Raw genomic sequence first — 576,716 nt, forward strand, 5'->3', positions numbered from 1 at the left:
AACCCTGGTTGTGAGAGAATTTGATTTAGAGCTACCTATTTACTTAGGATACTTACCTATTTAACACTTTATATTTACTTTGGATGCAAAAGCCTTTATCTGAGATTCAGTGAAGCCTTACTGAATTGTGACCCATCAAGTGACTTTCAATTATTCTCTACCTGGATCTATTGGAAATATTTTGTGGTCACATCACCTTACCTAGTGATTATCTGTTCAGTTGATTTCTAAATAGAACTGCATTCTGTTTTCTCATTGATGATTTTTAATTATAATCTGAACTCTGTCATGGGCTCTAATCAATAAAGTGCTGGGAAACCTCAGGAGCTGAAAGAGGGAAAAACGATCATTAGGTGTTATTAAAGTGATGGCCAATAGAAGCACAATTCTTTGTATGATGGCCAATGTTTCAAGTGCTTATTGATTTGCTTTTATAACAATTATACTGCACTCAGGGAAGCTGGGAAGTTAGAGGAGGAAGGAGAAAAGTCAAGAGAAAAAAAATGAAAAATACAAATACACAGAAGTTATTCATGCCTCAGAAGGCAAAACCTGGAATCTGCTCACTTAGATGATAATCTGTTCTCCTAAACCTTTATAAAGAAGCCATGTATTCTGAATGTGTTTTGTTTAATTTTTCATGTTAAATATTTTAATATTACCCAACATGGGCCTAACATACACAGTGCTAGCCATACCATGGTGTCCCAATTCCACGCAATGTGGCAATTCTTCAGACAGCTTTAATATGAAAAAAGTGTTCCCCATGCATGACTTATAACAGATTTATAAGGTGAAGTAATTACATTATCAGATATCCCTGATGTGCTTGAGCAATAAGGCACCTTCATAATAACAGACGACATCTTATAATTACCATGAGGCAATTGCACTCCTGGGGAGAGGAGGAGGTCAAAATACATCCCTTGCCTATACAATGCCCCCAAGGAAGTTATTATCAGGATATAAATAAATAAATACAAGAAAAAGAAGAACAAGGAGGAAGAAGATGATACTGAATAATGTGGAGCTGTCATATAATGTAATTCAAGATTTATGGAAAAGGGCAAAAATGTATTTTCATGCTAGGATGCAATGTGACAGTTCAGAATATCTAAACAGTAGTTTTGAATGAGCAGAGCTAATCACAGAATTTGACCCATCTCCTTGAAAATCTCCTTGGCCAATCAAAACCATTTGGAAAAAATCAGATTGGACTGAGAAATACATTAAATATACGGCATGCTTTTATTGCTCAAAAAACTGTTTTAGTATATGTTTCTAGGTGATTTAGCACATTCATGATTCTTACGTCAAGGTTTCTCCCTCCTCCTAAATGTTCTTATAGGTCTGTTAATGGAATCCTAGAAACCAGCCGTGTCCTGAACTGTACCCAAGGGAGTGTGGAAAGCAGTTAAAGGGAGGGGAGTCTGCTCCTCTGCTCCACTCTGCTGAGACTCCCATCTCCAGAGCTGCAGTTCTGGGGCACCTCAAAATAGAAGGATTTGGAGCTGGTGGAGCAATTCCAGAGGAAACCCAAAAAATGCTCTAAGGCCTCTCTGCTCTGGAGCCAGCCTGGCAGAGCTGGGGCTGTTCCCCTGCACAAGAGAAGGCTCCAGGGAGAGCTCAGAGCCCCTGCCAGGGCCTCAAGGGGCTCCAGGAGAGCTGCAGAGGGACTGGGGACAAGGCAGGCAGGGACAGGACACAGGGAATGGCTTCCACTGCCAGAGGGCAGGGACAGATGGGATATTGGGAAGGAATTGCTGGCTGGGAGGGTGGGCAGGCCCTGGCACAGGGTGCCCAGAGCAGCTGTGGCTGTCCCTGCCCTGGGGACTAGCTGGCCAGATTGGATGGGGTTTGGAGCAATCTGGTCTAGTGCAAAGTGACCCTACTACCCATGGCAAGGTTTTGGAATGAGATAAACTTCAAGGTCTCTTCCAACCCAAACCTGTGATTCTGTGAAACCTGCTATAAGTTTTATTTTCTTTCTCTTCACAGAATGCAGAAAAGAGGGGAAACAAAACCTTTCTGTCTGCAGAATCTTGTTTAATTTTTTCTCAGGTTATTAGCCTTATTTTTGTGCAAATTCTAATTAGCCAGATCTCTGGTCTTTGTAATATTCAGAGGTCCATTTAATTATCCTCCATTCACTGCTTCTAAGAAATTTTTGATTTCATTGAAGGCCTATAAAAATTAAGCTAGTGACTCATCTGATGGGCAACAAGATAGGCAACCTTTACATTTGTTGAGAGGATTCAACATCTGTTGATAGGAATTAACAAGATGATCTTCTCAAATTCTTTCCAGGAGGAACAGATCAGAAGATAAACACAGACTGTGGTGTGGGAAGGCAGTGCAGCACAGCAAGAGGTTACACAGACCAATATAAATACTCAAAGGATTCAATTTATTTTTGTATCCTCTACTGTACCACATGCTTCTGGTTGAATACAGGACATGGAAATAAATTTTTATGCCCTTTCCCACCCAAAAGATACTTGGTGCTTTCTTTCCTCAGTTCAAAAGTATTACATGTCTTATGTTGATGCTTCCATTTTACAATTAAACGGAAGTGCTTAATCAAAGAAAATTCATGGCAGGAAGCCAGAAGTGGGTAAATAGGCTGTAGGGGGCAGGGAGAATACACAGTGTTACCTAGCATGCATGTGGCTCAAACATTACTCAAATAATCAGTAAATCAAAGAAGATTTGTCTCCTATACTGCATAGGGCAGAGCAGGCCATTAACTTACTCACAGTGACAAATGGGGATGGATGGATTTTAGTTTTGGTTTCACTCCTGAAGAGCATTTCATGGTACTCTCCAGAGCTTCACAATGTGCTTTGTTTCCCATCAGAGCTTCCCTGACAACTGCTACGAAAGCTGTTTATGCTTTGGGAGCTTTAAACGTGGAGGCAGTTTTGCCTGGCTCCTGCTAGCATAAGACCTCTAGCACAATACACAACCAGTTAGAGATGTCACAGAAAATTCTTGGGACTTTGTCTGGGAACACATGAAACATGTTTTGTACAGAGGGGGTGCCAATTGTAGAGTGCCTATTCATCCAGCTCTCATTCCTTCTATCTTCTTTTGTTTATCCTTCTTCTGTCTCCAATTTTAATTTGCTCCTCATTTATACCTTTTCCTTTCTTCCTCAGTCCTCCCAGGTTCTTCCTTTTTTATTTTGTATTTGTCCTTGTCAGAAAGCATCCCTACACTTTAGCATAAACAAACATATTTCCCAAAACAAAATTCTTTCTGGAGTGCATAGAGTACTCTCTAATCTGATTTTAATGACCATGTTCAGCTAGTGGTATGATTCAGCCTGTTGGTTAAAGTACATAAATTTAGAGATTGGCATGTAGATAACTAAATGTGACCTCAGTGTGTGCATTGTCATTGCAGACAGGAACACGAGTCAGCAGCTTTGGCACAAAAACTAAATACTCTCTGAGATTCCTGAGGCATTCTGAGTGACCTCCAGCTGACCAAAAGTACCCTGCAGATCCTAATGTAAAGGGAATCATCTTCATTTTGTCAGCTGAATGTCTCCATTGACTGAACTGGCTAGATCTCCAATGGCTGCAGTGGAAGTGATGCCAGAAGCACACTTGTGAAAACCTATATTCAGCCTTTTTGTATCCTAGTCTGTCAGTTTAATCTTAACTTGTTTGCCTCCTGAAACTAGGATTGAACTTCATGAGTTGTGTACATGCCACAAAGAAAGACGAAGTAAAGGACTTCTGCTGCTTTTGCCTAACTTTTCCAGCAAATTGGCAGATTTGCAAAAACAGTAGGGATTTGCACAGATGTAAATAGGAAATCTGGATTTGTTTCCCACCACCAATACTGCCAGGCCTCTGTTAAGCATTTATAAATATTTATAAAATCCTATCAGTATTTTTTGTCTTTACTTTTTCACTATAACAGGGACATATGTTTGTTTTTCAAAAGCAGCATCTGCTTTTCTAGGTTTCCTAAGAGATATTGGTCTTCCATGTACATTTATATATTAAGACTTAATTAGAAATATAACCTTTAGAAATACCTTTAGGTTTTTTATTAGTTTGAGATATACTCAGCATACATTATGTTTGGTATTACTTTTTTTACTATTTTTTTCTGGTTTCTTTTTATTTTGCATTCTTGAAATAATAGGGTCTTGGCACCAGTTCAGTTTAAAAAACTATTTCACATTTTTCTTCAGCTTCCTGAAACTTACAGCAAGAACACACATCCACAAAGAGTATAATTCAAACACTAAGCTGAATATATCTATTAATGGGTTTATGTCAGAAAGTATTTAGTTCTTTCAGCTGACAAACATTGAGGTACATGGAAATAGTTGATAAAAACACTGGTGATATAACAGAAGGAAATCTGTAAGTAAGTTCATAAGACCTAAAATATTTCATCATTAAAGAAAACAAATAAGGTTCTCACAGTGCACTCACAAAGACGGATGCTGGATTCCATATCTGGTCAAAAAGTTATTTATCAAGTAAAAACCAACATCTTAATGGGTAGAATGTTCTCATTAAACTCTAATATAAGTCTCAAACATGAGATAAAATCCATAAGACTTTCTTTTAATCCTACTAAATCCTGTCAAGAACTTTTGTTATCAGTATCACACACTATTCCCATACTATTCCAAAAAGAGTCTGAAGTTTCTATGGTCTGCATCTTTTTTTTCCATTAAAATTTATTCTCACTCTTGTATTAGAAAAGTATTATACAAATAAAACATCCAATAAAAATCCCTCTTAAGAATGTTATGTTATGATTAAACATTGCAAAAATTTAATATTAATTAGATTCTATTGAATTTAATAGGTCTTGAGTTATTAAGTTTAATTCATTTTCAATAAATATCAATTAAGCCAAATTTGTTTCAATTTTTTTATTAATTCCAGTCACTATCAATTATCTTCAATTAATTTCATCTTGTGCTACATTTTCAGGTAATTCTCCATTACTTTCAATTAGTTTCTATTAATTTCAAGTGGGGTTTGTGTTTGTTAACTGATTTCATAAGAAACAAATGTCCTTCTTTAATGTGGGCCTGCACTATTACTGCTTGTCCTCATCCCATAAATGGGCAATTCAGGACCAAACCCTGATATGAGGGCACTGGCATAATCCCAACAGTGTTAGTGCAGCATAGATGAGCAAGAACAGTCAGAGACCTGATGTATCCTGAGAACTAGGGAATGTCTGGGAACAAAAATCAGCATGAATTTCACCTGAATTTTCCATGAGGTCTGGATTTCACCCTAACCTTTCCCAGCAAGTATAATGAAGGTTATCTTGGCTTACTCGTCTCATTTGTCAGAAACACTGTGAAACAGAAACTTAATGGTCAAGAAAATGTGACTCCTCTCATAATGAAACAAGATAAGATCACCTGCATTAAGGGAAGTCCTGTGATTCTGCATCTCGAAACCATATTGTCCATATTGACTGCCTCCACTGATTACAGTAAGAATTAAAGTTTAGATGCAGACATTGGCAGAGAAGAAATGTGAAAGTAGGTCAAATGATCATCAATTCAAACATGTATGGTTTGGTAACTGGCCTGATTTCCAGTAACCAAGGACATATGAAAGATAAAGGAATGATCTTTTGTGTTGTTTCCAGTTCAGTACCCAGTTTAAGCTTGTGATGGGTATAATTAAAACTCCCAGTTCTCTAAGTACATAATTGTTTTGGGTAAAAACAATTGTTATGATGGGAAAATTAATGTGTTGGTACAGCATTTAAATATCCTTTGAGAACATGGATGAAGGGATTCATGATGGAGTTTCATAGAATATTAGAGTCACAGGTGGGATTGGAAGAGACCTGAGGGACCATTTAATCCAAGCCCCCTACAATGGGCAGGGACATCTTCAACTGGATCAAGTTCTTCAGAGCCCTGTACAAAATGGCCTTCCACATTTCCAGGGATGGGACATCCACTACCTCTCTTGGCAAACTCTGACAGCGTTTCACCACCCTCATTGTAAAAATCTAACCTAACTCTATTTTCTTTTAGATTAAAACCATTACCCTTTGTCCTATTGTAACAGACCCTCTCCCCACTTTTTTGTGTGTATAATTGTATTGATTTATTTACTGTCAAACCAGCAGTTACCTCCAAACAAGCTCCATAAAGTCAGGCAATAATCTTGCAACTACACCAAGGTCACCCACATCAAATCTTTAGTTTTATTATGTCAAAATTAAATATAAATAACCTCTTCAGCATTTCTGCATACCAAAATTAATGAGAGATTCCAGCAGGTTATACACCCTAGAAATGAAATGAAATCTTCCCATCATTCAAAAGTGAGGTAAAACTGTAACATAGTTTAGCTGGAATATATCTCTGGCTGCTCAGCTTGGTTGGGTCTCTTCTATTCCTAAACCACCTCTGCTGTGACATATGCCAGACATCAAAATCTGGGGGAAGAGCCAAGGGTGGTTGGAGCCATTGGAGGCTTCACATTTTCCTTCATTGACTTTTTGGGGAATGTCCTGAAGCACAAGTAGCCCAAGGTTATGGTGACCAACCCTCTGTGTTTATTTTAGTCTGATATTATACATCCAGAAGCCTAAAATTCAAAAGGTCTGTTCAAGCATGATATTCAGGTTTTACAGACTCAGTGAGATGTATGCAGGGAGGGCTGGCTATTTATTCTCAGAGTAAGTGAAACACACCTGGAGCTAGGAAGCAATTTCACTATGCAGCCACACAATTAGTCAGTTTATTATCACTGTCTTTAATTCTCACCTCCTCCAAAACTGCCATCACCTACAGATTTCTGGCGTTGGTGAACCACACAAAAACATTTCAAAATTTTTTCACCTAGTAGGAGAACCCAGAAGGGATTCACAAATGCAACTCTCTTTTCAACAGCTGAAAATGTGAGTGATAGAAGGACTTTTCTGGATTAGTATATTCAACAAATATAATAACAGTTTTGCTTGTGCAGTTAAGTGCTCAGAATAATTTATTACAGTCAGACCAACCAGGTAGAAATGTCTCAGCACCTCTTTTCTAAAAGTTTTCTTTTGGGTGGATCCATTCCACGACTATTTCAGAATACACAGATATCAAAGATCAAGAGGACTGAAAAAATAACTACAGGTATATATTGGAAAGTTGCCTTCCTTTCTATATTAATTTATAATATTGGACTGCTACTGAGAAATTGCAGAATGAACCTGAAATCACAGGTGTTCTGTGATTTTTGCTTTTGAAAGTGTTTCTATCAGAGTTCTGTTTTTCAAAGTGTTCTATCAGAAACAAAATAAATCAAACTCTGCTTTTGAAAGTGTTTCTAATCAGAAACAAAATAAATCAAACTAAACAAATATAGAAAAATGTTCAATAAAGATGAAATTGAAAAGAGAAAATATAGCATGTTATCCACTGCTGTGTCAGCTGACACTCAGGAAGCTGGTCGGTTTTATAGACTATACACTGCTGTGGAAAAATATATATCCATTTGCATTATAAAAGCTCATCTACAAATGTACTTTGGGTTTCAAATCCCATGTTGGCTGCCTTACTAATATTGGTTCAAGCAAATTATAGCTTGGCTTCACTAAATGCGCATATCTATTTCAGTTAGAGTATTCTAATTTGGCAACAAATACTGTATTATTTATTCTGTGGCACAGATCCCGTTATATAAAATTAATGGCTGAACTTCATTCATATGGACTGAATTAAAATGTGTTGGTCAGAATGGAAATGAAGGGGAGAGAGAAAAAGAAACCTGGATTTCACTATATTTATGTCTGTTCCAGTATCAGCACAGCACAGTGATGAACCAGTGCTAGCTGCACTTAATACATCCTAATTCCAAAAAAAAAAAAGTGAGCAAGTTTTGCAGGTACCAATTTAATTTGAATTTGTTTCAAAATGCCCAAAAATAATTATTGATTTCAAATATCACTGATATTCTTTGGTTTTTAGGTATGCAAGTTTCAGGCAAATGTATTCTGGATGCCCTAGAATATTCTGAATGCTGCTTCTGTGTGAGAACCCTGGGTTTGGTTTGGGGTCTCGTGTGGTGGTAAAGCTTCTCTTCTAACCCGTGTTCCCAAAGAAAAACTCCGCAGCTTCTTCTTGTTTGGTCTCAAGATGATTTATTGCTAGTTATCTAACAGATTGGGTTCTCGGGCTGCGGCTGTTTGATCAGCGGCCCAGGCAGAGACGCACACACTCCTGACACCCTCACTGCCCAGTGTCTTCTTCTTCTCTCTCCCCGCCCAGGGCTGCTGCTATCTTTCATAAGATATATCACGTATAACATGTTTATAATTATTCCCCAATACCTATTACCTACGTTGCCAAGTGTTTTTCTATTCTAAACCAATCTATGAGTGCTAACATTACTAAGAACATGGAGGTAAGGAAGAAGAAAGAAGAAGGATGGGTTTAGCCCACTTTCCTCCATCTTAGAACTTCTGACCCCCATGTACAAAGTAAAAACCCCCCTGTACATGCACGAAAACCCCCCTGTACACGCACTAAAACCCCCCTGTACACTACCAAAAATTTTTTTCCTCTACTTTGTGACTGCATTTACTATACTATCTAGCACTTTGTGACTGTTTGTTCTACCTTTAAAGTTGGTAATTCATTCCATGGTTCAAACTCGAAATCACAGCTAAATCCAGCTGCTTGCCGGGGTCCAGACTGCCTCTGACCACGGCCTGGAAACTCTAAAAATGTCTGAGAGACATTTTGAGTTCCCACACTTCTGTCTATATCAAGAGCCTTGTATTATCTTGTCCACATGCATATCTCAGAACCATCCTGCAATGCTATACTAACCAGCTCTGCCCAATAGTGACAATCCTTCCCTACAGATTCCCCACCTTATCCCATCCTTACCAGCATGTCAGAGAGTCAGAGGGTCAGTCAGGACTGATTCTGAGGACAGATAAGACTGCAGAAAATAGTTGTGTCATTGATAAATGTTTCCTCTTCCTATGGGACATCATAGACAGAGATCCTTTATTGCAGAGCCAGGCAGAGTCTGGATTTTACTGCAGAGCTTTGGAGTGGAGTGGAGGTTGGAGATTTCTATTAACAATGGTGCTGAAAAGCATCAGACTTGACATCCACCCATCCATCCATCCATCATTCCATCCATCCACCTAAAAAAATTTCCATTGTCTGCACCCCTACCTGACATAGTGGAGCTGAGATTTTGCTGCCTTCTCTCAAATGGTGTATATATCTTAGATATATCTCACACCTTCCCGTAACTACTCTTTGCCCTTTTCATTTGAGGCTACCACTGTGTACACTTCCCTTTGGGCCCTGATTTTAGCCTCATCTTGTCCAACCTCCCTGTGAAGTGAAGATTCTGCGGTATCATGGACAAGAATGCCAGAAACATACAAGCAGGTTCTAGCCCTGGATAACCTCATTCAAATATTGCCATTCCCAGAATATGCTCCAGTTTTTTTAGTCTCTTGGCTTCACAGTTAAAGAACAACTCAACAATTGAAGAACAATTTTTTTTGTTGTTGTTGTTTGCTAGGGCTCAGAAAAGCAGGTGCAATGCTTTCTCCCCAGTGGTATTCCAATTCCATTTAAGATTACTGCTGTTACTCATATTTCTAAAGAGAAGGTGCTTCCTTGTGCTCCCTGTATGCACTGTGGGCACTCAGATTTTCTAAGGGTCATCCATGTTATTACTGCCCTTCATTTTGTGAACTCTGGCTGCATCTTCAAATAGTGACACACCTGCCTACGCAGCCCCACACCTCCTGACTTTGGTGACTGCATCAAACTGAGGTAGACAAGTGTCTATTAAGCCTCAAAAAAAAATTAAAAAAATAATAATGAAAAAGTAAAGCACACCCTGATGGAAAACACATCAATCTGTCTCCAGAACAGCTGTAAGTAAACTTATATTTGAGCTGACACTAAGGACTTATTACATGAAATCAAGAATTTTCTCCTCAGTTTCCAAAAATCCTGTATTGCTTTGTCCATATTATCAGAGAGATAGCAGAGGGAAGCTTCAGTCCTCGCAAAAATCTAGAAGGAAACTTATGAAAGTAGGAGAAAAAAGTGTTTTCACTGCTGGTGCACGTTGTGAGAGTTGCTTCTGGAACACATCAGAGTGACTGTAAACCTCAGCAGTTTCAGAACAAAATGTGAAACATTCTTCCCTTGACCTCTCTTTCCCACAATAACACCACATAAAATAACAGAGAAAGGAAAAAAACACAGAGTGCTTTATGAATGCACTTTAATAAATCAATAAGGGATTTAGATACCACAGTGGTAGCTGCTGTATAAATACCCAGACAGGAAGACCCTGTCCTGGAAAATTAGAATAGGCAGTTCTTGAACCTGTTATTGTCCAGTTTTGCTTGAAGTAGGAGAAAGTGTTATTTTTTTCTTCACTGTCAGAGAAAACTCTGTTATAAATAAATATACCTCTGTGTCACTGATGCTGAGTATAACACCCAAGATGTTTTCTGTGCAATCCAGTCAAAGGAAGAACTACAACTTGTTTGTATTTCTGGTTATAAAGAGATACAGAAAAAACATGGTAGACATGAAATTAGCTTTCATGTCTGCATGTAAGTAATGAAAATAAAAGGAAAAAAATTGGTGTGCAAGATAGCCATGCATTATTTCTGAGTTTCAGAAAAACACTCAGAGATATTTTACACTCTTGATGATTTTCCTTGTTTTACTGATTCTTTCAACATGTTCCATTATCCTCTTCTGAGAGAATACTGTGTATTAAGCTATATTAACTGGTTTTAGGCTGAGACCTAAGGACTGACTATCACACAAAATCTCCAAAATGCATCACAGCAAACAGCACTGCATTTCATTACACTACAGTGCTCTCTTTTAGCTTTGAAAGGGAGAGGTAGAATGGATGCCATCTACAAGGATACAGAAAAAAAAATAGCCTTGCTTAAGCTGAGAAGCAGGGATTCCAAGAAGGCAATATTTTAAGTAAAACAATGGAAGAGAAGGAAATGCAGAATGTGAAAGCTGGAGGATATCAGGCTTACAAAAAGGCAGGGCAGAGTGCTATGGGTAGGTCAAAAGCCAATTAAGAGCATGATGGAGCGAGGGCCATGCTTCTTGCGACAAAGTGGGTGATAGTGTCAGGAAGGTGCAAGGAGGATCCCATCAGAAAATAGAAGAGCAATAATAGCTTGTGCCTGGGAAAGGAAGCTGTGAAGAATTGGATGTAATTGGAAGTAGAAATAGAGCTGCAGTGGATGAAAGGAGGAAAGAGAAATTAAAATTAGATGGAAGATTTCTAGGAATGGCCAACTCCATCTTTGCAGTCTGAAAGATGAAAGAACAGGAAAAGCTAGTCTGGCGCTTAATTGCCACTGTTATAGCTAATGAATTATTAACAAGTAAATTATGAAATTGAGTAAATTCTTCCTCTGTCTCAGCCAGCTCACACTTCTGACAGCCACCAGTGAAAGGCAAAGCTCTTTTTACAATTCTTTTCCCTGATCTTATGCAATGGCTGGCTGCACACTCATTGCATGGTTTCCATCAGAGCTGTTGGAACCTCTCCCTTGTCTCTTTTGGGTGGAATTCTCCCACCACAGGCCTCTATAACATGCTGAATTCTTAATAAAGCTCTGCTAATGACATCTCTACAGAAACTGCTCCATTATTTCCATTAGTTATCCCAGACTTAAAGGCCATCATCATTACCATAAGTTTATTTGAAACCAGTGCAGTAAGCCAAGCTTAATGATGTTAAGAAATGTGTAAAACCCACAGACCACAATGCTAGATTTAGTTTTCTTGCTCAGAGAACTTCCTTTCCGGGTTATGATGGAACAAGGAAGGGACAGGTTGTTAAGAGCCCACTTTTAAAATGTCCACTATGAGTTCATGTATAAATAATTAAAAAAAAAATCCAATATCATTGAAATAAAACTATCCACATAATTTTGGTTATGGGCATCACACAATCACACTGTCTTTTTGGGTGATGCTTCTGCATCCTTTTCCAGCTAGAGGAGGCAACCAGAATTTTGTCATGCCTCAGAAAAGGCTGCCAGGGTTGGAGAGTAGAAGATGTGAGGGGACAACAATTTCATTGTCCACGAGTTCTAATGTAGTTATAAATCCTAAACCTGAGAAGTCCTGTCCCATCCCCTATATCCTTATAATCTCCCAACCATTATTTTTCAGAAATTTCAAAGAAAATAACTGTTTAACCTAAGCACAGAATATGCTCATCCAAAGCTAATACCTTCTGTCTACAGTAGATTTTGCTAGTTTTAGTCAAAAAAACTTTTAACTGGTGAGGTTTTTTTCAGCTAACATTTACTGACTATTTTTAGCTTAGCTGTAGGGTTGTATGTCCTTGCTGCCATAAGCCTGGCATAGACATTATATGTTCTTGCAAAATGAGAGAATGCACAAATTTGCTTTGACTGGTCCTCAAGGTGATACAGGCAGAGAAGAGAATTCTGCAGCATCTTCTATGCAAAGGCAACCAGAACAGACCAAATAAAATATGCACAGCGAGACTTAGACAAGATGTTAAACATGAGGAGCTTCTGGTGGATACAGAAATATAGGCATAATTAACCCAGAGTAAAATCAGCACTCATGGATCAGAAACCACCAAAGGGAGGGACCAGAAGATCTGCTGCTGCTTTGTTTAGCTGGCTGGGATCTGTTACAGCTGACAGATTCTCTGTGTTTCCTTCAGAAGAGGACAACACAGCCTGAAGCAGTCACTATCTAGTGCTGTTGTCAGCTCCAAAAATTTTGTATTTTATTTTTCTCCTTGCCAGCTCTGTGAGCAGCTGTTTGCTCTCCTCCCTGGTGAAAATCAGGAGTAGCTTCAGTCAACATCGTGCTCCTTCTCTGTTCATCATATGTTAAAGATCTAACCCATTTTTCCTCCTGGGAGAGCAAAATACAGCCAAGGATATCTGTTGGCCTTCTTTTCCTTGCTCTTACACCAGCATGTGACTTTCACCATAAGAGATTGTTTTGGTTTTTTTGGTTTTTTTTGTTCTTCCTTGTTTGTTTTCAGTTTTTCAATGAGAAAAAGTATCCATCTAGATGAAAATCAGGAGGAAGCAGACCTATGTGATGCATTTTTTTTTTTTTTTTAAAGTACAGTAATGTGAAAGCAGTGCAAGAAATAGAGTGGGTAGGTGTATTAAGGAGTTCAAGATCTAGGAATATGCTTCTTGTGCATCACTGAGACTCTTGATACTGATTGCAGCTATGAGGATTAGCTTGTGCTGTAACTGAGGTGAAGACATCTGTGCCCAAATCCAGGTAGAGCTGATCATGTTCTCAGACCCTCCTGCAAATGGGATAATCAGTGGGATCGCCTCAGAGCCAATTCAAATTCATGTTTCCTGCAGTGCAGTTTCAGCTTTCTCAGAAAAATGCTGGTAGCCTGCAGATCTGGTAGAAAGGGACTACCATATTAAACACTTCCTCTAACTGCCACAAAGTATGAAAATGTGTTTTCTGGGTTGGAAGGCTTGAGCAATTTGAGGCTTGAAAGTCATCCTCATTTAAGCTGATTTCATGTCAAGGTATCAAATACACCATGACCTTTATCAGCTGAAAACCAGCACAACTTCAGAAATTTTCTAGGGGCAACCAATTTCAGTCCAGTGTCAATATACACTTAGATTTGGGTGAGAGAGATTATCTCATGCATTAGCAAGTACATATAAATAAACAGCATGTGTTAAGGCCATGGAATGAAAAGGCAACTGTTGACAAACTTCACCAACCTTAGTTGGGGGCAACAGAAATCATGGAATCACAGGATCATAGAATCATTTGGGTTGGAAAAGACCTCTAAGGTCTTTGAGTTCACATGTTCCCCAGCACTCCCAAGTCCACCACTAAACCATGGCCCCAAATGTAACACTGACACAGGAGAGGTTCAGACTAGATATTGGGAAAAATTTCTGCAGCAAATAGATTTTCAGCCCTGGCACAGGCTGCCCAGGGCAGTGGTGTAGCACATTATCATAGGCTGAAAATTTCTTCCCTTAGGAGTGATTAAGAGATAAAGAAAAATTAGTGGGAGCACATAATTCAGTTTTGCAGTGGGCAGAGTTTAGCAGATGGTGTCCTTATGAGGTACACAGTTCTTGACAGTATCCACGTGTAATGTGAAAAAACAACAGCACTTGTAGGTATTAAAAATTCTATAGGGCAGTCAAATGTCATACAGAATTAGCTTGAATTAGAGTCACAGAATTAGCTTGAGGTACCATCTAAATGGGTAATAAAATGGTTGAGAAAATTTAATTTCTACAAATGCAAAGTAATGTATATGTGGAAAAATAACCCTAACTATACATAGTCATTGATGGTCCAAATAAGATTTATATCACTGTATTTCATTTATGTATTCTGAATGGAATATACTATCATATTGTCTTACAAAGGACATAGTAGAACAGGAAGACATAGAGAGGTGACAAAGACAAGTAAGGGCATAAAACTCCCACTACAAAATGAAAATAAAATGTTATGGTAGATATAACAGATCTATAGAATGAGGAATGGTGTGAAGAAACGAAGGAGGGTAAATAATTCACTTTTTCACAGTACAATATCTCCAAGACTCCAAAGGAAATGGTAACACAGAAATCTTAAAAGGTGGGCTTTATTTTTTGTCGTTTGCTTTTCTTTTGTTTTTCTTTTTTTTTGTTTATTTGTTTTGTTTGATTTTTTTTTTGTTTGGTTTCATTTGGCATTGTTTTCCCATGCTGCACATTGAACTGTGAAGCTTTGTCATAGAATTTTCCAGAAAATAAAAAATTATTTACAAGTTCAAGGAAGAGAATAGACATCCATGGAAGTCCACAGATCAAGCTGCTACTAAACACAGCAGCCCATCTGTGGCCTCCAGTTCAGCACTCCCTGTAATTCTCACTGCTGGAAATTTGTCCCAGGGGGATGACAGTGCCCTTTTCACACACCCCAGGCTCTTTTTTACACTCTTCTGGGCATCTGTTGTAGCTACTATGGAAACAACATCCTGATAAATATTTGTCCTGATCCAGTATCCTACATCTCTATATTGTGAGGGGAAAAAAACCATGAAATTCTGACTAGATTAGTAAGATTAGTGCATTAATTTAACCCAGATCCTGCTGTTTTGCTTCTCATAGAAATCATCTGGGCCCACAGAAATTCTGTGACCAATTGTAAATACAATTTGCATAAATGATCATGCTCATTTGCATAGAGTTGCTTCCTTTGCTTCCTTCCCTCAGGGACAGACAATCTGTTCCCTCTGCAGTGGGTTTGGGACTGCCTTGCACCTCTGAATTATATAATTTTACTTCCTTTTTCTTTCCCTCTTATTCATTTCTTACATTATATCATGCTTCTTTTCAGGCTCAGATAAGTTCTCAGTTTACCATAGTTCTGCCTTGTCTTATGTCTCTTCACTCTTTCCAAGAAAATTCACTATTCTTTTCAATGGCTATCTCAATAGTCCCTATAATGTGTAATCACATCAAAAGAAAAGATTATGAACTTTTTATCTTTTTGATGTACATTCAGCTTGCTCCAATTCAAAACTGTAAAATACTTACAGACAATGTGTGAAACAGTTTGGTATAAGGCAAATATATTGCTTATTGCACCCCTCTATTTTTTAAATTGTGCTAAAATGGCCCAAATTGTAACTTTAAAGAGAGTGAGATTGACAGGCACTTTAGGCAATTTAAGTCACCTGTCTCCCTCAAAAAATCAAACTTCCTAATTCAAGTGGAACAAATGTGCAAACCAGACCCTGTATTTTATTTTCTTTTAGTAAGAAAATTTTAAAAAGGTCTTTCTGAACAACTTAGCACCTTTTTTCCCGGTTTTAATCCAACTCTCAAGCAAGATGAAGGATAATTTTATTGGTTTTTTTTTTTTTACTGCTCTGCTGCTAACTGCCCAGAGATGGCTGAGGAGGATCAGAACTCAGACTATCCTTTTTCCATCAAGTTGTGGCTGATCTTCCCTCTGTGTCTGCTGTTGTCTTCTGCTCAGCATTATTTTAGATCTGCAATAATTAGATTATACAAGATGTCCTGAAAATCTGGTAAAATCATATAAAAAGTTGATTTTCAGACTGAAAAATTTTAAAGCTGCCAATGTTTTTTTGCTCCACAGCACACTTAAGAAGAACTCATGAGGTTATAGGGATACCAAACCTCATCTGGAGATTAAAACCGCCTGTCAGACAGGACTGCTTTGGACCATTGCAGCTATTTTCTGGTCATCAAACATCCATCATAGAGGAGATAAAATAATTTATAGGGTAAAAAATATTAAAGGATACTTCAACCATAAGAATAAAACCTTCCCAGCCTCCTTGTAAATGTGAAATTATGTAATTTGTGTGATTTTCATACACTGCTAGAATTTGTCTGAGGGAAATTATGTGAAGCTGTAACTGAGGGATGGATTAAAGGACAGTTCTAGTGTCCCATTCATTCCCTCCCAGGAATGCTAGTCGTGGGGCTGTTGGACTGAATTTTCATTGTTTCACAGGATGTGCAAATGTCTCCTGTGAGAGAATGTATGAACACCTCATGTAGTACCCATACAGAAGAATTTTCCCTGCCACAAGCAGGTATTCAAACATCAGTACTGGGATATGTGCTGGGATCCCTGGTAAAACAATGCCACAGAATGAGATGGGATCCATTTCACAGGCAGCATGAGTGAAGCATGAAGCCACTGGTCCCACAAGTCTATGCAAATGTACAGAGCAAATCTGATTTGGCTAATAGCCAGCTGTATATTTTAACCACCAGGCAGCCCTTTCTCTCCCGTTAGAGGGTACAGTCATCACCTCTGCAAAGCTAGAGTGTCACTAAAAAGAGACCAGCTGAGCTTCCCTTCTGTTTCCTCAAGATGTGTGATGCTGCGAAAATACTACAGGCAGTGAGAGCTGGCGCACAAACAGCGCTGTGGATTAAAGAGCAGCATTCTTTTCAACTCTTGTGCTGGAAGCCATTGCCTAGAGAGGAAACCAACAAAGATAAATGGGGTCAGTCTGTATGAATCACCATGGCAGAGGGAGAGAACATTAAAATATGGTAGCACTTTGGGGGTAGTGTGGTCCAAACAATGTCTGGTCAGGTACGGTACCAGCCACATGAACCGCTGTCTCATTTCCAGGTCATCTCCAAGCTGTGCTGCATTTCTATGGGGTGTTATTAGTTCATGATAATCACACTCTCTACAGTTCCTTTACTGCTATTATAAAAATGCTTTTATGTTGGGTAGATGTGTTATTTATTATGTGCTAGGAGGAAATGAAGTTGGTAGTTCTAAATGTTGAACAGCAGTTGGAGCTGAGCTGCACAGTTCCCAGTCCCAAAGAACCCTATCTCCTGTTTCATAATAATAATAGTGATTTATCCCCTGTGTTATTAAGCCATTTCAATGACTCCATGCAGATCTTGGGGCCAGCATTTTATTTCTGTCATCTAAGCTGAAGCTCTAATAGCAGACTTTCTTTTTTATTTTTTTCCTTCTTTTTTCTTTGTTTCTTCTTTTTTCTTTTTTCTTTTTTCTCTTTTCTTTTTTCTTTTTTCTTTTTTCTTTTTTCTTTTTTCTTTTTTCTTTTTTCTTTTTTCTTTTTTCTTTTTTCTTTTTTTAATTTTTATTTTTTTCTTTTTTCCTTTCTTTTTTTTATTTTTATTTTTTCATCTCCCTCTCTCCTTCTCTCCCTCTCTCCTTCTCTCCCTCTCTCCCTCCCTCCTCCCTCCCTTCCTTCCTTCCTTCCTTCCTTCCTTCCTTTCTTCCTTCCTTCCTTCCCTCCTTCCTTCCTTCCTTCCTTCCTTCCTTCCTTCCTTCCTTCCTTCCTTCCTTCCTTCCTTCCTTCCTTTCTCCCTCAACACTTCCTTCAGTCATACCCCTACTTTGAGGAATGTTTTGAGGTTGTTATTATTATGCACTAAATAAAAATTTGTTTTAAACTTCATTTAAAATTCTATTTTAATTTAAAAAAATTGTGCAAACTTATTCATATTTTTGGTAGGACACTGATGCAACTCCAGTGAAATTGGATTTTCTTCTCATTGACTAAGAATTTTTTTCAGACCAAGCCTTTCAAACACCTATTGTCCCATGTGTTGTTTGAGTATTTAAAGTTTTGGATGAGGTTAATGGGTTTAAAAAAATATCCAGGCAAAAAAAAACTCAAAATAAAACAAAAGGTTGTTTTTCTCTTCCTACATGATGTTAAAAATTTGTGCTCAAATTTGAGCAGTAATCAATCCCTTGTACATTGAGTGGGCCCACCATTCAGCCCACCATAACTTCAGAAGTAGGACTCGATTCACTGCTTTAAAGGTCTAAACAAATCAGTACCTATGTACCTAAATAAATTCACTTTTCAGTTAGCACAGGTTTCATTTGGTTGCCCAGACTCCATGAGAAGGATTTCATAGTGATGTCTGGAGATAGAAGTGGGACAGTTTCTCCTTTTGCAAAGATTATTATTTTTGTAAAGATTATTCCTCTCCATAGCAGAGGAATAGAGATTACTTCTTTCTTTCAATGTATATGCCACCAACTGTGCAATGAAATTCCTTAAATTATGATGAAATTGCTCATTTCCTGAAGTGAACACAACAAACTAACAGGCACAGTAATTTTTAGTAGATTTGGATTCAATTCAATTTTCCAGATGTTTGCCTGCAATCAGCCTAGGAACTCAAATCTCAGAACGGTGCTATTCACACAACAGCTGTTGCAAATTTTTCTTTTGAATCACACCAATCTAAGTGTGGATTTGTTTACAGGCAGCCTCAGTCTTACATGAGGAACTGACTGATTACATAAAAAACAAAATCTCAAAAATGTTCTCTGACCATTTACGTAGTTTCACTATTATTATATTAGAGCTCCTTTTTAAAGTAATTTTTCTCATGAATTAGTAAATTTAATTTTCTTCACCAGTCAGTGAATTTTGTTGATGAATTTAATTTTTTTTCTTAAATATTTTTTGGTTGTATTTCAGTCAGTTTCCCATCAGGAATGTGTTAGAAGGAAATAGCAGAATAGTCACTGAAGACCTATTTGGAGTCCATTGTCATTAGTATTGGCATAAGTTATTATGCTTCAAGGAGCAGAATTAACAGATGCTCAGTCCAGCAAAGATTAGTAGCACCTTTACTCAGACCTTGTATAGTTCATACCTTAAATTATCACCCTGAACAGAACTCAGTGTCCTTTTTTTTGCTTTACAGGAAAAAAATATATCCAGTGCTCCTCTTGATAAATTATTCTGATCAGCTGTTTGAACAGTGTCCACCCTTGTATTTGACTTCTGGCATGTTGTGAATACAATTTTTTTATTATGTCTGGAATTGTTTTATTGAAGCAACTATCTAACCTTTCCTAGCTCATCTACTTCTTGTAGCTGGAGAACAAAATGGGTTATACATGTTTACTATTGTGCATAGAATTTATGTCAAATTTTTTCTGCCTAAGAGTGGTTCATCTAGACCTACAGTCAATGGAAAGAAAAATAGGATGATTTTCGTCATGTTTAAATCTACCCATTGATTCATTTTGATCCATCTCCATGTATCCCCTGGCCACAGGAGACAAAAATCAGACAACCACATCTGGATCACATTATTTCACTTGGGTTTATATGACTAGAACTTGCATCTTCTACTTTTCAATTCCTGCCCCAGCCAGAAAAGAGCACCCCCAGATTTCCAAATCCACTTTATTGGGGGGATTTCCAAATTTACTTTATGGGGGAAGGTAGAACCTGAACACAGCCTACAGGAATGCTACTGTGCTGAGTAAATACTGAAAGAGTCTGTTTGAAAGTGGCTGGTGAAAAACAACATTTATATGTGCAGAGGGTGGTGGGACAAGGGGAAATGGTTTTGAAACAAAAGTAGAGAGATTTAGATCAAATGTAAGGAAGCGCTTTACTGAGAGGGTGATGGCGCCCTGGCACAGGTTGCCCAGAGCAGATGTGGCTGCCCCTGGATGCCTGGAAGTGTCCAAGGCCAGGTTGGATGGGGTTTGGAGTAACCTGGAAGGTGTCCCTAACCATGGTAAAGGAGGTAGAACAGGATGAACTTTAACGTACCTTCTAACCCAAACCATTCTGTGATTGTCTGAAATATCATGGATAGAAATTGGGAGATGGCTGTAGCTGAGGGATTGATATACTTGTGACCAAGCTCACATTTACAGGTATCTCACTAGTGAGGATTTACAACTAAAAAGCTAGATAAATAGCTATCAAAATGATGGTAAATTGTTTCATCATTTGGATTTCTTTGTTTGGTTGGGTTTTTTTTCTTTTTAATAAGGGAGAATAATATTTAGTTTTTGTATTTACAAGGAAATTATCGTTCTTAATGATATAATCCAAGTAATTAACACTGAAAATTCACTCAGTGTTAGGTACTAAGAAATAAAGGCGATTTAGTGTCAAAAGATCTTATAAGAGATTAATGAAGCTAGGGTACGTTTTTTCAAGCTGCCTATAAAGTTGGTGTTTGACAACATGGTGTGTTTGGTGATATTCTAGTGCAAGTGTCATACTGATTGATAGAGAAAAGTAATTTAACCAGAATGGGAAGTGCAGAATCAAGAGGTTTATTGAAATGGGTTACAGGGAGAAAAGCTCAAGTTACTTGAATATACAGTATCTTTCATTCATAGTGCTACTGAGCCAAAGGTGTAGGGAATATGGTAGTGAATTATTCATATTTTTCAGAGTCCTTAATGTACATACTGCTAAAAGACTGTGCACAGTGTTAATAAGGAAGATTAAATCTGAAGTGGTTTTGCTTTTTCATTGTTGCTTCTTCTAATATCTTTCCAAATTTTCGTGTGACTGTTCAGAAGGGTGAATTAAGCAGTGGTTATTAAATTTACTTATTCCATCTACTTGTACAGGACCACTCTTTTCCACATTTTAAGGCAATGGGCACTGTGTTCTTCTAATGCATCTTATCAGAATAACACCTTTTCTTAAAAGTTAGTGGATTTTTTTCTCAGAACATTCCCCTGTTTGACAAGTTGTATTATGAAAGAGCTTATCTGTTACTCACTTTCTTCTGCTATGTGGAACTACCTATACTTCTCTAGACATTTTTTTTTTTGTTCTATCCTTCAGATCTGCTATGGATTTAGACAACAATGTTCTGTTCTGTAATATCACAGACAAAAAATTTTGTGAAAGTAAAAATACCTGCTTTTTTGAGTAGTTGTTCCTGAATGATCCTTCCAAATAAGATCTTACATGAAAGCATGCATACATACATGCATGTTTATCTGGGAAAATTTTACAGAATAAATCTGCAGCAGTTAGTAACATTCCCCAGTTTCTCCACAAGGGATTTGAGACTAGAGAAGAAATATATGGCAATAAAATAAACCTGATTAATTTTCACATGAAGAAGTTTTCACCACTGAGGGTTTTGATTTCTGTTGTTATTGTTTAAATTTTTAACACATGCATGTGCGTAGAAATAGGTAGAGTCTGCTTTAAAAACCACTGGGGTAATTAAGTGAAATTAACTTGATGAATGTTATCATGTGCATCCTGATTACTGAGTACTAAAGTTCTTCCTTTAATGACATGGTGAGATAAAATGACTTCAAACTGAATGTGATGTATTTGAGTTCAGCAGGCAACAACTGGAGAAATCCAAACCCAACCAAAAGATAAAGAAAACTGTATGGCTTATGAAATACACAAATTGAATTCACATCACACTCTCTTCATTCAAGAAAAGTTGTCTGAGACATCATCCAACATCACAAAGTGAGTTAGTTTCATTCAGATGTGATATAGATGACACTCACACCCAGTTGTGGTTACTGGAGAAGACTAATTACAGCTGCTAGGAAGTGCAAAAGCCTCCCTAGGAGAGGAAATATTTCTGTTTTCTACTCTTTTTCCTCTGTTTCTGTTTCTTCTTTTAACCCTTCTTTTCTTCCTCTTGTCTAAATCTCTTCTACATTTCTATCACCAAATTTCCTCACTTTTTCTTACCCTTTAAATGAATCAGTTTCTTTTTTCCTCCATATATTCTCTCAGACTAACACTCTTCCTAAAGAAGGTTCCCACATTTTCTTTGTTTCCTTGCATCGCAAGCCTTTAGGTTCTCTTCCCATATATGACGTTGATAATGTCCACTCTGTGTTTTATACTTTTTTTTGTTGTTGTTGCAGAATGACCATTCCAGTAAAACAAACTAAGTATTATTTTCACAATTTATATTTTCTTTAGGAAATTAATATAACTAAGTACCTTATACTGCTATAACAGTCAATGTCTGCCCTTCTCCTGACCTATGGTTAAAAATCAATGGAGCTTCCAAAGCATTCAAAAAATGTGTAGAGGTGGCAGCTAGGGACATGGTTTAAAGGTGAGCTTGACAGTGCTGAGTTAATGACTGGACTCAATAATATTGGGGGGCTTTTCTAACCTAAAGGATCCTATGATTATGTAATTATTTTTACTAAATAGAGCTATATTAAAGCCACTGTAATTCAAGCTGCTTTGGCTCACTCAAAAATTTGGGGTTTGGTAGACTTTTTTCTGTATCCTGCATACTGCTCTGGGCAAATTCCTTGTGAAGAACAAAAACAGGAGTCCTGCTGTCCTGTACACTTTGTGCTGTGACAGATCTGCTGAACACCTCCTGTTACCCTGAAGGGTCTTCAGCTGTAAGTTTCTAATAATGAAGCCAAGTCATCAAATAAATAGGAAGAAATTCTTCCCTGGGAGGGTGGTGAGGCCCTGGCACAGGTTGCCCATAGAAACTGTGGCCACCACCCCAGGAAGTGTCCAAGACCAGGCTGGATGGCACTTGGAGCAACCTGGGATAGTGGATGGTGTCCCTGTGTATGACAGGGGGTGGTACTGGATGACATATAAGGTTCTTTTTCACCAAAATCATTCTGTGATTCTTGGATTCTATTCTAAACTCACTGATGTTGCAAGTCCTGGACAGTTTCTTTAAAGACATGTCAACATCTAAAATTCAGTTTGGGTCATGCCCAAAATCCAAATAGTCAAAATTTACCCTAGACTGGAAACCTTGCTCATTCTGGTGTATTCTTATTTAATTTGACTTGCATTACATGCACAAAATAATTATTTTGTCCATATGGTTGATGTGTGCAGTCACCATCAGCAGCAGCCACTGAGTAGCTAGTGGGTGCAATTTAAGGGCTGAACTGAAAAATCTCAGACTTGAATGAGAAAGAAACTCTGTTATACATCAGCAGGTTTGAGGGGTTTTTAAAATCAAATTAATATCCTGTTCATTCATTTAAAAAGGTGGTAATATTTTCAGGGTTCCTCAGCACATAAGTTCACTTGAAAATCAGACAGGGTGGAGGTGTTTAATGAGCAGTTGAAAATTTCAGTCTCCCTCTCTTCCTTAAATAACCACTAAATAATTCAATGTCTCAGTCTCCCCTTATGAAATAGGGATAGCTGCCCTTCCCTTACTAGAAGGGAGAATGGAAGTTCATAGAATAAATAATATTTTTTAAATATTAATGCATCTTATGTAGGCATTTTGAGTCAGCCAAAATCCTGTCATCAACTATGAGGTCTAACCTTTCATCATTAAGTGTTACCAACCTTTCATTCAGGGATTTTTTTTTTTTCAAATGGGACACTATTCCTTTGCATAAAATGACCATCAGAAAAAACTCAACAAATTATGATTTTCAAAGCTAGTCATAAAAAGTAGAAATTAATCATAATGGTGTTCCAGAAAAGCCTATTTTGTTTTTATAGGCATATCTTCCATGAGAAGTCAGTGCAGAAGGGAGACATGCATAATATATTTCTCAGTATTAATAAGTTCTTCTGCTAGCACATAACAAAAGAGATTTTAATCACTGTGGTTATCTCTCTCTTTGAAGTGAATATCTCATATTAATCTTTAGACAAAATTGGAGCAAATGAAGGTAAAAATCTAGAATATAAAAGGATCCTCAGTATTCTTATTGAAAACAATAATGACCCTTATTGAAATCATCATAATAAAGTATCTAATTGCTTATTTATCTTTTTTTTTTTTTTCCCTTACAGGAGCTCCTTATATTCTGCTCTTGAATAGTGTTTCCCTAAATAAAACTGTACCACACAAAGTGCCATTATGATTTCTAGCACTCATTTCCAGAGGGGCTCCTGCTAGCCCATAGCTATAACTATGATGAAAAGGGACTGTGGACAGCCTGTTGCAGTAATGCTAATTCCCCATCTATCAACCCAGCAGATTATATGAGCAGCATCTCCTTAGAATAGAAACTTGGAGATGTAATAATCAATGAGATCTGGCATGATGAGTGCCTATATGAATCCATTGTTATAAAGGATGCCAAATTATTAGTGCTTAAAAAAAATCTATGGAATTGTAGTCAGCAGGGCTGAAACCAGGAACAAAGGAATTAAGGATTGATTTGAATACTTTGGTGATGATCTCTGGTTTTAGAGTACTATGTGCCATTATAGTATATGTTTTGGAAGTGCTGCTTTTTCATGTTGTGCTTTCACGATGCAGGCCAAAGTGGCCAAAACAGGGTCAAAAGCTACCACACCCTTCCACATTGCTTTCTCCCGCCTTGGCACAACCTGCTTATGGACAGTATCTGTGTCTGAGATGGATCAGCAAGATGAGTTTTCTCCCTCTGGTTTTTGTGTTATTGCAATTCCAAGTATTGAAGATTTTTAACCCAGACATGTTTCTTGCTGCCATGTGAGTGTAGGAAGAAACAATCAAAGGCAGAAAGGAGCAGCTGTAACTCCTTAGTCTGATATTCCCTCCAGACATCTCTGATTAAAACCTTACAGAATGCAGAATCTGGTAATCAGCCTAAGGTCTGATTTCTACTCTGTAGGCTCATTCACTCTTCAGTGAATGAAGACCAAATACAATCAGTAGCTTAATTTAGAAATAGCTGCTGAGGGCCTTAGTGGAGTGAGATGAGAAAAATCTCACCATTAGTGTTTTACATTAGAGGTACCAAAGCTGTTCTAGCTACCCAAAATCTGGAAACAAGATTATGAGGATTGGACAGATCCAGATTAATCAGCAGTATAAGAATGATAAGAACATTCACACACCTGAAGTTTATACACCCTTCAACTGACAATATTGTTCCATAGACAGTTACATGCATAGTATGTAAGTTATAATTAGCAAGTTATTACAACCACAAACTTGGATCTTAATACACCTGTGGCATGCTCACTGTTACAGGTGTGCCTTGTTTTTTATCCCCATTGTTTCTGAAATGTAGAGATCTGCTTGAACAAAACATAGAGGTTTTCTTGGACTATCTAGACAAAGAGAGTGAGAGGTTACACAAGTGCACCCAAGATAAGTCTTGCTTTACCAGTTCTCTTAAAATGAGCTGCATATTCATCTTTCATGTATTTGAAACTGTACACAAAACCTACTGTACACATTTAGGCATATGAAATAAATAACACTAGAAGCAAATTAGGCAGTGATGCAAGATTCAGTCCAACCCCAACACTTCAGTTTGCCTTATGGTGCTATGAGTGTTTACTAGAGAAGAGGAGACTGAGAGAACTCCTCATTGTGGTTTACAGCTTTCTCATGATGGGAAAGGGAGGGGCAGGCACCTATCCCTCCTCTCTGGTGACCAGTGGCAGGACCTGAGGCTATAGTCTGAAGGATGTCAGGGGAGGTTTATGTTGGCTGTCCGGAGAAGGTTCTTCACCCAGAGGGTGTTTGGGCACTGCAACAGGCTCCCCAGAGAATGGCCACAGCACCAAGTCTGACAGAATCCAAGAAGAGTTTTGACTGCACTCTCAGGTACATGTTGTGACTTTTGGGCTCTCCTGTGCAGGATCATAGGTTGTACTAGATGATTCTCATGGGTTCCTTCCAGCTCAGGATACTCTATGATGCTATAAAATTTTCTGAATGGACTGAGCCAGTGCTCTCTTTCAGACAGACTTCCAGAAAATGTCCCACTGTGCTGCCCACCACCGCTGAGGGTTGCAGCAACTGGCATTAACATGGCACCCACTGTCCTCAGAGGCTGAATACAACCTTCAGTGCATTTTCTGAAGGTTCTTTTGAGACCAATAGCTCCTTCACTGACCCACATTACCTTTCATAAGGAGCAAAATGTTAGAAGGTGTTTCATTCCAACAATTTAGCATAAGATAAGCATGCTTGAAATTCCTAAGAAAATCTTTTGTTCATAGTCTGAGGCTGGGTTTTGAAGCCTTTACAAACTCTCTCTCCAGGGAGGCTGTGTGGAGAGAGCCATCCTTTCAGCTCACCCTTGAATGCACTTTGAACAAGCAGCTGCTTTTACTGTAAGCATGTTATTAATGGTCTCTTTTCAAAAGTAGATATAGTACCCTGGAAAATGTTCTATTGATTTTTTCCCTTTCCCTGTCCCTGTTTCAATCACACTCGTTTGAATGGTTTTCATTTTTGGCAACAACAAGAGATTTCTTCGAAGAAAAGTGGTGTCTAGGTGTAGCCTTAAATAAAATCACTGCTCAATTTAAGCTCTGAAAAATACTATTGATATTTTAATAGAAGATTGGAGAACCAATTGCTGGTTCAATAATAGCTACAAGGAGTTTATACATAGGAAACATGCACAAGGATCATTTTATTTCTTTTGCTCTACGTGTTAACAGAAAACAGCAGCCTAAATCTTGACTCACAGGATTATTACATGTCAAGGATCTCAGGAACATGGAAATATTTCATTCCATTTTTATAAAGTGGAAGCATGCACTGAGATACCTACATGCAGAGTGCAGAAGATAAAAATGCAAATAAAATTGTACCATATATTTCTATATAATAAAAGTAATGCAGAGGAATATTACATAATAAATTGTACACAGCTGGAGATGCAATTTTGCTTCTGACTTTGGTTAATGTTATTATTAATTGCTTACATCACATAGAGTCAAACAAACTTTTTCTTGATTTTTTTTTTTTTGCTGGAGACTAGATTAGAAATCACAGTCACTGTTTTGGACACCTCTAAACTGAGGACATGATACCCACATTGAATTAATTATGTGCTACATTAACATCTAGGGAGAGATTGGTGATGTCAATTGCCATGAGTGCATCTCAGAGTGGCTGATATTTATTCCCCATCCCTGGAAGTGTCCAAGGAGAGACTGGATGGGGCTTGTACCAACCTGGTCTAATGGAAGGCGTCCCTGCCCATGACAGGAGGTTAGAACAAGGTGAGCTTTAAGGTCCCTTCTGATCTAAACCAGTCTATGATTGTGTAACTGAGCTCCTGGAAATATGGGATGATGTGAGAGGTTCTGCAGGAAGGACAGGAGTGGAGCCATGAGTAAAAAAACAAGGCAAGGTAAGATGATCTTGCCTTTGGGGAAAGAATCTTGAGAATATATCATCCATGCACTTACTATTTAATTCAAAAAATCTATATAAAAGAATATATTTAAATAAATAAACAGATTAAAGATATATGCATAATTAGTATATATAAAATAAATAAAGATATATCATTAAAGAAAGAATCCGTATAAAAGCCAGCTGTAAGAAGAAGAACAGAAGGAGATGGGATTGTTTATCCTTGAAGAAAGAGGGCTCAGGAGTGATCTTACCACTCTCTGTAACTCTATGTCTGGAGGATGGATCCCAGGAAGGGTGGGATCAGTCTCTTTTCATAGGCAACGAGTGACAGGAAAAGGGGAAAGGCCCTCAGGCTGTGCCAGATTGGACATCAGGAAGAATTTATTCTTGGAAAGGGATGGTTAAACATTCAAAGGGTCTGCCCAGGGAGGTGGTGGAGTCCCCATCCCTGGAGGTGTCCAAGGAAGGCCTGGACGTGGCACTGAGTGCTCTGGACTGGGGACAAGGTGGGCATCAGGCACAGGGTAGACTCAAAGGCCTTTCCAACCCAAATGATTCTACCATTCTAAGAACTGATATTTTCATCAAACTCCTGCCTTCCCAAGATTTTTATAATTCTGGTAACTGAAAAATTCTACCTTTGAATACTTTTTCAGACACAGTGTGTAGAGAAAATAACTCTCATGAATATTAGAAGCTATTGGATATGAGCCAGAAGTCCAACTTCTGCTTACTGATGGAGATGCACAATTATGTTATGCATAAAATTTACACAACTTTGCTTATAAACTCATCTGACAATTTTTTGTTCCATGAGATCAGTGAACAATGTGTTGCACTTAACACTGAAAATTAAAGTTCTTTAAAAGCCAAGCCACACATTTGAGTATAAGTTATTACTTTAAAATTCAGGCTTGACTATAAACTGTTTTCAACCAAGAATATTGATTTGTCCTTTCACATGTATACAAAGCATCATCCAACTGAAAAAAAAAAAGCCTCCATGAAGGGCTTCTTTGTACTCTCAACCTTCTGCCCATAAAGACTTAGATGTTTATCTGATGGCTGCTTGCCTTCTTTAACAGGCTGTGGTTACCAGTGTGAGCCTCGACAGGAGAGCTGTCACATTTTTATTTTAGCACTATGTCCTACATAAAAGTTGGCAGTAAGAGAAAGTACTCTATAGGATATGACTCCCTCATGGACTCTTCCTTCGCACACTGACATTTTTTACATGTCAACAATGCTTGAGTGAAGATATCTTATTAAAAAAAAAAAAGACAAAGAGGAAGGGAAAAGAGTGTGGTGAAGGCAAATAAAGTAAGCAAATAAGCTGAGGGATCTTCTGGTCATGATAGTAATTCAGATGTTTCTTTTGGTTAAAACTAACAGATGAACTTATGAGAAATTGACACAGATTTAAAAGAGGCGTGTGTGAATTAAATGTCCTGATGCAGGTATGAAAATTTGGTTCCACAGCAATATTAACTGTTTAGAGCTCCTTTCCTTTGCCTTAAGTGTGTTCTTTCCAGTGCCATCCCACCTCAAATTTGGTCCCTGGCTCCACTCACTCTCACATAGATGTTTTTTTCTGTAGCTGTACACTGCCTCTGCTCTCTCCTGATTGCTGTCTCTTACAAAACTAGTGTTAAAGTCCATGGTTTATGTTATCAGTTTTTAATTCGATACCCTTTCTGTTGGAATGTGATCCTGATCAGGTCTTCATAAATATTCTATTTAGGTTCTGCTTCTGTGTTGCAATATAGGGCTGGAAAAATCAAGAAGTCATCTTATATTCTTTGCTACTTACCTTAATACAATATTTGTTCTCCAAAACTATACAAAATCATCAGCTTGTGTTTAGCTTGTGGTCCGTAATTAACTCCTCATGCTGTCCTACAAAACTTCTATTAAGCCTGTCATTTCCATCTTAGATTATGCCTCCCAAAATATATTAGCAGTTATTTTTCTTCACTAAATTTCAATCTAGATAGGTTTCAAAACCTATATTTTCCTAATATATAAGGGTCAATTTGAAAAAAAATTTCTTCCATCAAAATGCATCAAGATTTTCCCCATCTGTCTCTGATCCAATAATTTAGAAGTCAGACTTTTTTTCACCATACACATCACTGATATCAGGAATTCAATGGTAAAACTCAAATTCCCATGCCCTTACATTGACCAAGAACTGTTGATAAATCCTATACAGGAATTTCTTTTATTTTCCTTTTATTAACTAACTTGTGCTCTTATTGTAAACAAATATCATCTAGATTTCTTAGCAGAGATGAATACATGATGTAGTTATCAATCTTGCTTAACTTCTGTCATGCTTTCAGCTGGTCATCAAAGTCCAAATAATCAGAGAAGCTATTTTCTCATTCTGCAAATGAGAGTATTTTCTACTAGATAACAATAAGTAGCACTACTGAATCAACATGGTGCAAGCAGATTTAAACTACAATACAAAATTTTGTCATTATTATACTCCCTCAATTTTTCCCCTTGCTTATTATCTTATAATATGTTAACTGTTCTATTTGATGACTGTTTCATGGTTTTTTTGGGTTTTTTCACTATCCTTCCTATTCATACAAACTAAAAAAAAAAGGTCTAATTTCCTCCCTTGCTTGTATCATGCTCTTGGTATTATTTTTTTACTGTATTTTACCATTTGTGTTCTTCTTTATCCTGGTTACTATACTAAACACAGCTTAGTCGCAATTATAATTGCTGCATTTTTGATCATGTGGTTTATAAATTCCACAATGGGAAGCTCATCATATTTGTATCTTAAGAAAGATTTCTTTTTATCTGATTAGTTCACCAAGGCTTTTTGAGATCTATTGTTCATTCTGGTCTGGAAAAAAATAAAACTAACTAAATAAAACACCAAAAAACACCACACAAAAAAAAATCTTTTAGAAAGTGGCAAAAATCATTATTAAAAGTAATTGCATGGTCAGTTATAGAAGAATCCAAAAACATGACTGGTGGGAAGTCATGCAACCCCACCTGGGGACGCATAAAAAACAGCTTTGCTACACATACAGGAGTTGTTCAGATTTCTTTTCTTTTTCAGACGTTTCCCTGCAGAAGTAGCCTCTCTGATAATTTAGAGTTCATTATTCTCCTCTCTACTGAACTAAAAGATTCACTATTTCCTAAAACTAAAAAAAGATAGACAGAAGGAAAATGTCATTTATTAATAGACTCCATCTACTGGGAAAAAAAAAATTGGTAACTTCTGTGAACACACTGTAAGTAACAGTTTATGCATTATGAGCTAGATAAGAAAGAAACTGGAAGAGTCAAACTGAAGAAGGAGATTTAGGTCAGATGTTAGTAGAAAATTTTATATTCAAAATGGTAGCAAGTCACTGGCGGTATAGGGTGCTCAGAGAGCCTTGGCTGCCCCATCTCTGGCAGTGTCCAAAGCCAGGCTGGATGGGCCTTGGAGTAACCTGAGATAGTGGAAGGTGCTCATGGCAAGGGGTAGGAATGAGTGAGATTTAAGGTCCCTTCCAAACCAAACCTTTCTGTGATTCTATGTTTCTTCAGTAGTTATATTCTCAACACTAATCTTTCAATAAGGCCAACAAGCCAACATTACAAAACAGTCATGGACAAGGCAAATATTGGAGTTTTTCGGAAAGGCCTGATGAGGTTCTAATGCCATGAGTGAAATCCCGGAACAGAGATAGTGTTCTGGTAGAAAGGCTCCTTTGCACCTTTTTTAACCTCATTGCCAATTTAGCAATCCAAAGCCTAATTCTGCACTCTACTACAACAGGCTCAATTTCCTCTGTCCTTTAGTTGTTTCAAGAGGATATGACAGGAACTGTCCTGTCTCCTCAGAAAGCAGTGAATCAACATACAGAACAGAGCAAAGACACCTGCTGAGCCTCTACCATTCAGAACATATTCTTAAACTCTCAGGTAAGGATGGCAAGTCACAGCTGCAAGGATCAACTTTAGAACTGGTGACACCAAGTGCCAAGTCTGTAGAGAGATGGTGTCACTCTCTGTAGAACTCAAGACGACTATTTAGGCAGCATTTTACAGTATTTTTCCTACTTTCACATGGAAAGTCTTTTTGACCAGGACTACTGCCTTCACCTTGCATTTTGTTCCATTTCATATGTCTTTCTCTGCTAAACACAGTGCACAGCTCTTCAGAAAACCAGGCTTTTTTTTTTCTTGTTGTTTTTTTTTTTTTTCTACATCTTCTAAGAGAAACCTTTGAAATCCTGTTTAGATTTCACCTACACTTTATAGGTGTTATGATTAACCATCAAATGATAAGTGTAAATGTAGTATGTGGACAGACTAATCCGAATCTGAGAGGCTGTTTTGTCTGCAATACAACAATCCTTTTTCTGCTTCACCTGAGAATCCACCTGAATATTTCAAGTCAACAGTGCTATAATGATTATTTTAGCTGAGGTATGTATCACCTGAACACAATATTCCACAGCTGCCTCAAATTCATTGATTCCACACCTTCTTTACCATGAATTCTAAGTTCCTTAAGTTGTTCATATCTATTCTCTTGTCTTTTTCAAACACTAAAACATGAATTCTCACTCAAGCTGGCAAATAAGTTAGTGGAATCCCTTTGAATAATGACTTTATTTAATTTTAGTAATTATCATGGCACTTTGAACCTATGTACTTTTCTTTTTCACTCAATGTTCTTTGCAAACTTCCTTCATGTGTCTAAAAAAATGAATAAATGAGATACTGATTTTCCAATGACAGGCACTGTTGGTGTGTGCTGCTGAACTCCTTCAAGTGTGAATGGTGTGTTGCTGAACAAATGTGATGATTCTTGGTTGTTCTTACACAACACTAACAGTGGGTCCACAAATATCAGGAAAATAGAATCACAGGCTCACAGAATGGTTTGGTTCAAGGGAACCTTAAAGCTCATATCATTCCAACACCCTGCCATGGGCAACAACACCTTCCACTAAACCAGAGCTCTGAGCTTCATTCAAGCTGGCTTTGAAAACTTCCAGGAATGGGACAGTCACATCTTCTCTGGACTTGGTCTCACAGACAAGAATTTATTTCTAATGTTCAATGTACCCCTTTCCTGTCCCATCACTTCACGCCCTTGTGAAAAGTCCTTCTGCAGCTGCTGTTCCCCACTCTTTCAGTGTGACCACACAGCCAATTCCTCTTTCACCATGGCATCCATCTGCCAAATCTTGTCACTCCAATTTAGAGGCAAGACTGTGGTGTGGGACAATGTCAAATGCTTTGTACAAATCCAAGTACATGGCTTCAGTCATTCTTCAAACCTCTAATTCTATGACACTTTTTGCTGCAAGTTGCCAGGAACCTGAGGACAAGAAGAAGCCTTAATTCATCCGACTAGCTCCCAGGAGTCCCTTGTGTACCCTGGCCTTCAATCCTTTTTTCTCAGTAGATCTCATTAGATTGAAATCTGAGATTTCAATCTCAGTAGATTGAAAATATTTAAAGTATTTTTTTTTACCTCCAGAACCTGAAGAAGTAGCTCAATCCATCTGCAATACAAGAAACACTGGTACCAGCAGGAAACACCTCAGTACCAGATGAGGGAAGGTTGCAGGGACAGCTCCTGAGGGCAGACCTTGCTTTGTTTACTATTAAAGGAGTAGAAGTAGAAGTAAAGAACAAAACAACACTTTGGAAAGATGTAGCAATTTGTGATGTCTGAGAAACATCTAATACTCTGCTCATTGGAAAGTTACTGCAACATCACAGGGGTGAAATGAGAAGTCACGTGTGCTGCTGAGGACCTGACACTGCACAAATAATGAAGAAAGAGTTGGAAAGAATAGATAAGAACATACTGCTTGCCTTAGAAATCCCTAGTGAAAGATCTTTCACATCCAAAGTGAATAGTGTCAGTCACCACTGATAGTGATATGTCTTTTCTTGTGTTTGGCATATTTAATTGCTGATGGATGGTCAGACTTAACAACCATTTGCCCTCATTTGCATCAGCTGAAATCTGAAGAAAGCCCACCAGAGTCAATATAAATTCCTTCAAGTTTATGAGAAATGTCTGTGAAGTGTGTTTGGCTCACAAACGCAGAACAGGGGAGGACCAGAATCACTGTGTTTTCACATGTGTTTTCATCCTGAATTGAATAAACAGATGAAATCTTAAAATGATTCATGGAATTAAAATTTCTTAGAAATTATATGGGAAGTGAAATCATTCATTCCAGGTGGTTTTGATGTTAGCTTTCATCTCTCCAAGTAGTTCTGTACTTCATTGGAATTGTACACCAACAGCTGAGCATCTCTAACACTGTTGTCTATGGGGTCCTCACCTGCACCATGACTGCTTTAAGGTAGGCATCTATTTATACATGTAATTAAAGCTGAACAACAGTAGGTCTGAGGATAAAACCATTACTAACCACAATTACCTATCTTTGCTGGAGTTATGTTCTATTCATGCTGAATTACATTAAGACTGGAGGAGTTTGTCAATGGCAGAGGAGTTTTCCATGGAATAGAAGTAATCCCAGTTGCTCAAATCAACTTTATTCCCTTTCTCCTTTCTCTGTTAATCTTTGCTTAGGGTGCATGCACCACTCTGTGGTTAAACAGGGTAGATGCTAACAAGGACAGCTGGTAGGATGAAACTGAAAAGCTACAATATGGATAAATGACCTCCCAAAACTGTAGTCTAAGTGGAGCTTATCAGCTCATGCTAGAGAAAATTTCATTTAATTGGATGGGTGAGAGTAGTCTCAAATTTATACATTTAATACTGGAGGAAGGAAAAGGCTTTAATAATGGAAATTACAGCACTTACTAGCTGAGGACATGGAGAACAAGCTGACTGGTAATTCCTACTCATCATCTTTAATCCTCCCATGTGTAACTGAAAAAGCTGAGCTGAGATCAGACTGGTTTCCAGGATGTCTGGTCTATTACAGGTCACATTTGGAAGGATATTTCTAGCCTATCAAGGAAAAAGAGTGGTCATCTACTTTTGTGGGAAAAATTCTGTGTCTCTGGTTGGTAAAAAAACATGCTGTAATTTCAGCCAAGGCAGGATTCCACCTGGTAGTTTTTAAATCTCTAGACATCAAAGTTGTTTCTGTACCTACAAGCCTTATCAACAGCAACAGTGAGCCCAGCTTTTGGCAACCAGGAGAGCTCCTTTCTTCTTTCAGCCACTCCTACCTGTTGCCAATACTTTCCAGAATGACAAAGAACAGGGGATAGATTGTGTTTTGTTCTTTCCCACCTCAACAGAAAAAAAAAATGGTCTTATAATTTTATTTTTTTCTATTCATGTACAATGATATCAAGTTTTATTTGTTTTGCTCACTGACAAATTGTGCCTTGAAAGTAACTCTTCTATCTGCCATTCTTCTGGAGGTATAAGATCCTAGTATCATCTGGGCTTTTCTGCATAGCACCACACCACCCTCACTCACACCCCTCAAATGCTTTTGAGGGCTGCACTTGTGAAAGGAAAATGCACAGGCAAATACTCTTCTCCAAACCTCATGTAAGTAAATATCTTCTAACTGCAGTAAAGTGAACAAGGATCTAAGCTGCTAGAAGACAGAAGTAAATCTGTGTTGGAAAATGAACAATGCTGCGATTCAGACTCTCTGACAAGTTCACAGGATGTATAGGTAAGTCTGATTCATCCAGAGGACAATTAAAAGAAAGTTAATTTGTGCTATCTGGCCTTTTGATTTCAGTGACAATGATCATTTATGTATTTCTTCAGCTCGATATCTTTTGTGTCAGTGGCAAATGACAAAGAAAGGAAGCAAACCATCAAAAGGTGAGATTTTTTCTTTCAAGACTCATTCATTTAGGAAGCACAGGTTGGTTGGCCTTGGAGCCAGTAAGATACTCCAAGTCATTTTGTACATCAAGGTAAAGTGCAGATTTCTAAAAACAAGGGGAAAATTACTTACACTGTGCCAAATATTTTGCATGAACAACGGAAAACCCTGATCCATGGTCATTACTAGACAGAGAAAGATAAAGAAATACAGAAACCTCTGATTTTTTGGCAAATGTTGCTCACTTTCTTTTAACTGCATTTCTGAAAAAGTCCCTTAAGTCAAAGTAATTCAGGGAAATTATATATATCAAATATTAATGAAATTACCAACTCTTTTAGTAAGGGTGCCCAAGACTAACTGCTGAGGTAAAGAAGAAGATGGAAAACTCTCCATATGGAAGATATGTTTTTCCCAGTAGAGATCACTGTGGGTTTGGTATAGTCAAAGCTTATCCCTTCTCAATAAAAATAACCAATGTGGAAATCATTTTGTGCCTCCAGATTTTAGAATTGTGGAAAACCATATTGATGAAATGTCAATTTCATTTTTTCCCCAAAATTAAGACCTGGACTGTATCTGACCATGAATGCATGGGACAAATCTTCTCTTATTAGAAGCCTGAAAACCCACAACTTCAGATATGAAAGCTGACCTGTCTTAGAGGTACAGTGACTAATGTCTCATACAAAGAACCTGAGGACTCCTCAGAAGGAGGGGATGAGTACTCCTCAGTAGAGTACCCATACTACTGGAGCAACATCAAAAAGCCTGAAATATAGCCCAATTAAACTTACTTTTGTTCATTCAAGTCTGTCCTAAAAATTCATTAATTGGATATAAAAATACTGCTTAACAACACAATAACTTGTTTTGGATCAAAAGCAAAACTGGTCAGTTCCCCTTTCACCACTATGAAACTTGAAATAAAATAAAACCAAAGACCAGGTTGGATTTAAGTTTAATCACAGTGCTATTACTTAGGGAGGGTCTCTTGCTGTCAAGCCCTGGTATCTGTGGGTTACAGTGAGCTCATGGGCACTCTATTTCCCCTTCCCAGGACCCTGTGACTCTGATCAAGATAACCCTGGACCCCTCCTTCCTGCCCCAACGGGGTTGGCAGAGAGCCAGGGAAGCCCTCCCTGTCCAAAGTCTCTATTGACCCCTGACATTTCCTGTTCGTCCTCTTTTGCCCCACTCTCCCCTTGGATACCACAGAATAAAGAGAGCTAAACCAATGTATATCAGGGTAAGAGCCTCTTTTGGGAATCTTTGCCATCTCCTGATATTCCTCCCCTCACAGCCTCGGACCTCTGGGATATTCTGAGGGGGCTGTGCGAGGTGGGGAATGTCATCTGTGGTGTCTAATAGGGGAACTGACTGCATATACATACATATATATATATATGTATGTATATATATGTATGTATATATATGTATGTATATATATATGTATGTATATATATATGTATGTATATATATCTATATATATATGTATGTATGTATATGTATGTTTGTATATATATATAATGGTTTTGAGGTACTCTACATTAAGATTTTTTGAGTACTCTACTCTCTGATGTGCTAAGCATACAGTTTGGCCTCAGCTCAGTGCTGCCATATGAACATATACTTTCCTAAAACATTTTTCTTTCACAGCTTGTCTATATGGAGAAGTTAGATTAGTCGTATGAATTTACAACATACTAGATACTGCATATGGTTGAAGCACAGGCTACCCTGAACCTCATGAACTGTAAGTTTGTTTTCACCTTCCTGTACGCCAGGAGAAGCTTAGAATTAGTAACAAGTACATGAATACCACCCGATTTTATGTTTGGTCTTGCTCAAGACTTATCTATTAAGATGGTATGGAAGACAGCTTGAGTTCATATTGAGATAAGAGAACTTAAGTTGCAATTACAAATGTCTGTCAAGGATTAAAAATTTTCAAATTATGTTGAGGACAGTGGAGAAAACAGAGTTTCAGTTCTCATTTTCCACTCATGAAAAAGCTGATGATGATTGCATTGTTCTGAGGACTGAGCTGCATGAGAATTGCTGCAAAGATTCAACAGTGGCATTTACAGGAAGGATGGTGTGCCAGGATTATGCATTGGCACCATTGTATCTTCCATCAAAACACATGGAGACACATCTGAATTTAGTGTTGCTGACATCAGCAAAAGAGCTACTAGGCAGACCACACAGACAGGAACAAAATATTTTTCAATTTCCAGTCATTCTTCAACATATATGGAAATGATTATATGCCCCACACAATTATTGTGAAAATTACCAACTATCCAGTACCGGAAAGGAGCCCAAAAACAAAAAGGGGAGAGGTTATTGTAGTGATAGGACAAGAGGGGACTAAAAGAGAATAGATTTAGATTGGATATTAGAACTAAATTCTTTACTATGAAGTTGTTGAGGCCTTGGCACAGGTTGATCAGAGAAGCTGTGGTTGCCCCATTCCTGGAATTTTTCATTCAAGACCAGGTAGGACAGGCACCCTGGGATAGTGGAAGGTGTCCCTGAACATGGCAGGGGGAGGAATTAGATGAACTTTAAGGTCCATTTCAACCAAAATTTTCTGTGATTCTGTGAAAAATTACACGTTCATTTAAAAGACTAAAATAATGAAAATATAAATTTAATACATTTTTTAGCAGATTTGCAATCTCCTATATGACAATTCAAAAGTTCTTCTTAGTCCTATTTCTTCTGCAGCCACGTATAAAAATGTAAGTAACCATGAAGAATGAACACAAATAGACAAGGAGTCTATCATTGCACTCTGGTACATTTCCTAGCCTTGGTAAAATCATGGAAATGAGGAGAAGATTCAAGCTTCTGTTTGAGCCTGGTACAAGCAACATAACATTTTTTAAAAATCTTATTCTGGGACATTCCCAACTGGAATTTAAACTACAGAGGTAGTTTAAATAAGGTTAAATTAATTAAACAAAAAAACCAAACAAACCTGTGTAAATGGACTCGTTACATGCAAACTTCTTAATTTTGCATTTCAGTTATCACAAGCTGTCTACCTGTTGAACTAGTGGTGTGATTCCAAGCAGTCATGGATTTTCAGGCAAAGATTTAAAACAGATGGTTTCTGATACCTTTTTCATTATAATTTCCCTAAATTTTCAGAAATCTGTAGCCTTGTCTCCAGATCTTTCGCCTCTTCAGCCTTTGACTTCCATAAAACAGCTGAGGTGCCTTATACTCCAGGATTTGGAAGGAATGAGATGGCTTCAGACAAGGAAAAAAAGAAAAGAGGAAAAGAAAAGGAAAAAAGAAAAAGAAAATTAAAAAGAAAAAGAAAGAAAAAGAGAAAAAGAGAAAAAGAAAGAGAAAGATAAAAAGAAAAAGAAAAAGAAAAAGAAAAAGAAAAAGAAAAAGAAAAAGAAAAAGAAAAAGAAAAAGAAAAAGAAAAAGAAAAAGAAAAAGAAAAAGAAAAAGAAAAAGAAAAAGAAAAAGAAGAAAAAGAGAAAAAGAGTATCAGAAATTGTTTATTGAGAAAAAAGGTAAAGAGCTCCCAAGGTAGGGTCTGTAAAATACATGACACCATGGCTCATGGCTATGGTTAAATGGCTTCAGGACAGGCAAAGAAAATAGATGAGAAATGGGTTAACTCTGCTGCTGGTAAAGCAGTGGGATGTATATTATCTGCCCCAGTAGTGGAATGAATTCTCCCAGGCACACAAATCCTGGAGAAATATCAGTAATAGCACTGTAAAGTTTACTGTAAGAAATCTGTTCAGACTCCAGAGCTCTTGCCAGCAGCTGAAGGACATTACAGCCGATTGATTTCTCCAGTGTAGACAACACCTGAAAATAACCTTGGCTGTCTGAAGTGAGCCGTTCTGTGTTTGTTAGTTTTGTCTTTAGTTACTGCCTCTTTTATATGCCTTTTGTGGATTGTTCACCTGGAAGTCGAGTTCTTTCTTGCTTACTCTGTCAGCTTTTGTTTTTCAACCCATTATGGGGTCACCTAAGAAAAACTTTGAAGGTTTGACTCACAGTCATGCAACAAAATTTGTTTCAGGTGGTAATGCTTCCCAGTAGGAAAGTGTTTGGATTGTTGGAAAAGTAGCTTGTTATGGGAATATAAAACAGTTTTTCAGGATGAACAAGTGATTTTTTTGTCCCTTTTAAGTGCAGAGTTAGCAAGCAATAGCCTGAGGGAGTCAGCTCTAAATCAGCCTGGATCACTCCTTGCTTTTATTTTGATATCTTTTTGCCTCCATCCAGCCCTGGTCTACAAAATTATTTTCCTTTTTGTATATCTAGTTGGGATTTGGAAAACCACAATCCATATTGCAAGTGTATGGGTAACCAAGTGATATGGACACATTTCCCCTGGATGTGTGGGATACATATGATTTCTAAGATGCATACTTTATATCATGACCCTTCTACAGGGTTGTATATGGGTTCTTTGAGAAGCATTTGCCAGCCTATGCAAAAGGCTAATGTTAATAGACTAATGTTAATATTCTGTTTTTATGGCACACTCTGAAACTGGAGTCTTGCTGAGGTCACTGTAGTTTATCCTCTTCTTCTTTGGACATTAGAAATTTAACTTGCTTTATTCTTTCACCCTTGCCTGAAACAATAACTCAGTGAGCCTCTTTACCTTTGAAACTTACCAACATCTAGCTCTGCTTGTCAGGGGAGATTGAGCACAGCTCACATCAAAAGTATGCTGTAATAATATTTACTACTTCTCTGTGGACAAAAAATGCATTGCAGCACCTGGGCAGATTCACTCACAACATACTTGCCTTCAAATGTCAGGATTTCGGGTTTTCAGACCCTTAGGATTAAGTGACTGTCCAACTAGGTTAAAATTGATTTTAAATAAATAGAATTTATTTTGGGATTGATACATTCAGTGAGCTAGCCAGTGTCTCTGGAATTGATGCCTGAAATAGAGTAACTGCGTCACTAACCTGGATCTTTAGGCTGGATGTTTTAATTGGTTGTAAACTCAGTGAAAGACTCCAATTCCAGTTCAAGAGGAGTCTAAATGATTGAAAAGTACACTGTTGAGAAGACTGTCATGAACAGAATGGATCAGGACATGGATTACGCTGGCATATAACACAGTGCATTATCAACTAAGTCCATGCTAGAAGTTGGTGTTCCATCTACTAACATACAGCCTTAAAGCAAATCTACTTGAGTTACTCAAAACAAATCTACATCTGAATATATAATGATTGGATGGAAGGAATCTTACTGATTTTTAATTTAAAACATAAAAAATCTACGAATATAGCATTAACAAGTTTACTTGGTTCCTGCTGTTGCTGGAAGGTGTGCTGAGTGTTCCTTCAGAGATACAAAACTTCACTCCTCTCTTGAGGAAGAAAATACCTGTGTAGTACCATGTCAAAAGAAGAAACACCAAGGTATGTTGCTGTTCATAAGAGACTCTACACAAACAGATGTGTAATGGGCCAACACAAAGGATTGAAGAAAGGAAGGCCATGAGATCCCAAAAGGTCTTGAAGCTTTTTCTATCAGGCCCCATTCTTTAGTCAAGGAAGACTGATTTGTGCCAGGATTTGCTGTCTAGAAGGAAAGTGAAGCATCTTACTTCTATTCAATTTGTGATCTCTTCCTGTCATGCTGTGAGACTATATTTGGCCTCATTCCTTTTCAAACCCATTAAGTATACCAAAAACCAGAACACTCTCAAAGACAATTTTATAGTATATACTTTGGATATCCCACTTCAACTTAAAATGGAAATTGTGGTAAAGGGTGCAAAATCCAGATAAAGTTTAATTAGCAGATCACCTGAAATGTGTATGAATATGATATGGACATATTTAAAACAAACATACACACATAGAAATTATAGATTGACATAATCTGCTGGCATCAGTTCTGCTCCTGAACTATCCACTTAAGGGTACTGGTGCTAAACTCATAATTCATTATAGTTCTGTATCATCCCACGTAGACTGACAATTCTGGTGAATGTTAATACAGATTTCAGTAATCTCCACGGTGCCATTTAGATGTGAAATTTTGAAATATGTGCACCAACAGACTCATTACAGGCCAAGTCTATATTTATTCATATTCTGGGGACATGCAGCTGTAATATCCTTTGTGGAACATTGTTGGATTTCTAGTGTAATATCTCTAGAACATGATCCATCTAAAACTTCTTAAACTTTGTTCATCATTTCAAGGGGGAAAATACTAATTAAATCTGACAAAATTTGCATATAGTGTCTAGCAAACGGATGAAAGATTTCACTCTGTAGAGGGCAGATGTGGGAAGCAGCCCTGGGGAGGATTCTCCAGTAATGCCATGGGAAACCACAGATGTATAAGGAAAATATTGCCCCTAGATTCCCACCTTCCCCATGCAGGCAAATGTATGTCTGTCATACACTGTATTCTTCTCAGTTCATGTCTGTCATCAGTTGTACTATCCCCCATTCTAGAAAGTTGTCTGTTCTCGTTATTCACAATGGTTCTCTCTGTAAACCACTTCTTCCCTTTTTCCTTCATTGGCCCAGTATCTGCCACTCCATCCCTGCTCCCCCCTTACACCCTCTTCCCACTGGACTGTTTGTACCCCGCCACGCACTCACCTTTCCCAGTTATTTACTCTGGCCCCTCCTTCCCTGCTCACTCTTGTAGCCCGTTCCCCCTGCGTTCCTCTGCTCCTGCTCCTGTCTCCTTCGTCCTCGTTCTCCTCAATAAATGCATGTGGATGGCAGCGGCTCAAGAGTCCTCTTGTCTTTGGTGGAGACTTTATTATGCTATCCAGGCACCTGTGGTCTAGCCAGCAGTGGACTGCCCCGCCAGACATGGCTCAGGTCACCCACAGGCAATAATACAAATTATTAAAGAAATTTGAGAGCTAACTGGAGTAAACACTCATCAGGATAAACAGCATCCACAACATTCACAATTTTAATTTGCTTATATAGACAGCTATAAAGTAACTTCTGCAAAAATTGGAGATGTAATTTAGGAAGACTTTCATTCTGGGCTTGAGCCAAATTTTATGGTAATTTGTGCATTTCTTTTTATACTGACTACAATGAGGTCTGAATCGGGTTATAATATAAAATTTCTCCATAAGATAATGAAGTGAATGAAAATTGTGAGAGCCTGTCAGAATCCAAATCCAGAAGGGTTTCAGTATTCACACATCCGACAGCCAAAGAGAATTTTTCATTATTGCTTTTCCTCTAAACCTTTTGTCACGAGGTGATTAAAGAAAGGCTGACAACCAATTTCTGACAAAATCATTTCACAATTTCATGTTGGTTTGGGAGCCTACTCCTTACAAATAAGCTTCCGGATGATAAACCTGAACAATCAGTGTATGGATCTCTGCTGTCCTCTGTGGAATGAAAATAATACAACTACAGAGAGACTTTACATGTCTACAGTTTTTTTGCTTTGAAATCCCCTAAGGTATTAGGAATTCTACAAAGATATAGGAGTGTCCAATTATCTTTGCAATTTAACAAGAAATTACAAAAATATTGTCTTTCCTCTTCATAAACAGTTTGATGAAATGTTCAGTATACTGCAAGTGTCTTTCTAAAACTGATATTAAAAATAATAGAATCTAAATCATGGAAAATATACAAAAACTGAGTAACAAAAGATCCTAGTTTGACCAGTTTAAGATGTTGCTTAGGCAGAAGCCAGTTGCAACAGGAGCCAGTAATAAATGCAGAAACAAAATTACTAGAAAGATGGTACTGAACTATCTTCCATTGGGGGAAGTTCTGGTTAGAAGTTCCTTTGTTAGGTAAAAAATCCCCACTATGATTTTATTGTGAATACTGGGCCTGTTTTCCAAAAATTGTCCTATTCTGATTTTGTCCTCCACAACATCCTACAATACTCAATTCCTAAGTACTTTTGCATCCCATATGAAAAACCAAGCCACCAAAGACCCCCAAAACAACACAAAACAACGCAAAACAAAACAAAACAAAATAACAAACAAAACAAAACAAAACAAACAAATAACCCTCCAATATATTTTATTTTCTTGCTTTACCCTTGCTGGTATTTCATCATGTTCTTATGCTATAATATACAGCAGAAACACATTCCGTTTTGGTAGATGGCTTTGCTCCAGTTGTCAACATTAAATTCTGCTTAAGATTTTTTTTTTATCTCCTCATATATCTCCTTTTGAAGAAAATTCCTGATCTAATTAGTCTCTCATTTAGAAGCTGTCACAATCATCCACATTGCCATTCTTTGACAAAGACATGGCTGTTGTGTGTTTATGAACATTTAGAGATTTTCATTCAGGTTAAAGTCTTTTTACCCCCAACTTGACATTTTCCTTCCTCTTTTTGTAATAAAGCACTTTTTGGTTTATTCCTCATCCAAATTGTTACAAGTGAAAAGTATTAAGTGCTGCAGGCACCCATTATTAGTTATTTAGTTTATACAGGTTTTCAAGAGATGGGCAGTCCAGTGATGTTCATTACTTTTTGGAGATAGTTCTTGCTGCTACTATAAACCTTCCCTGCAGGCAAACTAGTGGAGGTTTTCTTGACAATTGTTCAATGAAAAACATTGGGCACTGAAGGATGACAAAAATGAAAGTTAGTATGCTCTTGTTCATTGTGATTCATCATATCAGGTGAATGGTCGACAATATCATCATTTACTAAACAGAATATGCATTGTAGTCTTCCAAAGATTTGTGTACAGTGTCTTCCCTTAGAGAATAAGAGATACTGAGTATTCATTAACTCATTGAGTCCCTCCACCTGCCAATACAGAATTATCATCTGAAGTAAATTTCTGAGGGACCTGCTAAGTACTTGCATAGACCTGACATTCTGGTCAAAACTCAGACATAATTTAATGAGATATGTGGTTAGTTTTGCAAGGCCTGGAAATTTAGAATGTTCTAACTTTCTCTTGGATTTCTATTTCTGATTCTTTTGTGTTACTTTGAAAATGCAAGCTAGCACTGTTCAGTCTGTACAAGACACTAACATGAGTTTTTGTGGTTATAAATGCAAATGATTGCACAAGTGTGAAACAAAATAACGATATCATCTATATTTTCATAAGCAGTAATGATAATAGATTTTGAAAGACCATACTTAAGGCTGTAACAATAATCTACTGCTGCTCTAGGAATGAAAGCTGAAATCAATCTAATAAAGGATAAATATTGCCCACCGTTTCCCTTTCTAGCTAGCCAACATTTCAGACTCAATGACATGAAGTCCTTGTATCAGGGACAAAATTCATAGGAATGTGTGGAAATTTAACTGTGAAGACACCTGTGTAAATCACTTAGTACAATCCTGCCTAAATCCAGGCTAAATTCAATAAAAGACCTATTTATTTGTCCAGCCAAGAGTGTTGCAAATGCCTTTGTGGACAGGACCCCAGGTTCCTTCCTGGGTTTCTAATCCTGTTGTGAACCAGTGTGTCAAAAAATATTTTTTAATTCTCAATGGAAATGTCATCTGTTGCAACTGACATTTGGTGTGCCCTGCTCATTCACTGTGCGCAAATCTCTGGCATGACCTTCTCTACAGCTCTTCTTGGTAGAGGATGAAGGACTTTGATAAGGTTTTTTCAAAGCTACAATCAATCGTAAAATTAATCTTTTGCGTATGTTCAATTTTCTTAATCTTCATTGTCATTTGTTGCAATGTAAGCACAGACTAACCCTATCAGTAGCGTATAGAGGCAGATATCTACAACTGCACAAAATCTACCTCTACCACAGATGATTCGGTGATGTATCCATAAGTTCTTACCATGTGACAAAAATCCGTGAAAATTTACTTTGATTGCTGTTTTTATTTATTCACTGAATAGAATCTCCCCAAAAACAGGAAGCAGTTGCTGGAACCAACAAAACTTTATGGGCCAAATTTTTTTGGGCTGATGGGCAGAGCTGCATGGCGCTTGAGAAAAATGAACAAGCGATGATGGGGAATTTAGAATAGAAAAAAACAACCAAAAAAACCAAAATCATAATTTTACAGAACTGCCCTTTACTAAATTAGTTGTGATTCCTCAAACCACTAGACTGATAATAGTCAACTCTAATAGTCTGTGCATTGATGTAAAGTGACTAGAAAATGTACATCTCAGTGCCAAATGAGAGTATTCTTGGTTAACTGGGATAATCATCATGGTCAGGTTGTTCCAGGAGCAGCTAAATGGATGTTTTCCTTGGAATAAATCTTGGAAAACGTGCTACCCAGAAAAGTGTATTTTTAATGTTTATGGTAACCTTGTGAACAAGCTATTATGTAAATGTTAGAGATGTTCTGAGCTGTGGGTGCCCAATCACACAAGGATAAGATAAGAAGTTCAGATGTCATAAAATTGAGAATTTTTTTTGACCGTGCACCTAAAGAACTTTTTTTTTCACTATTTGACCTTGCTATGAAATCAGGAATGGCTGCTGAAATACTAGAAGTTTTTCTCTTAGTTTTTGTTCCACTTTTTTTCTCCATAACACTATATACAACTACAACAATCAATCACACAATGAGTTACACAGCAAGGGAACAGAGAAATGAACATTTTTGAATGTACTAGTACTGGAGTGAATACAAATCTGGAATTTTTTAAATATGCCCAAATGTTTTGGAATTCATATGCTTGCTGTAGAGCTAATCATGCAAATTTTAGGATCAGTGCTCTAGTGTAAGCTATCTACATGTTGATCACCCTCTGTCATCAAGGAACAGACATACCCAGAGCTGAACTCATCATGCTACAACAGACTGAGGTCATGATAGAACCTCACAGGGACTGATAATGGGTGCAATTTTCTTAATCTTTTCCTTCATTCCCTGACTGTGAGTTTAGCAGCAGTGCATTAGTGGAGGCTCATAAGATAATGTGGGAGTTCCTGCCTACTTTTTCTGCTAAATTCACTTTGGAAAAATGCGCAGACTATATATAAGAATGGGGAATAGTTTCAGCAGACAGACATCAGGGTTAAAGGTGATACTGGGAAGAAATTCTTCTCTGTCAGGGTTGGGAGGCCCTGGCACAGGGTGCCCAGAGCAGCTGTGACTACCCCATCCCTGGAAGTGTCCAAGGCCAGGTTGGATGGGGCTTGGAGCAACCTGGGATAGTGGAAGATGTCCCTGCCTATGGCAAGGCTTTGGAATGAGATGAGCTTTAAGTCCCTTCCAACCCAAATCATCCTATGATTTTATGGTTCTACAAATAAAAATGTATGAAATTAATAGGAAAAAAATTTCTTCCACAATTTCATAGGGAATATTGAAATCTTTGGCAAAATCAAATTCCTCATAGAAATTACACCAGACCTGCATAAATTTAGAAAATACTGAGAAATAAAACCAGAAAAATCCTACTAAAGGTGTCCTACTAAAGGTGTCAACACAGGCAGTAAGACTGCTCCTGTCTATCACCTGTATATGTAGCAAGGCTTTATCACAAAGCAGGGCTGAGGAGGAGGCAGCCTGTGCTGCTCATTACCCTCTCAAACTCAGATATAATAGGCACGATTTGTCTGCTTTTACTTAAGCTGTTACAAGTTAAGTGTTTAGAGTCAGTGAGCAGATCCCTCAGGTCCATTTACATTCAGTGGAGGGAAATAGTCATGTTCAGAAAGTGATTCATTGCATCTTGCGAGATCAAGCATGAATCACCTGCTGGGTATGCCAATTTCTCTCTATTCACTTCAAACCCAGCCTGGGGCATCTGGCTCAGTCTTACATTTCTAATACTCAGACAATCAAATTTAGGTGAGGAGAGCCCTACCAAGATAGACTATGACACCAACAGTGTCTGAGTTAACTACCCTCAGCACTCAGCATAGACTGAGCCCACAGTCCCTAAAAATTGTGTCCCTATTTGAGAATTTTTTTGACCTGCCTCAACATCTGAAGTTATTAACAGTAGCAGATTAAAAAAAAAAAGCATATCTAAGTACCTTAAACTGAGATTTTTACTTCAAAGATAGTGAGTTCTAGGTGCTCTTGCAGATCTCATTTTCACATTCCACAGTTAGCATGTGAATCTCTGTAAGTTTCCTAAGTTGCTTTTTGTTGGTTTTTTTAATTAACTTCCTGAAGGTGAATTTCTAAAAAAGAACCCTCAAAAACCAAACAACAACAACAAAAAAAAACAAAACAAACAAAAAACCTACAAAAACCCAAACAAACAAACAAAGAAAAACTCCACACAAAACCAGAAAAAAAACCCCTTGTATTTCATATGACACTCAGTGGAATAGTACAAATAAGTAAAAAAAAAAAAAAATCTACTTTTAGTGTGCATGAAAAATTTTTATTTCCTGATCACTTGCATTTGTTTTATGTGTGTATGTCACTATGCAAATCATCAAACAATCAAGAATTTCACATCCAAAGGGAGATTTTTCAGGAAAAACCTGAGCTTAAGCAAAACAAAATCAAATGAAAGCAGCTGGGGTATGGGTAAAGGGTTATTCCCTTTGTCTGTAGACCATAATGATTAATGAAGTCAGTGTTTACTTAGACACTCTGGTTACTAGAATGTATCTAATATCTGCAAATTTTGCTTTTAGAATATGATTACTGTGTTTTAGTGCAATTATGAGTGTTTTAGAAGCAGAGCATTTTCACTACCTCTTCATCTCTCTGATCACATAAGTGTATTTTGGGATGCCTGTCAAGAAAATTTGAGCAATGCATTTTAACAGCAATAACCTTTTGAGCAAAAAAGCACTTATGAAAAGGCCCATAAAACCCTGAGTTTTTAGGTACTCAAAGATGATTAAAGAATTATGCTGAAGGAGCCTGACTTGAGAGTTTGAATAAAGCATGCTATTTGGAAGAATCATTTATTTCTCTATATTTTTCTATGGGAATAAAATCTTGGATTAAAATTTTACATAATGAGAGAAGAATTGTAATTATTCTTAAGAGGTGTTCAAACAAGATGCTGCCTGTTTCAGTTTTCAGAGCTTTTGTTCTGAAGGCTCTCAAGCTGCTGTAAAAATCAGGTATTATCTTGATGGCTGCTTACATTTATGATGTGGCCTTGGTCTGAAGAAGTAAATGTATGTGATGGGGCTCAGGCTTAAGTAGGACTCAGGACCCTCCCTTCTTCAGGTGGAAAGGGAACAAATATTGTATTGGAAATCAGTGAATAAATAGTCCTCAAGAGCTCCACCTTGACTTCTTATCATCATGCCCTACATCTGGAACTTGTTTTGATAATTGTTTTTGTTCTTCTGGTTTCATCATATCTGATTTCTGCTTCCATGCAAGTTTAGCTTGATTTGACAGGTTTTATTGGCCGGGTTGGTGCCATTCTTCTATCCCTGGATAAACTCATGCATAAAAAGTGGGATTCAGGTACAGAATCAGGAAAATAAGTTTAGGTGTCTAGTTATCAAAATAGCTACATCTCAGTAATGTATCATACCCCCACATAAAAAGTGATTGGGTTGATTTAATCCAGGTTCCAATTACTCTTTTAGATCTCTTATTGAGTCCTGGATATCTGCAAGACATTGCTCTGTCTTTCAAATTACAATCATACACCCAGGCCCTCCTAGAATGCCATTTGGTGGTCATGCAAGATATATTAGAGCTTCTGAAATAGCAGCACCAGCAGCACCAGCTGCCTGCATAAGCAACTCATGTGGTCCCTGGAAATCTCTGAGGCCAATAGACTATTGACCAGCCTACTAGGGACAAGACTAATGCCTAAGCATTAGTGTCCAGTGCCATTTGACTCATTCTCTAATTTAAATTTACTTTATTGGACAGCTCTCCATCAGCTCTGGTTGTTCAGGGGACCTGTTTGCAGCTTTTCAGTGTCTGAAGGGAGACTACAGGAGAGATGGAGAGGGACTATTTACAGGAGGAGTGAAAAGACAAGAGGAAATGCCTTCATACTGAGATAAAAGAGGTTTGAACTGGATAAAAAGAAAAAATTCTTCCTTCTGAGGGTGGTGAGACACAGGATGCCCAGTGAAGCTGTGGCTGACCCATTCATATGAGCATTTAAGATCAAATTGAATGGGGCTTGGAGCAACTTAAGACAGTGGAAGGTGTCCCTGCCCATGGCACGGTGTTAAGGTCTCTTCCAACCCAAGCCTTCCTATGTTTCTATGAACTTTAAGGGGTCAAGCACACTAACTAGATGGCATACAAGTTTAGTGTCCTAAATCTGATGTGGAAACCTGCTCCACAAGTCTTTCCATTTCCTTCTGGATTTCTCACCAAGTGCAGTCACTAAGGGGTTTGTCTTCCTGTGTGTAGCTTGCCCCTGTGAAAGCAGCTGAAAACACGTCCTGAATCTGGGATAGTTGGAAAGCAAGACAGCAGCATTCACACAGCCATGTATCTCAGCAAAAATCCTTAGTCCTACCATATCTTCCCAAAGCCACCTCAGTTCCTGCTGTTATGGTCTGATTAATGCTCACTGTGACAAAACCAACCAGGAGGTCCTTTTGAGGCTTTTAAAAGGTGGGTGTAGGGGTCTCAGATGTAATGGCCTTTCATATTGGAATTTCTGTACCTATGCTTCTCTCTCACCCCTGCCCTGTACATACATGCTCCTTCTTATCTGCTTGTATGGGTCTGGATGGATAGCTCAAATACCAGCAGCAGGGTCATATTATTAATGAAAAGAAAGAAAAGAAATGACAGGAATGAGAAAAGGAGACAGATGGAGACTCAGAAAACTGTTTATAAAAACTAGTATTTTTTTTCCCCAGAAATGTAGGTCCAGGATCTAACATCAATTTTCTTTTATATTGCATTTATTTTTTTTTTTCTAGAAGTACCTGGAAATAAAATCATATATATATATATATATATATATATATATAGAAAGAAAGAAAGAAAGAAAGAAAGAAAGAAAGATACATATATATATATATATATATATATATATATATATATATATATACAAAAATAAGGTTAGAATTGTTTTTTTTAAGAATGTTTTATAACTTCCAACATTAGACAAGCAAGAGCCATGATTCCCCCCATGATTCATGGTTAATAGCATACTTCCTTTAGACACCTTTATTTATCCTACAATAACACAAAAAATATGCCTGAACTGGCTTTATTTTTAGCCAGTTTTATGTTGTCATTCTTTTAACAGCACATAGAGGGAGGGGTGAAGGGGGAGCCAGTAAAGAAGAATGTGAAAATGTGTCCTTCTATAAAAACCAAGCCTGAAATAGCAGTTGGATTTTGGCATACGTGTGGCCTATCAGTGCCTTCTGTCATAATCAGCCTTCTGGCAGAGCAATAACATCAAGGTGTTGTTTATGCACTATAAAATGTTAAAATGGCATTATAAAGATTAGATGGAAGGTAGGGATTGTTTCAAGGGCTTCATTGTTTTGTTTTACTTTTCTATTCTTGAGACCAAGAAGCATCCCCCTCAAAAATTGCCTTCTTCGATAGTTTCGATGACTCTTTAATGGGAAAAATGTTACCTGCAGAGACACAGTATGGCCCATGGCTTAAAGGGACTAAGAAGAAAAAGAATTTGTTTGAATCCTCAGTTCTGCCACAAATACGCTTTATCATCCAGATTCACATCCCCTCAATGTGCCTCTTACCTCAGCCAACAATTGATGCAGCTGAGGTTCAGGCACTGAGTGCCCCAGGAGAATTATTAAATCCCCGCACCACAAAACAGTTAAAGGTAAGAAAAATATCTAAATTATTATCTAAATTTCCATTCTGATCTGTTTTTACCTAAGGTTCAGAAACATAAGGACATCAAGTAGTGTCATCAGAATCATCAGTTTAAATTTCTCAAACAGAACGAGTTCAGTGTTTTTGAGTAGCTCAGTCCCTTTTTTATGTGTGCTCTCCAGGTGGGATTCCTTACAACAAATCTAAGAAGGATTCCTTGCAGCAAATTACCATAAAGACAATTACCATGAGAGCTTCCCTGTCCTAACAGACATCCCCATGATGCAGGGACAAGAAAATCATCACACAGAAACACAGAAGAGATGTTTACCCTGGGCTCAGCCCAGCTGTCCACTGAACAAGTGATTCTACAATACCACATGAGATAATTTAGGGAGTTGAGAAAACCAATGTAGAGCTCCAAGATATGGTGCAGAAACTATCTCCCTCTTAATGTGACAGCTGAAGGACAACCAGGATACAGACACAAAATAATATTAAAGTAAGCTTCCATGAGTGAAGGTTCATGTTTCTAGACCAGCGTTTCAAATGTAGCTGCTTCTGTGATCAAAAATATTTCCTGGAATGAAGAGATTGAGCCCATTTCAAACCCAACTTTAAAGGTTTTAAATTGACAGGTTGGAGGGGCTGAGGTACATCTTCCAGAATGCTTTCTCAAAATCCAGAACTCTGTGGAAGAAAAAGAGTTGAAAATCATAATTTTCCATTTCTAAACATTGAGTACCATTTTCCCAGCTCTCCTCAATATTTTGACTCCTCTGTAAAAAAAAATCCTGTTTCCCAGCTGGCTTCTGAAGAGTACCAGGGAATGGGAATGTATTTAAAATCTTGATGTTAAAATTAAAATCTTTCCTGAGGAAGAATTCAGGAGGATAATAAGAGATAACTTTATATAAACTCATGGGAACACAACCTCTTCCCCCCAACTTTTATTTATTTATATTAATTGTCACTATTGCATTATTTTGGGTAGAACACACCAGATGATTTTTAGCACTGATTCCAAACTCTGTAGGCTTTCCCTGTCTTTAAACATCCCTAAGCAGCAGCCTGCTGGGACCTGGGATGATGTGCCAGTCAAGCAACCACTCAGCACTTGTTCAGTTTCTTATATTCTCTCCCAAAACATCTGTTACTGGATGCTGTCAGATGCAGGATACTGGGCTAAGCTGAGGGTTTTTCCTGCCTCAAAGATTATGCTATTGTGTAACAAATATTTCCATGACAAAACATGCATATTTTGATTCCTACCAGTTTCTGATTATGACGTTGAGAATTTGGGTGGGTCCAGGGGAAAGCCATGGGTTGGAAGAAGTCTAAAGGGGTTATACAGTTTGGTCCAATTATTTCTATATCAGTTTAGCAGATATTTTTCTAATCAGTTTGCAACAGGCCTGAGCAAAGAAGGCCCACAGACTCCCTGCAGTTATTTGCCCTAACTTTCCACATCTCCAAGCTGTATCCCCTTTCCTACAATCTAAGTTGAATCTGACTCTCTTATCCTCATTATACATAGGAAATAGCTGATTCTTAATTTTTTTCCCCCCTACATTTTAAGGGTTTTACAATTCTTTCCCACAGTTTCCTGTCTGTACCAGCATACTCATCTGCATGGTTGTTGCATAATCTTAAGGTCTCTTACAATTAAAACTCTTCCATGATTCTATGATCAGTCTTCTATGAGAGCTCATGTTTTTACTGGAGGACATTCCTATGGCTCTCTTCTTAAATTTTCTCCAGTTTTACTCTTCAGTTAAAAATCTAAAGTCACAAACTGGTGACAGTATCATCGCTGAAGGTTTATGCCATTTGAAAGTAGCAGGGGAAGACACCACTCTTTGTGTGATGCTTTCTTCTCTCAGGTAGATCTGACTGTGTCACAAATTTCCAATAGACCCTTTTCTTCAGCAAAATCAACCCATAGTAATATTTAAGGTCTCAAATTACAAACAAAAACAACAACAACAACAAAAACTTTAAAAAAACTAGATCAAAAGTATAGATTCTAACACAAAATATCAAACAGTTATATCAGACATCATTTGCTTTATTATCACCAGGCATACGAGGCATAACGAGTGTGATTTCCCTTCACACTTCTTTCTTGCAAAAGGTGAATTATATTTTGTGGTTTGCGTGTAGTCCAACCAGCAAGCACCAAGAGAGATGGCAGCATTTTAATTAAAATTGATAAAGCCTCTTTGAAAATTATTCTGGGGAAAACACATATTGTAGAATACAGAGCTGCCAAGTTTTGGCTGGAGGCTGAAGCAGGGTTTGCAGGAACTGGAAAGAACCTGTACTGGGCCAGTGGGAGAAGGAACAAAATCACACTGGTACAATCACTTCTGATGTATTAAAAAGTGCTCAAGGAAAGACAACAACTTTAATTACCAAAATGTCATCATGTGCAAACAAAAAGGAATTGAAGAGCTGGTCTCCCCTGTCATCTCCAGAAGGTTCAAAAATCCCCAGGTCATTTTATATACAGTTTATGATGAAAAATACCTTGGCATCCTGTGCCTTCTCACTTCTGAACTCTGAACTGTGTGTTCTCTAGAGCAGGAAGAATTCCCTAATAATTACTTTTCCCATAATTCTCTAGTATTCCCTATAGAATATTAATGTGGCCTAAACCCTAACCTGTGTTTGCCTAATTAATATTCTAATAACAACCTATGAGGTTTGAACCTAGCAGAGAGTGATGAGGTAGAGATATGTACCTGCTTACTGTAAGATGAGTTTGGGCTAGGGGTGCAATATAAAAGTTATGTGGTAAGGTCTCATGCCATGGATTAATTCACTCTGCACATGTCACCATAGCCTGGAGTTTTTCCCAACCCTGTGAATGTCTTGTCTCTTCTCACCCTCAATATAAGCTGTCCTGAAGATATTTCTCTGTCCTAAACAACCCCTAAACTTACATCAGACCAGTGGGAAATTACACTCTTCTTGTCTCATGGAAACCCAAACAGCAGGAAGGGATCTATAGTTCTATATGTAGTTCCACCTGATAGTGTTCATCAAAGCTGTTTGTGGTGTGCACCAGAGGATGTGGAGGAGCTGGGGAAAGAATCAAGAGGAGAGCTGTTTTGCCATCCCTGCTGCATCACTGTCTCCACTTATGTCAAACATCCCTTTGGCAGAAGCACACCATCACTGTGCAGGAGCACGAAGCAGGAGCTGTGTGCGGGAGGCAGAAGATTGGCAGGCTGCAAGCATCAGCTGTGCTATAAAATTATGTTAATGTGCTAAAATGGAGTTTATTTGGAAATAGTCACTTCGAGTGTTGGAGGACTGGGTTTCTTGAGCTCTTAGTTTTTTTGTGTGCGTGTGTCTCTTTCTCCTGCCCACCTTCATCTTGACCTGGCTTCTCCAGCCTTCCGCCACAGACACCTGGGGCCAAGTGCAGAAGATGGGATTTGTGTTAGGAACAGCCACCAGTTGGCAGGAAAAAATTACCTACCCCATTAAAAGCCTGTCACCTCTGCTGTCAGCTTTACAGAAACTTTAAATCCCAGTAAAATGAAACACTAACAGCTGCCCATTATTGCATATTGTGTCCTGTATTATTTTGCCTGTGCTGCAGTGAAGTTTAGTGATCGAAGAATAAATATATACATATACATATACATATACATATATATATATATATATATATATATATATATATATATAAATCACACTTTCCTCCTTGCCAGAAGCAACATGTGCATCTGGAGAAATTTTCCCAGAGAGCAAAAACTGGATACAAAACCATATTCTGAGGAAATTGCATTTTATCTTGTGTTTCCCATTGTGCATGAGCAATTATTTGTGTGGATATATGATTTCTTTAGCCTGTGCATGCCCATGTCCTAGACTGTTGGTGACTTCAGAGCAGTGCTAGTTTTGTGCAGAATTTAACTGTTGACACAGACTCCATATGAATAAATAAATAAATAAATAAATAAATAAAAATAAAACCACATTCACCCAGAAAAATTACACCATCGCCAAGCAAAAAACCCCTTTTGTCATTGCATATGCAGTAGCTCTGCAGAGAATAGCCTGTTCTTTGTTTCCATCCAAAGAGACATTATTTTATTTGACACCCATGGAGCTGCACAAATGAGAGTCAGCAGGCATCAAGCCGTCCTCTTGGAAAAAGAGTTGGCATCTCCCTGCCTGGCACATCTGGTGAGTTTGAATGACATTCAGTGGCACGGCTTTGCAAAATTAATTACATTCCAAAGCCTTGTCATAAACAATAAACCCCTGTGCCAAACGCTGATCTTTTGTTTTCTGCCAGATGTAATGCATCTGCTTCTCTTTATCAGGTTTAATCCTATTTGGCTTTTGTAGTGCAGTAAACAATGCCGTAGAAGTTGGAAATGGAAAGTGGAAGAATGTGGAAAGCCACTGAGCAGAAGAAGAGTAGTTAAAACACTTGATGTGGAACAGCTGGATAATGTGTTGTCATGAGGCACAGCCATGGTGAGGACGGCCTTTCCTCCTTAGTGAGATTGCATCAAGCAGCAGTGTGAGGATAGAGCCTCAGTGAGCTGTCAGAAATCCCACTCAATGGGCTTGCTGCTGAGTGTCTTATTTTGCATGTCTAATTTTTCTCAATGATTTCACCATAGAATCTGGTACAGGAAGACCTTTTTGTGTTGTGTCTCAAATGCAAGGAAGGCTCCATCCAAAAGGAGAAATAAGGTACAATTAAGCACAATTAAAAAACAAAATTAAATCTTTATGTTTCCCCACATCAGATCTTAATTATTTGTTAATCCTAAAAGAGAACCAGATGGGTCCAAAACAAAATTTAATCCACCTGCTGCTACCACCATGTATGGTCTTGAAAAGATCTGTGATTGTACAATGTAGAAGGCCTTGGTTTTGTTATTTCTTTCCTCTCAGCCAGCCTCATGTACCTCATTATATAGAAATACTCATGTCCTTCTGCTGCTGTGCTAAATGTATTTTCAGTGGTGCATGTAGCTGCAAGACTGTGACCCCCTTCAGTCCTTACACTCTATCTCCTGCTGTCTTTAATTTTGCTGTGGTACAAGAGGGATCTGAATGGTACAGCTCAGTTTCTCTTAAATTCCTTAAATTAAACAAGCAGTGGTGTAGTTGCCACTACTGGGAACTCAAACCTTGTCTGGGCTGTGACAGAGGATCAGAAAGAAGAAGCCTGATGTCCCCTCTTGGTGGGGTTTGAGCTCTCTAGAGATGCCTTTGTCACATGGACTTTTCCTTTCTAAATACCTTTTTCAAGAGAAATAATTTCTAACCTGTTCAAGGTTAGTAGTTTCTGACATGTGTGAATTGGAAAAAAAACCAAAACAGGTTCAGTCACAGATGAGCTGGACGTGAAGTAAAATTTACTGCTTCAATAGTCTTCCCTCCAGGTTTATTGAAATCAAACCTGTATGACTGAAGAAAGCAGAAATTAATGAGAATGCAGGAGACTGGATTTCAGTTTGACTACCTGGTTTACAATGTTTCCTCTATTTCAGTTCAAGGGCATTGATAGCCTCAACTGCTGATGTATTTAGAACTCTTCTCTGTCTGGCTCAAAAATTTCTGTAGAACTTTAAAGTATGCACATCAGTTTAGACTAATAACTGCTATTCATCACCACACTTTATTTAAGTCTTAACAATAATGGATCATTTAGGCATGAGACCTCATTCCATTAGATCTCTTTCTCTTCCTGTATGTTAGTTTCAGGCACCAGTCACACCTTGGGTGTCTACAATAGTTGTAGTTGGTGAAACAACCCAGATTTCACACTGGGAGTTGTCAAAGGGTAGAAATAGGGCTGAATTAAACATCTCTGGGAGCCTCCATTGGACAAGAAATGTTTGCTGTCCAAAGGAAACTGTCAAGTCAACAGATAACAGGATTTTGAAAGCCAGGTTCCAAGAAGAGCCTGGTAAGTTAGTAAGAGGACTCCACTGAAACAACGATTGGATTGTTGCCCAGGGATCATCATCCCTGAAAATGTAAAAAAAAGTCAATGTTGCCCCTGGGGATAGGGTGTAGTGGTCAGCATGGTGTTTCCAGGATATCAGATGGACCTTAAGATTTTAGTGATCTTTCCACCTTAAAGATTCAATAATTCTAAGTCTCCAAAAGTTACAAAAACCACTTTGTTTTGTTCTAAGCATTTTTTAAAAGGAAATTAAAGGGATTTTAACTTTTCAAAGGTTAATTTTGAAAGATAGCTAAAAGTTTATCAGTGATTATTGTAAATTAACTTCTTTGCTCATTGTACACAATTCAGTGCTACCTGAATTCTCTTAAGAAGTTGTTTGGTTTGGAATTAGAGTAGGTGGTCATCTGCTATCATCTCTGTGACAGAGTCAGCCAGGACAGGTCATTTGGTTACCATTTTCATGTTACAGTTTTTCCCTGTCTGAAACATGTAAATTGTAATAATGGCCTCAACAGCAAATTGCTCTGAGATTTACAGATGAAAATGTGTCATGTGACAGAGGCACTGTATGCAAATCTTACAGTTAACACCTAGAGCAGTCATGGTCATGATCTTTGAGGGTTACCTATCTATGGGTGTGTGAAGATTCTGCAGCAGATACACACGTCACAGAGCCTGGATGTCTCAGAATTTCTTTATTACAAACTACTACAAAATTACTATCAATGAAACCACGTATGTGTGTGTATGTGTATATATATATATATGTATATATACAAAATAAAAATTATAGAATCATAGAACTCTTAAGGTTGAAAAGGTCATCTAAAAACACTATGTCCAACAACCACAAATACACCATCACTATTCTCACCATGAGACTCTGTCCTGCAGTGCAGTATCCACAGAGTTTTTGAACACTTACACAGATGGTGACTCCAAAACTTCCTTGGATCCTTGGTGTTGTCCCATCCAGACTTCGATGGATCTTTATGGGTCCCTTTCAACTCAGAAAGGGACTATTCTATTCTATTCTATTCTATTCTATTCTATTCTATTCTATTCTATTCTATGCTATGCTATGCTATGCTATTCTATTCTATTCTATTCTATTCTCACAAAAACTGATAAACTCTATGGTAATGTCCATAATAATAACAATAAAGAGTACAACTTCAAAGTGTACTCTTCAAAGTGTACCCTGCAATCTTAATTTCTACTAACAATGTTATTAAGCAGACATATGAGGAAGATACACCCTACCTGGTTTGTGTTAGCATCTGTGTACAGTTGCCATAGTCAGTTTTCATGCATGCAGTAACTAACAGCAGGTCATACTAGAACATTAGGGTCATATCAGAACCACAGACACACCTCTGCTTCCAAACCGGGAAAGTGAAACCTCTTCTGCACTGTTGGAGGTGATGTAGGCCCAGTTCTTCACATTTCCACTTTTCTTTACAGACTCTGTTCCAATTAAACATTTTTAAATAATTGCCTTTGTACCCAACTGAACTGTGATGTTTTCCTCTACTTAAGTATTCTCTGACCCTGTCTAGGATGAGATAATTAAGGAAGTCCACACAAGACACTTACAAGTATCAAATATATTCTGTCAGTGACTTTATTCTCCCTGACATTCCTTTCATAGGCTTTCATAGGTTTACTGTCTCTTTATGTATCTGTCTGCATATCTAAAAGATATTTTCTGGGACAGCCTGTTGCAACTGTTAGCTTTACAAGTTGGTGATTAGCAAAATATTTGTATTTTTTCCAATTTTGTTACCTTTCAGTTATATCAAAGATATTCTCCTTTTGCATTAGAAAGGATTTTGAATAATTCTAGACACAGATATCCAAATTCCTCCTTTTCCTTCATTTAGGCTTTCCTTCAAAAATCCATTGAAGAGTGCAAGAGGACTACTAAATCTCTCTGAAGCCAGTAGATATTCATGCTCTGTAAACTGCATTTTGCAGTGACTTGTACAGCTCAAAGTATCAGTACTTGATTTCCCTGTTGTCACTTCCAGACCTCTGTATATTGTTAGCTACACAATTTTCTTGCAATAACTGAATACCTTTAGGAGTTGCATGGCATGGCACTCACAAGGTTTAAATATTTCCTCTTCCACCGCATAAAAGATAATTGCACTGAGGCTATGCTTTGCCAGCACCAATTAACACAAAAGCCGTAACTGCAGCTTAATATTCTGGTCATGGATATGGGTATGATCTGTGACACCTCAAGTACTAGCCCTCCCACACCCACTGCTCCTTCCTGAGGCTTTGTAGGGGTTCTTGCTACAATTTTCAAACATCAGAGTTCTGTTAATTGTTATGAAGTAAAAACATTGGAAGTAGAAGGGGATTTTTAGAGCTTTCATAGATTATTACAGTTGAAGAATCTCCACCTAGTTCAATTATGCTTAAGCAGCATAATAGCCCAACCCCAAATTCCCAGCTCCCATGATCCAACAGGTATCCATTGCTCTGCCGTGCTGAAAACAAGCCAAGATTTTTGCATTTGCATCTATATGTTTAAAAGAAGATTTAAGAAAATGTTACACTTTCCTATTATTTCAGGAAAGTTTTTAAACCAGAGCCTAAAGGAAGTGATAGTGAAAGAAGAGTCTGTTGATCTCTTAAGCTTGGCAAGTAAAGGGGAACTATTGAATACTAAGCTCTGAAATAAAGAATTCCTTGAATCAAAGAGCAGGGAAAATACCCAACACCATCGAAGTTAAGCAGCCATCTGAACCCCCATGGCAGTGCCATGGTCAGATTAGGAGAAAAAATGGGCAATGCAATAGGATACCTGTGATTCTGTCTTTATTTGTTTAACAGAACATATGTTATATTTTTCTGAGAAGAATTGAAATAATTTGAGCATTTTTATACTCAGAGAACAAAGTTTATTTCAGTCAACACTTGTATCTTTGCCTTCAAAACACGTTGGAGAAACGTCAACAATATTTGCTCTACACTAGGTGCAGGGAACTGTAATGTAAAGAAAACTAGGTTTAGATTTACAAGGAAGACTTAGGTTTCATCACTGTAATAACTGATTTTAAGCCACCCTTAAGCTGTTTTTTCCATCTGCAGGAACAGAAGTTCACTGAATTAATCTAGCTCAACATTTTATCGAGGTAGGAGGCTAGGCAGCTACATACAAGAACTGTACTCTCCTACACTCCATGCTGGTACATTAGCCTTATGTCTTTATCCTTCTGTGTTTTCACTTCTTCTGGAAAATACAAAAACGTGCTGGGGTTTTTAAAAAGAATCTACATTATTGCTCAAAAATAGACTTGTGTGTATGTGTTCTTACCACTCTTATTAATGATACTTATGCACCAACTGTACATAACAATCACAACGGCTATAGTCCCAGCCCCAAAAACAAATATTGGCAATATTGCACTATTTGCTTTTGTGGAAGTTTCACAGATTATAAACATTTCAACTTATTCTTTAACTCATATATTCCAAAGTCCGGTATTTATTAAATACTTGTCACAGTCATCTTCAGTTATACTAGTTTAACTCCTTAAGTGTCTACCACCTTAACTTCTTTAACTCCTTCTGTTCTTTTTTTATGTAATTTTCTTGTATTCATCATACAAAATTGTTACCAGCTGTACCTCATCTCATCAATAAACTAAGAAAGTGTCATATTTTTCTGAGGAATAGGCTAATGATATACCCTGCTTCTTGGAGAAAATTTAGATGGCATTAAAAATAAGGAAATTTGGCTACAAAATCTTTTCTTAACCCTTGAGACCATTCTTTGTGAAAAGGTGTATGAAGTGAATTACCTCTGTGAAACAAAAACACTACCTAAAATTACTGCAGCTGATAAGCAATTAGGAAAATGCAGGGCACTTAAAGGATAACTCAACACCCAGCTGTTGGTACAATTCAGTGGAATCAAGTTGCTATCTCTCATTAAATCTTATGAACATATTCCACAAAACTGCCATGTAAACAGCAGCATGTTGGGTTAGCTTGGACACAGAGGCAAATTCAGGATAATGCCAAATGGGCAGTGGCAAAGTTTCAGTGGCACAGACCTGAGGTGAAATATAGAACCAGCTCTTCTGAGCTCATGACAAGATGAAATATCAGTGTTTCCACTGAAGAAGTCATAATGTCTCCATTCACATCTAAAAAAGTTAAGAAAAAAAAAAAAAGGCTGTAGAAATAAAGTAATTCTATGGACAGCTGAGGAATATGAGTTGTTGAGGTCTCCTTCATAATTAGCAACTACTGGACAGAGCCAAAATCTGAAACAACCAGACTGACCAGTGTCCAGTGACAGACCGTATAATTACTGAGTTACAGAGCATAAAAACAACTGACTGCTTCCAATTATGATGTGAAAGGGCAACTTCACAGTTGTGCCACTTCGCAGTTCTGGGGAAAGGCAAAGGAAAATGTGTTAAAGACCTAATGAAGTGTGTGGGTGGAAGTTACTGTCACAGTTTAAGGAGGCTCAAGTTGTTATTTCCTACCATGTGTCACTATCCAAGGGAAAGGAGGAACATGAGGGAGGCAAGGATGGGAGCAGAGTGTGGGAAGGCATTTTCTCACTGGTATAACTACAAGTAAAGGTATCCTTTCTCATACTTCTTCCTGAACAGATCAGACATTATATTTCAAATGAACCATTTTAAGATTCCCAGACAGATTCAGTAATTGATTAAGCATTTTTGTAATCTGTGAGAGCCATTTGTTCATTTTAGACAGTCTGGGGATTTCTTCTTTCAAATTTCTTAAAAACCACAACAGGGAAGAAAGAGGTAGGGACCTTAGTACATCTGCAGGAAGAGACAGCACAGAGGGACCACTGTATAAAATATTGGGTGAAACTATATCCCCAGTGAGAATCTCTCAGGATACACTCAGTCCATATAATCTCCTTCTCTTGAAAGACCCACTGCATCTTCCCCTCATTCACAGAACACACCATCGTGTTACTTATAGCTGGCACAGACAACCGAGATGGCAGAGAGTCAACCACAGTATCTAACTCATTTGACAGTCCTTAATTTAAAAGATAAATCACTTCTGAGTAGATTAATTGAGTTTTCCAAGGGGCATTTGCAGCCTATCTTTTTGGCAATGGCATTTTCAGCACTGCCTTTCCACCCATCCTCAAAGGGTTAAGAGGTCAACAGACTTGCTTTGTGCAGAGGCTGCATAATCTGTAGAGAAATACATACAAATAGTTATTTGGTAGTTTGTGATGACACCACAATGTCAGCTCCATGAGATTCCATTCAGGCTGCTCATCCCTACATGGTCCTCCCAGGCCTGTAGAGAAATACATACAAATAGTTATTTGGTAGTTTGTGATGACACCACAATGTCAGCTCCATGAGATTCCATTCAGGCTGCTCATCCCTACATGGTCCTCCCAGGCCTGACAAGCTGGGGAGGCTCCAAATCCTGAATTATTTAAAAGTATCTGGGCATTAAAGGGAACAGCAGAAAGAAAAGGACACAATGCGACATTGTTGCTATTTTCCTACTTTTCACAAATAGGAGTCCTGAAAGACCCTGAAAACCCATAACTTTATGTTGGATGAAAAGAGGGTGTCTTCGTTTTATTGTTTTGCAAGACTATTGCAGAATTTTAACCTCTACTTAATACTTCGAGTTGCTTCCAATTTGGATTCAAAATGTTCAAGTTTCAGCAAGATAAGCCAAGAAAATAAGTAGTCAGCCTGCAAAGAATTTAGGTGACATTTAAATAAAACAACAATTCAAACATTCCACTCACAGCTGGCTTACATCTCCTACAGTTGATCAACTCCTTATTCTATCAATCATTACAACCCCTGCTGACTACAGGGGAATCACTCAGAGCGTTTTTTAAAAGAGAATTCAGGTGTTAGACCTTCCCTTCCCCTATACCACCAAACAATAAAGTCCAGAAGCATCTTCAAATCAGTGTGCTCTCTATGCACATTACAGATGAGAATGGCAGTATTTTCACTCCAGGTCCCCCAAGAGATTCAGACATACCTCCACCTCTTTACACACAAGTTTGTCAAACACATGGTTTCAGTGGGTAAACTCTGGATCTCCTGCTTTTCACAACACAGAGGAAGTCACAAAACTCCCTGGGTCTCAGGTGACTTAAAGAGGTCTCAATCCAGGAAGTCTCCAATGGCCAGCGCCTGCTTCAAGAGTACTCATTTCATTCTATTATGGGAATATCAAAATTGCAAAGCATTAAAAATTACAAAATACGAAAAACCTGTTTAATCAATCAGCTTCAAATTCTTCCCTTGTGGCAGGAATCATTGTATAATGGGGGTTTCAGGGGTCCACCAAAGATACTCAGCCAGGATCTGCCAAGTCTTCTGCTGTGCCTCCCCCTCAGTCAGCTGTACTTTTATTTTCCTTGAACATAAAAAATAGCCATTTCCCTAATTAGTACACAAGCTATGTATCCTTTTCTTTTTCAGTGTCACTGCTAAATTCCTACACAAACCGGATTTTTTTGATCTTGAAAAATGAGACTTTTCAGTCAACAACAAACATGTTGGCACAAGTCTTTCCTGCGTGTACTAGTGCACAACATGCTATGGTGTGTACATAATGTTGTACAGTGTTGTACACTACTGCTATCAGTATGCAACATGTGACACCATGAGCATCACTGGAGCTGCTGTTTATCTACAAGAAATTATGTCAAAGCAAACCAAAGAACAAGCAAGTAAAAAAAAATTCAAGTGAAAAAGTAAATTATAGTGAATTTTAAAATTTCATTCTCTAGGTTAGCATTTTCCTCATGGAGAACACTTTTTCATGGAGAGAGGGTGAAATATTTTTATTCTTTTTGCATAAAATAACTGTGTTTGACAAAAAAAACTGTCAGGAAAAAAGTGATATGAGTTTCTCTCAGCATAAAAACTACACCTCAGGAGAAAGGGAGCAGGAATTCTGGAATCTCTGGGAGCTGGCTTGGGGGTGAAAAGAGGAAGAATAAGGATTCATCAACAGTTTCTAAGAATAATCCAAAAAAGCAGATGAGCTCAGGGAAATGTTTTGTCCACAGGGTAAACCTTTCAGATATAAATGAATATGCCTTGTTTGCAGACCCTGATGAAAAGAAGTCTGAGATATTTGTTTCTCTTGGCTGTGGTGGCAGGGGTTAGCTACACAGTTCTGCTTGTCATGGCATACAAGAGTCTGGGAAATGTTACTTCTCCTGAGGGGAGGGTGCTTTGGAAAGAGTGGTAAATCTCAGTTTCAATTAAAGCAACATGCAAGATGTTTTCTCTTTTTCTTTTTCTTTTTCTTTTTCTTTTTCTTTTTCTTTTTCTTTTTCTTTTTCTTTTTCTTTTTCTTTTTCTTTTTCTTTTTCTTTTTCTTTTTCTCTTTTTCTTTTTCTTTTTCTTTTTCTTTTTCTCTTTTTCTTTTTCTTTTTCTTTTTCTTTTTCTTTTTCTTTTTCTTTTTCTTTTTCTTTTTCTTTTTCTTTTTCTTTTTCTTTTTCTTTTTCTTTTTCTTTTTCTTTTTCTTTTTCTTTTTCTTTTTCTTTTTCTTTTTCTTTTTCTTTTTCTTTTTCTTTTTCTTTTTTCTTTCCCTTTTCATTTTTTCTCTTTTTTCCTTTTCTTTTTTTTTTTTTTTTTTTTTTCTGGTTTGACTGACGTCCTCAAAGTGGAGACATTGTAACATGGCATTGCCGTTCCTCACTCTGCAGCTGGAGAAATTCTGCCATGCCACAGACGGGGAAATGATGTTTGAATTGCCTGCACATACTTTCTGAGATGAGACAGGGACTTCTCAGTTGTCTGAAAGTCCTGGAGAAGCACATACTCTATTTTGCAAAGATTTGGATGCAGGCAAGGATTTTGAGGCAAAGCACTGAAAAGGCAAAACTTATTACAGCTGCAAAGGAATTATTTTGTCATGAGACTCAAATCACACAGAGGTGATATATAAGTCAATCTTTCCTCAGTCTATTTTCTTTTTAAGTGTTGTAATCCCAGAAGTGGGTTAGTGCAGGGATTGGAGGTGGTTCTGCTGTCAAGGAAACTGTTTTATTGGATAAAGGAAACTTTTCATAGTGTCTTCACTTCTTTATGAAGAGAAATTCTTCAGACCCTTTGAACTACACCAAGCCATCTATTTTGTTTTCCACAGGGAAAGAAAGTAGCTGCATGTAGAACTATGTCTGGAGTGACTTTTGCTTCCACAGGAAGCTCTCCTGAATGTTTGAATGTTTGAAAGGGCATATATGTGGAAATTCTCCACACCAGCACTTCACAGAAGAATAAAAATATTTTCTTTAAATCAAAAATCTTGCAGAAAAATGGCCAGCTATTTTTTTCACTTTTTTGTACTCTCTTAAAAAAAAAAACTCTGGATATCTCATGCTAACCACCCAGGAATGTACCACAATTTGCAAATTCCAGGTACTATTTTTCTTTGACTAGCTACTATAGTAATCTTTGACATTTCCACATGACTGAAACAGTCACCACAGCGTTCAGGGTCTAACAAAAAGGCATCCTACTGAAATGGAATTTATGCTATAAGTATGGAGCACAGGCTGTTCCCCAACCATGAGCCAGAACAGGAACTACATCTTGAAATTGAAATCAAATCCTGAGTGTCAAGTTAGGGAAAGTATTGTATATTTCAGTCTGTTTATCTTCCTCTTGCAGATTAAAATTGTATGGGTGCCTTAGAGACAGTCTATTATCTTATCTGCTTTAAGCCACAGATAATAATTTTGTCTAAATGTACATGCAAAACCTCTGCTCTAATATTAATTCTTTTAAACTCAAGGATATGGCACATTCTTTTCAAAAATAAAAGGCATTTTCTTCACGAGGTGTCTACATATCTCCTGTCTTCAACACATGTGTGGCACTAAGAATCAGATATTTTGGCCCCAGTGTGCTGAGGAAATCTCTGCCAGCCTTGCCAGAATAGCTAAAATTAACTTTGCAACTTTCTTCATTTTATATATCTATGATGAAGCAAAAGATTTCTGAGTGTTTTTTAAGAAATATTTTTCTCTAACATAGACTAAAGGGAATTTGTACTTACTTCCTGTTTGTCTTTGGCACAAGGACTTGAATACTTCTTTCTTAATCTGTATAAGCACTGGGCAATCTCAGCCACAGATTATGAGTTTATTCCCCTTTGATATATCTAAACTGGCTTCTTATCAGTCCTGTGTGCACAGGGGAAGTGGAATGCATATTTAGACAGGACGGATTGCAATGTCACCTTTTCCTCATATGCAATATCTCCTAATGGCTGTCAGGAAACCATGGACTAAAAAGTATGTGTACCTGGGCTTATTGCTATTTAGAAATGAAGCAGTGACTAGTTAATGTTTAATTATTTTGGTGAGCTGCAGTTTAATTTCATATGTGACATAAAACTGAGGCCTGGAAAAGCCTCGCTGGGCTACTCAGACACCCTTTTATTAAGAGGGAAAAGAAAGGAACCTAAACAAACTACATGAAGTTTCCACAGGAAGCAAAGAACAATTCAGAAGGCAGCAAGCCAGACAAAAACCACTCAAAACATTAGAAACTAAACAAAGATAAAACAAAAGGCAGAAATTTGTTTAAAGACAAGTGCACCTATTAACATCTGAGCAGATTTGCATTCTCCAGAAGCGCACCAGCAACTTGATTGAAAGGAATGGCAAACACAAACCTCCACACTGTAGGTGGTCTTAGACAAAATTTACTGAAGTAGTGCTTATGTCAAATAATATGGAAAACAACCCAAAGCCACACATTTATTTTTAATAATAAGCTTAGACATGAAGACATAGGGAAAACAAATGTGGATGGTCTTGAATATATTAGTCTTAGACTTGGAAAAATGGTCCTGTTCCCATCTCTGTCAATACTCCTGGTTTATTTGAGCTTGTGGATGAAGAACTAACCCTCACTATGCCTCAGTTTTCCATTTAGCAAGCAATGTTTTGACATCTCCTTTAAAAATAATGTTTTTTGAAAATATGATCTCTGAGATATTTGGAGTGATACATGTTTTTTATGTGGCAGCTGTAAAGTGCCACGTGCACTATGGAACTTTGATCATCATTACTGCATGTATACACTACAAAAAATAAAAACAAAATGTATGTTTAAATTCCTTTTGTCCAAATCTCTATTATCAATATAGACCAATCTGTTCCCCAAGGCAATGTATCACTTTTACAGCTATCAAGACATTGCATATGAGCTATCACCTGCAGGAGAAAAGCAGGCCTCTGCAGAGTATTAGTGTTAGCATTTTTTTTTCTTTAGATTTTAATTTAGAGATCAGGAGTACAATCAGCAATTCTGCAAAAGCTTCAGCAAATCTGAAAAAGAACAGTTTTTTAAAAAAAGTTATAACTTCTGAAGTTGATGAATTTGAAATAATGTCATCACAAACTTTTTCTAAATATACTTTATTTGTTTCCCACAGCTCTTCAACAACTAGCATTATGTAAGCTGTCTATATGTTTGCAGAGATGATAACTCCCAAAATTTCCTAATAGAGAGATACCAATAGCACTGTATGATCCTCTCTCAAGATGCAGTTTCTAATGGATGCACCCATTCTACTTTCAGTTTTAAGCACACATCTTTCTCCTTCTAAACACCAGGCTCTTTTTCAGGGCTGTTTTTTCTTTCCCATACATTCTCCTTTCCAAGAGCACATTAGAAAATCAGGTGGATGTGTAAGATGAGAAATAGAGAAAATTTATGCATGTGCTCACTCATGTTTGAGTTTTTCCTCTCTCTCTACATCATCTGCCTCTAGTATCATGGAATGAGAGAGTCACAGAATCATAGAGCCATAAACAATAGAATAAAATGGTTTGAGTTGGAAAGGACCCAAAAGATCAATTTGCTCCAACTCTCCTGCCATGGGCAAGGATGCTACTCACTAGACCAGATTGCTTATGGCCCATCCAACCAGTCCTTGGACACTTCCAGGGATGAGGCATCTACAACTTCTCTGGGCAGCCTGTGCCAATGCCTCACCACTCTCTGAGTAATGAATTTCTTCATAACATCTAAACTAAACATGATCTCTACCAGTTTAAAAATGTTGTCCTTTGTTCCATCATGTTCTGCTCATGTAAAAAGTGCCTCTCACTTCTTTCTATAAGCCCCCTTTAGAGGAGGGTGGGCACAACAAGGTCTCCTCAGAGCATTCTCTCCTCCAGGCTGAACCTAGCTAACTCTCAGCCTGTCTTACCAGCAGAGGTGCTCCAGCCCTCAAAGATTCATTATGGTCTTTCGTGTCCTTCCTTGCAGCTTCAGCAAGCTGTCAGTGACTGGTCCCTGCCCCCTCAGACAGCATCACAAGCCTTTTAATTGATTCTCTTGTAGTGAAGGGCTGACAGCCTGCCTCTCTGCAGTCCACAAATGCAAAATTGTGATGTGCTCCTGCCTTGGTGATCTTTGACATCATTATCCATGAAAGCATTTTGCATTACTCTATCTAGGAGTCCTATTTTAAAATAACAGAACCACAGAAGGGTATGAGCTGGGAAAGGCCTTGAAGAACATTGAAGTGGGACAGCTTCCACTAGACCAGCTTTGTCCAGTCTGACCTTGAACAAAGAAAAGCCCTATCTTCACTACGGTGTTTTCAAGACAAATAGATTACCACGCTTGAAAAATGAACTCTGAACCCACCTCAGAGCAGAGGGACAGAGTCACCTGCCAGCCCAAAAATGGCATCTGTGACCTCCTCCTGTCCCAGTATTGACATCAAGGGGAGTTTTCTTCTTTTTCTCTGTCTGCAGTCACCATATTGAAGGACCTAATTCTGTCATGAACTCTGTAGGTGACTCTTGGCCATGACATAGATGCTCTGTGTGATAAGGATCAGGCTTCACGATGCGGATTTCGTTAGCTTAAAATTTGTATATTGAACCTCTCCTTCAGTAAATCTGTGTACAATAGATACACTGGTCAAATGCCAGGTTTGAACATTTCTCCAGGTATCCAGGGGATGAAACCTGAGCCTTGCATGTCAAGTATCTAATTCCACAAAATGGGAATTTATCTCCTAAAATGCTGTAACTTGTTTGAAAGTGTTCATTTTGCCTTTTGGTTTATAGACAAGATCTCTTTGCAAATCCTGGCAAGGTATTTGTGCTTGAATGATGTTCTCCTTCATGAGTTGTGTCATTGGAACTGCCTAAGCTGTGTGGCTTTTGAAAAAATAAATCTTTCTTATTGAAATGAAGATAACAACCATATCATGAAATAGGAAGAGACTCAAATGATGCTTAAAGTGTGCTCTATTGCTAATGGTATGAGCTGCATAAACTTTTACAGAAGTGTTTTCACTCAGACCTGAATTATTGATACCTACTCTATGTTGGGTGAAAAAACCAGATGTGATAAACAACGAAACAACTTTGACAAATAAATATTTGATTGTTATTTTATTATTATTTACCCATTTATAAAGTTGAAGAATACAGAGCAGTCCTTGTCACTGAACTACAGTAGAAATCAATGTGAGAAAATATTAAAATAATTTAATCTTTGCAATGTTTATTGAAGCAATCTGAAGGAAAATGAGCTGAAACTAGGTCTTTGCAACCTATACATCTCTGTGCACTTCTTTTCTAAGTTGAATAGATATCCTTCAGGCATGAATCAGGGGGATGAAGTGAAAATTAAAATATAGAAACCTGAATTAGCTGTATTTTTTCTGATCATTCTGCAAAAATGTAATTGGAGGCAATTTCGGTCTTTGCCTGACTATCTGCTCTGACTTTCCTCTTTAATATGAGATTAAGGGAATATCTACCATAGGTGGACTTAGAATCTAAAATATGTTAAAGTGTATTTCCATATCATGCTTTGAAATTGGTGGCAATAATTCCCAAGTCTATTATTAAAGCCAAGACTTTCAGAGGATTAGAAAGTGTCTGTTACATACTTAGATAAAATATTCAGAGTTCTGGAAGGGTCAAACCTCTTGTGCTCCTTGGTGTGTACCAAGTTTTAGCTACTGAGACGCAATAAGAAACTTTTCTGCCTTTCTGAGCAGACTTTGCCTTAATTCTGGCCTTTCAGAGCAGGTGGCTCTGGCCCCCTCTGGATAATCATACAGCTGCTGCTTCTGCTGTTCCATGGTTTTATTGTCCTCAGAGAAGAAATTTTTTCTTGATGAGCTTCAGATTTTTAGAGTTGTGCATATAAAAATGCTTGGTTATAATATGTTCTCCTTTACTGCAGGAATTACACAGGCAAAGAGTCAGATGGAGCTGAGGTATTTGTATGCATAATTAGGTCACTTGTATGCACAGTTCTACATGCAGCTTGAAGCTGAGGCTACAAAGAGCCAGGTAATACCCTTTTGGTTGAATTCCTCAGGATCAGTATCAGCCCCTCTCTCTATCTGAAGATAAGGTGAGTATCTACACATTCCCTATTTAGGAAAGATGAATAAAGGCACAAAAACACATCCAAGATGAATTCCAGCTACAGCCCCATATCTGGCTGATGGGGAGGCTCTTAAATGAGGGATGTTAATTAAACCTTTGAATTCTTAGATGTGCATCTATTTTCCTCTGGCTAAGCCTGAGACTTACAGTGGACTGTAACACTGATACAGACTGAACATATGTAGTGGACACTCACAAACCCCAGAAAAGATGTGCAGGGAAGCTTGCACTTTGCTGTAGTGTTGGGTTTCCCAGTCTGTCTCACAGAATGGGCTCTTTACATTTGGCCTCATAGCAGCTGCCTTGCAAATATCTACAGTGTCTGCCCTGTTTATTTATTTTGGTCTCTCCTTATATTTGTTCCCCATCATATTCTCCTTCCGATTTCTCAAGAAATGGCACACATTTTCTGGGGGAAGCAGTACAGCCTACACAGTTGGGCATTGGCTGGATGAAAAGGAAATCTTGATTTTCTTCCAGGGCTTCTGTGCATTGTGAGTCACTTCACTTCCCCATGCCTCTATTTCTGGCAGTGGAACAGATGATGCTGTATCATTTTTAAAGCCCTTTTGAGATATCTTGATGAAAAGTGCTCTGTCAAAATTAGGTAATACCTTGCATCTGCAAGTCCTTCGTGTTGTGGGATGCAAGTTGACTGTGTCCTGTGTTTGACAAAAATCAGTCTCAGCAGTTCTCTGTCCTTTTGCATTAGGAAAACAAAACCATTTACCCCCCGCTTCCTGAACTGAACTATCTTAATAATATTTAATTTCTTTTTAAATGGAAACCATACTCATACGTCTAAGTAAAAAGATTCCAAAGATTTCAGTGGGGTCTGGATGAACCCATCTTTTTCTTCTTTTTTTTCTTTCTTTTTTTTCATTATTTTTTCTTTTTTTTTTTCTTTTTTTTTTTTTTTTCCTGTGAGGGAAAGGAATGGGGGTGCTGCACTGACTAGATTATCTAAATGGAGGTTGCTTCATACTGGAAATTATAACATTACTTTGGAGATTTTTGCCAGCTGCATTTGGACTGGGAAGCATCCTGCTACTTTACTTTCCATCCCTTATTTGAAAACATTTTAAGAGTATTATGAATTTCTTCTTATAGTTTAACAGACTGCAAAGCAGAAAGAGGAAAAGTGTCTTTCTATATATAAAATGAGATGTCTATTAGTAAAATCTTATAAGTAGTACACAATATATCTTTTCCTCAAAAAAGTGCTCAAATAAATTTTGAAATTTTCTTCTCTTTTCTTAATTTTGAATTTTTTTTTAAATAATTATTCCAGCCCACCTCACTCCCAATTCTCTCCAATTATTCCCTAAAATTAATAATTTTCTTGCAGCTTAATTAGAAGTGCAACTTAATTGAATTAAAAACTAAATTTTCATTTTTAGTGAAAAAAGGTTTATTTTATTTAATAAATTTTGTTAATAAATTTGGGGATTTAGTCACATTCATTTTTTCCCCTAATACCCCAAATTAATATCCCAAAACCATGGTAGGTGAAATATGCGTAACTATCATGTGTATGAGAATAAAATTTGTGGCTATAGAAAAATTGAGAAATACACCAAATAAATCTCAGAAACTTTACATGTAAAGTGCCAAATCTGATATTTTTTTATACATCAAAATATGTAGGAGTTTTTCACTTAAATGGTAATAAAGATGATATTAAAATGTCAGAAACCTCTTTTAACTTTTTTCTTTCTCAGTTTTTTCCATAATATTGTGCTCCTAATAGGAATTTGGCTTACTGACTTGCTTCATCTGTATTTAATTTAATATTGTTTCTAACTTACACTTCTCTTTGTGTGTCTTATCTACTTAGTAGATAAGTTAGTAGATATAGTTTGGTTCTATCTGAATGTTCATCATATCAGATTCTCACATATGAATTACATTTTGTATATGTTGCTATTTTTTTAATGCTTGTTCAATATCATTGGGTTCTTCATCTGTGAATGAACTGTACAAAATCAAGTAAGCTTGGTCACATTATTTTGATTTGTGTGCAAATTCCTAAAAGTCATACAGCATCCACTAGTGGGAGTATTCTGGTCACTGGGTGTTGCTGCTTTGAAGAGCAGACATGGTGAAACATCTTTTGGGAGCTCAGCTGATCTTCACAACCCCTTCATGCATTGCTCCTGAAATCTTTATTTCTCTACATGCATGTGTATGTCTGTGTGTGTGCACACTCTCTTTGGTCTTTTCCTAGACTGAATTTGTTTTACAAAGAAGCAAAGTTATGTCAAAAAAATATTCACTACTTTAAAATATTTGCCACCACATTATATTTGATATCTCACATTGCTTGAATTTTACTTGCATTTCAGAATGTTTACCTTTGAATATTTTGGATTAATTTTGTCTCCATGTTTCCCTCTGAAAAATCATATTTTTTCTGGCTATACCATGCATCTGTTAAAATAGATTTTTTTAAATTCAAATCAAAAAGAGAAGATAATTTTTTTTTTCCCCTGGGGAGATCTGATCTAAAATCTAATCTTAAATTAGAGATTAGGGATTTCACACCCTGAATAGTTGCATGGTTTATTTAACTATTCTGAACACATTACAAATCTCAAAAGTTTCTTCATTTTTATCATTCATTTTCATTTCTCATTCTCATAAGAATCTGAGGAGATTCCTAATTTAAAATTCTTTCAAGGAGTGCAGTATTGCTTAAATCTTTTAAGATGCTCAGGTAGCATTTTAGACTCCCTCATGTAGTTATTAGTTACTAAATGCATCGAGTTCTTTAACCCAGTGATGGCAAAAAATGGATTTGGAACTTTAAGCCAGACTTTTAGTTGTCAATATTAACAATCAGTTGGGTTAACAGTTCAGGGTGGGAAATCCTATGATAAAAATAGGAAGATGTTTTTGAAAGAAGATGTTTCCTTGAACATTAGTGCTTTCCATGGACATTATCTTGATGCAACTTTTCTGCAGAAACTTGGGATTTTGTCAGATCTGTATGTAGCATTTGTATGATATATTTGTGGAGTCAAAGCTTCTTGAACCACTGAAACTCTTCAAACACTTCAGACTGCTGTCTGAGGGGTTTGTCGTTTATGCAAAAAACCTTTTAAGTAAAAATCAAAACACCCTACAAAATGCAGAGGCTCTCCTTAACATGGAAAACAAAGATGCGTTCTGTACAACTGCTAAAGAATTTACTGAGAGTTCATAAATAGATCCACAAATAGATCTGGAGATAAAGACACTCCATTCTCTTAGGGATGAAGGGTTGTTTGGAACTTCTTTCCCTATTAGTATAATCACCAGCCTACAAAACAAAGCTTTGATCCCTTGTTCTTCTAACAGACTGTAGAGTTACTTTATTTAGACTTCATTCATTCTTGTGAATTTTGCAAGCTTGAAATCACAGTTTTATGCAGGGGAAAAAAGTATTTTCCTTGATATTTATAAATTAGCTGCTATTCACAGAGAAATAATATACTTCTTGTCATCATGTTGGTTTCATAGATAAAAATTTAACAATCAACTTATGAAATTACTCCTTTTTATGCCAATGTTCCCAAAGGAAGAATCACTTCTTGGTAAAAGCACTGGATATATAAACTATTCCAGGTTCTACTATGAAATCCCTCCATTAACTTCTATAATCCTGAATATATAATATTTTTTCTCCTGAGAAGTCTTTTGCAAATCCAAAATCTTAGTGTCTGTTCTGTGTCTAGGTAATGCAAGAACAGTGTAATACTAATAGAGATACTAGCCTTCTTAAAAAATTTCAAAGCTTTTTAGAAAATGTATGTTTACACTGGATTAAAACAAACTCTTCTCCTTCTCTCCTATTGGAAGGCCTACGTTTTAGAGAAATAAACAATATTTGTTGATCCAAAATGTTTCTACAGTCAGGAAAAATTCCCTGGCAAAAGGAATCCAGGAACCTGGGTTTCCTGCACCATGACAAGCTTCAGACCAGTTTGTAATTTTTCATGGTGCTTAATTCAGCTTTGCTATCTGGGTAATTAGGGCATGTAGACTTTCAGTTGAGATAACTCTGGAGAGCTCCACTGAACGCTGAAATTTGGTCCCATGCCAGCTTACATGAAATGGAAGATATGGCCTTCAGTTGATAAGTTGTTAGAGGCAACTTATTCCCATCGCCCAGGGAGTCCTGGCCATTAGCAGAAAATTTAAGGCTATTGACTGGTATTATATTTCCAAAGTTATATTTGTGTTGCGAGATTAGTTATTCTAAATAATTTGAAACAGCCATATAAATATGTCTGGAGTGGTATGCTCTGGAAATCTAATCAATATGAGGCATATGAACAGTGAGGAACAGAGGACTAAAGGAAAAGACAAATAACTCTGTATAACCATTGGAATAGTGGGGTGGATGTCACATAAAAAAACAAATGCCGGTGTAATTTTTTTTTTCCTGGCTGTCAAGAGGCTGGGCTGGTCATGTACCTACTCTAATTTTCAACCCTACATTTGGCTGCCAAGTTTTTAGGCATGTAGGCTACTACGGCTCCTTTCTCAGATTTATCAGAGGACATATATAAGGCCTATGACTACTCTATCTGCCTTTCAGCCAACATCTCACTGCAAGCTGCAAGTCCTCTAAAGGTTGGTCCTACACAATCACTGACTGTAGAAAGAATCGCTTTGTGGTTAATAAAATCTGGCAGGGGTTTAAATCAGCTGAACTCAGGTTGTGTTTAACTGCTGTGTAAGTTTACAATGTGTATTTTTTTTTGGGAGTGTGGAGGGGAACTAATCAGAGACATTGCCATACTTCTGTCCCTTCACTGGGTATTTACAAAACCACGTTATGGAAGAATAGCAAAAACAAGGAATCCCTGAATCTCACTTTAGTCATAGAATCATTTAGGTTGAAAAAGCCCTCTAAGACCATCAAATCCTACCATTAACCTACCACTGCCCAGCCCATCTCTAACCCATGTCCTCAAGTGTCACATCCACACCGTCTTTAAATCCTCCAGGAATGGGGATGACACCACTGCCTTGGGCAGCTGTGACAAGGTTGGACAGCCCTTTCCATGAAGGAATTTTCCCTAATATCCAATCCAAACCTGGCCTAAAACAACTTGAGGCCATTCACTCTTCCTGTTCCCTGGGAGCAGAGCCCAACCCCCTGGCAGGGAGTTGTGCAGAGCCCCAAGGTCTCCCCTGAGCCTTCTTTTCTCCAGGCTGAGCCCCTTTTCAGCTCCCTCAGCTCCTCCTCATCAAATCTTTGCACCGGACCTTTCCTCAGTTCATCCAGATCATGTATTTCCTGACCTCCACAACTACTAATCTATCAGATCAAATATTTGTTGCTAATTTTTCTCACCTACCCATTAATTCCCCAGTGGTGTAATTTTAATGAGCTCCACAGCTTTTAAGCACTGTTTTGGTAGTGCCTGTTTAACTGATCACCACGGAATCACAGCTAGGATCATGGTTTCCCTCCTGCCATGGATGAGATGGAATGAGTGACAACCCATAAGGAATCTGGGCCCCAGATTTTATAGAAGAACCAGAGAGATATGAGTTTAAGATGAATCAATTACTTCACATGCACACTCACTTTTTTTCCTGTCTGAATGACACAAACAGACTACAGACTGGTGGATCTGCCTCATGTCTCCTTTTATGATGGGGGATTCAAGAAGTGCCATTTCTGTTTTGTCCAGGAGTTACCAAAATCTACAACCAGCCCTTACCAGGTGCAGCTAGAAACTGCCTGTTAGTTCAAAAGCTAATTTTGGCCCAGACATGCATGAATGTGTGTATGTGTATGTGTGTATATATACTCAATTTTGTCACCTGTATTCACAGCGCAAGACCTATTTTTTTCACCTATGAAAACTGCAATAGAAAAATACCAGAATTTTGTATCTCAGAGGGAAAAGTGCACTTCCAAAGAACGCTGGGTTTTTATTCCTTTGAGAAAGATTAAAAGTATACATATAAACATTAAGTAAGATTAATAGATATTTGAGATCACAAAGGGTTTTTTTTTTCCCACTCTGGATGCAATAGTAAAGACAAGGTATAAATATATCATTATAAGGTACAAATGGAACATTACAAGAAACAAACGGACCAGCTTAAATATCTTTAAAGAAAAATAACAAAAAAGAGACATGTTTTGTAAGCTCATACAGGTGGCTCATGGGCTCTGGCCTGAGCCATATCATAACATGACAAGCTAGATATAGAAATGCAAAGGTGACATGTACCACCAGTATCCTTGGGTGCTAATAAAGCCATGTGCTAGTACAGAGATAAGAATATGTTCATGCTCACAGATTTGGAGCCATATGCTCAAGTTCTTTTTGTTTTATTCTGTTTTCCTCCAAAGAGTACAATTTTTTCCTCTGTTCTACTCAGCCACTTTTACTGACATAAGTGGTTTATTGTCTGTTCTGATCTCTCCTTCCAGTTTCAGAGCCTTTCTTCTTGAGATGTCACAGAAACACAAAGGTTAAGTACCCTCCCTGAGCAGAGAGGCACTAGAGATACTTGAAAACTGTCAACAATTTCAATAGGAATCTTCTTTTCACAGTGAAGGACCCCGCATGTCAAAGCAAACTCTTCAGCAGCTTGGCTTCAGCCTACTTGATCCAGTCTGTTTACCTCTTGGGATCCCTTGCAGGGTGGGTGGTTGTTCTGCACTTAATGTTGACCTGAACTTAAAATGCTTCCAGGTAGTGCAGGTGTGCAATTCACTCCATTCTTACACTGAAGATCACACTAAAACACTCAATGAAAGTGTGATTCTGTCAGATGAAGATACCCGGTTTCTCAACATGGCTTACTTTTATTTCCATAACAGCAGAAAACATTTCAACTCCCACTAAGCAGTAGTCCAATTATTATGGAAACAACTGCACTCCCTAGAATAAGGATGATAGAATTTTTTTTTTTACTCTCATATTCTATCCAAAAGTTTTTAGACCCTTATCTGGAAGCATAAATATTTTCGTGAGTAATAATCCCCATGAAGATGCACACCAAAGTCTGTTCCATTATAAGATTGTTTTTTGATCAGGTATTATTTCTTCAGCAATAAGTTATTACTTACACAAGTAGCCTAACACAATAAATTAATTCTTCCATTTAAATGCTGCATTTTGAGTTGCTATAAAAAAAGTTGCTTCTTTGAATTTGAATGGTGATCCACCATACCTTACTGTTGTTATAGTAACATTTTAACCACCTTACCTATTATGATCTTAAGATAAAATGTTAAAATCATAGAATTATCTTGGTTGGAAGGGATCTTTAAAGGCCACCTACACCAAACTCCCTCCATAAAAATGGGCACCCTCAATGAGATGAGTTTGCTCAGAGCCCTATCCAAAACAACCTCAAATATTTCAAGGGATGGCTCATCTACCACCTCTCTGATCAGCCTGTGCAAGTGCATAAGAAAGAAAATTTCTTCTTATATCTAGTCTGATAATATCATCCAATGAAATATGATTAATTATTAATTCAAGAACCCCTCATTTTTGCTACAGGTAGATGGTAGTGGCAAGGCAGGAACATTCCTTTCCATCACTTGTGAAAGGAGTTTAGCTCTTATTGGGCTATATACTTTTGAAACTCTGATGGCTGGAAGTTTCAAGCTTTCTGAATTTAAGGGTGCCAGCCCTCAAGTAAATACCTTGCTTGACCTGAGACCTTGGAAAAGGCTTCAAAATTTGAGTGATAGCACAGAAACAATGTGTGTGTACCTTGGATGATATTGTGTGATTTCACAGGGTGAAAAAACTTAGATTTGGGGTTTTAGCATATGGTAATATATGGGAGCCAAGATGAAGAATTTTGGGTGTAGATTAGATGTCTTTTTTGCACCTTCTTCCTTCTTCTTCATGGATCTGGGTGATTTTCTCTAACTGGATGAAGGATGTCTGCATTACAAGATCTAGGTGATCATAATTAGATTAGAAACATAAATTATATAGTGTCAACTGTTTACTGGATAATTGGGACTTAAATAGACTTGAACAGACACCATTTTAGCTCATTTTTTTGGCTTGTTAGAGAGACTTTACATCTCCTGAGTTTTTCATAGGTAAGGATAAAATCTTCAGAGTGAGACTTCAAGTCCCTTGAGTTTTATTCACCCTGACCTTAGAGCGAGAAAGAGCTTGAAATTCCAACAATATACATTCTTTAATTCTTGGTCAAGCCAGCTGAGTTTGCATTTATGTCCATATTAAGTGTCAAATATAGTATCTAACATATTTTCTACATGTGACCTAGTAAATGGATGCCATTGCTGTCAGTGGAGATGCCCTGAAACTCAAATCATTTGCCTGCTTTGTCCAGGATTATTTTAGATAACTTAAAATTTCGTCCTGAGATGCTTTCATAGATGGATGCTGCACAGGTCCAAGGGGACTAAACTTTCCTGTAATCATTAACAATACAGAAGTTGTGATTCTCTTCTCATCTCCACCCACAATCCCATCACCAGAAGTGTTCAAGTTCAGGCTGGGCAGGACTTGGAGCAGGCTGGTCTAGTGGAAAGGGGATTTGAAGTAGATTCTCTTGGAGGTCGTCCCTCCTACCCAAACCATTCCAGGATTCCATTAATGCATTTCAGCTGTGCTTTTAAAGTAAAACCTCTTTAATAATTCTGGATACTAATATGGTTGCTGTTAGTAAAGTACAGCACATTTGTCTCCATCACAGCACCAGGATATAAGAAAATATTAGAAGGGAACAATGAAAAAAAATCAAATTGCCCTTTGATTGCCTCTTGTTGTCCTCCTGCCCATGAATATTACAGTGTTGGATTTGATTTTCTGCAGACCAAGATTTATATCATAGAATAAGATCCCAGTGTTCAATGCACAGGGAAGAAGGAGAGGTAAGACACTTTAGAAGGAGATTTTAAGTCAGCCAGGAAGATGAACAAAAATTAGCCAAGAATTTCCTGATGGTGTTTCTCCACATTGAACAGGTAACAAATCTCAGTTTCTCTCAGATGTTTGCCTCTATATTTGAAGGAGACACCTCTGCTCACAGGGAAGCTGCAGCTCACAGTGTCCTTCTACAGGGAGATGTCTTTGATCTCTCCTTCAAACATTTGAACAAGATACCTGTCTTCCCTTTCAAAGCAGTTAGGAGAGAAGGGAACAGAACAGCTCATGAGTTAGAGACTCTCAAAATGAGAAGGAGGAAATACCAGACTCACTCAGTCCTCCTTCTGCCCCTATCCAGCCTACTCTCAGAGACAGGTGTCCTTGGCATCTGCTACCTTTTCTGAGCAGAGGAGTGTTTCTACCCAGAAAAACAGAAAATCTTGGTCCAGAAGAAGCCTAAAGGTTAAGGCAATATTCTTTGTGGTAACAGATGTAGAGTAAAGAAACATATTTAAGACATTAGCACTACAAGGAGATCATCAGAGTTTTTCAATCCATAAAACAGTTTAGAATGGAAAGTATCCTTGCTGTGATAAAAGAATTGTCTACCTAGAAGAGCTCTAGATTAGTAATTAAGAGAGTTGTGCCTCTCTCTAGCTCAGGAGCCTTGGTAAAGGAGTTGACAGTGATAGTGCTATTTCATCATTGTTCTGAAGAGAGCCACAAATGTAATGCCAAGCCACAAGTCAAAAATCATAAATTCACATACTCAATCCAGTGTTCTGACTGAAAAATTTCTAGAATAGAGCACAAATAAGGCTCAATCCCCTATGCAAGCAGTCTCAGTATCATTTCAACCTGCTCTACTTTTTTCTGAAGAGGAATGAGAGATGACTCAAGGCAAACTCCTAGCCTCATACCAGAGCTACCTCAAACAGAATATTTAGAATATTAAGAATCTTAAATCCCAGTGAGTATAGTGATTCTTTTTATTGCAGTACATGGTACCCTTCCCTCTGCCTAGAAACAGTATTTCTTTCTTGTGTTATATGCTCTATACTGATAACAGATGGTGGTAATTTTTTCTGTTGAGTAGTCTAATTTTTTTGAGAAAATTTTTTGCAGTGTTATTTCTGCAAACCACAAAGTTATGAAGTTTTGTTGGTTCTTTTCTTTTCTCTTTCTTTTTTTTTTTTTTTCTCCCAAGATGAAAGGAAGATGTAATTTTTCTGCCTAGGAAATTCTACACTATTTTAATGCAGAACTCAATAAACATTTAGTGACAGCTATAATGATTATTTTTTAACTTAAGCCATCATTTATTAACTGAATATATCTGGCCAGCTTAAATGACATTCTTTAGATATCTTCACATGTCTTCAAGTCTCTTTTTTAATATGTATCCTAGGAGATAATGGTAGTCTATAAGATTTTCAAAAGTCAAATCATGTTATACATCACATGGGATGCATTTATGGTGGGATGGCATGACAGAAAATGAACCTTTTTAGAGCATTCAGTTATGTTGTTACAGTTTAAAAGAGTTAGAGTATTATCCTCCATAGATGATTAACCCACTTTTAAGGGGTGATAAATGTTATTAATTGACCTGTTCACTGAACTCCAGAATGGTTTTGGGAATTTGCATATACCACAAATTGTGATTCCACATCATTAATCACCCTGATTTCCTTCATGACTCAGTAGAAATAGAAATCAAAAGGCAAAAGACTAGAAGATTACTTTTTTTTTATAGACCCACAGATACTATAATAAATACATTTTCCAGGGCACAGTTCAAAAATAAGTGACCACTCTCTGTGCCTCTGGTTAGATTTAAATATTTCTGCATTCCCACTTCTGTTTTCTTCCCTGGAGCTGCAGTCTCACACATTGCTTGGGTTCTTAACCAACATCCCGTCTCCCAGTTTCAGGTCTCCTATTCCTTTTTAACTCTTTTAATCCTTCTTTGCATGGCATTTTCCTTTCCTTCCACTCATAGCATACACCACACAAAGTTCTTTGATAGTTCTTGGCATTCAAAGCAATGTAGGGAAAGGGCAGAAAAACAAAGAGAGCACATGCACAGACAGGTGGGCAGAAGTCTTCCTTAGATCATGAAGCTTGGTGTAGGTTGCTCATGTGCTCTCCTGTGCACCCTCACCCTGTTAATGCATATATTTCCATGTGTACTTCCAGAAGTAAAGTGTAACTGCTCAAATGTATAATACATAAGGAAAAGACTACAGACTGAGACTAATTGAACAACAAGAGATTTCCAACAGAAATGCAAGAGAAAGAGCTATTAATATTCTTCCTAGATGCCTTGGATGTGCTCCAGTATGTGGTGAGAGATCTGCACCTGCATCCTCTATGAATATTTAAGGATACCTTATTGTGGTGTCAAGACACAGGCTTCTGGACTGTTTGTTCTGCTATTGGGATTTATCTTCATCTAGTAATGTTCAGCATGAGTTCTCCTAAAAGATGCCTGTATGGTTAAACTATGGTAACTTAAATGATGAGTTAAAGACTTGACTGAACACTGAGTCTTCCTTATGAAATAATCATGACTTTGAGATGGTGGATAGACTTGACTTCCTGAATTTCCAGCTGAGATTTTCAGCAAGAGCTTCATTAGACAGACATGAGTTGAGACCATTGTAATCCAAATACAAATGAATTTGAAAAACTGTTCTAACTTAAAACTTTCAGATCTGAATAACTTAGATTGCATGATTGCTCCCCAAACTAACATCTTCATTCCTGTTTTGATGGCAGAGAGGAGTGGAAGAGTCCTATTGTTGTACTGAGTTTAAATAATTTCAAGAAACTTTCCCATCTAATGAGAGAAAATTAAATTCAGATGTTTTGAAGATGAACAAAACTCTGTAATTGTGCTTGGGGAAAATGAGCTAGTCTGAAGACTGATTCTTTTCTCTAAACATAGCACAGGGGACTGATTTATGTAGACAGAATGTAAGAGAAGAGATGATTTCTGAACCCTCTGAATTTTTACAATACACTGAAAGAGTATTGTAAAAATGCAGAGGAGCCTAACATCATTTGTCTGGCTTTAGCTGATATTCTGAATGTAGAGGAAACCAAATCAAAGAACTTTTGAGGGTTCTGAATCTCAATTTTTTTTTTTTACAGTATTGATAGTGCTTAAGATATTCTGCAGATCCTGAATCCTATTAACCTCTGCCCCAAAGAGTTCAGAATTTAGAAGACACTAGAGGGTGCACAGCCTTGGCAGCTCCTCTCCCCTGCTGAGATAATAGTGATGAAGATTTACAGATCCCTTAACTAACAGCATTTCACCATTTACAGCTTAAAAGATCCTATTCCGTGTCTCCCCTGCATCTTCCTTACTTAAAATAATTTGAAATTTCTTATTCTTTGACCTACCCACACAGCCAAAAAAAACTAATTTAAAAAATCAGAGGGTGGGGAAGGATTTAGAGAATAAGACTGATGGGGAGTGGCTGAGGGAGCTGGAAAGGGGCTCAGCCTGGAGAAAAGGAGGCTCAGGGGGGACCTTGTGGCTCTGCACATCCCCCTGCCAGGAGGGGACAGCTGGGGGAGTCGGGCTCTGCTCCCAGGGAACAGGGACAGGAGGAGAGGACACAATCTGAAGCTGTGCCAGGGGAAGTTCAAGTTGAATGTCAGGAGGAATCTGTTGATAGAAATGCTTGCTAAAGACTGGAATGGGCTGCCCAGGGAGGTGGTGGAGTCACCATCCCTGAAGGTGCTCAAGAAACATCTGAATGTAGCATCAGTTCCTGGTCGGGTTAACGTGGTAGTGGTTGATCAAAGGTTGCACTTGTTGATCTTGGGAATCTTTCCCAGTCTTAAGGATTCTATGATTCCATGATTAGAACTGGAAGACAGACTTTCCAAAATTCCCAAGGCTCTTCTCTGTAATAAAAGGGATTTATAAGTCATTCTGGGACCTCCTCAAAGTACTCTTCTTCCTCAGCACACAGGAAGAGCTCTGGCATGATGCAACCCCTATTGGGTTCCAGCATTTTACACTAATGTTGTGTAAGCAAAAAAACCCAAGGGAGGAAACCTCCACATTTTCCTTAGCCCAGTTCCAGTGCCACTGCAGCGACTGCTTCACTGCCTGGGCTAAAACAATGGTTTAACCCTTCCTGAGCCTGCCTTGGGTCAAGCTTAGAACCCTGTAGCCCAGGAGTGTAAAGCCTGCTGAAAATACAGCCTATCTTCACAAGATTTTAGTTGGAGTAATTAATAAAGTCAAGAAAAAATGAGCAAGTTTGTAGGCACACAGATCTTTCAGAGCTTTCCAGAGCCCTCTTCAGGTTCAGTAATTATTCTTGTTCATTTCTAGGCTGTCTGACTGTATTCATTCCTAAAACTCAAAATCCTAAACTGGAATTTTTCTGAACAAGTGTGGTTTCCTCTCAGTATGTTCTCACAGCCCAGCATATCCCAAAGCCTTGCTTATTTCAATACAGATAATACTGTATATCTTGAAATTGGTGTCTTTGGTTTGAATCTAAATTAATTCCCATCAAAAGGAAAAAAAAATAAGTATGTTATAATAGACTAAATTAAGACTAAATTATGAGTGTCCTACACAGGTCAAGAGAATTTGAAAAAAGGCAATGAAATTTTGTTGATTCTGCTTCTCACAAAGTACTATGTTTACTATTATTTTGAGCTGCTGCATTAAAAAAAAAAGGACTCTTAGGTTAAAAAAAAAACAACTTGGTAATTCTATATAAACACTGAAGTTCATGTGCATTTTTCATGCATAAAAACAGCTGTAAAATATAGGTGTTACCACATAATTTTGACAGAAAAGCAGAATCTACTATTACAGGAGACTTGAGTGGTGCATGTAAATTATTAGTACCGAAACACACTCCACAGAGCAATTAAGCAGAAGAATATTTAGGAGCTGTTATTGCACAAAATGTCAGTGAAATCCACATACTTGAATGAGTGTATCCCTTTTTTAAACCCAGAGCCAGAAAAAACCTAATGCTGCATTGCACCTGGGATATTCAGACATGCTGTGATCCTGCAGGTCACTGGAGATGTCTATCATTTCTCCTGGTGGTGCACCAAAATTCCTCAATTTTTCATTGGGTAGCAAGGTGCTACCAAAATCTAAGGAAAGAGGAATATGCTTGTTACCAAAAGAAGTGGCAAATCAGAAGATTAAATGAACAAAAATAAGAAAGAAGAAACCCCCCAAACCCTTTTAGCTGTGATAGAGATTATTAACTTCCTTAATAGCAGAACATAATTGGGATTGGTAGTACAGACATCAGGGTAATTTTGCTTCCAGGCTTCCAAGTGTCACATATTATTACATTGCTCTTTACTACTCTTTAAAACTCAGGCCATAAATCTTCAGTAAACCACTGCATTCCTCTGACTCTGCAACTTGTTCTGCCCCAGGACATTGGGTTGTGCTGCAGATGTCATCTCATATTGTTAAACTCCACTGGGCATACTGAAAAACACAAACCAGGACAGTCCAATAAACTGTGAGTCTGTGTCCTCACACCTTAAGTGAAGTAGTGGGTCCTCCATCTGCACCTCACAGTGTGAGCATGACGATTTCATGTCTCATATCAGTGCAAGAAAATAAGCAAAAGCAATACGAGTTTAAGATATCGTAGGAAAAGAAAGGAAGGATGGGCTTTCCTGCCATCACTATTAGATTTCCAGGTTGTAGCTTTACCATCCCTAGAGGATTAATGACATATATATGCTCCCCAAGAACCAAACTTCAAGACATGCTCAAAAATTATCAGCATACTCCCTTCTGGAAACATTTTCTGAGTAAATGCAACAATTTTTTGCAAATCTGTGAGGACTTCATTTACATTCCTATTGAGGTATATTTTATTATGTTTTGATTGAACTTTGGTGACAAAATTTAAATTAAGTATTTACATCTGACAGGAAGAAGTGTTAGGGTGGAAGATATTACATGAACAAAATGTTCCTTTTCTGTAGTCTTGATTTTTGTTTCCCTCAGAATTTTCAGGGTTCCCATGAGACAATAGTTTGGTTTATTGAAACTGTGCAGTGGGATAAAAGAATGAGAATTTAATAATCAGCTATCTCAATAAAAAATACAGTACAGCTAAGTTGCTTGATATTTAAATCTGGACCATTACCACTCTCTGAAAGGTATTGATCAGTGTTAGACATTAATGGATTAAAGAAAACATATCCTTCCCATTTTTAAACACTCTAAGTTTTTTTCTAAGTTCTGTATGTTCTTGCACTGAAACTGTATTTATTCTCATTATAAACCGATGCTGATGTCTTTATAACAGAATTCAAAGTATTTGAGATCAGCAACAGGTTTATCATAGAAACTATGTTAGTTTTTATTATAAACTAGCTATGTTAGAAATGGCCATGGCCATTTCTCATAAAATATAAAATACTTTACTTTTCAGGAAAGAATCACGCTCAAATGTGTTTCATACACAGTCACATACATGCTCCCCATATTAAATTCACAGTGCTTCAAAGTGAAAGAATGATTAAAAATTGATTCCCAGTCTGCAAATTATTTTCTCAGCTAGCCTCTTCTCCCTGTTTAACATATCCCCCTGAATAGGAAGCTTTAAGGAGAGAGACATGAGGAGAAAAGGGGAAATAAAATAAAGCAAGATTATCTGTGCTGTGACAGCTTTGTGGAGTATTTGCTTTTGTTTGGGGATTTTGTGCATGCAGCTGCATCCAGCCCTCTCCCTGGTTCCCCCTGTTGTGCCCTCCCACATTCCAATCCGTGTGCTTGTGGTGGACATAATCAATCCGAAGATTTTGCTGATTTACTGCATGTTTTTGCTTGTCCAGGTCTGAGGAAGTTTTGTGTTGAAGACAATTCCCCACCTATTAGTTGTGCTATGGTGTGTTGTAAGACACCCAGGAGGTATGCAGCTACACACAGTACCGATCCCAAAACTTGGAGTAAACATTTGCTCTTACAGTGGGGCCCCTCACCTCCTTTCCACCCAGCCTGTGAAGAGGAAGGGCAGATACTGATGCCAAGATCTGCTTCTACAGAACTGGCACCACCAAAACCACGACCAAATTTCTCAATAATTTGTTGCTATAAATTATCTCTCAGTGCAACAGTTCACATTGCTAATCAATCTGATGAGATACGAGGCTTCAATAAGAGCCATAAAAAGAGACTATAAGAACTTCCTTATAGAGACCTTATAATTTCCTAATTTTGATCTCCTTGGCACTTGTTCTGCTCTCCCATTAATCAATCATTAAAATAGAGGTTTGTGGAGGTCCAAGTAACCATTTGACCTCTTCTTATCAACTTTCCCCCTTCATGAAACTGTTCACTTCCATGTGATTTGTGTGGATCAATATAAGGTCACAAAAGCACTAAACAGACATGCCAATCAGAAAGATGTCAAAAGAAAAAGAAAGTTTGACAACATCAGGATCAATCAGGAGCTGCTCAGGAGAACTTGTCAGTAGTGATTAATGGCATGTTGTGCAGTTGCTGTCATTTGGAAAATGCTTTAAAAGTTTTGAGATCACTGCATGGATAAATTCAGTTGAAGCTCTTTTGCCATATTGAAATTTAGGAGTTACAGGTTTCAGACTGGGCCAGGCAAACTTTTTCTTTGCAAACAAAAACCTGGTGGTGTCATGAATGAGTAAGAGCTCCACTGTGTTTGGGTAATGATGGGATCCACTTCACAGAACTCTGCGGGAACTCTGCTCCTCACCTCCCTCATGCCACATTAACTGGGTGACCAAGAAAAGTAACTTCCTGTGGCACTTCACAAGGAGTCCTGTTGTTGTTTCCTTCCTTTGCTGGGTATTTCCAAAGCCCAAAACCCACAACAGATTTTGGAGCTGTGATGGGCCCCCTTCAACTTCCAGTACCCTCAGAAGAGCTCCTCAAGCACAGGTGAGGGTCATAGGAAGAGCTGGATGACTGCAAGTTGGACTGCCTATAAATCATGCAATGTGTCACAGGACTGGCAGTTTTATCCTTGGTACCATCTCTCAAACTGGAGAGGCATTTCTGTTGTGAAAGCCAAGAAGAGAAATGTATTACCAAGCAGAGAGAGAGTGAAAATAGCTGTGCTGCATTTTAAAAGTTTTTTCAGCACTTATATATTCTTCTATATTTTTGTTTGTTATTTTTCTTTCTTTCGGTTTAGGGAAAGGAGTACCCAGATTTTGTGCATGGAGAGTCTATGACATGGTTGTCAGCAGAAACAGGCTGAAACTATCCACTGGTACCATCCCAGTGAACATGTCTTCCCACCACTTACTCAGCAGTTGTGATTCATGTCCCTTTTCTACCGTAAGAAAAATGCCTAGAAAACTCAGATCCACTTTTTAGTCTACAGTAAATTATGGGCTTTAACTAGAAGTATTAACAGCTGAATTTTCCATATCAATCTGGGAAGATGCTTTGCCTCTGCAGCTCTCTCTAAGTTATGCATGGTGGTAAAACAATGAAAAAATGCTATGTAAATGGTGTTTGTAAGCAGACATTCCTGTTCCTAGGCCTTCCAGTAATTTTCCTGGTGCTGAGATATGTAGGTCGGCCCAAGGCAACCTTACCTAGTGGCAGCTGTCTCTGACCATGGCATAGGGGTTGGAACTTGATAGTCTTTAAGGTCCTTTCCAACTGAAAGCCTTTATGACTTCTTTGTTAGTGCAGTGCTACTGAATTTCTACCTGACACAGAGTGGGTAGAGAAATCCTGAAGAGATGCTGTCCTGAAGTTTGCAGAGTGATATATATACAGCTGGTGTTCATATGATTTGTATTCTATAAAAGCTGTAAATTCTCAGCCAAGATTTTTTACAGCATATTTCAATAGTTTATTTCAAGGTAACTTACAGCAAGTGATAATATAATCATCCTTAAATGGGGAAAAAAAAGCATGTTTAACCCTATAGAATAATGGCATTAGAAGTAATCTTTTCTTTCCCTTAGGCCACATCCTTCATCAGCTAAAGGTCTTCCCAAACTGTATCTCAGTGTCCAGCACTACCTGCCTAATGCCTCGACATGGTTCTCTAAAACTCAGTTTTGTCACAGCTCAAATCAAACTAATCCAGTTACAGAAATGAGTTCTTATTTGGCTTATGGTTGTCAGTTTATTTTAGTGCTACTCTGAATAACTTCCATAATGGTTCAAATTTCCATTAATTAAGCCATATATTTTGGCAAGTATAGTTGTGCACAGCGAAATTTTTTGCTGCATTGTACAGAAACACTTTAGGGTACTTGCTGTAGAGTCAGTCCTCAAGAGGTGGAGTTTTCCACAGCTATGCTTTTCCCTCTCAATAAATCTGTGCCTTAAAATATGGCCATAGATCCAAGCAGACAATGTCAAAGACCCACCACAGATCCACATCAGAATCCCAGGCAAGCTCAGATGATCCCCCTGAATACAATCACAGCACCTGTGGTATATCCAACTCCGGGCATAAGTGTGCAGAAAGTAAAGATTCTCATAGCACCTTGTATCAAATACACATTGTTTCCCATACTTCAAGTACAACAAAACTGAGATTCTGCTGAAGACATTGGTGGCAGTATATCAGGTGCATGAGATAAATGTTAGATTAGCTGACAGTTGCATGCAGTTTAACACATTTAATACAGTAATTTAAATTTAATGTGCATATCAGAGCACTCTATAATATTGGCACAGGAAAATTTTTCTCAGAAGAATACATACAGAACTAACACTGATTAAAGAGGCATCAAAGGGTTGTTTTCTAAAAGAAAGAATTATTTTATAATTATTTGATTATTTGATTATTTGGTAATTTGTCTGACATTAGCCTTCCCAATTCTGGCTAATATTTTATTTTTCTCACCAGTGCTGTACAGTTGTAAAGCAAAACAATGTTGAAAGACCAAAAGTGCCTCATAGGTTTGTGAATTACATCCCTGCTGGTGGATGAGTCCAAGCTGTGACACATTAATGCTCTCTGCTCAAGAAAACTGTGGTGGGACCTTTGCCTAATCCTCCTGTCAGCAGTTACTCATCAGCAATTAGCAGTTATTAGTCAGCAAATAATCTAAGGCTGGTAGTTTCAGAAAAAGGTGGAAGTAGAATACGTGGGAAAGAAATACAATGCTGATTTAATTGTTATTATTATTATTAATATGTTTATCATTATATTTGCTGGTTTTTGTCAATTTTCTTTGACACCTTCATATCTTTCCCTGTTCCCCATCTCATCAAAATCTCCTAGCTGTTGCACAAAAGCTATTCTTCCCTTTTTGACCATGCAGAGCTGGAAGTAGATGATCTTTTATCTCCCTTTAAACCCAAACCATTCTCTTTTTCTATGAGTCTATTCTCTGGTCAACACAATTTCATTATGCCCTTCTTTACATTGTATCATGATCCTCACTGCTGAGCCTTATATTCAGTATTTCAGTGAAGAGAAAGATGGAACTTGACAGGAAAATGGATGTTTCAGGGGGTGTCAAAATAGGCATGCTGCCAAGGAGTAAAAGTGCATTTGCCTGCTGCAGTTTGTGTTTCCAGATGTCCTCAAAAATTCTTCCTTGCTCATGTGTCCTCATCTTGCAAGAGGCTTTGAGGTTCTCACAGGGGAACTATTAAGAGTTACACCATGGAATACTGACCACCAGTTCCTATCAGCTTCCTGAGTTCAGCTGTCAGTGAAAACTGGGGCTGGTTATTATTCTCTTCTGTGAATCCCAAAGTAGGAATGTTGGAGGCAGTTATCCCAGTAGGCTTCATCGTATTTTGGGATGAGTCACTGAACATTTATATTTTCTTGTGCCCAGAACAGGAAAATTAACCTTGAGTATGTCATAACATTTCAGACACTGACTGTTGTTTTGGGTGCGGACATCCTTTGTTTACAGATTACCCAGATATCCCCTGCAAGACTTTGGAATAAAACCAGATTTTTGAACAAAACTCCTCATATAAAGTACCACTAAAGATAATTTGAAGTATAGACGTAAAGCTATCTCAGGATCACACAGCAGAGCTGTATTGGGACTTGCAAAAAGTCAATTGACTCAGAAACCTTTATAAGACTCTTCTGACTCTAAAATTTCCCCCTTTATCAGGCTCCTTAATTGTCACTTCTAACCTAGTAGTTTAGTCAAAATCAGCTTCCAAAGTAATTTTGATTTAATGAAAAGCTGATAGGAACACCATCAGCCTTCTAATTGAGTGAAACATCTCTATTACATAGCAGAGGGATTTGTGCCGAGTTCTGAAAGTGACAAGAAAACACAAAAAAACATCATTAATATGTCAACTCCTTTTTCACATCTTCCTCCCAGATTTGGCAGTTTCTTGGCTTTCTTCATCAGCATTGCTTTGTCAAACCTCCTCCACTTTCCTCTGAGGGAAAACTCATGTTTCTTTACTCTGTAAGAATACATGTGCACTCCCTGGGACAGGGGCTGCACTACTTCTCCCCTTTTTCTACTTAGTGTAAGGTTTCATAGGTTTCTGGTCTTGGGGCTGGATCCACAGCAGGTGTAAACTCAATTCATGTCACTGAATCTGTGATGGCTTGTGCCAACTGGAGATAAGGTTTCAGTCAGATTGGTGAATGGATTTTCCCAAATAGGGAAAGAAATGTTGAAAGTAAAATGAGTAAAACACTGCTTGTCCTTTTTTTTTTTTTTTCCATTGGCTGTGCTTGGTTCTGTTTCATTTCACAAAGTCTTTCAGTCCTAAATGTCATCAGCTGTAGCGAAAACATCCTTCAGAAAACACGATGACAAATTGTTAAAACAGAGCTAAGAGCCCTCCCTGTAATTATGGTTACTCTTGAATCTAACTCAATTTTAACCTGACTGACTGATGCACAAATTAGCATAACATAGATACAGAGAGGAAAGTGTGACAAATGGATCAGTTTATGCATTTTTCTTGGTGATGTGGAACTCTGGGAAGTTAAAGCACGTGTGGTTGGAGACTGCACTGGTCACTTTAGTGATGTATCATACAAATAGGACATTGTACTCTCAAAATTGAATTTTCATCCCGTGTAGGGCTTCTGGCTGTTCTGTCACCTAAACAGTGAACAACGACACATGTCTTTGCTATTTGGGCTTTTCCTGTCCACTTCTTTCTGTTTTGCATGTTTAGACTGGAAAATAACAAATTCTTTCTTGTAATATATTTATGATATCCTAATCTTATTTCAGGGTCAGAAAAACAGAATGGATCCTAAATAAAATTTCCTAAATCTATTGTTATTCTACTAATCTGCTTTTATTTCTTTTCCCTACGTGCTGGTATAGTTATTTCTTTTGCTGCTTACTCTTGTGCCTACAGATCTCAGATCAGCTCTGTTGATTCCTTTCCTGACTGACTTAATCCTTGGTCTCACTTCTCTGCAGCTTTCTTCTATTTTAAGTCAGGGGATGGAGAAGAAGTGGGGGAGGGACTGGAAAATCATACAGTCTAACTTCTATAATTTTATGCTTTTACTGCTTGAAATGTATGATTCATGCACTTCCACATGCATTTTTTTTCTTTCTTTCTTTTTTTCCTAGAGAGACTGGCTTTAATGATCATAAATGACTACAGCTAGGGAGAGAACAAGGCCTTGCCAGGTCTCAACATTCCCAGCCAAATCTCCCTGCAATTGTTTAGATTTCTTTTCAACTGTATAAAGTTCCTAGGTCAGGTGGAAGGAGGAAAACAGAGGCCCTAAGGCCCAGTTTCCTACAGCAGCCTGGAGGAAGCTTTTTTCTTGGGTGAAACTGCCTTTCCAACAGTTTGCTTTGCCATTATCTATCAATAGACTGGTTTTATAGGACAGGAGCGTAAAACTCTATTCCAAACTTCTAAGAGAATTCCTGTCTGGACCAACTGAGCTTTGCTACAAATGAACTAAATTCTATGAGTGACAGCTGCTTTTTGGGGGATCTCCAGTTTTGGCTACTCACAAAAAATAGAGTGTTGAAAACCATCCTGAGGTTTCACTGAACCTCACTTTAGAATTTAACTTTCTGGATTTATCAATAAGGAAGGTTTAACCTGGATCTTCAAGTGCAAGAGGTTGTCCTTTGTTAGCCAGGCTATAGACTCAATGAGACCTAAATCTGTCCACAATCATTTCAAGGAGCCTGAATTCACCTGATACATAAACACAAATGCTTGTTGGTGCCTCTTTTCAGTAGGGATACTCACAGTCACCCCTCTCTGCCTGTCTTTTGTTTGGAGCTGCCCTTATGTTATGCTTTTATGTTCTTATGACCAAAAAGTCCATATGACGCCTCTGGATTCAGTAAGGACTGAATCTCATCTATTTTTCTGAGTCTGCAGTTTCCTGAAAATTCTTCTAAATATGTCTTAGTGTCTTGAAGCCCCCATGAACAATTCAAGTTACCTGCAGTTCTTCTTTGTGCCCTTCCTCAAAAGGACAGGAGTCCTGAAAGGGTTTCAACATGCAACACACATACCCCCCCAACAACAAAAAAAAAAACCCACAAAAAAACAAAAAAAACAACCAACCAACCAAAAAAAAAAAAAAAAACCAAACAAAACAGAGGAAAAAAAGACTGAGTGCCCTTTCTTTCTGGACTTTTTTGTCGTCTTGTCTTCACTTTCCAAAGGGACATACGCCTTTATTTTCCTCAGGAAATGTAGTTTATAATCACTTTTTAAGTTTTATTCTTCTTACTTCCTTTAAGATGTATTTTGCCCTAAAATCATCAGAATTCAAATCTGTGTAGTTCTTGTTTAATATCTCCTGTGAAATATTTGTTACCAAAAGAAAAGTCACCTGGTTTCATATTTCTGTCTCTCTTCCCAGTCATGCCCACAAAAATTATTTTTCCATCTATAGCTTCTCTGTGGACCCCCAGTCTGGAGGGGGCTAGACATGCAGTGCATCTGGGTACATGCTGTATGGTGTTTTGACCTAATTCCACTTGGGTCTTGCTAGGTGCATTCCCCTACTTACCACTCTAGCTGACCCTTTAAATTCCTCCAGTGTGCCAGATGTTCCTGAAATTGTGTTCTCCCTGGGTGGATTCTAAGGCAGAGCTCTCCTTCCTGCCATGTTCAGCCACAGCTGTGAGCTGATGGAGCTGCTTCTCCCCACTGCTGTGAACTTTAATCAGGTTCTAAAGTTTCATTATCACAGTGATCCATTCTGGAAGATATTTCATGTTCCCCAAGCTCCAGGCAAGTCTTAACAATCTTATTTAATATTCTTTTAGTTTTTTCTTTCCTCGTTTTTCTGCCTTCATCTTTGATGCTGTTTTCAGGTGCTGGAGAAATACAAGGCTCCAAGGTCTGCCTCTCGCAGGACTGCTGCAGTTTTTAGCTCTCAGCCACCATTCCAGGAGCCACTCTCCTTTTCATGGCCGACAGCTGGTCTTTTTCAGGAATCACTGGCTCACAGTCAGGGAACTCTGATCATATTCCTTGTAAGATTCTTAGTGGCTGACATAATTTGCCAAATACCAGCTTTCCTTCACAGATTTTTCTGGTCTTTCCAGCTCCACATATACTTGGCTGCCAGGTATAACTCCCCATCATTAAAATATAACTTTGGCCTCCCTCATCACACAAGTGGGTGCATGAGGATGTAGATGGAGAGTGAAAGAGAAAATTATTTTAATTTTTGGCTCTGTGCAGGATTTGTGTGTGGGTCATCTCCCTGAGATCTCCAATTTCTCATATGTGTTGTGCCAATGGCTGGGAACATTAATGAATGCATGCTAGCTAGTGAAAATGCAATGATGAGAACTGTAACTGACCCTATCACTGCAATTATTGCCCATAATAATTAGTTTACTGATATAGGAATACATTAGGAAGCCTGACTGCAACTACATTTGTTTCAGAGCATGGAAGAGCACCATAATACTGTACAGATTCTAAGAGCACTTGCCAAAGAACAGAAGTTGATGGTTATTTCCTAAATGTCATGAGTTCATCTCAATGACCCTGTAGAGGCAAAATGTTAAAGTCCCTGTCCTTTCACAGTTAGAATTGGTAATCTTTTAGGTAGAAAACAGAGGCCCTTTAGCACAGGCAGTGAAGAGTCATTACTTCAAAGATATCCTAAATTTAGTCCTTGCTGCTGTGATGACTCATTCAAATATATTGCACTGCAGGAAGTAATGAAAAAGCATCAGAATAATGCAAAGTAATCCACTACTCCTGTAACATCTATCTGATTACATGTTTTCCCTAGCTCCTTGGCCAAGAGACTCTGACCTTGACTTCCTTATGTTTTTACTGGGCTTTACTTGCACCAAAATATTCAGAATGTTTTCAGTGCCTTCCCAAGTAATCATCATGGTCTAAGCATACAATGAAGCAAAAGAGCCCAGAATAAAGAACACACAGAGGATGCCACAAGACGTGGGAAAGAGTTCATGCTCACTCTGTAGGGCTTAAAGTTTTAAAAAAGAGGTATCATCTTGTTATAGTCGAATCCAAATCAGCACTGACCAGAAGAGTGGATTTTCCTTGGTTGCAGATAATCAGCTGCTTCTTTGCACAGTTTGCTGCAGTGGACAAAATTCCTCTGATGATCTTCAGAATGTTTAAGCCATTTCAGTCTCTCACAGCTTGGAATTAACTCTATAAAACCAAAATTTTTGTGTTTTCTTTGGTGGAATCAAAATGTTGAAAATCTTATAATTTTCCAAATTGTTGTGTTAGAGTTGAAGGAGGAAAAAACCATCAGGATGTATTTTGCCTCATGTAACTGGACCAGTCCAGGACCTCCTGGTCCATGAATCTTGATTCCATTGAGGGGAAACCTGAGGCCTCCATTCTTACATGCTTTGACATTCATTATGTGACTTCATTTCCTGACTTGGTAACCAAAATAGCCCATGTAAACAGTGATCATGCCAAAAGTCCATTTAGGACCATAGAATCACAGAATTGTAGAATGGCTTGAGCTGGAAGGCACCTCTCATTCAAAGTTCCTTCCATGGGCAGAGACACCTTCCACTATCCCAGGTTGCTCCAAGCCCCATCCAACATGGCCTTGGACACTTCCAGGGATGGGGCAGCCATGGCTTCTATGTGCCAGAGCCTCATTCCCCTCTGAGTGACAGATTTCTTCCAAACATCTAAGTACTGGAAGACCACGGTGAGGTCTCCCTAGACCCATCTCTTCTCCAGGTGGAACTCTATTTCTGTGCAGTAAAACACAAAAATATGCAAAAATTTATTTTAGTACCAATCTGTGAAGGAAGAACAATAGTTCAGAAAATGTTCTTCACAATAATTACAAATATAATGCAAGAAGTACAGGAATAATTGTTCTTGAGAATAAAAGAATAGCTCCAATCTTTACCCATATACAAGAAAAGTTTAGTCACTGTTAAATCTTCAGCATATTCCAGTTCAAATACCTAAAAATAACATCCCTTTCCTGGAAGACAGCTGTGAGCCTTGTGCATATGAGACCTGTTCTCACATAAATATTGCTGAAGACTCCTTAAAATGAGAATTCTATAACAAAAGGGAAATTTCAGAAATAAATTCAATCCTAACAATTCTGACATTAAATCTTCTGCTTTATTGTCACCAACAGTCAAATTCATTACAATGTGCCTTGTTATATACTTCAAGCTGAAGTAGCTGACCAGCTTTAAGTGCAATGTTCTTGGCTAAAAAAGAGGTTTATTTCCTGAAAAAGACAGATTTGGATTAGTCAAAATTACTTGTTTCTGCCCAATGCACAAAATCATAGGATGTTTTAGGTTTTAAAGAACTTCATAAGATCTCCAGTTCAACTTCAAGGTAGGGTCAACATTTAATTAACTCAGTTCCTTGGGTTGTATCCCATTTTGATGTTAAAAAAATTCCAAGGAACAAGATTTCACAGACTCTTTGGGGCACTTACAATGTTTCCCTGTCTTTTGATGAGAAATATTTTATTTCTATCAAGTCAGAACCTTGCCTGCTTAGGTCATTGTTTGAAATGCATGCACCATGCCTCTTCAGAAAGATTGTGATACCATCCTGATAAACTCCTCTATGATTTTGGAATACAAAGTTCAGCGTAGAAAATGGTACTCTTCTGCATAAAGCCTTTAATAGTTTTAAAACAAAATGTTTTCATACTTCAAAATGTCATATTGTCACTAAAGTGATGGGGGAAAAAAAGGAAATTATACAGTTTGGGTCATGTGAAACATTTCACTTAGACCAAAACTGAGTGTTTTGTTTTGCTGTTTTTCTCTTGGGCACTAAATTGAAAAAGTAGGTATTCAAAAACCTCTAGATAAGCTCTCTGTTTATGGTGATTTATGAACTGCTGGTGGAAAATCAGTAGAAGTTATTTTCTGTTATCTAAATAGAAAAATACAACCTTCAATCTGCAACTATGAAGAACTGTAATTTGGAAAACACAACATGTGATAGAAATGGATTATGGTGCTATTCCATTCAGATGCATGACTTCACTGTTTCTCTAAGCTGTTTCTTTTAATGTGGATTTATAACATCAGGCACCAGAAGGAACTAGGCCCTTTTCAAATTGAAGACCACACAATGTTTCCATAACTGAGCCTTTTAATTGCTGAACAGGGAGCAAAGCCCTTTTCTGCTTTGGATTGGAAAGTGTTTTCATTTTATGTGTGTAATGACAGAACATATAGACTTTGTGTCTGGTTGTAGGGATGGAAAATAAATTCTGACATACTTTGAAGTTTATTATAGTGGCACCATGGAGGTTCCTCTTGTAACACTGCAAATTGTGCTTTCATCTCTTCATACTCTTTCAAGAATAAAGGAATAATCACTTTTTTTCCTACAAATATAAGTTTAGATCATTAAGCATTTCATAAATGGCTTATTTTTCAAAACTGGGTTTCTTTGGCTTAGAAAATTTGAGATCAATGACATCCTGGCCAGTTCCTCAGTACAATAATGTCACAGGGAGCATAGTAGCCGTTGACTATGATAAAAGGTGAAGCAAATGATACTGTCTGGATTTTCAGGAAGTTGTTAGAAAGAGTACAAATGTTTGCCCCACTTTGCATATTTCACTCAGGGTTAATACTGGTTAATACCCACAGACAACAAAGTGGAAGAAATGAAGAGCCTAAATTGATTGAACTCAAAACAGCAGCAGCTGCTGAGCAGCAACAACAAATGATCTTCAGTCTGGATATACTCACTCACAGAGAGGAGCAATGGAAGGAAAAGGCCTTTGTTTCTAAAATGGTGTGATTCCATGGGCAGAGAGATATTTGGATTGTGGGAATCAAATATATTATGGATTCAGAATAGCAATCTGGCAATAACTTTTGCCCAGTTCCTACTGTGGTTGTTGGAGCCTAACACTCATTTATCTAGTCCAAAATTAGATCTTGGATGACACAACGAAAGATCACTGCAGAAAGTCTCTGGCAGCACACTGCTTTTTATACTTTTACTTATCATTTGCTACCACCAAGTGTTAAAGTAAGGGGACCAATAACAAGAGACCTTTGACTTAACTCTGCTGTGACCATTAAGATTTGCTTCCTCTTTATCCCTTCTTGTCTCAAAAGTGCCACACAATTCTTGTGTGCTGTGCAGTTTACAGGGTGTGTAACTGCTCTGTTGATCAGCAGGAAAGAAGAAGGAATATATTTGACAACTTGCACCAATGGGGCACAATCCTGGTCTCCAAAATCAGTAGAAGAAAGTTGATTTACATGCAACTATGATTTACATGCAATAAGTTGATCTATGTGAAACTATGGAGCCCTAAGTGGGTGTTATTTGAATAGCACAGAAAAGAGTTTTCCAATACAGAAAGTGTCCAAAACATCACTGTATAGGGACAGCTGGCAGGACTATTATCCTGGCCAGGTTTCTTTCTCCACTGACACTGGTCCAGCAGGGAAGAATCTGAGGCAGACCAGTGCCTTCTGCACAGCTGCTCTACAGGACCAGTGCTTCCTCCTACCTACTGCCTGCAGCAGCCTGAAGTAACTCAGAAATTCCAGAAGAGGAAGCATTTTAGTTGCTGCTGTGAAGTTCAAGGGGACACTAGCATTTTTCCCCATGTTTGGGTAAAAGGGAAAAATTAAGCTCAAATGCTTCTCACACTTGCAATATTTCCAACGACTCAACACAGCAAGACAGATTTTTTCCCATGTTCAGTCAGCTCTGTAACACCTCTCCAGAATTTTAGAAGTCAATGCTCCATACAGTAGTCAGAAGCTGGTTCACCTCTGTGAAGAGATTTGAAGCACGCTTTAACTATCCCTTTAGTGTGGTATGTACCCTGTGTGCTACAAAAGCTACTCTCTTTCCTTGTCTCCCATCATCTCATCAGCTTCCAACCCAAAAAATACTTGTGCATATCCTCCCTCTGTAAAAAAGATCTTGGGTGGGTTCCAGACAACTTTTTTTATTGTTTCTATTGAACAGAGGGCCGATGGCACTAATTCCTCAGGTGGGGTCAGTCTTGGTCAGATGAAGGTGATATATCCATCAGACACTGAACAGTAGAATAAGCAGGAAAAGATGTATGAATATCAGTACTGCTAGGATAATGTGGCAGACAAAATCTCAGTTCATGGATTTTTCCTTCTTTCCATGGCTAGCTCGTGAAATGAGGTGTTCATCTTGAATTTTGGCACTTCAGATGTGATTATTTAATAACATAGACTTTCCATGCAATGAGGAGCAGAGCAGGATGCAGAGAATAACCTATTCTATCCATAATAAATAAATAAACACAGTAGATCAGCTCATGGAGATTTCCTGAGTCCACTGGTTACAGAAGATCAGTGATTGCTCAGTCAGGTCAATTCACTTTTGGGTGGATGAAATTAAAAGCAGTATGTATTCCTATCCTCCTCTTGACAATTGCTCAGAAAGTGAGATTAGCACAGAGTAGAAATGTAGGATAAATAATAATAAAGAATAAGAATAAACATTAAAAATTAAGATAGGTATAGGTAAGGTCTTACTAATGTGGAAAAAAACTACCATACCTCACTAAGGCTGGTCTGTGGAGCAGGATACAGCATAAGCACTCTTACTCACACTTGCTCTTTAGCCTAAGTATAGTGCTTAGTCTTTCTTGTTTAAACATTACAGCCACAAAACTAACTAATAAATTTCCTGACAAACCTGACAGAGCAATAAGTAAAAACAGGAAGGCATCTATTACATATTACCCTGAATTTATCAGCTTTGCCTTCAAAAGGGGAAATAACACAAAGCAAATTGTGGGAAGTTTTTTATCTGCTAGAAAAATATGCCCTGTGCCCCAGCCAAAAAACAAGCTGTTGTGAAGTAACCATATTATTTAAAGATACAAGTCAAACAGGAAGAGGAAAACCAAACAAGAATGACTTGAAAATTTCCCACAAGTGAGCTCTTACAGTCTTACAGAATGCAATGATGGAATTGCTGACAGAGCCTTAGCTGCAGGGCAGCCATCAGGTTTTCCAGGACCAGATGCTTGAGAAAAGGAATGGAGGGGAGTTTCTTCTCATTTGAACATTTGTCTCTGTCTATACATTTGTGATGTTTGCTTTATTATTGTTTTTAAAGCTAAATCAAAGTCAGCAACCAAGACTTTATCTTTCCCTTCAAGGGCAGGTCACTTCTAAACATTAAGATGTATCTGAAATAACGCAAGTTACTAGTCCAAGAAAACAAGAAACCAAAGGCAAGGAACCATGGATAATTTAGCCACATTCCTTTGAAGTACTTTAGTTCATGCATAAATTTAGGCAAACAGGAATTAAAAATGAAGACTTGTGGGACTATTTTAGGTTGGATGGATATTCTGGGTTTAGGATCACTGTGAACCTGAGGGCTGGTGAAATGAGTTATATGGAAAATCTGTTGGCTGGAGCCATCAAGACATATAACATGAACCTGGTGTCTGAGAAATTCATCTGTGGAAGAACTGTTTGTGTAGCTCACCTGCTCCTGGGATAGCCCCACCTTTCACTCCACAACAGTTTTCAACCTGAAAACAAAGCTCATACTTGAAGCCACAGTTATTGCAGAGCCAAGGATATTTTTTGGGTTTTGGTTTTCTGTTTTTTTCTTTTTTTTTCATCTTCAAAACCCAATCCTTAGAATAGAAACATTTATAAGCAGCAAGCTGACAAGAGCTAGCACTCTGGATTTTTGTTTGCTTTATCTTACCCAAAGAAACCACTTTGCAAATCCCCAAGATTTGCAAATGAGCCCTGATGAATCATTTCTATTCAAAAGAATGAGATGTTAAAAGTGTTTTCTTCTGCAGCAGAGCTGCCAGTTCACTTGCTACACATTTTCCTATATGCAGAAGCCTGTTCAAAGGATATATTCCAGCATATCTTATGTAAAGCAAATTTATAAAATAACATTAAATTTGTTAGAATTTTAGTTCAAAAAGGTTATTATAATCATCAAGATCAACCTATGGCATGCACTTACCCAACTATATAGTTTTCCATAACATTCAAATCTGCTCTATAACATTCCACACTATAATATTCTATTTTATATTATACTCTATAATATTCTAAAACACATAATATTTAAGAACATATAATATTCTATAATATTACCAAGAGATTCCTGAATTAGCCAAAGTAATTTCTTCTCACATTGGTATGAAACTGGTAAATTGTCAGTATCGCACATATTACATAAAAGAACCAGTTTGATTTTAGAGAGTGAAGTGAAAGGATATAAACTGATTTTTGGCAAATTGCACTCATTCAATAATTTAGACTAACTTCAGTTCCAAAAAGAATGTCAGATTCCAGTAGAAATTCCATTTTTTATTCCCATTTGATATCATAATTTCAATGGGCAGTTTACTATGGTTTTCTTTGCTGTTCTAGGCTATCACAACATTTATAGATTAATTTAAAAAGTCTTTTCAAATTACTAAGAGAAACACATTCCCTCACAATATACATCCCAGCTTTGTCATACAATGAATCTAAATCAAAAATTAAAACAGGCATTTGGCCCAGGAATAAAAGTCTATGTATTAATATTAATACTAGATTATATTTTGTAAAAGGCCCTGGAAATCTGAGTTTATTTTAGAACTGGCATTGACAAGACGTTATTTTATAAATGTATTCCTTTCTAGGGAGTCTTCCCATGCTCATAAACAGAAGTAAAGCCATTCATGCAACACAGAACAAAAGATCATAAATTACTTTAATGGCAATTTTCTTAGTCTATGTTTTCACATTTGTCAGGCTGCTCTGACAAGATCTATAGTCATGTAGAACCAAATTAATACACAGGGAGGCTTTGTCATTAAAAAAAAAAAAAAAACGCAAGCTGATTTCTTTCATTATGATCATCAGGAGACCTGCATTTGCTGTGCAAATAGCTACAGTGTTCTCTGAGCTAATATTGCTGTGGCACATGGTTAAACCGTAGCAACCTGGATCCTGAAACTGGGGCAAAGCTTTTGTTGAAATCCTCAGGGAAGAAACTGCTTCAAATCCAGGTGCTTAATGGCAGAACCATGTGTAAACTGAAATGCAGAACATACAGTCATCCAGCTATTAAAGCAGTAAATTTAAAAGAAATGAATGAGGAAAGAAAGTCATAAGAAACCTCAAGAATTTTCATCTTACTAACAATTCAAATATTGTGCCTGATGTTGCATGTGACCAGATTTTTACCTTCAAATTGAAGCTGACATAAAAACATTTCTTGGAGAAGAAGCTGAGAAAATCAGATCCCGATGTTAAGGAGTCAGTATAAAGCAATTTGGTCCAGTACCTCTGCTCTGACCCTGGCTCAGGAAGAGATGTAAACACATGCTTCACTCTGCCTGGATGCACTAAGTGCCCTCGCTGCATATTTTCCTGCCAGCTGCTGCACAGAAACACACAGGCAGAAAGTCAGAAACAACAGAATAATATGCCCAGAGCAAAGCTATCTTCCCTGAAATCCCATGGGGAAAAAGTCAACGAATTCACATCACACTGTAAAACTGCAAGGTATATCAGAAACACCCAAACCAAGGCAGGCTGGAATTCTGATTAATCCCAGCCTTCTGAGACTTGCCAAATTTTTCAGCAGCAGTGAAAAAGCATATAAGAATTTATAGAGTTGTTAATGCAGTTTAAGTCCCAGTCTCAGTGATTCAGATGGGATGAGCTCCTTTATCTAGTGGATATCTTTGATTCAGAAACTTGGGAGAAAAACTGCAGAGACAGATTTGATAACTAGAGTTTAGCTTACATAAAGCTTCTGCAGAAACTTATTAGTGGTAAAGAAGTGTTCAGACCAAGCAAATCTCTAGTTTCTTTTTCACTGGTTTAATTCCTTCCCCCTTCTGAGGGAGGAAAAACAAGACAAATTTTTTTTTCATCGTATTTTGGCACTTCTGTTTCCTGTTGTGGATATGACCTAGAAGCTAAGAAACTTCTGACTGAAACAATTGAAGTAATACTGGAAAAATCAAACAGGAAGTGAGATGTAACTTTTTTAACAGTGAAGGCAATTAATCATAGGAATAGCTTTGCAAATGGATGTGGTGTATTTACCACCCATGCCAGTCCTTAAATCGAGTCTGGCTTTCCTTCTAAGTGTGATTACTCTAATTTAGGGTATTGTTTTTTACACAGGAAACACGGGGTAAAATATTCTGGTTTATCAAGGTTGTTACAAAGATCCCTCTGGTCTTAAGCCTAAGAAAATATTTACAAGACAGATTTTAGGACACATTATTTCACAGACAACATAAATGTGGAGGACAGGGAGAAGAGAGGGGGATACATCCCAGACTTGGATCATCTTCATAAATAGGACACTCCTCTGAGAGAAAGACCAAAAGATTCCAGGCTTTTTTTCAGGTCAAGTACAGGTAAGGTCTGAAACAAGTTCCATTTCTAAAGGAGCTTCCTTGTCTGTGCTTAATTTACTAGACCTAAGGGCAGTCCAGGTGTACAATGTGGCATTATGACTTTAAGAAAGGCTCATGTTAGAAAAAGCTGAATAAAAAACCTTTATTTTCAGCTCCACAGTTAGATGCCCGGCTAGTTACCTGTCCTGAAATGTAGTTCTAACTCCTTCTGTGGTCATTCATTGTGGTTAGTTTAGGCATCTCATTCCTAGTGGCCACAGCAACTTACATTAAACCACCATAGAATGTTTTGGGTTGGAAGGGACCTCAAAGACCATCTACATCCACCCCCCTGCCATGGGCAGGGACACTTTCCACTGGACCAGGTTGCTTCAAGCTCCATCCAACCTGGCCTTGGACACTTCCAGGGATGGGATATCTTTCTTCCATACCTTTTAGCAGAATCATGAGTTTCCAAGTCATGGCTGGATGCTTCACAAGGCACTGAGCCTTGGAGAGCTGTTGTTGTTTTGAGCTTTTAAGTAAAAAAATGACTAGAAATACCCTTTTGCAGGTATTTAAAAGCCAACTACTTCAAAAGCAGTTAGGTGTCTAGACACCTTTAACACTCTTACCCAGAAACCATAAAAATGCACCTGTTGGCCTACAAAACACTGATTTTTTATCTTGTGATACTTGATCTTTATTTCTGGGGAGCAATCTGTTCAAGTTAATATCTGCAAATGCACATAAATTTTGCATGAACTGAATAACTGGTTCATTGTGAATCAAACCTACGTTTGGACAGAAATCCTTCCCACATCTTAAAGATAGTCCCAGTGTAGAAATGCTCATCTGCGTAAAAACACCTGCACAAAGGGTAATAGAGGAAGGAAAGACTTTCAGTCTCACTAGAAACAGATTTGCCTGTTTCTCCTGACAGAGGGGAGAAAAAAAAGAAAAAAATAATTGAGCTACTTTATGGAAACATCTGGGTGAAAGAGAACAGGAGGTGTCAACAGAAGTCAAAATAACAACTAGTATCACTTGGTTTTGATGTGAATGTTTTTGACACATTTATCATGCTCCATTCTGGAGGAGCAGGGTTAGATGTATGCAAGGTAAAAATATAAAGAGTGAGAGACCTCTCTTTTTAGAAGGAGACAGCTTCACTTAAGGAATCTAAATTGTATTTCTGAGCATTACAAATCAGCTGTAAATGCAATTTTATGGTTGCTCTAAGGAGAAAATGTAGGTGGAGCAGACAGTAAGAAGAGAGAAAATTGGCAAATTAAGAAATAAAGACACAGACTAGTTGTAACAAGGTCGGGAGTGCTCTAAAGTAAAAGTTTCCTCTGATGTCATTAATGTTGAATAAAAGGCACAACATTTATTTTCCACCAAGACTTTGTGGCTGAATATTATTTTTTTCCTACAATCTTTGAATCCCAACATTTTCATGAATATTCAAACAAAAAAAAATTAGCCAAATACTTGCACAAGCTCAATTATTTTCCAAAACTATTTGCATATACAGCTACATAAAACCTATATGCACAGAACCTAAACAGCTGCCTAAGAGCAGAAATAACAATATGTTGGTGAAATATGGGGAAGGAGGTGTTTTCAGACTTACTATGATGACCAGTAAGGAGCACTGCAACCAAGTGTTATTCATATGTATGATCTATATTTTAAAAATCTGTTATATACTTCAGTCTAGAATGACCTGAAACCATTGAACCAGAAAGTGTTCCTTCCAAACCTACCCATTCTGTGATTCTTTATCCTTCAGCATCTGACTTGAATAAAAGCCATAAGGCCCACCTTTACCATAAAATAAATCAAAAAGAAAGTGTAAGAACTAAAACCATCAAATTGGTAATTCTTTTTTGACTCAGCCTTGGACCAAGGCAATGAACTTACTCTAAGACAATTTTGCAAGTTTGAGCTCTCCAAGCAGCAGTGTATGTAAGTCACTATCATAATGTCATCACCCATGGGCCAGAAACTGGTCCTTGACTTCTTTTGCTCTGAGGTACAGACATAACAATGACTCACTCAGGTGTGAATACCTCTCAGCATCTTCCTTAATTTTCTTCTTTTTTTTTCCATTTAAAATAAAAAAACAGAATTCTTTTTCATTAGATAGCGGGAAAATTAGTTTCTGTGAGAAATGTGCAAACTAAAGGTTACTACAGCAAAAAGGCATCTCCCAGAAAGGGAAATACAACAGTACAAGGCAGAGGACTGAGTGGAGTGAAATGTCAGAGACGGAGATGAGGAGAGAAGAATTCATTAAAAAATACAGCAGAAAAAAGAATCAAACCTCTGGTTCTGGAAACTATTTATCAATGGGTTTTTCTTAGGAGTGTAACAAGGCCAGAATTTACTTTGCATGTCTATATATTTTCCATCTGGGTGCTATTCTACAAAGAGTGGGATTTATTATAATTCACTTCATTACAGTTCATTTATTTCATCAGTACAGTATCCAGTGAAGAGCTATATTTTCTTTCTGATCAAAGAAGAGTTTTGACTGTTGTTTCTTCAAGTCCTTATATGAAAAAAATATTTCCATTTTACTGTAAGTTCCCTTTCTTGGTTCATTCTATTAAAACTAAAAAAAAAAAATAAAACTAAAAATTAAAAAAAAATTGGAAGCAGATTTTTTTGTTTTCCATTTTTTATTATTTTAAATTTTATTTTAAAAAGTATGGTTTAAATAAAATTCAAGAAAAAGAGTTCTACTTAGCAAAAAAATTAATTTAGGATCTTTTGCCAAATTCCTCTTTCCTGCCTCAGTCACCTACAATGCAGGTGTTAACATCTTATTCAATCATCCCAGAATGCAGTTGATGGAGCTTGGAGTGTGTTTCATGTGATAAATAATTACTTCATTGACCATACTGCCATGTCTTCTTCAAAATATCTGTGCAACATAGGAGGGTTAAACCCAGGTGCAAAAATATACCTACAGGTGACTTAGGCATCTGAGCTAAACCAGAGTCCAACCTCTCCTTTACATAGGCTTCCTTCAGGGGTGTAGGGTAAATTAGAAAGATATGGGAAGCCCTACTGTTGCTGTGCGAGACCGGCTGTGGGCTGGGGCCTGCGGGAGCACGGCGGGAGGAGGGGAGAGGCGGCGGCCGCTTTTCCCCTTCGGCTCTGCGAGGCTCAGTTCTAGCACGGGGACAGACGAAATGGTGACACAGGACTCAGGTGCAGACACGTGTTTATTGTGGGAGCGTGTTCCCGAGACACCGGGACACCGACCGCGGGTCAGTTATACCCTGTGCCGGGGCAGGGGGAACCTGAGCCACCAACAACGGGAACAGGGCAGGGAACAGAGGCAGGCAAACTCTGGAGACCCCGGGGAGGCAGGAGCGGTGATGGGAATGGCGGGAGGGGCAGGGACAGACCACGTGGTGAGGGGAAAGGCAGGGGTGGGGAGCAGTGACCGGACCGCGTGGTGAAGGGGAACAAAGGATCAGGACAAGGGACTGCGAGGGGAGGGAGGGGGGAGGAATGGGGGTGGGAAGAAGAGAGAATTACAAATCCTGCAGCTCAATATTTAAATTTGCATAAAGGAAAGGGAGTTCTGAGGTAAAAACAAATTAGCAACGTTACAAATTACTGAGAAAATGTAAGTCGAGAGATATCAGAAAGTGATACACCAATCATAGTTAAAATGAATGGGGCAAAAATCTTTTCCACATTACAATTTAAGACAAAAGGTACAAAATTATCATAAACACATTCTGCATCAAGGATAAAAGCAGGATTCATGTCGTGATGCTTGTGGTTTTTTTGAATTCTAGCAGAGCAGAGGCAGGCAGCGAGCAGCGATGTGGTTTCTCCAATTTGATTATTTGATTGCGAAGTTGGCATAGCATTGTTGGCAACAATTAGAGAGGATGATCTTTCCTCCTATAAAATATAGCTCAATCCAAAAAGTTATTTCCAAATTATCACAAGCAATGGGGAAGACTTGTATTGAAACAATAAGGGAACTTTGGGCAAGGTACATTTAGGAGATGGGATAGAGGGTGAACCTGGGCGCCACCATTTCAGGGATAAAAAAACAGTGGAGCTCTGGTCCAGGTTTCCAGCTCTACTCCCTTCGAAGGGCCCCCCCCACAGCAAAGGGGAAAGCTCTCTTACAAAGGGAGGTCCTCTAATGGAGGGGCCCCTCCAGCAATCCCTCCCATCAGAGGGGGGGCCAGAAGAAGGACTGAGGGATTAATTCAACCTCACCTCCCCCTCAACAGGGGCTGGCTCACTGCAGGATGGTGCAGGGCCATTGAAGGAAGTGGGGCTGGCAGGAAAACTTGGGGCGGAAGAGAAAGGTCAAGGTGGGAAAATGGGGTCCCTGTAGCATGGCCAGCACCATCTTGGGAGGGGGTGCCGGGTGCACTGCATCTCGCCCGGGGAGGCACGGCCAATGCCACTCCTAAGGGAGGATAACAGTGTCCGGCAGGGCGCTTGGGGCAGCTCAGCCGCTGCCATCCCCAAGGGAGGAGGTTCGGGGAAGTCCGTGGGGAAAAGGGAAGGGGGGGCTTCACAGAAGCCAAGGGGGAAATCTACAGGAGAGGGGCCCGATGCGGCTGGAAGCCGACAAAATGTGTGGATGTTAACAATTCTTCCATAGCTGACATGTCACCATTTACAATTCTGTCCTATGGGTGTCCTTTCGACCCCCCCTGCCCCCATAGCCCAGAATAAGGAGGAGATGGTAGAAAAGGCAGCTTTCCGAGAAAGAGAAGGAGCTTTCCAGTATGAGTTACGCCAAAAAGACTGAGCAAGGTTGTGTCCTCAGAAAAGAAAAAGCCTCCCGGCCACCAGGGACATACAAGCCTACAGCCCCTGTCTGGGCATGGACAGTGGTTAAAACTCAGAAAAGAAAAAGAGGTAGCCCAGCCTCCCGCCAGGGTCCCACCCTGCTCTGACCCAACTTACCCTCCAGGCTCAGGTGTTGAAATCTCTATCTCTCTCCTCGGTGGTGGAAAATCACGCTAAACTGAGGACATATTCTTTCACAGTTTGGCTCTCCCAGAAGCCTGGGTGTTCCTGTTAACCAGAGCTCATCCCTGAAACTCTGGGTTCGGCCACTGTCAGCCTCTGGTCTCCATTCAAATGCCATCCCCTGACAGGCCACTCTTCGAGCTCAGTCCATTGAGCCACTGCCAAACTCTCCTCTTTGTCCCTTGGGTAAGTCTACCCGGCTCCCGGACCCTGCAGTCCAGCTGCCCCCACAGCACAGCTGCTCCTGGGCAGGATAGAGAGCACACTGGCGAGGATGGAAGAGGGTCCCCAGAGCTTCAGGTTTGTTTTACAGTGGCAGAGTTCCTCTCTCTCTCTCCCTTTCACAAATCAATGGAAATAGCCATCTTCTGCTACCATTTGTTGCCGTGTGAGACTGGCTCCGGGTGGAGCCTGAGGGAGCACAGCGGGAGGGGTGGAGAGGCACCCTCCCCTGCGGAGACGCTGCCGCTGCTGCCCCTCTCGCCGCGGGTTTGGACTTGAGTAGCGCTTGGTCTCTTCCCCCACCGGGGGCTGCGGCTGTGCTTGGCTTATCTCTCTGTCTGGGGGATTTGTGCATTGGAGGAGCTCAGGGATTGAGGTTCGAGGGAAACTGAGGAACAGTGGGAACCCGGAGACACAGGGCATGATGAGAGACCATCCCCTGATCCTCCATGGGAGGCAGTCCTGCTTCCCCTGAATCTGTGGTGAGGAAAACTGCCCTAAGCTGCTGGCTGGGCCTCATCACTAAACCGTGTCCCCAAGTGTCACATCTACCAGTTTTTTCAACACTTCCAGTGGAGTGATTCCTCCACTGCCCTGAGCAGCCTGTTCCAGGACTTAACCTTTTCCATAAAGACAGTTACCTTAATGTCAAATCTAAACCTTCTGTGGTGGAATTTGTATTGTAAATGTAGTTGAACTCAGTGGGAAGAAATTATCTGACTCCAGTTCAGAAGGCTGAATGATTTCTTATTATAACTATACTACAATACATTAATATACTAAAGGAGATACTAAACCTACATACTTACTTTTTCTAACTACCAAATCTAACTAACTCACAACTCATAACTCTCTCTCAAGAGTCCAGATACAGGTGGATTGGATTGGCTCAAACAATCCTCACTAGAATATAATCAAGTAATCACACCAGGTAAACAATTCGCTCAACACATTCTACATGAGAAAAACAAGGAGCAGAAATATAAATTGTTTTCTCATTCTTTCCTCTGTACTCCTCTATAAAAAATTTTGAAAGAGAGAAGAATGTGCCTGCCACAAATTTGAGGGTTTTTTCTCTTGTCTCTTGTTACTTGGGAAAGGAGCCTGACTCCCACCTGGCTGTACCATTCTGCCAGGGAGCTGTAGAGAACAACTGTACAGGTGGGGATTAGGAGCATATTTATTTCTCTAATAACTGCAGATCAAGACCTTTGATTCCCTTTGTTAAAACATATTAGACATAGACATCCTAGTCGTCATCAGAGAGAAACGTGTTTTTGAAATGGGGATGGTGCAAGCATTTGAGGGCCTATGGAATTGTGAACACCAAGGAGAGAAGTGCCCACCAGGGTCTGAAATGCTCTCCTGAAGCTCATGTACAGATCCTCATGGGTAGACTACAGCTTGTATAGCATGTTATTAAAGAAAAAACCTCCCCATTTAAGAAAATTTTAATAGCAGAAATAAGAAATAAAACTCTCAGACAACTCCATCTTGCTTCATAACAGATAAGGGAACAAAGGGTTATGTTTCAGCTTCCTGATTTTCAGAGTGATGGTGCCTCTGTATATCTGGGATGTAATTCAGGGAAAACAGAAGGAAAAAAAAATGCTGTAATGACACTTTAAAAGGTGTCTTAGAAGTATTATTCATTAAGTAAGCAGCAGCAAGAATTACATTTTGCTGGAGAAGGAAAAGAAGTCCCGCCAGTAGTAATTTAGTTCCCAAGGTCACCATTTGTTCCGTAAAGAGTGTCCATGCCTAGTTTTATATGTGTGTGTATAAAAAATATTTATTAAATTAAATTTAAAATCTATATAAGGATATACTGTACATATAATGACACCATATTGTTACTATACAATATGGAAGTGTTCAAAACCAGGTTGCATGGGGCTCTCAGCAACCTGGTCTAGTGGGATGTGATCCCAAGCTTTTGAACATGTTGATCTTTAGGATCCCTGTCATGGTTTGACACGGAAAGAGAATTTTTTCCGGAAGGAAGAGGTCAATTTGGATATTGACCAATTGAAGGTGGACACGCCTCTGAGAACACAGAGGGGTTAAAAGCAGAATTCCCAGGGGAACTCGCTCTCTTTGGTTCCGCTCAGCCGCAGTGCAGCCTCTCCCCTGCCCAGCCGTGGCTGGGTGGGGAGGGGAAGGCCCATGGTCTGACTGAGGTGGGCCAAGGGTGGAGGGACTGGAACTGGGCTGGCCCCTGCAGATGGAAGGGTGGAAGAAATCTGGGATGTCTCCATCCCACCCCCCCCCAGAGTTTCTCTCCCAAGAGGGAGAGAGAAAGAGACATCGGCAGTTCTGTCAGCAATTCCACCGTGAGGAAGGAGGAGCGGGGGGAGCTGCAAGGTGCCCAGTGCGTGGGAGTTGCTGGATGTCCGGGCATCGAGCCATCCTGGGAGTTTGGACTTTTAACCCTTCCTTGAGAAATGAAAGTCTTGTGAATTTTTCCTTCCCCTCCTCGGTTTGAAAGAGCGGAAGAGGGACACCTTGGACCCTGGGATGTTAGAAGGAGGAATTCTAGATGGGAGGGGGACAAGGAGTGGCTTTTGGCTGGACTTTTCCGTGTTAGCCACAACCTGAACCAATCTTCTCCTCCAAGAGAGACTGTGTTTTGGGAGGATGCCAGTGAGTCAAGAGACCTGCTTCAGCTGGGAAAAGACAAAAGTGGAGTGAACAGAGAAAAGGTTAGGGGGTTTGTGGTGGCGCCCCCTGCCCTGGAAAGGAAAGAGAAGAGAAGAAGATCTCTGTTCTTGAGCCCTCGGCCCCAGGGGAAAATGGGGGGGACTGTGGTCCCAAACAATGAAAACTGAACTGTTGTTTTCTCCCCTCTCGGCAGGACATCCTTGAAAGGAAAAATCCTAAAAGCAGTCTGTCCATCCATGCATTTGGTGGTGAGAGCACTGTGCATGGAAAGGAGAAGGGTCACCATGGCAAACTTTTCTCCGGGCGGTGCCATGTGTGACATGGAAACACAGGATGTTGCAGATATGTTTTCTTGGGGGGTCTGTGGCACAGGAGAGACTCTGTCCCCTCGAAGGCCTGAGTATCGATTGTCTGGAGGGTGGAAACCTGATTGGGTCCAGATTGTGTCTCACTGTGGTTTGTTGGAGTTGGGTGGTGGGGGGAGGAATGCTTTGCAAGGTTTTAATTTGATCTTTGTGTGGTTTTTTTTCCTTTTTTTCCTTTCTTTTTTTCCTTTTGTAGTAGTAGCTTAATAAAGTTTTTTTCCCTGTTATTAAGCTTGGGCCTGCTTTGCTCTGTTCTAGATTACACTTCACAGCATTCAAGGGAGGGATCACATTTTCATGGGGGCACTGGCATTGTGCCAGTGTCAAACCATGACAATCCCTTTCAACCCAAACCAATCTATGATTTTATGTTTAATATATAATGGTATATTAATATATTTCAAAATATATTAAAATGTTTTAGCTATGGGTGCCTATTTTAAAGCTAAGGTTGTATTGCCAAAAGAAAACAGACAAACAAGGCCAAACACAATTAATAATACTGAAAGACAGAACATTCCTTCTCCTTATGATATTTGGGATGCCTTTGACCTTGATTGCAAACAAGTGAGCAAAAAAAGACACAGTCTCTTGATATTTGTTTGCAAAAAAAGTCAAGGTTATGGTTCCCATTGAAAGAAATGTAAATTAAAATACAAATTGACAAGAGGTCACAAAACTGGAGTCTAGAGATATCTATTGCATCTCACAATGCAATGCAGGTCTTTTTTCTGTGCCTCTTCCTTTGTCAATTAAATCTTCATATTGCTGTGGCCACCCTCCCTGAGGTTAGGGTAGCATCTGTGCTTTATCTCAAAAACTTCCTTAGCTCTCAACAGAACACAGCAGACAACAGACATCAGGCAGACATAAAACTTACAGGATGTTACTCAATATATTATATATAACTAGGTCAGTCCAAGAGGAAAACATGGAACTTCCCATAATGGAAGTGTCTCTGTGAGATCAATACTTCTGCATTTTAACACCCAAATCTCTTAAGTGTTCAAGTTGGATATTAGGGAATATTTCTTCCCTGAAAGGGTTGTCCAGGCCTGGCACAGCTGTCCAGGGCTATGGTGAAGTCCGTGTCTGTCCTGGTTCAGGGCAAATTTGGGGAAAGAACCCCAAAAGGGTTCCTTCAGGAAAGCAGATTCAATTGGCCCCTCCCTCCAACCAGTTTGGGAAAGGTACCTCTTTGGAGAAAAAGTGGAACAAACCTGTTTATTAAACAAGCAAACTTAAACAATATTAAACAATAAAACTTCTTGCCACTCCAAGAGAGAGACAAACTCAGAAACCCCCCGGGCTGCAGCTGGGCTCACTCAGTCTCTGATCCGTCCCTCCGGCGCTGGAAATGCCACGGCCCAGGCCCGGCCCGCTGGGCCACCAGCGATGCTGCTGCTGCTCTCCTGGTGTTCATCCAGAGCAGGTCCAGAGAGAGGGAAAAAACCACAGTCCAGGGAACTTCTTTGCCTCAGCTAGCTAAAACTAACTAAAGAGCAAAGGAGAGCTCTGTCTCACTGTCTGTCCATCAGCAGACAACACAGTCCAGCAGGAGGAATGTGGAGGAGGGAGTGCAGTTCTTGAAAACAAGCTCCGCACTTCTTCCCCACCACCTTTACTCCTGGAACAAGTCTTAAAGGTGTAGAACTTATTATTCAACATAAACAGGGCAGGTGATTGGACATAAAGGCATCATACAGTCAACCTAGGAGATTCCACCCCTTATCCTCATATCATCAGCTTACTATTAAAACTAATATATATATATTTAAACCCTACAAACACATACATTATACATCCAATATACAGCTATACACAGACAATGGCAGTAATATTCAGCAAACAGTGATATTTACACACGGTTCTCACCCAACAATCAGATCTCCCTAAGGTACACATCATGTTCTTCCATCTTTCTGCATTATCCACCATGTACAACCCTGAACAAAGACAATTCCACAAATGGGTTTGTCTGTACTTGAGGCAGAATTGATCCACACTGTCTTCCCTAACAAACCTCTGACATGCACTACTGGGACTTTGTCTCCACCAACTATATGCAAAAGCTGAGATTTGGCAGGGCCCAATCGACTGGTAGAGCCTCGGGTGTTAACTAACCAGATGGCTTTTGCCAGATTCTGCTCCCAGTTCTTGAAAGATCCCCCACCCAATGCTTTCAAGGTGGTTTTTAACAGTCCATTGTACCTCTCCACTTTTCCTGCTGCTGGTTCATGGTAGGGAATATGGTACACCCACTCAATACCATGTTCCCCAGCCCAGGTGTTGATAAGGCTATTCTTGAAATGAGTCCCATTGTCTGACTCAATCCTCTCAAGGGGTATCATGCCTACAAAAGATCTGCTTCTCAAGGCCCAGGATGGTGTTACGGGCCATAGTGTGAGGCACGGGATAGGTTTCCAACCATCCTGTGGTGGCTTCTACCATGGTGAGCACGTAGTACTTGCCTTGGCGTGTCTGGGGCAGTGTGATATAGTCAATCTGCCAGGCCTCCCCATAGCTGTACTTGGACCACTGCCCACCATACCATAGGGGCTTCACTCTCTTGGCCTGTTTTATGGTAGCACATGTCTCACAGTCATGGATAACCTGAGAAATACTGTCCATGGTTAAATCCACCCCTCGGTCTCATGTCCCCTTAAAAGTGGCATCTCTACCCTGATGGCCTGAGGCATCATGGGCCCATCATGCTAAGAACAATTCACCCTTGTGTTGCCAATCCAAGTCTATCTTTGACACCCCTATCCTTGCAGCCTGATCTACCTGCTGGTTGTTTTGGTGCTCCTTATTGGCTCTGCTCTTGGGAACATGGGCATCTACATGGTGAACTATCACAGGTAGCTTCTCTACCCTGGTAGCAATGTCTTTCCACTCATCAGCAGCCCAAATAGGTTTCCCTCTACACTGCCAATTACCTTTTTTCCACCTCTCCAGCCACCCCCACAGAGCACTGGCTATCATCCATGAATCAGTGTAGAGGTAGAGCTTCGGCCACTTCTCCCTTTCAGCAATGTCCAGGGCCAGTTGAGATCAGCGAGTTGACTTGGTCCACCCTCCCCTTCAGTAGCTTCTGCAACCCATCGTGTGGGACTCCATATGGATGCTTTCCATTTCCATTTCATTCCCACAATGAGACAAGATCCATCAGTGAAAAGAGCGTAATGTGTTTCTTCTGCTGGCAGTTGGTTATATGGTGGCACTTCTTCAGCATGTGTCACTTCCTCTTCATCAGTGAGACCAAAGTTTTCACCTTCAGGCAAGTTTGTAATTATCTCCAAAATCCCAGGGCAATTCAGTTTTCCAATCTGGGTGTGCTGCATAAGGGCAATCCACTTGCTCCATGTGGCATTGAACATCCACCCCAGCACCGTTAGTCGGGGTGCCAGGAGGAGTTGTGCTTCTGTACCGATCACCTCTGAGGTGGCCTGGACTCCTTCATAGGCTGCTAAAATTTCCTTCTGTGTTGGAGTATAGTTGGCTTCAGACCCTCTATAGCTCCGACTCCAAAATCCCAGCGGTCAGCCTCGAGTCTCATCAGGCACCTTCTGCCAAAGGCTCCAGGACAAACCATGGCTCCTGGCTGCAGAGTAGAGCACATTCTTCACATCTGGTCCTGTCCTGACTGGGCCAAGGGCTACAGCATGAGCGATCTCCTGCTTGATCTGGGTGAAGGCTTGCTGCTGTTCAGGGCCCCAGTGGAAAGTGTTCTTCTTGTGGGTGACCAGGTAGAGAGGGCTCACAATCTGGCTGTACTCAGGAATGTGCAGTCTCCAAAAACCTATGGCACCTAGGAAAGCTTGTGTTTCCTTCTTGCTGGTTGGTGGAGACATCGCTGTGATCTTGTTGATGATATCTGTAGGAATCTGATGCCATCCATCTTGCCACTTCACTCCCAGGAACTGGATCTCTAGAGCAGGTCCCTTGACTTTGCTCTTCTTGATGGCAAAGACAGCTTTCAGGAGAATCTGGATGATTTTCTCTCCTTTCTCAAACACCTCTGCTGCTGTCTTCCCCCACACAATGATATCATCAATATACTGTAGATGTTCTGGAGCTTCACCCTTTTCTAGTGCAGCCTGGATCAGTCCATGGCAGATGGTGGGGCTGTGTTTCCACCCCTGGGGCAGTCGGTTCCAGGTGTACTGCATGCCCCTCCAGGTAAAAGCGAACTGATGCCTGCATTCTGCTGCCAGAGGAATGGAGAAAAATGCATTGGCAATATCAATGGTGGCATACCACTTCGCTGCCTTGGACTCCAGCTCGTACTAGTGTTCCAGCATGTCCAGTACAGCAGCACGTAATGGTGGAGTCACTTCATTCAATGCACGGTAGTCCACTGTCAATCTCCATTCTCCTTCAGATTTATGCACAGGCCAGATGGGGCTGTTGAAGGGTGAGTGGGTTTTGCTGACCACCCCTTGGCTCTCCAACTCACGGATAATTTTGTGGATGGGGATCATGGCATCTCGATTTGTTCAGTACTGCCAGCAGTGCACTGTCGAGGTGGCAATTTGTACTCGTTGCTCTTCTACCTTCAAGAGTCCTACTGCAGATGGGTTTTCTGATAGTCCAGGTAAGCTGTTCAATTGCTTGATGCCCTCTGTCTCTACAGCAGCTATCCCAAATGCCCACCTGAGTCCCTTTGGGTCTTTGAAATACCCACTTCGGAGGAAGTCTATGCCTAAAATACATGGGGCTTCTGGGCCAGTCACAATGGGCTGTTTCTTCCACTCATTTCCAGTCAGGCTGATCTCAGTTTCCACTGAAGTCCTGTGATCCTCCTGTCACACCAGCAACAGAACCAGGTTCTGCCCCCACATATCTTGGTGGGATTAAAGTGCACTGTGAGCCAGTGTCGACCAAAGCTTTATATACTTGTGGTTCTGATGTGCCAGGCCAACGAATCCACACAGTCCAAAAGACACGGTTTTCCCTCGCCTCTACCTGACTAGAGGCAGGGCCGCTCTAAGCCTCGTTATCCTTCTTTCCTGGGGCATATGTCCTGGAGGTTCCTTCAAGGGGATCAAAAATATCATCATCATCATCATATGTGGCAGTTTGATTATGGGCCACTGGACCTGCTTCCCTTTTGGTGAAACTTCCTCTCAGAGTCTTGCCTTCTTTCAATTCATGCACCCATTGTGCCAGAGCACCAGTAGGTTTCCCATCCCATTTCCTCATATTTTCTCCACAATCGTGCAGGAAGAACCACAGCTCAGCTCGTGAGGTGTACCTTCTTTCCCCATCTGGGGAACGTCTGTGTTGGGTACCAGGATTTCTGATCTGTATTGCTGAGACTTGGAGAAAACCCTCTTTCATCTCCTCCCTGAGTTTCTTATGAGTCTCCTCTATCTTGTTTTCTAGTTTCTCTCCTAGTTTCTGCAGACGTGTCTCCACTGCTGCAATTCTGGCATGGGTTGGGCCATGTACAGCATCTGCATATGCTCGGAGCTTCTTTGCCATATCAAGCAGTCTCCTCACTGTCATCTCACTCCATTATTGCTACAGCAGAAGCATAATCATGTAGCCCAAGTCTTACAAGTTTTCGCCACATCACAGATATACACAGTACCAAGTCTGGATTTACAGTATCTACATCATCTGAGAAGACAATCTCTGCCACTGCCATTTCCCTCAAGCGTTGAATTCATTGTTCTATAGTCTTCCACTGGGTTTGCTGCATATAAAGATCATCTGCACACAGGTATCTTCGTTTATTAAACAAGCAAACTTAAACAATATTGAACAATAAAACTTCTTGCCACTCCAAGAGATAGACAAACTCAGAAAACTCCCCTGTGTTGCAGCTGGGCTCACTCAGACTCTGCTCAGTCCCTCCAGTGCTGGAAATGCCACAGCCCAGGCCTGGCCCACTGGGCCACAGGTACGAGCTGCTGCTGCTCTCCTGGTGTTCATCCAGAGCAGGTCCAGAGGATGTGGCACCTGGGAACATGGGTTGGTGGTGGTCTTGGCAGTGCTGGGGGAATGCTTGGACTAGATTCTAGAATCATTACATTTTTAAGGTTGGAACAAAGACCAAGACCAAGCATGATTCTATCCTATTTGGTCCAGTCTATGATTCTATGATTCTAAGACTTTTGCTTAAAATTAGGTTAGCTTTAGCCTTTCAGAGTGAAGTGTAGATGCCAAGCTAACCAACTTCCAGCTGGCTTCCTGAGATATTCAAACCACTGCTGTGAACATGGCCTTCCTGGGTCTAAGTTACCGGAGAAAATTATTTAATGCAAGGTAAACATAGATTCCTTTCAAGTGCTGAAAAATAAAAGCCATTTTCTTGCTTAAAAGTATAATCTTTGTGGTTATGGATGAGGAAGAATCTTGACTAGGAAAAAAGCAAGTGAGATATTATGCAGTTAGAGAGCAAAATATGTATTTTTTTATTTTATACCATTCCTAGATGCACCAGTGAAACTCCTTTCCAAGGAGGTGCTCAGCCATGCAGGGGTTAATGTCTCTTCTGGCCACCTGACTTTACAGCTGAAAACTTGAGAATTTTTGCACACTTATGCATGCAACAAAGAGGCTGCTTGCATTATAATCTCCTCAGGGACAGCCAACTGGGAAAGACAAATTTAGCAGTGTACTTCTGTTTTTTTACATAGCATAATGCCATTAAACTAGACATCATGTAGACAATGAATGCTACAACAAAATTCTGGTGCTGTTTATTAGCTGCCAGACTTTTTTTCTTTTTTCTTTTTTTTGAGAGGAAGCATATGTCACATTTGTTTCAGACAAATGCATTGGGGTCCCACAGCTCTGCCTAAATACGTATCATTTGTTCAGCTGCATCAGAGTCAGTTTTGGCCTACATACACATTTTGTTAATATTTTAAATAGGAAAAACAACAAAGAGATAAGAAATTAACAGTTGCTGAACTTCTCCAATTACCACTAATCACATTTACACCCTGGGGTTTGCAGAATTAGAAATCAATTGGTGACTTCCTCTTTCTACAGCAGGCAGTAAATGTGACAATTTAGGGAAAGGACTAGAAGATAATTCAACCTGGATACCCTTGTAAGTACCAAACAGTGAATTTATGGCTTTGTTGTTTGATGTGACACAAAGATTATATAGCATCATTTACTAAAATGATAAATCATTCTGTGTGATTGATACTGAAAAAATAAGAATATTTTTTCTTTTCTTTCAGACATTTGGAAATTGCATCTCGAGCAAAACTCTGTGCTGGAGTCTTTTTGGATCATTTCATGGTGGTTCACGTTTTCTTTTCAAGATTGTGAAAAAATATTTTTGAGAAAGAGCTGCTTCAAACTTGATTCTCTCTGGTTTTGGTTTTTTGGTTTGAAGAGGTCTTTTCCCAGCACCTAGTGTTGATTTAGCTTCACCATATTGGTTAGAGGGTTACTGTCAGCGACACTTTATGATCTTTAAGAGCTGTTTCTTAAGTGTTTAGATAAACTCAAATTGGCCATGTGCGTGTTTCTGAACATCATAAATGATGAACCAGCAAGGTCAAGTGGTCCAAAGCTGCTTATGATTCCTTAATCTGGGAGAAGCCTTGGCGGGTCTGTCAAAACAGATTTTGCAATGAGCACGTATAAACGTGTGCATGCTTGTAAAGAGCATGAACTAAACTTGTATTCACTGTTCATAATTAAAGGTGGAAAGAGAGGAGGTTATCTGGGCAAAAATCAGTATTTGGGGAAAGAAAACAACCTTGTGGGTAGTTCCTTCTACAAACAAGCTCAAGGTAGAACAAACTAATATATCTGGCAAAAGGCATTAATATGGAGCAAAAACCTTATCTAGCTGAGCTTTTTGATTTTTCAAAATAAAGATGAAAATCCTATTTTCTAAGAGAATATGCAGTCTGAAAAGCTTTTAGAGTCTTTATCTATACTTTGTGCTCTTTCCTGCAACCTGGAATCAGAATGAAATAAAAAATAATGTTGAGGTGAGGAGGAAGGATGACTCAAAACCAAACCTTTTAAAACTTGAAATTCACCTCTTGGATGTCCTGACTTGATATAAAAACAAACAAACAAACAAATAAATAAATAAAATTTAAAGCAAAAAGCAGAAAAGGTCTTTGTTAATTTGAACCATTTAATCTACTGTTCAAAAAAAAGGCCACTATAGAGTTTCTCTTAAACTACTCCATTAATAAACCAACTTATAAAATTAAAGGGATTTGATATAAAAATTATGGCATGAAATGTTTAACCAGTTAAATAGCTCTCATAATATTTGTCAAAAACTCACTCAAGAAGCAAAAATGATGTTTCCAGTAAATAAGTTGCATGACAGATACTGCTCTGCAGTTTAAGCAACACTTAACAAGATTGTTCTTATTTTGAAGGCCAATATTTTATGTGATTACTTAAAAAAATACAACTGACCTTTTGTAAATTAAGAGAATCTGAGTGTCAATTTCAGGTAAGTAAATGTTTTATCATCAGACCTATTTTCTTGAATCAGTCAATTCTTTTTTCCTTAGACATTATGCAAATTAGTGCTTTTTCACCCTTTGGACCAGAATAAGATGGTAGAAAAATAATTTGTCAATTTTGCTTTTTAAAAGCAATTGAATAAACTGCCACTGAGTGAAGTGAGTGGTTCTTATTTTTAAGACTAGACACTAGATCCATGATAACATCTTAGTAGTGTACACAGGTCACATGAATTTTTTAATCATGTGCAAAGGATGAAATACATGTCAGAGAAACAGCTGAATAATTTAAAGCAAATTATGTGATTGAAAGTTGAGAGGTTTACTCAAATCTAAGAGTGTTTGTGTTTTTCATTCTTAAAAAGTCATCTCTGTATGTCTCTCATACTGTCTGTAAGTCAGGCACACCATCTAAAATTCAGGTCTGAAGTGAGCTAGAGATACCAAAATTAAAGTAACCAAAAGAATAGTTGTGGCTTACTTCTATAAAAAATTATGAGAAATTATGGGTGCTTTGCAAAGCATGTTTGGAAATCATCCCACATTAGCTGTACCCATGAGTTTTGTTCTCAAAAGAGGCAGCGTATCCTACCTAAAAATTTGAGGCAAGCTCTGTGAATACTTTCCCTATGTTTATCAAAATGTTCATGAACATTTTTTAGTCTTTCAGCAAACCTAATCTAATTAAAAATCTTACTGTTCCTGGGGTGGGCAGTGATTGTGTAGACTACATTTTTTGATATTTTTTCATGTTTAGCTAAAGTTCTGAATCCATGATATGATGCAACACACTTACGGTGATCATCAAGAACCTTTGTCTTGCTGTTTCAAATAACAGCTAGACACCTAAACTCAGTGTTTTGCAAAACAAATAAATACAGAAGGTCAGGACATGCTTGGAACAAACTTCTGATTCAACCCCAGTAACTATGTGACATAGTCCTCAGAGATCAGGATTCATCTCACCAAACTTTGGATTCAGTATCTATTGCCTAATCCAGAGTTTGAGACTCGGCTTCCTCTGCCGTCACGAAGGAAAAACATCAAAACAAGCACAGGCATCCTGCTGGGGTGTAATAAACTGCTCTACAAATGTCTCATTTTTATATGGATTTTTTTTTCTCAAATTTCTTTTTGTTATTAGTATTGAGCCCAAAAGCATATCCTGCATCATGTCTGACAGCAGTGAGATTTTTGGCCTTTCTTACCTAGGAAGTGAAGCACTGGAACCAGCAGCCAATTGTCAAGGCGAGTCCTTTGAACTTGTGGGTTTGATTCTGGAAACTGGCAGAAATTTGAATGAGCTCACAATCCCTGTGGGAGGAACACTCTCTTACAAAGCTTGGGCTGATGCCATTGAGGCCCATAGATGTGATGACTGTATTTTGTTAATGACCCTACTATTCTCCTAGGAGCAATATTAGTGAGTATTATGAGTCAGTGCTTTCTAGTAGTAGCCTTACTATTTCTATTTGGAATTACAGAAATGAAACAGTCAAAACTTTAAAATCTATTTAAGAAAATAGAAAGCTGAGAGGAAAAGTTTTTACCTAAAGTAAACTTTTCTTTTTAGTTTTGTTTGTTTCAATACAAGGTGATGTGTCGTTCAAAATGTGTGTGTCTCCAATACTGTTTTCAGTTTATGATGTTGTGTCCCTGATCAGAGGTGGCATTTGGCAGGATTCACATTTTTTTTTTTGTAGTGAGTTACAGAAGGGCCAAAAAATAAAAATAATTATTCTCTAGAGATATTAAACTGGCAGGTTTTACAGGCAGTAACTTCACACACAATCAGAGCTAGGTCAGTGCATGGAGTAACAGCAACCCCTCTTTTCAAATCATTTGAGCCAAGTTTCCATTATTTGGTACATATCTCTCTCCTCACCTTTTCAGTTTTTCTGGTACTACCAATGTTGAGAGAGTGGCTGGAGGCAGAGAGTGCATATGTTCGTACACAAATCATTGGAATAAAATTCAGACCTTCACACCAATGCCAAGCTCAGAAATCACATCCTTCGGGGTAAAATAACTGACAGTTGTCCCAGAACTGTTTTATTGAGTGATTACAGATATGTTTTAGAATTTTCAATATAAATGCAGGCAACTACTGTGTTTGCTCTGCTCAGCATTAGTTAGAAGGCATGTTTAAATGTACAATCCATATCCTAATAATCTCATTGTCCAAATAGATTACTTGCAGGATACTTCAGTACCTTGCCCTTTTCATTTCATCCAATCAGCCTCTGTTCCCCTGGTAAACTGAAAACAGGTTTCTTGTCTGTCTAATTAGTTCTTAACTGCCTTCAAGCTTATCCCCTAAATATTTTAAGCATGTTAGTAAGATAATGAGTACAGATTTCAGATTCTATGCACTTTCCAGGTGGAAGACCTGAAGCAGAGAAATGTTAAGGTTATGCCTTATCTAGCTGTAGAGTTAGACCTCTGACTAATTTCAGACCACCTTTACAGTCATAAAGCAGCTGCAGAAAGCAATTACTCACCCTGCCTTATGGTGACGTGCATTGTACCTCACTTTTATTAATTTCAAAAATCTATTTTCATCAGAGTGTAAACACACACCTATCCTGTATGTAAATAAAAGTCTCACAAAAACATGTGACTGAAGTGATAGCTTATATTCCTTGATAATATTTCAAAGTAGGCAGTTGGCCATCTGAAGTCTTTCTGTTAAATTTTACCCATCATTATTTTTTGGTACAAAAATACACTCCTGAAATACATCTTGAAGTGGGTGTATATGCTTGGATTAAGCCAAGCCAAGTTATAAAGTAGCTGGGATAACTTTAGAAGATGTTGGGTTTTTTGTTATTAGCTGTAAGAAAGAAGAACTGCTGTCAGTTGCCTTGTAGAAGCCATGGCTTTTGTGCTTCTGTTAAGACATTGCACTATAAATAACAATACAATAAATGTCACACAGAATCACTGGGTTAAAAGAGAGCTTCCATGACACTGAGTGCAACATCCAACCCTTTTTTGAACACATCCAGGGACGGTGACTCCACCACTTCCCAGGGCAGACCCTTCCATTTCTTTATTCCTCTTTCAGTTAAAAACTTTTTTCCTAAATTTCAGCATAAATTTCCCTTGGCACAGCACAGTTTAAGACTGGGATATAATGGCATTCACCTGTAGAGGAAAATAAAGTACACTCAGGACGACGCTCTGGCAAGAATGGAGGATGTCATGAATGGTCTACACATGTATTGTTAAGCTCTTTTACTTTCCAATCTAGAGACACCACTAGCTCTCTTTTTTAGTGTTGCCCAATAATATATAAATTCCCAAACTTCTCAGAGGAATGACAATGACCAACACCAAATTACAGAAAATTCTAGCAGCATGCCAATATAGATTTCCTATGATTTGTTCTAGATTACCAGGAACATATAAATGAGAAAGTAAAGTTAAAATGCAAGTAGGATTTTCAAAGAATTTGCATTATCTAAGTAAATTATTCCTATATATTTTCACTATCAATCTAAATTTTAAGTTACATCCCCAACAGTACATTGTATATTGCAAAAGAAAATAAGGGAGCAAAAATACATGAACTGGAGAAATGGTTACTGAAAGTGAGTAAAGTGTGATTGCCCAAAAGACTAATAGATAAATAAATAAAGCTGAGACAGTAACTGTTCCAATCTAAAAGATTAGGAATTTCAGGTGAATAAACAAGTGATAAAACACCATGATAAGTAGATATAAACATCCTCAGGGTTATCTAAATTGCTGGAATAATACACCAGTATACAGGCAAACAACATCACTGAGGGAAAGGATTAAAAAGAGAAGGAGGGGAAAAAATGTATGTGGAAAATTATAGAAACAATTAGGTTGGAAAATACCTCTGAGATTATTGAGTCCAACCTATGACCAAACACCACCTTTTCTATTGGACCCAAGCACTGACCGTTACATCCAGGATTTCCTTAAACACCTCCAGGGATGATGAGTCCACCTCCCTGGGCAGCCCATTCCAAAATTTTATCACCCTTCCTGTGAAGAAATTCTTCCTAATGTCCAGCCGAAATGCCCCCTGGTGCAGCTTGAGACTGTGTCCCGCTGTGCTTTTGCTAGCTGTTAGAAGCCACTGACTGTAATTCTTAATGACAATATTACCTGAAAATGAGACACCAGGTTTTGAACATGAGGTTTAAGTAGATGACTTTGTATATTAATGATCTCAGTTTTCTACCTACATTAACTGGCAAAAATGCATTCTAAAACAATACCTTTAAAGTAAAAAATGTAAAATATTCACACCACAATCACAGGATTTTTCTGGGAGATGCTGTCTCTCTCAAGAAAATATAGACAAAAATGTCACAGCATTTTCATATGTGGGTAACAGCTATATATAATATATATTAGAAACACATATTAAAGCACTGCTTCTCTGGATGATCATAGAAATTTAATAAAATATCTATGTATCTTGATCCAGAATGCATTTATTTCCACCTATTTACTCCAGAAAGTTTTGGAATAAATCCTGGATAGAATAATTTCACACCCTTTCTAAGTAATTAATGAATAAAGAAATGAGATGCAATTCATGAAATCACTTGTTACAAATAATTCACCCAAACCTACTTAAAAATCTCATAAGACTCTCTTAAATCAATGCTAAAAATGTTTATCTTGAGACCTGAATTTCAATGGCTTCCAAGTTTCTCTGATGTTCAGCTTCAGTACAAAACAGGAGTAAAAATTAAAATGAATGTTGATGAAAACTCACAATTTTTTCCCCCTCAGTACATTTCTCTATTGTATAACAAAAGAACTAAAACAGAGTTGGGAAATGCTTTGTTGAATGTGAAACAGAGAAACAAACCCTGTGATCTTCAAGGATGGAAACGACTAGAGAGGGTCTGCACCCGGAACGTTTAGCAAAATTTAGATACAGGTGAAGAAGTTTTGATTTGGGCTACAGAGAAGGAATGTACTGCAACCTAATGCACAAGAGAAATGGAAAATGAGAAACCAGTAGAATGAGAGGAAATGGCCTCAAGTTGTGCCAAGGAAGATTTAGATTGGATGTTAAGAAGAAATTCTTCACTGAAGTGGTGGTCAAGCATTGGAACAGGTTGCCCAGGAGAGTGGTGGAATCATCATCCCTGGCAGTGTTGAAAAAACTTTGTAGGTGTGGCATCTGGGGATGTGATTAGGTTAATAGTTGGACTCAAAGACCTTAGGTATCTTTTTAAACCTTAATGATCCCATGATTCTCTGTCACTGTGAAAAAAAAATCCAAACCAAAATCAAACAAAACCAAAAACAAACACAAAACAAAAGAGAACTACAAAAACCAACAATAATCAAAATTGCTGTTACAAAAAATAAAAGCTTTAAAAGCAACCTTCCCTCAAGTCAATTCAAATAAAAAAATAACCTACATCTGGACCACAAAAAGTAGAAGTGTGCAAACTAAGTCCTTGGTGTCTTTACTCCAGCAACATATTTTCTACACTTGAACATTCTGTAAAGAGAGAGAAGGGGTATGGTACTCACTGGCTGCTGCCTTCCTGGAAATAGCTTCGAGGCAATTGTAAAAGTTCCCTTAAAAATTAATATTGGAGCTTCCAGTTGCCATAGCTCCTTTCTGATCCGTTGTTCAAGTACTGTGCCAGAAAACCCACTGCACTGTCCCCTTCGGAAGCAGGTGCAGCAGCCGGACAATAATCCAATAAAAATCCTATTAGCTGTGTCTCCATGACACTCCTGGTATCCATGGGACCCACAATAACTTTAATGCAGACCATAAATCCAGACCATTTCCTCCTTCAATTGCTCCCAATATGGCTCCACTTCTAGCACTGCTCAGCTAACCATTTTTTGTCACATTTCCCCATTAATGCTGAATCACTCTCTAATCTGCACAAGGAAGCCAGTGGAGTCCCCACTAAATGAAACACATCACTCAGGTTTAGTTATCCAAGCACAATTACATCCAGGTGCATTCCTGTGGATTATGACCAGCAGAGACTCAGTAAAAAATATCAATTCCATGTCTGCAAAGTTTGGGGAAGGCTTTGAGGCAATTATTGCTCCACCAAAACATCCCACCTTAACCCTTAAGTGGCCAAAGGAGGGAAACATCACTACATTAAAAGGTGTCAATGTATGGGTATGAAGCATAGGGTTAATGAATGCAAAATTAAGGCTGCAAGGACTATAGATCAGTCAAAATTGTAAATAAAGGCAAAGCAAGGACAAATGTATGAAGGAGAGGAATTGCCAATGACTTGTCTTCTTGGACCCCTTTGGAGCAATGGATGCTCACACAAGTTTTCTGACTTACTGCTTTGTTAATCACAGTATCTCAGTCCCACATATCAGTTAACTACTCATGAGTGGGTCTGGAGCCCCAGGAGGGGCTGAAGGAGCTGGAAAGGGGCTCAGCCTGGAGAAAAGGAGGCTCAGGGGGACCTTGTGGCTCTGCACATCCCCCTGCCAGGAGGGGACAGCTGGGGGAGTTGGGCTCTGCTCCCAGGGAGCAGGGACAGGGACAGGAGGAGAGGGAACAACCTCAAGTTGTGCCAGGGGACTTTTAGAATGGATATTAGGTGGAAATTTTTCACAGAGAGGTCTGGGAAGCATTGGAACAGGAAGCCTGGGTAAGTGGGAGAGTCTCCATCCCTGGAGGGATTTAAAAGCCATATGGATGTTTTACTTATTTTTGTTAGTAGTGACCTTGGCAGTGCTGGGTTAATGGTTGGACTTGATGAGACCTTAGAAGGGCTTTTCTAACCTCAATTATTCTGTGATTCTATGAGGCTGCGGGGCAGTGTGGTATTGCTAAATGAGAGGGAAATTTATCATTTGAACATAACTCTGCTGATAGTCCTAGTGCCCTGGGCACATCACTGTAGCAGTTCTCAAGGAAGAGCTCATCCCTTTTAAGAACAGAAGAGCTGAGCATGCAGTTCCCATGCACACCAAAAAGCCCCATACACCACTGGCAGACTGCATTACTAAATCCATAGGTTTTCTGCATGTAATCTGTATGACCAGGTAAAGGATGGGAGGCAAGCCTAGAGGATTTAGAAATTATTTCAGAGACTGCCTTAAATGGTAGGAAATTATTACCCTTCATCCCTGCAGATCCTGAAGAATCTGTGCCTGGCAATATATCTGTTGAGATGGAAAGTTAAGCTGCAGCTTGGTTATTTGCAGATTGCTCCTATCAAAAATTTTAAACCAAAAAGTTTAGGGAGAATGGATTTCATCTCTGTGTTTGTGTGAAAGCTTATTCTGTAGAAGAGATAGGTTTTAAAGTGTAGTTAAAAGAATCAACAAGTTGATTGCAAATTATTTAGCTGGAGGGCAGAAATACATTTAGGCTATTTAAAATTCTATGCACTTTATTGTGATTTAGATGTCCTCTTTAATTACTTTTTCTAGCTGGCTGCTTAGAATTGCATGTTGTTTATAGACCTACTTGCATACAGGCTTTGTCATATGATCCCATTTTTGAGGGGAACTAAATAACTTTTGTGCCTCTTCTCCCAACAGAGGCTCAGCAGCAGCAGCAGTAGCTCAGTGTGAGAACATCCTGTTGAATGAAGAGGCAGTGGACAATCTCCTGCTGAGGCATAGGTGTATTCCCCTAGGAATTCCATGAGTTTCATAATACTCATTTTATACAGTCAATGAAGTTGTCTCTGAATGCAGGCATGTGAGCAGTGAATATGTGACCAGTGAGGCTGCCTTGTGCTGCTCCCTATCTTCCCATCACCCAAGCCAGAAAGAACATGCAGCAAGAATGTCATAAAGCTCCTTGAAAATGAGTGCAGGGTTGCTTTTGTGGGGTCCTCCTTTTCTTGATTTGAACACAAATGTGTACACAAAGAAGATATAAATTTCAGCTCAGTGTAGAAAACCAAATTTTCCCCATTCAGAAAACAAATGTTATCTGCATCTTCCAAGTCCCTGTATAAAACAGAGCAATTGACTGGTTTAGGGAATTGAATTGAAACAAAATGAAAAATAAGAAAGAAATGTATGAAGGCTTATAATTTAAAACTTGCAAATCATTTGTACAGAGATCAGAGTAATTCTCATGGAAAGTTTTCATGCTAATTTTTTCTGACTTCTGTATATTCAGTATTCATTCCAGTATTCACTGAAGTAATTTAATGTAGTGCTTAAAGCAGGAGTAACTGGCTGGAGTCACAAAAGGTACTGGCTAAATATCAGAGGAAACAATCTCAAATCGAAAAACCTCCATAAGCTGTGATAGTTGTAGGGACAGAGAAGGAAAAGACACCAGAAGTGAAATTGGTGTATGTTGCACAGTACACAGTGATCACACTGCTGAAGCACCAGAAGGTGTTCTGTATTGTGCATCAGAACACCAGACCAGACATTTTTGGTCATGAAGCAAATGATTTTCACACCAGTAATCATCTCAGCAAGTACTTTCTGAGAGTGAGGATCCCATCCTTATCCTGTTAGAGGGTACTGCCAAACTTCTTATCTCTTGTTTCCATTGTTTCCAGTTAAAATTTATTTGTATTCAGCTCATACTCATTCCCTGTGTGCTGTCCTGGAAGACTTCATTCTTTGCTCTCACAAGAGCAAGTAATTTACCTGCCACCTTTGTCTTTAGTGGGATGAGCAATCCCATGAGATTTCATCTCAGTTCAGTAGCTCCTTGTCCTGAGGGCTCCTCTGGTCCCTCTGCTTGTCTGAAGGCCTCCTCTGCTTCACTTTTGTATCTGAATGACCTCCTTTGGCCACTGAAACCAGAAGCACACAGCCCTTCAATCCAGGCTACACAGACATCTTGCATTTAGTGCAATTTGGAATTCCTCTTGGATTTGTCTCAACTTTTTATAAAGTGACCATTCTCTACCTACAGCTTGTGCTCCATACATCATAGAGGCAAGAAGAAAATGAGGTAATTTTTATGGGAAGATGAGCTAATGGAATCTAAAAAGTAGGTCCACTTTTTAGAGTCTTTTCAGATAATGCAATTACCTTTAACTAGATAAAATCTTTACACATTGAAGTGTAGTCATGAAGACAAGAAGTGGATTCCAGGGATGGGGCTTGTCTACTGTGAGGAAAGGTTGAGAAAAGAGAGGGAGAGGGAGAGGGAGAGGGAGAGGGAGAGGGAGAGGGAGAGGGAGAGGGAGAGGGAGAGGGAGAGGGAGACCTTAGATCCCTTCCAGTGCCATGAGAGCTGGAGAGGGACTTTGGACAAGGACATGTGCTAGGCTTCACACTGATGAAGGGCAGAGTTAGATGGGATGCTGGGAATGAATCTTTTGTTAAGAGAGTGCTGAGGCCCTGGTATAGGTTTCCAGAGCAGCTGTGGCTGCCCCGTCCCTGGAAGTATTCAAGGCCGGTTTGGACAGGGTTTGGAGCACCCTGGTCTAGTGGAAGGTGTCCCTGCCAGATGTTTAAATTATCTTGACTTGGGAGGAAAGGTCAGATTCCCTAAAATCTACAGTTAGAACATTTAAGCACTCAATAAACTTGCTAACAAAATTGTTTGAGGTTGAGTGGTACTGAAAAAGGGTGGACATATTTATTCAAAGTGTCATAGAATCATTTAGGTTGGCAAAGCCCAACCATTTCCCCAACACTGTCAAGACCAGCACTGACCCATGTCCCCAGGTGCCACATCCGCATGGCTTTTAAATCCCTCCAGGGATGGCAATTCCCCTGCTTCCCTGAGCAGCTGTGTTAGGATTGGACAGCCCTTTTGGTAAAGAAATTTTTCCTAATATCTAATCCTAACCTCCTCTGGCTCAGCTCAGTCTGTTCACTCTCCTCCTGTCCCTGTTCCCTGGGAGCAGAGCCCGACTCCCCCAGCTGTCCCCTCCTGGCAGGGGGATGTGCAGAGCCACAAGATCCCCCTGAGCCTCCTTTTCTCCAGGCTGAGCCCCTTTCCAGCTCCCTCAGCCCCTCCTGGGGCTCCAGCCCCTTCCCCAGCTCCGTTCCCTGCCCTGGACACGCTCCAGCCCCTCCGTGTCTCCCTTGGCCTGAGGCCCAGAGCTGTCCCCAGCACTGGAGGTGCCCCAGCAGTGCCAGCACAGGGACGGGCACTGCCCTGGGGCTGTGTCACACCCTGGCTGGGGCAGCCCAGGGGCCATTGGCCGTCTTAGCCATGCTATTTGTCCAAAATGTCTCCAGAGTAGTGGTATACCTTCTGAACCAGATTAAATATTTAAGATCTCATTTTAGATTGGTAAAAAACAACTATTTTGTGCATTTTGTTTCCTCTGACTGTGTATATTAAAAAACACATAAATAATTGAAATAACTTCTGAGAGAAATATTCCCCCTTTTATTTTCTTTTGTGCGTTCCTACTGACCCTCTTTCTCAGTCAAATACATTTTCATCACTTTAACCACTCTATTATTATAATTCCCATGCAGCCATCTAAAAAGATGCAAATATAGATATAAGAATATAATATGAAATGTAAAGATAAGTGTTCATATCATAGGCTTATTTAGCCTGTATCTGCAATAGCATTAATGGCAGATGCTTAGGAAAATAACTTAGATCTGGGTAATGAGGTACTAGAATAGCACACTGCTCTTGGCATAACCTCCCTGTTTCACTATCTTATGAACTTTACAAGCAGCAGCTTGTTTCTCAATGAGTAAATTTAATAATTAATGTCTGACCTCCACAATATGTTCTGGCATCAAGTTAATAGTTTAACCATGCATTTGATTACAAAATAATTCATCATCAAATTTGCATTAAAAGTTCTGCCCAAAAATTTGATCCAATGCCCTCTTATAATAATTTCTTAACTGTGAAAACACTAATTATTATTTCCAATGTACTATCCCCATAAAACATTCTTGAGTTTCTGAGCATCATAGACAGCCCTGGTTGTCTAATATTGAAGCTGTTACAACCACAGCCTTGCACCTCCTCATGGAATTTAGTTTTCACCATTGTAGTTTTTGTATTATTTTCCCACATCCTTTCTGAGAATAATTCAAATATAGACTATCCATGAACCTATAAAATAACTGACATTTCTAGTTTCCTTGTTAGTTTTATTTTCCTTTGTAATTTCTAGTATTTTATTCATATTTTCACATCTTTTGAACATGAAATATTATTAATTATGCCTAGCTCACTCTTGAAAATGTTTTTCCCAAGTCTTACTTCAAATTCATTCTTTTAGTATGCACTATCTTGGCCCTCAACATGCATATACTTGGAATTTATCAACAAATTGAGAAATTCAGTTTGGCACAGGAGACTTTGAATGTGAGGAGGACAACTAGCCAAAATACTTCTCAGTGACCAGAAATATTTCCACAGCTGAACACAATATTCTTCCTTGTCCAATGCTGCATAACTATACAAAATATAAACCCAAAACCCATGTCAATGCATTCAATCTTTTGTTCTTGTTATCTTTTTTTTCCCCCAAGGTTGTTGCAATACTGTAGTGGGGAGGAAATGTCCAACAGGACCAGAATTATACTCTTCACTCCATTGTTGAAACAGCACCATTCAAGCATCTCTATTTCTTTTAGACCAAAATCCATGCTGACTCATTTGATTAGTCCTTTGTGATTGCTGCTCATTAGGAAAAAAATTTCAAGGTCACATTCAGACCTGCTGTGAGCTTCAGCCTGAGTCTGAATATATCTGCTCAGATTTTCTGTGGAAGATGCAGAAACTATGCAATCCCTTGGAGATCTGCTTATTAATTTCATTAAGACAGTGGGTACCATCAGAGTCCTGAGGTATTCTGTCTCTTCGTGTCTCTTTCACACTCCTTAGAAGTCCAGCTGGAAGTTCTAAAACATTTACTGGCCCCACAGGCACTCTACACAACCAGAACTGCCTTTGACTTTTGAGAGCAGTAAGGTTTCTGAGCTGCATCCTTAAAGAGAGCTTTAAATGAGACACCACTCATAAAATATAAGGAGATCACAATAGAAAAGTCATCTAAGTAATTCAGAACATTGACTGAATGCTAAAAGGAATACAATTAAACTCTCTGGCATGTTTTGTTGTTGTGGTGTTTTTTTTTTTTTGTTTTTTTTTTTGTCGTTGTTGTTTTTGTTGTTGTTTTTTTTTTAATATGCAAGCAGCAGAATTATGCAACATGGATATTTTCCTCCAGTGAAGCAAGTTTTTCTTCCAGAGTGTGAAGTGGACAGAGAAATTGAAGCCTTCATTAATGATGGATTGGGTTTTTTTCCTAGCACTCTGAATGAACCCAGATTTACATGGCATTTACATTGATCACAATACACATCACAGGAAAACACAGGCAAGTAAAAGCTGGGGTGATACTGCTACACCACTACTGAAGATATCTGTGGTATCATATCTATCTGTAAAATCTATCGGGGTTACCACTACAGGGGAAAGAAATCTGACAGTGTTATCAATAACATTCAAGTTAAATTTTTTCACCTCATTAGAAAATAGGCATAATTAAGAAATTATGCCATTTCTGATGAGGTGAATCACACCCTCAAGTCTGTATTGTTCCCAGATCAGACACACACATGCAATATAGACATTTTACGACAGGTGAGAGACCCTGGTGTCCAAGAACAGGCTCACCTCTTGGGCACTCCTGGAATTCTGAAAACCTTGATGGAAGAGTGGAAAGTCATCAAGACATGAAGACCTTATAGAGGAAGTGGTAGACAGGGAAGATAATGAGGTTGATCTTCTGTCACCATGGCACACAGCATTTGTTGTGCCCAGTAAAAAGCAAATCAGTTGCCATCTCCACTATTAAAAATAGGCAAGATTGAAGCATACATTCTCACCTTGGGTTTAGTGTGTGGATAAATACAGACAAATATTCTCTAAGGAGCTGAGAATCCCTTTGAGGAAGCCCTGATTTCCTAAGTTTGGTTATGGAAAGGTTTATTTAAATTACCAACCAACACTGATAGTAGTTTAATATATTTGGACATACATTAGTATTTTTGGGATCCCTGTAACGTATAAATTATTAGGTGTTTTATGCAACAAGTGGAAACAACCAGATGCATATTTCTTGTTTATCAAATTTATTGGATGTTCCCTAAAATGTGTTAATAATAAAGTCCTATTATTTTCCCTCTTCTCATGTGCCCCATTACTAACAAATAATGAGATTTTAATACTTTAATTAATAACTTCTGGTAAGTCATTTAACATAACATTAAATATCACAAAGAGCTAATTAAGCTGCTCAGTGAAATTCCACTCTAACAGATGCCTACCTGTTAATACAAAAGTCACCCAGATTCTTAAGAAATTACTAAATATCTTGAACATCTCTTAAACAGCAGTTTTGTTCTGGTGCGGGTTTGTTTCTTGTTATCATAGGCAATTCTGCAGTCATAAATAAAGCCCAATGAGCTCAAGAGAAAGCAACTGCTGAGAAAATTAATTTTTATGGAATGAAAATATGGTTCAAGATTTTATTTTAAAATTACTCAGCTTTGACTTCTGTTTTCCTTCAACGGAAAGTAAAATATACTGACATCCTATAAAACTCTAAAGTAACTTCAACTTTTGAGCAGGTTTGAAAGCCAGAATCTCATAGCTTCAGTTTTATTAATGTGTTTCTTTATATTTTTTTGTTTTGACCTGAAATTCTTTTTTTTTTTTTTTTACTTTTTCTTAAATTCAAAACCAACCTACTCAGAAGGGAATCCTGTGCAATTCTCCCTTGATATGATTGCATATCAAGGCAATCCTTCCTGCCTCATGGCTTAAACTAATCTTTTAAGTACCTGGATTTGAAGACGAAATGGTCCTCAGGGCTACTGATGCCAGAACTACTGCATGCAGCTACCATGTTCTCCTTTTCTCTGAAATTATATCACCTTGATCACTCATGAAGTCAAAACAAGGAAAGGAAAAACATTATGTTCTCAAGAGCTCTTTATATTTCTAAATAACAAGAATAAGAAATCAATTTAGTCTATAGTTAATTGAATTTTATCTGAATGTTTGAGATAGTGAAAGAAATTATAATTTTAAGGGGTAGAAAAAAAAAATACGGCAACTGTAATAGTTTCTCACCTCAGCCACATTATAAGTTTTCTGTAAGGACTTTTCCACCTCCATCTTGAGTCACAGTGTAAGTAAATTTTGCCCACATATCAACAATGTTCAAGATATCCAGGTTGGAAAATACTAAATTAAATCTAGGCACTGAAAATCGAATAAATCACCTAATTTCATGCATCTGCATTTACCATGGTCTCCCTTTCTCCCTGGTATAGGAGAAACTAGTATAGATTTATACAGTCCATAATGAGGAAGATTTTATTGTGGCCTCTGAGTACGTAAAGAGGACCTATAAGAAAGAGGACAAACATTTTTAACTGGGTCTGTTACAATGGCTCCTAACAAACCTCAATGATAGCAGGTGGTGCACAATTCAAGCTCATGAATAACGTGCAAATTAAGGTAATTCAAGGGAAAAGCCTTACTATTTTATTCATTGCTTCAACAGAGATTTGGTTTATCTGATCTGATCAAGCCATCCTCTGAGCTGAAGATTTGACTTCCAGGAGCTCCTCCAAAATTGTATTATCCTGTGATTCCCATCTGCCATTAACTGCATGCACTTGATAATTTTGCTTTTCATAAGACACATATTGTAGAAAGGATTACAGTTGATGACACGTAATTTTTCATTGGATTTATTAATTAGCTTGAGAATCTCCAAAAGACCCTTTATACCTGCATTGAAGTATGAAAGACAGCTTCCAAAGGCACGAATTAATACTTTTTAAGTTGAAGAATGATCCTTAATTTCTTTCCTCTATCATCTCTATGACTAAATATGTCTCTCTGTATTTCATATACACAGTAATTTATAGGGAAATAATATAATTTGATACTTCTCATTTTCAGTTCAAATCATTTTGCCCTTACTCATGACTGGAAACAAGATGCAGAAGCAGTTAGACAGGTTAAACAACCTAATTAAATGTGAAAAATATTTATTGCCTTTGCAATTACTCCTCCAATATCCAAGGAACTTCTTCTTTTGTTCAGAAAATCTCCCAAGGTTTAGGCAAAGCCAGTGTCAGTCATTTTAAGAACATATCACTCTCCTTCTCATACAATTGTCAGTATTATTAGCATAAAGGAAAAAGTAATACTTGTATATAGAAATTCTCATATGGAGTACAGGGGGGACACCCACAAAAAGGTCACCAGCTACAAACAATTTCACTTGTTTCTCAAACAAGTGGGTTTTGGGTCATCCACCCACAGTATTTGAAACAAGCATCCACAATGCCTCTGCTCTGCAAGAAGGGTGAATAAAGAGGTGTAACTTGATGTTTTCTTTGATGTGATGCGCAAAAGCAAATGGCAGCCCCTCCACAAGCTCTCATCATGCTTGTATTATGACAAGGAATGACCTCTTGCCACTTCCACATAGCACATCTTCTGTAGTATTCTGCATAAGAAGGATCAGACTGTTGGCCTCTTTCTGGTGCTTAGACATATATGAGTGTCGTCCAAAATGGTAAGTTTGGTACCTGTAAATTCCAACTTGGGGAGCAATTGCATCAATTTTTTTTTCACACCTTTACTTTCCTTCCCCATTTTTAAAAACATAACAAGGAGAAAATGGAAATTAAACTACTATTTCTACTTCGAAAAATTGGATTATATTGAAAAGCAGATAGCTTAAGGTCTATTTCTGGTCTTAAAATCTGTTGTTTTCTTGTTCTGTCAGAACTGTAAATGAAAACTTGGATTCATTCTCACATTTTCCTGACTATTCAATTAACGCAGAATCTAATTTTTTTCCCACATAGCATACTAAATTGCTGACATTTGGCTATTCTTTGTTACTACTACAATATTGTTTAATAATACTGACAGAATTACTATGCAGTCAAAAGATACTTTGTAAGCAGCCAAAGGCCTGAGACCTTTATTTTCCTTTAGGCATCACATCTCCCATATATCCAATTGCACTTTAAGACATCAAAAATCTGAAGTCTGCTGAGTCTCTTGTCACAACCCCTAGAAAAATAACTTCACGGTAGAGCTCAGAAAAGGGGCAGAGGAAGCAGGGACAGAGAGTGGCAGGAACACCAACCTTGGGAAAAGATATATCAGCCTAATTGAAAACAGACTTGAAAATTCCTCATGGACAGCTTCCCCATCACCAGCAGCCGTTTTTTTTTTTTTTTTCCTTGGTGTGTGTGATCAAATGAGTTGAGGATGGAAGATAAAAGTAAAATACAAAACTCCCATTGCCCTTCCCATGGGGTGAGTTCCCAAATGTATTGCACACTTGACAGCCAAACATCTATGCTCAATGGTGCTTGTCATCACCAACCCTCAGAATTAGCTGGAAACACTCTGATTTTTACTTGAGCCTGATTGATCCCTTCACAACCTGCAAAGGCTGTGCCCCACTTCCTGGCACTGCCAGACAGGTTGCAAATCTTCACCACAGTAATTAGTGACCAGGTTTCTGGCTATTGAGCACACTGGGGAGGAGGAGTCAGATGTGACCTGAGACAGGGAGTGTGAGAGGCAAGGAGAACAGAAGTGAGGCCAAAAGGGGGTTTGGGGTAGAATATTGTCTGAGTAGAGACCTCACTGTGGTCTGCAGCTCCCTCTTTTCTCTCTGGTGATAGGACCCCAGGGAATGGCCTGAAGCTGTGGCAGGGGAGGTTTAGGTTGGATATTAGATAAAGGCTCTTCTTTCCCCAGAGGGTGGCTGGGCACTGGAGCAGGGTCCCCAGGGAATGGTCACAGCACCAAGCCTGACAGAGCTAAAGAATTGTTAGTACAACATTCTCAGGCACAAGGTGAGATCCCTATGTGTCCCTTCAGCTCAGGGCATTCTGTGATGCTGGGACTGCAAGCTGTTACTGAGTAAATGCTAAATTTAGCCTCACAGTGTTATTAGAACACATTTGCTGCACTAGAGAGAAGCACATTTTTATTATAATTCCTTTAAAGGTTAGGGAAATGCAATAGGTCTTTGTAGGAGTGACCTTCAATAGGGCTGTCTGCAGCAATAGAGTCTGTTTAGATTCTGCCCATTACCTAAATGCACAGAGAAAAAGTCTCTTTTGTGCCTTCTAATTGCTGCAGCAAGAGGTGAGCAAGCCTCCCTGCTCCTTCTGCATGCCCAGACATAGGAAATCATGCTCCATCTCACAGTGTTTTTATTTCTGTTGTGACTATTACAGGTTCAGAACACACTGGCAGTGGCTGGTCTATCTGCTCTAATCACCCTGCACACACATAGCTCCCTGTGCTCTGCAGAATAAAGAGCACTTTGTTCAACAGACCCTCCACTCTTCCCTTGATGCCTCCCACCAGCTCAGGGAATCTCCTCTGTTCCTCTTTGTCAGTCACCTGGATGTTCCTAACCCAAGGTGTGTTTATGATCCAAAAATATTTTATGTGGGTTAATTGTTAGACTAAACAATTTTGGAGGGTTTTTTTTAAAACCTAAATGATTATATGATTCTATATCCAATTTTTCCTTTTTCTTATCTAAAGAAAACTAGTAGGGACCAGACTGAAAGCCAGAATTTCAGTAAGTAGGAGGGGAAAAAACCCTTATCTCAAGGAGGGGGAGTAATTGATAACTAGAAGATTTTAGCTCAGGGATGATACTGTGGTTTCATTCTACTCTCTCCCAAGTGAAAAGAAGTCTATTTTAGGAAGGAGTGCTGAAAGGTTACTGAATATCTCTAGGAGTTATCAGTGCCTATTTACAATGGTGGCCTGCATTGCTGAGCTCACAGACCAGAGAGAGTTCCGCAAATGCCCTCTCCCAACTGTTCTCCCTTACCACCAATGGCTAAACCCCACCCCTTTCCCCCTTACCACTGCAAACAGAGAAGCTGCTTTCAGGGAAATTTTTTGCCTCTTCTTTCAAGGTAGCATCACATCTGCAGTGGAAGACAAAAAGCAGAGTCATGCAGAACCACTTTGCTTTACGGAATGGCCCCAGAGATTCCTGAAAGATCGTTATTACCATATTTCACAGCACTTGGTGTCACTGTGACCGAGAAGCTCAGATATTCACCTTTGACCCAGGCCTGATAAGAGGCATAGGCAGCATTCCTCTGATAGTTAAGGTGGAAGAGTTATGATGGTGCACTGAGAGCAAAAGAAAGGGTGACCCCACTGTGATTTAGGATTTGTAAGCTCCTTATGATGAGTAGAATTCACAATGAAAGATGTTTTGTCATCGGGAGCTAAATCTTCCTGACAATGCCAGCTTTGTGCAGCAGTGGAATGGGCTTCCTCAAGAATAAACCTAGCAGGATGTGTCCCTTTGGGATCCTGGGAAGAAAAATCAATGGCTAGCACAAGAGCTCTTAATTTACACAACACGCAAGGGGCAGCAGCTGGAACAAGAAAGATGATCTAAATATTGAGTTTTCTTTGTTTAACTGAAAAATATGGTGTGCCCCTGATCTAGTTGAATTAGGGCAATGTTTCTGATTGGAATTCTTTATCCATGTCAGTGGGGTGATACACAGAGGGCTAATTTTAAATAACGGAAGGGCTGTCTATAAAGAAAGTAAACTCAGGGTAATTAAAATTATATATCACACACAGAGACAGATTGGCATGTGCTGTTGAGATCCAGCCTTCTGTAAACAAGCAGCTGTAGTGTACCTCTCCTTACCAAGATGCAGAAAATATTCCTTGCTCCTACAAAAGTCACAAGCCTTCCAAAGCCCTAAAGAATTCCTAACTACCTTCTTAATATCCTTTACTGCTAGTCTAGGAACCAGTGGCATATTTAATTACCTGTGCTTCAATTTTCCTCTCTGCAGAACTAACATGGTATTTTGTGTTTGAGATTTGAATCATGGCTCTGAGGACAGGGAGAGAGCAGGAGGAGTTGCACACCTTGACTCCAGCAAAGATTTTGACTCAGTTTGCTGGAATACACCATAGCCAACTTGCCAATTCATAAACTGAATAAACATCCTGTGATGTGATGATTGCAGAAAATTGGCTGGACTGTAGAAAATTAACCATACTTTCTGGGTTTTAGAGTGGTGATGCTAAGTCCAGCCTGTAGCCAGTCTGTGCTCTTTATTAAGAGCCTGAAAAGGGGGATGGGGTTTGTAGATCACACCATATTGGACTGGAAGGTTGACATTCTGGAATGAAAAATTCTTATTCAGTGACTTATGTGGCCTGAGGAAATTAGCTAGCAGAAACTGGAATCTCCCTGACTGCGTGGCTGCACCATCCCTGGAAGTGTCCAGGGCCAGGCTGAATGGGGCTTGGAGCAACCTGGGATAGAGGAAGGTGATCCTGCCCATAGCAGGAAGAATTGGAATGGGAGGGGATTTTGTGTTCCTTCCAACCCAAACCTTTCTACAGTTCAAGGAATAGGAGACCTGGGGATAGATGTCCCTCAGCAGTCCTTTTTGACTGAATTGTTCTGTGATCCAGCTCACAAGTGGCCTTTAAGCCTCTTGTGAATAGTAAGAAGAACTTGTCCAGGACAACTTGTTCCCCTATCCAGGTTGCTGGCTTTCATTTTACCAATTCATCATCTCAATGCCTTCTGCTCTTTCAGAACATACAATGTGAGAACAATTGTCCCCAGCTACCACACAGTGACAAGTAATAACAATTAAAGTGGATAAAAGACCTTGAGTCCCAGGCAGGGTTTGTTCTGTGAGCTTAATATACATTACGAACCTCTATGTTTTATCAAGGAACAGATTGTATCTGTACAGTAATTATAGTAACTGATGGGTGACAATACATATTGCACTGGAATTTAACAATATTGTTTTAGTAATTAAATCTGTGACAATTTCCTGTCAGGAACAAGCTTTGCTGCCTTCAAAGCGCAGTGTGCCACACTGGGTACAGCTTGGTGAGGGACACCTGAATTTGCCATGGCTTATGCAGCCAGACAGTCTCAAAAAAAAAAAAAAAAAAAAAAAAAAAAAAAAAAAAAAAACCAAAACAACAACAACAAAAATAACCCCATATATTATATACATCTCACAAAATACAACATTTCTAAGTATAGCCCTTCCCCAGCTCAATTGGCAAAAATTCAACCCAACCCTGTTTTTTTTGTCACATCCACAGTCCCAGAAGATGCAGTGTGCTGCCACATGGCCCTGGAGGTGATATCTGTTTTCTACTCAAAGTAAGCACCACTTGTGTCTTTTCTGTTGCCAGAGATTAAAACCCTTCAGGCAGGTCATATATTTGATCACAAATGCAAGTTCTTGCAGGAGAGCTGGGACTCACTGCAACAGAACGAGGTGCTCAAGAGCATCCTCCTCTCTGTCCAGGCTCCTGCAGGGCCATCAGGTGAGGCCTAGTGAAAGGAGGAGCATTTAAATATACAAAAAAAAATCCCCATTTAGCTCTACTATTGTAACCCTTTTTTTCTCTCTCTTCTGAATCACACACACAAAAACAAAACAAAACAAAACAAACAGAAAAAAAAAAAAAAACCAAGAAACAAAAACTGAAATGCACAAGGCTTCAAAAATATCTTGTCCTCAGGGTCCTTGGTACCTTAAAGAATTAACTTTTGATGAAGTAGAATTTTGTACTTTACTTTTATATAGAAAAGGTAAGAATGTAATATAGACCTATACGTTTATATGTGTGTGTGCACTTCATGAGATATTATTGCCATAATATTCTGTTTAAAAAAAATTAAATACTAAAAATATTTGATAGTTTATTTAAGAATTAAAAAATCTATTTAGGATAAAATGTCAGAGGAAACCTTTTTCCTTCTTGAAATGAAAAATTTTACCAGACAGCGACAACTTTCATTGATGCCTTTCCACTTTGCCTGTTTAAAATTGTTGGAGATTACAACCTCTGAAATAATTTTTTCTTCATTCATTATGGAGTGGTATTTTCCAGGAGACACCATTTGATTAAGAAATTAATGAGAGCAGAAAATACAACAAGAGGCAAGGAAATGGTGGTGAAAAGAATGAAACCAGGAAGAATGAGTATCTGTATTTTGCTTGGAATGGAGGTCTTTTCTTCACAACTTAGACATACAGATTTAGTTAGATTCTTATGGGTTTGTGTCTGTGTTCATTACATCAACAACTCCTTCCATTGTCTTCTCAGTGGGGCAGAGTTGTCGTTTGGTTCATCCAGAAGTAGAACTTCTGATGTTCAGATCAGCAAACAGCTCACAGGCCCACAGAAGGGTGTCTACATCTGTCCAAGGCTGACCAACCATTCCTCAGCATGAACACATGATTTTGTTCATGGGTTATTTAGTCATCATAAAATTGCTGTTTATTAAAAATTATCTTTGACAAAGATGTCCTTGTTTAAATAACCACGTAATTCAAGTATTTGCATTTCTTATACCCACTAAATAAAATAGAGCTTGAGCCAAGAGCATATAATTATTTACTATAATTTTCCTATTAGATTGCTGGGACATCTTTTTTAAAGGTATCATTATAAAGAGGCAACTGAGCCACAAACCTCAACTATCATAACGAATCTGAATCCCATATCTGTAAAGTCTGATGTTCTGAGATTTTGCATTTATAATTTAAGTCCAGCATTGTCTATTCTTGTGCATTTCTTCTGAGCTCACAACAGAGGAGATTTTTATCATCTAGTAAATAATTCTAATACCTAGAAGTGACTAGGTGACATTTTTAAGTATGAAGTATTCCTTAAATTTCAGTTCACTTTTTAAAGTGACAATGACTATCAGAAAAGAGTTTATACAGAATATGAAATATAAAATTTCTTTTAAATCATAGAATAAGAGAAATACAAAGACCTTCCTAGACCTGTCCACATATCCCAGTTTTGAGGCTGCCCCTGATCCTCATTGAAAACAGGAATAATCTCTTCATATTTAGCTAGTAGTACCAGGTTCACCATTGCAAAGGAAAAGAGGTTTTACTGAATAAAAGAAGAAAAAAAATCAAATGCCCTACTGATTTCCTTACCAGATTGCCAGGAGGAGAACTAACCTCATCAGCTGCAGACACTCATCAAAAACATTTGACCATCCTGCAGATATGGAACAGCCATCTGGTGCCAATGGAATTGCTTCAACAGTGCTTTGGGATAAAGCACATTTCTGTACCAATATAGGAGTTGTATTTACCCTCTCAACCTGTGACCTGCACTCAAAGTGTTCATATGGAAAAGCCATCTTTAAACTTCCCTCAAAATATCGCTTTAATAACACTCTAACTCAGCACCCATCAGTTAACTTCAGGAATTGAAGAAAATAAAAACCAAATTTTAAAACATTTTTTTTTTTATATATAGATGCACATATATATGTATGTGTGTGTACCTAAATACCTATAGGTGTATGTATACATATATTTATGTGTGGGTGTGTGTGTGTATGCGCATAGCTGACAAAACAACAAAACTCCTAAAGACTAAAAAGCATAGAAAAATTTTATTAACCTTTGTCACAAGTTGTGGAAGGAGGTTTCATTAATATTATTTTTTTTTTTGTGGGCATTCTATTCATGACTGTTTAAAAAAAAAATTAAAAGTGGTATAAGTCAGTCACAGAGTTAATCAGCTTTCAACAAGAGATGTCATGAACTGAAAAATTAAATTAAGCTAAACTAGCCCAAGATGACCTGTGTCAGTTCCCTGCTCACCTGCATTAAATTACTTGCAAACCCAAGAACTTGCAAGATCACAGTTTTATAGCAAATAAAGCCAGCTGGAGCCTGGAGAAATTGTGCTGTCCTGTGTTTCTCAGACTGCAGTATATGGACTGCTGGATGTCTGGAAGGTATCAGAATGCGACCTGTGAAATGACTGCCAAAATCCTTGAAAGACCACACAGAAGTGAATTCCCAGGAATTAATAACAAAATGCAAAACAAACCAAACAAACAGAAAACTCAGAAATAAAATAAAAATAAACATGGACAAAGCACCCAAACAAACAGAGAGACCTCATGAAAACTCAAAACACAAACAAGCAAATAGCAATAAAAAAAAAAAAAAGAAAAAAGGCTGAGAATTCAATGTCAAATCCTCTTCCTTCAAAGTTTCTGACTAAATAGAATCTGTTTCAGTAATGCTGCACAAGATTATTCCTTAGATATGTTGAGTATTTTTTTGTTTAGTTTTGGTGTTTTGTCCAAAAAAGATTGCTTTATCTGGATTTTTGAATATTGGGAATGATTGATCTCTCCTATCCTCAGACCAGTTTGTCTAATTATGTCACCCCACTGGGAACCCTTTTTTTCACCCCACTATCCATAATCCAGCAATGTTTCTGGCCTTTCCTCCTACTGGTACTCGTCAGGGTATCTTCAAAATTAAGTTCAATTTTTCTTTTGTGAACTTTGCCCCTGAAATTATACCAGCTTAAGGCAAAAAAAAAAAAAGATACTGATTGGCTGGGGCTTTTTTACCCTTTATAAATTAGAGGAAGCATGAAAATTATGATCCTTCACTAGGAAGCTTCAGAATAGCTGTAACCACGTAATTACTACCGTGAATGAAATGGAAACTACCAAATACAGCAACTGATTTGTGATGCAAAGTAAGTGCTTCCTGCTTTTCTCCCAAACTTAGTGCCCATGAAGAAGTGAGATACTGTAGCTGCAGGCATGAAAGCTACCCAAAATAAATTCTGTGAGTGGTGTGTGATGCGAAGCATATTTTCTTCGCATTTTTGCTATCTTCCAAAATGCCTTTGGAAAAGGAAAGATGGTTCTAAAATAATGAGAGACTTTCCTGGCAAAACCATTCCTTAAATAAATTATTAGAGGCCAGTGAGGAAACATCACTTCACAGCCAGTAAATCAGTGCCCTTTTGATTCAGGCTTCATTGAGGAAGGTCATGTTATGTTAAGGAGCAGCGACTGTGAGTATCTAATAAAAGCCACTAGTGTCTCGTTGGCTGACTTGGCAGCTGTGGAAACAGAGTGACCTTGCAGCAGAAGGTGAGAGCACAAGGTTACACCCTCACAAAGCCTCAGCCATAGGTAGGTTTATCCCCATGAATATTTCATTATGGACTCAGGAGCATTACTCACAGGAGCAATATTATTAATGTGCTTAATGGTGACTGAGGAGTCATATTTTGTTACACTCACTCAAGCCTTAAACCAGGTCCTCGGCCTCTAGAACTTCCACCCTTTATTTTGTTCTGTTTTCCAAAACACAGAAAAGTACCAGTATTAACTGGAGAAACTCCAGATACAAGAGCCAAATTTAAATGGACAATTCATTACCAACCAGCAGGACTGTGAGTATTTCAGAATGCACCTGCCCAACTAACTTAATGTGAAATTTGAAATTATGCCATAGGAAGCCAAAGGGCTCTTTTAGCACCTGTCAGGTTGGAAGATGTGAATAGATGGGCTACACTCCTGGATGTGTCTGTACTGCTATTTCCTCCACATCAGGAGTGCTAGGTGATTGGTTAAGTTTAGTGGCATCCTCTTTGATGGCATCACTGGTGGGAAATGTTGGGAAAACCATGGCATCATGGTGGCCAGTGCTTCCTACCAAGTGACGTTCCTTGAAATGGTATCTCCCTCCATCAGTCTACAAAGCAGCTCAATCAAAAACGGTGTTGAAATTACTGGGAAAATTCATGTTGATTTTCCTTGGCTTTGGAGCAGGCTACTAAAATGCCCCAGGGCTCAGAACGAGGCTGTCAGGTGATGTATTTCCAGCAGGTGCCATTAAAAGAGAGCAAATATTGGCTGTTATCAAGAGCTGACACAAATCTTCCCATTGAATTTACCAGGCTTCAGATCAAAATCTCTTTGCAGTGTTTTCCGTTTCATCTACATACACTCAAGTCTTGTCTTGAGACGTGTGGAGTACCTATTTCTTTCCACCAATACAGATAAGACAATGGAACTTTGCTCCCCTCCTTCCTCTCAAAAGCAAAATTACATGGAACAGTGGTAAAATGACATTATGAGAGACAGCATTTTCTTCTGTATAAAGCAAGGTCATTCTCTTGGCTTCAATAAAATAATGCAAATTTACACCAAACAAGCTGTTATTTAAGCCTACCTAACTGAAACATGTTTTACACTCAAAAAACCCAACAAGCCAAAAAAAACAAAAACCAAAACAAATTCCTGTTTGTATGGGTATATTTCTTTAAGATTTCCTTCATTTTGCATACAGATATGAACTTAGTGTAAGCTATTTTTTTCCCATGTAAGTTATTCTTTTCCCCTTGATGTCTTGTGCACAAAACATACAAAGCTCAAGCATTAACAATAATCATAAAAACACCAAACCAAGCAATAATAATAATTATGGTACTGATTCGACATAATAACAGCAAAAACTGGTTTTGAAACCCTGTGAGTGTAAAAGTCTTGTTTGCTTTGTGATCCTATACATAGTGCTAGTCTTAAAAGTAAGAAATGTGGTTTCCAGCTCAGATTTCATAAAAAAAAATTACATCTTTAATTAAGATTTATGGCATTCAATAGGATTCAGCAAGGATAGAAAAACTGCTTCAGAGTGTAAAAAATAGCAGTTAAAAATGAGGAAATATGATTAAGTGTCTTTAATTCCTACTGCCTCCTTTACGGGGTTTCCGATGGCCTCAGGCAGAAATAGGCACTTATTGTCTTTAAAATGGCATTATTCTTGGCATAAAATGTTTATGATCAAGATGAAACTCGTTTTGAGAAATAATAACACTGGCATGAATTGAAAGGACCTTGCCTTTGGAGAAGAAAAAGAAATTAAACATATATTTATTTTAATGGAAAAATGTACTTAAAGGGAAACACTTTAAAAAAGGAGAGAGTTCTTCATGATGAAAAATATGATTTAGACATATAATACTTATGAGACCAAGGTGATTTGCATCTCAATAATGTAAAGTTATATTTAAATCTCAGTTCAGCCTTAAAATTGAGTTAATGATGACCCTTAAAGGAGAATGGGGCATTGCAAGGAGCACCATTAACTATTTCTAGGCAGCTGTGTTGCCTTGAGCAATGAAAAGCTAGGAAAGGTAGAATCCTTTTAGGGCTCAGGCTCCTAAGCACTTGGCATATATTCTGCAGATTTAACTGCAGGAAGCAGTAAATACTGATAGTCAAGCCTGCTCTGAGTCTTTGCAATCACATTCTTGTTGGCACTGCAAGCCACAGCCAAGAATGATCTGAAATGTGCGGCATTAAATTCATGACCGTCTCATTAAACCTTTCCCATGTCCTAAATCCAAGAGCCAATTCAAGGCACAGACCTGCCTGATTTCAGATGGTGCTGCTGCCTAGAGGTGAAAATTACATGAACCCACTTTTGCCAAAATTTGGAGCTCTTAAGGAAAGGGTTTATGAGCTGGGCTTCCAGCACAGCTTTGTCTCCTTTGAAGTGGGAAGGGTGTCAAAGAGTATTCTTGCTGGACCTTGATCCAGCAGTTTGTATTACCAGCTTGCATCATCAAGGATTGGTGCACACTTGAGCATGGTTGCCCACACAGCTGCATGCTGAGAGAGCTGAACCCAAAACCTGCATTAAAATACAAATAACTACAGCCAGAAAACAAGGTTCAACATGATTGAACCTGGAGGACTGATGAGGTGCTAACAAATTCCTTTTGATCTTGCTAGCTGTTTGAAATGCAAGTGGTGTTAAGGTATCCTCTAACATTCTGCCTTGTTCCAGAAACATGGTTAGATCCCTTCCGCTCAGGAAATGCTGCTGGGGTAAGATGGCAACCTCATTGCAGTTGAGTTTGGAGATTGGGTTATGGCTGTTATATAAATGGAGCCTGAGGGAAATGTGGAAAAATAAAATAGCAAGCAGCATATATTTTCTCCCATCTGGCAAAAGCTTGTTCCATTAAAAAGCATTTAATGCAAGTAGTTAACATCTAAACTTCATTGAAATAACACCATAAGATCCTAATGACCAGACTGCATTCTTTTATTGCCCCCTTTCCCAACCAGTAAAGCTGAAAAATGCTGGATGCTCTGTTACTTTCCCCGGAAAAGAGGCAGCTTGAACACTTCTTTCTAGCCTAGGAATAAAATACAAAAGACAGGAAGGCTCAGCTGAGACCTCAGAGAGGTTTCCACATCTCAGATCATCAAGATCCCAACAACCACTCAACATTCCTCATTTAGAGCTTCTCAAGAAGGAATTCCTGAATGTGTTTCACTGAAGAAATGACCTGTACTAAGCCTCACCTTCAGGGATAAGGAGCCTCTGAAATCTCAGGTCACTTTTAATTAGAAGCTACATAACCATGAAGAAATAATAATCAAATAAATACCAAAAAAAAAAAAAAAAAAAAAAAAGAAATTGCATTGATGGAATGGCTGTTTAGACTAGTCACAGGGAAAAGGGAAAGATACCCATCTCAAAATAATATTAGTGCTTTGCACAGAGTAATATTATGATCTTGGTTGTATGGATTTAAAATTAAAATGTCAACAGCAACCAGCTGCCTAATAAGTAAAAGTTCTGACAGGTAGAGCTGAAAAAAAAAGTAAGTTTTGCTTAGCAAGTATAATTCATCTGAAGGATGATACACACCAGGGTCATTCAAACCTCACAACCAGCATCATAGAACAGGAGTATTGATTTATTATTGCCTTTTACTGACATGCAAGTCAATGTTTTACCTGACTTTCCATCTTCTCTATCTAGGTGTCCAAACACTGAGCTTAGCAGGCACTGCAAAAATACTAAGATTTATGCGGAAACTAATTTTCCTATAATCTTGGTGAGACCATGCTGCTTGACATCGAGCCCTTAATAAGATGACAATCAAACTTTTCATACTTACCAATAGACATTTATTTTTAGGGAAGATAAGTCTGAAAAAGAAGCAAGAAAGTAGACATATTTTCTTTGGTTCTGTAACATCAGCTCCATCTCCAAACTAAGCCTCCCATACAATTTTGGAAATTCCAGAACTGCAACAACAACCAATACAGATGCCTTCAAACACTGATCTAAGTGCTTGGTGGGCCTAGGAGGTGCAAGTGGAAGGTTAACCCAAGATATTTCACATCATTATGGTTTGGTTGGACACTCTTCACTAAACCAGGTTGCTCCAAGCCCTATGCAACTTGGACACCTACAGGGATGAGGCAGCCACAGCTTCTCTGGGCACCCTGTGCCAGGACCTGCCCACCCTTCCAGCCAGCAATTCCTTCCCAATAGCCCACCTGTCTCTTCCCTCTGGCAGCATGAAGCCATTCCCCCTTGTCCTCTACCTTCGTGCCTTGTGCCGAGTCCCTCTGCAACTCTCCTCTGGCCTCTCTAGCGTCTTCTTTGATTTCATGTTTCTGATAGGAATAATACAAATTTACACCACTTAGTTGTGGGACAAAATAATGTCTATGTGTGCAGGATATTCAGTTAAAACCATAGATAATTTATGAGTTCATGTTTGTGTGAAAAGAGAAGTTTTGAGACATTTCCAAAATATTACTTTATTTTGGGATGTATTAGCTAACATATGGTTGCATCCGAATTTTGAAATACTAAATAATTCATTACCAGTTTCCTTTAAATTAACCTTTTTGAACAAGTTACATTGTATTTATCAAAATCTGCAAATTTATTTTTATTTTTCAATTTTTTTATTATATTCACATATACTCTTTCAAAGTGATTACATCCTTAACATCTTCTAAGGAGACATAAAACTAATTATGAGGAGAAACCATAACTATGTCTCATAAAAAACTACCATCATTTTATGAAGGTCTCTGTTGCTAGATTCACTTTCTAAACTTGCCATTATATGGAAAATGCTGAAAAAATACTGAGTGGAAGAATGTCTTGCATCTTCATCTAATTTTTAAATTATTGTTTTATGTCCTGAAAATATTTTAAAGCATTTGCCTTTATTGAGTGACCAAAATATTCTAATTTTTCTAGCATATTTTTTTTCTTCCATTAAGAAAAATAAATTTTTTTTGACCTTTTGACTAAGCTGAAAACTTGAATTTTGATTCAAAAGTGTTGGGAAAAAAAAAAAAAACAAAAGGAAATAATTTAGAGGCATCTAAAAAGCAATTTGTTCTTCAGTCTCTAAATGGGAAAATAGTTTTCTAGAATCCTTAGTACATGCAAAATTGAAGATGTTCCTTCTGTCTCTTACACTTCTAGCAACACAATTCTCCTACAGATTAACTTTATTTTTTCTCTTGCCTTTCTTGACCTTCCTTTTTAATAAATCAAACCAAAACAACTCTGCTTTGAAAAAAAAAAAAAAAAAAACACTCCAGAAATAGCCCCTATTTCCTGTATCTCCATTTTTTTTCTTAACTTGTAAGATTCTCATATGTCTTTTAATTTTTTTTACTTATAAAATACAAACATGTTCCACTGACACACAAACTTACATAAAAAATATCCAAAATTTAGATTGATACTTATAGATTGACATATTCCCAGATGATGTTGCTGATAATTTTACCTCTGCAGTGTCTAGTCACTGGATGCTGCTTACATGTGCAAACACCAAAAGATATAGAGGAGAAAAAAAGTCCATCGCTTTAGAGATGCTGAAATTAAAATATTCTAAAAACATGCTCTTATCGAAGGAAGAACTTGGATTTGTATGTCACAGGTGAAAAGACTTTTCACCAAAACTAAGGGGAAAACACAAATAACTCCTAAGTTTGATTTTGCTAAAGTAGAAACTAAAATGGAAAAGAGGAAAATGGAAAACAAGAAGTGAGCAGATCACAAAGGAGGGATAGTGAACGGTGAGAAGGTTTTCACAGAGACTCTCCTGAAGCTGTTTTCCCAGAGCCTCCTGAAGACAGGGTCAGTAGAGCTCTGGATTTTCATTCTGAGGGAACTGTGCTGGACACAAAACCCAGGGACAGTCTGGGAGAGAAATCTCTCCTGATCTACAGGCATTTCCCATGATTTTGTGACTTGAAGTAGAAAATCTCTCTCATCCTTGACCAGCCTTCCTGACTCTTGCTGTGCAGTCTCTCTCTGTGCAGCCTCTTCTACCACCTACTGTGCTCCAGAAAAGGAAAGGGGAGACCTTTATTGATGCCATATGGCATGACAAGTGTTCTGCAGGTATTCAGATAAATGAAGTTCACTTTCTCACCTGGAAAGGTATTTCATGTCACAGAGGAAACAAATAGGAAGAGAGTCCCTTCCTTTTTTCTACACTCACTTTTATGAAAATTTAGCCTGTTGAAAAGCAAACCTGCAAGATAAAGTCACAAGTACTCACTGAAGGAAAAACCACATCCACAGAAGAGGCTGTTCATAGCACACCCCCTCTCCTGGAACCGACTTGTTTATCTGGGACTGGATTCAAGTCTACTGAGGCACTGAAAATCCCTGAGAGCAACCACCAACCCACATATGCATATATGTGAATACATATGCAGTACTCCAAATTCATATTTTGTTGCCTAATTAATTGAGTAATGCCATCAGGAGGCAGCAAGACAACCAGGTGACTAGTGTAAATAATAGAATGTGTGTTTTGGAACTGCAGCAGTGAATGTCCTCCCCAGCCTAGTGTGAGCTATTCATTACTTTGTAGGCTGTTTGCAATAACAAATAGATGTGTGAATGTTGTGATTGGCTCATCAACATTTCATGAAACCAAAAAGAGCAACCCACAACCAAATAAACCTTCCATCTTAAATTATTCACTCTGATCTATTATTTTATATGAACAGCTTTAAGGAGCTGGGATCACACCTCTTTTGTATAAACAAAAATCTTAGTTCATGGCTACTTGGTTTGATTTATTTTAATAGTAAAGAAAGCTGGGGAGAAAATTAGATAAAATAGGGAAATAAAGGAAAATGCATCAGGTGATTTAGAGTAACTGAAATTACATGACTCTGCTCTAACCAACATCCATATATCCAGTGCAATATGTTTCCCAAGATCACTCCTAACACCACGTCTCTGGCACGCTGTGCTTCTCAGCCTGCCCCAGTAAATGATGCCTGACATTTAAACAGCACCTTTCACCTCCAAATCCCAAAGCACCTGACAGCCTGTTCAAACTGATTACAGGCTCAGGGCCAGGTTCTGCTCTCTGATGCATTAAGGTAGAGGGAAGGACTCTGCCTTGGTAGCCTGGCTGTAACCCCAATTATATTACTGCAATTCCACTGATTTTGGCCAATTTTATTAAAGGGTCATTTCACCAGGCCATGAAACTCCACCAATAGCAATACTTTTTGGTTCTGCACTGTAAGCATGCAGATTTCAGACAGTCACCACATTTGTGGATAGCTCGTGACAAAGAGGTGATGATGGTCATACCTCTGCAAGGATTTCAAGTAAATAGTATTGATCCCAAAAACAAATCCAGCCTCAGGGCTATAAAAACACTTGGTTTATGACTCAATTTACAATACATGGGCCCAGTTTAATCTCAGATGATAGGAGCTCATAAACCTAAAATCTGACCAGTGACAGTACTCCCACCATAGCCAGTGGATGTGAAGGTTATTAGGATCTTGTTCAGCTGTGCTTTTTTGTGGAGATGAAGTTGTGAGCATTGAAAAACACAAAGCATTCCTACTGGTCTCTCTGAATTCTGAGATTTATGCTGTGCAGTCTGGCACACCACCTAATTTAGTCTTTCATTCTGCAGAAAACTTGCTTGGTATAACTTAACAGGTTGCCTACAAGTATACCTTACAGAGTACCTGGAAACACAAAGAATAAGGTTGTGTGAAGCCACCTGATAGAAGCATGCATCCAAGCATAGAAGGATCACAAAACTGGGAGTAGGGTACCATTATCTGTGTGAATTAGGGTACAATAATTTTGCACAAGCACTTGCAAGCACTAGATAAATTTCCCCATCCTTCAAGTCACATGTAGGAGCTGCTCACCTACATGCCAGAGAGGCATCAAGAGAATCTACCTTCTATCTTTAGATGTGTTCTTCCACTTAAATGACATCTAGGTAAAAAAAACATGGTATAGAGGAAGGTATCCTTGCCTATGGCAGGGGTTTGGAATCAGAAGATCTATCAGGTCACTTCCAATCTAAATCATTCTATGAGTCTATGATTCTATGAAAACACATCCAATTCTTTGCACAGGACCAAACATACACCATAAGTGGGTAATGAAGTAGACTTAAAGCCATGTTTCTGTATTCCAGCACAATGAGTCCTAGTGGGCAGTATTATTGCAGGCTTGTGGTTGGAAGGAGTACTAACCATTCACTGCAAGTCCTCATCAGGGTTTTATGGGTAAATACTTCTAATATTCTATACATGCATGAGCTGTTGCTGGTCACCACTGCTCTGCACGTGGCAGCAATTGCTGCCTTGGTTACCCTGATCACCATGAGGTGAACAGTGCATCTGTAACCCCACTTCCCCGTAATTGCCGAGTGTCTTTAAACAGCCCTGGAGATGGGCTGAATTGGGCTGTGCAATATTGCATGCAAATCTCTTCCTAAGATTTTAAAGAAAAAGAAATAAAGAAGGAAGACAAAAAAAAAAAAGAAAAAAAAAAAAAGAAAAAAGAAAAAAGAAAAAAAAAGAAAAAAGAAAAAAGAAAAAAGAAAAAAGAAAAAATAAAAAAGAAAAAAGAAAAAAGAAAAAAGAAAAAAGAAAAAAGAAAAAAGGAAAAAGAAAATAACTCTAAAGAACTCTAAGGGATCAATTCCAAAGGGCAAACAAACCTTAGCAGGTAAGGCCATATGGCATTTAAGCCTCTTTACATGGTTGCCTATTTACACTCAGACCCTGCCACTTAATAACATTGACGGAGGAATAGTTAACAGAGGCAAGTGATTAATTAGTAGGTCAAAGGTTATTTCTACTCCACTCCTTTTATTTACCTGAGACAAGATTAAATCAAATAAGAGCTCACAGAAGGAGACTTCCAAGGGAATCTGCTAATCACAGCTCATGTATTTGGTATTCACACAGTGAATACCACACTCTGGGGGGAAAAAAAAAAAAGTTTGGCTGAAGAGATTGCAACAAGCCAAGCAATCTATCATGAAAACAGGGGCTCCTGGCTCGCTTTCCTGGGAGCTTTTATTCTTTGAATTGGAGAGACCTTATTGAGCCCAAAGTCCCACAGGTCTAGCACATGAAACAAAACAAAAAAAAAAGATGCTGCCAGAACTTTATGTATTACATTTGACAAAGAGGAAAGTTAGCCCAATTTCACAGGGATGTGTACCTAGGAATAAATTGGTTTGCAGCAGTTGCAACAGAGAGTATCCTCTGTTCTAGCAACGTGTTCCACCCTCTTAAAGGAATATTGGATTTATACATTCCTGTTCTCAGCCTTGAAACATTGTGTTATAATCTTAAAAGTGTTAGCAAACCTGCCTGTAATATAGAAGCATGTTTTCTCTTTAAGAATATCACGTCTTTCTTTATTATTTTTTTCTGATGATATCTTAACTCAGAGTATAGAGGGGCCTCATTCCTATTACTGCTCTTGTAACCCCATTGCAATTACAGCCATTAGTGGAATATTGGAATGTCAGTGCTGGTACTAGATGCAGAAATGGATGTACCTATGAATGCTAAAACTCACTTGAATGACTGGAGATTGCTTGTTTTCCAAATGTACATTTCTATGGTGACTTCATGCCTGTGGAATGCCAAATAATAGAAATCGTGCACTCAGACGTGATTGGAAATATGAATCTTGATCCAAAACCAAGTTATGTGGTTTGGGACCACCTGTAGGTTTTATGACATGTGGGCACTGAAGGTCCCCACAGCCAGAGTAAACACAGGAGGTGTGGAAAGCAGCTGGGCAGGAGAGCAGAAGCCAGGTTCCCTTGGGCTGGGCTGAAAATCCAGCTCAGGGTCACAGGGGAGCTGGTCAGGGTCTCATGCTGAGATGGTAGGCATTTCCACATGAAGTTGCTGTGCAAGACTTGTGTAAGGTGCTCAGTCCTGGAACTCCAACCCAGCACTGGAGGCGCTGGAAAATTGAGTTCAATCTCAGAGTCAATCTCTGGTTCAGAGATTAGCAATATAACAAAATGTTTCTGGTTCAGAGATTAGCAATGTAACAAAAAAAATCGAGTTCTGCAGGCTAACAATGCTGAACCAGATCCTTAGCATAATCAAGCTGTCCTAAGATGAGGTGTGCCACGACAAACATGGTTTGAAATGTAACCTGGACAACCAGTTAGGAACTATGACCCTGGAGATAAAGTCCATGAGTCTTTCATTTTTTCTGCTTTTGCCCCATGCCTTTTCCATATATCTTCCTGGTTCCTGACTGATAGAGTTTCTCTGCTGATGAACACTTGAACCCTTGGTGCCCAGTCTCTTGACAGTGACAGCACCAAGGAAGCTACTACTGCTTCATAGGCTCGTGCTTCTCAGTGTCTGAAGAGGACTGGAAATAATTCTAAAGGACAGTCAGCAAAAGTTTAATCAGATAATTGCAATAATGTTATCAGTCTCTAATTGGCTCTATAGAAGAAAATGTAATTATCCCACTAGCTGGTGATAGACTGAGTTTTGTAAGAAGCCTGAGTGTTTGAGACAACCTTGTCACAAGGATGTTTGTGTTTACACACAGATATATCTGTCATTAGGCAGAGGGTAATGAAATGGAAAGGGTGGTGAGATGTCTGAGGGAAGCACAACCTGCAGGACCTACAGCCCACAGAACCATTCTGGCTATCCCTTCACCTCAGGGGTCCCCCTTTTAGCCTAGCAAATGAGCTTTTTTTTGGTAGCAAAAGAAGTGCAGAACTGGTGTCAGTTCTAGAAATCTCAGTAAAATTGCATCAACTTGCAGTTGTGCTAAACTGGTCCACATTAAACACTTGAGCTTAGAAGAAAATAGGAGAGGAGAAGAGAATGAAGAAGAGGAGAGAGAGAGAGTGATAGGGAGAGGGAGAGGGAGAGGGAGAGGGAGAGAATATTTGGAGTGTGGGATGCCAAAGTCGAACCATCTGAGAGCATGTGTATCAGGAGATGTTTTCTAGGGTAGAGGAATGAGGCCATGGGAAGAATAGTCTATTCTTCAAGTCTCATTTTCTACCTTGAAAGGTCATGTTTGACTGATAATGTCAATTTTTTTTATCCTGTCAAAGCAAATGTAGGCTGGAAATGACATCATCTTGCCTGAGGGAGCTTTATAACAACTCCTTGGTTTTGTGACACTCAGCAGTGCATATTGTGGAAACAGAATCAGATGAGCACTTACCCATCACCAACAGAACAGCAGATCTTCCAGACCCATAAGGTGTGACCCATGTTTTGCACATTTTTCTCGCCCTGCTTCCACAGCAGAGGCTAGCAGAAACCACAGGAAAAGAAGACAAGACGTTGCTCAGACCAAGGAATGCCTTTCTACATAATGCCCTGGCCCATCCCATGAAAAGAAACCACTTGGGACTGAGCTCTCCTCTCCCGGGGGGGTTCTTTGTCTGCCACCATGGTGCTGTGGGTGCTACAGCTCTGCTTTTTCCATGACTTTTGGGTTCGGCAGATCTCCAAATTATATGTTTTGCCTGCAGCTGTAGCAATGCTTTGCAACACAGCAGCTATGACTCCAAGTGATCACAGCTGGCACATCTCTTTGAGCTAAATTGGTGAAAGACAGGGTAAATGACAGGTTACTTCAATGCAGCTCTTAGCAAGAACTTATGGAGATTATTATGAAGGAGCTGGAAAGTCATCACTAGAATCTGCTTGTGGACTTGACAACTGAGAGATAGCTTTCTTTGATAACTTTTAATCACTGTATTTTCTACTTATGCAAATTGCAATAATACCCTTGATGCTCTGGATTTCTGTAGCATTCAGGCTTGTGGCAATGACATGACAATTCAGAGCTGGGTGTTCATCCTGCTCTAGCTTATGTCTGTTTCAAAGATGCATTACATTTGTTGGTGACATACACTGATTCATGTAGTACTGGTGTCACCAGAACATGCGTTCAGAAACATCCCACAAAATGCCACTTTGAGAGACTTCATCTGAGTTTCATCATTGTTTAGGATTTACTTGCACAGCTAATTGAAAGCAAGCTGCTTTTGTGTACCAAAACAAGAAGAAAAGGAAATACATAGAAGCCTAATTTATCTTGTACCAATCTTTTTCTAGTACTTCATTCCAGAGAGCAGATAGAGAGACACTGAAATACTCCGCCTACCTATGAACTGGACGTTTCAAACCCAAGTACTTTTTAAAGAACGAGTCTAATAAAACTCATTCTCACTATGTGATACAATAGGCTTTGTATGCCAAAATTACCATTCTGGTCTTCAGTATAAAATAACAACTCCCAAGTCACTCAGAGAATTTTTAAAGTGCTACCAAGTATCTTTGTACAGACACAAGTTTGGTGGATATCATGACCTGGTGTAATACCTTCTCGTGAGTGACATGGAAATTGCCTATTTATTCCACTCTGGCTCCATCATGGGATTAGTCTCTTTATTACAGTTACTGGTGGTTTTCCCAGTTCAGCTTTCCATGGTTTTCTTTGAAAGATGATTTAATAGGCCATGGGACCATAATGCTGTCAGGAGATGTGGTGCTATTAGATCATAGTGACGCTAATTGAGACTTAATACACCCTCTTGCCTAAAAGAATGTATTGTGGGTAATTTTATCTTGATATTCAATCTAAACTTTCCATCTCATTACTCCCAGCCTTACCCACTTCAGCCACCCTAAATGATCTTGCTGCCTGTTTCCACCAATGATAAAGATGTGGACAGTTATCATATTCCAACCCCTGCTCCTCTGGATGTAATTAGGCCAAGGCGTAAAGTGAGCTGGGTCACCCAAGGTCACAGCTTGGCCTAAAAGAGGAGGTCAAATGGGGGAAGGGGAGCTCTATCAAGGCAGTGCTGTTGATGAGCTCGACTGAACAAAAGTGAGCCCAGCATCTGTAGCCCAGTTTATTTTAATTTGCTCTGTTCTTTTTGTTAATGTGCCTCTTTTTTCCCTGCTTGTAGGACCTGATACTAGGGTGTGTACATTCAACATTGGAGATAACTCTGCAGCCCAAGCTTTACAAAGTTTTGGGAAATATGGTGTAAATTGAATTTTTCTGGTATGACATAAGAGCTGTCAGTACTATAGTGGTGTTACAGGGATAAACTTGTCAAGTTTAAGCCAAGTTTCCCTCAGACATACACTCTGGGATTCACATTAAGTACTCAAGTGGCCTTCTTAGGTTTCCACCCAGGTTAGGAAACACAGGCATACAGGAATACAGGAAGTTTAGTGGGCCATATCTTAAACCTGTAGTGAAATCACCACAATGCCAATACCAAGTAAAATTCATTAGATCAAACTTCAGCAGAAAGGCAGAGAGAGACAGGACTGAGTTCACAGACCCCAAATTAAGATCTGCACAACTTCAGAGCTCAGCTCTGTTACTCATACACAGATGTTTGTTGGCATCTGAGATGTCCTGGAATATTCCACAAAATATTTATGGGCTGTTTCAGAAAGGCAGAAGGCTCTTTCAGGCCCCTGGAGGTAGGCCACACACTCCTTGACTTATCAAGAATATTAGAAATCCATATAGGTGGGTAACTGAATCAGGATCACTAATTACAGTAGTTAAAGTACAGAACAAACTTTGTGCAAATCCTTTTATTTGGGACTTTTTAATGTGTGTTGGGTGGGATTGTTTTAACCACACTTTTCATTCCATGAAAAATTCTGAAAAGATACTTTCCTATAAGGTCAATTTTGAATCAGAGCAAATTTGAAAACAGTTAAAAACTTGATTAATTTCTTCTTGGACAGAATACATTTATAAAATACTTTTATCACCTCTATTAAGTATAAAACTGGGTGTAGGAAACAATTTTCAAGAAAAACAGCTTTTTTCAAGAAAAACAGCTTTTTTCAATAAAAACGGCCAAAATTCCAGAGTGAAAATGTCTAGATTAAGGGATTTTTGTTGTAGATTTACATACCACAGGTGCTCCTGTGATGAAAGGAGAAAGATGAGCAGTATCCAGTATTCCAACCAGAGGATGCAGGTCTCATGGGAAACCAGTCCTCAGGGTGATGGAAATGGCAACTTTTTGACTCTGACGCTGTACTTTTCGCTTCTCAAAAAGCTGAATCCCTCCTTCAGCCTGGGGATATGTTGCTGTGACCAGCACAGTGTCACTCCTGAAAGCGGTGAGCTGGTGGTGCAGACACACAATGGTTTGTCAATAGTCTGGGCAAAACACTTGTGTTTTATGCAGCAGACACTTTCCATCCCCACCAAAAGAGCTTTGGCATTGTCCATGTGTTGAAAGACAATGCCCAGAGCAGGTCAGCCAAACCCCAGGAGAAGATACAGGCTTAGCAGCCTCATAGAATTCACAGTTAAAATGTGACAGGGCTCTTGTAATCTCAGCCAACACAGCAGAGGCAAAGCCAATTTCAGTAGGGTTTTCCCCAGATGTGAGTTTAGCACCAACACATCATTAAACACCCATGGACCATGGTAACTGCATGTCTATGCCTATGCATGTGCAGCAAAAAATCTATGGCTACTTCAATTCCCACAGCTGTGGTCACAAGCAGGGTCTTAGAGCTGATGGGTATGTCTTTGTGCTCCAAATGTCTCAGCCTTCAATGTCATAAAGGGATGTGAGGAAGGAGAGAAAAGATCGGCACATGGAAACCATGCAACTTATCTGAACAATGAACATCTGTTGAAGAATCCCAGCAAATTGTTGTGGTTTTTTTCTTTTTTTTTCCTTTTCCTTTTTCACTATAGAATCACAGAACTATTTATATTGGAAGGGACCTCAAAGCTCATTTAGTCCAATTCCACCTGCATGGTCTGGGACATTTTCCACCAGATTAATTTGCTCCAAGCTCTGTCCAACCTGGCTCTGAACACTTCCATTCTCAGTTATGGATAAATCATATAGGATGTGAAATAACCTCCTGGCTGGACTGTTCAATACTCACCAGATCAGGGAATAATAATGTTCCATCTGCCTTTGTAACCTTAATCCTGCCCTTAAGAGGATAGCTGCCATTCTAGCAGCTTTCATCAAACAAGTACACATTTTCATTGTAAATCCTTTTATAAGATTATTTTTTCCCATGGCTAAAGGTCAGAGTTTATTCTGACAGATAGAGGATTGTGAGTAACAAGGTACAAATAACAGATGCACCTAATACCTAATCAGTAAATTAAAGGAGGAAAAAACCCTCAACCTTTACTCTTTGTTTATGGAGAATGATTCTTTCCACAGTCCAAATCCACCATGGTCCCTACGGAATCACAAAATAAATACTCACAATAAAAACATTAGAAATTATTAGAGGAGACTGGTGAAATGGTGTAAAGTCCTGAAATTGTGATCCATTTGTCACCAACACAGGACAGCCAGGAAAAGACTACAGGCTTTAAAAAAGTGCTTTTTCTTCAGGCGTCTGCACCAATAGGAAACTCCACCCTTCCTCCCACAGGATCAGGCCACACGGTATCGTATGTTTGTCACTTCCAGGATGGATTACTGCAGCTCCTGGCATTTGATGACAAATGAGAAAACAATGTAGAGAGTGCAGCTGATGCAAACTCTTCTCCCCACTTCCTGCTGGGGTGAAGAAATCCTGAACATATAAAATGCATGTACCAGACCTTCCACCCCACTTTTAAACACAGATTTAATATCTTCATCCATATAAGATGGTGGTGACAGTTTGCAAAGAGGTATGTTCTTCCTCCTTATAAACCCCTAAAGCTCCCCCCATGTCCCCATTTCATTTGGTCAGAAAAGGTTTATCTCTTCAAGTCAAAATACCTTATTTTCACATTCTCTAGTTCCCATAATTATTAAAAATTAGGAAATTACAACAAAAAGAAACACATTGAATTAAATATATTCCCCTCCCCCCCAACCAGTCTACAATTTTGGTGGGAAAAAGAACAAGGAAAAAAAACCCAACCTGAATAATCTCAAAAAAAAAAATCCACTCGTGCTATTTTGAGAGCTTTAACTCAAGAAATTGATTGCTCACCAAGCTGTAATCCAAATGTAGAACACAAACAGTTAATAAAAAACAGATACCTCAAGGACAAATTCACAAGTTTTTAACTTTTTGCAGTTTATTTCCTTATAAAGGCTTATATCAGAAAAAAAGGTCATACTTTTCTTCTTGCTACCTCTGAACTGTAAAACGCCTCTTACACTGTGTGAAGGAAAAACCTGTTATGAAATAAGAGACCTGCTTACCTCACTGTGTCTTCAACTGTTCAGCAGATGACAAAACAAACCTCACTCTTGGGCCCTACCCTTGGATTACCTCCCTTTCAGCTGCTGAATTCCCATTGTCAACCAGCTCAGGGGAAGGACACAACTGGAATTTGAGTTGTTACAACGCTAACTTTAATCTCAGAAAAACATATTTGCACATCTAGGATGAATTCATGTCTCCTCATACCCAATCTGCTTTTGGATCTGTATCTTGGAGATCAATGAACTCTTAGGTGATAAATACCTCCTCCCCTCCCTTATAACACCCCATATTCTAGTGAAGATCATTGCCACAGGTGAAGGCCATGTGTGGTGGCCAAGCATCCTGACAAAGGAACTGGCAGCAGTTTCTGCAGCCTGCTAGGGAGAGTTTGGGAGAACTGATACCTAAGAAAAGAAAAAGTGACTGAGGATTGAAGCACATGGGTTTCTGAAGCAACCCCAGCAAAATCAGCTCTAAGTTTGAGTTGAAAGAAAGCTGAGCATCGAGCAGCAAAAACTATTTAGTTTCACCATTGAGATGCCTAGAGGCCATCTTCTGCTGAATGCCCACCCGTCCTTTTCTTGCCATATTATAGCAAGAAAGAACTTTTTGTTCATTCTTCTTGGTCCTGATTGTTTCTTTCCAAGAGGTTTCAAATCTGTCTCTGGTGTTTTCCCCACAGTCCATGTCAGAAAGCAGTGGAGGCTGTCCTGGTGACCACTTGCCCTCCCTCTGAGCCTCTGAGCCTCTGTCCCTCTGTTTCCTGTAATTCCAACATGCTTCACACTGGGCTCAGACAGAAACTACTCCAGAGACAAAGCAATGCTGGCAGCATCTGCTGGCTTATTAAGCAGTTCATTGTGTTGGGACCACAACATAGCAACGCTGGAAGTGTCCCCTGCTGCCAGCAGCATTTGCAGAGGTGTGAATCCAGACATCCCCAACCCTAAGAAGGCTGACACCAGCCTTTCTTAACCTCCTGGGCCCTCACTTTCTCCTGATGTGTCTATCTGATGAGCTCCTGTGCTCTGCTCACACCATGGGCAGGTCTGTCATGCCCAGCCAAAAGCTCTTGGCACCAATTATAACAGGTCATGCTCTTCGCTCTAGAGTTTGCTGGTGAAACAGCTCATGCTTTAGCCAGGATAGTGCCTGACACAGGAATGCCCTGGCTCCCCACAGCCAAGGAACACAAAATAAAAAATTCAAAGGAGACAGCTGAAGCCTTCCTGGCCCTTTAGTTTGGCGCCTACGATAGACAAATAATCGATTTTCATAAACTGCTGCAAAAACTCCCAGCATCACCAGCAGCTTCTGAACTTTCTGAGAATTGTGAGTTTATTTGTTGCTGGGATATGCCCCTAAAAATGATTTCTAATACTGACTGCTGAGTTGGTTAGATTCTTTTGGTTTCTGGGTTTTCTTTTTTTTCTCCATGGAAAATGTTGCTGGGGAGGATATTTCTTGAAAGGATTGTCATAGCAAGAAATGGCTGCAGCTGGAGTTAGAGCATCTAAAAATAACTATATTAGAAATAAACAAATACTATCACTTTAGCCACATGACAAAGTAAGTTTAAAATAAAAGATCCAAGGTTTTAACCTTCAGCTCCCTTCCTGAGTAGACACAGAGCACTGAGAAAAGTCATGGACTTTGCATAGGACACCATGATTCTCTTGGAATTCCTCAACATCTCCCCACCAAAATTCTAAGAACTGAATGCTGAGCCATCCAGAAGTGCCTGTCTTTGAGACACTCCACCAGGACCCCATGCTTGCACATGTTCTGATGAATTAGCACTTTACTGTTCCTTTGGTCTCAGTGGGAATTTTGTTAAAACCTCTTCTGTGACACATCCCCTGGCCCCATCCACATTCCTGATTAGACAAGCAGAGAGCACTTCAGATTCTTTAAGAGACATCCACAGAATATATGAAGTAGCCTAAAAGCATTTTGGAGACTATATACAGACCTTAATATTGAGTTTAATGGGCCAAGTTCTCATCTTTCTGACATATCTGGCCCCTCTCTTAATACCCTTTGCCAAAAATCGTTATTCATCTAAAATACCTTCATCTCCACAAAGCTGTATAATCAATATTGCCAGGTGCTGTAAGAGCTAATAGTGGATAATATCTTCTGGCTCTGTATTAAAGTCCAAAGAGTCACTAGTGAAATAAGGTCTGATTTGTTACAAACAAGGGCTCTGCCTTAGATTCACCAGGTTTGCTGAGATTAAATTTGTGATGTCCATTTACAGTTGCTTTATGTGATCTCTGGATAATATTAAGCACAGATCATTTGTCATATAAACTTGCTGAAGGCATGAGACACCTCACAGAGGCCAAGTAGTCAATGCCACACATCACCAAATAACAAAAACCTGTGTAACAACCACCCACTGAACTAACTCTTCCTATTCTCCTCTGTGGCAATGCTGACAAAAGACAAACATCTTCAGGGAATGAGCTCTCCTCCTTGCCTGACCCATCTGACAATCACAGGACTCAGACACTGTCTTACAGCTGGGTCCTGACAAGTTAAATCCAACTTGCAGCTAAAAGTTGGAAGGAATCAGTCATGAAGGACTCAAGTGAAACATTTCTTCTGGCATATCAAAACCGAGCAACATTTCCCCTCCTGGAACAGACCTTGTGCATTCATGAGCATACACAGGTATCTCTGCTGCACATCAAAATCATAAAAAGCTATCACATGAAATGCTGTAATTTTGTCAGCCACCCCCATACCTTGCTAAACACTTCATATAGGAAACCAACTTTACACTTCACGAAGCTCCACCCATCCAGATGATGTTGTCATTTCCATGGTAACTAAAGTACCTCAAAGGCAAAAGAACAGATGGAGACTGGAAGAAAAAAAAATAATCCATGGACCAAAAGTGAACATATGTGTTGCAAGAAAAAATATTAAGTTGTGGGCAGCTATTAGGTTTATTATCACTTGCAAAAGGGGACCTTGATAAACTCAGTCACTGCTCTCCGGTTAGGAGTGGCACAATCACATCAGTTGTGTGACAATACCAATCTCACAGCAGCCCCTGTTCTCACTCCCTTCCCCTTACACAAATTTCAAATAATAATTGTTTTTGGTCCCTTAATGGCTTGTTTTGGTTTAAGGACAAAAGCAGCCAAAACAAGCAGAAAGAATGTAACAGGTCGCATGCTTGGCTGCCCACTGCGTGTCTTCAGGATCAAAGTCTCCAGGAGGGAGTGAGGGGTTGTCCCTCCTCAGCAAGGCTGGGGCAGCCAAGGGAGCAAAACTGCACACACACAACCTGTAGCTCATTGCATCCCCCTCACCTGTGTTTTGTCTGGCTCTTATGCTTCAAATTATGTGAGGCATCACATGAAGGATGTGCTGGCAACTTCACAGCAACTTGGAGCATCTTTATAATTGGGTTAATAGTTATGGCACAGTCTTTGCCTGACTTCCTCTGGAATTAATCCATCTTTGTAGATTGCTGTCAATCAGAAGAGAAACTTGCAATTTACATAGGACAATTTGTTCTGTGTCAACTTTCTACAACTGAGCAAGGCAAGTGTAATTTGGGAACAGGAGCTGTGATGGAGAGAAAAAAAAAGAAAAAAAATCTTATATTTTTAGCTTGCTCTTGGAAGAAGTTTCCTGCTCTATATTATATAATTTATTTGAGATGCGGAGTTTCATGAAAGTGACAAAAGTTAAAAATATATCCTGTTTCCTAAACTCTTCACAGGTTAAGCTGGACAGAGTTGGTGTAAACTTCAGAGCACAGAAAACTCATGTATGAACTAGAAAGGTGTGAAAAATATGAATTCAAGCCCTCCTGTACAAGGCTCCCATTGCAACCCAAGGTAAATAATTTTCTTTTTTGTTTCATGCCTTGCCTCATTGTCCATAAAATAAGAGCACTGGAGTTATCCTCAAGTCTTGCAGACTGTGAACTGCTCAGGCTCTGATATAAGCAAGGGCCAAATTAGCACCAAAGGCATGTGCATTGTCTGAAAATTTTTTATTGGCAGTGTCTTTTTGACATCCAAGTTTTAGTCTGCGTTTTACCCCTAATGAACAGTGGGGCTGCACCATGAGCATCTCTCAAATGCGCATGCTGCTGCATGAGCACAATGTTGTGCAGCTGCAGGAAGGAATTTTTTGTCAGTTGATATTTTAAAATATGACCAAAATAAAACTTTTTAAAAAAGCCCCAAAACATTAAAATATATTTGTCTTTTAAATTCTAAGGAAAGAAGTGATCCTTTTCGTGCTGGTGGTCTTTCTCTTTTTTTTTTTTTTTTTGTGGGTTTTTTTTTTGTTGGTTTTTTTTTTTTTTGTCCCTGGCTTTGCCCTCCTCTCTTTTCCAAAATTTAAATAACCTTAAGTAAAGTAAAATGGTTGAGATTTTATTCCCCTCCCAAGCCCGGGCGCCGCAAGAGCCGCTCGTAGTCAGGTGTGTGACCTGCCGGCAGAGGGCAATGCTTCATGGCTATTCAACCAAAACCACCCAAAACTTCGCAAATTACGTAGGCTGGTGAGGAAAAGGGCAGGAAAAGCAGGCAAGGCAGTACTGCAGCCGTGAGACAGATCCCACCCGCCTCAGCCCCATGCACACGCGTAGATTTGGGTTGTTTGTTGTTTTTTCGGGGTTTTGGGGGTTTTGGTTTGGTTTTCTGGGGTTTGGGTTTGTTTTTGGTTTTGGGTTTTTTGAGGTTTTTTGGGGTTTCTTTTTTTGGGGGGGGTTGGTTTTTTGGTGGTTTTTTTTTTTTGTTTGTTTGTTTTTGGTGTTTTTTTTTTTTTTCCCCTCGGTGGTAAAGAAGCTGAGATAAGAAAACGTTGATAAATGACCGAGGTGTGAGCTAAAAAGTTGTGCTGCACTTTCTCTGGAACGCGGGTTTTGCAGACCTGGAATTCCTTGCCTAGTTTTCCCTTTGGATGGAGAGCCAAGTAACTCGGGATCCTCCCCCTGAATCAGGGCATGTCTGTGACACCCGATGCCGAGGCTGGATATCACCCTGGGAGTGTCAGGAAATGCTAATGGACGAGGAAAAGGGAGAAAAGGCAAAATTAGGTATACCGAGGCTCTGCTGCAGACGTGGAAATGATAAATATAATCCGCTTTCTATGCAATGTGCTACAGCTCACCATGGTAAGGGCTCAAACCTCCCCTCTGTGCACTGACCAGCCTGATGCCTGTCCTGTCTGGCTGGGAACAGTGCTGTCCCTGAGATGAGATCCAGCACAGATGACAGAGTCTTAATACCAGCAGTTATTCTTGTCAAATATTGCACTCTGGCCTTGTGGGATCTTGTTCCCACTGTGTGCGGGCTGGCAGGGGCTGGTGCAGGCACATGGTGCCAAACACCCTGAAGAATGTTTGCAAACTGCTGTTCAGATGGAGCTCCACTCTGAAATGAGATCCACCTTGTTCCTCATGTTTCCATCTTCAAAAGTTTCAGATGTCCCACAACAATGATAAATAATTTAAGCATAAAAAGCATCCATGTGTCAAGTTTTGCAAAGCCCTGGGAGGGAAGGAAAGGCAATTTAAATTTTAGATAAAGAAGGTGCAGAGGTATTGAGAACAGGTTATTCTCCATGTGTATATTATCTGTGGATGGCTATCCATATGGATATTATCCATTGCCATCGGAAGGACTTTACACATTACTAATAGCACATGAACATGTTCTTTCTTTTCTTTTCCTCCAAGTAATTTTTGAGACCAACATCAGCTCACCCTCTTATTGCTGATTTTATCTTGTGGTCTGTGTCTCCTGCCCTGTGACTGGCCCAAGAAAGTCATACAGACAAAGATAGCAGATATTTTCTTATTCTTTGAATATTGTTGGTGTGGGCTTTGTTGGAGGTTATTTTTAGGGAGGATGAGGTACATATATTTTAATAAAACTAAGGCCATTCTGCGTTATTTCTTGAGAAACAAAAATTGTTGGTCTCTTCATGGGACTGAAAACATACTAGGACAAGATAAATCATTAATTTCTGATTTAATTAATGTTAACCATGCCTAAAAGAACAGCCTAATAAAATACAGTAGCAGACCCACGCAAGAACACCCAGCTGTGTCATTCTTGGAGCAGTGGCCTGGAAGACAAGGTTTGGGTATCTGCTCAGATTTAACAGATTGCAAATGAAATCACACATCACCAGTGAGATCTAACCATGAAGGTAAGGCTGTGTCCCTTTCTATACCAAGAAATCCATCTTGGTTGGAGAAATTTTCTGACCCAAATTTCTGAGCCAATTTTCAGAGCCAAAGCAAAACCCTCTGGTTTCAGGGGTTCAACAGTTTCTTGAAAGTCATGATTTCACCTATTCTTATGGCAGTGTTTCTTCAGTCACTGGATGGCTACTTTCACCTTGAAGTAGTAAGATTTTGCTTGCTGCTAGATGGCAGCTCCCAAGAGAAATGCACTCTATGCACCTTGTTGTCAGGCAAAGTTCAAGAGACTTTTACACAATTCTTTTGCAAAGTAATTTCCCAGGCTGCCAACCCAGAAAGGACCATGCAGGCCATCTATGCTGTATCCAGACTGTCAGAATGATCAGGGATTCAGCTTGGCTTAGGCTAAAGCATAGTTCTATTTTATTCAGTTAAACTTTATTTCCAGAAAGAAATCTCAGATCAAATCCAGAATTGCACCTGGGCAATGTAACCCTCAGCCCCAAAGTGGACCCCAAATGTTTGAGCAAGGTCTTCCAATTGCAGCAATAGAGTTAGAAATTATTTGAATTTACAGTGGATAGGAGTCAATTAAACTGCTCCTTGGGAAATGCTGAAGAGAAGAATGGCCCCAGCCCTCTTCCTTGAGAGTTTAGGAACCTATGTCCAGTTCCTTAATAGAATTTAATTTTCTCACTTACAAACCTCATTCCATCTGCAATCTAATATATTTCTGATGGCTAAGCACAGTTCTTCAACCCTTGTCCTCAAGTATTTTTTTTTTTCCATTTTCCCCAAGTATTTGTTTTTATTGCTCTTTTCTATACCCTCACCAGTTTTGTCACCACATGTCTTAAAATGTGTCTGTGAGATCCTTGGACAGCCTCTAAAATTCAACCCAAGATTCACACCAGCACTTTCAGATTTGAGAGTCCAACTCAAAGCTGTCAGTGCCAGGCTTGTCCAGATTTTTTTTTCTGGGCTTGTAAGAAGCACCTTAGTACAATAAAACACATTTGTTTGCTCAAGCCAGGCAGTTTTTTCTGCATCAGGTCATCCTGCACTCTTATTCTTTGCTGTTTCAGTGACTATAATGTCATCTACAAATGTCATCAGGAGCAGTTTTATATTTACTTCCAGATCACTGATGAATACCGTAAGAGGAAACCCTAGTAGCACTCTTCTTTGGCCATAATTCTGCATTGACAATTGCTTTCAGAGATCTGTCAGTTAGGCAGTTCTTAACTCATTTCATGTCTGCTCCTGTCCTGAACCCAATTACTTTTGCTTGGCTAAAACATATCTTCTCAGAAGCCATCCACTCTCCAAGCTGAAAATGTCATGAGATGGTGATTTTTTTACCTATCCTCCTATTAAGCTTCTGAAGTGATTAATTGCTATGAACCTTGTACGTCTTCATTTCAATATAATATTTTCTCTGAATTCAACTTCTAGTTAACAATTCCTTTTATGGCTTCCCCATCTAGATTAAGCCATTCTTCATGGCCAAAATTCTCAAATATAGCCAGTATTTCCAGTCACTCCCTATCCTAAATTATACAGCTTTCAGTTACTTCCTGCCTGTCCTGTGCTTCATTGACTGATGTTTCATTTCTGGCTGATGTTTTGTGCTTCTTATTCATGTTGCTGCTCCTATGGCAGTTTATAAACCTTAGATATACATAAGTACGTATGCTGAAGGCTATACGTACATATAGATGCAAAACTGTAATCTGTATGAAAACTATAATGGAAATCCACACCATCATAAGGCAATAGTGCACATGAGAATACAGGATGGGTTTTGATGCTTATTAGTAATTAGTTTCTTTGAAGATTTGTTTTATGAGGGAAAGAATTTAATGCAATTATAAGATCAGAGTCACTCATTTGCTTGGGGAAGACTGAGAAACATCAACACACAATAGAGCAATGGCAAACTGATGCATGTTGAAAGAGAAAATATTCAGAGCATTTCAAAAGGACACGAGTGTCTGAGCAGCCTGAGCAAAGGGCAGGGCCTGGTGCTCTGCTGGTGTGCCAGCAAGTACTGCATCACTGAGCATTACAACTTTTGAGCACAGAGAAATGTTTAGACACTACCTCCACAGGGGTAGAGAAGGATGTGGAAAGATCAGATAGATAAGAAAGCCTGGGTTTGAGCCTGAGCCTCCCATGTGGTCATCTCCCCAGTTGTTAAGCTACAAAAATTTTCTCCCAATTGTCCTGGTTGAGGAATTGGAGGCAAAATCCTCTTGTTTTTGGACAGTAACTGACACAACACAGCCTTTGTCAGCATCATGAAGATGCTGAGACAGGGGTGTCAGTTCTGAGTTATCAAAATAATTTTCAAGGGAAATGGTTTGGGGTGGGAATAATGTGGGTATAAATGCCCTCAAACCATGGAGAATCAAGCAAAATAGGGGAGCTCTATCTTCCAAATTTAGTTTTGCACTCGGTTTCCAACCCCTTAGCCCTGAATTTTGATTTTTGCCTGTCATTGTTCACACAACAATGTTGAAACTTAACACCAGATGTTGGAAATATTTATAAAATAAAAGGGTAACTTTGAAAATCACTGTTATTTCTAAGTTGTCCAAACAGTTGAATTAAAATTTTTTGATGGGAAAAAAAAAAAAAAATAGACAGGGTTGAAATATGTTCATATTTACCCCCTCTTTTCACTTGTCTTGCAATATAATTGTAGTGGGATACAAGCAGTTGGAAACTTTGTATCTGAAATTTTGAAATATGTATGCACATATAAACAGATAAATGATCATAAGATAGATAGATAGATAGATAGATAGATAGATAGATAGATAGAGATAGATAGTCTTCTACATAAATCTCAGAAATGTGCTAGATATCTGATGAGCCAGAGCACACAAGGAAAGTATCTGTTTTAAGCAATTTTAATAGTAAATATATACTTTTGATAATCTGATTGTATTTTTCTATCCTATAAAGGTACCCCTGCTTCACTGGGGACCTCTCAAGATAATTTTTTTGTATCTTTTACATTGACTTACAAATCACCCAATAATTCTGCATAGGTTTAATTTATACCTTGAACTTAAGGAGAGTCATATAGATATCTAACTTAATATGCTATTTATATAAAAATAAGAAACTCATGTCCTTCACTACAAAACATCTGTCTCATGAAGTCAAGGTTATATGTAGACTGTTAGGCACAAATAGGAAACTCATCTCAGGTCTGCTGCAGAACTAAACCAACTTTATGAATGCCATCATACTTTTTTTAAAGTTAAAAGAACAAAGAGGAGAAACTTCCTCTTTGAGATTATCCACTTAGATTGAAATCCTTGACACACAGCAGAGACAGAGGGAGGAGGTTGTTTAAAAGAGGGAAAATTTTCTAGAACTAGAAGACAAAATCACAGGTCAGAATACCTTTGATGTCAGTGCTGATCCACAGTGATTTATGCACACGTGTCCTACACAATGACCACTCAAAAGGATGGGTCTTTTTCTGTTTATGAAATTTATCCTGACAGAATTTGATGCCCACAAGTAAAAGTAACCAGGTGTGATTTTGTTTTTAAATTTATACATAACAGGCCTAAAAATAACTTTGGGTGAATCACAAACTCCCTTTGCTAGGTCTGAGTATTTTTTATTTCTTTATATTCTGCCATGTTTTCAAAGTGAGCATTAAATAAGCCATTATCTCTATTGCTTCCTAAGTTGAACTCACTTTGAAATTATTTTTTGTGGGGCTGTTTAAATACATTTGTTTATGTATATGTATCCTCTCCAGAAGTAAATAAATTAAAAATAAAAAGAGAAAAGGCTCACAGAATACTTTTTATCCTAAATTTACTGTATATAATAAAAATATTATTTTCTAGAAAAGGGGAAGCAAATGTGATAATTTTTTTCCCTTTCTCTCTCTCTCTTTTTTTTTTTTTTTTTTTTTTGAGTATTTGATTCCATAATTAGGTTTTCTGTGTTAATCTAATCATGCCAATTATTTCATAACTGTTTGTCAGCTTATTCCAAGGAGAAAGATGATGGTCAGCGGAGCTCTTTGATACAGAGTTCACCTGCCAAAAGTTTTCATTTCAAAACCAGAATTCTTCACAGGAAATGTCACCACCAGCTCTGCCAAGAAATGTTGAATCTGTTTCTTTTTCCTTTTGTTTAGATACAAAATGACAAAATGTAGCTCCAGTTGGGTGATTTAATTTGAACAAACAAGCCTCTCTTCCATGTCAAAGAGCGGATTGGAAATGACAATCCCTGTTTGGTTTCAATCAGAAATGCCAACGATTTCAGTGTGACATTCCCGATCCAAGAGTTGTGAGTCGCATGTTTGTTTGGGATGGAGATGGGGTTGATCTGTTGGTCGTCATTTTGGAGGTTTCTTGTGTATTTTACCAATTCATCTGTTTTCTCCTATTGGAGAGAAGCATGAGGAAAAGACCATGAGGGAAGGACAGGCACAGGCTGCTGTACCTCAGCTCAGATGTTTGGGATTTGTACGTATCTTGGAGGATGTCAGCCACATGGAGAGATCCAAAGGGAAGTGATGCTTTGGTGTGGTTTTTACTTAAGATTTTTTCCCAGGAATGCAGCAGGGCTGAGGGCACATACTCACCCAGGTGACTGAGTCTGCTGATGGTCCAGGAGGGCTGTGCTGGCATCTTGGGGCCCACAAATTTCTTCCACCTATTTGGGGTTAGACTGCAACCTGTGTTGTAGGTCTGTTGCTTCTCCTAAAGGGACAGGGTGAGAGAGATGCAGCTTTCAAGTCTGAAGAAGAGAAGGCCTTTATAAGGGAACCCCTTCTAGGGCCTAAAGGTGCTCCAAGAGAGCTAGAAAAGAACTTTTACAAGGGACTGGAGTGGGGAATGGCTTCAGACTGAAAGAGGGCAGGTTTAGATTGAATACTAGGAAGAAATTCTTGGCTGCGAGGCCCTGGCTGTTGGCCACAGAGAAGCTGTGGCTACCCCATCCCTGGAAGTGCCCAAATCCAAGTGGGATGGGAGTTTGGAGAAGCCTGGGGTGGTGGAAGGTATCCCGGACCATGGCACAGGGTGGGACAAGATCTTTAACATCCCTTCCAAGGCAAAAAATTCTAAGATTCTATGATGTATGAATAAGCTTCCATGGCAGGTAAGGGTCAACCCTTGCATCAGCTGCACACTGAATTCAGGTCACTCAGGATGATGGCCTGAAGCCACCCTCTGTCCCAGAGCAAAGAGGGGAGACTTGATGTTCTTTGAGCCTCCTGCAGCACACTGGGACAGGGAACCCTGTGGCACCATCTTTGCAAGGGATCAAACATGCAGCGGAACACAGTAGGATACTCCCTATATTCCCCCTCCTGCCCTTGGAATGTTATCTTCATTTATAAGTACAGTTCCACAGCTCCATTTCACAAGTCTTTCCTCCTCTGGGGGTTCCTCCTCATCATCTCAGGCAAGCCAACAATTTACTCATGTGAGTAAAGGTATGCCCAGCTGGCAGACCAAAATGCAGTATCATCCAGATTGCTGGCAGAGCAAGGGTGGGAAAGAAAAAGCCCAACAATGTGGATTTCGCACCGCTCCCCACTGGCCTGCAGCTGAGTTTGTGTTGTATTTTGTACATTGCTACTGGTCCATTCTGAAAGGTGATGGAGGTGGGGGAGTGGATTTAGACCTTAAATTAGGGGTCAAGAGTCCTTGCTTATCTCGTCCAGCCCCAGAGAGGGAATTCTCAGCGTGGCCTGAACAGCAGTAACTGTCCCCCAAAAATGCCTCACACGGGTCACGAGCCCGCCGCCAAAAGCATATGGGGGGCTGGCGGGGGGCGGCTGGGAGGGCGTGGGAGAGACTGAGCTTGAAGTGGGATAAATGGGATAAATGGCCCTGCCCTGAATCTCACCTCCTCTGCCTTTTCTCCCCTGCCCCCATCAGTGCTGCAGTTGTGTCAGGTAGTGGCACTGTTGAGTACATTAACCCGGAGCTGAGCATTGCAGCCACGCCGAGTGCGTGTCTGCGTGTGTGAGTGTGTGTGAGAGCGGGTGTGTATGTGTGTGTGTGTGTGTGTGTGCGTGTGTGTGTGTGTGTGCGTGCCTGATCATTACCATTTATTCCCCACACTTCTCCTCCTCCCCCCGCCCCCAGTGCTGCAATACTCCGGGAGCGATGGAAACAGAGGAAAGAGAGAGACATCAGCCCCCCAGATCTGCTTAACCAAATCGCCGCCCCTTGCAGGGAAAGGAGGGGGGAGGGGGGGGAACCAGACCAAAAAGACAAAATAAAAGACAGAGAAAGGAAAAATCCAGCGGGGGAGCAAAAAGCCGCCCCTCGGCGCACCCTTTCTCAGCGGGGAAGGGGATGCGGGTGTGTGTGTGTGTGTGTTGTGCGAGTGTGCGAGCACCGACTCCGGCCCCATCAGGGGAAGGGGGTGTTTTCCCTCCGCCTTCCCTTCGCCCTCCCCCGGCCCGGCGCGGGGCGGCGCGGGGGGAGCGGAGCGGAGCGGGGCGGGCGGCCGCAGCCCCGCAGCCCGCCGGAGCTCCGGCACCCGCTCCGGAGCCCAGGGAGAGCAGGGATAAAGGGAAGCTTCCTCGCCGCCGCCAAGCAGCCCTTTTCTCCTGGCGGGGCTTTGCTCCTTTTCTTTCTTTTATTCTTTTTTTTTCATCGGTTGTTTTTTTTTTTTAATTTCCCTTCTTCTTCTTCCTTTTTTTTTTTTTTTTTTTTTAATATTTTTGAAACTCCTCGCCGGGAAAAGCAAAACCGAAAAGGCTTCCCCGCAACCTCGCCCCCCTGCAAAAAGGCTCCCAACCAACCAAGAACAAGAAGCAGAGAGCAAAAGAGACCCCCCTCAAAAAAAAAAAAATTAAAAGAAGGAAAAGAAAAAAAGAGAGAGCTGGAGACCAGCTCCATCGATTTCAAATCCAGGATTTCATCCAGTATTGAGGGGCTTCTTTTTTTTTTTTTTTTTTGGTCTCTTTTTTTTCCTTCTTACCCCCTCCTCCTTTCTTTCACCCCCCGCCCCTCTGTCCCCCCCTTCTCCTCCTACTCACCCCCCTTTTTTCCTTTTCATTTTATTTTGGATCCTGCTAAAATTAGCCGGGACTGCTCTGGGTGTTGCGTGTCAATTTGATTTACTCCGGGATTCCGGCTTTCCAAGACGCCATTTTCCCCCCTTTCTCGCTCTATCTCCTTCTATTTATCCCTCTCTATCTATCTTTTATCTCTCGAGCTGTCTCTCCGTCTGTCTGTCCGTCCATCTCCCTCTCCCCGGTGCCTTCCTCCTCCCCCCTCCCTCCTCCCTCTGCGCTCTGCGTGCGCTGCGCGGCCGGGCGCTCCCCTCATCCCCATCTGACAGATGAACACCGCCATGGGTTTGCCGCAACACAAGCAAAAGCACCTTTGGGGGCTGTGGCGAGGGATTGAAACCGGGATCTAAAAGAGAAGAGACAAGAAGGGGGGAAATCCGAGGAGGAGGAGGAGGAGGAGGAGGAGGAGGAAGAAGGAAGAAGAAGAGGAAGCTGCTAAGAAGCCCCCGCTGCCGTTTTGGGGATATGGGTTAGTAAATGCGGGGAAAAAAAAAAAAAAAAAAAAAAAAAAAAAAAAAAAAAAAAAAAAAAGGGAACCAAAATTCTGAGGCATCGAGGAAAGGTTTGCCTTAATGATCGGGATTGCAGGAGGATCGTACGCCTCTCTCCTTTTCCTTCACCCTCCTTTTTTTTTTATTTTTTTTTTTTTTATTTTTCGCCCTTCTGCATGCAAAAGTTAATGTCGTCCCTTTTTTTTTTACTTTATTTTTTTCTCTTTTTTCCCCTCCTCTCTGTTATGACTTTGCAATGGCGCGGAAAAGGGCTTTATTTTTTTTTTTTTTTTGGGGGGGGAGGGGGGAATATTTCTCCTCTGTGCATTGCATGCGAATCCTCTTCCCCGTCCCCTCCAACCCCTTCCCTCCCCATGCTTTGTGCCTGTTTAGGATCATGTGTGCGTATCTGTGTGTGGCTCTCGTGGGGTGGGGGGTACCGGTGGTGTGTGTAAGACTAGGAAGGGGTTGGAATTTTTTTCAGGAGTTTGAATAATGTATTTATTTCCCCCGCACCCCCGCCATATACCCCCTCTGCCGGCCCCCCGCTTTGGTAGCCTACATGTGTTTATATGCGTAGGTGGCTGCTATGTGTGTGCCTGTGGAAACTGGGGGGGGGAGACACGACCCCCCCGCTTCGTAAATTGCAGGTTAAGTGGAGCTAGAGAGCAACACTGTAACCTTATGGGGATTTGCGTGTGTGTGTGTGTGTGTGTGTGTGTGTGTGTGTGTGTGTGTGTGTGAGTGTGAGTGTGAGCGTGTGTGTGCACGGGGCTCCGCGGCCGCGTTCCGCGGGTGAACCGGGGGGCGCCGCTGCCCCGGGGTGGCCCCGCCGTGCTTTTGACATTGAAAAGGACACGCAGCCCCGAAAAGCTGCGATTTTGGGGAACAACGAAATGGGAGGACGGGGTGGGGGGGTAGTAATTAGCAAAGAGGGACACCCCCTCTGCCGCCACCCCCACCACGCTCGGTGGCTGGATAATGGTTCTTAATCAGCCGGTGATTGCCGCCCTCGGGACCCTGATGGCCCCTTGTGCCCCACAACGGGCGGACGCGGAGTTCAGCTATGGGCAGGCTGAACACCGCCGGTATCGTCGGGCTGCGGGGTGATGTGGGGAAGAGGGGGTAACACGAAGCCCGCAACCTCGGGCTGCTATTGTCAACCCCAGCCCTGGCGCAAGGCTCCTGCCCGGCGCCGGGCACTCGCACTCGCACTCACACTCACACCCCTTCCTCGCCGGGTTTCCCCGGAGGGCAAGGGGAACTGGGGTCTCCCGCACCCCTTATTGAATCCCCAGGTGGGAACGTGTGTCAGTGTGAGTGAGTGTGTGTGTCAGCCGTGAGCGTGTCCGTGTGTTTGCATCCCAGCATCCCACCGCCCCACCGGGCACGGCGCTCCCCGCGCTGCCCCTTCCTGCTGTATTTATGTCTCCAAAAAGCAGTTGAGAGAAGGATTTCCGATTCGTTTCCGCTTCAAATAAACGGCCCCGATAATCCCGGGCCTGACGCCTGATGCTGAAAAGGCACTTGGCCGCCCGGAGCCCAACCCGGGGAGGCGGGGGGAGACAGGGCACACCCCGACTCGGACACCCCCAGTGGGCAGGTTCCCCTGGCTTCGGGAGGGGTGATGAGGTGGCTGGTGCATGGGGGATGCACACGGGGGATGCGAGGGGAGATACGAGGGGAGTACCCACTCATTCCGGTACCGTGGGGTGGCGGTGTCCCCGCGGCTGCCGTGAGCCGGGTTAACCCAACCGGGCTCTGGGGGGAGTGGGAGGACGAAGGGAGGAGGGGAGGGGAGCCTGGCAGGCTGTTCCACCGGTGTACAGAGGTGTTTCATTAGCCACAGGCCCGCAGTGGCCCCACTCTGGGGTGGGGGTGTCCTTCTATGTCCATCTGCCACACAGCAAAGAGATGCAGAAGAGTGGGGAGAGGAGAGGGCAGAACTGGTCAGTGATCTGCTGTGCGTGAGAACATCTGAGCCTCCTGGTGTGGATGGAAGGAGGAAAAGGCTACTGGCAAATCTAGTCCTGTGTGGAATATTATGGGTCCAAATGGGAACGATTACTGGTTTGAAAGCCCCTGCATGCAGGATTGACTTGGTGCAGGCTACAGAAATGGCATTATCAGGTGCGTAGAGACAAGTAGCGACAGCATGAACCTGAGGAAACAAGTGGACCCTATTTTATGGACAGCAAAAAAATATTCTTATCAGGGAATAATAGAATCATAGAATGTTTTGGTTGGAAGGGATGTTAAAGCTCATCTCATCCCAGTCACATTTTCCCTCAAGGCAGGGACACCTTCCCCTAGATCTGGCTGCTCTAAGCCCCATCCAGCCTGTCTTTGAACATTTCCAGGGACTGGACACATTCATGGGAAAATGTTAAAGTGTCAGTTTTATGCACAGCTTTCTGCACTTACTCAGTCTTTGCTGAGATTATGCCCCTCATCAGAAGCTGCTTGCACTCAAAGGAGAAACTTTTTTTCATCTTAATTTGTTTTTTAGCTGAAAGGAGAAAAAAAAAAAAAACATCCACACAATGGACTTGTACTTTAATCTGTGCTCTTAGCCTCTTAGCTCAGAAGGGTTATGTAAAAATAGGAAAAAAAACAAAAGCAGAAACACTCAGTGAATGGAGACTTCTCTTCCATCTCTTATTGGCTTCAACTTTTTTTTTTTTAAACTTCTCAGACTCAAAGTTTTAATTGAAACCAGAAGTCTATTGAGAAGTAACTGAGCCAAGAAAACCTCTGTTTTCTCTGCAACTAGGGATGGGGAATAAATAATTTTTAGCTGATGTTATTTCAAGTCGTTTGAGCTTTTTGATTCCTGCCAAAAAGCCCAGCACAGATTATTAACACATTATCATTTTAGGAGGATGCACTTTTTGAAATGCTATAAAATGGTGTGTTAGGTTTGTGCAGAGCCATAAGCTATGCTGGTTGTTGGCAAACAAAAGAAACAGTGGCCATGATTTATTAATAATAATGGTCATAACTGAGCTATTTAGCTTGATTTGATATATACTGGTTTCTTTACCGAAGTTGCTTTGTATTGTTTTCAATAATATTGTACTTTGATTATGCTGGGAACTGTTCTTGTATAAAAACTGCTGTGGCTGTGTGCTTACTTAACTCAAGGAATTACTTGCTCAAAAAGGTGCAACCATAATTTTTTGGCTTCAGATGCTGCTTAATCTCCTCTTCTGCTCTTTTTTGACCCATTCTTTGAGCTCCTTTTCCCTACCACACACATCTCTTAGGTGCAAGTGCCAATTTACCAATAGGACTCTTGTTTTCCATTACCAGATTTGCCTAATCCCAGTTTCAGTGACTTTTTTTCCCTCTCAGTAGGGCTCAATTGCTCACACATAATTTTTCCCTTCTGTTTTCTTTCCCCTTTGGACAACACCCGCCAGGACTGAAAAACTCTTGCCTTGTGCCCTGAGACTTGCAATTACACAGCAATTTTGACTCTTGACCTAACTAGTAGCAAGAAAGGCTATTGTCTAATGAACCACGTGAAAACAGTTCTGGGATCCAAGACATTGCTGTGATGGAAATGAAAGATGTCCCAGTGAACTGGTGACTGATTTGTTTAACCATATGCCTAGGCAGTTTTCCTTGCTTCCCATTAACTACCTATCTCTGGAGTATCTTTGATCTGTGTGTCTGCAACAACATTGAAAGGCAGACTTAATAACTGCCAACATGCATTCCATGAAGCATGGAGGGACATATTTTAAGCTGTGTTCAGAAAATGCAGCACCATTTTTGCCTACCATAGTATGCAGGCAGGCAGGGTTTTAGATTTGTAAGTTCAGTGTTCAAGTATGCTTCTGGTGATGAGACGAGGGCAGCAAATCTGAGTGTAAAAATCATATAATCACAGAGTGATTTGTGTTGGAAGGGAGTTTAAACATCATCTCATTCCACCCCCTGCCATGGGCAGGGACAATTTCACTACCCCAGGTTGTTCCAAGCCTTGTCTAATGTGGCCTTGAACTCCCCCAGGGATGCAGCAGTCACAGCTGCTCTGGGAAACCTGTGCCAGCACCTCACCACCCTCACAGGGAGAAATATTTTTCTAATATAGGTGACCTATGAAATAGTAAGCAGACAGAGGAAATCCATGATAAGGTCTAGCCTTCCCTGTTGCTGGGAGTCCAGGAAACCTTAGGGCAGCATAAATCCAAAGTTTAGAGCTAGTCTGAAGTGAGGAAGGAAAGACTCTGTAGGAGAACCTTAGCAGAGAAGCTTCCCAGTGTTGCTGCAGGGCTTGTGGTTTCTACTGGGACTGGTTTTGCTGCTGTTGTTGGTTCTGTTCTCATTCCTTTCTCTCTTTCCAGCTTGATACAAAAAAGCTCCTTTTCCCATTATTCTTGCTGAGGAAATAAAGTGACTTAGACTTTTAGGAAATTGTCACCTTGATTAAAGATGGACTTCAGAATCCCTCAACTCAGTGTTTGAGCCTGGGGGGACTGTCAGATCTGAAAGTGATTTGCAAATATTTGATATTGGGACTCCTTTTTCCTTCTGATATAGACATGAAATCAGTTTGTAAGTGCATGTGTTTAGCAATACCTGGAGACTGCTTCTTTCTTCTCCTGGTGAGAAGGCTTCACCTGAAGTGCCTTCAGAAGTTCATTGCATTTTTGGACCTGTTTAGAGGTCTGTTGGATGCTGGGACCCAGCACAGCTCTGCAACAGGCACGTGGATTCTAAATTCATATTTGATTGGTTATAGAGAGAACAAAGTTAAGGGAATAAACAGCTGGGGGAATAAAAGAAGACAAAATAATTTCTTAAATTGAATAAAAGCAATCAGAGAATCTTTCAGAGCTGAGGAAATGAGTGGAGGAAGTAGCTAATTTATATTTATCAGCTCTTGAGAGAGAGCAGAGTTAAGAGCAATTTTGCCCTTTTGGAACTGAATTTACTTTGGAGGACAAATTGTCCAAATGCAGTGATGAGCTTTTCAGTAAGGTTTGGGATGACTGGGTATGAAAATAAACCTTCTGACATTATTTCATTTAGGGTTTTGTTGTCTTTTACGTCTCTTCAAAAGACCAAGTAGAAACTTTGAAGAAGAGCAGGTGACCAAAGAGGAAGGTGGCCAGGGAAATGCTCTGGGAATACAGACCCTGGGGCTGCTCACACATCCCTGGGTCATGTTTACTCTTGCTCATGACTAGGCTCTCTGGTGGGCTTGTGTACTTGTCCATCCAGCTCAGGGGTTTTCCAGGGAGCACAGGAGTTGTGCAGGTGGTGAGGATGAGCCTGAATTACCTTTCCTGTGCAGTGCTGCTGATCTGATGTGCCCTTTTGAAAGTGAGCACAATGTGTGGAAAAGCCATGCAAGAGGAGGCCAATTTCCACACAAACATGAGGTCATAAGGCAGTGATAAGGTTCTGGCCTGCCCTGGTGAGCACCACAGCACCAGGTGGCCCAAGGCTTGGCTCTGCAAGTTATTGGGAGGAGCTGGGATTGTGGCTAAATACTGTCATGAGGGTCACTTATTCATCTTCTCAGTGCCTCTGAAAGAGCAAATTCCTGGTACCCTAAGGGTTGCTGTGCAGTCTTGGGCAGACAAGGGCTCTGTGAGAGTGGCAGCAATTAGAGCAGTTTCCTCTACTGTAGTATGGTATATAACTTGTAACAGTGCTTGGGAAATCTTTTCAGAAGAATGTGTGGTAGGCAAGCATGGAATAACCCAGGACTCACTCAAATACCTCAAAATTAGAGATGGGTTAAAGATTGGAAGCCTGAGGTTTTAAGTTGCTTTGAAATTTTTGTTAGATTTAACCTTTAAAACTGAGATATATATGTATACAATGAATCATTCTCTTTCTGTCCTGGCATTTTAGCAGATGGAGAAGCCAGATTTAAGATGGAAGGGAGAAACTGATGATACTCAAACCAGAGGTCAAGCTGCAATGTGTTACAGGCAGGTCTTCCCTCTATATAAATCCACATATCCTGAATATCCTACTGATGTGATTTCTAAGACTTGGACACTTGCTTTACTCCCCCCTGTGTTTCCAGACTCAGCATATTCTGGAGTGATGCTGTTATCCATGTCTACCTCTCCTCAGGACTTGCTAAATATTTGGCTTTGGAGAATGTGATGGGAAACTGAAACTCCTCTGAAATCCTATTAGTTTCCTAGACAAGGAAACCCTTCCTGTAGTTTTTCTTTCTTTTTTTTTTTTCCTTCTTCTTCTTTTTTTTATTTTTTTTTCCTCTCTAAAGCCTTCCTATGGAGCACTATAGCGGGGATTCAATAGAATTCTATACTGGGAATAGCTCTCTGCTGAATCCCTTAGTTCTTTTTTGGAAGGGATCAGAGACAAAGCTTAACTGGGGGAGTTCAGTAAGTGTTCAAACAGGACTGTACACATTTGTGCCTGCTGTAGCAGGCATCTGGGCAAAGTGTTACTATACATGTCCATTGTTCCTAAGGTTGCAAGTCAGTTTAAAATATTAACCCACACATGCACATCATTGTAATTTCCATAAATCTTCAACTAATGGGCTGAAAAATGGCATGCTTTCTCTCAGTTTCATGACAATTTTCTTCCTGAAAAGTTGAGTAAGCCTCTCCAGCTATCAGTTTTGTTTTCAATCAGTTCAGAAAAAGTAAGAGTGGTAAAAGGAAACACTTTCCCTTTTTAAATTAATCTAACTGCATGCTTTTAAAGAGGACTTCAGTCTCTATCTTATGGATTCGGGCTTCTTGATGGCCTCTGTCATCTTTTGGTGCTTGAGTGAGACAAAAACTGGAGGCCATGTTTTCTGATCCCATGACAGACTGGAGTGTAGACATCCTGAAGTCAATGGTATTCTTGTAGTTGTTGGCTTAAAGAGAAGGGCACTGGCCCAACAAATCCTGTTGGATAGGATTCAGAAATGTCTTTTTTTTTCACAGGTGTTAGTTACATTAGATTAAGTTCTCTGTCGTAGGAGGTATTCACAGGAGCATGAGTCCTGCTCCTCCACATCTATCAACAGCATTGAAGAGACATCTGCTCTTAAAACATGCTGTCTTCTAGGTGTGGCTTTTAGGACAGAACATTTTCTTCACTCTTAGCTCAGCAAACAGACCTCCCAAGGCCCTTAAACAAAATGTTTGGGAAAAAAAGTAGTGTGAGTAAAACATAAAATAAAAATAAGCTGCAGCATGCTTCTAGGTAGGAACTGAGAACTTGTTAAAACCCACAGCCATCTCCACATCAGGAGCAGCAGCACAGACAGCTCAGTTCAGTATTCTCTTGGCCCATCACAGCCAACAGGTCAAACTTTGTTTGATTGGGAGCTAAGTGAAGAATTCAAATGAAGAGACAGCAATCCATGGATCATTTGATGAAGCGAGGTGGTACCCAGGACTGACCTGACATTGGATTCCTCTCCCATCCCATCTTTTAAGTTCCTCATGAAGTCAGTGGTGTTTGTAGCATTACAAGTGACAGAATGAGAGGAAATGGCCTGAAGGTCTCCAGGGGAGGTTCATATTAGATAACAGGAATAAATTGTTTCCTGGAAGGTTGGTCAGCCATTGGAACAGGCTGCCCTGGGAAGTGTTAAAATCACCATGTATGAAGTCTTCAAAAAAATGTGTGGATGTGGCACTTGGGGACATGGAGTGGCCTTAGCAGTGCTGGGGGAATGGTTGGAATCCATGATCTTAGAGGGCTTTTCAAACCTTAATGAATCTATGAGTCTATAGGAGTAATAATCCCAAGTGCTGGTCCTGCTTCAATAGGGATTTGAATGGTGAATCTGGGGCTCCTGACCCTCTGTGCTGCCTTGGAGGGAGTTTGATGTGTGCAAAGAGCACTGTAAAGTAATTGAGCTGGAGACACCTTTCAGGCCTGTGGATACTCACCTCTTTCTGATTTAACTTCACACAGCACTTCTGTAACCACTTCCTCTTAGCCCTCATTAGAGGCAAAGGTGCTCCTTCTCTTTGCCCACAGCAGCGGTCATTTATCTTGCCTTTATTCCTGGCCTCAGGTCTTCCCATCAGCATGCTCCCAACTAACATTTTTGTGCCTCTTGATATCACTTCTCCAGCACTGTGGGCATGTCCCATGTGCATCCAGCTGCATCCACTTGTGTCCTGTGCTGCTTTTGCCTTCTGATTTTTTGTTCTTGTTCTTGTTCTTGTTCTTGTTATTCTTGTTCTTGTTCCTCCTCCTCTTCTTCTTCTTCTTCTTCTTCTTCTTCTTCTTCTTCTTCTTCTTCTTCTTCTTCTTCATTGTCTTTGTCATCTTCTTTGTCTTCTTTGTCTTTTTCTTCTTTTCTTTATGATGCTTTAAGAGACAGTTCTTGGTTTTTCTGGCCCTGACACTCTCCCTAAAAAACTGATGTACTCTGTAGGACAAGGCACTCCCAATGCTTTCCTTTAAATACTCTACATTATTGCTATTCTTCTTGTATGCCCTTTAGACACCTCATTTTTTCACAATCCCCTCTTGTTGGTGTATTATACAGCATCAAGCAAGACAAAACTGCTTACTCAGCATGGAAACACACAATGCAGTGCCTTGGATGGACAAAGTCCAACCTTTCTTACCCCTAGCATTGTTTGAAGCATGCAGAATGGAATAACATGAGATGTGTTGTTTGTACAGACTGGGCACGGGATAGATCCTGGATTGAAGCCTTTTAGGTCCTCCTTGTGCCATCACTTACAGCTCTGAGGAATGGATGCTGAGCCAAGACATGGTGCATTTCGTTTCAGATGTGTTGTTAGATTTTATTTATTTATTTGTTTTTCCCAAAGGAAGAGGTAGCTGGTCTATTTGGCACATATGCAAGCAAAAATGAAATAATGGAGGAGGGAAAAAAATAGGTGAAAGAAGTTCTGTGGCAGCAGCAGTAAATAAAAACAAAACTCTCATTAATGATTCATACAAAGAAATAATTTTCCACACATTTCATGATGCAGAGGGAAATGTTTGATCAGAGGGAGGAGAAGAGATTATTGGCCTGCCATGACAGTGTTAGAAGGAGGCTACTGTATATGATGGCAGCTCTCCAAGGGCAGAGTCAATCTAGGAAAGTTTGGTAGCACAGATGATGGAATTGTACACGGGTTTGCTTTCTGTGGCTGATCTCTGTGCCAATAACCTTTCCCTAAATACCCATAAAACTTTCCATTTGTAGCCTGGAGTAGCTGCTGCTACCTCCAGGATGGTATGCTTGGCAAGAGCTGGCTGGAACACAGTAGGTTATTAAGTCCCCTTCTCTGCATATTGACACTTCCTCCCAAAGAATTTTATGGCTGTTGTTAATGGAATAAGTTTTATCCTTGCAGTGGCACACACTCTGCTGCATCCAGCAGAGTGCTCAGGGTGGTTGGTCTCTTGGGTCATCCCAGGAGTCACTTCTGATTGTACATCACGCTGAGAGTGATGATGATTGGTCTGGGAGCTGAGCAACCTAGTGGTGACCTGACTTAGGCAAATCTACCAGCTTGACTTTTTGGGTTGTAATCACCTGAGGAACAGCTGGCATCTCCTTCTGCTTTTCACTATCCTGGAGGCCTGATGTTCACAAGGAAAATGGGCAAAAAACACATGCCAGCTCTAGATGTCATTAGGATCAAACACTACCCCTGATTTCCTAGAGAAGCTGTAAATGCCTGAAAGTGTTCCAGGCCAGGTTGGACTTGGGGTTGGAGCAACCTAGTCTAGTGGGAAGTGCTCCTGTCCATGGCAGGGGGTTGGAAAAAGACGGTTGTTAAGGTCCCTTCCAACACAAACCAAATTTTTGTTGCCTACCTTGGAGGGAACAAATGGGAGGAGTTTGACCCTTTCAGAGACTAGAAGCCTCTGTGAGAAGGTGTTCTCAGGTCTGATGACTGCACTCCCTTTCCCAACACTTTGATACAGCTTTAGGTTTTGAGTGAGTAGATTTGCAAAACCTTGAAAGAGTTCTCAGGCAGAAGCTTGTAAAAGTCCTTGGGCAGCATGATGGGCACCTCTCCTGCTCCTGCAGATGGGTGCTTCACTACACTGGCCAGAGCTGTACCTTGGGCAGTATTGTTTATATTGTCCTTGTGATTTATGGCTGTGTCAATTGTTTAATCATTCAGTTGGCCCTCCTGAAAGTCCTGTATGATAGTTACTTACATAGAAAGGTGACTATCTGATCTAATTATAAACTTACAAACCTAATTATGGGGTCAGATATGATTCCATAATCTACTCTAAATGTGTCTATGTTGAAAAGACAGATACGTGTGTGTGTGTAATGTGCGCACTTACATACCTCTGTAATTACAGATGTGCTTGGATTTTCATTTATTTCTGCCTCTTTGTCTTGGGCAGGATGCTTGCAGCTTCATCTGGCTGTGATAGATATGTGGTTTACCATGTCTTTTTCCCTCTAGTGTGACTTTTCCTGGCTCCCTTTGCCAGACTTTGGCACACTGAGGCACAGCCATCAGTCAGTGCTGTTCAGGAGGTGCAAAGGGATGGTTGCTCTTGGACTCAGCACAATCTGATGGAAACAAGTGAAGGTTATATTTCTGGCAACTGCCATTAACTCTTGCTTCTTGTTTCCATGTCGATAACCCACATGTGGGACAGCTTGCATCTTATCCCTTTGTAGAAAGTCCTCATATAATCCAGGGAAAATCAGAGGCACAGTTGGAAGCAGAGGGAAGAGTAATCTTCATGTGAAGAGCAATCACATTTCTTCTAATTCACTCTATTAATGAATTACATACCTCAGTTAGATGGACACAAGGCAGGTGACAGAGAGAGGGTATTTCCAGTGTGATCTATAATGTGGACAGAAAATAACTGCCACAGTGATTATTTGAGCTCCCTGACAAAGCTGGGTTGTTCTTTCAGAGGATCATGCCCTCAGGAAGTATGAGAGGTTGTGGTCCAAAGCTGCCATAAGTCTAGCTCCAGGGGTCTGAGCCATGGATTAAATACTGTATTGGTACATGATACTGATTGAGTATAAACTCATACTGGTTCAAATTTGCTCAAAAAAAAAAAAAAATTGCAGTGATTAAATTTTATCCCAGAAGACTTGTATTGTATCATGTTATGATACACTGTCTGCACCATGCCGGCTTTATGGCTTACAAGTTTTCCCATCTTCTGGAACTGCCTTTAAGTCATCACAAAGAAAATTTTAAGCCTCATATTGTGGGCTTGCCCATTCCACAGAAGTGTGATCAGATGTCTGCTCTTGACCAACCAGCATCATGCTGCTGGCTATCTGGCAGTTCATGGACAGAGACCACAACCAAGCATGACATTCCAAATTTTTTTGCAAAACAATAATGAAGGAATAGGCTGGGCCATTTTTCTACTCCAGTATGGGTTAACTGGGTTCAGCACAGATTGTCACATGCCGGGATGTTGGGTTTTTAAGACCTATGACAAATTCTGAAGTTTCACAGACACTGCCCATAAAAGCAGATTTCTCACCAAAACTACCCTTGGTGTAACATGGTTTGTCCACTGGCTTCTGACCCAGAGGCAACTGCATTTCCACAGTGTCATACATCGAAGCAACCTGGAAGTCTTTGAAGCGAAATGTGCAATCTCATCATTAAACACTGCTGCATAGTCTCTGGTGCTTTGTGGTGAATGGTTTTAGAAGGATGGAATGTAAAGAGGATTCCAGGATTCTGAATATTTTGCAGAGATTAGGGGTTCAATGCAATGTCCCACAGAAGAATGGAAGATCCAAAGGCAAACTGATAGACACAGAGTTTGAAAAGTTGTGATCTCCACTTTGCATCCCCTATGAGCCTCAGACCTGTGCTTTTGTTTCCCCTGACTTTAACCTGTTTAACCTTTTTTTCTTTTTCACTGATTCATTTTGGACTCTATGAATGAAATTAAAGCAATCTCAGTAGTTACAGTGGTATTAGTGTAGAAGGGATTTGGACAGCACTTCTTAATGTTGCTCCCAACTCCCTGCTGGTGTTCCTAGTGCTTGAGCAGTTCAGAGGAACTGCAGAAACATTGGGCAGCTGAGCCTGCCTTGCTTGCATGTGTCAAAACAGTGTTTGCTTGCTCTTATTTTGGTTGCTGTCACACTCAGAATCACAGAATCATAGAACCACTAAGGTTGGAAGAGACCTCCAAGATCAAGTCCAAGCTTAAGGTAAAAGCTGTGCCAAGTATTATGTCCACTTTCATTTCACAGAGAATCCCAAGCAGGTGGATTTATCCTCCCTCCTATTGGCTCTCACCTCTGTTTTTGTCCTTGGCAAATTTTCACTTTAATCACTTTATAGCTGAGGCATCTGAATACTCACAAGTACCAGGTTGCCTGAGGCAGAAGAAGGGAGCATATTCAGAACCCCTAATAGGAGACATTCAGTATGACCCAAATAGGGCTCTTGGACTTGAAGGCTTTTGCCTCCAGAAGAGTGTTTGAGGTGCCCAGAGGAGCTGATAAGAAGCATGAGCACTGGTAACAAGGCTGAGCAAGCAGGCATTCGATTATTTCTCAGTACTTATCAGAGGAAGTGTGAAGCTCTCCCTAATTAAGAGCTAATGCCAACTTCTGTGAAATTTATTGTCATTCACCTGTGAATTATCCTCCTCAAATTTAACTTGACTGCAGGAAGCCTGCTAGCAGTAACACTTTCCTCAGTGAGCTTAATTTGGATGGTTAAATGCCTCTGTAGCTGCTTATTGAATGGGACTTGATGCTGGTGAGCATTGGAGGCCTGGAACAGCAGCTTGAGTCAGCACTTTGAAGTTTAGACATACTTCATGTCCTGGGTATTTAAAGTAGAAATAGAACTCTTTCAGCAACAGGGCAAGGAGGAATGACTTTTAACCAACAGAGAGTTAGTTTAAATTGGATATTGGGAAGAAATTCTTCCCTGTAAGGGTGGTGAAACCCTGGCAGATGGTTGCCCCATCCCTGGAAGTGTTCAAGGCCAGGTTGAACAGGGCTTGGAGCAACCTGGGATAGTGGAAGGTGTCCCTTCCCCCATGGCAGGGGAATGGAATTGGATGAGCATTAGAGTCCCTTCCAACACAAACCATTCTATGATTCTGCTCACAGGCACTCTGGAGAGGGGAGGTTTCCAGTAGAGGTTACACATTCAGAGACCTGAAGTGAGGATTCTAATTAGTCAAAGCACAGGTAGCCTGCCCAAACTAGAAAGACCAGTATGATGTCCCTGCACCCAAGTCATTTAACTATTAACCCTGAAGGAGAATAAGGAGATATCTAGAACAATGACCCAGTTAATTCTGGGTGCAGCACTTGAGTGCAGAGTTATTTGTTGCTACCTGTGGGTCTGGTGATATCATCTGCAGACTCTTGGCAGAACAGGAGGCCAATATTTTAAGTTGGGTTTTAAGGTGGATTTGGCATGAATTCATCTGACACGGGTGTAATGCTATGACTTTATTTATATGTTGTTTGTTTATGCTGAGCTGGAGGCACACAGCCAAGGAGGGATGAGTACTTGGACATTATAACCCAGCGTTTGGGTCTCAAAACCAGATTCTGGAGCAGAAATCTGGCTTTTTGTTCACCCTCCATAAAACATTATCCAATGGCTCAAAACCTGAATGAGTCTTCGTGTCCTGGAGCCACGAGCTGCATTTACGCTCCCGTTCAGTTGAGGGTCCTAATAGGGTTGGTTCATAAAGGCAATGGCAGACTGTCCCTTCCTTGTACCCTTGGTGGCTGCGGGCTCATCCTGCTGAGCTGCTCCAGAGCCTGCTCTTTGCAGCCAGCAGCGAGAGAGGTTAAAAGCCTGTGGGCGGAGGCCAGCACAGAGTGCCCATTGTACATGCGTGCATACCAGAGCGGTAACTCCCTGGAATGCTGCACCGCCAAGCTGTTACCACCTTGTGTTTGTGCTGCAGCCCAGGAGAGTGTGTACATTGTGTCCCTCTCCATGTAGATTAACAGTGTAAAACCTAAAACGGCAGATAAATAAGAACTTTTTTTTTTTCTTTCTTTATTCTTTTTCTTGATTGGGCCGGTTGGAAGAGGAAGGTGTCTCTGACTCCCATCACCTCCACAAGCACAAGGAGAGGCAAAGTGCAAAGTTGGCCAATTAGGTGGAGCAGCTCCTTGCAACTGGGTGGCTTTCATGTACTAATTGTGTTCGTAATTTGCAACTACCACATGGTTTGTGTTCAAAATGCATTGCATTTTGTAAGGGCATTAACTAACCCACTCTACAATGGGTTTGAAGGATCCTTGTTTCCCAGAGGTGAACTGGAGACTTGCTGACCACAGGGTGAGTCAGGGCAGACATGCATGAGACCTTGCATCTGTTGGTTCCTCAAGATTATCTCAACCAGTGACACCAGCTCTGGGAAATAAGTCTCTCCACTATTGCCAGGAGATGTGCAACTCGAGTATAAGTGTTTTTGTGGTGTATTTTTCTATCTCCTCTGAGCTACAGAAACCATCCCTAAGGCCAGATGGCAACTCCAAGTTCTTTTGCATCTTCTTTTTCTATTTTTTTTTTCTTTCTGCTTGGGTTGTCAGCTTGTGCTATTTATGGGAACTTTATTTGAATTTATGTCTATTGAGACCTGGCTGGAGGTCCCTGAGTGATATCATGGAACTGTAGGACACTTAGAAATTTCCACTAGTAGCCATACATGCCCAGGTCAGAAAAGTGACATAGGGCCAGACTCCAGTGCAAATGTGTATCTATAACTAATAAAAGGCACTTGTTATTACTCTTGTTGAATTTCAAGTCCCAGCAAGGTACCTTTAAAAGGCAAAAAGAAATACCAGTGGTACAAGGACTTGTGTTTCTTCTAGGTGAGCCATGCTGTACACACTGGCACTGTTGTTCTGATTTGGTGATAGGTAGCAAGATTTTTTTTTTTTGTTTTTTCTCTGCGGCATATTGCTGCCAAGAATGACCTGGGAAATCCCTGACTGTACTCAGATCTTGATGGCAGTTGGTCAAGTGTAGCTGAGCTAATCTAGCAGGGAGCTACTCCTGCAAGAGCCAGTCTGCACTACCAGCACCTACTCCTGGCAGTGCCTTCCTCGTTTCTTCTCCATTTGCCAGAAGTGTTACTCATTGTTTCTCCTAAAGTAGTAAAAAATATATTTATTTCTCTCTACTGATTTTGTAGACTTAAGAGTTTTTTTGTGGATTCTTCTGCTAATTTTGTGGCTGGAATTGGCTTGCTAGAGGAATGTGTGTTTGGGGTGGCAGTGGGGGAGTTTTAGGGAGGGTGTGTGAAAACACCTCAGTACCTTTTAAAACACCCCATAAGTATTACTTTTATTACTTTTAAGATGTCATTGGGTGATATAACTTTTGCCACAACTCAAAATTCAAAGCTTCTCCCTTTAACTGAGGCTTTGTAACATCCCAAGCAAGAGTGTTTCCATCTCAAAGAGTTCCATTTCTGATGTTCTAAAGAAAGAAAAAATTCCCAAGGTTGAGAGCACACTCTGTGCACCATCCAGCCCAAGGTTTTTCCACAGAACAGTGGAATGAGGCCTTGAGGAACTCTAGAAAACCTTGGGTTTAGCTTTCCTCCATACACCTCAATGCTTGGGACACTGACATGCCCTGAAAGAAGCCCAGGTGGATCCTCCTCCAATTCCAGTATCCCACAGAGTATCTTGAGCTGCAGTTGGTCTCTAATGAATTATTCATTCAAAGCAGGATTACCCTCAGAATAGCTGGCAGCAAAGGGCATGTATCTCTCACACCTGGGAAGTGAAGGAAACAGAGTTTGAAACTCTGCTGCTGATTCAGAGGGTAGCACCATGTTTTCTGTGCTTTGATCACTGGGTTATTGTTTAACCCAAGGCTGAGTTTAATTTTTTTCCCTGACATAAACCCTGTGACAGTGACCACATCAAGATAATGTGGAGCTTTATGGGTGTGGAGAGCTAGCTGACCCCTCATTTATTGCATAAGGCGAGTTGAAGATGTTTGCATTTAGAAAACAGTTGGGGTGTTTGTTTTTTGTTTGTTTGTTTTTTAATTTATATCTATTGTTATCAATTTAACAATAGTGATGGCAATTGTTCATTGCTTTGTGGTGTCAGATCCAGCCCTCAGAAATGCTGGTGGGCCTTGGTTCCCATTTTGCTCCAAGGAAAGCCCTTGAGATGCTGCAGGTGCCTGAGTGTGCCCTGTGCTCTTTTTCAAACTTCTCCACACTCATTTGATGTATGTGTGCATGTGCTAACTTATTCTTTTTTTTCTCCTTTCTTCTGACAGTGGCACATTTGGTCTCTTCTGAGCATCTTGCAGCCTCTGGGTGACCGGGATATTGAATTTGGTGGACAGTTGCCATTCGCTCCCTGGAATCATATCTGCCCTTGCTTCCTTCCCCTTCCATACTCCCCTTCCCTCCAACTAAACTACAGGGTGTTGTGATATTGCCATGGAGCCCAGAGAGACTTTGAGCAGCTCCCGGCAAAGGGGAGGTGAGGCAGACTTTCTGCCAGCTGCCATCACCTCCACGAAGCCTTCGCCTGTCTCGGGCTGTGCAGGGGAGACGATGATGTCTTCATCAGGCACGGGGAAAGGGATCCCGGTGAGCAGCGAGAGGCTGGAGCCTGAGGAAGAGGATGAGCTGGGTTCCGGAAGAGACGTGGATTCCACTTCCAATGCAGACAGTGAGAAATGGGTGGCGGGAGATGGCCTGGAGGAGCAGGAGTTTTCCATCAAGGAGGCTAACTTCACGGAGGGGAGTTTAAAACTAAAGATCCAGACCACCAAGAGAGCGAAGAAGCCCCCAAAGAACTTGGAGAACTATATTTGCCCACCCGAGATCAAAATCACCATCAAGCAGTCTGGGGAGCAGAAACTTTCCAGAACTGGGAAAAATAGCAAAACAACTAAAGAGGAGGACAGATCACACTCCAAAAAGAAGGTAGGTCCCATTTTTAAATATTTCCAGTTTCTCCCAGAAGCAGAGGGAGAGGGAAGGAATGAATCTTCTCAGTCTGTGTCCAAGGCATAGCCTTTGCAAGATTTCGCCTTGAAACAGCACAGAGCAAGTATCATCCTGCACTGCCATGTGTGCTTCAGGAATGATCTTGAACTATCCTTCAGATGAACCAGTTCAGAAGAGATCAAAAGTTCAATGAGGCTTCTTCTATTTTTGTATGTAATTGAGTTTTGAGATTAATGATTACCTGAGTGAGAAATGAAGGAGCCCACTTCTAAACTGCTTTGTGCCTGAGCACTAATGCTCAAGCCTTTTGGCAGCTAAAGCATTCAACTGCATTTTTAAAATAGAGGAGCGTGCATGGTGAACAACTGAATTAATTCCTGTATTCTGGGTGATGGGCTCCATTATTCTTGATTACAGCATTGTGTGAGTAGCACTATAGTTATGCTACAGAAAATACTTCCATTATAAGTCTCATTTTCTTCCAGATGCATATCATTTTCTTGAAATATCCTCCTGCAGAGAAATTTTTGATACTTTAAGTCTGCGTAAAAATATACCTTTTTTTTTTTTCCACATATGTAGGGATGAGAAAAGAAAGAAAATCCTTTCTTCATTATGAGCTGTTTTCATCTTTTTTCACCTTTTGATTTTTCTGTAGTATCACCTACACTTAATACATAGACCAAATTTAGTTTGAGTGTACTAAGCAGCACTGCTGGGGACACAAATTTTTGTATTAATGGTATTTTCTGTCCTAAGCATTAGCTAAGTATGTTTGGTCAGGTCATAGTAAAAATACTTCACCTCTGCCTCCTTAGTAAGACATAGATTTCATGATGAGTTCAGACAGAACCCAGATTTGACAAAAGATGCACGAGTGTCTCCAAGACCTGGACAAATTGATCCAGGATTTAGGCACCCACTGATTAGGGCTTGGGTCTTGGCTTGGTTTTGCTGCTCATGCAGCTTTGATCCTTCTTCTCCCATCCCATATACATGTGATGGATGCTCAAATGGCTATGTGAAGCCTTGAGGAGGCTAACTGCCACCACCTCTTCCTGGAGAAATCCTCCTCGGCAGACTGACTTAGGTCAAAATTTTCATGACTCAAAATCACTTTAAGCATTGATATTTCCCATTGACTCAAGGCAGAGCTAGGGAGATTAACATCACTCACTTTTGGAGTGCTTTTCTTACAAGCAGAACTTGAAAACAAACCAAAAAAAAAACAATTCAAGGGGATTTTTTTTCTCTTAATCTTTTACGTGATGTAGTGTATGGGCATGAAAGAGGTAGCTCTTTTTAACACAGCAGAGGTTTGGCCCTATAACACTTTGAGAAGAGATTTTCCCACCTATTGAAAAGGATGAGCTGCCTTCTTAGCAGCAAGCAATGTCTAATTTCCACTTTCCTGTCCTCCCTAAATGTTTGTAGAAGTCTCAGGGGAAGCAGCAGTTTTATGAGACTATGCTCAGTGACAATGAAGATGTCACAAGCAAATCTTCTATAGATATGTAGAGGGAAAAAAAGAACTGCAAGCCCCTGCTTACTATACACATGGGCTGTGGAGAATATGACTACACAAAATCAGAGCCTTCTTTTCTATGTATCACCCAGTGTGATGGGCATGGAAGGTGTGTTCTTTTCTGTGTGGTCATCCAGAAAGGTTGAATAAATAAAGCTAAGCATAAGGAAGTTATGAACAAAAAAAAAAAAAAAAAAAACAAACAAACAAAAACCAAACAAACCTAGTGGGAACAATAGTTTAAAAAAGGCACCTTGTAGCATGGTTATCCTCAGGGTGATGACTTTACTGCAGCAGGATAAGGAGCTTGAAAGAAACAGACCACGGCTCAGACACGGCTGCATCCAGCTTGCACCTGTGTTGCGAGGTCCGAGCTGGAGCTGTGTTCACACACACCCTGTTCTCAAGCTGGGAGCACTTTGGGTCAACACTGGTCTAATCTGGTCATTAAAACAAACAAAAAACCTCAGCACTCAGCAGGTGGGTGCTCTGAGCAGATGGGGAGAAGGCTGCTGCCCCGGTGCACCATTAGCATAACACCCAACGGCTGCCTAGCGGCAGCTGCTGAGCCACAGCTGTGGCAGAGATGTCCCCAGCAGGGGTCTGGAAGACCCCAGTGCTGTGATCTCAAGGGGTGTGCCTGATGCCTGGAGAGCTACAGTCTGCATCACCAGGATGGGGAATAACCTGCGTCCCTGCAGCTGGGGGGATTTCACACACCCCTGCCGCTCAGCTCGTGGGTTTCCAGGATCAGGCTGTGAACACCTTGCCTCAAGGGGTGATAAAAGACACTGAAAAAAGGGAGGCTGGGAGCAAGTGGAAGAAAAGTTCTGGTGGTGGCAGAATGATTTCTTCTATGGCCAATATCTATCTTGTGATGGACACAGAAATTTTTCAGGGAAAGATAACTAGAAGAAAATAGCAAGTTGAAATTAGCATGGATATGTAGCTGTCTGGTCTATCTGTGTGTTTCCCTGGAAGAGCAAAACATGCAGGAACCCTCTTCATTTACTTGCAGAGCCATTGAGAGCTGCAGTTGGTTGTGGGGGAAAAAAAAATGTGATTTGTCACATTTAAATGGTTTTGGCGGTTTTGAAATTTCAGCATTAGGCTGTTTTGATTGCCTGTTGCTTTAATCAGCACAAGCTCTAGAAAAGCAGCTCCTGGCAGCAGAAGGAGGGAACAACACATTTAAAGAGTGGGACAGACCTTCTGCTGGCATCAATCCACTGTCCTTCACGGATTTTTTGCCAGGACAGTTTGGCCCAATGTATACATTTTCCTTGCACATGTTTCAAAGCATTATTTGGGTTTACCACCTTGCTGGTGGATTTAAAGAATATACACAGACTGAGCTGCAAGTGCCATTCTTGTGCCTCTGTTGGGTGGGAGTGGTTGTCTTGCACATCATGGAGTAGCACCCAAATTTATTTTTCCCCTGAGGAAGTGTAAACTCTATCAAGACTTGAAAAATCCCCTTAACTTGTAGCATAATATTTCCAGCTACATCTCCAGCAGTCCCCAGTGCTTTGAAATACCACTTCAGCATTCTTGCAGGAGTTTCAATAGACACAGCACTGAGAGCAAGTAATGAAAGCATGGAAGCAATTTAAGTAACAGCATGTGGGTACACAAAGGACTGGTAATTCCAGCAATGTAAAAAGTGACTGTGAACTGGGGATATAGCATTTATTCAGTGGCCACTTAGGGAGGAAGAAGATATGCCTGTTTCTAAGCTTTACACTGCTCTGCTAATTAGGCAATAGGGGCTACTGCTTGATTTCTAAAGCTGTGGTCCAGAGAGCAGCAGTGATTAGAAGGGGACTCTGTGGAGAGTCCCCGATGCTCATGTGCTGAGGCCCAGAGGTTTTTGCCTTTGATTCCAGCTGCTACACTATATTAAAAGACATAAACATGCATTAAATACTTTCCTCATGTTGCTTTTCAGTGTGAGCAATTGCCCCAGGGATGTTTTGCGATCCTGAATGGGAAGGAAGGGAATTCAGGAGAGGATCTTGCTGGGTGCAGTTGCTGATGCCCTGGAGTGGGGAAGGAAGCAGGGGATGAGGGAACACCAGCGTTGGGAACCTCTGCTCTGCTGTCTTGAATGCCTGGCTGCAACCCAACAACTTCTGGGGTTTCTTTTAAGTCCAGACTATGCCAAGTTTCACATCGGCTTCCCTTACTTGAAAAAAAAGAGTAAGGGTAATTTCCTAACCCTTTTCCCGGAGCTGCTCAGAAGTTGAATCATAGCTTGAGCTGTTTCTTTGGCTGCTTGTGTGGCAGCTGGAAAGTGCACAAATGTTCTGTAAGAGTTTTCTCTTGTTTCAACCCTTTGGCACCTTGGGATGGAGCAAGCTGAACTGTTGCCACTTCTAAACCCACAAAAAGCTCCATGTCATTTAGTCTGATTGGAGAGGGAAGAAGGGAGAGAAGGAGGGAGGGAAGAATAAAGCTAGGAGCCCAGAGGATGTCCTGCTGGCAGACTAGCAAGCCCAGCAGCTGCTGCTCTCTCACCTGTCGTAGGGTTGTTTGAGTCAACCACCTCAGCAACACTAAAGGTGCTTTTTCCTTCAGATAAGGAAACGTTATCAGTCTGGAAGAATACTGAAAATGTGGCATCAAATGCAATGAGGCAACCTATCAGCATTCTCTGCCTGCAATGTAGCATTTAACAAGTCCCAGATGAACAGTTATTTCTCTGGTTTTCTTTTATTTCCTTTTTTTGTCCCTTCCCTGCATTTGTTTATTGGGGTTTTTTTCTCTTCTCTTATATCTGTAAGCACTTAATTTTCCACCCGTTCTTTCTTTAGGCACAAAGGTTCTTTGCAGCTTTCATCATATGCATAATGTCCTTCAGAGAATGTAAGCTTGTGGTTTTGTAATTATTACTGTACTAGGGTTTTTTGAGAGTTTGGGATGGGTGAATGCATTTTACTGCTGAGAGATAAGCACAGCAGCAAGTCAATTGGAAGTAAAGCTTCCTTGTGTGTAGTCAGAGGAAACTCCATCTCTGGATTTTCTAGCAATGTGGCTTTTTTTTTCCTTTGAGTTTTTGTAGGTGTTTGCCATTTCTCTGCAGGAAGCATTTCTAAATTCAATTCACAGTCTCCCTTTTCACTGCCCCACATATGCAACTTTTTTTGGTGATTCACCTTTCCTTAAAGACTCTCTCATTCACGTGCTCTCACCATTGATGATGTTAAATTGATTTTTGCATTTTTTTTCTTTTATATTCTTCTATTATATTTCTGTGTTCTTTACACATATATTTGGAGGTATTTATAGCATATGGTATTTATAGTTAGCATTTCACCTACTCTATTAGACAGAAAGACGAAATTAATTCCCTAGCAGCTCCAAGCTGGGGGTCCAGGGTTAGATTCTTGGGGAAGCCAAGGCTGAAACTAGCTGTCCGAGCCATATTTTCATAAAGTTAAGTTCCTATCTAAAAGAGGGGGAATTGAAAGAAGGTTGAACTGGGAAGGAATTACCTCCCCAATGATGTCTCTAAATGGGGATTTCTGTCAGATATGCTAATTTGCTGAACATATAAAAAATATGTATACATTATGCTACGGGTCCATCTTCAGCATTTTCTACCTGGCGAATTGTGCACCTAAGGATCCTGACAAAGGTAACCAACTTTTATCACCTAGCTGTGTCTGGCTTGTGATTTTAGGGCAAAAAAAGCATCATTGCCTGCCTTCTTTTTCCACAGAAGATCACAAGTGCTCCCCCTCCTTTCCTTCCCCCTTCTTTATATTGATGACTGCACATTGCACTTTCCCTCCAGGTTCTCGTGTGCATCCACAGCTCTTGCTGCACTACCCCTGTGCAGGACTTATCTCCCCGGTGATTTGTGTGCATGATCATCCAATTGCTCACCATGCATGCTTATGCCTCTTTGCTAGGGGCATCCCTGTGCAAGATGTCATCTTAGTCAGCTCTTCCTATTGTAATCCCAAATGTGGCCCGGGGGTTGATGTAAGAGCTTGCTTTCTGTGGCCTAGCAAGGAAAAGAAGGCACTTGCAGGCTAGTTGTATCTACCTGAAGTGGTACGGCTTGATTTACAGCTTCTTTTTCTTCCTCTCCCTCTCCCCCTGTCCCCAAGGGTGGAACATCCACAGTCCCTTCAGCTTGGACCTGTTTCTGTGCTGGTTTAGTCCTTGTTCTTTTTTTAAAGCTGTCTTGAGGCAGCTCTACATGATGCTTGTGGTGGGTACCTGGAGCTCACACCAGCAGAGTAGAGATCAGCCTCTTCCCAGGTTAAGGTCTAATGGCAAATCCCCAGAAGTGCCAGCACAGTGGAGAAGCGTTCTCCTAGCTGCCTCCACGGCAAAACTGGCTCTTGAGCAGCTGAGACATAAATGCAGAGCTGCTCTAACAGGCACAAGGCTCCTTTAGTCTTTCTACACAAGTTCATGGGTGCAAAGATACACAAACTCAGCTCTTTGATAGTCATCCCAGGTGCCCTTCAGGCTAGCTTTTCTTTCTACCACATTGTTGAAGGCACAAATGAAATGAAACAGCTGCAGTTTGGTGGTCTCCCACCTCAGGTATCCTAGGCTCACAGCAAAAATGAACTAGACTGAATGGTGGGTTTTTTTGGTTTTTGTTTGTGAAAAAATTAATTTCGTCTCTTAAGAAACCAGTTTTTCCAGGAGGTGAGGACAACTTAGGTTCATCCTGATCCATGAAGACATCTGAGGTTCTCACAATGGGAACTGAGTCATCTTTATCCCCCACATAGCCATCTGGAGGAGGATGGTCCCACCTGAAGGTGGTTCAAAGCCTCTCCATGAGGGGCTGGAGAGCTGGATCCCAGCTTTTAACCCTTCCTTCACCTCCAAAGCTTGCTGGAGAAGTGTCTGTCTTGCATAATGCCCTGGATATCTGGATATCTTTTGACAGGGATAAGGCAGGGTGTCTTTTCCAGCTCAGGGCTCTGCCTGAGCCAGGTAATGTGTATCCATCCCTCAGTTCTGTTCCCAAAGAATTGTGGTGTGGTTTTTTTTGTTTTCTTTTTTGTTTTTTTTTTTTTTTTTTTTTTTTTGTTTTGGTTTTTTTTTTTTTTGTTTTGTTTTTTTTTCCCAACTAGTTGAGTGGATGCTAAGGGAGCAAATATCTGTCAGTGAAGGGATGGGCTGAGGAAATGTAAGCAGGCTTTTTCTGCTGAACGCAGAGTACGAAACAAGGAAGACTTGATTAGCTGCCATATGACCAGGGCTTGGGGAAGCTGTCTGTGTTGAGGACAGGTTTTGTTTTGCAGCAGTCTCTCCCTCCCACAGCTGAGTTTCGATGGCCTTCTGTGACATTTCCTTGTTTACTTCTGCTGTTTTTCTCTTCCAATCATGACAAAATACCTACAGACCTGGTGCTGGGATTGAGGAGATGCTGCAAGGAAGCAACTGGGACAAGTGCAGGAGGCTGGAGGTCCAGGTGGAGATCCTTAGCCCCACTCACCACACTGCAAAAGGACAGGGTGCAAACCAAGTTGGTGCATGTGTGTCGTTTCGAAAGCACCATGGCCTCCAGGCTAGCAGAGATGGAGATGTGATGCGCTGGTGTGTGCACCCAGGGCTGCAAACTGATTGTGTGTTCATTTGCAGAGATTTTGGGGTGTCAGTCCTTCTTGTACATGATCATGTTCTTCCAGCAACAGCTTTTGCCTGCAGCCCTTCCTCTCCTCCCCTTCCAGGCATGCCTGACCACAGATATTTTCTGATTTACTAACAGACTTTTCATCATGACTTCCTTTTCCACACAAACACACACACACACAGAGCCAGCCCGCTCCGGTCAGGTCCATGCTTCATTCTCAGATGGGTTTCTCACTGGCTTCATTCTCTGCCCAGACAGTGGGACTGAGTGATAGACCCATCTTAGCGCATTTGAAAGGAAAATGTGTCTTTACCTGGTGCCCTCAGCTTGTTTTTTCTTTTGCATTTTTTAAGAGAACAGAGACTTGCAAAAGTTGGTTTTAGGCCACTTTCCTCCTATGTGACTTCTCTGGTGTCCAGTGACAAAGGAACTTTTCAGCTAAGCCCTTTTTGGGAGCCTCTTATAGTTCCCTTCTTCAAATTGCTCCCAGAGAACAATTTGAACAAAATATCTTAGAATATTGTATCCCAAAGATTGTGATTTTCTATCACATTTGATCAAAACTGGACAAAGCATTCAAAAAACAATGAGGAGAGAGGATTTTGTAGACAGGAAAGGAGTTTGTGTATGCATTCACATACACACAAACACTGTGCAACCATGTTAGCCTTGTTTCCTTAGGAAACTGGTCTAAAAATACTCAGAATAAACATGAATTGTTTTGGTTTTTTTTAATGTTGAGACTTTTCCAACTCTTGGACCTTAAAATGATTCCATTTCAGATGTGATCCTCAAGGACAAGTCCAGTTAGCTGTGTTTTCATAAGAGTGTTATTTTCCACTTCTTGCCATGATTTCTAATATGAGTTAGGCCAGTGGCTGTTGGCTTCTTCATTTCAGGACATAAAGTGCATTTCAGGACATTCCTACATCATGGTTATATTTGGACTCTGAGCTGCAGGTGGTTGCTATGAGGAAAGGAATGCCAAGCCATGGTGTGTGTACCAATAGCATAACACTGCTTCCATGTAGGATGGACAGCAAATTCTACTTCTCCAGACGGGGCAGAGTAGTTAGTATCAGTAGAAACATCTTATTTTTCTTTTTTTCATGGAGCTATGGGCTAGCAGTGAAAAGAACAGCATAAGGGCTAAGGTGTCCTACTACTGGTTGCAAATGGGATTGTGTACCTGAGATCTGGCTTGGACTGTGGCCAAGACAGGCTAGCTGAAGATGAGGACATGGTCATTCAAGATAGACAATCAACCACAGCTGTGTTTGCAGAACCAAATGGGATTTTAAGGTGCTGTCTTCCTGCAAGAATTTCAAATTCCATAGAGAAGAGGATAAGTGGAACCATCTTGTGTCTTAGTACAGAATGTGAAATAGAGCAATGAGATTAAGTGACTCACTCAAGGAACCTGTCACAAGCCGGGTTAATGCTCAAACCCTTTTCACTGAGCTGTGGTTACTTAACCGTGACATAGTTGCATCTCCCAGGGGTGGCCTGATCTCCAAGCATGGAATGCAGAGCTCTTCTGGAAACCAGTCCTCTTCTAGTTGTCATTCAAACAGATCAATTTCTTTCAAAATGGTTAACTCTCTGCATCTTCACTGCTCACTTAAAAAATAAAACTTATTTCAGGGAAGAGCTAGGCTGGATGCAGAAATAAGGGGGTGGAGTTTTGGGGCCAGCATGCAGTCAGTTGACCTAGATGCCCTTAATAATCCCTTCTGGTCTGCAAACCCTAAAATGTGGTAAGAGTTGGATGAGGAATATCTACTGGAGGACTCATTATCTCCTCATCAGTTTCTCATGGCTTTCTCTCACCTGGGTGGCAAGGTTTACAGAGAGAGACGATATCTTTTTATCAACACTGGTTACAAAAACTCTACCACTATAAACTTGGCTGGTTCATTGAGGAATTCCAGTACTTTGCAGCATCCTAACTTCATGTGAGCTGCTCTCTCTCCACATGGCTGAAGGATGAGAATCAGCCTGGAGGGGATTAATGGGTAATTCTGACTTGCCCAATGCTTTTGCTTTCTGAAGGAATGGGGTGGCACAAGCAAATGAGCCAGAGGATGTGGCTCCCCTTTCTCCAAGCTGGGGACTGTGACAAGGAGAGAGCTGAGCGCTGGACTTCAGTGAGTCACCATGATCACACCCTTGCCTCACTACAGGGAGAGTCACTGCTTTCCCAGCTACTGCTTCTGTGAGAAGGCACTTCTGTACGGTGGCTGGCAAACATTTCCCAGGAGGATGTGCAAGTTTCCTCATACCTCCAAGGGAGAGCTTACACTGGGATTACTACATAGAATTTTATCAATAGTCTCCCCCGCTTCTTAGTAGAACATTGTGCCAGCCTGGGTAGCTTCACCAAAATTTTACCTGAGGTATTCCCAAGTGGGTAATTTGATGAAAGGTCACTCTAAGACTAAGAAAAGTAGACCTGAGTCAGATATTCTTTTTTCATTAGGAGCAGCAGCATTAACAGGGTTTTGATCAGTCCTCATTTCTGCCTCCCACCAAAGTCTATTCAGTTGTAGTGACAGTCCCTACATTAGTCACCTATCTAATCCACATTAACAGGGAGCTTTAAGGCACTTCTTTATTGCATCTTCCACTGGGAACTGATGTTGCTGGATTTACAAGGTATTCTGGTTCTTATATCCCATGTTGTGTGCAGGTTGGAAGGGAATAATTAATTTGTCCTGTCCATTTTCTGACATGGTGTCCACTAGCACACAGCTGGTGAAGTTCTCTTCCAAAGACAGCATCTTGCTTTCCACAGGACGATTTTCTTCAATTTATGCATTCAGCAGGACAAATACACTCCAGACTTTTCTCTCTTTGTTCTTAATTCCACTGCACCACTTGTAATTATATTTCTGATTCGAAATGGGGGGGGGGGGGGGGGGCCGTGGGTGTGCATGGGAAAACCTGTTTGCTTCCCTGACTACAGCACAGCCATCACGGGAAGAAATGAGAAGAGGGTGATGGGGAGGGACTGATCTGTCCTCAGGCCATCAGCTCTGGGCGTGGGCAGGGGTTGCTCTTAGTCACTGGGGGACAGCGGCTGCCAGCATGCTCCTTGGGAATCTGTGACAAAACAGGGCGGCTCTGCGGGAGGGCAGCACATCCTTTGCTACTCCCTGTGCTTTGGCTGGCAGCTGTGGTGCATAACCAAGACATGCTTCATCCTTGGAGCCAGCTTGGGTCCTTGGGACTTGGAGCGCTGGGCTGTAATTTGGCTGTTCATGTTACCTAGAGGATGTTTCAAAGAAAAAGGAGGGCAGCTTGTGATACAGAGCCAGATGCTCAACCTGAGGCATCTGAGTGTGATAGGGCTGGCAGTGATTTATTGCTGGCTTTCTGCATTTACGGTTCATATCACTGATATATATGCAAGACTTTGGTAAAGTAGGACTGTTGCAAGTTACTCTCTTAAGTCTTTTACTATCTGCAAGTTACTTTGGCCACTGAATTTCACTTTGACCTGCTCTGATGTTGGTGTTGAAGAATGTCCTCAGGTAGTGAAAAGGTGGGAGATAGAAACCCTGTCTCTTTTCAGTCGATCTGACCTCACTTAATCTAATACACTCAGCATGAGCCCACGGGGTACAGCAGCTGTGTGCTGGAGATAGAAGTCAACTCAGTCCATCTTGGCCACATGGTTTAATAGGCCTATGAAATCTCTGGGTCAAAGGCCAGCCACCATGCCCATCTTTGTCACATCTCAGTGGTGTGTATCCTGGCAGGTTTTTCTTTTTGTTCCTCCCCAGCATGGAAAGAACCATCTGCTGGGTTGGCTTTCATAAGCATTTTGGAAAATAGCAATTTGCCTTTGTTGAGTGGGGTGTGTGTGAGGGGGTAGGGGCGCACAGGACAGAAGGAGGAAGGAGAGCCTGACCTAAAACCAAGCCAGTATTTTCAGGGATTTTAGAATAGCTTGCATTGTGTTTCCTACTCCCCAAGGAAAGGTTGTCCTCTTTCTTCTTTTCTCTTTGATTCGATTCCCTGCCACTCTGTGAGCAAGTCAGAAGCTGCAGCTGCTGCTGTCAGCTGGGAAGGGAGTCCCCTTGTTTAAAAACCATGTGTTAATCCCTGGTTAGAAAAAGTAGGAAAGCTTTATGCTCCCCTTATAGCCCCCTTTTTTCTCTGCATCTTGACTGCCTACCTGCAGACTTGCCAATTGTGTGAAAACAGATGCAGGCTGACACCAAAGAGACTCGACAAGGACCACAGGTAGCATGAAGGTCTGTAAATAAGTAAGCCTAAAGCCTGGACAAAATGACCAAATATAGTTTTGAGAGTGGGAGGGTGGGATTCAGAAAGGAGAAGTGCGTTAAGAGGTCTGGGGAGACCTTTAGGAGTAAGGGGAGCTGTTTTTGTCATAGCTGCTGGACACAGATGGGTAGAAGTGTTTGCTCAAGAGGCCTGTGCTTTGTTCCCAAGGAAAAGCCAGCAGCCCAGTGGGAGAGGAATTTAAACACTGAGGTAAGGAGAAAGGAGGATTTGGGCTCTGCCAGATGGAGACAGCCATGCAGGCAGGGCTGGAGAGGGTCTGATGGGTAAATAAGAGACCCAAGAGGCTCAGTAAGTTTACCATCAGATGTGATATCACAGCATTGATGGGTGAGTGCAAAAGGTGGCCTGAGGCTGAAACACGAGAGAAAGAAAGGGTTTTGATTCTGACCATCAAAAGACACCTTCCTATCTTTTCTATTAGAACAAGAAAATGAGTCACCACAAAGACAGGGAAAAGGGACTTAGATGATGGATGGTACTTACAGAAAATTGAAGGCAGCACCCTGTAACTGTTATAACAGAATGATTTGGGTTGAAAACCCTTGCCATGGGCAGAGACAACTTTAGACCATGTCGCCTCTAATGATAGAAGAGAACGCAGGTTTCCAGCTCTTTCCTAAGGTTTTGAAGCAGAAAATTGAGGCAGACACAGGTGCAACACCTGGGGCCACTGGAGAAGGCATCTCACTACCCACTGCCCTGACTGCTGGCAGGACCCCTGCTCGCACCCCATGGCTTGGCTGGATCGGTCATTCCTCCACCATGGCCCAGATCTCGCCGTCCACCGGCTGCAAGAAACAACAGGGCTCCCTGCAGGCTGTTCCTGCCGCCCTTTCCCAGATGCGCTGCCGCGGGCGCCCCGCACGGGCGGCAGGCGGCCGAAGCTCCGGCGCTTGGGCGGCTTCCCGGCAGATCCCTGGTGAGCCCTGCTCCCGCGCTGGGTGCCAGGAAGGAGCCAGCAGGCACGGCGGGTACCCCACGCCGCCGCCCTGCCCTCTCCTTCATCGGGAGGTGTAATTGGGACCCTCCCTCCATCCCGTCTGGTGTGAGCCCATTTGTGCGCCGGGGGACGAGGGGGGAGGTGGGCGGCGGGGGACAGAGGGAGGGAAATCGCCTTTGTTTGTTCAACTAATTTAGGCCTCAGATGTTTTTGAGAGACAAAGGCAAAAGAGAGGTTGATCGGCGCTGGCGAAGGTGTGCTCCTGGTGCATAAAAATATCCCGAGAGCAGAGGGGACAAAGTGCATGAAAGAAGTGTGGATTTAAGCCTTTTGCATTTGCTTCTCAAGTTTGCCAGGCAAGATGCGAATCTTGGAAGGAGCCCAACCAATAACAAAAAACAAACAAACAAAAAACTAACCAACTGAGAAAAAAACAAAAAAAACAAAACAGGAAAGAAGTTTGGTCTGCTTAGCTGGCTGCAAGGAAAATAAGAGAGTTGTTGGGTTTTGCAGCCAATGAATTTTGTTTCTCTTTTATATGTGCTAGCACATTGCTTTTGGAGTCAAGATTTTCTACTTCATGTGCACTGACACGCTTTCTTTAGTGTTAACAGTGCATCTCTCCTATGCCTCCCCGTTTCCCATCAACCCCATCAGACATCTCTTTTTTAAAAATCTGAATAGAAAATCAAACAAAACAAGTGTCAAACATTCTTATGTTCATTTTAGGTTGAAGTAAAACTCACATTTAAACCTCAATGAAAGAACTAAACTAAGTTGCAAATGTCCGCACTGTGAAGGGTGGGTTTTGCCATTGAAAACCTTGTGTTTCAACTGTGTGAAAGTTGCAGAAAAATGCACATGGGATATGCAGAACTTACTTTTTTTTTTTTTTTTTAAGTCAGAGAATAGGGTAGTGGTGTGAAAGAAAGAATTAGTTATGGCAAATCTTATTAGTGTCCATTGTAAGCAGAGAAGCAGAGACATATGGGACCACTTGCAAAATTATTTCTTGTTTATTCAGCTTTGTAACCGAGGCAAATTTTTTTGCATAATGTCATTTATTTGGCAGCTGGAGGAGTGTGGAAGGTGTGCGTCTACGAAGCAAAAAGGGGGGAAGAGAGAACACAGTATTGGTATTCCATTAAAAGTGATGCTCAGTGCTTTGTTTGTCAGGTTTTGGCAAGGCTTTTTGCTTTGAAAGCCATTCAGAGAGGATCGAAGCAGATGGCAGGGAGATCCTGTTTGTGTTATTTTTGGACATTCCCATTGAAAGTCTCAGATTGTTGTCCTTTTTCCCCCTTCCCCCACTCATGCATGTTTTTCTTTTTTCCTTCCTTTCTCCTTTCCTTGAGAACATTTTTATTTTTTTAAGGCATATATTATTAATCATACAACATCACCTAAAAGATGGGTGTGTTTCTGATGAACCAAACCGTGTCTAGTTTATATTTTTGTCCATCTAAAATCCAACAAAGCAGTGGGAGGACTGTGTCCCAAAGCAGTGCAAGCAGAGTTAGGAGAGTGAGCTGGGAAGCCAGACTGCCATTTTGCAGGGTTCAGCTCAACAGCAGCACATCTCCCTGGCAGACCAGCAGCTGTCTTAAGCCCAGACAGAAAGTTTAGATTGGAGGTCTCTGATAAAACAACTGTAGTGACCCCCATTCTTTCTAAGCCCTTGTGGAGAAGAGGACCAGCTGTAGATAGACTGGAAAACTGAACTAGCGCCTGGCTCCTTGTGGTGGTCTTTCCATGTCACTTGTTGGATTCATTGGTGTCAGGCAGCCCAGAAAACTTTTGTTATGCCATCATTAGTGCCCAGATTGTGGTAGCAAGACAGAACTTCATTGCCTCATGTTGCTGGTATAAACAGCTTCCCTGAGCAGTAATTTAGTTTTGAATAACAGTGCTGGAAATATCTGCTGTGCTTTTCATGTGGAAGTCTTCACAGAAGCCCTTCACAACCTTTATGAAGGTAATCCAGCAAAGCTGAGCCTGGTCCAATCAGTTAAAGCACTTGGCTAGCCCCAGTCTGTCAGTGGGGATGTGCACACACAAGGAGGATGGGAGGTCTTGGCTGCAGCTGGTATCCAAAAGTTCAGGTGATTCACCCAAAGCTCCTCCAGATGATTAAATCTCTTAAACTAGGCTGGAAATATTGAGGAAACAAGCATTATCATGCTTGTTTTGTCAGTGGTAGAAGCAGATATTTAAATCCTCAAGTCTTTGCATCAGGTGATATTAGCAGTACTTTGGCACAGGAAAAATGGTTTACAAGGACATAAAGCTTTGGCCCAGAAAAATAAGAAAATGAACTTTACAGGTTTCACTTTTATTACTATAACACTAAAACACAGTTCAGTGCAGGTTGCATTTGAGTTCAAGGTTCATCTTGGTTTTTAGATTGATTGAACCTGTATATCCACATCCTCCTTTTTTTTGTTGTTGTTGTTGTTGTTTGTTTGTTTGTTTTTTTGTAATTGGTGCACTGAGGGAATCCACTTCATAAACTCTCATTTTGTTCTTAATTGGATGAACACTCAGAAGTCTTTCATGTGCATTGCAGCACCTGAGTTTCAGTGCTGTAGTTGCAAGGTGGTAGTGGGTGACCCATTATTTGTGATGTCCCTTGAGGTGCATTTTGTTGGCAATAAGATCTGGAGGGGAGAAAATTTTTAAAAAACCCAAACCAACCTTCACCTTCCTCTCACTTATCACCTGCTGGAGGATGAACATCCTCTTGGCAGGATTTTTGCTCTGCAGTGCTGACTTTTTTGCCTGCCTTATTAAAGTCTGGCAACTCCTTTTTGTCACCTACTGGATGAGCCTTCTGCTCAGAGGGCCTTTCCCTGCTCCTGGGCTGGCATGGCTGCTCTGCCCAGTGAGGATTTCCCTTCAAGAGTTTCCAGGGATAAGGGCTTTCCTGGTCTGGCACTTTGAGAAAGGAGCCAAGCAACAGTCTCAGCCTAGACAAAAGGCAAACTCGACCTACTATTTATGTAGTTACTTAAACATGATTTAACCTAAATAATGCACACTGTGACTTGGCCGGGGAGAAGGGGAAGGGGAGGAGAGGAGCTTGTTTCTAATGAGCCAGGAGATAGGACAATTAATTACATATGAAGGACAGATAACTGACAGCAAACTGTCTACAGCAGAGAGAAACAAAATACCAATGTGAACAATTAAAGCGTCCATGTGATGGAAGGGTCAGCGATTTCTCATAGAGCAGGCAGCTGGGCACAGCCCCTGGAGAGCCACAGAGGATGCTCGGCTGAGTGAGAGGCCAGGTGGGCAGAGATTTTGGGGTCATCCACCGTCAAAGCTGAACAGGCATTTCTGAGGCTGACAGGCAGTGCTCTGGGCATTATTTTCATCACATGCACTTTTGATAGTGGAACTGTTAGCTACTAATCTCAGCAACATGTGTGGCAGGGAGGAGAGCGAGTGAAGCAGCAGAGCAAAGGCTCCATGGGCAATTAGGTACCTGCCTCAGGATGCTGCCAGCCACATGAAGGAGAGCTGAGATGACAGAGGTTTTCCTTCCCCTTTTTTTTTTTTCCTTAAAAACTGTTAATTTTCCTCACTGTCACCTGATGTGGAAGAGCAAATCTCAGCTGCTGGCAATTGAATTCTTTGAGGACCATGGTTAGAAATTTCCATTCTCACTGCTCACCCTCCCTAAACTGCAATGAAATCTGGCATGACTTACCACTCACAACACCCCTTTCATCCTCCCCTCTCTGCCAGCCCATCCTGCGGTCAGCCCCTGGCTGTAAAGGTTTGAAGGTAAAGGCCAATGGATTAGCCTAGAGAAGGGCCAAAGGTTAAATGAGCAGGGCTAGCAGCATGCAAAGGGCTACGATTGAAATATTTGCTGAATGCTGACAGGCAGCAAAATAGAGGCAGACAAGTGGCAAGTTCCTGTTTTCTCCCCTAATTGAGAAAATATTTTGGGTGGTATTCAGGCAGGCTGCAGATTGAGACAGGGAAAGTCAGCCAGCCAGGGAAGGAAGGATCGGAGGACTTTAATAAAAACACTATTCCCACTAAACCTGTTTCCAAAAGCTTTGCACTTATTCTTGCGGAAATCCCTGGAGTCTGGGGCTTACCTTTTGCTTGCTCATTTTTGCCATGCAACTGCAGAGCCAAAATGCTTCCCTTCTGAACTTAATATGTCTCACAAGCAGAATTTGACCAATACTTGATATTTTTGCAGCTACATATGTCATTCTTTCATTGAATCATAGAAAGGTTTGGGTTTGAAGGAGCTTTCAAAATCATCTTGTTCCAAGGCGCTGCCATGGTCAGGGACATTTTCCACCTGACCAGGTTGCTCCAAGCTCCATCAAACCTTTCATTGGAAGTCTTCCTTATAGCATGGAGGTCCTACTGTTAAAAATCCAGATGTTGTAAGGATACAGCTCTCATCTCCTGGACAGGAGATTAATGAGATTTGATGATGTATCGATAAAACATGACAACTACTCAACACTTCATTTTATTTGCTTGTAACCCGGATAACACTCAGCTGTTTTTCAAGCTTGTGCAACACATGATGCCCTTGTGCCTAGACAGGACTATTACAGTCATTGTGGAAGTGAAGAGAGAGAAATTGTGTTTGTCTGGTGCATCACAGGTTGGTTGCACTGATTTCTACCTTGGGCCACCCCTCTGGCATTCCTTGCTTGCTCTTGGATGTAAATGGGAAGCTCTGGTGGCACTTGTGAGGAGGAAATGCCAGGTTGATGTCACAAAAAGCAGTTCGCTGGCCTTTCACACCCTGACATCTTCCTTCAAAGAGTCATTTAATCCTCCAAATACCCTCTGCCTTAAGCCTTCTGCTTTCCCCTTCTACAAATGCTCCCTCAAAAGCAAAGCTGATAATATACTGAGAAGGTTTCAATTAACACAGTTTCCTTCTTTCTTAGAAATGTGGTCTTAGTTAAGGAGTCGGGGAGTAGGGGAAGAAAGATGTAAAAAGAAACAGTTCCTCAAGCCAAAAAGCAGCATGAGGGTCAGCAAAGTTTACATTCCCTTCTAAATGCTCTTGTCATAAAGCTGGGAGGCTGACTTATAAAATGTTTTCTGGAGCATGCTATAACTGCAGCAGAGGAGGGTTTTGGCAGGAGAGTACCCAGTTTGTGGCCAGCAAGTTGTGTTGCATTTGGGCTCTTGGAATCTCATGTGCTCCTTAAAGATGCCCAAGAGGCAGTCAAGAGATTCCTAATAGTCAATATGAGCTTGGTTAAAGCTTCAGCATTAATCAACAGCTCCAAAACTTTATTGTTGAGCAAAAGGAAGGAAAGCTTGCCTGGCTTTGTGGATCAGCTTCCAGTGAGGCATGCTGAGGGCTGCCAGGGTTCCATTCTGCTGGCCTTGCACCACAGCTGCTCCTGGAAAGCAGTTCACAGGGCTGGGGCAATATTCCTGCTGCTGGAGCAAAGTAAGGAATGATTCTTTTCCTGCCTGTGACTATGAAGCAGCTGGTGTGTTGGTTGGTCAGCAATGCAGATTTTGGCCTTGTTTAAGGAGGCCTGTGATGGGAATAAAGAAGCACAGTCCACACCTTACAGTGGGGAAACTGAGGCACAAACAGATAGTGTGTCCAGAGAAGGGAATGGAGCTTGAGAAGGATCTGAAGCCCCAGGAGGGGCTGAGGGAGCTGGGAAAGGGGCTCAGCCTGGAAAAAAGGAATCTCAAGGGGGACCTTGTGGCCCTGCACAACTCCCTGGCAGGAGGGGACAGCTGGGGGAGGGGTCAGGCTGTGCTCCCAGGGAACAGAGACAGAATGAGAGTGAATGGCCTCAGACTGGGCCAGGGGAGGTTTAGATTGAATATAAAATTTCTTTTTCACCAAAGGGCTATATCACCACCCCATGAGGGATTTAAAAGCCACATGGGTGTGGCACTTGGGGGCATAGGTCAGTGGTGGCCTTGGCAGTGCTGGGGTTTGACTCCATGATCTTGGAGTATTCTCCAATCTAAAAGATTCTGTGCCTCCCTCTGCATAATGCTCTGTGTCAGCATGAGCTGAAAGTGAAGCCCCTGACTCATTCAGTCATCAAACCATCCTCCTGCCTTTAAATCACAGGTCTGTCTTGACCTTCCCTTACCCCCTCAGTCTGTGCCTGGGTTGCACAAGGGAGAACAAAGTGACACTTGTCTGCCTTGTCCAAAGAGCTCACTCAAGCAGGTGATTGCCTTGCCTCCTTTTGCAGTCCCCAAAAAAAAGGTGTTGAAGTGTTGTCCTGGGATGTAAAACATCCCATATATTCCCCTGGGACTGGATTTTTGCTTTCTAACTGCAAGTAGCACTGAAAGGAAAAGAGGTCAAAATTGCAGGATAAGGGAAATAATTCCTAGGTGCTGAAATTAGGAGAAAGATATGAGCAGTCATCTTCTGCACTCTTCACGGTGCAGGGAGCAAGGGAACTTTAACAGCTTTAGGTGCAGTCTCTAAAGAGTTGCTCCTTCATTTGTAACCCTGCCAGGAAGAAAAAAAAAAAAAAAACCAAAGAAAAACAAGCAAGAGGATGAGAAGTCAATCAAATTCAGTTAAAAACTTGTCATTGTTTATTTGTTTTGGGGATGTTAAGAAGCCAGCGCATCTGAGACCAACACAAAACTATGTCTTGCAACAAAACAGTTTCTTGCAGCAAGGACCATGGTTCTCAGCCACAAGCCCCTGTTCACCTCCAAAAGGGAAATTTATCCCTCTGTGTTTAGCAAGGGAGGTTTGGTTTTATTTAGTCATGAATATTTTCAGCACACATGCTACTTCACGTATACATGAAGGTTTGGGGTTCTTATTCCAAAGAATTTTGGACCTTAAAACCCGGGTATATCTAACATGCAAGCCAAGGAATTTGAAACATGGGGTTTGTGCTCAAAATTAAACTTCCTCTGTTTTGATCTCCGTCCCTTTAAATAAAGGATATGACAGCACACACCATCCTCTGTGAGAAAAGAGTTAAATCTACAAAGCACTTTGAACCCCCGAGTGATATCATTAATTTTATTTGGTCTGCCCTGGTTTCTAGTTAAAATGAGAGAAACACAAAAAGATCTTGAGTCAGCGCTGCTTTTGGTTTTTTGTTTAAATCTGAAACCCTGAAAATGAAAGGGCAGCAAGACAGGAAATATAAACTGAAACTAAAAAAGAGACTTGAAGAAGCCCAAGAGAAATGGAAAATCTAAACTTTGCTGGGGTGTCTTCAACTGTAGCGACTTGAAGGTTCAGCTCACCCCACAGTGGGAAATTGTACTTTTTCATACAACAAAAAGAGAAGAGCTTCTTTCAGGGGACTGGTGGGTCTGGTCACTTCAAAAGTTCTAATTTCTAAAATAATTCTCATCTTACTACAGAGGGGTGTTTTGCTGTTGTTATTTTGGTATTCTTTTTGTTTTGGTCATTGTTTTGTTTGTTGTTTGGTTTGGCTTGGCTTGTTGGTTTTTTTTTGTTTGTTTGTTGGGTTTTTTGTTTGCTTTTTTTTTGTTTTGGTTTGGTTTGGTTTGGTTTTTTTTGTGAGTTTTTTCTTTTTTTGGATTTTTTTGGCTTTTTTGGTTTAGGGAGAGCCAGACTACTTTGGATATCAGTTTTCAGGGGAAACTGAGGCTCACAGCTGTAACCCGAATTGTCACAGATTATTCATACATGGTAATGCTGTTCTGAAAAGCTTATATTTCACAATTTCCAGGCTAGTGCTTTATCTTTCAGGCTGTAATATTTCTGCAGGTTGTCAGGGTTGTCTACTCAGTTGCCCAGGATTTTATATCAAGAAGAGCCAACTTCTGACCAGAAGTTTAAAAATTTGCCTACTTCACAAAATACATGTATTTCTTGGGATTTTACCTCACTGTGTGTGGCTTCTAGTTCTCAGCAACTCATCTCTCTGAAAGAATTAAAGGAACCTCCTAAAGGCCCCATGACACAGAGTGTCAGTGAAGCAGGGACCAAAAACCATTGTGTCTGAGTAAATGTCTTATTTGGGTGTTTGTAATCTGACTCAGCAGCCCAGATCTTGATTTTTATCTTCCCAGAGGATTGGGTGGGAGGGATGGGTAATAACAGTTCAAAGCAATGCAGCTCCTAACATCTGGGACTAAAGGGAGGGATGCTATTTTGCAGTAAGGGCTATCAATATCTTGATGTCATTTTTCAGTTATTTGCCCTGTTGTAACATTTTATAACCAGAAAAGAAGCTCATCCATGCTTCCTACAAGACACTTTGCTTGTTTGGAATATTTTAGAAGCTACAAATATATTTCATCATTTTCCCACTGATTTTGCTTGTAACACCTCAAGAAAGATGGTGAAGTAACATGGGTGGGAGCTGATAAATTTGATAAGCTTGGTTGGAAAGATCTCTCTCAGACTTCAAATGGAAACAAAGCAGACCTTACCCTCCCTAAAAATGTAATTTTTCTGTCACAGAATAAAAATGCACAGAAATTTGAGTGGTTTTTTGGACTTCAGGCATTCTAAGAAAACCCTACATCACCTTTAGGGAATTTAAATGAAAGCAAACATGCTTTTTTTAGCCACATGTGGTTAGATAAGAGAGCTCTTTTGGGTATTAATTAATTAATTTATTTATTTATTTATTTATTTATTCATTTATTCACTGACACCATTGCTAAAACAAGTCCACAAGTCCAAACTGAAGATTTCTAAGCATTTTAGTTCTTCCTACTGCTTTGGTTTAGGCCTTTGAAGCTCCAGGCAGGCCAGGGAGGAGGCTGGAGCCCTGTCTGCCAGAACTTTGCTTCTCTGCCTGGGCGGTCCCCAGCTTCTGCTGGGAATTAAGGAGGTTTTGGTTGTTTTTTGTCTCCTTTGAGGCAGAGTACGTTGCCTGGACAGCAGCTGGCTATCTCTCCATGCTTGTCACTGATTTACATGTGACCATGCTATTTCCTGTAGCTTTAGATCCAGCTCTAGCAGCAGCAGGAAGGTGGAGGTTTAGGTCCAGTCTTACACAGTAGATTTGTGGCCCACTGTGACTCAGAGCCTTGGGGTTTTTTGAATATCCAAGACAGATGCTGAGACAGATGATATGGGAAGTTGGGGGTGGCAGATGGCCTTAAAACACCCCCAAAGGTGAGAATCTGATAAGACCCACTAGTTAAGTCAAGACTCGTTGGCTTTCCCCAACACCCATAGGTTTCATGGCAGGGCAGTGTAGGACTGTCAGGGAAAAGGGACTCAGGTCTTCATAGAATCATAGAATATCCTGAAATGTATGATCCACGAGGATAATTGAGCCCAGCTCCTGGCCCTGCACAGAACACCCCCTGAAATCACACCATGTGCCTGAGAGCATTGTCCAAATACTTCTTGAACTCTACTAGGCTGGTACTATGACCACTGCCCTGGGGAGCAGGTATCCAGTGCCCAACCACCTTCTGGGGGAAGAACCTTTTCCTTTCCAAGCCAAACCTCCCCTAACACAACTTCATTCGATTCCTTGGGTCCTGTCATGGCTCACCATAGAGGCTTCAGACTCCTCTCATATCCCTTGACTCTTCATACAAATGATGTGGTTGGGCTTCTTTGGCCAATGAGTGCAGGCTTGTCACAGAAGTAATCCCTGAGTGTGTTGCCGCTTTTGCCCATATGTTTAGGCATGATATGGCACTGGGGAAGCCCCTCTTTAAAGGTGACAATTGTCCTTTGGTCCTTGTGAGGCCAACATTGGCAAACATAGTCCCTTAAATTTCACCACCAGTGGTCTTGTAGCTGCTGGAGGAGAAATACCCATATATACCCATAATATGGATTCCATATGCCTGTCCCATAATATGGATTCCATATGCCTATTAATCCAATATTTGGATGGGAGAGCTTTGAAAGTGTTCAGTTCTGTTGTATAAATCAAAGAGTCACGGTTGAACACCTTAGGTATAGTAGTTTAAAGATGATCCTACTATTTATTTGAAAAACTACTCTCAGGCCCTCCTATAATGAAAAGATTTCTTGCCATTAAAACCTGGGAGAAGGGAAGGACTCAGAAACAGTCAAAGTGATTTTTAAATACAAAAACCTCTCAGAAGAAAGGCAAGTCAAGGAGCCCAAAATTTCTCAGTGTCATGCCAATAGCATAGTCATGAGAGGACAACATCTTCCCTTATCACTTGAAACCTCACTAGAGAGTGTAAATGTGAAATAATGTTCTTCTGGAATGGCTTCATGCTCAGAAACTCCGGTTGGAGAGGTGAAAATTGCTACTTGCTGCTCCTTGACCTGCCAAAAGTGGCATTATGTTAATGAGCACATTAGGGGATCTTCTGGAACTTTCCCTGTGGGCTACAAAATGCCCAGTGTCCTCATTCCCTTCACAGGATGAATTAGTTGTTGTTGTGAAAAACTGTGACCTCAAAGGCAATGCAGGAGTCAGCTTGGATGCCATTAGCTCAGTGTTGATTGCTCCCAGCTCCCACATCTCAAAATGAAAGTACAAGAAAAAATAACCCTCCCCTTCCCAGTTTTCCATGCTGCACTGCCTTCCCATTGATTTTATTGCAGTTCATTGTTATCCCTAATGAGAGAATTCTGATTTAATGGAGTGTTAGACAGACTGTAGTCAGCACAATTCCTCTTTCCTTCCACCCTATTTCTTAGAATAATGTAATATGATGTTTAGCAAGTACATTTTTGTATAAAGGGATATCCATATGGAGGAATCAGATTGATTGCTGTCTTGGTATGCTTTTCTGTTCTCTGAAACACCTTCCTGCAGTAGTAACATCAAATGTAAAGACTGAGGAACTTGACCTGGCAGGTGCCAGCTCTGGGGAATACAAACGTTCAGCTGTAGGAAATATCTCTGTTACGCAATGGGAAGTAATTACGCAGAGTGAGATAGGAGGGAATGACTCCACAGAGGTGCTTCATGGTGAGATCATAAGCTGCAACAGTGGAGCAAGGATGGGCTGGTGATATCAGCCAAAACCTTTGGTAAAATTCGTCAGCTCATGCAGGACTTCTTCCTGGTTGTTCCTGCTTTTGTACGTTCCTAAATATGGAGACCGTCTGCAGGGTGACTGCAAACAATGTTAAAGATGGAAATGCTGATGTGTTTCGGTTTTACATAAACTTCTGGTCTCTGTTTCCCTTGTTACAAAGTATTTTGCATTCACAAAGCACTCCTTCCTTTCTGACGACTGCAAGCGGTCTGTTTGGGTGGGGAAAGGGTTGTTCTGTAGTACTAGGCACATGGTGTGAATCTTGGGGTGAATCTTGTGGTTGTTCTCTGAAGGTCCAGGAGTTGGACTTGATGATCCTTGTGGTTGGTCTCTTCCAACTCAGAACTTTCTATGCTTCCCTATGTGTACATAGATAAACACTTATCACACAATGGAAAAACACCACCTTGAATGAGAAGGTACTGCCTTCAGGTGGATCATCTTCTCTGCTTTGTGTTTGGGAAGGGCGGCACATGGCTAATCGAAGTGCTCCTTCCCTATCAGTCTGTGCAACAGCTTTCCCTCTGGGCAGCATCTGTGCCTAAACACAACCCCTGGAAAGAGGAGCTTTGCTCTTCCTCCCCAGCTGCCTCTCCCTGCAGGGGATTCCCCTCATGATCTCATGCAGCTCTAATGTTAATTAGCATCATCCCATGGCTCAGTGGGGTTTGCCTCCAGAGGAACCAACCGTATGGCTTTTGACACCCATCTGCACAGGTATGCAATATCTCATTGCAAGTTAAAAAGAAAAAAACAGTAAAAGGTGTTGAAAAAGTAGTTTTCTTACTCTCCTTTTCACTCTGTTGTTTAAACAGCTTTGTAGTTGTCTGGTTTAGAAAACTATTTCTCAGGTTAATCTATTTTTTTTTTTTAACCTTGAAGTTTTCATTTCAGCTTGAAAAACAAACATAACTTCTATTTTGCCCACAGACTTGCTCTCACCCTGCCACAATGTTTTGTGCTGACAACCCCTGCAGATCCTTGAGCCAGCCTCTTTTCTTTTTCCCTTTTCAAAAAGAAAAAAACAAAAATCTCTGGTGTCTGCACTTTCAGGGATGTAATTTTTATTAAAGATGCAGTGTGGAAATATTAATATATTTTAGGAAAATGTTATATTTTTTTTCTTTTCTGATGTCTTTATTGACACTTTGTGTCTTTTCCTCTGGTTTTGCAGGGTCAGGAGCTTGGGAAATTAGGGTGCATCAAAATCTAATGCAACTTGTCCCCTTATGACAGTCACACCTCTCTTTGCTCTAGCCTGTGCTACTATAGGAAAAAAATAAGGTGACGTGGAGAGTTAAAGAAAATCTTAGCCCAGCATCACAGTCATCATGTCCTGAAGAATCTGCCAGCGCAGTTCAGGAGATGAGGATCTCCGCTTTCATCCTCTGGCTGGAAGTCTCTCAGTGGGAATCTCCTTGCCGGAGTGTGGTGCCTCCTTGCAAGGGGAGCAGCACATGGGTTGATCTCTGTGAACAGGTTAAATAAACAGGACTATGTTTGGGTTAATTGTCACTGGTTCTACTGCTCTCCATTACTGATCTATCTGGGAGCCTGGCCAAGGAGCAGATGCGAGAGACAGCATCATCACTAGCATCATCACTCCCTCATCGTCTTCATTGTGTCTAGATTTATCCATTTATTTTCCTTATCCCTCCTACTCCTTTTTCTTTTCATTTACTTTATTTTCTTCTTTTTTATTTTTTTTTTCTCCCCACTATTTTAGTTTTTCTCTTTGGCTGAGCAAATAGGCCAGATGGCAGTGAGGGGAACAGACAACAAGTGAGCCATGGCATATGGGTAGCCTGTTTAATTTCAACTCCTGTTGGGAAGTGGCTTGCAGGGAGATAAGTTACAAAAGCAGAAGAGGAGGAGGAGTGTGTGTTGGAGGAGAGGGGCAGGAGGAAGGGAAGACCCTTTTTGAGGTGAAGCAGCCCAGCTGAGAGGAGTCCAGGGCACAGGGGACTGAAACCTTGGCTGCATTCCTGACACAAAGCAATAAATTAGCTGTTTCTGTGTCAGTTGGTGCAGGAAGTCTTGTTGGCTGCACATGGGGAGGAGAGATGGGGATGTCTGCCTCAAACAAGGAGGAGGAGGAGGAGATGTCTCTGATTTCCATCTCACTCCCCCTGTCCCAGGCAAGCTCCAGCCAGGTTTAAGGATGTGGAGGTTTTTGCCCAGCTGCAGAAGAGGAGTCATGCTGCCCTAGATTATTTTTTTTCTTTGCAAATAGAATTGTGTATGTTTTGCTCCTATGGGTGTCAGAGTGAGATCACCCAGTAAACAGTCCTTTGAAGCAAAAGGCATAACTTTTTAAGTTTTGAAACAAAACAAAATAAAAAGTTGACACAAAGCAAAATTAAAAGCAGCTTAATAACAATGTAGTTGACAGTGATTCCCCTTTCCCCTTCTCTTCTGTTTTGGCCTTCTTTTTTCTCTGTCTCAATTTGCTTTTTAGATTCAATATGCAAGCTATCAGCTTCTGGCTATCTATTCACATCATTCATGATTTTGGATTTTGTTGACTAAGACTAAAGGGAGTCTTACCTTAAATGTGTCCTAAATAATTTAGGAAGAAAATTAGCATGAATTGCACTAAATTGTAGATATATGAGGCTTCCTGTCTTTGTTTTGATGTACTCATACTTTAGAAGAGAGTGAGGAGAGGCAGGTGTACTTTTCTTACTTTTTCTAAATGTGTTGGTTTTGAATCTCAGCTTCACTGAAATATAGTTTAAAATGGCTACACAATTTAGGAACTTGAGAAGTCTTATGCCTGCTGATGCTTAGTGGGTTTGATGTTCCTTGGCACAGGTTCTCAACACCTTAATCCTAGAGGCTTTCTTAAAAGTCACCCATTTTGTCCAACAACATAATTTTGTTCTATTTCCTCCTCTTTGATGAGAACAAGCATGGAATCCCAATACAATCACCACACACATGGACCATTTGGAGCTCTGTGCATGTTATCAGCATCCTGACTCGTGGGTGGGACTCCATCTCAATGCACCCATGTCTGAGATTCAGCTGTGAGCTCCATGCTTGTGCTTGCCAGGGTGGGAAAACTCTACACACCAACTGGCTCTGGAAATCCTGATCCCATTGGCAGGATGCAGATGATCCTGGGCAGCAGTTGTGTTCTAAGCCTGCACAAAGAACTTTTTATATGGCTGTAATTCTGCAGAGAAGTTTTTATTCACTAGAGAGTCTGTAGAGTAATGATTATGCATCACTGGCTTGGAGGAGCAGAATTTTAACTTACAGCTCAGGCACTCCTCCACTTATTAGTTTTAACACGAAATAGAAACACAAGCCTGTGATTTATAGGTGAAATATTTAAGATAGTTTGTTAAATTATTTAAATAGCAGAGTTTAAAGTAGGCAAGATAAAACAAAACGAAACAAAAAAGGCCATTCATCCAAATAAGAACTCAGTTTTCCTGAATTTGAAAACTGTGCATTTAGATTAACTTGTTATCTGAGAAAAAAGTTTCCACTTTTATTACCCTCACAAAAAAACCCCTAATTTTGATTTTTTTATATTTGGTCTCTGCATACTCTGTTTCATTTGCAGTGCTAGTAATTGTTGCAGCCTCTATCATTTCCTACTACTCATCTAGCCTATATTTGAACACGCACCCAGACTGGATGAAGCTTTTCTCTTTCTACGAATGCTAATGAAGAGGTTTTTTTGAGTTACTGTTAGTAAACCAGGTATGGACTGCTCCAGTCTTCTTGCCTGAGTTTGGACATCACCTCATCTTGTCTTGCCCTTAGAGGTGACTTTCCATCCTACCTCAAAAAAGCTTGTTTGCATCTGCTACACTTGTCTTTGTACAGTTGCCATCTGACATCTGTATGACATTACCACAAAGTAAAATTTGAAACATCTTCTCAAAGGAGGAGATAGAGATCATATTTGTGGTCTTTAAAGACTCCAGAGTGGTGGTAATAACAGTGTAGACTTGTGACAGTGTGAAAAAAGTGTGAGTAAGCAAAAATATTTTTTTGTGGACCCTTAGCATTCATTTCATAGAATCACAGAACAATATGGAATGGAACAGGACCTTAAAGATCATCTGGTTTCAACTTCCTGCCATGGACGTGGACACCTTCCACTGGATTGGGTTACTCAAAACCCCATCCAACCTGGCCTTGAACAATTTAACATTTTTCTAATTTTTTTCTCTAATTTTGAGATAAAATACATGGGACTTTCTGTATCCAAAGGAGCATTTAATGTTTTCAGTTTCTGTTTGTCTAAGATTCTCCAAATTTGAAAGAGCTTGCTCAATTCCTCAGCTATGTCTGTTCTGAATACTAGTTCAGTGTGACACATGAAAAGCAAAGGTGATTGGGCTTTGACATGTCTTCAATAAAAACTCATGGGAAATGTGCATCAAGACCCATAGACAGCTTTGAAAATTTCAGCCCTTTCTCTTTCTCTACTCACATTTCAGCACAAAAAAAGAAACATTTTTCAAGTCTGACCTCCTCTAGCAAACCCTTCATCTTGGGCTGTGCATCTGAGAAGGAGAAAACTTTCAATGTCTGATTCTTTTAAATGTGGCAGCTGAAAAGAAGATAATTAGGACAGGCAAATCCAAGCAGTACTTTTGCAAATGGTATTTTTCTTTTTTTTTCCCTGTGTATGTCTATATTATACTTTTCCACCTGCCTTCAAAGGGAAGCTGATAAAAAGGATTTGCTTGGCCTTTTTGTTGCTGAAGGGGGAAGGGTGCCATTTTTGTGTAGTGCTGCAAGACAGAATCTGCAAATGAAACTACCCCATCAGCGGCAATCATGCCTGGAGGGGACAACTCCAGGAACTGAAGCAGATTTTCTTTTTTTTCCTTTGCGCTCCTTTGTGGATTTGTTGTGCTATGGGACCAGGTCCTTTATGGCACATAGGAGTGGGGTTTATGGAGCAATCAACTCCATCGCTCCATCTGCAGTAGCAGCAATCATATAATGCTTCAGTTTTTTGCAATCATTTTGTGTGTATGAGCTGAAAGTATGGCTGGGAGGGAAGGGGATGTGAAATGTCTTTTTTTTTACCCCCTTTCCTTTTTTTTTTTTTTTTTTTTTTAAAGTTGGAAAGAGTCTGTCTGAGTTCTTTTATGCTTTTCAGGCTCAGGGATGAGAGAGAGTGTGTGTACGTGTGCGCGTCTATGCCCATACAGTCACTCAAGTGGGAAAAAACCCCGTTTGCAGTTCACACAGAAGGAATTTCTGACAGAGACAACAGTGCTAAGCAGAAAGGCACATCCTGATCTCTGGCAAGTGAGGGGCAAGCTGGCGGACACACGCACACAACACATACTCTCCAGGCGCTCTGCATAATATGTGCAAAGCGCTGCCCTTTAATGAATGTAACCTATGGTGGCTGGGATGCAGCCGGCCAGACCTCACCATTAATAAACTGGGAACATTCTTCTCCTTTTTAGTCCCTTTCAATGCCAGCCCTGCGTTTTGATCTCCCTTGAATGCTGCTCCCCCTCATTTGGGGCTCCAATTCTGAGAAGATTTGGCGCATTGTTTGAGGTCGCAGGATGTCGGATTGATTTCGGAGCTTTTGTATTGACTCTGGGCTCCTGAATGAAGCTGTCATGTGTGTCTGTGGTTGGCTAGCAGGCTGTCCGGCTGCAAGCTGTGCCTTCCTTTGTTGTTTAGGCCTCATTGAGCTGAGGGAAGAGGCTCATTTCAGGGTGATTTACCACCACCCAAACACCAGCTGTCTGTTGTACTGCTGCTTGCCTCCACCTTGGATTCAGTTCTTGTTTCCCTTCCTTTCTCCCCTTCTCTCCCACTCTACCACTGTAGGCACTTCGGTACTGGTTCTTCAAAATGTGTGGATCAACCTGACAGAGCAGCAAAAAAACCATAACAAACATTGAATGTGTTGTTCTTCCTAATGGTGTTTATGCAGCCATGGGGATTTTTAGAGTTTGCTGTTGCAGTGCTATACATAGACTCAAAGAATGATATCCCACATTGGAAGAGATTCACAAGGATCATTGAGTCCAACTCCTGGCCCTGCACAGGATAGCCCCAAGGATCACACTGCCTAAGAACATTGTCCAAATACTTTCGGGACTCTGGCAGACTTGAGGCCTTCTCTGGGGTGGTTCCAGTGCCTAACCACCCTCTGAGTCGTTGTGCCAGCTCCCCGGGGAAAAAGCTGCTTCCAGTATTTTCTATTGCTGTTGCTTAAAAGAGAGAAAGGCTAATGAAAACCAATCATTTTAGAGCCCAGCTGGACCTGTCAGCTTCCTCAAGGTGCATGGCACAGTGCTAAGACAAGCCCACCTCTGTAGCTGAGCTTTCCAGCCACAGACTTGGAAGACAGGATCCTACTGTTAATCCCAGCTAGCAACTCCAGAGCAGAGAGCCTGGCAGCTCCCTGGAGGCTGGCCAGTGCCATGTGCTTCGTGTCTGACTCCTTTAAGCGGAGCTGGCAGCTCCACACGGGATGGCTCTGGGCAACGCCGCAGTGATTTGTGTGTGCCCTGCGCCTCCCCTGGAGCTGCTGGCGTGAAATGAGTTGTGACCGACCCTCATTTGACTTCTGGGTGATGCAGTTCAGTTTTTCTCAACCACAGACTGTTAAAACTGGCAACTGCTCAGCTCCTGTCACCCGTGCAGCTGAGATAATTAAGCCTGTTACTATTATTATGGGTTGGTTTTTTTTTACTTTTCTGCAAACTTTGGCCGACTGCTGGAGCCCATGGTGCAAGGAGGTGGGTGAGGCCAGCCAGATTCCCTATAAGAGGCAGGATAATAGGACATATGTCAAGGAGCCTTCTTGTTCTTTTGCCTTGGGAAGGGGGATGTCTGGCAGTGGATGTGAGTCAGCAGAAGGCAAAGGTATCTTCCCTGTTGGAAAACCTTGTGCCTACCTGCTTCTAAACAATAGTACCTCATGTTATTAAAAGTTCAGGAAACATAGAAATAATTCCCAATTAATTAAGACCAAACCTCTATACCCAGTCAGATGAGGCTCGTCTCTTTGTGGTGTTCTCTCTTTCCCTGTGAGCATTAAGCACTGCTGGATGAAGAAAGGAGGGAAATATTAGGAGGCAGCAACCACAGCAGGATAGCCTTAGCGAGGTGTTTTAATTTCTTAACAAACTCCTTGGGCACTAGAAACTGTAAAATAACATACAGATAAACAAACAAAAACTCACTAACCCTTAGCACCCTGTAGGGCTCGGTTTCAGATCGCTGAATAAAAGCTGAAGTTGCACATGCATGTTTAATGTAACACAAGGCGTGTGCTGTTGAAAAGCATGCTTTCGTCTAATCTGGTTCCAGACAGAAGCATCCAAACAGAAGCCCCTTTCCCTATCCCCACTGAACTGCTTGGTGTATGTGAGGAAACCCCTGAATGACAAGGCCTCCATCTGCTCTGGAACAGAGTTGCGACTGGCTGCAAATGTTGTCCATATGCTTTTTTTTTTTCTCTTTTGCCTTTCAATTTAGCTGCCTAATGTTAGACACCTATCTGCAAATTAATCATCTGTTCATAAGGAGTTTTCCTAAAATAAGATGGAAGTAGTAGCTCATTCATCCAACACACTTTAAGCAAGGTGCATCTGCAGCTAGAAAAGGAGGTGGGATTATTTATCCAGTGCATTGCTTTCATTTGGGTTTTCTTAGGGAATTGAAGGGCCCCTTAATTCTTGTAGTGTCAGAGGAAAATACAAAAAACTCTCAAGTTTTGGATTCATATTTCCCTTGTACTGTTGATTTTCCAGGTGGTAATGGGTAACATCTTGTGATTTCTCTCTGTTAAATAAAACTGGTGATACTTCCATTTGGACAGGAGAACATGGCCATGGTTTGCCATGAGCTCAGGTGTCATTAGAGCCATAGAAGGGTCTAAAAATAGGAGGTTTTTTCCTTGGCTTGTGGTTGGAAAAGGGTTGGATTATCTTATTGGATATTATGACTTTGCAGTGGACAGTGGGACAAGCCGAGTATCAATGAGACATATGTGCATATAGTTTCCTAACAACAAGTGTATATTTATGCTAGAGCCACCCCAAGGTATCCAGCGGCCTTTTGGGAAATGTGTATCTTTCCTAGGTCTTTTTATAGTTCTAATTTGTCTCATGTGCTTTGGAGTGTCTAGAAAGTTAGACAAAGGGGTCTCTCCCAGTGCCTCAGTTTCCTATCTCTAACACAGTATTTTAATACACTTGCTTTAACTTATAGTTTAAGCACTTCTTTCTGAGAAAAAAAAAAAAAACTTTAATAGATTACAGACCAGTTGTTGAAGGATTGTAATAATGGGGCAAGAGTGACATACCTTTGACAGATGGCAGTCACAGGCAGAGGAGGCCAGTTGGAAGAAGTCCCCTGAAAACCTCAGAGTTTGAGAATTTGTAATCAGCAGCCCAAACATGAGGCATTTTGGGCAGTTATCAGATTAGGTATCAGTACAACCTTTTCAGTGTCATAGTTTTTTCCCAGCTTCTCTTTTGGAAAGAGAGAAAAAGATAATTTCTGCACATTATCTGACCTTGCTGAAATTTATGAGATGCTGAGCTCACCAAGAAAGCGACCTCTGCACACCTGGCAGATTGCATACTCTCCCAAGGTGACCAGAAGTTTATCTGCCTGTTTTTAATTCCTGCCACAAAGGGTCATCTCTCTACTGTGCCCTGACATTGAGCAATGGCTGCAATTCCTTTTAATCGTGCCCTTTCTCTTCCTCATCATTTAGGGCAGAGCACTTCCACTTGGCTAAACTTGCTAACTGTTTTGGGATTTCCTTTTCTATATAAATTAATCCAGATGAAATCTTATGATTGTACATGAGCAGATTCTCCCTGTGTCCCCCAGCAGATGCCAAGAGTGTTTATTTTTCAGCTTTGGACAGCAAAATTCTGGAAGTAGGCAATGTCTTTGTTTGCATGCCTATGGAAAAATAAGTAATTGTGATAATTTGTAGGGACTTCACTGGCTCTTTCTGGCTCCATGCAATTTAAATTCAAGCAGCATTTTCACCAAGTCTGGAATCCCAACTCCTTTCTGCCATGATAATTTATCAAGACATCCAGATTTGATAAGGAACAAAAAATACTTTGGTGAAGAACCAAAGTGACTCAAGTAACCCCCAGAAAAGAATACTGTTAACATTGAGTCAGTCTGATGCTGCTTGGATCACATTCAGTCAGTCTGATAGATTTTAAACAAAAATAAAGGTGTCTGAGGTCGGCTTCTCTCACAAACTATTGGTTGCAGGTAAAAAGAGAGTGAGTGGATTCTATTTCTTTGCAAATCTCTGTTGGTTTGAGGATCAATCCCTGGAAGTATCCAAGACCAGATTAGAGGGAACTTGCAGGAACCTGGTCTAGGGAAATATGTCCCTGCCCATGGCAGGGGGTGGAACAGGGTGATCTCTAAGGTCTCTTCCAACCCAAATGTTCTATGATTCTACGTCACAGACATTGCAGACTCTGTACCAACAGTGTTAGGTGAGAATGTCCTCTTGGATTCTTGGTATGGGTTTAGCAGGAGTGATGGGGACCCATTCTACTGAGAGCACATCTCTCCTGAAGATTTTATTTCACCAAATCTGGTCACATTAGAAGCAAGTAGGTATTAACTTGGTAAAAGTGAAGAGAAAAAGTAGTGTATGAGCTTTTCCTCAAGTCTCTGCTCTTTGGTATTTGTTCTGGGTGGGCATGCTAGACATGTTCCTGTTCATGCAAGTGTATGAAAATCATAGGTTAAAATAATGTGTTTCTTTCTAGCTTTGCTTTCCCACAGTCTTTTTCCACACACCTTGTCTTCCTTCTGCCTCTGACTTCCCTACTGTTGGGATATTATCCTTTGGTGAAGTCTTCTTGGCAGATTGGGAGCTCCCTTTCTGTGAAAATGAACCTCCCAGCAGCACAGGAAGAGTCCACAGGCTTCCCTAATGCCCTTTTTTCCCCCTACAAATACAAGCCTCTTGGTCTTCAGTGGTTCAGATTGTGCTGATGTTTTTCCTTCCTTATCTCTTATAGGGAAAAGTCATTGGAGATGCAAAACTGCTTATGAGTTGTGGTTGCAGAAAAGGGAAAAATTCTCAAGTGAAAGACTCAGATCAGGTCAGTCAATATGTACCTTAACTGGTGAAATCTAAGAATGTCTTAACATCTGGTGGATTTGATCTGTGTTATTTCATATCAGAATTCCTGGACACAAACAGAATCCTTGACATGATTGACAATGATACACCATTAATATTTTTGTGTTTCTTGTAGAAAAACCCTCAAGCAAGATTGGAGATTCATTGCACTAGATGTCAATTCCCTAGCCTGGCTTATTCCCATCTGGTTTATTTATTCATGAATTCTGTTTCTTTATAAGAATCCACTCCAGGCAATGCCTTTCTTAAAGATTATTGCATTTCCTTGCTGGCTAAATGCAAGAAGCCTTTGGTCTCCTACTGTAGCTGCCTGGTTGGGTGGTAGTTCATTGCAAGCTTTTGTTCTGAAGTGACACCATCACAAGGACATTCTTTATTGGTGTTCCTTATGACATTTGTTCACAAACCAATGGCTAGGTTTCAATATTCATTACTTGGAATGAATGGCCCCTTATTCTAAAATTGGTCGAATTGACATTGGTGGGATCACTGGTAGGGTTCAGTAATTGCAAATGAGATGGACTGTACTTGGAATAACAGCCAGCTGGTGATCTCTTCCTTCCCCCTACCACTTGGCACTTACTCAGACTAGCCAAGTTCATCCCTGACAATTTTTTTTTAGTTCTTATGGCCTCCTGTCTTTGTTGCTAAAGTTGAGCTTGAATCTGGAGACCATTTTTTCCAAAGATGAAACAAAATTTAGTTTGAGCATAAACATTTTATAAAATCAGGTCACCCAATGTTAAATGTGGAAGAGTGAAGAAGGTGGTCTCAATTACCAAATATCTTTGCTCTCTAATGTATCTTGTGGACAGCCTGTGACTGGGTTTAGACCTGGGGCAGATTGAAACTCTGTCCATGAAGCTCCAGAAACTCCTGATAGTTTCCTGAAGGGAAAAGATATGAATTCTCAGGAAGAAAAGTGGTTTTTATCTTCAACATGCATGTTCATCAACTTTAATTAATAATAGTGTTTCAAAGCCCTGTTTTGTTAATACTTGAGATTTGAGAACAGTTTTAGCTTATCTATAAATCTACCATCCATCCGTGTATCTGTTCTGCAGTATTCTCTGTTATGAGGAATGTTGTTCGCACTTACAAATTCTTTCTAGAATTAAGTCTTTTATTGGTTTGCTTTATTTTGCTAGTGTGCTATTATTAGAATTTTCAAATTAAGAAATTAATTGTCATGAGCTATATTGTCAATTTACCATCAAGACAAGGATTCATATTAGTTTTCTCTCAAATGCAAGTTTAATATTCTCATTTTGAGGTTCTAACACATCAGACGAAAATTAATTTAGAAATAAACACTCTTACTAATCTTACTATTTTGTATTTTTATGTACTCTGGTTGAATTACTTTAAGAGGACCAGAACACCATTAAAGCACTGGAAGCATAGATTAGAAATAAAGTTAGAACATTTTGATTGCAGAGAGGTTTTACAAAACACTGTCCCAAGCAAACCCTGGATAGTAGACCTCTATTGTTTAGTTTTTGTTGTTTTGTTTGTTTGTTTGTTTGTTTTGTTTTTTGTTTTTTTGTTTTACATTGATTTTTTCTTTGGGGGTTCTTTTGTTCGGGGGAAACTCTTCTGGCATGGTTTTTTGGTTTTGTGTTAGGAAAAGGAGATGCACAGGACTTTTTTGGTCTTTAGCTTTTTGTTTATTGTTATCTTATTTAAAGTTCTGCATGCTGTCTATACCAGGCTCTGCACCGTAAAAATGGCCAACAATCTCTTGTTACAAGGTCTTTTAAGACCAAGCTATCCAATTCAGAAATGACACCTGGATTATTTTCCCTTTTAACTCAATAACTGATCCATCAAAGCCTGCAATGAGGATTGTTCTACCCAATTACAAGACATCACCCAAAACCATGAAGAAGAAGGAAGAAGAAGGTAAAAGAAGAACCTGCCTGCACCCTAAAACTTCCATCTTGTTCCCATCTATAACATACTAAAAATCCTAAAACTTAAATTTCTTACCCAAGTGATATGCTATACTGCTCTTTATAATCTATTTTTGTGGACTCTAGTTTATCTTGAAATCTTGGAAGCTTTCTCTATGAATGAGGGTCGAAGTCAGTGCTTCTCTGGGGCCAGGTCTCCTCAGAGCAGACAGAGAAATATTCCCTGTGCCCTGGGTTCCCACACACCTCAAACTCACAAATGGCAATATTTTAATTAGAGTATAGACAACAGTTTTCAGAGGGGAAAAACTATCCTATTCTCTTTGATGGTTTCTGAAGAGTGATAAAATATTTTTTGCATTCAGTTACTTCCTGAAATCTAATTTTTGATGCCTGATGGTGCGTTGACCATATCAGTACCTCTTTATTTGCTGTATCAACATGAACTATTGGGCAAATGCTTGCTTCAGAGGCTGTAAAGCTTGTTCGTCATGCTCCTGGCAGTGTCCTGTCTATATTTCAGGGGATAGGAGGTAGATAGGGAGGAAACTAGTACAGGAGGGTGGGTGGCAGTGTGGAACATTTGTCTGTGAATGCAGGACCTCAGCTCAGCTTATAAATTATCCCCTGGGCCTTGTAGATAAACACAGACTTCTATAGTGACGTTGGCTGGGAAAGGCAAACACTTGCTGATGATTGTAGGCTAATCCTCCAGGACACTAATTACCAGAAAACCAAGGAAGCGTTTTTTTAGGAACAGCTTATTTCACTTTGTGAAGGGGAAAAACAGTGCACTGTATTTAGTTTTGTTTGCAGAGCTCTACCCCTGCCTCCTGCACCCTGTCTCAGATTTTAAAGATTTACCTCCATTATTGTTATTGTTGTTGGGGCCTTTTTTATTTTTCTTTTTTCTTTTTTTTTTTCCCTTATGTTGCTTTGTGTTTCACTCTGGTGTCTCTGTAAAGTTTTATGAAAATGAAACTTAGTTTTTATTTACATGAAGGTATGCTTAAATATGCATGTGTTTTTTATACCATTAGCTATTTAAAGCTTTGGTTTTAAAGTTACCAACTACTTTTCAGCTGAATGTTTTGTGAAAGATGATGTTTTGCAAAGAGATGATTTTTTCTTTCATTCCTTCAAGTTAATTAGGAAACTGGCAAAAAGTCCTAAGCACACAATGCCCTGGCTGAACCAAATCATAACCTCGTTGCCAAGGATTTAATTTACCATCATTTCTTATTTCAGGCTGGAAAAGAGGAGACTTAGGGGAGACCTCATTGCAGTTACAACTTCCTTGTGAGGGGAAGAGGAGGGACAGACACTGATCTCTTCATTCTTGTGAGCAGTAGGACTTGAGTAAACAGCATGAAGATGGATCAGAGGGGATTTAGGTTGAATATCAGGAAAGGGTTTTTCCCCCACAGGCTGCTGAGCACAGCTTAGGCTCCCTAGGGAATGGCCACAGCCCTGAGGCTGCCAGAGCTCTAGGAGCATTTAGCCATCACTCTCAGGGACACACAGGGTGGATTTTTGGGGTGCCTGTGCAGGGCTAAGGGCTGCACTTGATGGTCTTAGTGGAACCCTTTCAACTCAGAATATTCTGTGATTCTCCAAGGGGCTCTAGAAGCAATGGCACTTCTTGACTTGAGCCCTGCTTCCCTCAGTTTGTCAAGGACTCCAACTCTCTGCATGATATTTTCGATGTTGCAAGTCACCAGTGTTTAAAATCTGGACCTGTCAAGCACAGAAGTCCACACAGGCTTACACAGGGCTGGGATTTCACAACAGGCACAAGGAACCCAACCTTCCTGTTGGATTTGCACCAGAACAGGAGAGGGACTGATGGTCTGTGTTCTGTGCCCCTCCTCCAGTCCAAATCAAACCCTGCATGATGATGTGGTAGGGTAAACAGTGCAATATAAATCCCACCAAAGCTTTGAAAACCCTGAAGGAAATATAGCTGAGAGAACTAGAGAAGCATCCCTCATGGATGGTCTCGAGGAAGCTTTGGGTCAGTGAAGCAAGGTGATGGACAGGAATTCCCAGAAAAGGTCACCTTTTGCAAGCAAAACCCCCATGTCCTTGTCTGCCTTTAGCACTATTGCTTGCTTTTTGTGTGCTTTGTGGGAGTAAAATTTATCCATGCTCTGAGGCCCAGAACCAAGTTTCTGCACCGCAAGCATCCTGCTGTAATTGTAAGGTTCATATATGCCCTTTGGAGTGCTTATTAGATTCCCATTAGTTTATGCTTCCCCATAATGTTATAAAGTTATAATGTTCCCTATTCTTTGAGATGCATTGTTGTTGAAGAATGACAATCCTGGACTAAGATTTCCTTGTGCCAAGTAGCATACTACACATAGAGAGGGAAAGATGTCTCCCAGGGAGCAATTTCATTTGTGTGCTTTCTGAGGAAAACAAAAATGTAATTTAAGAACAGGAGGGAAATGTGTGGGTGGGCAAATAATGTGCATATTAGAGTTATGCATAAGGTTAAGAGCCAGAAGTAGCAGAGTGCACCATGTCCTCCGCATGTGCAGCTCTCCCTTCTGAGGGTTTAGTTTTATTTGCTTTCCATTGCTTCTCCACAGTGTTTTAACTGCTTTTACATTTTAAATTTTATATTTTATATTTTATATTTTATATTTTATATTTTATATTTTATATTTTGATTTGCAGTTGTTGTTGTACATTTTTTTTTTCCTTCCCCCCCCCCAACTTCCACCTTTGCTTAACTTTTCTGGTGGTTACTGTGAGATCAAGTGTTACCAAGAAGTCAGATCCCCTCTTCCTTCCCTATGTTTGGTCTTGGTTTTAATATGACAAACGTGTGCCTCCTCTGGAAATGGTATCCATGCTGCAGAGTAATTATTTAGTGAATGGTGGATCCAGTTCATGTTGGCAAGGATCATATTAATCATTATTAATCATGACCCCTCTGACAGTAACCTCATCCTTTGCCTAAATGCTGTTCTTTATTAAGAAGTAAAAGCTATTAGAGAATGGCTGAGCCACTGCTTTCATTGCACCAGCACAGGGCTCAGGACTACTGGCAGGAGGCAGAGGAACACAGTTCAAAGCTAAAAATAAATGTACATGGCCCATGTTCTAGAAATGAAATAGGCAGCTTCCCCTGTGGGCTGCTTCAGCCTCATCTGAATGTCCTCCTTTCCCCTGAAGCCTCCTGAGATTTTGACTCTTTCCAAACGTTGAACTCAGGGATTAAATAATCTCTCTCAGACTTTTTTTTTCTTTTTTTGTCTGCTAATTTGTTTTCCTTTTCAAACTGAAGTAGATTTAAGTATAATCTAATGCATGTGCAGTCATTGCAAGGATAGGATTTTAAGATCCTGGTTGCAGCAGGATTCAACAGATGGTGAGGCTAACCAAGAGTTTAGCTCCCTGGGACTTCAGTGGCACCAAGCAGAGCTTAAATCAAGCACCTTTCTTGAGGATTTCTGGATTCCTTGAAGAAAACCCTGCACTGTTGAGGTGAGGCATGCAGTGATGTTCATCTTGTGTAAAACAGTTGTGAGAAGTCCAGCTTCTTTGTCCAAGTCACTGGATTGGTAGAATAATATATATACATAGATATGTCAGAACAGAGCTTTCAGTCACCAGAGGTTTGCTGAGAGTAAACAGTAGTTTAATTCATAATTATTCTGGTTTCCCTAGCAGTTTTGGGTTCTTTTTAAATAGATGAGGCAGTGCTATTCATTGATGTTGTCATTGTTTCAGCAAAAGCACAATGACTTACGTACTGGACTAAAACCAATCTCCACAACCTTCCCACCCCACAACATCCACCTTAATTACTTTTTAAAATATTTTCACTGACTGTGTGGAATTCCAGGACAAAATCCTTTAGGACAGAAAAGGAAAGAAAAACATCTTTTGTCTCCATCTTGCTCTTCATTACCTGGCTGGTAGCAGTAGAAAATTGGAGTAAACCTGCCACGCTATTTGATCTTTGCCAAAATTGTTGTAGGAATAACACTGTTTAATGTTTGAAGGAATTTATAGAAGAATAAAAGTAACAGCAAAGATGAAGAGACCAATACAAATTGTCTAGTAAACTGCTGTCAAATTTTACATGTTCAGGACTACTGATAATTTCCCATCTTAAAAAAACAGGGTGGGAGTTTGTCAGGGAGGAGGATAAAAATTGTATAAAATAAACCCTCCTCTTCAAATAGCTAACTGTCCCGAGCTGAATTGTGTCAGAGCTAAGTTCCTTTGGCAGCCAGCACTGTTATAGCTGTTGAGGGTGTAGCAGAGGACTGAGACCAAATTTTGGAGAATCTGCCTCAGCGGTGCTAGCTCTCCCTTGCATTCTTCCACTTGTTAGCAAGAAATGCACTGAGGCATGAAATGAAGGAGTGCAAAGGCTCCTGTACTTCATCTGAGCAAATCTGGGTCACACTCCCTCAGTTAATGTTTCTCTCTGGTAAAAGAAATAAGAGTAATAAAAATAAGTATTAGCTAACTTGGAATCATATGGGTGGAATGAAGCAGGAAGAGAGAATTGTAGGAGTGAGTGTGTGCTGTCTACTATCTCCTGTACCCACATTTTTCAAGCAGAGCTTGAATCTCTGCTTGAAAAAATCATTGGATTCTGCACAGGTTATAAAGACCTAAATTAAGAAGTAAAATGTAAAAAGAGAGGCTGTTAAATGACTGTGGTATCTGGGCAGTAAAATACTTTGCTGGTGTAATAAACCAGGGTAGAAGATCATGCAAAGAACTTGGAACTGTAGGAAAGTGTTCCAGTCATTGAGAACTCATAGAAGTGTTACATATAGCACCACTGATAAACACATCACTTTTGTCTGTGGTGTCTATTAAAAGCAACCCTTATACCTCTGTCATTACACTTATCTAACCAATTAAATTTTTAGTGTTCAAAATACTCATGTAACACTTGTACATCTTGTTCTTCCTGCCATGTCAGAGTGTTTCACCCTTCCATTACACAAGGTGTTGTACTTAGCAAAATCAATCACCTTCACTTACCCATTTATTTGCTGCTGATGGTATCTTAAGGGGAAAGAAGTTTCACTGAAAGAAAAAAATGCTGCAGAAAATTTAATCTCAGAAATGTTTTATAAAAGATGGAATCCTCTCAGTGGGGTCTGGCTGGGGACAAGAGATGTCCCAGGTGCCTTTTCTCAAGACCTCCCAATTTCATACAGCAGTTGTGTCCAGGTAATTGCTGAATCTGCTGCTGAGCAGATGAATTCCTGGTGACTGGGAAAATTTTTTCATTTCATTAATCTGTTGGGAATGGAAGCTGGGTGGATTAATCCCCATTCTTTGGATTTATGTAAGTTTTGCAGTGATAGTATTATGAAAGAAATTTCCTAAATGTAAACCTCCGAACAAAAGAGATTGAAGTTATGGCTGTCCTCTGCAAGTTCAGCTGTGGTAGGTTTGTCTTGCAGTGGGTTACACCTTCCTTCGCACAATGCCATTTGTAAGCTGACATTTCTAATGACCTTTTATAATCACTTATTTCCTTTTCTCACTCATTTTTTGAATAGTCTCGTACTCACTTCAAGAGTTTTCCGCCTTATGGTCTCCTCTTACTGTTCATATTAATTTCAGAGTGGGTTGGGCTTCCTGTAAAGCGTAGCACAGTGTAGACTGAAGTTCAATAGAACCTTTCCTTTTTACCAGAAAAGGGAGACCAAAAAACTCAGTGCACTTTCTTTTTGTTGTAGCAAAGGCTTCAGGAGTACAGTCAGCAAATTGCCTTTTTTCTTTTTCTTTTGAGGCACTTCTGAATGTGAGCATTAACACAGTGCCCTGCCCCTGTTCAAGATGTAAAGATTGGGGCTCTGACCTTTTCTAGTCAGTGATGATCCCATTGCACTTTCCCTCCTGAGTTGGAGCTGGTGATGATGTTTTGTCCAGGCTCTTATTCAGGATATGCTTTCTGCCAACTTTACTTGACCCTCTGCCTCAGTGGGACATATAATTTTGGACTTCCTGCCCTAAATTGCTGTGCCACCTTGCATCGATGGGTCCTTTGTTCTACCTTGGAAGTAGGTTTATTTTGGTAGTGGATGAAGGGAAGCCATGCTATTTTGAAAATCAATTTGAGAGCCCTCTGAATGAAAAGTGTTGCTAACATGAAAAATATTATTGTTATCAATTGTCATCCTTGGCCTCAATTTGAAAGGGTCATTTATACTCCTCAAAGGCAAACATGTACCAGCATGTTAAAAGAGAGCTAAAGCAGCTGAAGAAAATGCTGTGTTGTGGAACTTAGGTTTTGAAATCCAAGCAGAATTAATAAGTATTTTGTTGTTTTCACTGATCTCTCTGCATGGGTGGGGAAGGAAAGAGTGATTCCACACCCTCTGCCTTAGCAGCTCACCTGCTGTTAGGAGACTCAGCCAAGGCAGGGACAACATGCAGATGGATGAGGAAAAGGCCTGGACGAAGATTTGGACTTGTCCATTTGATAATTATATAATTATTATATAATTTCATCATTATTCTCTGGTATTCTGGTTGCCTCTTATGGAATCACAGAATCATAGAACGTTAAGGGGTTGGAGTGTATTTTAGAGACCATCCACTTCCAACCCCTCCCTGCCATGGGCCTGCAGGGTCACCTCCCACCGGACCAGGTTGCTCAAGTCCTTATCCAACCTGACTTTGAGCACTGCCAGGATTGGGCCATTCACAACCTCCCTGAGCAGACTGTGCCAGTGTCTCACAATAAAAATTTTCTTCTAGTAAAAATGTATCTAACCTAAACTTCTTGTTTTACAACTTGTACCCTTCACTCCTTGTCCTGTCACTGCAGTTCCTGCAGAAGCCCCCTATCCATCCTCCCTCTGGGCTCCCCTCACATACTGGAATATTGCTATGAGGTCTCCATAAAACATTTTCTTCTCCAGGCTGAAGAGCCCCACATCTGCTGCCTTTCCCACTCTCTCCTGTTACCATTTCCCCTTAGCAGATGCCAGCGTGTGAAGACACCATGTCAGGGTCAGCCTCAGTCAGCCACCTTTTAGATGACAGATGCCACATGAATCCCGATCCCATCTCCTCTGAGGTTCATGCAAACTGAGCAGCCCTCTCAGAGCTGCTGAGAGCTGTGAGGTGCAAGGGAAGTGCAAAGGCTTTGTGGAGGGTGGCAGATGGAGAGCAGGACTTGCCTTGTTGGTTGGAGTGTTGTGCTTGAAGCTTTGTGGAGCACTTCACACCTGTCTCAGTCAGCATGGGTGCAAAATGCAACCCTAGCAGGATGGTGGCAGCTTGCACCCTCCTTTTACTGACATTGTACCAGAGTCAATGTCAAGACGATGAAATTCAGGTCCTATATTTCAGCAGGTCATCTGTTTGGAATTGTACCCAATACATTTGCTCTGCATTCAGCAAATATCTGGTTCTGATACTTGTTATACATGGAAAATGTATGGATACTTGTTGTAAATGGAAAATTAAATTTTCCATCAGCTTGGGCTCTTGGGATCTTGTTCTGCTGTTGGGTTGACCATGGTTACAGGAACATTTTGCACTGCTCTATCCAAAGAGGCCTTTGCTCCTTATGTCCCCTTACTCTCTACTATATCCCACTTCATGGGTTTCCTGTTCTTGCACACAAGTCTGGTTTGGTAAGTGACAGTAGATATGTGTGTACCTTGGGTTTAAAGTCTCCTTATATAGGCCAAATCAGTTTTTAAAACATTACCTCCTGGAAATCACTCAGAAAGCTGTGTCAAATAGAACTGTAACCAAAGTGGTCTTTGTAGAAGAAAAAAAAGTCCCTCGTGCAGGGGAGAAATCATTCAAGCTGTAGTTTGAAAGTCTTTAAAGCAGGTGGGAAAAGAGGAGGTTCAGTGCCTATGGAGTTGGCTCACCCTTCAGAGATGCTGAGTATGTCACAGGTTTCCCACACAACCAATCGTGATTTAATTCCTGGAAAACCTCAGCTCTTATAAAGAAAGCTGTGAAAGCAGCACTGATATCCTTCATGTTAAAGACCAGGGAGTACTTGGATATTGGCATGGGGTAAGGATTGCCTGAGGTAGGTTAACTCTAGCTTGTAATATAGTACAGCTCCTACTAGCCTCATGACAGAGGGATGTTTTATTCTTTTTCTTTTTATGTTGTATCTTAAAAAGAAACAGAAAAAAATTGTGATCTAAAGTAGCTGCAAAAGATAAAACCAACCCAAAAAGCCATGATTTGCTGCAGGAATAAATCCCCTTGGCAACTGGTCCCAGCCTGGAGAATATATTCACAGCTGGGTTATAAACTTTCAGAACCAGCCAACATAACCTTAACTAACGCAGCATTACTAAGGCACTGCTGTAATAGGATCATTCTGCTATGGCTCCTGGGCATGTTTTAAGTGTCATCAATTTAGTCTACAACTGGAGGCTGTTAAGTGCAAAACCATTTTAGCAACTGCATCTTACATGCAGGAATGATTGAATATTAATGGATTTTCTTTTGTTGAAGAAAAACACAGAGAGGAAAGTGAAAATCCACAGGAAACCTCACTGTCTGTCCTTGAGTAGTGAAGTTCATTTTTGGAAGACAGCAGGATCAATCTAGCAACTGAGTATTGGAGTAGGAGGCCAGGAAATTGACTCTCATTCTCCAGCACTGATCTCCTGTACAAACTCAGACAAGTTATTTCACCTTAGTTTTCCTTCTTAGCTTTATCTCTCCAAGGAGGTGGATGATTTGACAGAGTAGTTATTTCACTCCCTTTTTGGAATGAGTTAGACTCTACCTGCACAACACTGACAGCAAACAGGAAAAAGCTATGAGGGATTCAGCCAGGTCCCACTAAAGATGCCCATCTTGACTATTTTGGTAGTAGAGCTTAAGCACTTTAAAAAGACCTCAAAATGTTTTGCAACTGAGTAGGAAATGTGTTTGCCTCACCTCAAACCTGGGGTCAAAATAGATGACAAAATTAACTTTGCCAACCCGATGTGCTCTTCAGTACTCACTGAGCTGCTCCATCTTTTACCATGTCATGCATTAGTCAGGGGAAAACAAAAGTTTCCATTTGGATATGGATACTTGTGTTGTCTATAGTGTTGTGGGGCAAGATTTGTGTGAGTATCCTGAGGTTGCCTGAATATCTTTGTGAACAAGATGACAAGGAAGTGGTAGCCACTCCCCACAAACTTTGCATTACCTGATGCACCAAGGTCAGAGCTGTTGCAGGATTTTTGCAGGTCACTCCTGTAACTGGACTTGAGATGACTGGCTGAATGAGGTGTTGTCAAGGCAGCCATGACTTCCTGCACTGACACTATTGGGAATGGAGGCTCTGAGACAAACACTAGCTATCCTTGTAAAGAAGTTAATTGAAATTGTTCTCTCAGCACCCTCCCAGCAGGTCAGTGGTTGTGCTTAGAAAACAAAGAAATGAATTAATATAATAATACCTGATGCAAAAGCTTTTATGTTCTCTTTTTATCATTATCAAATCATGCTGAAGAGGCTGTAAGGTGAAGAAACTCTCAAACTGCATTTTCAAGAAGCTGTTAGGATGAAGACAGGGCATTTCAAAATCAATACTGAAGCTTGCAATCCAAAGAGCAAAAGGGAGAGTCATTATAAGCTGCTTTACTTCTCATCTCTAATTCCTCATATTAATAACTTAAGCCCTGTCACTTGGATTTATCCTCTGTGGCCTGCAGTGACACCAGGAAAAGTCCTTCTTTTTAATTCTGTGGCAAAAATATAGCAACACTGCAGGGTAGGATCATATTCCCCCAGAAGTTTAGGGCTTAAATGTTTCTTGTTGGGTGCCAGATTTTGCCATCTCCTGCCCCTCCCAAAAGTCTCCCTACTCCTTCCTTCACTGTTATTCATTAATCATCCTCTTTCCTAGAGGCTAGGATGCAAACACTGTAATCCCAGAGAGAGGAGATGCAAATACAGGCAGTCCTGCACATGGCTGTTGCTCTATCCTTGGAGATGCCATCACTAAATCTAATGACAGGATTTTGCTGATGGGAGTGTTTCAGCTGGGCTGGAGAAAGCAATAGGAGCAAGTAATCTAAGAATCCAGCTTTTCCATTGCTGGCAGCTCTGTTCTCTCTCCATCCACTTCTCTTTTTTAAGTGGCTTTCTAAACTTCTCTTTCCTTTATTACTTCTTAGTTTGTCTTATCTTGGCACTTATAGCATCATAAACATTTCCCTTGCTGGCAATATTTTTAATTATGACCTGACAATGAACCTTAGACCTGACTCAGCCAATCCAACTGAACAATTCATAACACATAAAGGTTTGGTATTGAATTAAGTAATTATTTTCAAATAATCTGGATTCCTGTATAGGTTTTTGTTTGGAAAAAATACAACAACCTCAAATGCTGTTCTGTTTAGAGGTCTTCAGAAAGAGTTTGGGGTTTTCTTTGGTTTGGATCTCAGAAATGTGTTTAGAGGAGGCAATGTTACTCACCTCTGGAAAAATCCCAACACATATATTCAGGAGAAGCTGCTGGACCATGGTTGACTTACACAAAATCCAGGCAGTCAGGTTATTCCAGCAGCACAGTCTTTCTGCTCCTGTGTTTGTTGAACCAGACTTGAGATTCTGCTGGCAAATTTGGGAATGGCCTTTGGTGGGAGCCCAGCACTTTGTCTCATCTGCTAAACCCTTAATAAACCCTACTACTACTTTTTCTAACTCCCCTCTGGACTTTGAATTACATTGCAGTGAACATAATACACGTGAGTAAGAGCTTAAGGTCTTTCTCACTTGGGTGGTCCCATTAAAAAGACCAGGTTTTCTATCTTGGCTTCAGAGCCATTCCAAACACCACTGTTATTTTTCTTCCCCCAGCATTTCTTTCACCTGCTTTTTTTTCTTCTTTTTCTTTTTCTTTTTTCTATGCCAAATCCAATAATATGTGTTTTAACCAGTTAACTTTGGAACCAAAATATTAACTGCATAAGAGGCAGGTTTATAAAATATGTATTGGAGCAGGGAATATAAAATGCCCCCCAGTTTTGTAGCAGAAAAGAAATGTATAAGGTGCTGAGTGAAAACTGAGAAGGACCCAACTTAAATCTTTGAAAATCACTGCCAGTTCCTATGTGCTGTATTTATTTTTACTTGGAAGGCTCAGTCCAGTCCAGATGAGGTCATTTGGTTGGGAGAACATGTGTCCATGCAGAGCCAGGAGGCAGGGAAGCCTGCAGGATGCTCCAGCTACAGGGCATTGAGCTGCCAGGGTGCAGAAGTGGGAGCAGGGCAGGCCATCTGTGTGTGTTGATCCAGGCATCAGAGCATGGCTCTGCGATGGAGGTGTTGCAATGTTCAAGTTGTTTTCTTTTTAAGGCAGGCGGGACAGTGTAGCTTTTGTGTCCTCAGCTGTTTGCAGTATGGGGTAAGTAAAGGCAAAGCTTGATGTGCTCTAATAACCTGGGGACAGGGGAGTATATTTAGGTAGGAGTGTCTATGGTTACTTGACTTCATGCAACAAAGAGCCTGTTATTTTGTTTGCCCAGCTCTATCTTCGAGCTTGTCACGTTTAACCCTTGCCCTCTCAGCACCTGATTCCTGCTCAGAACCATTTTACTTTCTCCTGCTTCTGCTCCTAAATCTTCCCTTACTCCTCTCGCCAACCCAGATCAGTATCTAGGCTATTTGTGTCTAAGAAATGTCACTTTTTTCTCTTGGAGCTCCATCTCTGCTGCTCGGTGGTCCGTCCCAGCAGGTGGGGAATGCCCTGTGTCCTCCCCAAGAAGCCTTGTCCTGCTGCCCCTCTCCCCACCTCCCTGCCAGCAGCCTGTTTGCCAACACTTTGCATGAGGAAGCTGCCTCTATAAAAATAAACCGTGCTGAAATCTGAGAGAGAAACCACGCCAGCCTCACACTTCATTATTGGTAATGTCAGCCTATTTGATTTCCATTTGCAAACAGTAGCCTGCATATGTTCCTCACCATGTACCCTGTCTCCCTGTGCCTTATTCTGTGAAAATTCAGGTTTCCCTTGCATGTTGCTAAGTCTTCTTTGTGGTTTGCTTGCTCTGGGCCACAGACACCTCTGCTTCACAATTAAAGTGTGGAAAAAGCCTGTTAAGTCACTGATTTAATTGCCTGGTTACTCAGGACTAACACAAGGTTGCCATCTGCAACAGGCTTGAGCCTCTTCTCCCACCTCCTCTACCTGTATAAGATTTTACTCCTCACAGCTGGCTTTTATTGCTGATTTACAGCAGAAAAAGCCAGCAGAGACAGACCTGTATTTCCTGTTTTTAACCCCAATGTTCACTGCCATATGGGCATTGCTTGGGGAGGGCTGGATGTGCAGACAACACTCTCCTGCACTTCCAACATTGCCTGGCTGTTACAGTGTCTACCTGGGTTGAGGACTTAGAATGAAACTCGATTTTCCAGGAGAGGTTTCTATTAAAAAACAACAGGGAAAAAAAAAAGGAAAATGGTGAAGGAGGAGAAGTAAGACAAACCAGGCTTTATATCGATAGGGTAAGCACTGCATAGCTGCCCTCAAAACCCCAAACCCTGAGCTGCAGGTTTGTGTCTCCATTTCACAGAGGGATGAGCTCTCAGATGGGTCCTACAAGTGCTGACAGCAACAAGGGGCCCCCAGGAAGGCTCAGAGAGGGGGGATGTACCCAGAGCTTGAGGAGGAGCTGCCTGTATTGACTTTCACTCGATTTACTGGAGCAATTGAGTTTGTCAGTGAAATGTGAGAGGGACTCAATCAGCTGTCACACTGAGACACTCCTGTCACTACTGTCAATAGCTTCGAGTTTCTGATCCTTTCTCAGATTAGCTCTGTGCCAGAACATCAAATGAAAAGCTGTTTGGGGCATGGGGAGGGGAGAAACTCTGAGCAGTTATCTAGGAATCAGTTTACAGACTTCAAAGCACTGCCAGGTTTATTCTGATGGCCCATAGCAATGTGCTGGGATCCTTAATGCATTTGGAGTGTAATGTAGACTCTCCTCTTCATCCCCATGTTCACTCATGGGCTGGGTGGCAGGAATGGAAGAAAAAGGAAGGCCTCTCTCCCAGTGAACCCAAATGGCATGCAAATGGTTCTTCATCTGGAAGAACTGCTCTTTAGCTTGATAGAATAATTTGCTTTTCTTACCTTTCATCATGAAGGAATCCTCTGTCTTTCTCTTAGCACCAAATGGAGACTTTTTCTGGAAGAGCTGGGTTATGTAAAGGCATCAACCCCAACCACAGGACAGGAGTGAAAATCAGGTTTTCCAGCCAGAAAGAATAAAGAGAAAGGGAGGAAGGTTTAGCTAACCCATCTGAGCAGTTTTTAGCAGCATTGGGTCTTGAGTATGTGCCTTTATTTATCTATATAACATGGCAAAAGCTTTATGTCCATGAAGTTCCTCCATGGACTTCTCCTTGAAATTTCACTGGTGCGATCTGAGACAGCCTTTACTGAGAATCTTTCCATCATGAGATAGGTCAATATAAATGAATGAAAGAATGAATGAATATGTCTCTTTTTGTAGGAAGAATAGGCCATCAGAAGGCTTCTTCTTAAAAAAAAAAATACTTCACGGATTTGAGAACTCTCTTTTCTCTGTTCACATTAAAACAGCTTATGGCAAGGTGAACTCAACCATTTGCACAGAAGCCAAGAGGGTAGTGTTAATCCTATTAGAAAAAATAATCTACCACCAATAATAATAATAGTAGGGGTGGAGAATAAATCTTTTTTAGGCTGATTCTCTGAGTAATTCCTGTGAATTTACTCTTTTCTTCTAAGGGTTGCAATATTAAACATTTTGCTATCAATACATGAGTTACAAAGATTACTATATTCTGTTCACATTCCTAAAGAAATTAAAGAAGAGAAAAGCTACATTCCAACATTATTGATAGAGGGTTTTAACCTTTGGAGAATTTTTCTCTTTTTTGAAAAATATTGTCTCAGAGTGAGGCAGTGTCCACAGAGAAGGTTATTCATGTACAGTACCAATCTCGACTTTTTTTCCTTGATGTTTTAAAATTCATATTTTTTCCCTTTTCACTCCAATCCATTAGCAAGTTTCTTTTGACTTCAAAACATACCAAAAAACCCTCATCTGTTCCTCATTCAAGATCAGCACTATCCTCCCCAAGTCGAAACTGCAACTACATTCCACTGCTTAATATTTCAGCAACTCTCTGTCCAGAGCAAGTTCTCTCCTCCTTTAAAAACACTCACAACCAGCCCAGTTCAGAGTGTGATCTTTAATACCAGAGGGAACCCTGCTTGATTCTCGTGGTTTCGTGAATGTGAAAAGGCCATAGAGAAGTATGCTAAAGGCATTAGAATGGAAAAAAAAAAAACAACAAAAAAAAAAAAAACCCACAAAAACAAAACAAACCCTCACCACATTCTCCTTATAGAGTATTTCAAAACGAATGCTGGATACATACCTTTCCTTGACCTTTTCCTTAGATTAGTGCTATAGGCAGCTGTTGTGCTTGTATTACACATTCCACTGCAGGGACTGAATCTCCAACAAGGTAGAGGGGGGGCTGGGGGATGTGTGTGTGTGTGTATGTACACGTGCATGTGTTTGTTACTCAACCTCTTAGCCAAAGGTCTTCCATGTTGGTTTTAGCTCTCTCTCTGGTTTTTTCAGTTTCCAAGCGGAGGTGTGGCTGTGCACTTTGTTTATGTTCACAGGATGACAGGAAACCTAAGAGCTTTTAGTGAATTCAGATATACTCTGGAAGAGGTGTGAATCTCCAGCCATTTGGGTTTAAAAGCTTTCTTTAAGTCTGAGAAGAGAAGAAGAAAATAAACATCTCTCTGCTTTCTAGCTGCAAAGGGATGAAAGGTTCTCAGCCTGTGGGCCCCCAGGATAGATGCCTACAAAGGGAGGAATTAGAGGAGAGAGAAAAAAGGCTGGAATTGCGGGTAAAAAACCCAAATGTTAGAGCTGCTGCTCAAGTTGTATTTGGTCTTCATATTACCGAGTCCCCATTGAGCAGTTGGCCTTGGCAAAACCCTGATGAAGCAGAGAGAGCTCATCATGCACAGAATGGGCTTCATGGGAGGAGTGATGCCTCTAACAAAGCCATGAAAGCGGCCCTACCGACTCCGGCTAATTGCATCCACCCCCGCAGAAAGGGACGCTGCCAGGGAGGATGCTCTCACCCCCTCCGTGCTTGACCTCCCTCGCCTGGGGAGCCAGATGGGCGATAGCCACCGCGGGCAGATGCTGCGGCACGAGAGGGGCGCGGGTCTGCTCCGTGTCACCGCGGGAGGGGCCCAGTGTCACCCAGCACAACTGGCTGTCTCTGTGGCATCGGGAGAGAGGGGTTGTCATCCAGTCTAAAACTTCCCCTGCCTCTGCCCATCTGTAGGCTCCTTGGGGCAGGTACTTCCCTCAGATCGCGTGTTTGTGCAGTTCCTAATTGCAGATGCAAGGGTAATATAAATAATAAGGTTAAAAGTCACTCTTCTTGAGGGGAGGTGAAAAAGGAACGGAAATGGGGCTGCTACTCAGCTTCCTGGCTTTTCCTGGAGTCAAAAAGAGAGTGCAAAGGGTATTGCAGGATATGTCAGAGTATTTAGTCTTGAATCATTTGCCATCCTGTTTTTATTCCCTTGCAGATATATTTCAAAGAAATTGTTAAATGGAGCTGATCACCTCTCTTATGGCTGAGGTTGCCTGTCATTTCCTATGATAAGTCCCTCATTTGGTTGTTTGGGCTGTGGCAACCCCCAGTGTTTGAGCTGAAGCCTTCCCTATTGCACACCAGACTCTCGCTGAGTTCATTTCAGAGGAGGGGGATTTTCAGTGCACTGCTAAAACTGTGCTAGCTTTCATCATTTGGGAAGAGCATTCCTACTTTTTAATCTTTCAATCTTTAAAAAGCTCATCCCAGGTGTGCTGTTGCACACCAGTCCTTAAAAGTGAGGGTAGGCTGTGAGATGAAGTGGTGCCACATGCTGGGCACTACCCACGGTGCTGCCTCCACTCCTCCCTAGCACAAAGTTTCCTGAGAAGCAGTAGCAGTCCAGCTGTCCATGTCCTGGAAAAAAGAAGCATCAGGGTTGCTCCTTGCTTATTGCTCTTGACCTGAAAGGAGGTGGTAGTCAGGTAGGGATTGGGCTCTTCTCCCAGGGAACAAGTGACAAGGCAAAAAAATTGACCTCAAGTTGCAACAAGAGAGATTTAGGTCAGATATTAGAAAAAAAAATCTTTCTCCCACTCACTCAGGCTGCTCAGGGCCATGGAGGGGTTCCCCACCCCTGGTGGGATTTAAAAACTATGCAGATCTGTCACTTGAGGACATGGGTTAGTGGGGCTTTGCCAGTGCTGGATTAACAGTGGGCTCAATGATCTTAGAAACCTTTTCCAACCTAAATGATTCTATGACTCCCTCTGCATAATGGGCTGTGTCAGCATGAGCAGAAAGTAATGCTCAATCTTAATCATCTTTGATCATTCCAGCAACAGCAATATAATGGAAAAAGGAAAAAAAAAAAACAAATTAGTAGGGGGAGCAGCAAGAGAGTTGCAATTTTAGGACATCAAAGGTCTTGAAGACTTTGTGTGTTGCACTGTTGGTAGACACAATCACGGGTTGTAGTGATGTCCTTCCAGGGGTGTGTTTAGGTTTTCCCTTGGACACATTCCAGTGATGTCAAGTGTTGATAAAGCATTATTGTGAAAGAATTTTGTGGAAGAGTAAGTTATGCATTTGCCTTGCTGTTTTTATATTTTGTTTGTTTGTTTGTTTATTTGTTGGTTTTTCAGGAGTGTAGGATTACTTGAAAGTTCTTGTGCTTTGTTCAGTACTCATACTGTTACTGTTGATTCATTATAAACCGATTGTCAGAAGAGAAAGTCATTGGCTCGATGGATAGGTACAGCAATTCCAGAAATGATCAGTGTCTGCACAGGAGTCTGAATATGGCCATTAGTCAGGTTTTGATGGCAGTCATGGTGTTGTCTCTGATTCTGATCCTGTGTAAATACCATCTGGGTGTTGCAGAAGTTACACTTAGTTACTGGCAATACACATAACTAGTAATTTACTCAAAATTACTATTTCTATTTTTCAGTTACTCCAAGTCTCTTGACCTGTATTTCTCCAAACCTTGTACAGTGGTTCCTCAGTTCAACAAGGGCACTTACTGTTCTTCTGTAACAATAATAAGGTTATTCGTTCCATACTCATTTTCATTCTTCATTATCTGCCCAAGATGATGAGCCAAATTGTTTCCTGCTTAAATCTGGTCTTCACTGTCTCACTGAAAATAATTTTGAACTCTATTTCTCCCCAGCCTTGCTGAGTAATCCTGGAGCTTGACTCTGAGTTCCTCACCTGATAAAAGGCAGTAGAGGAACTTCCTAATCTCAGAGACTGGTGCCAGGAGAAATCCATTAGCACTCATGATAAGAGATTCCAGTAATTCCAACAACTCAGGCTTTATAGCTATTGAAAACAAAGCTTGCATTAATATATCTATGTACATAAGTGATTTGGTCTATGAGATTTAAGACTAAAAGTGAATGAACTTAACTTTTTCTCTTGAATAATGTAGTTGTCCAATGAGTGTTAGAATTTTCCTTCACCAGTGTTTTACTTACTGCTGTGGAGAGGATGCTCACAGAAGAGCTAAGTAAAGATGGTCTCTTGTACTGAAGAATCCATTTAAGTTTGTTCCCAGCTGTACCCTACTGGAGATGTGGACCTCTCTTCCTCTCTCACTTCCCTCCTTCTCTTCTCTATTTCTCTCTTCTCTTCCTCCATCTCCAATGACAGTAGCAAATTTTACTTTTGTACCCAGCAACATTTAACCAATAATGAAAAAGGTGGTGGAACACAATTTCTATTTGGTTTCCACATTTCATATGTAGCACTGAAAAGTTTTCCATTCTTGCTCTGCCAAAGTTTCTAATTTTCCCTATTCATTTCAGTTTTGCCAAGCATCAACATTTGAATAATTACATCCTGTATATGTTCTCCACTTAGCACTCTGCTGGATCCAGAGGTGGAAGAACAGTTGGTTTGCATGGACTGAATTTTTGTTTGGGAATTCCATAGCCAACTCTTGTGATTTTTAAGAATGTTATGATATGAGGTGTTCCATGGTTTGTATTTTTCTCCCCCCGCTTTTTTTTTTAATTTTATTTTTTCTACATCACTATGAGTGAGTGATGAGGCCTAAATTATAAGGTCTCTGAAACTTTGAAGGCACATCAATAGAATCTAATTTGTCTGATTTTAATTCAGTTTTTAAGGAGCCTGATCCACAATTCTCAAACCTTTTGAATTTAGTAGTGTTAGCAACTCCAGTTATAATGCCGCTGGTAGTGGTTCACATATAGTTGTGATTTTTAATCCTAAATCATATATTATTCAGTACCAAATAACTTTTATCTTTTCCATGTCAGCAGCTGCAAGACACATTCCTTTTAAAATCTGGGTCCTCTTCCTAAATCTGTGATACATACATTGATCCATTTCTCTGCTTCCTTCCAACATTTCCAAGACCAAATGTTTAAAAACTAAACTTCCTGCTTAGTGGTTCTGATGACCCCACCTAATCTTTTATATTACATACTAAAAGAGGGTTTGCACCATGTACCAATCTTTTCCTACAGAAATGCAAAATTACATTTTACATTCTCACATTCTAAAATAGCTATAAAAAACCCTGAACACCAGTCTCGTACACACTATTTGAAGCAAGAGTGACCTCATATTTTAATTTTTTTTTCATCCAGTAGCTCCAAATGTACTTCTCTGGTTTAAAAATTCTGCTGACATTTGAATTGACATAAGTACAAAAGGGTCTCTCAATTTTCCTGCAGGATTCTGAAATAGTAGAAAGTACTGGAGTTGCATTTTAAAGATGTTATCTTCAGCAGTGAGACCAACAAATCATCACCTGACACAGGCAAGGGGACTGTAGATGCAATAAATTGGAATTGGATAGGATACCTGTTACATTTGTGAGAATTAACAGCAGTTCATATGATTTCTAAAAAAAAAAAAAAATATCCCTACCTGCTAAGCAGGCATCAGCCCCACCAACCACAGTGGAGCAGCCTCAAGCCAGGTGCTGACAAGAATTTCCTGATCTCCCTGTGACCCCTGTTGTGGGAGGTGAGCTGGTAAGAGAAATTAGCAGGGATGCAGGGGGACGAGAAGACAGTTTGTTTATTTCTTCTTGCTTGGAAAATGTGTGTGGCTGTCAGGGCCAATGTGGTTTTGTGACATTCGAGCTGCCTCGCTGTCACTGCTTCTTGTGGACTACATACTCATCTTTTATCAGGAGGATGGTGGTGTGGTGAGAGACATCTGCTTCACAGAAAGTTCACTCAGCATTGCAGCACAAGCATTTGGAGGGCTCAGTTCCTTTTATTCCTCCTCTCTGAAGAACCCTTTGGCCAAATTTTCCTTTCCCCCCCGCCCCCCCCCCTTCTTTTCTAAAGACTGAGAAATGCCTCAGGAATGCACTTGCTCTCTCTCCCGGACTGGCTCTCCTAGTGATGTATTAATTAGCTGAGCACTGCACATTAACGAACAACTGCAGGCTGATCTCGTTAAACATTAATGCTTAACTAGAAAAGCAAGAGCTGTTAAAGATACACCACTCAATGTCATCCCTGTCCAAATGTAAAAGAAGTTAGTGGCTGAGCTGCTGGCACTTGTGTTTCCAGAGGAAGAGAGAAGGGACAAGTGGCAAACTCCTCTTTTCCAGAGCCAGATGAGAACACCTGGACCACAGAGGAGTTTCCATGCCTCTCTGACTAACTTTAGCACAGAATCCAGCCCTTTTTCAGGGACACGTCTCTTTCAGGGATTTAGATGGGCAAGTTCTTGTGCCCATGCTGCTTTTTCAGCCTTTCCCCATACCTTGTTTTTTAGTGGTCAGGTCCTAAAACCAGCACAGGTCTACTCCTTAACCACTATTTAACCCCAAGCAAATGGTTCAGGCCCATTTTCAAACATGGAAGTTTTATGTCAGGTAGTTACACCTCAGTGCAGTAATCCAAATTAGTGGTTTTCTTCATTATTTTTGACTTTGCTGGATATTTTAGGAAACACCATTGGAAAATATCCATCTTATCACCTCGTAGTTTCAGTTTACCCTTGGAGGAACTTGTTAGGGCAGCTATTGATATTGTGAGGCTTTGGCTTTTCTCAGGAAAAATATCTTGACTACCTCATGAGGAGCTTTCAGAGTGTTTGTTCATTAACCAGCTGGAAATACTGCTGATGAAAGTACATCAAGCCTGAGCCTCCTGCCCAAGGAGCCCTGCTCTTCTCCAGGCACGTGCTGTTACAGCCCAGCTGCGCACAAGTAGTTGCCATTGGTGGTTCTGGCCTTCATTTGCACAGGCAAAAATGGGATTTTTTTATGCACTGTCTTAATGACTGCTACATGCAAATCAAACACAGACTTTTGCATGAGTATCTGCACTCAATTTACTGTGGAGTTACCTGGCATAGCCAGAGTATAAGATATGCTTTAGGATCTGCAGCAGATGTAGCAGCCTTTTACTCTCTGCCTCCACCTTCTCTCCAATATAATAACATAAACACAGCAGTCAGTATTTTTCCTTGCCATCCATCTCTCTGCATTATGCAATTTGATTGCAATTGATAATTCATTAATCATTTATTATCGTAGTTAATATTTGCCCAGCTTGCTACTGTGCAGCAGGGGTGAAGGGAGTGGCAGGAGCAGAAAAGAGAAACATACAGACAGGAAAGCACAAAATACGTGGGAACACAGTCTTGAGAAACAGACTTCCCCTCCCTTCCCTTCCCTTCCCTTCCCTTCCCTTCCCTTCCCTTCCCTTCCCTTCCCTTCCCTTCCCTTCCCGCACCAGCAATTTTAAAGAGCTCATCCGATGTTCTCAAGACAAACCCTCCTTAGATCATCATCTGCCAGCTGCAACCATATGGAGAAGGTTTTCTTGTGACTCTCCAAGCAATGCATTTTTTTCCCTGAGGAAGTGAAAGGGTTACTGTTGGGTTTTTTTCAGTCTCCTAGCATGATGCTCCCTCAGACTGTGCTTAAAAGCCACTGGACTTGATTTCCTCTCTAATGGTGTTAAGGCTGGAACTGGAGCTGCCTCTGCTGCCTGGTCCTCCTCCTGCCCATGTCTTCAGACATTATGTCACATCTCCTGGGGTTGCTTGCTGACTCCAGCCGCCCTCCCCAGGGGATAGAAAGCAGGTTCCTCTCCCCGTGGCAGCAGCAGTGCCCACATTTAAGAAGCTGCAGTGCTGAGCCGTGACTGCATTAGTTCTGCTACATTAGAACAGTAGCAAAGAGCTTAATTTAATTCGCTGGCCTGTATGCCGACACCTGAGGGCCACTAATTCACTGTCACGTATTCTCAGTGAAACCAGGCTCTTTAGTGTTCCATTTTTTTTTTTACTAGAAGAAAGCCTTGCAAGGCAAATGCTCATTTTCTAGGGCTAGAGAGAAATATCTCTTTCCAAGGATGATGGCAGGTCAGGATGACTCACTTTTGCCCATGTCCACAAGGGATGGAAGATCACACATTTCTTTTTTTTTTTTAATTTCTTTTTTCCTTTGAAATGTATAAATTGATCTCAGTTCTGTCATTTTATGGTTAGCAGCATCCATTAAAAAGTTGATTCATGCTGATATATGGGTGGCCCTAAAACATTTATTCACCACAGGCTGTATTTGGACATTATTCAAGGGCTTTGAGCCTATTAGACTCTTCAGCACTCTATGTCTTCTCCAGTGATAGCATCAAGTCCTGTAGTAGTATTTGCTATGCAGTAACTTCCAAGAATCAAGCCTTGCCTGTGTTGTTTGCGCATGAAGACCCATTAGGCTAAATTAATCCCCAGGGTAAATGTACAGACTTCAACAGAATGTTATCAGGGATAAATTAGGCCTATTGATTTTTAATGAGGTTCTTACCTGAATAAAAAAAATAGAGTTTCTCTTCTGTTCTGGTCTATTGTTCTGCTGCAAGCATCACCAGAAGCACTTGCTTTGATCCTGAATTTTTAAACCTGGAAATTTTACATTTCTAAAAGGATTAAGAAACATTTTTCTTTCTCCCTGTTAAATGTGAGCAATGCCATCGTACAGTGGAATACATTTCCCAGAATTGACACATCTCCAAGTATCTTTTTCTGCAAACCAAGTGAATAAATTGCCTGAAAAAGTACAGACTTCCCGTAGTTTAATGCTGACCTCCTCTTTCAGGCACCACCCTCATCATAAGGGGTTTAGTCCATGCTAATGAATTTCTAGAGAAATAATTTTGAGAAGTACAAAGTGGTTTTTTTTTCCTTTAGCTGATCTGGCTGAGATAATTCATGTCTTGCTGTTTCATGCCAAGGATTTCTAGTGTCACCCCACTGTCTGAGCCCTCAGGTGGGTAATCTGGGATCACTCCACATCCCTGACCCCCTGGGTAGTAGCACAGCTCTTGAAAATGATGTTACAAATCCCATACTGTTTCCTGGGAGGGTGGTACAGAGTTGATCCCAGGTATGGACATTCAGAGCCAGGTCTTGTCAGGTGGCTTATCTCTGCCATTGTCATCAACGCCTCTGCTCTCCATAGGACGACAGAGAAAGCAAATTCTTTATAATTAGGTCTCTATGCCCAGACATTTGAAAAGAAACCATTCTATGATTCTGAAAAGTGACTCTTTCATCAGACTGGTTCATTTTAGTGCAAGTGTTGCTCCCAAAGCTGCTGCCCCTGCTGAGGTCTGGGTCTGCAGAGATGGGACCATTTCAGTGGTTCATCAGTGGCATCCAAAAACAAATAGGGCCTGTGTCATCACAGCCCCATGGTGACATGCATGGCTTCAGGGAGTACATGTGAGTATCCAGGTGCCCTTTCAGGTGTGACTTCACTGTAGGTCCTCATGTGACTGGAGATTTTTTTTTTTTTTTTAATATTCTGCACTGCATGGTTAAAGAAACTTTTCCATTACACCCAAATCTCTCTGGAGGCACAAAAGTACTGGTTAATTTGCATCCTTTATAATGTTTAATTTAAACTTTTAGCTTTCAAAATGAAGAAGCATTTGTTCATTTCCTAAAAACTATTAGCTATCTGTTGGGAATAGACTTTGTTTAATAAATGGTTGGCTTGGCTTTAACCACTAATCTAAATGGCAACATGTTGCAGACTCTCAAGTCATCAGTTTGTATTCCCAAATGTGCCTCGCCTAGTGGAAGAAATATTTATATTTACTCAGAAATGCCAACAGAGGTTGCCTGTGTCCTTCTAGCACACATGATGAAGGCCAATGATTTGAACACTGGCGGTACTAGCTTTGGGTCAGGTAGTTGTACTTGAATAGTTTTTTAAGTCAACCTTTTTTTTTTACTTTTTAATGTATTTTCACTATATATATATAGCCATATGTATATATACAAATATGCATTTTCACTATATACATGTAGAAGGGTATATGTGTCTTTTGCAGAGCCTATATGAGATTTTCCTCCCTTCCCATTTGTGATCTCAGGTCTGTAACTTTAACTTTTCTTTCTCTTGGTAATCCCCATATTTCCTGCAGTTCCCTGGGCTGTGGAAGAGAGCTGAAATTTTCTAGTGCTTTGTATTGCAATTCCTTCTGCAGCATTTCATAGCAAAAGTAAAAGGAAACCCAAAATGTTTAAATTGGAATTTTCCTTTGGAAAAGCAATCATGCAGGAATATTCATGCACTGCCTGGCTCTGGCCCTTATTTAAGTAACACAAAACACCAGATGTAAACTTCTTACAGGCTTAATTGTGGGATTTGGAAAGTGATTCTTCTTTTTCATGAGCACGTCTTCCTTCCCAGACAACACTACAAAAAACTTCACCAAACCCGTCATCGGCGGCAGAGATAAGGAATGCTCCTATGCAGAAACATACCCTAAAAAGGGAAAGGCCAATATTGACTTGCAGGGAAGCTTAAGCCCTTTAAACTTATCCCCTGGACAAGGAAAATCAATGTCTCTTGTGAAAAAAATAAAAAAAAAGGGCTGCTACTGTTATAGAGCAGGATGTTAAGCTATGCTAGCAGTTGTATATTTTCCATTCAAAACTGTACCACTGTGTATATAAACACGGGAAGGTTTTGTTGCTGTATATGTCCAGATTTTTGACATGTGTAGGTGGAGCTGCTGCAGGAAAGCCTATTTGGGAGCTAGGAGCAGCTGTCCTAATGGAATATTATTGACTTTAGTTACATCAGGGGCTAAATATAGATTGAGCAGCAATGTACACAGGGCTGTGTCTGACAGCCAGGACAGAATGTGCTGCTTGACAGACAGACAGATGGACATTGCTCTGTGCAGATGCTCCTTTTAGGTCAGGGAGATCTCCTGGGCTCTTTTACCTGATACCACAACTCCCATAGGCATCCTGCCACTGGCCAGCCAGGGCTGTGGATCTGGCTCCAAGAGGAGACGTGGTCTTAGTCTGGATTTGAACACACTCCTGTAGGCACCTGTTGGCAGGGCTTCCCCAAGTCAGTGTGGTTGTGTTGATTTATGTGTGGTAAGGGGCTGAGACCAGCAGCTAAAAAACTACAAGGAATAATTATACTTTGAATATGTTGCCCTGGCCTTCCTCTATTTCCATCCTTAATCCCTCTGGTCCACCCTCTCTCCCATCCAATTGTGCTTTTGTGCTGTTTAAAATTTGTGATAGCATCCCCCCTTCTGAGCTCACACCTCCCTGAAGTTTTGTTTTTGAAGGCAAAACCTGGCATTTCCAGCAAACATTCTTCAAAAGTCCTTCTGCAGCCTGGACTAAAAAAAATGACACATATGTGTAACATCTGTGCACATAAGAGGAGAGTCTATCCCTCTGCTAACCTTCATGGAGAAGGAGCATGGAGAAATCATCTGTGACATTTCTTGCTTCTTTGGGGCCGGAAAAGCTACAAAGGAGCCTGTTCTTTGTCTTGAATGAGGATGAAACCTTTCTAGGAAATTGGATTTTAATAATTTTTTTCTCCCTGCCTCCAACCCTTTGCTGCTGTTTTTAAGCCGGGAAAGCACTGGCATTGAAAGGGGTGTGCTTATTCTGACAGGCTTTATAGAGGAGCATCACAGGGCTGCAGTGCAGCTCAGTGCAGAGGTGTTGAACTCTGAAGACCTGGAAAGCCACAGGGATGCTGAAGGCAATGCCCAAAGTGCCCAGAAGTTCAGACAGGCTTCTGTATTTTCCTTTCTCGGAAGGAAAGCCCAAGGCTCTTGTATCATAGGAAGTGACAGTTTTGAAGTGAAGAAGGTTTAATAGTCTAAAAGCACCAGATTTGTGATTCTTTGGGAGAAAAGGAGCATGCACTTTTCCCACACTGCTGTTTGATCCCTCAGATTTAAATCCAGCTAATGTGCACAAACAGGACCTGTGTGGTGTCCCAGGTGGTTTATGGCTGCACAAAACATTTAGGCCACAGCTGCTCATATGTTAATGACTTACACGAAGCAGAACTTTTTATGAGAAACCATTTAAAGGCTTTGGGGTCACAAGAAACCCTACAGCAACACAAAGCAGCGATTGATCCAATTTATCAGACTCTATTTGCCTTCTCCTTTATAATCTGTAAGAGATATAGAATACTGTAGGTTTGTTTTCTCTCTTATCTCTAGTTCTTCCAAATTCACTGCAAATACACACAGTCCAGCAAACCTAAGCTATGTGGGAAAGGACAGCATGTATTATTGCTATTATTATTATTATTAATAATAATTAAAAAAATAATAATTTTTGTTATTATTCTATTTGGTAAACTCTTTTTACAGCCCCTTTTAAATGCTCTGATCAATACAAAGTGTAATTTTTGATAGCTGCTTTTGACAGCCTGTGGAGTGAAACTGCACACTCCCCTCCTGTTCAGTCTTTGGACAATCATTTTTTTGTCTAGAGTATGAGGAGGGAAGCAGAGTGAGTACATTGTCCTCTTAGATTTATAGTCCATGAGATAGGTCACAACCCTTAGCCACTTTAAGAATGATCTATACTTCCGAGGCCTGGGGGACAAACATGGAATATATATTGTATTACGCCTCGAGCGACCCTGGGCTGTGAAGGTGGTGCTGATCTGAGTCAGTCATTATGCAATGGCATCTCACCAGAGGGTAGGGAGAGCATGAACAGCCTGGAATGTCATCTCTGCAAGGCTGGTGCTGCTCCAACAGCGTGGATTGATAGTCCCAAGTCCCAGGAGCACTGATGATCCCTTTAGCAACATCCTTCCTCAATACAGGGAATTTTACGAGGGTAGAGAGACATATCTGGTTCTGTGTGTCTCCTGCAGCAGTGTTGCTACCAACTGATGTGAGTTTAGTGCCATAGAGAGGGATTAGGAGCTTCACCCGTTCAAGATGGTCTGCCATCCTTGGTTGTGGCCACAGCAGAGCATCGCTGCCAGCTCTACCACCACAGCTGGGCCTGCAGCTAAGCCTCACAAATGAAGCCACTTCACCCTTAACTTAATTTTTTTCATATCTGCAGAGTCAGCTGCAGTGAAACACACTTTGAAATGCCGAAAGTGGAGTTGCAGCCATTCAGTTGAGAGGAATAAATCCACCCTTCCTCTTCCTGCTCTGCCTCCAAGTGCTGAAGTCAGGCTTGGGGAAGCTCTACTTCTCTGTATTCACATTTCCAGGAGAGAGCAAGTGCTGTGCTGAGCTGTGATGGGGAGGTGTCTTTGGGTTCTCCAGTGCATGTTCAGTCCTCTGGGGATTTGACAGTATCCATTATGTTGAACATGGAGTATCCAGAATTTTCTTCTCCTGCTGAAATATTTGGCCCTTGCAAGCATAAAGCCCTATCAAGACTGACCCTTTGCATGTCCCAACCCAGTATATTCTGGGAGCACACAGATAACCTCTGGATTAGTTTAGTTTCTTCATCTTGGAAGCAAGGAAAACACCAATTAAAGCTGGAAATGGAAAGAAACAGAGATTAAATTTTGGATTTTTTTACTAACAGTTGTTTGTTCCTCTTGTCAAAAACCTTGAGACATGAGAAAATATTACCTGGAGTCCTTTCCTTGCTGAAACTGTTTATCTTGTGATCTTATTTCTTTCCCTATCTCTCTTATATTACTCTTATCATCCTTTTATCCAAAATCTTCAAAAGAGACCAGCAGAGCTCAGCTCTTATATCCCTTTGAATTCCAGTGGAAGGGTTACTTTTGGTTTTCTAGGAATGACAGAAAAGATTTTAGGCAGAAATAAACCACTGTGGTTGTGGGGGTTTTTTCCTGGTCTCCTAAACTTTTTTTTTTTTTTTCTGTATGCAGGGAGTGAGATTATTTGAGGGCTCACTATTGTATTTCACTGCTGAAGAATGTGGTGAGCCACCCATCTTTCCTGGTAGTGGGTATGGATTCATGCAGGACAGTCCTGAATATCCCGTTCTCATCTTTCTGCTTCAAAACCCAACACTTAGGTGAGATTATCTCATAGAGATTTCTTAACTTTCATCAACACACTTCACCTCAGCAATGACTGTGTAAACCTCATAGTTACACACTCCACTATGCCCAACAACACACACACATAATTTTTTCTTTCCTCTTCCATATCCTTTCACACAGACTCCCCTAGCCCCAAGCCATGGCAGAAGATAGAAGAGCTGGTGTTGTCTGTTCTCCATCACCTCAAATTCTCTTTGTCTTCAACCCCCACCTCCTCAGATGACCCCACTGTTAAACTAGAGTAAATGGGACCAAGATGTCAGGGAGAAAGAATACCTGCAGCTGTCATCATGTTCTTTCTAGTTCTATACTCTGTGTCAATCCCACCTTATGCTTGCTTCAGGCATTCAGAGCTCACACTCTCTAAGATGCCCTGCAAGTTTTTATCACACCTTGCTCAGACGGACATTTTATTGACTTTAGGCACTCATGTCATAAGCAAAGCATTTGTAAAAATTAGTATATGATCTTGCTGCTGTGTTGTGGGTTACTCCACTTTGCTTTGAAGATTACATACTGAAAATCATTCCCTGACAGTCACAAAACTGGTGCAGCTTTCAAGGGCTTCCCCAGTAATAAGCACTAGATGTTGGGCTGGAACATGGCTAAAGCTGGAATGAATTGAAATGTGCCCATTGTATTGAAATCTCTGTGGCCTGTGGCCTGATGCAATACTAATTTTGAGATGTTCCAGATGCCCTTTAATGGTTAGAGCACTCTTAATGCACAGCAGCTGCTGTACTTTGGAATAACTTTTGCTGCCAAATTCCTTCATGTGTAAAACCAAGGGTGCTTATCTGCTGTAATGGGAAAAAAAAAAAATTGCAATTGAAAGTATGAACTGAAAGGATTTATTAATCACTATCTACTTTTGCTTAAAGCTTGATCATTATCTTTTTCCTTTCTGTGTCTATAGATACATTTGTCTGTGCCATCTCTAAAGAAATCCATGCTCACATTCCTGCAACACACAGATTTAAATAAAAGCAGCCGACATCCTTAAAAGCTCCACAACTGGACAGTCCTACTTTTAAATGTGTGGGCAGCCTTTGTGCCCATTTGCCATCATTTCCAGCTTCCGTCACATTTGGCTTGCTTCAGAGAAAAAGTCTGCTGCCAGGATTTCTGCTGGCTGAAACAAGGGTGAAGTTCTGGCCTGATTAAAATCAATGGCAAAGCTCCCAGGAACGAGTAGGAGAGCAGACTGTGATTTGAAGTACTTGGAGGGCGTACACAAAGCAATCACACATAGCAGTATAATTGTGGCCATTTGATGGATGCTAAAGTTAGAGATCAACAACCAGCAGATAAAAATAACAGTAAGTTCTGCTGATTCCTAGTTCTGTTATTTTAACTACTGTTGAAAATCAATTCCTTTCCAGTCTTTCAGGACAGGTAAAAACACATTGCTTCCTATAGTAAAACTTGAGAGTTTTTTGGTCTTGGAATAAATACTGCCCTCCTATCCATGCTGCTGTATTGGCATCCTTAGTATTTTCCACACGTACATGCAGGACCTGTTAACATGTTAATGGATTTGTTTGCTTGTCAGGGAAAATTTTGCCCCCCTGCAATGACAGCTTCAAATTCATACTGCGAAAGGGCAGGGCAAGCAGTCACTCAATGGACAAGCACAACACAGTGCTCCCGGCAATAAAGGCTCGGATTCGAGACGGGTGCCTTGCCACTTTGATCTGTAGCGCTGGTTTAATCATGTTAATGTGCTGTCTAATTATGGTAAACACTGCATATTATTCAAATTATAAATGTATATTGCTGTTCACGTAGTCAGCCTGCAGACGTTTTCACGCATTAGTGTTTTCTAAGCTGAATGCCCTTTGGTCAGCAGCAGAGGCTGTGTGTTAGCCCGTTAGTTAAAAAGGGAGGTGGATGATCCAATACAGTGGCCAGACAACTTGGACCATGCTTTTCTTGGCATGCACTTGGGAGTGAAACAGTTTCTCTGAAGCAAAGTCGTCACTGAAAAATCCTGTGTGAGGTGTAAATCTAAAATCTGCCCTGCAGCCTCTCTCATCAGTATGAAACCATGCCCAGTGTGGTCTTGGATGCACAAGTTTCCCTGCCTTGGGTTACACCTACCTTAAGAAAAGAGTGATTTTCAGAGTCAACAGCTTTGAGGATTCAGGTTTTGTTTCTTCCCCTCATAATAGACACCAGGTCTTGCTTTCCCAAAAGTTCATCTTGTTTGGTGGGCATCACTGGTGGGTGCCAAACTCATAAATGGGTTTCATCAGAAGCAACAGTCTCATTGCATTGAAAAGCAATCTCAGTCCTGGTTACTGGTCTGGAAGTCTGCAATTATATATCCAGGCTATCTCATTAGACACAGAAGTTTCTGAGATGGGCCCAAGGTAAAAAGTATTCCTCTAAATCTAGATCTGCAATTCCTCTTTGTCTGGGATTTCTGGGATTGTGTTGTGGTATTCTGTATCTAATGAAAGCATCCATAAATAAACTTATGCTTTAGTGATCTTGTTAATGATAAGAAATAATAATAACAATAGTCATAACAATCCCACTCATACTCCTATTGCTATTATTAATACTATTAGTAATAATGTCATGTTGGCTCTAGCTGCTATCAGATATCCAATGTGGCTTCTCTTGTAAGAGTAGTATCATTCAAATTATTTCACATGCACTGTAAAATGATTATGTAGCTATTTCAGTGCTTGCCATATTTTTATACTGTTGGTGTGGGTTAAGAGGAAGCTGCTGGGCAGAATGAAAACATAAGAGTACTTGATAGAACTGCTTAACAAGCAGGCAATCCAGAAAAGCTTGGACAATTCAATATATATCCATAAAGATAGATGCTTTCCTGGCAGAATATTTTTTTGTTCCGAAATGGGAATTGTGCATGCACTTACAGTTATGCAATTAGACCTATAAAATTCTACTTCCTTGTATTAGGTATTTATATTTTCTTTTGAGGAGTTTCTTCTATTTTTTTTTTTCTGAGATGCAAGTGTGGATGCTTAGACTTGTATGCTTAGCATGCTCTTTTATTCTTTTGATTGCCTCCCCATTCTTTGTTCACCAAGGTCCAAGATGGAAAATTACATGGAAATTACTTCTGAACCTTGAAATTTAATTATTTTAAGGGACAGGAAGAGTTCCTTGAGACAAACTGTGTTATAATTCAACTGTCCCAGGTGGTTTCTTTGTTTGTTTGCTTTCCCTGTTTGATTTGTTTCCTTATGTAGGAATTGTTCTCAGTCATCAATGCCTGGTAGAGCTGAAATAGATAGGAGGAGCTGGAGAAAGACAGATTTTCGTGTTGTGAATGCCATATTCCTGAAGTTTTTTGGACAACTTGGTGTAATGGAAGATGTCCCTGCCCATGTCAGGGGGTGGAACTGGATCTTCTGTGAGGTCCTTTATAACCAAGATGTCCTATGTTCTATAGCTCTTTGTACTAATGAATTTTTTGTGTTAATAAATACCTCAGTAATTATTCTCTACTGATTTCAAAATTACTTGAACTGAGCATTTTGTATAGGTGATTGTGACAGAATGGCTTTTCTTGAGTTTGTATGTTGGGAACTCTGCCAGCAGTCATGTGTAAGTACTGATGCCTTCACTGGATGAGGATACAGGTTTGTATAAAAAGAGCTTCAAGAAAAAAACTCTCTAGGTGATTTTATAGGATGGTTTGTTATAGAAAATACTCATCAGACCACATAACTCTTAGGAAACCTATTGGTTGCTGTGTTTATGTTAGATACTGATATTTAAAGATACTGATATTTATAAATTTATTATTTGATCAAACTTTACAAATATATTTTAATAGATTTGGCCACATGTAGTGGAGGTGAAATTTATGATTAAATGGCACAAGAAAAGGGATGGGTGTTGTTCTGATCTTCAGACAAGAAGGCAAAATTGGCTGCCTAAGCAAATAAATTAAAGAGCTGTGATGAAATAATTTCATGCTGGATATAGCTTTTGTGCAGAGCAGAGGGAAGGAAGTTGCTGGAGGCACTTTGCAGAACCAGTGAGATACAGCATCCTAGTGGATGTGTGGTAAAGGGAGGAGAAGAGCTTCAGTTCATCAGCTCCAGCCCTGGTCTGTACAGGGCTCATCCTTTTGCTGCATTTCACCAGAGAAAGGGAAAAGGGGCAGAGATCCCACTGTGTCTCATGCATCTTGTTGCAGCTCCACTCCAAATCACTGCATTCAGATCACTGGAATTTTAGAAAAAAACATGAGTTCAGAAGGTTTTTTTATCCTTCCCACTTTCGATCATTGTCTTGACAAGTGTCAACAAAACAGTCACTGAAAAGAAGTTCAAGGGATGCCAGTGGGATCACAGACTCACCCACTAAGTGCCACCCACTAGATCAGGTTGCTCCAGGTCCTACCTAATCTGATACTGATTCCTCTCTCCATCACTTTGGCAGTCTCTGTCTCCATGTTCCCTTCCCCATCTCTCCCCCTCCTCACTGCCAGATCTGTGGTTGAACTCATGCCGTGCAGCTGGGATGCTGCTCAAGGGACCGTGCTCGGCTGTGCTATGCCCAGAATCCTCTGACCATTGATCAGGACAGAAAGAAACAGGTGCCCTGTGATCCAGGAAGGAGCAGCTGCCTTTTTCTCCAAGGTTCCTGGCTGTGGAAGGGGAGGACAGGCTGTAAATTTGACCCATCTCCTGCAGCAGGAGGCTGGATGCTTGGTCACACTTGAGTGCCTGGTAGAGTGCCAAGGCCCTGTTTGATCATGGAGCACTTTTTACACTGGACTAAGACCTTTCCATTATAAACAAGGCTCATGGGAGTTCGGTCTTCCCTCTTCCTCCACCTCTGACCCAAGGTGTGAGGTCAGCTGGCTTAATCCACCCCAGGGCCAGAGGAATGAGGACACTAGTGCTGAAAGAGGCATCTGAACATGAGCAAAAACCAAAACAGATTTTGGTTTCCATCACATTTCTGAAATTCCAGGGTGGCTCAAGGTACTTGTTGGGCCCCATCTGTGACCTAAGATCCTATGGCCATGGTCCCTTCATATCCAAGAAGGAAAAGCTGAAAAGGATTCATTCACTGAAGATCTCAACTGGCTCCCAGCAGCAAAAAGTGTAGCTGGCTGCACCTACTTGAAAACTTGCTGTGCTTGGGGATTTTATAATACTTAAAAAACCCCTAAGTCTCAGATCACTACCCAGTTGAGCAGATACCTCTGTAGGAGGGTTCTCGCCCTTGGTATGACATTTGTCCTTCCTTGGATGCACATTTTTGGAAAGCAAAAGGAAAAGCAGGACCTAGAAGGTGTCAGTCATGATAGTTAAGCTTTGTCTCTTTCTGTCTTTCAGGAGTCAGTTCAGGACTGATTGTGTGCCTTTTTGGAAGCAAACCCATTAAAATGGGGATGTTATGATAGGTTTGTACATACCTTGGCCTGTGGGCTTGAAAACTAGGGGTGGAAATTCATCTATAAAGATGAACCTTGAGTATGGTCCAAACAAAGGACACAGGGAATGTTCTGCTTTGTCCCTGTCCCAGACACCAACACTGCAACTAAAGTCTTCATTCCATCATAAAACAAACAAACATACAAACAAACAAAACAAAAAAAAGCCTGAAATATGATCTTTGTAACAATGGAAACTGATAGCATCTTACAGTGAAGGGAGGGGGAGAAGAACAAGGTTGCTGTGATCATTTCTGGATGAACCACTAGTTCACCACCTCCTTGAGGTCCTTGTTAGAGAAATCTATCTCAGTGCATATGCTTTTATTATCTCGTCTCTGTGGAGATGTGAATGATTTCACTTGGTTTCCAGAGTTGATGTCCTTGCTGCTTTTTGATTATTTTGTCTATATAAACCAGCCTGGTAGGTCTTGCAGCCTCCAAGAGTCTCTTCAGCACACTTTGTAAGAACATTTCCCTTGCTGTGTTTATTGTTTTATTGTTGCCAGGTTGTTCAGGAAAGAAAAAAGGGAAAAAAAAAAAAAACAAACAAAAAAACAGAAAACCAAAAAAATCCCAGAAAACAAATCACTAGTATGGGGAAAAGAAAGGGAAAAAACCCCCACAAAACAAGCATGGGAAATTCAGCATAGACCATTAATAATTAGGGGGGGAAAGCAATGACTGAAGACAAACCAGGGACATGGGGCAAGGACAAAAATATCTAGAAGAGACAGAGGGTTCAGAGAGGGGATGAGTGAGAGTCTGGGCATATTTTGCATGCAAGTAAAAGAATATAGGCAGAAGTGAGCACTGCAACTGGATCCACAAAGCACCCTGGCAGCACGCTGAAAGGACTGGAGGATACTGTGGGGGCCCCAGGACAGAAGCTGGAGGGGTCTAAGAACCCCACTTGCACTCTCTGAGGTTTTGCTCTCAGCCTGGACCCCACATGCAGGGAGAGAGCAAAGCATCTCCCTACAAGACAGCCCCTTCAGACGATGCCTGGGTCTCTGGAATAATAGATGGTGTTTTTACAACCTCTCAGAGGTCTGTTCCTGGGTAGACAGTGAAAGGCAATACCTCAAGACCACTAGGTTACAGAAGGTTGTAAAACTGCTCCTCCCCATATATTTTTTTGACAATGCTTTCACTGAGGAGTGTTTCCTCTTTTTTCTTTTTTTAAATTTTATTTTTATTTTATTGCCATTGCAATCAGTCAGTCTTTTTTTTTTTTTTCCTCCCTCTCATCCTCCCCTTTTCACTTTGACCTATCAAACTGTAAGTCTTATTTCAAGCTGACATGGAGGCATTAAATGAGTGACTGGGACACCAATTTAAGGGAATTGATGATCTTTTGGGCTTACACTCTCACAGGTCAAATGATAATGTTGCCCTTCAGGTTAAATTCATACATTACGTAGGGAAAACCAGGAGCCTAAACTCTACCCAGGTCTAGAACGACACAGGCAAAGTTTGGTCATAAACAATAATTTAAAAACTGATTTTGAAGAGGACAATGCAGGGATGTATAATTTTTCATTTGTTGTTTTCACAATTTTTCTTTTTGTTGTGTGTTTTTCTCCTCTAAATTTCTGTGCTACCCTGAAGGCAGCCATTCTTTGTATTCTGTAAACTTTTAAGTAAAAATGTTTGTCCTACAGTAGAAAAAGACAGATATGGAGAAAGAAATCCAGATGGAGTGAGGGACAGAAATACAGATAGAGATGGAGATGGACTAGTATAGGCATAGCTAAAGATATGATTATAAATAATATGGATACAGATAAGTATATAATTAAAGATAAAGGTATAAAGATACTTATATCTATTTTATTGTGTCCCAGACCATGGGTACCACCAAAAGAAAAGGCTTGAGGTTCACAGGGCTTACAGTCTGATTTATTGGCACACCAGAGCAAGGCCTACAGCTGATATCATTATACTAATTATTAATTAGATTTGCTGCCTTCCCTGTTTATTATAGACTCCTTTCTGCCCCATCACATTCTCTCTATGTAAATTTTTCCAATCCATGTCTACCTTCTCTTCCCTTTGCCTCATTGTCCTGCTGCCACTTACCAATGACCAATTACACTTTGCTCAAAATAAAGAACCTTAAGCTACTGAATAAGCAGGGAGAAATTACTAGCCCATCCCATTTTTTTTTTTTTGTTCTGGTTTGTGTTCTCTGTGGAATCATAAAAAAATCATCAGTAATAGACATTTATTCCCTTCTGCACTCATGACAAATGAGATTGGCATTTTGGGTTCTTAGCTGCTAATGGTTGCAAAATGGTTTAAAACCTACTGGGTCCATTCAGAATAAAGCCTGCAGTTACTTCTATGGTCATAGATTTTGATAAATACATTATTTTCTTTGGGGAAGAATCTAGCAATTCCATAGACCTAAAAAGAAAAAAAAAAAGGCATAGCAAAACCAAAAACTACATGAAATTTTGGCTCATGGATGTAAATAGGAATTGTCTGTTGTGTGAGAGAGGAGAGGAAAGAGCATCGATAGCCATGTGTTTGCATTCACTTCTCCATCATGTAGTAGGTCAGAGGAACACTGGACTGCTGTCTCAAGGCATGGTTCTTGCTATGCTGCACAGAGCAGGGCAATGCCAGTGTGATTTTGGGTTGATCCTTGCAGTTGTTTTTACGGGGCAAGGATGAGGTCTGCAGGGAAGATGGTGTTAGATAGAGCTTGGCTGATCTCCAGTGGTTAAAATACCACTGAAGATTCAGCTAAAATGCTGAATTTGCATCTAAATCTAAGTCAAAGATGGGGACATAGTTGAATGCTTGGCCACAAAAAGAGGACAACTCTCACCTTAGTGCAAAGAGCTTAAACCATGTCTCTCATCCAAGAAAACATTTAATTGCTTGGGCTTTATTGCAGGGATAGTACTGAGACAGATACTTAACAGGTACTATTCAAGTGGGAAAAAAAAGACATCTGTTGAAACTATAAACCCATATTGCTTTCAAATATGTGGCTTGACATCATTTGCAGTGGCCTCACATTCAACACCAGCAAGAGGTCTGGAAAGGGGACACCAGATAAGCACTGCTGCCCCAGACAGTCTGGGGAGGTTTCGTCTCTCAATGCAAAGTTTTTGCCTGTCATTTATCAGTCCTCCATTCAGGACCCAACGGGGACAAACTCCTCACACTGGCACCCCTGAGAGCTCCTATCCCTGAAGCTGAGCTGTGGAGTTGCTTGAAGGGGATGAGAGGCTGCCAACTCTGGGCTGGGCTTCCAGGATTTCCTAGTGGCACCTCTCACTGGGAAGGTTTCATCAGGCATTGGGGCAGCAAACAGCTGCATCTCACTTTTCATTCCTAGAATTTTGCAATATTTATACTGGAAAGGCCATACTATAAATGCAGGGGTAGGTGAAGCAAAAAAAAAGTTAAAATAATTGGCAGATAAGACCACCCAATGTTTTGAGCCAGGACATGAACGGTTCTATGTCTATGACATTCTGGGGAGCTTGAGTATAATTTTTTCACCCCAGTCTTTTGAGTTATCTTTGCAGAGTTCAGAAATCAAGAGCTAACTATTTTCTCTGAAAGCAATTCAGTTTCCCAGTCTTTACATGTTTAGGCTGCAGATACCAATGAATTATTTGTGAAGGTCATGTTGAATTTGTAGGACACCATTAACAGTTTCCTTCAAGAGAAGCAAGGCTGCTTTCAGGAAATTTCTCTGAGAAATTGGTTATTACTGCTATTATTTTTGTGGAATGTGTTATTTGGTGATACTGGGTGAGTGCTAGTTTGGTAGGTTGGATGTTTGTATTGGATATTTCACCTTTGGTAATTACCAGCTTTGCATTAGGAGACCTTCAGCGCAGACACATCTGACAAGGAAATGCATCTGATATTTCCCAACAGCACTTTACAGTTGTTTCAAATAAATAAATGAGGGCTTATCTTCCCCAGATCCTGTTGAGGTAGTCAGCAGCTTGAAGCAGGTAGATAGATTGCTACCTACACAGAAATGACAAGTATCCTCCAGGCCCAGGAGAGAGAGATCACTTACAGCAAGGACACTGAGAGTTTATGAGCCACCAAGGAATAAATATACCACAAAGAGTTCTCCCATATGTAAACTGAAGTGAAGGGTTTTTGCCTCAGTTTAGAAATAAGGAAAAGAAAAAAGTATTGCTGATTATTATGTTTTGTTTTCCATCTTATTAAAGTCTAAATGTAACTTCTAAACACCAGTGAGTTGTTTATTTAACTTTGAATTATCATGTCACAGAAATCTACCTTTCATTTCCAGGCAGAAGCCTCAAAACTCAGAACTTTGATTAATAAAATATGAAGAGTTTATGCTATCTGTTTCTCCTGGTTTGAAGGAACAATTTTTCTGCTACTGAGAAGACAGGCAGCATTACTAAGAAACACAGCTATTTTGCTCTCTCTCTCGGGCATTGGACTAGGGAGTGAAATATGTGGGCAGAAATCTCAACTCTGCCAGAGACTTTTTGGGTGATGATGGCTGGATCAAAAAGGCATAACTTTCCACATCCTGGAGTCATATCATTTTTGAGAGAGTCACTCAAGGTCTTTCTAGGAGAATTCTGGAGATGCTGGTTTGCTCTCTATAGATGGAGTCTGGAATCAGCTGACACTTAGATGTCTAAGTAGATAAAAAAAAAACCCTTTCTCTTCATAATTTGGTCCATCTCCAGATTCTCTCAGTTAAATGGCCATAACAATCTATCTTTTTTACCCATGCTTCTGGGACTGCCTCAGGGCTTTGTTGTCTCAGCAAATGTTGCCCAGTGCAACAACATGATGCTTCTGGTACTGGCCATGAGGTCTTACTTTTATTTCAGATAATAATAATGACAACAAAAATAATTATATAATAATAATAATAATAACAGAAAATAATAATAATAATAATAATAATAATAATTATAAATTTTTAGGTCATTAATGGGAGTTTGTTGCATGTAATAGGTTGATATCAACCTTGTCCATGGCAGGCAGAGGGGAGTGGAATGAGATGATCTTTAAGTCCATTTCAAACCAAGCCTTTCTATGATTCTGTAGTTTACATCTTTATTAAACTTGTGCTATGTACAGTGCTAAAATAAAACAGCCTGAACATCAGTTTCACCAAGTTTCATGCCTGAAATCCAAAATATAAAGTGAATGTAAACATCTAATCAAAATCTAGGTATTAGCATGGCATCCTGCGATATTTGAGAACTATGAATACAGGATGCCTGCATGGATGTACAAACATAAGGCACAGTGGCATGACACATGAAAATTAAGTATGTTTTTTTGATTCTGATGTCTAAGTTGTTATATTAGAGGTTATGCAAACCTCCTTCTGCTGTTGGAAAGACAAACACAGTTTTGTTTTTACATGAAGTTCAAGATCTTCAAGCAAATGAAAGTGTGAATTTAAGGCAACAAACTCATTCACAATAACAGTATAACAAGAAGCTAGAAGTTTTGCACAAATCTGAAGTTTGGGCCTGAAAATGCAAAACAACACAAAGAACAAAGCTTTCCACTCACTTTTCTGTGGCAAACGGAGAATAGGGGACATGCAAAGCATTTGTTTTTAATTTGTTTGTTTGTTTTGGACTTGTCCTAATGAAGGGCTTTTCCTAGCTGTTCCCTTCCTCCCCCACCTCCCCTGACCTTCCAGACTCCCTTGTGCTTCTCTCCTCTTTCCTTTTATTTATTGAATTTTTGAAAAGAACCAAAGGGGGTCCCCAATATCCCATCGCCTTGGTGAGCTTGTTTCCCTACAGAGCTGCAGATGCCAGGCAGAAAGGACTGAAACAGGCAGCAGAGAGGCAAGGAGAGTGTTATCAATCATTCAACATGTTAAAAGAGAAGAAGGAGCAAGAAAAAGAGGGAGAGAGAAGGCGGGAAGTGGGGTGGGGGGAAAGAGCCTGGGCTGAATTGGAGGAATTTCCTCCCCCTGGTTGCTGAAGGGAGGTTTTTTGGACATCTGCCCAGACACATGCCGAGTCAAAGAAGCGGGATAAATTCTGGAAGAATGAATGGAGGGAGAGGAGGGGTCAGGAGGACAGAGGGGACCATGGGCTACGGGGAGCAATGGCAGCTACAGGGACAAAGGAGGTCTGTAAGGGAAGACTGTAACAACAGCATACGTGTGTGTGTGTGTATGTGTGTATGTGTGTGTCTTTTTCTTTTTTTTTCTTTTTTTTTTTTTTTTTTTTTTTTTTTTTTTTTGTGCCTGCTAGATGTTTCAAACATTTATTTCTTTAAGGTCCCTGTGTATAGCAGTGAGACCTCTTGATTTTATGGTAAGGGGCAGCTTGTTTTCTCTTGGATCTTCTGTATTGCCTGAGACAGACCAGGTGCAGGAACAAATAGAATCTATAACCAGCCAGGCTGCATCAGGGTTGGTAAACACATTTTGAACAGCAAGGGCAGTATGATTGAGCAAAACTCATGGTAAGCTCTCTCCATCTTCTAATATCTCCAGGCAAGCCAGTGTAACCTGAAGGATGAACTGTGCCAGGCAATTTCTGACTGTGAGTCAGGGCATAGATGGGCAAATTGAGTGGTCAGCTTGGGCAATTCAGATTGGAAAGTTAGAAAAATCATTCTGTTTAGCAGACCTGGGATGTGCAGGTCATGCTCTGGGCAGCTTGTTTCTATGCCTTCTCTATCCCTGAGGTTTTAGGAGCTCGCTCCCTCTCAGTTTAGCTGTTCATCCAAAGGAACTCTGGACTTTTTGGAGGGTTGATGTGGGTTAGGACCTGCTCAGATTGCTTAGATGGAGAGACAGCCAATAAAACTGGGCTGGCAGTAATCCCTGTCCAGAAGAGCCAGCTGGACATGGATTGGTAGCAGTAACTCCTTCCTTGTGTCTGATTCAGCCAAAAAAATTTTGTCAGTCCATCCTTTCCGGTCTCTGCTGGCCTTAAGAACTATGAATCTGAGAATGGCTCTGAATTTGCTGAAGAGTCTGTGTGACATCTTATGTACCCCAGGTAGACAGTCATAAGGTATTTTTATTAATGTTCTTCCAGGCAATCACTCTGGTTATGAGCCACTTTCATGAACTCCACCCCAAAGTGGTAAGCACCCCTTATGCTCTTGAAGCAGCTTCTTGCTATGGTTGAATCTTGCTCTGATTGTGCCACCCTTTTCTTGCATAATTTTGATAAGTTTCTGATGTTTTTTTCTTTTTTTATCTTTATGAGTTCTTTATTGTACTCATCTAGTGTGACCAAATCTTATCCAGAGCTGGAATTATTAGGGCCACCTAAAGAACTGAGGAGTAAAGCCTCTGTCAGCTCAGAGCCTGCATCCATAAAGCTGTTTTGTTTCAGCTGTTCATGAAAAACTTGCTATTCATGTAAGAAAGGATTTCATGCTTGAGACAGGTCACTTTTCCATCATAACACATAATTATGGAACAATAAATAAGACCTCCCAATGTGAAGAATTCATAGAATCATAAAATCATAGAATATCCTGAGTTGAAAGGGACCCACAATGATCATCAAAGTCCAATTCCTGGCCCTGCACAGGAGAAGCCCCAGAATCACAACCACATGTCCAAATGCTTCTTGAACTCTTTAAGGCTTGGGGCTGTGACCACTGCCCTGGGGAGGCTATTCCAGAGCCAGACTACTCTCTAGGAGAGGAACCTTTCCCTGATGCTCAGCCTAAACCTCCCCTGACAGAAGTTCATGCCATTTTCTTGGCTTCTGTTATGGGTAACCTGTCTGCCCGTCTTCTTCCTCCTGGGAGGAAGCTGCAGACTGACTGAATAGGCCTGGGCAACTTACCTGGGTTATTGATTTTACAGAATAGAATCAGAGAATCACAGAACGGTTTGGGTAGGAAGGGGCCTTAAAAATGATCCAATTCCAACCTCTGCGCAGTAGTCTGAGATGCCACACACTGCTGGGTCAAGGTACTCAGGGCCCCAGAGGTTTAAGGGTATTCTCTCTACTGTGACATTCACTTGTGCCAGTACAGTCCATAGATTTCTAAAACTATGTTTTTGGTAAATGAATGGACTAATTGACTCACTGAAATTCCAAACTACCTGGAAGGTGCTTTTGATGCGATCCCAAACTGAAGGTTGATCTGCTGTGATGGCTCTGGTCAGCATTTTGTCACCCATAGGTTTATCACATTGTCTGCTCTCTTTTGGTCCAAAAAATCCTCTGATCACCTGCTTCCAAAGCTGTTCTAAAGGTAGCAGCCACTACAAGGCTGTTTGAGATAAAAATTCTCTCCTGATATTTTAGCAAGTAGAAGACTCAAAAATAAGCTTGATCTGTTTGTTATATTCATTGCCATTGTCACACTCTTGCTGTAGCTGAAAATGTTTCTATTGGTACAAATTGTAGTTAAATTGGCTTTGCAGAAAATATCCTTCTTACCACCTCAAGAAGCAAATAAACAGAGATGTATCCCCAGAGCAGGTTCAAATATAACATTTTGATCACTCACACAAAGCAAACATTGGTGTAATTCGTTCATCGGTTAGTTTTTCTAGCCCCTAAGATAAGCACAAAGGAGATAAGCATGAAAAGGAAACATGAAGAAATAGGGCTTTTATCTAGAATAATCATTATAATAATTTTGTATTGGGATGCAATGGCTTTAAAGGAAGCAGTGGATGGCAATACTTGCATTACACTGCATTAGCCTATGTTAAAGGCCTACACCAGTGTATTAATTCAGTTGTTTCATTTATCTTTAGTATAGCAACCCATTCTTTTTCACAAAATATCCAATTAATCCTTATTTTGCACAACTGAAATGCTGTTGACCTGCAAATACAAAATCAGAGCTTACAAAAAGTCTCCAGCTGTTTGGCCTATGGGAATTCTGAGAATCCAGAAAAGCCATTTTTTACTTTATTACTTTTGTGAGTACAATCATGTTGTTGAGAGACAATTCATATTAGAACACAGTCAGGGACATCACCAACTGAGCAACTTGATCTAGTGGAAGGTGTCCCTGCCCATGGCAGTGTGCTGGAGCAAGATGAGTTTTGAGGTCCCCCTCCTTTTAGGAGTCTATGACTTGTATGTCAGTGTTAATGGTGGGGCATTCCTCCTTGGTGTTATGCTTGTTGCTCTGCTTAGAGCAACAAAGCTCTAAGAGCCTGGGACTCAGAGCCTGCTTCCTTCTGCTGCCACAGTCCCAGTGAACACAATTTTAAAATCTGGGTTTATTTCTATTTTGGGTGGAATGAGAGAAGGCTTGCTCCCTTGCTGTTGGAGCTGCTCAAGTTGATAGTAGGGAAGCACCCTGTGGCTTGCACAGCTGTGATGTACCAACTGCTGCAACCTGGGAGAGGATTTCAGCCTCTGGTCTTGCAAACTTGGCTTCATATTCACTTCAGTGTGATTGTTAGAAATAAAAGACAAAATAAAGAAGAACATTCAGAAAAGTCAATTTAGCTATAAATAAATCACTTATATAAAAGACAAAATAAAGAAGAACACTCAGAAAAGTCAATTTAGCTATAAATAAATCACTTATATTAGCTACCAGAATCCAAAGTTTACTTAGAACGTGCACTATGATGTTTTTCACATGCAACACTTGAAGTGCTGGTCTGTATAACCCAATACGGATTTTATGCCAGGACAACACCCCATGTTTTATCAGTGTAATATAACAATAAGTAAGTCATATGACACCTAGATTACACACAGTTTTGAGAATTAGGATGCCTTTAGGGATATTTTTTTCCCCTTATTCTTACATAACTGCAGTCTAGAATCGTTACTTCAGTGTAATGTTATCCATGTAGTAAAAGCAATGTAACTTCTTCATGGTAACTCACCTATTTAAGGTAGAAATGACCACTTTTTGTTCCGAGGCTTTGTTACGACAACAGTGTGTTTTTTATTTGGTGCCAAAGAGTTTTGATCATCAGTGAATGTATCCACCAAAGATATTGTGGGAGAAGTGTGTGTGTAAGGCACACGTGTAATTATAGATCCAGGTTGCATCTGCTTAAGGTTTACTGTTTCATCACAGATCTATGTATACTAATCTAGATATAAAAATGGCTCCTAATAAAGCAAAATTTGTTGCCCCATCAGAGAATTTTCCCAATGTATATTCTCTGTATAGTTCTTGACTACTGGTCCTTGAGTTGAGCTCAGTATTTCCAGGCCAAAATGATGCTATAATCCTAAATGATGGTGTATATTATTTTTCCTCTATATTTTCATAGTGGCTGATTTTCACAAAGTCAGTATCTTTCACAAAGTCAGTATCCATCTCTGTCCAAATAAATAGATATTACCTTATAAATCACTACCACAGGGGATCAAATCATATACCCAGTTTTGCTGGCTCTTTTCCTCAATGACTGAGACCCAACCCCATGTTTACTGACTGCTACTGATATTTAGCTCAGATATAGGTATTTGGTGTAAAGAATGGTCTGTCTTCTTTACCCAGCCAGGAGATTGACCTGTCAGCCCAGAGACTGGGGTTGACAGTGCCCTTTGTTGAGCTCTGATTACAACAGTGCTGGCAAAGCCACCGTTGTGTTTGGCACTTGTTGGTCTCGGATTTGCTCCACAGTGCTGTACACTGAAATGAAAAACATCTGGTCAGCTCACATGCTCTATTTAGACTGGTTACACAAATTCATGAGATTATGCAACCGAGACCAGCGATCTTATTTCTCCCTCTTCTGAAGCATTTAATATTTTGTCTTTAATCACATCAGACAGACAGCTGGCTGGTTCCCAGGTGGCCTTTCTCAGAGGGCGAGCCTTGCTGCTTGACCGTCGGCACAGGTCAGCCTGCCACCACCTCGCTGCTCTGCAAGGATGCCTTGTGTCCTCCCTGCTTCCCTTCCTGAGCAATGGAAGCTTCTGCCAACAGACCAGCTGTGGAAGCTGGTGGAGTTCTTGAAGTGCAAGGAGCTTTGTCAGGCAGTGTATTGAGCTTGCTTGCTCCTTGGGTTCCTCCTTTCTGACAGTGTGGGCCATCCAGCAGGCAAGGCAGAGCTGATAACCCTCAGCTGCAGCTCCGGGAAAGGCTGTGGATTCCCTGACACTGATGATGCTCCTGGGGAAAGGAGCACGGTGAATCACAACAGGAGTTTAAATCAGGATTTCTGATGGCTTTGCTCTTACCGTCCTCTTTGATAATAAATGGCTCAAGCATGCATTTGATCAGGCTGCCTCTTCAGCTCCTGAGTGAGGAGTTTCCTGTGCATAGTGTTTATGAAAAGCTCAACACTGGAAAATGGCAGTGCTCTCTAACTGGCTTCCCACCAGGCTCATGGCAGCTGAAAATCAAGTTTAGTAGCTCAAGCTCAGTAAATTAATCTTTTAATTAAAATATGTAATTTAATGTTAGAGACCTCATTCTCCAAGAAGGGTACAATTATAAATGCCCACATCTGACCTGGATTGCTGAAAATTGGCATAGTGCCTCTATTAGGTTAGAGATAGCAAACCCAATCTGATTTATTGCTGTAACCCTTTGCCAAGCAGACAGACACAGTCTTAATCCCAGATACAAAAATATGAGTAATTGGTCATTGGAGTTGACTTACTTTGCATGTGAGGTGACCAACACCCCAGTTTGACCACAGGGAGAGCTGTGGATTCTGAGCCCACATAGTGCCACATTGAATCAGCTGCCTGCAAAGAGATGAGTGGGGATGGTGCTCAGCAGTCAGTCCCAAACTCTGTATCTAGAGGCTGCCCAAAATTGCTATCACAGTCTATGGGATCTGATAAGAATTTCTCCTTCTTTGTATATGTGTCTTTCTATGTTTGCATATAAATAAAAAGCAGGTAAACTAATAGGAAATAATTAGTGCTTCTTATCTCAGGAGCCCAAGCTGATTTCTTCCACTTCCCAGTTCATGCCTCCTTTATAAGTGCCTTTCTCCTTCTTTGTATATGTGTCTTTCTATGTTTGCATATAAATAAAAAGCAGGTAAACTAATAGGAAATAATTAGTGCTTCTTATCTCAGGAGCCCAAGCTGATTTCTTCCACTTCCCAGTTCATGCCTCCTTTATAAGTGTTTTCTCTTTATCATGTGGTAAACTCTGCTGTAATCCTGGACTTCACCAGCTAAGATTGAGGAATGGCTCCTTTAATTTGCTTGGAAGTGGTCCAGTCTTTGGTGTCTGGATAGCTCTGGTTCGTATCTTAATAATTTTCATGCCTTTGCATGAATTTTTAAAATAGGAAATACCCTGGTGAGCCCCTGGATCTTATTCTCTTGGCTGGCAGCTTCCTGTCTCTATTAAGGCAGCCAAATAAATCTCATTCTCCAAAACCACAAGAACTCCTCTTCCACACAGGGAGAGGAGCCTGAGCTTTAGCTGGGAGGTGCATGCACAGACGCGTGCAGACGTGCAGGCATGCACTGCTTGATTCACTATTCCTCTCGTCCCCCTTTCACCTATTAGTGTCCTCTGAAAGATCAGGTTACCTTGCCAGTGGAAATATATGAGCTCGTTGTGTGATATAGCATAACTGCAACAGCAGATCATATAATTTTCCCCCGAAGACTTGTTGCAGACTATGTCGAGTCATTTGTATTTATGACAGCTTGGGGGTGATTTAGTACGACCTCACTTTGATAAAAGCCATTTAGAGCTCATAAATATGGGTGACACACTGCATTCTTGGCTGGAATTTTAAATGGAGAGCTGCATTTGCATTCCCATTGAGCTTTTATTGTTTAGGGGGTAAGGATGGGAAGGGACGAGGTGAAACAGGAAACAGAATAAATGTCTAAAAAGCAAAAGGGCCCTTGAGGAATGAAGGATGCTGCTGTGCTTAGAGTACCCCTAGCCTGAAGCACCCATGGTGGCCTTTTCTCCCCAGATCTCCTGAGCATGGGACAATTTGAAGTTCTGCTCATCCCAAATTGGTCAGCAGGTGGGAGAAAGGGATTCTTAGGTTTTGGGGCAACATTGATTTAGCATTGAGTTTGCATAATAAAGAAATCTGCATGTCAGCAGGTTTTCTTTTAGCTTGGTCCTTCCTGTTGTGTGCTGTAATTTTTACTTAATTTCAAGGAGCCATTTACCAACTATATTTATATTCTGTGCCCAGATTTATAAGGAAGTTGATAATTTATGGCCAACAATAAAAGATACTTAAGCCAAACATAGAGTTGTCAGATTTTACGCATCATGCTTAAATTCATCATTGATGGAAGCAAGTAGGAAGATTGTTCCTGAAAAATTCTTCTTTTTTTTTTTTCCCTATAATTTCTGATTCCCAAAGGAACCTAAGCATCATATCCCACTAAATTTCTCACAGAGATGAAGATCTTATTTTCTGAAAGAGGACTCAAAAGATGAAGCAGTTTTCATTTTGTAGTCACTGGCAGAGGCAGGGCCTGAGCCTAGGTGGGCATCTTGACCATCAGGTCATCAAACAATTCATTCCCTGAAGCCACAAATTGTCCTGCTCTCTGGTTTTCCTTTCTACAGTGCAGGTCAGCAGGAATACTGGAAGCTGTTCTGGGTGGCTGGAGACTTATCTGACACATTCCTGGTTAGTCCTTAATGGTGTGATTATTCACTGGAGGTAGATAAGGACCACGATACTCAGTTTTGCGTGTAAAGCTATCCTATTCATGGCCTTGATGCTTGGGGATGAGGATTACCAAATTAAACTAACCCAAATCTCTTTGGGAGCACCTATATATACATCTTTTTGGAAACTTATATGTGTAAACATTTTAGATTTTGGTTTAAAATCCTGAACAATGTCACCTCCGAAGATTACCTCTGAAATTTATTTTAGCATATACCTGTACATTTGAAATATATCATAAATATTTAAGATGCTCAATTTTTAAGCTATTTTTAAGCTTTTTGGAGTGTTCTTTATGAATTATAGGAATTTTTTTTGAACATTATTTTTATTTTTGATGGCTAACAGGATAAAGCTGTCACAAAAGCAAAATAAATCTTGCCTACCTATGAAATTATTTTTATGGTACAATATATCAGTAGAATTATGTACCAAATTATTTAATTTTATCCATAAATAATCAATTAATTGTGTTGAAATTCCTTTTGTCCTCTGGTTGGATAATGTTTAACCTGCTAGTTCAGTTTAATGCTTACGGCAGCAAATCCAATGCTTCCCTTTAACCATCTTATTACTAAAAATTATTTGTATCACAACCTAATTATATATATAGATTTTAGGAGTCTTCAGAATTGCGTGTGGATGGTGGTGGACTAGCTCTACCCAGGAACTGAGTCAGAGGTGGTGATGAATATAAAGAAAGGTGCTGAGGCTGTAGCCTGGTTCTGCTTTAGTCTCTGCTGGCCCATAGGCACCATGTGGCACACTCAAGTCTGTCCCCCCTGCTGCTGCCATCCCTGCGGACTCCCATCTAAAACCTAGGCAACAGGATCCAGAGGAATTAAAAGGCAGTGTGCTTTTCATTAAGAAAATGAAAAGAAAATCACAGTCCCTGCCCTGAAGATTGTACACTGTAATCAATGGCAGCATTAATGTGGAACTTCAGTGCACTCTGAGGAACAGTAAAACATGCATGACGGGACCCTGAAGATGAGACAACCAGTAAACTACTTACTCTGCTTCAGCTTCATTAGCCATTAAAGCAGTATAATGGCACTTACCTCGACAGAGATTAGTCAGTCATCACTAGCACAAAGTTATGGAGAGAAAAAAGGGGGGAAAGGAAAAAATAAAAACCTGAACATCCCTTAAATTCTTGCCTTAATGATGCTGGCAGCAGGTGAGGATGGGACCTGGATCATACCACATGGTTCTGGTGGCCATGCTGGTTCCGGAGGGTGTGCTTTAAGGTCCTTTTCTCCCTCCAATGCAGGATATGCCATGATTCCATGACTCTCAACAGGAGGGGAAAGAAAGCATTGATTTGGCCAGCCTGACCTTTTACATTTGGGGTTCAAATGTGGATAAGCTCCCAAGTGAGCCTGCTCAGAGACCACTGGTGGCCACCCTGCAGACATTTCTCTGCTCTGTCTAGAGCCCCACATGGCTGAAGCCTCCCTTGCCCATCTGTGCTGAGATCTCTCCATGGATGACAAAACAGTGGCAAGGAGCAGAAGTGACACTGCCGTGTGGGCAGGGCTGTGCAACACCTGTCCAAATTGTGCCTGGTGTGAGCCACTGCCATTTATCATTATAAACATTTTTATTAAAAGTAGGTCCTAGAGCAAACAGATCTCTCAGTGTGGCTTTTTTTATTAAATGAACTTGATTTGGTCTCTGTTGACTCCAAAAGCCAATCAACAAGCCCCGTGAATCTTTGATCCAGTTTTCTACTTTTCTGTTCTCTGAAGACTCAATTTCCTCTCCTGTCATGCTTTTGGGGGTGGGGGGGGTGCGGGGGGTGGGGGAGGAATACAGACTAGTCCCCCAGTTATAATACAATTATTTAGTGCAAGTGGGTTTTTTTTTTTCACTTGAATAAATTAGTTGTTAATTAAAGCTTTTTGATGTAGTGCGAAAGGAGTTATATTTGATACCAACAGATGTATGCTGTTTGATTTATAGTCCTTTGGGGTGTTGGTTACAGCAATCCCTTTCTCCCCCTTCTCCCACAAAACACACACACACACACTCACTTCAAAGACCATTAAGTGGTACTGTGTTTTCAATTAGAAGGAGAATATTTTTGCTGTTGTTTCCACTTTTCTCTGCATCACTTGAAAACAAGAAAGCAATGTTTCATCACTTTGGCCATTTTCTCCAGCCTACAGTCCTGTGGCACTGGCAGCAAAGACAGTTGTGAAAGACTCTGCTTGAGGTGATGGGTTGACCCTGAATGTGGTTCTCTAGCTTAGCACGTTACAACTGCAAATAGGAGACACTGGCAAAGGATTTTCTCTGATTTTCACTTCAAGCAGGTTAAATTCCCACAGTGGGAAATGAAACAAGCTTCCAGGTAATGCAGGAAGTGTTTGGAAGCTGTGCTATGTCTCTGGGTTGAAGCATCGCTGTAGTCTTCAATTTGTGCAGAATAAGGGACCTGGGTGAATTTAAGCAGTTTAGGTTTGATTTCCTGATGGGAAATTAGAGAATGCAATGGGAAATGTTGGCAAAGGCTCTGAGTGAGATAAAATTTCTATTAATCCTCTCCAAAGAGTACATTAATCCAGTGTACATTTGGTGCTCTTAGTTAGTTGATCAATTTACCTATCTCTAATTTCTTAGAAATTACTCAACACTCATCTGCTTAGCTACAATTGCTTCACACCAGCAAGGACCATATGCCAGGAGAGTTTCCAGGAGGATGTGGCATCTCAGAATGTTGTCCCATAATCCTTTGTCTCCCTTCCTTACCAGTGAGGTGAAGAATGACCTTAGGAAAAGACTTCTGTCAGTTTAACATGGCAGTCACACACAGGTTAAAGAGGAGATTTTCCATATGTGGTGCTGTTTTCACTCAATTCCCAGCACTGTGTTCTTCGTCTCCAATGGAAGTGGCTGAGCAGAAATTGTTAATGCTGTTTTGTGTCTGGACTTGTGTGTCTCAGAAATGGCAGTGGCACTTTCCAGACTTGTAGGATAACACTTAGGGCACCTTTTAGAGATTATCCAAGCCCAGATGAGCAAAGTAATAGGATCAGCTTCCTGTGCAGACAGAGAGAGAAAGCCCTGCTTCTCCATGGATCCCTATCCCAGGCAAGGTTGTCCTAATGCTGCCATTTAATTTGCCTTAATCCGATGGAGGGGGGGAAGTGGGTCTTAATTAATTGCCTTCTACTCCAGGCTCAAGAGGAAAACCTGCTTTGGAACAATTTAATGCAATCAAAATCTGCAGGTTGTGAGGCTGCTGGCAGAGTTCCCTGTTTGTCAGTAAATGAGTGCACATTTCCAGCTCTCAGGGATGGGTGAGACTTTTCTGAAAGAGAGTCACTGGAGGTGTGGACTCTTGATGAACATGAAGGACAGGAGAGTGGCTTTGTCCTGTTCCCTGCTTGTCCCAAGAGAGCATGACTGTCACTGTGTCCTTGAATCTTTTCCATAACTCCTGAGTGCTGAATCAAATTTGAAGGAACCAGAGGATGGTAGAGAAAATTTGTTTTGAAGAGGGTCGTTGGAGAGGAACAGAGATGTCCATGTCATCTTTCTATCTCTCTCTCCCTCTCTCTCTCTCTCTCTCTCTCTCTCTCTGAGAACGAGAATAATTTTTCTTTTCCTTCTCCCTCTTCAGCAGTAATGGAAGCAGTAATTCCTGCCTACTTAACCCAATTTCCAGGGTCCCACATGTATTAATAGTTATTAATAATTTTTTGGTATGCTCATGCAGAGTTTTGTACGGTTGCACATTATGGAGTTTCCAGAAGGGGTTCTAGGCCACTGAGATTAGCAGCAAACTTGGGAAATGCCTTTCCTTTTCAATGTGATGGTGATTACTTTCCATTTTTGCTGTTATGTTACTTGCTCCAATGACCTGCTCTGGGAAGAGCCTATTTATCTAAGGATATTCTAGTTCTCAGGACTGTAAAAATGTGTTTCTCTAAATTACTGAGAGACTTTCTGTATGTTCTACAGTGTGTTGTTTTAGTAGGACCTATAGAAATACATTCTTTCAAATGCTTAAATTAATCTCATAGTAGAGGAAAAAAGGAAAAATTATTAATGAGGTGTTTATCTACCAGGTATTTCACAACTTTTGTCTATGTCCTGTTTTGCCTACTTGAGTTTAGTTGAAGAGTGAACAAAGAGTGGGCATTGAATGAGGAAATTAGATTTTGAATAAGTATGGAAGAAAATACTTATTTTCAGTTGTGTGCATGTCACCCTGCTGGAAACCAGGATAGATATCTTATGGATATCTGAATTTGTCTCATTTTTGCATTAGTAACTGAGGACTTAAAGCAAAAAATATCTGGCTTTAAGTTAAAGAAAAGCAGTATGTGCTCAAGAACTGGAATAACATCTCCGCCAAACATACAGGTTTGTGGAATGATGAAAAGTTAAACAAGTTTAAAAGGATGAAAAAGAACACCAGCATGAGAGGACTGAAGAAAAAACAAGAAAGAAGTGTGCAAAAGCCAGCAAGAAAGACAGCCTTGGCCCAAGGCAAGTGCCAGAGAGGACTTGGCCATTAAGGGTCACTAACTAGGGGGCTGGTGAAAAAGTGTCAGTGTGGTGGGGACAGCTGGGATCAAGGACAGAACCAGGGAGGAGCCAACAGGGATGGGGAAGAGAAGCCCTACGGTCAAAAGTAGGGCAAACTGTGTGCAGCTGTATCTGCCTAAGGTGTTGAATGGATTTACTGGAGGAGAATAATTTTCCAGCACAGGAAGGGCATAGACCTCCTGGAGCAAGTCCAGAGAAGGCCACCAAGATGATCACAGGGATGGAGCAGGTCTACTGTGAGGAAAGGCTGAGAGAATTTTGGATTGTTCAGTCTGGAGAATAGAAGGCTTTGACCAAGTTGTGGCCTTCAGGTATCTGAAGGGAGCCTACAAGAAAGATGGAGAGAGATTATTTACAAGGTCCTGGAGTGACAAGTAAAGGGTGAATGACTTCACACTGGCAGAGAATAGGTTTAGACTGGATATTAGGAAGATACTCTTGGCTATGATGCTGGTAAGGCCCCGGCACAGGGTGACCAGAGAACTTGTGGCTGTCCCATCCCTGGGAGTGTTTAAGCTCAGGTTGCATGAGGCTCAGAGCAACCTGGTGTCATGAAGGGTGTCACTGATCATAACAGAGAGTGGAATGATTTTTTAATGTTCTTTCTACCCAGGCCACTGCTTGGTTTTCCCTTTCCTGAATAAATAGCAGAAGCAGTAGGTAGGGGGAGAGTGGCAGGGAGGTGGCAGTGACTTTGGGTAAATTAATACCTTCCACTGGAATGCGATTTAATAAATTTTGGAGACCACCTTGTTTTCTTGTTGATAAAGACCAGCAGTTTTAAATTCCTAATGTTTTTGATTATCAAACTTTCTCATGGTTTCTTTAGTTCTCTGGTTTTTTTTTTTTTTTCTTTTTTTTTTAACAAGCAGTAATATTCCTATTGGTTGAAAAAGAACCTTTGAATTTTGGCAGGGACAAAAGCCCTGCAGCCAAAGATCTGCCTTTCCCTGCTCCCATGAACCTCCCCTCTGTTCTGGCTGAGTTAGGAGCTGCATAAGATCAACATTCCCCATTTCTGTCTTGTATTTCTCAGGAACATTTTGGCAGCAGGTCTGAATCATAACTGAACAGGAATCTTCCACAAACCTGGGCCCAGAGTGCTGCCAAAGCAAAAATAGCAACAAGAGAAATCCCTTGGGGCTTGTGGGGCAGGTGTAGTTGGTGCATCACTCCCTGCAATTTCCCACTCTCAGCAGTTGTGGCAAATCTCGCCAACCCAAGCAGTGTGCACCTCTGGAGATCCTTGATGAATGGAAGGATGGGTCTGCTTTTGGACAGAGCTTACCCACTGTCTTCAGGCTCCTCAATCAAACAGCAAAAGAGTTAGGAAGTGTTGTCTTCATCCCTGTTAGTCCAGCCATGGTGTTGGCTGGAGCACACACATGTTAATCCCATGGTGACCTGTCCTTCCTGTCATGTGTGAGGGAGTGCATTGCTCACACTGCTGGGGAGGCACTCACTCAAGCAGAAAGCAAGTTGACACAAGCAGCTGTGAAAGCTGTGAAATTCCTGTTTTTTGACACTTTCAGGGTAAACATGTTTCTTATTGCAGTGGCCAGTGTAGTAAATAAGGAGAAATTGTGTGCATCTATACATGTATGTGTGCACATGTCGGATGACAGACATCTGGATGGCCATGCAAGCACCATTGTATCGGATGTATTCATGTTTAGACTTAGAAAAATAGAAAAAAATATAGTTTGCAGCAGTACAATGTGGAGCAGAAGCAGAATCCCAGGTTGTGGTGTTTTGGGTTTTTTGTTGTTTTGTGTTTTTTATTGGTTTTTTTGGGTTTTTTTTGTTTGTTTGTTTTTTGGGGGTTTTTTGGGTTTTTTTTTTCGGGGGGGGGGGGGGGGGGAGCCTAATAAAAGTGCACATTTGCTGACAAACACACTAGAAAACTCCACACACATTTCCATAGACACACCCGAGGTGCCGGCGCATTGGTGACGCTTGTCAAGTCGAGGCGCGGCTGCAGGCATCTGCGTTTGCACCCATACAACAGTTTTATTTCCTTTTGAATAACAAGGGGGTTTCCCCGCCTCCCCGCCCCTTCCCCGGAGCTGTGTACTCCGTTTCTGACAATGCACGGCTGCGTTGCTTGTTGGAGTGTCTGTCATTAAGCAATGCACTGATTATTCTGGCAGCTCTGCTACTCGAGTCCCCATGGACGAAGTCAGACATGGAGAGAATTGAATTTCGCCAAGGATGGGGCTAAAGGTCGTTCCAAGCAGTGGACAGCTGTGCCTAGTCAAATCGAAACTATTGCTTCAAGTTGTTACCAACAGAATAGCTGGTAGCTCTGTTGTCAGTTCATTTTCACTTGCATCCTGTTACAAATTAAACTGAAATTGTGGTGTGCGGAAGGAGCAGAGAGTCGGTTTTCTGCCAAGTGACAATTCCTATATCACCAATTTTTTAAGTGCAGCCACTATAGGTCATTACTAAGGGTTTTTGTGATTTCCAGAGATGAAGATTTAGGATTCTGATTTTCTGCCATGGGCAAAATTCCCATTAGCACCTGCTCTCATCTTCTAATCCTATAGGTTGAAAAGGAAATACAAAGCTCTGGTAACTGGCCTCTTTTCTCAGCTCTGTTCACCAAAAATACCATAAAATACAGAACTGTTTTATGACATTTCCTTATTTTTCTTTTTCTTTTTCTTTTCTTTTTCTTCTTTTTGTTATTCTTCTCTTTCCTTTCCTTTCGTCCTTTTCCTTTTTTTCCCACTTTTTTCCCTTTTCTTTTTTACCCCTCTTTTTTTCTACAATTAGGATGTTTGAATTGAGATTTCATAGTGCAAACTATGAAATACTGTAATTCTGCTACAAACTCTCCTGTACTGAGGCAGGGTGTAGCAGTGAGAACATCTTAAGAACACTGCTTACATGCCAATATTCATTTCAGCCCTGCCCAACATCTTCCCCTGAAACACTCCTAAATCTCTCAATCACCAAGACAGAAAAATGCCTTCTGGGTAGAAACACAGTCTCTCTCAGGATCCTCAATGGGTCCTAGCAACCAAGCTGAAAGCCTGGGACTTGACCACATTTGGAATAAACTTGCCCAAAAACATCAATGCTAATTAGCTCTTGTTATGAATGGATTAAGTGAGACACCAGCTGCAATGAGGCATTTTGATTTGGGTTGTGGCTGGGTAATTAGATTCACATAAGCTGGCTGGGGAGCTGTCAGTCAGCAAACAGTAGCTCTCTTCGCTGTGTTAAGGAAGAAGAGCTTTTCTGTGTCCCATCATCTGTTTTACTGTGAGCCTTTGGGTGATGTACCAGTAATCAAGCACAGCACTGAGTATGAACTGAAACCCTCCTCTGAGCCACAGCCACGCAGCTCAGTGACTTTGGAAACTCACTCCTCATGCAGCTGAGCAACACTATTTTATTTATACTGCAACATACTCCTCATTTGGTGGCTGTTAATGTGAATGCCATCCTTCCCTTTGATTTGTGCTGGCTTTACCCCTAATTTCCAAATTGTCATTGGTGCTTGGAACACAGTCTGGGGGAAAAATGTGATTTATATTGTCATGAAATTACCTAGAACAATAGCAACTATAGAAAAGTATGCAAAATTGAATTTATAGATAAACAAACATATGTAAATCATAGAGTCACAGAATGGCCTGGGTTGGAAGGGACATTAAAGCTCATTGTGTTTCAGACCTCCTACCATGGGCAGGGCCACTTTCCACTATCCCAGGTTGCTCCAAGCCCTGTCCAACATTACCTTGGACACTTTTGGGGATCCAGGGGCAACCACACCTTCTCTGGACACCCTGTGCTAGGGCCTCCCACCCCCACAGTAAAGATTCCTTTTTTTTCAATACCTAATTTTAACCTACTCTCTTTCTGGGGCTGTGACCTGGGGTGTAGCTGGATTAGTGGTTCTGGGGTCCTTTTCACAATAAGGAATCCCCAATCATTTGTTTAGAACAAGTTGTTTGGTTTTCAGACCTCTGTTTTTAATGGATGAAACAGGAGGCAAACCCTCCTTTTCCTCCCAGATCTAGAGCTTTCATGAAAATTAAATATCCAGACAGCAACTTTCTTAAATATGAAGAAAAGCAAGGAGTAAAAAGGTGGCTTGATGCTCCTGACATAGAGCCTTTATCAGCTCCATAAATAAAGGACATATGCATGTGAGGGCTGACTGCATCTCAGATTGCAATACCAATGTTTTAAAAGCCTGCTGACAGAGCATCTGCTTATTTCATTACTCCTCCAGTATCTTTGCAGGTAAGTCATGCATTATACAGTATCACCTCCAGCAATGCATGAACAGAGGGGACAGAATGGAATAATTCTGGATAGTCCATCACTTTCCCTTACCTTCCAGGAGAGGGGAACATAAGGAATTATGTACTCAGTTAATAGGCAGAATTATCAAAATAACACCCTGGTTTTGTTTGTGAACTAAGATTTGTAATTTTTAAAAAGAAAGAACTCTATCATGGTACTTTTTTTGAGTTGTCTGCTTGCACAGCAGAACAAAGACCATTTTCAGTAAACTGCTCAGAAAACATACTGAGGAGATCAGTATTAGTCAGGTGAAAAAGGAAGTGTCATGCTTGACTTGAAAACAAACAGTGGTGAGTTTCAAGATCATATGGTGAGCTTTGAAATTTGCTACACAATTTTGAGGAGCATAGGTACAGATGCAGCCTGGCCCTGACTGTAACCTAATCTGTCCTGTGTTATCACCAGTAGTGTTAGTTAGTGTCAGGGTTAGTGATCCCACTCTATTAAAGATTACCTTTAGAAGCAAAATTTGGTTCAGAGTTAGTAAAATGTAACTAATGGGCAAAGAAGGACAAATATCTCTCCAGACAGGTTTTTCAATCTGCAAGTTCTTGTTACCCTCATGCTGTGTACCACTGCTGCATATCTCAAATGCTTCCTCTGGCTGTTGTTGACTAAAAATATTGGATCTCAATGTCTTGGTTTTTTAGTAGGAGGTGATGCTCTCAGCCATGATTGCCCACTTGCCTGCCTGGCACTGCCTTGGCTCAATTGAGTCCATAATCCACCATTCCCAAGCCCTAGCTTTCAAATCTGCCTCGCTCCCTGGCCATGTGCTTTTGAGCCAATGTCCACATGAGTCTGCTTTTGAATACCTACTGAGTTTTTTACAGGAAAATACTCGATCCAAAAGCAGTTTTGTCACTGAAGGAAAAGGTCAGAAAAGAGGATCCATAGCGCCATGTGACACTGTGGTAATACATTATGAGTCAACAAGGAATATTGGTCAATCTACATATATCTTCCTATCTGTTGGTGGTGTTTGGTTTCTGGATTTTGGTTTTTTGGGTTTTTGTTTGGGTTTGGTTTAGTTTTTTTCTGTCAGAGACAGCAAAGAGCTTTGAGATATCAAGATATTTATGTAAAATGGGTATCTGGGCCTCTGTCCATTTGATACCCACAAAAAATTATTTAGAAAATGCTCCTGTATCCAGCAGAGTAATTGATGAAGATGACAAAGAGAGCTATGGAAGCATCTTTCACTTCTGGAGTACAGGAGAATGTAGTCAGCAAAATAGTTTTAGCTATATAGACTTTCCTAATAAGCATCCATCACTGAGGAAATGCCATAAGAAATTTTCCACAAGTATTCATTAGCTGTTGGGTTTTTATAAGCTTGGTTAGACTTTGTACACTTTCTCCCACCATTCTGTCATGTTTGCTCTTGACAAATATTCCAGCAAACATGTTTGCACGCAATACTGTTTGTGGAGGCTGTAAATACTGGAGAATATTCCTGAATAGTGCCTTTAATATTCCCACTGAAAAACTGCTTCCAGAGATTGTAATGTCCCTCTGTTCAGGAGACAAACACCACAGTGTCATGCAGCCATTTAACAGCCCGTGAACTGGGAAAAGATCAAGAAGAGTTTTTAGAAAAGAATTTCAAACACGTTTTCTTAGGCAAACAGCAATCTGCCAGTAGTTCACAAATCAACACACTGAATATGTCAAATGCCTGTCTGTTCCCATTCCTGGGATTTATGGTCATGAACAAATTTTGAAAGCAAACCCAAATATTTTATTTGCTATTCTTCTCAGTTTCAATCTGTGGAAGAAAAGAGGTGTTTAAGAAAAAAATCTAAAAAATCTGTTCCCTTTAAAATAGCTTCCTTAACATAGTTTCTTATTGACTGATCTCTAAATAAGAGACTCTTGCACTTGACTTCTGTTTAGATGAATTACTTCTAAGGCTTTTCTTTTTGTGACAGCCGTGAATTGGTCAATGTTTGTATTAAGCTTTTTTAAGTGCACTATTAAACAGGAAAAACTTCAAAAATAAATAGGCTGACTGACTCAATGATAAATTGAAAAGAGGGGAAGGTGTGTATTTTTAGACAGAAGAATCATAATGGAAATTGTCCAATTGCCATCCATTTCGAGAAGGGCCATGTGGAAAATGCTTCAAATAGGTACCAGACATTAGCTGCTATTCAATAAATGAGACTATGCTTTGGGAAAAAAACAAACAAACAAACAAACAAAAAACAACCAAGAATCTCATCTCATCAATGCCTATCTAGTCCTAACACTTTCCTAGGAGCTACATATTCCTGATAGTGTTAGAATATTTAGGTTTTCTTTAAAAATCCTTTAAGTTCCTCTTGTCAACATGACTGGAAAGCAAGCTTGGGTATTTTATCTTAGCCTTAAATGATAAAAATATATGGGCAATGAAAATTGAAAAGGGAAAGAATCCTCCTGGATTTTTGTATTACTTTGCGTTTTTAATAATAAGACTGTGGTCAGTTATTAAAAAACTGAGTGAGAACAAATAAAATCTCGATTTTTTCCCTGTTTACACATTAGAGGATCATAAGTGTGAATGGCTGTTTCAGGAGAGGACAGATGGCATTTTCATGGTGTTCCTCTAAGTGGTTCTTAAGTTCTCTTTGTGGGTGGAAGTTCAACCCTCTGCTTTTTCAGTCTGACAGACATCAGGGTATGCTGGAAGTTCCAGGACAAGCTCCTGAAGTTGCCAGGCACATCCCCACATCTATGGAAAACCTTGTGATATTCAGCTGAAGGTGAGGCTAAGGGCCTGCAGTGGTTTCCCAGGTCTGGTGCTGGCTGGCTCCAACTCTCAACAAACCTACACTCCTCCAAGCTGTGCAAATGAGATAGCAGTATCTGTCTCACAGGGGGTGTTAAGAAGCTTAATTCATTAGTGTTTACAAAGTGTTTCTAGATCCTCAGATGTAAGGCTCTATAAACAGGCAAAGTATTACTAATTGCCAGCTTATACTGAAGTGTAAAATAAAAAAAAAAGATGGTTTGAGGAAAGAGGTGCTGAATTTTCTGGTAAGCTGAATCGGTCTAGTGGCTGTAGTTAAACAGTTTAAAATTTGATTTTACATTGCTATTATCTGAGAAATCTCCATTCATTTATATTGGTGTAATATTTGACGTCCTGTTTACTTTGGGGAAAATAGGAGTCTGCAAGTGGGGCCTCCTATGGTAAAGAATAAATCAAAGGCTTAATTCAAGTAATCATTACTTAATTCAAGTAATGGAAAGAGTCTTGCTTTACAGAATGTGGCTGCAATTGTGCTGTTAAATTTAAACTAAAATATGTCAGCAAAACTACCTTGCACCTCTTTGTGGCCAAGGAGAACAGCATGCTTCCAAAGTTTAGAGCATTTCAAAGCATATGGGTGGATATTTTTTGTTTGTATGGTTTAGTTTCAAGAGTGGGGGGAGTTTGTCCTCTTCATACAGCCCTGGCAGGAAAAACAGACCATTTTATTTAGTTCTTCCACTTTCTGAATTTCCTGCAATGCCACAGCAATATCATGCTTGGGTTCCTACTTAACTTTTTGTTGGCATTTTGGAAGGTATCAGGAATAGGAGTAAGTTGGCTAACTTGTGCTGTTTGTACTTGTAAGTTGTGTTATTTATATGCACTTTTCTGCAAAGTCTGATTTTTTAGAACCATTCCCTCTAAAAGGTTCCTTCAAAAATGATTCACTGTAATGGAAAGAAACTTAGTGCTCTTTCACTCCTTAAGAAACACCACATTTTATGTTTTTCTGCCTCAAACCACACTGTTAAAAAAGTAGTGGATAACCATTTCCCACTTGGCCTCCAAAGGGTGAAACCCTCATCTGGTATAAATTGGCATAGCTCTATTCAAATCAGAGCAGCTACATTAATTCATTCCAGCTGAGGCTCCAGCCCTTAAAATGCCAGCAAGGAGAGCGAGTTTTGCACAGGATGGATTTTTGGGCTGTGTGGAAGCTTTTTCTGTATAACTTAACTATGTGTCTAGGCTCAGGGCTGTGGGAAACTGTCTGTTTGACATCTGCAGCATACGCAGCAAATGCTTTGGCAGTTTGAGTTAATGCCTTTTGAATTCAGAGGTTGTTTACTTTCAGCTTGAATGTGGATTTGCTTTCAGCCTCAGTGGGAAATCTAACACAAGAAGTAATAGGACAAGCCATCTGTCCAAAAAGCTATGAGAATTCCTGGTTTTGAACCAATAACGGAGATCAGGGATAAATTCACTTTGTGTGTAATCTCTGCCAAATTATTGGCATGCTCCTTGGATTTCCAACCCAGGACCCAATCCCTCTGGAGCAATGTGAGCACACATAGACTATGGGGAGGAAACCTGCAAAATAACCATGGTCAACATCCCTTCCCAATGGTGGCTCCTGCAAATAAGCATTTTTCCAGCCCTCTCTTCCTCTGCTGTGATTTACAGCCCACTTTGGCAGATAAGCTGTGCACCTGTGCAGCGGCCGCTCCACCATCGCTGTGGCCCCTGCTCCTCAGGGAGCAGTAAACAGCACGAGTCAATGGGAACCCCCCAACTCCTGCCAACATTTCCTGCAAGTAAATACCAATCCATGTATTACTCACAGGCCAGAGAATGCTGTAATAACTGGATTGATTGGGTCACTTTTTCTCAAAAGCTCAGGGGCAGATTTCAGCACTCCTTTGAGAGTCCAGATTTTTTTACTTTAAAGCCAAAAAGCCATGTCTCTCTCCCACTGTGTAAACTAAGAAGCTACACAAGAGCCAAGCTTTGGGGAAAAAAAATCAGTATCCTGCAGCATTCAGCAGGACACAGTGGGCAGATTTTACTAAGAGCACAGCATGTGACAGGTGACGGAGCTGCTCTCCATTCATAGATGGGGACATGAACGGGAATTTGACCCTTGTCTTGGTCACCCACAAGAAGTGCCATCACCTTCAGTGAGAAAATAGTTAGCCTCAATGTACTGTGCTGTCTAGGAGGCTATGTTCTTGTTTTGGAAGCCTGTGGTTTAAAATATTGGCCACAGATTTTTCTCTGGGTTTGTCCATTGTTTCTGTTGACCTGAATTAAGTTATCCTTGTTTGGACCAGCTAGAAACATGAGTCTTTGTCTCCAAACCACTTGGGTAAGCTGAAGATCTTTGCTTGAGTATTTAATAAATAATAGGGAAGGCAGAGAAAAAGACAAGAAGATACCATTTGGAAAGAGCATCATCTGGTCTTTAACAATTAAACCTTCACTGCATTATGAAGTGAATCTATAGGCATTAAACCTGCATCAGGTGAATGGCTCAGGAGAACAGAATATCTGGTAATACCCTTAGAAGCACACTAGCCTGATTTCAACCTGCCCTACACACAGAGCAGCATTAACTCAGGTACCCTGGTGTAAATCCAGACAGAGGTCAAACCGAGCCCTGCAGCAGCCCTGTTTGTCCAGAGGACTTCATCAAAATAGCACCATTCAGCATTCATTCCAACAGCACCAGGCTAATTTACCTCAGCCATACCTGGATTTCTGAAAACTGGAGGGCACCAGATCATGTTCAGACATGACAAAAGAAGTGTTTTCTTTCACTCTTTTCTGTCAATTCAGGGCTACTGCAGATTGAGTGGGGAAATAAGAATCTCTTAAAGTTCTTTTTTTTTTTTTGGTTTATTGATTCAATAGTATTTGATGGCCAATAACCACCCTTGACTAACAGGCTCATTTGAACTGGGAATGCTGTGATCTCTTATGTTATTAAATCACAGAACAGCCAGTTTACAAATAAGTAGCCTGCTTAAGGTGGGAGAACTCAAGACTTGTTGTCTTTTCTTAGGAAAACTATCTTCTTTTTATGCTGTTTTTAGGGATCCTTCTCTGTAAGTTTTCCATAGAATCACAGAATCTTCATTTCCTGTGTACTTGCACAGTCACAAGAACAAGGATGGCTTGAAATTAACGTAGCACAGTTCAGCCTTCTTAAATTAAAAACTTTTTAATCAGTTTTTTTTTTTTTCTTGGAACCAGAGGCAGATGAGCAAAATATTGTATAAAAGAAGAAGAAAGCAAGCAAGCTGGTTTTGTTGTATTTTTGGCATGGAAAATGGCTTTCAGAGATACTGGAAGTCATGCAAGAAGAGTGTATTCTTAAGAGACTTCTAGCCCCTGCTCTGAAGACTGAGGGCTTTAGATAAGAGTCTGCATGTGGGGATCTTTATCCAAAACAAACCACCCAAAACTTTTGTAGTCACTAATACCGATTTCCTCCTCTGCATTTCTCTGTGCTGCTGCTCAGATACACAAGTTCTTCAAGGCATCCTAAAAGCTTTTCTTTGCCTGTAACAATTTAATTGCCTCTTGTCCAAGATTTTCTCCTCTGTGAAGAAAAAGAATGTGATCAAAATGCCCTGTGCTGCCCAAAGAATTTCCTTTCCTCAGCCTCACTGCACACACCAGGACTGTTTTCTTTCCTCTTCTTCTTTGCCACATCTCTGCATTTTCCATGAATGTATCCTCTTTTTTTTTTTTTTTTTTTTCTTGCCTGGAAAAATCCAATGTCTCCTCCCCCTCCCCTGGCAGCATGGGTGACAGAGACAGAGAAATCAGCACAGTGTCAGCAAAAGTTTAGCCCCACAGATGGGACCTGAACTTTCAGTGGCAGAGCACAGCGCTAGGTCACTGCACTAAAGCAAGCCAGATTGATACAAATTTGCTTGCTCACCCTGGAAAGGGAAGCATCAGAAGCCAGTAAATAAAAAATCTTTAGGCACCCTCTATTGCCAGTAAATAAAAAATCTTTAGGGACCCTCTATTGTGAGCTTTGGCTTTTTTTTCCTGGGAAAATGACCATGGAGCATATATTCAGTGTCATGACTCCCAAAGTGATGCAATATTTGGGTGCTCTCTGCTCTCAGGGGGTGAAATTGCACTGGGGCAGCATGGATTTTAGAGCTGTTGAAAATGGAAAGGGAACGTGTGGGCTCAACATTCTGCACATGGTATGAAGTTTTCAGCTGTGAAGACCTGAACGATCACGTCTACCAAGAGTTAATGTGCTCAGAAAAAAAGGATGCTAAAATATTCCTTCCCACTTCAATTTGCAACTGAAAACTTGCTAGCCTGTAATATCTTTTATTTATAGCACCTTTTGACTCAAAGGATCTGAAAGTGCCTCTCTCTGGGAGTCACTTCAATGATACCTGCAGGCAGGGTTGTTTTTCTGCAGATGACTCCAGCTGAGGTGTCAGGGCCTTCTTTGCCATGGACACATGTAAGGAGCCCCCTCTGCCTTACCAAATTCCAGCACTTAGTAATAAGGGCTAGAGGGAAGGGCAGAAATCTGCCCTAATAAACCCCAATAATAGCAAACAGAGAAAACAGACATATAAACCCTATGGGAGAGAGCACTGAGATGGTCACTGGCTGGCTTTGGAAGCAGACATTGGGAGGCAGTATGGGCAGTGATGGGTGATATCCTTATGCAAAGAGCTTGGAATAGTAAAACCACAGCTCAGAAGAGGGTATTTGGTGGCCCTACCTGGATAACACTCCAACCAACCTAACCAGATCCAGCTGTGCTGTGGTGGCCTGGAGAAACTCCAACAGGGACCCTACAAAGGATATGCATCCCAGGGATGGAGGTGCTCCTAAGGGGACAGACTGGGTTTAAGTCCTCAAACTCACACATCCCTTAGTGAGCACAGTCATAGCAGGGCATTCTGCTTATCTTAAGTCCACTTCAGCACCTGCCCATCAGCTGCTTCCTGCTCAGCAGCTGGCTGAAAAGGACCAGAGGACCAGGGGACCAGTTCCTCCATGTGGTTCCTGGCAGCTAGAGAAGTGTCACCCAGCCCTCCTCTTCCTTCCTGTGCTATCCCTGAAGGCCAGGGAGGCAAAAGCCAGGCCCAGCTGATAGGTTTACAAATCCAGCCCATGATTTCTGCTTCATCCACAGCCAGTCGAGATGTTGCCAAGACACATATTAGGCAGCTGCTCAGGACACTGCTGTTTTGTCTGTACCACCCTGAGCATGCTGCCTGCCTTCCTGCTTCCCCGCTCTGCCTCTGCAGCCCCCATATCAAGCTGGTTGTTTTGCTATTCCCTGCGGTGGCCAGAACATATTCAGCAAGAGCCAGCCTTTTTTTTGGCACTTCTGCTGGGTCTCCTGAGGGATTTGCCACAGGGAGGGAGTGCCCATCTGTTTCAGTGTCCTAATTCCTGTGCTTTATAAGGCATCCTGATGTTTCTTAGTGGACAAAGCCATTCAGGCAGTCTCATGAAAAACTCTGGGGACACCAGTGGCTGTTTTTGTGGCTGCCCTCTGTCCCAGCTCTCCAGCCAGGTTTTCAGATTAATACACTCATGCCTCTATGCTGAAATCCTCAGCACATCTCTCCTCCCTCCATGTCCTTCCCAAGCCATCCTCAGAATCAGCATTATTATATTTTATTCTCCAAATCTTTTTCCTCCAGGCACCAGACAAGGTGTATTTGATCTCACTTTATCTCTGCCATGCATATGTCAGTGTCTGAAACTCTGGTTTAATAGGAGTCACATCACTGGATGGAAGTTGTCTCTCCCAAGTCCTTTCCATGGAGAACATGTGTTTTGCCTCAGTCTTTCACTACTTTTCAACAAAAATTGACTCCTCCCTCCTCTGAGGAGGGGGCTGGGGTTAGCACCCTGGCAGCCCAAGAGTTGTGTTGTCTGCTTTTAGGACATCTCTCACTCTCTCCTCCTCCACCTCCTCAGAAAAGAGAATATTCTTCCTGTTTGTACATATGAGGTTTGTTTTTTTTTTTTTCCTGTTCTTGGTCCATTGAGTATTACATCATGTAATTCTTCTTTAGGTGCCCCTTCCACAGGTGCTGCTTTGGATTTGGGGGTGGGAATTGGAGGGATTCCCCCCAGAATCATGGAATTATAGAATATTCAGAGTTAGTAGGGACTCAAAAGAAATATAGGGTCTAGCTCCAAGAATCCACCACGTACCTGAGAGTGTTGCCCAAAGCTCTGGCAGCCTTAGTGCCTTGAGTGCCCTACCTAAACTGCCTGTTCTAGTTAGTGCCTGACCATCCTCTGAGGAAGAAAACCTTTTCCTAATACCGAGACTATACTTTCCCTGACACAGTTTCATGCTGCTCCCTTAGGTCCTGTCACCAGAGGGAAGGTGGCAAGCATATGGACAAGCCCTGTCTCTATGGAAATACTAAGAGAGAAATAGGGAAGGGAAAATAAATAAAAACAAAAAAAACTTAAGAGGGGAGAAAAAAGGAATAAATATTTGGGAGGATGACGTTTAAGAGGAGAGAAAAACAAATCAAAGCTGGTGCCAGGCTGGAACCAGCAGCTGGTTGCCAGAACAGCAGGCTGAGAAGTTGTTGGTGGAAGCACTCAGTGCCATGTTTGGGTTTCTTTTAAAAATACAGCGCGTCTCTCCCTTGCTATTCTGCCTCTGCTTTCCTCCCGGCCTCACAAGCAGGAGGAGGGACTCGGCTGCCCAAGTGTTCGCAGCGATGCGGAGGGATGCAGACGTGTCCTGCCCTGTCACACGTGTGTGCACACACCTGCGCGCCCAGGAGCACGGGCAGCTCCGAGCCGGAGCGGAGCTGCCAGGCACCCTGTAGGTGCGCTCCCCGCTCCGGGGAGATGCCAGGGCATTGGCAACCATGGCACGATCCTTTCTGCCGATGCGGGGGAAGGAGGTGGGAGGGCTGGGGATGGAGGAGAAAGGAGGGGTGGAAGGTTATAATGCTTGGCTAGAAAAATTTAGAGGAGTACAAAAGAGCGCGCGATGAAAGGGGGTGGCGGCGGAGCGGGGGCAGGAGGCTGTGAACTGGCTGCCGTGGAGGTGGAAGGAGATTTATGTTTGCCGAGTGGCTGTGCTGGGAGCGGGCTGGGAGGGCGTGGGGTGCCGCAGGCAGGGTGGGGGTGCTGCGGCGAGCCTGTCAGCCCCGGCAGCCAAGCAGCGGGGCTTTATTTTCTTCCTTTCTTTCCGCCTCCCTCCGCTGGGCGCTCGGAGGAGAAGGCGAGACAAAAAGCTGAACCGGTGCCAAGAAGGAGCTGCAGCGACCCGAAAATGGCACTCTGCGCCACACTAATATTTCGAGGCTGGGCTGTGCTGGAGAGCAGGGAAACGTGTCAGGAATGAGAATGGCTGAGACTGTGGGGCTGCTGGCCGGGCTCAGGAGTGTCTTCCCTCCTCCCTGCTTCCCCTACGCCTTTTAAATGTGACCCCTTTTCTCCTCCAGCTCCCCCACCACTTGCAAGGATATTTAGGAGCTCTGGGAAAGGGAAGGGATCTTTGCTGGGGACTTGGAGTGTAAAGGGTTTCATCCCCTCCTTCCAGCTCTGTATCGGGGAGGTTTTTTATTTAATTTTTTTTATTTTTTTTTTTTTCCCTAAGGAGGAAAAGAAGACTCTCAGGGAGTTTTCTTACTGTTTTCCTGTTGTCCACGCTGTCCTCCTCCTCCTCATTGCACCCGTCAGGCTGCTGTTGTGGGTCTGTATCTTGATGCAAGGTGACTTGTAGGACACAGGAGTCTCTGCTGCAAGGTGCAGTGTCGCCTGCGTTGGTGTTTCCCTCCGTTTCTCATTTGCTGGGAGATGAGGCAACTTCCAAGCGGCTCCACGGTTCCACTCAGCTCCTGGTTGATACAGTGGCGCTGTTTGTGCTGCAAAAGCCCCTTCCTGCAAAAACCTGTCTGGATAAAGCAAACAAACAAACAAACATGTAGGGCTGCAATTGCATCATTTTGCGATGTAGGCTCTTTTGCAAGAAACGGAATGGAATTTTGTGGTGATTTCTGACTGAAAGGGAAGGTTTTGCCCTCTGTTCATCCCCTTGTTCTTCCATTCACAGGCAAGAAATAAAAAACAAACCACCTCTTTTTTAATATTACTTTGAATTTTTTTTAGCATTTTAAAAATTATAACCTTGTAGTAGTTCCATAGTTGAAGAGAAATATAAAAATATCCCCCACCTGTCCGTCCCTCCCCCACTTCCTGCTGCACAGATGTTCCTTTTCAGATCAGTCTGGAATTTAAAGTTTTAGGTCATCATTACAGAAACTAGGGACAGAAGAAAGGGAAAACCCTAATCTCTGGTTTTGAAAACAGTTCTAGATCCTGTTAGAAAATCAGTTTTAGCCCTCACATAGTCAGCAGGTCAAGTTCAAGGAGACCTTTCTAAAGCATGGGCAGAGTCTCATAGCTTGCTGTATCTCAGAAGCTTGTGCATTATTGGGTTATTAGCTTGGCCCATTTTGTAGTCTCAGGCATGTGATGATCCCTGTGACCCCTTTCTCACCTGAAAACCATGCCCTGGTAGATATTCAAACCACTTCAAACCTCACCTTTGGTCTCAGACATGTAGGCCTGATTTGGGAGCACCTACCCCTTCCCAGGAAAGGCTTTTGGAAACACTGTTATAAATAGGGGGGAGTTCAGGCAGACATAAAGGTGTTGTCTAGCATGCTCCCCTCACCCTCTTCTCACTGCTCCTCACAGATCAATAGTCCTTCCTCTGTGGAGGATCAAATTCTCTGTCCCAAATTAATGATGCTGGGATGGCATGCATTTCTAAGTTGATGCCAGCAGATTTTGTATGGAGTAGGATGAACAAAACATCTTGCTCTTCCTCACTTCTCAGCTGTGCTTTGTATCCTGTATTTGCTGCAGTTCAACTTGGGTTTGTGCTGGATTCCTTCTTGCTCTTTTCCTTTGTTGTGACTACAGGGTGTGCAGTGCTTGGCCAAAGAAACCTTGTTTCTTCACCATGTAAATATCAACAAGAGTGTTGGCCAAAGAATGTGGGATGTGTTTCTGTACTTTCCACCTCATCCTACCTGTTGTCTCTGAATAAAGGATGTGCATAAAACACATAGGTTTTCTGTAAACACATGTTCAAGCTGTTTGGTTTTCAGTTGACTCTTTGGATGTCATGAGCTGAGCTGTTTGAAATACCATCCCCACCCAGAGCACACACCATGTAGCCCCTGCCTGAATTTCACAGAATCACAGGATCCTTGCATGGTTTGGCTTGGAATGAACCTTAAAGCTGATGTAGTTCCACCCCTGCCATGGGCAGGGATGCCTCATACTATACCAGATTGCTCGAAGACCTGCCCAGCCCAGGACACTTCCAGAGATCCAAGGGAAGCCACAGCTTCTTCGGACAACATGTGCCAGGGCCTTCCCACCCTCACAACCAGGAATTCCTCCCCAGTATCACATCTAGTCCTGCCCTCTGGCAGTGGAAGCCATTCCCTGCATCTTGTCACTTCATGTCCTTGTCCCAAGTTCCTATGCAGCTGTCCTGGAGCCTTTTTAGGTGTGGGCAGATGCTCAAGATCTTCCAGGAGTCTTCTCTCCTCCAGACTGAACAATTGCAATGCTTCAGTCCTTTCTTGCAGATGAGATCTTCCAGAATTTTGCAGATGAGATCTTCCAGAATTTTACAGATGTTCTTGCTAATACTTTTGGATGAAGCTACACCTGTTCCTCTGGACAGAACCTCCTCTTTTAACCTGAGATGTCTGGGGATGGAAGTCTCAGGGATCTGTGGGATTCTAACCTGCAAGAGAAAGTGGCAGATAAAACCTGTCAACATGACCTGAGGAGACCCCGGTTCTTGTCCTGACCCACCACACACTGTACAGACCATTGCTCATGCTTCTAGATCTGGAGCCAGCTAGTGTTTACTACTGATTTAAACTTCTTCAGTGTTCAAATACTTCAGTTATCAAATGACAATTCCCAACAGATTTATACAAAAGGTCCCAAAGACATGGGTAGGTATTAATGTGGAGTGACAGCATCCATGTCTGCAGAGCAGCAAAATAGTGTTTGTTATTCAGGAAGAAGAACTGTGAGTGACAAATTAAGAGATATTCACAAAGCTTGTTATTTCAGTAGGCAGACCTCTTTCGTTTCTTGAAATCTTGACCATAGGGGAGCTTGTGGACTGCATCTTATCCATTCTGGGGCAAAAATGCTGCTCTTGTTCTTTCCAAATGGTCAAGTCAGCCATCTGGGCAGATTGTCATGCTCCCCAAGGAGCGAAGGTTTTGACAAGGCAGATGTAGGTTTTTGTCTTTATTTCTCCCTGTCTAAAAGAAGTGTCCTTGGATATATTCTCCAGAAACATGGTATCTAATGTGTCTCAAGCTGCTTCCTTCAAATCCTTCATCCTTTTAACCTTAATAATGAGAAACATTGTCTACTTGGAGTTGTAATGAGGTGACTTGTGTCTGGAAGGGTCAATCTAAAGGGCTAAAGGACTCTTCTGAGTCTGTTTTCCACTCCTTCTCCCCACACTTTCCCCACTCCCAGGTTTTTTGGTTTTTTTTTTGTTTGTTTGTTTTGGTTTTTTTTTGGTTTTTTTTTTGGGTTTTTTTTTTTTTTGGACCTGTAACCTCACATTTTCACATTTCTGTAATCTAAATGTGCAAATGCTTTGCAGTCATGGTCCAGTAGCTGGGTTAATCTCAGACCCCTGGAGTGGCAGATGGCTGATTTGTTGCTGATTCCAGTTATAGAGAATTGTGTCACCTATTATCTTTGCACAGTCTGATGCTTCAAAGAATGCCTTTGGCAAAATCAGTGAAAAGCAAAGCAAACACTTTATGATCTGCACCACCACAGGTGAAAATGTGAAATATTTCACCTTTGTGTGAAGGGCTGGAGAGGTGGACAAAGAGGAGAGGGGAGGAAGGGGAGAGGAAGACCTCATTTTCATACCAGAAGTACCAAAGCACAGTGCAGAGCAGGTTTGCTTTAGTCACATTTTAGAATCACGAGCACTTACTCTGTTTTAAATGGTTTTGCAATGTGGTAATCCTTGGCTTCAGCTCCCTACTTTAACTCTTACCAGGGGTGTTGGCTTCTTGTGACACCTGCCTGCTCTCTTCCCAAGCTTTTCTAGCACAGGTTGTCAGAGGAATCCACAGCATCGCTCCCTGAGAGCACAGCTTTTTGTGTGCCCCACAGCTGCTGGGGAAAGCTGTGGTACTTCTTTCATGCCAACTTGCTTACAGGGGACACTTGAGAGGGGAAGTTTACACATCTGCATGGGGTAAAGGGAAGCTTGGGGGCCTTACAGAACACTGCAGGACCAAGGGGGGACTCCACCCCACTGGGTGCCTCACAGCTGGCTAGTGATGGTAGTGGTCATACTGAAACATGTAAGGAAATCAAAAGGGCAGAGCAAAACACTGGATGTTTGTGACCATTTTCTACACAGTCAGCCCTACAATCAAGGTTTTCTTTCTTTCTCTTTGCTTTGGGAAATACCACAGAGTCAGATGAAGAATTTGGGAAGAGAGTGTGGGTTCCCTGTGCAGAGTCCAGTGACAAAATCTGTGAACAAGGTAAGAACAAGGGGACATGGCTGTGATGATTTTTTTATTCCTTTTCTCTTTCCCAACAAAATTTTGCAATGTTGGACACAAAATTTAGCAATGTGTATCACAGAAACTGAAAGTCCAAGCACTAAACAAATGAGTCTAAATTGTTAATTTGCACTGCTTTTAATGCATGCCATTATGATGGTTTGGTTTTAGAACAGTTTGTATCATATCCAAATGATCTATGTGTGAATAATTGTTACCAACCTCCTGACACCAAGACCTAATTAGGAAGTAAGAGCTTTAAATAGGCCATTTGTGTACTGAGCTTCCATATGTCCCCTTGCACAATTTATTTGCTCCACTCCATTGAGGTATAATGAGAATGAAACTCTTAGAACTGCTTTTGACTCTGAGGCTCTTCTCTTCATTCCCTATGCAGTTATAGTCCCTATTAAGCTAATATCTGTTTCCCTGTTTTCAGAAAGTGAAAGCAAAGGTACTTTTAGTCCAGATTGCCCAATCTTCTCTGTTTCCAAGGTTTCAATGGAAATGGAGTGAAAAAATGACCAAAAAAAAAAAAAAAATGCAGACTAAGAAAAATGGAATGCCATCAAATAAAGCAGAAAGGTCAGGACAGGATGATCTTGAGGGAATACTAACTATCCTACCTACCTCACAACCCTGCTGATAGCTGATGCCATTGTATTTCAGTTAACGAATAGATGCAAAGAAGGGATGTATATGGATAGAAGCAATTTGAAGAGATTTTTATTGGTTTTGTTTGGCTTTCTTCCTGCTAGGATGTGAGAAAGGGGGAAAGGTGGCTTGGATTTTTTTCTTAGTTTTGAATATTTATCTCAGTCTGAACCAACATCCTCTCTGGGACTCCTTGTTCATATTTAAATGCATGGTATGTTCTTCAAGTGTACTTTCAGAATATATTCTTTATTTCCAAACACCTCTTGCATGCATGACTTCATCTTTCATTTCATGTGTCCCAGTTGATTCTTTTACTCCATCATTCTGAAGTCAGAAAAACTTAAATGTATTTTTAAGTGTCATTTTCTATCATGATAAAATTTAATAAATTCTTAAGGCTTGAGCTTTTTTTTTTTACTCCCAAATATGGATCTTGTTTTGTTTCCCAGACAAAGACAACTCTACTTGCAATTATTTTGTTTATGATAATTTACTTGCATGTTCCCTTCCAGGAGTTGTCATTGTCTTCCAGGAGGAAGGTTAGTGCTAGTCCCCTCGCAGTGATAATTATAATCAGACCTGTCAGCCTTCACACAGTCTACACTTATCACTTGCATTTGGAAGGATTTTTCCTGAAGCCTATTACCAGTTCTGCTTCTTAGGGAAAAACAGTCATGATTTTTTCTCCTAATCTTTGATGGCTCTCAGCTTTGAAAGCATGGAGAGTAGCGAAATGACTGCCAGTTGCATTTAAAGAAACTGCCTGTTGGTTCTGGTATAGGGCTCTGGAAAGCCAAAGAGTGGGTGGATAATATGGGAAATGCTGAGGGTTTTAATTTGTTTGTGACAACACTTCAGGTGTGCTACAAACACAAAACAGTTCCCAATGGTGTTTCTCACAAGGAAGTGCCGCTGCAGACCCACTAGACATGGGCTTCAGGTGGCAGGTGGCTCTTGGCAGTGGTGCCCACTCTCCCTGCTGTTCTGGGCAGCGATCCCTGCCTGTGTTGAGAGAATTGGAAGCAGGATGGCCAGAGAAGTGGCTGCAGTTGCTGATGGAGGCAATGACTGGCATCACATGGACCAGTTGCCACCAGTGCAAGGGTGACCATCTGGACCAAGTCATGGTGCTGAGTAGAATAGGGTTCAGTATTTTGTTCATCCCAGGATGCTTGAAAGTTGTCCCCTGTAGTGTTATTCCCCGGGAAACAGGTTGACTCATTTTTCAGATTTCCCCCTATTTTCACTCTATTATTGCTACCGATGTGCTGCTAACGCCCCTTTCTACCCTTTCTGGTTTTTACTAGCATGATGACAAAAAGATGCAAGTTTTACCATTTCATTAGACTAAATGACTTATGTATCTTTAAGTTCTTCCTCTGTTATTACCATGCTTTTTGCAACTTACTCAGAGATTTAGGCTCCCTTGATTTTGGCAGAGTCTGAGGATGGTCAGCAATTTATAGCTTTTTTAGCAAAGAGATGGTGGAAGATTGGAAACTCTTATGCTATGTGCAGTTTTATATTTACAGTGCACAGAGATATGATTTGCCTTTGTTTTATTTAAATTCACTGTGAACTAGAGATTTATTTATCAGGTGTCATTCCCTGAAACATGAATAATACCATAAAGAGAAGACTCGTCTATTATGCAAACAGATTTGAAGGCTTTGCTATTACATTCCTCTGCCTGTTGAATGGAGTAAAAATGCCTTTGGCTGAACAGAGACAGAGTGATACTTAGCAATAGCATCTTATGACCTTTTGATCAGCTGAGATCTCAAGCCATATTAGTGGACAGATTATGATGTGATGGAAAGAAGGCCAGGAATAGCCTTTTCATTATGAGATCTTTTCTGTGAATATCCTTCTTAGGTGTATTCAGGTGGTTAATCACTGGGGCCAGGGCAGTCATTTGGAAGCAGGGGAGTGAAATGCTGGTATAGACAATCCAAATATGCTCAGGTTTGCCAAATGCAGCTGAATATTAGAGGTAATAGTTTCTTCCTAATATTCTCCTACCCTCCAGTTTCTATCAAGGCTGAGGGTGACTTTGTGATTTTTTTTTCCAGCTGTAAAAGCCACATTTTGGCAGAAAGAGCAACACAAAATGAACCTTGAGTCCTTTGACCACAGGGGAGCCACAGTTGCTGAATCAAAGGAATGCACATGGTGAATATGGATATCAGACTTGTAAAGGGAAGCTCACATGAAAATATCTCTGTCATTTTAGAGATAATAACAGTAGTGTTTGAATCTATTTTAGCCCTTCCAAGGAAAACAGAAATAATGCAGGTTTCAAAAAATGCACAGCCCTGATAGTATTTCTCATTTTACAGGGCCAACTAGAGCAAATAATGACTTTTACCTTCTCTTTCCTGCATGTGCAGAATTACTCTTCAAGCTTGGCTCTAGCTTTGAATTAGACTTCTTTTCATCTTAATGGCCAAGAGGAATCTTCAGCCTCCTTGAAAATCAAGCATAAAAATTGCTTATTCACTGCTGACTCTGCACATTGATAGCAGTTGTGCCAAAGCTTGACCCAGGTGCTGTGGTCACTTTTGGAAGGAAAAGGGGCAGACACATAGGTGTGGAATGCCTCTGGGCCTGTCTGAGCATGATTATATGCCCAGGCAGCCCATGCTGGTTATGGACTATGCAGCATCATCCTGTACATTGCTAACACAGGGGTGTCCTAGTTGCACACATTTTTTCCCCTTCTGAAGCCAAGCAAGATGCTCATTTCAGTGTCAGGAGGAAGAACTGGCAGTGTGAGAATCCCAAACCATCAGTGTAGTGGGGATGATGATGCACCAGGTGTGGAGAACAATAGCTACCACAGAGTAATGGAAACTCTTTGAAAATAAGGAGGCTATGGAGGTGGGAGAAGTCCACAGCAGGACACTGTCTCCTCTCATCTCCCCCAGCCTCTTCAATCAGGTGCCTGCTGGTGAATGCACTAGACGACAGGATCACAAGGCATTTCTTCTGCTGGCATGAAGGAATCTGCCATCCTCCTAGCATTATTGCTTTCTGAGTCAGGAAGCCACTGTGAAACATCGAGGCTATTGAGCCCACATGGTGCTTTTTAGCTGCTTTTTCCAGGGCCACAAAGAAGTCCAAAGGGGAGCTGGGAGGTGACACAGGTCTGCACCTTCTTTTCCTTGTGAAAAACAGGCAAAACTGCAAAAGGTGGATGGAAGCCTTAGTTCTGTCCACAGAGAAAGTGCCGTTGCTGAAATACAGCCAGCCCACCAGGATAAGGAGCTCCCTCCCAACCTTTGGAAAGCATGAGTAGGTTGCTGCACAGGTGATTGTTAGAAGCATCATGAGCTAACCCATTCAAAGGGATGTGTTCCTCTGAACAGCTGTTATAAAAGTTTCTGATGGCAACTTTGAAACTTTTTCACTGAGAAGGCTTTGTGGTGTGTGTGGTGAAGTGAGCATAGCATGAACTATTTCCTCTGTGTCTCTGCTCTGCCTTGAGACCCTGTGGGGTGTAGGAGGGTGCCAAGATTTGGGTGACACAGTACCAAGATCTTCCCTCTTGGTTTGGGATTGCATTAATCCTGCTCTACCTTCTGCCAGATGGCCTTGCCTTGATAAAATCAATTCTCCTCAAAGTAAAAGAGCTTGCATTCATCTTCTTGTAGCTCAGAGAAATCCACAAAACCAGGCTTGCTCTGTCTTTTGCAGGTCAGAACAGAAGGTTGCTATTGGACACCTAATGGTATCCCAGTTGTCATGGTTTAACCCCAACAGGCTCCTCATAGTCCCTCATTCACTTGGATTCACCAGCAGGATCAGGGAGAGAATTGGAAGGGTAAAGCTGGAAAACTCATGGCTTGAGAAACAGTTTAATAGGGAAAATAAAAGCCTTGCATACCAGCAGAGCAAAAAAGGGAGTTAATTCCCTCCTTTCCATGTTCAGTCACCTTCAAAGAGTCAAACCCATCACATGTAACAGTGACTTGGGAAAACAATCACCATCAGTCCAAACATTCCCTCTTCCTCCTCCTTCCCCCACTTCATACACTGAACACAATGTCACATGGTCTGTCCCTTGGGGTCACCTGTCCTGGCTGTGTCTCCTCCTAAACTCTCAATCACCCCCATTCCCTCCCAGGCTGGCAGTGCAATATGCAGAAGAGGCCTTGGCTCTGTGCAAGCTCTGCTCAGCAGTAACAAAAACATCTCTGTGTCATCCACCCTGTGTTCAGCACAAACCCAAAACACAGCCCTGTAACAGCCCCTGGGAAGAAAATGAGCCCTGCCCCAGACAAAACCAGCACACCAATGCAGCACAGCTAGAGCATATGACAAGTACTCGAGGTGGGATTCTTTTCTGGGAGTAAGCAATTTAAAGTACAAAAATTTGAAAATGTAGTATCAGGCAGACGTCAGTGATGTGCAATGGAATAAGGATTACAGTGATTTGTTTATGAAGTTCATCTGTCCACACATAACAATTTTTTCACTTTAAACACACCACATCTGGTTTCTTGCAAAGATTCTTAGATTGCAGACAGCAGTAAACACATGTCCTATTGAGTAAGAGTGATTTCATGATCCAGCAGAAGGATTATTGTCATAACCAAATTTACAGCCATACAATTCCCTTTTTGTGGCTGGAAAGAAGTAATCTTGATCAGGAAGAGAAATATGTCATAACAATAACTTAAGCAAGTAAAACAGTATCTGGGGGCATTCACAGGAATGTAACTGGGTATAATCAAAGTACTAAACCAGCTCTCAGCACACTTTTGGTCCAACTAACAATCTCCTAAATCATCCTTAAGCATGGATCAGGGTTCATCCCTGTGAGCAGTTTGCATTTAGCTGCTGGGCTAGGAAAGTTAAGACATGGTTGTGAGCAGAGGTACAAACCTCTCTGTGCCAGTTGGCCTCCACACCTAGGAATATTTCTGGGCATATTTAATTACTACTGGCTGGAAAGGCTCAGGCCCAACTGAGAAACTGGACTCCTTCACTCTAAACTCCGTTTGTCAGCAGTGGGAGAGGGGAGCCACCAGCAGAAGCTGATTCAGCCTCCCTTGATCCTGACCTGTCCAAACTGTTGCTAAGGCAGCAAAGCCTGCAGAGTTTAACATGCTGATAGCAGAGAAAAGGCTGTATTATCCCCCAAAAGGCAATGTATAGTACATTTCTGGCATATTTACTAGTTACCTCCCCAACCTCTTTAAGCTAATGTAAAAAGATTATTAGGTCATTGAGGAGCTCTTTCTTGCAACAGGGAATGCCGCCCAGTATTTTTAATTTTTTTTTCTCTCTTACCATGAGAGGGTTCCTTTTTCAAAAATTTCTGCCATAAGATAGGTGTTCTGTATAATTTACTTCCAGCAGTTTGATAGTTAAATGTGTCCCTAGGAGACAATTTTAGACTTATACATAATAAAGAAGCTCATGAAAAGATACAGCATTATGTCTTTCAAATGTAGGTAAAGCCTTTGTTTGATATAGAAAGTTTTATTTTGAGTTCATACTATCAAAATATATTTACACTTATGTATAGATACAGGTATTTATTTTTTCTCACTGAGTTAAAAACCTCATTGAAAAGAAATAATTCTGGCTCAGCTCCTGCAAACACAGTATAGTGCTTCATTATCTTTTCTTTCATTGACATCTTCTTATGCACAAGGTAATCTAATTTAATACTTGTTTAAATATATAAAACAAAACATTTTCTCTTCATGATTACCTCAAGTGTTTGGTCACATTGGGTATGAAATTATTGATTGTATTTGGCACATATTTGGAAACATGACCTTAATCTGCAGGTTTCAGGGGGAAAAGGTATTTTCCCCAGGTATGACAGTGAGACAGATAAGTAAATTATAGCTTTGACATGTTAAAGATGTTCCATTTTAGACAAAGGAAGTAATATCCCAATTGTGTCACTGAAACTCAATGTCCTGTGTTGCTTGTTAACAGCTGCACATTTGTTGTTTCAGTGTCCCAGTTTGCTCTTAAGTATAAATGAACTACTACATGCCAAATAATCAATAGTTCTGCCAGCTCTGGAAATATAATATTGCTATTAATATTGATCCACACAACAGAAATCAAGGCATCAAATTTTGCAAGCATTACTTGCCAACATCCTGCATTTTACCTGCAGAGTAACAGCTTGAAAATCACTATTCCCCAGGGAATAATGTTTTATGCTCACTCTCATTCCCTGTGTCATAATGAACACAAATATAAACACAAGGGGACTGGGGCACAGGTGACCAGCAGATAGGGTGCATATATATTTATTTCAGCCTTCTGTGGTTTCTTAGTGCAGCAAACCAGATGCAGAGAACACCAATGAAAACAATCTGCATCCACCCTGGTGTCCATTTCTAAGGGCACAGTGGACAGCCTGGATGGCCAAAATAATCAGTGTCCTGGATCTTAGGACCCTTTATAGAGCCTAAAGGGGCTCCAGGAGAGCTGGAGATGAACTTTGGACAAGGGCCTGGAGTGACAGGACAAGGGGGAGTGGCTTCCCACTTGGGATAGGGATAGATGGGATATTGGGAAGGAATTCTTGACTTTGAGGGTGGTGTGGCTCTGGCACAGGTTGCCCACAGAAGCTGTGGCTGCCCCACCCCTGGAAGTGCTCCCAGGTTGGATGAGGCTTAGAGCACCCTGGCCTACTGGGAGGTGTCCCTGCCCATGTCAGAGGGACTGGACTAAATGATCTTTAAGGTCCCTTTCAACTCAAACCATTCTGTGCTGCTGTGGGAAAGGTGAGATGGTCCATGGATGGCTGGCCTGAGGCCTCTGGCAGCCCTCTCCATGCACTAGGAGCACCATCAGTAGTGAAAGTTCCCATAATTTTCTTGCAGAGGATTCAGGTATTTCAGGTGGGGAAAAAAAGGTCCTGCAACATTGAATATTGCTGGCAGCACCAAGATCATCTGTTCCTTGTTCTCCTGCCCTCTCTGAGCCGCCAGGTTGCCTTGGGAGGGAGAAAATATGGTGATCCTCATTCCCACGTGTGTTCACACACACCTCTGTGAGTTTGGTGGGTTTTGTCATATTTGTAATGACTTTGCAATGAAGCTGTGAATGAAAGTTTGGCAGACGGGTTTTATAATTGTCAGCCTTCCCAGAAGCAGCCTAGAATTTCATTAACTGAGGTATAGGTATGATTTCCTATAAGCTCTTTTCAGCTTTTACTAGATCCAGATAAATTAAATCAGTATTTTATCTATGTGGCACCAAAATTAGTTGTCACTGATATCTTCATAAATGAATGCTGCAGTTCTGGTCCTTTATGTTTGAGCAGCAGCTGCACTAGATGATGCTCCCATTTTTTAATAAGTGCCTGTTGTTCAATGAGAATGATGGGAAATAAGAAACCCAGATATGAGTAAAGCATAATCTTGGTGAGGTTAAGTGGGTGAAGTAGGAAATTTGTGAGGGAATGGTCACACCATGACACCATAGGTGGGTAAAGGTGCAGGACATTGGTGGAAGCGTAGAAGTAGGAACCTCAGATGGATGGAAGAAATCCATGAGAAGCCCAGACAGAGTAAGGGAGGAACAAAGAAATCTTTATTTTCACACAGTTTAGGAAGAGGGCATCAGAAGAAATTGTACCCTCTGCAATGCCTTGCTCCTTTCCTTGAGATGATGGCCTGATCATGATTCAGTGTCATCATGACCCGCTGTGCTACCAGCTCAGTTCTCTCTCCTAGGTGACCTTTACCCACATCGTCCCCTGGCTCACATGGAGCAAATTTATCAGCCTTATCCTTCATCAGAGAACTTCAGCTTATCTCCTTCATGAAAAGCCATTTAGCACCTGTGAGATGAAGCTCAAGACAGCATCTTGAGAAGTCTACATGAGGAATGAGATTTGTGTTATCTCTTACTGGGAGCAATCAAGGTCAGGATTGAAGAGCAGTCAGAGTTGCAGGGAAAATGAATGCAAGGCTCTTTATCTACTGGCAGTTCCTAAGACCAGACTTCATATCAAAGATTACATTTCTGCACTCTTCCTGAGGCAGAAAGCTAAAACTCAGACAATCAGCCAGGAGCAGGTATGACTAAGGGTTGCTTCCTTGGAAGAACATGGAGGTAGGGCTGAAGTTGTCATCAGCTGTAGCTGTGTAGTGCCAGCAAAAAGAGGTGGTGCCATGGTTGCAATCGTGCAAAACATTTCTCCCTCTACCAGTATCACTTCTTCTCTGTACAGCCTCAGCAGCTTACTTCAGCTGTGACTGAAACCACAAGTTATGTGATTATATTTTCTGCTCTCATTGGATGGTGAGTATATGGCCATTTCTTCCCTTATCTTTTCTTTAAGATAAAATGCCCCAAAATGCCATCATTGAAGTTCAGAGGTCATTGGTGGCTTTAAAATCCTCTCCAATCACCTTGGTCAAACTCAAATGAAATAAAACATCCATGAGAGAGTCAAGGGGTCAAGATACCAAAATAATGTGTCCAAGGCAAGCAGCTTGGTGGTTTCAGAGTGTTTCTGGCAGCCATCTGCTTGTTTGAATTTGAGGATATGACGCTTTTAGACACAAGAGTAAAGAACATTCAGTCTTCAAAACAAAAAAAGACCCACAGTCTTCAGATATTTTATTTGATAACAGGATTCTCTTTTTTGTGCCCGTTTTCTTGCAACCTCAAGAATGTCCTGTTTTGCAATCATGCTGTCAGCAGGTGTCTGTAGTGCTGATATATCAGGATGTGTAATTATCCAACTTAAAAAAAGTAAAAATTCTTCTGAAGCCTTGAAACATTTTTTCTTCACTCCTCTTCAAGAATGAGCAACAGAATGGACAGTGTTACTAAAACTCTACAGTCACTCATTTATTTACATGGTTAATGATTGTCCCTTTTTAGCTAAAAAGGTAGTTTTTATCATTCTACTCCTATTTCAAGTCTATGGTCTCAGCATTGTCCTGTGTAAAAAAGAAAACGATCCTTTTATGGATGGTGTTAACTGAGACACCAGTGACAAAACCACATTTAAGAGCTAAATTCCCCTTTTATTCTCAAAGGTGATCAGGATCAAAGTATCAAGAGTCCAAAGCTGAAGAGAGAAACTTGAACTCTTGGTGTATCCTTCCTGTGAATAAATTCCTGTGATGAACATTACAGATTCCCTCATGCCAGTGTGACCCTTTTAATCAGCAGTGTGGCAGTAACAGTTATGAAGATGATTCTGTGGTCATCCATAAAATCCCTGTCATGGCCAGAACATCATAAAACAAATACATTATTGTTCTTGGCCCAGAGTGTGTGTGACTATAAAAGGTGAAGATGGGAGCTGAAGAACCCCGCAGAGGTAGGCAGGAGTGGGAAAAGACTCTGTAGGGCCCATTGGTACAGCCAGCTGTGGCCAGCTGTTGCTAGGGTTGGGTGCATGTCACTGGGAGACGTTTGCAACAGGATTGTGGGCAAGGCTGGCATAATGAGAGCCTTTTTCTTACAGGAATGACAGCCTTGAGGAGGAGATGAAGGTGTATGAGCAGAAGATGTTTACTCTCTTACTTGGCACTTGTTTATGGAAAACATTCTTTCTCGATTTAAAAAAAAAAAACAAACCTAAATCTAAAATGAATAAGGCATTCATAACTAAAGAAAGCTTAATTTTCATCTGTTATAATGGACTTCATTAAATTCTGGAAATTCACCACATTACAATGTTTATCTGCAAAGCAGTATTTCCTCATGCCTGCTGAAAAGGAACAGCAGGAGTATCTCAGCAAATTCAGCTCCTTCTGGTGTCTGGTGTCAGGATTTTAATGGCACACACATTACCTTGTTTTTTTGTACACCTTCATTTTGCATTGTGACAATACTTCATTTTGAAGCCATGCTTTTCACACATAAATTTCAGTGTCTCAGTAAGTAGGGCATAACATTTCTCCTGTTTCAGAAAATAGGAAAAAAAACAAAAAAACTGAGTGAGGTGATTGAGTTGTAGCCACAGAGCAGAATAGACCATGACTTTCTAAATCCCAGGAGTACATTGCATCTCCCACAGGAAGATTTACCCATGAGTAGTCAGTGTCACCCAGGATGTGAATCAAAGTCTTGCACCAAACTTTGATGGAGAGAATGGACATGTCTCCTTTGGCTTCTTGTGGTGCTGGATTGCTCATCTCCAGACTCTTTTTCACAGTCAGGAATTCTGAAGCAGTAACTGGAAGGAAAAATATTCAGCTTGGTAGATGATGCAAATAACATGAGCCTGCCTATATTTTCCTTCCATTTTTGTCACTAGGCATTGTCAGTTGGCCCTTTGTAGTGGGATTTTCTGTAAGTCCTGTTTGTCATAGAGAAGCAAACAGCTGACCTCCTCTGTGCTTCCTGTTTGTTTTCTTCTGGTCTCAAATTTGTTTCTAGGGCAGCTTGGGTTCAATCTTCTGCTAAGGCTCTGTAGGAGTCACCAGGTCATGTACTGGTGTCTGTCAGCAACAACAGCAGCAGCCACCTGGGAGGCCCAGAGTCATGGGGTCAAAACTGGAAGTCCCTGCAAAATCTAACTGTGGCATAGGATCACACATAATTAGACTTTTTTTTTTTTTTTTTTTTTTTTTTTTTTTTTTTTTTTTCTGTGGAACAGCACCTGCTTGTTTAAAATGGTCCTGTTCTTCAGCTCTGTGCTTCTGAGGGCCTTCTGAGAGTCCTGGGACAGGGATTTAATCCTGAAGACATCCATCCTTCTGGGCCCTGAGTTGGGAACCCATGGCATTCCCAAATTGGTTTGCTGTATTACAGGTGGCCTTACTGCAGGCTTTGAGGAGCCAAACTTTGGTACAGCTACATCTGCTGAAGGGCTGTTGTGTCCCTTCAAATCCTCAGGATTGTTCTTTGCTATCACATGCCACATCATTTTGAAGTGAGGGCTCTTTTTTTTCAAGAAAAACAGGGAAATTGATGTCAAGAAGCTTCCAAAATCTCTGGGAGCCGTGCTGCCAAATGTCCTCTCCTTTTGTCATTGGGAGTCTCCTGGCATGGCACTGCTTTTGATTTACAATGAGAGGAGATGTGACAAATGAGCCTCTCTGGTCTCCCTCCTTCTTGGAAAAGAGCTGTAAACCTAAATGAGTTATATCCTTGGTAAACAAACAACCAAGTGAGTTCAGAAATATTCCCTCTGCTTCCAGAGAGAGCTCAGAAATAACTCCCTGATAACTGAGGAACCATCCTCCCACATGTCTGCAGAGCCACTGCCTCCATTTTCCACAAAAGCATTTTCCACAAAGGCAGCCTGTAGTCATGCAGCTCTCAACACACTCAAAGAGAAAAGGAGGGAAATGGGCAATAACATCCTTCCTCCCCAGCCTTGTCCAGCATACAGACACGTTATGTGGCCAAGTTATTCCTAGACTTGCTTGTCCTCTAATGGGCAGAACAACTGGCCAAGATTAGGCCTAGGGAGTGAAGGAATCTGTGACTCAGCACCAAGCCAAGCTGCTTTTTCTCATGAAAGTTTAAAAAAGCACCATTCCCCAGTTTCATATACCTTGAGATCCTGGCTGCTGCCTACAGGTTAATGATTTTGTGAGGCTTTTATGAAACACTGGGGAAAACTAGAATGCCTCTGGCTGAAATTTTCCTGTCCATACAGGTCTGACCTGCAGGGAGAAGTTTGTTTACTGGACAATGTTCAGAAAACTTATAGGATGAGGACAGTTTGACAAGAGAGTCTAGCAAGTGAGGGAGAAGAGCTTTCTAAGCACAGACACTCAGCCATTATTAACATTGTACTGCCATCCCTGGCACTGTTCAAGCCTGATCTAATGGAAGGTGCCCCTGTCCATGGCAGAAGGGTAGAAATGAAATGGTCATGAAGGTCTCTCCCAACAAAAACCATCCTGGGATTCCATGCAATGGTGTAATTAATAGGCCATAGGGAGCTCAAAGAAGCATTTCTATGTGACAGGGAAAACAACTTTTCCTATATAGTGACAAAAGCACCAAAACCCACTCTGCTGACATCAACACATGCAGTTTTTACCCCTGCATTTAACTCACAATATCTTATGTTCTACAAGCACGGGACTATTTGGTAGTGCCAGAGTTGAACTTAAAAAGAACTGGGGTAACAGAAAGATTGAAATTATTTAGGTGAGACCCATTCTAGTCCATATTTCCCTTGCTTTGCTTGGTTTGTGCAAAACTTAATTCCTGGTCTCATAGCTGACAGACAGAGACAGGGAGGCACATCCAAAAGTTTCTGTCTGCAGCTACAGGTTTGATACACTCCAGAAAGACAAAAAGAGCAATCATCTAGATGTGAACTGAGCCAATTAAACATCTGAGCTGTGTTTCAAAAGCGAACATGGGCGGCATCAGAAATTTTCCATCAGCTGTAATAACACAAATTACTTTGCCAGTTGCTGATTCCACTGTGATTTGTTTAGTGCAGTCATGCTTCAGCTTCTTGCCTGGGCTGATACACTTTGTTTATGCTGACTCCTCATTTGCAGAGCTTTTCTGTCTTTTTTCCCCTGGTGTCTTCTCTTTTCCTTGTGCCCATCTCAGAGCATAGAATAATCCTCTTCTCTCTGCCCCTGCCAGATGGTGCATAGTATTCTAAAATGGTGACAAGTTTCTTGGGAGCAAGAGATGCTATTGTTGTTCCCAACTACTTTGTAGATGCAGAGATCATTCTCTTGTCCTCTTGGCACTGAGTTGAGAAAGCAAAAAGCCCTCCCAAGAAGTCAAGGAGCTTCTCAAGGACTGGGCTGTTGGGATTGGATGGTGATGGTGGCTCTGGAGCTGATTGCTTGTATCTCAGGGATAGAAAGGGGGACCTTGTCTCTCTCCTTGTGACAAAGGCACAAAAGTACATGTGCACACCCCCTAGAAAGTTAGCTGGAGTATTTCATTGGTGTTTACTTTCAAGTCCATGGAAACTATTTGGTGTCCCCATAGTCACTTTGCACAAGAGCTGTGATTCTCTTCTTGCTCACTGGGGAAGACCCCTAATCATGGGCAATTAAAGGAATGCATCTGCCTGACTGGCAACGTGAATGTAAAGTGCTGCAATATCTTCCAGGGATTTAAAAGCTGGTTTAATTCCCTTTTCAGTCAGGTTCAGACTGGGTAGGGTGGGATGATATTTCCTCTATCCTCCTTCAGGAGATGCCAAGAGGTGGCTTAACCTCCAGGGTGAGTAATGTCTTTACCTCCTTTCACCCTCCTACAGCAGCTATTGCTGTCCCCAGAACCCTACTGGTGGTGCATTTTGCACATACCAACCTTGCTGCTATCTTTTCTAATATCCAATCTGAGCCCGATCTGGGCATCACAAATGTATTTTCACCAGGATTCAGCTGAACTTTTTTCTATCCATCCCTGGGCAAGCAAAGGAGTCCCCAGAAACATGATCTGCCACATGTATCAGCTAGAGATGAGGCTATCAGCTCTATTCATACCCTGCTATCAGTTTCAGCTTTGCAGCTGACTAATATATGTGACACACTTTGCTGCTCACAGCCCTCCTTGTCACCAGGAATTGTAAAAGATCCCCTGGATGTGTCATAGTTCATATCAGCCACAAATAGACACAAAGCAGACAAACTGCTGGCTCGTGTCAGAGAAATGTGGCGAAGAGACTTTGCGTGGAAAACATTTAGTAACCCTAAACTGAGAAAATTAAGGCAGGCTTTTGGCTCTGGGAGATGAACACACTGGGATGGGGATCTTTTTTCCAGCAGTGTCACAGCGATGGACCTCATGCCCAATTGCACAACAGTTTACAAAAACTGCAGTCAACAAAAACTGCAAAATGTGACTAAGGCTGAAATCTCCCCTTATACAGTCCAGGATTAAAATTTCTTGTCCACTCTGTATTCACAGCAGCACAGCTGCCGTGGACACCAGCTGCAAGTCTTGTTTTATTTGTGGGGAACCGAGACACAGTGAAAAATAACTTTCCAAGGCACAAACCTACTTTGAGAAATAGTTTAAAATACATGAGAACATCTCCTACCTCCTGTCTTACCTGCAGGACAGTCTTGCATTCAAAGATAGTTTATGTGTGAATGTTTGTCGAGCAGCATGTAACTCAGTAGTCACTAAGTCCATACCATATCCAGTTAACCCTCAACTAAAGCAACCATACAACAGAATCATAGAATTTTTAAGGTTGGAAAAGACCTCCAATATCAACAAGTCCAACCTTTGATTGCATACAAGCATGTCAACTAACCAAAGTCCCATTCCCAGTCATTGCTTGACCTCCAGGATAGTGAATCCACTATTGCCCTGGGCAATCCCTTACAATGTTTAGAAACCCTTTCTGTGGAGAAATTTTTCCTGATGTCTAACCTGGACTTCCCCTGGCACAACTTGAGGCCATTTCCTCTTGTCCTATTGCTTGTTGCCTGGGAGAAGAGATCATCCCCCACCTGGCTACAACCTCCTTCCAGGTAATTTTAAAGCAAGAAGGTCTAAAAACTCAAATACTCATTCTGATTTTGAAAGTACCAAAATATTTTCTTTTCCAGAATGCAGACAAATCAATTTTACTTAAGTCTGAAAAGTCACTAAGCTTTTTCTTTATTTTTCCTAGTCCTCTGTATTCTTACAGAGTACTGTTGTAGAGTCATGACATAGTTATTTTGTATGTATTGCGATATAATAATTCATGTGTAGATTTAAAGTAGCAAAGGGATTATAAAACTAGAGGCTGCTCTGTTGGTATGGATGCTTGATGTTTATTTTAGGGAAGGATCTATTATCTCACGGTGTTGGAGAGCTGCCCTCAGAGCACCAACAATTCCTGCCCTTCATTAAAGGTCAAAGGCAGGTCTCTCTCCTGGTGTTTAATCTGACTCTTTTATGGGATCATCTCCTGGGTTTTAGCAACATTTAGTAAAAGAAATAAAGCCAAATTTGTCATCAGCGTCATTAGGGAAACTTCACTGTTGGATTACTAAATAAAATCCGGTGAGGTCTCACTGGTTATGTTTTCTATCAGAGCACAGGGTATTTAATGCAACTCTTATGGTGAGTACAGCAGACTTTGTTTGTGTTCAGGCCTTGGAGACTTTGGCCCAAACCAGCAGAATAGAATTTTGCTCAAAAAGAAAGGGACAATAACAGCTGATATGACAGGAGAGAGCACAAGATAGAGAAGAGGTTGCAAGAAGATGTGCTGTATAAATCCAGATGAAGTCTCATTGACATGTCTGCATGTGCATTTCCCCATCGATAAAATGGGAAGATTACTCATTCTCTATCTTGCAGAGAGCTAAGAAGCTAAATTAATTACTGTTTGTTAAGCTAATTGAGATTCCCAGATGAGTACCATTTGGAACATTTTAATTCTTACTATTATTATTTCCATTGAGATTTGCCTCCACGTAATTAGTTTGCTATATCTGCAAACAGGTATGCTCTCTCAAGCTCTTTGGAGGCATTCATCATGGGACTGGCCCAAGGTGTCTGGCATGAGGAACTACTGACAAGACTGAGCTGTCTTCCAGCTCTTCTACCTCACCCCAAACCCATGTCCCTTTCCTTGTATGGCTGTGCTTTTTAGAAAGTCATATATCCCGAAGTGAACAGAAACAGCTTAAGGAAACCAGCTTGATTACGAGTTTATGCACCATTATAACTTACTATGGTGAATTATACTTTTGTATGTGTAGTGGAAACAAGCCTAGAGGTGAATTATGTCCATTCCAGGGAGGAAAAATGTTTTGCAACAACATTAAAGTGTGTCTGGTTTGGCCATCAGTTTCTATCACGTTGAAAAATTAAATAAATTCTCACACAATGTGTACCAGTCACCTATTGTTTTAGTTTATATTCACAAGTGCTGTTCATTTCAGTAATTCCAAGTTAGCTCAAAAAAGTCAATAAAAGCTTCAGTTGCCATCACTGAAGATTCACTTGTCAAATACCTCTCCTACTTAAAAGTAGTACAAGAGTAGTAGAACAAAAAAACATATTAAAATGGTGACAAAACAAAACAACCGCCTAAGATTATTTAAGGACTATATGAAGTATGCTGTTTTATTTATGAATGTGGAACTTTGTCTATTCATTATTTTTGTGTCTGGGCCGGTGTGGTTTGCTTTTCCTTTCCTTTCCTTTCATAAATAAGCAATAATTGACATTGAGACAGACAAAGGAGTGAGTTTTAAGGATCTTGAAACACAGGAGGCAGTTTTGCCAGAGGTTTCATCTGAGAGAAGCTTAAGTCAGTAAGAGCTGGAAAGCTTGGGAAAGTAGACAGAAATAATCAAGTCAACATGTCAAAAAAGGCTATTCAACTTAGACTGGAGCAGTGCTTGTTTACCTTTCTTGTGCATAAAGCTTAGAGGAGACAAGCTCAGTGATGGGAAAATAGTTTTAAGGTAGCTGAAGTATTTTGTGGTGTTCACATCTCTTTTACAATGGGAACACAGAGGTGCAGGCATTTCTATTTACTTAACAAGTCAGTGAAATCCTCAGTCTGAAACTGTGTCCAATATAATAAATTTTAGGGTTGTGATTTTTTTGTTTTTGTAATTTTGTAATCCTGGGCCAGTCCTTCAAAATCCATATTTGCCAAGGCAAATATATTTGGCCTAAAGGGAACTGGGAGATTCCTTTTTTTTTTTTTTCATATCCCTGAATGAATAAGAGGCTATAGTCCATTTTTAAGGATGCATTCATGGACTCTGAGACACCTGAATGTTGTCAGAGATCTGACACTACCTCTGAAAAACTGAAATAATTATTGCCATTGGTGTCTCCTTTGTCAGGAAACCTGTGGTTAGAGGGAGCTAATTAATATAATAATTAGTTGTTTAATCTTCTCGAAGTCCAGCTTGAAGTTGCAAATAATTGAACCACAGCCAGGGTGCTTTTGCTGAGTGTTTCACTGGATTTCCCCATATTATCTAATACAACACTGGAAAGAACTGAAATTTTAGACCTCCATTTGCAGGATTCCCCAGCGTTGATTTCAGCAACCTCTGAAATGGATCCATTCAGTTGGTCCTTTGATGTGCAATTAAACCCAAGAAAAAATAGCTTTGTATAATATATAAATAGAAAAGAGGAGAGATAAGGGTGGTGTTGAAGTTGCTGGTTGACAGCTTGGCATCCAAGCGTTAAAGGTGAATGCTACTACCACTGCTTAAGAAAATTGTCTGCTCCTTCCCAAATTCCAGCCCCCTGAAACTTAGCACTTTATTTATCTTGTAGTCACTTTGGTCAGTTGGAAAGAAGAACAAAACAAAATAAACACAAAAATACCCCACAGAAACCATTTACAAAAAAAAAAAAAAAAAACACAAAAAAAACAAAGCCAACATAAGGTCTTTGAGGCCAACTTAATTTGTCTTACTAGCAAAAATAAATTCTTTCTTAGAAAAAATATTGCTCGCTTTCAAGGACAGTTTTTTCATTAGATGTTTTTTCTCTTTATCTGCATAAAAACAGCACTCTTGCAGGAAGCCTTTAAGTTATCCATTCTAATTGATGAATAATTGGCATTTGAAATACAGACCTCTTGCATGCTACAAAAGTTGTGAGTGCATGGTTTGGTCCTGGATGGATAAGGCATCCAGGCACATTTTGATTAAACTGACAAAAATATGAGAAAATCCAGGTGGAAGTGAAGGTATTCAAATGAACTTCAGAAAAAAATTCAATTTCACCTTCACAGAACCAAAAATAGCTGATGCCAATGAATGAAGAAAGCCATTCAAATTCAGGAGAAAACAAGGATGGCAAATGAAGTGATTATTACCTGACCATTACCTGCCTGAACCATGTGGACATCTAGTCCCAGATGGATTTCCAGGTTGAAAGTGTTTCTGTCTTGGTCTCATGCAAGCCAAGTGACATCTTCCTATCTTTTGTGGATCCCAATGGCCATCTGCTGCATGACTTCCAGCTGGTTGCTCTTCATCCTGCTGAACTGATAAAAAATGTTTGGAAACTCAAAGCATCCTCCCTGATAATGTAAAAAAAAAAAAAAATCATAGAAAACTCTGTCCTAAAAAAGGCCTACTCTCTTGATTTTGGTTTGGATTTTTGTTGTTTTGGCCTTTTACAGGTAATGATTTTTTTTAGAAGATTTTGCCATGCATGGTTTTGTGGCTGCCAGATGAAAAAAATTGTGACAACATCTGCTTATTTAGTTTTGTGGCTTCTCAAAGGTAGATAAAAAAATAGATGTCACCTTTGGAACAGTGACTTGAGGAGTCTGATATTTCTGGTGATAGAGAATGGTGAGAGTCAGGGCTGGGGCTGAACTAATGTCTAGGTACATATGTAAAGAAGAAATACATGAGCTAGAGTTTAGTATGGAGAGAGCACCAGACCTTCCAGCTGCTCCATAGAACTTCAGGCCACGCTATTTAATGATGCCCTGGCCTCCTCCTTTAAGTAGATTATCACAGTGACACACTGACTGCTGTGCCCTGCCAGCACCCTTGGTCTTTGCTCCTGCTCTTCTGCTCATGGTGACTGTCCAAGAAGAGGCGAGGATTGGACTTAGAGGAGGTTTTACTGTGGGCCAGGAGTATCCCTGGATTTTGTCTTAAATAAATAATAAACAGTAGCAACAAGAAAGTGTTTATGGGAATTGTTTAGATTTATTATTAAGAGTATTATTAGTAGTAGTATTACTTAACAACCTTCTCAGGTTATCCTTGTTGGGTGCAGCTCTTTGAGCAAAATAAAAAATTCATCTTGCTGCTGAAAATTCTTTGGTCCATGCTGCTGGAGGTGAGCCATCTCCCTGGGGCTCTCTCTCCAGAGTGTTTATTTTGTCCCACCACAAGCTTGCCAGTTCCTTGCTGTAGTGAATTTCACTTTCTTCTACTATTTGAGAGGGAATAATAGTCCTTACAGGGCTTTGAAGTGCATGTAAGTGTTGGGGTCAAAGATAATAATACAACTGTTACAAGGACAAAGGCAGTGAGAGTGCTAGAAAGGCATGGGTATATGCTTTCCTAGTAAGAACTGGTGATTTTACCTAGGTTTTTTGTATTTTTACCACAAAATCTGTGAAAAAAAAAAACAACAAAAAACAAACAAACAAAAACAGTAGAGTGTTTCCAAAATAAATGGCCCCACACTGGGATTAAATTCATCCAACAATTTTGGCTCCAAAACTGGAGAGTGGAATGCTGGGAAAAAAAAAAAAAAAAAACAACAAAAAAAAACCACCAAACCAAACCAAAACAAAACAAAACAAAAAAAAACCCAAAAACAACCAGTTTTCTATTAAAAGGTGTACATTGAGACAGATGGAGAGGAAAAGAAAATACACTGTTCCTTCAGTTCTTTTCCTGGATTCTGTCATTAGATCCAGTCTGGAATTGACATGTGACTTGCAGCAAATGATGACTTCTATGTGATTTGGCTCACCCTTCTGCAAACCTGGGGGTTTAATGGGTTTTGTTCATTAAACCTGCCCAGTTCCTCTTCAAGCTGGAGGTGAGGGTGGCACTACGCACATGCCAAGTCTGGATGGAAACTGTCAGTCCTGTCTGCTCTAATGAGACTTTTCTTCTAAAGAGGACATCAGTGTGTAACCCATCTGCTGCTGTCATGTACACACAGCTTGCCATATATGCTGAAAAATATTCCTGGAGGTGCATTCCTTCACTCAGCTTTTTTTGTCAGCAGTCCTCTGGAGATAGGAGAGTTCTGTTCCCTTAATGAAAGTTGATGGTGAAATAGCACAAGAATTTTGGAAAATAGAAGACAGTTTCTTTGCATCAATGACAGGTGTCTAATTCATGCTCCTGCCTATTACATGATGCTTCAGCTAGGCAAGCAGGGAACTCATTGGCCCCGCAGAAGGAGAGACATGAGATGGCCTATTTGGATATGAAATAGGTGCTGGAGTCTATCACAGCAATAGAAAGCAGCAGTCATACATCACATTATGACATAATTTTTCATCATCCTCAGCCAGCTGAGCTGTGATTAATGTGTTAGCAGGTTTGTCAATTGTCAGATCATAAAACTGATCATTGGAGCTGCACTAAAATGTGCAAACCTTTGAAAACAGGCCAGGCTTTCAAGCTGATCCAGCACTGAATTTTCCTGCAAGTTTTAGTTCTCTCAAATGGAGAGAAATTATGTGCAAGCAACACCCTTGTTCCCCACATGTCCTTGCTGTATGCAGTCTGTGCTGTGTCCACGTTAACATCAAGGTGTCCTGTGTGCTTCTCTTCATACAAACACCCTTCAGCTGAGACCTCTGATGGCATCTTATCTCAACAAGGACAGAGATAGATGCACTTCGGGCTGTTCAGGTTTCCCAACCTGTTTCTCAGTGTTGTTACTTTAGCACAAAACACAATGTCAATGGTTATGTGTAATGGGATTAGATAACTAACCACTGACAAAACAATGGTTACTTGAACTAACAAGCATGAGAAAAAGAAAGAGAGCTGAGGAGCGTGACCTAGAATGGGAGAGGAGTGAATAACAGATGCCTTTTCACAGTATTTTGCTACTGCTTGTAATGAAAGAATGCTCAGATGTTTGGAGAGTAAGCCAAGACTTGCTCTGCTCAACAGAGCCCCAAGGTGTTTGATTTACAAACAGCTAAAAATGCTGCAAAACTTTGAAAGTGTGTTTACAGCCTTTTTTTCACCCTGTCTACTTGCTGGCATATACAGAATTACGAGGGAATGGTTTGGGTTGTTACTGTGGTTTTACTCTTTTACAGTTGTTACATGCACCATTTTTGCCCCATTTTATGGGTCCCTAAAGATCCACAGGCCACCCCATGAGAACTAACAGCCTGGAAAGACAAGGTGGAAAATCTGTGCTTTGGAGTACATTTATCAGTGCTCCTTGGTGCTACAGGAATACCTGGAGGAGGAAAATCACGGACTTTGGGTTCTTTGCAAGAAGAGCTGCCTTGGTGTGACAATGAAGGCTTTTCTTGAAACAAAAGTAGACAAGTCTGAAATTGCTGTGCAGTGAATTCACCATGCTCACAGGGGAGAGTGTTGCGTGCCCTCCAAGGCAAAGACTGTGCAGCCAACAGGCTCAGTCCAACCCTTCCAAGAAGACCAGTCCAACAGACTTGGCCATCATTCCCCAGTATCCCCCCCAGGGAATGGGAGGCAAACAAGGTGCAAGGATGTAGTATTAGCAAGGTCAGCCTTCCCCTGACTTTTTTTTCCAGAAGAATAGATTCATTGAAGGGGATAAAGCTGTTGTTAAAACCATCCTGCTTGGCACTGAGAACCCCATTCCTTCTGGCAAAGCTTGGTTCCCTGCACACTTTGTGTCTAATGTGCCATGTTATCGCTGCACTTCCCATGAAAAGTCAATCCTTAAACCACTGAGAGGAGGTGTTTTTGGTGAGGTTGAATTACATGGTGACCACACAACTGAGGAATGCAGGTATTTGGGACTCCTCTGGAAAGACCCTGCCACAAGATCTCCAAGGTGTACTGTACTAAGCATAAGCCTACCACCCCCAGGGTTTGGAACAGAGCAAATTCCTTCCAGGATTATAGGATTAAGAAGTTGAAAAGTGATTCAAATTCTTCATTAAACATAAAAAAAATAAAAGCGAGAGAGAGACACGAGGGGAAGCTCTTCAATGCATGCATCACTCGACGTGTTTTCCTTGTAATTAAAGGAAGTTATTGAAAAATATTTGAGGGGATTAAATGCTCAGAGTATATGTGCTGATCAAATAACACAAGAGTCTGCATTCTTCTGAGTAATCAATGGAGTGACTTAAATGGGGAGGTTCAAAAGAGCACAGTTATTTTTAAACTGCCATTGTAGTAGTATTCACCATACTGCATGGCAGATGGACAGGCCCAAGGGTTTCCCAGCAGGGAAACCTTGCTATAGCTGAAAAAATCAAGGGTCTAGAACTCATATGTGGGTATTTCCACAGCTGTTGTTAAAATTTCAGGCAGGCTTTTCTTCCTGTTGTGTTCCCCAAGCTGAACATGGAAAGAGATACTTCTAATTTCTTAATTTCCCATTTTGAACTATATTTCTCTTTTATTCAAGGAAACAAAACATATATCCACAGCCTATATGGACAAGAAAGGTGTTTAAGGACTGAGCACAGGGCCTAAGAAATGGGAAGTGCTCCTGTGGTAAACAGGGAATTGCACTTACCATTATCATTTCTCCTGTCTTCTGACAACTTAATTGTTAGTGGTCATTATTTAGCCATTAATTAAGAGGTCATTATGTCCCAGACACCTGGTGTCTAGAATACCCAATGTGTCCTGCAGTTCGTACACAGCACCATGACCACTGTGGTGTTCTGTGAGTGTTTTCCTGTGTGTGTGACAGCAATGTTTCTCTGTCCAGAGATCTTTGCTTTATTCTGACTTTTTCTTTGGGTGGTTCAATGCTGAAATGGGCACAAATGGCAGTAGGATAGAGAAGAAAGAGATTCAAAGGGTGTTTGAAGACCATGAGGCTATAAGATCCTTTGTCATGTTACAGCAGAATGGTGGGAATCAAATTTCCCTGAATTACTAGTGTCCAGTTTCCAATGCTTTTGGATGAGGAAGAATCTGACTTTAGATAAAATTTGGCCCCAAGGTAGTACTTCCACCTTTGCTACTGCTCTGAAATTACAGCCTATGAACAAAACACCTCACCTTTTCAGCTTCATTTGGATTTTATAAATGAGCAGATTAATGGCACCCTCTTCAATTCCTGGATTTAACTAAAATTGCATGGATATCTTGATATGAAAGATGCCACATAACTGTACAGCGAAAGATTATGCTTACTCCTCTTTCATTGTCTCTATTAAGTGGTTCTCACACAGTGAAGGGATCTCCTCTCCTCTCCTCTCCTCTCCTCTCCTCTCCTCTCCTCTCCTCTCCTCTCCTCTCCTCTCCTCTCCTCTCCTCTCCTCTCCTCTCCTCTCCTCTCCTCTCCTCTCCTCTCCTCTCCTCTCCTCTCCTCTCCTCTCCTCTCCTCTCCTCTCCTCTCCTCTCCTCTCCTCTCCTCTCCTCTCCCTCTCCCTCTCCCTCTCCCTCTCCCTCTCCCTCTCCCTCTCCCTCTCCCTCTCCCTCTCCCTCTCCCTCTCCCTCTCCCTCTCCCTCTCCCTCTCCCTCTCCCTCTCCCTCTCCCTCTCCCTCTCCCTCTCCCTCTCCCTCTCCCTCTCCCTCTCCCTCTCCCTCTCCCTCTCCCTCTCCCTCTCCCTCTCCCTCTCCCTTTCCCTCTCCCTCTCCCTCTCCCTCTCCCTCTCCCTTTCCCTCTCCCTCTCCCTCTCCTTCTCCCTCTCCCTCTCCCTCTCCCTCTCCTCCACGCTCAGGAGGTCACTGAATGCATTCTCCATAATGTAGGGTCAGCTCTACCCCAAGCTCACTGGTCTGATTTGCTCCTATGCAGGTCCAGCAATGCTGAGTCCTTCAGCATTCTGCACCAAAATGCAACTCTCCTTACCTTTTACTTGTTTCCTTAAATGTCTCATCTATATTTCCTCCACCTCAGATTAATTACATAATTTCTTATGCTACCCACAGCAAAGAGTCCCACATGAGTTCCTTTCTCTGTGCTCTGGCCACTTAAAGTAAATCAGTCTGGAATTTGATCCAGTCAGGAAATGAATCAATTTCAGACATCCCATTATCCTCATGTTTTTGCCAGAGGTTTCTTAGCCAGTCACTTCAATCCTTTTTAGGCACTTAAATGTAAACTTTCTTAGAGAGAGGCTTAGCACACCGAGTACCCAAATTTAAGTTAATGAATGCTCCTGAGAGCAAGTCCTATTTGTTCTGGTATCTCTCTGTACAAATAAAAGTCTGATTATAGACATCTGCATAAGAAAGTGAAGACAGAAGAACTGAAGTTTTTTTCTTATTTCAAATATTTTTATTTTATTTTAAACTACTTTGGCAAATCAACCATACATCTTCTCACTTCCTCCTTCTATAAGCTAACCAGATGGCATATGCCAGCATCCAAATTTCCCACTGATGGTTTGTTTATCATTCAGTCACCTTGAGCATGTAGTAGAAAGTCTGAGCTGACCCTCTGGTATGGTATTTGTTAATAATCAAAAGCATAATTTTACCAAGTTGCCATTTAAAAAACTCCCAGTCAAGTTGACTTTGTGTGATGCCACACAGTATCAGTAGGTGTTGAAATTCAGCAGAACTGAGTACAAAATGGGCTTTGGAATCCTGTGTCTCATGCCCTAGGGGGTAATGGAGTGGATATTTTTCTAACCTTAGAAATGTGGTTAATAAAATAATGGATGAGGAATGGGTGAAAAAAAGTTTTTTTAAATTTTTTTTATTTATTTTCTTTTGGCTCCACAGATGTGCTTAGGCAAACACAATCTCCTGATCCTGCAAACAGCAGCTCCCCTTGGCAAAATGGTTTGGGAAGGCTTTGGATAACTTTAGTTAAAAAGCACACTTGCAAAAAAATAAGCTGTCAGAGAGTAAATATTTAACTTTTCCATTTGTTTCTTTCTTTTCATGGACTGTACATGACAAACCTTATTCATAGCTGCTAATGTTGCAGCTAATGTCAACAGAGTTGTAGTTGGAAAGGAAATTACCTGGACTGTCATGATTTCACATCCTTTTTGTAATTCCTTCTCCAGACAATATGGTTGTTCATGACGACAGACACTGAAACAGATTAACCTGCGGGCCAGCTCATAGTGACACACATTAAAATGCAAGTTCTGGAGTTGTATATAAGAAAAAATACCCATAGAAAGTAACCACCATGATGAGAAAAACAGAACAAACCCACTGACCAGAAGTTAAAACTGGCACAAGTTACAATGAAGAAGCAAAGGTTTAACAGATTAATCTGATTGTCTTGGGACATGGTAGGATTTTTGTGAAGGATATGTGATTATTTGAACTTTACTAGGCTTAAATGAGGTTGTTCTGCCCCTCTGTCCCTGTGCTCAGCTGAGACCTCACCTGCAGAGCTGCCCCAGCCCTGGCTCCGGCAGCACAAGCATTTGTGATTCACAGAGAAACTCATTTCAGTGTTCTCTCAGCCTCAGTTTAGTCCACACAAACTGGAGTCCTGGTGGACATTGCCCTACATCTTGAAAGCATGGGTACTATAGAAAATGCACACACTTTGCAAGCACAGCACCTTTTTTTCAGTTTTTTGCACTGGAATGAGGCAGGATTGAATTAAGCCAGGTGCAAAGTGTATGTGAAAACCATTAGGCAAAGGCTGCTTTAAACAATGAGACTTACCATGATAATAAGTGTTAAACTTGGTAGTCAGTAATAACAGGGTCAGTGCCTTGGAGAGCCACTCATTGCAGAGTGTCAAGAAAAGGGAAAGTGAATTAGCTTGAGTTTCCAAGGGAAAATGAGCAGTCCACAAGTTCAGTGCTAGATTGTCTGTAGTCATGTTAAGTCTTTGTCTCTCTTCCCTTCAGCAGTGGGATCAAACTCCCTGCTTGGGAATGTGCCTTCCCTGTTGCTAAATCCTTTTACGCTGGGATTTGCTGGAAAATAGAGGAAACTCAGTGATCTGAGCAGGCAAGAAACCCAGGATGTCCTGAGCTCTCGTGCTAAGACTTGGCAAAAAAATTGGCTCCTGCCATTTCCTCTTCTCCCTGCAAAGAGTTTAATTCAGTAATTATTCTAAGAAACAAGATCTCTGCATGATTGGCGAGAGGCCAGAGATTCATCCAAACTTGTGGCTTCCTTCACTGATGTTCAGGCCAATTGGTGCACTCAGGCTGCACAATGAGTTGCAGATGTAGTGATCTCATGTACTTCATTGGTGAAAAGCACAGAAATGTTTACCCTGTTGTTGAATGCAAATGTAAAAAGATGGTTGCCTGAGACTGCAATCTGAATATCCCAAAACAGCATCACACCAACCCTCCCTCTTCTTTGTTGCCTCATATCTCCCATCTGTGAAATGGAAACCATTCCACTTCACTTTGTCCTGCTTTGCCCCGAGGAACTGGAATGAGCTAGACCTTTCAAAAGGACTTTGAAGACAGATTATTGTTTTTCATTACTGTGTGCAACACTTCTCACCATGAAGTGATATTTCAGAATAAAGGTACAATTCTGCTCTGCCAAGAAAGTAATGCTAACCTTCCCCCAAAAACATCACTGCTTTGTTAGATGAAAATCAGCTGTGTTTGACAGAGTGATTTGTAAACTTTGACAGTGTTGTGTGGTTCTGCATGACCAGCCTGGACCTGGTGTATTTTATTTTTTTCCCTCACTTTCTGGGGGGGATTATGTGCTGTGACTTTGACCTGGGACATTTCCTTTCTTCAGGAGGATTAAGCTTTAGTTGTTTTTCTGCTAGCAGTGAGTACCATTTGCAGACTAAGAAATATGATTTCCTTCTTTTAAAATGGGTCAGACCCTTTTTAGTGTTTAAACCACAAACAATGGAGTTCAGAGAAGAATCCAGAGGCATACGGACTTGGGAGCCTTTGTGGCTTCAGATGTGAAACAGGCCTGTCTAATGCATTCATTTCCTTGTCAGTTGTGAAAGAAATGTCTAAAGTTTCATAATATCATATCAGTTGTGCAAGCAGCTTGCCCTTTAAAGTAGATGCTTAAATCTGCACTTGGTTTTAGTAAAGCTTAGTCTATTTTTATGCCTGAAGAAGTTTCATTTTCTAAGGGTGGTGAAAGGAAGGTAAAGAATTAATTTAGGTTTGCTTTTTTTTTTTTTTTTTAAGATAGGAGAGGCATAACTCCATTTCAGATGTCTGTGTCTCATTCAGGGCAATTAAGGATTTCATGTCATTTGATATTCTCTTTGAGCAGCACAGGAATTGGTTACGAGTTTCTACCCTGGTTAGATTTAAACTCCATTTCATTTTAACCCTGGGGAATTAGACTGGGCTGAAGGGCATGCATGAATGAATTAAATCACAGCAACATTGCTGTCTCTCTTTTTAGTGCAGAGTTCTCTAAGCTCTTAATCATGTGTTCATTTCTCAGAGCTGCACTATGGTATGGGTACGGTAGCTGTATCATTTCCAGAGCTGCAGAATCCATGTGCAATAAAGCACACCTTTTCTTCTTCTGCAAGGGCTGAACCTTGAGCAGGCTTCTACCTCCACTGTGCAGCCTCCAGCTTGATGTGCAGAGGGGTGCGAGTGAGGCTGTTGTCTAATAAAGGACATTTTTAGCTGGTTGAGCAGGAGTAATTCCTGTTTAAATGCTTACGATCCCATTGATTTAATCTGGCACAGTTTCAGCAGGCTAGACGGGTAATGTCTGCTGCTCAGACTCATCAGTGGCCTTAGGGCTTTCTCCAGTGGGGTGTGAGATGTGGTTTTGAGAGACAAAGAGCTTCAACTCTGGCTCATCTGTGTGATCCAGCCTTGTATAAGAGAAGAGGTTTGTGAGGGGACAGCCCTGTGTTTGCAAAGGGGACAACCTTTCTCAGCTCTCCAATGAAATACTGAGATCCTTAAGCTCAGGATCCATCCTGAGTAGCGAAGCCTTTCATCAGCTATTTTTTTGTAGCACCTTTGTATGCCACAGGCACAAGAAAAAACACAAAACAACCTAGGAAAGGGTGAGTGACTCTGCAGAGCTCAGAACTGAAATTAATTGACATCACTCTCCCGTTGCTGGTCAGGGCCTTAATGGGGCAGCTTGAGTCCCTCAACAAAAGCTGCAGCCCATTACATGGCAGAGCTGGCTGCTAAAATCTGGAGAGATTGAGCAACATGACAGCCATGGTAGGTCATGTCCTGCAAAAAGGATATCAAAATATTTAGGCAGGTGGAAGGACAAGCAGCAGAAGCACACGGGGAAGCAGGTATGTTTGTAATTACCCAGAGAGGCAGCTCACCTTCACAGACGAGCAGAGTTGGCTTAATGTGACAACAGCAGCTATTGCACCAGTTGAAGGAACAGCAAAGCTGCCATGGCAACGTCCTTCTCCTCAGGGGATCGCAGGCAGGATTCTGGCCAAGCCAGACCAAATTTCTCCTGATCTTTCCACTGGAAAATGCCCCTCTAGCTGGCTACAAAAGACAAAATCCAGCCTAAAAGATGAAATAGAGTAAATATTAGTTAAACAGTTACAACTCTCAAGATCTTGCAAGCAGTAGGAGCAGCTGTCAAGTTGGGAGACATCTCCTCCAGTGCGTGGCATAGCCCAGCCACAGTGTGTCAAGGATGCTGATGATGGGATGCTGAAACCACAGCCTCAGGGGTGAGGCTCGAGTGATCCAGTCCAAAATCAGTTCCCACCCAGGTGACACAGAGATGAGAAGAACCACAAAGCACCATATATGGACAATTTTGCTACAGGTTTTTACCTGGTGAAGGCCTTTTCTCCCATGCAGTCCATGAAACACCATAGGATAAAGGTTCAGCAACTTCCTTGGTGGAAGCACAAAGATGCAGAAAAAGGCTTTGTACTTCTTTTTCCCCACAAAGTTGGTGCTCAGACTACTTTTTAATGAAACCATCATTCAGTGCTCAGTTTGATGGGTTTCCCCCTTTCTCTAAAACAGCTTTTTCTGTTCTCGTTAACCATTAATTGCCTTGGCTGGAACAGACCTTTAGTGAGGACACTCATAGCAGAACACAGCAGAAAAGGGAAGTGATATTTTCTCTTGTTTAATGCTGCCTCTCAAGGAACTGCAGGTATTGATTGATGCTTCTCATGTTTCAGATATTCTCTGTGATGGGAAAAAAGTCATATTCCCCTAAAGTGTCAGTTGTATTACATATCAGAAAATACATCTCTTTAATGAGATCAAAGCATCATTTTTTTTTTCTCGTTCTATGCTGTCTTATAAAAATAGATAATATGCATCACATTTTTTTTTCTCCTAATGTGATTGACTTATGGCAGTAAAAATTTTCCTTTCCCCCCTCTCAATTCACAGAATAAAGTATATCACAGCTGCAGACACAGGGTAACATACTTGATTGCTCTACCTTAAGTAATTGTTTCTCATGTATCCAGAAACATGAATAAATATGGTAATCATGGCTGTCAATGATCCTTTGTTTCAACAAGGTGACCATAATTAAGCATTGTATAAACATAATTGATAAATTTAATGTCTCTAAATATCCCTGAAAGTTTTAAATCCTTCAAATTACAATTACTTAGCTTGTGGCTAATTTTATAAATGACATAAAAGAGAGATATGGGTGTTTTATATGGATCTTAATCTTCAAAACAGGGTCTCCAAAGATCAGGCTGCTTTTTTAAAAATTTGGGAATAAATTATTAATGACTTTGTTAATTAATATGCAGAGTAAAAGACCACTCATTCCTTGAATAAAATAAATATATGTTCTAAAGCTTTGCTTGTGTAGATTTTAAAGTCAGGAATTGCAGAAATAATATTCATCTTTTCCAAGGAAAATTAGCTGTAAACCAAGGCAAAAATGAGATATAAGTATTTTGGAATTTTTTTAGAGAATGATTGATTTAAGGAACCAGAGCAACATCTGCAAGAAAAAAGGGTAGAGAGTACTTATGGAAATTCTGAGAGCCTATATGATTGCAAAAGGGAAGCTTGTGCTGTGTCAGCATTGATTTCTTTATTTACGCTCAGAGACCATTTTTTTTTTTAAATTGTGGAGACAAATGACCCCATACCTCAGAAGTCTCATTTGAGTAAATAGGTGTAAAGATACATTTGTATTTTGTGTTCTTTGACATTCTTTGGAAAATGTGCTACATGAAGACTAAATATTCTTCTAGCATATTCTAGCATATATTTATATATATTCTTCTAGCGCGCATATATATATATATATGTGGTGGGGGGAATAGAGAATGGTTGCCCACATTACTGTGGAACTGAGAGAAGAGGATAATTTAGCAAAGGAAAAAAAGATCCAGAATTCTGGGCAAAAAGTCATTGGACATGATGGATGAAGGTTTATCTGCTCTTTGTAGTGACAGATAAGTAATGAGGTTGAACCGCTGCGATAATGTCTGGAAATAGAATAGATGACATTTTTAATAGACTCAAATTGACTCTTAATAGTTCATACCATCTGCTGAAACTGTGGAATAATAAAACTAGTACTTTTATTATGACCTTCTAAAGCACTAAATACTCTGGGAAAATATGTGGACATTTCTAAATCTATATTTTGGTTGGACAGTTTGGATGAAAGTATTTTGCAGTGGGTTTGAGGGTCACACTCTGGCCTCGCTGTTAAAAAAGCAAACCCAGTGAGAGTCCAGCTCTGCTTGCAGGTATTTAACAACTTCATCATCCATTTAAGCCAGTTCCTTAAAAACTAAATGTGCTAAAGTACATATAAACAAAAATGTAATACTAATACTAATGCTAGTACTAATAATCATGATAATGATGATGGTGATTATAATAATAATAATGCAATTGCAAGTACTAATGGTAGTAGTATTTGGTAGAATATTACTCTAATCAGAGTTCTTAGATCAATATATTATCCAAATGATGGATGGGGACTATTTATAGCAATATAGTCTGCTCTAGACAGGCACAGTGATTAAAAAAATCTGTTAAAGGCCAAGTTCTTCAAGAGGAATATTCAGTTTGAAGCAGGAAAAACAATGCACACACACTGTAATAAATATGAGTTGAAGAGAGCTCTGTAAGGCAGGGACAACAGAACTGAAGATGAGGAGAGATTTTTATATATCTCTTGTTCGTGTCCATTACAAAAGAGCTTAAAATTGGCAGGAGCCTTGTTGTTACTAGGTGTATTTGGAAACTGATCATAGAAACATTATCATGATATGATTAGCTTGATGTAGTATTTATATATAGTTGTGAGGGCTTTTAATATGGAGATGCTTTCAATTATATTCTTTCATTTTGGCTGTGTTAGATGGAGCTAATGAAAATAAAAACCTGGACTATCCTTTCTGTTATTGTGCAGTGCAATGTGCAATAAGCTCCTCATTCATGATAGTGTAAATAATGGCAATTTAATAAAGAGAATTAGCACTTGTGCCAAATGGCAATTCTTAGCATGTTTAGTGTTCAGAAAACCCCTTTTTTGTTGTTTTTAGGGTGGTTTTTTATCTTTTTTTGTTGTTGTTTATTGAGGTTTATGGAGTTGGTTTGGCTTTCTTGTTTGTTTGGGTTTTTATGTTTTTCATTTTTTAGTGACTTGATTAACTGTCCTCCTCACTGTCCAGTTTCCATGTGCAAATGGAGGAATTTGTTTGATATTTGGTGTGGTTACTGATTCCGAGGTAAATTTAAGTGAACTCCATCCAAAACTATTTCAGATGATGATTGAAACTTGTTGGCGATACATATATTGTAATTTATGTTAAAATATATATTGTAATGCCATGAAGCCCACTTCAGATACCTTTTATTTTGGAGGCAATATAAAGAGAACAAAAAAGGTGCTTCTTAGATATTGGAAATACAGCACTGGAAAAAAAATAAAATTTTCCAATACATTCATGTCATCTTGGAGAAGAAGAGAAACAGGAGTAGAATGTGTGACTAGAGGTGTCAAAGAGATAACTGAAATTCAGTCCTTAAAAGACAGTCCTTAAAAGTCCTTGTTATAATTCAGGTAAGAGGACATCTGCTCTGATTTAATCTCCATACCTGAATCAGTCTCTCCCCTCTAGTTTCTCTGCTTTTGAAGGGTTTGTGGCAATATTTATTTTAAAAGATGCTGGGACAATAATTTATTCATATTTGCAGTCTTCTTTCAGGTTCCTGGAAAGCTGGGTCTTAATAAGACATTGGTCTTATTAAGGCTTGTCCCAGTTAAGCATAAAGATGAAGCAATGCTTCTGCTAGGTGGGTGGAAGTTTGTACGAAAGTCTTAAATTTTGAAAGGGAAAAGGAACTACTCAGCCTTCAGACTTGGCAATCTGAAACTGCATCTGCACTTCTAGAGAGAAAAATACCACAAACTCTTCAAGACAGAAAAGGGAAACAAAATATTAACCAAGGGAAAAGTTGAACAATTTTTTTTCCAGTGTTTTTTCCAGTTATAGTGGTTAATCATGAAAAGAAGGGGCCAGTGGAAATGAAGAATTCTTCATCTTCTTATGTCTTCAAGATTGAAGGCCTCTCTGGAGGAAATGTTTTAAACAAAAATTATTGGGCTCAACAAAAGAGGAGATGGGTAAAAATTAAAATTCTATGCCATATAAAAGATAGATGACCTACTAGTGCGTCTACATGTGTGATTCATTTCACACAGCTTTAGATGTTTCAAGTTAGATGCCTAAGTTTGAACTGGTCACCCAGGGCTCCCTTTTTAGTTAACAGTAAGAAATAGGTATCTCTAGGGAGAATCCATTTGACCTGCCTTGGATGCCTCTTAGAGTGTGATGCAAATTGTCCTCTGGACTAATTGTTGCTCTTCATTATCTATAGTGATTTGTTCACATCCCACCACCTCATTTTCAGATGCCTGAGGAAAGGTGTGTCTCTCTGTGGGACACCTATGACTTGTGGAACAGCAGCCCTTAATTTATAAGGCAGAGGCCTGTTGTGTGGTAGTACCTGCCCTGCATCCTTTATGAGTCAGTTGCTGGGTGAGTTGTATTCCTGCGTTGTTGAAGCATTCTCTCTTTTGAAAGGAGGATCTAAGAACATCCCCACATGCCTCTCATTTCTTCAGGGGCACAGATGTAGGTAAGGGTGGGCCAAATGCTGTTGTTACTCTGGTGTAAAGTCCCAACAGTCCCACAGATTTTGGTGGAATTACCATGCCTTACATTTTAAGAATAAAAGCAGAAATTAGCCATTTAGGAAGGATTAATCCAACTGCCAGAGCAACTTGGCCCTTTCTGTTCATCAGATGATAAAGGGAAGCTCTGGAAAGAATGCTATATATCTGAGAGCTTTTTTAAAGCAAAGACTCTTGGGAAAATCCTTGTTAAGCATGTGGAGACAGTGTTAAAAACACTTTCATCTTTCATTTCTTCCTGTCCTGTAGCCTTCCTGGCACCAGACCAAATTCACTTCATCACTTGGTGTTACTCGGTTTAGACCTGTGCCTCTTGCATATCCCACTAATAGTAGATTCCTGTGTAGTGTATCCAAATTCCTCAAGTCTAGCCCTGTCACTTGAGATGATGAACCTGTCATCACGCCAGAGGTGTGCTTGGAGCTATGCTCAGCCCACATCTGAGGAGAGCAACTGTGGTGCTCAACAAAGGGGCTTAAACATCCTAAACACCCTCCCTTATCAAGGGAAGGAGGGAGTGCCTCTCGCAGGCTCCACAGCACAGGGAAGTCTGTTCTCTTTATGTGGACCACAGGGAGGAGATGTTTCCTAGATACTCCAGCCATGCCTGCAATGCAAGAAGCCTTCAGAAGCTGGTGTTGGCTGATTTTGGATCACATATTAGCTAGGAAGCTTTGCAGTGTATCAGTGAGTGTGCAGAGGGTTCCTGGGGCAGAGGGATTTTATCACTATATAATTGCAGAGAAGTCAGGTATGACCATACAGCAAGTTTAGGTCCCTGCCAGTTGTCCCTGTTAACAGTAAGGTATGTTTTGCTGGTCTGTTTTCTTCCTGGATAATTACTGCTAAGTGTCCACCAGCAGCCGCTGTCCACAATGACACAGCGAGCCTGGAATGTCTCAGTGGTTCAGATTAATCTGTGTTTCAGCAGCTCTGTGAAGCAGAGGGGCTGTGTGGACATGTGTGGCTGCAGACACCATGCCCAGATTGGGTCTCTGCACCACCAATCCCAAAGACAGCAACATGCTGTGTCTCTATCACAGTTCATGCACAGCCTGATGTGCAGAGCAGGGATGATGTAACCAGATTGCACAAGAAGGATTGGGATTGTCTTTATCAGGCAGCTCGTTTTTGATTCCTCGCCCATGCAATTTGTAGGTTCCCAAGACACCCTACCACAGGCTGTTTAGCCATTCCCATGCCGCAGAGAAATCTGGCCCCTTCCAATTATGGGGACATGACACTCTTGCCACATCCAGCTATTTCTGACATAGTGGTATGTGTGTTGTCCTAGCCCACGGTGAGCCTTCTGCCTGCTGCAGCAGCATTCCCAGGGTTCCCATGTTAATAGGGTGGCTGAGGTGAGTGTTAACTGCTGCTGCCCTCAGAGGCACAGACCTTGTGGTGAGGGGTGTTCTGTGCAAAAGTTGCCTGGGGGAAATTCTCTGTACACTGACTTCAGCTGTGGATGCAGAGGCAACTTTGCACTTTTGGAGCTTATGCATGCTTTCAGCTTATAAAAATTCACTGTCCCATTAAGAAGAAACCCCTTAGTGCAGCTCTTTCTTTTGTGTGACAAACTCCTGCTGAAGCCGACAGGAGCTTCACTGGCACCACAGGTACACAGAATGCCTAGAGAGTCTCTCCAGCAGGAAATAAATACCTATAGCTCTTAAGATGACTTGTGAAACCTTGGTTCTGAAAAGGCATGTGGTTTTCCCACTTTGCCAGATCTCAGTGTGGTTTGATAGATTTTGGCAGTGCAGAAATCTCTTTATAACTGAAAAGACTAAAATGTAAAGGTTTGTTTGTTGATTTTTCCCCTGAATGATCTTGATTTTTGTTTTTTTGTTTGTTTTTAAATTGGGATCATTCATGTTTCACTCACTGAGATTGTACCCTTCCTTCAAGAAAAGGGAAACTTGGAAAAGGCTGATGATATACGTTAGGTGGCTTGAGGATTTGGAAAAATCAATATATTCAAGGGGCAGTTAAAGAAGTTGATGTCTCTGAATCATAGAATCACTGAATTGTTTAGGATGACCCTTAAGATCATCAAGTTCAACCACAAGCACAACACTGCCAGGTCCCTGAGATCTGCATCCTCATGGAGATCACCACCACTCAGACTTTCTCACGACTTCAGATGCTCTCTCATTGCTCACTGCTCCTCTGACTCAGGAGCATCTTCCCTACTTTGGGGGACCTCTTCTAAGAGATAATAATAACCTTTGTCCCATGATGGTGCATCTGCCTGTGAAACGCAGAGGCATCTCAGGAGATTCAGAATATTTTCCATAGTCTTGGAGATGCTTAACACTGTCCCAAAGTTCTCACCTGACTGCCTTATGTCCAGAGCCTCAGCTGCACCTGGGAGACAGAGCTGGGCTAATGTCAGAGAATTTTATTTCACCACTAAATGAATGGGTTCATACTCAGAAAGTTAATGTTTATTATAAACATGTGAACGGCTAAACCTTTTTATGTTAGTGATGATGAGAGCTTGAATGTTATAAGAACTTCATTCACTCAGGAAAGCTTCCTAGATACTAATACTGAGCAAATGAGCTGTTGCTTCTTAACTCCTGAGGTTTATTAAACATTAGATCATAGGAACTGTTACACCAGTCAAAGTCTTATAATTGTCTTAGTACACATTTCCAATTACTGACTGTAGACAACACCAGATGCTTCAAAGAAGCATGCAAGAAAACACATAATAGATAATAATAATAAACATAATTTGATCATAAGAAAAATAGCTTTTATTCACTGTCTGTGCTCAGTGTTTGGTTTATACCCTGAGATATTACAGTTTATATTTTATTATACATACATATTTTAAAATGACAGTAGTTTTTGAAAGAAGGGACTGGAATTTGGGAGGTCTGAATGAGATTTCAGCATTATCTCCTCACAGGAAGGTTGACACAAAACAAATGATGTCATCATTTGATGACAAATGTGTCATAATTTTCATAATTTCCAAGAACACCTCCATTTCCACAGCCAAATACCACCGGAGACCTTAATACTTATGAGGTTCCTGAGATCTAGGAACTACAGCTGTTACAAAAGGGCAAGGAAAGGTTACGTGAAAAATCAGATTTTTATCTTAAATGGGAGGAATTATTAAAAGAAGTGAGAGAAGTTAAACCAGTGCAAGGGAACACAATGTGCTGTTGTCTCTTCTGGATTGTGTACTCCAGGCACTTGGCAGTGCTTGTCTGTGAACTGATGGGTGTGCAATCAATTTGGCTGCTTTCCCTATGCAGTCCCCTTGGTGCAAACCCTCCATTTATTTGCATGGATCCTTCAGTCAGTGCAGAGAGATGTGCACTAAAAACAGAAAGACAAAAATTCCCCAGGCAGCCACTTCAGATCATACTATTCTCTGTCATTATTTTAAAAAGAGGAACGCAAAAGTACAAACAGAAGGTCCGTGTTCATCTTCCTGCAGATGACTCAAGAAGCTCCTTTTGTCCTTCCTTTGCAAAGAATGAATTAGGAAATGAATGACATCTGAAGGCAAGAGCTGGGTTGCTCACCCCAGATTTTGTCTGAAGGTCACCTTGCAATTCTCTGTGGTTCAGAGATGTTTTTATAATTCCTCTTTTAACCTTAGGGGTTTTATTTTATTTTTATTTTTTCTTTGATTTACCCCTTCCCCCCCTCCCTCCCACTTAAGCTAAATGACAAGTTGTGAAACTTTGTGGTTTTCTTGTTCTTAATGTGAATATAGAAAAATGATAATCTGCCGAGTGCATGTGACAGAGTGCTCCCTCCTCCCGCTCCCAGCTCCCTCCCTGTCAGCTGCTGTGGCTCTTCATCATGTTTAACCACTCCCACCTTTCAGAATACATTGGTTTCCGTTCTCAGACCTTCTTTGTCTCCTCTTGCAACTGTTTGTTTCGCAGTGTGGTCAGTGTTTGTGGGGTAGATCAAACCCCACTTCTAAACCCTCATCTCCTCTCTTCACCCTCCAACTCTGCAAAGATCACAGAGTTGCCAGGGGTTCTGGGCTCACACTGGAAGGTACCTGTAAGGAGAAAGGAAAACCATTAATAAAGGGAGAGTGGAGCAAACTGCAGAGTGGCAGCAGGCTCTGATGCTACACCAGTCAGGGGGCAGGAGATTCAAACTGAGCCTTGAAGCTTTGGTGTGTGTTTGCAGAGGTGGTGGATAAATGGTGTGACATGATCAAAAGCATTCATTTGAAATGGCAAGGCACCGAGCAAGGCTTCAAGCCACTCTGTTTGGTTTGGGCATCCTTTGCCTGACTTTAATGAGCAGGTATCCAGTTTGAGGAGGAAAACAGTCTTTCCATAAAGTCTGTAGTGTCAGACTTCTGCTATGAATCATCACTCATGTACCACACGTAAAGGGATACCCACAGTCTTCTGTAGCAGTACACCAGAAAGGTAATATTTGTCTGTATATCACAGAATTATTTAGGTTGGAAAAAAAAACCCAATATCATTGAGTCAAGCCTTCAAATCCTATTCTGGGTAAGGAACTGTAAGTTCAAAATATAAATAAACATCTATGTCATAGCTGATCAAAACCAGGTTTAAGAGCCTAGATGAAACACAAAGTACAGGTAAACCTTAATTTAGAGTTTCCCAGATTAGATTTCTTCCCACTCCTGCTTAGTTTGTGCACCTAGAGAAAGGACACGGCACAGCAGCTGCCAGGGTAGTATCAAATAGAAAATGCTTCTGTGTCAGCGTGCCTTGAATGTAGTTTCGCTTGGAATATTCCACTGTAAATCCACCAACCCTTACAAAAAAACTAGTGGAGAGTTAAATATCTGTTACTTATATGCATTAGTTTCTGCATGAAACACAAGTGACTTTATAGGTTTACTTTTTTCTTCCTTTCCTATGGAAACTCCTGAATGGGAGTGAGCCTTGTGCAATGCATTTCAGGTGAGAAATATGCTCATAGTCCTCCTTTGAAACTGCAGCTACCAAACATCCCATGGAATTATTTATATATTTAATCTGAACTATTGATGGAGTGTTTTTCTATTTTAAGAATGGTTTCTAAATGACGTCTAGCAGTTTACACTCCAAGACAGGAAATTTATATATGGAACAAAGCAGTAAGTCCTTCTTGTACTTTGTAAGGTGCTACAAACTAATAAAAATTACAAGAGAAATGTTAAATATTCATTATACTATTATAACCCTCCTGGTTAATGGCAAAAGGAATCAAAATAATTTCATTCAGTAGTGTTTTGGATTTATGCCTGCAGTCTATTTTTTCAACAATGTCAAAAGCTGTGTAGCAGCTCTGGTTCATCTGCAGTAGTAACTCAATATTATAAATCTTTACAGGAAAGAAAGAAATGTAAGTCCACATATGTTCATTTCAGGCCCTTGTAGGATTAAAAAAATAAATAAATAAAAGGAAGAAAGCAAATAGAAGTTAAAAGGGGCAATAACACCATAAGTATTTATAAAATACTGCATTTCTTGGCCTTGGTTTATAGTTTCCACTTTCAGGCAGTACTGCTCCCTTCTGAATGTTTTATATTCTATATGATCTACAATAAAGAGTTATACCATCAAAAAACATGACACTAGGCATGCCAAGAGTCCAGGTACTCCCATTAGAATAAGGTGACAGCAAAAGATGTGAAATATGGGCATCTGATTAACTGGCTAAACCCCTTGAATATTCCTCAAACAAAGAGAAAACAAAGCACCCTCCCCCCTCAAAATAAAACTAAAATCTCCATCAGTAGTCCTGGGAGATAAAGTCTTATCCTAAAAACAGCTCCCACTGTAAACCAGTCCATGAATCACAGCACTTAAGCCTGAAGAGTCACATTCCATGTTGACACAGACCTTCAGTAGTCCCATTAAATGTAATGGGGTTGCACAAGACGTAAATCACTGTAAAATATGAACCCTGATCTAATTTCTTTCTCTGAGATTAATTACTTCAAAGCCATTGTTACTTATTTCTTCCTCCTCTAAAATCCTAGAGAAACAGAATTTTTGAGGGGAAATTATTTTGATTATCCATACTCTTGAAAGAAAAGGTGCTGCTGACTCTCTGGCGCAATTTGAAATTTTTCTTTACAACACAGGGAGAGATATTTTGTTTGAGACTTTGTGTCAGCTGTGGGGTTTATTGGACAACATATTCGTGGATGGGATTACTTTGTCAGTGAACTAAACAGACAAGTACAAAATATGTGTCCAATTTATGTCCATATATTGGAGCATAGTGGGAAATAATGTATGTGTTGTGGTGAAGACCTAGTTGTCGGTTGCATTATTTCCATGGTAATTAGGAGACAGATGACCCTTCTGATGACAAAATTGAATTATGTTTGTGAATATTTAGTAGGGACCATTGTACCCATTGCAAGAGGGTGACTTGAATGGCCTGAAAGGTCTCTCCAAATGTAATATTTATGACTTGGTGAGTGGTAGATTTCAAGCCACTACCAAAAAAGGATAACACCAATAGTTGAAACAACCTGTACACATGTCTCTGTATGACCAATAGAAATGAAATACAGTAAATCTACTTCTCTTTGCCTTCTCATCTACTTCATCTACTGTTCCTAGGGAGACATCCTTGTACCCAGTACCAAACATCAAAAAAAGAAAACAAACAAAAAAACCAAATGAAACTTCAGATCTTGACCATCTCATTTGTACATTGCAATGAGTAACATTCTGCCTTGTACAAAGGGGATTTTTCTTCAACCATATTACACTATGAAAGAACATACCTTTTTTAAACTAATCACAAAGGGGTTTTGTAACACCACATAAAGAGTTAATTGCAAAGTGTTTATAAAGTGCACTTAAAGGTATTATGGTAGGGTTTTTCCCATACAGAATGTTGGCCTAGGTCACCACCTGAAGGCATTCAATGTTGGAACATCACATTTTTCCTTACTGAGACCCTTAGTAAATGACCACATGGAAATTGAGGTACATGATATTATGGGGATGGTGGGTCAGACATCCCTGTGCTACTCAGAAAAATCTAAAGGTCCTTAGAACTGTTTAAAACAATCTCAAAATAGTTCATCTATAACAGAGGTTGATAATCAGAATATGGGTAGTGATGGCTTGCAGATTTCATCAGTATGTATTTGGTATGACTTGCATAACTGATTCATGACCTCATCAGCCATGATTAATGTGCTGTAAAGTTACAGGGATTAGAGCCTCTCTCTTGCATTTGGTGAAGCTGGGGCCTTGCAGAAAAGAGCAGTATGTGAGCAAGTAATTAAAGCCTGTACCATTCATCTGTTTTCAGACATGGATTGAATTGAGGCCACACTCACAAAGTCATCAAGTTATGAGACCTTACAGGTTCTTTGTCTCTGCTATGCATAATGTTTTTATGACAGACTTGTAAGTCACTTATTATATATACTTATTATAGTGTTCTGTAAACTAGTGTGGTTACTTAAAAGTCCACAAGCATAAAAATTTGGGGAAATAATGATAGGTAAAGCACAGTTCCTCCTGCACACTGTTTTTCTCTTCTTACATAAGTGATACTACTTCAACTACTTTTATAACATTACTCCCCTTTCCTTTAGTCCTTGGATGCAAGGGATTAAAGCAGTTAATTCAGTTAATTGTGTGTATCTCTGCTGTATTCAGTCTGAAAAGTCCTGGGCTAAACCTGATCCCTGTTGTTGTGGGTACTATGAGAGACAGGTCTTGCTCCTCAGAGCTTATAGGCTAAAGCAAAAATAGAGATATGCAGCAAGAGAGAGGAAGGATTGTTATTTCTGTCCTTTCTGAACAGGAAGCCACATAATTTGGGACAGCATTCTGCAAAGTTTTATCTTTTTTGCAGAACAGATTTTATCCTAGTAATCCAGTTATAGTCCATGGATATTCAGAGCACAAATTATATTTGACATTGGCCTAATCATCATCATAAGTCTCTTTTTCTCTCTTACCAACCACTGGAATGCCTCTGGATGACCATTAACTGTTCTTGGATCAGGCATCTTGACTAGGGAGTGAGTCCTGCTCCTCTTAAATCCACTTCGAAATGCCTAAGTAGAAGATGCTATCTTCTGGCATTTTGGCTGGTAACAATAAAGTTCCCTGCTCAAAGTCAAAGAGGGTACAAGAGAACAAGAGGAAACGAGGTTTTCTAAATACCTATCCAGTATCTTAATCACAAAATCTTGTTTCCTCTGAATAAGATTTTCCTTATCCTTTGGGCTTGATTTTCCAGTAGGTTAAATAAGCTCAATACTTAAGATCAATACTTAAACAGGTCTTACCAGTAGTAGATCCACTCCGGCAGAGAGCAATAGTTCTCTTTATTTTTAATGGAAATGCCTTCATTTTCCCTTGACAGTTGCATGGTAGCTAACATGCAACTGTTTTAAACTTTTAAGCATATAAAGTATTGCAAGCACATGAGAGTAGGTGGGGAGGGGACAATGGCAATGAGAAGAAAGCTGCATGCTGGCTCACAGTCAAGAGCCACTTCTCTGATTTCAGATAGATCCAGAGGACTGCCCTACCATAGCTGGAAGAAAGGCTAATCCTTGAGATCATTATATTCACAATCTTGCCTTGTGATCTCTATAAATCTCCCTCTGAACACAGAGGATGAGCATCCTAGTGGGATTGTCAAAACACTTTTTCATATGAGTGCTGGGTTCAAAAAGAAAAAGAGCACTGTGAAGTGCCCATGAAGAAGCAAGTATCTGAAGGTTTGCCTTATGAAAGATTAATTTGCATCCTACAGTTTTGGTTTTGTTTTGGTTTTTATTTTTTCCCCTCGCAAAGTCTGTTTTAATCTGTTTTCAAGTTTTGTATGTTTTAAATGCACACTGTTTAATTATTTATGCATCTTGAGCAGTATTCTCTGTGTTTGGAACTTTTGCTGTGGCACTAACCTTTTTATTTCACACCACTGAAAGCTCATGCTGTACTGTGTACAAAACAGGCTGTAAAGGCCCCCTGGAGAATGCATACAGCAAGTGTGTAAGGATTGTTTAAACGTGTGTGTGAGGTGGGTTATTTGCTTGATTGCTCTCACTGGTGAGCCAGGGAATGTGGCAAACCCAGCAGCATCCCTGCAAAGTGGTTTCAGGCCCCAGAATTAAATTTTATCCTGTGATATTTTTTAATTATACTTTCAAACAAAGTATCGTCAGATGGTTTGTCAGTGCACATGTCCCAAAAATTTTTTTATGGATAGGAGTGATTTTAAAAGCACTTGAATTTAAAGAGACTAAGGAGAAAAGAATCACACGTATGTCCAGTCCCTGGGAGTGTTCAAGGCCAGGTTGGATAGAACTCTGAGCAACCTGGACTAGTGGAAGTTGCCTCTGCCCATGACAGGGGATTGGAAAGAGATGAGCTCTAAAGTCCTTTCCAACACAAGCCAGTCCATGATTCTGTTAATCTCTGATTCTTGCTACAGGCTTGATAATGCAAACATATATAATATCCTAGAGTAATGTGCCTACATTTCTAATGCAAGGAAATTCAGGAATGAGACTCTTATAAGCACTTACCTCTTCTTGAGATTCTGTAAATGTGAACTCATGCACACACTGAAGTGCACCTCAGCGCAGTTACTGAAAATCATCCTTGCTCATCATCCTTGGTTTTGGCCATTCTGACCATGAGAGATTTTTCAAACCTGTGTCAGAATAGCCGTGTTTCCACTATAGACAGTAAAATTCTGAAGTGGGATTAAAATAAAGTTCTCTGGGAATACTGTTGAAAAATGAGAGGGAAAAATGGGAAAGATGTAGATAGATAATATTTATTTCTCTCTTCCTATCATTACACAATTGCTCTCTGTGGTGCTTTCTCCATTCTTGAAAAATTTTTTCTAGTCTTAACTGTTCAAAAAGTGGGTTTCCTGTTGCATTTGTAGGCTGCCCTATAACTTAATACATCTTGCTGTCAGCAGGTTCTAATATTAAGTGTGTACTTCCTTTCATTTCATCCCTTTTCTCCTGTTTGCATTGTGAAGAGTCAGTCATCTCTTTAGATGTTGATATCACAGACCTGAGACTGAGAAGAAGGATTTTTCTCAGCCTTTTGGCATTCAGTGGTCACTGTTTTCCTATGGAGATTGGACTGATGTTATTGATGCACTTCACTTGAATATAAAGATTATCTTAAAGAAGGACAGATGCTTTCAGAGTCCAGTGTTGGCCTCCTGGGGAGGGAAAATTTCTAGTTGAAGACAAAATTGACTTTATCAGACAATGTATTGCAACCAGGCATTGTCCCTTTTCCATCTGCAAAGCAATCTGCGGAATCTGTGCAAGTTTTCTCCAAGGGAGATGTCACGGCCTATTGCAAAATAACTCTTCATTTTCCAAAGCGCTCTTGTAGCTCAATCTTTTCCCATACATGGACTCTTCCTCTTTACACCACACAGCAGTAATGATACCCATGCTGTATATAGTGTTTGTGGGAGATTTTGAAGTTCTTTCTTTCTTTCTTTCTTTCTTTCTTTCTTTCTTTCTTTCTTTCTTTCTTTCTTTCTTTCTTTCTTTCTTTCTTTCTTTCTTTCTTTCTTTCTTTCTTTCTTTCTTTCTTTCTTTCTTTCTCAACTTCTTTTACAAGAAAATGGGATCAGGCACTTTGAAAGCTCTGGTGTTTATTCCAGGAGAAATCCATCCAAGACAAGTGAACTGTCAGCACCTATTTCTCAATAAACATCTGTCAGGGTTTTGAGTAAATGAGTGCTGTGGGTGTGGGTGTGTGTGTCTGCTGGTTATTTAATTGCTCCATGTGTCTCCCTGTATCCCTAGTAACCTTCATGTTTTCATTTAGTTACACCAAAGCTCTGCAGCATTATTCCCCAAACCACTTCTGCTCCTGAGACAGGATTGTTAGAAAGCAACCTGGCTTTGTTTGCCACTCATGTTACTCTAGCATGAGCAGAAAATTCTAACAGGCACCTCTGACCCTTCCTGTGTGCTGCAGAAAGGATTTTATGCTGCCTTGATGCCTCTGAGGCTCCCTCGCTAACACCTGTCTTAAGCCATGCCCTCCTGAATGGGCCACACTTTAAATCTTTACTATCAAGATAAATTGGTTGGAAGGAAAAAAATTAGCTCTTTTTTCAGCTCACTACCAAAAAAAGGCACTGTTGTGTTAGCTCTTACTTCTTGCCCAACAAACAATCTAGCATGGTACACACTTCAGGTGAACTTTGCATCTTGCCTACTGCTTACCTAACCTGCCACTGGGGGAGAGATTCTCATCTGTGTCCTGAGATTGCTGCCATGGAAACAGGACTGGAAATCAGATCACTGGAGCCTAAACTAGGTGACCTGCTCCCCTTAGCTCATAGGAAATGTGTTTTTTCTTTTTTTTTTTTTTAGCAGTTAGACAAGGTCTTTGGAGGAGGTGGGGAGTTAAGTAGCAAAAATGTAATAAGTTTCATCCAAAATTTTGTTCTTTTAATGTTTTCTAGTCTGTTTTCCTTAGAGTGAATTGTGCAGATATCCTCACTTCAGGAGGACCTCCTCTAGAGTGGGAAAATACACTCTCTGAAATATCTTTTTTACTAAAATCATTACTTATGTAATGCAATTATTTTGGCCTGTGACAAATTTGTTCAGTGTTGCTTAATAATCACACTGAGAAAAATTGTCCCTGGACTCATCAAATACCAGGGAATGCTGGAGTCAGAAGCAGATACAAGAACAAAAATTGTCTCCAAAATCCTAGATCATTAGACTACGTTGACTACCACAGTCCTGAGAATTTTTCCTGGTAAATAGAAAGAGGTGAGAAAAATGCTAAATTTGAGATAGAAAGAAAGAAGAGGGTGTGTTGGTCCTCTAAAGGATGCCTAAGCAAGGGCCAAGACTTGGTCCAGCCTCAATGTGGTCAAAATCCTCTGAGCACATGTGTGGAGAAGCTCCTGCTACCCATGCCCAGATATCTGACACCAAGCACTATGCTCTTCCTAGAACTTTTCATAGTGCTAAGTTTTTTCCCCCCTCTACTGAGCACAAAAGTCTGGGGAAGAGGGAGCAAGAATCAAAAATATGTCTATGGCAGACAATACCTCAAACCACATTTAATCTCAGCAGAGGCAAGCCTTTCTAATCTCAGCCCTCATCTGCACTTGTCTTAGAGGACTGAGTAATGAACTGCTCATTAAAGGTGTGGTGATAGGATGAGGCCTCTGGAAGAACCTCAAACAGGTCAGAGATGCTCTTGGGGGAAATAACCTACTGAAGAAGCAGAAGGGAAGTGTTACAGTAAGCTCATGGGCACTCTATTTCCCCTTCCCCGGGACCCTGTGACTCTGATCAAGATAACCCTGGACCCCTCCTTCCTGCCCCAACAGGGTTGGTGGAGAGCCAGGGAAGCCCACCCTGTCCAAAGTCTATATAGACCCCTGACATTTCCTGTTCATCCTCTTTTGTCCCGCTCTCCACTTAGACATCATAGAATAGAGAGCTAAACCAATGTATATCAGGGTAAGATCCTCTTTTGGGAATCTTTGCCATCTCCTGATATTCCTCCCCTCACAGCCTCGGACCTCTGGGCTAGTCTGATATTCAGGGGGCTGTGCGAGGGGGGGAACGTCAGGGAAGGGTGCCCAGAGTCACAAGGTGCTGCTGCTCTGTGGGCAGCAAGAAGCTGTTTGAGTCACATTCTTCCTGTGGTCAGGTGTTCTACCCTGTGGTTAACAGAATATCCTTAACTCAAGATTTTACTGATGAGTAAACCTCAAAACACCAAGTAAAGGTTTGAAGAAAATGACAGAAATGTGGTCATCTGAACAGCATGACCAGCTTGAACCCTGGTAACATACTTTTTTGTTACATTGTACAGATTGTTTGTACAATGTGGCATTTTCAGATGGACTGCAAAGAAATGTGACATCCTGAAAAAAAAAAAGGACTGGGTTTAAATTCAGTTGTGTGCATAACTTTGTTCTTTGGATTAGTTTTTAAAATACTTCCTTGTCTAGTAGCAGTGAGGAAAAGCACAGAGACTGAGATGTATCCAGTATTATCTCTGCTCTTCCATGGTTGTCCCAAGAAAAGAAAACCAGAAGACCAATTAATATTAAGACTTTGTGATATTATGAGTTGATGGTGAGGAATGAAAAATTCTCTGCTTCAGGTAGGAGGGATGACATTAGACAACCTCATAATAAACCACAATTTTAAATCAAAATGTGTTTTCAAAAAACTTCAAGAATCTCTAGGCAAAAAAAAAAAAAAAAAAAATTGGAAAACTTCAATCCTCTTACATAAACAGGTTGGGCCTCAGTACATTTTATTGTTCGAGAAATGCTTCCTAAAGACTTTTTTAAGGGCATAGCTCAGCCCATTTGAGTCGACAAAGAGCAGGAGGAAAGGGATTAAAAGTCTATTACAAGACACTCACTTCAGTTAGGCTATCTGCACACTACCTCCCATTGGATGTCTAGTTTGGGTGCTTAAATTAGCTTCTCAGGTGATCTAGATAGCCAGCAGGGTGAGTTAACATGCCTGATATCCTCTCTGGAGGCCTCATGAGCCATAGAGGGAAGCCAAGCTCCTAGACCAGGTGTTGGTGACAGTTTGGTGGCAGAGCCACACTCTGAGAATTCTCTGCTCCAACTTATGAGCTGCACCAAGATTTTGTACAGATGAGGCTGGAGGGCCAATTCCTGCAGCATTTTAACAAGCGCCTTTCCACACCTGGCCACAGTCAAATATCATTCCATGCCTGACCAGGATGCTCCAAACTAACACCATGGCAATAAACTCGGACATGGGGAGGAAACTTAGATTTGAACACCAACCTGAATTTATTATTTTTCCTCCAACTCTAGGATTCACTTTCTGTGGTTCCTGAGTTAAAACTATTTATATAGGAAAGGAACCCCAAAAGCATGAAGTCTTTGCTTTAGTTGCAGCCTTTCCTCTATCTTGCTCAAAGCAAAGGTCTTGTGAGCAGCAGACAGCCCTGCTGAGCTGAAGCTTCTGTCTGAAGTGATCCCTCCTTTTCAGACAGGAGATGCAGAACAATTCTGCAAGAGAAGAAAACCTAATTATGTTACACATGTTCTAATTTAAGTTGCTGTACACTGCTGGGAGTTTGAGCGTAAGAAACACAAGATTTTGCCTGCCACAGTATCTTCTGCTTGGTGAGATGATAGACCTGATAGCTTTTTCTAGTGTAATTACCTGAAGGGTGAGTGACTAGGGATCTTCCCCAGGTTTCATTCTGTGAGATTTAAACTCATTCTTTAAAATTAGATGCCCACCAACACACTCATTCACACGCATACTCATTCTACCACGGCAGGTAGAGAACTGCAGGTATGCTGCAACAGCAGATGCATGGATAATCCATTTCATTATCTCTACAAAGCTAAAAGTCTTTAAAAAGAACAATCTTGTGGGTTTGCAGCACAGAAATCATAGTCCTGTAGGTATGAGACTTCCTGGAATCCCAGCTGACAGGCCGTGAAAAGGTGCTGCTGTGCTGAAACACAGATCCATGCTATTCTTCCTCTGGCAAACAGGGATTCCAGCTGTTCCTGTAATAGGCAGTTTAGATGGCATGTTCAGACTCATACAGCAAGGCATCAGTTTGCTTGCATTCCAGCCAGATAGTCATTTATTCAAGGTCATGTTCATCTAGATTGTAGAATGCCTTGGAAATGTGAACTTGTGGCCTTGGTCATGGGAATCTTCATGGTCATCACCAAACATTAGTATGAGGAATACTGACTAAATTCTCCCTTTTGCACTGGTCAGGGAATATGAAATACCTAGGGCAAATCACTGAGCCTTAGTATTTCCATCTATAGTGGGATAATGACTCCTGCTTCTTTCATGAAGTGCTTTGAGATTTATTTAAGATTGATTTTAGGTATAACCAGGTATTTTTGCTTGGTGTGAATGATGCTGAGATGCAATAAACTTTAGTTACTTGTTTTCTCATTGGTTTTTAACCCTCTGCTCCACATGAACATACTAGAACACTGATTTTCTTCACTGAAGTAATATTTTTACAAAATGTAGTTCCATGGTTCTGTATAAAGAATGGCATTCAAATCAATAGGGAAAAAAAATGCATGTTCTGGATATATTTAGTAGTAGATGCACCAGATGGAAATATAGATGATGAGGAAACTATAACCTTCATTATTATTATCTGCTGCTGCAGTCCATCTACCTGAGTTTTTTCCAGTCTTTTTTTTTTTTCTTTTTTTGCCATATCTCCTGTACCAAAACCTAGCCTTCTCTTTAAATATTCCCTTTGTCAGTACAAGTAAATGCAAAATATGTTACATGTTGGGAAAGGAGTGTCAGGAAGCTCTATTTCACTTCTCTCTTTATCTCTGGAGATATTATACATGCAAGAAAGCTGACACCTTCAATTATGCCTTACCTATTCCAGAAGAAAAAAAAAAGGCAGGCAAAAAATTTTACTGTAATAAATCTCATGACCTCTAGTTAGGGAAAAAGTGAATTCTCAGATATCCATGACAAGCTGAGCAGTGTGCAGCAGCAGAAATTACAAGTGCTGCACACTGAACTAAATTCTCTGGCACTTCAAAGTGCACATTTCCCAGCTTTGCCCTTTCCACAGTATTCCACAGGGGCCACCCACAGCAACTGCTGATAAGGTCATGTACAGGATGGGTGATGAATCTGCCCTGATTTCACAAGGTGTTGTGTCTGGTACCAGAAAATAGATATCTGTGTATCCTTGAGAGAAGTCCTTAAAGGGGGATTATGCAGAACTGTGTGTATTGTCTAGTGGAAAACAAAGTGGGGAAAACACAGATAAAAAAATGTAACTACTGAGTATATAAGTAAATACTTAGAATAAAATAATTTTCTTTTTCTAAGGATGTTTAAAGCAGTCACTGAATAGTTTTTGCAACAGTGACTTAAACGTATGCATCTCTTTTGTACAGTGGTTTGGGATTTAGCATTTGCTTTTTTTTTCTCTCCCCACACTCAAAAAACTCCCCAAAACACCCTTCAGAACACCAGCTGTGACATTTGGGTTGAGGCAGAGGTCTCCAACTGTTCAGAGTTCTGCATTTGGGTTCATGTTTTGAGACTGTGATGCAGAATACAGAACAGCAGAGAAATTTAAACCAGAAAAGACCAAATCAATATGTTCTTCTATATTTAAAACCGGGGGGGGGGCGGGGGGGGGGGGGGTGGAGATGAGGGGTGGGGGGTGAAGGAAAAAGAAAAAAGGAAAAATATATATTTTAAAAAACAGCCAATGTCTAAAACTGACTCCAGGGTTCTTCACTCTTCAAATCCAGGAGGTTTTGATTTTGCAGTGTTTTAGAGACATCTTTGAGACTTAGATCCAGATCATGTGATCCTTAGTGCCTCCTTTTAAAGCTCAGAGCCATATCTCAGCTATTTGGCAAGGACAGAGTCAGGAGGAATATTTCACACAGATTTTCCTCTCAAAAGTCCATGTTTAGCCACGTTAGAGGAATGGCAACAGAAATCACAGTAACTTTCCCTTGCCAGCTTGGTAGCCTGAGTGTGTTGAACTGGTGGATTTTGGCACCTCTCATCATTGCAGTATGAAGTGTGGTACAACACTGCCCATCTTTTATTCCAGAGAGAACCACATCTCACTGGGTTTGCCAAGACATAAAGGCCCTTCCTAATAAATCAAATCTGTCTTACCCATGGAACACACTGCTTTACAGCATCAGGGAATATGTCAAGCAAAACAAATTGCTTAAAAATGTGAAATACTCTTGTTGGTCCAAGGATGAGGAAAAATTGTTGGATGAATCCAGAACTGAGGTATGTCTAGGGATGAAAATATTTCCAGGGAAAGGGAGAAGAGACTCTGAACAGTGAGATTTATTGTGCTGGGATATAGACTTCCAGAAGAAAAGGCTGAACACACAGTGCTGGAATTGCTTAACACCAGGTTGGACAAAACACTGGAGGATTAAGAGAGGTTATATAGTCACAGATTTTTAAGACTAGAAAGAGCCACTTAGTCAAACCTCCTGCATGACTCATACCAGGGGATTTGCCTAAATATATTCCTGTTCCAAGTCCAATAGCTGTCAGAAAAACACCCAGCCTAGTTTTAAAAGAAACTCCCAGGTCTAGAGAACCCATTGATTTCTGTGATAAGGTGGTTTCATGATTATTTACACACCCTCGTAAAGTGTGAGCCATGTTTGCCATGTCAGTTTTCCTAACTTCTGTGTCTCTGCTAAGCTAAGGACCTTCTGTGGCTCTGCTATCCCCATGTAATTTTATTCCCTTTAATGTGCTTATAACACCAGGTTCACCTCTGCTTTAGCCAGTCTCCCTCTCTCCTCAACCAACTCTTGGAAACACTTACATTTGCCAAGTCTTCCAATTCAAATCCTTCAAAATGAGTATATTTTGAAAAGGAAGAGGAATAGCTTCCCTCCCTTAGCAATGGGCAAGTGCATTTTGATCTAAAATGAGCTCTGCTGCTTGTGATTTGCCCCATTTGCCAAGCTCCTTGGATAGGAGACTGTACCTTCAGTGCCAGTATTTTTATGGACTTACTCAACTCAAGCATGCAGTCAGCATTTAAGAGGAAACAATAGCAGGGCTGGGAATGGTTTTGCTTTGTCAACATATATAGAAAAAAGAAATGCATTTGAGTTACTAGAACAAAGGCAATTAAAAGAGCAATGTTCTGAGATGCTGGAGAAACCACACCATGGCTCTATCTGGTCTGATGCCAATCCCAAGTGGAGTGTGTGCATGGAAATCATGCATTTATACACAGATTCAGGACTGTAAGATTTTCTCCAGAGCAGATTCTCAGCATAGGATAGACCACTTCTTACCTAGATGCTCTCCTGATGCCAATTCTGTTCTGGATGCTAAACCCAGACTAAAATTTATATTAAAACACTACGTATTCAGCCTTGTGTGTGTGAGAATCAGTACTCCATTTTACACCTGATTTGTTGGGTGGGAAGCTAGAGAAGTTTTGGAGGCCATTTAAGCACTAAGTTGTGCTCAGGCTGTTTTGCAATCTTGCTTTCTAGATCACAGCTCCCTGTCCTTTCTTTTTCTGGTCTGTGCTGCTGTGGATTTATATGTGTAGAAGACAAACCTAAATTTGGTTAGGACCTTAAAGTGATGCTGTTGTACCTTAATAAAACTGTTTTTAGCCTGGTGATATTGTGAAAACTCTTGAAAATATCTTGAAAGTATAAAAGCGAAGGACAATTAAATCTTGGGATCAGCTCCCAGATGGATTTGCACTGAAGATTCACACGTAATAAAACACAGAAAATTGCATTTTATTTTAGTACATAAATACTGGTAGTGGGGGACTGTGGCATTTAGAAGAGAGAATCACTTCACCAGAAAACTCACTTCAGCAAAATGATGCAGTCCAGTTGAGCCCTTTTTATGATCTGAGAAATGACTGTTTTTATAGCACACTAAATAAAACCTGCTATTTGAGCTGTAGGTTTATTAGTAAAGGTGATTTTGTCATAGATGGGGAGGGAGGGGAGGAAGAAGAGATGAGGGATGAGTATCAAAGCAGAGATAGGTGTCATTCAGAAAAAGCACAGCAATGTCCCAAAAATGTAGTACCTCTCATCTTTACATCACCTAGCACCACCAGAGAGACATTTTATGTTGTCACCATTTTGTTGTTTTTGTTGTTCCAGTACATTACTACAAGCCTGGTTAAATTTCTCCCACTGGGAAAGACTTGGCTATGGAGGAACCTGCAAAAACATCTGTTTGGAAGAGTTATCTGCAGGGAGCCAAATCCAGGGGATGGTGAAATTGATTCTTATAGAAGAACAGACAGATTTGGCCAGGGCAGCTTGATTTTGTGATTTTACAGCTGCCCAAAGTCACCCCTTCTATCGTCTTGAAAGAGGACTTGCAGCTGAACATTTTTATTCCCACAGCACATGTCCATGCTCCAGGAGTCCCAGAGCACTGCTGGGCATCCTTCCCCAAACCTGTCTTCCATCATTCCTTGAAGATCCTATGGATTTTAAATCCCCTGACTGAAGAAAAAATATCTTAAACAACTATGTCACAGGGGCATCATCTCTAGTCCAGAAACAGAGATGTCTGCCATACTTTGGCATCTTCAAGGTATGCAAGGAAATTTTCCAGCCATCACTTCCTAGGTTTCTAGGGAAAAGGGAAGAGGGGTCACTTTTTATAATGCTGAAAAATAGTCACATGTTATGGAGAAACTGGAGCATAAATCTACTGAAGCACCACTCATCCTGCTGCCTTTTGTAAATGGAGTAGATTCCACTTCATGTCAGCTAGGACTGTTATAAGACCTTCACTCAGTGTGCAAGGGAAGATGAGAGTGTTCCTATTCCCATCTGTCAGAAAGATGTGATTTTACTGGTGAAAACAAAGCAGAATCCCACTTTGCAGTCTGATCCAAGACCAGGTTTTTGGGACAGTCCAGAGCACATTCTGTCTCTGGATGTTTACACCCCACAGCACCCACTGGCTTTGCACAGAGTGCAGTGGCTCTTTGGTGTGTGCTCAGTGGGGCCAGAAATTCACCACATATGACCTCTCTAGGCAGACTTTGCAAAGGGAAGGAACCTCCTAGGTTTTGGTTCAGGTCAATGGAGTTCATATTTTCACAAGTGGTGCTCTCACTGAATTAATTGAACTCAGATATTCATTCAGGAAAACTGGAAAACACTGTATATTTGACCTATCCTGCAAATTTTCAAAGGGTTTACAACCCAGCTGTTCCTGATAGATGTTCTGGAAGATTTCTGGACTTTTTTCTAATGCTGTTGCACATTTAATACTTCATGCTAGACTTTAGCTGCAATCAGGATGCTTTGAAAGAATTAATCTGGCGGTCAGTAATTGCTAAATGAAGTGCATGCTAAAAGAATGATGAGCTAATTGACTGCAGATCACAGCTTTTATGAGCTTCCCCAAATGCCTGTTTTCAGGTGAATTCAGCATCTCCTTGACATTTAAGGACTCAATTTATAATCAAATTGTTTAACTCTAGTGGAAAGAATCACTGGCCTCAATGGAAAAGCCATTTCTATTTCTCCCACCCCTCAGAAGAAAAAAAGAGTATTCAAGGCAATGCTGCAATTCCTATATTAAATGAGGGATAAAAGAAACCTTTCAATGCAAATTAAGAACTGCATGCTTTTAAAAATTATAGCAGAAATTTAAAGCGCACAGCTGTTCACATCCTTACTTCCAATTTAGCAATCTCAGGTGAGGGCAACTAAGATGGTGAAGGGCCTTGAGGGGAGGCCACATGGAGATCAGCTGAGGTGACTTTGTCTGTTTGGCTGGAGGAGACACAGGTCAGACCTCAGTGCAGTTACAGCTTCCTCATAAAGGGAAGAGGGGCAAGTGCTGATCTCTGCTCTGTGGTGACCACTGACAGGACCTGAGGAAATGGCCTGAGGCTGAGTCAGGGGAGGTTTAGGTTGGCTATCAGGAAAGGTTCTTCACCCAAAGGGTGGCTGGGAACTAGAACAGGCTCCACAGGGAGTGGCCACAGCACCAAACCTGACAGATCTCAAGAAGAGTTTCTACAATGCTCTGAGGCACAGGGAGGAATTTTTGGGGTGTCCTGTGCAGGAGCAGGAGTTTGACTCAATGATCCTTGTGAGTCCCTTCCAACTCACCCTATTCTGTCATTCTAGGATTCTGGGATTAACATCCCAGAAAACACCACAAGTCTTTCAGAGATTAATGCCCCTTACTGCTCCCATTTCTACAGGTCCAAGTCTCTTGGGATCCTTATGCTGTTTTATTTTGGCTGAGCCACTGTACATATATACATTGTCCTCTACAGCTTGAAATTACAGAGGAAGGTGGAAGAGCAAGATGAGATAGAAACTTGGACAAGCAATGTCATAGTGACACACTGGTGAGAGCAGGTTGAGTTCCACTGAATTAACTATTCCTGAAGGGATGGAAGTATCTTTTATATATGAATAATAAAGACTTAATATCACTCCTGCAGTTAAGTTCATTAGCAAGGGTTTTGAACAAATGAAAGCACTCAGGTCAGCAAAGGTGCCTTGCTCTGCAAGCCCTGGCTTTGTGGATGTGATGACTGAAACACTTGCTTAAAAACCCTTACATTGGCTTAAGGCCAAGCAAGAAAAACCAGGGTGATCTTGGCAGTTGAATGGGGAAAATTGTATGAGTCCCATTGTAGTCCACCTTAGCTGGTGCCCAGCTGTTCTCTCCCAGCTGCCTAAACCGAGGTTAAACAGCTGCCTAAACAGTGTTATGGTTAAAAACGATATTTAAACTGCATTGTTATATCAGTGATGATGGGTTCGTTGTTGGAGATGACAGGAAAATACCATTGTTTAGAGTTTTCCCAGAGTTGGTGCTTAATAAAAAGTTCTGAAAAGCACAGGGTTGTTTAAACATTTGATAAAGAAAATATGTGCAGTGATGGGTCTATTCCACCAGTAAGGAGCAGATCAGCCTGCAGCACCAAATCCTACCTTTATAAATGCAACATGTTGCTGCAATTTGACAAAATAAAATCCTCAATCCCTCCATGTGAAAAATAGAAGTGTCTGCAAAGCAGCAGAAGATTGAAGCAGTGTGCAAATTATTCAGTTTAAAGCTGGTAGCAAAATGAATTTGGAATAACTTTGGAATTTCTGAATTATTTAGAAAATAAAGATGCTTTATCAGGAATGCATGAAAAATTACAACTCACAACCATGTGAGCATCTTTGTACTGTTCAGTAATCTCTGCATTGATTTGTCTTTTCCTTGGATGAGTGCTTTAGACAAGGTATTCTCAAAACAATCATGCCAAAGCCTGAACTTCAGTGTCTCTGTATTGACACAATCACACAAACACACTCCACAGTCTGGGATGTTTTGTTTGGTGAATGGACACGAAGAGGTATTGCTTAGCTTTTAATTAACCTGCTCCCCCTCCATGCTGTGTTGTGCTGTCATGGGCATTTTGCATTAATTCCTGCCTCTCTTTATGCCTCAAACAAATGTTCAGGGCTTGGAACTAGATTATCTTTATGGTTTCCTCTAACCCAAACCATTCTCTGATTCTGTGATCCACACTCTAGTGAGCATGATGGTTGTTTGAGCTTTGTGATCATTGGGTCCCAGGGAGTTGTAGAAGGTGTAAACTCTGGGAGTGATAAATTGACTCTAGAAAATGCCCTATTTTGGAAACATAACAATTAATTTTATGTTACTGTTGCTGATGTGTTTTCTATTGGTGTATCACCTTTAATTAAAGCCCCTACATCAGTTTTGAAGTATATTCAGTGGAGTTCCTCATCCACTGTTTGTACTTTCAACAAATGTCTTTTTCTGGTTTGTATCCCTCATCATGGCTAGAGTCACTGAGGACCTGAATAAATTCCTAAGACCATTTCAGAGACTTGCAGTTATGAACTGACTAGACTTGATCACAGGCTCCTCACACCTCATGTCCATGACTGCTCAACCTGTAAGTCATCAGGCAAAAGTTATATTTGTCTGAGCCTGCTGTCTCCTCCACTTGGCATCTTTTATTTACAGAGTAATTCTGCCCTGGGAAAGCTCAGTGCACTCACCAAAAGACATGAAATATCTCCAATCTGTAGCTCTGATTAGAGCCTGCAAGTGAGCAGTTTACAGCTGTCCCATTGGGACACAAGGGGAAATGCTCAATTTTGAGCAAAAGTATGAGCTGAGCCAGGATTATTTATTCATGTGTTGGATCTAGAAATCTCATTTTTTTCTTTCTTTCAAAGGGTTTTTTTCCCTAGTAACATGTGTTCATGCATGTCTAGGAAGCAGAAAGTAAAGAGAAGACTTTTTCAAGGGGAACAAATAATTTGGAGATTCTCCAGTTTTTAGGAACTCAGGACAAGAACAGAGAATGATTTATCAAAATGCCAATTGCATTTTCAATCAGTGCCTGCAGATTTATTCATTCAGCCTGGAACATCCCAGGCTGACAGTTTGCTAGCAAAGTTCTGTTATAAGGATTGCGTGAAGTACTTTTGGGTACAAACCCAAGTAAAGCAGCTCTGAATTCAGGCCTGCCTTCCCTCTGAGCTGGCTGGGTACAAAGAAGGTCCAGTTTGCATGAAGCATCTCTACCACAGCAAACTACTATGCTTGAGCTAAAACCCTCCTCTGCATGGTTAGGGGACATTGGCTGGGAATCCAGCACCTTTCCAGCTCAGGAGGAAAAGCAAAGCAAGTGCCCCCATACATGACAGCTTCACCCCATAGATTTCCAAAGAGATTCCAGCTCCTAGATGGCAAAATTTATGCAAAAAAATGCTTATAAGTTCCTAGACCACACAGAGGTTTTATGTGATGTTTTGATTTGTTGAGATTTGCTCTTGTTGGTGAGGCAGGGTTGGCCCTGAGATAAAAGAAAGCACTTCCCAATACCCTGTTTTAAGTGACATTATGTGTTTAGAAAAGACTTTCCTCTTCTTCTTTTCTTTTTTTCTTTTTCTTTTTTTTTTTTTTCCAGTTTTGTTTCCATCCCTATGAAGAAGATAACAAAGGATGGTATGTCCTCAGAGCGCACTGATGTGTCACTCTGGATGCCAATCCCCACAGATGCTCCTGATGTTATTAATTTTTAAAACAAACTTGCTGATTGAGGTTCTGACTGCCTTTAAATTGTCTCTACAAGGAGACTGTGTACTAATTAACCCACAGAAACAATCAATGATGTACCTTTTTCAAGTTTCAGGGTGATTAGAATATGAAAATGAAGAGCACAATGGTGCAGATGTTTTAAAATCACAGCAGACAGCAATTAGTGACATGGGAACCAGCTGCTTATCTCTCCAGATAAAGCCTCTTAATAGGGAATTACACTTGAGGAGCCATTACACAGATGGATCTGCAAATGATTTAAAGAGGGGGCGTTGTAGTATTAACTTTGATTTACAAGCCGGATTCTTGGCAAGCTTTATGTGTGTTACCTCCTAAAAAGGTGCATTTGGAGTAGGAGGGCACCATCCCTTTCAGCACTTTTTTTTTGGTGTTGGGTTTTCTAAATGTATATTTTATCTTCATTTTTTTAAGATTTTTTTTTACTTTGGATTTTTTTAAATAATCATTGTTATTATATTACCAGGCCTTTGATTTTGTTGTTGTCATCTCCCCCTAGTTTTTGCATTTGGATTGGAAGCAGCACGTGGGTTTAGATGGAAGCTCAGTCAGAGAATGCATATACAGTCTGAAGCATCCTAAAAGAGTCCCCAGGGGACAGATTCTGCTGCTGGGTACTACTTGCAGAGTAGGGTGCTGCTCCTGATGGGACTAGTACAGCATCATCTCCTCAGCTGCAAGGGTTGCATACCAGAATAAAATTATTCTGGGTACTAATCACATCTATAGGTTGCACAGGACTGGAGGGACAGCATAAAACACACAGCATAAAACCTCTTCTTGTCTGTGACCAGTGATCACCAGTGTATGGGATCTATCCTACTCACAGTCCTGCCCGCCACTGCCAGCACTGAGGCCTGAAACTCAAGTGTTTGTCATTCAAATCTTATTCCACTAATAAGAGGATTCTAATCTTATTCTTCTAATAAGAGGATTGTAATCTTATTCTTATAGTCTAAGGTTCAGACATGTGCTAGATCAGGTTGCTCAAGTCTTTTTGCAATTACAAAAGCTATCATCTTCTTTTTGTGTATTTTATTCTCTTTAAAGGAAAATTTGGATTATTTAACCTACTAAAAACATCCAGTAAACTGTATATGAAGTGAAATACTGACAAAGTATGCTGAGTTGTAGTAAAATTACATGAGTTAATTTACACTTTGCTTCCACAGAAGAAGAAGGAGCAGATTCTCAGTGCAGAATATCTGGCTGTGGAAGAAAATCCCACTTAATGAAAAAAACAAATGACAAGCAAAGGCCAGCACTGAAGTTTGAAGCATTTTTAGGGTCTTATAAACCAAAAAATAAATAAAGATAAATCCTTCTGTTTTCATGATAAAAAGCCCACTATTTTTGATACTGGTCTCAGTTGGCTGCCATAGGAACTCTATTTGAGCCAACAGCCCCATGGAGCTGGAGTATATTACATACTTACTGATAAATAAAGTAAAGAATTTGGGTGAAAGGTATCAAGATATCAGTTTCTTAAGATGCCTTCACATTCCTGACATCTGACATCTCTGTCAGCAAAGCAGTCTTGGTTTAGCTGAACTAGGCCCTTATTGGCTTTTTGGGATGATGCTCACACAGCAGGGAAAATTGAAGCCTAAGCATTAAGACCAATGGGATCAAACAGCAACCCAGATGAATACATAGGGAATAAAATACACTTGGCCACATTACTTTCAGCTGATTTAGTAGTGTTTTTAGGTAAACAGTCCCCACATATCCATTTCAGCCACTGAAACCCAACCTGCTGCAGACAAATTGTCTCTAGTCACTGTGGTGCACAGGAATTATTTTTGGGTGGTATGGATATGTCTGGAAGGGTAGAGCCAATAAACGTTAAGCTGGAAGAAGTTTCATGAGGAAACCCAGCAGACTGTAATGTGCTTGGGCAGATATATAGTTCTGACATCCTGCTTAGGAAATGGAGTCCCCTGATCCTGCAGACCGGTCATTTTTTGAAAGCCTGTTGAAACTGGAGTGCTTATCTGTGTGATTAAAGGCCTCCAGAGCTGGCACCTTTGATGACATAGGCATATCTTCCTCATGAATTTTAAGATCGATGTGGTGGTGGCCTGTGCTGCTGGAGCAATGACAGAGCTATCATCAGGGGTGTGCTGGGAGTTGTATCATCACTATTTAATGTACAGGCCAAAGAAATGAGGTTGGAGGACCCAAGCCATATATCAGCATTCATCGCTGAGCTATAGCTGGCCTCTCCATTCTGAGCCCTTATTAACTGCCTTAAAATACAGATGTGAGATTATTGCTCCTTCTAGACCATGGATCTCCATGTATGTGATAGATATGGAGGGAATAGGATGTTGCCAGAGTGTAATGTTTTTGTTCCCTGCTGTAACCTTCCTTCTTATTTTTATCTTTTTTTTCTTTCTCTTCCAAATGAAATGTTTCGCGTCATTTTGTTTCGTGGCTCAGCACTTAGAAGTAACATGGGCATAAGAAGCTGGTTTGGCTGCAGCCAGCAGGCTGAGATCTGTTCAGAAGCAGCCTGGCCGTGCCTCAGTGCGGGTGCTGCGGCCCGAGAGAGGCCTTAGCCCAGCATTTCCAGGGCTTCTTCACATCACTGGTACCTCAGGAAAATGAAGTTTTATGTGAGGTTGGAATGAAGCACAGCATCTCCCCCTGGGACATCACCAAGGGATGGCCTGCACATCTCCTTGTGCCAGGACACACAGCCTTGTGGCTGGGCAGCAGGAGAAGCCCAAGTGGCCGAGGCAAAATGGATATCAGGAGCTTGGGGATAAGTTTAAAATGATTAAAATAAAACAAGCTGTAAATCCAGTGCTGGTGCTGCCTGTTTCTCCTCTCTGGACCTATCCCAAGATATGGGTGTGGTTGGGCCCCCTTTTCTGAAGGAGGGCATCAGTGTGGGCTGTGCCCTCTGTGTGCTGCAGGGCTTGTGTGTGGGAGGCCATTGTGAGGAAGAAGGGGAGAAAGATTCATTCCCCAAGGGCTGTTTATGCTTTCAGCTCTTTTCTCAGGCTGAGGAAACCAGGTGTCACTCACCCACGACATCTGCAGCTCTACCACAGCTGCATGCTTTCGTTCTCTCACTCCACAATTCCTGGAAATCTCTGTTTTCCCTGAGCATGGCTGGTCCATGTGTGTGACAGCTGAACTATCCACAGGATTTAAGACTCCCTGATTGCTGCTCAGACAATGGACCAGAACAACTTCATCGTTATTGCCTATTCCAGAAAAGCCACATTTCTATATTTATATGGGCATGAAAGATAGTTCAGCATCAATTTGTCAATAATGTGCATGTTTAGTGGCCACAAAATTATGTGCCATGGGCTTGGATTTGTCTTTTCAAACTTTTCTGACCTTGCTCAGAACTAGGGACTCTTATTTTTTCCAACTCAGAACCCTCTTATTCCCTTTTGACTGATTGACCCAAAATTTCTGTTGCAAACACCCCAAAGACAGATCTAATGGGCTACTGATAAAAACCTAATTGCAACAAGGTGTTTGTAGGATCCCAAAACATAGCATTTATTATCTACTTTTCTTTCCTTGGTTTTGTTTTTATTTTCAATCTCATATTTTATTTGACATTCACAACAGTGTCAGTAGTTTGTACAAAAGCAGTTGTATGGTCTGACTCAGAGCTTTACAAAATAAAAGTTACAAAATAAAAAAAAAAAAAACAAACAAAACCAAAACAGTTCAACCAAAGAAAGTAAAAAACAAATAGATTTATACTTTTGCTTTAAAAGGAAAGAGTTACAGCTGAAATAAACAATTTTTTTTTTAGCTGGAGGCCCACCAAAAGAAAAACAGTAGAATTTGCTCTGCAAGAGTCTTCAGCATAATTCTGCCCTTGCTGTAACCTCTGCAGCTTGAAGAGCTCCTGTCAGAGTAGAAATCATGTTGAAAATATCTCTCACCAACATTGCAAATAGCAAAGTTTTAAAATGGAAAGGAAGTAATGCAAATCTTGAACCTGCCAAGTGTGCCTCACACACTTGATGTTATGCATATGATTTTAAGCACTAAATATGCAGGGATGGCTTCCATATGAAAACTCAAGTAAATCTTTGCAGAATCTGCCTTCATAGGGAAGTGGACCCATGGGTTTTCCTCTTGTTTGTTACAACTTCCAAGATCATTTTTCAGTTTTCTTGTTTACAATAATGAGTTTAATTGCTGCTGTTGAGCCTCAAGTTCTGTGAGTGATTATTTTTCAGGAAAAAGGCATTCTCACCAGGAGGCTGAGTTGCACCATTCATCCATTGAAAGGGAATATTTCACTTGTGTTTTAAATTAAAAATCAATAGAATATGTTCCCATAGCAATTTTGCATTTGTATAAATATTTCCACTGTTTTTAGAGTAGAGAAACCAAACAAAACTTGTTTACTGTGCATGAAATATAAATGCAAATTTGGCTCAAGTATAGGAAGAGTTTATAAAGGTTCCTAACTCTTACAAAGTCATTGTTATTATCCACTGCATAAATAAAGAGCTGCAACCAGTGGTTATGAATGGGCTGCTAAATTAATTGTATTTTTCCCTCTTTATTTTCTGCTCCCTTCCAGGTTTATGACAGGCCACAAAAACATTCTGCTCTGCACTATGATCCAGGCCTCCAACAAGACTTCACCAGTGACACCTTAAAATCAAAACACCAGCAAAAAAGTAGCAACCAGCACCACATTGACTGGTCAGCGAGCTCCGACACTGGACCTGTTTCTCAGAGTTGCTTCATTAACGCAGAGCCCAGTAAAGAAGCAATTAGTGCCACCAAGGTCTCTGCTCTGGAGCCAGGAGTTTCCTACAGCAAATCCCAGGCCAAGAAGTCCTGCAGCAGCAGCAGCAGCACGTGGGGGCAGCTGTCGGTCAGTAGTAAAGAGCTGGCAATTTGCAGCACAGTCCCATCACCCAACAGCATCAGCACGGCCGCCCAGCCGAGCAGTGCCTCCAAGTGCAATGGGCTTTTGCCTCTTGGAGACCAAGAGGGAACTGTGCAGCTGGAGGCCCCCGATCAGCCCACTGGAAGTATGAAGAAGAAGTCCAGCAAAAAGGACTTGACGAGCCAAACCAACCAAACCACAGATATGGAGTGGGTAAAGAGTGCTCAGAAAGCATTTGACAGCAAATCCCATGACAGCATGGAAGGGAAAAAGGAGTCTTACTCAATGGATAGCATGTTGGATATGTCACCGTCGAAGCAGAATCCTGTTTCTGCTGGCACTTGTGAAAGTGACACCAATCACGTAAGAATTACTATCCCAATAAAGTCTCCAACAACAGATGCGTCTGGCCACAAAAGGAAAAAGAGGCAATCCATTAAATCCTCCACAGAGAAAACTATCCAGGAGAAAAGCCTGCCTTCCATGCTTGCTTTGAGCAGTGAAATGGCAAACAGGACCAGTTCTCAACCAGAGGGGAGTAAAAAAGATGTTCGCGCCACAAAGCCAGGGAAAGTGATTGAAAATGAGTCCCCCTCAGTAGCAATTGACAGTGGTGTGTTCACAGACAAAGCGTCCCCCAACAGTGCTGCCCGACCCAGAAAACCTCTACCTGTGACATCCAGTCTCCTACCCACCAGTCTTTCCACAGCTGGTAAATTACCTGACATCCAGCACCCCAAACATGCAGCTAAGCGTAGGTGGACCTGCAGCAAACCTAAATCTATTCTTCGGGAGACCTCCCTGACGACGTCTGAGAAGCTGATGGTGGAGCCTCCTTCAGCCTATCCCATCACACCATCCAGCCCTCTTTATACCAATACAGACAGTCTTACTGTGATCACACCTGTCAAGAAAAAAAGAGGACGACCAAAGAAACAGCCTTTGCTCACTGTAGAAACCATTCATGAGGGGACCTCCACCAGCCCAGTGAGCCCAATCAATCATGAATTTCCAGGAACAAAGAAAAGGAAGAGGAGAAGGAATCTGGCCAAGTTTGCCCAAATGGTTCCAGGAGAGGACAAATCCATCAGTGAGCTCAAATTTCACAAAAAGGTAGGGAAACTTGGGGTCTTGGATAAGAAGACCATAAAGACCATTAATAAAATGAAAACCCTCAAGAGGAAGAATATTCTCAATCAGATCTTGTCCTCCTGCTCCAGCAGCATAGCTCTGAAAGCAAAAGTCCAGCCACCATCTAGTGCTGGGCCAACAACCATTGATGCCAGGCTAGGGAAGCAGATCAATGTCAGCAAGAGGGGGACTATCTACATTGGTAAAAAACGGGGCAGAAAGCCAAGGGCAGAGCTGCAGCCTCAGCCAGAAGAACCTAAGACAGCCATCAAGCACTCAAGGCCTGTTTCCAGCCAGCCAGAAAACCCAGCAGTGCCTTCCAACCTGCAGTCACTTGTGGCATCGTCACCAGCAGCTATTCATCCGCTTTCAACACAATTAGTGGGGATCAATGGCAATCTCAGCCCTGCAAGCACTGAAACTAATTTTTCAGAGTTAAAAACTATGCCAAATCTTCAACCTATCAGTGCTCTTCCTACAAAAACCCAGAAAGGAATGCACAGTGGAACTTGGAAGCTGTCTCCACCCAGGCTAATGGCTAATTCACCTTCTCACCTCTGTGAAATAGGTTCTCTGAAAGAAGTCACGCTGTCTCCAGTGAGCGAGTCTCACAGCGAGGAAACCATTCCAAGTGACAGTGGGATAGGTACAGACAACAACAGTACCTCTGACCAAGCCGAGAAAAGCTCAGAATCCCGCCGGAGATACTCTTTTGATTTCTGCACCCTGGACAATCCAGAGGCTATCCCATCTGACACCAGCACAAAGAACAGGCATGGTCACCGGCAGAAGCATCTCATTGTGGATAACTTTCTCTCTCACGAAAGTATTAAAAAGCCAAAGCACAAGAGGAAAAGGAAAAGCCTGCAGAACAGAGATGACCTCCAGTTTCTGGCAGACCTTGAGGAACTCATCAATAAGTTTCAAGTGTTCAGGATTTCCCATAGAAGTTATACATTTTATCATGAAAATCCATACCCCAGCATCTTTAGAATTAATTTTGATCACTACTACCCTGTGCCATATATCCAGTATGACCCATTGCTCTATCTTCGTAGGACCTCTGATATGAAGTCTAAGAAGAAGCGTGGTAGACCTGCCAAAACCAATGACACCATGACAAAGGTGCCTTTTTTACAAGGGTTCGGTTACCCTATTCCCAGTGGGAGTTACTATGCACCCTATGGAATGCCTTACACATCAATGCCTATGATGAATCTTGGTTACTATGGTCAGTATCCAGCTCCTTTGTACCTGTCTCACACGCTTGGAGCGGCTTCCCCATTTATGAGACCTACTGTGCCCCCACCCCAATTCCATGCAAGCTCTCATATGAAGATGTCCACCACTGCCAAACACAAAGCAAAACATGGAGTGCACCTACAAACCCCTGTGGGAATGGGCCTTGGAGACATGCAGTCCTCTTTGGCTCCTCCGAAGGTTGGAGGAACAAGCCTTTCAAGTGGCCGACTTCACAAAAGGAAACACAAACATAAGCACAAGCATAAGGATGAGCGGATATTGGGGACTCATGAAGATCTGAGTGGTCTCTTTGCTAGCAAGTCCACTGGCTTCTCCAGCCACACCATCAGTGAGAGGCTGAGTGGCTCAGACAAGGACCTGTCCTTGCTCAATGAGAACAGCAAGCATAAGGAGAAGCAGAAGCACCAGCATTGTGAAAATGGGCAGAAAGGCTCAAAGAGTAACTTTGAAGTGGATACACTGTCTACGCTATCACTTTCTGATGCCCAGCAGTGGTCACAGAGTAAAGATAAAAGTGACTCAAGCAGTGATCCCATTGACTCTTGCACAAAGAGATACTCTGGTAATACTGAGATTAATGGAAGGTCAGAGTCCCTGGATATGTTTGGTGAAATAAATTCCTCAAGTGAGAAGCGGGACAACGATGCAAGTGGGAATAAAAGAAGAAGCTTTGAAGGCTTTGGAACTTACAGGGAAAAGGACATTCAGCCCTTCAAGACAAATAGGAAGGACAGAAGTACTTTTGATTCTTCAGCCTCTTCAGGTAAGCTTTGTTTTATTCTATTTTACTTTGACTATTTACTGCATTTAAATTTCAGTGATGAACAATGAGGGACTCACCATTTACAGCAAATACATTTAGAGATAATAACTTTTCTGGCTTTTGTAACTGACTGTCATTTTTCATCCAAACTTAGGGGAGATCAACAAGAAAGGTGGCTTCATCTTAAGCCCAAAGTTTTACAAGTCTTCAAGTTTTACACAGCAATTTTATAAATATTTGTCTTGCCTTCACATACTTCTCCCTAAAATCTGACCATTGCATTCTGCAACAGCAGCAGTTGTAATACCTGTTTGCAAGGTGGTAATCCCTCTAATCAACGTCTAACATCACATGATCAAAGTGACTGTCCAACGTCTGGGAGAAGAGCAGAGAGTCTCTGCTCTGACCCATAAAGTGACCAAAACCCATTTGTTGACGAGGTGGACCAGACAGATGGGAAGCTGTGAAGCTGTCTGTGTCCCTTTAATGTGTTCTACTGCTGATCCAGCCTACCCACTGGGCTGAATATTAGGAGATCCTGGGTACAGTCCTAATGTAAATCAGTCACTTTCAGTCTGCAGGTGCCATGTAAAATAGTTATCCTGAGAATTGAGTGGGAAAGGACCAGTGTCATGGAAACAAACCCTCTCCAATGGACTCTGAAGAGTTTTAGGTCTCATGACTTGGAAATATAAGCTGGTAGAAGAAAAGGAAGGAAGCTCTTTTCAGCTGTTAAGAACATCTGTTTCTCTCTGACAGAGTGGGGAAAAAGGGAATCTGAATCTTGCCTGAGAGACTGAATTGTACTTTACAATAGGGAGCTGCTTTTGTGATGACACAAGAGGCAGGTGTTTTGATGCATTACAAATGAATTTAGCTTGGGAGCAAGCCCAGTGCTTCTACACCATCAGATATTTATTACAAAGCAGATTTCACACTTAGCTCTGGAAAGGGGCGAGCTTTTCTGAACCAAGCAGTGGTGGATGAGATTCTGATGTGCTAAAAAAGAGCTTCAAAGAAAAGTAGCTGATAACCTTCAAAATTAAAAGAAAATTAACTGAGGACACAGGAGTAGAGAATTTGTATAACTTGCCAATGTAAGGCCCTAAAGTTTTTTACTGACTTGTAACTGATCAACTTCCAAAGACTGCTCATACTTAAGCCACCTAAACATTAACAATTCCTTCACTGAGACCAGAATCTGAAATACAGTTGTGAAAAACGGTCTAGAAGGACAGATTACACCAAGAAAACATTCCCATTCATGATATAATATTATTTTAGACCAGTTGTGACATCAAAAAATGGTACATCCGAAAATATAGGAAAAGATATTTAAATAAGTCTCTGAAAATCAGAGTTGCAACTTGCCTGACAAATAACAAAGGTATTCTCCACCAAGTGCTGCAGTGGCTGTTTCATTAAGGAAGCTGTCCTGGCACATAGGATTAAAAGGTTTCAAAGTGTTTAACAAGCTTATTTTAAATTTTTTTTTAAAGTTCACATTTTTCACAGTTTGTTAACAGCCTTTGCATTTGTAGCCTTTTTGCTCTTTGAACAGAAGATATTTGCTAAATCTGTAATTTTCAATATATTTCACTAAGGCATAGCAAACTGTCAAAATTCCCAACAGTGCTGAACTCAAATTAGTTTCCAAAGTAGGGGCATGATCCTCACCAAACTGATTTGAAGATGGAATTAGTAAAGAAAAACTCAGTTTCATGTTATTTTCCTTCAGTTTATTCCCCATGACAATAAAGTCTAAGATGGAGGCTAGAACTGGTCATGGGAATGCCATTAGATTTGCAGTTTAGACTTTTTAAACTAGCTCTTGTTTAAACTGAAATTCTTATTTTTATTTATTTTTTCTCTTCACAATTACAGCTGCACAGCATTCCCTATAACCTAATCCATCAAACCTCAGATTATTAAACTATTTATTCATTGTCATGATATTATTTAGATGGAAAAATCATCAGCAGTTAGCAAAGCAGAGCCAGATAACCAGAGCAATACCTTGCACTACAAGGAAAAATACTAAAACTAAACAGCTGTGCCAAGAAAGGCCTGGAGCCAAGGCTGCTCATTAAAGCCTAGAAACATCTGTCTGCTTATGAATGCCTAAGATCTCAGTGCAGCTTTTTCCTCTCTGCCTTTGACCTTCACTGGGATTCCCAGCAGAGGTCTGCATTTAAGTCTAGCCATAACTATTTAACCAGTTCCCACAGAGGGAGGATTGTTCTCTTCCATGATAACCTTCACCTTCTTCCTCCTAACTCACCTTGCATTTCCCTGAGGAGATTGATTAATCAAAAAAATATAAGGTAAAAGAAAAAAAAAAAAAGCCCTATGGAGACATATATGTCATCCCAGGAGGCAACCTCCGTAGCCTGATTGCTCTTCTCTTTCAGTATTTGTCATCTTTCACAAGTTAAAAATAATATATGGCAGATATAAGAAGAGACATCCTGAATATTCAGATGAAAGCTGAAATTATATTTATATCACAATTGCAGTGTTATCTCTACTGCAGTGGCATTTTGATGTGCTCAGTACCGCCATTTGCAACTTCATTGCATTCTTCTGGAGATAAAATACGTAGCAAAACCTACCCACACTCAGTGGATGTAGCTGTGATGAGAGGGAAGAGAAAATCATTAATGGTTTTTTGGTGATTCAGGTACTGCAATTTGTTTCAGTGTGGTGTGCAACTGCAGGTACCATAGTATTGTTGATAATTTATGTTTTTGTCTCTGTTGTGACAGTGCTTATCCATTTCTGAGAAGTTTGGTGTTCCTTGTTGATAAACAGTGGCCCTGCTTATGTTAGAAAACAGTCCTGTTATAGAATCTTTAAGCCTAGGTATGATTTTACTATCTAGAAAGATATAGGCCATGAAGGGAAGAGTCGTCCTTCATACCTTTTGCAGAAGCTATTTGCAGTCCTGGCTCAAGAAAGGTACCTGGCACAGGTTTCCCAGAGAAATTATGGATGCCCCATTCCTGGAATTATTCATGGACTGGGTTGAGGTTTCAGTATTTGTGCTAGTGGAAGGTGTCCCAGCTCAGCCCAGGAGGTTTGGAAATAGATGATCTTTAAAGGTCCCTTCCAACCAAATTGGTCCATGATTATGGGATTTGATATGGAAATCTGTGCTTCAAATGAATGGACCCATCAAAAGAGTGTGCCTAGTTACTTTGGCTGGTCACAGCAAAAGTTCATTTCTTGTCCTTCACCAGCCTGGGCTATCACTAGCAATTCTTTAGTGGAGACCTTATGAGCTTTCAACCAATGTACATCTTTTGGGACTACTGTGGGCTGAATGTGCACTAAGTGTTAGTGCATATGGCTAATTTCCCAGCAGCGTGTTTCCACACCATTCCCACCCACTCCTCATGTACTGTTGCATCCTGGTGTCTTTTCCTGAAATTGTTAATTTGCTAAATTTCTTGTGCTCATCAAACCCTCCTGCATTTAGAAAGACTAATTAATCAAAACTGATTTAACAATTATTTTATATTTGGCTGAAGACTATTCCAGTGGCATTAGCCTGGCCTACAGGCAAGAATACAGCAGAAAGTGTTTCAGATTCTGCCTTGCCACAGACACTTGGGCACATCCTAGACTTAACTGTCAAGCTGTGTGCACCAAGCATTGGCTCAGTTGACTCCTTCCTTCCCACAGTCGGAGGTACACCTCAAAACTCTTACAAAACTGTCTTGGAGTCCCTCTGGCACTGTGTGACCTAAGGCACTGTTCACAGCTGGATGGCTGAGATGGCTGAGCCTTCCATCTGCTTTTCAGGAGTTACTGAAGTCCCAGGTGAGGGACCCAGGAAGAGGTCATAGATTGTTGCTGCAGCTGGGCTGGGGAGACTGAGAGTAGAGCTGTTTTAAAGAGGCCTTTGTGTCAAATTCCACAGCTCCTTGTCATGTGTCTGTCTGTTTCATGATGCTTGAGAAAAGACTTCCATTGCTGATGAGCAGTCTCAATTCCATAGCTTGTCCCACAGAAAAAAAGCAAGATTGTTTGTCTCTTACCTTTTTCCTTAGGTGGAATACTGATGAAAAGCACATTTAACCTTTTAAGACGCATAGATAAGATGGCAATTTGCATCTACAACCTGTCAGATTATGTCCTAGTTACAATCACTGCAGGCCAGGATGTAGCTGGAGGTGAAGCAGAAGTTGAGAGTTTTATATTCAGGGCTACATTTCTGCTTTTCTTTGTAGTGAGACTAATCAAGGTCTGTGCTACCTTACTGTCACACTATTTATGCCTCCTGTTTTGTTTTTTTTTAAGAATGATTTTATGAACAAAGATTGCCTTGCTTGCGTGTTGGGTATCATGGCTCAGAGATCAGCTAGGAAGTGCGTTGGTTTTATCAGCTACAGCATAGATACCACATACAGTATATTTACAGGAATATAAAGTTAATAATATGCAGCTATTAGAAAAGCAGTAATCATCAGTCTCTGAATGCTGGATAGCTAGCATGAAAAACATGCTTTATAAATTAATGCTTAACTTACCTACAAGTCTCCCAGACTTTCTCCCCTCAATGTCTAATAGTGCTACAAGCTGATTTTCTCCTGACTTGACCTTTCCTCCTCACTTTGCACAGTGCTGGTTTCACTCTTGAAGGAATCAGTATCAGCTTTAACCCTGATCAGTCACAGTTTTACACTGAGAAGGGATCAGTATCTCAGTAGTGGATAAGCATATTTGTTCTAAATGTATGTGGCAGATGTAGGTAAAGAGTGTTAGCCAATTGCCTTATTAATTAAACTTTGCTGTTTGTTCATATGATAATACCTTCCACAAATAATTTATTATTTTTCATAGGTCTGGAATCACAATGTTGGTTCATTTTTCTTCAGTGAATGCACTATTTCAGTGCAAGTGGAAACAGTAGGACCACACAGTTTGATCCACTGTTTTAGGTCCCTTATGGCAAGAAGGATGTTGAGGTGCTGGAGTGTGTCCAGAGAAAGGCAACAGACCTGGAGAAGTGTCTGGAGCACACTCTGATGAGGAGGGTTTGAGGGACATGGGGAGGGCTCAGCCTGGAGAAAAGGAGGCTCAGGGTGGACCTTTAGGCTCTCCACAACTCCCTGACAGGAGGGGCACCCAGGTGGGGGTCGTTCTCCTCTCAGGTAACAAAAAATAGGAAAAGAGGAAATTACCTCAAGTTGCTTCAGAGGATGTATAGATTGGATATTATGGAGGACTTCTTCACTTTGAAAATGTTAAGAATTGGAACAGGCTTCCCTGTGAAGTGATGGAGTCATTGTTTTTGGAAGTGTCCAAAAACATGCAAAAGTGGTGATTTAGTGATGGGCCTTTATCAGTGCTGGGGGAATGACTGGACCTGGTGGCTTTAGAAGCCTTCTCTAGCTTTAATGCTTCTATGCTTCTATGAAGATCATGTGTGATGAACATTCTCTCACCCGACAGCCTAACGACATAAAATGCTGGATCTTGTATATGTACTTGTGGATGAAACTTTGCACATTGAAACAAGAGAGGATAAGTGAATATTGTGTGATGCAGGAAGTAGAATAAATATCCAGCAAAACATATAAATAAGTCACCTGGCTTTCTTAAATAGAAAGGATTTGATTCAACAGGACCTATGTTTTGTATGGCACTGTGTGCATAAATTCAGAGGCAGACTAATGTATGGTCTAGGATTTTCAGGCCCATCTTCCATATCTTAATTTTCTCATGTAGAAAAAAATGTCATAATTACGGTTAACCTCAATGTTTGAGTGGGTGAAGGGGATAAAAGCAGCTTCCTGACATACAGTGCCACAGTGAGCTCTGATACTCACCAAAGCCCAGTGAATGCAGCACCAGACCCATGGCAGTGCTTGAAGTGGACAGGAGAAGAACAAGGTAAGAACTTCACAGACTGAGGATGTATGGGCTATTAACCAGCCTCCCTTTCCTCAGCTCTGCCTCTGCTGGGGTTTCCTTAGATACTCCAGGCTCCTACATGGCTTCCAGCAGTTGCAAAAGTTTTCCAAGCCCCAGATTTAGTAAGGGTTTTTTCCCTACCACTGTGTCCCGTGATGAGGGCCAAGTACTGTACAGTTACAGAGTGAGTGTGACATCTGGCCCATAAAAGTTGCTATCAGAGCTTTAAAAAAAAAAAAAAAAAAACAAACAAAAAAAAAAAACATTATTTGTAAAAACATTTACATTCATCAAAACAGCTGTTTAGGACCCTGAATGTTTAGGAAAACAAACAAATGAAACTACTGAAACAACTTCCAGAAGCATTATCTGGCCTCTTTAGAATAAATGTCTTTCTTGTTTTCCACCAAGTTTTCTATCAGTCCTGTGGAGAGGAGAGCAAGCCAGCATGACTATTGCTCCTTTCTGCCTATGGTGTATCCTAAAGGGGCATGCTGCCTATGGGAAAAGTGAAGCAAAGCTTTCCTTCAAAGTGTTTTGACTAAGGCAATTTAAATACAGTGAGTTTTGTCATTGTTGTTGTTGTTTTAAGGCTACCTCTTGATTTACTGTGTTGCTTCTGATATCTCCCTGGACCAAGGAGAGAAGAAACAGGAGGGAAGCTGGAGTGGGAGAGGAAACAGGACTATTTATCACCCAACCTAACTTTTATTTCCTCTCTTAATGATTGTATGTTTATTGCACTGCCTGAGGCTCAGTACAAAGTCCTTTAAACCAGTGACGCATTAATCAAATTAAATTCTGTGACCCTTTTGCTTTTTTGGGAGTGTTACAAACCTCTTAGCACCCTGCCTAATTTCTGCTTCTAACTTTGCTCTCTGTCCAACAGTCAAGCAGTTCTTCCTTCACAACTTGGCGTCTCCCAGCTATTTATCTTCACTCTCTCTGGCCAATTCCAGAACGTATTGTTTGAAGTTTTTATTCAGACCACTGCTAGTTTATGAAGTTGTGCAGATTGCACATTGGGTGTGCAGCTGCTTCACGTCAGACACAATTGGCCTCTGCTGGGCTCTTGGCTTTAAAAGGAGATAAAGAACCACGGCCAGATTCTCATCTCAGCCCAGCATAAATCAAGTGTCTCCCCATTGAAATCAGGGAGATTGACTTCAGGAGTGGAGTATCTACTGAGGGAAAAGGACAGTGTGGGGCTGGAAAGTTCCATCCACAGCTTTAGTGGCACACTAAAGCAGGACACTGGGCATGCCAGCATCCTTCCTTCTTTCTGTGTTCAACCTGCCAGGTGTTGAAAATAGCCTTGGTTCAACACTTATAAGATTTTCTTAGCTTAGAGGGAGTGGGTCTGTTAAGACTTTGATGGTGCCAGCCTGGGTACTTGTGTAAGTAGCAGTTTAAGAAGAGTTAGAGGGAAGCCTGTTTGCTTTAGTTCTGGACTCTACACAATGTTATTTCTTGGAACCAATAGTGTAGATGCAAGGCAAGAGGTCTGTTTGGATGAATGGAGGAGGTAAAACAGAACCATGTTTGCACCTTTGCTACAAACCTGATGATGAGTGTGACTCAAAGCTGGGGATAGGGAAACCTGAACTTAAGGCATTTGTCAGTGAGAGGGATCCTGGTGTGCTCAGAGCAACCTGCATCCTGACCTACTCAGCTGCAAAACTGAGACTCGGGGCCTGATCTCCAAAACATCTAAGGCTGCGTCTCCATTCCCACTGCCTTCCAGGAGTTTTATATCCATGTGTCAGGGCAAGAGAAAATTTAAAATGTCTCAGTCTGCATATCTGATTGCAATAATGATGTTGAACAACAAAAGGAGAATGAACGTCCTGTTTTAAGGTCTCAACAAGAAGGAAGTAGGAATAATTCCCCTGTCTGAATTAGTTGAAATAATGAATATGATATGTTCATGTATCAATGAAATAATGAATTATTTGAATAATGAAATAATGAATAATGAAAGGCCTGAGAGGAGGGATGGGAAAGAAAAGCTTTGACTGTCCATGAAGGAGTCTTTATACAACCTCAACAACTTGAAAAAACCCAAGGACTCATAATAAGAATCATTAGTGATGTGTCATTTAGAACATGCACCTGGGCATGTTTTAAGCCCATAGGCTTAAAAGCCCATAGGCTTTTGCAGCTGCACTGAGTCTGACCAAGCCCTCTCATGGTGCAGTGCAGCTTTCAGGAGGATTCAGGACTATGTGCAATGCAGAGTTAACTGTCAAACAAGGGCAGGACTGGATGGCTCCATGAGATTTGCTAATGAGCTATCAAACTCTGGGTTACTGGTTGAAATTTTATCTGTCAGAACAGTGACAGAAAACCAAATCAAAATGCTGACATCAGAGTGATGCTGGAGCAGTGGCAAAAGTGTTGCTTGCTCCTTATGCAGCACACAGAAGCAGTTTAAATTAACTGGAAGAAAACTGTGAGGAGCTTTTTGGGATCCCAACTGCAAAATACAGCTCAGCCAATTTGAGTTACACCAAGTAACTCACTTGTCTTAGTGCAGTGGCTTGTGAATGACAACAGATTATCTCCTCAGAGAATCTGACGGAAACTCAGCCTTACATAGAACAGAAATCACACTTGTGGAGACACCTGGGTAGAGTTTGCTCAGCAAAGAGTGCCACAGAACGTGAATCAGCAATGTACCACAAACCTCAGTAGCTTGTAGTGCTGCTGATGGAGTTTTTATTGTGATTAGGTCCTACATTGAGGTCAGTAGAAATAACATTCCCATCCTCATCTCATGTGGAAACTTAGTGGTTTCACCATAGCTTTCTCAGGCCTGGGAAGGGCCCACACTACTGCAGGCTATTAAACCAGCTCGTGTGGTTTTCATAGCTACTAGAGGGAAAGTTGAGGAAAGAAGGGACAGGGGTGCCATATGCCTTGAGCAGTGATAGTGGTACTGGGTATGTGGGCCAGCCTGTTAGCTCAGGAAGGCTTATTCTGTTGCTTTTTACCCCTCTGATGTTGTCTTCTTCACTGATTTTTTGAGGGAATTCAGTCCTAAGCAGCTGAACTGAGGATACAAAATTTCTCCAGATGGCAAAGACTTGCCATTACAGCTCTGTCTCTGGCCTTCCCCGCCTCCACTGTAGGCAGGAAAGGGAGCAATAGTCAGCATTGTTTTCTGTGCCAGCTATGATTAGTTGGCATAAAGAGCACTTAAGTAAGTTGACACAGCCTTTGAGTTGCTTGATTTGCTTAGAAAATGAAAGAAAAAAAAATCCCTGGACTACTGCAGGATGTCTTTGCTGCCTGAAGTCTCATCTGCACCAGTAAAAGCTAGGGTTGAGGTTGGTTGCAGAAAGTTTGTCATCCAGATTTATTTAATTTTTATTTTTTAAAAAGTCTGCAAGAGCAAGTTTTAAAAAAATTAGTTAAACTCCAAATTCATGCAGATTTCCTGTTTTGCTTCTTAACAAAACCTCAAAACCACTTTGAACAAGTTTCCCACCTCAGCTGAGGGTGGAGTTGTGTACGCCCTACACGTGGGCTCCAGAAGTGCACCCCGGGAGAGCAGCACACCTCCTCTGACACAGTGGGGCTGGGTTTACTGCTCACAGGGCAGTCAATATGTGTCCCTGTGCTTTGGCTGCCCACAGGAGCTTCTGACTCAGCCAGTTGCACTGGAAAACTTTAACTTTCCTATTTCCAGCAGAACAGACAAAACAGAGGAGATGTGTCAGGCAAAAGCTGGAAGTAGTTGGTAAAGGGATGTCTCCCCAAGATACTAGGCAGATATCGACTTCTGTCAGTGCACTGCTATAATTTCATTGATTTGATCTGCTTGAGACAACATCTCAGTAAATAAGAAGAGCAGGAAAATACATTGCACTGAAATGAATGGTTTGCTGCCTGATCTCCTCTTAAATGAATTCATTGCAATCTGAAGCAATGTGCATGTTTTGCAAACCCAGCAGTCCTTGGCTCCCACACTGCACCCTGACATTACTTTAGGCAGTGAGGAAGATCTTATTTGTGATATAGTAGTGTAGTCTGGGAACTCTGGATGGAGTTATGGCATTTGGGTGTGTAATTTTAAGTAACAATAAGCAGTGCTTAATATTTCCTCCCACATGAGAAGCGCACCCATTAAAAGTTTAGCCAAGACAGCTGTGCAAGTTCTTGCACAAAAAGACAACCTACTAAAGAGCTAATAGGAGTCACTCTTATGTTAAAGAGTAGGTAGAGCATGTATTAACCCAAATTCTCCTTCTCTGCTGCTAATCAGTGAAGAGTCTTGCTGAGATCAAAGAAACCCCTAGCAGGTAAAAACGGTAATAAATCAGGCTCAAGCCCAGGTTCAGAACTCATGAGTCGTTTTCTCAGCTCTGTTCCTGAGATACTGCATAGCTTGAAGAAGTCAGTGAATATGATTTAGAGCATTTATAAGTCAACTTAAGTCCAAGTGAGAATGAACTAGTAGTGTCTAAGTCCCAGGGAATGGTTCAACATGTTTCATCTGAAGAGGAACCTACCTCCCAGAGAAACTGAGTGTTACATGTTAGTCTGGACAGTGTGTTTTAGACCTGTAAACATTAGAAAGGTACATAAAGACAAAAGCATATGTTTTCATTTGTGTTCAGTGACAGACAGCCTGTGACAGTCCATCATGACTCACAAGTGGGTAAGAGGCTGCTAGTATCTCCCAAGCTGTGGAAAAGCCTCATTAAGCCACAATTTGACCAAACACACAACTTTCAAGTGATACCAAGCTAGCACAAAACATGTCAGCAAGAGAAATTTGAAGCATGTTCATATTCTTTATATGCTCCAAATCAGAAAGACAGTCTGTGTCTCTGAACTGCTTGATGCAGGCTGGTTTGTGCTCACACAGCTAAGTGCTGCTAGCAGCTGGAGCTGGCAGATAACACACACTGCACAACACTTGATCCTGCTCTCCACTGGACAACACCTCCCCATAGACCTGGTGCAAAATTCTAAGTATTTTTGGATTTGTAGGTTTGGGAGTTTGTGTTTGGGTTTTGTTTGTTTGTTTGTTTCCTAGTACAGATGCCAGAATGTTTGGGTTTGGTGTTTTTTTGGTTTTTTTTTTGTTTTGTTTTGGTTTGGTTTTTGGGTTTTTTTGTTGGTTTTGTTTTTTGTTTTTTTTTTCTGCAGCCATGTGCTTCCTGTATGCTCTGGGGAGTGACAGGAGGGTTATTGTGGTTTGAGGCTTCAAGCTAGCATTGCAATATTGTACCAGGTAAAGAGACAAAGCTGTGTGGTGCTTGTCCAGGCTGTGCCTGGAACAGCAGGTCAGCAGCACACAGATCAGCTCTGCCATGCCCAGCTTTCCTCTAAGATGGAAAAAATGGCTCCCTAATGGCCAGCTAATAACTGCAGAGTGTGAAGGACATGGGTACCAGGATACAGGACATGCCAGACATGTCAGTCTGGCCGTGTGGAAGCACCCAGGCATTCCTAAGTAGAAGCTAAGTCTGGGTCACCAGGGAAGGCCTGTTCCCCCGCTAACTCAATTCACACCATTTATTTGATAGAGCTCTGCAACAGAAGCTTCACAAGCAAAAGACGTCCCTATTTACAGGGTTGATCTCTCTAGTTTCTGCATCCTGCACTGCTGGTTGTTGGGTGGTTGAACTTAGTGCCTCCACTCCAGTCTTACCTATCTCCTGCAATAGCTGGGGCAATGGGAAGTGCTGGGGCCAGACCCCTTGTTCTGGACAGCCTAGATCTCTACATTTCTATTTTCAGGATAAGTGCTCAAATCATTACTATCTTGTGCTTCCTCCCACTTATCCCACAACCCAGGTGCTTGCCCTTCAGAGGGGACTTTATATTTTGATTCCCACATAAGCAGGTTTGTGCATTGTTGAGCCTTGAATAAACCAATTACCCAGCCACACTTGTGAGAATAGTACTTCCTAGTGCTTATGCCTGGAGTGGCTGCATGTAACCACATTAAATCACCCCATGAAGGGCCTACAGCTCTCTGTTCTGTTGATGGAGAAATGTGTGAACATCACTTGGGTCCTATTTCAGAGGCATCTGCCACTGCCTTGCCTGCATGGTTTGCATAGGCACCTGCCCTAAGAGATCTGAATCATTCTGCTGGAGCCAAGCACCTATTTTATTTTAGATGTTGCAAATGAGTGCCTAAAGCTGACAGTCTCAATGTGGCCTCCTGGGTCTCCACGTTCACTGGCTGATAGAATGAGATAACATTCCTTGCTCAACTCATAGAGCTGTGGCAAAGTTTTAATTAATTAATACTGGCGAGGCTTTGAAACATAGGGAATGAAATGGGGTTTAAAAACCAAGAGTACTATTATGACTTGATGGCACTTTCTACTTCACTTTCACACCCTACCTGAACAGAGCACAGGGCGGCTGCATCCTCTGAATCATCATGAATCATTAAGCAGGATAATTAAAATGTGGAAGGTATTGATGTATTCACACTAGTTAAAATAATACAGGGAAGAGGGATTAATTCTCACTCCAAGAATGCTGTCCAAAGTGCTGGCAGCTCTCCCCTTTTTATTAACTCTCAGTATTAAACCATCTCCAGTGGAGTACTCAGTCAGATCATACTCAGTGTTTAAGCAAGATGTGCCAGAACATTGCTGGAGATGTGAGATTCCTACTAGGATTTGCAGAGGACCTAATTACTCCCCAGTGACAGTGTTGGCTAGCACATGTTCTCATTCTCAGCAATGTAGTGCCCCAGGTAGCTTTTGGTCTTCCATTTCTCTGGCATGATTGATATTAATTATAGCCATGCAGTTGCAATGGTGGGCAAGACACCCAGGAGAAGCTGATATCCCTGAAGTCCTCCTTGTGCTTAGCATCAGATTAGCACACAAAACTCCTTGGGCTAAGTCCCTTGGCAGGTCACACCATTTCATGAAATTACAAAGTAGCTCATTAGGTTCCCAGTCATATTCCACCTGTATGTAAATTCTTAATGAAAAAATATTATAAATTTACTCACCAAGCACTTTGCCTCCCCCGCTATGTGAAACACAGGTAAAGGCTACAGGGTAAAGCCAGGAGGGTGAGCATCTGCAACTAAACTGTGTAACTGCAGGTGATGTCACTAAACACCCAGGGGATGCTGTCACTCCACTGTCATCAGGAAGAAATGGCCTCAGGAGGAGGTGGCTGAAGGGCCATCCAGATGGCTGGAGTGATCCTACCAGTAGATCTCCTGCACCAAAGACACCTCTTTCCTTGTATGTAACATGGTTTTGCCAGATTTTTTTGCTCCTCATAGTGTGCAAGAGGAATCCTAGGATTGCTGGCTGCCCCTGACACATTTTCCCTGGCACTAAACTGGACCAAATAAAGGACTCTTTTGTACTGACCCTTCACACAGAAGGATACTCATTTTTCCAACATCTTTTTGTAACTAGAAAGCATCATACTTTCTGTAATTATCCCAGGCAACTGTGGCTGCCCCTGGATCCCTGGAAGTGTCCAAGGCCAGGTTGGATGGAGCTTGTAGCAACCTGGGATAGTGGAAGTGTCCCTGCCCATGACAGGGGTGACACTGGATGGTCTTTAAGGTCCCTTCCAACTAAAGTCATCCTATGATTCTGTGATCATCATCCTTTTGTCTTATGACATTCTCAAAGTAAAATTTACACTGCCTCCAGGGGCAGTGCCTAATTCAGGGAATAAGAGATGTCCTGAAAACCAAGTAAAATTTTAAACTTTCTGGCAGTCTCAGGTAAAATGACGTCTTTTAGTCGAGTTCAGACAGGAGTGCATGTCACAAAAGTGTGTCTCCCAAATGAGAATTTACAAACCAGTGGAGTTTGTGCTCTTGTTACATATGCTATTAAATATTCTGCCTAATTCGTAGGTAGGTGCTTTTCAGCAGTAAATCTCAGACTAGTTTTACAAGAGAGGTCAGGATCTTTCCCCTCATTTCACAGGTGGATAAACCAAGGTGCAGGGAGATCTAATGCCAGAAGTTTGGTGTCAGAGTGAGAAACAGCTAATTGCAACAGACTTAAATGCATCATTGTCCATGAGTGTCATCATTCTTATTTATAATAATTCTTATTGCACCATCAACCAAATAGCTATGCAGGCCTACCAAAGACAGGAATAGAGCAGTACTGACCTCTTCCCTGCAGATAAGGATGCGCTCTCCAGCAATTTTTTTTTTCCCCACAGAAATAATAAATGACTTAAAGAAGAGCAGGTGCCATTTCTCCACCTGGGTGATTATGCCCAGAGGCAATAGAAGTAATTTTTAGGAAATGGTTCTCCTCCTATTTGCATCAAGCTAGTAGCAATACTTATTTTAACACAATTGCCAAGAGACTTTATTTTTAGATCTCATCCACATCATATCATTCTGAAATTCTTGCTTTGCTCATAAAAAGTGAAGACATTTCAATGGAAATGTGAAATTCGCTGGAAGAATTATCTCTGCCTCACACATACATATTGATAGCCTAAGAAGACAGTGACCTTTTCTTTCCCATAATGCTTCAAAAAAAAAAAAAAGCTTCAAATCTATAAAGCATCCCTAATATTTTACTTTAAAATACAAAATCACAAGCTGGGTTACCTTTCAGTAGGAAGTTTATAGGATTTCTAGCTCATAAGGTGCTCCTTTGGGAATCATATTTCATCCAAATGATATTGTTCTTTTGGTGGCTATCACATTCCTATAGGAAAATTTGTCAGTGGGGCATAGTATTGGTTTAAAAGATCCCAGACAACAATACAAAATTGAATAGGGGAAAAAAAAAAAAAAAGAAGAAAAGAAATGAAGGCAGAAGATGCAGTTGGTGAAAGTCACACAAATAAGAAAAGTCCAGTTGCCATGAAGACTGGTCAGCTATATGCATTTCTATAAGCGTCCATCATCTTGGTGTGCTACACTTTGCTGTTTTATTTAATTTCCATCTTTCAGATGACCCTAATAATTGCTGTACTGCATGCACCTCATCTGGTATCCCACCCAAAGAATATGGAAGAGAAGACATGCAAAAATAAAAAATTGCATGATATGTCCATTGAAGGCATCTTTTCCTCCTTCCACTGAATAACAGATTGTCTTTTGTCCTTGTGAATCACTTTTTATATCCCTTTTGTTTCTCTCCCAGCATAATAATAAATACTCTTGCTACCTATGCTTTGGAAGCTCACGGAACATTTTCTGTCTTCATAATACTTTTGCAAAATCCTTCCCCAGGAAGCAGAAGTTGTAATGTTACCATGTTTTAGGAACAAAAAACATTAAAGAAGAGAGTCCTCATGGAAACCAGCTTGAGAGTTACAGCAATGATTCATGAAGTATGAGCTTTAAGAGAGGAAAACCATGAGCAGGGCTGAGATTTTAATAAAGATGCATCTTCATTTAAACTGAGTTAAACCTTGAGAAAAGTACCTTTATATTTCCTGAATGCCTTCAGTGCTTGGTATTGCCAAAAGAGATGAAGTCTACAAACAAAATTGATTTATTTCTTTATTAATGGGCAGCCACATCTCAGGAAGAAAATGACAATTGTGTAGTAGTGTTCTTAAGCCCCCCCACCCCACATTTTAGGGTTTGGATGACTACGCCTAGGATTAGGACATTGCTATATTGGGGTTTTTGTTGCTTCCTTAATTTATGTTGTTCTAACTAAGATTTTATATGTATATATATTTATACTGAAGAAATAGATTTTCTGGACTGACTGCCAAGAAACGCAGAAGAATAATCTAACAACGTGCAGTTTATGACTGCCTTTTTTCTCATCAAGAAGTGATATTTTTCAGGCTAAAGAATGACATCCCTTGGGATTTCATATGCTGCTTTTTTGTTTTGTTTTGTTTTGTTTTGTTTTGTTTTTGTCTTTTCGGCAGAGCTATTTTATTGCACAATAATAATATATTTATTAGGACTTTTAATTTACAGCCTTAGAACAGGCCTTTGGTGGATAGGGGAAGTCATGACTGTGAAAAAGATTTCTCTCTGACAAACAATGTCCCATTTTTTACCATAACATCTGGCCAAAGTTTGAATGATATCTTGAGACTCTATCATTAAGAGATTTATGGATCACCCAGTAAAGACCATCACTAAAGTGGTTTTGATGGTTTAGGAAGCCAGAAGAAATCCTGTTGGACAAGCTTGTGATGGCAATAGCATCATAAATCTTAATTTTAAATTTCATCAGTTAATATTTATGGAGACCAAGACACTGTTCCCTTAGCCATGCTACCAGGTTTGAGCACATGAATGAACACCACACAATTGACTACACCTGATTTTCAATTGTCTGTTGGTTTTGCCAGTGAAACCACACTCCTCACTTCCAGTGTCCATTTATTCTACACCTTTTCCTCTGAACTAGGAAACTGTTCGGTTTAAAAGGAGAAGAAACCAGAACTTGTCTACATGTTACAGTCTCATTCTTCATGAGAATTTTTTGGTGTCACAAAAAAGCAGTGTGTATCCACAGAGCTTTACACAACCTAATTAATGACCAGTTGACACTGTGCCTCTAATTGTCCACAACTGGAAGCAAAAATGCTGCCTGTGAGCCAAAGCTGATTAATGCTCTTCGTTTAAGAATTTCTTTTTTTTTTTTAAGGAGCTGAGGGAGAGACACAAAAACCTTCAACTTTCACAAGGACTGCCTCTGCTTTAGGGGAATTTTGCTCTTGCCTGCTGTTTTGTTTGTTTAAAAAAATGGTGATGTGTAATCTTCAGGAACGTACCTCATCATCCAACCCACAAACTGTTGGCAAAATAATAAACCTACACAGAATGTACTGTTAGATGCTGTTTTTTTTTTTTTTGGGTTTTTTTTTTTTTTTAACTTCTTCCTTTCAGAGGTATAAATCACAGCTTTTCGCTTTTGCAAATTAAAGTATAGGCTTTGCACTGGGTAGTTGGCACTGTTTTTTTTCTGGCCAAATGTTCCATGCTGGCTCCAAAGAAACTGTGGACACTGAGTTGGCTATAGTTTGTCTTTGAACTCGTTTACAAGAATTCAATCTTCAGAGGCCTCAAAAAAAAAATTACATAGTTTATTTATCAAATTGCTGTTTAACTCTTTTGTGTGCTGGATTACAGGTGGTAATTTGACTTCAGTTTTGAATTTTTTCAGTTTTTCTGGCTGAGTTTCATGCAATGCTTACCTCTTCTAATTTACATAAATGGTATCATCCTGCCATTTAGTTCCAAAAATTCTGTACCTTTCTGATTATCTTACATAATCTGGAAAAGATCCTAAAAATCAAACAGTCCTTTCACTAGCTGATTGCAAAACTAAGTTTCAAATAACTCAATTATTATTTACTAAATATACATTATATTTCCAGAAGTCTTCTCAGCTATGTATTTCCCTTTATGTCTCTTTAATGTAGTAGAGAAACAGGACTATTGCTACATCTTTTGCTGTTAAGTTGCCAACTATGTATTTCTAAATAATTTCAAACAGAATACTAAATTCTAAATAGGATGGAATAACAGTGCACCCATGGTCTCTCTCCTTGGACCAGTTTCTGGTTTTGTCTGTCAAATACAGATTGAAGTTTTAATCAGCTGGATGTTCAGCAAGAAGTAAGTTATTGATGTGTAAAACATTGCAGTTTTATTGTTGTAGATAGTTACAGATTGCAGATAGTTGTTGATGTGTAAAACATTGCAAATCTTGTGTTAATCTTGGATTTTTCCCTAAAGCATCCTTGAACTACTTGCTTCTGCAGGGCTTCCCTTCCATTGATGCAATGCCATCTTTGCTACTCTACCCAAGGGCTAGATAAATGTTTGGAACCCAGAACACATGTTTTTGGGCAACTTTCATTCAGTTTGCCAAGTTCAGGGATAAAACAAGATCCTGACCACTTGTGGTTACTGTAGATGGGATGATTTTTTTCAAAGGAAGAGTAAGTGTTCTGGGCTCAATTACTTCCTGTCTTCTGGCATCCTACCACATGTCTTCTTTACTATACCATAATGTTTCCCAAGTTTGCTTTTGTTTCATTCTCATAATTGGCTTTGTATATCCACTGACTGATCTGATTTTCCTATCAAGACAAGGCTGTTCACTCCAGATTTTCGCTAGTGTAACTGAGAGGAAAATTTGGTCCGTATGCTCTGTAATAAGATATATCATCACTGTCAATATTTTTCTTCTTCCCATCACTCCCCTGCCATATGGCAACTTCACAGGAAAAAAGTGAACTGCATATGTTCTTAGTAGAACTTCTTCATTCCCTGCAAAGTAGAGGTTGGTTTTAATATCATTCAGATTAAATAATGGAGGAAGTTCTTTATTCTTTAGCATGGGATTTTCACTAATTTCTTGCCACCCAAAAGCCAGGCAACCTGTGGAAATTTGTGATCTGAGCTCCTCCTACAGTCACTGGTGGGAGGAAGCAACTTTGAGAGGGTCACTCACCACATCCTAAGAGTTGGAGGAAAATTTTATTATCATGAACACAAGTGCAAATCTCCAATACCCACTGGTCTTACTGGTGTTGAACTGATGAACTGAGTTGCAGATCCGCAGAATCTACCCATCTGTGCTGGTGACTGGAAAGGGGACAAGAAGTGATGGTCCTGAGCTGAAGTTAGTCTGTCTCAAATGTGTTTTGGCTTGTGGCTGGCAAATCTCTCCAAATAACATCTGAGCATGACTCAGTGGACAGCGAGAGCCAGGGATGGTCCTCAGTCAGCAAGACACAGATGAGGTGATCATGTTTCAGGTAGGAATTTTAATCCTAGTGAAACAAGCCATTCTATTTGTTTTTGGAGGTAGTGTGTGATGGCCCATTTCATTTACAGATGTAGATATAGCCTAAGAGGTGTAGGCAGTGATAAAAAACCCACCAAATACAAAACAAAAAATCCATACAGGAAAATGAAAGATGAACCTGAGGGTTTCTTATTGTATGTAACTTAGGCTTGTGCTCAAGTAGCAGTCCAAGAAAAAGGACCCACTCTAAGTGAGTCTTTTCTTATTTTAAAATTTCAAAGGCTCTTGGTTGCTGCTAGAAAGTAACTGGCAGTGACTATGGAAAATATGAATTTGGAAAGAAAGATTTCCAGGACTCACTATATCCAAATTACTTTCTAGAAACAGTCCCTTCCTGAACCTGCCTTGAAACTGTCTCTTGGAAACTGATGACCAGAGGGTCTGCACCTAGGGAAACATCCTGTGTCACACAAGTGTTTCTGAAAATTTCCTCAGATCTGCCTGCTGGATTTTAAGACTTGGGACATCTCTGCCTTAAACACTCTCACTGTTCACTACAGAGAACCCAGCTGGAGCAAAAAGCAGTGCAAAAACTTTCAGCCACTTTCAGTCACTGCTCTGATACCCAGGGACCATGACATAAATTCAGATTAATAACCCTAAGTTTCTTCCAGGGAGTGTGTGGGCATTGCAGACATTTAACTCTCAGGCTATTCATTTTTCTGCAATAATAGTTTCCATGCTAGCTGACTGACCAATCTCCCTGATGTGTCGCATCAGTTTTCTTATTAAATATTAAAATAATGAATGTTAGGAATGAGTCTCCAAAGCTCCTCATCTCTCACATTGAGTCTTAGTGCCAAGTGTCTGGCTGGCATCATCTCCAGGGTTCTGCAAACAACATCTGCATGAGCGTGAGTGTGGGTTGTGTAACTGATAAAGTTAGTGTAAGTGACTGCCATGGTCTGCTGAGCAGGGCTGCTCTGCCAGTGGGAGGCTTTGCAGCCTGTGGGATACACAGCCAGGCTGTGCCTTTCCCAGGACACAAAAAGGGTGACAACATTTACAGGAGTGACCCTGGGAAGACTTGCCTTTCCTCGCCTTTGGCCTGTGATGTGATTAATGACACATCTCTGCTGAAATGATCACTGCTGTGATGAGCAGAAAAATTACTGATTTGGAGGCACTGACCCACCCCAGTAACTGCCTTGTGGGATGACCTGGAGAGGGACAATGTACTGGAGTCAGGGGATTTTAGAGGATGCATAGGAGGCCCCAACTCCTGACAGACAGCACATCTTGCTGCTGATCTGCTCAGCTTCTGAGAAGCCTGGTAACATCTCTGCTAATGAAAAAAAGGTTCAAGGTGCTCCTACTGCAGCCCATGAATGTGATATGATGCTGTACAGGAAGGCAGTGCAGGCAGTAAACTGGTGCCCTGTTGCTCAAGTGCCATTAGTTCTCTGGAGCATCATGTCACTTTCTAGGAGGATAGTAGAATATCTCTTGAATATTAGAGCTGTAAAGAGAATTACACTTTGCTTCCTGTCCCCTGGCAACAAGTATATGCTATCAACCATTTTAGCAGAGGCCAGACCCACTTTCCTGTCCTTCACCCCAGTTTAGTGCAGACAATATGAAATAATTATTTTAAAGCAGCGCAAGACAGTTTATTTTTGTAAAAAGACTGGGTTTTTTGTTTCTCATGGCAACACTTGCTTAACTTTATTTTTTAAATAACTATCAAAACCAGTGAAAAATAAGTTATTAGGCTTCTTCTAGACAGATACTAGGACTATCCTTTGTTGTTTATGTTAACCTTGGGCTAAAGATTGGTTCTTTTCCAATATCTGAAACTTTCCAAAGAAAACAGTCGGCAATGTGAAAATAACTAAACCATGCACCCAAAAATTATGGAAATATCATATGATGGGTCAAACTTTAGTTGGGTTAAGTCAAGCATTAATCCTTTTTTACCCCTCTTAAATACCATGTAGGTAAGTCATGACAGCTCACTCAATGCCAGGAAAAGCTTGCATTATCCTCAAGGAGGGATTCAGGACATCAGGAAGCTACCAAGTCAAATAAAAAAACTGAGACAACAGGCAATGGCTTAGCAGCTCAAGATCAGTCTAACCATAATTTCAAATGCCAGAAGGATCATTACCAAGTTAATGCAGATCTATCAAGTGCTTGGCCATTTACTACAGGCAGAACAAATCCTCTGAATTAAATCCTGAGGAATTAGATCCTTTGGGGGTTTATAGGCTATTAAAAATCACAGGATATTTTCATAAGGGGTGGAGTTTATCAGTCTTATACCTTAACCAAATTAGCTCTTTCCTCCCACAATACGCTTGCAGTTCCTTATTGCAAAAGGAAGATGGGAGAGGAACAGAGATTTAAACTCTAGTAATGTGCTCTGTCTTGCAACAGCTGTACTCCTGTCTTCACTGCAATTCAAAGGCACTGTGAATTTTTGCAATGAAAACCTCAGAATGTTGTTTCTGGATTTCCTGTACTGGTGGCTGAATTCTTGTTCTGCATTTAGGACTAAGCACAGGTCACATCTTTAAAATTCAATTCTCTGTGTGTATCCCTGGCAGCTGGCATCCCACTCCAACAGTGTGTGTAATGGGAAGGCTGGGCTGACAAGGCCTCTAGCTCTCATGGAAGATTTGCCAACCAGAGACAACTTGTGAGCATTAACACTTGCTTGTAGACATTGGGATTTGTAATATTATCATTAACCCAGAAGAACAAGAGCTGGTCAGGAATAAAGACAAAGGACAAAAGTTGGTGCAGAAGCAATGGGACTGTATTGGTGAGTTTGATAAAAGGGCACTGGTGGGACTGAAAGTGTTTGTAGGTTCCACTACAGAAACAGAGCATTACAGGGCAAGCAGTGGGGTAATTCTGTGGGTGATTAGAGAAAACCTCACCAGAGTGAAGAAAATGCCATGGAAGATTGTGCACAACTGTTTAATTTGAGAATTATGTGGAAGGCTGATTGAAAACAGTGTGACACATTAATCACAGATAGACACTATTTGCATAGAGAATGAGGGATGTTACTCTGCTGAAGGCTGAGAGAATTGGGTTTGTTCAGCCTGGAAAAGAGGTGGCTTTGGGGTGACCTGATTGTGACCTTCCAGTACCTGAAGGAAGCCTAAAGGAAGATGGAGGGGATCTGGAATGACAAAAGAAGAGGCAATAGCTTTAAATTGACACAGGGAAGGGTTAGAGTAGACATTAGAAAGAAATTCTTAACATTAAAGTGGCACAGGTTCCCCAGGGGAGCTGTGGCTGCCCCATCCCTGGAAGTGTCCAGGTTGGATGGGGCTTGGAGAACTCTGAGATAGGTGGAAGGTGTCCCTGCCTGTGACAGGGGCTGGATCTAGGTGATATTTAAGGTCCTTTCCAAAACAAACCATTCCATTATTCTGCGATTCTCTGATTCCTCGATGGGATGCAAATGTGAAGAGAAGCATTGGGATTCAGACCTAGACCCGGACACATGAATATGGGCAATCTGGGAAGAACATAAAAGAAAGCCAGGATAATAATGAAGGTGATTACCACATTGTGGATGCTTCACTTCAGAAAGATTGCAGATCAAGACTGCCTGCTATTGTATATTCACAGACAAATCTCTTGGCTTGATGGAAAGATACTTAGTGAAATATGATCCCTATCCTTAAAATCCGAGCATCCCTGCACTATGATTTATTGCTGTTCTCTATTTCCATCTCTCAAGGGTAATCCTTCAGCATTTCCAGTGACTGAGAGCTGCTGATGCTGGGAGGTAGGCACTGGTCCAGGCTAGAGTTTCTCAACATCCTTCTATGAAACTCTGTCAAGATTCAGAGATGCCAAGAGTCTTTCCCAAACTTGGATTATGTCTAGTAGTAGGAGCCAGATCTCCTAAATCATTGTTCCTTAGAAATCAGCTGATAACATTCTTATGGCTTTGTTTTAATGATCTGTTATTTAAAATGGAATTATGTTGGAAAATTACCAGAATACTTGAAAACAGCCAGTGAAGTTACATTTAATGGATCATATATTTTTAATTAATTTTCTATTTTAGATTTTTGTTGAGACAGCTCACCCAGTAAGGAAGAACTGAATTTTGCCTTTCTCTTTCAGCTTAAACTTGTCGTGAGAAACACAATGTTTAAATTCTTAGTTCAGAATTACTCTGCCTGAACAAATAATAAAACAGAAGAACAGATTTATCTGTCAGATAAAGACCTTGGAGCATTTTGTGAAGAACATTTGAAAGATCAAAACATTACCAATGCTGGGAATTCAAAAGTAAACAGAATTACCTAGAGATCTGACTGCAAGAAAATAAATTCTAAGGAAAAAAAATCCTCCTAAATACATTGTTCTCTCTCCAGTATTATATTAAACCAAAAATTACACTGGTGCTGAACAAGTAATTTATACCAGTGCAAAACCAAATAGTTTCAACAAAGATGAAGAAGAGCTTTTATGTTTAAAGTACCATTACTAGCAAAAGGCTTCAGAGCGTTTTCCATTTTTAATTACTTCAGCAGCATCCAGAGCAACAAAGCACAAGTTTGATCTTGCATGGATTCTGAAATGTCATAACCTGATAACTAATATAATAGATGGTGCCTACATGACTGAAAAGCCTAAGGAAGCAATCCTTTATTCCAGAGATTTCAGATTAAATCCCATCCAGCTTGAAACTCAGTGAAAATTGCAATGTAATGGATTTTCAGCCTGAAATGAGTTGGTTTGCAATGAAGATCCTCTTGGAGATACAACCAAAGATTTGAATCAACATGACAGTTTCCTGTCCTTATGGAGCAGACTAGATGACTGGTTAAGATTAGATATATAACTTTTGGGTGGCTGGAATATAAGATAAATTCCATCTTTCCTTTCCTCTTTCTTCATTCTCCTGCACTCAGCATCATCAATTTTTACAACAGCACCATTGGAGGAACCCAATGCAGAAATACTTTTTAAGTTCAGCTGGCAGAGAAGTGGAGGGGAACTTCCACTGTGTTACTAAAACATCAGGTGATGTTGAATGTTCTGTTTGAATTTGATCTTCTCCTTCAGCCACCCCACAAGCCTTTAATGTCCATTGATTTTTAAGTTTTCCCTTGTCTAGAGAAAACTGTGCTGGCTTTGGACTTCCCATGGGTTGACTTCTCAGGTAGTACCACCTAAGAAAAAAGAGTTTTCAGGACTAGGTTAAATTATGACATGGGAGAGCAGCATAGGATCATGGGGTTTATTTGATAATTCACATTAACTGTACTGGCTTTGCAGGACTCCTTTGGCAAGTAGGTGCATTTTAACAGATAGAAAGGCAAAATATTGTATTAATCTCATGCTCTGACATGTCTTAACCAGCAAATTAGCTGGAATTTGGTGTTTCCATTACTCAGCAGTTGAGACTTTCTCCATTTGTGGCAGTATGGGTGGGAAACTAAGCTTTAAACAATGAGGGGTTATGAATCAAGATCCCCTAGCACACAAATATAACCTGTCTTCATGCTTCCCCACGGGAGAAGAGGTCAAGCAATATTTTGCTGCCGGACAAGGTAGAGAAAAAGCTCTGGGAGGATGAGACCCATCTTCCCTTGATCCAGCATGCTTATACAGCTGGGCTTGCACAATCTCTGCAGCCTCCCAAGTGAATTTCAGCCTTGTACTCACTTTAGAGCCATCTATTACTCCCCACTGTGTGTGTTCCTACCTAAAAATCCATAACTGGTCTTGCATCGAATCAATGCTCCCAGTCATCTTGTATCTAAACAAATTGAATGAAGCTGAGAGCTCTGTAGATCCTCTTATTTATCCCATGACAAGCAGAGAGACTCCCAGTTCTTCTGCTCCTGACAACTTTGTCAATAAAATCTGCATATTGCACAATATAAAGTTGCTTTATAATTCATCTCCTTGACAATAACAGAATCTTTGAATAGGAATGCTTTATGTGGCTATCACAAGAACAGTGCTGAAATAGAGGCTGCATTAGTAAAGTGCAAAAATATCTTTTTTCTCCTCTTGTGCCATCACATTTCAAGCATTTTTTTTTTTTTGATGTAGTGAAGAAAAGATGAGATTTTATTTTACAGAAGAGTTTCTATTTGACTGGAAATTATATCATAAGTAGCAATCATAGGTCTTATTAGATCATATATTCCACTCCCTTTCCATTACAGGATTTTTTCAGAACTGAGCTCTAATTTCATTATTTCAAAAGGACAGAATATCAGATTAACAGAAAATATTGTAATTACTGCAGTAGTTCCCTTCAAAGGACATTTTTAGGCAGTGCCCACAAAACAGCTGTCAAATAAACTGCAAGTGGAAATATGACAAGTATATTTCTGTTTGATTGAGTTTGAGGTGCTATCAGCTCACCTATCTGCCCTAATTTATGAGGATGTAGTGGGAGATATTTTAAAAGTTATGCTTTTTCAATCTGTTGTGTAAATACTCAGCCAGATTTTAAAATAAAAGATAGTATTTTCAAAGCCAAGTGAAACACTACTTTTGCAGTTTCATTCATTTTAGTAGAAAGATGTATGTCAATATCCTGGTCTTAGGATTTAGGTGGATAGATTGCATGTTTAAGCAGTGATCTCAATTTACTCTAAAAGTAGTAACCCGAAGATGAATTAGATTCACATTCTTAGTATTCTATTTGTTTGTCTCCGAGAAGAATTCAATTGATTGTTTTGTTTCAAATAAAAACTTTATTTCTTATCTTGAGAATAACTAAAACAAAACTGACTATGAAGGAACCAAGACAATTTTAGGTAACAGGTCAGGGTACTCCATCTCCATTTAAACATTTAGCTAAAGGTTTAGGAAAATGAAAAAATGCCGGGAGTTAATGGTAGTGACACTGATACAGTGGCATGATAGTTTGCATGTCAGTGCTCTTCAAGCAAGTATACAATGAGGTTTTACCAAAAACAAACCAAGAGAAATAACGTTTCCTCATTTTACAGATATGTGAGGAATGCTTAGAAGTGTCAGGTGACTTGACTGGCTTCTATGACTGTCTGCAAAAGTTGGAAAATTTTTTTATTCACTTCCAATTTCTCTGAGTGTCTTTAAGTATATCTGCCTTAGTGGAGGGGCTGAGATTGGTAGATTATTTGGACCCTGCCAGTGCAGCAGAGCCATTTGCATGTGGTACAAAATATGCAGCAGAGCCACTGTGCCCTGGTGGGGTTTGCGTTTCAGTGGGGCCATTCGTTCTTCCAATGTGCCATTATCCTTCTTAAGGAAGTTTAATTTTACTTTTGAATCAACTCACATTGTTAATGTGCTCATCAGCCAACTCAGGATACACAGACAGCTGCAAAGAATCTAATTAACATTTGACTACAGAAGAAGAAATTGCAATCTACTGTACTATTTAATCTGTCAAGTGAAGGTCTGGATTAGAAATGGCTTCAAAATTTCCCTGTAGCTTTCCCCCTGTTTTAATATAAAAGAATCATAGCTATTAGAGGTGGAGAAAAACCATTAATTTAGCTTGGCCATCTAGTATTGCTGCTACTTTTACCCTTTGGATGACCCTAAGAAAATCTCTTCCTCTATATTTACATCCATCAAACACCTGGAGATTGTTATCCTCTGTATCTTTAGTCATCATTTACTTGGGCTGCAGTAATTCATGTAATATTTCCCAACAAATCCAAACTTTCATTGTTTTTCCAATACTAGTTTGTCCTTAGAAACCAAGCAGCATTCCAGCATTATCTCCATCATGGTAAACAGTTCTCTTACCATCTAGAAGGAATACCTATGTCTTTTATTAAAATATATCTGCTATTTAGTTTAAGGTCAGAATTAGTGTATTAGTGAAAAAAAGATTCAAAGACACTCCATGATTTTGTTTGTTTTTTTTTTTTTTTTTGGTAAGAGAAGAATAATGTAATTTCTGTGCGATAACTAATGCACAGAAGATAGGGCTAAAGTAATATGAAGCACATAGTAGTTGAAAAGGAGAAGCTTTTTCAAATTAATCTGAATGTTTAGAGGATTTTTCTTTCTAAACAAATAGAAACAAAAAATTGTTTGGATCAGAGAGAGTGATTGTGTTGACAGTAGACATATGAATGATACTGTTTTTACAGATGGACTGGTGAGAATCAAATTGAAACTATTGATCTGTATCTGTGTAGGATCCTGCTAAACAGCAAACTTTGAGGGCTTTGCCATTAGCAGCATAGGTCATTTTACCAACTTGGAAAGGCAGCACTCTCTGTTCCTATCATACACACTCCACTGCTAGCGCAACAGAAGATGCCTAGACTTCAAAAATGTCAAGAGCCCTTCTGCAGAAATGGGATAATCCTTTACAGATATAATTAAAAGCCTTTTCTCTTCCCTCAACAGGCACAGGCAGAAAAGATAAGTCTTCTGAGGCAATCCAGTCAGCAGTCTAGAAAAAATCTAAGTTAACTTTTTAACTTCAGCATCTTGCATCTTCTGCTTAGTGGAGACTGAACAGAGACTGAAGAGAGTAGGATATAAGTCCTACAGTCCAATAAGTAGGTCCTCAGATCTCAAATTGATTAGGCCCTTTGGAAGATAGTAGAGAGAGAAGCACAGATCTTTCTTAAGCAGGTCAATTTTGGGTCTTTTCTCCCTAGAGCCTATGTTGCAAGTTCTCATTAATGCCCAATGTCCTTAGGAATCTGAGGTGGTGGAAGGAAGGAAAGAGCTAATTTATCATGATGGTTGCTGGTGGGACTGGGACCATCACCACCTGATCAGCTGGGGGCACATAATTGTAGCCAGTGGGCAGTAGTAGACTGCAGCAAGTGTGAAAAGAAATACTTCAGCTCTCTCTGTCTCCCTCCCCCAATTTATTTCTTTCTTTTCTTTATTTCTTAAGTATATGATTCATGAAATTAATTTGTTGTTACAGAAAAGATGGTTTTATCAGCTGAAACATATTTCTTTCTTGTTTGCTTTGATATTATCAGACCTAAGTAGAAGGATCACATTCCAATATGACATCCATGGTCTGATGCTAGATAAGAGCAAAGTATTTGAACATTTGTAATCAGATTCCCCCATATGCAGAGTAACATTTCCCTTATCAAGGAATGGAAAAGTAATTGAAGCATCTGATTTCAAAACTTGCAAATATATCCCATCTGCCTCCAAGTCACTGGGAAGAATAATGTGTTAACCTTAAACAAACTTTAGATCAAATTATTTTATCCCTGTGCTTTCATTCTATAACATTCTCAGCTAGGAATGCTGTAAGTTGCATTTAAGCAGTTTTTCCTTCATGTGTAGCTTATTCTTATTAATTTTTGCTGTTTAAGTGAGGAAAAAAAAGGTCTACAGCTGCAACATCTCCTCATGTATTACAAAACAAAATCTATAGGAAATTACTTCACTCAGACAAAATAGAGGGAAATCCAAATTTATCTATATTTTTGTTAATGGAAAAAAGAGTCATATAATTTCAGTCTAGAAAAAATTAATTTCAGGAAGATAGCAACAGTCTATTGTAGTTACATTCCTAGTTCTCTGTTGTTGTCAACAGAGTTGCATTGCCAGAAAGGTTGGCAAAACACAGAGGAGCATACATCCATACTTCTGGGTTTTTTCCACAACTCTGATGCTAGAAGATGACCTTCTCCTCTCATCTGATCTCAGTGATGGAAAAAGACAACTTTTACTACTGATACTTGGTACAAATGACAGCTGCACTGTAGTTACCAATATAAAAATTTTCTGAAGCTCAGCACATATTTAGCACAGAAAATAATGCTAAATCTATATTAAAGAGTGGAAATGAAAAGGTTTTCATAATTACTAGGTTCACATGTATTATTTAACAGCTGTGACTTAAAAATGGCCATATTCTTGTTAATTAGTTTATCACCAGTTATTTGGTGTAATGGTGTTTTTAAACAAAGTCTGTGTAATAGACAGGCTTGAGCATACAGACCTTAATGCAATAAGAATCTTTATCCTAGAGCAACTTGTAGTATGAAATGGCCTTAAATTAGGAATGAAATAGATTTCAAGGCTTTTTAAACTGTAAAAGAGATATAATGAGGACATAATGTGGGTTAAAGTTGGTCCAGGAGCAGATAGAGATAGCCAAAACACTCTTTGTGGTTGTTTCAAATACCACAGGAGAGCTCTCAACAGACATAAATCATTTTTGATTCAGAACTGGATGGAGCTTGTATGAGACCACACTTCCACACATTTTACTGCAAATTGTTTTTAAAAAAGCAAACAGCCCTTAACTACAGTGTACTGCAGAACTCCATTAGAATGCCTTTTGAGCAAGGTTATGAATTTTCAGTAATTGCTGTGGTAACCCATATTTAGCATCTGCAGGATAACTTTTAATCAGCTTTGAGGATATGATTTGACACTGTTCTTTTTATACTTCACCATTTTACTGGTTATACTGTGAAAAAATTTCATAATTTGCTGACTTAATTCAAAGCCAATAACAGCAAAATTGAGGGTAAGAGGGAGGAGGGAGATTTGCTTACCAACAAAAGACGAGGGAAAATGGCCATGTGTTGTTCTTAAAAAAGTACTAATTGGATCAATAATTGTGGAAATAAAGAGATACTTTTTTCTGCTGTGGAAATTTTCCTCCATAGATCTCAAGGCCTTTGTGCATTAAGAGTCAAGAGTAGCATGCATTCTGCATATTTCTGCATATTTTTATGTAGTCCTTAAAAGCATTTCCTCTGCACATATGTGTGTTGTATATATAATTTCATTGCAGCTGCCTTCCCCCTAAATTACTTATTGTTTCCAATAATGTATTAGAACCAAATCAGGATATTCTTTGGCTGATGCTTTATCAGAGATATTTTCTCCAGGGGATATTTTGGGGGTTTGCCTAGACAATGGATATACAGAGGTTGCATGGTTTATTGGTGGGCCTGGCAGGGCGGAGTTAGTGAATGGACTCAGCATTAGAAGGGCTTTCCAACCCTAATGATACTGTCATTCTGTGATCACAAAGTTTCCAATCGAGTCATCCTTGCCTTGTGCTTTGGTGGGTGGTTTTCACTCTGTTCCCTCAGCAGTGGAAAGTTGCCAATGTGATATGGTCACAGCAGTGAAGTGAGTCCTCAAGGCTTGCTAAACACAAGATCAACAAATCCTAGTTAAAATCAGGGAGAAATATAGTACTTTCATGATGCTTGTTTTTGGTTTTTTTTTTTTTTTAAATAATAGCGTTTGATAAAATATAAGTAGTGTTTGATCTATTTACAAATCTACCAAAGATAAATTGCTAAAAAAATTTAAATGGCCCCCTCCAAGGCTCTCCTGTGTGTTTAGTGAAAAGCTTAATGATTACAAGAAAAGTATTGGATGCAATATTGTCAGAAAAATATTTTTCCTTCTCTTTAGCAAGGACAGTAAACACATAACAGAGCAAACAGCCAGCCTTCCTCAACACTTACATCAAGGTCTGAGAAAGTAGTTCAAAGAATTAGTGCCTGTTTCATGCTGTTCTTGTAACCGGATCATCTCCACTAGCAACAGGAACGGCAATATTCTCATTTTACAGAGGCTGCTTTGTAGCCATTGGATAGGAACAACTTTATGATAACTGCAGCAGCCTAGGAGGGAGAATGCGAAGCTGATTTTTAGCTTAAGGCACCAAGTCCAGCAAGATATCTGCATGCAGTGCTCTGTGAATTGAAAATGTGTATATTTTGAGACAGGCTCTGATTTTAGTTTACAGTCTCTGATTTTTATTAATATTGTCAGTCTGTCAATTGGAGAAGTACAAATTATTTAAAAGATACATATTCAAGGAGTTCTTCTATGTGACATTTTCTAAATTTCATATAAGGTTTAGGAAATGTCCTCCAAATTTGAATATCTCCTTTAATCTTCATTGTTCCTTAGGGTTTGTTTTGTTGTTTTGGGTTTTTTTTGTCTCCCAACAACCTATAAATGAAGAAGACGGAGTGTTTTTCCTCTTCTTAATGTTGGTAAATTGATTGAACAAAAGTTAATAGGTATAGGACTCCAATGCCTCTCAGATTCTCCTGATAATAATGCAGCAGCCATTATTTTTACTGGCAGACAGATTATGCTTCAAACCAGATAATAAAAGGCTTCTAAGCTGGCAAAACCCATTGACATAAAAAAAATCTGGTTGTTCCATAGCCAGAACAAGAAGACAATTTAATGGGAATTGAAAATATGCTGGATCTCACCTGTGAGGCTGGCAAGGCAAGGAGCCCTGCTGCTACCTCCCATTGGGACTGTGCCATGTTCTCTTTGAGGAAACATCAAGTCCTACTGCTGCCCTTCACAGGACATCCCCAGGAATCTCATCACCTGTGGAACCATGTCAAGATCTAGGATTCTCTCAGGCTTGGGGCTGTGACCACTTCCCTGGAAAGCCTGTTACTGTGCATATTCACCCTCCAGGTGAAAACTTTTTCCTAATACCCAACCCAAACCTCCCCTGACTCAGCTCCAAGTCATTCTCTTGGACCCAGCCACTGGTCATCAGAAAGAATTTAGTGCTGCCTCTGATCTTCCCATCATAAGGAAGTTGTAGATAGCTACAAGATCTCTCCTCAGTTTTCTCTTCTCCAGGCTGAACAGAACAAATGCCCTCAGCTGCTCCTTGTGTGGTTTCCCCTGTATCTCACAGTGCTCTCTTCCGCATGACCTTGAGGCTTCAGTGGGGGAATGGAGGTCAGGGCACAAGGGGGTGTGCAGGATGGCAGAGGAACTCTGGTGAATTTTTTGCAGTAGGGCAGAGAATGGCTGGCATTCCTCAGCTCCATAGTGAAGCAAGGAAAGATTTCTGAGGATGCTTGCAAGGCAAGGAGCAAGAGCCAGTTGTGCCTGGGGAGTCCTAGAGATGAGAGAGGTTAAAATATATGAGTCTGCAGGCAGAGAGGTGAGCCAGAGGGGATGTGTAGAAAATATAAAACCTGAAAGCTCTAAGACCATAGAATCACAGAATGGTTTGTGTTGGAAGAAAACCTAAAGATCATCTCATTCTACTTCCCCTGGCATGGGCAGGCTCAACTTCCAATAGACCACATTGCTCCAAGTCCCATCCAACCTGGCCTTCAACACTTCCAGGGATGGGGTATCACAGTATGATGCAGTTCTGTAGCATTTTAGAATGGTTTATCTGGGAAAAAAAATGTTCAAATGGGAGATGATGGCCCAGGGAAAAGCACAGGATTTTCCAAATGTCCTGACATTTTCCAAATAGGTCCTCAAAGACACATGTGATTCTGGTGTCATCCACCAAAGTAGTGCCACCAAGGCTGTGTCTGGGTGTTAGAGGGTGCTGAGGGGGGTTGGGAGGAAGAGAGGAGCTTTTCATATAGAGAGGAGGGAAAGGATGTGTTACTGTGAGGATGAAAGAAGTGAACAAAATTCAAGTGAACAAAATTTAAACCTTTTAGAGGCCTTCAGGCTTCAGCAAGCAACTTTAGCACAAACTCAGCTTTAGGAATGCAAGTGGCATCAGTAAAGTCTGCGGGCTGACTTCCCACTTCCAGCAAGCCCTATTTTGGTAGATTTGGCAGGCTAAAATCCTAATAGGGAAAAATGCCATTTTTATAACTTGAAAGAGAACTTCATGTAAGTAAGAAAGAAGTCCAAGTGAACTTGCTGCTGGATTGGAGCCTTCAGTGCAGGCTGGTCACAAAAATGTCTGCTGCTCAGATTCCAGTGCTCATTTTCCTCCAGGAAAGCTGTGTATTTTTCAGGCACAAGCCTGTATCTTCATTCAGAAGCACTGCAGGGCTGTGCTGAGCTATCGGCATTGATCTGGTAAATGAAAGGCCCCTTGCTGGCAGTGAAGCACAAACTCCCTGAGCCCTGAAGCAAATTGGAACAAGACAACTCAGACAAGCAGTGGCAGTGCTGTGTTATATGCAGTTGTATGTTTATAACATAGATGTGTATGCATATAAAAGTATTTGGTCGGAAAACATCCAATAGCTACAGTCTCCCAGATTTAAGGTATTTTGGGTGAATTGTCTTTTCAAATTTCAAATGTTTTCAAAACCAGAAAACTGGTGGTACTACAGACCAAATATATGCTTGCCTATGTCTGTATAAAAAAAATGTAACCTTTAGAAACCCTGAGAAGTGAATGACATCCTTAAACATAGACCAGTGGCAAGAAAAATGTTAGTGTATGAGGTTGAGAAGTGTGCAGAATAAAGTTTTTCATCAAATTATGGAAATCAGAGATAAAAAAAGACCTATTGGATAATCCTGGCTATTTTCTTGGCACTGAGATACAGGAGAGCAGGAAAAAGAACAAACAAACAAAAAAAGTATTAAAGCTATGAAATATCTGCTATGAGATATATATTTTTTCAGAAATCACAGTGCAAACAGAAGTCCTGCGACAGCCACTGCACATTATGTTGTTTGAAACCCGTCAAAACTGATATAAAGAAAGAAAAAAATACTTTGGAGCTATCTTTATAATGCCTTGGGCTTTTCTTTTCTCACATAACAAATTTTCCATAAACTGTAATGTTGAGATTTTTTATCTTGCTTCCAATATTGAGTGATTAAAAAAAATTAAAAAGGAGATAAATTACTATGACACAGACACAGCACTTTATGTATTAAAGAGTCCAGTGGTTCTTACAGAGACCTTGGAAAGGACACATAAATCTGTATTGATTAATGCTTTGTCAGTGCCAGTGGATTGACCAGACTTGCATTGCCCATGAGGAAGATGAAGCAGAGTTGAAGTGAGTATGAAGCCTAGCTGGTGAGTCAGTGGAGAAACCAGGATACTTCAGGAGATTTGTCCAATTTTTTTGGTATTATAGGGTTCATGTCTTTCCCACATAGCTCTGTAGGGAGTAACTGAAAACACCAGCTAATTGTAACCTCTGAAGCAGAGCAATTCTGTAGGCTGGGTACACCTGTACTGGCTGCTAAAATCACTACAGTCTTCCCTAATTAAGCTTGGCACAGTGCTTTCTGCTCGTAATATATCCTTGTAATGGATATAGCATTGAAGATTTTGAACTGGCAGCTGAAAAGGTTTTAACAGTGTCCACTTTGGAGTAAGGGTCTACTTTTTCTTGAAGGTCGTTTACTTCTTGGCTAGTTTGGGTTATTGGGTTTTTTATGTTTGGTGGGTTTTTTTTTTTTTTTTTTTTTTTAATTGTTGGCAGTGCAACTATCAACTTTAGAGAGAAAGATGATGATTTTTTTGGTAACTGTAATGATTTTATCCCATTTGCCTTCATTTAATTTGGAAATGGAAAGCATGTCTTTAATGCTAATTAGGCAGCACATTGCTTAGTCTTCCTGTCCTCATGTAAATAACAATTAGCAATAATTTAGCAGTTGTACACTCTGGCATCTTCTAAACCATACCATTGTATACCATTCCAAATATCTTTGCATTAATTAGGATCATAAGCCAATCGGCACTAATTAAGAAGAAAATAAGTGTAATAACAAATGAAACAACACCATTGATTTGTATCTGTTCAGTAGTTCTCTGCAGTTTATCAAATAGTTGTAATGTGTAGGAACTTCTTCTAATTGAAACTAATTATGAGCTTTCCCCTGCTACTTCCAGCCTCATGTTCAAATCCCACAAAGCTCATTAAATAAGTAACAAAGCTGGAATCTTTAGCACATATTGTAACTTGGTTCATGTTAATTAGCACCACATTTTGGAGGCAGTAAGAGGCCGTTCAGCACCAAATGCTTCCTATAGGGACATTAGATAAGAATTTTTGCAGACTTAAAAGGCTGCACATAAACCTGAGCCAGGTATTACCAGATTGAGTTGAAATGCCACACACCTGCCTGAAGACTCTATGCTAAATATGGTACTTTTGCAATTCAGCCCATTTTGACCTTGTCTTAATGCCTGTTGTTATTTGGAGCAAGCATCTGGGGAAACTTAAATATTGCAGTCATTACCTCTGAAGGCCGCTCTTGTCTATTGCTGACTGTCATACAATAGCATACATTTTCCACAGCTGTTTTGGGTGTCATTAGCACCATTTCACTTTCAGAAGCAGAAAGGAATCTCCATGCCACCATCTTTGCTAAACCCAGGCCTGTTTAACTGACTGAAATTGCTACATAATATTTATGTGATAAAGACACTAAAAATACGATGGTAGGTACAGTCTCCATTCAATTGCATGTAGTAATTTCAGGGTAGGCAGACAGTGAGTGTTGAATACAGTGAAAGAGACCCACAGAACTCTGATTTTGTGTCTCTTCACTACAAATTCACCTCATCTTAAGTAGTTTTCAGTACAATTTATGAGAGAGAGTCACACTCTGGTCTTACAAGAGATTGCTGCCGTGCTGCTGCACTGCCGCTCTCCATCTCCATGGATGAAGACACGCATCACCTGATCTTATTGGAAAATCTCATATGCCCTGAAACCAAACTGAATTGGAACAAATCACGGTCTAGTTTGTGCTTACATGACATCCCTTTCCAGTTGACACTATTTTGAGATCACTAATTAATTTACTAATTAATTAAAATACCCTACAAGTGACACAGTAACTCTGACATCTTGGATTCTTTGTTGGACCCCCTGGCTTTTTCAGCTGTGTGTATGCAGATTGTCAAGAGATCTCTGACTCTCTCACGATCTCCTACCTGTTTTCCTTGGGGCTGTCAGCCTGGACCAAAGCCATGCACAAGACTGCCATCTTTATTACCTAGACTTTCTTCCTGTTTGTCAAGACCATACCTGGGTGGTTTGCAGACAGGATAGCTGAGGTTCAGGTCCAGTGGTAACTGAAAATAAGAAATGGATCCTGTTTTGGGCAAAACAAAAAATGTCTTCATGTATATCAGGAGGAAGGAAGTACCAGTGCCCTTTCCCCCTTCTGCATTTCAAAACAAGCTGTTTTCATTGAATGCTTATTATAATTTGAGGTAGTGTTTAAATAAGTAGAGAGAAAAAGACCACAAAGTTTCATTGCAATCTTCTCAGATGAAAAAAGAGGCCACATATAGGTTACAAAACTCTGAAAAAAGCATATGATCCAAAATTATTCAAAACTAAGCTGCTCAAGCATTTATTCAGGAAGCTGAATCCAGTGATGGCAACATCCCTTTGCCCTTTATGTGTGAGAGCCAAGTCAGACGTGAGCATTGATTTGTTTCTCTGATTTGAACAGTGAGTAGGACTTCCTCTTCTGAGAAGTCAAAGCCTCAGTTGCACTAGGGAAGGTTTAGACTGGATCTTAGGAACAATTTCTGCATTGAAAGGGTGGTCAAGCATTACAACAGGCTGCCTGGGGAAACTGTGGAAGTCCTGGAAGTGTGACTTACAGCTGTGGCCTCAGGGAACAGGTTAGTGGTGTGCTTGGCAGTGCTAGGTTAATGATTTGACTCAATGACCTTAGGGGATCTTCTCCAACCTGAATGCTTCTGTGATTTCATCTTTAATAGAAAGCCTTGATGATCTGTATGTTGGAGAAGCAATGTGATGGGAAGGGTCTCCAAGGTGTCTCCAAGGTTAAAAACTCAGCTCCTCTTAATGTCACAAAGGGAGCACACCTGATATACTTGTGGGTGTTTTCAAGGGAAAAACGGAATAAAACACCTTCAGCTGCTCATGTTTTCTTTTCCCTTTTAAGAACCTGGGCAGTTTATGCAGAGGAAATATTCTACAGCTAGCTCTCCCTCTCACCACTGAGAAAATGGAAAGCTTCAAGTTACATAAAAATTAACATAAATTCCTCTATTTCTTGTGACACACCGTTAAAGAAAGAAAACAGGCCATGGTTTTCTTAGGAATATATCAAAACAGACTAGTAACTGAAGCAGCTGGTCCTTCAGGAAACCTCCTAGACCCTGCTGCAGATCCAAGTACCATTCTACACATTAGGTTTCTTTATCTGAAATGTGGTGGAAAGCAGGCAAAATGGGAGTCATCAGGATATTTTTTCTTCTAATAGAATTGTTTATGTACATACTTTTCAATAATTCCTAATTATGATCTGTTAAGAAGTGTCTAAAACAACTGGGGAATGCTGATACTTAAACTTTGTTCAGAGGCCCTTTGAGGTTTGACTCACTAAAATCCCTTAACTGTTTTTCAGTCTTTTGTCTGAAAAACATAATGAAGTGATTTGCCACACCTGTCTTCTGTGACTGTGACATGGGCAGAAAGTTTTGCTAATGTTAAAATCACTGAGGGAAAACCAGGCACATTATGAAGGCAGTTTTGGTTTTTGCTTTGGTCTGAGCTGGAAGGGGTTAAAATTGTAGGGAGTCTTACCTCCAGAAATAGAGAGGGAGAAAAGGAGAAAGAAAAGGAAAGAGAAATAATGCAGCAAAGAAAAGGGTTTTTTTTCTGCATTATTTCTCTTTCCTTTCTTTGGTGGAAAGGGTTGGCTTCTGATTTCAATTATTTCTGAGTTGTAAACATTTTCAGGGACAAGGAATTCCATTGCATACACATATTGCTATTTGCAAAAACCAGGCCCAGTCCAATGGAATTTTGTTTTTGTCTCAGAATAGTCATTTTATTCATTTGCTAGATTTTATTTAATACTCTGCTATTAATGACAGCAAGAAATTAAACAGTTGTTTCACTCATTTTTCTTCTTTTCAGTGTGTGTCTTTCTTCCCACCACCCCTCTCAATCCCCGTATCTTTATAATTAGGTTTTAAGACCGTAAATGTTTCCAAAGGTAGTGCCAGATTTAAAATACTGGTTGTTATTACAATGTGTGGGTGGCTGTATCCTCTCTATTTGCAGTCTCCAGCTTTTATCCTTTTATCTGCCTTGTTTCAATCCTCCTGCTCTAAGAGAGGCATCCAAAAAGAAAAAAAAAAACAACTTATTTAGGGGAAAAGCAGCTTGACTCTTTTGACTCCTTTTATGATTATGATTATTTTTGACTGGAGTGACTAGCCTTTAGCAGGTAAAACAAAAAAGAAAAATGAAGGGAAAATCTCTGAAAGCTTAAATTTTTATGCAATAAATCAATCAAGCATTCAGCCCTTGTCTCCCAGGCTCGTTTCCATCTCACCTCCCCAGCTGCAAGGATGTTACTCCATGGCAATGATGAGAATCAGGTCCCCTTTCTGCACCGAGCATGTTTAAAGAAGGAAGACATTTTCATAGCCTCTTGAGGTATATTCCAGGCCCTCGTCTTTTCTGCTGCCTACACAGAGTGTGAGGCACAAACCACACATTCAACAGGCTCAAGGGAAGGGGATAGTAGAGGCTGTCCTGTCCCTTTTGTACCTTTGTAGCTGGTGTGGGTGAGAGCTGTGCACAATTTCAGGTGAGAGGGTGCAGCATTCTGGATAAGTCATTTGTATTACACATTTCTGCTGATGCCACAGGTGATGGACTGCAGGACCTAAAATGAAGCACTGTACAAGTGGACCCAAATTCAGAACCAGTAACCAAGGTGGGTGAGGAAGGAATCAGTGCAGCAGTGACATCATTCATCCAAAAGAATCCACTTAAGGCTGGACTGAGTTGCCTCTTAAACTCTGCTGGCTGTAATGGCTAGTTTCTGACATTGATAAAGGGCTTGCTCAGATATCAGTGTTTCCACTAAACTGTGTTCAGTCTGATGAACCCCAGTTCCTGGGAACAGGCAGCAAAGGATGTTTCCAAGGCAGGTCAGTCCTCCCTGAGTGGAGTTGGCAGGCTGCTCATGACAGCACTACAACTTTCTGAGCTGGTCCCCCTTAGGCTGCCTTTGAGTGCTGGCCAGTGTTCTGAAACTGTCCTGGGAGCTGGGAGGTTTGGGTTCCCCAGGGAGTGAGGATGGGCTAAACTTGCATTTCCCATTTTTCTGGGTAAATGCTGTAATAGCAGGAATAGGTTTCCTGTGTGTTCACAGAGGGTATGTAAGCTGACCAGATAAGCATCAAACAGGCTTTGAAATGGGCAGATAAGTTGGAGGATGGGTCAAAATGGAGTTTTTCCTTCAGTTTCGTCCTGACTAATGAGTATTGGTGGGGGGTGGATGTCAAGTCTCAAAGATTCTTTTCTTGGCAGTGAACAAGGTAACACACCAGGCAGTATGGGAACACCAATTGTCACACAGCATCTGAGGTTTGGGATCAGTGTCACCATTTCAACACAGCTTTCCTGTTCCATCTTCAGGTGTTTTCCTGGAGAAAGATCCTACAGAAGGAGACAAACATCACTAAAGCACTGTCCTTGGTGCACCTTGCTGCAGGAGGGAAACCAAGGCACAGGGACAGAGTGATTTGCTCCAGGAGCAGGGATATTCCAGAGTTTCAGCAAAACCCCTGGAACAGCTAGGGGCTTCCTATTCTTTTCTTGAGCTGTTATTGTGATTCTTTGTAGTCATGGCAGCTCCCCCTATATCTGAGTGAAAAGTGCCATAAAAGTTTAGCATTATCTGTCTGCCTGCTCTCCTGATTATCTCTGCTCCTATATGACCACTATTGACTCATTATTGGCATGGCACTGATCTGAACTTTGAGTTTATTGTGCTGTGGGAACACAGTAGCTATCCAATAATGTAGTTATTTCAGCAGGCACCCTTTCTTCTACACGATAAGAAGACAGTTGTATCTGTTTAGTGCTATCATAAAGTTGTGCTTCTTTCTCAATAAAAAGGAGTCACTGCTTGCTGTTAAATGGAGAGAGAGCAGCACAGCTTTGAATCCAGGGTTTGGATGAACCCAACTTCTGTTTAATGAACCATTGGCTTGCACTTTAGATGTCTCTGTTGATCCTTTAATCAGCAAAGCTTTACTGAAATCATGAGGCTTCCTGATACGTTACAAATTCCAGAAACAATCAACTGCAAGGTTATAATCTCAGTCCCTTTCCTTCGTCCTCCCATCATCTGTAGGGCAACAAAATGCTTGCGTTGTTTCAGTCCTTACTGCTTCAAAGCTCTTTGAAACATGGTAGTGTGGTTTCAACTCACAGTTATGCAGTCATAGTCTGTCTTTGGCATTATATCTTCAGCTGTTTTAAGCATATCATGCTGGACTGGGAATAATAGGTTAGATATGTTATAACTCTCTCCCTCTGCTGAAGTAGGTGGCAATTCTCCACCAGTGACTTTAAAGTGCAAGAGCTGTTTCTTCCAACTTTTTTTTGTGGAAGCAAAAATAGCAAATATTTAAGCTAAAGACACTTGATTTTTGCAACTATGGGTCATAGTTGGTTTTGATTACATTTTCTGTCTCAAAAGCTATCAGTATATTCTAAACACATGTAAGTAAGTGCTTAAATGAGAGCAAAAGTGTCTGGGAAAATCTGTGTGCCACCCAGAGCAGAGGATACAGGCTGGAAAGAAATTACATGAAAGAAACAGGAAAAAAAAAAAAGCCCCCAAAACCCAATAAGGAATCCATATTGTATCATTTAAGTCCTTTATACACAAAATAATCTGGCATCCTGCTGAGATCGCTGACTTGAGTTTGGGCTCTGAACCCCCTACTAGTCTATTAAAAAGAGAAGGGATATTTGCAAAGACTGGGCAAAAGTATACAGCTGTGCTAATGTTTAGAGATTCTCATAACTCAGATTCTGGCTTAGCAGCATCTGTAAAATTAACAGCTTTGAGTTCAGTTCATCTGTAGGAACAGGGTGGCTGCTGAACACATGGGGTCTTAGCGTAATCTTAACACTTGTTTGTGGAAAGATCACACAGAGAGCTGCATATGGTTGGGTTTAAGCTGCTCCTGGGGTGCTGAGGGCATTTCTGATGAGCAGGGGCTGGTATTAAGATCAGTGTGGCTCAGGATAGGGAGATGCTATGAACTTTGTGGAGTGCCACAGCCTGTTTGTTCGGCTGGTTTTGAGATCCTGAGGGACCTGGCCATCTGCAGCAGCCTCAGGCACTCTTCCGGTGCTGGCCTGTTTCTTTGTAGGTCTCCCATCAGCAGAAATCATATGGCTGGGGAAAAAAAAAAAAAAAAAAAAAAGAGAGAAAATGGCTTCAGCATTTTATGACTTCCAGAGAATAACTTAGCCAGCTGCCTATGTGTTCATCATTGCAGATTCTGCCCTGCATTTGTGGTGAGAAATGGGAGACTTGGTGACTTCCTCAGGATGAACTTGTGGAGGAGAGAAAAGCCACCCTTGTGACTTTTCATTTCTAGTTTGGGATTAGAGGGTACTATTTTTTGCTCTTTCTCCCTGCACATTTGTCTATACCTGTCTGTTCTCACATACACACCTCTCCCATTTTTTGCTGATTGCAGTCATGGTGGCCCATTTTTGATCTATTTAAATCACAACAATATTACGGCCACAGGCCGTCTTGCATTATTGTCAGCTCAGTGGAGTAGTATATCTCTTCACTAGAAGACAGAAAATAATTTAGTGCTTCACAGCTCCAGGAACTCAAATCCTGGTTTTTGGAGGGAGTTACCATTTGCCCTGTCTCTCTGATGCTTTGAAGTGAATACTGTTTCTCATGTCACTTCAGAGAACAGACAAAAAGAGGATAGAAAAACACCTATTTTGTACCTTGCAACCTATTTTTTCCCCTATTACACAAGTGCCAAGGACAATGTTTCTCTTCTGCCTTTCTATTGTAGTTCATGCATGTCTACTTGATCTTTCTCTAAACCAAACTTTGAAAGACAAAAGGATGACAGAAAGACCTCAACTAAACTTCCGGAGATGCTTTTTATGCTTTTTATGCTTTTTTCCTCTGATTAGATTCCCAGAAATTTTTCAAAAGGAAGGTGCCAGAGCCCTCCTTAGCCCAGACAATTTAGGGCTTCTGTTGAGCAGGTGAAGAGCCAACATGGCCACCTCCAACATGCATGCATTGCCTTTTGTAAGTATTTGTTGACTGGACCAGCTGGAAGATCCATTAGCCGTGCTAGATGAATCAGGGACTCAGACCCTCAGTGCCATGAAATATGTTGGGATGCTGTGCATGTGTTGTCTTTCTAATCCCCCTTCCTTCTCAGCCTACACTCAGCCTCAGTGTCATAATTTAAAAACTTAGTGGCAGCACATTTATGCCCAAACACTTTCCTCTATCCTGCCTCTGTTGCAGGACAATAACATTTGTTTGGTGAGAAAAGCTTTTTTTAAATATTAAGTATTGCTATGGCCACAGCACAAATTAGCTACTTAATTGGTAGGCAGGAAGAGGCAAATTTCTGGGGAGAAGGTAAAACAAATGACCAAGGTCAGATAAAAAACTGAGCTGAACTGCCAGTTCTTTTGCCAAGACCAGTAAGAGAAATTAGAACCCTAATTCTTAAACCCAGCAAAGCCAGTGTTGAAGAGAGACACGGAGGCTGAGAAGAGGTCAGTGAGTAATGCGTGTTGGGGACAGGACAAGACAGTAACAGTGTAGAATGCCTGCAGAGAAAGACAAACAATAGTGGTAATGTGGGCAATACTGCTGAACTAGCTTCAGCACAAACCACCCTAAAAGGCTGTCACTCTCAATGGGGCTGTGCCAGAGCCAGACCATTCCTCCTGCTTACTCCAGTTTCTTCCCAGCCACGTCTGCTGTCATTGCAGCAAGTGCCACTCAGGCTGAGGAGGACTTTATACCATTATTATTATTATTAAACGTCTTATTTTCATTTATGGAGCAGGGTTAGACAATCCAGGTTAACAGCTTTGTACAGCCTGGAAGGGTGCTCATCACAGCTATGAAGAGCTCTTTCCACAGCTAAGCCACAATGTATAAAAAGAAGCTGTGTAACATATTTACTTACAGCAAGGGTCATGTTCCATCCTACTTAAAGCACTTGTTCATCTGTCCCTGGAGGCAGTCTCAAGCCTGTCACAGAAGGACCAGTGAGATGATGCACTAAAAAGCTTTCAAAAAAAGATTTCAGATAAGCTCTGACCTGACACCAGCTTTTAATAACTCTGGTTTTGTATTATGTATCTGTGTATATATTCACATATGTTTATCCATCTATTGATATCCCTATGCAAAAACAACTTTTAAATTGACTGGTATATCACTCATCCAGTTCAGGGTCCTTTAAAAACCCTTTTCTGCAGATGCTTGGAAGCTTGAAAGATTCTTCTGAATTCTTCTCTTGAATTCTGCTCTTTTGAATTAAGCACAGGCAGCACTATCCTTCCCACAAGGTTTTTAAGCCCTCCCCTTCAGTATCCAAAACTAAATTAATCTAACATCAGGAGAGGCTTGTAGAAGGAAAACCTATCAGACTTTGAAATAGTGCTCTCCAGGGAAGCTGGGGAAGCCCAGTCATTTAAGGATGAATGAATTGACCTATTCTGGGACAGCTGGAAGGACGGGCTATCTGAGTTAATATGGCTTTTCCATTTCTAATATATCTAAACCTAGACCTAAACTTGGACAGTCGAGACCCACCAACGCAGGCAGATGTGCTTTCAAGGAACACACCAGAAAATGAGGAACAGCATTTTTAGTAGGCAGACAAGTCATAACCGCAGGATCCCTGGACGTTCAGTTGTGGCTTTTTGTCTTCTTCCCTCTCCAACTTTTGTGCTAAGTCACTTTGCTCCAAAAGCAGAAAAGACTCAGGATTCCTGCTCCTGAACTGATGTAATCTAGTTTAGGAGCTTGGGAAACAGTTAAAGGAAGGAGGAGACTGTGGAAAAAACACTGAAGGAAAAACATACTGGAAGATCAGTGTATGCCTTGTTATGGTTTGGTTTTTAAGTAAATGACAAATATCACTCTGAGAAGGAAAAATAAACTTTGAGTTGGAAACATGCATAAACAGACATAACTTGTTTTTTCCTCTCACAAAACATGATTTGCAGAGTCTAAGTAAATAACACATTATTTAATTTTCATAGTAATTATTGAGGATATGCATGATTTTAAGAATGGGTACATATGTGTACATATATCTATATATATATATGTATCTCTATATACAGAGAGAGATATATACTATTTTTCATTTCAGTTTCTGTAAACCAAATTCTTTGAGGAATATCTGTTGCAACAGTTTCATCATCCTCTCCATCTGAAAGTTGGACTTGGAAAATAAACTAAGTACACATTTTTTTTTAGGTTAACTACTGGATTGAGATGGGATTCTTTCAGAGGAAAAAAAAATAGTGCTGTAAGATTACTGCAACAAGCAATTACACAGACATTCACCCATCAAAAGCTGTGTCTTGAACAGAGATCCAGTATCAGAGATTTGGCATAATAACCCTTCAATACAAGTCAGTCAAGGATTGCAGGAATGATAAGGAGTGAGAAAGATGTTCTTGGGGGAAAGCTACATTTTTGTACACTGGAACCTGATTTATGCTTAGTGATATGTAATACTGGTCACAGCCTGTATTCTCTACCTCATTTCCTATAGGGCAAAAGAGCAGGGGGATGTGAAATGTGGGAAATGAACTGCAAGTCTCAATAATTGCTCCCTTTGGAGACAAACGAAGGCCAGTCAGTCCTGGAGTGTGGTTTTACTCTAAGAAACAAAATCCAGGCTGAAGAATAAGAATAGCTCCCGGAAAGTCCTTAGGGGGAAGTAGTAAGGTGTTAATCTAAGGATTTTTTAACTATGTTTTGGTTCGTGGAAATTATATCTGTCACACTGGACAAGACCAGCCTATACATCACTCAAAATCTGCAAAAGCCCATTTTTTGAGTTGTGGAGCTCAAAAGTCATTGTGTATGTACCTTCTCTGTAACTACATGTTTGGGGCTGTCAAAACCCCATAAACATAAAACATAGGTGTTGATTAACTTCAGCATTGATTGCTTCCACAGCCCTCCAGCAGAACATTCACTGAGTCATCCTCTTTCTCCTGAATTATCATCTGGAGACATGATCCCAACATTATAACAATGCAGCACCCCAAAAGATTCTAATGCTCTCAGATATCAGCAGTTGAGGAATGACTCAATTTTTCTCAACATTTACGAATATGAAATAGTTTTCATTGTGTTCACCTTGTTGTTTCATGTATTTGCAGAGAGCAGTAAGTTATTTTTTTCTCATTCCAAACAGAAGAGTTTCATTTTTTTGTTGTTGTTTTCTTGGGGTATTTTAAATTTTTTTAAAGACATCTGACATGCACTCACCACTCATTTTGTGAAGTTTCTATTTTTAAGAAAAATAAGTTGCAAGGAAATTATAAGCTGTTATGGCTGCAGTAGCTGACAGGATTTGTCTGTGCGGCTTCTCTCTTCCCATAGTCTCCGCATGCTGGTTGGAACAGGATGCTCAGATTACCACCCAGACCTCTCTTGCAATCTTTGTCCAGTTGTTTTTAATACAGTAAGATTCAGACAAAAAAGGAAATTCCCTCATGGCCATTGCTTTGCATGTAGCCACAGCTCCTCTGCTTTAGACTGTGTTGTTTGTTATTCCTGTAAGCTTGTTGAATGCCTCTTTCAGGGGAAAGTAAGGGCAACAATTTTCTACCACAAATCTTCCCTGGATCTACTGGGAGATATTCAGCAGTTAGGAAGTTCAAATCCCTAAGCAGCAATTAATATCTCCCTAGCCTAAGAGGTGCTCTCCTTCAGGGCTCACCTGTTAGCTCTTCTACACAAGCCTCACAAGCCCAGGTTTTTCCTTTTTCTTTTTTTTTTTCCCATTTTCTATTTTTCTTTCCTTTTTGTGTGTGTGTGCATATGTTTGTGTTTAATTTGTCACATGCTTAGTAAAGTGAAGCCCCATAATTACCTGGAAGAAATGCCACGAGGGAGTGAGGATTGTGACTCATGTTATTAGGGATTCAGTGGATCCTGCATCTTCTCCAGAGGCCATGCCAGGTCAGTGCCCTGGGATGCTGGGATGACTCACACTAAACATAATGCACTGTATTCCATCAGGGTCTCAGTAGAAGAGATTAAGGACTGTTCATCTGGGATGAGAGAGGACAATGACAAGTGGAGAGGTCAGTAATTATGGTCTGTGGAGAGAAGTCAATGGAATCTCCATCCTGAGATATGTATCTCCAAGATGAGTCACAAGCTCTGACCATACCCATCAGGCACTTTCAATTAGTTGATATCAATCTATCTAAATGTTCCACTGAAAACAAAAATCCTTTCTGCTTAGACTAGAGGAGTTGCTGCCTTGGCTGGGAGAGAGTGCAGTCACACGCTTTATCCCTGCCCATCATAGACTACATAACATTTTCCAAGCAAAAGTATTGTTTTGGTGTGGGATTGGAGTTGATGGATTTAGAGGGCTTTTCTAATCCTAACGATTCCCTGATTCTATGTGCTATGATCATGGACCATCCCAAATGGTGGTGAAGAGGTGTGGTGTGCGCTGCCCAGCTGTTCTGTACCTCACACCCTCAAGTTACTGACATACTAAAGTGATCTAAATAATTTGAATTTTATTGAGGGAGGCAATGGAAATTCTGGTTTCTGCTGTGGTGACAAAGATCTGAAATATGGTTCTAGAGCATTTACTTTTCCAGTCTCATTTTTTAAGGTCCCTCCCTGTCTTCCCTGTAGCCCATAAAGCAGATTTGTTTGTGGCAAACATAAAGTAATGTGCTGCTAGAGAACATAGAGGCTTAAGCTGCTTTCCTTGATGGCCTTTGATTCACTGAAATTTGCCCTGGGAAACACTGGAGTGGTGGTTGATCTACTCCATCCCTCCTCCTAGTGCTGTATATTTCCCATATCATATTCCTCAATATTCCTTCTGGCAGATGTGCCAAAAGGGCGGCAATAAAAGCCCATTTGTGTGGCCAAGAGTTCATCGCCTGTACTCTGAAACAGCGAAAAACCAACATTCAATAATTCTGCTTTGCAAGCTATTGTTATTTTGATAAGACTTCAAGCGAGCAGCAGAAATACTGAGCAGCCCCCAGGTGGGGGGGAATTATCCAGGATAATGTCTTTCCTGCAACTGGAGGTCTCTGGAAAACAAGGGCAGGTTTGAAGCTGCATGCCTTGGGAATCAATAGATGATTGTTTGCATGTGGGGGCCACAAAGTGCTACTGCAGTTGAGGGCCAGTTGGTCCTACAGTTACAAACTGCATTTTTCAGAGGCCTGACACATGCCTGTTTCTATTTGCAGGCAGCAAATAATGCGCCACACAAGTGGTCTGCAAGATCCCTGTTTTTCTTTAAAGGAAAATATATGTGCTGAGGGGAGAGGGAATTAGCAGGGAGCCAGCACTGCATTTCAAGACCTATGCTTTTACTTTTAAACTGTGTTCACTGAAGTCCTGCTTAGCCTTAATAAATATATTTCTCTAGTCAAATCTTTGAAGTCATGCCTGGAGATTTAGCTTCACAACCCTTGCTCCATTTAGTGGCAGTCTTTCAGCTAAATACACATTCATCAAATTGACAAAATAGATGTTTATATTATATTATATTAATTATATTATATTATATTATATTATATTATATTATATTATATTATATTATATTATATTATATTATTTATTAGATTTTATTTATTAGATTATTATTATTTTGTATTTGGACCAATCCAAAGCACACTGAAGTCAACAGAAATCCAGTCAAGGCTTTAGTTGATACTGTACCATGCTATCATGAAAAATGTCTTTATTAAACACATTCCAGTAGGCAGATGGGCTAATATTTAGACAACATTTCCTTACCTACTCTGAATTCCTCCCTGTCAACACAAGCAAGAATTTATACCCTGTGATTTGGTTTGAAGGGGTTTTTTTTTTTTTTTTTTTTTGGTTGTTGCTTTTTTTGAGGGGGATTCTTTGGGTATTGGAGTATTTTTTTTTTGGAGGGGGCTTTGTTTGTTTGTTTGCTGGGTTTTTTTAATATTATTGTAACAAAATAAAGCTGTTGAGATACATATTCTGATGTGAAAAAGCATGTAGCAACTAAGACACTTTCACACTTTCAGCAGTCCACTAGGTAGTCAGCAGATGAGGATAACAGATTCAGGAAATAGAGAGGTGCAGGTTATAAGTGTCCTGTAAAGGAAGGGTAAACCACCTCCCTTTCACCCCATTCCACTATATTTTATTTCGTATACTTGAGGATCAGGTCATTAAAATAATTTTCAATGGCTGTTCCTTTTACTATGTAGAATGAACTTCAGAGAAGCTGAAGTTGTTGTCCTCATGGATCAAATCCCTCATTTATTCCACAGTCCCTATAATTGCTATTTGTGTCTCCAAGTTCACTAATTGGAAAAAGAAAGATTGTTTGGGGAATTAAACATTCTGTCTTCATCCAAGATGTACAGCAGGTGTAATACAGAAACTGTACCTTTAAGATACAGTGTTTGCCTCCCCATTACAACTCAAGAGAAACCATGGCACAAAATCAATGGGATTGCTTAGTCTCATCCACTAGAAGTAGGGATCATGTTTCTCACCTCCAGGGTCTCTGGGTAACCACATCTGTTAATATATATTAAAAAAACCCTTTGCACTGCTCTAGCAAATGGCATTATGAGACACATGCAAAGCTGTCATTAACCTCTGGGATTCAGATCAAACAGGAGCTCAGTCTGAACCACCACTGGATGCTGTTTCCCAAAACCAAACCCAGAGCAGCGAAGTTTAGCAAAGCAAACCCCAGCCTCACCTCTCACCTCTCTCTCTCTGTGCCCGGCCCCTTTGGCAGAAGGTACTCCCCAGATGGGCTTGGGGGAGCTGTGCTGAGCTGTTCTCAGCCACATACCACTCCAGCATCCCTTTATTGCAATGTGGTGCCTTCATGGTCCCTGCAAGCATTCGCTCTGCATCTAAATACATCAAATGGGCAGGGAGAGACCAGTGAAAGCTCAGTGCTCCATCAGCCTTTCAGTGGCATGAAGAGGACACACTGAGGGCCTTTGCTGCTGCACCATACTTGCATTGCCCTCCTCGCTGCTCTCCCTGCCTTAGCTATTCCATCTTTATTATAGTTTGAAGAAATTCCTTCATAAAAGTTGTGCAGCCCTATTTTCCAAGTCTGTTCTCTTCCTCTGTGCTAAAGCTGCTTCTTCTGCAACAGACTCCAGTAAGTCTTTGAAAAAGAGCATTTGGATTTAATGGCATGCAAATAAAACACACATAGAGGGGCTGAGGAAAGCTAGGGCTGTACTAATGTAATAAATAAGACTTTTATTATTTATCTGACTGATCCAAAAAACAGAAAACAGCCTGTACATATTTTCCTTTGAGAGACACCATATCTTCTCTAGAACAAGCAATTTTGTTTCCTCTTCACATAGCATACTATTTCTGTCAGGCCTGTAGTGTTTTCTGCTCCTGTTACAGACAGGAGAAACTGAGGCAGGAGAGAGTAGATCAACTTAACAAAGTGTCTGTACAACATTAGTCACCAAAACTCCATACTTTATCCACCTGAGTTGTCAAGGTTGCTGCTGCTGGCTGCTGCCAAGCATTCAACCAGAGAACATGGGCAAATATTTGGCATCCCCAAAAATCAGGATGCTTGCATAGTCTTGTGCATAAGTGATATATGAAATTGCTCTGTTTGATTTCTCAAGGCTCTTTATGAGCAGTGGTGTATCTGTCCTGCACTCCCTCACTATGTTCAGCCTCTGAGACACATCCAAAGCTTGAAGAAAGCAATAACATTGTTAATTTGCATTCATTAGTGCAACTAATAATTGAATAGGAGGATGTGATGAATTGAAAACATGGACTTGAAGCTGAAAATAGCCCTCCCAGCCCCTTGTTTTCCTCAAAGTTCTCTCAGTCCCCATGCCAGAACACACCATAGAATACACCACTTATAAACCTGTCCATTCCCTCCCACTCTGCTGCCAAGACATGGGACCCTCCTCTGCACAGCATTGTCTTGGGAGCAGCCACACATTGTCTGAACAGCGCTCATTTTGGACCTTGGGGGACTATTCAGTCACCTCCTGTTCTTGCAACACCTAACTAAAAATTTCTCTTCAAAAATAAGAAAAAAAAAAGAGAGAATCAATACTTAGGCTTCCCAATTTTAAGCTGATTACAGCTGGTAAAATCAGCGGTGATAAAAATGGTTATCTATGTGCTGTTTCTGATAGTTTCCCCGTGGGAGCAGCTTGGACCCATTCCGTCACCACTTTTTTTCTCACAGAATTGAAACTTGCAGGGTATTGCATGTTCTCTAAATGCTGAAGTAAAACAATACTGGGGGTGCTAAGGACCTGTCTGGAGCCCTTCAGCAGCTGGCAAGATCAATCTACAAGTCATGCCTCTCCTCTCCTAATAAAAATGGCTTTTTTGGAGGGGGGAAGAAACATCCTCCCCAAAATATGTTATCTTTGAAAAACCCGGCTTTTGCAAGACACGTGTCATGGTTTGACACTGGCACAATGCCCCCATGAAAATGTAATCTATTAATTGAATGCTGTGAAATGTGATCGAGAACAGAGCAAAGCAGGCCAAACTTAATAACAAGGGGAAAACTTTATTACACTACTACTACGATAAAAGGGAAAAAAAACCCACACAAAATTCGAAATGAAAACATTTCAAAACATTCCTCCTCCCACCATCCAACTCCAACAAACCACAGCAACACACATTTGGACCCTTAATCAAGTCTTCATCCTTCCACATAATCAATACTGAGTCCATCAGGGGAGAGAGAAGTCTCCCTTGCACCACAGACCCCCCCATGAAACACAGCAAGACACCTCTTGTGTTTCCATGTCACACATGGCACTGCCCAGACACACCGGCCAGCGTGACACTCTCCTCTCCATGTCACAGTGCTCTCACCACCGTGCATGGACAGACTGCTTATAGGGCCCCTTTAAGGATGCTTTGCCAAGGACCAACAGGAACAACAGTCCAGTGTCTCATTTTGGGACTGCAGTCCCCCCCGTTTCCCTGGGGCCAGGGGTCCAAGAACAGAGATCGCCTTCTCTTCTTCTCTGAAGACAGAGGGCATCATCACACCCTCCTCCGCTGACCTCTGTTCATTCCTGAACTGGTAGTTGCTGGAGGAGTTTCTTGGCTCACCATTGCATCCCCCTAAAATGCAGTCTCTTTCTTGGAGGAGAAGTTGGTTCGCTCTATGGCTAACAAGAAGAGTCCATCCAACAGCCACTCCATCATCTCCCCCAACCTTCTTTCCCTAAAAACTGAGGTCCCTGGCTGTCTCTCTTTCCTTCAAGTTGAGGAGAAGCAATATTTCACAAAGCCTTCATTTCCCAGGAAAGGGTTAAAATTCCCGGACTCCCCGGACGGCTGAAATATCTCGGCCCAGGACTTCGTCTCCTGTCTCCCATGCTGGGCATCTTCCCCCACCTTCTCCTTCTCCTCTGCCGGCAAACTCCCGGGTGTCTGCAGGCTCTCTGTCTCTTTTCCCTCTAGGTTGTGGTGGGGGGAACAAAGACATCTCAGACGTTTTCCACCCTTCCATCCGCAGGAGCTGGCGCAGCTCGGTTCCTGATCCTTCACCCCTGGCCTACCTTCCCAGGCCACATGGCTTTTCCCTTCCCCCACCCATCTCGTGGCTGGGCAGGGGAGGTCTGCACCCTCCGATGACCAGAACCAAAGAGAGCGAGTTCCCCTGGGAATTCTGCTTTTAACCCCTCTGTGATCTCAGAGGTGTGTCCACCTTCAATTGGTCACCCCAAGTGTCAGTATCCAAACCTGACCCCTGACTGGACTGACCTCTTCCTTCCAAGAAAATTCTTTTCCCGTGTCAAACCACGACAACAGGCTGTAATTGAATCCCAGCTGAATGCAGCTGCAAGTGGGGTGAGGTGCCAGCATCATGAACAGCATCTGGAAAACCACAGAGGACCACAGAGCAGAGTTGCATAAGCTGAGGAGCTCTTTAAAATATATGCATGCATCTCTGTTTGTCTGTGTGTGTGTGTGTGTGTGTGTGTGTACACACAGAGATATAAAAAAAAAACAGAAGAAAAACCAAACAGAGGGTTTGAGGCCAGCCCAGCAAACTCTCAGTTGCAGAAAATGGTGACTGAATGAGCCCTCAGTCTCCCAAACCCTGTCTCCCTGAGCATCCTGCGGCTGTGACCCTCCCTCATCTTTGCTCCTCACCGTGCCCCTCTCCTGAGTGCCAGCCTGAGACTCCTTCCCTCCATCTCTCCAAGGGATATGATTCACACATTTTCAGATTTATTTGAGCAAAATGCAATAAATATGCCGCTTCAATTTTAACTGCTGGAATGTAGCCAGGGTTTTTAATGAATCTGGCCTGTGCGATTGAAGTGGTCCAGGATCTCAAAAGCTCTGGGCACTGTTAGATTATACATACAGACATCCACATACACATATCTTCCTCCACCTCCTCTTCCCTTGGGGCTCTGTGAGTCACATGTGACTGCAGGTTTTTCAGATTCAGCTCTGGTTAAAATTAGTAAAAGCCTTTATTATTCAAGAAGAGGAAGGATTCCTATCACAGCTGCTGAGAACTGCTATATTTTTCTTGTATTTGCTGCATCGACCTATTATAATTCAGCTTTATCTGTTATTCCTTGTTTCCCTAAAATATAGTAGCAGGGCTTGGTCTTGTCAACACTGAATTTTAATTACAAGTTCATGAAGATCACTGCATTAATCTGTAGCTGGACCATCATGGATTTTGTTTCTGTGCTACTGGCATCTCTACAGTCTCAATCATTTATAGTGATATTTTACAACATGGTCTGCTCTGAGCAAGGCACTAGTGTTGCAAGCTTCAACAAAAGATGTGTTTCAAGCAGCTTAGTTTTAGTTATCAGAGCAGGTGACAAAGGGTTTTCACACCAAAATTTGCAGACATGTAATTCATGTGTGTATGCATAAAGTCGACTACCAGATTCATTCAATTCACAAGCTGCATTCATTTAAAAGGAAAACAAAACAAGGAAAATTACTTATGATACAGTAAATATGGCCCATGTCAGCTCAGCAAGAAGGTTTTGGCCAGATCCCAAGAGACACAGGACCAAAATTGCCACGACCCGTGGGAACAGGCCTGTTCTGGTAGAAACACAGTGTCTCTGCTGGAGCTCCGCCACTCCTAGTGGGCCCAAATCGAAACAGAGGCGCATTGCCAGGGCCACATGGAAAAATCAGAAGATGTCAATTCTCCTGTGCCTCCATCTGTGGATAATTGGTTGAGCACTAAAATTCAAAAGGAAAATTTTGTTTTAGAAAGATGATAAAGAGAACAAACAAAAGACAGGAAATTAAAATTTATGTAAACATAGTGGTTCCCAGAGCAACCATAAATGAGCCACATTGCTTATATAGACGAAGGCATAAAAGTTAATACCATGTGCAGCAATACCATACACTACATAGGTACCCCTGGGACCATATTACATTAGCTATGGGACCCATCATTTTGAATGGCTTGACTTTTACACTTTTAAAGCCTCAAACACAATGTTGCAGCAACGCCAGGTGGGAATAGGGCATTTGCTGTTTATTTGTTTGTTTGCATGAAAAGAGAAAGGACTGTTTGAGCAGAATGCAAGACAAAGCCGTAATTTTTCTCCCTTTACATACCAGAGACAAAGGGTGCAGGCTTTGATCTCAGAAATATCTGAATAGTTTTGCTGTGGTATTCCTTCTCACTGATTTAGTACTCACCAAGTGAAATGGCAGGAGAAGAAAACAGCCCTCCTGTCAAGACAGGGCAGCAGCTTCTCAACCACTGTATTATAGCACAACATAAAGCACAAGACTTTTCCCTAAGTAAATGTGGGAGTGCAAAAGGGATTGACTTAGCCATGTAAAGTGTCAGTCCTGAAATACCTGGAGTGCTTGGAAAGTTGCCTTCAGCTTGCTCTTCTATTTTTTGCAAATGGTTGTCCTCAGTTTGATTCTCTGCTCCTTCATGCAGTTGTTGACATCAGTAACATGGGTGTAAAATATCACCCGATCAGAAGGCAACCACCATTCACCTTGCATTTTTATTCATGACTATACAAGGAAGAGGGCAGCACCAGGTCAGGCCCACTGAGATCCAGAGAGATTACTTTGTCAATATGGGATGTTTATGTTCTGATGGGGTGTTTTATAATCGACTCTTAAAACTATGCCACAGCCTATTTGTTCTGGTTTCATGGCAGGGCAGATCAGAACATAGGAACCCTTGTGGTTTTCCACCATCACTGTTTTTAAAGTTTTTTGGGTTTTTTTCAGGGTTCTTTTTTGTGTTTTGTTTTGTTTTGTTTTGTTTTGTTTTTGTGGATTTTTTTTTTTTGAGGGGGGTGGGGTTTTTTTTTGTTTTTATTTTCCTGTTTGTATGTTTGGTTGGTTGGTTTGGTTTGGTTTGGTGGTTTGGTTGCTTGGTTTTTTTTTTTTTGTTTTTTTTTTTGGCTTTTTTTAAGGCAAAACATTGCATCTTGTACACCTTCATATTTTTGCTGAAAATTCCCAAAATGTAAAGCATTTGGTCTAGGATCTGACTTGGGCTGCCAAGTCTGCTCATCCACTGGTGCAGGCACTAGTGCTTTCCCATGCCACACAGAAACCATGCCTGGGAGCAAGTGCCCCTCCTTTCTGTCTCACACCAGTCCCAGCTTCTTGCCACACTGAGGCACCCACATACATCCATTACAAGACCTCCTAAGAGCACCCCCTTCCTGTCTCCATCTGTGGGGAGTTGACCTTTGGTCACCCACCTTTCACCCACTCAGCTGCATGGTCACTCCCACTTTTCAGCAGGACAGGGATTTTTTTAAAAAATTGAAAAACCTTGTAAAGATGGCAATTGGAAAAAGTTAACAGTCAAAATTTGTGCTGGACGCTGTCCATCTGTGAGGATGACATAATACATTTGTAAGATCTCTAGAGAAAATGTAAGCTGTGGAAGGGAGCAAATACAGGACATGATCTAGGTGCATTGCTGCAATGGGACCTGGGCTTGCACCCCTTGGCCATCGGCACCACCTTCATCTGCAGGGTACCTCTGTCCTGCTCCATCCTGACAGTGCATGACCACCAGGCTGTATGGTGCCACCTGGAGATCTGAGCCATCTGTGCCTCCATCCCTGTGCTCCAGAAAAGATACACTGTTTGCACCCATCTTAGCAATAACCCTGAGATGGAGTCTGTGTTAGGGAACTGGGCTGGGGACACATAAAATCACACAACCATTTAGGTGGAAAAGCCCTCCAAGACCATGAGTGCAGCTGTTCCCCCAGCACTGCCAAGGCCACCACTAACTAATTTCCCCAAGTGCTACATCCACATGGCTTTTAAATCCCTCCAGGGATGGGGGTTCCATCACTGCCTTGGACAGCTGTGCCTAGGTGCCAGGTCTTGACAATACTTCCCATGAAGAAAGATTTCCCAACATCCATTCTAAATCTCTCATGGAAATTGAGGGCATTTCCTCTTCTATTACCAAAGATGCAGTTCTATCACCAAACTGCATGTCTTGCTGACTTGTTAGCTGGTGGTGAGATTGCTTGCCTGACATTCACATGTTAATTTCTGAAAGTTTGTGTGGCTTTGAAGCAGCCAGTGTGGGTAACTCAGGGATAGTGAACTGGATTCAAGCACAGGCATATAGCTCAAGTGGCATGACTTGACCTCTGGAGATGTCTCCTCTCTGTTGATCATCTGAAATACTAAAATAACTTAGCTTAGACACCATTGAGTGATTTGAAAACATTTTGTGTATTTCTGTTTCCTATTCTATTTTTTGTTCTTAACTCTTTTTCTTCCTTTATCTACTGATATGGCTCATTTCTCATTTTCTATGTTTTCTATGTACCATGTTACTGGTACGGTTGGGACCCCAGCCTTCATTGAAGCCAAATGCTTCATCTAATGAATAATAATAAAAAAGGAGAGAAATATACTCTGTACAAAATTTTTTTTTTTTTCTAATTCCTGTTCAGTCAAAATAGCTCATTTCTCTTGAAATGCAATTGAAATGCCATTAGTATTTTCATTAGCATGATGACTGATGATACAAGGCAGGCAAGTAGATTTTGGGCCTAGGCTGATAAATGTCCATGACATTTTTTTAAGTCTCTGCTAAACACTTCAGAAGTCACATGCCAAGTAGTTCCAGATCTTTTAAAAAAACAGAAGACCTTTTTTCCCCCTCTTTAACTCCTGGAATGAGAAACAGCCGCACAGCAATACAGAAATAGCACAGCAAGCCCTGGAAATGCCCACCAGTTGCTCAACACTTTTTTTTCCTTCATTTAAACAGTTAATCTTCATAAATGAAAATATTTTATTTATGTGTCTTTCGCATTTCATGGGGGTTTTTTTCCTATCTCCGAGGATTCACAGCTCTAGATGAAATGGCTCTTTTGTTTATGGGAAGGAGAGAAATTCCTGTGGAGAAACCTAGCTTAAGACAACTTAGGCTGCCTTTTTTTTTTTTTTTTTTTTTTTTTTTTTTTTTTTTTTTTTTTGGGAGGTTGAGCTGTATTTAAGTGATACATGTGCGTAAGTCATCATGGTGGTTTTGCTTCCAGAGAATTTTACCAAAACTAAATGAACAATGAAGAATGGATAAACAAGAAGGGAGAAGAAATGTTAAGCTTAGTTAGTTGTCTCATCATTCTGAGACACATTGCCTTTTTTGCTTTGAGGAAGTTTCAAACACAGTTGAAGAAAATTATGCACTTATGAATGGCTTGTTCTTCTATCAGCTGGATAAGCTGTATTTGTTTCATTGATTTCTTCTGTGCAGAACAGCAATTGTAGAGCTGGATCCTGTAAGCTCCTGTGTTTGTCTCCCACCTACAATTTAAAATTGCTGATTTGACAGATTTATTATCATTATTATTATTTTTTTATTTTTATGCTCTGTCTGCTGGAAATAGAAATATATGCTTGCTTCTTATAATGTGAAGCCAAAGACCTTTGCCTTTGGGCAGGAAAAAAAATTCCTAATTTTCAGCCTGGGTAACAAATCCATCCTAAAGGATCAGAGGACATTTCCATGGTTTAAACTTCCTGCCCATACACCTTGATGCCTTGCATCACAGCCATTTTACCTCCTGCTCAGGGAAGAGTTGACAGGACATGTCCTGCTCCTTCATAGGTGACAAGGGGATATTTACTGTGACAAAATGTTTTCCTACCCACAAGAGACTTTGAGACAAGCAAGAATGAAGGCTCAGGACTTGATCCACTTGCCCACACATAGTTGTCAACTGTCATTTGAGATGCACAGAACATCCTGCCTGGCCTCCAGCTGCTCTTGCATAAGGGCAGAGGTCTTGTCTCAAGCCCTTTATCATATCTGCCAGCCTCCCTTGGATGTTTCAAATACCTCAGGGCATTTCAAATACAACCAGGTGCCGGCATAGACTTCAGACTCCTGGCCCAGAGATGCACAGTCCAGATTTGAGCCTCTCCTTTTGAGTGGGAGGAATTTACACTTGAGTGCTGATTTGGCCACAGAGCTTCAGGGGGATGATTGTCGCTATCATCCAAATCTGGATAACCACAGCGTAAGATTGCTGCCTAAGTTAGATTTCTCAGCTTTTATTATGGTCAGTGAAAGTTTAGCTAAAGGAGCCTGTAGCATAAATAATCTTGCACTAACATAGGCCCCACTTTTTCATCTGAAATGCCCACTCCACTCTTCTGACTGCACTAATTTTATCTTTGTAGCTTTAAATACATAGCTCTCATGTAGAAACATGAGTTGTTGCCACATAAAGTGACATGAACCCACTATTCCCTTTGTTATTAAAAGTAAACACTGTCAGGAGGCTGTTAAGTACAAATCCATAAATTTGTTTACGAAGAGAAAATTCAAAACACTGAATTTGATTTAGCTGTTTTCCTGGGCACCTGTCCCAGTATGAAAAAACAAGGCCCAAGCTCCTTCTCACACCCAAACTGCTAAATAAAGTCCCTTTAGATTTCTTCTTTCCAGAATTCTATATTTTCTGCAAAATTTACAAGGCCAGCTTTTACAAAAAATTTTCTGAAACTGAGACCCATCCTCGTGTCAGTCTGTACTGGGACACAAAGTCCTGAAAAAAGAAAGTACACTGTTAACCTAATTTTAGGCATAAAGGTTGGAGAGCTTGTTCTTGCTAGTTTCCTGACATTCGTTGTTTTTTCCATAGGGCTGTGACCTGAACAAAGTCTCAGTCAGGGCCAGAATTTCAGCATTTTCTGTCTCTGTTCCATCTTTGGTTTTGTACAATAAAATTCTGCCACCCCAGGAAATCAGTCATAATAAAAAAAAAACAAAAACAAAAAAAAAAAACAAACAAACAAAAAAAAACCAACCAAACAAACAAAAAAAAACACCAAAAAAACCCACCAAACTTTGCTTGCATAATCTTTGCTTCATCATGATGCTCTCTCAGAGAGGATGCTTAAAGGGAACATATTCCTATCCTGATCGACCAGTCTGTATTTTGTCTGCCTGGTGCTATAAAATAAGAGTATAAGGCTATCGGGAGAGAAGTTCACTGCTTGGAGAACATAAAATACTCTGGTTTGGCTCCAGTAAATGTGAAAACTGAAGACAAGCTTGCACCAAAGCCATGAAGAAAAGATCTCTGTAAATTTAGAGTGACTCAAACACAGATGTGCAACCTTAAAGTTGATAGCATAGCTCCAAATGTCAGTGGCTAAGAGCATTTAGACTTTTCCATGTATGCTCTTTCTTCTGGTTTTGTCAATCTGCTTTTCACACATGTCTGTAATAAATGATTTCCCTCCTCCAACTTCTTTCCAATCTATTATTTGTCTCCTATTTCCATCTCTTTCCCTATTTCATTCCACTTTGCACTCTTCACCTCTTTAACCTTTTCTTCATCAGTCATACCCCTTCTTGTGTCTCTGCTCCATAGAGGTACTCTCTGACCTTATTATACATGGTTTCTCTGCCATCCTTCTTCCTCTGTTATAGGAACCAGTCTCCAGCAAGAATTTTAATGAAAAACACTCTAAGGAAAGTATTTCCTTCAGAATTTTTCTTTTAAAAGAAGGTAAAACTAAGATTTTACACTAAGGTTCATATCAGAACAATAGTGTGTCACTGGGTTTTTTAAGTGGACAAAAGCAAAAGGATGAACTTTAAGAAAATTTCTGATTTTCCTATCTGTCTTTTCTCCATTCATAGGAACACTGAGCTATTTAAATAAAGCCAAACTTTGTACTATATTTCATAATTTTCACATATTTTAGTAGTTTTCAAATGCTGTTTAACTTATTTGTTGCTGAGTTTAATTGTCAGTGATACTCACAATCTTACCTATACATCTCTTTAAACAGATTTCAGTTTTCGTAATGAAGTCAGACACTGTAGCTTTCCTCACTAAAGGTGAGAAACACCCCTTATCTATTGATCTGAAATAAAGAAGAAAAGAGATGCACTCCCATTGTGCATTATTTTTCATCTCTGTTGCTGATAAAGAAAGCACTCATTTTATGATAAATCAGCATTAAATTGGGATGAATGCAGTCATATTTTAAAACAAAGCCAACGTGAGACTTTCTAAAAATAAAAACTCCTCTGTTACAATGGAATTTTACCTCTTCTAGATTTCAAGGTCTATGAAGACTCCTATTAAGTGCTGAGATTTCACTTCAAATGCATGTCATACTCAGAGTATTTCTGATTGTATGAACTGTGGCACAGCTTATTACAGATAAAGAAGAAAAATGAAATTGCTCTGCTGCCCTGTCCAGCAGGGAAAATGCTAACCTAGAAATTAGCAGCTTTGGATGCTCTTGTCAGCCCTGTGACTTTCTGCCTATTCTCATCCCACCTGTCCCCAGGTACCTTTGTGGTTTCTTAGCCACCTTCACCTGCAGCTGCACTAAGTAGACAGGTGTGGACCCCTTGGGGGATCAGTTCAGATAATACTGAACTAAGTTTCATGGTGGAGGGGTTCCCCTGGTCCTCTTCTTCTCCTTTTTAGTAACCAGATGGATTTCTGGGTTTAAGCAACATCCCTGACACAGTTTACTTCTCTAATACAGGCATCATCACAGGACTACTGAAGTTGGTGTAGTGCGAATATAACATTTATGTTAGCAAGATAAATATAACAGCTGAATTCCTGCAGGAATCATATATTTTCTTTTGCTAATGCGTACACAGAGATAACAAAGCCATTTCTGGAGGAAATATTTTTCCTTAGTGAAGGTTTTAGCTGAACTCATTCAGGAAGATTTTTGCTAATTATTTTGATAAGTTATCTTAGTTTTCATTACTTTTTGTACCATGGATGTGCCCGAAAAATGGCTGCCATCATTATACCAGCCCAGCCCTTGTGCATCATTTGTCCTCGCCCCGCTGGCAGCTTGACTCTTCCAGCTCTGCTTCATGCCAGCATTCTCCTACCAGAGCTGCCACTGTCCCATTTAATCTGTGATAAATACAAACTACTCCCAACCCTACTTGCCTAGGGGATATCAACTCTATCTGCCACATTTAAAAATGATCATCCCTGTTATTTAGAAAAACAACTCAAAATACCACCCTTGACTTTTCTCATTACTTATGGACTATAATTTCCCCATCTGTCTTTCCTCAGCTGCATTCTTGAGAAAGAAATCCTGTCTTTTGTTTTCTTTCTACTCAGTGAGCAAATCCTCATCCACTGTTCCTTGCTCCTACCTGAAGATCTTTTAATTTCTGCCCCTCAGTGCACCTAATGGCTTTTCATGTTTTTTTTTAAAAAGAGCTGTTTGCCTCACTTTTCCACCTAACCATCCTCCCTCAAACAATGCTTTTTCATTTCATCTCTTTAACAGATTATAATATTTTTCCTATCCCCTCTGTGAGAGAATTTAGCTCTTCATCACTGTGTATTAAATGATTAATTTGCTGAGATATTTAACAGCAAATTTGATTTCTCCAGCCCTGCCAGCCTTATTTGTCTCTCTTGATTCTGTCAGTCTCCGACAATGGCAAACTGTAATTTTTTGTTCAAATTTCAGTCTCTGAGCAGGAAAAGCTTTTGATTCTGAACCTTTACCTTAAAATTCTGTTCACAAGGTCTGGGAACAGAAAGCCTTTGACTCTTAATTAGTCTTAATTAGTCTTTTGACCCCTTGAGTTTTATTTTTATTAAATTTATTTATTGCTGTCACCCACATATAACTACTGGGTTCTTCTATTCTGATCCAAATTCCACAAAAAATCCTAATTTCACGTGTTCATTACTTTCTGGCATTAAAAAAAAAAAAAATAGTGGCTTCTTCCATGATATTTTGGAATCCCAATCCTACTCTGAAGGGCTGGGGGCCTGAGAAGGGTACATAGTGGGGCTGGAAGGGACAGGGCAGGAGCACTTTTGCAGTCACCTTTCATGATTGTCCTGTGCTGCCCTGGACTATGAGCTGCTCCCACAAGCTCCATTAAGTGTTCATCTTGGAATTCACTAAAGGCTGAGCTTCCAGATACACAAACTTCATCTCCAGTGATGGGGGCTGTATGTCCCTTCTCCCTCAGTCTCCTGACTCACCCTGGCAAAATGCAGAGGAGGAAGGAGGTCTGTGATTCTTCCTGTACTGGTACAGCAAGGAGCAAATCCGAAGCAAAACCAGAAGGCAAAGAAGAGCAAGACTGCATCTGCCAGGAAGTCACTACAAATATGAAAAAGACAGGAGACTTGTCTTCTAAAATTCAGGTTGCAGTTGATCATCCTCTTAGGCTGCATCCCCAGGAGCATGGGGAGCAGGCTGAATTTGGGGATTCTCCAACTCGACTCTCCTGTCACAGGACCCTTCCTGTGGTGATGTGTTCAGCTCTGGAGTCCCCAACACTAGAAAGATATGGGCCTGTTGGTAGAGGTCCAAAGGAGGCCATAAAGGCCCTCAGAGGGCTGGAGCACCTCTTCTCTGGAACCAGGCTGGGAGAGCTGGGGTTGTTCACATGGAGAAGAGAAGGATCTAGGAATACCTTAGTGGTCCTTCCAGTACCTAAAGCAGCTCTAAGAGAGATGGAGAAGAATTTTGGAAGGGTCTGTAGTGACAACACAAGGGTGGAATGGCCTCACACTGAAAGTGCAGGGTAAGCTTAGATATTGCGAAGAAATCCTTACTTATATTTTCTGCCTGAGAAATTGAGTCTTGTCCTGATGATCAGAGAAATAATGCTTTCTTCCCCTGTTCTCCTGGGGTTTAATCCTTTCACTGATACTGCTGACAACTATGTAGTCATCAAATACTGTATGTCATCACATGCAGCTCCACGTGGCCCTGGGACCCTTGTTCCCAAACTGTAAGAGGATCTGAAGCCTCCCTAGAGCATCCCACATTAGCACAGAGCCACAGTAGTTGCTCTGCTTGCTGAAGAGATGCCTTGCCAAGCTTCAGGTATTGCAGCAGTTGCCACTGTGCTCCCTGTCAGGAAACACAATTATCTTCATGAAGTGAAGAGGAAGACTCATACTGCATTTCTTAAACTCAGACACAGAGATTCACCCAAGTAGAAAGGAATGGCAAGATGCATTTAACCTCATTGGTTTCAGTAGGGCTGACTTTGTGCAATCCATCAGTGTACAAATATATTAAGGGAACTGAACTATTTCCACATCTCATTTACATAATGGATGAGATGTGAAATGAGTTCTATGGAGGAGAAGTGCCCTGGAGGAACTAAAGTTTATCACAATATGTAAGAGTTCTTTTAGATCATTGCATTAAATTTCCACTAACAAGATAACAAATTAATTGTCTGCATTGCTGTACTAACACAAAATGGATAAAGTGTATGATTCCAGCAGAGGAAGGCAGCTGTTTAAGACAGCTTGGTGTTTACAGAAGGAGGCAGAAGAGATTAGTGTGTCTCCTAGCATTTGTATGCCATGATGCCAGCCCTCCTCCTGCCTCTTTAAAAAATCCAGCTCTTCTCTAATCTGATGTAGGACTTGAGCTTTATTAGTGAAGTGAGGGAGAATGAGTAAATCAACTGTATCAGACAAGCCTCAGGACATCTGGAAATTGATCATTCTGCAGAAATAAGCACTCTGTGTTTATTAGCTGGGAGTTCATCACTATCACTTCTTTTTATTCAATTCCTAAGAGATTTCAAAGCCATCATCATAGTATTAGCTCTTCTGACTGTGCTACTGGAGATAAAGATCAGAAGATCCATCTAATGATAGCTTTCTCAGTCTCCCTCTTTCTTTCTCCAAAGCTATTCTGATTAAAAAAAAAAAAAAAGTAGGAAAATAGCTAGAATGAAATAAAGCAGACTTCATCTCTTAAATTTTTGCCTGTTGGCAATGGGAGCAATTTTTTTGTATTATTATTTCACAGTCACTCGGTTTTATTCAGGGGGACACATTCTGCAAAATAGAAAATCCTTCTTAGAAAAGGTGGAATTTGAAGTTTTTAATGTGATGGAAAAGGGAGGAAGATAAAAGGACAAAGTCATAAAGCAGTGCTTTACATTGAATGTACTGTTATTTTAAATGATAATACACATAAAATAGGACCCAGGGAAATTACTTCCATAAGTTAGAAAGTTAATAATATTACTTTAAGAAGAATAATTACTTTCCTTAACTACATTTATCATATAGTAATTCAGTTCTCCCTTCTGGAATATGATGCAATGCCAAACTTTTGACTGGTTTATTTACAACCAGCCTTAAGAAAAGATTCACCAAGATATGAGGTTTCTTCTGGTTCTTTATTCCAAACGGAGGAGTTATCAAAATGCAAATACTCTAACTGCATGTTTAGACGTGCATTCCTGTACAGCTGCACTGCATAGCTTCATTGTGCAAAGGCACTGGGAAGAAAAAAATAACATCTGTAAGAGTTCTCCAATAACAATGGTCAGGCACATAAACAATTTAAGTATAGCTGTGGATTTCCAGAAATCTGTGGGGAGTACAAATCCAATCCAATGAACCCTCTAAAGAAAAATATTCCCTAGCAGAAGCTTCACTGAGATCAATTTTTATCAGCTGCTTTTCTCTGTTTTTCAATGGCAAATTAACATTTGTTATCTCTTTTGGACTGGCACTTTGAGTTCCAGCCTGGGTGCACATTGTGCTGGATTCTGTACAGAGATTAAAGAAGAAAAGGTGCACATTGTCCAAGAATCTTTCTGTGCAAATAGACAACGAGAGAAAACAGATGAATGTAATAAGCAAGGTGATCATGATTTAACAGTAAAGCAAGGAGAGTAAATTAATCCATTTGTACAGAGCCCAGCAGAATGCAGTGGGACCACATTGCTCAAAAAGTTAGCACTTAATAACAATAACAGTAATTACCAGGTCTTTAAAATTAATGCATTAATATCAGTTAGAGCTCGTAAGCTGCTTAGCCAGTGAATGAAAAATGCTATAAATCTTTAAGGGAAGGCCAATTTCAAATCAGCATTGTCTTCCCTCCTACAAGCTTTCTGCCAGTTAGCCCTGAACTAGAATCATGCTTCTCCTGAATCACCTTTTTACTTATGATTACAGTGATGATTTCTTTATAATCATACCACACTGGTTTAGGCTCTTGATAAACTCCTTCATGTCCACCTCTGCTTTTGAAGCTGTCCTTTCCCCATGCCCTTTATCACTATATACATAATGATTGATTTCCTTCCTGCTTTGCTGCCCATTGTCTCCTTGCATGTGCATGTGGTGATATCTGTGCTATCAGTAGGACTCAGGGGAGTTAAGGTATGGGTCTTAATTTAGAGGAAATGCACAAAGATTAACAGATAGGTGATAAATAAGGTCTGAATCAGGCCACGAGTGTGTATCATAGAATCATGGAATGATTTGGATTGGAAGAGACCTTAAATACTATCTTGTCGCAGCCCCCTGCAATAGACAGAGATACTTTCCACTGTCCCAGGCTCTCCAAGCCCTATCCAACCTGATCTTGGACAATTCCAGGGATCCAGGGGCATCAATAGCTTCTCTGGGCAACCTGTTCCAGGGCCTCACCACCCTCACAGAGAAGTATTTCTCTGTAATATCTAAAAGTCCCCTTTTGGAATTTAAATCAGTTCCCCTTTCTCCTATCGCTGTCTGGGTGTGCAAAAAAGTCACTCTTCAGGTTTTTTTTAAAGCTCCCTTCAAATACTGGAAGGGGTTATATGGTCTCCCTACAGCCTTCTCTTCTTCAGTGTGAACAACTCTCATCTCTTCTCAGCCTGTCTCCATGGCAAAAGTGCTCCAGCCCCCACAGAATCCTCTCTCTTTCTGAGGCAGTGCCAAAGGATAAAATAGACTGATTCAACAAATAAGCATGTGAATTTTAAACTCTTGCATCCCTGTGCTAGTGTTGCAAATTATTTATTTTCACCTGATTCTTAGATGAGTTGAACTAGGGCCTTCTCTTACCTAAGGCCTTCTGAACAAAGCACTCAAATTGAGAGAAAAAAGTGCAATGAGAGGTGATGATACTACACCAGCAGGTCTGTCCACTGAAGGACAGATGTTCCACTACAGCAGTGTGCATCACAATATAATTTGTCAGCAAATTGCTGCACCTCTGTGTGTTTCCAGCAATGCCTCTGAATCTCTGTTTGCATTCTGGTATCCATGAAAGAAAACTGATGACTCTCCCATATTGACTGCTCCAGACCCATAAATTACTCTTCTTCCTCAATATAGAGGAGATTTTCAGTGAGGTGAAGGGTACAGGCTGAAGAAACCAAGCTCCTAAAACAGAGACAGATGTCTGAACCCATGATTCACCAGTGATGAGCCACAATTGGGCCGTGTAGTCTTTGAAGTAATTAATTACATTTGTATCTCTTCTGTAGGGGGAGGACTATCCTCAATGATTTGTATGACCTTGCTAAACCCAGATAGGTGGTAATTGAGCAGCAACTACTTCTTCAGAAGAAACAGAATAAAAATATTGAAAATATTGACTCACCCCAAAGGCAGTGAGCAGCACTTTGGTCTTTGACCTTTAAGCATCCTAGGGTAGTCAATAACCTGGCTGCTAGATGCTGTGCCTGCCACTGATTTTGATTTGGGAGTAGTTTAACCTTGAACCAGGATCTAAGTAACCACAGCAACAGGAAGTTGGCCTCTGCATCCAAGAAGTGGAGATCCATAAATCAAGGTCTCTAATGCAAACACTGTGTGCAGGTAGAGATTTGAGAGGATAACTGGTTTGTGGGGGATTACCTCTGAAAAAATGAGTGATTGTCCCTTGATATGTTGAAACACAGCTTCACAGACTTTTTTTCTTTTTGTATCAATAGAGGTCAACAGGTTACAGCTGCATGTTTTCATATGGCTCTTTATATAGGCCCTTCAGTTTAATTAGAACCAGATGTTGAATTTATGAGGTTGTTAGCATTATTATGTACCATATGTATGTGCATATACGTGTGTGTGTGTGTATTGATACATGCACCCACATGTGCACATTTCTTGTGCACCCACTACACTCATGAATAAATATTGTTAAGGCACAAACCCAAACACTGTGTAGTGGTGAAACCTCAGGTGTACATACACAGAGCTCCAAAAGGTAATTACCTAGTCAAATATCTCACTTATTCTATGGGATACTGCTTTATTCGATGTATAGAGCTCACCTAATGAACAGCTATTTGGGAGCTGGATTTTCCTCTTGCTATTCAGTGCATGACATCATGTCTCATTTATTCCACATTTCTAAGCCTTGGTACGAATAGATGAATGTTTCATGAATGTTGATAATTTTATTTTCACAGGACTGGTTTTGAGATGAGTGGTATATTATTGCTCTCATTTGCACTAGAGAAGCCAAGCAGAGATTAAAGTTTAATGGATAGATTTTGAGATGCTTAGTACTAGATTTGAGGCTCTGGAAAGATGTGTGCTCTAATAGGCAGAGCCTGCTCTGTTTCTCTCCACCAAGCTGTGACCTGTAACACTGTCTCATGACTATTTCTGCCCTTTCTGCCTCCCTTAAATCCAGCAGTTGATATCAGGTCATGGTTTCATCAGGCTGCCTATCCCAAACTGGCACATTTGTATCCGAGTCTTTCAGACTCCTCTCATTGTAGCATTTCTGCGCTGGAATCTTTCATAGGTTCTCAGACAACCCACAGATCTGCTGATATTTCTAATTTTATATGCTAGAAACCTAAGTTCATAGGGACTGTTCCAAATAGCGACTCCGAAGAGCAAATATAAGGAATTTTTGGTTGATGTACAGAGAAGTTGAGCACAGTGAAGAGACACAAAAGGGAAAAGAGTCTGGAGCACCAAGAGCAGCTAAGAGAGATGGGAGGGCTCTGTCTGGAGTAAAAGGGGCTCAGGGAGGACCTTCTCTCTACAATTCCCTCACAGAAGGGTGCAGCCAGGTGGAGGCCTGACTCTACTCCCAGGCAACAAGGGATAGAACAAGAGGAAAGCTGTGCAAGGGGAGATTTAAATTGTATATTAACAAAACTTTCTTCACAGAAAGGGTTGTCCAGTTCTGACACAGGCTCTCAGGAGCAGTGCTGGAGTTCCCATCCCCTGGAGGGGTTTAAAAGCCATGTGGATGTGGCACTTGGGAACATGGGTTAGTGGTGGCCTTGGCAGTGGTGGGGGAACAGTGGGACTTGATGATCTTAGGGAGCTTTCCCAGACTCTGTCAGAGCACCTGTGGGAAGTCTTTGAGCAGCTATCCAGGTGTAGCCAGGAATGGCAGAGGGGATTCAGTGCTGCAGGGGATAAAAGCTCCCACCTACTGACCTGTACCAGGAGGTTTGCTGCTGGCCTGGATCAGGAATGTTGTGGAGACAGGCAAAACCAGATCAGAGTGGCAAATCAAACTCAGCAAAGATGTCAGGAGATTTTTTTTTCATGATTGGCCAAGAAGCTCCTGAGTAATGTCAGGTACAAAGACGAAGCAAAAGAGACATGGAAGCAAGTGACCCATGGAACTAGATCTACAATGTTCAGGCACACAGGGGTGGGCTTAGGAAGGCAAAGTCCATCTGGAGTTGAATCTAGGGCAGAAGATCAACAAGAAATGTTTTTGATAGGTACATGAAGCAAAAAATAGCCTATGGAAAATATGGGCCCCTTACTTAATAAAACAGGGACCCTGGCTGAAAAAGATCAGCAGAAGACTGATTGTCCTCTTTGCCATGATCTCTACTGGTGAGACTGGCCTTTGAGAATCCCAGGCCTAGAATACTGGTGTGGAAAGAAAAGATGTTCTTGGAGAAGATGTGATTATGGAACAGTTAAATGAACCGGGCATGCGTAAATCCATTGTATTTGGCAGGATGTACCCAAAGGGGCTGAAGAATCTCGCTGGCTTCACTGTGAGACTACTCCAGGTTGTTTTTGAAAGGTTGTGGTGATCAGGAGAGGTTTCTGAGGACTAGAAGAGACTAAATATCAGTCCAATAAGGTCAAGAAGAAAAAACAAGGAAGGCAGCAAGGTTGTTCAGTCTCACCTCAATCCCTAGAATTTCATGGAGTAAATAATTGTGAAGAGCATTTCCAAACATATGAAGGAGGAAAAGATGACCAGGAGTAGTTATCACAGATCTGTGAAGTGGAAATCATGCTTCACCAATCTGATGTTTCTTATCTTCACTTTAGCAAGAGTTCTGCCACAGAGTTACATCAGCTTCTTATAGACAAAATGATGAAACACAGGCAGAATAAATGTATACTGAAAACTGGCTAGTCTCAGAGGGTTGTGATGGGTATGTCACAAAATCCACTTAAAGACCAGTCAGTAGCGGTGCACCCCATGATATGGAGACTAAAACTTTTAATATGTCAATTAATGAGAAGGATGGCAGGATAGAGAATACCCTCAACAAATCTGGAGAATTTCAGAATTCCGAGCAATGGCTGATATGCCAGAGAAATATGGACATATGAGAGTCCAGTCAGAGGCCACAAAGATTATGAAGAATCTGGGATATTTTTTCTCTTATGAGGAAAGACTCGGAGAGATGAGACGTTGTGCCTGGTGAAGAGAAGGCTTGGGGGGATTTTTCGACATATCCAAATATTTTATGGGAAACATTAGAGGAGATGGAGCCAGATTATTCTCAGTGCTGCCCAGTGACAGAACAAGAGTAAATGGGCACAAGCTGAAATACAAGTTATTCCCAAACACTGTAGATTTACTGAGGGGATGAACAGTTTGTAGAGAGAGGTTGTGGACTCTCCCTCCTTAGAGATATTCTCATTTGGCCAAATGAGGTCCAGCCTTCTCTGGATGTCCCTGTTTAAGCAGGATGAAGTGGCCAAGGTAGTCTCAAGACAAGTTTTTCAACCTCAGCTGCTTTGTGATTTTTTGAATCATTGTATAATTTATAATTTAGTTGCCAAAATCTGATGCATTTTATCTGAGGCTCATGATCTGAAAAAAAAAGAAGCAATTTATGAAGGATTATATCTCATAAATGAATACCTGCCCTAATCATGTTGAAGCCAAACATCACAGAGACTGGGAGAGGTTTGCAAATTTCTGTGCTAGAAGTTTAAATTTCACATATTTACAAGTAAACAAAATGGTTACAAGCTATACAAAATTTTGAGAAATACTGTGCTTAGCTTTTATTTTTCTGGAATATTTAACCTCTTTGGCATTATTTTACCATTTATTTATTCTGCATTGTAAACTGTAGGTAGAAAGATATATGACAAACAACTCTTTCTTTTTTTAACTCTCTTCCCTTTGATGAGCTGCAAGGCAAATTTAATTAGGAAGGGAATTCCTGAAAAATAAATGTAACGTGCTCCGGATGGGAACTGCATATTGAGGCTGTTCCTGATGCCTGCTCCTTACTCAGATGAAACACCCACTAAGTCAGGTGTTTATAGCAGAGAAGTATGTAACTATGTGTGGAGAATGAACTACACAGGAAATGATACATAGGCATTCCCACTAAATAGAGTCACAAAGGATATCTTTCATTATATGTGTATCAGAGTGTGTGTGTTTTTTAAGAAGAAAAATTACTAATGCAGACTGTTTTGTTTGTTTATTATTTTTATAGAGACCAGTGATGGTACATCCTTCAGCAAAATTATCAAAAATTGGTAACAATTATGATCCTTGCTTGTATCAAGACTGTATTACAGATGCATCCACAAGGAAATATGGAAATATATCAATGTGGCAAGGACAGCAACTGATTTATCTTTTTTTTCAGATATATCCCCAGATATGTTACAGTACTAATACTCATCCAAATTTTGTTTCCCCAGGAATTGCAGGTCCCCACTTAAAAGCAGATCAGACTTCACTTCATGGTAAAATGGAAAGTTCTGCCTGTAATGTGATGACCAGAAGGAAACCAGCAGCTGTTGACAGTGTTGCAATGCCAAGTCCAGTATTATCTCTCCTACCTTCATCATCAGCAACATCTGAAGCAGGTAATGCTGTTTTCATTCCACCCCCTATGTGTCTTCCTCTTCTTCCTTCTGGAGCCGTACAATATGTTCACCCAATTCTCTTCCTGATTGGAGAAGATGCAAATGTGAATATCTAATGTGATAATCAGACTGTAACATCTCCAGCTTTTCTTACTGTGACTGTAGATCTTGGCACATCAAATATATTCTATTCACATACCACAACTTGTGCAATAATGGGGATGCAAGTAGCACCAGCCTGTAGGGTCTAGGAGGACATTCTGAATCAAGACTCTGGGTTCCTTCCTCAGCCCCATTCTTCATTTCTTTTAAATGCTCCCATCCCTGTAGCATGAGCAAACCAAAAACACAGTGAATAGCTGAGGAGCAGATGAGATTTCTTACTGCATACTTCATTGATTTTAGCATAATATTCTGTCTTGCAAATGCAAAATTGTCTGTGGCAATGAGCAGTGATTTAAAGTACCAGAATAAATAAGTCAGGATAGCATGCTTTTCTATCAACTTATATTTTGTGCTTCTATTTTGAATCAGATCAGAAAGATTATATCTTTATACTATTGGAAATTGAGCCAAATCATTCAGGCATCATCATACCATTTCTTGGGCAGGGATAGAGTGGTTAATCTTGCGTTTTGTCTTAATTTCCAGGGAATGGGGAACCCACAGCTCATTACCCTACACGCAGCAATTAGGAGTTTCATATTCTTTTCAAACTTTTGATGCCACATTCATGAAAAACATATTTGTATCACTGACTTACAGAATTATTGCATATTTAATAATTCAGCTGAAAGTGCTTTTTCACTGCACCGATTTTTATTTCCCTCTCACTTCCTGAATAAATTGTGAAAACAAGGGTTTCATGCTGGAAATTAGACTCTGTAAAGATAAATTTTTATATTAAAAAATCAGAATTGCCTGTTTAGTCTTTAAAACTTTCCTATATATAAACCAAGAACAGATTTTTAAAGCAGCAGAGAAGGAAAGCACACAAATATTTTATGATCCGTTTCAAGATGAAAGTGTATGCTTGACTGCATAGTTCATTCTTTCCATTTGCAGAAGTCTAATTAAATTGTTGGTTTATCTGTAGCCCAGATGTTGAAATAATTTAGCTGAAAACTGAAAGAAACTGTGTTAATGGGAAAACAGGACAGTGCTATGGATTTCCTGTAATTAATAGGAAGCTCTTTGAAAATTCCCCCATTCAAATCAAGCCAAGAAATTGACCCCAGCTTTGAGCAGCCTCCTCTGTGCCATGTTCTTACAAGTGGCGTCAGGCAGCTCTGAAGGGATGGAGAATGACAGGCAGCAAGAAGGACTTTAAAGCTTCCGACAGAGCCATCCAGAATAAACTCATGGGGCCAATGAAGAACATTCAAAGGGTCTGATCTACCTAGGCTCACCTCCTTGTTCATCATCACTGTGCTGGAGTGGGTCTTTCAGCCTCCTCTCAGCTCCTTTGGCAATATATATTTTTGGTAGGAATACCTCACTTTGCTTCAGAAGCTGTTTCCAGCATCATATCACTCCTGTATGGCTTCCCAGCGTGGCCTGCAGCCATTTCTGAGACTGAGCCTCACTGCACCTGTGGACCCTGGGGAGGGGAGAAACACTAGACCTACATGTGACTTATTTGAAATGTGTAATGCTGTGGTTTAAGGCTAACATTGGTTCTTGCTTGTTTTGAGGCAGATAGGTGGGGTTGTTTGGAGAGTGGGGAAAGGATGAAGCAAAAGTATAAAAACTTGTGCTGCATCATGCATTTCTATTTTCTCTTCATTTTGGGGTGGATTTTGTTTTTGTGGAGGCAGACCAGAAAAAATTCCAAAAAACTAAGATAACACAGACCAGCTTGGGTCCAGGGTTGGGCAGGGTCTGTCTGTATAAAATGGAAAAGATTAATACTTAGCTTTGGCTTTCAGCAGAGAAGTATATCATGTGGCAATATAGGAAAATATTTTATATCAAAGATTGTTCACCAAGAGCTTCCAGATGAATTGATAACACCTAATGGCTCTCACTTCAATACTAGTTTACTTTGGCAGATATCCCTGATATTTTATCATAGGCACACCTCATCAAATCTTCCCCCTGCAGGCCCATCAGACTATTTCTGCATAGTCTTCCTACACCAAATGTAGAATCAGATGTCCCTGACATTCAATAATCAAAATAATGCTGGGTTTCCTAATATCTAATTTTAAAAGCCTGATCTGAAAGCATATGTACTTATCCAGTACATGCATTCTGGCAGACTATGTAACAACTGAAATGATTTCTACAGCCTGTAAGTTCAGAGGCTTGCTAGGAACAAAAAGAATTACTAGTAACTTCTAACAAGCTCCCTGAGAAAGCCATAAACACCCCAAAGCATTTTCAAAGGAAAAATTAGTGCAGTAAGCCAGCACAGAACAGCACAGAAGGTTTTTTTTCCTAAATGTGAAGATGTGTTTCAGCACAAATGGGAACAGACTTGTGAGCTTGCCAAATTGTATAAGGGCAAAAAAAAGTATCTAAACATGAAGGAAGACACTGAAAGTGGTGTTCAGAGCATCCATCTACATGCAGGAGCAGAAGCCTACCCATAATCGCCTGCATATCAGTTAATTTTGGGGAATTGGGCAGTTTGGCCGAAGGCAGGTGCCAGCCTTTGCTCCACTCGTGCAGTGTCTATTCAGAATCAGGCTCCACTCAGGACTGTCAACCTGAGTGACATCTTGAGTGCCTAAGAGGGTTCAGGATGGACAGGAGCTGTGTGTTGTTCTTATCCAGTATCAGGACATCAAAACAAGGTCATCTTGAATTGCACTGAGTTCCCATTTTAGAGTTTAGAAGCTGAGGCTGTCCTCTACCAACTGTACAAACTCGGTCTCCAGTGACCACCTTCAGGTGCTAACACCAGTCTGCAGAAACAACTGGCTACACATAAATCTCAGTAAAGACATGTCTTTGAAGGGACTTGGCTAATGCTTTATTTCCATTTTTTTCCCCAGTTCCTTGGCTTACTTTCTCTCCAATGAAAATTGAGAGTAAAGCCAAATCTCCTGGTATCATCATGACACCTTGCAAGCTTTTCTGTATTTTTGCTCAGTTTTCCATTGTTAATCACCAACTAAAAATTTTCAGCTTTACTTTCAGAAAAAAAAAAAAAAAAGAAGAACCTCAAATATTGGAATTAAAAAAAAATATAGGATTTGAACATGTGCCCTGACAATAGACATAAAAGGCAAAAGGTAGACAGTAAATTTGAAGAGTGTGCCAAGTGTTTTCAGGTTTTCTGAGCTGAAGCTACTCTCAGGATATGGCTGGGACTCAAAGAATTTGAATGCTTAAAGCTGAAGTTGTTGGGAGTACTTATGTCAATCACCAGTGAGAACAAATGAGAATAATCATTTTCTGTGACAGGGACTTAACCTTTTTTGATCAAATTTCTGGGAAATAGCTTGCTGCCACTTGCCTTTAGGGATCTTGAATCCACAGTTTTTAGGGGTGACCTACTTGGGAGGAATTTTGTGCAACTAATTAGCTTCTCCTGAGCAACTTGGATGTTTAATTTCCTTTCTCTTTTCCTTTGGTACCAAAATGACTACATTCCTCTTTTCTTTTGTCCTTTGTGAACCACAAACTGCAAACGGGTTTTATTTTCCTTTTTGGTGTGGGGAGTGAGTTACATATGGAAAATGTATTTTGTTTTGTAATTAATGAAAACCAGACTTTGGGAAGTTGGCCATCCCAGGTCTTTATTTATAAGAGAGCATATGTCTATGTTTTGTTTATGACTCACTCCTACTTCTTACATTGTAACTTGGTTTTGTTTATGCAAGCTCTTCGCTGAATCCAAGAAACATGGTGGTATAAGAGCCAATAATTTATGTTCTCCAAGAGGGGAGGCCAGTGAATGAGGTTTATATGCTGAATCTGTCACAGCCCATAGAGAGTAAAAGGAGAGTCTACAACTTGACAGCTCCTGGTTATCTACAGAAAATGCTACAATAGCAACTTTATTTAAACTACTGCTGGAAGATTAGCCTGTTAGCCATGAAGGCAGAGATAACCTCCAAATGAACCTTTCTCAAAACCTTGCTTTCTTGGGGAAACTTCAAGGATTTCAAACGCAAATGACTGCTTGACAGTCAGGTGTAAATTAAGTTTGCAAGTAGATGTGGGCTAAGGTTAATTTAGTGGAATGTTTTATTCTTTACCAAAAAAGAAACTTAGAGTTCCATCATTTCTTTCCCAGCAGCGCAGAACAGATATGTTAGAAGTGAAAGGGAGCAGCAGTTATTGCAATAGCAGAATTTATACATTCTGCTTCCCTCACAAAGGGGTAGTTACTTCTAATCTGTGTGCAAATCCTGAACTCTGAACAGATGCCATGTTCAGGAAAGGACAATGAGACAATTTAGGCAAAACAAGAAAGGTCTCGTGTCCTAAGCAAAGGACAAGGAGCCAAGAAATTCTGGGTACTCTTCCCAGCTCTGACAATGACTCACAACATGACCTTGGCAAGAAACTTAACTACTTTGGACTTCATTCAGATCTAAAGTGATCTGAACCAGGAGTAAGCTTACTTTGGGGGCCATTAAAGTAAATTATATGGCTGAGTAGTTTCAACTAGTATCTGAAGAGATGATAGTACAGAAACCCAGGCAGGGGTAATGAATTTGCCACAGATGAAGTGACCTACACATCTTGTCTCTGCCTACTAGTTTCAGCAACAAACGCTTTTCATACTAACTGGCATTCATGACGAGAATTAAAGGCTGAATTGAAGATATCAGGATTATATCTTTGGGGTATAGAAGGTCTAATATTTAATTTGGACCAATATGAAAGCTATGCTAAGTTTCCTTCTCTCCTATTAAAAGTTGAAAAATGAGAGTGAAGAAAAGTCACGCTAAAACATTGCTATAGCAAAAGCTTTGTTACTTTAGAAGAGGGAACAGGCAGAGAGAAATCTGTGAAGACTACTTATATGAAAGTTGTACTTTCATCTGCTCTTCTTGATGCTAGAAGGGGTAAAAGAAGAGTTTCCAATCTGTTGTTTGACCCACCCCTGTTTCTCTCCTTGTCTCCCAACAGCCAGCTCACCACTGAAGAAAAGATTCAAGCGCCGTGAAATTGAAGCAATCCAGTGCGAGGTGCGCAAGATGTGTAACTACACCAAGATCCTGTCCACAAAGAAGAACCTGGATCATGTGAACAAGATCCTGAAAGCCAAGCGGCTGCAGAGACAATCAAAGACAGGCAATAACTTCGTGAAGAAGAGGAGGGGGCGCCCTCGGAAGCAACCCCTTTCTTTTGACGAAGACTCCAGAGACCAAATGCCCGTTCTGGAAAAATGCGTTGACCTTCCAAGCAAAAGAGGTCAGAGACCAACACTCAACCCGTTAATACTGGAGCAAGCAGCCACTCAAGATACAATCATGGCCACCATCGAGGCTGTCATACACATGGCTCGAGAGACGCCACCGCTGCCGTCTCCTCTGCCTCCTCCACCCCCTCCACTCCCTCTCCCTTTACCCCGGGCACCCCGGGTTGGAAAAAGGAAAAACAAGTCCCCGCAGGAGGAAGAGGAGGACGTGAAAGTGAAGCGGCACCGGAAAGGCAGAGGGAGCGAAAGCGAAGGCCTTCCCTAAGGCCAGTGCACCTCATCAGATGTTGGGTGCCCACAGTGGAGCACGCCAGGACTGGGGGACAGGAGGTGCACAGTCCGCCTCACCCCTTTGGCAGCACCAGACTGACCTGTCCCTTCAGCAGCCAGAACTCATTGCAGAGAGGTGTGCCAGCTGGGGCACGCATCTTTCCTCTTCATCGCTTTGACCCAAGCCCCCCCCCCAAGGATAGAGGGGGAAAAGGCACGGGAAAAGTGGGGGATACAGGGGAGGAGGATGTGTGTCAAAGTTGGAAAAAGCATGAACTCTGCCAAGTTTCCAAAACTAATCTGAATCTCAGCATTGCTGTTCTCATACCGTACCCAGAGGCTGAAAGTCATCCTCACAGATAGCTGAATGTTGTCACTAAGGGTGCATGCTCGACTCTGATTCTGTTTGGTGGGCCAGGTGAAACTAAGAGTAACTTTACCATAGTATAAATCACTGTAAAAAAGAAAAAAAAAAAGGAAAAAGAAAAAAAAAAAAAAAGAAACAAAGAAACAAAGAAAGAAACAAAGAAGGAAAAAAAACCCAACAAAAAATAATGTAATTTTCTCAACTGTGATATTGGTTATAACCTATTTGATTTTTTTTTCAAGTTTTATATACCTACCAGGCTTTGGGACAGCATAAGCCAAAATGCCTGGCTCCTGCTAGAACTATATATTTCTTTCTCATTTACTTGCCTAGTTACAACTAGCTGCAATATAGGCAATAGAAAATTAGAGCCTTACACGTGTGCACATTCATTCCGAGTGCTATCCCAAGAAACAATGGAATATTACAGCATTTAAAATAAGGTATACACAGATATTCGGTTACAATAGCACGTTTATATGAAGCAACTTGGCAATGGCATGTGAAAAAGGGGTCATCCATCAGCCAAGTTGTTTTGATGCTCAGTATTTATGAGAAGAGAACAGCAAGACACTTCTGGGGAATAGTTATAGTAAACATGGAAAAAAGTCACCAAAAAAAAGAATATAAAAGTGTAAAAGGAAAAAAAATAGGACAGGAAAACAATAGAATAAAAATCAGGACCCAAATCTACCAAGTTTTTACCATCTGCAATTCCCAGTGAAATTAAGGGGAAAACCAGAATATTAATAATTTGCTTTGGGTAGCAATGCCTTGATATTATCTTTTAAAGAAAATAGGTAAAATAGATTGTTTTTTAAAACTATAGAACAAACCCTATGGATAATAGATCCTTTCTTGGCAATTATTTCTGAAAAAAAAAAAAAAGAAAAGGAATAAGTGTTCTTATCTGAAAATAGAAATAAAAATGTTCAAAGGGTATCACCACTGCAATTGTATTAATGCCACTTTGGACATGTTCTCCAAGTTGTGGTTGCCTTAATAAACTAAAAAATAAATTTTTTTTGTACATAATGTAATTATAAAGCTCTCAGTCTGCATGGATGCAAACTGTGTGTGACAAATCGTCTCTTTAAATGGTCAGTTCAAAATGTACATTTCTCATTCGAGTTGTCCATTAGCCATTGATTAAACTTTGGTAAAATACCCAAGCTCCATATCCACAGCCCAATTAGAATGTTTTGCTAAAAAAGAAAAGACTGAACAAAAAGCTGTTCCATTGCAGTGTCAATGCTTTTAAAAAAGAAAGTAAATTGTTGAAATTTGAAATAGGTACTTCCAATTTTATTTCCTTTCTTTTTAAATCCTGCGGTGCACTTAACACCTAGCATGGCAAGATGGATATTAAAATGGGAACAGGGAGGGAAGATTCAACCAAGGGAGGGGGGATTGGAATTACTTAATGGTTGACAAGCCAAATGCTATTCCCTTTTTCGAGAAATCTTGAATTGGTTTATTGCCAAGGAAGCTTCATATAGCACGACACTAAAAAAAAAAAAAAAAAGAACCACAAGAAAACCCCACCAAAAAAAACCAAAACAACAAACCTAACAAAATGTCCCCACAAAAAAATATTGTGTTTCTATTCTGTTATTTATTTACAAAAATCATATCAAGACTATGGTGTTAGAGGAACACTGTAAACATACAACTCGTTGTTTTTTAGAGACTGATTTTTCTTCTGTGATAGCACCTTAGCTTATTAAAACTGAACGCATATGGGGATAGGATTGCGTCGGGGAGCTGGAAGAGGGGATGTATTTTTTCTTATTTTTTAAGACTGGAACAAATTTTGAGGTCCTAACTCCTTAAAGCTGATAAGAGGGATCGCAGAATTTTGTTTCCAATTTGTTTTGCATCATTCATCATACCTATTTGTGCTTTTTGTTTTCCAATTAATGCAGCTTAGAAATAAATTGGCTGTTTGCTCGTTCTGTTAAAACCAATTTTGCTTTTCAGCTCTCTTGAATTAGCAGTGTTATTGACTGAAGTTGTAGGCCTGCAGAAAAGAAAAACCTAAACCTCATTGAACTCCTCTCTTCTTCCTTAAAAAGCATTGGATTGAGGTTTAATTAATTTATAAATATTATATTCCCAATCTCCTTTGGGCTTGAAAGTAGGTAACAATCACTTAAAATGACAGAAAAAAATCATAAATTTGGTATTCCAGATAGCTGAAATTAAGTCAGACAACAATTTATCCTTAGTTTTATCTCCAGTGATGTCCCTCCTAGCATTGAGGGATATTTCAATGTGTAGTGAGTGAAAAAAAGTTCTGAAGGCAATAAATTCTGTCATTGAACACCCATCGTGTCTTCAATAGGGTCAGAGTGCTCACAAGGGCTGGATTTGGGCTGGACCTTTCTGGACACACTGGGATAAAACTGCCCTAAGGAAGGATAATTGAGTGGCTGCTGCCTCTCACGCTCCTGAGATTTGGGAAAAGAATGCTCTTATCCTTGCAAAAAGTGCTATCCAAAAGGCTGCTAGAGGCACAAGCACAGTGTTTAAGGAGAGCATCCACATGGAGGGAACAATCCCACAGGCCCTTCACTGAGAAAACCATGAAGAGGTCCTATTTGTCCTAGAGAAACTAAGTTCAGGACTTGGTAGCTAAAAGCTCTCAGCATGGGATGGGGTCTATCCAGAAGATCAAGGTTTGTGTTTTCATGACAAGAAAGTGCTGGTGGAGCATGGTGCTGTGGTTCAGCTTTGGCTGTTTGTCCCCACAACACCCTCATGCAGCTGGCCCTGGGCTGACAGGGAGAGTAGCTTGTTAGTATCATAAAAAGCAGACTGAAAATATTGTTAGAGGGCACTCAGAATTTGTGTTCTGCATGTTGCATAGTCTATAAAGATGATAAGCAAGTTGCTGACAGAATAATATTTTAAGGCGATGTACTACATGCAGATCATAAAGGATTTAGTTTTAGGGCTTAAGGCTAAAATCCCACTCCTGCCATTTATTACCCAACAATATTCCAGTAATGAACTTTTTGATTTTTTTTCCCTTACCACAAGGAAGATTTACTGAGGAACTCTCTAGATTCTCTCCACACATTTCCAAATACTGTATAAAACTGGGGTGAAAGCCCTTTTGCTTACTAAGACCAAAAAAAGACCTTTCAAACACCTCCACTGTGTCACAGATTAGCACACATCTGAGCATGCTTCAATAAAAACACAAAACAGTATCACATGGCTCTGAGCCATATGAAATAAGGCCACGGGTTTGCATCCACTCTGTGGGTCTTTTATTCCTCAATCCAGTGTAAAACCATAAATGGGGATAAATATTCAGGGAGAGAGGGAAAAAAAAACCAAAAAAAAAAAAAAAAAAAAAAAAAACCACAAAAAAAAACATTACCACTTGTGTCTCCAAGATCTTCATGCTGCCAGTTTCTTGAGCCCTTCAATATTAAATTTTCTCTGAAGCACCTTGAATGTTTCTGGATTATAAAAAAATGGAAAAAATAAATTTAAAAGAGGTGAAAATAGTTGTCAACTACCCAAGTATCCTACAGCATTCGCCCATTTGGCAGAAATGTTGTGGAAGATGGAATATTCCAATTGTGAATATTTGGGTAGCATCTGGTGCAATGGGGTGCCTGTTCATCACAAGGACTTCTGAGCACTACAGTAAATACACCAAATAAACAGAAATCACTGTTCCAAACACAAGGATTTCCCTAACCCTTATTTTCACAGGCCTTGATTCAGGACTGCACTTAAGCACATCTAAGGAACATCCTGAAGAGTTTAAAGAACAACCAAAATAATACAGGGAAAAGGGAAACAAAACAAAACAAAACAAAAGGGAAAAAAAATCTAAAAAACAAAATTAGGATGGTTTTCTGAATTGAAATAATAAACATCTTGCCCTTGTAGTGCCTCTTCTTTCCATATCATCCAAAAACTGGGGTGCAGCAGTTCTGAGATAATTAGAAGCACATTTCAACAGAAAACACATATTGGAGATCTCCTTAAGATGCCTGCCTAGGTTGCGTAAAACACTACATAGAAAAAAAAGAAAAAGAAAAAAATATAAAAACATGAGCTGCCAATTGGACAACATGGGGATGCAGTTCAATCCCATGTTGGTTTGTTTTACTTTTCTTTTTCTTTATTTTTTAAGCTATTTCTTAAATAATAAATGCACATGAAGTGTTAAATATGTATATACTGTATTTCAAAAAAATTAAAAAATCAAACGAATGGGGCACAAGATTGTTCTATAAGTCGTGCTGGCTAATTTTTAGTTTGTATTCATAAGTGGTTTTTAAAAGCCTTTTTTAAAGTGTAATTTGCATGTTCTACTTTGATTGTATGTAAACATATTTTAGAGCAAAAAAATGTATTTGTATTTTATTGAATATAGAGGCAAGAAAAAAACTTGTACATTGTTTGAAATGTTCTTTTTGTAACAGTTTTTATTCATGAAGCATTTTTGTACATTTAAAAATGGATATGGACTTGATGTTCTTTGAGGCTTAGATACATCTGGCATGCTTTAATGTCATGCTCCTTCATGATCTTAGATGTTGGTTTTTAAACATTTTTTTCTAAAACAAAGCTCAGTCTTTTTGCTACCAAATCAGGTTAGCACAGTATAGAGCACTTAACTAAAAAAAAAAAAAAAAAAAAAGGAAAAAAAAAGTTAATCCTATTCATATGTTATTCATTGTGTGAAATTAAAGGAATCCAATTCAGTCTAACATGAGTTGTGAATTCTTTTGTCTTATTTTCCATCTGTTTCCCATCACTAGGGAGTTTAATAGCTTTTGGGATACTAATACCATGCATTCACAAGCCATCTTTATGGCTTGTGGATAAATGGATAAAAACATGTTTTGGTTCTGTTCTTTTTTATTTTCTTTCTTTCTTTTCTTTCTTTTATTTCTTTTATTTCTTTCTTTCTCTCTTTCTTTTTCTTTCTCTCTTTCTTTCTTTCTTTCTTTCTCTTTCTTTCTTTCTTTCTTTCTTTCTCTTTCTTTCTTTCTTTCTTTCTTTCTTTCTTTCTCTTTCTTTCTTTCTTTCTTTCTTTCTTTCTTTCTTTCTTTCTTTCTTTCTTTCTTTCTTTCTCTTTCTTTCTTTCTTTCTTTCTTTCTTTCTCTTTCTTTCTTTCTTTCTTTCTTTCTTTCTTTCTTTCTTTCTTTCTTTCTCTCTTTCTTTCTTTCTTTCTTTCTTTCTTTCTTTCTTTCTTTCTTTCTTTCTTTCTTTCTTTCTTTCTTTCTTTCTTTTATTTTCTTTCATATTTTTTTTATATTTTTCCTATAATATCTTTAAAAGTTAAAAGTGAACTGTGCCATGGGCCCCACAGGCAGAAAGGGGCTTTAGTGCTGTGCCTATCACTAAATGGACAGAAACATCTTTGGTCCAAATTGTGTCCTCAGGTACCAGTAGGGTAGAACTTGCCCCCCAGATGGGATTTCCGCTCCAGAAGCAGATGGAGCATCCCGCTCCAGATCCCTGCAGGGAAGGCAGTCCCAGGGACTGGGCTGTCGACAACGGGGTGACGAGAGCCAACTCTCTCCTCACTAAGCATCGGAGAGGAAGGGCTGTAGGCCAAGGGGTATTTTCCATTCAGTGGAGCCTCACGCTGTGACAATGGCACAGGCCACAGCTTGTTGCATGGTTTCAAGTTTCCTTTCCAAGTTGCTGCTGAGAGCAGTCTTGCTGCCATTGCAGGCAGTCAGCCTCAACATCCATGAGCTCCTCCACAGCAATGCCAGTTTTCATCTTTTTCCTCCCAAGAAAGAGTTCACCACCTTCACCAGTGGCTTAGCAACCTTGTGGAAATTAAATCTTCCCTCCTGGAGAAGTCAGTGATGTCCAGGCATGATACATAACTTAGTGTCCTCTCTCATTCTTCTGTTCTGGAGCTTAGTGGGGTGAACTGCCTTGGTAGAACCAACTCGTCCAACTGCAAAGACAATCCCTCTGGCAGCTGTTTTGACAGCTGTTGCTTCATTTTACTGTAGTAGGTCTGTTCCAAAGATCTCAACTACAACAGAGCTTATTTGCTTTTCCTTCTCACTCTTATTTGAGACATCCATAGTACCAGCTTTTGACAGCTTTCAAAAGTGCTGACATTTCTGCTCAGTTTTTTATCAGAAATTGTGATGTATAAGCTACTGGTCTCCAACTCTAATCAAGTTTTAGTAAAAGGCCTGTGGTAAAGCTCCTTAAGCCTCTGTGAGCTGTCAAGATTTGTGTTTGCTGCTGCAGTATCTCAGGACTAGTCTCCTCTCCTGCCTGCTCTTTCTTGAGGTTTACTTCCCATCAGCACAACTCTGCTGTACTTTGGTGATGCCACCTCACAGCCATGGGGTAGCAAGGCACTGGGGAGCAAAGCTGGGCGTGTTTGGTTTCTGTGTCTGGATGAAGCCAGGGCATCAGGTACCTCACCTGTGAGATGTCCACCCTTTCTTGCCTCTGTGCTCTTTTTTTTCCACCAGGCTGGCACCATGCAGTGCCAGAAGACCAGACTCCTCCCTAGTCTCCTGGGCAGGCAGGATCCTCTGGGCATCACCCCAGACTGCTGTCAAAGGGTCAAATTTTCTAGGATCCCTCTGTCACTGTTTCATCTATAACTTCTCCAGCTCTGCTCCTGTGGATTACAGCATCTATGAAAAAAACCTTAGGAAGTCTTAGAAACAAAGTATAGGAAATTCACGAGCTCTGGTAGAGGTGTAACTTTTTTTAGACACTTTTTGTTTAATAATATTGGAGTTGTCTTCCCTGGGGACAATCCTGAGTAGAACTCTCTAGGGAATCCTGCTTGGGAAGAGGTTTGGACCAGATGTCCTCCAGTGGTCCCTTCCAACCTTACTTATTCAGTAAGAGATTGTTATCTTGTCTCAGTTCGCAAGAGTTCAATGTTTTCCAAATTAGAATACTTTCATTATTAATCTTGCCCTGAGATTGTAAATAATGAAAACATCAAATGTGATGGAGGAATAGTGCTGTTTTTTTTCTGATTGTTGTCCTCTTTCTTCTGAGCATCCTTTGCTCATAAAAGTTGTGGAGATCTGCTCAAATCTTCTTTGGCCATCCTCCATATTATAGGAATTTATAAGGGAATTTCACACTCTGCCCCCAAGGTATGGATGAGATGATGCCCCTTGGGACAACATATGATCTTAATTCACTTTTGGTAGTGAAGAATGTGTGACCTGGGATAAGATACCTTTCCAAGGTGGAAATTCGTCTTCCTCTGGCAGAGACAAACCTCAACCTTCACCCCACTCAATCTCATGGTACCATTTCCCACCAGGCTCCTGAGCTATCTCCTATGTTAAATTTATTTTGTGTCAAGAAAAGTTTGGTTGGTGGAGCTGCTGGCAGTTTGTGTGCAAGTTGTGTGAGTGCATGACAGCATTATTTGGTGTTCTGTAACAAAATGCATGCATATAATTTTAGAACAATGCTACTGTTACAGGCAGAGTGGGAAAATTGTTCCAGTGACCTTGAGGGGATCAGTGACAAGACCCTACTAAAAGCCCTTGAGCACACACCATCTGGCAAGCTCTAGAGAGCAAAAGAAAGCATAGATGTCAACATAAAAATATATGTTTGTCCTTTTATGAACAATTCATGAACCACATCACTGGTACACTAACATAGGGGGTTAAGAGCTAAGCGCAAGCATTGAAATTAAAATGAAGAGTGGCATATCAAACGGTCTATGCAATTTTTTTACTGAGATCTGCAGGAAAAACTGGTGTGGAAGCACCAAAGGAGTTGTACAAGGACTTTGAAAAAATGTTAGTGCAATCGTAAGTCGTTTCATTATGACAACCAACTTTCTTAGTAACACAGAGCAAGACATGCTGGTTCACATTCTCAGCTTATGCAAAGCAGTGCTATCAGTTTCAAATGTGTTAAGTCAGTTTACAGGACCAAAAAATCTGCTTCCATTTTCTTTGTAAAACTATTCATCCCAAAGTGGCTTTGGAGTGCTCCTGGTAGAAAGATGTAATATAAACTCCTGTTGTTTGCTGCCTGTAAGTGTCATATTGAGAAAATGGGCCTTTGTTAAAGATTCAAGTGTTTGGAAACTGGTTCACCAGCTCAAGTAGCCAACTCGTCACAGTTTCATTAGAGCTGTGGTGGAAGGAAGAGGGTAAAAGAAGTGGAGAGTCCTTGGGAAAAAGATGAAAGAGTGTTCTATGCACTAGGAAGTTAAATTAATTATCAATATCTACTTCTCATGGCTCTTTATAATCAGAAATAATCAGAAAGTTTCCGTGTCCTAAAAATCATAAAGTGCCTCTGCCCTGCTTGAGTCAGGCATACAGGAAGCCCAGTTTTTCTTCTGCAATGCTTGAATTAGGTGCAGCTTGTATGGCACCTGTTTTCCTCACAGGATTTATCCCCTTGTGGACATCCTCCAGTCAGTGATAAAAAGCACAGAGCAGGGACCCTATTCTCTCTGCACTTTCCCAGGTTACCTGCTACAGAAAAAAATCACAGGTAAAATTGGTTGTCCCTGAGAATCTTTCATGAGGCAGAAAAATTTCTGACCCGTCTACATCCCACTCCCATGCATGGTCATATTTGGTAGTTCTCAAACTGTCCCAAAAATACTGGTGGCAAATAAGGCTCAAATAAAATTATTATAATTTTTTGTCATGGACTCAAAGGAGCAAAACTCCCACCACCTCTCCCTGCAGCCCTTGGTGTCTTCTACTTGCCCTGCCTGTTTATAAATAAAAAATGTATGAACTTTATAAATATAAACTTTATAAATATAAATAAAATATTAAAATATATTAATGTATACTTATAAATACAAGTTTATAAATATAAATTTATACATTTATAAATATAAATACAAATTTTTTCAATATAAGCTTTTCCGTTTATATTCTCAGAGATCAAGCATATCAAGCACAAAATTAATTTAAAGGGGAGAACTGTGAAAACCTCTGCAAGGCAAAGGCAAGGAAGAGAGCACATGAATAGCATCTGTGGTGAGGTTTTTCAGAGCATGGCAAGAATACAATTAGAGAAGAGATGAAAAGTGAGAGATCTCCTAGGGAAGCAAATGATAATGTGGCAGAATTGTAATGAAGCTAGTGGCAAAGGAGGGCAGTGCTTATTTTTCTTGAAGACAGGGGAAAAAAACCAGCACCACTTGAAGGAGAAGAAATGCATTCAGAAACACAAAAGGGCATTTACTGAAAGGAGGGAGTGGCTGGAGGATATGAAGATCTAGGTCATGGAGAGAGTATAAAAATGGATCCTGAGACAGAAGATAGAAGAGGCAGCCTGCTTGCTTACTGGGACTTTAATGCCAGTGTCTAAGCTGACACAGCACTCGTCATTTATCCTCATTAAACAGCTACCATCAGGGCATAGTTAGTGACCATTAGGCCTCAATTCTCTCTCTTTAAACTGCAGATAAATAGATAGCTGCTATGAGAAGTAAAACTGTCTTTGCTTGAATTACTGATAGTTGGTCAGGGATCAGCAAATGACAGCAAAGGTCAGACAGTAAAGACAGCAGTTGTACAGAAAGCTGTCTGCAAAGATGAGAGCTCAAGGAGATGCCCTCTCTGATGGAATGGACTGAGCCTCATTAACTGCAGAGATAATATGATAATATTTATGTTGATCCTAAACCTTCTGGTTTAGTAAAAGGTGTCCCTGTCCAGGGCAGGCGGGTTGGAATGAAATTATCTTTATGGACTCTTCCAACTCAAACCATTCCATGATTCTGTGATTCTTTTGGGCAGATGGAACACCTGCCCCCAATAGGTGTTGATCCCTGAGGATCAAATACCTGTAAGGCGTCTCATTATCTTACCTTCCCATGGGGATGAAAGAACTTTGTGCCCAAGAACAACCACTACAGCACCCCATTTGTTAGAGAAGGCAAGAGAAACACTGTCCACAGCTGTACAGTGCTATTGGGTGCTTCCATTTTAAAGTCCCCACACATGCCTCTGAGTTTTCTCAATATCCCAAATAGAGCCCATAGTTTTAGTGGAGCAGCTTTTTAGATCCAAACTTCCCAAAACTTGTATCTTGGTGATTTTTGTAAAAGTCTGAACAGAATTAAAAATTGAAGAATTTGACTGTGAGCCAGTCATTATGTTTTTGCTCAGGATACCATGAAAATTTTTTGGTTTGCTTTGTTTTCAAATGGTGTTTCACCAGAATGTCATCTCCAGAATGGCCATGGTGACCCTGAGGGTCCAGATTATATCAGCCAAGAATGATTTTCCTTTTCTTAATGAAAAAGAGGGGGAGTAGAGAGGCATAGCATCTCTGGGATGTGAACCACTGTCTTCTTAACTTGAAAAATCCCATTATCATGCTTATGGAAATTCAGGACATAATACAAACAAAAATGTATGTTTAAGCTTTGGTTTAGTCCCACTGATATCAATATGATTTAAACACTTTCAAATTAATTAGATGATTAATTGCTTTTACAAGAATGAACCTGGCTTCCAGTTCCAACACCTAGTCCCATCGGCCAAGATGAAATTTAATTATTTTATTGTGTGGAAACAGGAATCAATAGACTTCTGTTTTAAACAATCTCAAAAAGCATTCCTAGCCCCAGGCCTCAGTTTGCCATGAGTACTCCTTGCATACATTGAAGGACCATTTGCTAACATTACCAAAACGCTGTGAATTCCTTGCTGGAGAAGTGCAACTTGTATGAGGGAACATCCTTATCAAGACTTTAATGACAGGGCATTGTCTCCAAGTCAGCTTCTTTCCTTATTTCTTTTAACCATGAAAAATGAATCCATGTCACTTACACAGCAAAGTGAAAATGAATCTTTAAACCAGGGCACAAGTTCCTTTGTCCTTCTTTACTGCAGCCATATGTTTCTGTCCATCCTTCATTAACTCAAAAAAAAAAAAAAATCCAAAACCCCCATTAAATTATTTCTTTTCTATAAGTAGTCCTCAAGCCATGTCTGTTCACACTGGGTGTGTTTCTGAAGATGTAAGCTATGCAGTTTTGGTTTATGTCTTCAATATGAGACATAATAGAAATTATATTTCTCTGCTCTTGCTGCTTCAATATTCAGATAATAGACTGGGCAAGGACACTGAGGTTGAATCACAGCAAGGGAAGCATAAATGTTGTTCCCTCTGCCTTGGATTCAAGCACTGAAGGTGAAAAAGGGTATGAAATCCCTGACACAGCTGAAGATCCTGAATTCCATCTTGCTAGGTTTCTGGAGAGGTATGTGTGGGACCTCTGAGAGCTGTTGCACGCACATGAACCCAAAGGACTCTTGCAGGCTTAGCCAGCCTGTGGTTTTGCCTCTGTTTCAGGAAGTGTAGCTTTGAAAGACCATATCAAACTAGTGCATTGTGTTTCCTGCACATCCTGCTTTATTGGAGCTTAATTCCTTCTGACGCATGCAGTCTGCTGCTGCCAATTAAGTCAAATGTATTTTACGCTTTACTTTTCTGTTGCCTTGCAGGCTTTTGTTGGAAAAAAATAATAAATAAAACTTGCCAAACACTGTTAAATGACATGGTCTGATGATTTGGAATAAACCCCCAGATTTTAATACATCAGAAGGATTGAGGGAGGGGAGGAAAAACTCCCAATCAGCACCCAGCTGGATGCCAACTGCACAGCACCCAGCTACCAGCCACAGCATTAATTTCTAACTGTTGTAAAAGCAGAAAAAAGGAACCCCAGGTCAAGCAAGGAGTGTGGAGTTGTTTCTCATGCAGTGACACTGCAATGTATGATTCTTTGGTAGAGGAGGATAAAAAGCAACTGCACTGGAAAAGCAGTAGAAGTACAGGACCAAACAGACTCTTTCTTTGCAGTTCCATCTCTGCCACTTCACATTTTGGTGGTTTCTGCATTTATTCTAATTTTTTACTTCTGTCTGTGATCTCCAAGTCATCTCTTTCAGGTTTTAGAGAAACAGCTGGGATTGCTCATGCTCAAGTTATGATAAGAGAATCTATATTTACTCAGGGTCAGCTGAGACACAAAAATATGTAAAAACTCATTAGATCTGAATAAAACAGATTCATTTATTTATTTTGTTATACAAGTCAATACTGAGGTAGTGCTATGACAGAAGACACTCAGTGGAGCTTCTGGGTGACATTACATTCTACTTTGGAGAAGAGAGGCAGCATCAGGTTAGAAGCAGCAGAAATACAGCCAAGAAGAGTCCCATGAGAGTTGACATTGTAGATCAGTTACATCGTATATCAGCTGAGATTCCAGGTTCCTGAATGGGTCCATGGTCCTTAATTCTATTAGATTATTTTACTGGAAAATTTTAGAACAACTTTCAGAAACAAAATCAAGCCCAAGGTGGGGGGGTTTCAATTCCTTTTCTTTGGTAACAACAGAAAAACCTAGCATAGAAAGCTTCCTGTGTTAAAATTGCAGTGTACTTTACCCAAAATGACAATTTTATGTCTCCTGTGGGATAGAACATGAGTGTCAGAGACACTGAACCCAACACTCAAAGCAGTTTCTCTGAGAAAACAATGGTTAACAGCACTCTGCTTGCAAATCCATACAAAGATCCTTCCAAGAGATGTTCAAGGCAGGCATCTTCTTGCGAAAAGACTTGTCACTGATGAGAGAGAGATATGCAATTATAGAAAAAATACCTGATGAAAGAAAAAAAAAAATCCTTATTTGTAGTCAGAGACAGGGTTGATGCTCAACTAGAACATGGTTTGAAGAAAGTAAAAAGGCAACATATACTTGAATGATGGGGTGGCAGCATCAAAACAGCTCAGCAGCATCAGCTTGGGTCTCAACATCATAGCAAAAGTTTAATTTTAAATTTAAACAAATTCCCTGGCAGGGAAGTGCCTTCAATTTGGATCATTACAGACTGGCAGCTAACGATGAGAGAAAGAGACAATCAGTACACCTTCCATCCAAAAAACATTCTTTTAAAATCTTTTCAAAAGTGCATAGGATTGGGCTGAGATAGTGCCTCAAAAACACATATGTTCAGTGCTTCCAAGAAAATGAGATGATAGCATCCAACACACTATTGCTGGCAGTACTGGATTGCAGGCTGTGATTAAAACAGGAGGGAGAGGATGTTTTAGATAATAGTAAGGTTCTTCTCAGTAATTTTTATTCCTTTTATTTACAGAAGTTTGCTGATCTTCTTCACACATTCAATTTTTTTTTTTTTTTTTGTGATTTTTGGATATATTTCATTTGGAAAATAATTGAAGGGAAAATGGGCATGCTCTAACAAAAGTAGCAATTCAGACTGGAGAAGAGAAGGGTGAGGAAAAGCCTCATCACAGTCTGCAGTTTCCTCACGAAGGGAATTGGAGAGACAGGCACTGATCTTTCAGGCAACCAGGGACAGGACCCCAAGGAACAGCTGGAGCTGTGCCAGGGAGGTTTAGGTTGGATATCAGAGAAAGGCTCTTCCCCCAGACGTTTCTGGGCACTGCCCAGGCTCCCCAGGGAATGGGCACAGCCCTGAGGCTGCCAGAGCTCCAGAAACATTTGGACAGCGCTGTCAGGGATGCCCAGGGTGGGATTGTTGGGGTGTCTGTGCAGAGCCAGCAGCTGGACGTGATCCTTGTGAGCTCTTTCCAACTCAGTATATTCTATGAACAGGAACTATGATCAGAAGTCACTTCAGATGTTTTTTAACTTATTGACATTAACCCATTAAAAGCAAGTGCCTTTATTTCTAAATTATTTTGTAGTTGGTTCAATTAGTTGAGTAACAAGGAGTGTGTGATGAAATGGAAGCCACACAGCAAAATTGGCTGTGCTTGCTCTACACAAACTCCTTCTTGTTTTCATAGGTTGACTGAAAGGTAAATAAATCCCTGTTTTCCCAAGAGTTAACATATTTGTTAAACTCTTTTATCATTATAGTAAAGGTTCACTATGGTAGCAAGCTCAGAGTGCTAAATTTCTGAACTCTTCATTAAAAGGTTCTGATTTTCAATCCGTTCCAAGTAATCCCAGTGAAATGGACAGCAGATATGTCCAACATGATCTAGTTATCTGCATAAAGAGCATGGTGAAATGACTGCAGGCTATGTATGCATCAAGAGAGCCAGCTCTGAAATCAGAAACGGTGTAATTATGTATTTAATTACTTCACCTAAGGGACAGAGTCATGCAGTCTCGTTGTACTGTTGTGATCTAAACTAATATCACCACACCAAGGGGTATTTAGGTTGGCACTGCCTGAGAAATTTTGTTCAGTGAACACACATTTATAACTTACAAGCAGATTTAGAGTCATATCTTCTCTCAATTTATGTTTAAGATTTAATTGGACTTAGAAACAGTGTGACATATATATACCTTTCTAGTGGTTTATTGTTCTCCAATACTCTTTTTTCCTACTCCTTACCTTTTGCTTATGTTTATTCCACATATCCACTCTTATCAATATTTCTCCCCCTTCTTTTTTATCTCTTTTACTAGTTCTGATTTCTTGTTTAAACCAGTTCACTTTAGTATTGGTATAACATGATGTAAAGGATGAGCAATTGGTTGCTCCCTCATTCCACACCATAATTTGTGCTCAATTGACTTAAAAAAATTAATTAATTTGCTACAGTTGATCCCAGCTTTCTCTCATTAGGTTCTTATCTTCCATTTCTATAAGCAGGTTCTTAATAACATTGTTATAGAAAAAACTTAATACTCTAGGAGAAATAATTGATGGTCTTTGAGAATATTTTTTTCTCTTGGTTTTTTTTTTTTTTTTTTTTTTTTTCTGAAGGAAAATCTAGGAATGTTTATGGTTTCAAAGGGAAGGAGAAACCAAAATTTATGGCTGTTTTCTGAGACACTGGTTTAGTTGGTCACAGAGATGATAGTGAGTCAAGCTTCAATTATCATCAGAGCTCCAAAAAGGTTTCTGCAAACATTTATTTGATGCCTAAACTGATAATAATGTGTCTTTTAAAAAAATGGGGAATGGCCCCATGATATAGCTCAAAAATATTTTTTCATTAATCTCTGTTAACTACTTTTAGTATCACATTCAGCAGTACACCCATGCCTGTCCTGTGCAGCAGTACTGTGAGCTTCAATACATCAGGTGCTCTTATCACCTCCCAAAAGTGAGGCCATGAATCAGCACAACGGAGGTGTGATAATGGTGGGGAGCAGAGAGGCTTTGAATGATTGCACTGATAAATCAGGAAATGCCTCCCTGTGGGAATAGGGGCTGTGCTGTATTTCCACCCCAAGCCCAGCAGGCCTGGATGACATCCCAATCAGGCAGATACACCTGGAGACACAGCACTAATTAAATCCCTGCAGAACTTGTTTTCTTCTGCTCTGTGATGGGGAACAGAAGCTGCAAGGAAGAATAAGAAGCTGGCAATGACCCTGAAGGTGTGAGGGGGCTGTGTGCACAGGGGACTCTTTTCCTACAGGTGCAACAAAGAAAGATGTTCAGAGATGTGTCATATAGGTCAAAGGAAGAAACCTTTCTTTAGTTAAATGAAATTTGAAACTACACAGAACAAGTGAACCAGGAGCCAGTTCATCAGCCTCATGTGTATCCCTTCAGGAGATCTGACAACATTCATTAAATCCTGAAATTAAATAATAGTGCTGAATCTGCAATTATATTGAAACCAGTAAATTCAATTAAGGGTAAGTAGTATACTTTGTTTGAATGGCTCACTTTGTGGCTTTTTGGTACATGTAAGTAAGAAAATAAAGAGAAAAAGGTTGGTTTTTTTTTTTTTTCAGATTATGCTGTGTCAAATGAAGACCACACTAAGACACTAAGAACCTTGCACAGAATCACACAGAACAGTAAATCTCATAAAGAAGGAACAAGCACTCAGTACAGAAGCAGTTTTTTTGCTGCAGATTCATAGCTTTTTTTCATTTCTCATGTTATTACTCATATATTTTATATTAATACCTCCCAAAACACTTAGTGGCACTCTCCTCACACTAGACAATGTATAAATACACAACATTCCAAAGAGCAGTTGTAAACTTACAAATAGTAAGTAGTTGCATGCTAAAGCAGAAAGACAGAGGAAATTGAATGTTAGAAACCTCTGTTACCAGCTTCATTCTTTCAAAATCCAAATTATACAAACCTGGAGAAAACTGGAGTAATACTGTAACCTTGGTGCCTGGCAAGCTACACCCTTCCAAGCCAACACCTCACCATAAATATCTAATGGATTTCTTAGAAGCTCCCAGGTTTGCAACAGTAGATTTTAGCACATCCCCCCTGCCTGGTCAGGCTTCATCTACATTCACACACAGTCTTTCCCTCCCCGGTTTCTCCTGGTTGATTGTTTTGAGGGTGATGTTTTATTTGATGTCTGTTGGAGAGACAAAACAAAGTTGTACCAGAGGAAGTTTTTCCTACTTTTTTCTTTCAAAGCATGGCCAAGCCTTGGATGTTCTCCGGTGTGTTGAGAAAGCCAAGCGCGGATCTGTCTCTTCTCTTTGCTGGCAGAAAAGCCCAGCCAGTGAGTTGGCGCACAAACACATGGCACCAGCACATTTGCTACTACTGCTTCTTTCCATTGTGCAGGAAAAGTTTCCTTGGCTTCTTTCCACGGGGACTGTGGGCTTTGATCCGGGCAGGGTGGGCAGTGTTCCCCTGAGGCTCCAGCTGAGATAACCAAGGCGTAAAGTCTGCGGCGTTTTCTCAGTCACACTCACCAGCCCTGGGCAGGTTTGAAAGCCTCCTGTTCAGCAGCTAGCACTAATCATCGCTCCTCTCTGCCTCCTGCAGCCAGACCTACCTCAAGTTTCCTAGGTCTTCCCCTGCCTGCACTGGGAGTTGAGGTGCTCCCTTTGAGTTTACGGAGCTGTCCTTGGGAGGCAGATACTTTAAAAAAAGCTTTTAGCATCTGCTTAGCCACTTGCAGTTGCCATTTTACTGCAGGCCTCGAGGGTAGATCGGAAGGAAAAGAAAAATGGCTTTCAGGATGGATTAGTTTTTGGAAGAATATTGTGTGCCAAAAGCAGTGCAGAAAGAAGTAAACATTCAAGCAGACAAGGATGACATCATTTATTCAGTGGAACTGACAGGGGCAATGTGAGAAGCTGTAAAAGCAGATAAGAGGGCTGAGGTTTGAGGGCAAGACAGTAAAATTGGAGAAGGGAGAGCTAAGCAGCAGAGCTTGTTTTTCTGTGCTGTTCTGTTCCTATGTAGGCTACACGCCTCCGACTCAAAAGTTCATATCCACCCATTCACTGTGGAATATCCTCTGAACCATATTGTTCACAGGGCCTTTACTGGGTCATCTTGACACTGAGCTTTCAGTGCAGGGGAACAGAAAGAAATGTTCAGTTATAAGCTAAGGAGAAAAACTGCATTGTGGTTTTGGAACACTGAGGCACTGTTTTTTCAATTAAAATTAGAAGTGAAAGGGAGTTTGGTCAAGTGGGTTCAATAAAGACACCTGGGCTGGTTTTGAAGGCAGAAGTGGTATTTTCAGAGTATTGCATGTCTGGAGCAAAAGAAGGATAACAAAGGCTTGCCCACAGAAATAGGTTGTGATGTTCTAGGGAATAAGAACTGTTATTTTGCTACCAGCTGTAATAAGTTTCAAGTGCTAGCAAGATCAATAGGAGAAACTGGAAAGAGACCAGGTGTAAGATGAGGCCCAAATATGAAAAAACGAGAGCAGGGCTAATTCTGAAGGTCATGGATAATTGCTGTCATGAGTAAAACTGATCTCTGTGCCAGACTTGAGATTTTTCATGAAAATCAGCTCACTTTAATCCCTTTTGTTCCAAGTAAGGACATGGCAGAAAATAGTCACTTTCATAAAATACACCTAAATTCTCTATCCACTTTCTGCCTGTGAGTGGTCCGTTGGTTGTACTGGGAAGGTTGGAAAATGAGTTAACAGAGGGACCCCCGGAGATCTTAGAGGCTTGAAACAAACCTAATAAAGACAACTCCTGACATTCCTGACACAATCATGAGAAGAGAGATCACCAGGAAAACAGTGTTTCTTTGTGGAGGTTTTATCTGATTTTTCATTAGGAAAGGATTTTTCTAGGTGATTGGCTTGGCCAAATTCAAAACAGTTGATAAGCACAGTGTATGAAATGCCTCTGCCATGAGAGATGTTGACCATGCATAAATATCTTCATTTACACCTTGTGAGGTTCTTTTCTGGGTGTGAGGAGGTTTTAATAATTTTGCTTTGTTTTTGGTTTTGGTTTTGGTTTTTTTTTTGTTGGTTGGTTGGGTTTTTTTTGTTGTTGTTTTTTGGGGTTTTTTTTTTGTGGGGGGGTTGGGAGGGGGGGTTGGGTTTTGGGGTTTTTGGGAGTTTTTGTTTGTTTGTTTTGGGTTTTTTGTTTGTTTATTTTTGTTGTTGTTGTTGTTGTTGTGGTTTGGTTTTTTTTCCCTTGAGCTAGTATGAGAAAGGAGAGAGGAGGAAATTTTGTAGAAATCAGATGCTTGGTTTCATGAAAAGGTCTCTGCTCCCATTCTGTACTTGGAGGCAGCAGATTTTCCTCACAGTGGGAAGTGGATTTAAATATTACAATTATCTTTGGAAAACAAGCTTTCATGAGAGTAAAAGCTTTTGCCTCCAGTGAAAAAGACGCAGACATACAAACCTGCACTCACACATGCCCAGTACACAAGATAGAAAACAGACATTGTATGAAAAGAAGAAAGGCATTAGCTTCCCAAAATCTTACTAGAACATTACACTTGAAGTCCTCTTTTATCCAGAAATGTCAGTGGCTGGAATGGACTGACATAACAGGACATTTTGAGCATTTGTATACCATAATTCACATTCTAGCAAATTTTAAGCGTTCTTATGTACTGAGTCCTGTCAATGTTTATATATGTGCTTCTAGAGGATGATTTTACAGACTTTTTGGATCTAGATGGGAAAGGAAACAGTTCAGATTTAAGGCAAACCAGGTGATTATATGGCCAAACCCCAAGGGTTCAAGGAATATCTTGTGAATGGAGAAGACCATACGCCTCTCAGTGAGAACTAATTATTTGTCCATGCTCTCACATGAGAAGGCTACACTTGTAACCACTACATTTCTTTCCAACTTCAAGATTTTTATCAATGTCAGTGAGTGAAACCTTTCCAGGCTGGGGGACATTTTCTAATAAAGCATGTCAGGAAGAGGCTCATTACTCAGAAGGTGGGAGGCCCTGGCACAGGGTGCCCAAAGCATCTGTAGCTGTCCCTGGATCCCTGGGAGTGTCCAAGGCCAGATTGGACAGGGCTTGGAGCAACCTGGGATAGTGAAAGGTGTCCCTGTGCATAACAGGAGGTGGAATAAGATGACATTTAAGATCCCTTTCATCTCAAACCACTTTATGATTCAATATTAATGTGTAATGACATGGAGAAACACAGGGTAATTGTGCAGTCAGAAAAAAATTAGTCCTGGATAGTCCATCAGCAGGGACTGCTCATTCACTGTTTTCTATACAGCCATGTGGGGGAGAGAAATAACTTATTTTTTTCTTCTTTTTTTTTTTTTTTTTAAACAAATTTGTATACTATAATTGCAGTTATTTTATTTGCTCTGTTAATGCAAAATAGAAACATGAAAGGTTTAGGATATCAGTATACTCAGTAGTATTTGCTGTTAAAATTGCTGGCTTACCTTGACCACCTGTTATGGCTGGTTCAGGATCTCTTTTCCCACTGCACTAAATATTTTTAGTTGTGATTTAAAGAAATGGCAACAGCTTCTGTGTTTGTTTCAATTTTATGAACCAATTATTGTTTCCCATTCTCAGACATGAGGATAATTATTTTATAATTAATCATATATAAACAAAACATGCCATCTCTAAAAATGACAATTAAAGCATTTATAACGAGAAATGTGCACATACTGAGCTGTATAATCACATACCCTGATTATTTAGTGATATTGACCATATGTTACTTTATTTGCCTGTTATTTGTTAGATGCATTGAGGAAAGAAGAGAAAAGGTGCTCGAGGTATCAATTCAACATTGTTTTGTTCCTGTAGAAAAGACCAGGGAAAAGAATCTGGCAACTTGCCTTGACATCAACCATCTGTAAATTTATCATTCTTTGGATCCCTAGGTAATTTAGTTTCAGTCAAAATGAGCATTCTCAATGTTGACAAATGGTCTTGCTACATTTCCCCAACAAAAGTAGTTTTGTTGGAGATTTGACCTTATGGAACTCTTGTTTCCCTTGAAAAAACTAGAAGTATGAGAAAAAACCTTTATGATTAATTGCCACCTTTTCAGCTATTATTTCAATTAAGAATTTGGAAATGGGTTGTTTCACTGAGCTATTATACTTCAGAAATACTCATGGACTCTAGAGAGTTTGAATATGTATTTTTATAAGAAAGCCTTTTCTTTGTGATGTCTATGTATTTTCTGACACCATTCTTGACTCTCCTATTAATGTATGTATTATTTTTCTTCCATAACCCCATCACATCCCCAAAATACAGTAGGGTGACAAGCAATATTCATAAAGTCCTAGATCATATTTAGCTTCTAAGATGTAGGATATCCATCTTTGATCTAATGACTTGCTGAAATTATCAGCTTCCTCTCTCTTGCAGAATGCCTGATTTTCCATTCCCATTATAATTATAGGGTTGAGAGTAAAAAAAAAAAAAAAGAAAAAAGAAAAAAAGAAAGGATCATCACAGAAAGACTGTCTAGGCCATTCCAAAGCCTTAAACAGAACTGAATCTATTACGTCATCCATGCAGATATTTTCCTAACATCTTATTGAAGACTTTCACAACATCCCTAGGTAATATAATACAATAATAAATCCCCCACTGCTATTAGACTATGAAAAATCCTGCTGCAATTTCAGCCTATTATTGCTCATCCTACACCTAGGAAAAAAGGACAACAGCTTTTGCTTTACTTCTTCCTCCTAACACAGTATTTTTTATGTGCTTTAAAATTGTTATGACGTCTACTCCTGGTCTCTTTATAAATTAAATAACTTCAGTTGCTTCAATTTTTCCCAGATGTTCCAGTCTCTAAATCCCAGATCATTTTTGTTACCATATCCTGAATTTTTTCCAGCCTTCATTTGGTTCTAAATTTCCTCCATTTGTAAGGATCAAAACTAAGCAAAGGTGTCCATTTATGCTCATGAGACAGCCTTTTCTTCTATTTATGAATCCCAGTAAAGTAGTATCTTTGTTTTTTAATCACCACTAATGATGTTGAATTTGTTCAGCTTGGTATTTGCTAATAAATAGCAAATGTAACAAATATTTTTATGTGACAAATATTTTCTGCAGGGCTGGACGAGTCATTCTCCATTGTGAAATTTTATGGACAACTTTTTTTTTTGGTTTTTTTTGGTACAGCTGTTCCCTAATATTTTGCCTGAAATGTGTCCTTTCTCCTCATTCACGCCAGTTTTTATGACATCAGCTTGAATTCTAAACTTCAGGGGGACTTGCATCCTTGACCTTCACATAATTTTCAATCTTAGCAGACATATCTACTCTTTTATATTTCAATTTATTACTTAAACCATTACAATACTGAACTGCAAAACTTCATTAGCAACAAAATTTTGGTAAGTTTTTTGTTATTCACATCACAGAAGTTCTATTTGGACTTTGAATCCTTAGTTGCCTTTTAAAAAGTGTCTTGTTAGTGCCAAAAGTACTATCACACCTCATACCTGTCACATCCTAGTGTGCCGTGGTGGTTTTGGGTAGACACAGCTGAGGTGTCACCAACAGCATCAGCCTTTGGAAGACGAACAGCTTGAATCCATTTCACTCAAGGATTAACAGCTTTGACACAATTATAGGCTGACATGGCTGTTTCAAAGATGCCTCAAATGATTTTTACTGGAACATTTTCCTGCTCTCCTAGTGAAATGTATAATAAAGCTGGCATTCATTTTATGGTTTAACACATTATCTAAATGAGTTCTGAGAAATCCCTGTCTTTTAAGAAATCTTTTATGTTCTTGGCCATGATCAGTTGTGTTGTACATGCTCTCCAGGAGATTTTATGTGCTTCATTCTCCAAGATGTATTGCTTGTCCCGTTCATCAGTGTGTCTTGTGTATTTTCCTTAATCACACTGCTTTGCTGTCCTCATCTTATTATTTGGTGTCTCCTATTTAATATTCAAAAATAATTATTCATCATAAAATTTGATGTTATGTTTAATCGGTTTCAAATTATTTCTGCTTTTCTATCTGTAACCAAAAGATATTTATTCATAGATGTGTAAAAGAAACTATTTTCAGATAAATCATCCTAATTATTTATGTGTTTCCAAGTCCATTGATAGCTATTGAACAAACTAATGTCAATTCTATGTCTGACTCAAAAAGTACCTAAGGAAGCTGAATGGGTTTTTTCCCCTACATTTTTTTCCTAAGGCATCTGCTGATAAGACAGGATAATTAGTGGTTCATTCAATATCCAAATAGATCATATGGATTTGTAAACTGCTTTTCTCAGACTGTGCATTTCTTAATATGGCACCTGTGTAGTTTCCAAAATAAACTGATTTTTCAATTTGAAATTTCAGTAGAGGATAATGCAATGGGCTCTGAGTTGAAAATTAATATCCAGTGTAAAAATGTTGTCTACTAACCAACTCTGATTACGTACTTGCTCATTTGGACAGGAGAAATGGGAGTGGCCATGTCTGAATATCACGTCCTTTGTTTTTGAGATGCAATTAGCATAGCTATCAGACCTAATTCAAGTGTAGTATTCTAGGAAGGGTTGTGGTGTAGATTAATTTCTGTGCACAATAAAACCAGTTATCTGATGGCAGAAAAGCTAAGCAACATTTTATTTCAGAAAGAAAGGTGCAAGGTGCTTTAATAATTTACAAATTCTTCACCCTCCTGCTTGCAAAGGGATTTTTGGTTACTTCAAATACTTCCCTTGATTATGATTTTCATTTTGTTCTGTGTTTTTGGGTTTATTTTGGGTTTTTTTTTTTTGTTTTATCTTTTTTTAAAGATCTTTGACTATTTACACAAAAATTTCCCTCTAGATATTTTTTAAAACTGCTCTTAGCCTTTCTCTTCCTAATAATGATAGTGTATGACTCTCACATTTAGGTGCCCAGTATGGAACAGCAGTCATTGATAGCAGATGATGGTGTAAAGCTTCTATTTTATGTGCTGCCATGCTCAGATATACTTTTGTGCTCACTTCTGCTGCTAAAATATTCATTTTAATGGTAAATGAAGCATATTTCTAAAACACTGCACACTAGCAGCATAGTTAATGTTGCAAATCCATTTTCGTCATACACCTGGAAGAAATCAGTGCTATTAACTTCCTATTTTCCCCAAGCATTAAATTTGCGCAAGACTAAATTAACATGAAATTCCTCTTCAAAAGACTCTGTAACAAATTATTGGGAAAGTGCAGTTAAAAATTTGACTCTTACAGCATTTTCACTACTTAAAAAGGTCAGTTTCTACCCACAGCATGTATAGGTAATTAACCACCGGAATACCTTGCCCAGGACAGAGAAGATCTTTGCTATGCTTTTGGGTATTTTTTTAAGGTTTGATAGCAGAGCTTGGTGTAGGAAATATTGAGTAATTACACATTCTGTGCCAGGCAAGGAAATGAACCCCACCATTCTGCTTGGACTTAAAATTTATAATTTTAGAACAGGAAAAGGTAAGTAAATACTGTCTGATGAAGTTTTTCCATTTTGTTCTAAGGGATTTATTTCTCAGAATGTGTCACAAACCTTTCCATACAGGCCTTTCCTCTCTGTGTCATGAACCTGATAGACACATCTACCTTTCTCACGTTTCTCAGTCACTGGAATGTCTCTATGCCAACTGCTACAAAACCTTCCACCATTAAAAAAAATATAATCTGAGTTCTACTTTTACTTTAAACAAACTTATAGGCTGGAGACAAGCAGACTACTCATCAGAATTCAAGGAGCCACTGCTCTATGTACCAGACATGAATCTCCTCACATATCATATTTCCAAGGACTGAAAACTATGAAGTTTAAAGGGGTCAGGCGTGACAAAATCATAACTGAGTTCACCAGTGTTTTCAGGGCTGCATGTTATTTGGACCATGTATTATAACATACAATTTTAAGAGTCATTCTCTGAGCAGCCTGGTCTAGTGGAAAGTGTCCCTGCTTTATGGCAAGGTGTCAGAATGGGATCATCTTTAAGGTCACTTCCAACCCAAATTTTTCTATGATCCTATGATGCATCTTTATTAGATGTTGATTTAACATATTATAACTGATTTTTCAGTCTTCTCCATAATTTAACTAAAGGGAGGTCTTAGTTATATGGAAATGTTAAAATACAGTGCCTCATGTCTAATGGGTAGAGTGCTGTCCTTAGCCAAAGCTGCCCACTGCTCTGAAAACCTCCACTCAATATCACAATTAGAAAGCAAAACAACTGCTCAATTTAGTACAAGATCTAAGGAAAAGTTAAACAAAAGGTAGCACAGAAACACAGGATGTACTAAAGCTGTGAGAAATAACGTCCTTTTACAAAAATGTTATTGGATAAGAAACAAAATTTTATCTTAATTTTGTTGCTATTAAAACAACATGATGACACTGCGGCACCCATGTGGCAGCTGCTTTCTTGGGTTCATACATCTCCTCAATGATTCTGGTGGAAATTCAAGGTAAATACAAGCTTCCAGTCATCAAAAATCAGACCCAGGAACAGCTAAGGCATGGAAATGCAATATCCATGTAAGCAGCTGGAGGTGCAAACACACTGGAGTTTAAACTAGCAAATGCATTGTGAATACAGCTCAGGAAGTCTACTTAGAAGCAGCATTAATAAAACAACCAGGGAAAATAAAACATGGGAATTTGATGTGAACCATGGGCCAGCCCTGCCCCACGCCGCCACTCCCCAGCACCAGAGCCAAGGCCACGGCTGCTGAGCTGCATGTGGCCCTTCAGTGCTCAGCATGGGGCTCTGCTCAGGCCTGAGCATCCAGTGTTTCACAGCCACTGCCAGCAGGAAAACTTGGCAGTGCCGAGAAGAGATTCAAAGAGACAGCCTGAGACAGTAGAGGGATGTGGGACGGTGGCAGTGACTGATGCTGACAGGGATGGGTAGCTGGTAGCAGAATGATAATGCTCCATCTCCAGGACAACAGGAGCTGCCATCCAGCCCAGTTCTTGCAGCTGCTGGATCTAATAAACCAGTGATAAGCCGTGTTGGAAAAAGAAATCCATCAGCTTCATGTTTCACCCGCAAATACAACCAGTTTTCACACCAGTGGGAGTAACACCAGTGTGAAACAAGCCCTCAGTGTACTATGAAATCATGAGGGTCTGGAAGGATCCTTGTAAACCTCCCTGTAGGATCTGCTCCAGCCTACCCTGCTCAGCCACCCATCAGAACCAGGAGTGAGAAATGTAGGCAGCTTGTTATTCCTGACTTGGAAAAACAATTAACCCTGCACTTAAACTGTTTTGCACTTCAACTTGTGCTCAGCTGCTCACCTACACTGCAGGGTTTGTGTATCCACAAAGGTGATCTGAGGAATGGAGCAATTCTCCAATGAGGAAAGGCTGGAGGAATTTGGATCATTCAGTCTGAAGAAGAAAAGGTTTCAGGATAATTTTATTGCTACCTTCCTACATGCAAAGGGATTACAGGAGAGCGAGTTTGGAGTGACAGGAAAAGGGAGAATGGCTTCATGCTGACAGAGAGCAGTGTTAGGGATACCGAGAAGGAATTCTTTTCTGGGAGTCCCTGGCACCAGTTGCCCAGAGAAGCTGTGGCTGCCCATCCCTGGAAGTGCTCAAGGTCAGTTTGCTTGGGCTTGGAGCAACCTCAGACATAGGGATGTTCCCCTGCCCATGGCAGGAGGTGGAATGAGATGAGCTTTAAGATCCCTTCCAATCCAAACTATTCTGTGATTTGGTGGTCCAGGATAGCTGTGAAATTTCCCTGGCTGTCTTACTTGGCAGGGATTCTCCTCCCCATCACTGCTGAGCAAGCTGTACAGCTGGAGATAAGACATATTTGCAGGTTTGTGTGAAGGAAAACTTGTTCAATTTCTTCCCTCTGTCCTAAGGACATAGGCCTCAGCTCTCCAGAGCTCCTACTCAGGCACTTCACACAGCACTAAGTTCGCACTTTAAAAGGACAAAGTGTGTGATAAAGCAGGGCTCAGTATTTTAGCATTTTTTTTTACAGTAATTACTTTAACCACATATGTTGGTCTGACTCTTTCCCCAATATTTCCTGTCTCCATGGATGTTCCCCCTCCATCTCTGGATGTCCCTGTGAGGGTCTGCAGGCGTCTGTGGTCACAGCAGCCAGATGGTGCCAGTGCTGGAGGCAATTAGATGCCACTTATGGCACGAACATCCAGTAGTGCTGATCAGCTATGTGCTCCCAAGAGTGATTTTCTGTAATATTTCTATTTCTTCACTGTAATCACTGGCATGGTAGTGAGCTGTCAGAATGGAAGTGGGATTTATAAGGCAGAGTAGATTGGGATGGAGAAAAATGTCCTGGGTGATCACTGAAGGACACTGTTCAGTGGCAGACACCAAGGGGTTGAATTCTTAGGACGAGGCTGAAAGGTTTAGCTTACACCACCCAAATCAGCACCATCCTGGAGCATCAATACAGGCAGTCACCTCAGCTACCTTATCAGAGAGACCATTTGGCACAAGATGTTTTCTGTTACTTGCATGACCTTTAAGTTGCCGTGTTGGCATTCCTGCCTTACCACTTTCATTCCTGGGTTTCACAAAGGATTCTTGAGGGAAAAATCTGGTTTTCTGTCCTTTCCCACACTGCGCATTTGAGAAGTTTAATCATTAACATGAGGTGTCTCTGAGCATAAGTTGGTCCACATCCAAATATAAGATGAACACATCTGAAGGTTTCACGAATGTCACTTTCTTTCAGTGCTACATCCAATTAAAATAGAAATCCAAATTATTTGCCTCCTTTCCCATTGAGAGCTTGCAGCTATACAGAGGCAGAGTGAGCAAATTGCATGATTATTGCTTTTCCCAGAGAAATTGTTCTCTGTTAAGATGTGATATTGAAGGCAGGGCCTGCTGTGCAGAAAACAGGCTAAAGCAAGCCAAGCTTTAGGATGTTCCATTGTGGTTTGTACTCTTTTCCTGCAATATTGCCATTCTAGCCACGATTGCTAGCTGGCAGGAAATAAACACTACCTACAAATATTTTGGGGGTAAAAGTTAAGAATTTTATTAGGTGCAGCAAGAAAAGTAGAATTTTATTATGGGGAAAGAAAAGTCTTTGATCACTAAACATTATATAATTAATTTTTGTAATGATTTTGATGTTCTTAGAAAGTGCCAAACGGGCACCACAGCCATTTCATCCTGTGTTCTCTGAAATATATTTGCACCCAGTGGATGTGGTGATGGGAAGTGACTTGCTGGACAAGGCAGGAGGCTGGGACAGGTAGTATCTTTGGTCTGGGGTTGGGTCTGGGGTCCACAAAGCTGCACACTGTTGGCCCATCCTTGCCCTGTGACAGGGCTGGCTGAGCCATGCTGAGAGGGGAGCACGAAATGGTGATCAAAATGAGTGAGCCTCATGCATAATTCATGAGCTGAAAGGAACCTTTGTACCAGACAAGATCACCTATTGAATTTCTCTTCAATGGACTGCTGCTTGCTTGCACCACACAAGATCCATCTCACTCCACAGTGCGTGAATGGCAGCAGCACCAGCCTCTCACATTATCCTAAAACAATGCCCAGATCTTTCTTTGAGAGGCCAGTAGGCAATTTGGGCTACAGAGCCCAGTCAGTCCGAACTTCTTCTTCTAAGGATACCAGCAGAGCAGCTAATTATCACCTCCTCTTCCAGGATGGGCTCATTGTCAGCTGGGGCTGAGGATGAGGACTCTATTCACTCCCCAATATATTATGTTCAGGGACAAACCAGACTGACCTTAGTCAGTACTGACTTACAGAAACTCTCTAACAGGTCTGGAACCAAAGGGACAGGGGAAGGGGAAATGGGGGAGCATGCTAGAACTCCTTGGAGAGGATGGGTACCATTAATTTCCCCAGATCCTTCTCCAAAAAGAAAACATTATGTGACTTGAAAACAGAAGAATGAGAAAGAAAAGCAGTATAAAATGTGGACTGGAAAGAAATTCGATGATGGTATTCCAATGACTAAGTGAAAAGCCTAACTCTTATTTTTAAAACAAACCATCCCCTAAATTCTTGAAGAATTCGATTAAGCCCAGTTTTCAACTTCATATAAAAATAAACTTATTTTCTTTTTGTCTTTTTCCCTAATATTTTTTCCCTCAAAACAACAACAAAGACCAACTGTCCCAAAATCCCCACAAACAAACATACAAAAAGGCCCCAACAAAACAAGCAAAGAGGGAAAAAGAGAAAAATTAAAAGATTCATCTATCCTAGATTGTTTTTCTTTGGACCTTTGAGCCTGGGGGCCACCAGGGTCAACTGAAACCAAAGTCCAAATGATCTCATTAGAGACATACAACAGGGAGCACAGGGGAGGGAGATGGAATCCCACATACACAAAAAGAGCAGCACCAAGCTGACACACCAGAAGGAGGCACTTCCAAGGAGAAGAAAAGGAAACAGTAACAGCATCTTCAACCTGCCCACCTGTAAGGAAGCTGAACCTGAGAATGAGCAGTGTCCTTCATGTCAGCCAATCTTTTCATGATCCAATCAGGTGAGGGCAGCTAGGTGTAGAGAAAAATAGTTGAGCTGTTAGTTAGCTGGTTCTATTTTATTTTATATTCCTCAGGCAAAGCAAAATAAAGGACATTTCTAGTGTAAGAAATGTCTTACGCTAGATCATGAGCCCTACACATTTATCTACTGTTCCCTGCTTGCAACAATTGCCATTTATCTTTCCCTGTGCGCTCTGTTTGGGGTGAGAAAAGATTTGAAATCTGCAAGTCTATGTGCACTTCCTTGTTGCTGTTATTTTCTTTAATATGTGTATACTAAAAGGTGCCAAGGCTAAAGAGCCGTGTGTCCTGCTGGGGAAAGCTCCTAGAGGTTAATGTAAATGTAGTGTAATATGAAGTGTTGCCTCTGGTTTACACCAGCAGGGGATTTGGCCCACTCCAGCATAACAGCATATGAAGTGTAGTTCTGGTTTTCAGGATCAAGCGGGAAGGTGCTATAAAAGTTTCAGCAACCTTCAGAGGTTCACTGGGAAGTGGCAGGTGAGGGAAGCAAGGGGTTTTGCTCTATGCTGATGAAAACTGCTCCACTGCAGTTCTGGAGCTTGAAGTCTGAATTTACCTAAAATATTCTCAGGGTAGCAAGAAGGGCTTACAGTGAGCTCCCTGCCCTGGACATCAGGAGAGCAGACTCTGGCCTTTTCAAGGACCTACTGGTTACCTACCTATAGGGTAGAACTCTCGAGGGCAAAGAGGCCCAAGAATGTGGTTGAATTTAAAAGATACTCTCCTCCAAGCTCAATAGCAATACACCCCAAAAACAAGGAAATTGCATAGAAAAGCCTTGGAGACCTCCAAGGATATGGGCCTTGGAGACCTCCAAGGATATGGAGCTTCTGTGCAAACTCGTAGAGAAAAAAGAAGCTTTCAGGAAGTAGAAACAAGGAAAAGTGTCCAGGGAGGATGTCTTATGTTGCAAGATGTGTCTGGGGGTGTGTATTCTATTGCTGTCTGTTAGAGCTGTGGCAGTTTTCTTCTGTTCATTGAGCATTTTCTTTATTTCTCACAACCAATCCTCCTTCCAGGAGATTTCTGTTCATGGGCCTGTGAGTGTCACTGCATGAGAAAATTTCATCATCCCATGGGGAGATGCTCCACCCAGGGGGAGGAGCCAAACATTCCTAACTGGATTGAATCTGACTTTTGGAACACCACAGCAGCCTTTTCCCACTGCATTCCCAGAGAAGCAGCTTTCTTCTCTGCAGGATTCCCAGAACAAGACCAGACCCCACCACTGGAGCTTCAGAGGAAAACTCCACCCTTCTCCAGGATCCCTGCTCCACCAGAACCACAGCTGGCACTGCAGGAGGGCTGCAGCCACCATTTAATGGGACTGCTGCCACCACCCTGACCAACAAGGTGTCAAGGCCTGTTCTGACTCTGTCAGTGTTGTTTTGTATTACTGCATTTTATTTTTATCTTTATTTTTTTTCTCCTAATAAGGAAATGTTATTCCTGTTCTCATATCTTTGCCTGAGAACCCCTTAATTTCAAACATACAACAATTTGGATGGAGGGAGTTTACATTTTCCATTTCAGGGGAGCCTCCTGCCTTCCTTAGCAGACACCTGTCTTTTCAAATCAAAGCAGTGAAATTGTGTGGGAAGTCAGGGACAAGGTTAGGGAAGCCACGGCCCACCTAGGACTGAGTCTGGCCGGGGATGTTAAGGAAGGCAGGAAGGGCTTCTAGGGATATATTGCAAGCAAGAGAAAAATCAGGGATAATGTGGGGTATCTCAGTAAGGAAACAGGAGACCTGTCTGCCTTGGACAAAGAGAAGGGCAAAGTTTCCAATGACTTCTATGCCTCAGTCTCCAATGGCAAGTGTTCTAGCCACACTGCCCAGGCCTGACAAGGCAAATGCAGGAAAAACCCTAAACCCACTGTTAGAAAGGATCAGATCTGAAGATCCTGAAGGTGCACAAGTCCATGGGACCTGATGAGATTCATCTGTGTGTCCTGAGAGAGCAGGCAGAGCAAGTTGCTAAAGCACTATTCATAATTTTTGAAAAATTATGACAGTCTGGTGAATCCCCTGATGACTGGAAAAGGGGAAATAGAACACCCATGTTTAACTAGGAGAAAGCAGAAGACCCTGAAAACTATGTACTAGTCAGTCTCACTTCTGTGCCAGGCAGATCCTCTTGGAAATTATACACATGGAAAATGAAGAGGTTCTTGGTAACAGTCAACTAAGGCAAAATCATGCCTGACAAATTTGATGACTGCCTATGACAGGGTTACAGACATGGTGCACCAGTCTTTATCGTGAGACCAGTGATGACAGCCTAAAACTCAAAATTTTTGTTTCTACCAATCCCTTTTTCAAAAGTGAAGCACCTATAAATATAACTGGTGATATACTATGGTGGTTTACAATGCTAAAATCCACCTATAACTGGTGGATTTTAGCATAGATAGAACCCAAATTTACAGTCTCAGAAAATAAGAGAAGAAACTGTGAAAAATAAAATCCAGGTTTACAATGCTAAAATCCACCTATAACTGGTGGATTTTAGCATAGATAGAACCCAAATTTACAGTCTCAGAAAATAAGAGAAGAAACTGTGAAAAATAAAATCCATTGAAGAAAGTCTGGGTTTAGGGCAGAGGAGGTTGTTTTTTGCTGATCACCCCACATGTTCTTCTGTGAGGTCCCCCAAATGGCAGATCTGTAAAAATTCTTTAAAGTGATACAAAGTGATGCAGTTCCCTAACCTCAGAAAATGTACATGTTCATTTCTATTAGCCAAACTCCCACTCTGTGGAAAAATACTGTAAGACAAAGCTAAAGAAGGAGAAATCCATATTGGCAATAGTTCAGTAGAAACAAACTGTCTGCAACTTGAGGAAGAGGAACAGAGGAAGCTTGTTGTACTTCCCTGAGAAAGGAATGAGACAAAGGATGGAGTGGCACAGAGGTGTTGCAGTCATGCTCTGTTTAAACAATGGAACTTATGGGAACTAAGACAAAGGAATGGACTAGCCAGTGTCCATGTTGTTTCATTAACTCAAAAATACATATTACTTTTTACATCCTTCCACACATTAATAAAGAAAAATCTGTATATGCTTGACATGTATGACTCAAGACACTCAAAATCCACCTAAACATGAAATGGCATCAGGTGAAACTTTATCTTTTTCCCACACTCAACAATGTAAACAAAGCTGAAGAGGGAAGGGAGTTTAGAAGAGACTCCACTTTTGTTTCCTGGGATGGCTAGTGGGCTGTCCCCATCTCCTCTCCCATAAAGAGCTTAACCGGGTAAGTTTTGTTCCATGATAATACTATTCTAAATGTGTTCTGATATCAATGTATGTATCAATGGCAGCTTCTGAACTTCACTCTGGTGCAACAGTCAATAAATTTCACTGTTTGTGTATCTGTCACTCCCAATGTGACCAGACTTAGTGTTGAAACAGCACTATTTGTGAATTTGGCATCATGAAACTTATGACATTTCCATATTTCTAGTGCTGAACCGGTTGCTTTAAAATATTATCTGTGAATCTGTATGTGTGTATCTGTGAGGGTCTCCCAGGGATTTGGACAGATAGATAACACAGAGAAGTGGAAAATCTAACTTCTCCCAGAGTTATTAGTATCACCATTGACTTACCAGTGCAGTATGTCTTCTTTTAGGTGTCAATTGCTTTTAATATGCTATATTTGGGGCTTTATAATACAGCTCCTTAAGACTGGAAACATTCAGGGCCATCTCATATCTTCAGCTATACAAAGCTGTAACAGCCAAGATGCTGTTACATCATGCAGTATATAGGTACTGCACACAGCGACAGCCTGGCAAAAGCATGGGGAGAAGCTTGCATGACAGCTGGCTCTATCTAGTCACATTTGACTCATTTCATAACAACTGAAAAGCCTTATGTTGAAATATTTGTAAGCAAAATCCCTGGTCTGTTAAAGCTAGTTAAAGACAGTGGCTGCAAGCTGAAGGCATAGCTTGTGCAGCAACTCAGAAAAACTTGTTAAACTTTGAAAATAAGCGCATTTAATTGAATCAGAGAATCACAGAAGCATGGAGTCATAGAATTGCAATATGGTTTGGGTTGGAAGGGACCCTTTAGGATCATCTAGTCCAACACACCTGCAATATCAGGCTGTGTCTTTGTATCCATACTTCTTCCACCTAAAGACACAAGCTGGATGTTGTCCTTCTATACCTCCTGAAGGTAGAATTATGTGTCACAGCCAGTGCTGGGATCCCCCTGACAAACAGCAAGCCCACACACACAATAGTCTCCAGCACTGAAATACCTCTACACTTTGTTTCCTTCTATATGAATGAACGCACCACTGTCTTGGCTTATTTACTTCCTTATTTACTTCTTATTTACTTCCATCAATGACTAAATCATTGATGACTTCTTACACTAACCACAGTTTGGAAAGGGTCCTATCATCTTTGGGACTTAGAGACTTGGATGTGCAATGTTGCTACAACATTGACTATATGTGTACAAATACCAAATTTTGCTATGTGGGATGGTGTCTCTGCCGGTCCCTCCTGCAGGAGAGGTTGCCAAGGCAGGAGCCCCATGGACTTCTTTTTGCTTCCTTTGTGCAGGCAAGTGTTGAATATTTTTGTGGTGCACAGAGCAGGGTCCTCCTATTATGGAAGTGACTGGAGGTAAAAACATCACTCTTCAGCAATTAAATAACCAAGAGAAAAATATGAGATTACAGTCTCCTGTAAGGATGTTCTTCTTGCCATTGTTTACAAACTTCAGGCATCCTTACTGCTATTTTTTTCCCCATGAGATGACACCTGGAAACCTAAAAGTGTCAGACTAGATGTCTGGAAAATTTGCAGGCTGCTTAAGGACACTGATTTACATTCAATCCAGTCCTTTCCAAGAAACTGGTTCTTTTGAAAAGTATAAAGCTAAAGTTACATCAACAACAACAGAAAATGTCATTTTCACTAAACCAAAAGGAATGTGACTGAAGGATCCCCTCAGCCTGGAAACTTTTGCCATATTGAAATTTTCTGTGAAGACCTAACTACTGACTATTTCCACCAGGACACAAAAAAATAGGATACTATAAAAGTAAACAAAAAAAGTCTTAAAGAAGGATGTCGCATCATCGTATCTTCTGCTTAGAAGTCAGATAGACTTATATTTTATTTGACTAATATCTTTTGCAAATAGTAGAACACCAATGGCATGGATAAATTAGGAAAAAAATCTTTACTGTGAGGTTTGATGAGGCCCTGGTTGCCTAGGGAAGTTGAGGGTGTCCAATTTCTGGAAGTGTTCAAGAACAGGCTGGATGGGGCTTGGGGCAACCTGGACTAGTTGAAGGTGTCCCTGCCCAGAGCAGGGGATGGAATGAGATGATCCTGCTTTCCAACACAGGCCATTCTATGATTCTGTGATTCAAATAGAAAAGTACTTTGCTCTCTGAGCCTCAAAGTCAGTATGTCTCTATTGGACACAAAATGAGTACACAGAAGCTTGCTAAGTTCAAAAGAGAAAAGGAGCTAATTTTACTTTTGACTTTGCAATATATAGAATTCTAAAAGTGAAAGTGGATTGAAGGATGAAATTGCCACCTCTTCATCCACACTGGTGAAACCAACAGTCCATGGATTCTCTCCTCCCATACAGAAGAATGCAAAACAGTCATTATTTACATGAACAGTGCATGAGAGCTCCAGTAGAAATATGTAAATATCAGGAGGCATAGAAAACTTTTAAAATAAATTTAAAACTTTCAAAAGAACTATAAAATAAAACTTAACATTTTTAAAAATCAGGCAACATCAGTATTAGAAAGAAATTATGAAAAGTGAGTGATAGATTACACCCATTGGCCTATTCTGCCTTTTTGTACCCCTTGGGAGTGGGTGCAGAGAAGACAACAGTTTTAAAATCTTTTCCATTCTGTGCTATGAATATCTCAAGCTGTTTCTTCACCATGCAACTCCATGATGGATTTCTGGGGAAATATTTCTTTTCAGAAGCCACACACATTTCAAAGCTTTTATAGGTGCATCACAATTTTCTGCACTTCTTTTTGGACATGTGGAAGAAAGGCAGAAGTCATTTATGACTCTCCAGTCTGGGCCATCAGTGTTGTGTTAGATGTACCCTGGAGCCCTTTTAACCTACAGAATTGTTTATAAGTTTCCCTGTGGAACCTTTTACTGGTAGAAGATAAAGACAAATTTACTGCTTCCAGCAGAATCTTTCCTTCCTCTTTAGCTGAAGGTAAGACCAGAGAAGTGTATCAATCATACTTTTTTCTAAATATACACACATATAGACATTTAATCTGAAAACACTTGCTTTCAGAGAAATGAAATGTCTTCTTTTCTGTCTGAACCAGTAACATAAAAATACTTCTCAATATTATATTTACCAGTCTTCAATTTCAGCATTTCTAGCCTCTCAACTTGGTGATGAGGTAATCCAACCTGGACATAAGTACATACTGAGCCCTTTAATGCGTCTATTCCACCACAGCTTTGGGAATTTCCTGTCCCTTATTTTGGGGGAAAATTATGATCATAAGGAACACTGTTTCTCTGGGCCGTGGGCCTACAGGAATTGGCAGCACAACTGTGCAGAAAAGTCCTCTCCAAGGACACATCACAGAATGGTTGGTGCTGGAAGTGACTTGGGAGATCATCCAGTCCCACCTCCCCTGTGTAAAGTAGACTCATCTCAAGCAGGTTGCACAGGATCATGTCTGGACAGGGCTTCAGTATGTCCAGAAAAGGAGATTCCACAACTTCTCTGGGCAGCCTGTGACCATGCTTGGGACCCTTACAGTGAAGAAGCTTTTCCTGTGTTAAGGTTTCTGCCCATTGCCCTTGACCACAGAAATCAATCTACTCCCTTCCCCTGCTGTTTCTTCTCCTATGACCCTCACCTCTTATCCTATCTGTACACTGGGCTCTTTTAAAAGATAAGGTATTTGTGCAGTCTCAAAGCAGACAGTATCTCTAAATCATCCTCAAAGATACAGAAAAAAGTTCTTTTTCTCTGGTCCTCAGCCATTGCCTTTGCTAAGCTGCACTGGACCAGCCCAATGAGTGGCCAGGGGGAGAATCTTCCTCCTTGTTGCAGATAAAACTCTCATAACCATAACCATATAATATTGGCTTTGGTCCCAGGGAGATGAAGACCAATTGACCCTCCACATTTCTTCCCTTGATCTTTAGCTCCACGCTGGAGATTTCCTGTCTTGAGCAGACATCTTCTTCCACTACTGCCTTTTAAGCAGTAACTTTAAATCTGCTGGGTTGTTTTGTTGTTTTTTTTTAATTTTTTTTTTTCACTAATGGTCCTGCATTTGCATACCTATATGGATGCTTGGGATTTTATATATACATACATATATATATATGTATGTACGTATATAAATGCCTTTTATTCTTTCCTTTTGCTTTTCTATTACAAAGTCTTTGATGTGCTATGCTAAAGGTGGGTAGCTTTAAAAGGGGCTGCTTTCCTTAGGTTTATATTGTGTTTAAAATGTGGTTCCATTTATTGTGCTAAACACTTGACAGCCTTTGTCATGTCGTGTCTCATGAAGGCAATTGGAAATGAGCACACACATAGAAAGCTGCATCAGTTTCCTCCCCCCCACCAGTCCCTCTCCAAGCAATATAGGTGTGTTTCTTTAGCTGGCACTTAATCCTTCCAAACTTGCCCCCCTTTCTGAAATTAACTCATCGAATAATGGACATGGTCCATTAAAATGATGAAGATAAAAACTCTGCCAGCGCCTGACTCAGTAAGAAAACCATCTCATTCGCAGGCCAAAAGAACACACTTGAGCTGTGACAAAGGATCTGTGTAATTGAGAGCCAAGACTCCCCTCATTTATTTCCACGACTTGGTATTCTTTGACTGTCCACATTTCTTTTTGTCCTTGGAAAATGGGTCATGCATTTCTCATGGAAAGATCTAAAATTAAAAATGAATTGAAAAAAAAAAATACTCTGGAAACTTCCAGAAAGATTATGCTTCGTCTACCCAAGGATGTGTATACTTTTCACATACATTTGTTGTATTAAGATTTTAATTTACTGACAGTTGGTGCTTTGATTACAGATCCAGACAGAGAGTCAAGTTCACATATGTTTGGTTCCCAACTCTGTGACTGACTTAAAGTGTATTTTGAAGCAATTCCATGATTTCTGTTAGAAAAAACAACAAAAACAACAAACCAACAAACGTAGCACTTGTTCATGTCTGCTGAAAGCTGAAAGGAGAAATAATTGATACCTGTCAAGAAGAATTACTATTCATATGCTGCTGTGATGAGGTGCAAGTATACAACAAAATACCACGTTCAGTCTACATTAACAAAAAATACATTTTATCATTAAACAAATTTTGACCATGATGGAGATGAAAAGTCTTGCTTTTATATTGATAAAAACAGGAAAACTGAGCCCAATACCTATGTGGGATCTTTCTTCCAGAGAAACTGTGTGTTAGAGTAATGGCCCCTGACCTATGTGTTGTAGTTTGTATTCCACCCAGGAAATGTTCTGACTTTCCTCATGGACGTAGAAAATTAAAACCCCTTAAAACTAAGGAGGCTGTGGCTGCAGTCCAGGTTGGCAGAGAGAGCAAAGAAAGATGCTGCTCACATTACTCACTCATTACTTCTGCCTATGAGCCATAAAGCTGAGAGCTGCAAGGACAGAAAATCCAATAATGGAAGAAAAATAAAAGCCTGTGAATTAAAATGACCCCAAATACCTAAAGTCAGATGGAATAGATATCTTGCTAGGCATCAACAGGCACAAGAGTGTCCTCTGGATTAATTTTATCTGGTTTTATACACTTTAAGGCTATAAAAGAGGATTATCTCATTGAGTCTGACCTCTGGCATAACGCAGGCAATAAAAAATGTATTCAGTTGCTGCTGCATGGAGCCCACTAATTTGTGTTTAACTAACAGAGTTATTTCAGTGGAGCAGCCCTTTTTGGCCTTGAAGATTCAGTACTGGTAGAGTCCACTTCTCTTCTGAGCAGACAGCAAATTGCAGCTTGGCTAATATGCAGGGTGGGAGAAGTTTTCCCTTGCAGCTGCTTCTTCAGGCACAACCCTTGTGGTAGTGGTGGGAATGCAGTGCCCACTGTTGGTGCAGGAGCCACTGCAGGAATTTGGAAGTGGTCCTCACCCTCTTGTGTCCCTGTGGCTCCTCTTTCCACCTGCCAACATAAGCATTGTACAACTGCACCCCCGACAGATCAAGGGAGATGATTAAAATTAAATAAGTTCAGTTCTTGGTTTTTTGTTGGCTGGATTGCACAGCCTGGGTAAGGATAAATGATGAAGATCTTTCAGCAGCAGTGTTGGTTTAAGCTATTTCAGATTAGTATATATGAACCTCCTGGTTTGTGTTATTTTGTCATTTCTAATGATTTCAGGTCTTTTTGCAGCTGAGTGGTGCAAAGAGACTAAATCTTAAGAAGCAATACCACCCAATGCTCATAAATTATTTTATTGAAGGAAACGGCTGTCAGGCACTGGGTATTACAACATTTGGCATACCAATTAATCCATACATAAGTTTCCGTGAAACAAAACAGAATTGTTTTCTCTAAGTGACAGAAACACAAGTCAAAATAATAGTCTGTACACATGCCGAAAATTCACTTTTTCTTCATGTAATTTAAAACTGAGTGTCACCCTCCCTGGCCCCCCGCTTTTGGGTCTTATGCAGTAACATGTTCCCAAATGTGCAGTAGTCACTCTTACCTGTTAACACTAGTCTATGAGCCTACTAGTCTACTAGTTAACACTAATCCAAGCCATGGCTTAGAAAAGCACGTAAGTCCCCAGATCATTAGATCCTCCCAAATATGCCCAGTTATTACCCTAATCACTGATGATAGCAAAGCTGTTGCCTCCATTTCTCTCACAAACAGAGCTCAAGGCAAAAGAGTATTAAGTGTCAGACTCTGTGTTCATGTAGAATTAAAAAACACAAGGAAGGAAAGATGAAGATCAGGTAAACTCCTTGCTCCTTCAGCATCCAGGAGAGGGAGAAAATCAAAATTATAACACATGGCAGCACAATAAAACAAAAGAGTGTGCACCATCATTTACTGCTTTTTCTGTATTATTTAAAATTATCTACACATATTTTCTGTGACTGTCACCAGAGCACTCTGTGGCATGCTACTGGCCCACCTCACAAGATTATTGACCAGAAGTATGACCCTTTTTTCCCAGCTGGATTTAGTCATATTAAAGTGAAAGATTTAAGCAGTTTTGAAGTAGGTATCTCAGTTCTTTCCTCCATGAATATAGAGAGATATATGGTCCTTTCCCCCAAGGTTTAACCACCTCAGACAACTGCAAGTCCTTCTGCCCCTCAGTGCACCTCAGGGAATTTATCTAAAGCCACTGGTTATAGAAGATGATTATTTTCATATCTGTTTAGTCACCTATCGCTTAGATGACTGGTCAGATTAAACTAATCACATTTGATGAGATTAATTGTAAGCTTAACTGCAAGGAAAAAGCCTCACATGCATTTCATCAATAATTTTGGCATCAGGCTATCACAGCAGAGATTTTTTGTCTTTCCCTTTTTCTCTTTTTTGATCACAGAGGTGGTTAAAATTTCACTCATTATGAGTTTTCAATTACACGTTTCATCAAGTTTCCATGGTAGAAGAAAACTGGAATTTTTAACAAATATATAACCTTGGGGTTTGACCAACAGTGCAGGACAAAAGTTCTTAGAAATATAAAACTTGGTCTAGTCATTTGTTTGTATTTTTATACATTTACTATCAGCTTTGCCAAAATATAAGAATAATTTTATTATTACTATTGATTTTTTCTTTATCTTTGTGTATGGATTTACAGAATAGAGATTAAGCATCAGAGGCAGTGCCCTACCAGAAGACAGAACAATGTTTTTCAGCCTGAAGACAAGAATCCTAATTATAGGATACAATTTAAAATCCTGCAGCATTTTTTTTAATAGGAAAAGGTATTAACCTGATGATCCTGCCAATCCCCAAATGAAGTGCCTAATTTACTTTGTTCAGGAAATATTGCCTTCCTAATTAAACTTGTTATTAGCTCTTCATGCTCCTTTCTCCTGCCTTGAAAGTTTGATTCAAAATGATTTCTGTTTTGGTGTTGAATTTGTAATTTTGGTTTATAGCCGGTAAGAACTTTTGGGAATATAGACTGACTACAATGTTTTCTTAGGTTTTCTTTATTATTATTGAGTGATGTCTGTTGAAGCATTGTGCCGCATCAACCCTCTGGATACAGCTTGGAAGAGGAATGCATTGGCCATCAGTAATTGCAGGTAAAGGCTGAGGTTTCAGGGTGTTGAAGAGGATCCAAATCATGCCTGTGTCATGCCACGTTCAGCCACCACTCTTTGCTAATGCAAGCTGGCAGGAGTCACCCTCAAACAGGATGTTCCTCCCTGTCAGTGGATTCCCACAGCCTCAGTGTTCCCTTTCCCTCTGGGTTGTGAGTGCTCCTTTTGTGATGCTGGATGTGATGGGCTGTGACACCTCTTGTCTCAGTAAAGAGCAGTCTCAAACCATACTAGGACAGGTCACTTAGAGCCTGCCATCTCGAAGAGAAATTGGATGGCAGTGATGGAAATTCTATTTTTATCAGCACAGCGTAACTTCAGTTCTCTGAAGTGCAAGCCATCTTATAGGTCATGATGGAGGCTAAAATATCGAATACTTACACAGTTAGGTGTTATCTCTTTCATTCTAATACAACCAGATGATTTCACACGGTGAAGCTTCTCATCTACTGGAACATGAAACACAACTTCTTTTAACCACTCAAAAATTATATACACTGTTCATTTGTATATAAAAATGCAGAATCACAGAAAAGAAAATAAGTTTAGATAAGCCTTCTAAATCATCAAATCTGACTGTTCCCCAAGCATTGTCAAAACCACCACTAACCCATGTCCCCAGATGCCACATCCACACACCTTTTCAATCTCCTCAGGGATGGGGACTACACCGCTGCACTGGGCAGGCCCTTCCAATGCTTGACAAACTTTTCCATGAATAATAATAATAATATATAAACTCCCCCTGATGCTACTTGAAACCATATCCTCTTGTCTTTTCACCTCTTACCTGGGTGAAGAGTCCCCCTGGCTGCAGACTTTTCCCCCAGCTGTCCCCTCCTGGTAGGGAGTTGTACAGGGCCACAAGGTCCCCCTGAGCCTCCTTTTCTCCAGGCTGAGCCCCTTTCCAGCTCCCTCAGCCCCTCCTGGGGCTCCAGCCCCTTCCCCAGCTCCGTTCCCTGCCCTGGACACGCTCCAGCCCCTCCGTGTCTCCCTTGGCCTGAGGCCCAGAGCTGTCCCCAGCACTGGAGGTGCCCCAGCAGTGCCAGCACAGGGACGGGCACTGCCCTGGGGCTGTGTCACACCCTGGCTGGGGCAGCCCAGGGGCCATTGGCCTCTTGCCCCCCGGGCACCCTGGGCTCGTGTCCAGCTGCTGGCACCGGCACCCCCAGGGCCTTTCCCAAAGGGTTTTTTCTCTTTGCAGCCCCTCTGCCCCATCCTGGAGCTGCAAGGAATGGTGTGACCCATCAGAACCCAGAACTCGGCCTTGTTGAACATCATAAAATTGTCCTTAGACCACATACCATGGGCCATCTCCATCCCTGCTCTTCCCGATTCAATGGTAAAGAGGTCAATCTGTTTACCACCTAATCTGATGACTTGACAAGCAGCACTAAAGGTGTCTACTGCCCTGACTTTGTGTATTTCCTCTTCCCTTGCATGCTTCAGCTGTTCTTCATAGCACATTAGTGGACTGTTGTCTTTATTAGTCACCGATAACACATTAATACATTCCTTCTCCTATTACCTCGGACACTAATTTGGTGGAATTGGATACTGACAGTACATTGATGTTGTTAAGGTTAATGACCCAGAGATTTACAAGAGAAGTCACATTAGAAGTCAAATTGATTGTAATAATTGTTTCACTGAACAGTGTCAACATTAAGTACAGTATATTGTGCTGTGCCATTCAGGGAAGCCCTGTGGCTGTTACAATCACTGCAGCGCTGTTGACATCCCCTCCTTACAAGACAATCCACGCTGAAATACATTTAGGTAAATGCAGCTTTAATAAATGGATGCCTAAGATGTTCTAAGATAGGAGACACTGTGTTTCCAGCCTCTGCACATTATTTTACCTTTGAGCATATTTTGTATTTCCATTTGCTTCTGAGCAGATTGTTGCTTTTCTCAGGCAGGGTTGAGCAGAAAGCAAAATTTGGTGCTTATTGCCTCCTTTTGGCCTGAATTGTGAGGCAGTATAGAGTACTTCTGCTGTTCAGTACTAAATTTTTCTCAGACAAGTGACCACTTGGCAGTTCAGATGCTCTGAAGTTAAGTTGCTTTAAATATTTGAGCTTTTGTATAGTGGGTGAAATAATTTTCCTATTCACGTTGCTCTCTTGTTGACAGTGGCATGCAGAATTGCAGATGAGATGCTGTGAGAATCTCACAGAAATGTCACCCTTGACCACAGGGATGTGTGGTTGCCTCTGTGCAACTAATAAAACAAACGACTCGTTATTCTTCACACTGTAGAGCTTGTTCTTTCCCTTGCCTGTTACTCTGTGCATTGCTGGTCCTTCATTATCTTGCATTTTTCCTTTCTCACTTAGGGTACTGATCCTGCACCTGCAGAAGTCCTTGCTGAGGACTGATGGCACCATGAATGGTGAGATGAAAGGTGCTTGTCATGCTGGAGTCCTGTACAGTCATCCACACCCCCACAGGGTTTGACTCACCCACTCCTGCTCTCATCATGTCTGCTCTGACTGCAGGGTAATCACAACACTGCTGATGGTGGTGAGCTATGACTAAAGCTCATGTCAGGAAATGAACCCCTCAAGCTTCTGACTGAAGTTTCCTTCACACGTCTCAGTTTGTTTCTCAATCTTATTTGCAGTATCTTGAGACAACAACCAAAACGTGTACTTTTCCAAGAAAATTCAGATTTTAGCAACAGCAGCAAATGTTCCATGGAAAGAGAAAAGCCCTCAGTAAAAAACATGTGTCTGCTTTGGCTCTAACAATACACACTATCATCCTCCTTTCTTCCTTTTCCCCATTCTCCCTTTTCTTCCACAACTAGTGTACATGCTGTAATTATGAAATTATCTCTAAGGTCTCTTCCAACCCAAACTGTTCTATAATTCTATGTTTTATGTCTGCAGCATTGGTATATCCGCTAATCACCTCTGACTCCTCTTCCAACCAGTGGGAAAAAATTGGCATGATTAGTCTCAGCCTAGAGTGCATGAAGTGCAGTCTAAAATGAAACCAATATGATTGGTTTACAGCCTCTAAGCATGTCTAAAACTCTAAGCAGAGTAAAACCTACAGGTTATTGTGATCATGGACTGAAGGGTACTCATGTGACCAAGAAGGCCAATGGCTCCTGGGCTGCCCCAGCACTAACTAGCATGTCCAGGGCAGTGCCCGTCCCTGTGCTGGCACTGCTGGGGCACCTCCAGTGCTGGGGACAGCTCTGGGCCTCAGGCCAAGGGAGACACGGAGGGGCTGGAGCGTGTCCAGGGCAGGGAATGGAGCTGGGGAAGGGGCTGGAGCCCCAGGAGGGGCTGAGGGAGCTGGAAAGGGGCTCAGCCTGGAGAAAAGGAGGCTCAGGGGGGACCTTGTGGCTCTGCACATCCCCCTGCCAGGAGGGGACATCCAGGGGCATCGGGCTCTGCTCCCAGGGAACAGGGACAGGAGGAGAGAGAACAGCCTCAGCCTGGGGCAGAGGAGGTTTAGATTGGATACTGGGGCAAATTCTTTTCATGGTAAATGTCAAGAACTTGCACAATCTGCCCAGTACAGTGGTGTAGTCCCCATCCCTGAAGGAATGGAAGAGCTGTGTGGATGTGGCCCTTGAAGATGTGGGTTAGTAGCGAACAAGGTGGGTGCTGGGTGGATGAACTTAATCTCAAAGGTCTTTTGAAACCTTAATGTCTTTATGATTTTATAAAGGTGATTGCAGTGGAAATAATCTGCTTTTTGTGCACAGATTCCTAGACTAATGAGGTTGTATTGTGCTTTCTGTCTATGACCAAAAATGTGGTTTTCCTGTATTCCTTCCTAGAAAGTCTGCATAGTTTATCTCATGCTGTGGCAGGCTGTGTTTGTTGTGTGATGGGGAATGTCCAGTGCACCATTTTTCATTAAGCAGCTGCAGGCTGCAGGCATCAACATTTGAAGAAATTGGCTTATGGGTTTGGTACATGCCACCACATGTAAGCAGCAAACCCAGAAGTCGTCACATTTTGGATCTTACCACTGTTTATATAACACATCAATAACATGCCAAACACTGTCTTTTGCTGTGTGCAGCATGTTGTACAGCTCGCTCTCTGCACCATGGGCTTGTTTTGTGGATGATGTGTAAGCTGGGATATTACTTTTAAAATGTATTTCAGTGGTGTCGTGTATTCTGCAACAAGCCTGTCAAAATACAGTGTCAAGCTCTCATTTATGTCATATAAAAACTGTTTGATGTTCTCCTCACTTGAACTCCTACTTTGCATTATAATTAGGAGAGATCCTGACTGGGTGAACTTAGCTTTTTACATGCACAAGCCTAAGGACACTTTAATTAAAGTCAGAAGGAATCTTGAAAGCACAGGCAGCAAGACAAAATGTAATAAGACTAAAAATAACCTATTCAAAACTGCTGTAGGAAAGACAAGGGACAGGACATGTCACAAGCAGGGAACATTATGAACTGGGAGAGTTGAACTGTTCCATCCCCAGCAGTAGGACATAATAATTATAAATACAAATCATGCTGCATTTGTTGTCATATTACAGCACTGGAAAAGCAGAATGACAAAATTACTGGCCAGTAAAACTGTTTGAGAAAAGGGGTTCTTGGGTTTTGGTTTTCCTACAAGACCAATTCCTGCAAGACCAATGTTAATTCTTTTAGAGAGAAAGGAGTTTCCAAAAAGAATGTTGGGACAAAAACCTGTTGGAACTCAAAATGTCTCTCAGACATTTTTAGAGGTTCCAGGCCTTGGTCAGAAGCATTTTAGACCCTGGCAGGCAGCTGGAAACAGCTGTGATTTTGAGTTTGAGCCATGGAATGAATTACCAACTTTGAAGATGGAACAAGCAGTCACAAAGGGTTAGATAGTATAGTAGAGGTAGTTACAAAGTAAAGGGGAAAATTTTTTAGTATTGTACAGGGGGGTTTTAGCACCTGTACAGGGGGGTTTTTACTTTGTACATGGGGGTCAGAAGTTCTAAGATGGAGGAAAGTGAGCTGATCCTGTTCTTCCTCCTTCTTCTTCCTTGCCTCCATGTTCTTGGTGATGTTGGCACTCACAGATTGGTTTAGAGTAGAAAAGCACTTTGTAATATACGTAGTAGGTATTGGGGGGAAACTATTAACATGTAATACATAATATATCATATAAAAGATAGCAGCAGCCCTGGGCAGGGGGAGAGAAGAAGAAGACAGCAGACAGAGAGGATGTCAGGGTGTGTGTGTGCCTCTGCCCGGGCCGCTGACCAAGCAGCTGCAGCCCGAGAAGACAATCTTTTAGATAACCAACAATAAACTGCCTTGATACCGAGCAGCAAAACCCTGAGGAGTTTTCTTTGGAAGCACAGGTTGGAGGAGAGACTTTACCACCACACAAGACCCCTGACCAAGCCCGGGGTTCTCACAAAAACCAAGTCCAAATTTCCTTTTTTAATTTTGTGGAAATACTCCTCAAAAATTTTACCTTTACAGAGAAAAGGAAACATCAGAACCATCCTGAAGAAATACTTCCATTTTAAAATTTTTAAATTTTAATTATTGTGGAAAATCAGTCTTACAGCAAATCTAAAATTTTTCACACAGAAAATATTACTTTTGTTCCCTTTAATAGGTAAAATACTAGATAATTATGCCATGTATTTTTTCTCTTTTTTGGTTGATTTTTTTCAATCCAGAGCAAGCATTTCACCCTTTTGCTGATTTTTGAGCAGTCTTAATTATTTTGTTCTTGCTAATTATTTTGTTCTTGCCTCTCTCCTTCAGCGTCCATATATCAAATTTCTTTCTAAAAGAATAAATTAGACAGCATGAATTCAAATTTTATTTTTCCAAAGCCTCAGATATAGACACCTAACACATTTTCTTTATTCCTCTTTATCTCTTGTACTGTGGCTATGACTCACACATCAGTGGATCAGAAAGATATCCCATTCCAAGGTTTAAATGTTCCTCCTTGTACAAGTTCCAGTTGCATGAAAAGTCCAAGGTTCCAATAATTCTCACTGTAGCTGATTATCTGAGATGGGAATAAGTTCACAGATTTTCACTTTTTCAGAATAGTGCAGCAAATCTATAGCCTTATAGATTCAAAACAGCTTTGATGTCACCATTCTCTAACTTCTAAACTCTTTCTAATCTTCTTTTACAGCTCATTCTTGTGCACCTTATTTGCAGATTTAAGCAGGCACAGGTTGAGGCTTTTGTTTTCATCTTCTGTGCCCTGACTCGTTTGGGACTGGTCTTGGCTCCGTGGGTTCAGGATCCACTTCCATTTTTCCTATTCTAAAGCTCTCCTTCAGGATATGTTTTGTTCTTATTCTCTTTGTCTTCTTTTGTCTGGGGGAAATAATGGGATATTGTCTCACTAAAAAGCAGTGCTAGAGGGTCCAAGATGCAAATGTGTATTTGCATGTATGGTGGGAGTCCTGCAAGGCTATACCCAGTGCTGCAGATTTGTCCTCCTCAAAGTCTTTGACAATGACTTTAATGACTTTTCTCTCCTTCCCTTTATCAGGGAAATGTTGCCATACTTCCGTGAATCTCCCAAAACAGGTTGGCTCCTGCTTGTTTCCACAGGAAAACAGGCAGTCAGAGCCCTGTCTGGGAGCGTCTTTGAGTCACTCATCACTATCTCTAGCTCAGCATTTATGTATGTATGTAAATCCACCTACATCCATGCATAACCCACAGAGGCAGCGTGACAGAAGCTGTGGCAGGTCACAATCACAGCCCCATCTGTTCCCAGCAGCAACTCGCTGAATATATTTGAAATTTAACACAAACAAAATTGAGGCAAATTTGGGGCTGGCTGAGGTATGAGGGATTGAACACTTCAGACACCCCCAAGAAGAGAATTTTTGTAGCAAACACCTTCTCAGGAATGGTTTCCATTTATCATTTGTCTTAGGAATTTTAAAGTAAGCATCTTCTAAACTCATTCAATGTCTTTGAATCCTCGTTATGTCAACATAAATAAAAATAAATATGTTGCATAAAAGAGTTACTTGTTTCAAAATATATCAGGGGAATCCTTTGGAATGAAAACACTTCCCTGGAAGCATTGAAGGCAAGGCTGGACAGCACCCTGAACAGTCCAGTCTATACCAGAAGGTGTCCCTGATCATGTCAGGGGGTAGAACTGGTTGAGCTTCCCAACCCAAACCATTCTGTAATTCCACAACATGGCCAAAAGCCATATTCAGCGTGAATTCAATGTATGCTACTGAGTCAGCAGTGTCATATATAATGAAATAAGATGTATAAAGTTACTTCCTCATCTAGACAACTTTACACATTGGAAATATGAAAATAAACTAGCATATGATATTCTCATCTGGGGGAAACTAAAGAAAATATGAAGAGATATGGAAATCCTCTGCCAAGCTGGCTTGTATGTGAAAGATATTATTATTATCTACCAAGAAATATATCCAGCTGTCAATGCACTCTTCTGTTAGAGCTGACAGTCGCACAGGAGAAGGCCAAGTTAGCACTCAGAAATTCTGGAAGCATCTTGATATGTGAATAAAGGATACATAGTACCACTGCAGATGCAGTCAAATTGTAACATCATAATCACTGAAAGCAGAGACAATCTTGGGAGTATAAAACAGGACGAAAAACCAACCCTACAAAGCTACTATCCTGGCTAAATTTGGCCAAGGACATCAGGAACCTGGTCAGCATGGGAGGTATTGGGCAAAAGCAGAGTAGGCAAAGAAAGGAGACACCTTAAGTGCAAATCCTTGCAGAAGATAAATAGAAGCAGGACAGGGAAGAGACCATTTCATTCCAAGCTATTTGAAATATACTCACACTTTGACATCTGGGAAAGAGATGAACTGCTTGACATAACTACTGGAATAAGGCAAGCCCTGTAATAGTTCAGAAATCAAAGTATCTCAAGACATTTAATTTCAGACTGCAATCCTAGTTTTCTGGCAGGGACTTTAGTTAATTATATGAGAGTGGGAATTTGGTCATACCACATCTCCATGCTTAAGTCATAAGATTGACAGATCAAATTTGTAAGTTTCTCATAAATGAGCTCAAGGAAGTCTTTGATGGAAGACTGGTCCAAATCTCAATATTGAATTGTAGAGGCTTTGCAATGCCTATAGCTTTGAAAATGGCTTAGTTCCCCCATGACAAGACACATATTGTGAAGTAAGTATTTGAACTGATACAAGCTCAACCTTCTAACATATTGTGGACAGTGAGATTATGTCATTCAAACCTCCCATTACTTTATTCCCACCAAATCCAAGATAAAACAATAGGGAGTACAAATTAATGAAATGCACTCTCCCATGAGACATCATAAGCAGTACATTAAAAGAGAAAAATTCTTTTGTGATTTTAAGCTTCCTGAGAGGTGTCCAATAAGAGCCCATCCAGGAGGTATCCCGCTGTCACAGGAGAAATTCACACTTAACCCCACTGCAGGGTACAGTGGATGAGTCTTTGATACTGAGGAAGTTAAAAACAACCCTCCAAGGCCAGGATGGATGCTTCCTGTCTCATGGAAGGTGTCCTTGCCATGGCAGGGGCTTGGAATGAGAATATCTTTAAGACTCCTTTCAACCCAAACCATTCTATGATTTTATGAACTTTCAGAGAACTGTGTCTTAGATCTGAAGAGACCCTAACTTTGCACATCTTGGGAAGTTCCCGGTTCTGTAACAGGTGCCACAGGGAGTGGCACCAGTGTTGGTTACAGTTTGTTCCTCCTACCCAGCTACTTTCTGATGTTTGCAAGTACACAACTGCCTGCTTATACCCATAATATAAAATAAACATAAAATAAAGTTCTGCCATTGTTGTGAGGGCAATATTTTATACCTGGGCTCCAGAGGTTATTTTGTCTTATATTAATAAAATCATTATAGATTTTATCTAGTTCAGAGGTAGCTTTCAATCCAGTCATTCCTAATGTTATTTAAAAGGGTAAAACTCTCAAATAAATCTTCAGTAGAGTTAACTTTTATGACTAAACTATAAAAACTATTATTAAGAATATGTTTTCATTTTTAAGTCTTCTTCAAAATGTATTTTTTTTTTCTCTTCATTGGTTTAATGCTGGGGTTTTTTTGTTCATTGGTTTAATGCCTGTGCTTCTGTTGAAAGTCTATAGCCATAGAACAGAAAGATAGAACTTTTCTAAAGAAGCCTTTGGCTTCTTTTAGCACTGACTTCATCCTATTCTTTCATTCTCTTGGAGACATAAAATTTTCTCCAAGACCCTATTGCAAAGGTTTTTGCATCAAACAAATGATCATCAACCACAAATCTCTGAAGGCTCTCAGGAGAGAAATAAATGAATAAATAAACAGAAGACACTCCAGCAGATAAAAGGCAATGAGGAAGGGATCAGGCAGTGTAGGTCAAAGCATTTGCTGTGGTTTGCTCTCCCTACAGGGATGTTTGACAGTGGAGGGGGAAGACAACCTCATGTAGCTGGATGCGGTGATCTGACATGATGTGGGAAGTGATGTCTGGGTGTGAGAGAGGCAGAAATACTGGGAAATCAATTCCTCTGGAAAAGCATGGGATAGTCTGTTTTCTTTAACATGATACTACACTTCTTCACTGTCCTTGTTTTCCTGCTTGTGTACTTGTGAGAAACAAATGGACTGAGCATATTATTACCCTTGCTGCCTCAGGCACTGAAATTTGGATCTTTCAGCAAAGCAAGAGGTCTTGGAGGTAAAAACATTGCCTCTGTACAATTAATTTTTATCAATATTCCTTTCTCTGGAATTCATGCATCTATTTTTTATTATGTTATTCTCTTCAATGAAATCATTGTATATCTCATGTTTTCTTGTGTGTGTGTGTGTAAGGGAAGGGAATAAGAAGTCCTGAAGGCCAGCATGTCCATGCCTGGAAAAAATGAACACTGACCAAGGATGACTACTGAAAATCCTTGACACTTTGTTATTGAAATATCAGCTTAGATTTTATTTTGCACATGGGTCAGCAGCCCTCAGGATATTCTTTCCCTGCTTTGAGAGGTGATGACAACACCAGAGTTAGGAGTTTACCTTTTGGGGGTGCCTGGTAAAAGAAAGGAGAAGCAGACTCAAGCTCTTCTCCCCAGACTGAGAAGTGAGATCCTCTATTTTGTATTAATCAGTAATTAAGATCACTAAGCTAACTTTCATTACATGTTATTGAGTGTGGACTTAAAGTGCACACAATAATAACCACAGTGCAGCTGACCCATGGAAAATTATAAAATTGTGGTGTGTTTCTTAAATGTCTGGTTCATGCAATTGCACCGAGAGATAAATTTCTTGGCTTTACTGTAGCTTTCCTATGTGACTTTAAAAGTTTGGCCCTAGTTTCTAAGTCATTAAAATGACTGAACCATACTCAAGCTACAGTACAATTTTCTTTCCAACTAAAGGTTTTTTGTATACAGAACATAAAGTGTGTGGTTGTAATAGATTTTCAAATTATTATAAAGAATAAATTAAATGCATGAAGGCCATAAAGCATTTTTTTCTTTCCTATTCAAGATGAACTATTGTCATCAAATACATCAAGAAATACTAATTAGATTGACTTGTATTATTTTTTGTGTCTATCAGAGCAAGGCAGAGATCATCTGAGCCATTTCTCCTGAAAGTTTATGAAACAAAAAAAAAAAAAAAATCTTGGTGTTTTTAGATAGGAGTTGCATAAAAACATTTTATAAGTGAGTTTATTGGTTTCTCACACATACATAAAGAGAAAGCAAGACATAAAAATATTAATCATTTTGTCAGGAAATCCATAATTCTATAGCTATAGTTAAAGTGAGAGCAAGTTCAGCAAGTCACAGGCTTTCATCAAAGTCAAAAAAGCTTGAGAAATGGGATCTCAGTATCAGGGATCTGCAACAACAGAAATGGAACTAGAGAGTGATTATCCTTCCCTTTCCAACCCCCCTTCTTCCAAGGAAATGAAATCTTCAAGACAAAAGGCTTAAACTGCAAACTACTGGTACAGAAATGGAAATTTCTTCCTGATGATGATTTGCATATTTTCCACATACACTTTATCAGGTCTGGAGCCTTTGGCACCCATGCTCAAGCCTTTGATGCGGGTCAGTAGTTGGTAGGGGCCAAAAGAGGACAGCACTGAAGACATTTTTGTTGCTTGTAAGTGCACCAGACCAACATAAATGGCAATAATCACATCAGAGTGTGGTCACATTGAAACGGTCACATTTAAGTAAGTGCAGGGAAGTTACTGAGCCTAAAATGTCATCAACTTTTGTAGTCCAGGTTTCTACCTTTCAGCCTTATTCTTCTAATGGAGATGATAATTTTCATGATTGACACTTGCTTCGATGTCTCTTAGTTTTACCTAAATTATCAGTTTGATTTAAACCAAAAGGATAACTTAAAAAGTTTGAGAATAAATATGTCAAAAAAGTTTAGAAGAGATCTCTTTTTTAGCAATGGCTACAGACATAAAACTCATTTCTAAATCTGTATCAGGTGTGGTCTGTTCTGAAATGCTTCTAAGTCTTTCCTCCTCAATATTAGTATTCTATGGAGGGGATTTATTCCTTTGCAACTCTCCATATTAAATATTATAACATTGGTTTTTTGTTTACAAACCAATGCCTAGGGGGTATCTTTTTCACTCCCATTCTCTAATATGTTTGAAAAATAATTGCATGGACAATGAAGACAGGCCTAAAGTTACAGCAAGGTCATAAAACTTGAAAACACCACAAATTAAATAATTCTTCTTCACCTTAACTCATCCTTTACTTGAGTTCACCCAGAGTGCATGCCTTCCCAAAGGTCCCGGAGGATAATGTGTTTGCTATCCATCAGACTTGAGGGAGAAGGCAGCAAAATCATGTACACCAGAGGGGTAAAAAAGCCATTCAAGAGAAAATCTTTCATGAAGATAGAAAAACAAAACCAGCTTTATATTGTACAAAGCAAAAATACTTCAGGCGTATTAATCTTCAGTAATGTGTCATACACAGAGGTAGTGAGAAGCTGCATGAATGCTATTTTCTTCACCATTTTCATTCCAGTGAGCGATTAAAACTCAAAACCTAAAATACATTTGCAAATTGAAGTGAAAAATACACCCCAAATGAAGAATTTTGTTTTAACAGCTTAAAAATTTTACCTTCTCTTACCTTATTTTAAATTACAAATATATTCAAATTTGAACATAAAAACATAAGTTAGTAAAATTTTGACTATTTCCTTTCTGTAAGTGTCCAAAAATCATATTTTAATAGTGTTTAAATATTTGACCGGAAAAACCCCACCTCAAATTCAAACTGACTCACGAACTCATTCCTTCAGGCTCCAGGGACAGGAAATTCTGTCTGCTGAGAAGATCCCAAATTCTCACAGGTTAACAGGGTACGATTCAATCTCCTTGTATCAAAATATTTTCATACATCTTTTCCTTAGTATTAGCATTTTTAATACACCCCATAGAAGTTATTTGAAATTATTCAGACTTCAACTGATTTAATTTTTCATTACTGCAAAAACACTTTTGTTCACCCATCATTTTCACACACCCACGTCAAGGTCTCATCAGTTTGTAGACAACCCAAAGTGATTAATCCATCTATAAATCAATGAATGGAAACTAATACTAGCTTAGGCCAAAAAAAAAAAAGCCAAAGACCAATTTTTATTGGTTATCAGTCATACTGATAGCAAATGTTTTTGGAGCAGAAAAAAGACACTTGGTCATATTAAAACATATAGAGAAGATTATTGTTCAACAATTATTGTTCAGCAATGTTAAATACTTTTTTTCTCTGATTTTAATGTGCTGCTGCTAGTTATTCTTTCCTAATATACTTTAGGCATCTCATTGAGAAACAGAGCTTTGCTTTTGCATTTTCCACCAAGTGTCCAGGGAAAATCATCAGGACATAAGACATAATTAAGGAAAGAGTAGTTTCTTATCAGTGAACCTCTGCTAAGCTTCAAGGCCTGTGGGGGTGAGTTGATATGGCTTTGGTAGATATGCAGGTGTGAAGGAACACAACTTTTTCCATGTCTCTCCACCAAACCTGTCTGCTCCAATATGAGAGTGGAAATAGCTGATAAATTTTAACAGATTTGGAGGTCCATGCTGTAATTTTTATCATGTGCTAAAACAGGATAAAAAGTGGTGCACAATACCCATTCAGCTCTAAGAGTTAAAAGGAGGACTCGGCTATATTAACAATGGCTTTGTATATTCCAATAAGATAATAGCCGTTTACCTTTTTGTTTTTAATCCTTTCAGTACCCTGCTCTAAACCACTGTACTAAACCATTCTAATAACTTACTTGACTTTCTTTTTAATTAAAATAATACAGATATGCATTTAAAGCACAACAGTGTCCTTTTCAAGGTTGTATACTGTGATTTTCCACTGTCTTAAGTGAGGGAAGGACATTGCACTGTCATGTATCACTTTGCCATCTAATTTCTGGCAAGCAGCACGGAATTGTCAGGAAAGAGCTCATATGCAGAAATAAACAGAACACATGGTATGTTGTTGAGACTGTTTTCCACAATACATAATATCACAAAATCACAAAAATACAGAGTCATGGAATCATAGAACAGGCTGCATTGAAAGTGAATGGGCTGGCATTAATCTGGTGGGAATAATGGTGGGATATGTCACTAGTGGAATTTCACAGGGCTCCATCCTTGGCCCTGTGATCTTCAGCACCATCATTAATGATTTGGAGGCAGGAATGGGAGGGATACTGGGCAAGTTGGCAGCCAGTATAAAACTGGGAGGAGCTGTTGACTCTGTTGTGGTCAGAGAGGACCTGCAGAGAGACCTCAACAAATCAGAAATGGAATATCACCAACCAAGTGAGGTTCAACAAAGGAAAGTGCCAGATTCTGTACCTGGGCTGTGGCAACCCTGGGTGTGCAGACAGAGTGGGGGATGGATCCTGGGAAGCTGTGCCATGGAAAGGGACCTGGGGGTCCTGGTCAGTGTCAAGTGGAACTTGAGTCAGCAGTGCCCTGGCAGCCAGGAGGGACATCCCTGTCCTGGGGACATCAGGCCCAGCATCAGCGGCTGGGCAAGGGAGGGATTGTCCCGCTCTGCTCTGGGCTGGGCCGGCCTCACCCTGAATGCTGTGAGCAGTTTGGGTGCCTCGGTATGAGGAAGGTCTGAAGACTCCAGAGAGCCTCCAAAGGAGGCACCAAGGATGGTGAGGAGCCCTGGGGGAAGCCGTGTGAGGGGGTCTGAGGCGCCGGGTCTGTCCAGCTGGAGAGGAGGAGGCTGAGGGGAGACCCCAGTGCAGCTCCAGCTCCCTGTGAGGGAACAGGAGGGGCAGGCTCTGATCTCTGCTCTGCTGTGACAGGGACAGGAGCCCAGGAAACAGCCTGAAGCTGTGCCAGGGAGTTTGTGCTGGATATCAGGAAAGGTTCTTCACCCAGAGGGTGTTTTGGCACTGGAACAGCATCCCCAGGGAATGGGCACAGCACCAATCCTGATGGAATTCAAAAGTATTTGGACAATGCTCTCAAGCACATAGTGTGACTCTTGGGGATGGTGCTGTGCAGGGCCAGGAGCTGGACTCAATGATTCTTATGGTGCAATTCCAATTCAGCTTATTCTGTGATTCTGTGACAATATAAGAAAATATAGAAAATACATTCATATATATATATATATATATATATGTTTGTGTGTGTGTGTGTGTGTGTGTGTGTGTGTGTGTATATACACATTCATGCATAAAAATAATATACATACACATACTTAGAAAGTATATATATATATACATACATAAAAAAATATATACACATAAAAAGTATGTAAAACAGGAAAAGGTACCTTTTTTTAAGTGACAAAAACTACCAAAGTCAGACCAGACCTTAATGCTTACCTAAAATTAAAATTTAAATGAACAATTTTCCTTTTCTTCTTGTTGTTTTCAATAAAACATCTTTCTTTGCTTATTTTATCATTTGAGGAAAGTGGTTGGCAGTCAGTGCAGGAAGGTATTTTTTCACATGAGGCATTTTTTTACTGTAAAATGTACCGCACAGGAGACAGAACTCAATACATTACCTGAAACTGGAAAAGCCTTGACAGAAAAGTTCCCAGGCTTCGAGAACACTTAGGCGTCTGTTATGCATTTACAGATCAACCTCAGCAAAACACTGCAAAGTTAAGCACCTGCACAATCCTAGCAGATATAAATGTTTAGCTAAAGGATTTACAAATCTCAAATTTCAGGACATAAGACAAGTTTCTTAGGAGGGAGATATGAATCATATCTATATAACAGAACATTCAGACACTGTAATCATTGTTCCTGGTAGAAAAATGCTACTTAATTAGAGACAGATGTTGAAAATTTTGAGTTATTTGAAAATGTCATAAGCCAAGACTTTCAAAGAAAATAATGGGTTACTTGTTGGACTCTTATCTTTTTAGAAATAAAGAAATATAGAAATGGTAAAACTACACTTAAAATATGTATTTCTTTTCTGTATTCAGCGCTTTTGCTTCCTTTGAGCTAAGCTGAAATCCAGAGAATATGATTAAATATAATTTTGGCATAGCTAGGAATCCTCTCCTGGAAACACTGGCCTTGTAACAAACTGAACAACTGAAACAGGAACTCACAAAAAGAAATGTCTCTCTAATTCCTTGCTATTTCACCCCATTAAATCCCTGCTGTGTATTCTCCTTTGCAAAACTAAAAGTATATGTATTTTTTTTCTCTCTAAATCTTTCCCACATGGTCTTTGCAGTCCTGGTTATTTCTCTTTGACTCCATGAAGTCCTGCTGCCCCACCCCTTTGGAAGACCCTGTTCTGATCTCTCTTTATTCACCAGTAACCCCTCTCTTTCCCCTCACATTTCTCCAAGGAAATAATGCTTTGGAGTTCTTTAAATTGACTTGCCGGAATACTAGAAAACCCCTTTCAGGGTCCTATCTATAGTGCCATCAAGCCATGTAATGTCAATCTTTTTGTAGATGAAATATTTATGTGTCAGTAGCTGTGAAATGACAGACTAATTTGAAGAAATATCACGGTTGATCCTGAAGACCACTGTTGAAACCCATTTTACAGAGTTGAGGTGTACTCATGCAGCAGTGATTCCCACTGAAGGATCATGCCTTCCCTTTCACCCACAGGAAGAGCCATCACTCTCTTCTGCTCCTCCCCATTGCTGAATGTGTAGCCATCTCCAATTTAAATGGAAATTACAGCACTGGGAGATTTCATCCTGTTCTCTTTTACATTTTAAGCCAAAATCTTGATAAAGTCATGTGGTTTAGACCTTGAAATTACAAGATCTTGTTCTTGTCAGTATTGTGCTTTTTGATTTGGCTTTTTTTTTTAACTCTAAAAGAAAGGAAAACACTTGCAATACACAGAAACATGCAGCTTATGTTAAGTGCTTAGCTGCAACTGAATTCCATCTTATAAATGGTAATTTGAGTTCATTTATATGCACAAATATACACAGAAATTTTGCAACTGATCCTGAAATCCATGAACTGGACACCAGGACTGACTTTCAGTGGAAACTGGGCATGTAAAGATGCTTGGATTATATTCAGTATTATATTAGCTTGTTCATCCTGGGACTGAGAAGGCTCTGAGGAGACCTTCGAGCATATTTCTCTTCTACATCCAAAGGGCTTGGAGGGACAGGACAAGACTGAATGGCTTCCCATTGCTAGAGGGCAGGGAGAGTTAGGATTTGGGAAGAAAGTGCTCCTTGTAAAGGTGGGCAGGCCCTGGAACAGGTACCCAGAGCAGCTGTGGCTGCCCCTGGATCCCTGGAAGTGTCCAAGACCAGGATGGATGGGGCTTGGAACAACCTGCCCAAGTTGTGGAAATGGAAGGTGTCCCTGCCCATGGTAGAGGGTGGAAGTCTTTAAGGTCTTTTGCAACCCAAACCATTCTGTGACTCTATGATTCCATGATTTTCTGACTCATTCAGACAACACTTCCAAAAAGCAGAGATGTGCTTTCTGCTTTATATCCCAGTAAATCTGAGTTATTGACATGTGAGAAACTTGTTTGTTTCTCATGCCTAGTTAAAGAGAATGAGACACTCAAGACTTTGGGTAGATGGTTCCATCTTGCTTAAGGACTAATAAAGTCAATTCCATGTCCAGGCTCTGCTGGCTTTGAGAATTCAAGTCCATTCTCACCTGGGTTGTTAGAAGGCTCAGTTACTCAGTTATTTCAACTGCCTGAGGAAATTGTTCTGGTATTGTCATAGGCTGACAGGTATCTGAATTATCCAAGAATAATTTTCTTGTTTTTCAAGATTATCATGCTTTTAAAATAACTCTAAGTATTTATGTTTAAGGAATCTGAATAGAGAAATGCCAAACATAGCTGTCTAAGGAGATTTTTGGAGGAACCACTGGGAAGAGGTGAGGTAGGGATAAAAGATGGCTTTATTTTTGTAGGTATAAAAGTGCCAAAACATAAATGCCATGTAAAATGTATCTCACTGAATAGTGGAGATACATTCCTGGACAATTAAGGATAATTACCAAACAATTTTTAGCCTGGCTTCTTCAGGAAATGAGGCTTGAATGATCCTTGTGCCTGCCAGTCCTACTTAATAACTGCTTCATCCCTTCATCAGCTGCAGATCTGACAGAGCAGTGATGCTGAGATACAAAGTCTCACAGCATCCTTGGTAAGAATCAGCTGAGTGATGGAAAGAAATAGATTAACACTCCCCCAAAAAGAGAAAAATATAAATCAACAAGTTAAATATCCAAAGCTAAAAAATATATTTTAAAAAGAAAGGTAATGTCAGAAATACTTTGAACTCAAAACAGCAGAGAGGCTTTTACTCATTCAAGGGGATTTTGTGGATTCTCTGGTGTCTAGGAAGGGATACATTCAATGTTATGCATTACTTAATCCAGTGGATAGGAAAGAAAAAAAAATCAGTTTCAATTCATGGGTTCTGATGCTGGAATTATCCTCTATTCATCTTAAACTCTGTGGTATTTTCATAGGGATGTTACATCGTACATTACCTGTGACTGACAGAGAAGTAGTGTGTCGTGTCTCAGTCACATTTCCATTTAATTCCATCTTGCTCCCATACATTAACACAAGCCATGAAAGAAAGAAAGCCAGTCCTGACAGTTTATTTATTTTACATATATTTCCCTGTCAAAAAGAAAAAAAAAAAAAGATCCTTTATCATTCTCACAGTAATAGGAAGGGAATCAATGCTTTGATTTAATGGCAGGATCCAGCACCTTCTATTGGCAGCAGTTTTCTAACTTGAGTTCTGACACTGTCCCAGCTGTTAAATGTTACACATACAAAATTGGATCATTAAGGAACACAGGCTGGTGGGTAAAACCAACACCATGGCAATATATTTCTGATTAATGTCTTTGGCACCTGATTTTTGAGGTCTCCATTAACTAAAATGAATTTCTTCTCCTGCAGGAACACATGTGCTACATATTCCATCTCCCCTAGCACAGCTACAGTCAGGTTTCTGGGAGTCTGAAGCATCATTTTTCACTTTTTGGAGAGCTCCATGCATGCAAATTCCTTCATGGAATTTCCCAAACTCTCTTGAAAGGTTCCACTCCAAGGGGAAAAAAAAACGGTTTTCAGTGAATTCATCTTCTGGAACTTGTTCTGAGCTGGAATAGCACTGCCCTGAGAAAATGCAGAATCTTATTTTTTAGGAAAAATAATTCCTTTCCTCTCTTTTTACTCAGCTGTATCATTAATATCTCTCATCCCATGCTCACACATACAGACATACCCACACACATGTATGTGCTTGACTTTCCCATGAGATAATACAGAATTTCTTGAACATACAAGATGCTTCAGGCAATTAATGTATAATTCTTCAGTATCATGCAAATAACTCAAGTCTTAAGGGCTGAAGTTATTCAGATTTCTTTTCTATTTTCTAAAGCACTACACAAGAAATAGTACTTGCAATCTTCTAGATAATGTTGGATGCAGGTGCTTGGTGTCATGCCACATTCTAGATGAAAAAGGGGGAAATACCTTCTTTTTAAAGGACTTTAAGACTAACAGTTACAGGAGTGATGATCCTGATAAGCAGTTTAGTCACCAGGTTGCTGTTCTCTCTTATACCCAGCCAGCCAATGGTCCTGAATTATCACACCAAACCCATTGCTGTGGAATTGCTGGAAATATGCACACCATGACTCCAAGCTAAGTGCAAAACACTGCACTGTGTGACAATTTCTGTGTCTGTAGGGACATATTCTATTCACAAGTGCCTTATTTATGTAAAGCTTCATATGGGCACAGCAGGGACTCTTTGAGCTGGGGTATCTCCAGGATCATCTGAAATCCCCACTTGGAGAGCTGCTGCACCAATTAGTCAAATACTTTCTTGTGAAGAGTAAAAAATCAGCCATCCAGCTTGTCCCAAGTCATCTCAAACTAGTCCCAGGTTGGGCTGGTGCTGCTTAAAGACAAGCTGGAGGACCAGGCAGGAAATTTATGGAAAGCACATTTGGTGTTCTCAGAGGCACATCCCTGATTCCCAGTTGCACCCCAGCTACAGCTACATTATTTATGGCCCTATAGTTCCATGGATTTAATTTACCACCAGTGTTTCTTGTGTCTCCTGGTGGTCCTTACAAAAGTGCAGGCCAGAGAAGAAAGTACCAGTAAAGATTTCCAAAGGAAATGCCACATGCATTTAAAGACAAAGAAACTTTTAGGGAGGTGGATGGGAGGATGCAGCATTGTGAAAGCTCTGCATTAAATGTTCTATTTTACACCACTGTCTGAAGCCACTTATCTGTTATCTACTGTTCTTCAGAAGGAATAGATATGGTTACTTTTTTTTTAAGAGTTTTTCTTACTTCACTAAATTTACAGACTTCAGGGAGAAGAAGGTAGTGGTACAAGAAGGTGGTGGTGATGGTACAAGAGATGGAAAGGAGCTGCCAAAGAAGGCCTGAATCTCAAGAGGCTTCTCAAAATGGTTTGTGTGAAAAACGTATGTACTCCCTACTGTTTTCTGATGACTGACAGAGCAACACAATAAAATTCACTCTGAGTGCAAGAACTATTCTAAAGACAGTAAATAAACATCTCCCATAGCATACACATTTTAAACAGCAGTTACAAAGGAAAAACACACCTCCACTTCAGTGCGCTCTCAGCTGTTTATTTCCTTTGCCTACTGAACTGAATGATCTCACTTGAAGTGAGGAGACAGTTATGTTTCTGTTTTTCTCAGTAGCCTCTGTAGTTAGTGAACAAGAAAACAGAATGGCAAATAGGAAGAAATGCGCTTGTTCTAGCTTTCTTTGAGGTGGTTGTACGGATTTCATAAGTTGCTCTAATTGATAGCTCTTCTGCAGTTTAATGATGACAGCTGCAGGTCTGCTCTTTCAGAGAGAGGAGATGCAGGCAGAGGGAAGCTACCCCTCATACTAGCATCCACATAACCAATGCCTGTGATACAGCAAAGGTGCCAAATACACGTCCCCTGGGGCTCTCTGCTGTAAAGTGCCCATCCTTCCTCAGAGTCAAAAACAATACACCACTCCCTGAAGACAAAACTGTTAAAATAGTCAAGAGAAGAATTTTGCTGGAAGCTAAGCAGAAAATAAAACCCTGATGGTGTCAGACTCCCAGCTGTGCAGCTGGGGTAGGAAAAAATTCAGAAAAATGTGGGTAGGACTTTTAAATCTCAATAAATCTCTGGTTAAAAACTGTCATTAAGCTCTTTGTTTTAGCACATGAAAAGTCCTAAGGATTTTGCTCCTTGGGTTGCACATGGGTTGTGCTGGCACTATGGAAAGCTAAACACAGAGGTAAAAGCAAAAGAGACATTTTTCTGAACAAGGTTAGGTTGGATGGGGCTTGGAGAAACTTGGGTTTGTGGAAGGTGTTCCAGCTTTTTGGAAGGGGGAATGCAACTGGATCCCTTCTAACCCAAACTGTTCTATGACTTCAAGAAAACCAAAATGAAATTAAACTTTTATACAAAACTACAGACAACTCATCACCATGTTCTAGCAAAGCCTATTCAATCATTGTGCACATTTCATTTGTACCAATGTCTTATATGGAAATAGCATTCATGTTGATAGTTTAGATGGAAAAGAAAGGGGTTTTTTTAATGTTGAAAAGAATAATTTTTTTGAAGAAGATTTAAAAAGTCTTTGAAAATTATTTATAGGAGACATCATCACATCCTGAATTCACTTACACCCTTTCACCTAATATTTTCAGCTGAAAAATCACCAAGTGAAACACCAGAATGGTCACACATGGCTGGCTCCAAGAAAAGTACACTGTTTTTCTGTTGCAGTGTGAGGCTCTGAGTCCTTAGGGCTCATATTTCAGCAGAGAATTTGGTGATGAAAGTCAAATTGCAAGGGAAGGTGAGTCAGGATGGAGCTGGTTACACTCAGAGATGCAGAAACTTTGTTTTCTTACATTTTGTCTATTAGCTGTGAGGCTTATGTTAAGGCCTGTGACACACCTTTAAACACAGGCCAGCCTGAAAACTTGCATGGAAAAGAGCAAGATAGGTAAATAAAACTCTGCCACAATAAGAAGAGAACAAATTGTTTAATGCAGACATCTCTTCTTCAAATTCTACTGGAAAAAAAAAAAAAAAGAAAAAGAAAAAAAAAAAAGAAAGAAAAATCGATGAACAGTGACAGATGCATGGAATATTTTCCTTGCAGGAAGAGTGACTACGACATGATTCCTCCTTATTGGGGTAGTGTTGCTGGGAAGCAGGAGAAGGTATTTAATGTCTCCTTGTCCTGCTGACTGATCCCACAAAAAATGTTTCATATGGAATAAAGGAATCTGCTCACAGGAGGCAGAGGAGAGCCAGTGTGGTACATTTCCTCCAGTTCTGAGCTGCCACTCTGCCTGTTGGTATTGTGGAAAATGGAAAAGCCTGTGACTTCTTCTCCTCCCTGGAATCATGTACCCAAGGTCTCTCACTGACACTACACTTGGCCAAGAACGGTGTGAGAAAGAATCACAGAATCATCTGGCTCCACCATGCTTACCACTAAAGCATGTCCCCAGGTGCCACGTCCACCTGCTGTTGAATACTTTCAGGAATGGTGACTCCAACAGTGCCTCAGACAGCCTTTTCCAAGGCTTGACAAGAAATTTCTCCTAACATGCTTAAACTTTCCCTGCCATTACTTGAGGCCATTTCCATCACTGGTTACCTGGCAGAATAGACCCCTCACCCCCACCTGGCTACAACCTCCTGCTCAACAGCTGTAAAGAAGGCCTCTCCTCCTAGATCCTTCACCAGCATCTCAGCATCCTTCATGCAGTGATAGCCCAAACATCTGTGGATGTGTTTTGTTTCTTTTCTCTGGCATCAACTGGTTCCAACACATGGGGCATCCCAGGACCAGGTTTCTAATCTCAGTCAGTGTGATAAATCTCGCTTGGCTTCTTTTATTCAATCTTTATCTGCAGCTACAGACCTGACTGCAGTAGATTTGGACAAGATCAAGGTCATGACAAGTTCAGTGTAGCAGATATGCATGTGTCCTGAAGGATTGCTAATCTGCTCTGAAAACTCTCCCCGAAGTCTTTTCCTCTCTGGAGCTCATCTTGAAACATGTCATGGTTTGGTACCCTCAGCTCCTTCTTAGAGTGGACCAGAGAGGAGACAGAGTGGACTTTACAGGCTGGCCTGCCTGCAAGAATTGAGGACTGGAATCTTGCCGATGACAGTGTGGCACCTGGAGTTCCTATGATTCACTGGAAAGCATCACAGAGATCAGGAAGTCTTCTGGAGTCTTCTTTTCACAGAGAAATGTTCTAAAGTCATGATGTTTGGGAAGGGCTCTAAGGAATCCCAAGCAAGCCTAAGATCAGATAGATTGATTCCCTCTCTACTCCAGCAGACATTAAGATATTTCCCCAAGCCTCATTTTGCCAATGTGTAAATATAGTGACTGCCTGGGCAGTCTTTCACTCCCAAACTCTGTAACAGCAGCATGCAGCACATTTCAAAAATGGTGTAAAAAAAATGTTCCTTTTAATCAGTCAGGAGGGGTGATAGCAAGGTCTTGGTCATATTTTTTTTCATAGTCCTAACAGCATCAGATGCTGAAATGAGTCTGCTTTTTATATCACAGAGTGGAAGAGTGACCATCACAGCTCATGGGCATGATGGTGTTCAGTTAAAGCTTTCCCAGGAAATGTGCAGCTATGAGACACAGCTCTACTGAAATTTATTCTTCCTTCTCTGTCCCTCCATCCCAGTATTTGTGACGTAGATCTTCACTGATATGCAATAAACAATGAATATTTTGTGTATAAAACTTAGAGGTGAGAGAAAAGTTCTGATTTTTTTGTTCACTGTAGCAGCTTGAATTTAAGTTTGCTATATGTCTGCACACTGCAGTCAACCTACCTCATGTAAGTTAAATTCGTGTGCAGAGTTTTGAAGGGAAGAAGGGAATAAAGACAGGTTGATTTTCAGAGGTGACAGGTCTGGTTTGCCTGACAATAAATTTCAGGGTAGGTGACATTGAAAGTCTGCCATAGGCAAAAGTAAGCCAGCTGAAAGTCAAATTTGCAAACTTCTAGGTTGCCCCATTGTGCTAATCCACTTCAGACCAGTGACCAGCTCCAAAGGACACTGGCCTTTTCTTTATTCTTGTCTTCTAAACAAGCTGCTGTTTGACTTAATTTCTTTTCTGTCTCTATTTTTAATTTCCCTATCTAAGAATACCAGACCATTCTGCTAGCAAATCTTTTAAGCCTAAAATGGACTGAGGTTGGCAAGTGCAGTTCTGCTGGAAGAATTCTGTCTCAGAGAAGTCCCTTCTTTCAACAATGTCTAAATGTACATGTGTAATTATAGGATCAGATATGCATGACAACCACATGATTTTTCTTGTCAGCAGGTAGTTTGTCACTGGAGATGTGGTATAGCTCACCATGTCTGCATCCCTAATAGAAATGTCGCTCACTGTAACTCTTTTGTGGAAATGACAAACTGTTGGCCATGTCTCTGCTAAGTCAGTAGACACTCAAGGCTGACAGAAAATCATAAGGCAAATTTTAGCCTTATTTCCTAGTTCCTCTTTGCTTAGTGCAAATGCTCAAAACTTGAACATTACCAAGCTGTTATGTATGTTAATACCTTTCCTTGATACTGTATTTGTTTAAATTATAGCCATGCCTGCTTAAGGTTGTACTTCATCATTTATTTCCTCATGTGGTAATGAGAAAATTACAATCATTATGGAACAGAAAGATATAATCTTAAAAACCAGATCTTGTGGGGGGAAAGTTATGGACTTTAAATGAACAATATGTTCTGTTGCTCCATGCTTCTTCCCCTAAAGAGTAACTCCTTATGTTAAAGAGACTCAGATTGGGTTTATACATGATCAAGTAGTCTCATCACAACTCTATTGTACATTTCCTTGTTTTCTATCTTGTCTACTTCCCTTGTCATGAATGTGGGCTTTTCCAGATGACAATCTTTTTACCACATGCTGATACTGCTGTGCCCCTTTACATCTCTGTAAAATTAAATCTTAGGAAATCATCAAATGCAAGACAAACTTAGTGCAGTGTAAGCTCCTGGGAGGGTCACTCATAGACAACAACTCACAGTATCAGGAATCTTGGAAATAGCACTGAATCTTGGAAATAAATCCACTGAACCACCATTTCATATTTAATTTCACATTCCCACCTAACTACTGATGAGTTTTATACTGACAGGCTCTAAGGTCTCCTATTTCTGTAGGATTTGAGATGCATTACAGAAGATTCTTTCTTCCAGCATCTGTGTTTTTACCCTCATTGAGGGATTTCTTCTCTCTCTCTCTCCTTCAGGACTGTTATTTCTATTACATAATTACAGTCCAGCAGTGGCTTAAGGATCATGCTGTTTGGTTGTATCTACAGTCACCAACTCAGCCTTCCCCTCCAAAGAGCACCCCCTTCACCTGTAACATTTCTCTTGTTTGTCTCTCTTCTCCCTTCCCATTCTTCATAGTTCCAGGTTCACCTCGTCTCTCTGGGGACATTTATCTTATCCCCTTTAGTGGGAAAGTTGGCTCATACTTCCTGCTCAAGGCTGAGGAGGTTCAATTTATTCCCAAGCTTTCCTCCTGGTGTTTGGTTTCTTGTTTTATGTGTTTTCCCTGACTGCTTAAGTAAACTAGTACCCTAATGCTTGCTCCTTATGTGCATTGTGGTGTGAAAGAGCAAAAGAAATAATATCTTATAAAAGTTAATGTCATTGTAATTCTTTTTTGTTTGTGCTTTACATTTCTGCAGTTCTCTTTGCATTTAAGTGAAGCTTTTGGTTCTGTATATCTATGTTTGGGAATGTCAATCAAAGGTTTATAGATTGAAAAAACAAAGAAGATAAAGGAAAGAAAAGTTACCTTTCCACATTCAGGCAGGGAGAAGACAAACAAGCAAAATCTAGAAAGAGTTTTGTTTCAGCTTTCCCATCATTTACAGAACTTTAAAGTGTGTCTTGTGCTTATCTCCAGAAAGAGCTATTATATCATCAAGTGCTCCCATCTACCTGATTACTGTGTAGCCTTAACAAACTGGGAAATTGAAATAGGAATTCAGAGAAGGTCTTGCCATAATGATACTTCTGAGTTCTCAAAAATAATTTAAGTGCAGCTGGAATGGTTTAAGAAATCACAAAATATGGCACTGTTCTCATGTCTCTCATGTGTGTTCTTCACCCTCTTGTGCAAGGTTTTTGCTATACACAAGGTACTGGAAGAAAGACATGCCCCTCAATATTAAATTATTTTCCTCTCAAAAGCCATGAAAAGCCTCCCTAGGTGCAGCTGAACCAGATCTGGAATCCTCCATCTCCTGTTTGGAATTTGTGCTAATCTCAATGCATCTGAGGAAGTGTACTGAACTTTTCCAGGTCAGTCAGTTGTTTTGGTTTTTATTTTGCTTTGGAGCAGGGTGGTAGGTGGTTAAGACCTTTTTCTCATGCTACAAAAGTAAGGTACATGAGCTCTTATCTCCTATCAGACATACAACCCCTCACAAACTATTCCTGAGTACACAAACTTTGTAAAATTTTAACCTCTCTGAAATTAGTTTCCTCCTTTCTCACAGCAAAGAGGGGGTTTAGCATTGCCCAGGTAGAACTTCCAACTGCAATCAGGTGGATCAAGAAATGGGAAACAAAGGCTGGATTCCCAGCTGTCTCAGTCAATCCAGACTTATGGAGTGTAGGGGGGCTGTGCTCTACTCTGAAGGTGGCTGAAACTCTGGTCTGGCTGTAGTGAGGCACCATGACATTGTGGAAAACAGCTATCAGTGAAATTCCTGGGCACAGAACATTCTCCCAAAGGAAGAACAACCTCTGGCCTATTGGCCTCTAGTCCATTATCTGATTGTTCAAGTGGAGCAAGACATTAACAGGAGTGTTGCACAATTTGATAGGATAAGTTTTTGAAAGCCACAGTGGACGTGATGTGTTTTGTACTCAATTGCAAAATTTGTATCTGTAACAAATGAAAAAGAGGTCATATCTGCCATCTTCTTTCAATGGGCTGACCAGGAAACAGCCATCTCCTGAAGGCATTTGGCTGTATCTCCATATATAAACACAAAGGAGACTTTGTGAGCCTTTCCCAAAGTGTCTTGAGCTGGCTGTGAGGTAAGAGACGCATCTGTCTAATAATTCCATCTTTATTTCACAGATGTTTGAAAAAAACCATCAAAGCTTATTATTTTTTATTATGCAGTAAACATGGGAATAACCATTAAGGGCTACTCTTTATTTATAACATTTAAAATCAATTTCTAAATGTCTTCTTTATGACCGACACCCTTGAGAGATACTGGTCTAAATCTAGGCACTTTTACTTTATTAGACTAATTTTCTATCATTTTAATGTTCCTTATTGATTCAGGAACATTTTGGATTGTCACACAACTTTGTAATGAAAAAATTACTCTATAACCTCTCAATAACGTTTATGTCTAAGAAACTTAGACAATCTCAGAGAAAAAACCCCAAAATTTCACTTATGCATGCAGATTATGCAGTTCCAAACATAAGACTTTGGGGGGAGGCTTTTTTTGGCTTTTGTTTTTTTTGCATCAAAGAGAATGAGTGTGTCAGACAGTCTTACACATGAATTTGTAACTTGGTGCTCTGGTATGCCAATGATGTAATTGTTAGTGCATGCTTTGAGAGTTGATTTTAAAGGTCTTAAAGAGTCGATTTTAGTAATTCATATTGATTCAGTAGGGGATGAGGATGCTTGACATGTTGAATTATTAGCATTTACATTATGAACATGTTAATTACTGTATTTTTAATGCTGTAAGCTTTTATAAACTATGAGTATTCTTAAAGGGACAAGAGTAGATTTGCAGCTTGTTGAAAATTAGTCTTATATAAACCAGGATTAGAAAGGTTTCTATCTTTATTTTCACTATTTACTCTCCCATTTCCTGTTTCAGTTAGGATCTTCTATTAATTTGTCTCTTGCCCCTGAATGCTGAGGTACTATCAGATAAAGAAAGGGGAAAGAGAGAAAGCAAGTGAGAAAGCAAGTGAGAAAGAAAGTGAGTAAGAAAGAGAGAAAGAGAGAAAGAGAGAAAGAAAAGAAAGAAAAAGAAAGAAAGAAAGAAAGAAAGAAAGAAAGAAAGAAAGAAAGAAAGAAAGAAAGAAAGAAAGAAAGAAAGAAAGAAGAAAGAAAGAAAGAAAAAGAAAGAAAAGAAAGAAAAGAAAGAAAAGAAAAGTATTTGGTTATTCAGTTTACATTGATCTGTGATAACCGAGTCATGAGTGGTGCTGTAGATTCCCTTTCCTCCCCTCTCTGCTGTTAAGGCCACAGTGAAGATGCTTTTGTTTGGGTTTTTTTTTTTTTTTTTCAGTTAAAAATTATTAATAAGTATAGCCAAGGAGCAAGCAGAATAAAACAATTTACAGACATGCTTCCCCTCCTTTCCTTCAGAGAAAAAAATAGCTTACCTTTACTCAGTCAGAGGTTTCTGTGCAGTAAAGCAAAAGGAAATTTACCAACAAGCAATGCAGTTTTGATATAAGATGGTGTCACAGACCAGAGAACCAATCTTTTCCTATCTCTCTGGGATATTTCAGCCCCACCTGGAGATTTTATTGGCACATACTGTCTTGAGAAGCCCTTGTGGGACCAGCAGAGGTTGAAGACTTGCAGGGTGTATTGAATAAAAAGAGGCTGTGTGTCACCTTGATTTTTTAAGATTTTTCTAAAGCCTTCTGAGTTTACATTCTTGTAGCAAACTTTCTCACACGCTTTCTGGAAATAACTTACTGTTTTTGCATTCCTTCATAGAAGTGGAGAAATCTGATGGACTGGTTGTTTGTCCAGTATTGGAGAGGTGGCACTTTCACCCTCCAATCCACTGTCACCTTTGGAAAACTATAAATGCTGGAGTCTGAAAATAAATTTGCCTTTTTTACCTTTACAATAGCAGCAGCTCACATTGTGTCTTCATGTGTCCTATAGTGACAGCTGTGGCAAAGATAAGGCAATCAGTAAATCGAAGTGTACTGATAGTGGTCAGGGACAGAAATAATGTAGCACGATCTATATGTCAGTACAGGAGATGGAGATAAGGGACAACATCAGATGGATGTCAGGAAAACCTCTCAGATCAGGCTGGGGCACCTCACCCCCACCCTCACAGTACTTGACTCTTAAAGCTGTATTCCCAGAACTGTCCTTAGAGTTGGGAAGCTCCAGAGGAAGACAGCAAGCTTTTGATAAGGTACTGATCTGAATTTGAGGCTGGTGACTGGACAGGACAGGAGAGGACAGGAGAGGACAGGACAGGACAAGACAGGATAGGAGAGAGTATTTCTGCTGCAAAGGACCCCCTTTGATCATCTAATATGACTGTCTGACCAGCTTAGGGGTATTGAAAATTAAAACAAATCATTGTGGGCAAAGCAAATTATTAAGGGCAGCACAGTTAAATTATATCCAGCCACATGATTTTGGCCACTGATAACTCACTGGAACTACTGAATTGTGCCCATAGACAAGGCAGGGGAGGCTCTGTACTTAGAGGCTGAATGGGAAAGGGTGTTCTCTAAAAGCAGAAAAGAATCTGAGGGTTTTTTTGTGTTAACTATTCTTCAACCCATGTCAACTGCTGAAGACCATTAATGCAAGTACAGATTTCCCTTAAAAAGTCTGCAATGACCCTTATATATGTCCACATACATTTTACAGAAGGCTAAACACAGAAAGAGAAATCACAGTTCTCATTTGTCTGGAGGTCTCCTTCTAGGTGCTCCTGCACAGTGCCTGAACAAGGTCTCATAAATTGTGGTGGAGGTACATAATTGTGTCATTAATTAAAACTGGAGGAGTTGGGCAGAGAGGGAGAAGCAGAGGGGAGCAGCTTGGGAGCTTCAAATTGAAGGGAAGTTTTTCAGCTGGACATCACACATAGTCTTGGGGCTAAATTTTCTAATGGCATGGCTACACTTGAGTCTGGAGCTTTCATCCCTGTTTTTTGGGGTTTGAAAGCCTGAGGCTCTGAGACATGTTTCTGCATATTCTTTCTCCTGGCCAGTCTTACCATATAATGCCATTTTTAATCTGTAGGAGGGCTGAAAGGAGGAGGTGCTGAATATCCCAGGAAAGCAGAATTTCTAATTTCTTCAATCTAACCAAGTGATGGAAAATTTGCCAAAAATGCTGTAGTGTAATTTCTCAAACTTTCAGAAGTCTACTGAGTAACCCAGTAATTTCTAAAATTCTGCAAAGCAGTTCAGCTTTTGTCTTTTGGCAAAAAAAGGGTTTGGTTCTGCCTTGCTCTCTGTAAGCACAACTGTAAGGGCTGCTCTATAAATATTTTACTTTTTTAACTTTCAACCATTCTCATTAGTGTTTAAAGTATTTTTATGTGTGTTTTATTTGGGGTTCTGGTTCATAATAAAATCAGATATTGTGTTATCACCTGAATCCAAGTCAATATGACAAGCACTAGGTACCTTGAATGCTGTCTACATGTAAAATTCTTTTCATGGGGAATATTTATCCTGCTTCTTGGACTTAGGGACCACCAAAACTTTTACAGTGATATGTCTTGGTTGAAAAACAAAATCTTAATAACCAAGTTTCTCTCCTGCTGGCTACATCCTAACAAGTGCATCCTCAGTTGAGGGCATGCTCAGTCAGATTTTGTGAGTTCCAGCTCAGTTCATCTGTACAAACGAAGGCACACTTAGGGTAAAAACCTAAGGAGGTTTCAGGCTGCTCAGGGCAATTTGACATGAGCAGATTAATACCTTTCCTGATAGGTTTTTATTTCTCAAAGTATTTTTTTTAACCCAACACCTTTATTCTTGTCATCTTATGAATGTTCCATAGGACATTTCTCACACATCCTGAGAAGCCTATGAGTCAGTATTTTTAAACTTAAAATTAGGTTCCTGAAAAGCTATCCATGAATATAAATTCTGTCACAGTTTGGGAAAGTGTTAAATATCCTGTAAGTGTCAAAACTCCTGTAAGGAATTTTGAAATTTAATTAGCTCATGATATATAGCTACTTTCCATAAGTAAATTCTCTGAAAATGTATAGAGGAAAAATGAAAATCCAGGAATCAGTAACAAGCAATGAAACTTAAAATTGCCTAAATCTTCTATGTAATCACTGCTGGTTTTGTTTTTGATTATTGTGTATTTCTTCCTTTTCATTAAAAACTAAATCCTACACGAGGGTTCTGACAAGCAATAAATAGGAATATGTATCTCTTTTCCCAGTTTTTTCATTATGGAGGTGCTCTCCTTCTAGAAATGTTTTTCACATTTTGAATTAAAAAAAAAATACTATGTCTAAAAATTTCCAAAATGGAGACTGCAAATTCACAACACATACCCCAGTTATGAAGTTTAAAGGAGGAGCTTTGACCTCAGGCATGTTTATTTGCTTTTCAAATATAAGCAATTACTTTGAGTTTTGCTTTTGGTTTTGAAAAATTCTGGTTTCTTCTGCAGCCCAATTCAGGAAATATCTGTGCCCCAAACAACAATTAATAAGCATGTTCTTACTCCAGACATGGTTTTAAATCACCCCCAAATGGTCAGAAACTATTATTGAAACCTGTATTAAATATTGCTCCTGGGAAATATTCTGACCAGGATCAGATTCAAATACACACTAAACTCATACACACCCTGTTTCAGACCATGCATTGTATGTGAAATCATAATTCTCTTTTCCTAAGCCCTTGGACATATGGGAGTCAGAGCAAATTTTTTTTTTAATTTACATATGAAGTTATGTGAAATGAGTAAACTTAAATTCACCACAGCCTTTAAATGAGAGGAAAAGCTAACCTTAATCCATCTACTCTTTCATTCAGGTCCAAGAATCTCCTACTGGAGCTTTGTCCTGGTTTGGTTTTATTAGCAGTGTCACCAATCAGAATCTGAATCCCTGCACCATTCCACCATTGAAGTTAGATTCTCTGACTGGCTGGTAAGTATGAGATTAAAGAAAATATAATTATTAGATAAACATGGCAGAGCCCCAGAAACCATCAGGAGCTGCTGTAGATGATCTGCAAATTTGCAGAGTCAAGGTGGTGGATTTGAATCTAAATCTGGGTTGGATTGAATATATTTTGGTGTCTGTAAATGCTGTCCTAAGTATCAAGTAAATTCCGGCCCACAATAAAACAGGTGGGATATTGTTCCCTAAGAGTTTGGTTTTGCTCTCATTTACAACCTCTGCTCCTGTTGTTTTGTTTAGTTTGTCAACTCTTTTCTAATGGCAACTGTTGATTTGGCTCCTTGCTTCAGGAGAAATTTTTTGTTTCTTTTTGGTCTTTTTCTAAATGAGAATAAATCTGCTAAGTCCTGTAAGGGACAGGGAAGTCATGGGTACCCTTAAAATGAAATAGCAACAGTTACCTTAAGAAAACTCACTCTCACAGAAAATACAAATGAAAGATTTAATAGAAAATTATGAACATTTCCTTTGAGTGCAATATAACCAGTGTCTGGTATACAGGTCCCCATTCCACGGGAAAAAACATCTGAAAGGTAGGTATAGTTTCCCAAAGATTGGATTTGTTCCAGTCCAGCTAGAAAAAGTACAGATACCAACTGATTTGTAGACAACCATTTGGCTTTTAATCCCCACAAAACATTTACAAAAGAAAGCTTCAAATGCAAATATTTTCAGGTATGTATCTTGGCTGCCTAGAAGTTTTTCAAAATCATTTATATGGTTTATTACTTAGCAGTAGCAAGAACTTTTGATGCTTTTACGGGGGTTTTTTTGTTGGGGGGTAGGGGTGTTTTGAGTTCTTTTGTTTCATAATGTAATTTTGAACAATGTTTTTTCCCACATCATTACCTTTACAGCTAACCCTTTGTTAGTTACAAATGTTAGGTACATTTACTTGTGCAAGTAGGCTCTGGGTTCACAATGGGGTCAGCAGACATTATCTGTGCTGATAAATGTTGGGTTTTCCCTATGAATAGGATTATGGGAACAAAACCCCAGGTACAGACCTGTACAGAGCAGCTGTGGCAGTCTGTGCCCTGGGTAATTCTGCAAAGATGGGATCTGCTGGAGCTTCTCTTTGTGTGTGTTTGCACAACTGAAACACCATGGATCATACTTGCAAAGCCTTCTATTTTTCTCCTCCTCCCGGAAAGCTGTATCACTCTTTATCTTCTGCATCAATCTCTCTCTACACCGAGACAGTAAAGTTAGGACACAGGATGGCTTTGTCTGCAGGACCACATTCAGCCTAGTCTTGCAGACTAATTTTCTGCTTGGGTTACTCTCCTAATTATAATTTGTGCTCTCATCATTTCGTGGAAGAGTACATTTTAAATTAGTTTGCAATACACAGTGTAGAATGCCAGCTTTATAGCACTGCCCATAACCTACAATACCATTTTAAAATTTGTCATAATGCAAATGCCATAATAATGGCAAGTTTTCAACCCCGTGATCTACTTTTTTTCCCCAGCTACTCATAAACTAAAGGTTCGAGTTTCATTCTCCATATGTAAGAGCACTGGGGCAGGATGTTGATCTAACTCCTTACAATCTGAGCTGTATATGTTGTGGATCATGTTCCAAAACACTGTTAAATATGTGGAAAAGGAAAAAACAAAAAACAAACACAAACAAACAAACAAAAACCAACAAAAAACCAACAAAACAAAACAAAACAAAACAAAACAAAAAATTAATTATGCCTTCTTTAGCCCTCTTATGCTTGCTAATAGGTTTTAAATAGACTGGGATTTTTTACTGATAACCCAAAAGTGTTTCATTCTCTGAATTAATACTAGAACCATTTTCTGGGAATGGAGAACTAATTTTTATTGAGTGACAGAAATAGGATGCCTGGTTCTGTTGAGACAAGAAGAAGTGAAGGGCAACTCTGAATTAGCCACCTACTCCTTGGGAACTGTCTCATGCAAAAATTTTAAGGGGAATCTTATTCTGTTGAGTCCATTAAGAGACACTTTAAAAGAGCAGAACCATGCACAAAAGCATGTGTACAAGGGAAAAATGCTATGTATATTGTTTACAAATTAATTTGTATGTGTTTATTTGCACACCTTAGGTAGCCTGATTTACCTTATCATAGCTTCTATCTACGGGTACTTCATTAAGCCAGGTTTTTTTAAAAAAATTTCCCATATTGCTTTTGAGAGTGGTCACAGGAAAGCCAGATTGTTTCCTACCCTAAGGAATCATATCCTGCTCTTGTCATGCAGCAGGATAAATGACAGTACCCACACTGGAGGTGATACTTATCAGAGAGAAGGACCTCAGTTTACATGTCTCCCTGGTCCCAATTTGCAATATGTTGGATCCGGTTAGTCCCTGAATGCTGATTCAGATCTCACCCTTTGTAGCCTTGTAGGAAAAAAATCTCAATGCTGCCCTGGTGGGTAATAGTTACAGATCATTAGCTGCAAGACTAATTCACTGTGAAAGTGTATGATAGCATGAACACTCGCTGTCCCAGTGCAGCCATAGTCATCTGAGGGTTTTTGCATGAAGGTTTTCCATTGAGATATGGATGTTTTGGGTTGTGTTACAAAAACTTGAATGTTTTGGACTTTTGTGTGCCCCAAGCACAGCTATCTCCCCCACAGATGTGAGAGGGATGCTCCCTACATTTCAGAGAGCTCAGGAGAAGGATGGTGGAACGTCTTCCCAACCGCCAGTGCTGGGGATCCACTGCTCTCCAAGGAAAAACAGGAAGAGATTTGTCCCTTCACCTCTCAGTAGTCACAGGATCCTTCCCCTCATCCAGGCTACCAAAAAACACCCAGCCAATGCTAGAAATTAACTTGCCTGAAGAGGAGCAGGGCAGGACAGGGGATGCAATGGTCCCCAGGAAAGTGCAGCTCAGCACTTCAATCATTTCCCCAGACTTGAGCAGCTGAGCTGTGGAAATCACTTTGCCATAAATCTCTCAGCAGATTTTTTGTCTGAAATAAATGGTGCATAAAGGAAATGCAAAATTGTTTGGTGGACAGGATTATCCATGTGTTTACTGTTCTCAGCACTTTTCTTTTGTCTTTTGGCTGTGTAGCTCCCGTTGGTGTGAATAGCTGAGCATGAAGTGAAACTGCTGAACACAAGCAGGGTGTGAGAGAGCTCTCCCTTTAAACCTGTGACAGCTCTGCACTCATGACTGCAGGAAATGTCAAGTTAGAGGAATTACCAGTAGTACAAAGTAATTATTTTTCATTTCCAAGGTTGTCTGTTCAGCATTAACCCAAATGTAAACTTTCTATAATTCTGCATCATTATTATACTGCCTTCCCTCCACCCTGGATTTAATTTTTTTATTACTTTAATTTCCAGTTGCTATTTTACATGTGCACCCTCACACATATATACATACAGCTATGGCAGCTCATGGTGGGCTTTTTCATAGTATTCCATCCCTTCAGCTCCATTTCAGTATGTATTATTCTGCTGCCATAATATGCTGATGATATGCAATATTTGTATAAAGATTCAAATCAATGTTTATCACATCAGAGCACTATTATTCAAAAGGGAAGCACAAATCAATAATTCATTGAACAAGAGACAAATGAATGATTTGAATTTGTTGTTCTTCTCCCCTCTAATAGTTTCAAAAGGAATTGCATAGTTTAAATGAAATTTGATCACTTTTGGACTAAATGAGCCTGATTTAATGCATCTGATAGTAGTCAGCATATTATTCATCATGGGACAAATAGTAGCAATGCACAATTATCATATATATTATTCAGTTTGCTGAAACTTCTTATTCATTAAAAATATTTCATTTTATAAAAAATAGTGGGGGTGAGGGTGTTGGGGGTGTTATATGGGGTTTCAAGTTGAATTAAATAACTTTTTAAAATATAGATAAAATATAGATTAAATCTATATCTAAAATATAGATAAAATTATTCATTTCAACTTGGAACCCTTCATGTTCAAAAAACTTGTCTCGTGAAAAATGAATAGACCTAGTTTTTAATAGAAAAAATTGCTCTTTAAAAAAGGTTATGCTCAATCTAATTTATGTTAAGACGTATGACACTTCTGGAAAAATTAGAAGAGTTTTCATCGGTGTTTCAATGTTTAACTGAAACAACCAGAGGAATAGACATTAAAACGTGACTGCTAATCAGCTCGATAATTTTTTGTTTTGTTTTGTTTTGTTTACTGATAATCAGCTCTTAATTTTCTTCTTGTATTTGGAAGAACAAGCTCCACCATTCTCTCTGGTATCTCGTGTTTGTTGAAACTGCAGGAAAGTCCTGATTTTCTTTCTCTGAACCTGTCCAAATCCATGAGAAATCCATGTGATCTCTGGCACTGGAAGATGGGCTAAATGAATGAGACCCTCAGCCCTCCTGATTTCCTAACTCACCAGCAATTAAGTGGTCATTGCTGATGACAGAGGGAATTCCTTGTGGTTTTAAAACACAATGACAGAGTATCCACCAGGAACCACAGAGCATTAGCAGTTGCTTTCACTGAGGATGAGTGTCCTCTATTGATTGGTTTTCATTGCCTGAGCTCAATAATGCTTTTATTTATGATGACATAGTTTATGATTGCTTCTTTATCAGCTATGTGTTAAGATGAGCTTAAAATCAAATTATATTTACCAAAATGGTAAATTGGATTCTGGATTCTTGTAGAAGATATTTTACTCCCAGACATACATAACAAAATTCAGTAGAAATTTAAATAAAGGATACCCACACTGGCCTTGAAATTTTCTTTTCTCTACTCTTTGACGTCCCTATCACAGAGATGATGGCTTCCTCTCTGCTCAGCTTCTGTTCCATTCTGATGGCCCTGTGAGGAGTTTTATTTTCAAAATTTTATCTTCCCTATAAAATTCTACCTTCAAATGTGAATTTACAATAGGGGCTGAAGTCAGCACAGATTGTTGTGACTTATTTGCTTGAAAGGTCAGATGTAATCTAGACTGGGTCCATGAAGTGGTTACACAAATGCAGAAACAAAAAATCCAACAAAGATTGTTGAAGTTGTGAAGCTCTGGGCCAACAGGTCCCTGAGTGAAGTCACTTAGATTGTAGTGGGGAGGGATGACTTTAAGCTTCCCCTCTTGTCATAGCTGTCATACTCTTCCCTGGGGGAAAAAACCCAACCAGCCACCCAAAAAATCAAAAATGAATACAAAAACAAACAAACAAACAAACAAACAAAAACACTAAAAACACAAGACAAACAAAAAAACCCCCAAAAACCCACGAAAAAAAAAGAACCCAAAAAAAACCAAAACAAAAAAAAAACCACCAAAAACCCTAAACCATAAAACAAATAAACAAAAACACAACAACAACAACAACAAATAAACAAAAAATCAAACAAAAAATCCACATTCTTACCTCATAAATAAAAGTGGACTTACTTTGTGGCAATACTATTCTGTTTCATTTAGGAACCCATGTTACCAATGCAACAGAAGACAGCATCACTTCTTGCACTGGCAGCCTCCTTACAGGACTAGAGATAACATCAAAGTAACTCCTCTATAAATTAAGCTGCTGGGAGTAACTAAGACTGGAGGAAAAAAAACCCCAACTTTTAATTTTCTGATTCATATCTTCACTCAATCACTACATGGTGCAGTTGTGTTTTAGCTTGTTTACTCAGTAGAGATTACTCCATTTTGTTGATTGACTCAGTGCCATTGTATTTTTACAACATTCAAGGTGCATAAGTTAACAGAAAAGTAGTGTAGTAACATTTCAAGATAGGAGACCATAAAGATGCAGAGAAGGTACAATTTACAATAAGAGGAAATTACAAATTAGGATAACTCCATTGCTTTCATACCTACTTAGTGCTTCTGTATGTTTTCTGAACATCAAAAAACATGAAGTTTTTACAAACCATAAAGAGTTAATTAATTATAGAGTTAGGAAATATTTTATTATTATTAATAAGATTATTTAAGATATGATTAGGCTGAAATTGAGATATAATTATGTATACATTTGCAAGGATGCAAGATGCAAGGATTTCTGAGCTGGTAAAGACATTAATTATTTGAAGAAGTGTGTTGAGTCTAAATCAAGCAAAGACAATAAAAAAGATATGGACATTCAACTACATGTAAGGAACAAAAACATAAATATGATATTGACAAGAGTAAAACACATTCCTGAAAGCTCTCTGTACATGAGCTGTTTTAGACATGCCACTCGGGTTCAATAGAGCCTGTGTGACCTCTCTTTATGAAAAAGTAGTTGTGTGGAAAACTTCAAAGCATATACATGCCAAGATTTTTTTTCCTTTTTCTGTCTACGTAGATGTATGCGCTCACTGATTGCTACTTGTTATTTTTTGTTGAATGAATTCCATTAAAACCAAATATTTTGGGAGTCTCCAATCATGCTCTGGAGAGGATCTAGTTATATTTTACATGTTGATGTTCTTCTGAGTCCCTGTAGATAAACTTCCTGAAAATTATTACTAGCAATTTCACAGCACTCCTTCCCCATGTCATCTTTTGACATCTATGTTTACCTGTTCATAAAATAGGACAATTATGTTACAGGATCTCTCTAAGTTCAGCTGTCTAATAATATTAAACTTTGTTAGTCTTATAATTTTTTCTCAGTTGTTCTTTTTCTGGAGCAAAATGGTGAATTTCTTTTTATCAGATAGGGAGCTTTTGTAAGATTGTCTCATTTCACAGATTTCACAATCAAAAACCTAGGATTTGATGTTTTTTGGTTTTTTTTTCCATTGTATCCTTCTAGTTTTGCTAACAGTATTAATCACATTGATCAAGTTTACCTAGTATATTGGAGAAAAAGAGGTAAGACAGAGAACAGTCCTTCATTACCACTTGAATAAATACATTTGGCTTCTTTAACTAGTCCCTGTTTTCACTCTGTGGCAGAAAAGATGAATGTTTTCAAAGACAACTGATATAATTCTAAATCAAGCTTGTGATATTGGTTAAATTAACTTCTACAGCACACCCCGTTCCTGGGTAAAAAGACAACCTAGAGTGACCAGCTCATGTCTAGGTGAGATGAATTACACCCTGAGACCAGCATAGTCCTGATGACAGTGGACTTCCCTGTCCACTGGGAATCACATAGCCTTTAGGTGGTCCCCAAGGAATTTCCTCTGGAAATGTCCCCGGTGATGAAGTCTGTGTCAGTCTCACCAAGCCAGGGTAGAGTCTGTCCAAACGCCTCTACCCAGTAGCACGTAAGGTGACTTGGGAGGATGATTTAGCTTTATAAAAAGTTTTGCCATGGATACAGAGTTTCCATTTCATTTAGATGATCCAGTCAGTAAGAAGAAATAATACTGAAAGGAAGGTTGCAGTTTTCTGTTAAATCCTGTAAAACTTCCCCATAAAAGGATAGCAAAGGCATCTTTTTACCAGAAGGCATTTTGCCAATTAAGATTTACTGTATTGTCTTTACATGTGGGACTTGTTGCAGTTGTTGCAACCACTGAACTTGCTCTCAGGCATCAGCCCACATCTTATTATGATCAAAATCCTTGTCCTTAATCTCATTTCATTGTTCTCAGTCATGGGCTAAATTCATCAATGGATGATCTCACCCTGCTTAATCTCATTAGTTTTCTAGATATCCTTATCATAATCTTATAATCACAACCCTTGGGAAGTTTGGCCCCAGAAGTGTGTTGGGTTTGATGGTTGTTGGTTTGTTGAGTTGGTTTTTTTTAATTAATATTTCACAATTTGATAAGGACATTAACATTTAACCCTCAGCTGCCTCTGGTGAGACAAAGAAAATCTTTGGAAGTGACTCAACAGATGATTGCATATTATGGATCTCAATTGCCTCCACTTGGTAGGACTCTGATTTTTAAAGATTTGCTTCTGTGCACTGCCATTTTTCACAGGTATCTAGACAGAGACATCATTTTCAGACAGATGAATGCTGACTGTATCCCTGACTGTATCACTTTGTTTTGATAGAACCTGCTCAATCATATTGAGTAGTACTTTTCCTCAGAATAGACTCAAAAATTTCAACTCTGAAAATATTATCTGAACTGCCAGCTAATATTTAATAAGTGTGAACTCCATCAATGACTTCTTTTGGAATAAAACCCCACAGTGTTCCCTGTAACTAATTTTCTTTTTCTGCAGGTGTTCTAAAATACAGTAATGTTTTATAACATGAGAGTCCTTTCTTTCTTTGCAAGGTAGGTAAAGGAAGAAAAGCTACTGATATTGCACATCCCTTATAAATGGAGGTAGCAGTCATACTTGTTGGAGAACAGGGCTCCATGTGAAGCCTAGGTGTGAGTTCATGTTTACCTTAACAGATTCAAAATAGATCTTGTGTCTCCTACAGAGAGCTCAGCAGACACCAGATTACACTACATTAAATTTATCACTTTTTTTTTTTTTGGGGGGGGGTGGAAATGGTGAAGCTGATGAGAAAATGACTTGAGATTTGTTTTTCTTTTTGAGTCTGAAAGAGACATCAATTGACTGTAGAGCTCTCAAATCTACAGTGTCAGATACCGGCTTTGGGAAGGAGGTAGATCTGTGTGTTCATCTCTCTTTCAAAGGCTATTTATGCACTCTATCTAATGACTCTTTCAGGTAAATAATCTCCCTCTGAGTTAGATTAGAGCCCTTGGAATAATAAAATGAGGTTAGGCACATATTAGTATGTGGATATACTCCCCTGCTCCTCTGAGGTCTCTAACATTATTCATGAGTATATGAATGACCGCAGTCTGTTCTGAGTCTGTTTTCAGGTCCCTTGTGTTCCCCAGAAAAAGCTTTTCTGAATATTTATATGTCATTTGTAATTCAAAATGGATCTTTAGCCATCCAGTCACTAATTGCATTTAAACTGACCGGTCTGGGGACAGTACCCTATGTTTGAGGTAAAACATGACACATAATGTACATTTTGTAATGAGCAAGTGCCATTCATGAATGCCTCACACTTACAAACCTGCTGGTCAAAGCTGCTTAGTGAATGTATATAAATAAATCAATTTCAAAAATCAATACTGGGTTGCAAACAATTTCTAAGAATAAAAGTACCTACACAAAGTATTGATGACCACCATTCAGACCACTCTGCAGGGAAGGCTACTCTTGGAGTTCAAAACTAATTTGAGCAAACATACAAATCATTTATGAGCTCAGCAGAGCAATTTAAATAAGCTGATCATAGGCAACTTGTACAGCTGTAAGATATAAACATAATATATTTTATTCTTTAGTGCAGTTGTATGGACCATTTGCCATGTGCTTCCAGAACTCTTGTGGATTTGTGGTCAGGAAAACCACTACAGAAGCATTGCATTAGTAAGTGTGGTCTAGTAGTACCCATGGTTCAGCAGATTTTGCCATCACTGCTATCAAACTCATCAATTCATCTATCACCTATTGGCATAAACTTTTATTTAATATGCTTCCATGACTTATATTTCTGTTTTTATTTCCTCTAACTCATTTTCTTGATGTTATTTTTAGTCATAATCAATAGTTCTTCAGTAGAAGTCCACAGCTTCTTATGGAATGGTGTTAGTAATATTCTTCTGAGTCCTGATTCATCCATCCATCCATCCATCCATCCATCCATCCATCCATCCATCCATCCACTGATCCATCACATACCACCTCTAACAAGAACCTCTTACTATCTCTTCACAACTCTTCCTTTCTTTTCCTATGAAGTTCAGCAGTTTCCAGAAAAGCAGTGTGGTGTATGTGCACTACTCTAAATCCTAATCCAATCCAATAGGTTGAACTGATGTGGTCCATGTGCCTTTTCTGACCAGCCAGCGATTTTCCAGTGCTGCACCATGACTTTACAACAGGCAGACATTGGTCAAAGCAGGATTTGCACTCCATCAAACTCTCAAATCCTTATCCAGCCACAGCTGAGTCACAGAACCTTTCCAAGAGCTAACAACATGCATGAAGTCTCTCACTTGCGTGCATGAATACAGGTCAACCATCATTGTATATAGAGATTTTGAGAAAACAAAAGTAACATACAAATTATTGACTTTCTGGCAAGAAAACCTTCTTTCCTTTCAATGAGTGACTGAGTTTCCAACAACTGTGTTGCAGGCAAGGGGATTTCTCTAATTTGCTGTGTTCAAGGGCTGTTGGTATTTCTGTACTCCTGAAAAATCCTCCTGAATGAGGAGAATATTTGAGTACCAAGGAGAAGTTAAGTCTGCAAGGGGGTATCTCACCAGATCAGAACCCTCTTCCTCGAGACAATTCTTGCACCCTCTGCTTGAAAACAGAAGCTGAGATGGAGGGAACAAAGATGTAGAAAATTGTCACTCAGTGTATCTGTTTCAGAATCAAATGTCAAAAATGTATTAAATATCCCTTTTGGTTTTGATGTTTCTCTTTGGCTAATGATGACTTGGGGACATATGGTAAATAAAAGAGTTCTTTTCTTATTGGAAGCTCTGTGATCGTAACAAGGCCTCATTCTCCCATTATCCAGAATCTCAAACTAGTTTTGAAAAGTATCCAGAAAAGAGTTCTTACTCCATGTTTACTAGAAGTTGGGAACAGGTCATGTCACTGTGAAATCATTTGTCTCCCTGTCATACTGCAGGACTGTAGAGAAAATACCTTATCTTGGAGAACCTGAAGGCTTTTTAGAGGAACCAAAGTGTCACCTGGACTCCTGTCCATTTTTTGAAAGTGTAATAAAACAAAATAAATTCTGTAGTCCTATGAGACACCCATCTGACAACACAAATGGGCAGCAACAGTATGTTTTTAAAATGTAATGTAATCCCTGTATTAGCATATATTTAGCATTATTTAGCATAAATTTTATATTAGCATCTAGGGATTTAACAATCCTCCAAACATCTGACCTGTCCAGTTGGAAGGGGAACCACATGAAACAAACGACAAAGTGTATCAATAGTCCAGCAAAAAAAAAAAAAAAAAAATTGGGTGGTCAGTCATTAATTAGTTATATTAATTACACTTTCACTAAACAAAACCAGATCAGTCAGTGTTTAAGCTGAAATAGAGTGGTATTCAATAAATACACTCTCTGACCCTTGTGGCAGTTTGATGCATTCCTGGAAGCTGTTTATCCTGTAAAAAGCAGGAGTGTAACTTGTTCTCAGGAACAAGCCCAGCAAAGATTAAAGGAGTAATTAAAGGCCAAAACTTCATGTTATATACTGTAAAACCTCTTAACAATGTTGGCTATAGTGAAGCTTTATATTATAAATAGACTGAAATGCTAGGTTGGCTGTCCAAGCACTCTGTTTTCAGATATATTGCTGAGCTGAGAGTTTACATTGGATAATTAGCTGTGGTAGAACAAATTTCTGCACCTTAGGTTGATTTAGTCCTTGGAGTTCCCATCTGAGTATCTGAAAAGAAAGTATGCAATTAATTGCTCAGCAGCCTGACTGGAGAGCTGTAAGGAAACTACAAGTTAATACCCTCTAAGTGCATTTGAAAAACCTTCTGTGTAGGTAAGCTGAATGAGAGATCAACACACAGGAAGAAAAAAAGGCATATTTGTACTCTGGTTGACTCACACAGGACAGACCACCACACAAGCAGTGTGACCCCAGGATGTGAAGAAATGCATTTTCCCAGTTGTTGTGCTGCTAGCTGGCAGTTTGGGGGCAAAAATATGCCTTCATTGTGCCAGGGCTCATCAGTGTGTGAAATAAAGTTTATCTTCCATCACTGTGGGTTATTGGCATGGTGAAACACAAAGAAACATCTCACACCTGACCCCTGTACTTGCCTTCCAGTATTCAGATCAGTGAAGTCTGTGAACTCTGCTAACCAGGGAATTTCTCTCTTTTACCTATCAGGAAAATAAATTGTAAATTTAAATTTGTGAATGCAAAATTTGAATGTAAATTTGTGAATTCTGTGTAAAAATAGTATAGAAAGACATAAGCAAGTACATATACTTTCCCACTAACTGTATGATTGTATTTTTGTGGGCACAGGCACAGAGTTGTGACATCATCTAGCCTTAGTCTGTGTACAGTCATGGTTTTCAGAGGAAACACACAGTATGTGGGATTCACCATGGGTCTGAAGCTTGGCATGGCCAGGGCCTTTGTTTGCAATCACTCAGAGTCAAGAAAGGAGAGGGAAAGGGAATCTGTCTTTTATTACTAAGGCACTACTGGGGGCAGCTCTGTAATGTACAATAAATAATAGTAGTACCAAAGCAAAAGTCTCCTATCTAACAGCCTGTTAGGTGTGTGAAACACTTAATTTAAGCATTTCCCTTTGTGCATGAATCTTTGAAAAGTCATTTTTAACATGAAATCTGACAGCATTCATTCATCTTTTCCAACTAAATTTTGTCATTTAAGGGCTACAAAGCAAAATTTCAAGGCTTTATTTTAAATGCCAGAGGAGGTCATGCTAGAGAAAAATAGTGATCTATTTGGCCCTAAGGTGCAGGGAAGAAAATATGTGTAGTGTGTTTTGTGAAAAAAAAAAATAAATTCTAACAGAATCAGAAGCAAAACCTTCTCTCTATCACATATAACACAAAGGAAAAATAGTGATCTGGTAATTTGTGGGTAAGAACTGTGTTTTCTAAATATGTGTCAATAAGAAGATAGCAGGTAGTGAACAATTTCATTACTTTTTGTGTATCTCTTTTGTTTTTTTGTTATTATTATTATTATCATAATCTTTTCGTTCTCTGCCTCAATGAATGACCTTACCTCAACACAGAAATTATACTGGGGATTTTTTTTTCCCACAACTCTCTCCCTCACCCCAATGACAGGGAAGAAGTCAGCAAGATCTGTGTGGCGATAACTGCCAGGCTAAACCAGATCAGGAACTACAATAACTTTATTCCCAAAAAAATATCAATGCGTTAGATGAAAATCATAATTGAAGCACAGGCTGGAGAAGAGAAGCTTCAGGGTGACCTAACTGTGACCTTCCAGTACCTGAAGGGAGCTGACAAAAAAGATGGAGAGAGATTATTCACAAGGGCCTGGAGTGATAGGACAAGGGGGAATGACTTCAAACTGAAACAGAGCAGGTTTAGATGGGATATTAGGAAGAAATTCTTCCCTGTGAGGAAGTTGAGGCCCTGGCATAGGTTTCCCAGAGAAGCTGTGACTGCTTCATCCCTGGAAGTGTCCAAGGTTAAACTGGATGGAGCTCTGAGCAACCTGGGATAGTGGAAGACGTCCCTGTCCATGGCAGGTCAATTGGAACTGGATGACCTCTTGCTGTTGTGTCTTCCCCCACTGATGGCTCAGCATTTGCCCAGCCGAACCTGACACAGCGGTCAGCAAGGGCCACTCTCCAGTTCCCCTGGGGGTTAGGAAGGAAGCTTTGGGTCTGGCCCGTAGCTGTAGGAGAGACTTGAGCGGTGATAACAGGAGAAGGAGCTGACTTCTGCAGGGGTTTCCAATCCAGGTTTATTGGGAGACTCCAGGGAGCCTCCTGACCCAGGGACAAACAGCCTACAGCAGCACCAAACTGGACGGGGCAACAGTTTTTAACAGGGGGTGTAAACAAGGATGGTCTTTCCATGGACCAACGGGATGACAACAGGGAATGGAAACTGGGGAGATGGGCATGGATGGACACCAGTAGGGAAATTGGTACGAGGGGACCCTGGTGTCCTGACCTATCACTTGAGCCCCTGATGGAACTTTCTAGGTGGAGGGGAAGGGCTTTTGAGTGACAAACAGACCCCAGGGCAGGGCCACGGGAATTACTCAGCAGGATCTGGAGACAAGGGGTGGAGGAAGGAAAGGATTGGCATTGTGATGGGAGGAGGCAAGGGAGGGCAGGATCGCTTACTAGGGGTGCAGGACTAAACCACTTAATAGAACTTAATGGAACAGAACTTAGTTAACACAGCAATCTCTAAGATCCCTTCCAGCCCGAGTTATTCTATGATTCTGTGAAATGGCCAAGATGAGAGGAGGAAGTGAGGCCAACCTAAAAGTTCACCCAAGAGTTCATGTACTCATTTTCATATCTGCTATGTGGATCCTTGTGGGAGGCATGTGAATGCGGGAGAGTAAAACAGCCTTCAGCAAGCACCCCAGCATGCCTCTTGTTCTTTAGAAAACTTGCCTGTACAACTATTTCTTTTGGCTTGAGGCTCTGCAGCTCTGAAAATTCTTATGAAGAAGAGAAAAAAATAAAATAAGATAAAGAAAGTATCCCTGAGGGCCTCGTTCCATGATTTGAAAGCCAATTTTTAACAGCACACATAACTTTCAAGATTAGATGCCCCGAAGCAAAATAGAGTTCAGAAAGTTTCGGTTTTTTTCTCCATAGGAAATGTTTGGAAGTTCCATGAAATTGTGTGTGGGGACTGCTGACAAGGGGTTGGAAGGGCAAGCCCCAAAATACAAAAGTGTAAAGCAGGAAATGTTTTATAAAAATACAGTGTTGGGCAGCTGCCTTGGAAGACGAACATATTTCAGGTCTGAAAGATTAGAGTGGTTGTCCCACTGTTTTAATCATGGAAAGGCTTCAGACAACTGACCCCTTGCCTCATTTAGATCTCTTCTACAGATGTTTGGGCCAAAGTGAGTCAATTCACTTAATGAAGCTCTTCCTGATTTACATCATGATAAGCAAACTTGAAAGCAATCAGAGAGAGTAATTCTGAAAAAAGCAGTTTCACATGATATTCCATTAACCTATATTCACACAAAGATGCTGTCCCTCTCTCTTCTGCCTTTAATTTCTATTATGTTCAGTTCTGATTCATGAGGCTGGAAGTTGGTTCATTCCTGTCTTCACACGTAAGATAAATAACATAACAGATGTGTCACTGTGAAGCCCTACATGGCTCGCTATTTTTCTCCCACTGAATTGCCACTTGGAAACAATGTTAGATGACAGTTGTGGACATTGAAAATTGCTTGAAATGCGAGGAGAATTTTAAATTCTGAACTCAGTTCAGCCTTTAATAATGTGCCAGGCTTTGTCATCAGTTATTTAACAATAGATATGCATTCTGCTAGAGAAAAATGCCCCATGGTATTATCTCAATATACACAGACTGTAAATTATCATATGGCACTACAGAACATGACTACAACATGGGACTTTGTAGTCTTTCGGGTTTTGCCTGCTAGAGCCTTCTTTGGCTAAAAAAACACAATTTGACACCCAGTGGTGAAAAGGAGATCCAAGGCACCTTATTCATACTGTTCTTTGTGCCTGGAGATTTTATGTTTGGGGTCTGTTTCTTGTTTGTTTGATGGGTTTCTTTTTTTTTTTTCCTTAGTTTTATTTGTTTGTTCTCTACTTGTGTTTAATTTTAACATATCTGTGTCACGGTAAGTCTGGGTATCATGGTTCCCTTGTGCCGGTTTGCTGCAAAAATCTTCCACTGCTCTTGTGGTTCTCAATGAGGTTTTTACCTTACATGTGAATATATGACCAATGGGTCATTAGTGGTAGGAAGAACATAAAGAAACTGTGAGAAGTGAGAAGTAGCATTATCACTGAGATGGAGCTGGCTTGTGGCAAACACTGCACATGGAAACAGGGCTTCTCTGTGTATTTGTATGAGAGGGACAAAAGAAAGGGGTGATATAAAGATTCCAGTGGAGTGGGAATACTTAAAAGCACATTGTAGAAGAAGTAGTGCGTCTGTTGAAAACAGTTATTTCAATGTTATTTCAAGAATAATTACTTCCATAGGAATATTTCATTATTTGCCACTTGCAGAGAGTCTCTGTTGACAAATATATGTGCCTTAAGTCTTCAGATCCTTGGCAAAATGGATAAAAATTATTTTCAGAAACACAACCCCCTGCAGGGAAAATTTCACCATAAAAAAAAAATTTACAAATACTTCATTTGGTAGAAACCATTTTGAAAGATTTTGGAAGCTGTTCTGCACCAGGAAACTTATTTTTTACTTTCAGTGAGAGAAGAAATGGACATTTGCTGAAAGCAAATCAAACCTGGGTAAATGTTTTTAGGCAGTACATTGCTTTATTAACGCCACAGTTTCCTTAAAACATTGAAGCAATGACTTTCTAATGCTGAACTTATATTTTATAATTTATGCTTCTTGATTACTTTTGGCATCTCTTTCAGTGAGAACAATGAGGAGGTCAGTCAGTATTATGCTTGTTTCCATTGATTTCCATTATTTATTCATTAGCTCGTTTACTTGTGTCATGCTGGCAATATGCATGACACTATACAGATAAAAAAGCATTGACAATCAACATGCAAATGTAGAAAAGGAAGTTACAATTCAGCATAAGCAACTTGAGTAAGGACTGTCTTGCCGACTCCAGTAATTATAAAAATTCTGGGGTTTGGTAATTTTTTTTTTCTGTCCCTTTTCTGACTGACATCAGTGAGGCTCAGCTGGGTTTTTTGTACTGACACCAACATGAATTAGTGACAATCTATGGGAAACTGCTTATGGTTTAATGGTACTATTATGAAAAAAATATTTGATGTGCTTGAAAGGGGAAGCAGCTACAGAATTCCCTTTGTCCCTTGAGGTCCAGGTAAAACAAGCAAGCAGTACAATTAATGTAAATTTTTATAGAACTATGATAAATATTTAACACTGAGACATTGGGAGTAACTTAAAGTCCTGCTTGGGTGTCACCACTGTCATAGCTGGATCTCTGAAAAAAAATTTCTTACTGTTTGCTCCAGCCATAGCACAAGATGTGACTAAGTGGCATGACCTTGCTTTAAATATTCTGGCAATACTGTACTGCTTTCTTATCTTTCTAACTTTTTAATTTTTCTTATGTCTATTTCTTCCTCTTTTTTTCTCTCTCTTTTTTTAAATTAGTAATTTTCAACATGTATTTCATGTTTATAAATGGGCACTAAAGTCACAAGAAGACTGTATTCTCAAATCTGGCCTTATGCAACCTTTCAGATTCCACAGTCCATTGTTTAAAATATAATTTCCTCAGGGTGTTGGAAACTTAAATGCACATTCATACTTTCAAGCAAAGAGAAAATTCAAATTCCAGTCTTCTTCACAGACAATTACCCTGGTCATTTGAGCTAAGACAGAAAAGTACAAATTTCTTTGACACTTCTTTTTGAAACATTGTTGTAGCATCTGAATTTCTTTGTGTGTCTGTCACCCCAATTTGAAAATATTGTATTTAGTAGTGTGTATTTTGTACATTTCTAGTTGTCCTTCAATTCTGTTTACAAACTGACTCAGTATAACCCAAGTATATGAAGACTTTAAACTGAAACAGTGCCTTCAGGAAATAGATGCTTTCCTGAAGAGAACTATTCACTATGCTACACTCCTGGTTCAGTCCTGCAATTATTTCTATCAATGATTTATATCTACACTTAATTTTGCACCAGGGGTAGCTGTGCTAAAGTAAGAGGGACTGCTCAGAAATTTAAGCACATACTAAAGATTTTATGGGATTGAGCTGATGAAGAGTTCTGCCATTAACAGGCAGTACAAAGAGATGAGCTGTTTGAGAAGCAGCCTGTTGAGCACACCGAGTCCTTCGGCATCCCTTAGTCCAGCCATTACACCACATCTGTGTCTTCTTGTGCTTATGAGGGCCATAGCAGAAATTGAATAGTCCTTCAAGAACCTGAAGTGCCTGAGATCCTTGTGGTTTCCAGTTGACTGGATCCATGCTGCAGCTGCTCTTTCCCTCCAAGTTACCCACCTGCATGTTTTGTGTCCAACCTGGCACAGTGGAGAGAGCCCACACTGCTGGAGGGGCCCAGCAGCTGATTCCTGGCAATTAGTGTCTGAGTTTTGCACCCCAAAAGGACAAAGATCTTCAAATCCATGGACTTCAAATCTGCCCCAAGGTTTCTAGATGTCTCCCAGTGAGAAAATGCATGTGCTTATAGATTATAGGGCTGCAATTATGGTGGAGGGTCTGGAGGGGAAGCCATACAAGAAGTGGCTGAGAGCACTAGGTCTGTTCAGCCTGGAAAAGAGGAAACTGAGGGGAGATCTCTTTGTGGGGTGAAGAGGAGGGGCAGCACCAATCTGCCCCTCTCTGGTGATAGTTACAGAACCTCAGGGAATGGCTGGAGCTGTGTCAGGGGTGGGTTAGGTTAGATATCAGGAAGAGGGTCTTTCCCCAGAGAGTGGTCAGGCACTGACCAGCCTCCTCAGAGAATGGGCCCTGAGGCTGCCAGAGCTCCAGGAGAGTTTGGACAGCGCTGCCAGGGATGCCCAGCTTGGGATTCTTGGGGTGTCTGTGCAGGGTCAGGAGTTGGACCTGATGGTCCTTGTGGGTCCTTTCTGAATGAGGACATTCTGTGGTTACACAGGTGGCAGGAATACATTAAATAAATAAAAACTTAAATTGTTTCAGTTGCTCCTTAATCATGCAGACTACTGTTATGTCACTTGTGACAGAAGAGCATAAGGCCTAAATCTGGAATTAGACTCACAGCCCTGGAAATACAATGCCTACAATCCTGTTGGCCTTGGTTATGATCATCTTCATAAGCACTAAAAAAGAGACCTGAAAAAAAGTCTTAACAGCACTTGGTATTTGCTTTCTCCATTAATGAACCTCAAAATCAAAGTTATATTACTATTTATCATTAAGAGAAAAAAAAAAAATACTTACCTCCACTGTGATTTTTGTCCTTGGAAAAAAATGCTATTCAACAGTCAGGAAAAGGATATCCTGTGTTAGGAAATGGTTACAGATCTAAGGTAGATTAGCTCAGCTCTACAGTTCTGTTCTAAGGTAGATCAGTTCTACAGTTCAAGTGCTTGCCCACAATATATTTCCTCTATTACTAAATAAATCACCTGGATCAAGATCCTCAACCTTTTAATATCTCCCTTGAAATCTTAGGGATGTTACTACCAAAGTTGTCTTGAGGCTCTAGGTTACAACCTGTTTGAGATTTTGTTTCCAACAGATAAAAATATGGAGAGTATTTCTTCTATACTCTTTTGATGTGATGTCAGGTTATAAAAGTGTACATTTAATGCATGTAAGAAGCTTAGGGTAAGAAATAGTAAAACCAATGGTAAAGAAATATTTATATATCCAAAAAGATGGAACTGGTTGCATTTATTTACACAGAAACCTTTTTTTAAGCTAGCTGACAAAACATTGCTTGACCACTTGACAACTACAAAGATGTTTAACAGTATGAATAAATTAGTACCTAGTGTTTGTTTCCTAGTGTATTGTATCAAGCGAGGGGAAAAATGAAAATCCATAATATGAAATCAATTCCATTCATAGCCAGTAAGCCAAAACAACATTAGGAGATTTTAATTATTTCCCCCTGACCCCACCATCTTATTTTTATTAAGCAGAAATCAAACTGGGGCTTTCTAGACTCTCTTGGAAATAAAGACGATTTGATGATTTTGCTTAGTAAACAGTAACACCTAAAAATTTCACTTCTGGCCAGTCCTTGTTCAGTTTGGCAGGGATGATGTTTGTCAGGGAGCACTGCTTGCTGACTGATTCATTATACACTTTGATTTAGCAGATAAGAAATTAAATCAATGTGTTTCCTACAAAACCAGCTTTCTGTGCTTTGGTGATGAACCAGCTGATGGGAGAGAGACCTCAGGGAAAGAGAATGAAGGAGATAACCCATTGCAAACAGATGTGTGTTTGTAAATGTCATCTTTGATTTCTAAGTGGTGATTGTGTGGTTTATCTCAAAGCAGTTACTTAATGCTTGGTATAAGCACGGTATCATTAGAGTGACTAATGCCCAGGTTGAACATAAACCTAGGTTTTTTTGCTAGGTTTACCCCTAGCAAAAAGTACAGTGCAGAGGAATGTTAGATCTGTTTTTCTAAAATATATCTATAGTAAATCCAGTGAAAATGTTGTACTTGCAGTAATGTTACCCTAGCAATGAATGTGTAACCCAAGAGGAGGTTTACTGACTGTAGGCTTGCAGCGAGGTGTCCTCAAAATACCCAGCCTTGAATACAGAGAACAGGTAATGGAACCTCTGTAAAAAGGTTCTCCTCTTGCAGTTCTAAATCACATCCTTTTTCTTGATTTCCTGATTTCAATTATTGCATGTGTTGCCTTTAGTTTCTTACCAGTAGTCACAGTCCACCTGATGTGCAGCTGCATTTCAGGAGCTGAGCCCTCTCTATACAAGCTCTCTCACTTGTTTATGTGCTTATAAATATATAAATGCTTTTTTAAGAAATGTTTGGAGTTTTTCTTCTGCATTCATTGCAAGGGAACAAAAAATACATGAAAAAGCACAAAGAGAAATCTTCAGGCATCTCTGAAATTCAGTCATGTGATGCCAGGAGAGCTGGTGGGTGTGGTGTATGCTGTGCTATTTATGGGCAAATGAGGATCAGTGTGGGACTTCCAGAAATGTATGGTGCTTTGTGTTGCTGGAAAAATCTCTGGAACTTTTGGTCATGCTACTGGCAGTGAAGTCCCACAAGCCCTGAAGTCGATGATGAAACTTTTGGCTAAAATCCTCTTAAGTCTCCCCATTTCAGTTCCCATTTAGAGAGATCAGCTGCTATTTGGAGCCTTCAAATACATGATGATATGCAAACATAACCTTTACAAATTACTGTTATTAATCATTCTTCTTCCATCCCATAGCCTTTAAAACCCTTGTGGGTAGAGAACCATTACTCAGAATCTCAACATGAAGGGCTGTGCACAGCAGTACTTCTCTTCTGGAGAGGCTTTGCAGCCATGCAGCCACGTGTCCATCATGTCACACAGTCTCCTTGTCCTACAAAAACCAGTCCTAGCCAGGACACTCTGACACCTCTGCAGTAAAAATACACACTCCAACTGCACACTGATAGTGGCTGTACGGCATATTGAAATCTCAGAACAGTTTGGGTTAGAACAGACCTTTTAAGGGCCATCTAGTCCAACTCACTGCATTGGACAGGGACACCTTACACTAGACCAGGGTGTTCAGAGTCCCATCCTACCTGACCTTGAGATTCAATGTCCTTTGAAGCAAAGCTTTAATCAGCTTTTTCTCCTTAAGCTTCTCATAATTAAGAAATATGTGTTTGACATTGCAGCATCAAGTGTTTGATATTGTCCTAAAAAACAGGATGAGGAACCTGGTTCCCAACCCAGAAACACATTTAGACCAGAATAAACAGTCCAATATATGATAGATATCTAGTGGGTATAGCCAGGAGGAAAAATATGGCTGTGATCAGTGGCAAAAGAAGTGGATACCCAATAAATGCTGAATGCCCTTGCTATCAAAGAGGTCAAACCCCCTTGTTTTTTTGCACCAAAGGTAAGGTAAAATTAATCCTGAATTTATTGTCAATATATGGGAATCACAGAAGGCACCAAACACACCATGAGACAAATAGTAGTAAATATAAGGATGAATCATAAAGATCAGTGAGCAATGCAGGTGTGGGAAACCTTGGTGGGAAAGGGATTGCGGGTCTTATTCCTTCCCGTTTGCCTCATGATTTATGTATTTTTATAGTAAAACTGAGGTCTATCTTGGTTTGAAAAGACAGGAGTATGTGAAAGAAGGCAAAAGCCTCCTGTGAAATGGAAAAGGTAAACCCCCTCCCTCCAAATTACCACAATTTTAAAAAAGGCTCTCAGGCAAAGATATGGGAATGGGAATAACAGGTTTTTTACTAGGAAGAAAACTAAATAAAAGTAATAATAATTTAAAAATGTAATTAGTACAAACAAGACTAGTGATGGAGTCAGAAACCTGACACCCTGAGGAGTCAGGGTGTTGGTAGTAGTCCAGTTAAAATGGTGGCTGCTCCTCCTGGAGTGGCAGATGAAATGTTGCTGAAGTGGTGATGTCTAGAAGGGTGTAGTTTTCTCTGAAGGTCTGGTGATAGAGTAGATGGGCCTGGTCTTCCTCTGGGAATTCAGCAGAGAAGAAGCTGCTCCTCTGGGATCCAGTGAAGTGGCTGTCAGTGTCCCAAAAAGTGCTGATTTTATGCAGGTAAGAATGCTTGGCTCCTCCCCTCTGGGTGGAGCATCTCACAATGGGATGATGTAACTTTACAGGTCATGCAGTGAGTCATTCAATAGTCTATTAACAGAAGATATCCCTCTGGAGGGAGACATTGTTCTTAAGAGCTGGCAAAAATGCCTCCTACTCAGAAACTTTGGGTAGATTAACTGTTTAATTTTTCAAAAATCCTATGTGGACATAATTGAGTACCTCTGAAAAATAATTACCAAAACTCTTAAAAACCAGGAGAAAGATTTAACAAGCATAGAAGCTGAATTCTGGCAAAATCAAATGAGAAATCAGGCACAGAATTTGTGGTTGTTGGGGTTTTCTGTGTGTATTTGGAGAAGGTAGTGGGGTACGGATTTTTAACTTATTTTCTTGTTTATCTCCTGTGGTTTTTTCAGACAGGAAAGTCCATCTACCACTGACTCCACCATCAGCGCAGTTTAAACTACAGGCAGATATGTGTTTATCAATCCCAAATTATTCACTAAGCTAAATACCAGTTTCACAGCTTGGCACTGTTATGTCACAGAAGTGCATAGTGAGACCCATGGAAGTGCCTGGTGGAGCTTTCTGAGACTTTCTGCTGGCTCCTGCAGCCAACCTCTGGCTTTTCTAGCAGCTCTTTTCTGACTGGAATGGCCCTGGCAGGATCCCAATCAAATTAATTGGAACAAGTGTTTTTAGAGGTAGATATGCTGGATATATAGTACCTGAGGGAATCTTCTGAGACTTGGGCCATCTTTAACCAGAAACTGAGGAACCAAAGGATTAGGACAAGATCCTGGGAGTGGTGGGGATGGAAGTCTAAAAGGAAGGCAGGAAAATTCTACAGAAATCAATACAAAGTGGAAGTTGGAAGAGGAGTGGTGTTAAATGTAGGAATAATACTTAGGTGCAATGCTGGAGAGTCAGACTGGAACGAAGAGCTGGAAAGAAGTAAAATCCAGAAAAGAATTTTACAAACTGTGCTGGAGTCACTGGCCCCTACAGTGGGGTAATTCAAGGCCAGGCATACATTATAGCTGGGGAAAGTTAATAATGGCAATAAAGCCATCATTCCTGCAGTAACTGGAAGTGGTACACAGGAAGTTATTTTCAACTTGGTGACTATGTGAGACTTTTGATAGCTGTTATGAGGATAACTAGGGGTAAAATGAACATTAAATCACTGTCTGCAAGCTAAGCTCTATGTGTGTGTATGAGCAAGCACGTCTGCTTTTGCTTTCACCAAAAACAGGACAAAACTTTCCCTTCAAAGTCATAGTTTTTCCTTGCAGAAGCCCCATTTTGTCCCATTTTCTGCACTAAACCCATATTATTTCCCTTTCAAAGCACTTTTATTATTTCCTTCAATTCCTCATGGCTATATTTCTGTAGGAAGGGAGCTCTGCTACATGACAAAGGGAGACTGGGTCACACTGGCAAACTGAAATCTTCAGGGTAAATCAATTACTGATTTCAGAAACCTCCAAGGTCCAGATTGGAGTAAAGAGGGGCTTAGAGGCAAGAAACTACACATATGTATAAATCTGCTTAAAACCACTTGTGGTAGTAGTGCATTTCTGGATAGAGTTGTCTTTTACTGGGGAATTGTCTATTAATAATGAACCTGGGCTCACTGAGTTTTCAAAAACCCTCTTGCAGAGAGAACAGTCATCTGCTGCATACATTTCACTACTACCTCCTCACAGTATGGATTTAAAGGAAAGCACCTTATTATAACAAGGAGAGGAACTGGATAGCACAGAGGTGCTTGGCTAAATGGAGCAGCTGCTTATGGCCTGAATAGATGCTTGGTGTAAACAAGCCATGGCAGATTTTCAGCTGTGTTCAGAGCCAATGCAATAAGGAAAGAGAAAAACAAAAATAACCAGGTAATTAAAAAAAAAAATAAAATAAAAAAAAAAAGCAGGGAGGGGAGACACAGTGGTGGACTGCATAATATCACTAAATAAAACAAAAATCTCCTCTTGGGTGTTGTTCTGAGCAGGGCGGGGAGCATTTCTCCCCCCTCCCAAATCAACAGTCTAACAAAGATGTCGGTGCTGTCAGGGCCTGATGAACTGCTTCCAAGCCACAGGGCAGGGCTTCATGCTCCTTCACACGGGGAAAGTTCTCTGTGCTTGTCTGTGCAGCAGCACACATTCTCTTAGATTAGTTCCAGCTGTGCAGTGCCTTGCTGGCAGGGTCATTATGTATTAGTAATGCTATCCGATTTGAGCAAATGGTCTCCTCTTGCACATCTTGCTCTCCTACCAGTGCTTTCTCTCACATACACAGTTACACAAACCTTGATTATCTTCTTTTATTCCCCCCCTTTTTTTTAAACAAAATTATCTGATTTTTCCCTAACCACTTTAACACACAACACTCCTCACTAGAACAAAGTCCTCACTAGCTTCACCTGGAAATGGCACCAGACAAACCTGTGCTGACAGCTTTGCCATTTACATGTAGGATACTGCAAGCATCACCCTGATGGTGTAAATTAGAAGTAGCTCCACCATCGGGAGTTACTTCACACCATCTCTTCTCTGTGTGAATCCAGATAGGATGAGAATAGTGCTGACAGTACATTGTTGCAAAGCTTAAGGATGCCTAGTCCTGATTCTTAATTTTCCAACCTGTTCATCCATTTTACACAGAGCTGATATGCTTAAACATCTACATTTTTTATTTCTTAGCCATGTCATTTTTACAGCTTGCTTCTTATCCCAGACTTACCTTCTGCAGTGGTGGCACTCAATGGGTCATTTCATTTCCACAGCAGACATCCAACAGCTCTGATATTGTCTTCTTCCAAGAATATTTAAAATACTTGCTACATCTGCCATAAACACACACACACACACACACACACACACACACACACACACACATATATATGTGTGTGTCTGCAGCACTGGGCAACACATTGTAAGAACTTTGGTGTTAAAATTTAAAACTGACGTACACATTTATGGTGTCTTGCCACAAAGTATTCCTCAAGGTGGTTTGCCAGAGAACTTTCCAGCTTCCTTCTTTTCTGAGCATTTTATCAATCCATGAGCCAGAAAATGTTTGTTTCTATCAACAAAAATATAATAATATTCACCAGAAATCTAGCAACATTCCAAGCCATTAATTTTGCATGTTATAGATTCATCTTCCAGCAAAGATTGTAGTGTCCTAGAACAGTTTGGGTTGGAACAGATCTTAACATATTTCTTTCCAACTCTCTGCCAAGGACAGGGACACCTTTCAGTACATCAGATTGCTCAGTGCCCCACACAGTCTGCCTTGAATAAACAGGGATCTAACTCTTAAAAAATACATGAGTCAGCACTCACCAACTCACCATTTCATTTATTTTGTTCTTGTTTCTTTGCTTTTCCAGCATTCTCAATTTCTTCCTTTCCTAAAACTGCCAAAAAGCTGTTAAAGTATATGTTTGAAATAAATGAGAAATAAGGTTGAAAAACTGAAAAAATTAATTGTGACACACTTCTATGTCCTGGTACTTCATTTTTCCAGGCTTGAGGAAATTTGTTACCACAACATTTAGGAGTGATCATGGGCAAACCAGGTCAACATGGATCCTCAAAGACTTTCAGAAATCCTCTTACAGTCAACCTTCCAGATGTTGGCCTCTTTGTGTCCCAATTTTCCATATAAAATGGGAATTGCTGTATGAAAATCAGGATTGTTGTATTAAAATGGGAATTATTGTATTGTCCTTCCTTGCAACTGAGCCTTCAAAAACTTACACTGTTGTAAGACTGCACCAGGAGCTCCACATCATTAATTTTGGAGAATTTATGAGTAGGGTTAATCTATAGTGATTTAGAAGCTCTCTTACTGTAAGGCTGGAAGGCTGCAGACCATCACCTTGCTCTATGGAATCATAAAATCCATAGAGTTTGGAAAAGAAATCTTAGATCACCAAGTTCAGCCATCAACCCAGCACCATTCTCACCATTAACCATGTCCTCAAGTGGTGTATTTACATAATTTTGAACTCTTCCAGATATGGTGGCTTCACCATTACCCTGGACATGTTTCCTAACACCTCACCTCAGCCCTCCCTTGTGAAACTTGAGGGCATTTCCATGTGTAGAGTCTTTATTGCATCTGACTTCAGCAGATACTGTGTTGGAATAAAGGTAGGGAGAAACAATGCGCTTTTACTTCTGAGTTGTGGGCAGCTCTATGTAGTTCAAAACTTTTGAAATAAATGTATCAGACTAAAAAACTGATTCTGAATTTGTATAATAGCAGCAAAATGCTCAGGGAAAGAGAAATAGGAGGTCATAACTGTTGTGTAATTTACCTGCCTCCTGTAAGGTCCTTCTGCAACTCTGGAGTCAACACAACTTCATCCCATGCTGAGAAAACTTATCGTACTCCAAGGGAATACAATAGAGGTGGTGGGGCTTTTGTGGGGGGTCCTGTGGCTCACATATCTGTGACTTGACAGCCATGTGGTTCTGGTTAACATTCTGAAGAGCTGTCCAAAGCGGAAAAATGCTATAAAAACAGAGAATGTTACTGAAAATGTGCCCAGCTATTCTATCTTGTCTGTGTGACTGCTCTGGGGGACTGATCTCTCATTGTTTTGGTGTGTACCTCCTTTCTTGGGGAAATCAGCCTGCACATTTTGTATCTGCTGCTGAATAGGGAGCCACAACACATCTACTCTTGGCAGAGGTTTCTCAGGTGTTGTGTTTTGAAGAAACGGTTTGCCCACCTAGTTCATGAAGTCCAGTGTGTCAGCCCCAGCCTCTTGTCTTGGTAACTTTCATATCTCCATGTATTTTAATATTCATCTCACATTATTAATTCACTTGCCTCACAAGTCTAGGCTATATTAGTAAGTTAGTAATGTCCATTGAGAAAATATCCAATTGCCTTTTAAATTTGCCACTCAGGCCATGCTGAGTGCCTGGGCATTGCTCATGTACAATAACATGCAAAATTATATAGCAATGGTTCTTTGCCTTCTTTGAAGCACATTAAAATGCCACCCTAATGTTTTGTTCTACAAGCATCTCTGAAAATCATTTCTTATGTAGATAAGAGTCTTTTGTGAATGCTGTCCTTTGGTTTCATTTTCATGATACAGATTTTGAGGAAATCAGAGCAAGAGAACTGTGTGCTTCTAGTAAAGATCAATGTACCTTAGTTAAGAAATGTGTTTAGGACAAAGCAAAAAAAAAAAAATGAAAGTAAATATACAACCCTGGAGTGGGTGAGAAAAATAAAATATAGGTTTCTGGTATAAGGTTATTGAGTGCCAAAAGAGTGAGGTTGAATTTCCTCAAGATGGCAGGAGTGAAAACATTGATAAACGCAGTAGCAAAATAAAGTGTTCTAATTTAGGCACACTAGTTTTCCATAAATAATTTAGAAGATTATGAGGGAAGGAAGCACAAAGAGAGCTAAAGGTGAAGAGTAATAATAAGAATGATTCACAAATTGAAGATGATATTTTTATCCCTTCTGCTGCTAAGAAATAATGCACAATGTAACAAGTACTTCTTCAAGGGCACTGGAGGAGTGCTGCACTTTAGATATTGGAAATAGAAAAGCCAAGAAGAATATGCCCAAAATCCTTGAAGGTGTGGGGTAATAGTATTTTATTTCCTTAGTAATTGCCATATATTAGAGCTTGAATTGACTCTGAAGATATATTCTTGCAAAGAGGAACAAAAGATTAAATGGAAGTAATCTACAAAAAGGGACTGAAGAGAAGTTTGCTCATAACCATAGGAAAGGGGAAATGAAAATAGGAGGCATGTACGAACATATCTCCTATCTTCATTTTCTCTAACCAGGCTCTGGGCACTTTAACCTTTTTTCTAGATAAGACACCATTGTGAAAGGCAATATAAAGGTTGTTGAAGGAAGTAATGAAATGTTAGACAAAGTGTGCTTCAGAGAGAAAATTTACTATTCCTATATTTATTAAAAGAGTACATCTCGAACAGATCTTTTCAGGATGACAGAGAGATAAAATTGGGGGTTTCTTGGTCTTGAGATTAAATGATTTAAAAGTTTGCAAAAGTGTTGAATTAAGAATTACTTTTGCAGGATGTTAGAAGAGAATCCGTGTTCTTGTACTCAATGGCATGGATTAAGAGTTCAGCTTCCAAGATTTAATCCATACCTACCTTGGGCATTAGTGTTGACTTGCCCAGAGGACTCGACTTCTTCTGATTTGTCTTCTGTCATGTCCAACAAGTTTTTCATGTCACCTCTCAGATTTTTGATATTTCAGGGCTTATCTTTTCACTATGGCATGAGCAAACAAAATTTCCTGTGACACATAATACAAAGGAGTATAATTTTATTAATTAAATAATACAATTCATGCATCACCTCAAATTGAAATCATATTCTCCTGATTTTTTTTATTTTTAAACCTCTAAAACAAGGCTTGGGAGAATGAAATGTTCTAGATAGGAAAGAGCAGGGACAGCTTTTCAAAGGCACAATCACCCTTCACACCTCCTAAGCAAGAGAGAGAGCAAAATATTTTCAAGACCAGGGAGTACAAGACCTGTGATAGCTCCACAAATAATGTCCCAGGATCAGAATCAGAAAGTAGAAGACCTGTATCACTCTGTGTTTTCCCTTTAACTTCTGTATTCCAACTCAGTAATCTCGGAGACATGACTTACCCTAGAAAGTTTATTTTACTATACAAAATTAGCTTCATAGACACAGGACACTTTTTTTTTCTTAAACAACCCATGAAAACTTGAACATATTGGTTTGAGCACAAAATGCTAGTTTAGGGCCAAATCCTCCCCTTCCTTAAGAATTTAAACAATAATGTGCAAATTGGCCCTTGGCAACTTCTTTCTCTTGGAGTATATGAGCTGTGACCTTGATGGCAGCATATTCTGTGTTTTCTCACAGTACGATTTCCATTCTTTTATTTTTTTCCCCAAGTACAGAATTCTCACTAGCAGTGATGGTGAAACACAAATTATTGACATGCTTATCAAGAGAGAATTTTAAAAAGTTATTGAAAAATGTTGGTGAAGTGATTGAAAAAATATGGCATAGAATTACAATCCCTTGCTGTGTTACAGATCGGGTTTGGGATTTAGGGTTTTTTAATAATAATTAAGAGGTCCTGAAACACTGTAAGTTTTTCTCAGGCAACACCATTGCCTGAGAAATGTGTTTTATTTGTGAAAAAAGAAGTACAATTCCAGTTAAATTGCTCATTTTTTGATGAAGACACAATGAAATTTAACAAAAGGCACAAATCAGGAAGCAAGGAAAAGAAACCCATTCTCCACCTTGTGATGAATAGATTAATATCTTCTATTTTGAGGAATATTTTTTATAATTTTGTGATATCTAAAATGTATATTGAGATATGTATTACAATATAATATAAAAATATATTGAGATATGAATTAAAAGAGGTGTGAAATAAGTTATAGGACATCTGAAAAATAAAAACAAACCAGCATAATGTGGAGAAGTTAACACATGAAAATATATAAAAGTGCAATTATATAATGCACAAGGGGAAAAAACCCCTCTGTGTTTGCTGTTCATTACTAAATGTGCATCCAGTGATGCCATAAAATGTATCATATATTAAAAATGTTTAAAGCATAAAAATTCATATTAAAACATGTAGTTCTGTCCTGTGAGTGATGTGAAGCAGGAGAATGAACTTGACAGATAAAGCAGTAGAGTGGAGGCCATCTGGTATAGAGGAAAATACAGTTTTAATTAATCAGAGATGTGTATGTGTTATGGTGACCCAAAAGGAAGTAGCTGTCCAAACCAGATTTTAACAAGTTTCTGAAAATTTGAGGATATTTCCTGAAGACTGGATGGCTGCTAGTGAAATCCCTGCATTTGAGCAGATCAAAAGAGATAACTCAGTAGACTCATTAGTCAGATGTCAGTGTGATGAAACTAAAGAAACATTTAATTCAGAACTCAGTCAAAAAATATCTACAGGTTGAAAATATAACTAATACTGCTCAACATGTTTGCATGGAAGTAGGTATAGTCAAACAAATGCCATTTTTTTCTGACAATGTTGCAGGTCTGGTTAATTTTAAAAAATGATGTTGACATAATATACTTGAATTTCTCCAATGAATTTGATTTAGTGACACATAACTTTTAGATTAAAACTGGTACATTATATTGAATAAACAGGGCACACATTAGATGGATTAAACCTCACTGTCTGACAGGTCTTGAAACAGAGTTTTTAATGTGTAGAACTCCATGAGTTGAGTTGCTGCTAATACAGTCTTCAAGGGATTTGGATCTTAATCCAGCTCGCTTCAGCATTTCTATGAATCAGAAAAATCTTTACCAGTAAAATCTGAAAATGCCACAATGGTTTTAAATTGACCAGTAATGAGTGCAGTAATGAGTGAAACGCCTAACCAGAGGTTCAACTTCTATTAGAGTAAGTTCATAAAGAAAACAAAATGTGCAACACCCATCAACAGAAACTATGGATCAAATTTATAAGATAGAAAACAGTGAAAAAGAAAAGCTAGTGGAAATTCATCTCAAAGGTAGGAAATGTAAGAAAATGACTGTCTCAATACCGGATTTAGGATTGATATTTGAATAAATATGGTCTCTTAAAATACCAAGTAGGAAATCTCATGGAAAATATGCAATATTGTCATTGTTATAATTAAAGGATTGTTCTTAAGGGAAATGTTTTCCAACTTTTCAGACAAAATGACACTTGAAAAGAAAATTGGCAATTTCTTCTTCAAAAATGTCAATACAGAATATTAGATATTTCCAAACGTTCTTTCAGCTCCCTTGGCCAGAAAATTTATGTTGATTTTGACCACACTTCATTAACAACTCACATCCCTCTGGAGCTATATTTTCTTGATGGGTTTGTTGGGATTTTTGTCCTAATGAATGTATCCATTTAAAAAACATTCCTCTCTGATCATTACTCAGCATTTTTAGAAAAGCTATGAAATTTCTTGTGGCTTCTTCAAATAAAATGGAGTAGAAAAAGGATAGCAGATAGAGGGCAAGTATTATCTATTTCTGTTTGGGGAGAAAAAGCCTTTCCATGTGATTTTGGTAATGTATGTGGCTAGTGACATGTGGGAAAATTGCATAGCAGTTGAACAGGCAAAAACGGGTATTTTAATTTTCAAGACACAATTTATAAGAATGCTCAAGAGTTAAAAGTAGGAGAAATTCACACTTGAAATTACACCAAATTTTCTAACAGTGACAGTTGCAGTATATTGTATCTGTTGTCAGACAACATGGCAGATTTTCTGTTATTTGGAATCTTTAAGGTATCTCTCTAATTATTTGGTTTAATGTACCTTCAGGAAAAAGAAATTCAGATACACATCTTACATACAGTAGATCATCATTACCTGTCTTTTTATGCACAGAAGCTAGAAAATGAAGTCAAATCACATTAAAAATATCTCACAATTAAAAAATGAAGAAAACTGCATTTAAAAAAAGTACCCTTTCAGAATTAACGGACCTTTTGTCTTGTCTCTTGTCTCTAAACTTGAGAGACATGGATTTGAAAGATGACTCAAGTGGATAAGGAGCTGGCTGGATGGTCTTACTTCAAGTGCTGAAGTCAAGATCTTGAGGTCCTAGAGGAGGCCAGTAATCAGTGGCATTCCAAAGGGTTGGGACTGAAATTGGTGCAGTTTTACAGCTCTGTTGGTGACACAGGCACAATGGCAATGCTGGGCAGTGGCACCAATGCAGCCTCGGCATAACTGCCAACAACACCAAGCTGTGTGGTGAGGCCACATACTGGAGTGAAAGGATGCCATCCAGAGGAACATGGACAGGATGGAGAGGTGAGAATGTGCAAACCTCAAGAAGCTCAGCAAGGCTGAGTGCAAAGTGTGCCTGGTTTGGGCAATCCCCAGCACAGATTGAGGCTGAGCAGGGATTGTGTTGAGAACAACAAAAGAGAGAACTTGAGGCTATTGGTTGATGTAAAGCTGAATATGAGCCAGCCATGTGCCCTTGCAGCCCAGAAACTCTCTGTGCCCTGGACTGCATCCCCAGCAGTGTGAGCAGAAGGGGCAGTGAGCCTCCCAGCCTAGTGGAAGGTATAGCCAGTGGGGTTGAAATGAGATGGTCTCTAAGATGCCTTTCAACCAAAACTATTCCATGATTCTCTGTTTCTATGTTGCTCATTGCATCACAGTCTCTTGTGTCTGACATATTAATTTATTTACTAGCTCCATAACTCAGCAATTGATCCACTGAAACATGGAAAATCACTTTTTCCTTCTGTTTCTTTAACTATGAAACATTGCAATGCAGATGTATTTGGACAGGTTGCAATACCCTATTTTGATATTCTTTCAAACCTAAGTGATACTGCTACTGTCTGAAAATACATTGTGAATACTTGGCAGGTATGTTTTTCCTCCTTTTCCCTGTTGTATTTGTGGTGAGTTGTGGACTTGGAGGACGACATTTTTGACAGATAAAACTCCCATCTTAGTCCATGCCTTGTATTAATTCATGGTGATGTTTTAATACAAATATTTAAAGAAAGAGTCTGTGTGAAAGAATTTTTGACTGTAAATACCAGACAAAATTCAAATGACAATCATTCAAATCTTAATTCAGTGTAGATACAAATGTCTATTTAATCCCACGTTGACTTGGTAAACCAGAGAAGCAAGGTACTTTTCTGACTTATCCCTGTTTTCATATTGTCAGATATAATACAGTGTTCTGGTGAAAATCAATACAATTTTTCCAAAATTATATTTTTATTAGGTTGTCTAGGGAGGCAGTGAATGCCCCATCCCTTGAAGTGTCCAAGGCCAGGTTGGATGAGGCTTGAAGAAACCTGGTCTAGTCAAATGTGGCATCATCCCATGGCAACTGGAAGATCTTAAGGCTCCTTCCAACCCAAACCATTCTGTGATTCCATTTCCAGTTCTTCCTTTCTCAAGGGAATTTATGTTGTTGTTTGGTTGTTACCAGCTTGGTTAGTCCACCTGCAAAACAAAACGGGGAACAGTACAACAGACGTAAGCTGCTGAATACAAAAGGTCCCTAAAACATCTAGAGAAAATATTAAACCTTCTGAAAGTTCTTGAGGAAGTTTGAATATTACAAACAGGACTTGATAGGATGTTTTTGTTCTTTTTCTTCCCAAAACTGGGAGAGACAGCTTTATGATATATGAACCTATTTCACACCTGTAGTGCAAAATTGGTTATCTTCCACTGATTCCATCTTAGAACCAACTGCTCCTTTCTGAGGCAGGACTTTTATGCTGTCACAGCTGTTTGTGGCAGTGGTGGTCCTGGTGGTTTCCACTGTAAACAGAACTATTTCTCAAAATATGAATTTGTGTTGGTGTTTTTCTTTTTTACAAATGAGAGGGACTGCTGGAGCACATTCTTTGACCTTTATATAGCAGCATCAGCCTTATTACATGGTTGAGACAATAGGAAGATGGCAAAGCTAATGTATAGCCAGCAGCAGCCAGACTAAAGCTATTGTTTAATGTCCTTGCTTACTATACTATTAGAACTTTTTCTACTTTCAGGCTTTACAGCTGCAGCTAACTCTAAATTTTCTGTTCTTTCTGTTTCTAAAGCCTATTTTCCCAACTTCCTTAAAATCTTCTCACCTTTACTAATTCCCACAAGAATTAAATTCCCAGTTCATGGTGCCTGAGTCTGTCTTTACAAGAGAACAAACCACTCGTTATAGATGGGCACATTCCCTGATCCTTCTCTCACAGCCAGGATGGTTTCCAACACATTTTTGCTGTTGGCTGCACTTCACAGGGAGAACAGAGGTGCCCACTCTCGGATTTTTTTTAGTTACAGTGGAAACTTCTGCTCATTAATAGACATTCCCTTGATGTTTCCCATTACCAGTGCAGCAGAATAGCCTAAGTTGCTTCTTCTCTGTTTTAGCTAGTTTCATGTTCAGTTCTTGTTTATAACTTGTTCTGTTCAGTCTTGTTCTGTTTTGTTTATAGCTTCCTATGCAACAATCTCACTCTTTCCTTTTATATTGTGACCACCAAGCTGATCTTATTCAGCTTTACCACAGACTTCTGATCTCAAAAATTCACTTTATTTTGTGTTCTTAGATGAATCAGTGCAGTGCAGAAGAGGTTAAGACAAGGATGATCTAGAGGTTATTGTAACCCTTCTCTGATTATTGGAGTTAGCTGAAATTCTTCCTTTCAATGCAAAAGCTGATTAAAAAAATAAATTTCACCTTTAATTACTCCAGAGACCAGAGTCTGTACTAGCTAGGAAAGAACATTTCCCACTCAAATCAATAAGTGTTTTTGAGAGGTGAGAAAAACATACCCAGCAGCCAGTCTATCCTGTTTATGATAACTAGGATGTGTGTGTACCTCTGTATTAATATTGCTCTGTGGTTTTTCAGTTTCTTTTTTCATTACCCAGCAAGGACAAGGATCATCCCATGGTACTGTGTGTGCTGTGTTACATAATGATGATTCACCCCCCAGAGGTAGCATTGGGTTGGAAATGATGAAAAGGCTAAGCCAAGTTAACAAACACTCTGCACACATTAAAATTCAGCTGTGAGTTTCCATGTAGATATCTATTGGGGGAGGGGGGTGGGAAGAAAGAGAGAGAGAGAGAGAAATACATGTTGATTTATTTAACGGGTTGTCCAGCTTATGTGTAAAATCTTTGTGACAGCAGAGTACATCTTGACATCCTGCAGCTATCCCTCAGCTTCCTCATCTCCTACTGGGAAATGCACTGTCCTTGTTCACTGCCACCTCCTCTTTCCACAGATATACATTTGCAAGTTGTCTTCCCTTTATTAAAAAAAAAAAAAAAAGAAAGAAATCAGGCACAAAAGCCTTTTTCAGTTTATTCCCTTAATTTATAACTTAATATATTCTTCCTTTGCATGTGTTCTGAGCTTTCTCTTCATAAGCATCATAGCAGCTATAAGCAAGCAGTCAAAATCTGAATTATCTTTTTCTGATAATGGGTTTCTTTGCTAGTTAAATAAGGGTGTTGCAGGCTGTAAACACAGCGCAGACAAAATAATGTAGCCTGCTTCTGAAAGTGTCTTCTCATGGCAAATAAGGTATCCCTGCCCAAACTCATCTGGTTTGCTTCACCTGATGAAGAGAAGGCCAATGGCAGTTAACAAGTCAGGTCTTAACATCAGAGAAATATCTCCATATCTGACAAGAGTTTTGTTTAAAAATTATTTTATTCAAAATAAAATTAGAAGAAAAGAATGAAAGGGGATTTCATCCAAATGGAAATGTGTTTTTGAATGAATTCTGTTTATGACAATATTTTCCCAGTTTTCATCAGATTTTGTCATCTGTTTAGTTTATTTGTTGTCTGACAACCTTTGAAGTACAATATTTTGCACAAATGTGAAAACTTTCTATTGCCTGTTTTCCATGTCATTTAAAAATTATTAAAACAGAAAACAAAAGAAAGAAAGCATTATGTGATCTAGAGGTTTTCGTAGTCCTTAAATCCTTACAATGAACACAGCTTTCTTGGACTCAGGAAACAAGTCCATTACCACGACAGGAGCTGAAGAAGGAGGTATAATTAAAGAAAAAGACTGAAAAAGGGGGAAGAGGAACAGTAACACTTCATAAAGCAAGCAGAAAATCAATCTGTTTGTATACTGTTACCTCCCACATCATTGGTCAGCCACTGCCCAGAGCACAAGGGCTTCTGCACATTGCAACTGGCCTTACAAGCAGAAATATGTGCAAGTCTAAAAATTCACTGGTGAACTGTGCTCATCTTCTCCAGCCCAGACAGGTGCATGGGTGTACCTGTACCTAAGCTTTAGGCAGCATGACAATGTAATATTGCAAATGGAGACAAAGGCACAGCAGAGCTGTGGCTGACCTGCACAGTCGTACAGAGTCCCTTGTGAAGATTGTCTGGTGAAGAGCAGGATGTTTTCCACAAACCATGTTCATATGAACGTGGTCCAGTGGTGAAAATGGCTACATTATAAATGCGGACAAATTGTCCATGAAAAGAGCAGAAGCTCCATAACCAGAGCACAGCAGACAGCTCATCTGACTGTTGCAATACCTTTGAAGCAATGTCTGATGCTTCAACAGTGAATCAATCCCTCTTTCTTTCAGGTGAAAGAAAAGCTACAGGTCAGTCTCATGAGCTCAAATCAAAGATTTTTCTTGAATAGGCTGAGTCTTTGCTTCCCTCCTGAGTTGCAACAGAAAGATTGATAACAACACTGGAACAGTGACAACCATACAGAGTTTTGACTGTTCTTCCATTTTTTTACATGCAAAACTTAAGTTTCTACCAGAAAGCATCTTACAGTTTCAGATTTTTGACAGTGTGACTGGTTATCTAGTGTGGATTTTGCATCTAGACTTTGTGTGCAGAATGGTATTAAGCATAGTCCACCATTTCTGTGTTAAGAGGAATGTGGAAAACATGGAAGACACCATGATTTTACTTATGTACTTACTTATACTCTCTTCTATTCTTTTTGATAAGTAGAGAGTGAAAGACAGTAAGAGCATTCCCTTATAAAGTTAAAGTAGGTTCAAGTTTCTAAATCTCTGCTTGCTGTCACTAAACCTTACTCTTTTAAGAAAAGGAGGCTCAGGGGGGACCTTGTGGCTCTGCACAACTCCCTGACAGAATGGGACAGCTGGGGTGGTGGGGGAGAGGCTCGCCTCCCAGGGAACAGGGACTGGAGGAGAGGGAACGACCTCAGGCTGGGCCAGGGGAGATTTAGATTAGAAACTGGGGAAAATTTCTTCCAGAGCAGTGGTGGAGTTTCCATCCCTGGAGGGATTTAAAAGCCATGTGGAGGTGGCACAAGGAGCCATGGGTTAGTGGTGGGCTTGACAGTGTTAAATTTATGGTGGGAGTTGATGATCTTGAAGGTATTTTCCAAATGAAATGATTCTATAATTTGTTAGAATGTGGCTACAATATCACCCCAAAAACATGAAGTCCTTTACTTCGATTAAAAAAAATTATCTAAGAGCTTTGAAGTTGTTTGAGCTGCTGAGCACTCAAATCCAGAGTCATCTTTCACCCCACTGTCCATGTTCCTGCATTCAGGACCAAGGGTGAACCAAATGAAGAAAGATAGACTACGTCTGTAATGGGATTAATGGAGATTTTAATGGGCAATTTATGGCTGATCAAATGCATTCAGATTGGATACCAAACCAAAATGTTCTAGCAGACGTTTAAAGGAAAATAATAATGATAAAAACGTTCATTTCCATTTATAATCTACCTTTGTTTAACCTTTATCAGTTAGTTTATACAATATTCAGAGAAGAAAAAAATCCTTCCTGTATCTTTCTTAAATAGTTCCACAGTAAGCCTGAATGGATGCAAAAAAGGAAATAGTAATAATGAATAGCGTGTTTAGAAATATTAATACGGGAATCCAATGCATTCAAAATCTGATAATTTCTCCATTGCTTCAATTTTGCAAAATTATTGTTTTGGCAGAATTTCTTGTGATATATATATATGTATGCATGTATGTGTATATATAAATAAAATATCTTTTTGTCATTTGGAAAATAAGAAAACTTTCACTCTCACATTCTCATCTCTGTTTTTTGAGCTTAATCTCATCACAATCAGTTTTCACAGCACAACTTCCTAGGCACAACTCTTAAGTCATTAAAAAAATATTTTAGGGATGTAAAATTCACCAGTCTGAAATCACAGTTTAGAAATATGCCTTTTTCTTTGGAAAAAAAATATAGTGCTACATAAAAGCTTCAGATTGCTGTATCCTGACAAAGATTTGTAAACTCTTTGTTTTATAAAGAATCAAACTAAATTTTTCTCTGTTCTTGATTCAGTCACAATATTCCATGAATATCCTCAACTTTAAGTCATTGCAGCCTAGATGAAGTCTGTGAAAATGGGACAGTTGCGATAGCTGAAAAACAGGTCTTGAGCCTTTGATGAATACTATACATCCTTCAGCTGGCTTTATCTTTGATATATTGGTCTTTAAATTGCGGCTATGACCAGAAAATCCTGAGTAGGAAGGGACCCACTAGGATCATCAAACTTCAACTCCTGACCCTGCCCAGGACAGCCCTGGTTTGTCAACATTAGATAAATCATCATGGGATGTGGATACAGAACTAAAAATCTCATTCTCTCATCACCTTCCTATGTTATAAGCTTTTGATATTGGAGAACCCTCTGCACCACCCACCTTTCAGTCCACTGAAAGCTTTGGTCGGCTTTAGACCATAGGGAAAATCAAAACATGAGCTTCAAGGAAAATCAAATTTCTAGGGAAAATAAATAGAATGCTGTGAAAATCAAGACCTGGGAACTAAAAAAAATCTGAATTATCGTCCCTTTCAGAGTGCAAGAAAGCAGACCACAATGACTACGCAGTTGACTTTCCCAACCCATATTAACATAAAGTAATGTCCTAACTCCTTCACCAGGTGTCCCTGGACCTGGCTCTTGCAGGGATGAGGGAACCTCTGGAAAAAGTGTCAGAAGTGGAATTATAGGTAGATAGGGGAAATCTAGGGGATAGTCTACCTGACTCATAGGAAACTGGACTCAAGCTGTTCGTAAAATAAGTTGCTGGCTCAAAGTTTCTGCAGCAGGAAAGAGTAATCCCACCATTCTGCTCCCCATTGGGAGGCCAGGGAGGTTCCTGCCTTGCTTGCTGAATACCAGACATCACAGCCCAGGGAAAAAGAGACTTTGTTTTGATTTTTTCAGATTTTTAATTACAGTGTTTATCATTCCACAGAAGATAAGACGTGCACAGAGTGAGGGAACCCTTTTAATTTTCTTATTTATTTTTCTTCAGTGCTTCCTCCCATATGAATAGTACCCCTTCAAGTAAAATAAAATCTCCCCTTTGGTCAAATACACTGGAATTTTGTTGGAAACAAAGCACATAAAGTTGTTTCCATCTTATTTCCTTCTCTCTAAACGGTTTGCCCACACATTTTAGGAAGGCAATCCCTTTCATGTTGCATAGCACATCCTCACTAGCAGCTACAGTGTGTGCACTTTATTAGAGCATTTTTCCTCCTAGATATAATGGCACCAATTAAATTACCTTGCAGCCTGACCTTAATCTGGCAGGAATGATTATTCCATGAAACAGTTAGGGCTCTAATTGACATGAAGTGCCTGCAAAATATGTCTTTTGCAGCAGACCCTGTCAAAGTCACATTGATATGCTAATACCTATAGCTGACAGAATCACTTCATAAAGAAAGACACTAAAAATTGAATTATTTCAATTTCAGTACCTAGGAATCTAGTGATCTGTCTGTATATGGAACTAAGTAGGTGCAGTACTTTATATGGGTAAACAGCTGTACTAGGGCGTTGCTATGGAAACTGCTTGACTCATGACAATTGTGTTAGTGATGAAGTCATTAGTGGTGTGAAACGTACTTTGAAGTTGTCAAGTGTACACTCCAGGAATATTTCAACAGTATTAGTGGAGCCTTTTCATTTGCATAATTTAGGCTTTCACATGCGATCTCGTTATGATGCGGGGAGATGGGATGCCAAAGCAGTGGCAGCAGGGCTCTCATGTGGTTCTGCAGCCAAAGGCAGTCAATCTCTGCATGCACAATAAACCTCTCTCTGTAACAGAACCTTCTATCCCTTGCCTTCTTTTTCTTTTTTCTTATTTTGTTTTTTAATAAAAATATTTTGAGCTACAGAGCTCTTCAAAGGATGAACTCCTTAAACTTTTATGGTGCCAAGTTGACTTTGAGCGTCTGGACCTCTCTTGTTTCTTTTTACTGCAATTGCTCCGGATGTACTCCAGAGAAAGCACAAGTGGGTTCAGGATCATAGGGGGCTACTTTTTCCTCATCTCTGCTATTCACTATTTATTATAGTTAGTGTGATTTCCTATGCTATAAAGCTGAATGATGAATACCAGGGCCTTTCTTGGAGTCGTATGTCCTTTCTTCTAGTTTTAAGTGTTTCAGACTAAAGAAAGCTTTCTTTTTGTTTCCTGCTGGCAAGAGAATGAAAAGAAGATCTTAGCAGGTCTTTGACAAGATGTCTGAAGGACTCCTCTAGTTTTCATGCACACTTTGGCAGCAGGGTACTGGCTAATGCTGGGTTTATCCCTTTTCATATTCTGCCCCTTCTTCTGAGCAGGCAGGCAGGGACTTCTTGCTGGAGGGACACGACTTCTGCCACGGCAGTCACCTATCAGGCCCATTTCCAAATAAATACTAATGGTTTCCTGAGTGACAGAGCCCCAGAGGATGGTCAGGCACTGGAACAGGCTGCCCAGGGAAGTGGTCACAGCTCCAAGCCTTTCAGAGTTTAAGAAATAGAAATATTTTGGACAATGTTCTCAGCCTTATGGTGGGATTCTTTAGCTCTGTGCAGGGCCAGAAGTTGGACTCGATAATGTTTGTGGGTGCCTTTCAACTCAGACTATTCTACAGCTCCATAAATCCACAAATTAAAAATAAAATAAAATAAAATAAAATAAAGGGGTGGGGGGGAAACAAGCATTTATTTAGTTTGCATGTGCACATATAAGCACACACACACACACACACACACACACACACACACACACACACAGAGAGAGAGAGATGCAGAAGATGTCACCAATAGCAGGACATCAACCCAAGAGCTTAAGATTTTCACCCAGACAAATTAGCAGCCTGCTAACACCAGACCTCTTGAGTTAATCTTATTTCTTTACAGTGCCTGATCTATTGAAATGCAATCTAATGCTGTATGTTCACTATATATGTTCAGCTTAATACTGAATAATCACCAGTCTCCTATGTATTAATTACAGCTTAACTTTACAATTGGGATGAGCAGAAAAGTAAGCATGAAATCAAAGCTGGATTTGATTAGCATACTATGACAGGATCTTTACTAGTAAAGGGTATCTTTAATATTGTATTTAAAGTGGGTTCTTCTGTATATGAGGTACTGGAGGAGATATTTCAGCTGACCCTGGTAGCATAATAACAAACTATTTAAAATCCTTACTAATTTGAAGAGATTTGAGGTGTAGTTTTAAGAGATAGTAGTTTGAAGATATAGAGTTCAATGGCCTTCTGAATCAATTTGTTTGCCTGTCCAGTACCTCCTGCTCCACCTGAAAAAAAAAAAAAATAATCTGCCTTTCCCTTTCAAAAGAGGTATTATTTTTTTTTAAATTATGACAGAAAATTAATCTTTTTTTTTTTCTGAAAATTTGAGATGATCTATTGGTGTCAGTAGGCTAATAGAAAAGTGAATAGGACAAGAAGATGAGACTATTGTACTTTGACACAACCACTCCATATTAAGAAAAAAAATTATACATTGAACTTCATAGTGAAAACCTCCATTTCTTTCAAACGTAGTTCCTGAAGCCATTTTTCACACATTTTTAGATGTTTTTAATTCCTTATTCACTGACCCCTTAGGATTTTAATATTTTGGACCAGGTGGGACAGAAGATTTTGCATAGCAGATATCTAAATTAATTTCCTTCCATTGCAATATGGGAATTCTGAAATCATCCCCAGAGAGCTGACTGGAGAAATTTAAAATACCCTCATAGTAAACTGTTATCAAAAAAACCATTCCATTTTGGCATTTGTTATTCTATGATTCCTCTATATGTTTTGTTCAAAAGGTTCTCTACATTATTTTTTTAACACCAACCACAACAACACAAAAATTTTTGAGTTAGCTTTCAAGGTCTTATCAAGCATAAGCAGTGAGAATGTTTTTAAGATCATGAACTAGATCTTTACATACAGGATGGCCACACATGAGTCCTAAAGGCAGTTTAACCCCGAGACCTTGTGTGTGGGGATATGTGATTTACAGGGAACTGCTGTGAACATCCAGATTCCTAAACCACTTTGCTGGGAGAGAGATCCTATCAGCTCTTTCAAAATTACACCAACAGGGAATGCCTCCAAGTGTCAAGAACCCATCACTCGGATAAGATGATCAGGAGATTGAACAGGGACCAAAACTGGCTGTAAACCATATTTAACTTTAAACCATATTTAACTTCCATGTATCTGAAATTGCAATAGATAAGCTTTAACATTGATTAATTTAATTTATTTCTGAGCTGTGACAGGCCCCAAAAAAGTTGTGTTTAAGGAGGTTTGCACATGTAAAAAACCTACTTAAGTCTCAATTTCTTGGAGACAAGGAGACCCCATATTCACTGCTTCAGCCATAAATTGAAGTTCCTCATCATCATTAATTCATTTATTTTGGGGGCCACATTCCGAATTAAAGTTTCTGCAACAGAAAAACAAACAAACAAACAAACAAACAAACAAACAAACAAACAACAAAAAACCTGGTTTGAACATCTTCTGCTGTTCATCTGGCTTCTTAGATGGATTGAGAAAGATGTCAGAGGACTTTTTCTATCACAGAATCCTGTGGAGAAACCCTGGTGCAAAACAGAGTTGATTTTGCGTGGCTAACATACATGATGTGAACTGAGGTTAATCAGTAGTGGTTGCTCCTTATATAGGTGAATTGGGATCTCCTACAGGTTCTTGCTGGCATAGACTCAGTGAGGCAACACCATTTCTAAAGTCACAGTTTTGTCTTACAGAAACAACTGTAAACTTCTGAAGCCAGCCGAAGTTTTTTCTGGATTGGAGCTTGGTGGCAGGGGTGATTTTGAAACTGCATCTCTCCTCTTCCATTTATAATTGGCATTTTTTTGCGAAAACTTTACAACATTTTAATTCTTTCTTGCTGATACTCTGCTGCCTCTCAGGCCATTTTGAGTTTGACTTTGGTTTAGCACAGCAACAAGCCAGGGCTCAGCAAAGAGAAGAGACAATGCGTAAAAAGGGAGAGAGACTGTGTTGTGATGGACAAATAAGAGAAGCACTCCAAACTAAAGACTTTAGGCAGGTATGAAATGACATGTCTGGCAGGTTTTTTCAGGCTTCCCCGTCAGTGAAAACCTGATGAGTGAGTGGAAGTGAGCAGAGAGAAGCTTGATCATCTTTGTTCAATCCTCCAGAGGAAAGCTCCCTGCAGCACTGATGTGGGTTTGTTGGTTTTTTTTCTCCCTAGAAGAAGCAGCAGCAGAATGTTAACAAGCTTCATTTTCTATTCCCTACAACAAGGAAGTGACCTTTGCCCATTTCCTGGCTGTTTTTGTTCTTGATTCTGATAGAGCCAGATTTTCAGAAGACAGACCTGGATAATTTTCATGCTGCCAGACTATTGCAAACCAGTTAGCAAGCCAGCTTGATAGGGTAAGGTTGTGGAGATGCCCGTGGCTGCTTTAATAACATTTCCTGTATATCAGTATGATGCTACTGATTTTTCACCCTTTGGACCCAAAGACTAAAGTTCATGCTCTGTAGCAGATAAAGTGAAAACTGTGGAGATTTCATAGCATGTGTACTAATTTAACCTTTTGTGAAAAAGGAGAAGAAGAAAAAAAAAAAAGAGAGATGCCATATGCAATGTTCCTTTTGCTTTTGTACACATTATCTAACATTAATGTAAATAGGATTATGCTGATGATTCTGGTGGTCTAAAGGTCACTGTGAATTACAAATTGAGTCACCAGCAGAGAGTGAGGCATTTTGAAGGGACACATAGGAAAATATGTTTCCCACAGGGCAAGGTAGACAGGGCAGCCATCAAAGGCAAAGGGATGTGGGCCAGACAAAACCAATGAAACTGAGGGCCCCTGTGAAAGCCATCAGTGCTTCATGAGTTTGTGCCCCCTAGTTGAGACATTCACTCACAGAGATGGGAATTTAAGCCACTCTGCCTTTTTGCTTTACTAAAACTCTTCTTGGAGAGATTCAGCATTTGTCTGCAATGGTATCACAATGAGATCCCAGCCAAAAAGGGCTGAAAGACCACATCATGCCATTATTATTTCGTGTAATGGATTGTCTGATCTTACTGGAAAACAACGGGAAGCTGGCACTGCTGAGCAGGGGAGGGGATAGCCTAAGAGACAGAAGCACCCTGAGGCACTGACAAGTCTGTCCCTTGTTTTTGGGCTCCTGGGTATGTTCTGTGTGGACTCAGTTTCTGCCCTTCCACAGTTCCACCAAGGCCAAACACTTAAAAGTTGTGAGCCCATCTCCGTAATTTTTGAGAGAAAAAAACAAGGGTTTTTATTTTCTTTTCTTCTGTGGGATTGTGGGTTTTAGGACAGCCTCTTGTCTTTATCCTTAATCTCCTTTCGTAAATACAAAATCTATACTATAATTTAAAGAGAGAAAGAAGGAAAGAAGACTTTGGAGTTTTGCTGTGATGTAGTGTTTCTTCTTGACAGTTTGTGGACTTCCTCCCAAATTAGGCTGAACTCTAAATCTCATTTTCCCTTACTTTTCACTTGCAGGAATCCAAAGGAATAAAAAATTTGCTTGTTTTGTACAAACAGAAACATTTTGCTTAATGCAATCCATTTATTTTTTTATCCTGCTGTCTGAAAAGTCACTTGCCTGAGCAGTTTCCCAAAGAACTGAATTAATTCTGTGTTATAATGAGTGTTCCAGTAGGTAACTGGTTGGCAAAGGGCCAGTTTTACAATCTACAATGTAACAGAATGTATTGCTTAATGCCATTAATAATAATTGTGAATTCTGTGGATTTGGGTAATTCCTATAAGATGATTTTTCCATAAACAGAAGTCAAATTTCCAGCTGCTGAGTAATTCTGGTCTATATATTTCATTCTGCTTTGTGGCTCTTTGCTGTAAGTTACTTTCTCAAATTTTGAGCATTAAATGCCTCTCAGTGTGAGTGAAGCTGTAAATTTGTATTGAACACAGTGTTGCATTTGCCTCTTGCTGCTTTATGTTGAGAATGGTCAAAAGAAACAAACTGGCTCCATTGACTTCATTTTATCTGTGTTTAGAAGAACAAAGTGGGAAACATCGTCTGGCCTGTCCTCAGTCTTTGCTTTTGATGGGAGTCTGCATTTACAAAAGCCAGTGGAGGCCTCTTTAATTTCTCTTAAGAGAAGGATTTTACAGCCCGTGGCACTCTGGGGAAAGGATTGCATACTGCTTGTGACTCTGCAGTGTGGCATGCTACTTGGGGAATGCAGGAAAATTACACAGGTGTAGCATGGAGTCTGAGAGCTGTGTCCAGGTGAAATGGAAATACAGTGTTCAGTGTGGGAGAAATGCATCATACACTATTTTGAAATAGCAAACTGTATGGAATCTTTATGTAAAACCATGTAGCCATTACATTTATGTAGTGCACCCCTACACTGAGAATACGTGAGCTAAGAGAAGGGTAGTTTATTCTTTATTTTATTGATCACTCTGGTGAAGTACTATATTAAAAAGCATATTAGGCATAACTCCCTCATTTATTCTTTTGGTTTACAATCACATCTCCCAAAATAGCAAGGAATCAATCTGCCTTGCACAGGATGAGCTCTCAGAGTAAAATGGGACACTGCCTAGATCAACTTTGTTCTTTGCCTTGGACTTAATTTCTTTGAAGAGCTGTGACCTGTATCTGCACCAAGAGCACAGGTGAAGGAAGTTTCCTGTCTATCACTTTGAATCTGACACTGTGCTCAGGAGTAAGTCTAGTTTTCAGGAATATTCCTCTGTGATGGGACATATTCTGGTGTGGGGTGGTTGATGTGCTAAACCTTTCCAAGGAAAGCTCAGGAACCTCTGATGAAATATAGGCTATCCTGAAAGGATATTGACTACTCTTTACAGTGTATCCTGACATGGTATTGAGAACTCATTCTTTTTAAAGCTTCTCCCTTCCTCTGTTTCCATGTATGGCATAAACATTTTACAGGTGTTCTTGGGTTGTTAAAACACGTATAAAGCTGTACTTGGACCACCTACAAAGGAGAAAAAGAAATTCTTGGAGCTGAAGGGGATGAAAATGGCCATGGTTCTTCACAAACATACACATTTGGTGGCATTTGCTGACTGCTGACACTGCTGTAAGTTAATGGCTTGAGGGGTAGAAGATGCACAAGGACAGGACAAATCCACGAAGTCAGGGCTCACTCCACAACATCCCAGCCAGAACCATAACAGGAACAACCATTTACCCAGAGCACCACCTTTTGGTGCAGGTGCTGTTTGCAATCCACACGGCAATCCCCGCGAGGGAGATGAAGCAGGAGAGAGAGGCTGAATTCCTCCTTCTTTCTGCAGTGTCACAGTACTCAGCTATGCAGAACAGATAACAAAGATGAGTGCCCCCATATTTCTGGGGATCTGGATCACTGCTGGTTAGTCCTTACCAGATAGTGATGTTTAGACACCAGAAGAGAAATTAAAAATAGTCTCATCATCCTGTGCTGGTGTCAAGTTGCTGATGGGTGTGAAGAGAGAACGCTCCTGAAGAGCTGTCAATGTCCTGGGAAGTTGGCACAAAGACAGCCTTGGGTGAAGAAACAGTGTAGAAGGACACCTGAGATTGATGAGACTGTATTTGTGATCCATCAACCAGCCTGTGCAAACAGCTGCTGTGAGATGTTTGCATTTTCATTGGCTGGGTTACTTTGGCTAGCAGAAAATTCATTGGGAGCCTCCGAATCACTGAGACCTTAAGGGAAAGCCAAGGGAAGATTTGTCTTTAGAGTGCATACATGGCTTACCTGCCTCACAAAGCAAATATTGTCTGGGCTGGCTTATTTCTCCTTGATCTGCTACAAGGACCAGCAAGTCTTCAAGAAAATAATGTATTTTGTATTTGTGGATCCTCCTCTTCCATCACACCCAAGCAATGGGGCAAGCTAGGCAAGTGAGAAAAGAGAAAAAAAAAAGAAAAAAAAAAAAGAAAAAGCCTGCTAATAATAGGGAAGTAATAGTTGTGAAACCAAGCAGAGTTAAAAATCAACACATTGGTTCCATTTATGTTTTTGTCTTTTCTTTTACAAGTTACTCAAAGACAAATAATCAAGGCAGAAAGCAATTTAACTTTCTAAGTCATAAAAAGAGCAGAAATATATGGATTGCTTAGTCATTTTGCCAAGGCAAGAAACCTTCCATCAGTCTGGGTTGGAGAGAATAATCACTCAACACATGGACCCATGCCAGGAGGCAATTGCTGATGACACCAGAACTGCAGTTCTGTGAGGCACAGACAGGAGACTTATGAGCCTTACAGAGATGGTGCTGGTGAGGCCTTTCCTGGTGCTTTTTAATTCTGCAAGATTCAGTTCAGGCCACCCCCCATTTGAGAATTATATTATAGCCCGATGTACAAGATCACAGAGAGTAAGACTAAGCAAAAACTAAACAGGAAGAAAAAAAAAAAAAAAGAACAACCTTTCCCCTTCTTTTCCTAAAATTTCCCAAGTGTCTAAGCATTTCTGGGATGGAATAATATCAAAAGTATTCCAAACCATGTCCTGTCTTTTTTTGGTCTTTTGGTGTTTCCAGGCCAAGTTGACCAAGTTGAGTTCTCCTGACCCTTCCTAGGACTGAGTATATTGGATGGGGGAAGGAACATAGGAATGACTCCACTCCATAGAATGGTGTGTGTTACAAGGGAATTTAAGGTCACCTAACTCTAACCCATCTGTCATGGGCGTGGTTCCTTCCTTTACAGGAACCCTCCTTTGGAAACTTCATCCTTTGCTGCATAAACTGGACAAACCACCTCTCTGTGTCTTTCTAAAATTGCCCTGGTTTGTGCAGAAAATAAACATACTAGAATTACAGGATTGCAAAGCTCTGCTCTGTCTCACAATAACTGCTTTGTGAATTCCTTCCTTCTCCCTTGTGCATCTTACCAGAAAAGTTCCTTTGCCTGTATTAAGGACTGATTTCACCTCTGCCCATTAACACTGCTCAAACCACCATCCAGAGGGGTGTCCAGAGAAAATCTGACAAGATGTGTCTTTTCATCAGATTTTTTGTTCACAGGACACCTGCCTGCTTCCTCTTTTGATTGAATATTAATACACTAATACTAAATACTAATAGTGTATTTATCTCTTTTAGAACTGGCATTGTGCTTTGCAACTGTACAGGCTGTGCAGAAGGGAGCAGTCCCTAGGCAGGCATTACATCCTGACAAACAGAGGAAGCACAGACTGCTCTCTATAGAGAGCTGGAGTATTTATAAATCATGGGAACTCGCATGAAATTAAACATCTGACCTCTATACAGTTCAGATACACAGTTTCCAGGCCCTGCCAATCCACCAAGATGGATTTCTGAGCTGTCACTCGAGTCCTTTGAAAACAACCTCTTTGACAGTTAAAATGAATTGGCAGAAGAGACATATGGGGAGTGTGCCTTCCAGATTGATGAGGTATTTGAAAGAGAGCAGGTTACACATGTAGGTTACTTATAATGCCTTGCAACCCTGTGGCCAACTCACATTTCATGCCTTCAGCTTAGCAGGGTGCACAAGATCTGGAAGGTTGCTTTTTCATTTTGGAAACCCCCAAACTGAAAGCCTCATTATACACATGTGGTGATGCAGGGGATATAAGCTTAACCTCCATAAGAACATATCAAGAGAGAATGCAAGTTCCTCTTTTCCCCCAGATAATCCCTGCCTCAATTTGCTGTCAATACAAATTTTATTGACTGGCTTCTAGGTGTCATTGATTCAATTAAGGTTGTTTGGTTTGTTTATTTTGGTTTTTTTTTAAATTAAATTAATTTGTATTTTAAAGTTAGGAAAATAACCAGAAATCCATGAGTTCCTTCAGATTAAAATAGTCTGAACAGATTAAAGAGGCACTAGGCACAAACTGATGCACAGAAAGTTTCAGCTGGACAAAGGAAGAACTTCTTTAGCGCTCAGTGACTCTGCACAGAAACATGTTGCCCAGAGAGGTGTGGAGTCTTTCTCACTGGAGATACTTAAAAACCATGTAGGCACAATCCTGTGCCATGTGCTCTGGATGACCCAGAGCTGTGGATTGGACAAATAACCCATTGTGGTTCCTTCCAAACTTATCTGTTCTGAGATTCTGTGAAAACTGAGCTCTCAAAACTGGACATTGGGGAATAAACCCACAACCCATAAGGATGGAAGTTCTTGTGCCAGACCTGCCTTCACACTTGGGTTGGCATGAGATTTCAGCTTGTCTTTTCAGAGCTCTAAGGCATTCTCATTCTAACTTTGCCATTTTTAAGATTTGGAGCAGTGTGCAACCACACCCCACAGGAGAAACAGGACCCAGTCCTGTCTCCTGTCATGTACCAACAATCGGGTTTCTGTTAATTATTTGGATTCATTAATTTTGTCTTGTCACATTGTCTTGGTTTGAAAAGGCAGGTGTCTGCTAAGGAAGTCAGGAGCCTTCCTAGAAATGGAAAATGTAAATTCCCTCCCTTCTAATTGTTATAATTTTGAAACTGAGAGCTCTTGCTCAAAGATATGGGAATAGGATGAACAGTTCTTTAATTGGAAAATTAAAAATACAAATGCAATAGTACAAAAAAAGGAAGCAAACCACTGACAGAGTCAGAGCATACCCTGAGACCCTGTGGGTCAGGGTGGTGGCAGCAGTCCCATTAAATGGTGGCTGCAGCCCTCCTGCAGTGATAGATGTGGTTCTGGTGGAGCAGGGATCCTACAGAAGAGTAGAGTTTTCCTCTGAAGGTCCAGAGGTGGTGTAGATGGGCCTGGTCTTCTTCTGGGAATCCAGTGGGAAAAGGCTGGCTGTGGTTTCCAAAAGTCAGAGCACATCCAGGTAGGAATGTTTGGCTCCTCCCCCTGGGCGGTGCATCTCCCCGTGGGATGATGGCATTTTCTCACCCATGCAGGGACACTCACTGGCCCATGAACAGAAGATATCTCCTGGAGGGAGGATTAGCTGTGGGAGAGATAAAGTAAAACTGCCCAATGAACAGAAAAAAACTGCCCCTGCTCTGACAGACAGGAATAGAATGCACAGCCCCATTTCCAACCTAAGACGCACATGAGGGAAATCTGCAATTAGTGATGCAAAGCTCTTTTGGGGTCAGAATAGAGCAAATGGTCTGCATGGCAACATGACCCTGAAGCATTTATTGCCCTGGAACTCTTCTCTCTTCAGGACAATTTCAGGGTAGTTCTGGTCATTTTCAAAGCCCTGCGTGGGATCAGCTCAAGCTGCTTGAGTGACAACCTCAGCTTGAGTGTTCATATCCCTGAAAAATGCAGCTGTTAACTTCAAGCATACAGCTGCATGGAAAACAATTTTCCCCTCCCATGAAAATGTGAATATAAAAGCACTTTTTCATGCAAAAATGAAGACAAAATGTCAATCTAGGGATATTTTCATGGGCTGAAAATTTCAAAATTATATTTCAGCACAGGTCATCTTGAACATTACCTTGTATTAATTTAGTTTTATCTTTTCCATTTTTGTTAATATTGCCCTTTCTAAATATTTAACTATACTAATGTTCTTTAATATTGCCCTTTCTAAATATTTAACTATACTAATGTTCTTTCTATGAGAGTGAGAAAAAAAAAAAAAAGCCTGAAAATATATTGTTCTCTCTAGATGGAACTCAGACTTGTGTGGGCCAGGGAAAAAGCTTGTCTGGCAAATTCCTAAGCCTGAACTCACTTCCAGAAGGGAGCAGGTCACTCACAGTGTTTGAAAGCTAAAGAGGAAATATATCTTTTTCTCTTGTCACTGCATTGGTGAGAGCTATGAGGAATCTGGGGCAAAGATTTCTCCCTGTGTGTGCCCAAGGTCTGATACAGCAGAGATGGGCACAAAGACATCCTCTGAGTTTTTCAAAATTGTGGTTGTTTTGGCTGAAAAAGAAACTAGAGGAACAATAGCAGAAATAGAAAAGAGGAACCAAGGCTAAAAGAAATTCTGCTAGCTAGGATTTCAGTTTGCTTAGAGATTGATCCTGTACTTCCATACACATCTCTGAACTCTCAAGACATCAAGGTAGCACATTTATTACTCCCACATTACACATGAGAAATGAGGCATTTGAGGAACATATTCAGTCCCTACCATGTATGACTTGGATCAAGGAATGAGGCATTCCTACTGCAGACACTTGTATTCTATGACTTACTTGCCAAAATGGTTCAAATAATATTGGCCAAGAGCAGTAAGATCAGCTATTTTTTTTTTTTTAATGCACTACTGTCTTCCCCCTGTTTGCAACAAATTTTCTCTCATGAGGTAATATCATTTTTTCAGTAGTCCTTTTCTCATTTGCCTTTTTTCTCTCTTAGGACTAATTAATAATGTCCACCCTCTGTTGGTCTTGGGTAGAGCTAAAGAAAACATTGGTGTGAGATAAGTAATTATCTGGAAATTTGCTCAAATTTAACATATGACTTCGCAGGGGTCTTCTTTATGTAAAAAAAAAAAAAAAAAAATCCTTAAGCTGCAAAATGAGAATTTAAATTTTAAAAAATGGAAATATTATTTTTCTTAAAATGAATTAATTCAAAAGCAACCTTCTTTCTTATTTTTTTTTTTTTTTAATCAAAAAGAAGAAAAATTGAGGTGTTGACAAATCTGGGGAAAGGAAAAATAATCTAAACCAATTTTTCCACTAAAACCAGAAAAACTGCCTCGGACCTGAATAAATATTTTTTTTCCCCTAAAAAACCTTTTTCTTTCCTGGGAGGATTTTTGAGTTTGAGCTAGGCTTTGGGTAGTTTTTATTCATTCCACTTAGTAAACCTAATTATTTTGCTTGGCTTGACTCAAGCTATTTTATTTGTCATCCCAGTTTTTTCTAAATGCATAATTTGTCTGGTTCTTAATGTGAGTTTGTAGTAGGAAGAAAAAGTATACCAGGCTGGCAACAGGGCAAATGTCTTTGCTGAGGCACCATCTCCATGTGGTCATTCTTTTGGAACCTTCTTCTGCCCTGTCACAAGCACGAGTTGAAAGCAATAGTGACCACCAGCTTATTTTGAATGTCACTGTGGTTTTGTGGATATGGTGGGGTTTTTTCAGGGTTGCAGTTGTCCATAATTTTTTCAGCAATTGGTTGTAATAGAAGGGAAATAAATACTTCTTCCCCCCTCACTGTCAAATGTCCCCTTTACCTTATTATTGTTTTAAAGCTCTAAAGCATAAAACTAAATTTTAATGTTTTGAAATGACCTTCAAAATTCAAGACAAGGCTGACTTCTCCTTGAGTGTAATATTCTGGATCATTAATTTCGCTAGAGATATTCCAATTTGTAATTTCATTAAGTTTAAGAGCATAACCACTCTTAATACCGTGTTTCTAAATATGATGGGCTGTAATCTCAAGCAGCACAAGTCAGTACAGCCTGAGTCACTCTGCCACAGCACCCCACAGCAGCCAGTGATGCCTTGGAGAGGCTACCTATATTTGAAAGGGCTTCAAATACATATAAAAAGGGTACACCTTGGGCAGTGCAGGAGTCTTGCAGAGGCTACGCCGAGACTGAATGACAGTCACAGGTTATTTTGGGCAGATGTAAGTCTAGTCTATTTGCATAATTGTCCAATTACGACTTTAGGTAATGAAGTCACATTCCCCCAGTTTGCTCCTCCCAGTTCACTTTTGTTTATACTCTTCAGTCCTGAGGCTGAGATGATAACCTTTAGATTATGACCTTTCCCATCTGGAAAAGGATTGTTTTGTCCAACCAAACTGTGAAGAGAACATACTAACACTCTATTATGACTTCAGAGTTATATCCTAATGCAGTGAAGGATCTGAAAAATATAAAAGCTAAAACTTAAGGCATCACCAGGACCATGAGGGTAGGGTCTTCCTCTGCATTTGGTTTCAGCCACTGTTTGATACACGTTAAATATCTCTAATAGCTGATTAAGATATTTTTGGTAGGAAAAACTAGATAGTTTAGTGGATGATTTTTTATTATTACCCCTCTTTTTGGAATTGATTTGCAGAGCACTGGCCATGTGGAACTTTACAAATGATACAAATGATAATGGGATCCTGTGACACCACATTTTGTACCACTGGTCGGCAAGGCCATGCAATGATTGCCTGGGCAACCCCAGGGGAGTTCACCTTGCGGTGAACTAAAACTACACCATGAACTCATTTTGCTATCTGTGTTATTCCTACACAATCTAAACGCCTGTAAAACCTACAGAATTTTGGGTTAGTGCCACCTCGTTGTTTTCTGATAAGGGAAAAACTAGAGAAGGTGGTTGTGAGAGACTTATGAAAAGACGGGGAAGAAGTTCAAAGCAAGGATTTGGATGAATTACTCTTGTCTTTGCAGTGAATGTCCAAATAAGAGGTTGTAGGCCATGGGGATGGCTGCCCTTTCATCATCTCATCTGCTGGAACCTCTGTGCTGTGTTTCAATAGAGGAGTCGAGCCAGGGAGAAGCTGAATGACTCCGTGACCTGGCGGTTCAATGCTGTGTGCAAGCCCATCCCAGCACCCATGATTAACTGTTTATACAAAATAAACAGCACCCACAGCTGAGAGCTGGGCAGTGAGGAGGCGGGACAGAGTATGCCACTGGGCAAACCAAACAAATGCTGGACAGAGCATCATCATTAATCCACTGGCCTGGGATATGCCAGCTCCAATAGTCAACAGCAGAACAGGAAATTGCACCAGACTTTTCACAGCATAGGTAAATAAATATCCCAGCCCTTGGCCACAAACTGATGGAAGGCCACTCCTGCTGCTTACAGCTGTGCTTGGTGAAGTTAACCTTATCTTTGCCCTGTTCAAAAAACTCACAGATTAGGACAAAAAGTCTTAATTCTGAAAGGCTGTAAAAAAAAGCATTGCCTCGCTATAAATTTCTTGAGCCCTGATCCAAAACTTTTATTGTAGTCGGGATTTCTACACAATGTTTGCCCTGAAGCTGGTATTTCTTAGCAATAATAAAATAATTGCTTCAGCTGATTGCACTCCTGGATATGACTGCAGCAAACAAGCCTACAGAAATTAGCGGACTTGTTTCCAGTAGATTTCTCATGAAGGTTATTCTTGAAGTACAGTCAAACAGAACGTAGTTGATAGGTTCCTAAAGCTGCCAGGTTTCATCTAGAGATGTTTTCTTGGAAGTAGGCTGAGTGGTCATAGGCACTTTAATAACCTGGAGGAGTTGTCCATTTTGACGTGATGAACCAACATCTCAGTTTCAAGGCTGATGGATTCAAATGAAACAAGAAAATTTCTCACCTTTTCTGTATTTATGTAATCAGGTTTTGACATGTTCATTAGCAGTGACAGCAATTAGCTGACCAGAAAAATGTCTTCTTTGCTTCTCAAGGTGCAGAGCTTTTCTTTACAGAAAACAGCAGATGAAGCATGTTTAAAAAAACTATGTTTTTTGTACATTTGCAAGCTGATTTTCTTTCCATTCAGAGATCTCAAAGACCTTTGCACAGCCCTGTTCCAAGAGCTGGTTACCAACATGGACACAAGCAGTTAAAAATCTTCCCTTCAGAACCCCTATAGAAGGTTTGTGTGCTGAACTTAAAAAGCTTCCGCACTGGTTAAGATTTCATGCTGGCCATATTCTGTCATGATGAAGAGTTTACAATTAAAGCTGATGAGCTGGAAAATAAGGAATGAATTCAAAACTACTTTATCTGAAGAGTCTGAAATTATTGGAATATTTAGCACCCAGTGTTCCTTTTTTTTTCCCCTTTAGCTCTGTCTCTATGTGTATAACCAGGTTGGTTTGAAGACCAGTTGAGAAATTGATTGTAGGCAGACAATTTTTGAAATCAAATGAAATTCTAAGATGGAAAAAATGTCTGCAATTAAGATATATGCTTTGATATTTCAAAATATCAAGTGAAAATTTTCAGCTTACACCATTTGCTAGACTAATAGGAATACAGATATATTGTGTGCAAGATAATCAAAGAAAAATTAGAGCAGAACTGGGTCAGGTAGAATCTGCAAAATCATAGACTGCCTAATGGGCTGAATTGCTGAACTGTAGAATTCCTTTCTTGCCAACCTCTCTAGTAATTTTTTCTCTGAGTAATTTCCCTCTGCCTGTACTGCTGGTACTTTCTGGTTTGATATTTTAGAACAAGAAATTCAGACACATGCCCAGCACATTACACAAATAGTCAGCAACTTATAAATGATATAAGGATTGTGCATGTCATTAGTTCCCTAGACTTGATGAGCAAGCTCCCAAGAAAAGATGACTTTTCCCAGATGCAAACATTTAAGGTTCATTGATTTTCATCACATTTGGTTTGGACAGGTTGCAGAGCCCCTACTTCTGTGGTATCTTCAATTAACCCACATTTTGGCCTCTAAATGAAAGGCACAGATTTTGGAGAAGGTCTAACTCAATGGGAAGGTGTTTCAAGCATCCCAGGATGAACCAACTCAGTTAGAAGACATCATCTTGTTTTAACAGATGGTGCTATAGGACTCAATTGTGTGGTGCTGGCACAGCTCTTCCATGAAGAGACTTTTAGATGGATTTGTGCAATATCTGCCTGTGCAAGAAGTCACTTCACTTTTTGCCTATCTTATCAGGTGAATGCTATCAAATAGTGTATAATTTTTTCATCTACTGAGGCAAAAAGGACCAGGGACATGCATTAGGGGAAAAAAGAGTGGAGCATCTAAGTAAAAAATGGCATTTATGTCAATAACACTCATGAGGAGCTACAGGTAACTTGGAAACAGATTGTTATGTGTTTACTCCATAAACTTAATAAACTTCAAAAGAAGAAATATGTTAAAAGCTATTGGGTTTTACCTTTTATTTGCAAGAATTCCTTTTATCTTATTATGTGGTGCTACCACATTATTATACTACAAGTTCTTGAGCACTTAAGCATATCTTCAGGAGGTCTTCTCGCCAGTAACACATTATTTTCTCCACCAGAAACTGCAGTCTATTTCACAAACTATTAGATCACACTTGTCATTGTACAACTTCCATTTGTGATCAGCTACCACCTCTGGGACATCTCTTCCTTTGTCATTCCAAGGGATAAACTCTCAAATTATCATTACATCAAGACTTTGAGATACTTGCCATCAGGGTTCGTGATTTTGCACCATGCTGTTGAATGGTATAGAATCATGGAATCATGGAATGGTTTGCACTGGAAGGGACCTTATAAATCATCTCATTCCAAATCCTGCCATGGGCAGGGACACCTCACACCTGACCAAGGGGCTCAGAATTCTATCATATCTGTAACCCTTTTTGATGTTACTCTGTACTGTCACTCAAAGATGTTTCCCTATGACAACAGGAGCAGAAAAATAAAATGTAGTCAAACAGCACTGTTTCCCATACCACTGTTTCAACTTCCAGTGCTACCCCTTGCTGTTTGTTCATCATGTCTTGGGTAGCACTTTATCAAAAGTTATAAAAATATCCAGACAAATAAGGATTTTCACATCTCTTATACCTAGAAAACCACTTATGTTTTTCTAGAAAACCAGGCATTTATTGGAACAGTCTAGCACAATCTATTTTGTGAACACATCATTACCAAGTACATTCCTAAACCATCTGAAAACTGTGAGTTTGGCACTAAAGGGGAAACCTAATTTATTTAAGATGCTGATGGAGACAATGCCGGAAGTGCTCGCTTTTTACCGAACATCAGGAAAAAGGCTTGTTGGGTGGAGCTAGGAGCAACCTGGTCTACTAGAAGGTGTCACTGCCTGTGGCAGGGAACATGATAATTTTTAAAGTCCCTTCCAAACCAAACTGTGATTCTGATTGTAATTCTGATATAACTGCTGAAGTCTTTGGAATTCCAGTAACTTTTTGTTGTTGTTGCATTTATTTCAAGTTTTATAGAATGTGCAAATATGCTTTGGGCCACAAAAGTTGTCCAAATGTTTGTGCTAAGAAATAAAAAAAGAAGCTCTCTTTCTCATCTGGTTTTCCTCTAGTTATGCCCAGTCAGACATTTAATTAGTATAGAATATTGGATCTGCTCTCAGCTGCTTTCCACAGTGGTGAGCCATTTACATCTGTACACAGTGGGTGTTAAGCAGCACAGCTCTGATGTGCTGTGCTTTTACAGTGACCTTTCACAAGTGTGAATGGTTATACAAGGTACCAGGGACTGGTCCATTGGCCCGTCTTTGGACAGCAAGCAGGATAGAGGCTGGTGTGTGTTTGAGTGGCCACCTAAAGAAAAATGCCAGGTCACCATGAAACAGGATGTTTTTGTTTGTTAGACTCTAAGCTCTGCTGTGCTTTTTAAAGGTCTGTTTTGAGTACACACGCTTCTGTATCTGTACAAATGACCACAAAACTGCCACGTGAAATTCCCCAATCTGCAAGTAGCCAGGTTAGCACACCATAAACAGTTGAACAAGATTATTATTGTTTGTCACTTTCAGTTGAAATATTCTATTCTATTCTATTCTATTCTATTCTATTCTATTCTATTCTATTCTATTCCATTCCATTCCATTCCATTCCATTCCATTCTACAAGCAGCTACAGTTCCAGTGGCTTTGCTTTCATTATGCATGACAAGATGAATGGGCCAAGAAAACTCATCAGAGATCCATAGACCCACAGAATGGTTTGGGTTGAACGGAACTTTAAAGCTTTTCTAGTTCCAACCCCCTTCCATGGGTAGGGACAACATTCCTAAACCAGCCTTGAAAATTTCCTGGCATGGGGCAGCCAACTTTCTCTGGCAATCTATGACAGGGCCCCACCACCCTCAAAGAAAAATTATTTTTCTTCCTAAAATATAACCTAAATTTCTTATTTTCCAGTCTGAAGGCATTCCTCCCATCCCATCACCCCAGGTACTTTTAAATAGTTTCTTTCCATCTTGTTGGTTCCTTTCAGGTACTTGAAGGCCGCAATTAGGTCACACCAAAGCCTTCTCTTCTGCAGGCTGAACAATCCCAATTCTCTCAGCCTTTCCTCACAGCTGAATTGCTCCATCCCTCTGACCAACTTGGTGTTCCTCCTCTGGAGTCACTCCCATGGGTTGATGTTTTCCCTTTCTGGGGATCCCACATGACATGGCATCTTAGCAGATACTGCTTGATCTGGTGGCAGTCCAGGAGGTTAATTATGAATCTCACATCATGATTCCTGTGCTTGTCTCCCCTGACTAGATTTCATCCCAGTGGGACTTTGGAAGTTTAAAAGGAAGAGGTATTAATGACAGCAACAATAAATGTGATTAACCACATGGAAAATCTTTTTTACCTTTTTACAGGTAGAGCAATGCTGCCTAAATAATTCCAGGGGGATAATCATGTATAATTTTGCAATTCCTTGTTATGCTAACCTAGCTCATCTTTTCTAATGCCTGACACATGAGGACACAGAACTCTTAATGCCTTTCCCATCTGAAATATTTTCATCTGCTATGCCAGCTGTTTGTAACATCTAGTATAAGAAAAATATAACTGTTCACTTCAACCCATGAGCATTCAGTAGAGATTATCTCAGAGCTGATCAATTAGGGATTATACTGAATAAAGATCTCTTGATCATTGCCATGTGCGTACAAAATTTGTAAGCTTGTGATTGTCCTAACCTCCCAAAGGAGGGTTCCCCCCATTGGAGGGAATACTTTCTCTTCAAATTATAAGCTCTGCCAGAAGGAGACATTTTCCTCCAAACACCTCCCTGAAAGGTTTCTTGACAAACTGATGTCAAGCTTCAGTGTGGGGAGAAAAGCAGAAATGTGTTGCTCAATTTGGATCTTTAATGAAATGTGTATATAATCCTGCTCAGCCTAAGTAAACTGATGGAAAAAGAATGTTAGTAGAAAAGTTGGTAGTAGAAGGGTGAACTATGAATGTTCTCTAATATCAGCTATTTGCATCTGTAATTCAGGTAGTAATATGGCCCCCTATTTGAAAGATGTTTTCCTTCTGTTTCCAAAGCAGCTGGTCCATTTCAGTAACTTCTTCAAGTCCATCTGAATAGGAGTGGGAGAGGTCTCATTCTTCTGTGCTGTTTACAGCTTTTTATTTTCACCCCTTTCTTGTTATCATTCTTGATTGTTCTTATTTCTCCTGCTTTCAGACTCAGCAGCAGTGATGCAACAAGATTGTTTTGTCAATTTGCATTTTCCAAAATGACCTCCAGTATTTTTTAGGAAGTTTTTTAATTCCATTCCTCATGAATCTCATCCAGAAATGGATCGTACATCTCACTGTTTTATTGAATCTCTCACCACATTAAGCAGACTATCTTGTTTTGTCATTCAGGACACTGCAAACTGTCACTGCTGAAAATATTTGCCATATCTTAAAACCCAAAACTACAATAACTAAAGGCTGGAATTTGTATTGAGGTTTTGCTACTTGCTCTTTCACATAACAGGGGAAAACATTGCTAGCTTCATATAATCCTCCCTCAATTTCCATCCCGATGTGAAATACTAATTAATTAGTGTAACATTTCCAAATTAGTTTAGGAACGCCAACTCTTGCTTGATTTCATTTTATTTGAATGAATCATTTGCTTAAAAAACCAGCCAAGGTAGTCTTGGAACTGAATATGGAATATGGCTTAATTAGGGTGTTGAGGGACCTTTTCATCAGTTTTCTTATCTTTTTTTGAGTTTTTGCCCCAAGCACTATGTTTTCAGTCCAGAATACAAATATCTTTCTGGGTTAACTCCTTGGGTGTTTTTTGGTTTGTTTTTTTTTATGACAGCAACAGCTATGCCTACCCTTACTATTTGGGCTTTGAATGTTGCTTCATTCACACCATTTAACCTAATTTTTTTCTTACGGTTCTTCCTTCCAGAAGGCATGTTCTGTTTGAGTCAGGCAGAGGTTATTTTATCAAATAGTTCCTGTCAGTTATTACCAGTGTTAAGAAAACTGTGGTTTCATTTGTATTCCACCATGGAAGACAAAATATTTGAAGTCATGAAATTGTATATATTATTAGCTTTTTTGATTAGGTGGATGAATAAATTGGTTGAAACTCTGGCTGTAAAAGTTTTGGAGATGCTGGCATGTCTCCAGAATGAGGGTGAGTTTGGATTTCATGACCATGTTATGGTTTTAGTAATAGATAACCAGATACAGCTGGAATGTGGATTTTTTTTTTTTTGGGGGGGGCGGGAGGGGCAGGGGGAAGCAGGATGAATTTTACATGAAAACAAGAATTTTTCAAGAACTTTCTGAAGTAAGGTCTGACCACAAATCCTTTTCCCCCTCACTACAAGGCAATGGCTGTGACCACAGAGGGGCATTTTAAAGAAAGGCAGCTTGAAAGAACAGGAAAGCACAGAAAATATTTTCCACATTTTTGAGCTTTCTGCTGTCTCTGGGCCTTTTCCTGGACTGTTGGTTTTGGTTTCTTCTGTAGCTCTGTTGCAAGGCCAGATTTAGCTGTGCTATTTTCAAGCACTCATTGCAAATCACACATTCTCCACTGGATCTCGTGTAGATCCCTCTTCATCCTCTTGCAGCTTTGAAGCTCATCTTGTTTATACCCCAGGGGGTTGTTGCAAAGCCAGGTAAGAGACAGAAAGGCACTTCAAGGCTTCCTTGGCTCCTCCCCTGCTCACCTGCAGGTTCCAGGAGAGCTAGTAGTCACAAGACACTATAAATGTTGAAAAAAATTGGCCAAAATTCAAGAAAGTGTCCCTACTGCTTATTTGTCTCTGAAGAGAACTATTAGTAGAAAAAAAAATTGCACTTCCCATGCTCTGTTCTTATGCAGTTCCTTGACTTTCTCCTTTTTGCAAAGTAGATTTTATATCTGTTCCCCCTTTAGCAGGGACTCAACACAGCAGAGCAGCAGTGGAGCAGCCCTGAGGACAAGTCACTGGCTTTGTGACTGAGTCAAAATATCCTACCTTCCTCTTTGCTGCATCCAGGTCTTGCAAGAAATTGTAATTGAGAGAACTTAAGAAGTCACTACTCTTCAGTATTTGGGATGCCAGACAGTTCCCATGCATTTGGAATGATAAGCTGAGGTAGTAAGAACTGTTTAATGAATGACATTTTAATGGAAGCCACGATCATTATAGGTGTCTTATCCTGACAGTATCTTTAGCTTCATAAGGGGATTCATTCATACCAATTTACTAATGCTCAGTCTCATTCCCAGTCAAGTGTGTGAAGAAACATCTGTTAAATGCAGCAAAGGTAGAGTTGTACCAGTTGTACCTGGCTGGCCCAGGCTGGTCGGATGTGCTCTTATCTGTGTGCGTGCATGGGAAACCAGAGAAGAGACATCCCTGAGCAACCTGCAGGCATCCACTTCCCTCCATAGGAAGGGAAAGGCTTAGGAAAAGGAATTTGTTATTCATCCAAACACATGGATATCATGTTCATGTCAGGCACATCCACAGACTAATTTCAGCCAATTTTGGTAAAAACCTTCTGTCTGTCCTGTAAGGAACATGCAGAACACCTGAGGCTGGAAGGGATGTCTGGAGATTTTCTGGTACAACTCCTGTTAATCCATGGTCTGAGCAGGATGTCCAGGGCTGTGTCTGGTCAGGTTTTGAGCATCTTCAGGAGTGCAGTGCCTGGGGTTGTTCCTCCCTAGGGAGGGAATTGTCATTTCTTTTTTCTGTGCTTTACTGGATTGCTGTAGACCCATCCCTCCAAATCTGTGTCCTCCCAGTAGTGCCACACCCACACCAAGTCTCTCTCCCTCCCAGTATGGCTTCTCCAGACTGAGTGCTATTGCCCATGGCATCAGTGTAGGTATTAAATAATGTTGGCTCCAGTATCGTCACCCTGTTATCCCAGGGGTGCCCTGGTCTTGAGCTGGGCTTTATGCTGCTGATGGCAACAGCAGGTAGCAGCAGATTCTCACAGAAGGTGATTCAGAGCTTCATCTCTGAGGAGCATTATCTGGAGCAGCACAACTTTCCTTGCAGAGGAAGTTTGCTTTGCAGTGGCAGTCTCAGCAAGGCTCCCGCTGAGATTGCCATGGCATTTTGCCCACTTTAGGCACCATTTCACCTCAACAAAGGGAAAGCCCAAAGAGTGAATGTAGTGGTATGAAGCAGTGGTAGCTCCTGTCCACACCAGAAGGTCTTGAGAGCAGCAGGGACCCTGTGGCTGAGGGTAGGCAGAATTTTCTAACACAAGACCCATCATCTCTTTATGTTCCATTGAGAGCAAGATCAAGAGTGAAACATCCTGTTCTCTCCCAGTTATATAATCACTTTGTCATGAAGAAGCACCTCCCTCCAAAACAGCAATTTATTTAAAATAAAATTAAGTTTAGGTAAGCTTTACATGCTAAGCTATATACACAAGGAAAAGTAAAAAAGTATTCAAAAATATTATATTTCTATTGGTTTTTAATTAAAGGTGGTTCTTTGGTTGTTGTAGATTTAGGACATTTATTATTGCTCTCTCATACAAGAAAAAAATGAAAAATAAAGCCTGGTAAAAAACCCTCCAGGATTCTTGCAGTCAGGAAAAGCTGCAATGAGGAAAAAATATAATTGGTGAGGTTTTGGTGAAAACATTTGTCTTGCAGCCTGTCCTTTGGGGTCAGCTTCTCATCAGCAGAATGCCAGCAGGATGAGACACACAGTAACATCTCAGAGCCTACCCTCTGCAGAGCCTTCTTACCCTCCAGCATGCCAACACTCCCAAACCAAATTTGTCTTATCTGTAAATTTGCAGAGGGTGCTCTCAATCCTCTCACTCAGATCATCCCTAAAGATATTAAACAGAGCTGGGTCCGATACTGATTCCTGAGGAACTCCACTTGTGACCATCCTGCAGCTGTCAGAAAGGTGTGGGCTCTGCACATAGGGACCCCTCACTCCTCCTTCACTGCACTCAGGCACATATAAATAAACATATTTCATTTTTGCCTCATTTTCATTCCCCTCAGAAAGTAAGTATCCCTTGCCTTATTCTCCCATGACTCATTCACAAACCTTCCCACTTCTAAATTATTTTATTTTGTCTTGTCTCATACTTGTTTATCTTGGGTGCAATCCTAACCTCACTGAAGTCAGTGGCAAAACTCCCATTGACTCAAACTTAGCCAAGATTTCTTCTTTTGTCTTGATTAGATTGTGGGTGTGTTTGCCTTGAATGTACTTAATCCTGTCCTGGTTGGATTGTAGCGTTTGGACAAGGGCCACACTCTATCTCTGTATTTTAAGCAGTGTATAAGCATTTGTTATTCTTGTGAGTCTTAAAGGATAATAATTAGCATGAAGGATTTACCACAGCAGTTCAGGAAGGTGTGGATGGAGGCAAATAAAGAAAATCAAACATAGTATTCTGTGTTTCAGACCTAATACTTATTTAAAATGAAGTCAGGGACCACAGAGGGGAAAACGTTGCTTCTGTGTTTGAGACTCAGGGCTTATGGAGCACATCCACAGGGTTACAGCACGCTGCAACTGCTATTGCAGGGAAATGCTGATGCCACAGAAAGCAAAAAAGGATGAGGTGACTGCAGTGCAATAATAACTCAGACAGGCTTAGTGAGAGAGAAAAGCGTCTTCCGTGCCAGCAAGCCAGCACTTCTGCTGTTCCAACAGCAGAGGAGAAAATGCTGGTTGGCAGCTGTAGACAAAATAAAACAAAACAGCCCATTAAAAAGGCACAGGGCAGGAGGTCTGTGCTCAGATCTGCTTCTTTGCAGCAGGTAGAGACAACCCCGGCAGGCACAGCAGTGCTGGAGGCAAACACAGTCAGTCCCATGCCACACAGGGCCAAGAACCTTATCATCCCTCTTGGCATCCCCTGCCATTAAAATGGGGAAAGCAGTCTTCTCCCCATTTTTTGTTTGCCTGGGGTCAGGATTGCCTTTGTAAAAGTCCCTTTTTTTCACTATAGAGAGTGACTTCCCAAAATATAAGAACTTCTTCCATTGCCAAGTCCATTCTAGAGGGAAATGGTGGAAATTTATTTTTTGAGGACACAGAGATTTGACTGAAGAACAGTTGGATGTGAGCTGTGGGGTGGGTGAAATAGCTAAAAACATCTTTTCTTCCTTTTTACATAGAAGTCTGTAAACTTCATAAATCAACAAACTACAGAGGGTACTGCTGCCAACACCTGATAAATCACTTCTACTGGAGTAACATCTGGGTTGTGAGAGTGGTAAAGCCCTGGCACAGGGTACCCAGAGAAGCTGTGGCTTCGAGGAGAGGAGAGGAGAGGAGAGGAGAGGAGAGGAGAGGAGAGGAGAGGAGAGGAGAGGAGAGGAGAGGAGAGGAGAGGAGAGGAGAGGAGAGGAGAGGAGAGGAGAGGAGAGGAGAGGAGAGGAGAGGAGAGGAGAGGAGAGGAGAGGAGAGGAGAGGAGAGGAGAGGAGAGGAGAGGAGAGGAGAGGAGAGGAGAGGAGAGGAGAGGAGAGGAGAGGAGAGGAGAGGAGAGGAGAGGAGAGGAGAGGAGAGGAGAGGAGAGGAGAGGAGAGGAGAGGAGAGGAGAGGAGAGGAGAGGAGAGGAGAGGAGAGGAGAGGAGAGGAGAGGAGAGGAGAGGAGAGGAGAGGAATAAACAAAGCCCCAAGAAGCACCCAACCAAAAATACAGGTAAAAAATTCATATAGCCTATTACAAAGCTAATCACTAATTGGAAGTTATTCTGAACAGTATAAAAATTACCAGGAAAATATATTTCTTTCAGAAAGAAGTTACAAAATGTTGAACACAGTGGGGGAAGATAAGCAAAAATAAAACATGATCTTTTGATTGAGATACCTGAGGTTGCAATAATTTGGAGTATGTTTCAACACAGTAACCTGATATATATTTACTAAATTGTTTGGCACATTCAGCATGTCCCCAGGGAACTGTTGGAGCGAACTAGCAGTACATTTTTCACTCCTTCCTTGTGCATTAGCAGACATAAGGTCACACTAGTATAGCAAAGATGGGTGCAGCCTCAGGCTCATTAGCTCACAGCAAGCTAGCCAGATGAGGCAGGGTGGTGTTTTCCTTTCATCATTCAAGCTTGAAAGGAAACTGTCAGCAGCCACTTGCTCTTAAAACAATGAAAATTTAGGTGACAGAAATCTCATTAGCTGGAAAGTAGCATTCAGTGAAGATAAAGATTTCTAGGTAAAGATTTCCCTCTTCTGCAGCATACATGCACAAACTTATAAGCAAACCATATCCTTTGAATGCAAAAATCCATGTATGAGGGAAGGAAATAGTGCTTGTTAAACTGCAGCAGCCACTGTGTTTCTGTGAATTATATTTCTTGCAGGAAAATCAATGTCTGGATGACTGGCTTCCTTTCACAATAATGCATGCATTGTGGATGTATATACATATTTACAGAGCAGCAGTTTAGTCTGTAAACTTTGCCACAGGATTGACAATTTCCCTGCAGACGATATCTTTGTCTTGCACAGAACTGAAATGCAGAAAATGCAAAGGGCTATAAATACTGCTATTCTCAGGGTTTTCCAGGCTTCAGACATGATACATGGCCTGCTTGACAATTAAATACCTTTTGCATTCCAATTACTGTATGTGAAAGTCTATTCACGATATTTTATTGGTAATATTTCATCACTGTGTGCTTTTAAGCTGAGTGGAACTGCACACTCATGTGGATTTCCTAAGGTCCAGCAGATCTGGAGCTGAAGACATATTTACACTCTTAAAAAAAAAAAAAAAAACCACTGCTGCAGTTCAAGACTCATTTAGCAGAGGGATGCTCTCCTTGCAATGTTCTACATTTCATCTACATAATGATAATTTCTGAGTTCCCTGGTGGAGGCATGAGGAGGGTTTGTATTATTCTCCGTGATGGTGGTGTTCCAAAGTGTCAGCAAACACTGGGAGAAAAGTACTTGCTCCCAGCCCAGCCATAACATATGAGGAGGCTGATTACCAGAGGTATAAAAAGCTATCAGATGTCAAGCTTCCAGTAAAAATTTGTGGCATGCCACTCTGAAGGAATTTCTTGAAAATCAGAGATGTAAACGGTTATATTTGCCCTTCAAGTTTACATCTCAGCTTCTAATATATTTTCTTAGACTACCTTCCACTAAGAGCATTAACTTCCTTTTAATGACTCCCTGCCTCAACTGTTGCCTTCCCATGTTTTATGATCTTCCTGATTCCTATCTGTCCCCAGCACTGTAGGGCACATTCTCGCTCCAGGAAGCAGGAATCAAATCATCCCTGTTATTGCTGTTACAATAGTGCTGACAAGACCAAACAGCCTGTCAGTGCAACCAGGAGAGGGTCTCCCAAAAATTCCCCCATGGCCCAGCTGCTGGTGGCTGACTGACTGTGTTCCATCAGGGAATACCAGTAATGGTCTCCAAACCCCTCTAGATGACTTTCCTTCCTCTTCTGGTCACCTCTCAACCCTTCAGTTTGTGACAAGGCTTGATTTTGCCCTCTGAGCCATCTTCTTTTCTCCAGCCCACAAGGGATTCTCTCCCACTTGCTTTCTCATATTCTTATGTTCATCTTTTAAAGTGCTGAGGGACAAAACTTCTGGAGTCACTCTCTCAAACTTCTTCTTTGCAATGTAATTTTTTTGGTTGGACAAAATCTCTGTTTTTTCCCCTATGGTGTATTTCACTTATTTTCTTTTTGGTTTTTTCCCTCAGCTTATTTATCAGAAATAACATACCAGCATATAAAATAGCCTTTGGTCCCTTTGTATAAACAAGAAAACAATAGCCAGCCTAGAAGTTTGCAAGGAGAGAAAGTAGGTCAAAACAATGTGACTAAATCATTCCAAAACAATCATCTGAAAGAATCAAATTCACACCCACAAGGTTTATGTGAACATATTCAAACTTGCCAGGGCTTTGGCATCTATTGTCATCTCTGGCACTTATGAGCAGGATTCAAAGCTTTATGAGTCAAAGAAACAAAACCAAAAGTCCAAAGCTTAGAAAATAGTTTTCATCTGCTAAAAAAAAAAAAATAATATCGTTGAACTCAGTAGCTGTAACAGGTTTTAAGTGTGGCTAGGCTTCAACTCCTCCAGAGAGCTCCAGAAAAGCAGAAGAGAAATGGCAAAAGGTCTTGGTCATTGCTACTTTCCATTCATTTTGCACACTTTGCCAAATCTCAGTAGATAACTGCTGAAAACCCTTGGGAGACACTTATCCCTGGTTTGTAAATTTCCCCAGTTTTTGAATTTCCCCAGGGAAGGGCTAAGCCCAGAACTGTCAGACCATGGTTGCCCAGGAGATTCAGCAGCCCTGGTTCTGATGGGTGATCCTCTACAGGGCAAATTTCTGTCTTCATTTCTCTTAATTAAGCCTCAAGAGCAAAGGATGAGATGTTCCTAAACCCAGATATGTGGCTGTGGATCAGCTAGTTGCTGATTTCACAGAGGCTGGTGTAGAAGCACAAAGCTGCCCATCTTTTCATTATGAGGTTTTTCCACTTACACTAGGCACAAGTCCGAACCCAAAACAAATCAACATTAATTAAAAAAAAAAAAAAAAAAAAGGAGAAACAAAGAGTCCCTCTTCACTGTTCCTTCCACTAAATTTGAGCCATTTGCAGGATGATTTGGAGCCAAACTTTGTGGTTGGCACCATTTTCTGCAATAAGACAAAACAACCTCCTGGATGTAAATACTTCTACATGTAGGAAAGCCTGAATGTGAAAATGTGTGATTTGCCCTAAATATCACTACAGGACCTTTCCCCAGGAGATCTGTGTTCTTTTGCTGATGGCAGTTGCACAGCACCACAGGGTGTCAGCAGTCAGAAGGCAGGGAAACTGAGGCAAACTATCTAAAAGCAGAATAAGGCAGAAAATAGAGACTTTAGTTACCCAAAACGTCCCTCAGTATAGGAGGTACAGAGAATACAGTTTGCTTCATTTCTTCAGCAAGCCTACTGGGTTCACAGAGTTCATGTTGACAATTGACTCATGCCAATCATCGTCACCTTTAAAAGAACTCATGAAAATGTCACTTCACAAAAAACACTTTTCTTGACCCTTCACCTTTCCCACATGAAATATTTTCCAACCTGAAGCAACAAAAGTAAGGAAAAATAAATTAAAAGTGTTGTTGATTTTTGTTTTTTAGAAAGGAGGGAAAAAAGTGCTACAGATCTTCTGTGAATCCCACCCTGTATTTCATATTTCTCCAATGAGGCTCACATTCTTTTATTCAGATTCCAAAAGTAGACATAATTTGTTCCAAATGTTTTCAAAGGCAATCAGCAGCATCGACTTACATTCTTTCCAGGGTTGGGAGAAAACTGTGAATTCTTCTAAACACTAATAGAGGAGTGGCTGAGAGGGAGGGATGGTGCAGATGGAAGAAAGTGAGAGGGAAAAATTAAGAGAAAGAAGGAGGAGAGGGGGAAAAAAAAGAGAAAAATTGCATAAAGGAGTGTGCTGATGATCCATTTGCTTATATTGTTACAGTTATGATTCCTTTAACAGCTCTGGAGAGACTTTACTTCTTGTCAGCTGCATATTTCCATTGGCAAGGTAGCTCACAGTTCATAGCATGCTATTATGTATCAGAATATGATTGAGAAATATGCCATAAAATTATATATTTATTGCAAGTCTGTCAGTGTGATTTTTGCAGGGAAGCTCAGCACATAAATCCCTGTGTGCTTTGTGTCTATTTTGTCTGGTAGAAATCTTTGCTGAATTACTCACCAGTCACTGTGCAGGTTTAGAAGTCTGGACAGATGTTACCCATGAAAATAAAGGCAAAAATGCTCCAATTTATCTTCCATTTAAGCAGCTATACAAGCCACAGGGTTGTTGAATGTCTGCCTTCAAGATGCAGTGTGGTCTTGAGCTGCTTCGGAGTGCAGTTGAAGGCTCGTGGTGTGCTGCCTGCTCTGCCCCTGGCTCTCTGTGTGGCCTTTGACAACTCATTTAATCCCCAGCTTTCTGAACCTATAAAATAGGAACAATAATTCTTGCAGTGTTTCCCACGCAGGGACAAGTGTGGGGATCCATCCTTTGCATGATCCTGGACAGGTGCACTGATCTACAGAGCTCAGCAGCTGGCCAGCAGAGTGCCAAGTGATGCTGCCCACCAGAGCTACCTCCCCACACACTTTTTTCCACTTTTCTGCAAGCTCAAATCCCACAGTAAGTCCAACTGGAAAACAATATCACCA

General features: G+C 40.3%; 1 protein-coding gene and 2 long non-coding RNA genes across 6 annotated transcripts; 1 reads left to right on the plus strand and 2 right to left on the minus strand.

Moving 5' to 3' along the window:
- Positions 1-165,311: 165,311 nt before the first annotated feature.
- LOC116184583 (uncharacterized) lies at positions 165,312-173,140 on the minus strand. The gene is made up of 3 exons (XR_013341659.1): positions 173,072-173,140; positions 170,657-170,774; positions 165,312-165,373 (listed from the first exon to the last, which is right to left on the minus strand). It is a non-coding gene; the product is annotated as an uncharacterized LOC116184583 (long non-coding RNA).
- Positions 173,141-173,354: 214 nt separating this feature from the next.
- On the plus strand, positions 173,355-441,037 carry SETBP1 (SET binding protein 1). 4 transcript variants are annotated; one of them, XM_077790256.1, is made up of 7 exons: positions 173,359-173,576; positions 189,816-190,473; positions 223,860-223,943; positions 295,486-295,557; positions 357,044-360,515; positions 430,117-430,284; positions 435,373-441,037. In XM_077790256.1, the coding sequence occupies exons 2-7, from the start codon at positions 189,982-189,984 to the stop codon at positions 435,927-435,929; spliced, it is 4,845 nt and encodes a 1,614-aa protein (XP_077646382.1). In that variant the 5' UTR covers positions 173,359-173,576; positions 189,816-189,981; the 3' UTR covers positions 435,930-441,037. The 4 variants fall into 4 exon arrangements, with proteins under 4 accessions (XP_077646385.1, XP_077646383.1, XP_077646384.1 ...); XM_077790257.1 differs by lacking the exon at positions 295,486-295,557 and having other exon boundaries at positions 173,357-173,576; XM_077790258.1 differs by lacking the exon at positions 223,860-223,943 and having other exon boundaries at positions 173,357-173,576.
- On the minus strand, positions 269,378-291,874 carry LOC144248267 (uncharacterized). Its single transcript, XR_013341658.1, has 3 exons — positions 291,627-291,874; positions 270,334-270,421; positions 269,378-269,840 (listed from the first exon to the last, which is right to left on the minus strand). It is a non-coding gene; the product is annotated as an uncharacterized LOC144248267 (long non-coding RNA).
- Positions 441,038-576,716: the final 135,679 nt, after the last annotated feature.

The sequence above is a fragment of the Lonchura striata genome, chromosome Z (assembly GCF_046129695.1).
Source record: "Lonchura striata isolate bLonStr1 chromosome Z, bLonStr1.mat, whole genome shotgun sequence".
In the NCBI taxonomy this organism is placed as follows: domain Eukaryota; kingdom Metazoa; phylum Chordata; class Aves; order Passeriformes; family Estrildidae; genus Lonchura; species Lonchura striata.

Bases quoted from the DNA above. Each gene is read 5' to 3' on its own strand.
- SETBP1 (XM_077790256.1), top strand. From the start codon at position 189,982: ATGGAGCCCAGAGAGACTTTGAGCAGCTCCCGGCAAAGGGGAGGTGAG. The intron at 223,944-295,485 runs GTCAGTCAATAT...GAAATACCACAG, and splicing joins AAGTGAAAGACTCAGATCAG to AGTCAGATGAAGAATTTGGG. The intron at 360,516-430,116 runs GTAAGCTTTGTT...TTGTTTCCCCAG, and splicing joins TGATTCTTCAGCCTCTTCAG to GAATTGCAGGTCCCCACTTA.